The sequence below is a fragment of the Chrysemys picta genome, chromosome 3 (genome assembly GCF_011386835.1).
Source record: "Chrysemys picta bellii isolate R12L10 chromosome 3, ASM1138683v2, whole genome shotgun sequence".
Classification (NCBI taxonomy): Eukaryota; Metazoa; Chordata; order Testudines; family Emydidae; genus Chrysemys; species Chrysemys picta.
The window spans coordinates 137,601,400-138,178,115 of NC_088793.1; the positions used below are offsets into that span (position 1 = coordinate 137,601,400).

Genomic DNA, 576,716 nt, shown 5'->3' on the forward strand with positions numbered 1-576,716 from the left:
GCTTTTTATTAACAGAGCTAAAACAATGAACTGAACTCTATTTCTTCTTGTGCTTCAGCAGAAATATTTGCTAAATTTCAATCTTGTTACACAGGTGTCACTGGGGACATTATTTGCAGACAAAAGGGGTCTAATCTAGCCTGCAAAAGTTTCATTTATTTACTGGTGATGATGAATAAGATGAAAAGAACCCAATTTGATCCAGAGCACAAGCTGACTTGGCTTGGTTGATAGTTAGAAAAAACATTTTTTGTACTTGTAAAATAGGTATGTTTGATCTGGAGTGAGTTAATCAGCAAACATGGAACTCCAGTATGCCATTTGAAAGTACACTCAGAACTCCGCTTCAAATAACTTTTCAAGATGGCTTTCTGTTTTTTGGCTCAGCATTGAAATCCCAAATTTACCAAAGGAAAGAGATTCTGCATCTTTTAATGAAAGATAAAACAACAATATAAACATACACAAATTTACAGAGAAAGGATCAACTTTAATACATTTGGATTAAAAGGTGTTCTTTTTTTAAATATGGTATAAAAATAAATGCAAGAAACATTAACAAAGAATATACAGACAACAGACAAAGACACAGGCTTTCTTTCTCAGTGTGAATACGTCAGTGAAATGGAACCTGCTGTGCTAATTTATTGTGCAATAAATGTGATGGCATATGTATATTTATTAGTATATGCATATTTTTTTTTACATTTCTTCCAGTGTGTGAACTGACAGTATTTTTTAATAAACTGTGTCTAGCAGAAGCTTTTTTTTCACTGTACTTGAGCTTGCAGAAAATAAAATGACACAGATCCAGCTTGATATGAAGGAGGAAGTGAGCAGACAATTTTCAAAATGGAGGCATCGAAAGGTGAGAGAGTCCCTCGGAGTCTGTAATGCCTTAGTATACACAAAAGAAAACAAGTCAGGTCCTTGCTCATGCAACATCTTGTTCTACTGTCCTCTGATTCAGGCAATCAGTGAGCTACAAAGTATGTATAATGATTTGAGTCTGCTTCCATGCTACAAGGATGATCCTTTTAGTAGGACTGCACTAGACTGGTTAACCTCTTTGAAGTGAGCGATTTCCCCTGTGGAAAAGATAAAAACAAAAAACAGAAAACAGAGGCATGATCACTGAAAACCTATTCATCGGCAAGCACCTAGCAATTTCACAGTGATGTGGCAACATTATGGGGGCACCACTGGGACCTAGTGTCAAAACTTAAATTTTGAAAACTTTTTTGCTTTATACTTTGAACACCTGCAGAAACCTGAATCCAAAACTGCCAACAGAGAGATTGTTTTGCATAATAATCCAGAACATTATAAACTACACAGTAACATCCAAAATGATCTATTTGTGCTTAGCAGCAAGTCTATGGCTTAAAATAGCTTCAAGAAGGCTACTACAATACAACATGCCTCAGAATGCATTGAGATGAACGTTCTGAACTGCAGTGATTCCAGTCCAAGAAGTTACATAATCCACTCTGAAGGGTGGCTAAGTGCAGAAGGCAGATTATACATTGAATACAAATGGGAAAACATCCTTCCTGTGAGCTAAGCTAAAGTTGTTGTTTTTGGGGGGGAGGGGAGGAATATTCCTACTGTTTACAAGCATTGTACAGGTACATAACAGGTGCCCACTTACAATGCTTTGAGGGCCCATGGAGTCCATTTCTTTACTTTGTTAAGAATTCTTGCTGATATAAAGGTATATTTTGGCATCTTAACTAACTCTGGTAATAAAGTGGAATGAATGCCCCCAGGAATTGGATCTAGAGTGCAGGAGAGGAAATCTACAATGCAGCATAACTTTAGTGAAAGTCTGCTGCTACTCACAGAAAGAGCAAGCAGATTTCACAGAGAATATGAGAAATGGGAAAAATCAAAACTTCAGACAAATTCTATATTTTTAACAGTAATTACATGGCAAACAAGCCTCTTTTTGTCATGTCAGTGAAAAGCTATTTCTGTTATGTTTGCTGTATTATTATTACTCAGCTGACTTACATAAATAGATCTGATGTTGATATCTATATTCACCATAAATTCAATTTTCCCCTCACAGGGATTCATAACTCAACTGTAAACACCTGCTGAAATATGATGCATCAGCGTATCAATGGAGTGGATTTTCACAAAAATGAAATAAAATAACTCTTACTTTTAGAAATACAAAGAACAGAACTTTCAGTAGTTCTGGATGCAATTCCCCCCCACCCCCAACCTATTTGTTTTTAACAGAACACATGATCTGCCATGCTGGATTAGAGGCCATCAATATGCTGCCTCTGACAGTAAGACTAGTTGGTTCTTTAGAAGAAGGCAAGTCTGCTCCCAACTACTCTCTCCTATCTCTACCTCCAGCCTCCTCACTCACTCACCCATATCCCATTTTACAGTGCTTAAGTTGCACATGAAGCAACCATTTTATGCAACACTGTCAATGCACATGTCCACTCTCACTGTTGCAGATTGCAGATTACATAAATTGGTCAGCAACTGAACTAATCTAGGAAATGTTTGACTTGTTTCTGCCAATAAGCTATTTAAAAAAACAACAACATTATTATATCTGAGTTACAAATCCCTGCGAAATACATAAGCACATGCTTAACTTTGATTTTTATGAAATTATTCATTTGCATATTGTTAAGCATGTATTTAAGTATATGGATTGGTGCATATGGGTATGCAACTTTCTGAATACATATTCATTCAGAAGATCTTGAGATAATGAAATCCCTGCTGTGAAGTCTGTCACTAGGACATTAATTTGTACAACAGTGCACTCTCCTGAACAAGGATCCGAGAAAACTACACAGATCAGCAATTGTCAGCACTGTGACAAAGCATTTGTTATGACATCAGACAACAAAAGATTCTTACTCAGCTTTTAGCTGCAAATACTAGGCACTAGCACTAGGTTTTTGAAAGTTTCGAAGTTTGTAAAATGTTCAATGAACTAGGGCCAATTTCTGATCCCTTTCCTCTCCGGTGGTTTTGGGGAGGTATTTATGGTATCTTGTAAAAATGAGGCAATTTTGATTCAAAACCAGGCAAACAGTGGCAGTTTTGATTAAGTTACTCTGAATTTTGAGACATGCACAATCCATTACATGCACTATTTTAAATTTGCTCCATAGATGCGGTAAGTGGTTATGACCAGTTTTTAGTATTTACAAATTAGCTTTAAATTAAAACAGGACAGTTGAACATACTACAGATTCGCACAACAACAAAGGTGAGTGATGGAAAAGACCCTCTATAGCATTCATTCCCTCCATATTGTTCCCCTAGTATGTTTTCCAATCTTTTGGCCACTCTAACTTTCAAATTTCCAAGCAATGGGACTGCACTACTTCCCCAAGAAGACTATTTTAACTGCATAAAAATATGAAATGTGGCAATGGTAGCTGAACAATGTGCATGAAACTTCACGTGTCCCATTCTAGAAGATGGCAAGAGATCTACTTTAAAATTAAAATGTGGTTCTGGTCATAAAAGAGGCTATTTAAACATGGCAGCTTCTTATTCAACAGATCTGCTTCCTTTGTGCATTTGGAATCATATCTGTGCACTTGAGTGTGAAAACAAGATTTAACTACATTCTATTTATATTAATATATGGGGCCAAAGCAGCTAAGAGAGGGTTGGATTGCATTCTGGCTCAGACAGCAAACAAAGCTAATAAGTTCCAGTTTGAAGGATCTTTACCTCAAGGTCTAGAAAGCTGTACACCTCAAATCCATTCTAAAGTGTACTTCTATTCTGAACGCTAACTATTTAAAAATAGCATGGCAGGGTTTTATATTTATTGCCTCTCAAGGATCTCCAGATGTGCTCAATTTACAAAAAAGTTGTTTTTAATCTAGATGTCACCGCTCCTAAATCATCCAGTGAACAGACAGTCAAGTTGGCTCTTTTTTCCTTGTGCATCATCACTGTAATAAAGGTCCTGCAGGCCAAATATGATCTAAGTGACACTTGTGCTTCTTCATTAACAGGTCGTGAGTACCACAGGTGTAACTGATTGGAATTTAGTAAACAATTCTGTAGATGAAGTACAAAAAGGAATAGAGTGCAGCTCTCTCTTTCTCTCTCTGATATATTTACTCTTGGGGTGCTAACAGAGGTAAAAACAATAGAAAATTGTGTGAGTCACAAAAATCAACAGATATGCTTCTGAATACTTACAGGCAACACAGCTGTTGAGGAACAAGATGATATTGATACATAGTTACTTTTCAGAGTAGTACTCTGAGGCCCATATCTGAACTTTTCCAAAAGTAAGCGGATGTTCTAATCCATCAATTTTGTCTGCGCAGATGTAACTGAGAGAAGAATGTTGCTCTGCAATTCGAATCTAGATAACAATTCAGTTATAATGGACATGCTAAATCAGAATCCAGCTCAAATGCTGTGTTGGCTTTCGAAGGCTAACAGAATAGAGAGTAGAAATATTGGCAGAGTGAGCAGGTATAACTCTGAATACACACAGGCAGCAGATGAGCTGATTAAAGGTGCTAATGTTTTACGTAGTTACTTTTCAGAGTACAAATGTACTTTAAAATAGATATAGAAAATTACGCAACCCGCTAAACCAAGTAAGCAATATTAGGAATTATTTAGGGCCAGAAAGAAACATACAAAATTATATCCAATTAAACTCCATATTAGAACTGACGACACACTGATTTATTTACATAGTACCGCACTAATGTCTCAAATAACTCACAAACATGCCAGCAACAATTTCAGTAAAACACTTGACTTGTTTATACAAGCCAACATTAAAACTCCACATGAGCTGGGACTGAAACACGCGGACGAGGGAAAGAAGAAGATACATGTTTAACCGTTAAAAAGGTTAATTTTCGTCATTTCTGCTCCTGTTGAGCAAGCTCAACAGCCCCTTTTTATGTTTTTTTCATTATTAGAGCAGATGCTACGCAGTTGCATCAATATCTCTAGAGCTACTAGGAATAAAAACTCCAAGCGTCTAACTGTGTAACAGATGCACAATATGCACACTGGCGTGAACATAATGAGATCAAGAAATTTTACCAAACCCTTTGCTCTCACAGTTATTCATCTGCTTATGCGTTGCACACCTGTGGCATGCTGGCAATATGGCTGATTTCAGCATGAGAAACTCCCAAGTGAAATCCCAGCTTTCTACAAATAAAGGCTTATTTGTTAGGAGTAGGACATCTGGAGAGATCAAGGAGCGCAGAGTAAGACTCAAAGAAATACTTTTGTAGGCTTTAGCCAGCTTTTATTTCCCTTAATGTGACTTTCTGGGCCAAATATCCTTCCCCATCTTCCACAGATGGCTATGCCTGCAGTCGCACGGGTATGCTTCTGCTTCAGGAAGTAGGAAGAAGCAAGATTTATAGAGCTTGTACAAGCATTCTCACCACAACAGTGGTACCAAGGAGCCCAATAGGCTTTGTAGGAGGCGCGGGATTCAGGGCAGGGTCAAGATTCTTCTTGCCTTCAACCTGTTGTAAAGATTTGCACTCCTATGGCTAGGGAGAAGGAAAATGTATGATCATGGCCAAAGATGTGGCTCCACTCAGACCACCTCCGACGGAGGTGACTAATTGATAGAGTGAATAGGGGAGGAGCAAATGGCTCTTAGCGTGAGTGGCTTTCCCGGTTTTGCTATCTCCCTCCATTTTTCCACTGTCTCTCCCGCTCTGTGTTTCTCCTTTTATTCCTTCACTGGTGGCTCTTTCCTTCAATGAAACTTCAGGCCTTCCCTAGACTGGGACCTGGGAGAAAGGTTAACATGCTTAACAGTTGAAGTGTGGGGTAGACAATAAATAAGGCTTAGAGGGTAACATTTTCAAATGCTGCCTAAGTGACTTAGAAGCCTAAGTTCTTGTGAGAGTCACTGGCTCCTAAGTCACTTGCATACTTTTGAAAATTGTACCCAGCGTTTGTGTGTTAGTTTAAAATGGGACTGATTTGTGAATTAATTTTATTTTTTCTGAGACTGCAGCAGTGACCCATGGGGTGGGAAAGAGGAGCAATCATGTGTTATTGAAGGCTGGCACAACAGGGAGAGATGGAGGCAATGGCTACATAAGGCGAAGCACCTTTGAGCTGCTAGGTTCTAGTCATTTGTATCTCAAACCTATCCTGCCAAATATGGTCCTATTACTCTGTTTGGGACAAATCCTGGAGCCAGGCATAACTTCACTAGGAATGGAGTAAGATATTGCGCTTTCTGTATTTTGATTAATTGTTGGCGTAGCTGGGCAGGAAATGCTATGCATGATTTTGAAAATATTTCCTGAAAGTTGAAATCTTTAAAATCTTGAACCAAATTAAAAAAAGTGGTTTGAGTCAATCAAAATGTTTTATTTCAATAACTGTGAAATGGTTTGTTTAGATTTTGACCACTGTGACAAAGTTCCTCCTCTATCTTGGTGGGCCCTGCACTTATTGGTGGATTTTCTTGCTTCAGAGATTAACCATGTGGGTTGGGGAACAGCCCAGAGACCTTCCCCTCTGGGAGAACCCACAGTCCAGGTCAATTGGGAGGTCTGGGGGGAACCCGGGCCCGCCGTCTACTCCAGGTTCCAGCCCAGGGCTCTGTGGACTGCAGCTGTCTACAATGCCTCCTGTAACAGCTGCATGACAGCTACAACTCCCTGGGCTACTTCCCCACGGCCTCCTCCAAACACCTTCCTTATTCTCACCACAGGACCTTCCTCCTGGTGTCTGATAACGCTTGAGCTCCTCAGTCCTCCAGCAGCACACACTCTCAGCTCCTTGCACCTCTTGCTCCCAGCTCCTCACACTCCCACCACAAACTGGGGTGAGCGCCTTTTTAAAACACAGGTGCCCTGATTAGCCTGCCTTAATTGTTTCTAGAAGCTTCTTCTTAATTGGCTCCAGGTGTCCTAATTAGCCTGCCTGCCTTAACTGGTTCTAGCAGGTTCCTGATTACTCTAGTGCAGCCCCTGCTCTGGTCACTCAGGGAACAGAAAACTACTCATCCAGTGACCAGTATATTTGCCCTCTACCAGACCCCTGTACCCCACTGGTCTGGGTCTGTCACACCATATTTTGTTTTAAAATATTTTCATTTATGTATGTATATATTTTCAATATTTAGCTTAAATTTTGAAACAAAAAGTAATTTTGAAGGAGAAAACCAGAATTTATAGTTTAGAAAATGTCCGAATGGAATTTTTTTGACAATGTTGGGGTTGTGGAGAGATGTCAAGAAATGCATAGAAACCAACACTTTCCCCTAAAAAGTTTCAGTTTTGATCAATTGACTAACTTCGTTTTCTAACAAAAAATATTTCACTGAAAGATTCCCGAACAGCTCTAACTGTTGATAGTAAACTAGTACATTTTAATTCTCAAAATTGGCTTCTGGGAAGACTTACTCCATAAGTGTAACTTAAAAACCTCACATAGTTCTGTATTGGATTCATAATGTCCAATGATTGAGGTTCCATCAAGTTCCTTTCATTGTTGCATATGAAATCTTACATGTTCATGCACAAAGATCCCTTAAGAATGAGAACACGAAGAATCAATTACCATTTTCACATCTGTTGTCTAACATGGTCCTAAAATGATTGGATGTAAAACCAGCTCTAAGAACACAGAAAGTCCACCACTCACTGATGGAAATAAGTGTGAAGGACAGTTTAAACAATTTGAATTTCCTTCTGTATGCCACAATTTGACACGTCAATGCTAAGTGATAGTTTGTTGAGCCATTGTGAAAATATGCTGTGTTTAATGGTCCTGACAATTTCACATCTCATGCATGAAGTACTCTAATGTTTGCTCATTGGGCTGGAGATGATAACGTCAAGGGACACTGGTAAAGATGCCCATTAGGCAAGCAGGAGTGAATGTCTCAGGGCTTTAGCCCTGAGCCCTATAAAACTTTTCTGCTCAAGTCACTGGTTCACATCTCACCTAATAGGTAGCGAGTGAAGGTTACTATCATCTGACGGCTGCTTGGTATACTATATGAACTGAGTTTGGTGATGTTTGTTTTGTCATGGATATATATACACGTAACAAAACAAAGACCAACCTGCAACTTGTACACTTCTTGGCGGTCTCTGCAGTGAGGCGATATAACTCACTGGATGTGGAGATAAAACTAGCCTATCACCTTAAAGGAAATCCCTTCAAATTTGACTTCAGGAACATTGAGCACAGCAGGGTGCGGGAAGCTGGCACTGCCCATAGATGGAAAACATCAGTAAATAGGCTGTCAGTCCAGCACCTTTCACAGAAATTTAGGATTCATGAAAAGTTAAAAAACAGAAGTCGTCCTTCAAGGACTTCTCTCCTATACTGCCTCTTAGGTTTATCTGTGCTTCTTTACATAGCAACAAATGTGTATAGATATTTTTTTGTTTCTACACTTACATTTATTACCAGAGTTGACTGAAATTTCACGACTTAAGTTTTATATGATCTTTTTTTCATAACATGTTTAATATTCAATGAAAACATCCACCAAAAAAATGATTAGAAATTTCATAGAAAAAATTGTTGCAATCTGATGGTTTTTTTACATTAATTTTTTTTAATTCCCACAAAAATGTGTCACAGGTGTTTCAGCCAGTTCTATTTATGATATTGGAATGGAAATAGGATAGGATTTAAATACACTGCTGAAGTCCTACAAAAAGAGTGAACACGTATACATTATTCCAGGTAACTTCTAGGCTGGCTTTGAAGTTGGGGGACTTCGACATTGCAATCAAACATGCAGCTGGCGAAGCCTTCAGACAGCACACTTATTGCTCACACACATCTGACATATTGCATTATGGGGGGAGTCCGGGTCAAGCCCAGCCAGCTAAGTTGAGGTAAAGATGTTAACCTACATCCACACTATGGAAAGATCATGGTTATATGTTGCGGTTAGTTAACACACATTAGCTAGCTTCAACCTAACCTCAGCCTCTTTTTCTGATCTAGAAAAGCCCCTCCCTCTCTTGGATGGATTATTCTCTTTGCTGGCAGCCAACTATCTCTTCATCCCTCTTTGCTCGAGGTACAGTAAGTTTGTAGGTTTGCTATTACTCACTGCCCCGGTGAGCAATGTGGTGCTTTGCTTATAATTCCCCTCCACACACAGAGACTTCCCTCAATAGGCTGTAACCTTACAATCTACCTTGTCTAGGGAGTGTTACATTGTTGCATCTCCCCAGGAGCAGATCAGAGAACAAGTCCTGTCTCAGGCTTGGTCTACACTAAACCCCCAAATCGAAGTAAGGTACGCAACTTCAGCTACGTGAATAACGTAGCTGAAGTCGACGTACCTTAGTTCGAACTTACCGCGGTCCACACCCGGCAGGCAGGCTCCCCCGTCGACTCCGCGTACTCCTCGCGGTGAGCAGGATTACCGGAGTCGACGGGGAGCACTTCTGAGTTCGATTTATCGCGTCCAGACAAGACGCGATAAATCGAACCCAGAAGTTCGATTGCCTGCCGCCGAACCAGCGCGGTAAGTATAGACAAGCCCTTAGTCACAATTCCTCTCTTGCTCTGGGAGGCAGAGTAAATTAACTACTTATAGAATCCTAGGTTTAGAAGGGACCACAAGAGACATCTAGTCTGATCCCCCTGCCAAGATGCAGGATTTCTGTCTAAACCATCCTGTTCCATTGTTCTACTACTTTTGGTGGGGCAGCTGCATGCCCCTTGTCCAGCTAGAGTATATCTACACTGCAGCTGGGAGAGAGCTTCTCAGCCTGAGTAGACAGACACGCTAGTGGGGTGCGAGCTAGTATGCTAAAAATAGTAGTGTGGATGTTGTGGCTCCAGCGGATACTCAGGATACTCACCTGAAATCAGACTCAAGGGGTAGGGTGGGCTTGAGACCCTGTGCTGCAACGTCCTCACTGCTATTTTTAGCTCTCTAGCTCAAACCCTGATAGCAGGAGTCTGTGTACTTGCGCTGGGCCGGGCAGGCAAGTGGAGGTGGGAGGAGCCAAAAGTTCTCCCACTCTCTGACTCCTCTCCACCACCCTGCCTGCCTATGGGAACATAATAGGGGTATCAGGCAAATATAACCTGCTTTTCCCACTGTGGCCACATCATAATCTGAGCAGCTCCACAGGGGGATAGAGAGGCATGCATGGCTGAGAAAGATCTGTGATCATCTTGCCTGTAGCTACTATTCCAAATCCATTCACATGCCTAAATTGAACATCTATATGTCACTTCATTTTCAGTGTGCTGCAATGTATTTCTGCAGAGTTATTTGGGAGTTCTGAGAATACAAAGGCAAAATAAAGAGAATAATTTTGCCTTTTTGCTATTCATTTCTACACACTAGTAAAATGTATTGTGAGCAGTAACAAATGCCACATTTATATAGAAATCTTTTCACCATGCTATTATTGTGTCTACATAGTGCACACCTTTATGGCATTATTGATTGATATTTACCTACAGTAGAGAATACCACAGGGTTATAATTTTGCAGCGATTAAGTTTATGTGGCAATATAAACATACTGAAATCTATAGCTCATCAATATTTGATGGCATGTGGTGTATTAAGGATTTTCACAAAATGAACTGAATTACTGAGAGCTTTCTAGAAAGATTTTTTTACAGTATCCAAGAAATACAAAATTGAATTTAGCTTTTCTGTCCTTTATTTTTTTTAATTTTTGTTACGTGGCCAGAAAAAGGAATCATTCGGTTACAGAAATAACTATATTGAGTAATGAAGGGAAAATCTCAAGAGACCTTTCTGACTTAGCAAATGCTTTTGCAGGCAAGTGTAACCCAGAGTGAGTCTCTGTCCTCCTCTATGGTCCTTTAAGTGCAAGTGTTAGAGGGCCATGCTTTTAGCTCCAGAGTTCTGGGGTACAGTCCCCACAGACAATCCAGCCAGGGTACTGTTATACAAATATATCAATTTGTAAACCGACAGGTGCTAGTTTGCAAAATCCAGAAGTCCTCATTCCACTTTTCACTCTACCTGCCTTACTCATACAGTAGCACCTTGCTACTGAAGTAGTTACATTGAGGTCAATGCATTGAAGTCACTGAGCCTGCTTGAAAAGTAGGGTACTACTTGCCTTGAGTAAAGATGGCAGAATCAGGCACCTGGGAGTAGTTTCAAAAGGGGTGTAGGTGCCCAAGCCTAACATTTAGACACCGTGGGTATTTACAGCACCTAAGTCCCCCTTATGACCCAATCTAGCCCTCAGTCTTTATCTCAAACAAAACTACCACAAAAGTCACTGAGAGTGAGGACATCAGAATTTGTCCCCATAGGAGTCTTTATGGAAAAAGAAAAAAACACACACAGTCTAACCAGAAAAGCTGAGACCTGAGTTAGGAAGTCCTCCTGGTTTCCAACCCAGTCATGATCACTGATGTTCTAGGTGATAGGACTATGTCTAGAACTTTTTAGGGCCAAATTTCCACACAGATGCCTTTGCTGGGCATGGAAACTATCCATGTGCATTGCACACACAAACAGGACATTGTACATGTGAATGTGGGCAGCTGTGCTCACAAGTGAGCAACTGAGTGCACAAGTACACCCATTAGCCAGCAACAAGTCCAGATATGTCTGTGCTGTTACTGTTCAGCGTATGTGCATGTGTACTACACAGTGGCAACTGAAATGCCTGTGTTTGAATATTTGGCCCTTTTTATGTCAGTAGACACAGTTGATACTAGCAGGAACTCCCTTAAAAGTGATGCTGAGTTGAGTTTTTTTGAGTAAAAAAGAGATACCACAGACGATAGAATCATATTGCAAATATAAAGCTCTCATTTTAGTGCCAATTCTGTGAGTTGCCAAGAGTTTGCTGTTTACAATGGGAGTTGAGGGTTTCAGCACCACACAGCACTTTGCAGAAATGGGCCTATCTGGAACCTTCTTACATCCTGGTAGTGGTGGGAGAAATAAGAAGAGTACTAATACTTTATCCCCACTCCCATTACTCAGTAACAAGCCAGGACAAAAAAAGGACCAAATACCTATATATCAAGGCAAAATGCTAAACACACAGTTGGGAAGACTTTGTCACCCTCTTAAATTCTAGCCAACTACTCCATTATTCCACCCATTCTTTCCTCATTTGCTCCCCTTTAGTGCTATATTCACCCCCAAATCTTTCCCCTGCCCAGACTCTCTTCCCCTTACACTCTTTCCTTTATGCTCCACCTTTTTTTTTATTGTTCTTACTCTATCTCAGAATTGTTATTACTTAATGCAAATTTCCCATATCATTCTGTGGCATCTACCATGTTCTGAGCTATAGGGTGACAAAGTTCGAAAGACAAAACTCATTACAGGGGGTGGAGGGTAGAAGGAAAAGTGAGAAGAGGAGATACATATAGAGTTAGACTGAATACACTGCAGAAAAGTTAAAATTTACTTTGGGTAACATTCTTCAACGATTTACTGTGCATTAAATTAAACATTCTATTTCATATTTTATCTGGGTTTTATCTGTATATTGGACATTACATATTATATTATATATTATTATTACTATATATTAGCAGTGACAACTAAATTTTCTTCTCAACAGCACTAGGCAGACTGAAATAATTTCATCTGCACTGGGCCACCTTTGGTTCAAAACTCCCATAGTTATCCCAGTTATTGTAGGTTGCCACTGGTTGATTGGGAAAAGTCTAGCTCTCAAAAGTCACAGTATGTTATCATTGTTCCCATGTTTTCTTTATTAGTGCAGCCTTGATTATATAAGTCAGGAACTCCTATTAAACATCTCAGTGAAAGAAAGTATGATTGTTATGTTATAAAGTTGTTTTATAGAACAATCTCTTTAGACAATACATAAATCACAGTGAAACATGCTGTGGCAACACCACCATGCAAAAAATAGGGGTTTTTGTTTCAAACTTTTTGTTTGTTTCATAGCTATTTATTCATTTTTAATGAGTTTTACCTAATGACTTTTACTTGGACTTTTAGTGACTTTGTCCCATTGAATCCAAATTAATTTCGAATTTACAAAATAAGATACCCAATATGTATTACAGGAAACCGTTATCTATAATGAAACATCAAAAATATATGTTGTTTTCTTTTAGCATGTGAGATACCCCCACAGCCTCATCATAGAACTTTGTTCTTTCACTTCACTTGTTTCTTTTTTGTTTAGCATAAAATAAATTTATTTTAAGGAGTTAAGAACTCATTATACAGGAGGCCGTTTATGAGAACTGCCCCATCTCCCTTATAAACTAAAAACAAAAACCATGATCTTTGCTGAAGCTCTTTATACTTTTCATTTCAACACACAAAGCTCCATTAACTGATTGTCACAGCAAAAGCCACAACAAACACACACAGCAGCGTGAACTGCACAATTCAACAGACAATGCAGACAAACTTGAGTATAATCCAAGATCTTTCTACCTCTTTTCATAACAGGTTAGTGCTCGCCCTCAGTGTTGGTGTACAGTTTTTATGGCATGGAAAAATAGGGATGTTTCTGCCCTACAAAAATAAATGTGTTGAATGCTTTAGTTTGAACTTGCACAATGTCAAAAAAAGACCCAAAGACTGGCACAAATAAAAATAATCCAGTAAATGAGGACATCAGTGGAACTCATGGCTGGTGGTGGGAAAATATGGATAAGAAATCCACCAACCTCCATTTTTACCTTGCTGCAACATCTTTCAAAAATAAATTCTTACTTTTCAGTGAATAAGGAACGGAGCAGAATTGAAGCATGTAGGCAGGAATTTTGGCTGCTTGTACTGTGTCACTGAAATGACATTCAAACAGACCCCTAGTGCATCATAAGCATCAACTGCTCACAAAGCACCTTTGAACCTGAGAAGCATTATTAGGCTCGAGAGAAGTTGGGGACATTTGTTACAGGTTATTTTCCACCCCCTTCCATGCCCCATTATAAAATTGGCCAGACTCCATCTAGGACAAAATAGGAATAGTAAAAGGAAAGGAATCCAATGTATTAAAATACGCATCAAACATAGTATTTGGGGAGATTATCTTAATGCCACTATATAAAGCCATGGTGCGCCCACACCTTGAATACTGTGTTCAGTTCTGATCACCCCATCTCAAAAAAAGTTATATTAGAATTAGAAAGATACAGAGAAGGGCAACAAAAATCAGTAGGGAGATGGAACAGCTTCCATATGAGGAGAGATTCAAAAGCGTGGCACTGCTCTGCTTAGAAAAGAGATGACTAATGAGGTGTGTGTGTATGACAGAGGTCTATAAAATCATAAATAGTGTGGAGAAAAAGAATAGTGAAGTGTTATTTACCCCTTCATATAACACAAGAACCAGGGGTCACCCAATGAAATTAATAGGCAGCAGGTTTAAAACGAACATAAGGAAGTATGTCTTCACACAACGTGAAGTCAACCTGTGGAACTCATTGCCAGGGGATGTTTGAAGACCAAAATTATAACTGGGTTCAAAAAAGAATTAGAGGATAGATCCATCTATGGCTATTAGCCAAGAAGGTCAAGAACACAACTTATTGCTCCAGGTGTCCCTAAACCTCTGATTCCCAGAAGCTGGGACTGGACAACAGGGGATGGATCACTTGATAATTGCCCTGTTCTGTTCATTCCCTCTGAAGTGTCTGGCACTGGCCACTGTCAGAAGACTGGATGCTGGGCTAGATGGACCCTGTATGTCTGTTCTTATGATACACAATAAAAGTAACAGCATGAAGCAGGTTTCCAGAGGTTCCTTTAGTTTAATAAAAAAATGAAGAGTGAATTAACTCCGTTTTCTAGGGTGTATTTAATGTTCCTTAATGCAAACAGTATGGCTCCCACAGGTCCATTCCTCCATTTATAGCAACAATAACAACCTGGTTTTCTCTGAGGTTAGTCAGTAAAAGGAGGGAGAGCTGGGGGAGGACTGTAATGAAAGCGTAGTACAAAGCTGCCATTTCTATGTAAAGTTGTAAACTTGCATGGATGCAAAACTTTATCTTCTGTCATACAGAAGGAGAAAAGGTGAGGGAATGGGGTGGTGGTGGGGAGAAGGGTGTTTCATCGATCAGGCTTATTAGTTTGCCAAGGTAACAAACTTACCACATTGCGTGTGAATTTCTCAAAAGATGTTCGACGATCCAGTGTGTTTTCCAACTTAAATTAAAAAAAGGGGGAAATAAAAAAAGGAAAAAGAAAAGAAAAGGGGAGAAAAAAGAAGAAGAGCAAGAAACAAATAGAGCAGAAAAGAAAGAATGATGAAACAATGGACTGCAAAACAAAGCTCATGTACAAATCAAGAAGCAAAAGTAGGTATGAAGCTGCTAATGAATGCCTGTTATAGAACAATGGATGGGCAAAGCAGTTATAATATTTGATTAAAAAAAACGTTTCTCAGGTGGATCAAACTGGTTTGATTAAAAAAGAAAAACTGAAAATAAAAAAAATTATGAAGAGCATTTCTTGTGTCAATGAACTGACATTTGCAAAACTTAAGGACTTTGCATACACAGTAGCAGCTCTGTGGAACTTTCAACATTTCTCCATATTGGATGGACAAAAACTAACATTTGAAAAAAACCATACAGTACTTCCATATAATTTTTAGATTTTCATTTTATGCACAGTTTAGTATTATCAAGATCATAACTAGCTTACTATTACTGCTACATAGGATAATGGGCCTGATTTTGCAAACAGTGTTCCCAACTGATTGCAATAGGATTTCAGAATTTGTGGTGGTTGCAGAATCAGACCCACTAATAACAAACAACAATTTCATTATAGACTTTTGCATCAGAAAGTGTTTTGGAATTTCCTTGCACTCAGCACTTTGACCCCCTATCATGTAAGATGCTCCACACAGTGAAGGGTTCGTCTCAGCAGAACTCATTGCATAATCTGGACCTTAAAAAGCAAGGGTCATGTACCATGGTAAGATTTTTTGTTTGCATGAGTGTGACATGATCTCACATTCATATTAGATTCCTAACCTGATAAAAACTAGACATATAAAAACAGGGAGAGAAAGAAATCCTAAGATACTTTTTAAAAAAATGAAATCAGAAGTTATTTATACCAATGAGATCAATTTTAAACAAATTAGTAGGCTTCGTAAATAAAAATAAAGAAAATGAGAATTATTATATTTGCAAATTTGAAAGACTATACTGCAGGGATTTTATTTTATTTAACCTACTTGTAAACTACTTTTCAGTTTAAGTTGCTTGGTAACAGAAAGAGTGCTACAATGTGAGATGTAAAAATAAAAATAGGTTTTGCTAATTTAACTTATTAAAACATACACACGTGCAGGATACATTTATCAAACTACTGTATGTATGTGACCCTCTAAATAAGCCAACCTGGTCACCTACCAGATATCCAGCTGCACTTGCATAGGGGAGAGAAATCCATGTATTGTAGCAAACATCACCACCACCGAGCACAGTTGCAACAAAAAGACAAGATGGATCAATACCTTTTTCTTGGCCTGTAGCAGCTCCTGGTAGGCACTGGATCGTATAAAACGAGGATAGGAATCACTTTTCATCAGTTTGTAAATGTGCTCCTGAAGAGAAAAGATATAAAATTTTAAAAAATTGACATTTTGAATGGATGTTCTGAAAACAAGATGCAGTGGACTAAGATAAAAAAGATAGATAACAGAATATTTAATGCCATTATCGACAGATACTAGAGATGATTATTAGTATATTTTTATGGAAGGAAACGTAAAAGGAAGGAGCATTGGCTGCAGTTCTAGAGTTAAGGTTGAATTGACTTTTGTTCTTAAAGTAGAATCCACCACTTTGTCATGTGTGAAGAATACAGTGTACCTTCCCCTTAAATTACAGCACTCATTCTATATTTGAATGAATTTTCTGAGAATTGACAAGTACATCAGCTAAATAGACTCTCCAAAAAATGTAACACCCATATAAAACCATTTTTTGTCCCAAATTACTTTACTAACAGAATAATTCAATCTTCCATTATAGATAAATTTACTGAAGCTTAGTCCATTGACTACACTTGAAGACATTGTATTTAGGGTTAATTGGCCATTCTGCTAAACTCCACCCTGTAGTGATACCATGAGGGGTGGGGAATCAAATATGTCTTTAAATTTAATCTAATCTGGGACTGCAAACACTAGTATGCACTGATTGTAACTGCATCGCCTCACTGCAAGGCAGCGTTAAAATTGTTTGGGTGCCTTAACTGTCCATTTCCATACCATACATAACATGTTTGGATTTCTTTTAAATTGAACCTTAACTATTTCCTGGATCTGGTTTTCAGATAATTACAATATCCCTGTAATATGTTTATCTGTAAATTACTGATATGTACTCAGCCATAAATCCAGTTTAATATAGTTATCTGGGAATATTTATATATACTAGTGCCCTGACATCCCAGTCAAGATCATGCCCCATGAACTGTGTCACAAGATCATGCCCCATGTACTGTTCAGATGCATGTGAAGTTATGCCCTGAAGAATTTACAAATATCTACAGAGCAGAGGCCACTCTAGCTATAGGCCAGCTGGGCAGCTTCCAAGGGCTGGAGATTTCTGGGCAGCTGCCTAGGGTAGTAGATTTGGCCTGGCCGCCCATCTGTTATGACAGAGAGGAGGCTGGGCCAAATCTGAGTGGCACAGGGGGCAGCATACTAAAGTGTGCCTAGGGCAGCAGATTGTGTTGAGTAGCCTCTGCTACAGAGAGAGAGAGAATGCTCAGAAATCAAATTCACAGAATGCCCTAAAAGCTGAAGGGCTAAAATGTAAAGTAGTCTAAGTCCATGAGTCCGTATTTGTTTTTATACAGTTGGGGTGGGAGGGTTTAAAAAAAAACCCAATATGAATAGAAATATATATTTGTAAGCAGTCAATGAAACCAGTTTATAAAATAATTTAAACTCTCTCTTGCAGTATAGGGAAATCCTGGCACAACAACACTGACCTAGTGAATGAACCTGAAAGTGAAAATCCTAACACTTTATACAGTGCAAGCTGAGTGAATTGAGAAAGTATACAAAAGGAGACAAAATGTAGGTAGAAGTCGATCAAATTTTCAAAGTTCTCTCAGTTTTGATAATCTAATGCATTTATAAACTCTGAAAAGTGATCATGTAAAAAATAGCACCTTCTGACCCAACATGCTACCTTCATGCATTCAGAGTCAGATCTGGCTCCTTTAGTGAGTCTTTAAACCATTTTTTTTTAGCACAGCTAATACAGCTAAGAGAGAACAAAGAGGATTCTGTTCCTTCATCCACAGTATCAACAGAATTGGTTAACAACATTCAGCCAATTGAATCTGTGCAAACACCATTGTAAACAGCAGCCTCGCAGATGTGTCACAGAGAATAACTTAACTTGCAGAATTTATTACTGGTGGTAATGCACAAGAAGTAAAGAACCCAGGTTGCTTCTCAGATTCCAGGTTAAGCTGGCAAAGCTGGAGTTAGAAAAAATATTTTTTTTTACTTGTAAATTGAACACATTAGAGCTGGACTCTTCAAGAGACAAATATGGAACCCCAATGATGCCATTTTTATAGTGAGTCACCTTACAGAGTAGAGCTGTATTTTAAACAAAAATAAAATTACTTGTTTGATACCCTGGAGGCTCTTCAACTCAAAACCTGGCAGACCATCATGAGCAGCAAATTCCAAAAGAAGGGGCCCTCTACTGAAAAAGTCTTGCTACTTTAGCACAGTGGGTAAAGATCATAATGTTCAAGGCAGGACAGGTGAGTCCTATCCTGCTTGCTCTGAGTGAGAAGTGTTCACTCCCAGACTTAAATTACGCTGAACAGGATCAAAGGAGGGAGTTCTGATGGGAAAAAGCCCCTTTGCATAGAGTCTGCATACTCCAGACCATACACAAATGGAAAAAAAAATTCTAGAAAGAAAATAAAGGAGTGTTGAGCTTTCATACACATTTCCAAAACTAGGATAATGGTAAGGAAGGTTGCTTTTCTTTAGCTATTGCAGTTTAAACATATCTTTGCTTCCAGAGCTTCTGTATTTCTGAAGTATTTAACTAGGTAATTTATGTCTTTGTTTTCTGTGTACTGTACCATTCAATTTCTAAGGGCTTGGTGTAGGCAGACAACCATTGTGTGTTTAGTTTAATGCAGACTATCACAGTGGAGACATATATTGTGTGCTCTCTTATGAACATTTTGCTGTTTTGTGCTGTGCTATCATCAATCTAATTGTCAAAGGCCACTCGGACTAGAGTTATCTGTTTGCTATGTGTATGGTACCATATTTCTTTATTAAATCAACCCACAACGTGTAAAATAGAGAAAAAAAATCTTAGAAAGTCATACTCAATCTGTCCTTCATTCCTAGAATATCACTCCTTGAAGAACAGTTCCTAGAAGCCTACTATGCTGTTCTGTGGATATTACTTTTACAATGAGGTTTATAAGGTACACTTGTATATAGGTCAGGATTCAGAAATAACCTCAGTACAAGCCTTTATATTTATTTCTCCCATGGGATAAACACCCTTTCCTTGGTATAAACTTTTGCCTCCTATAAACGCTAATGAGAATTATGAACATGCATCCAAAGGAGAACAGATTCCTCGTTTTGATTAAGAAAAGTCCTTCAAGAGCAGATCCTGAGAGGCAGAAATTCATTTGATTTTCTGTAGCATTTTTTAATGCAACTGAGCAAAAGGATTAAGAAACCTGGTACCTGAAGAGAATGAGCTTCACTGTACCTATATTGCACTACGCCCCCGGCTAGCAGGGCAGATTCCCACATCTGCAGAGGACCAGCTTGAAGCCTTTGCACCACTACAGTCATCAGAATTGTGGCTCATATGACACTTAAGCAATGCATAGGCCTTAATCCAAGGAATGAGTTTCCCCCATACTGCATTGATACTGATATTTTCAGAAAAGTGAACACTATATTATCTTTACCAAATATATCTGTTTGTAAGAGTGTGCATACAAGTGGCCGGTGCTATACCTCGGAAGTGCCTGGATGAAGATCATATACTGACCTGAGCATCTTCAAATGTGTATCTTCCTGGGTCCTTCACATTCTGTGTGGTTTTGTCATAACTTTTTGAATCAAGATTGATGGCACTGGGAGCTCCTGGAGCAAGAAACTCCTGCCAGATTTCCTGGACTCGAACAGGTACTTCACGATTAGGTCTCTTCTTCAAATCTTCAACTGCTAACCAGAACCTATGGCAAAATATGGCAACTTGAATTTCTAAGGCTAATTTCTTTCCTAGGTTCTGGGTATAACCAGCCTCTCATGGCCTCTTCTCATTAGTATAGTTTGTAATGACATAGAAACTGCTTTACAGACATCACAGAAACAATACACAACAATGAGCAAAGTGGTAGCCATGAATTTTGTATTAGGATTATATAGTTTCTGTATAGGAATCGCCATACTGGCTCAGACCAGTGGTCTATCCATTCCAGTCTCCTATATTAAACAGTGGCTAGTATCAGCTGCTTCATGGGAAGGTGCAAGAAACCCTACAGGATAATCTGCTCACAGGGAAATTTCTGCCTAACCCCCATCAAACAGAGGTTGCCTTGAAGCATGAAGATTTATAGAATCATAGAAATGTAGGGCTAGAAGGGACCTCAAGAGGTCTAATCCAGCCCCCTGTGCTGAGGCAGGACCACGTATACCTAGACCATCCTGAGAGGTGTCTGTCCAACCAATAACAGGGATTCCAGAAACTGCCTTGGAAGCCTATTCCAGAGCTTAACTATCCTTATGGTTAGGAAGTTTTTCCAAATATCTAAATTTAATAGCCCTTGCTACAGACTAAGGCCATTACTTGTTGTCCTACCTTCAGTGGACATGGAGAACAATTGATCACCATCTTCTTTATAGCAGCCCTTAACATATTTGAAGACTGTTATCAGGTCCCCTCTCGGTCTTCTTTACTCAAGACTAATTATGCCCAGTTTTTTAAACCTTTTTTGATAGGTCAATTTTTTTAAACCCTTTATCATGTTTGTTGCTTTCCTCTGGACTCATTCCAATTTTCCCCCCCATATGTTTCTTAAAGTGTGGCACCTAAAATTGGACATAGTATTCGAGCTGAGCGGGATAGTTATCTCCCATGTCTTACATACAACACTCCCAGCATCCTAGCCTTTTTAGGTTGTTGGCTTATATTCAATTTGTGATCCACTATAACCCTATAGATCCTTTTCAGCAGTACTACTATCTAGCCATTATTCCCCATTTTGTAGTTGTGCAATTGAGTTTTCCTTCCTAAGGATAGTACTTTACACTTGTCTTAACTGAATTTCATCTTGTTGATTTCAGACCAATTCTCCAGTTTGTCAAGGTTCTTTTGAATTCTAATCCTGTCCTCCAAATTGCTTGCAACCCCTCCTAGCTTGGTGTCATCTGCAAATTTTATAAGCATACTCTCCACTCCATTTTCCATTAGTGAAAGTAATTAATGAAAATATGGAATGGTACTGGACCAGGACAGACCATTGTGGGACCCCACTAGATAGCCATCCCAGTCTGACAGCAAACCATTGATAACTAGTCTTTGAGTACGGTCTTTCAATCAGTTTTGCACCCATCTTATAGTAATTTCATCTAGACCACATTTACCTAGTTTGCTTGTGAGAATGTCATGTGGGACGGTGTCAAAAGCCATACTAAAATCAAGATACATCACATTTACTGCTTCCTCCCTATTCACTAGGCCAGATCTCTTGTTATCCATCTAAAGGTCTAATCTTTTGAATCCTGCTAAACTCTTAGCCTCAACTGTATTTTGTGGCTGTAAACTGTGCACGCTAATTGCATGTTGTCCGAAAATGTATTTCTTTTATCAGCTTTAATTTTTTCCCCTTTCAATTTCATTGCCTGTCCCTTGACCTGGTATTTTGAGCAATCGTAAATAGCAGTGTCCAATCTAGCTTCTTGCTGTACAGAGCATACATACTTCAGGAGGCCATGTAAGGTTATGTGTGGGACCATGGTATATTTTTTCCTCACAATAAAAAAATCACTAAAAAGGTCTTGACCAAATGTGATCAGAACTGTGCTACCTGGAATCACATTTATACAGTTATTGCTATTAGGATACTAGCATGGTTACCTTGATCACTGTACTATAATCACTATTTGGTTGTCCACAGACTGTACAACACAGTTAACAAAAAAGATCACTGCTCTGGGAATCCTGCTAGAAACAGCTAGACTTAAGCATGGTGCCGTAAACTTGCACAGTTTTATTCTCAGAGAAGACAGGACCCACTACAATGTGGTTTCTGCTTTGTCGGGGGAGCCAGATACAACGTAGTCTTCCAATATGATGTCAACACGGTTGGTCTAATAACATAGAGAAGTTGGGACTCAACTGATCTTGACCATGCTCTGGCTTGGGCTTCACATGATGAGAGCATGATTTGGGAATATGGTTAAAACATGGTATTGTCCTGAATACACTGCAAGACCAAGGCATGTTTTCACTGTCTTGAGGGACTATTGTTTTACACCCAGGTCTCCCAAGAAGTCAAAAATGACATTGCATCTTACAGGTCTGGTAAGGCTGCTGCACAAAGACAGCAAAGCAAAGCAAATAAACAGAACACCACCTTACAAACTAGTTCTTCACTTCAGTTTACCTCATTGGAAGCAATTAGTCTCATAGTCCCCTTATTAAACTGGCCTAACTCTAACAAATGGTAGGCAGGGTGGTCACATGAGCCCAGTACTTCTTTGTAGCAGGGGAGGTGTTCTGTCTAAAACGGCATTTGACAACCTCATTCAATGGTTTAGCTTGTTATGGTTTCCCATCAGCTTGACCTTCAACTGCCTAATATCAGCCTCTGTCTTTTGAGAGATCTATTTTAGGTACCTATTTCTGATATCTGAGCGCCTCACAATCCTTTTACTATATTTATCTTCACAACACCCCTGCGATGTCAGGGAGTGCTATTATCCCCATTTTACAGATGGGGAACTGAGGTACAAGGAGACGAAGGCCTAGATCCTCAAAAGACATTTAGGCACCTAAGTTGCTTTGAGGATCTGGTGCTCAGTGATTTGCCCAAGATCACACAGGGTGTCTGTGGCAGAACAGGAGCTTAAAACCCAAGTCTCTGTAGTCCTAGGTTAGTGCCCTACACACTGAACCACCAAAATCTAATGGTTTTACTGTATTTGGTCTATAAATTTGAAAGCAATGCATCTAGAATAGTGTTCTTACAGAAGCTTAATAACTGCACAGCATACAGACTTTAATTCAGCTGACCCAGTAAATAATTCTGTTGAGTTTGGGCAACCTGAGTTTGTTGTTTTAAACTGCTTTAGATATTTACATTTCAGAGGGTACGTCCTGCAGTGCAAGCCCCACTCCAATATACCTACTGGGATTGGCTGATTATTCATGTGTACGAAAGGTAGGTAAAGAGCAGAGAAATGAAAGGGGGAGATGTTCTTTGTAACCACAGCCATTTTCAGACCCAGACATCCATTAGGCTCTATCCTAGGAGAGTGATCTTGTTTATTCCTTCTTGCCATCACCAATATTTCTGGGAACCCCACAAATAAACCCAGGATGCTATTTTTCATGTGAACCATTGCCTTACACTATGGTACAGACAGTGATGGAAAAATAGGCGGGAGATAAACTGAACTACTTTGGAGGAACGTGTAGCTTCTAGCATGGAAAAGAAAGGCAATCCAGACCTATCTTTATCAAGGTGAGCACAAGCTCCTCACTGGTAGATTAATTTTTATTTTACATTTCTAACGTTAGTACTCCAAAAACCCTACAGAAACTGTGAGCCTATAATTGTAGAAACCTCTTTTAAAATGGAAACAAAAAATGTGCTGAGAGCTGCAATATGCTATGTCTAGGGAGATTACTTCATTGCAGACATACATTTTAATCTGCTTACTGAGCTTTCAAAACAAAATGTATACCCTCTTCCTACAGAAGAGTCAAGCATTAAGGCTACTGCCTTGTGTGTGTGCATTAATTTTGCCAGCTATCACACAGGAAATCAATAGCAGAGCCAGGGTTGGAACACAGACCTGCAGGGTCCCTGTGCAGTACCTTAAACACAAGAGAACAACCTTTCTTTTCTTACAACCCTTTGCCTCAATCACTGTCTCTCCAGTGCACTGAATAAAGCAAGAGTTCTGTAGAACAAGTAGTATGTAAACATGTAATTAAATACTGTCATCATGCATACACACAAGGGGCCAAATTAAGATTGCCTGGGAAGTGACATACATAGAATTAACACCAGCTAATGGAAGAACCCTGATTAGAACTCACGGGCACCTCCTCACTCCCAATGCAATACAACCACCCATGGGCCAAAGCTACTGGAGCATCCCTGTATCTGGAGCTCTAGCTTTGTGCCTATCGTGTGGGGAGCTCTGTAGAACTGGAACATAATGCAGTTGGTGTGTGGGTAGCTTTATGGAGCTGGATATAACATTTGGAGGTTTTAGCAGCAAGCTCCTAACAAGCTCCACTGAGCATGTGCACCTGGGAGGTTTGTAACTCTGTCATATTTAGATGGATTTTCATGAGGACAGAAAAAAACCCTCTCTCTGACACCTAGGATCACCCCTTTTCCAAATACCAAGTCTTGCTCCAAAACAAGGAGGTGCTAAAGCTCTTCAAGGGAACGGTTGGAAAAAATGTTAACATTGGCCAAACTACCTATTAATCCTTAGCCTTATTCTCTGAAACCCCTATCGCTGAAATATTCCAAAAATTCATTCTGGGGCAGAGAGCAAGCATGGAACATTTCAGTCTGAGAGATTAAAGTTTGGCACCTTTATTAGCAACTGAAAACAGGAATTAATAGAAAGTGTTAGACAATCTGAACTGTCGGTTGCTACCAGCTCTGCCTGTTATACCTTGCAACAAAGGCCAGTAACTCTTCTCTGTGGTCAGTTAACTGCAGAACTAGCTTCCCACTGGCATTTCAGATAAATATATTTAAATACATAAAAACATTTAAAAATAATCTACAATGATGATTAATAAATAACAACAAGAAAAACAAGGTGAGGCCGAAAGGGAAACATCAATCAAACCCAATATGCCTATCTCCTGTATCATTCCCTCCTCCACCAATCAAATCATTTTATTATGGTATAATTAAGCAACAATGTATGTATATATTCTTTCAGATAAAGTAAACAAAAGCATGGCCATTCAGACATAAGGCTGATGTAGTCTGTGTTTCACACCACTGAGCTGTATACAATTATTTGATTTATTTATTTGAACGGATTAATCTGAGACATCTATCCCTGGTGCTAGAGATTTTTACAGCAAGTACGATGTGTGATTACAAAAATAAAGCCCCACACAAAATTCCAGTGCATGCTGGGTTGCTGAAACTAGACTATTTGTCCAGCATACTAACCCCATATCTGACCACTCTCTAAACCCCCACTCTGACATACACACATACACATGCTACCAAGCACCCAGAACTCTTCTCTCCCTCGAGCTTTCCAGCATCTTATGAAAGTTAACAAATCCAAGGTCTGTCTGATCAAGGAGAAGGGCACATTTCAGAAGATGCCCTGCCACTTTTCCTTCCTTTTTAACCCCAGGGGCTGTTTTTAGCACAAGTACCTCTGTTGAGCACACAGCTGCTGCTGTATCACACAGGGAGAAAGATGGTCTGTCATGTAGGCAAGACTCAAAACCATTTAGGTCTTTATAGTTTGAAATCTATAACAACCTCCACCTGGAAACTAATAGGCAGACAACATATAAATACTTACTGGTCAGAGACCTCAGTGATACATAGATATAGCAAGGATCAGACAAGGAGCGAGGCTGGGATTTTCAAAGAAGACTAAGGAAGTTAGGTGTCTAAGGCCTGGTCTACACTAGGCGTTTATGTCGAAGTTAGCGCCGTTACATCGAATTAACCCTGCACCCGTCCACACTGCGATGCTATTTAGTTCGACATAGAGGTCTCTTTAATTCGACTTCTGTACTCCTCCCCGACGAGGGGAGTAGCGCCAAATTCGACATGGCCATGTCGAATTAGGCTAGGTGTGGATGGAAATCGACGCTAATAGCTCCGGGAGCTATCCCACAGTGCACCACTCTGTTGACGCTCTGGACAGCAGTGCGAGCTCGTATGCTCTGACCAGCCACACAGGAAAAGCCCCGGGAAAATTTGAATTGGAATTCCTTTTCCTGTCTGGCCAGTTTGAATCTCATTTCCTGTCTGGACATCGTGGCGAGCACAGCAGCACTGGCAACGATGCAGAGCTCTCCAGCAGTGATGGCCGTGCAGTCTGTGAATAGAAAGAGGGCCCCAGCATGGACTGATCGGGAAGTCTTGGATCTCATCGCTGTGTGGGGCGATGAGTCCGTGCTTTCCGAGCTGCAATCCAAAAGACGGAATGCAAAGATCTACGAGAAGATCTCTAAAGACATGGCAGAGAGAGGATACAGCCGGGATGCAACGCAGTGCCGCGTGAAAATCAAGGAGCTGAGACAAGGCTACCAGAAGATCAAAGAGGCAAACGGACGCTCCGGATCCCATCCCCAGACATCCCGTTTCTACGAGGCACTGCATTCCATCCTCGGTGCGGCCGCCACCACTACCCCACCAGTGACCGTGGACTCTGAGGATGGGGTAGTGTCCACGGCCGGTTCCTCAGACATGTTAGGGGACGGGGAAGATGAGGAAGGAGATGAGGAGGGCGAGGCAGTCGGCAGCGCTCACAACGCTGATTTCCCCGACAGCCAGGATCTCTTCATCACCCTTACAGAGATCCCCTACGAAGCGTCTCCAGCCGTTACCCCGGACACAGAATCTGGTGAAGGATCAGCCAGTAAGTGTTGTAAACATCTAAACATTTATTTTTAACAAAACAGGAATATTAACAATTAAAAGAATGGGTTGTTCATGATTAGTGTGCCCTATGCGCTTAACGGTTTAGTCATGGGCAGTGCAAGTTTTGAAAAAAAATCTAGCAATGTCCGGTTTTCAGTGATTGTCCTGCACAAGCCGCTCTACTGTTTATTCCCTGCTACTGCAGCTACAGTAAAATGCGGTCTATATGTCCGGGGATAGAGCAGTAATCCTCCTGGGATATCTCCACGAAGCTCTCCTGGAGGTAACTTGAAAGCCGTTCCATGAGGTTCCTGGGGAGAGCGGCCTTATTGGGTCCTCCGAAGTACGAGACGTTGCCGCGCCACGAGACTATCACGTACTCGGGAATCATTGCTCTGCATAGCAGGGCGGCATACGGCCCTGGTCTTTGGAGGCTTTCCCGGAGCATTCTCTGTCTGTCGCTCTCAGAGATCCTCATCAGGGTGATGTCGCCCATGGTGACCTGCTTTTAATTAGGTAGGGGAATGTTAGTGTTGGGACTGCTTTCCCGTTCCTTGACAGAACTGTAACCGCTGGTTTTTAGCCACGCGGTGGAGGCGGGAGAGGGGCAGCCGAAAGGGATCGTTCCCGGGGACAGCCGCGAGGGGGTGGGACAGGGGCAGAGTTCCCGCTTGCCAGATTGCTGGCTGCAGGAACTGACATAGCTTTAAATGTGAAATGAGGGCAGTGGTAATCTAAAAGTTTTAAACTGCCACAAGTGTACGGCTTACCATGTCTGCCTGCAACAGAAATTCCGTTGTGCTGCCCCGCTTCTCAAATGTGCTGTGCAAGACCCCAGGCACTGAATGCGAAGGCCGAAAATTCGACCTTGTGCTGAGTGCGCATGTGATAGGTGCTGTGCATGGTCTTGTTCACAGAGAAAGACTATGTTCTTTGTTCACAACTACATTTTTCTTTCTGAGGAATTCACTCCCTTTTTCCCATTTCCACAGCCCCATCTGCGACTGTCTCACAACCTAGCCTGGAATCACACTCCCAGAGGCTAGCGCGGATTAGGCGTAGGAAGAGGAGGACACGGGAGGACATGTTCTCTGAGCTTATGTCCTGTTCCCAAGCCCAGGCAGCACAGCAGACCCAGTGGCGGGAGAACTTGACCCGAATGCACCAAGCCAACATGGATCGGGAGGAGAGGTGGCGGCAGGAAGACCAGCAGGCGACTCAAACGCTGCTTGGACTACTGAGGGAGCAAACGGACACGCTCCGGCACCTTGTGGATGTTCTGCAGGAACGGAGGCAGGAGGACAGAGCCCCGCTGCAGTCCATCTCTTACCGCCCTCCCCTGCCACCAAGTCCCATACCCACCTCACCCAAAGTGCAAAGAAGGAGAGGCGGCAGAGTCCCTGCTAAGTCTTACTCCACCCCTGCAGAGAGCTCTAGTAGCAGAAGGCTCTCATTTCCCAAAATTTGAAAAGTTCTTTCCTTCCCGCCTGACACAAGCCCCCGTCCAAGTTTCACCTCCCAATGCCATGTGTAGTTGATAATAAAAAATACGTTTCTGTAAACTACTGTTTCAATCATGTTCTTTTGGAGGAGGATGGGAAAGGGGGTTGGTAATTGGACAGAACAGTCACCTTTGGCAGGGTACATAGTCGGGGGCAGGCACAGCAGCAGGGCACATACACAGTGCAGTGATGCAGTGACTAGTTACCCTGGTTAGTCTGGGAGGTTGTTTTCATGTTATGTGGTGGGGGGTGGGTTGCTCTGTGACTTTGTGGCAGGGGAGGGCAGTTACAGATCTTAAGCGGCGGTCCTTAGGCAGGATCACAGAGCCACACAGCAGGGGATCTGTAACCGTCCTCCCCCTGCCACAAAGTCACATAGACCCCCCCCATACACACAGTCCCGATCAGGAGGGGTGACAGGCTCCGTTGAAACAACCATCCCACCGCAGCAGAGCCTGTCAATCCTTGAGTTTAGAAGCTGCATTCGCGTCACTACACTACACCCGCTCCGCACCACAGTCTGCGTCCCAGTTTTAAAAAATTCCCGCGAAAACAGTATTAAAGAAAACGGTGTGCTTTAACAAAGTTGAACTATTTTTATTTCGCAACGTGTGTTGGAAGGGGGGTGAAGGGGGTATGTAACTGGATAGGATAGTCAACATTACCTGGGTAAAGAAACGGGGGCAGGTTTAGCTTCTCAGTACACAAACTTTAAAGTCACAGGTTACCCTGCTCACTGAGGAACTTTGCTTTCAAAGCCTCCCGGATGCACAGCGCTTCCCGCTGGTCTCTTCTAATCGCCCGGCTGTCTGGCTGTGAGTAATCAGCAGCCAGGCTATTTTCCTCAACCTCCCACCCCGCCATAAAGGTCTCCCCCTTGCTCTCACAGAGATTGTGGAGCACACAGCAAGCTGCTATAACAATGGGGATATTGGTTTCGCTGAGATCACAGCGAGTCAGTAAGCTTCTCCATCTCCCCTTGAGACGGCCAAAAGCACACTCCACCACCATTCTGCACTTGCTCAGCCGGTAGTTGAAGAGTTCTTTTTCAGTGTCCAGGGCGCCAGTATAGGGCTTCATGAGCCAGGGCATTAGCGGGTAGGCTGGGTCCCCGAGGATGACTATAGGCATCTCCACATCCCCAACAGTTATTTTGTGGTCCGGGAAGTAAATACCTTGTTGCAGCCGTCTAAACAGACCAGAGTTCCTGAAAACACGAGCGTCATGAACCTTGCCCGGCCATCCCACGTAGATGTTGGTAAAACGTCCCCTGTGGTCCACCAGTGGCTTGCAGCACCATGGAAAAGTAGCCCTTTCGGTTAATGTACTGGGTGGCCTGGTGGTCCGGTGCCAGGATAGGGATGTGAGTTCCATCTATGGCCCCACCGCAGTTTGGGAATCCCATCGCTGCGAAGCCATCTATGATCGCCTCCACGTTTCCCAGGGTCACTACCTTTGGCAGCAGTACATCAACGATTGCCTTGGCTACTTGCATCACAACAATCCCCACGGTAGATTTGCCCACCCCAAACTGGTTCGCGACTGACCGGTAGCTGTCTGGCGTTGCAAGCTTCCAGAGGGCTATGGCCACTCGCTTCTGTACACTCAGTGCAGCTCGCAACCGGGTGTCACTGCGCTTCAGGGCAGGGGACAGCAACTCACAAAGTTCAAGGAAAGTTCCCTTCCGCATGCGAAAGTTTCGCAGCCACTGGGATTCATCCCAGACCTGCAACACTATGCGGTCCCACCACTCAGTGCTTGTTTCCCGTGCCCAGAATCGCCGTTCCACGGCATCAACATGACCCATTGCCACCGCGATATCCTCGGCGCTGGGTCCCCTGCTTTCTGACAGGTCCGTGCTACTCTCAGACTTCAGGACATCACCGCGGTGCCGTAGCCTCCTCGCCTTACTTTTCTGCATCTGCCTCAGGGAAACCTGTATGATAAGCTGTGAGGCGTTGAGAGCCGCCACAACTGCAGCGATGGTCGCAGCGTGCTCCATGCTCGCAGTGCTGTGGCGTCCGCGCTGTCAATGACTGGAAAAGTGCGCGAAATGATTTCCCGCCGGCGCTTTCAGGGAGGGAGGGCAGGAGTGATGGACGGATGACGACAGTTACCCAAAAGCACCCTCGACACATTTTGTTACCCAGAAGGCATTGCCGGCTACACCCAGAATTCCAATGGGCAGAGGGGACTGCGGGAACTGTGGGATAGCTGACCACAGTGCACCGCTTCGAATGTCGACGCTTTCACCATTAGTGTGGACGCACTAAGTCGAATTACTGTCCTTAGTGTGGACACACACGTTCGAATTTGCAATATCGATTACAAAAATTCGATGCAAGTAAAATCGAACTACTCTCGTAGTGTAGACAAGGCCTAACTCTCATTTCAATGGGATTTAGTTGCCTGAATCCCATATGCTCCTTTGAATAGCCCAGTGTGCCAGGGCAACCAACTGATCCAGACCGTACTGGATCCTGCTAAAACTTAAGCATCCACATTTAAAATATAGTTCTTTGCTTCCTAACAGGAGCTAGGAACTTTGCAAAAATGATACTCTCAACTCCTGTGTTACTGTAATACTTGGCCTCACAGTGAACCAAGCATAAAGCAGAGCTTCCAAAAGGACTTGCTCTCAGTGGCTGATTACTAAGGAGGGTGTAATAGTGTAGGCTTGATGCATGGAGGAGCAGTTCTGTGAGCCTTCTGAGTTAAACGGTCCACTCAGAATCCCATGTCCTGTACTGAAGCTACACTACTAACACCCCTGATCAGACTTTTTCCAAGAAATAGTAGCTGAATGAAGAGCAAGAGGGGACCAACCAGTAGCTACATTGACTAGGGATATCTCTCATCCAGCTGAGCTGCCTCTTTACCCAAGAAGTACAGTATTATGTTTTATCAATGTATGGTGCTTACATGGCTCCCCCACCCCATTACTGTAGTATCTGAGCACCTCACAGTCTTTAATTATTTATCATCACAACTCCCCCATGAGGTAGGGAAGTAGTATTGTTCCCATTTTACAAATAGGGAACCAAAGTACAGAGACACTAATTAACTTGCCCATGTCACACAGTACGTGTCTAAGCAGGAAATTGAACCTACATCTGCTCAGTCCTAGGCTAGCCTACTAACCACTGAACTATCCTTCCTCTCGGTTTCAGTCCATTGCTTCAAATTTTCTTCACATTGGCTCGCACTTCTTAAGAAAGACTCTACTGTGGACCAACTTCACTCCCAGTACCAGTCCTGATTCTGCACTTCTCAACTCAAGGGCATGAAAAAAGTCATATTGAGAGTATTAATGAGATAAAGCTGAAAATAAACATGGTTTCATGCAATGGGTGTGGCTCCTTGATTACAGCCTCTTTTTATATCTCCTCCATTTCTTCCATTGACCTGGGCACAGGGCTTTAGATTGATTAGGAGTGAATGTTTCCTCACTGCCTGAAGCCCAATGCTGTATTTTCTACAGGACATTTTGCAGTTTGGTACTATAGTCCCATCTGTTTGCTACTCCTCTGGTTTTGATGACACTTGTTTTAAATTCAGTCGTGGTCAAATCTGCAAAGGGATGACACCTGATAAACATGGATGTGAAGTTATGTTAGTCATATTACTAAGCTGAGGAGCTACTGATGGAAGCAAATCCCCTTGCCACAGTATTAGAAAGATGCTATCAAATCCCCCAAACTACAAATCCTATCATTATAGGGTTAATAGCTGTGTAAGCAGGTAGGTGCTCTTACATTTAAAGAAATCAAAACTGAGTGTGATAGCATTCGGGAAGATGCTGAGACATTTAGGTGTGCCATTGTGCATCAACAGGTACTTTGTGACTCATTATGCATGGGATTACTATGTCAGAAGTAAATTTTATTTATATCACTGCAATCAGTGGCATTTTGAGTCTCATACATATGAGACTTTAAAATGAGTTCTCTCTAACATATCACAGGCATAGCTTTTTATTTGGCACCCATCTCCGCTCAGATATTATGCTTTATTACGCTAATATAGGAACCTAGATAGATAGAAATAATGGGAGATGGCACATTGAGAAATTAGCTCCAAACAAAATCCTCTAGGGTATTTTGCTGGATCAGTCACTTGCAGTTTGCCTGTGGTTAGTGTTGTAAATAGGATTAGAGGAAAGAGCCTGGGATTATGTGGTAACAGTCTGGTTGGCAGCAAGACAAATTAGTCATAGAAAAGTGTAGAAAACGTAGCATATGCTAGGTTGAACAGGTTCATGTTTGAACAGCTGCCTTGAATAAGGAATTACTGGGACATTTTTTAAATAAAAAAAATACCTTCCCATTCCTTTGTACCAGGCTGATAAAATATTTGCCCTTTAATTATCACTTAGCTTTTTTAATTCAGAAATTGCCACCAACAAGTAACATGTTATTTAGCAACACACACATTGGCCCAGATCTCAGTCCCTCTGAAATCAATGCAAAACAAAAGCTAGGAACAGGATAGGGTCCAGAATATTTAATTTATATTTTTGATCCAAAATTGTTCTATAACTTGACTAGATAAGGGGTTTCCTGTATTGCCACATTAAATCCAGATTTAATAGTGGAGATTTCCAAACTGTGACTATGTTAAATACAGTATGGTAAAACAATGCCCAATAGCATGGAATAATCTGCTCCCAGTTACTCTGATGTAAGTTTGGAAAAACTTCAGTGCTATGTACCCTCATGTCTAGAAACTGAGGGTGCTTGGCATCTTTCAAATTAGGGCTTTTATACTAGACCAGGGTCTCTCTCCATAGTGCTCAGGTGCCCGGTGAATCCCATTTTTAAGGGGGTCACAGCTGGGCAATGAAAATAACTTAGCATGGGGATGGGGTTTTGATATACATACCTTTGAGAAGCAAAATTCCCTTTTTTGGCCGTAGAAGAGCAAAAATTAATATCCATTGTTAAGTCCTTCTCACGTGCATATACTGGTAGTTTTAATACAACTTCACTGGAACAGCAACAACCAAAAATGGCTTTTGCTAGTGGTTTGGCTATAATTCTATACTGTGAAATGGGCCGTTTCTGTTCATTTTTAAAAGAGATCTTGTTTTAAATGAGAAAAATTTAGATTTGACAAGTTGTCCTACACATACACAGCGCCTTTATTATGCAATTTTTGAAGAGAAGTTTCTTGGAGATTTACAAGCTTCTAAAAAACTTGCATGACAGGAGCAAGTCACATCAGTCATACCATGTTTAACCTACACTAAGACTTAAGAGCATTTTATTGTTCTTTTTAATCACTGTCAGGGAGATTTTCAAAAGCAGCTATGATATTTAGGAGCAAACATCCATGGGATTTTTGCTCCTAAATCCCTTAGTTGCATTTGAAAATTTCCCACTGTAAGTTTACTATCCTTATAATGCTGTATGTATTAAAAGATACCAAATGCCCTGTGGTTGGTCAATGTTTCTGAGACATGTAATATGATGATTTGAGAAAGGATCCCTCTAGAAACTGGACATGATCAGAATAGTGTGTTTAGGGATGTGGAGTATTTATATATTTGTTGGTGTTGGCCTGAGCACCATTAACACTCAAAGCCATTGAAAAATGAGGGGATGCGACACCTTGTAGGATTGGACCCTTAGGCAGAAGAAATGGGACTATATCTATAAGGGAGAAAATAAATTTAAAAAAAATGGCACCAGACACACAAAACATTTCTTAGCTGTTGCTAAAAAGATAAAAACTCTTCAGCTTCACCTTAAGTTTTCTGAGCTGAACTCTGACTCCAGGAACTTGAGAAACTGCTCTCTCCCCACTGTGTCCTTCAATGCTTCATCCATGCCAAAGCCCCATCGCTTTACCCTCTGTTGCCCTGGCTCTTTGCTGTGGGCAAGAAAAAAAGTAGTCACAGAGTGAGCTAGCACTTTAGTGTTGTATATGCAAATAATGATGGGAACTCCTAAAGTTTAGCTACGGATTTCTCACCTTCCAAGTCACTTTTGTTTGTATGGTGGTGTTATACAGAGATTTAATGGTCAGTGCCAAGCACACTGTCAGTGCTTAATCAATATAGCATAGGAGTGTGAGTGTATGTGTGTATATATATATATATATACACACACACACACACATACACACACACATATGTATATATGGGGCTCCCCTTCTCGTCCCCCTCCTCAGTGGAACCCTGTATATTGGCCATTGTGGACCCTGCAGTTTTTCATGCAGGTATATAAATCCATCCAAAATAACATGAAACTGGACAGCTGAAAAGACCAAGAGCAAATTGGTACGCATGGTAGTCGCATTTCCTATCTGCCTCAGTATTGCAGAACGTATGGTTGAAATCTGCACATTTCAAGCAAAGACGGAAATTATTGCCATGTACTTTATTAATCTGAAAAGAAGGAAGAAATAACATACCAGACCTCTAGTTCCCAGAATGTAGTGTCATCTGATAGCCAAGGGTTAGAGGGGTCAGGCGACACAAGAAATGGATCATATTCCACATACTGCTCTGTGTAAGCTAACAGACTAGAAAAACAAAACCAACCAACATTGTCATGTTAACGAGCTTTATGATCAGAATCCTGTTTTTTAAAAGTAAACAGTGGTGGTGGTGGGATAGTGCTTCCTATTTTATCAAGGGCTGAAATAAAATAAACTGCAAGCTTTATTAATACTTCTAAACATTTCTGCATGGAATTTCACTGAAGAATGTCAAATGCATTAATCAATAAAGTCTACCACGCAGCCCATGAATCAGGTTTTAGCCTCATTTTATAGATGAGGCTAAAGAGATTGAAATAAGGCACAGAGAGAAGCTGAAATAAAAGAAACTAATTAAGTAGATCTGACTCTGATTTTGGGGAGGGCTGAGTTGGAAGGGGAGCTCACTGGGAGGCTTAATGGAGGCAAGGTAGCAACATTATTGTACAACAGATCTGGGGATAGGTCCCTGAGCTGCATGGGTGCTGTCACTCTGCCTACTGCCTGATTGACCAACTCAGCTGTGCAGTGGCTCTTTCAGGTGGCCAGACTACAGGGGTTTGGCGGGGGGAAGACAGGGGATGGCAAACCATGGTTTCTCTAAAACAGGCACCAGTTCTGAAAATAAGTATATTCCTGGCTTTCTGGGAGATATAGTTGCCTATTTACTTATGAAATCTGGGTTGTTCAGTCATATTAATGCAGAGTGGAGCGAGAGCATGCAGGATAAGAGTTGGTTAATGATGGTGGAGGGAGAGAATGAAACAGGAGTCCATTTTTTTTTTAATTTCTTGGGAATGAATTTAGTACAATGTCGTGGTGCAAAAATTGTCTTGCAAGCCCACAAAAAATCATCAACACCAGCTGTGGTACCCGATGACTTCGAAAGGAGTTTGTGAGACGCCACCAATTTGGCCAATACCAGGGACTGAACTAAGGGCCTCCTGAGTTGAAAATAAGAGGTGCTCTAGTGAAGCTAAAGAGTCAGGCTCTGCACTGTAGAGCTGTAACAGACACAGCCTCTGTCCATAGGGACATACAGCCATACGCAACATACAAGTGGGTTACATCTACATTAGTAATTTTGTAGCCTTTTCTCCACATTGGTCCTGAAAAACAGATAGCAATTTTCCTAGGGAAGGCAATGTCAGGGAGCTTAGTGTACAAAGCAGTTACATGATAGCACCACAGCTTTCTTCTAAATTCAGCACTTTTTTTCCTGTTTCACTGAACTGAGAGAAATGGCATTAAATCACACCATATTAGCGAATCAGAAAATAGACATGCCTTCACAGCTCACACAAAGTAAACTGTCTTCAGTCAATTTGAATAACACATCCCAGCTCCCTTGTCTCCTCCTCTCTGGCTCCTTCTCACAGAAAATGTCTAGATACTTCTTAGAGCATTTCAAAAATAGAAAATGTGACAATATACGTACCTCTCTGCAACTTTTGACATTTTTAATCGATGTCTATCTAACTGTATTTGCCAATATTTTATCTGAAAAAGTGAAGGCAAAAAATGGCATGAGTAATGTCTTGCTTGACTCTATTGCAGAACGTTTTATTAGGACTACAATGTAAATTTAATTTTTCCTAAGTCACAGAGAAGTGTATCTGAGCTATAATGACATATTTATGATAATGATCACAATATTTCTTAAAGTAGATGGAACTCTTTATTAGTACAAGACATTATACATAGCTAAAAATGGACAAGTATAACATTTTTCCTAAAGGTTCATCAAATAAATCTAATTAGTATTTTAATTTTTACAGAGAAATCCATTAATTGTTCCCAGTCACCCACCTTTTACTGCTTCTATTGCTCTGGGAAAGATTAATGAAGTATAAATGGCAATATGAGTAAATCCACACACACTGAAATGCAACTATGCTCTCAAACCTTAAAGTGAAGTGTTGGAAGAGTGAGTGAATGAACTGGTTACTGCAAAAAGCCTAATGCATTTAATTACAAAAAGAACACACAAACTGGATTATTGGTAAAGCTTTACACTGTTAATAAAGACTAAAAAAAGTTAGTGCTACTCCCATTACCCTTAATGAAAGTTATATGCAAAAATCTCCATGTATTGAGATGAGAAGAAATATACTCTCAAACTTTGTTTCCTCTAAACATTTAATTGATCTAATTTAAATGTTAAATAAATATACTTGACAGTTATGGTAACTTTTTATTCTATTTTTTTTTCCAGAATGGTTTATTTAGAAGTTTATTATAATTGTTTTCAAACCTCTTGGTGTAATTCGTCTTCTGTGGGTGGCTTAGTTTCTGGTACTGGTGTGTGGGTAGGACTATGACTTCGAATGTCATTTTGTAATCCATAGACAGACTATGAAAAAGTATGGAAAGAAGGACATTTGTTTTTAAAGAGTGCTTATCTTATACACACATCATCATATATATTTTTGTATTATGTATGTAAGAAGTTAGCTACCTCTGTGTATTCAAAAGCCTTACATCATTGTTCAACAGTACTGTAAATATGCCATACATTGAAACACAATGTTGCAAAATGAAATAAATAATTCTGAGAAAAGGCCCTATTACATGATAACATAGGATTTTATGTCTAACTCTCTCTCTATATATATATATTTGCATGTAGCACGTGTTAGGGATGACACAGTAGGGCATCTATTATAGTGAATGGAGGTGGTTGGCACGGAAGAGAAGGAACAGGAAATTGAGAGGTACACTGCCATGATGAATTATTATTTGTACAGTTCCCAAATGTGTGCCAGGTGCTTGATAAATGACTAATGCCTAGGACCTTTCACTAATGCAATCAAATTATGCTGATGACATCTCCAAATCCAGTCTTCCTTCAGATTCAGGATTTTACCATGCAACTACACTATAATCTAACTACAAAGTGATACTTTAGATTAAAAATGGGATCAATGTACAGAACTGGGATCCAGCTCTGGATCTGGAATACCTTATAATTTAGGATTGCTTGGATCTGGGGTATTGGTCCAACCTGTTATATAGACATGGACAATTTGTAAAATTGATTTGGTATATCAAATCTATTTCCTCCAAAGTTCCAGGGGTTTCATTTGGGGACATCTTTATTCTAAATTTCTCTTTACTTTCAAGGATGTGCAAGGATCCATTGCTACTACTATTTTTCTTGCATGTTTGTACTTACTGAAAGTGAAAGTTCTGTGGGCATTTTCACTTATATTTTTTCCCTTTAACTGATGATAGAAAATTTGTAACAGGGATACTAAGTATGTACCATGCAATATTCAATATACTGAACAACCTACTGACAATATGTTCTACACTGCCAAATATGGGTCTCTTATTCTTTTCGTTCCCCCTGTCTATGCCTCTGAGGGATTCCTTGGGGCAATGGAATTTACATTTGCAAACAACATATTTTGTTTAGGGCAGTTAAAACTGGAAAGTTCCTGTAAGGCTTTATTATGATTGAACCACAGAAGCTGAAGGTGCTCAGTACCCTTAGATAGCCTTGTAAGAAAAAGCCTAAAGAAAAAGCAGGTCTGTTTTAATTTTTAGGGTATGTCTAAACCTACTGAGTTTTTGCGCTGTAAGTTTCACCAGTGATAGGGAACTGGTGAAAGTAAATAGATTCATAGATTCATAGATTCATAGGAAGGGACGTCGAGAGGTCATTGAGTCCAGTCCCCTGCCCTCATAGCAGGACCAAATCCCGGATGGACATTTATCTAACCTACTCTTAAATATCTCCAGAGATTCCACAACCTCCCTAGGCAATTTATTTCCACCCTGAAAGCTAGGAACTTTTTCCTAATGTCCAACCTAGACCTCCCTTGCTGCAGTTTAAGCCCATTGCTTCTTGTTCTATCCTTAGAGGCTAAGATGAACAAGTTTTCTCCCTCCTCCTTATGACACCCTTTCAGATACCTGAAAACTGCTATCATGTCCCCTCTCAGTCTTCTCTTTTCCAAACTAAACAAACCCAATTCTTTCAGCCTTCCTTCATAGGTCATGTTCTCAAGATCTTTAATCATTCTTGTTGCTCTTCTCTGGACCCTCTCGAATTTCTCCACATCTTTCTTGAAATGCAGTGCCCAGAACTGGACACAATACTCCAGTTGAGGCCTAACCAGTGCAGAGTTTCACCGCAAAAAGTCATGAACAAGTGTAGAAGCTTCCGCAGTTTTAGTGTAAAAAAGGGACTTTTTGCGCTTAAATGGTAAGTGTAGACATACCCTTAGTAAATGGCTTACTAATTAGTAGTTTCAAGTCACAACAGGCTATGGAATTTTTTATGTATTTTTTCAATGCAAAGAAAGGAAAAAAAGGTTTTACATGTTTCAGTCATATTAAATAAACAACTCTGGAAATAACACACTTTTTATCCAAACACAGTACTTACCTTTCTTGTTTTGTGAGGATTTTTCATTCTTGAAGACTTTTTTATATCCACTTCAGTAGTGTTTACACATCCAGGCTAAAAATTAAAAAAAACGTAAGAATGGAATCTGACATTGAACTCCATATTTATTGCATTTAGTTACTGCACAGTGAAGCTTGTACTATGGGTTAGAGTAAGCAGAGACATGGTCAAAACTGTGAAGTATGGATAAATCTATCCTGAGAATGACAAACTATATTCAAAAATGTAAGATGCCGGAGTGTAGACTCCTCTGGAAAAATATGAGATAACGCTGTATACAGGATCATGAATATTACTGGTTTGTACCCTGCATCTATGTAGCAATATAGGTGCCACTATAATGCAAAAGCAATGCCTTCAGGAGATAATATTTTGAAACCTGCACTGAGATCCACCTCCAATAGACAATCTGCTGTCTTAATTTATTACTTTAAAACATCATTAGGGGTTCCAGAACAATGTTGCTTGGTCTATTTTGAGTAAGGTTGGCAGATTGCAGAAAACCAAACACCCTTGCCTCGCCCCTGCTCTGCCCCTTCCCCAAAGCCCTGCCCTTGCCCCACCCCTTCTCCTAGGACCTGCCCCCTCACTCCATCCCACCTCCCTCACATGCTCACTTTCTCCAGGTAGGGGCAAGGGGTTGGGGTGCGGGAGGGTTCTGACTGGGTGTGCGGGCTCAGGGGTGGGGCCGGGGATGAGGGGCTTGGGGTGCAGGAGGGAGCTCCAGGCTGGGGGCTGAGGCCAAGGGGTTTGGAGTGTGGGAGGGGATTCTGGGCTGAGGCAGGGGGTTGGGGTGCGGCGGGGGAACGGGCTCTGTGCTAGGGGTGCAGGCTCTGGGGTGTGGCCAGAAATGAGGGGTTCAGGGTGTGGGAGGGGGTTCCCGGCTGGGGCTGAAGGTTTTGGTGTGTGGGATGAGTGCAGGCTCTGGGAGGGAGTTTGGGTGCGGCAGGGGCTCAGGGCTGGGGCAGGGGGGGTTGGGGTGCAGGAGGGGGCTTTGGACTGGGGTGAGGGTGAGGGCTTCTTCTGGGGGTGCAAGCTCTGGGGTGGGGCTCTAGGCTGGGTCTGAAGGGTTTGGAGTGTGGGAGGGAACTCAGTGCTTGGGCTGGGGGTTGGGATGCAGGAGTAGGTGTGCGGTGAAGGCTCTGGGAGGTAGTTTGGGTGCAGGAGGGGGCTCAGGGCTGGGACAGGAGGTTGGGGTTTGGGGCTTGGGCTCTAGGCGGTGCTTAACTCAGGCGGCTCCCAGGAGAGGCAGGCATGTCCCCCTGGCTCCTAGCCCTGGCCAATGGGAGCTGCGGAGCCAGCGCTCGGGGCAGGGGCAGCATGCGGAACCCCCCTGGTTACCCCTGCGCCTAGGAGCCACACATGCCGGCTGCTTCTGGGAGACGCACGGAGCTAGGGCAGGCAGGGAGCCTGCCTTAGCCCCGCTGCGCCTCTGACAGGAGTTTTAGGGGCTCGGTCAGCAGTGCTGACGGGAGCCACCAGGTCCCTTTTTGACCTGGCATTCCAGTCGAAAACCAGAGGCCTGACAACACTAATTTTGAGAGCTACTTTTGCTAGGCACCCCTTTTTGCTAGCAGGCATTTGTGACAGAGGTTGGGAGTGGAGCAGCTAAGATTATTATTCAATTAAATTATTACCTATAATTTGTGTTGGACACTTAATTACAAGTTGCTATAGCTCAAAGTCATAACTCAGAGAGAACAAACCCTTTTTAAGACCACAGAAGCAAAACACATGTTTCTTCCTTGGTTCTGTCAGGGACTCCAAACAATAAGAGATCTTCTGTGCAATGCTGTCATTTGAAAAGTGTGGTGGACCCAGAAGGCAATGCATAGACTGTGCAAGGTGCCTCATAGCATATATGAAACCTACACCATGATCTTCACTATCACTCCTTCAGAAAGCAAGGACTATTGGACCACTTCTTTAAAAGGTAGCCTGAAGAAGGTGGGGAAATTGAGCTTGCTTCTTCATGTAACACAAAGGGACTTGAACAGTCTTGACAAAATATAGACAAAAACCTGTTTTCACATTTCCTGCTAATTTTTGTTTATTTTAGAAATTCAGGTCATGTCTAGCCTGAAAGGGACTCAGTGGAGAACCAATGAAATTATGACATCACAAGAGACTAAGCTAAGCAATTGGGAGGGGAAGAGACTTTTAGCTATGCTGTTTAAGACTTTGTTTATGTAGAAACTTATTTAACTGCCTAATAAATGCTTTGCTTAAAAGGCATATGTTTTTAAGATTCAACATCTCAGTTATGAGGTAAGAACTCACAATAAATACATAAGGTACCCAAGAAAGTCCTCCAGTCAAACAAGCCTTTAAAATTAAAAAAAAATAAAGCAAATGGAAACAACAAACAAATATACATTTCAGTCCTTCTTGCAACATCATAAAGAAGCACAAAAGGACACAAAACCCATTTTTTTTTTAGATCTGCTGTACACGCTGCAAATGCAACTTTCTGTACAAATGCAACTTTCTGTGTTTAAATAAGGTTTTGCACACAAAACTGAAGCCTTCTAGGCATCCGCTGTCAGAAGAATGTGCTGTCAGAAGAATGTGCCATTACACTACATTGAGGCATGGTATGGTGAGCCAAAGATGGCATTTTAACCAAAGCTGTGTGAAACTCAATAGTATTCATTCCTGGAGCACAGTGCAGTCATTTGAATCTTTTCATCAGTTTCAGTTAATGTTAGTTTGAACCCCAAGTTCTGCTCTGAGTTTCTGACTCAAAGTGAAACTTGGCCAATTTAAGATTATGAAAAATCATAAATCATTCAAGGTTACTAAAATTTAATAGAACCTTTAGAAAAACCTGTGCTGCCTTTCACATGTACAACCATACACTGATTGAACTCAATGGCAAAACTCTCATTGACATTTATGGGAACATGATCAGGCCACAGATTTTTACCAAAACATCAAACATGGTGAGTTTTGTATTGTTTGGGGTTTCATACCCCAATTTTTACACAGACCTAACTCAAACCTTTTACTCACTTTGACTTGCTTTACTGCAGGACATTTCAACAGTCAATCACTTAGGATATGACACATCCATAAAAGTAGATGATCTGGGAACCATGTTGCAAACACCACACAAAATTTCCACCATTTCATTATGCTTTTAGTGATTATGTCTCAGAAAAATTTTAATTTCAATGTTTATCATAACAATTATAAATAATATGTAAAAAGTAGGGAAAGGAGTCAAATTCATCCCAGAAATAACTCCATGAACAAATTCAACCCATTATTTCATTTTAAACTCTGTCTCACTAAAAAGACTGGGCCAGAGTTTGTCTTTAATTATATTCAGTGATGTCAAAATGGTTATTGAAAACAGAATCTAACCTTCCCTCCCTTTTGTAAGCATTTATACCTAGCTATTTGTGAACCTTATATCTTGTCCCTGGGTTTATGTCAGTGTATTTTAAATGTGTTATGTTGTTGAATACTTTTTTTTTAATGTTGCAAACACAGTTGCTCCAAGTTGGGACTTTACTGGGCCAATTTTCACTTCAATGAAATGTCCGAGTTGTTATAAATAGTACAGAATTAGAAGTTTATAATGGAAATGTCAGACTCTTCTTAATAGGTAGCACTAGAGGGGCTATTTCCGGTTATAACCAGAGGCAATAGAGTGAGAGGCACTGGGAGCCTGAGTACAGGGGAAAATATCCACATGCTTCAGGGCTAGAGTTAGGTGAAACTTTTCAGATGAATAGTTTATTTGGTCAACCTGAAACTATTTGTGAATTTGCAAAAAGAACAGGAGTACTTGTAGCACCTTAGAGACTAACAAATTTATTAGAGCATAAGCTTTCGTGGGCTACAGCCCACTTCTTCAGATGCATATAGAATGGAACATATATTGAGGAGATATATACACACACATACAGAGAGCATGAACAGGTGGGAGTTGTCTTACCAACTCTGAGAGGCCAATTAAGTAAGAGAAAAAAAACTTTTGAAGTGATAATCAAGATAGCCCAGTACAGACAGTTTGATAAGAAGTGTGAGAATACTTACAAGGGGAGACAGATTCAATGTTTGTAATGGCTCAGCCATTCCCAATCCTTATTCAATACTAAATTGAATGTATCTAGTTTGCATATCAATTCCAGCTCAGCAGTCTCTCGTTGGAGTCTGTTTTTGAAGTTTTTCTGTTGTAATATAGCCACCTGCAGATCTGTCATTGAATGACCAGACAGGTTAAAGTGTTCTCCCACTGGTTTTTGAGTATTATGATTCCTGATGTCAGATTTGTGTCCGGTTTGGCCAATGTACATGGCAGAGGGCCATTGCTGGCACATGATGGCATATATCACATTGGTAGATGTGCAGGTGAACAAGCCCCTTATGGTATGGCTGATGTGATTAGGTCCTATGATGATGTCACTTGAATAGATATGTGGACAGAGTTGGCATCGGGCTTTGTTACAAGGATAGGTTCCTGGGTCAGTGTTTTTGTTCAGTGATGTGTGGTTGCTGGTGAGTATTTGCTTTAGGTTGGGGGGTTGTCTGTAAGCGAGGACAGGTCTGTCTCCCAAGATCTGAGAGTGAGGGGTCATCTTTCAGGATAGGTTGTAGATGTTTGATGATGCGCTGGAGAGGTCTTAGTTGGGGGCTGAAGGTGACAGCTAGTGGTGTTCTGTTATTTTCTTTGTTGGGCCTGTCTTGTAGGAAGTGACTTCTGGGTACTCATCTGGCTCTGTCAGTCTGTTTTTTCACTTCAGCAGGTGGGTGTTGTAGTTTTAAGAATGCTTGATAGAGATCTTGTGGGTGCTTATCTCTGTCTGAGGGATTGGAGCAAATGCGGTTATATCTTAGAGCTTGGCTGTAGACAATGGAACGTGTGGTGTGTCCTGGATGGAAGCTGGAGGCATGTAGGTAAGTGTAGCGGTCAGTAGGTTTCCGGTATAGGGTGGTATTTATGTGACCATTGCTTATTAGCACAGTAGTGTCCAGGAAATGGACCGCTTGTGTAGATTGATCTAGGCTGAGGTTGATGGTGGGATGGAAATTATTGAAATCATGGTGGAATTCCTCAAGGGCTTCTTTTCCATGGGTCCAGATGATGAAGATGTCATCAATGTAGCGCAAGTAGAGTAGGGGCGTTAGGGAACGAGAGCTAAGGAAGTGTTGTTCTAAGTCAGCCATAAAAATGTTGGCATACTGTGGGGCCATGCGAGTACCCATAGCAGTGCCGCTGACTTGAAGATATATATTGTCCCCAAATGTGAAATAGTTGTGGGTGAGGACATGATTACCCCAAAACTTTGGGCCATTTTCCCCCCCCTGACAGCAGTGCCCCTTTAGTCCTGCAGTTTGAACACTAACTTGGGTCCCACCGGCTCTTCCCGATGTGGAGACAGGATCTGAACTTGGATTTCCCACTCTGTACAACAATGCCCTAACCACTGGACTATTCTGAGGTCAGGCTCTCTTATAGAAGCGGTTCCCCATTGGATAAATAACTACATAGTCACTGAAGCAGGGACTTGAACTTAAGTCTTCCACATCATAGGCAAGTACCCTTACCGCTAGACTATATAGTCAATCACATTATTTTTCCTTGGTCCAATGACTATTCGTTGTCATTCATTGTGGCAATTCATAATAACTGTATTCAGGATATATACTAATCACTACATGAAGTCAGGAAGAAATATACCCATAGCATTATATGGCACCATTCATAATATAGTACACTTATTGTATGCTAAAAAGCGCAGTATAGCATAATCAAGTTCATTAATAGGGAAGAGTGCACTTTTTTAGCCATTAAGTTCTAGACACCTTTGTAGAGAAAACATGGGTTTATGGACTAGGACTATTAGTGTATTTTGGCAGAGCAACTTTTATGAAATATATAGTTAGCTGTGTCCTCTTTTACTTCCTCTGAAGTAATAAAAGCAGGACAAGAAAACCCTGGTTCTTATTAACCAAATATATCCAAGTGAAAGAGATAACAGAGAAAAATATTTATAGGAAATAAAGGTTTGTTTAAAGAACACTTTGGATCTGAACCCCAAACATGCTAGTACCAGAATTATAGTAACCTAGATAAAGTAAGTAAATTAACTGATTCTTGTCTGAGTTTTTGAAAGCCTTTGCGATTCATTACTAACTTTTAGCACTCAGCAGATGAGTGTCCAGTGATCAGCCACACACCACCCATCCATCTCCTCACTGATCATCCCTTACTAAAATGACTTTCCACCATTCCTTCCATAGCAACTTTCTTCAGGTTATTTCCATCTCCATGCCTAATGTGACCAACGTACATACGTTTGCATCTGTTTATTTCTGACATCAGGATCTGCTTCTCTCCAATAATATTTCTAACAGGCATTAGCCTTTGTGACAGTCTGTACTAGTATGTTCACTACTTTTACAAACTGTGGTGAATCTGGTTCAAAGTATGCCTTGTGAGGTATCATTTGAAAAGTCGTAATCTGCTGAGTGTTATTATCCATTAAAACATGTATATTAGCATTGTATGTGAAGTTATAAGATTCTACTGTATGATTGTTACTGAAATATGTTGTAATTCTGGGTAACACCCATAAACCAGTTTTTCAGAGACAGAGACACTAGCACCCCAGACAGGTGTTGAAGGGCTATCACCAGCTTAAACAGCCATTCTCCAACAGGGGGAAAAGTGTAAACAAGGCATTTACATTTCAGAGATGGTTCAAACCTCACTTACACAAAAGACTGCTTGTCGCCAGCACCCCAGCTGGGACTAATCCTCAAAGAGGGGAGAGTTGTATAAGAATGAGATACAGTAGCCTCCAACTCACCTCTCATCTCTCTGCTCATGACATCAGTGAATACCTGACGGACACTGAACTAAGGACGAGTGATCCTAGGCTGAAAAGAGACCCAGCCTGTGAAATTTACAACAGCGTATGGTGAAACAAAACCTTTGCTTTTAAATTCACTTCGCTTATTATGTTATGCAAGCTAATACCTATTGCTTCTTTATTTTATTTTGTAATCAACGCTGATTTTTATTCATCATCACTTGTAATCTCTTAAAATCTATCTTTCTGTAGTTAATAAACTTATTTTATTTTTTTATCTCAACCAGTGTGTGTTTTGATTAAAGTGTGTGGGAAACTCCATTTGGGACAACAAAGCTGGTGCATTATCATTGTCCTTTGATAAAATGACAGACTTTCTATGAGCCTGTACTGTTCAGAAGGGTAATGAGCAATACACGATGCAAATTTCTGGGGTATGAGGCTGGGACTACGAATTTGCTGGTGTTGCCCTGTATGTAATTCATGAGTGATTGGTCAGAGTGCTCATGTATTTAGCTAGGAGTCAATTTGCATGCTGAACGCTGTGTGAACATGCCAGGAGTGGATGTTCCAACAGCAAAGCAGTGTAAAAGGCATGCCAGGCTAGTGAATTAAGGGGACACAGCTGTTCAACAGTCCATATTGTACCCTGGACAATATCACAGTCTTCTTTTCTGTCCCAGAAATATACAAGAGACTTCACCAGCACCATATTCCAAAAGCTTAACTTCTCAGCAGCATTAGCTTGATTTAGATCTATAAATTGCTATGGAAAAAAATTAGGCTTTTCTACGTAATACCTTTGTACATTTTAAAATGCTGCAGTTTTTCCCCCTTTTCTTATGGGAAACCATAGCTGAGTGAGCCATCCCTAGTCTTCGTCCCATTTCTTTAGAATAGCCTTGTGGTTGGATATATATGATCCCAGATAATTAAATTAATCTACTGCCTCTACAGTTCATCTGTTAATCGCGATGTCTGCTCCTGATGTCACATCCTGGTTTTGTTAGTCACGTCAACTTTCATGTATTTTGTTTTCATCACATTAAGGAATAGTCGATATTTCTCACTAACTGTTTTTATAGATGCCAAGGTTTGTTGTGCTCACTGGTGGTTGTAGAAAAGACTGTCTTTAATGAGGAAGAGTGACCTCATTTTGACACAGAGGGGGTAAATTCACCCTGTTGGATGCAGTTAGCCCCGCCCCTTCATCCTCGGAGGAAGTGTTGTGACAGGGCAGGAAGTAAAATTATTTTTAAATGTCTTTGAGACACCAAGAAATTCCTTAGCATAAAGCCAAGGTTTCCCATTCCCCTAAAAATGCACAGGGTATCATCATCATCATCTATGTCTTCAGATGATGATGATGATAACAGTGTCTTCAGAAAGAGAAAAGAATTAATCCAGATGTGCTCCTGCAAAATGATATTATGTCTGTGTGTTTATTGCTACTAAGAAGTTTGGTTGTTAAAAGCCCAGAAGATGACTGGTAGAAAAGGAATCTGAAAGATTCAGATGAAGTGCTGGAGGGCTGGAAATGCCCATCAGATAAATGAAAAAAAAAGTGTCTGATCTAGGAAAGTAGACTATAGGTAAAATTTACTATACCAAAGTAGGAGTATTTTAATTTGTGACTGAGGTAGAAAAAAAGAAGATATTCTGCTCAGTTGGTGTAAATCTGGAGGAAATCCTTTGATTTCATCAGCTCTATTGACTTCACTAGAGTTCTTACAAATTTACACCAGTGTGACTGAGCCAAATTTGCCCCTTTTAAAAGAGATTAAACAAATGAAATACTAAAGCGGACTTATACTCAACTGGGGAAAGTTTTGTGTCCAGACTAGATACCAGTCCTTACATCGTACTGTTTGGAGCTTATATTAGTGCTCTATTTGAAGGACTCATTAAATTTTTTGACGTTGTAAAAAAGACACAAACTGTAAGTTTTAAAAAATTCAGATAGTAAGGTAGCTTGAAAATGAAACTAAAACTAACTGCTGACAAATCCAAAACAACACTCATTGAGCTAGAATACAGCGCAGAAGTACAAAAGGACAGAATTAAACGAGCATACGAGGCTTTTGCACATAGTGGCATATTAGTGAATTATTGGCAAGAACAGCTACATGATGCGAAAGTGCACACAGTATAGTTGAAAGAAAATACTACAGCCAGAGAAGGTGCCCTGTTTTTCATCTTATTTAGCTTTGTGATATTTGGAATGGATATATTCAACCAATTTTGCAGCTTTCTAATAGCCAGAGAAAGGGGATAATATGGAATCACAATGAGTGAATTACACAGTTCATCAGAAAAGAGTCCTTCTTTCCCATCTCAACATATTTAGTTTGCTTTTGGACATAATATTATCAAAAGGACACAGTCATTTTTAGAGGGGGGAAAAGTATGAAGAGATGCACAGAATGTATAAAGCTGCATAAGAGTACAGCTCAGTTTTCTCAGGGGACATAACACAGTAGTGAGTAAGGGACAACCTCCCTTCCAGGAACATGAGTGGAAGGCAAAGAGTAGAGATAAAGATTAGCAGTAGGAGGAAGGGCAAAAAGTAGCCATCTATATGAGGGAGTGGGACTTCAAGGAAGTGTCCCTCGGGGGTTGGGAGAAAGGCCAGTGTGCAAATAATTTATGCAGGAGGCTCTAGTCTCTCCCCTCAAATCCCATTTGTGCTGTGATGCATACAAAAATATAACCACCCAGTGAGGAGTAGGTGGAGTTATTGTCAGGGATGGTCATTTTATTTTAATTAATCATAAATAAAAGCCTTTCAGTGGTCTGTAATCTCAAATTGTGGGATCACAAATCGGTCATTATTTTATTGTTAATCTAATCCCTACCGCCACTCTTTGTCACACTCACATTTCAAATTCTGGGCTGTTTCTTCGGTGTGTTTGTAAAAGCCTTTAGGTGCTATGCAGAATAAAGGTAATAAAACAATAATCTTTAGAAAGGGCCTGAGGTTTTGACAGGCCAGACCTATAGGCAAAGACTGAGGGTCTAATCCTGAGAAATAGCAAGCATCCACAACTGCTCCTGATGGCAACAGGAGTGGAGCATGCTCAGTACCTCTGAGAAGATGACCTCTAGACTTAAAACTTCTATATGATCTAGAAGGATAAGTAAGAAACCATACATGTATATGCCTAGAATGATGCCTAAAGTCAGATTTGATTAAAATGTTAAAAAGGGGAAAATGACAGATTCAGAGATTATAAAATCAAGAGGACCAATTGCAATAATCCAGTCTGACCTCTGTATAACACACACCATAAGTCTTCCTTAATTAATGCCTGTTTGAACTAGAATATATCTTTCAGAAAAAAACATCCAATTTTGATTTTAAAATTGCCCTTGATGGAGAATCCACTACAGTCCTTCCTAAATTGTTCCAATGATTAATTACCATCACTATCAAAAAAACTGTGCCTTTTTTCTAGTCTGAATTTGTATAGCTTCAACGTTCAGCCATTGGATTGTGTTATACCTGTGTCTGCGAGACTGAAGAGCTTCTATTATCAAATTTGTTCTCCATGTAGGTACTTATGACTGTGATCAAGTTGCCGGATTACTTTCTTTGGGATAAGCTAAATAGATAGACTCAATGAGCGCATGCACTATAAGGCATGTTTTCCAACCCTCTAATTATTCTTGTGGCTCTGCTCTGAACCTTCTCCAATTTTTCAAAATTCTTGAATTGTGAACGCCAGCTCTGGACCCTGTATTTCAGCAACAGTCACACCAGTGCCAAATACAGAGGAAATATAAACTGACTACACCTACTCAATATTCCCCTGTTTATACAGCCAAGGATTCCATTAGCCCTTTGTCCCCAGCATCAACCTGGGAACTCACATTCATCTGATTATCTACCATGACCAAAGTCTTTTTCAGAGTCACTGCCTCCCATAACACAGTGCCCCATTCTGTTAGTAACAATTAGCAGGAAGTTCTTTCCTGCTCAAAAAATGACAGTTTTGTCCCTGGTATTCTTCTTTGGCAGAGGCTAATATTATAATTGAAAGCCTGCATGTGAACAGTCAGCTTGCACTACTCTGGTTCTCCTAAGCAATAAAAGAATGGGTGTGAAACAAGCAGAGTGGCATAAAATGCACCAGAAGGGAGGAAACAGGGAGTGTATTAATTAAAAGCACTGAAATTGATAGGGCAGAATATGTCTAATGACCTAAGGGCATTACTCAGATTTGGAGGGGAGGTATTCAAAGTTCATATCTAAATACAAAACATACTGAGAGTCACTTGCATCCTTTTTCCCACATTCCATCAACAAAGACTACACAAACCCCAGACTTAAGATATATTTAAAATATAATAATGGCCTCATGCTCTCAGCCACCCAGCCTCTTAGCGTGGAAAGTCCCTATGGGGAGAATCCACATGTATCATTCTGACATTCCTGGACACACCTGTTCTGTGAATGAAGTACTTGAACGTTCCAAGGCTATCCACCCAGCATCTTTCACAACCCAAAGGCAAAAACAACCTCCAGAGTGGCCTTATACCCTGTCCGGCATTCAGAGTTTTAACCTACAATCCTGAAGTTTTCTCAGGGCATACTTGGTTTTGCTGGTTTCCCTGCTTTCCCAGTCCTCCACAGCAACAGAACTCTGGGCAGAGAGTCATGCTGATTAACTTCCTTCAAGGCAGCAGCAAGAAACAAGAGTTAGGATTTTCACCAGTGCTCAGTATTGGCCTAACTCTGCTGCCACTGAAGTTAACATTACATTTACTTCTCCAATTCCCACTCTAGATGCCATAGGACTACATAATAATACTGGAATGACTAACATCCCAGTGACATAAGATATTACAATATTTTACAATTTTTCCCTTTATATTCTTTTTTGAGGTCAGGAAATACATAAATCTCCCTACATAATGATTTAAGATCTCTAGACATAGGTATAGCAAAGAAACCAACTCTTTAATATATTAAACTTAATACTTTTGTTTTGACTTTTATCCACACATTTTTACATTAATGTGATAAATTAACATTTTGTTAAAACTTGACACATGGCATTAAGAAGATGAACATTTTTCTCCTTAGATACTATGAATAAAAAAAATACCCAGAAGTGAGAAAAAATCCTTGGGAAAGCATCTTAAAATACTATTGGAATAGATTTAGAAAGGTATAATTTGCCTCTGTGAAAAAGCAAAAATTACAGTCTTCTAACTCAGAATATCTTGCAGCTCACTGTGAAAGTTGGGTGTTTAAAAATATGAAACCTTCTATGATGGGTCAATTTAAAAGGAGAACACAATTGCTCCCAAGGCAGAATATTCTGCTATCAATTTAGATAGCAAACAACATATCTACTCTACAATTAGGCAAACGGATGAAAGAGAAGGGGACAAATACATTTTGCAGTATCTTAAACCTTTTGCAACCAGGATTTGACTAGTGCGCAGATTTGCATATGCCATACAAGTTTTTCCCCCCGTTTTGGTTTCTGCATATGGACACTTCGTCTTTCTTTATGTAGGACCAATCATCAAATGTCTTTGCAATTACTATTTTAAAAGCTTTAATATCATTTGAAGATTTCCCTAGAACAATTTAGAGTCTTTGTGGGAAACCTTTTATGGACAAAAACAATGGGAGTCTGGTGGCACCTTAAAGACTAGCAGATTTATTTGGGCATAAGCTTTCGTGGGTAAAAAACCCACTTCTTCAGATGCTTGGAGTGAAAACTACAGAGACAGGCATAGCTATATTGGCACATGAAGAGAAGGGAGTTACCTTACAAGTGGAGAACCAGTGTTGACAAGGCCAATTCAATCAGGGTGGATGTGGTCCACTCCCAATAATTGATGAGGAGGTGTCAATACCAAGAGAGTTGAAAATTGCTTTTGTAGTGAGCCAGCCACTCCCAGTCCCTATTCAAGCCCAAATTAATGGTGTTAAGTTTGCAAATGAATTGTAGCTCTGCAGTTTCTCTTTGAAGTATGTTTTTGAAGTTTTTTTGTTGAAGGATGGCTACTTTTAAATCTGTTATTTAATGTGCAGGGAGATTGAAGTGTTCTCCTACTGGCTTTTGTATGTTACCATTCCTGATGTCTGATTTGTGTCCATTTATTCTTTTATGTAGACTGTCCAGTTGGGTACAGACTAACATGGCTACCCCTCTGATACATGGCACCTTTATGGACAAAAATTTGCTCATAATCATGTATCTTCATGTGTTTTGAGATACAATTAACATTAGCTGCTTTTTTTATACAATGCCTTTTTAACAGGACCACCCTACTTTTGCTAGAAACAAGCCCTTCAATAGAGTTATGCTGCAAGATTTCTATGTAGTGCATAGTATGTAAATTGTACACTAATATTTTAAAGAGTTTCCAAAAGATTTCCTGGAAGATTTGAAACCTAGTCTATATGACTAAGCACTATATTTATTTCTTATAGAGCTTGGATACTATATGGGGCAAATTCTGCCCTCAGTTAAACTCTACAATCCTGTTGATACCATTGGGTGTGGAAGAACATAACTGAGAACATAATTTGGCCTTGATATATCTTGAAGTACTTTTGCTAAGTTTCTGTCAGATATTTAAAATCAAACTTAGCCCCTTTCTATCATTTAATATTCCCCTTATCTCAGAGTGTGTATGGCATGATATTGACCATGAGAGACTTTGAGCAAAGGATTTATCACTCATACCAGGGCAAATTCACTGCTGGAAAAAAATGGCTGCAACTCCACTTAAGTTGAAGAAGTTCGAACCCCGTAAGACATTAATTTGGCCCACTGTAGGTGGGAGGACATTATTAATAGCTTAGACATGGCATTTAGTATGAATTCCTCATGCTGACTAAGCCAGTATTTTTTTAAAAGAAAATCTTTAAAGCCTTCAGAGGTTAGTAACAATTTCAGCTAGATGTGGCACAGAAAAAATTGGTAGTTCATCATGTACTTGAATAAATTATTCTATACCAATTGGGAAGGCTAAGCACTGCAAACTTCAAAGACATGAATATATTATTAAGAAACTAGACAGAGGCAAGGGTGGATGACTAAGCACTAGTACTACTCGGCAGAGATGGATTTAGGGGTAGGTGACCCAGGAGATCACCTTGGGTACCAGGTTTGTGGGGTGCCAGGCTCAGGGTGCTGTTTTCACTGTTAGCAACAAAAGGGAAATGTGTCGTCCTATGAGACAGGGATAAATCATGCTTCTAAATTGTACATCAAAGCTGTGAAATGGGCTACAAATTCAATACAAAATAAGGTATTAATAATTTTGCAAAGGGGGGAGGGGTCTGAGTCACCTGGTACTGGACTCACCCCTTGGAATGCCAGTGTTCTCCCACTGGGAGACAAAGAGTTCCCGCCATACACAAGAGCTATATAAGGCAGGGGAGTGACATCATCGTGGTTCTCCTCTGCCTCCCCACCCAAAGAGACACTGAAAAACACCTGGAAGCAAGAACTGAACTGAGGGGAGAAGGGTTGAACCCAGGCTGGGAGGGCGTCCAGTTGGTGAGTGGAAATACCTGAAATCTCTAGTGGCAGACCAGTGCACAGGCCTTTCAAGACTTTATGTAATCTACCTGTGACAATATTTAGGGTGAGAAATTACATTTTGTAACCTGTTTCTTAAGTATATTGAGCTTAGCTTGCATATTTTGTTTTATTTAATATAAGAACGGCTATCGTGGGTCAGACCAAAGGTCCATCTAGCCCAGTGCCCTATATTCCGACAGTGGCCAATGCCAGGGGCCCCAAAGGGAATGACCAGAACAGGTAATCATCAAGTCATCCATCCCCTGTCACCCATTCCCTGCTTCTGGCAAACAGAGGCTAGGGACACAATCCCTGCCCATCCTGGCTAATAGCCATTGTTGGACCTATCCTCCATGAACTTAGCTAGTTCTTTTTTGAACCCTGTTTTGGCCTTCACAACCTCCTCTGGCAAGGAGTTCCACAGGTTGACTGTGCGTTGTGTGAAAAAATACTTCTTTTTATTTGTTTTAAACCTGCTGCCTATTAATTACATTTGGTGGCCCCTAGTTCTTGTGTCATGAGGAGTAAATAACACTTCCTTATTTAGTAGACTCTTTTCCAAGCTGAAAAGTTCCAAGCTTATTAATCTCTCCTCATATGGAAGCCGTTTCATACCCCTAATAATTTTTGTTGCCCTTTTCTGAACCTTTTCCAAGTCCAATATATCTTTTTGAGATGGGGCAACCACATCTGCACGCAGTATTGAAGATGTGGGCGTACCATGGATTTATATAGAGGCAATATGATATTTTCTGTCTTATTATCTAACTCTTTCTTAATGATTCCTAATATTCTGTTCACTTGTTTGACTGCTCCTGCACATTGACTGGATGTTTTCAGAGAATATCCACAATGACTCCAAGATCTCTTTCTTGAGTGTTGGTAACTAATTTAGACCCCATCATTTTATATGTATAGTTGGGTTTAAGTTTTCCAATGTGCGTTACTTTGCATTTATCAACACTGAATTTCATCTGCCATTTTGTTGCCCAGTCACCCAGTTTTGAGAGATCCTTTTGTAGCTCTTTGCAGACTCAGGGCGGCCCAGAGGGCAATTTGCCCCAGGGGCCCCCACAAGAATATAGTATTCTATAGTATTGCAACTTTTTTTTATGGAAGGGGCCCCCGAAATTGCTTTGCTCCAGGCCCCCTGAATCCTCTGGGCGGCCCTGCGCAGTCTACCTGGGACTTAACTATCTTGAGTAGTTTTGTATCATCTGCAAATTTTGCCACCTCATTGTTTACCCCTTTTTCCAGATCATTTATAAATATGTTGAATAGGACTGGGCCAGTACAGACCCCAGGGGACACCAGTGTACACCTCTCTCCATTCTGAAAACTGACCATTTATTCCTACCCTTTGTTTCCTATATTTTAATCAGTTACCAATCTATGAGAGAACCTTCCTTCTTATCCCATGACAGCTTACTTTGCTTAAGAGCCTTTGGTGAGGGACCTTGTCAAAGGCTTTCTGAAAATCTAAATACACTATATCCACTGGATCCTCCTTGTCCACATGCTTGTTGACCCCATCAAAGAATTCTAATAGCTTGGTGAGGCATGATTTCCCTTTACAAAAAACATGCTGACTATTCCCCAAAGAATTATGTTCATCTAGGTGTCTGACAATTTTGTTCTTTACTATAATTTCAAACAGTTTGCCTGGTACTGAAGTCAGGCTTTACCAGCCTGTAATTGGCAGGGTCACCTCTGGAGCCCTTTTTAAAAATTGGCATCACATTAGCTATCCTCCAGTCATTTGGTACAGAAGCTGATTTAAATGATAGGTTACAGATCACAGTTAGTAGTCCTGCAATTTCACATTTGAGTTCCTTCAGAACTCTTGGGTGAATACCATCTGGTCCTGGTGACTTACTACTGTTTAGTTTATCAATTTGTTCCAAAACCTCCTCTAATGTCATCTCAATCTGGAACAGTTTCTCAGATTTGTCACCTAAAAGAATGGCTCAGGTTTGGGAATCTCCCTCACATCCTCAACTGTGAAGACCAATGCAAAGAATGCATTTAGTTTCTCTGTAATGGCCTTATCGTCCTTGAGTGCTCCTTTAGCATCTCAATCATCCAGTGGCCCCACTGACTGTTTAGCAGGCTTCCTGCTTCTGATGTACTTAAAAAAAATTGCTATTACTTTTTTGAGAATTGGCTAATTGCTCTTCAAATTCTTTTTTGGCCTTCCTAATTATATTTTTACACTTCATTTGCCAGAGTTTATGCTCCTTTCTATTTTCCTCATTAGGATTTAACTTCCACTTTTTAAAGGATGCCTTTTTGCCTCTCACTGCTTCTTTTACTTTGTTGTTTAGTCATGGTGGCTCTTTTTTGGTTCTCTTACTATGTTTTTTAATTTGGGGTATAGATTTAAGTTGAGCCTTTATTATGGTGTCTTTAAAAAGTTTCCATGAAGCTTGCAGAGGTTTTACTTTTGGTGCTATACCTTTTAATTTCTGTTTAACTAACCTTCTCATATTTGTGTAGTTCCCCTTTCTGAAATTAAATGGTACAGTGCTGGGCCTCTGTAGTGTTTCCCCCGCAACAGGGATGTTAAATTTAATTATATTATGGTCACTACTACCAAGCAGTGCAGCTATATTCACCTCTTGGACCTGATCCTGTGCTCCACTTAGGACTAAATCAAGAATTGCCTCTTCTTTTGTGGGTTCCAGGATTAGCTGCTCCAAGAAACAGTCATTTAAGGTGTCAAGCAATGTTATCTCTGCATCCGTTCCTGAGGTGATATGTACCCAATCAATATGGGGATAATTGAAATTCCCCATTATTATTGAGTTTTTTTTATTTTAATAGCCTCTCTAATCTCCCTGAGCATTTCATAGTCACTATCACCATGTTGGTCAGGTGGCCTGTAATATATCCCTACTGCTATATTCTTATTATTCAAGCATGGAATTACTATCCACAGAGATTCTATGGTACAGTTTGGTTCATTTAAGACTTTTCCTTCATTTGATTCTATACTTTCTTTCAATATAGTGCCACTCCCATACTAGCATGACCTGTTCTTTTCTCAGTAATCTGCTTTGTTCTGTCTGTTATCTGTTATAGGCACTTAAAATTAACTTTTTGTAGTTAATAAACTTATTTCTTGTTTATAATATAACACTGTTTGTAAAATTCACAATTGGAGGGGATGGGGGCGGGTAAGAGGCTGTGCATACCTTCCTCCACATTGAGGGAGGAGGGGATTTCATAATATATCTTTGGGTCTGCACTCCAAGGGAGGCGGATACCTCAGTGCTGGGGCAAGTCCCTTAAGCTGAGCCTTTCCAGAACTGATCTCAGTGACTGTTTCACTCTGCAGTTGGGTGTGGCCCTGCCTCTGTGTGTGCGCTGGAGATGGCTTAATAGCCTGGGCTCAGCAAGGCAGGTAAAAAGGGTGCCCAGGCTGGCATAACAGACAGGCTTAGTGGTATCTCAGCACATCAGGTGGCAACCTAAAGGTGGGCAACCCATCACACCAGGTTTTTGTAATATCAATTACTTTTGAATATTGCCTTCCTCCACAGACAACAGTATTTGCTACCAATAAGTATCTACTGGTCAGCCATTTGTTAAGACATACTCACTATGATGTGTCCTAAAATGGAAAAGTTTCAGCAGAGAGCAATGTACAGTATACCAGTGTTTCCCAAACTTGGGACACCGCTTGTATAGGGAAAGCCCCTGGCGGGCCGGGCCGGTTTGTTTACCTGCCGCGTCCGCAGCTCCGGCCGATCGCGGCTCCCACTGGCAGCGGTTCGCTGCTCCAGGCCAATGGGAGCTGCTGGAAGCGGCGGCCAATATGTCCCTCAGCCTGCACCGCTGCCAGAAGCTCCCATTGGCCTGGAGCGGCAAACCGCGGCCAGTGGGAGCCGCGATCGGCCGGACCTGCGGACGGGGCAGGTAAACAAACTGGCCTGGCCCACCAGGGGCTTTCCCTATACAAACGGCATCCCAAGTTTGGGAAACACTGTTATATACAATTTTAAGACAACCTTATTTCATATTAAACATACCCTGCAGCATTTTAAGACAGAAAAGGAACATGCCATCTTAACTCTAAATCTGCTCAGCTCGACTAACCTGGGATCTGTTTGTTACCCATTCCTTGTGGAGATTCTGTGCCAATGGAACTCTGGGCAGGGCAAAGGCAACACTGTGCAAAACATGGAAATACACACTACAGAAGACCACTCCCTCCCCCTTCTCCCACCAAATAACTGCTGTAATGTGTAGCTGCGCCCACTCCTTGCAACAGCAGAATGGCTATTTGGGAGAGCATGGTCTAGATATCTAAATATGGGAGCATAAACTTTGTTTTAGTTAGAAAAATATTATTGTTATTTAAAAGTGAATCACAAACTTGGGTTTACATTATAGATGGAAATAGGGTCTTTAATTTGAAACAGTTTTACAAACCTTATGAACCCCCCGCAAAAGACTGAGAACTTTGTAAATTCCAAAATGCCACAAGGATCAACAGTACGTTGAGGATAATGGTGAGAAATCATAATTTCACCTTCAAGCCATGGTGCTTATGAGTAGTATAGAGACTACTCTTGACATTGTTACTGGTTAATTTTAATAATGTCATCTATATTCACAAGACCACAAGAAATTAGCAGAAATGCTTGAGTAAGAAATGGAACAGAAATTGTCATAAGGTGAACCCAGCACAGCCTTTTAAAGCACAGATGATAAGTTGGAAAGTGAAAAAAGGTCTTCTCCCCTTCCACTACAAACATGCTACCGCAAGTTAATAAGTTTACCAGCCTCAAGGCTCTCAGATGATTTATAGCTGTCATTATCCTGTGACAGATGATAAATGTCAGACAAGTTTGGCCTTCACTGATATACAGTAAAGTCTTAATCTTTTAGTAAGTGTCAGGAGTCAACATTAATGAATGACATAAGGGAAGTGGGAGACATCATCACTAAGTTTTCTCTCTCTCCACCACTCTTTTCAGAATGCATATGATTGCATGCACATCTTATTGATACTTCTCTATTATATCCCCCCCAGCTTTCAAGCACACACTATTGGCACAGAAACCTCCCTAGAACGAACAAATATTTGACTCAACTGATCCCCCACCTGGCTTTGAACTGACAAATGGCATCTAAGCATCAGGAATGGTGTCCTCTTAAGCTTTTATTTTCAGAACACTAATTAATAGATGACTCAGGAAGCATGGGACCAGCTTGTATGAAAAATTGCAACCCACTCTGTTTTAGTTTTACAATGCCATAACTTCAGAGATTAAAATGATTCATGGGCCTCAGGAGATCTTGGTCTGCATAATGTTAATTCTTGCCTGAGTAATATAAGACACATTTTTTAAAATCTTGAAGCAGAAGTAAATTGATATTCAAGCTTCCATGATTTTCCAGTGAAAACGTTTAGGTACTACTGCACGCTGCATGGGGATTCTCTATGAAGTGTGGTGTGGGTGGATATTTTGCTATGTCACATTATTCTAGAACTAGAAATAGGCTGAAATCTAAGCCTTAATGTTTAGAAACAGATTCAAACTTCCTCCGAGTTAAGGGACATTCAGATAAGGTGTTTTTGTTCAGGTCCCACCTGGACTATGGTTCCATTGAGAAACAAATACAGAAAGAGAACATTTTAGTTGAATGATGTGAGCATTAAAATGGCTACTGAAGTATTTTGGGAATGAAGCGGGAATTTCTAGATATTAAGGTAAATGTATGTGTCCAAGCCAAATATAATCATTAGATTCTTTCACATGCCCAGAACTCAAGGCTTAAATGCTACTTAAGACCAGCTTCTGATCAGATGTATTGGATTTTTTAAAATTTTAACCTATGACCATCTCCTGAGCCATCAGTTATCTCCTCTGTGGGGCACAAATGTGGCCTCTGAATGATACATCTTAGATTCATTTAAATAACAGACAGCAGATCCTGAGATTCCACTCAAATCTGTGTCTCTATGGCAGCCTGTGTGATGAGGTTCGAATCAAAGTGCAATCCAGACCAGTGAGGGGTTGTGTCACCACTTGCCCTTGCAACCCTGGGTTCCTCACAATACTTTGCTATTGTACCTCCCAGCCTGGGATGCTCACAGCCAGTCTACAAGCATGCAACTCACACCCTGAGTGTCTGTGTATTAGCCAGCCCTGGTACAGCAATTCTGACCCCAGCAGCCTGTCTACAGCCCCACTCTGGCTTCCACCAGTCTTATTAACTTAACTGGGGTAAATACACCTTTTGGTTTAAACACCACACTGAGTTGGATTATAGTAAAAATAACACAAATGTATTAACAATAGGACAGAGCTTAAGTGATGCCAAGTAAAAGAAAATAACGTTTGAAAGGGTTACAAGCAAATAAAAATGAAAACATGCATATATAACTTAAGCTAGCAAGGTACAAGCTTTGCTTAAGGAGGTTTCTCATCTACATTCAGCTCCCAGAGACTTCAACACCCACTTGTCTGAAGGACCCATCTTTCTCAGCTTGCAAGAGCTCTATTCCCTTGTGTCTGTCTAGTGATGGATACCAAAAAATGGCTTTTCTGTGGGCTTCCCATCCCCCTGTACGATATCTGTGTAACTGGGACTTTCCATTGTTTCTGATCCCACCACGCTTAATTTACATAGGAGACAGGTAGATAGCTGTGACAGTCCCTCCTAACTGGGCAGACTATACAGCCAACGAGTATCCATTATTCCTTATATAGTGTCAATACATACAATTCACCAGCATGTCACATCACCAGCATGTCACAGGCTTCACTCTATATACTTGTTTAATACAGTAATATTGTATACTGTAGCGAGGCGGTGGGATACCCCACAGCCCCGCTGAGGGCCGAACCTCCCCTAACACCAACATGGGCGAAGCCACTGGGTCCGGCGCCCGCCCCTCAGAGGTCACGGTGCCGACCCAGAAGTATAAAAGCCCGCCTGCAGAGCTCAGTGGAGGACAAGCCGGCGCAGACAGCAGACGTCTGTGGCCGAGTTCCTGCTTGGGAGAGAGCCGCAGGCCGCAACCAGCCTGCTGACTCACCAGGCTTGCCGAGCCTACCCTTCACCCGGTACCCTGAGGAGGACTGGCCAAGCCTGCCCCGTTCCTGCTACCCCGAGAAGGAGCCGAACCTGCCCCTTTCCAGCTATCTCGAGGAGGAGCCAAGCCTGCCCCTTTCCTGCTATCCCGAGGAGGAGCCGAGCATACCCTTCGCTACCTATCCAGAGGAACCGATGCTGGTGGAGAGCCCCAAGGACACTAGTCCAGCCCAGGTACCCTACAAGGGGGAGTGTGGAAGTACCCCGGGGGCAGCCGACCCCAGTCTGGCTGCAGCACTGCCAGAGCCGATGTCAGTGTGTTGCAGCCAGGATCCCCACTGACGGCAGCGAGTTTCCGCCGCTGCTAGGGCCCTGGGCTGGGACGCAGTGGAGTGGGAGGGCCTGCGTCCCCCCTGCCACCCACTCCTTGGGTGGCAGACTCCCCCTTTTCCCTGGCCTAGAGAGGCTGGGACCTGTTGCTCACTGACACAGCCCCTGCTTAAGGGCCTGGGTTCCCGAACTATTGGCTCAGCCCCTGCGTGAGGGCCTGAGCTCCAGAATGCGTGGTTGCTGCCCCGCCCTGATTGAGGGCCCAGGCTTTTTCTGACCTATTGGCTTAGCCCCTGCTTAAGGGCCTGAGCTCCTAACCGTGTGTTTGCTGTCCCACACTACCGCTGGACCAGGACTGACAGCGGACCAGAGCGAGGCGGTGGGATACCCCACAGCCCTGCTGAGGGCCGAACCTCGGCTGAGACTACTACACGTGGTATCAGAAGTGGGGACTCTTGCCCAGAATGTGGGCACGAGCCCTTGACCCCTGTGAGAAGGGGTCTAGGGGGGAGCGGTCCCCCACAGGAGACATGGGTTTAACCAAGCTCTTCACGCTCCTGACGGAGAGCCAGGATCAACAGCAGGCGGCCCAGCTTCAGTAGCAACAGCAGCAGCAGGCTGCCCAGCTCCAACAGCACCAGCAGCTCGTCCAGCAGCTGGGAGTCCAGCAGCAGCAGCTGATAGAGGACCTGACTGTGCAAAACCGGGAGTTCCAGAAACAATGCTTACAGCAGCTGGCAACAGCCCTGCCCCAGCCCATGAGGTCCCAGCCGGAAGACCTGGGCGGGGCTCCTCCATTCACCCCACCTGTAAGACTGACCAAGATGGGACCACAGGATGACCCCGAAGCCTTTCTGGTGACCTTCGAAAGAGTCGCGCACGTTGCCGGGTGGGTGCCAGACCAGTGGGCAACCCTCCTCGCACCATACCTGACGGGGACGGCACAAACGGTCTACCGGGGGTTATCCACAGGGGAGGCAAGAGACTATACCCGGGTAAAGGCGGCGATTTTAGATGCCCTAGACATCAGCCCGGAAACCTTCCGGCAGCAGTTCCGGGCTCTGTCCTACACCCCGGGCGCCCGACCCCGGTTGGTGGCCCAGGAGCTGAGAGACCTGTGTCGGCGATGGCTACAACCTGACAGGCTGAAGAAGCGTGACATCGGAGCCAGGAAGGCATGCCTAAAGACCTTCCACTAACCTGAGCGGATGACCCTAAGATCAGCACGGACTTCTGCCGAGACCAGAGGGAGGATCCCCCCCTGAGTCGGGCATATGAACAGCTGGCGGTGGTAGACGACGCTCTGATTGATCCCACCCAGGCCAAGGCATGGCCCCGTTTCGAGCTCCGACGCGACCGCCTCTATCAGGTGGACCGAGATTCCCACAACGGGGAGGTCCAGAGACAACTGATGGTGCCTCAGTGCCACCGATGAGTGGTGATGAAGCTCGCCCACGACGTCCCCGCGGCCGGACACTTGGGTCAGGAAAAGACCCTCGCCCGGATTCTGTCCCGGTTTTTCTGGCCTGGGGTGCACCAGGATGTGCGAAATTACTGTAGGTCGTGTCCGGAGTGCCGGCTCGCCGCTCCCTCACGGACGGCCCTGGCCCCACTAATCTCCATGCCAATTATAGAGACCCCATTCGAGGGGGTGGCCATGGATTTGGTGGGACCCCTCCCGAGAAGCCGGGCCGGGTTTCTATACATCCTAGTCATCATGGACTATGCTACCCGCTTCCCCGAAGCCATCCCGCTCCGGAGCATCACCGCCAGGACCATTGCCGACAAACTCGTCAAGGTCTTTGCCCGCGTGGGTTTGCCCCGGGAGATCCTCACCGACCAGGGTACCAACTTTACTCTGCAGATTCCTTGGGATTAAGCAGCTACACACCTCGGTGTACCACCCGCAAACCGACGGCCTGGTGGAGCGGTTCAACCACACCCTGAAAGACATGCTGCGCAAGTTCTCCCCCGAGGACCTGCGCTGATGGGACCAGTTGATACCACCATTGCTCCTGGCTGTCCGTGAAGTACCCCAGGCCTCCACAAAATCCTCTCCCTTCGAGCTGTTGTATGGCCGTCGTCTGAGGGGATTGCTGGATCTCATGAGAGAGACCTGGGAGCAAGCCCCGTCACCCACTCAGGGCCTTCTCCAGTATGTCCTCCAGCTTCAGGGACGTCTAGCACAAGCTGGAACTCTAGCTCGAGAAAATTTTGAAGGCCGCACAGGAAGCTCAGGCCCAAACATATAACCGAGAGGCCCGAGTCTGCGAGTTCCAACCCGGCGACCAGGTTCTACTTCTCTTACCCTCCAGTGAGTCAAAACTACTGGCCCGGTGGCAGGGGCCATATGAGATGATCCGGAAGATCAGGCCGGTCACCTATGAGATTAACCAGCCAGACCGCCGGAGAAAAGTCCAGCGGTACCACATCAACCTCCTGAAACCCTGGCGGGAACGGGAAGGCCTCTTAATTAATCCCTGTCCACCAGAGCCCGAGTTAGGACCCCGGGTTACGCTGACCAAAGATGTCAAAACACTTCAGCTCGGAGAGTCCTTAACTGTAGAGCAACGAAAACAGACCGGGTGCCTCCTGCAGGCGTTCTGTGGAACGTTCACCTCCCAGCCGGGCTACACGACCCTCATGTACCATACCATTCAGATGGAGCCGGGGGGTGGTGATCCGAGAGTCAACTAGACCCCTACCCTATCGTATGTGGCAGGTCGTTGAGGAGGAAGTCTGAGCGATGCTAGAGCTGGGCATCATTGAACCATCACAAAGCGAGTGACGCAGCCCCGTAGTTCTGGTTCCCAAACCGGATGGCACACAGTGATTTTGCATCGATTTCCGCCGGGTTAATTCTATCTTGAAGTTCGACACCTACCTGATGCCTCGGGTAGATGAGCTGCTGGACCGTTTAGGCAAGGCCTGCTTCCTCACGACCCTCGACCTAAGCAAAGGGTACTGGCAGATTCCTCTCGACTCCACGTCACAGGAAAAAACTGCTTTCGCCACCGCCACGGGTCTCTACCAATTCACCCAGATGCCCTTCGGTCTCCATGGGGCTCCCGCGACATACCAGCAGTTCATGGACCGCCTCCTTCTTCCTCATCGAGACTACGCGGCCGCGTACCTGGACAATGTCATCATTTATAGCGACCGGTGGGAGAACCACCTAGAGCGGGTAGCGGCTGTCCTGAGGTCCTTACGAGCTGCAGGGTTAACCGCCAACCCAAAGAAATGCCATATCAGGTGGCAGGAAACCACCTACCTGAGCTACATGATTGGAGGGGGACAAGTGAAACCGCTTGTGGGAAAGGTTCAAGCCCTAGCGGCATGACCACCACCCACTACGAAGCGCCACGTACGCCAATTTCTCGGACTTGCGGGCTATTACCGGAGGTTCATTCCCGATTTTGCCTCCATCGCAGCCCCTTTAATGGAGCTCCTCACCAAAACTAGTCCCAGACAGGTGGAATGGACCCTGGAGTGTGACCCTGCCTTCTGGGCCCTCAAAGACTGTCTCTGCCACGAACCCGTCCTGTACAGCCCCGACTTTAACTGAGGGTTCGTCCTCCAGACCGACGCCTCGGAGGTAGGACTAGGGGCGGTCCTGTCTCAGGACGTGGATAGGGAGGAGCATCCAGTTATATATCTCAGCCGGAAATTATTCGCGCGAGAAAGGCACTACGCCGTAATAGAGAAGGAGGCCCTGGCAGTAAAATGGGCCTGTGACACCCTGCGTTATTACATCCTAAGGGCCCCCTTCATACTGGTCACTGACCACGCTGCGCTTCGGTGATTGGCCTGAATGAAGAACAATAATATGAGGCTAAAGCGGTGGTACCTGGCACTACAGCCCTATGCTTATACCACCCGCCATAGGGCCTGTAAGGACCACGCGAACGCGGACTTCTTGTCCCAACTCCCTTCCCCACTGTCTCTTCTCCTCGCCCCACTCCCCTGGCTCTTCCCCCCCCCCCCCACAGCCACTCATGGTTGTTGAGTAAATGGGCAGGTACTAGGACCCAGGAGGTGGCATCCTGCTGCTGAGGCGGGAACTTGAGCACAGGGGAAAAGCTGCTCCATCCGCTCCTCGCGGGCCGAAACATGCTGGGGGTGGGGGGCAGGCACAGCACAGGAATGACAAAGTTGGTGTCTCTAGCCACTGTCGGAAGACAGGATACTGGGCTAGATGGACCTTTGGTCTGACCCAGTATGGCCGTTCTTATATTCAAAAGCCCCCTTCTCCCCTGTCCAGCACTCTCAGAAATGTGGGTGGGATTGGTGCATGTCTCGCCTCTGTTTGGGGAGGTAATGCCCTCCTCTGCATCCCCAAACTATGGCTATGGATAATAGATTTGTGAGCAGAGCCTAGTGAGGCTGCTTTTCACTAGCAAAGCAGTATAAAAATCACTGGAGAACTAAAGGGACACAGTGGTTTAACAAGCCAGATTGTACCCTGGGGTATGTTACACACCTGCACACCTTGAATCTTGCATACAGTTCTGGTTGTCCCATCTCAGAAACCATATATCTAATTACGGGTATGGAACAGCTTCCATAGGAGGAGAGATTAAAAAGACTGGGACTGTTCAGCTTGGAAAAGAGATAAATAATGGGAGATATGATAGAGGTCTATAAATCATAAATGGTGTGGAGAAAGTGAATAGGGAAATGTTGTTTACCCTTTCACATAAAACAAGAACTCTGGTCACCTAATGAAATTAATAGGCAGCAAGTTTAAAACTAACTTAAGGAAGTACTACTTCACACAATGCACAGTCAACCTGTGGAACTCATTGCCAGGGGATGTTGTGAGGGTTCAAAACTAACTGGTTCAAAAAAGAATTACGGATGAAACCCCATGCTCTTGGTGTTCCTAAACCTTCAGGTGTCATGATCTGGGACTGAACAACAGAGGATGGATCACTTAAAAATGTCCCTATTCTGTTCATTCTCTCTGAAGCATCTGGCATTGGCCACTGTCAAAAGACAAGATACCATGCTAGACAGACCATTAGTCTGCTCCAGTATGTCCGTTTGTATTGTGCTACCAAATAAAATATTTACAGAGCTGCAGGACAGAATAAACAGTGTTTTAATATTCTGTGGCAAATGCAGGCCTGAAATAAGCAGATATAACTTGTAAAAGGATTTGTTTAATCCAAAGTCAAATTTTGTCATTTTCCCTAGTATGGAACATTAAGAGCTCATTAAAAGCTATACATGATACACATCACAAGATACTATTGATTTCCCTAAAGAAAAATGCAATTGGTTTCAGTAAAATAATATTACCAAAACAAATTAATCATATGCAGCAACATTTCTAATTCTGGTCTGCTTTAGCTCAAAGATATAGAACTTGCAGGCTTGTAATTATGTAAGTGCAACTTTTCTTTTTTTCTAATACATTTATTCAACTGGTATTTAAGATTTTGGAATATTCAATGTCAAACCTTGTAGTGAACGGATGACTACAAAGGATCAAATCATCTTGGTAAGAATTAAGAAAAGCTTTGTTAGGATTAAGTGTTCTCTCTTGCTGAAGGCTTTTAGTAGAGAATTATACAAGGCAGCATAGAATTAAATTAAATGGTCAACTGATGTCCTTGCTAGTTAACTTTATTTCTACTCATTAATTAACAGAGATAATACATAGGTTTATATTTTTAAATTGGAATGAATGAGCAATCAACCTAATTCCATCATATGTAATGTGATTATGTAAGTGCATAATATGGAAGTGATATATCTTGACTTTAGCAAAGCTTTTGATACGGTCTAGCACAGTATTCTTGCCAGCAAGTTAAAGAAGTATGTCCTGGATGAATGGACTATAAGGTGGATAGAAAGCTGGCTAGATTGTTGGGCTCAACAGGTAGTGATCAACAGCTCGATGTCTAGTTGGCAGCCGGTATCAAGCGGAGTGCCCCCGTTGATCGGTTCTGGGGCTGGTTTTGTTCAACCTCTTTATCAGTGATCTGGATGATGGGATTGATTGCAACCTCAGCAAGTTTGCAGATGACACTAAGCTGGGGAAGAGGTAGACACGCTGGAGGGTAGGGGTAGGGTCCAGAGTGACCTAGACAAATTGGAGGATTCTGATGAGGGTCAACATGGACAAGTGCAGAGTCCTGCACTTAGGAAGGAAGAATCCTATGCACTGCTACAGGCTGGGGACCGACTGGCTAAGCAGCAGTTCTGCAGAAAAGGACCTGGAGATTACAGTGGACAAGAAGCTGAATATGAGTCAGCATTGTGCCCTCATTGTCAAGAAGGCAAATGGTATATTGGGCTGTATTAGTAGGAGCATTGCCAGCAGATCAAGGGAAGTGATTATTCCCCTCTATTGCATTGATGTTGCGTCCAGTTTTGGTCCCCCCACTACCCAAGGGATTTGGACAAATTGGAGAGAATCGAAAGGAGTGCAACAAAAATGATTAGGGAGCTGAGGCACATGACTTGTGAGGAGAGGCTGAGGGACTGGGGTTATTTAATCTGCAGAAGAGAAGAGTGAGGGGGGATTTGATAGCAGCCTTCAACTACCTGAAGGGGGGTTCCAAAAAGGATGAACTAGGCTGTTCTCAGTGGTGGTAGGTGACAGAACAAGAAGCAATGGTCTCCAGTTGCAGTGGGGGAGGTCTAGGTTGGATATTAGGAAATACTATTTCACTAGGAAGATGGTGAAGCACTGGAATGGGTTACTTAGGGAGGTGGTGGAATCTCCATCCTTAGAGGTTTTTAAGGCCTGGCTTGACAAAGCCCTGGCTGGGATGATTTAGTTGGTGTTGGTTCTGCTTTGAGCAGGGGATTGGACCAGATAACCTCCTGAGGTCTCTTACAACCCTAATATTCTATGATTCTATGATATGCTTTATATATACTGCAGCAAAAGTAATAAAATACAAACTGGCTCAACTAGCAAGCAATTAGTGTAATCCATAACACTGTCTTAAGGTCTCTCTTTTTTTTCAGTTCACTGAATACTATTAAAATGGTTGTGGACTCCCTATTATTGTGCAGTGTAGAATTAATCAAAATACAGCAGGGGGTGCAATTAATAGATAAAAGCGGAGCTACAAGTTGTCAAGTGGCTTCCCTTTGTATAGCAAGGCAAGCCTAGGAAAGAGTGGCTCCATGCTCAGCACGGGGGAGAAGGGTGCTTTTTTTTGCAACTAGTTTCTAAATGTATATAGTCCTTAATTGTATCTGGGGTGTGATAAACTCAGCCAGTTGTAACAGTAAGAGACACAGAAATGATGAGTCTCTCTCTCTTAGGCCTTATCTTCACTTAAGAGTGACTTTCCAGTAAAATGTTAGTGACATCTGATTTATTTTGCATCAATATTTTTGTAATTGAACATCAAACATTTAAAGCTTCTTGATACTTTTGTAAAACTTAAAGAATTTCCCCCCTTTTTGATTCCCTCTCCCACCGAAACTCTGAGAGGCTGTTTAAATACCTTGTTGTTTCTGTCATTACAAGTACTGTAATTTCCAAGTTCTCTAACCAATTAATTTAAGCAGAGAAAATATCAGCCCTATAGGAAATAAACACAGTGAAGTCTGACAGTATCCCATTTAACTTTGAATAGCCTCTCAGATTTTGCTGGGAAAGGGAATCAGCTGATGGGCAAATACTAGCAATGAACTTTATGAAAGCGTTTATTCCATTTTGGCAGAGGGATTCCCCATTTTAAGTACAAGGAATCTCAAACTACATTACCCTTCCTTCTACTTCTGCCAACAGGGAAGGTCTTTATTAGAGTTTCCTCTGTGCAGATTTCACCCTTGCCATAGTGTTGATAGAGAGCTTTTGTTGTCCATTGCACAATGCCAGGTGATCTGTAGCTGGTGATTGCCAGAGGCAGGTAACAGTTTTTTTCTAAAATGGGCGTCATCCCCAGTGAGCCTGGTAGAACTCCCAGTGGACAGTCAGTGTAGTCTGTGGATGCATTAATACAGTCCCGATGCCCTCCACATCAGGAAATCCCTACTCTTCAAGGGTGGTAATGAAACAAACCTTCACTGAGCAATTCCAAAGGAGCCACATGGACAAGGAGATAGAAGAGAGCCACAGAGATCCCTGGGCCTTGTGGATTCCAAAGAATCCACAGACATTGGGGGACAAGCCCTGCCCTCTGACAGAAAACTCTGCAAGATGGCCCTCAGTGTTCCCCCCAGAAGGTATCCTCCTTTGGGTATCAGGCACCATATCCACTATGAAATCCTGTCCCATTATTTAAACAAGGGGATGGATTGCCTTATGCAATACTCCCCAATGAGTTTTGCAGTGTGAAAGGGAAGGGTCAAGCAGGAATGCCATTATTGCTGGGAAATGTATCTCCGAGTGTTGGGGGCAGACGTGGGGTTGATTAATGTAAATAAAAGAGAAAGGATAATTGTGAGATCATGCTGTCTAAAATTAGGAAAACAAAGTGACAAACAGCGATGTAAAGTTCCTGCTCAATGGCTGGCATTCAGAGTTATTATTTACCTTTCTCAGAAAGCAATCTGAATAAGATTAAGGAGCTCTGACATATTCTTCTTCTGATCCATGACAAACTGAAATTTTACATTTATACCGTAACCAATCCATGAAATCTGTCTTTTTTTTCCTCCAGGGCATACAATGAGCCCTGAATATTACTTGTCTCTGTAGACCAAACATTCTACTCTGTTCTGTGTTTTATGTTTGTAATTATGTTTTTGCACTACGAAAAGCCAACTTGAAATACCAGAGAATTATTTAAATATAACTATCTTCAAACTATCCAGCCTTCACTTTTTATATCAGAACAAGTAACCACATTCTCAGTTTGGAAGGAGAGGTAACTTACCTTGTAGAATAACTGGAGTTCTTTGAGATGTTTGTCCCTATGAGCGCTCCAGATGCCCCAGGCATCTTTGATCAGATATTTTTGGTAGCAGTGCCCATTCAGCCCACTCATGCATTCTAGGCATTCTGAGTCATAGAATTTCCATGTTGGGGTGGAGAAGCCAACCCGAGTCCTAAGACAGCAGGTGCGAAAGAGTGGAAAATTGTAATACTGGGCAAGGAGTCAGGTGAATCAGGTAAGGGAATCAAACTTGTCTTGGCCAAGTTGTTACCATTAGAATGACTTTGTCTTTGTCTTGCTTGATCTTCTTTAGCAGGTTTAGAATCAATGGGGTTGGAGGAAAGGTATAGAGACGGCCTCTCTTCCAAGGAATGAGAAAAGCATCCTCTAGGGACTAACGATCGTGAACCTCCTCTTGAGCAGAATTGTATTCCACTTTCTGTTGATGGTGCTGACAAAAAGATCCAGGTCTGTGAAACCCCAATTTTGAAAAATATATCTGAGGATCAAATTGTCTAGTTCTCATTTGTAATCCTGGGACAAATGCCTTCTCAAATCATTGGCCATCTTCTTTTGAATGCCTGGAAGATAAGAGCCCTAAATGAAAATACGATTGGCTATGCACAAGTTTCATAGCTTTATTGCTTCCACACAAAGAGAAAGGAATCTCATCCGTCCTTGGCAATTTATGAAGAACTTCAAGCTATGTTGTCTGTCATACCCTTGATGAATAGACCCTTGATTATGGCAAGGAAGTGAATGTACGGATGCCTGACCATCCTGAGCTCCAAAAGTTTGAAGTGGGGAAAAGATGCACAATCTGTGTATGGAGATTCCCCATCGCAGGAGGGATACATCTGAAGTTATAGTGATGGTGGGAGGAGGTCGAGTAAAGGGAACTTCTGCACAGAGTTTAACAGGTCCTTCCACCAACTGAGTGAGTCCATAACTTGATGAGGAATAGACACCGACTTGCTGAGACTGTGTTTGTTTGGTATGTAGACGGTTCTCAGCCAGTCTTGGAAACAGCAAAGGTGCAACTTAGTGTGTAGAATGACAAATGTGTAGGCTTCCATTTGGCCTAGAAATTGAAAATAATTTCTGACTGTCATCTGTGGGCTTAATTGAACCTTGGAAATGATGTGTGTCAGTACTATATATCTGTCCATCAGTAGGTAAGCTCTGGAATGTTATGGTCTCTAGAAAAGCCCCTATGAACTCTATCCATGGAACTAATATCCAAGTGAACTTTTCTGTGCCAAGATGGAGTCCTAACCTGTTGGATAGAGTCATAGCTGTCCCCACTGCAAAGAGAACTTTGTTGTGTAATTGGCTCTTGAGGCAGGAAAAGATTATTATTCCCCCATCGACGTAGACGAATGGCCACTGTCAGGACCTTCAAAAAGACCACGGGATCGGACAAGAGTCCAAAGGGAAACACTCAGTACTGGAAGCAATCCTGGCTGACCAGGAAGCAGAGGAATCATTTGTGAGATGAGTGTATCACAATGTGAAATTTGGCATCCTAAAGGTCAAGGGCCACAAAACAATTTAGTAATTTAATTAATTATAGCTGCAAGAGTAATCATCCTGAACTTCTGCACTTTGATAAAGATGTTTAACTATCTGCGATCTAAAATTGACCTCTATTCCCATTCTTTTTGGGAACGAGAAAGTATTTGGAAAAGAACTCTTTTCTCTGTGCTGTACTGGAACTGGATCTGTGGCTCGGCTATGTAGGAGAGCGAGGACTTCCTGTCTCAACAACTGTTTATGAGATGGATCCTTGAGAAGGGACCAGAGAAGGAGGGTGGAGCAGAGGAATGAGGTAAAATGAACAGAGTAATTTGATAGTATGACCTCCAAAACCCATATGCTCCCATGAAGATTGAAAGCAGGAGAGACAGTGTCCAAAATATGGAAGGAGGTGGATCGAGAGCACAGCTGTAGATTCTGTAGTTGGGGCTATTCTTGACCTTCTACCAAAACATCTACATTGATGTTTAACAGACAAGGAAGATGGTAGTCATCGAAGGAGTAGACAGCTTCCTCTTCTGATATGTGTCTCTCTTCTTGAGTGCTTCAGCAGACCTATGGAAGGTAAGAAGTTGGACTGGGTGGGTTATCTGAGATGTCTGACTGGCTAAAGTTTCTCTTGTTTGCAGAAAGACTCCTTTTGGGGTTGCGGTTGTTGAGGAGGGATCGATAGGACAGGATATCAATAGAACAGACAACACCACTGTTATCTGTGGTCCTTACAGGTGGGTGCTTACACAGAAGGGGATGCACATTTTGTTATTGTATATTTGCAAATTATATTTTCTGGTGCTTTTAAAATAATAGACATATATTTTTCTACAATCTGTGGTTCCATCCCTGCTCCCCTGGATGTCAATGGCAAAATTTCCTTTAATTTCTTTGGAATCTGGATTTTTGTGTTGATTTTGATTCTAAAACTTTTTAAACCAAAGAGAAGAGAGATAATGTGAGGACAAAAAAAAGTTGCCAAGGGAGGTTGCTCCCTTGTTTCTACATAAATATTGAGTTAAAGATGTTTATTTGTCACGCTACAAACACTGATCATGAGGCTGTGTCGGATTATATTGATTTCACATTTATTTGATCTATAACAATTTCTAAATGCATTCAAGCAGCTTAAAAACAGACTCTTGGCAAACAAATGTACGTTTAAACAGTGTATGTAATCGATTGCTCATTGTACCATTAGCTTGCTTCATTCTGACTGGTTTAAAGGATAACCCTATTGTCTACATGTGCTTGCACTTGAAGAGAATGATATTTTATAATACTGAATTTGATTTTATGGAGGTGAACAGTCCCTTGAGAGCTTTTGTGGTGGGTCAAAAGTATACTTTATAAAATTATGATTAGTAATACTAATCATCGGCTAAATAGACAGCAGCTAACTGAAAACACTACTGAACTTTAAGTCTTTAATCATTTAAAACTAGATTGGGAAAAGCACTAGAGAATCCACTACTACGCTGGCAGCAGGGGATGGACATAAGTCTTTTTAAAAGCTAAATTAATTTATTTTCAGGCTAGCACTAGTTGAAGGTATGTTGCTTTAGATTTACGGTAACTACTGGTAATCTGATAGGTTGGCAGAAATTTGATTTTGGACAGCAAATACACATAAATTTATGCAACTGTGTGTTATGCTATATTTATCTGAGCTTTGTGATCATGAATATTAAGATATTGGCAATCCTGGCACCTAGCACAGAAACCAGATATGTCCAATTTTACAGATTAGGATCCAAAGTGAACTATTTTATGCACAGGCCTGTCTCTTCAATAAGATAGCTTTCTACAACAAGAAAGTCTGCCCCAACTGCCATTCTAGCAGGATAACAGGGAGTTTAGGTGCCCTGTTGCCTTAATCTGATCAGCATTATTAAACAGAAATTGCTTATCGGCCTTCTGAATTATGCGAGAATCTTTGAGACAATACTACTGATGAGCAAGGGGGAAAAAAAGAAAAAGAAAACCCTCACAAAAACCCTGGAACTACTAAACTGATCTCACACAGGACCACAAAATGTGATGCATCTGCACTAGAATTTTACACAGGGAGATATTCTACAGAATTCTCATATTTATTACTCTACTTGGCTTACTGACTCTTACCAAACAGTTGACATCCCATCAGTTTCTGTAACTATCTACTGTCCCTACAGATTCCATAGCTTCCCATTTTTGAAGCATCCTAAATTTTCACTTGAACATTAAATGTCAATGGGGTTGCACTTCTATTTGGAAGGGAGAAATCCCATTAAATAGCCATGCTATAATAATGTAAATCAACCCAGCGGACAGTTATCACATTGTTCGTAAAGACATTACACAACAAGTTAACTATGAAGTTTAGAAGACACACTATGTGCACCTGTTTCTATCTTGAACAGAATTGTCACAGGAATGTTGTAGATGCATGCATGTATGTATCATAAACACTAACTGTATGCCCAGAATAACATCTTTTACAAGGCTTTGTTTCATTACCCATGATGCAATTTAGGAGACTATACCAACTGCAGCTTTGGGAGTGCTAACTGCCTAATGGGCAGGTGCATAAACTGTGGTTATATATATATGTAGGACATGAACTAGTAGGCTGAGGAATCACAGATAGGGCTGGATGGCATGATTTATATTTGCTTCAATCAAATTGTTTGAAACCTTTTAAAATAATTAACATATTAGACAAATATGTTATGGCTAAAAAATCTTATGGGATTTGTAGTGTTCAAAGAGGTATTTTCCCCTCCATATCCAAATTAAACTCAGCATTTTGTAATGTCCTATAAGACAACCTTGAAGGTCAGGGTACAGATACATAAAAATACCTAAGACTCTCCTGCTAAACTCTAGTTAGATGGTAACTCTACGTAGTAAGTCAGTTGTTGAGGATGGAGAGGATGGGATAATGGAATGCCACACTTCATAAGGGTTTTATTTTTATATTTTAATTTAAAACAGGGCTAGACATAGAGGAATGGAAGCTTGCAGCAAATTTAAATATGGAGGAAAATTGAGGGAAGGTGGCAACTGTTTTAAAAAGAGAAATTTCCATAGTATTGAACTGCTACCAAAAAATCCCATGAAAGGTCAGATTTAGTGGAAATCCTGGGGAAAAAATCATGTTGCTGATTTTTACATCATGAATAATTTCAACGTCCCTTCCATGTTTGCCATCACTGAAGGTGCTACAGTTAGCAATTACACATGCTATGGGCAAGTTGCCTTTCTGCATTACAGAAAGGCAACGTTAGAGAGACAATTTTCAGAGTAGCAGCCGTGTTATTGTCTCTCATTGTTAGAGAGACAATGGCTCTCTAATATGCTGGGACCAACATAGTTTTCTGAAAATAATTTGCTTTCATTTAAAGATTCATAGATTATTTTCAACAGCAAGAGATTATTTTCCCCCTATATCAAGACACTTATAAATGAATTTGAATACTAAGTAATGTCCAGCAAGACTTGCATTTGAATTAGATTAATTTAAAACCTAGCAAGAAAAGTGTATTCATCTAAGTGTTTATGGCAGCAAGTTAGCTATGTGTCAATTGTCCTTGATCATTACCTAAAAGAGTTAATCTCACAGCAAGCACAGTTCTGTAGTGGGTTGGAGAACATTTCAGGGAGAACTGTTTTAATACCTGTTTGTGCAATTTAAACAAGCCCTAAGATTATGGATTTTAACTGAGATAATGATTCGTGAAGGTTATGCATTCTTTTATAAAGACATTAATCAGAAATTTGACATTTTCTTTTCAAACAAGAATAACCTCTTAATTTCTTTTGCCTTGAAAAGAACTGACCTCCCTGAATATAGCTTGATTTATAACCCCAGTTGACTAATGTGCTAATCTTTCTGACCAATTATTTGTGGATTCTTTAGTCCAATATTTGTAGAAGTTGTAGAGGTCAGTGGTACTGTTTCTGGGGAGCATGCAGAAAAAGAGGGGCTTTTACTAGGTACAATAGCTAGTAATACAACACAATAACTGGAAGATATGGAAATGAGACAGATTATGCCTTAAAATCATTTTATATAATAAAAGTATTACACTAGATCAGTGGTTTTCAAACTTTTATTCATTTGCAGACCCCTAAAAAATTTCAAATGGAGGTGCAGACCCCTTTGGAAATTTTAGACAGTTTACGGAGCCCCGGGGGTCTGCAGACCACAGGTTGAAAACCACTGCACTAGACTGAATGTTAAAATGGAAACCAAACAGTTCAATATCAAAGACATTCTCTTTCCCTCTAAATAACAAATGTAAGCACAAACAACCCAGTTTGAAAAAAAAATCCTCCACTAAAGACACTTTCTTTGATACATCAACCAGGTTTCATCATTTTCTAAGCAAAATCTTGGAAAAAGACATCTACAGTATCTAATCACCACACCAAAAATAATTGCCTTAATCGTTTCCAGTCAACCTTCTATGCACAGTACAGTACAGAAGCCAGACTTCTGTAGGTTTCAGAGTGCTCCCCTTGGTCTACGCACACACCTCTCACTGAGAGTTCCACCATGAGCTGAAGACATTATTTAACCTTTATGTGGCAAATCAAATGATCTTTCCCCATCAGACCCTGAATCACTTTTCTTCATCTTAGGGCTGTAGTGGATATGATCAGCTATAACATTATTTTTGATTATCGGATACAGTTCAATTTCATTGACTTGCCTGTGCAAATTTTCTTTTTATTCCAAAAGCCATTTTTCAAAGAATTTTTTTACCAACCCTTGTACACACAAATCTGTAACACCTTCACTATTTCAACCATGTCTTCATTTTCTCTTTCTATCAAACTTATCTACTTCTGAGTCTGATAGGACTGAATTCAACTCAGTGTATCCAAAACGACTATCCTACTCACTGGAAAGAAAAGCCATCTTAGCCAAATCTTCAATGCTTCCCTCTCCATCTTCTAGTCAAACATCACGCTATCTTGGCAGTCAGGAACTTAGATTTCTGATTTAGACCCAAAATCCTTTTGTGCATATCGCCTAGGTCTGTCTACAGTCAAATTAGAATCATCATCTCATACAGGCATATGTGACGATGATTCAGACAAAGCTTTTATCAGACTTAGTTTGCTCTCATCCTGGCTCCTGTAATTTATTCCTTTATTGTCTCTTTATTTTTATTTTTCAAACCTCAATGACTCATCTCCCCATCCAGACCTGTAAATAGGAACAAATCTTTGCCAGTCTCCAAAATCTTTACATCCATTTCAGAATCTAGTGCAAAAGTCTCTCTTAGATAGCAAGATTCCCTGAGCCTGTAGAGTTCCTCCTAATCTTTTACAGCATCTCAGAAATTCCCTGAAGGAAGGCTGATCAATCATAAAAGAGTTATTTTCATGGAAAATATTCAATTTCAGTGAACTTGTGATGAAACCCCTCCTGCCTGGCTTCCTACTGGCTCATCTGTCCAGCTCCTGACTCTTTGGCAGCCCAGCGGATAGGGAGCCAAGACCCTGGAAGCTATCCTGCTTAGCTGGGGTCCCTACATTTCCAGGCTCCTGACTCATTTGCAGCTCACCAGGCAGTCTGATGGGGAGCCGGGAGCCTGGGAGTACTGGTTCCCAAGCTCTCAGGTTTGCAGATCTTCATCAGATGGGGCTCCCAGGGTCTGCTTCTGGGGGACGGCCCTAGAACCAGAGCTCCATTTCCTTTTGTGGAGTTGGTTTTCATTCCAAATGTAAACAAAACTAATTTTTAAAATATTGAAATGGTCCATGAAACAGAATCACCTTTCTCTGCATAGCGCTATACTTTTTTCTGTTCTTTAGCTCATTCCTATGGACAGCAAATGCCAAATATCTTTCTATCCTCCCTCCTTACCCCTCCACAGTTGGTGGACAATACTGCTCCAATGCTGTCCTATGCTATGCTCCTCATCTGTAACAGTTTCCATGTCTTTCTCCACTCAACATTGATTATAAATCCTCTTTCCCCTAATCTCACCACATCCTCTCTCAAACAAATAAATCCAACTTGAGTCTTTGGTGCTTCTCCAAGCTCATTCATTCTCCTTGAAAATTCTTCATAACACCCTCTCCAACTCCTCTACCACTACTACCACTCTAATTTTACTGTCTAAAAGTAATCAGTGGAATGCTAGTTAGATTTTTAAAATGCTTACAGTTGTAGTAAGCTAAAATTTTATTAACAATTAAGAACTTTTTATTTTTGTAAGTAGGATTTTTAGCCTCTCAATGTCCTTTTATAGATAGCAGTACAAGTTGCACTCTGTATTCTATTTAATTGGCATTGATGTTAGGCTTCCCTTCGTGTGCAAAGGAAGGAGAGAGCTTTTTGTTCAATGGTCCAAATACAGTGTTGCCAACATGATTTTATTGCAAGTTCTGTGATATTTGGTGATTTTTCTTCAAGCTCCAGCATCCAAAAATCAACTGATTACATTATAATTTCAGGTTTCATTTTTTAAAAAGTATATTGCTCGCCTTCATGGTTGTGGAGAAAAGCTTGAAAATATGACCCAAATGTACCCTAACGGCTCAGAAATCAAATAAAAAGAACCCAAAATGTAATTTAAAAAAAATCACTTATTTTTAAGCCAGTCTCTTGATTTTTGGGGTCCTGTCTCATGAGTTTTGAATGCTTTGAGTTGGCAATACCTGATTCAAATACATTTTTCTGATTTAAAAAAATCCAACCACACCATGTCTCCATATCCAGAAAACAGCATTGAACGTGGGTATATCTGTGATGCTTGAGTGGAAAAAATGTGAATAGACCACATGCCGCCCCCACCACAAACAGATCTGTCCTCCCAAAACAAGACAGATGCTCCTCTCTCCTGCTCCCAAATCACAGCTTTGCATGGATTGTCATGTTTATCCTTTGAAACGCTTACAATCAACAGAAGTTCCATATGTTTACTTACCACCGGTCTGTGTACATCCCAAAATGCTCGCTCCTGGCTATCAAGGATTTTCCTTTCTATCTTGTCTCTTTTCTTGTCCACTCTGTCAATGTTGCAGTACATTTAAGACAAACAACATTAATTGTAGTGCCTCTAAAAACAGTCAATGACAAATCCAGCAATAAAACTTCAAAGGAACTCACTTTGCTTGTGCTTCAGCTTGCATAAAAATAAACTCCCACTTCCTGGCAAATGATCGCTGTAGCCTGGCCAAACTCTCCTGAAAATACAGTATAAACAAGTTTAACTGTGCTTTAAGTTATTCGCTATCTAACAGTTTTTAGACTGTCTTCAAAACCTCCAAAAGATGATGTTGCACTCAAAAGCCATAATGCACAGGCTAGTGTAAATGTAGTCTATTTATTTGGTGGAAAGTGTCCGACACAGTACAGGATAGACCACAAAGTCTACATTATCTGTGCCCCCATCTCTTTAAGGTTTGGAACTCTGTTGAAAGGTCTGGACACAGCTCTAGTGAGTTGCAGTGGTTGCTGCAGAGTTTGGCACTTCCAGAAAAACACACCAGTAGCAACATTTGTGGGTGTGTTGGTTGGTTGATTATTCCAAATTTTCAATGAAATGCTCCAACTTTAAACCTAGCCAGCTCTGGAAATGTAGCAATGACATTAGCTTGATACTGCCACTGATTCACACTAAAACCTCCATTTGTCTTCTACATGAGCTGTTTGTGTTGTCTAGTACAGAGATGACTGTAGCTGGAACATTAGAAAGACATTTTGGGAATACAAACTTCTTCTAAAGAAAATTGGTCATATACTTTTTAAAAATGTTTGCAGACTAAAGCTGTCTATTATTGTATAGAAAATTATTTAATAATATTTTTATGAGACTTGGCATAATTCTGCACTCAGATATGCTGGTAAATCTTGAGCAACTCCACTGGTTGCAATAGAATTATTCTGGATTTTCATTAGTGTAAATGGAAGCATAATTTGGTCTACTGACTTCAAGGGAGTTTCAGGTACTCAATTTCTCTCAATGCCCCCTTTTTGTGTTAATTATAGTGAGGTTAACTAAAAAATGTCTGGGAACTTGGTATCAAATAATCGGACTGCAACTGTATTATATATTTACTGCAGAATAGTAAAGGGATATGTCTTCACAATCCCATCAATAACCCACATAATCTTATAAAGATACCATGGGCCATACTCATCCCGCTGTAGCTCTTTTGGCTTTAGCAGAGTTACAGCAGGGCAAAAATTGGCCTAGTATCTTTAAAACTAAGAATACAATTTTCAAAAGCACCAAAGTGACTTCAGAGCCCATTGAAAATATATAGGTCTTAGACACTTAAGGCCAGTTGTCTAAAGGTATTTAGGTGCCTAACTCCCATTAATTTCAGTGATTACCTTTTAAAATCTGGCCATGTCTATGTCAGTTTTGAAAATGGGACTTAACTTTTCATTACTTGAGTCCTTTTGAAAATTTTAAGCTAGATCTTTAAATATATAATTGGAAGCCTTAAACACTGTAGTACAGTTCTGACAAACATTGGGACATATTTGTTTCCGACTGCATGAGATTGGTGAACAGTTCACCTGATGCTGGGGAAAGGATCTGTGCACAATTAGATTAGAGATGGGCCCAAGTCTTAGTTCCCAAACACCCCTGAACTTTGGGGAGATATGAATTCAAACTTTGCAGCTGGCCCCTCTCTATGGCTTGTTGCACCAACAACCTGGATCCCAGCACCCCAAAACTATGGGAACATTTGGGATTTGTTTCTATCTCTATTCATAATGCACCAACCCAATCTTCATTGTTTAATATAATACAGCAGGCGCTCATGTACAACAGCATTTATGGATTCTGAAATATTAGCACTTGAGTGCCAGTTGTCACATGTCTAGACACAAGTTTAAACTGCTCAATGTATAAACCACTGCACTATAAAAATGCTGTGGCCTTTGTTTCGAATGTTATCCTACATTCTGCTGAGCTTGGAAATATCATTTATTTGACATCTCAGTTCCAGGAAAGGCCCACGTACTTACTGCTTCATAGTCTGCTAGCTCAAGCCGTGCTTTGTTTTGCATTGTTCGCTTGCAGAGGTAAACCGCTAGAACACACAAAAAAAATCAATCAATCATTTCTTGCTATTTCATAAACATCAAAGCCCCAGAAATCAAGATCTCAAGGTTTCATCCACATTCCATTGACACGGACTGGTATATTTTTACCTCTGTGTTTCTCCCTCTATAGCAGTGTTGGATTAGCTACTGGGCCAAAGGGGTCCATGCCCAGGGCCCTGGCCAGTTGGGGGGGGCCCAGAAAAATGGGCGCCCCTGGCACCTCAACCCGCTCCGCCTGCCCGGTGCTCCTGCTGGGAGGTGGGGGCTTGCCCAGCTCCTCCTGCCCACCCGGTGCTCCTGCAGTCCCCACATCCCGACACGACTCCCCTGCTGGAGCACCAAGGCAAACCTCCGCACCCCAACCCCATTTCCCCGACAGAAGCGCCGGGAGGGGGAAGCAGGGGACTGAAGGCAGAAGGAGTGGGGAGGGGCCCCCCACTTGCTGTGGTCCAGGGACCCCACAAAACCCTAATCCGCCCTTGCTCTATAGTCGATTTTTTTAGCACAAGGAGGTCAATTTATACAATGATATTTTTATTGAAGTGTAGCTTCTGCCAAAGTGATTAATGGCATAATTATTTAGCTCTCTTTACTTTATAGCAGTAATAAACAAAACCTTGGAGGTGAGGTTTTGTTTTTGTTTTGCCAAGAACTAATTTGTTAAAAAGCTAATTGGCAACTTATCTTTAAAGTATTACATATGGACTAAAAGAGGTTTATCAAGAGGTGTTGTCCTATTTCACCAGTAGAAGGATTTTCTTTATTGTTTATTTATACACTATTATTTTCCCATTGCATAGACACCAATCCACATCAACAAGAGAAACTCACAATTAAAAAGAAAAAGGGAACAATACAAATAAAAAATAAAGACTCAAAGTATCACTCCCTATGGAAAATATCTATAAGAGGAAATAATGTGGGAGTGAAAATGAAAAAGTGGGAGCATATCTTTACATACAACATTGGGAACAAATGTAGTCTTATTTACATTGTGGCAAATCCAAAGGAATTGCACTGACTTCGGCAACGTTGTTCTGGATTCACACCAGTGTAACTGAATGGAATTTTGCCAAATATATTACAAGCAACAAATGCTGAAAAGAAATGGGTTGAAAAATCAAACTAAGGTGAGACAGAGGACAGATGTTAGCATCACTCACTAAGTCATTACATTAATGGCTTGATCCTCCAGAATGCTTTAAGCATCCAAAATTCCTATTGAATTAAACTGCAAATTCCTATCCTTTTCATTTAGGGGCAAATCCTATCCTTCATTTCAAGCCTGAGTAACTGGATTTAGTGCAGGTGACTCCTCCAGAAAGGAGATGTAGGGTGGGGCAGAATTTCCCCTCACAAGGCTGAAGAGAAACAGCATAACCTTTTCATGCCTCCACAGCCCCAGTCCCAGCCCCTCTGTGGGGTAGCATGGCCTTTTGATTTGATTTGTATAGTCAAGGATCCACCAACCCCATCCGTGAACTCTGTGCTGGGGACATAGAGCCCTCATAGAGCTAGGCTCCGATATATTCTGAGGGAAGGAATCCTGGCCCACCCATCCCCATCGCTACATAGAAAAATGCATTTCCACTGCTGGCACAGATAGGAAAGATTTGTGTCTAAGAACTCAATCCTACAGTCCCTAGACAAGCAAAAGTCCCTTGCACCTAATCTAATCTTGTATTTTAAGGAGGCCAAATCAATAATACTTAAGATCCCCAGAGACAAAATTCACTTCAGACAAAAGAATAAATCTTAAAAATAGTTTCAGTCTGACTTTCTCCCTCTGCTCCAAGGCATTCCATTATTTCACTAAAACAACAAGGAGTCCGGTGGCTCCTTAAAGACCAACAGATTTATTTGGGCATAAGCTTTCGTGGGTGTCAGGGTTTTTTCCCCACTCTGAACTCTAGGGTACAGATGTGGGGACCCGCATGAAAGCCCCCTAAGCTTATTTCTACCAGCTTAGGTTAAAACCTGGTACGCTGCCACCACCAAGTGATTTAACAAGAAACAGGGAAAAGACCACTTGGAGTTCCTCTTCCCCCAAAATATCCCCCCAAGCCCTTACAGCCCCTTTCCTGGGGAGGCTTGAGAATAATATCCTAACCAATTGGTTACAAAGTGATCAAAGACCCAAACCCCTGGTCTTTGGACAATGGAAAAATCAGTCAAGTTTTTAAAAGAAGGATTTGAAAGTATCTTGCCCCCTTATTGGTTCTTTGGGTCAGGTGTCAGCCAGGTTACCTGAGCTTCTTAATCCTTTACAGGTAAAAGGATTTTGGTGTCTCTGGCCAGGAGGGATTTTATAGTATTGTACACAGGAGGGTTGTTACCCTTCCCTTTATAGTTATGACAGTGGGTAAAAAACGTTTTTTTACCCACGAAAGCCTATGCCCAAATAAATCTGTTAGTCTTTAAGGTGCCACTGGACTCCTTGTTGTTTTTGTGGATACAGACTAACATGGCTACCCCCTGATACTATTATTTCACTGGGATCACACAGGGTAAAAACCAGCAGAGAACTTACATTCATTGCAAGTGCCTCTGAGTTTTAACTGGGGCTTCAGATATTACTTAATGGAAAGAAGAATTAAAATTTGATATGTATGTTACTTGGTCTATTCTCTTCTCCATTTGTATTCTTTCCATTTTCTTCAAAAGCGTTACCATCTGTCTTCTCTGATATTCCCTGCTCAGGTAATACAAAGATATATCTATTTGTCATACGTAATTTAGCAGGCTGAGGTACAGAACTTAGCCCCAATTTCAATGCATATTTAAAGCACCATACATTTACACTATTGCCTTAGGGTTTGTTCTGAAATCTAGGAAAGAGAATAAGTGCTGAATTCTGGCTCTTCTCACTGAGTCCAATGATAGCTGCAGGCACATAACTAAGGGCAGAATTGGGCCCTCATTACAGTCCATTTTTTTTCTTATTGTTTTCAAAATTACTTTCTTAACTGATGGATCTAGGGAAAAAATCCTGTCAGCATTAGCTCTAAGACATTGTGAGGATTATTTTAAAAAAATGTATTTATTAAAGATGAGCAGAGAGGGTTCCAGGAACTCCATGAGCTGAGTTTAAGCCTGTCAGGTAACCCTAACGTCTCTTTAAATACATATAGAAAACTCCCACTCTCTTCTTTTGCTTGGCCTACTGTAAAACTAATATTCTTAGAAGATAGTTGCCCAACCTATTTTCAATATATTTGTTGTACTTGGTGCCTTGTCATCAGCCTAATCTCTCTTTCTAAAACAGTTATTCCTTCAGGATCATAATGTCCATAGCAGAACAGACCAATGATTCACTTGTCTAGCAGCCTTTCTTTGGCTGTGTCCAATCCAAGATGTGTCAATTGAAGGCCTGAACACCCCACAATCTGCCTAATTCTGCTACACCAGGGCAACTTCATGGTGACCCCAAGATGAACAGTACTTGCCCACACAAGTGCAATAGTCTAATCCTGTTTGAACATTTACTATCTGGAGTAAAATGACAAGGGCTAACAATTCTCATGCTTCTAGACATATGCTCATCACAGATAAATGGGACTGCTTATGTAAGTGTTACCTAACGTGAGCAAGAGTTGAGGATTCAGGCCCCTGGCATAACTCTTAAATGGTGATAAAGATCCAAAAAGAAGAACACAATATCATGCAGGGAACTTGAGATGCTATAGGATTCTTTTCTTCAGTGTAAATAATTTTCTGTAGCCTCAGACTAAAGGTAAATAAATTTCAACAATAAAAGTGACGTGACACCATATTTGTATGCTGCGTAGGTAATTTTGGGACTTAAAGAAGTGAGGTCTATTGAAATGAGCTTCATTAGAGAGGTATTACACCTGGAGATCAGTATCTGATCCTGAAGCATGAGGATTATCAGCCTTTGTCATTTTACCCCAGTAAGTACATTTCAGAACAGGATTAGATTCCTTTAATTACAACATCTGCTGTTATACGACATTATTTGTCTCAGTAATATCTTGTGGCAACGAGTCCTGGACCTGTTTCCTTGAAATTTCTATCTAATGACTCTTTTTAGTGTGCATATTTCTGAGCCAGGACTTCAAAATGGTTACATTTATCCCTCAAGCCTTTCCTCCAGGGTATTAAAATGCTTCTCTTATTTTTGGAGCCTAATGATTATACCATCTGGCCTTTTTTATGCTCATTAAAACTCTTTCTACATGTCAGTGTACTTAAGGCAGAGTCTAAAGTGTGCCTGAGAGGATTTATCTGTCTGGGAAGTATGACATATCTGCTGATGCCAAGGCAGAAGAAAATGGTGCTCAAGGACACTTCAACTCTTTGATTCAGTTGCTCCCCTCCCATCATTGTGTTGCCAGCACTCTCACTTTTAGCATGAATGCAGCCATTCTCAGATATTGTTAAGGGCTTCTTGTGGAAGCAGCAGCTCAGGAATTTGAGCTGAATTGTTTGCGGTTTCCCAGACAATAATAATACTTTAACTATTCTATAGTGTACTTTATCCATAGACGTTAAGGCACTTTACAAAAGAAGGTAAATATCACCCTCCTTTTACAGAAGATAAAACTGAGGTGCAGATAAGTAAGTTTTTTTTCCTTAAGAGGAATGGGAGTTGGAGTTAGGGATGCCGCAACAAATATTTTCTTCAAGGCACTGATTGCACAGTACTTCCCAGCCCTTACCTTGCCCCATTTGTAACATTAGTGGTTTGCAGTTACTACAGTTGGTGTAGCCTGGCTTGTAGTGCCTAGAGAGGGAGTGAATGAGTCAACTGTTTTCCTCCCTTCTTCCAAAGCAGTCAGTCATAAATAGCTGGTTCAACAACAAGGTGAGAGGCACAAGGGCATAATTTGGAGGGGTATTGCCCCCCCCCCCCCCCCGCAAAATGCAAGCCTCTGTCAGGCACAGAATTTGCACCCCCAATGCACGCCCCCACTGGTATGACTGGAGCTGTCCCCCCAAATATAGAAGTCAAACTACCTATGGATAGGCAGACCAGAGTGCCCACTATTTTGAATTCACATTTCTGCGGTGTATACATAGCTACAGCTGGAAGTATGATCTGTAGGAATGCTTTTAACAACAAAGGCCTCTTATTTTTACATATACTTTTTTTCGGGGGGAGGGGTCAAGTTGACAAATTTAAGTAGGTGAGGTGCCCACAAGGAGACCACCAAGCAGTTACCTTGGAAACTGTTACGCTCTACAAACTGGTCATTTGGCTATATGGAAAGCCTTCAGAATACTACTAATTACACTGAGGAGAACCCAAACCTTTTCTGCCAAACTCTCTATGTGACTGCATAAGTGACAAGATAGGGCCCTAAACATCCTTAGGGCCAATCATAAAGCAAATTCTGCCATCAGCTACAAACCAGTTCAAAGCAGTCAAAGACTGGATTGTCACTTGTGAAAGATAAGAATTTGGCCCATTCGTTTTCAGCATGTCTTACAATAAAGCCACAGTCTCACTGGAAGTAACCAAATGCAACAGAGTATTTTATAAAAATTACTTAACATAAAAACAAATGATATATAATGCAACAAAGCCTCATTCGTAATCTCAGTTTGCTAAACATGGACTGCAACATACAATCTTATTTTAGTGCTTGTATACTTTAACATGATTTTGCAATCAATCTGATTGCCTTCCAGTAAAACAAATTATATAGTTGTAGCAATAGCATATGATTTAGAACAGATTGGAGTACCATGGAAAAACAGAGCTTGAGTGGCAACTTTTTTAAAGACTGTATCAATGAGCAATGTTCCACAAATTCAAATGACCAAGATAATTTAAATGTACAAGGAAACAGAATAATGCCACACTCAAAGGGATGTCATAGAGCGCTGGACTGGAACCCATGAGACCTGGATTCTAGTCTCATCTCTGCCACTTGAATACTGGGTGACCTTGGACAGGTCACCGTATCTCTCTATGCCTCCACTTCTCCATCTATAAAATGGGGATAATGACACTGCCCTGCTTTATAAAGCACATTGAGATCTACTGATGAAAAGTGCCATATAAGAGCTAGGTATTTATATTAGTATGTTTGTTCTCTTCCCCTGAACTTACTTTTCTGTTTGTTTATTTTTCGTAGGGTCATGCTTTCTGAGACAGCCAATGTGCAGGGACTGTTTTTCCAAACTACTAGACGTAAGCCCCACTTTAAACCTGCATCTGTCTGGGCAATAAGGTAAGAATCTATTTAAACCAATGATAAAACACTCATTTGGCCTGTCTACACAACATCTAGGAATGAGCCTCCCAGCCCAGTTCCATTCCACTTATGCCAGCAAAGCTCACACTACTACTCTAAAAACAGCTGTGCACACGGTGCTTTGAAGTTGCAGCTTGGACTGGAGCTTGGGCTCTGAAGTCTGGAGGGGCTTCAGAGTCCCAGTTCCAGTCCGAGCCACAATTTCAAAGTGCCACCTACACAGCGATTTTTAGCTGATATTAGCACACCCTGCTAGCACAAGTCTGTGGGCCTGGGTGTAGACGTACCCATTAACTGAGCTAACGGATTGCTATGTGTTTTTGAAAATCTCACCCACAATAACTGGGTTACAAAATGTAACTTGACAGCTCAGCAGTAAAATTACTGACCATGTCCCACTGAGATATGTTGCCTCTTCGCAACAGCTTTTAAATATATTCAATCACAATAACCCATTTTCAGGGTTCAGCCATTTTCAACTCTCAACTGCTTAATTATCATTTAAAGCTCATGCAAAGCCTCTGCAGGGTTTGTTTTTTTTGTTTGTTTGTTTTTTTGTTTGTTTTTTAAGAAGACCATAGAGATAATTATGAGGTTTCAAACTTTGAACAAGGAAGAGGACTAATTTTATACATTACATACACCTATTTAGTGAAAAACCCACAGCTCCCATTCTAAAAGTTTAAGGCCATGAAGTTAGTTAGTTGCTCACATGGAGCCTGATCAAGCTCCCACTGGAGTAAGTGACAAAACTCCCACTGATTTGGGAGTTTTGAATGGCACCAGGACTGGGTCTTTGAAGACTACAGACTTGCAACCTGATCTGAACCCAATGGGAATCAACTACAAGTGTTGGGTACAAGTTGGACTGGAAAAAGGGTTGACACACTCAGGCCAGGTTCAGGTTGGGCTTTAAAATTAGGCCCAAGAAGACTGGGGGTGTGTGAGGCAAGGGCCAGTGGCTGGTGGAGGTGGTGCCACAAGGGGAGGTAGTGCTGCACTCACATCAGCTGTTTCCAGATGAGGGAGAAAGAGACACAACGTGGCTCACCTGCAAGTGCAGCAGCATGGCCAGCCGGGACCCTGCACTGGTCAGCCTCTGCCCTGCCCCACGCTGCACCTCACCCCGACTGCCCAGCCTAGAGTATTTCATGGTGCCCTTGCTGCAACAATTCAGGAAATCTGAGGTAACGATCAGGGGGATCTGTAAGTGGCTACCGATCATGCACCACCACACCATCCCAAGGTCTATACCCCTCCCACTTTGACCTCCTCCCCATGCCTGGATTCCTGCAGCGGGGCCAGGCAGGAGGTGACAGTGGAAGTGAAGAGGAGGGGGGTTACTCTGTGTCTGCACAGTGATGGGGCTGTCCAACCGTCTGGCTGCGGTTTGGGTGGTCCAGGGGGCTGTGGCCTCACCAGCATGCAGGTGGCCCTGGGCTCTTTGGGGCAGGGAGAGGGAGCACTGCATGTTTGTGAAACAGAATCACATGGTCCGTTTGCAATGTCCCAGCCATATTGCTCTTCCAGCTCCAACATTGGCAGCTCTGCATCTGACCTTGCAACCCAACTTGAACCCAATAAAACCCAACTACAAGTGTTGGGTCAGACATGACAATGACTTGACATGGGCTTGGATCAGGTTCAGGTTACTTGTGGTCTAGTTGGGTTCAGGGTGGGCTTTACAGTTGGGTCTGATGACACCTCAATAGGAGATCCCACCGAGTAGGATCAGAAGAACACATCTACACTACTACCAGGAGAGTGATATTGTTATCTTTATGCAAGATTCCCAGTGAAATCAGAAAGAATTTTAAATGCACAAGAAATTGAGGGCCAGGCTGAATGTCTGTGAGGCAAAAGAGAAGGGAAAAAATCTTTACAAGACATTATTTTTTAAGTGTGTCTTTCAATGGCATGGTTAAATATTTTTGTTCAAAACTTTTTTTCAGCAAAAAATAAAGATTTAATGATACTAACATTTTGTATTGATTTTGCCAAATTGTTTTGGTTGGAAAAAAAATAATTATGAAAAGAAACCCTAACATGAACACTTTATTTGGTTTAATAGTGCCTGTTAATTCAGTAACAAACATAAATCATGAGAATTTATAGATGTTACTTTCACCTATTGCTCAGAATACATCTGAAGCTAATATTAGCTATAGGACCAAATTTTGGCTTCAGAGTCAAAATGGGAGTCATATGCATACATTCAATATTGCCAGGGAAAAAAAATAAAAGTTAAAATAAGGTCTACAGAGTTCAGACAGATGCTGTCCTGAGGGCAGATAAATTAGCAATCTTTGAATGTGCCTGATCAAGGACTAGACTAAATCTTCACTGCCAATAGACAAATCTGTAACAAATGCCCAATTTAAGTATCACCACCATTTACAGTGCAAATTATTCCTTTACCTCACTGATGCTTCTATCAAGCAATTAATTATTTCTGGTCTCTAGGATGCTCACTTAACTGAGGTTTCATCTTCCACTTAAGCATAAAAAAGAAAATGCCAGTTTTTATGTGAACTGGGCACAATAACTTTCATCAGTTAGTCTCAAGTATCTACAATGCAATTACACCCTCTTACATAAGCCTGGGGAGGTTCAGCTATCGCAGGCTTCAATGGTTTTGGAGATCCCCATGACCATATACCACTCCCAAATGAAATCACCCACATGTCTTTTGTTAGCTCCCTATTCATAGACTGGCAGATTTAATTTCCATATTAATAATGAAATAGTCAAATCAGTTTAGTTTATTCAAAGCAGTGATTTGAAAGTAATTCTGAAAATTCTGAATTATATTTATAAATCTTTAAATTTATTCTTTCTATAAGAAATTACATTGTTTATATTGATAAAGGCCAGGATTTAAACCTAGATTAACAATGCATTTATAGTAATGCAACAGCAAACAGATGTTTAAAAACAGCTATTTGGGTCATACTTGATTAGAAAGTTCCAGAGAACTTTTCCTAAGTACATTTATGAAAATGTTGGCAAACAACCTGCACTGGGCTGCACAAGAGAATTCTCAGCTATAACTCTTTTTTCTTATAACCTTAGTGCCACAGTTATGAGACAGAAAAATATTACAGTTCTGTGTTAAAGAGCCTTGCACTTTGGAGTCACTCCTGGGGCGAAGGACTATGAAAAGCTGCCTCTCCTCCTATATTCTGCTGACCTAGTTAATGCTAAGGCATGTCAATAGCTGATGCCTAAGATAAAGTTCACGAATACAGGTAGAAGGCATGTATGGCATGTAGAAGGCACGTATGGACAGACTTGCAGATGGTCGTCTGTCTGCATCAAAATTTGGCAGGCTTCAGGACAAAACACGGCATCCTGGTTCCAGCAAGCTTTGAACTGAGACTTTCTCTGAATCATTTATGTGTCAGAGGTAGCTTCTGGTGACTAACGTAGCTCTGCACAGCAGAACAACGGGGTCTAGAACTGGGAATAAACCTCATAGGTCTAGTCCAGTTCCATGCTAATACAGGTTTGCTCCCTTGAGCACATATATTTGCATTTTGTCCAGTCTAATTTTGTGTGTGCCGAGCAACAGGGCTTCTCCATTGTGGGATGAATCTACATGCAAATAGATGATCCTTTTAGCCAGTCCTTCCACCAAGCTATTAGCTCAGATATTCTGTATATGCTGCCAATTTCTATAGCATTCGGTTGTTTTACATTTAAAAAAAAATATAGAACTGCAATACTGTTCATGTACAATAACATTAACAAGATGCTGCACCTAGTAAGGGAGACTAAAGGACCCAGCAGTGAGGGCACAAGACTGAACAAAAGCCTGGAGACTAAGATTTCATTCGCATTGCCTTTGCCTGACCCTGGGCAAGTCACTGAAATTTGTATCTTACTTTTCTCATCAGTAAAATGAGTTTAAATGCTACTGACGTAGCTTTGTAAAGTGGTGTGAGATCCCTGGAAGAAAATCACTAGCCAAGAGCTAATGGTTATTTTATCATTACTAATGACTAGGAACAATGGGCTAAAAGTATGAAAGATTGCATTTGGCAGGGAGATTTTATCAGGGTGTGGATGTCTCTCAAGAGAAGTGTTCAAGCCCCATAGCTTGGTATATAAAACTAGACAGGGCAAGGCATTAATACAAGTAATACCATTCTAAGAACCAAACCTGTGATGTCAGGGAGATGGGTTAGATGACCTAAGAGGTCTGATTCCCAGCTCTGGATTCTATGAATTCAAACTGTGTTGCTATGCAGAGCCATACAGAGATTAGTAAAATGACTGCCTACTAGAGAAAGAAAGTTTGAGATAGAGGTCAAATTTTCAAACAGGCATTTTAAACTGTGAATGCAAAATAAGTAGACAAACATGTTCTAAATGGAAAATTAAGCTGAATAAAAGTGTGGTTTATGATTGCAATTGCCTGTCTATGCTTGCATTTACCTAGTATACAGGTCTGTCGCATCTTACGCGCATTTAACATGCACGATTTCAACTTTACGCGGTTGGCAAAAAAAAGAGAAAAACAACAGTTTTAATACTATACCTGTAGTGCAGGCGATTTCGCCCGACATTGAACTCAATGGGGTTTTGGCTATACGCAGTTTTCGCTTTACGCGCTAACCGCGGAACGGAACCCCCGTGTAAGATGAGACAGACCTGTATGTTATGTTCTGCAGATGCAACTGATGTGTGATAGGCCAAGTTCAGCAGTACTATAGCTGATTTTAGCTCTGATTGGGAAAGACAATATCTCTAGAAAGAAAAACTCTGGAAAAGAAAATTGCCACTTAAATTCTCAAGGGCAATGCAAAAAGATAGTGGGTTTTTTTTTTTTTTTGGCCTTCTCTCCCATTTCATAAAGAATCCCTGATAGCTGAAGCTTTCAGACTCCACTTTACCTAGAGAAAGAGAGAAAGAAAAGTGGTATATTGCCACTGGGGATTATTTCCTTATTTTATTGTAATCCAACCTGGATAAAAGATTCATGAACATTCATAGTAGGCAGATGAGGTAATATCTTTTATAGGATCAACTTCTGTTTGTGAAAGAGACAAGCTCTCAAGCTACACAGGGCTCTTTTTCAGGTCTGGGAAAGATACTCAGATTGTCACAGATAAATACAAGGTGGAACAGATTGTTTAACATAAGTAGTTAATATATATTGTAAGAGACTATTCAAGGTGAAGCAGCCAGTTAACTCATTTACAGTCATAATGACATAAGATGGGAGTTAATGGGTTACAGATTGTTGTAATAAGCCATAAATCCATTGCCTTTATTAAGACCATGATTTTTTAGTGTCTAGCAAAATTATGAATGTAAGTTCCTAGGCTCGATTTTTGAAGGTGTTGTGCAGGCTTCCTTTGAGAATGAGGACTGAGAGGCCAGATATGGAGTGATCATTTTGTGAAAAGTGCTTGCCCGTGAGTGATATGGTGTTTTTGTGCAAGAAGTTTAGTTAATGTCACCTTCAGATTTCTGAGTCACAGATTTTCCTCTTTTGTTTGACAGATAAGGATAACAAAAGGATAACATACAGGTACATTTGAATTAAAATAGAGACAAACAGCACATGAGAGAAAGCTAAAGGTTATATTGGTTATATCAATGGGGAAGTGAGGCTCTGCATTGAAGCTATTGATAGCTTGTCCTGTCAACTGCCCCATCAAGTAAATTCCAAGCTCTCTCAAAATTTTGTACAGATATATTTGATCTTTGCCAGCATGAAACCGTTGGCAAATTTAGTTTTACATCTGTTTCTCTATTTTTTTACCCAGAGTTGTGTTTTTCTAACAAAATGCAAAACACTGAACTAATCTGCTAGCAAGATGCAAAACTGAAATGAATTTTTGCAAGAAGAAAACAACACTGAGGGACATTTTGAACTATCCATTTCATTTCTGATTCTCCATACAGTATGGTATTCTGTAACATTTAACTCACTAGCATTTGTAATTGACTGCAGCCTATTTGCTTGGATGTTTTTATAGTCTTCTAATCTCATGTCTTCTACTTGCTAAATTCTCCCCACCCCCACAAAGAAGCAAAAACCTCACTAGCCCAAGTCTGACACATGAATTTTCATATCACCTAACAACCACTGTATTTTTCTCTTCAACCAGAATCAGTGGAGTCATGAAAATCCAGTTCCTTCCTTCGACTCCCCAGAACCCAAGCCTGCAATCTCCTGCCCATTCTATCTCTGTGAACTTATCCTGTCCCCATCTTCTGTAATCTTCCCTCTCTTCTATCCTACAACAACAGTGATGTCATTATTAATAAATATCCACTTATTGAATTTCTTTCCCCAATTTTTTCCCTTTCCTACTAACCAAACACCTAAAAACCTTCTTCAGCTATCTGAATGGCCAGTGTCTTGAGAAACAGTGGTGCCTCCCTGGTCTAGCATAATTAGAGCTAGAAATAACAATTATATATTTTACACTTTAATAGCACCTTTCATGTGAGAATCTCATGTGAGAAACTTAGTGCACATTAGTTTAGCCTCACAACACCCTTGTGAAGAATTATTTGCATTTTACAAATACGGAAGATGAAATACACTCTGTGACTTACCCAGGTCATACAGAAAGCCTGTGGTAGGTACATCCAGCAGTATAACTCTTCCTCCAGAACTCTCTCAAGAATAACAAGTCCTAACTCAGATGCTGGCAGATTTCACTCTCTCCAACACCATGGACATCCTGCTTTGCCCTGCCTTCTCTCCAAATCTCTATTACATTCAATCTGTCACTGTTTCTCACTTGCTGCTTTTCTCACCTGCTCATGTCTTCAGCAGAACTTCCCAACCGAGTTGGGCAAATTACGGCACCTATGGGCAGAGCCCAACTGGGGATAGCAGGTCATGTACTGCAGAAGTGCCATTGATGTGTTACTACCTAAAGAGGAGCAAGTTGAAAGCTTGGAGATGGAGGATGAAAGGGTGCAGTGCATGCTCCCTATAGAGCAGATCTCAAGGTCCTGTCTGGTTCCAGGAAAGTGGAACCATGCCCAGACTCCGACCCAACAACTTGTCCTCTCTGGTGATGCTATACACCCTGCACAGGGGAGCATAAATTATTGCTGTCTCATGAGCACAAGTGTCCTAGGGAAAGGGCAAAGAGGCTCCCTGTGCTACCTTCCACACAGAACACTCACCCAGAGGAAGCCATAATTTGTCCCCAAACTGATAGCCTACACCAGGGGTAATCAATAGGTAGACCATGGGCCAAATCCAGACCACCAGACATTTTTGAACAGACCCCAACATCTTTTTTAGTTATTATCATCATTATTAGTTGGAGTTTCTTATTATTTTCTCTAGAGTCTGGACCTTGACTATATCTTTACTAAGAAATTTGGACCTTGACAAAAAATAATTGACTACCCTGGCCTACACTGTAATTGGTAAGAGCCCTCTCATCCTAACCACCACTGTTCCCTGTCCTTCACCTCTAGTGGAGAAAAAGCTGCATATTCTTTTAGACTCAGGAATCTTTTGTTTTTCATGTTGCCTAGATCTATATATTTGCCTACTATCACCCCCAAAATACTGTCCTGTCCACAGCAGACACTATCTCAACCCCTTTGCTGAAGCTCTTATGCATGTCTTCCTTTCTTCTTAGCCTGAACTAGTGGAATGATTTCCCTTATGGATTTCTTCAGTCCATACTACTAATTCTTCTAACTTTGTTTTGTCCAAAATGTACCAGCTAATCACCTCATTTATACCATAAAATGGGAACACATTTCCCGACCTTTAGTCCATTTCAGGAACCAGTACATTACCTCTCTCATAGACTTAAAGAATTTGCCCCTCCCACACCCAGCATCCCCCACCTCCCTTTCTGAAATTATCATTGTAATTCAGCCCATTCCACAGCCCATACCACTATTTCCATTCACATTCAAAGACACATATCTGTCTCCTTTTGTCCCCATAATCCAGAACAGCTTCCCTATCTCGTTTTACCTATTTGAAGATTCCCTGATAGCTCATATCCATCTCTTCTCTTGATCTACAGCTCCTAACTCTAGAACAAAAATGAAATCCCCTCCAACTCTCACTTTTCCTGTGTTCAATCCATTATATAATTTCACCCACTTCTATTCACCTTTCCTCCTGAAACATTTCTTATTACCGCCTCCTTCTTCTCCCCCCAAAATACTGTTTTCTACATTGTTACAATTATTTGTTGTATTTACATAGACTGTAATTACCTGTGAACCTTGGAACTTTTCTCTGCCTTTCATCTTTTTTCTATATTATTATTTAAACAAGAGAATGTGGGAGAATTAAATTCCTCAAATTCCCAACAGCTGTGAGTCACTAAACCCGAGAAAGGAACTGACAAGCCTCATGAGAATTGATCCCATATGCATATGGATTAATATTCATTAGATTTGGCCAACTGAGATGAACCCGGATCCTTCTGACTATGAACATAAATAGCCTCAATATTTCATAAACTTTCAATGACACAGAAGTGTTTTTAATTTGCCAGAAGAACCTCTATTAATCCAGTAAATTTAATTTTAAATAAGAGGGGAGTTGGGCATATAACATTTTAATTTGCAGAATTAATTGTCCTATCAGAGTACAAGTAGACAGTATGTTCAGCCATTAGTACACTCACTCACTCTAGAGCAACAATATAAAGCAGAGCCAGCTTTCTAAACTGTGAGATCATAGTTTTAATAGCCACATGAACAAGTCATAAGATAGGGACTCTATCCAATACAGAGAGGATGCAGAACTACTCAAACTCCACCAGTCTAAATTACTGCAAAGGACCCACACCTTTACTCCTGCACCAAGTCCTGCTGAATTCAGTGGAACTTTGCATGGGAGAAACTCTCCAGCATGGTTGGGTCCCACTGTGTAGAACTTTAAAATCAATACAATCAGTTAAATGAAAACCAAGGACTTACATGTTTAAAAGTGACTAGTGATTCTGGGTGCCTAAATTGAGATATTTTAAAGGATCCTGATTTTCAGCGATTGAATGCTCAGCACTTTCAGAAAATTAGGACCTTCTTAGATGCCTCAGTTTGAGCATCCAAAAAGTGGGCATCTAGTTATCTTCAAAATGGAGGCCAAGATATTTTACCTTGATCCAAGATAAAAGTCTAACGCCTGTATCAGTAGCAGGGTTCACTATAGCACTGCTCTAGGAATTGGCCAGCAGCCTCTTGAAATATATTTTTGGAGATTATTTTTAAAGGATGTGTCAAGAAAGGACATCATCTGTTTTACACACATTGCCTAAAGCTAAATCTTTGTCATGAAAATATTGTATACCCTCAGCTAACATAAAGCAGAAAGTGAAATAACATTGTAAAGTAGATGTTAACATAGTCTATAAAGGAATAAAAAAGCATTTATTTTTGGAGTTAACTTGGTAATGAAGGAACAAATGCCATGTCTCAACCTCATTTCATTTCTAGCTTAAGGTTAATTATTTTATTGTCACTGTTCATCATAAGCAGCAGTACAACACTGGATGAATAATGGTAGGTATGCCTGCCTTTATTTAAAGGGAAACTTTACACTTTTTTATGATTTGTATGATATTTTCTTAGGCCAATGTACATGTGCCAGCAATGCCACTCTGGCAGGTACATTGGCTAAACCGGACAGTCTCTATGCAAAAGAATAAATGGACACAAATCTGACATCAGGAATCATAACATTCAAAAACCAGTAGGAGAACACTTTAACCTGTCTGGTCACTCAATAACAGACCTGAGGGTGGCAATTTTGCAACAGAAAAGCTTCAAAAACAGACTCCAAGGAGAAACTGCTGAACTTGAATCGATATACAAACTAGATACAATCAATTTAGGCTTGAATAGAGACTGGGAATGGCTGAGCCATTACAAACATTGAATCTGTCTCCCCATGTAAGTATTCTCACACTTCTTATCAAACTGTCTGTACTGGGCTATCTTGATTATCACTTCAAAAGTTTTTTCTCTTACGTAATTGGCCTCTCAAAGTTGGTAAGACAATTCCCACCTTTTCATGCTCTCTGTATGTGTATATATATCTTCTCAATATGTGTTCCATTCTATGCATCTGAAGAAGTGGGCTGTAGCCCACGAAAGCTTATGCTCAAATAAATTTGTTAGTTTCTAAGGTGCCACAAATGGCTTTAATGTAAGTTCTATTTATTTAAAAATGGTTTATTATGGGCAATTACCTACATTTTCTATACATCATTTACTAGTAAACTACTGTGAAAGTCTGCAGCATCTCTTTTGAACTCTTTTAGGGTGAAATTTGCCTTTCTGCAGAGGGCCCATTGAGAACTATAAATCCCCTAAGACTTTTAAGACACTGACAGGGCCGGCTCTAGGCACCAGCTTAACAAGCAAGTGCTTGGGGCGGCCAAAGGAGAGGGGCGGCACGTGCAGCAATTCGGGGGCAGCAGGTCCCTCACTCCCTCTAGGAGTGAAGGACCTGGCACTGAACTTCCAATTGCCGCCGCCGATCGCGGCTTTCTGAAATCCTACTTAAGACCTATTTTGCCCTCAAAATAGGATTTCAGGGGTTCATAGACCTTTTGTGGGTCTTCTGCAGAGCAGTGAATTTCAATCTTGTTGATTATCACTTCCTTTGTTACAAACTATCAGTGCGATAGTGGGCACCGCATTTCAAGAAAGATGTGGAGAAATTGGAGAGGGTCCAGAGAAGAGCAACAAGAATGATTAAAGGTCTTGAGAACATGACCTATGAAGGAAGGCTGAAAGAATTGGGTTTGTTTAGTTCGGAAAAGAGAAGACTGAGAGGGGACATGATAACAGTTTTCAGGTATCTAAAAGGGTGTCATAAGGAGGAGGGAGAAAACTTGTTCACCTTAGCCTCTAAGGATAGAACAAGAAGCAATGGGCTTAAACTGCAGCAAGGGAGGTTTAGGTTGGACATTAGGAAAAAGTTCCTAGCTGTCAGGGTGGTTAAACACTGGAATAAATTGCCTATGAAGGTTGTGGAATCTCCATCTCTGGAGCTATTTAAGAGTAGGTTAGATAAATGTCTATCAGGGATGGTCTAGACAGTATTTGGTCCTGCCATAAGGGCAGGGGACTGGATTCAATGACCTCTCGAGGTCCCTTCCAGTCCTAGAATCTATGAATCTTGCAAGTGGTCTGCATTCAGAACTCCCACTATATTCAATATATGCAATTAAACTGGCTAGGATAAAAATTCATAAATATAATATGAACCCTTATGCTTCAGGATATAAAACAACTTCTAACTGCCTGGAATTGGGAAGAAGGTTACCCAACAGGGATATTATTGCAAAGTTGTCCATTGTGAGAGTTTTAGACCTTCCTCTGAAGAATCTGCTACTGGCCAATTTTGGAGACGGATTAGTGCATTAAATGGACCACTGGTCTGATCTGGTATTGCCATTCTTCTGTTCCAAGTGGAAGTTGGGAGCAGAGCACTCATTGCATGAGGCCCTGAATGCTATGTAGCAGCAGTAAAATGTCAGCTCTCCTTCAGAAACACCAGAAGCATTCATAGTTTAAAAGTGACTGGTAAGTAAAAATACTGTTTTGAACATTCCTTGGGTTTTTTGATTTTTTAATGAGCATGTTTTAATTTAGAGCCACTAGTCAATGGGTCAATTTCTGGAGTAAATTATTTCTCAGCATGAGTAATAATGGTAGAATCTGACTTTTTAATTTTTAAATGTCTAGCTTTGTCACTGTCTTGAATGCAGAACTCCTACAAGCTTCAACTGAGTGTTTAAAAATATGTAGGCCCTAAGGTACAAGAATTAACCACTGTAGTCTAAGGATTTAAATAATCTTGAAAAAAGATTTCTTGTTAGCTATCATAGCTTGGTGATCCAGTTATTTGGACTGAGATTGCAACTGTTTCCTCAAATCATTGCTGTATGTTCAGCAGAAAATCTCAGCAGCCTTCCAGCCCATGCATGGTGATAGACCCTAATCAATAGAAGGGTTAATATACCATGGAAATCCATTAAAAACTCAGCACTCCACAACACAGGATTTCTAATTTCCTTTAAAATTATGCCCACCCCCAGGCCTTCCTATACTAAAAACAGGAAACTGAGCTGTTTAGTGGTAAAGCCTATATGATAACTGGAGGAGCCCAGCATAAAGAAACAAGAAACTCTCCTGGCACATCACTGTGTGGAGGGATAGACAGATCCTGAGCTCTATTCTGATACCCTGGAGAGTCTCTCTTCACCCCCCCCCGTGTCCCCCGCCCAAATTGATAATTCTGATTCTGACTGTGGGGTTTCTTTTTTAATCTTCATTATTGCTTTTTCTCAGCTGGAAGGTCACTTTAGTAAGGCAGCTAGACATTGTACCGCCTCATCAACATCAGTGGATAGTGACAGCAATTTTCTCAGGCTGACTTCAGGCTCAGGTCTAATATTAGACAGTGAAGGGTTCTAATAAACATTTTAGCATATTTATTAACTCCCCCAGTTATCCCATAGGCTTTTTTCTGGTGAACAGCTTGGTTTCCCTTGGGAACCATGTTTCATAACTTTCTGGTCTTCCATAACCCAGGAGACTGTGAATAGATAGGACAACACTTAAAGGAAAGCCGTGAAAAACTGCTAAGAAGGAAAGTAAGAAGGAAAGAAAAGAAAGAAAGAGGCAGTAATATTAAGTGCTGAATCAAATATCTTCCTGCCTCAGTGACTAATCACAGCAGTCTAAATATTAGATCCATAACAACATTCTGGACTTCTACTGTACTTTTAATCTACAAATCTCAGTGTTTTACAAGGTTGGTAAGCATTTTTATCCCCATTGTACACATGAGCTAACTGAGGCCTGGAGAGGTTAACGTCAGCCTCTTCAGACTTGAGAGTTGTTGGTGCTCATCACCTCTGAAAATCGGGCTAGTTATTTAGATGTCTAACGTTAGGCACCTGAGTTTGAAATTGCTGGATTTAGTGATTTACCCAAAAATCACACAAGACAACTGCGAAGATAAGAAAAGAATGTTGGACTGACTCCCAACCTTATGCAGATTCCATTAGCCCACAGCTCTCCAATACTGAGGTTGAACACACTGTAGTGCACACCACCTTGAATTTCCAAAGCATTCAGCCAAGATATTTAAAAAAAAATGGGTGCCTGAAGTTAGGCTATTTAGTCACCAAAATAAATGGGCTGTTTTTCCAAAAGTCCTGAGTATCCAGCAGCTCCCATTAAAATGAATGGGAGCTGTTGATTGATCAGTTTCATGGAAAATCACAACACTTTAATTCGGTGCATACATGTGGACATAGGAACCTAACTTTAGATACTAATATTTGAAAAATCTTGGCTTTAGTCATTTTATAGTGTTTTTTTAACCAATTATGCACGTATAATTTATGTGTGTAAATGTGCTAAACATGGCTAGGGTGGCCCTGGCACCTCCTCAGAATACGGGATTTCAACGCCCCTGCCCACATGGTCCCTCCCCCTTCTGCATCAGCCTACCCACATGGCCCCACCCTATTTTAGCCCACACACACAGCCCCACCCCCTTCTGTGTCGGCCCCCTGCACTAGCCCATCCCTGCCTGCATGACTCTGCCCCTGTGTGTGAGCCTGCTTGCATTGGCCCACCCATGCCTGCATCACTGCATACAGAGGTGTCACCTTGACCCTGCCCCTCTGGCATCCTCCTGCATCCACAATCTCTTCCTATTCTCATCTCTCATTTTCAATGGATAAAGCCATGTCCAGTGCTAAGTCTCTATTGGACAGGAACAGTACGGCATAAATCTAGGATTGTCCGGCTTTAAACTGGACAAATGGCCTCCCTACATATGGCATGAAATAACATATTGTACACAGATGTGGCCATTCCCATCCATGTGAACCTGAATGTATGCACATGTATTTGTGTGGCCTTGTGTACGAACAAATAACTGATTTCCATATGCCCACTGGATACGTACATTCACGTATCTTTGGCCCACTATGAGTTTGAGAATCCTAACCGGGTTGCTTGCATGTGTTTGAATCTTATCAGCATGGTAGAATCACTACTTTTAAAGTACCTTCTGTTTCACTGAGACATTGTCACCATATGTATTTACAATGTGCACAGCAATGCAATGCTATTTTTGTATTCCTGGATCACATTCATATGTGACTTCTGCCTTAATAAACTTTATAAAATCAAACCCAACCTTGAGCTGAGCATCAGCAGTTCTTGCACTGGGATTGAACAAAACAACAACAGTGTTTTTAATGGTGGGATGGCTAAACAAGACAGACTGTAATAACATTTTTATACATACAATACAAGACTCCTGATAGAAAGAGAATAGGTATCCACACTGACCATAGTCTGTATTTTCCGGCTCCCAACAATTTGATGGCCAAAAATAGGGTGTCTATAGAATAAAACAAAGTAAAACAAAAAAGCAGGGAATTCAGGTTAGACAAAGCAAGCATTATACAATTCCTAGACTGACACTGTTTTGTAAAGGTTATTTATGTTTTCTTCGGAAATCCACTGTATTGTAAATCCAGCAATTTTGAAATAGACATCAAAATGGCAAATTACTTTTGTATGCTTATTTATGATATTTGTGTAGTGTGCTAGAATGGCAGCTAAGAAGAATGAAGTATTATTATTATTATTGATAAACTACAGAACAGGTACAGGACAGCCCTACTTTCTCCAGGAACATGCTCACACCAACATGAAGAATCAACATTTAGAAGTGAGAAGTTTTTGCACTCTTTATGACCCATTCAATCTTTGATTTTGCAGAACTTGTGATTAATAAACGGTATGTTAAGGTTCTAAGCAACTCACTAGTAGGTATTTAATAGAGTTGGTCAAAAAGGACAGGCTATTTTCACAAAAATATGCAAAATTTCAAAGTTGTACTACTGTCGAGGCCTTCAAAATGCAGTTCTTTATTTTTCCATTAAAAATACCTAAAATGTTATTTACATTTTCTTTTATCGCAAACAAAATGATTTTTTTTATTTCAATAGCATTTTGTTTATATTGTTGGGAAGATATCTTTAAGTGTTATTAATATTTTGTAAGAAATGAAGAAAATAATTCATTTTTGAAAGACTATATTTCAATGAAAAACCTTGTTTGATTAAAAAAATCAGACATCTCTAGTATTTATATACACAGTATATTCATGTGTATACACTAATATGAAATTTGAGATATGATATTATTATAGTCAAATGTCAGTATTTGTGTTGGTTTGTTTTTGAATTTTTTCCTGCTGGAACTGGAAAAATGAAAAAATGTCTTTTTTTAGGGTGGATTTTTCATTTGTTTGTTTTATTTTTTCTTTCCTTCCCCCTCTCTATTTTTCCTCATCCTTCGACACCCACACCTTTTCAGTGGTACAATGGAAAACAACGAGAGAAAAGGTGGTGAAAGGGAAAAAGGCGGGAAGTGAAAAATGAAAAAGCAAAATGAAAAAATGTAAAGCAAAATTTCAGAAATAAAAATGGTCAAAACTAAAAATTTCTGATTAAAATGTTCATGAAATATTGCTAATAAATGAAAAATAATTCCACCTGCAGAATTAAAATGACTGAAATATTTCACAACAATATATTTTCCATCTGTTGGTCATTGCTAATGAATTGATATTCACTGTTCTAGAGCTCTGATGTTAATTTATATCACAACTCATTGCATAAACTGAGGTTCCTTTTGCCAGGTTCCAATGATTAAATGTTAATCTTAAATGATGGCAGCCCCTCCCCCCCCCGCCCTCCCGGGGAGAGGCTCAGAGAGCCTTTAACATAGCACTCCCATACATGGCGGTAAACAGCCATGCCCTCCCACCCAAAAATCCATGCACAACTCTATACCTAAATTAGCAGAAGCATATTAGCAGATGCAGCAGGGCCCACTAATAAAAATGTTTCCTCAAGGTACTTGGCAGCATCATGCCTGCTTTATCCATACATAGACATACTGACTCCAGGCATGCCACTCTCAAGGCACACGCCTTCCCAGTCCCTGAGTCTGCATGGCTGTAAATGCAGGAGTCTGAATTTAGCCCTAAAGCTGTTCTAAAATAAGCTAACATTGATATCACCCTGAGTCTTGGACAGCAATCCCTTGAGTGGAACTGGAAATGTGTAAGCCATATGATGCAGCTTTTCTCTATTAGCCAACAAACAGTTCTTCCAGACAGAGCAATAACACTGTCCTTTTCTTACATGGACACTATAGATCTTAGGCCTGATCTACACTACGGGGTTAGGTTAAATTTAGCTGTGTTAGGTGGATTTAAAAATGACTGCATCCACACAACCAACCCCATTCCGTCGACCTAAAGGTCTCTTAAAATCAACTTCTGTACTCCTACCCGGGGAGGGGAGTAGCACTAAAATCGACTTTGCTGGGTCGAATTTGGGGTAATGCAGACGCAAATCAACGGTATTGGCCTCCAGGAGCTATCCCAGAGTGCTCCATTGTGACCGCTCTGGACAGCACTTTGAACACCAATGCACTAGCCAGGTAACCAGGAAAAGCCCCGGGAACTTTTGAATTTCATTTCCTGTTTGGTGAGTGTGGCGAACTCAGCAGCACAGGTGACCATGCAGTCCCCCCAGAATTGTAGAGCATAGAATGTTTCTGTGCTCCCCCTATCGTCTCCGTCCCTGAGGTTATCACAGATTAGAAGGTGAAAAAAAACGCACTCGTGATGACATGTTTTCCGAGCTCATGCAGTCCAGCCTGCACTGCTAGGGCACAGCTTAATGCATAGAGGCATTCAATGGCAGAGGTCGGGAAAGAATTAAGTGATCATGAAGAGCAGAGGCAAGATGCGATGCTGAGGCTAATGGGGGAGCAAACGGACATGATGAAGCATGTGTTGGAGCTGCAGGAAAGCCAACAAGAGCACAGACCCCCACCGCATCCACTGTATGACCGCCTGCCCTCCTCCCTATGTTCCATAGCCTCTTCACCCAGATGCCCAAGAACATGGGTGGGGGAGGCTCCAGGCACCCAGCCACTCCACTCCAGAGGATGGCCCAGGCAACAGAAGGCTGTCATTCAAACAGTTTGATTTTTAGTGTGGCTACAATAAACAATGTGGCCTTGTCCTTCCCTCCTCCCCCACCCCACCTGGGCTACCTTGTCTGTTATCTCATTTTTTTTTAATTAATAAAGAAAGAATGCATGGTTTCAAAACAATAGTTACTTTATTTTGAAGGGGGGCGGGTGATTGGCATACAGGGAATTAAAATCAACAAATGGGGTGGGTTTGCATCAAGGAGAAACACACACTACTGTCACACCGAAGCTTGGCAAGTCATGAAACTGGTTTTCAAAGCCTCTCTGATGCAACAACAGTGGTAACAGTGAGCTGAGCAGGCTCCATGCTTGCCATGGCATGGTGTCTGCATGGATAACCCAGGAAAAAAGGCGCAAAACAATTGTCTGCTGTTGCTTTCACGGAGGGAGGGGCGACTGAGAACATGTACCCAAAACCACCCGCAACAATGTTTTTGCCCCATCAGGCATTGGGAGCTTAACCCAGAATTCCAATGGACGGCGGAGACTGTGGGAACTGTGGGATAGCTACCCACAGTGCACTGTTCCGTAAGTCGATGCTAGCCACAGTAGTGAGGACACACTCCGCCGACTTAATGCGCTTAGTGTGGACATATGCAATTGACTGTATAAAATCAGTTTCTAAAAATCGACTTCTATAAAATGGACCTAATTTCATAGTGTAGACATACCCTTAGTCTTATCTCAAACATGTGCCATGCCTCGTTGCATCTCTGCAATTCAAGTATTTAGCTTACATTCTTCGTCTTCTTCTCCCAACCTTTCCCAGCATTTAAGGACTGGGTAAAATAGTGGACCATGAAGAATCTCCTGGAGATGAGGAAAAGTATGAACCCTAAACATTTAGGAAAGGGGTTTAACTTTTCCAAGGAAGAAAGAACAGAAGAGGGGGGCAGGCCTATAGACATAAGAAACAACAGATCTAGGGCTTGTTGTAAAGTGGGGTGTATATAAGTGAGGCATGGGATTCACTATGAGTGTGTAGAAGGAAGGGAAGACTAGCTGTTCACCTCTCAGCTGGTTATGAACCTCCCAGAGTTATGCAAAGAATCTCTGCCCATGTTCATGATCTCCTCTGTGCATAAACTGTGGTGTGCAAATGCATGTGACTGCCAACCTAGGCACAGTTTGAGAGGGTGGTGGAGTTTTGATCTAATTATTTTGCACAGATCAATCATCAACAGTAGCAGAATTATCTGTTGTGTACCTCACAATACAGATACCTTAGGGTACACACATTAAAAAACCCCTGAAGACCCCATTACATGTACTACAATTTTCAGGCAACTGAAAGCTTTGCCTGGGAGATTTATAGAGGTGTTGCAGTACAAGCATTTTGTACCATAACCATTTTCATAGAGAAGATTATCAAACATTAACTTTTTTGAGTGGAATGTTGAAAACCTGAAGGAACTATCAGTAGTTAAAAATTTCATTTTGCCTGAGGAGTGGCTGTCAAGTGGTTTGCCATGAATGAGTGGTAACAGTCCCTATTTGCTACTTTGCCATGACATCCTATTTATAGCTGAAAAGAAGGCAGGTGGCGGAATAGTTTTGGGAAAAATCAAATAGTGTTTATCTGCCCAGGCAGAAATAATGCTGCCAACTTACATCACTACAATTTTAAAGCATTTGGTCTACATGTATCTGTACTTGGGTATTCCTAGGCAAGCAGTTCTATTCAGTCCTGTGGCTGGAGAAATAAGGTCATATCTAGCACCACAAATATTATCAGAGACCCAAATTCATTGGTTTGTATAGAACAGATTGTCTCTATAAGGTTATTACGAGCCTGGGTAGAAAAGTGGCTCTAGGTAAGCAATGATGCCAGGCTGATCAGACATGGCATAAGGACATTGGGTGGTGGGGTAGGTTCCTGCTGTGCATTACAAAAGTGAATACACACTCAGTATCATTACACTTGTATAAATGCTGCTGCACATAACACAAAACCTAATCTCCCAGAATAAAGTGATTTTAAAAGCAGTGCAAATGAAAACATCTGCATATTACTTGTGTTATATGAAAAAGTAGAGAGACTGAAAATATATTTAAAATATCTACAACATGGAAACATTAAACTCCACCCCATTCAACTGATATTGTTATATGTATTCCATGTACAAAAGGAGAGACTTTATTAATGCAGTACTTTAAATTCTCAATTTTAACACCTACTAAATTACTAGAGCCACTCCATGCAGGAAGTAGCAAGTCTGACTCAGTTTAGCTTGTTAAAACCATAACCTCAGGTAGTATAAACAATAGGAATAGATGAATATCTGACACAACAGATGTAAACTTACTAATGCCTGTCAACATTGATGTTTTGATTTTTTTGTAGTTTAAGTGTATTGCAATATGTTCATTTAATTTTGAACAAATTTTAATTTTGTATTGCAGAAAGAAATGATACAAAAAGCACGGTGACCAACTTTTGGCTGATGCCTGACACAAACACACCCAAGAGCAAATTCTCATACAGCCATAGAACTGCAGCAAAGAAGATAGCTGCTACGCGTATGGGTCCTTTGCATCATCAAGGGCCTTTAATTCCTTCAAACCAGGAATGATGGAGGCATAAGTAGGCATGCCCAGGGGAGAGACGGCCTGGTCTTCATGTTAATCACGAGGCTAACTGGAGCCAGAACATGGATGTAATGTTAACTCTGATTTTGCAATCTACATGTGTGCCCTTTGAGAAGCTGCTTATAACACCTTCCCATAATTTAGCCTTAAATCTTTATTAGGGAGCCATTTTGCCATTAGAGTAGCAGCAACACCATCTCTTACAAGTTAAAGACTAAATCCAAGACTTTCTATATATTATGTAATGTAATATTATGTAATGTTGTAATATTATGTAATGTAATATTATGTAATGTTGTATAAACTTTTAGGCAGATATATCTATGTAAAAAAAAGCCTTAGGGAAAAATGTATATCAGATATATCTATGTAAAAAAAGCCTTAGGGAAAAATGTTAAATATTTCATAAGTATTCAACTTGCAACCTGGGGGATGATATGCTAGCGTCCCATCAGATAGTCTTTTCTGGTTCTAATACATTTATCAAACACCAGTACTGTGTCCAATCAGTACTGTGGATCATATTTGTCTCAATGTACAGAACAGGAGATCAAGCTGATCATTGTATGAAACAGTAAAGAACTAATTTTAAAACTAGTGTAATAACATTCAAAAAAGGTACAAATAAGTATGCAAATAAAAAGAAAACCTATCAGTAATAGATATAAAATCAGATGTATTCTCCTAATCTGCACTAGAATACCTGCTCATTTTTTTTCCGTGAGCACTACAATGTGACCAACTGGTCAACATAGAAATCTCTCATTATAAAGGTGAGATCATAATCGAATATGTGCTGGTAGAAGACACACATGTACGTCTCTCAGAAGAGGAAATATTCTGTCTGAAGTGTTCTACAGAGCCTGTGAGGAAAGAACCATAATGTGTTACATTCCACACCCCAGAACTCCATCAGATCTTTACAAAGGAGGATCCTGTTGAGGATTATGCAATTTTATTTCATCTGTTAGACTTTTCAAGCCATTGGAGTTATTGTTATTTCAGAGAGGGACATTTCCATCCCCATATAATTTTATGTAAAGATATTTGTGATGGTCCTTAGTTTCTTTACATTTAAATTATTAACATACAGTTTCAGAATATAGTCCTATTAGCATTTTTAGATATAAGATACATTGATATAATTAACTGGGCCACTGAAAGGGGACAATATGATAACAGTTACAATAAATAGGATCTTGCTCTTAATATAAGCCTTCATTTAAGCAACCCAAGAACATTTTAAGCATACTTACTTGGAACCGGTAAAAGGTGCCATCATCCTTTAGTGTTAGAACATGGTCTGAGATTGGAAAGAAATAGCCATGGGCGGCCATTAACGTCCCCAAATGTAGAGCTTCCACTGTTGGGATGGGGGGAAAGAAAAGAACATTAAAAAAATTAAACCTTTTCTGTATTTACAGCCAGGGACCTTTACGTGACATTTCTTCCTGTCTCCTGTGAGTAAACACCCAGCTCTTTTACTATTTAATATAGAGATGGTACCAAAATGATTCCTCTTCCTAAGGAATTGATTTGTATTTCTCCCATTCAAAAGCTCTTCCTCTGCATTACCACTACCTTCATTACTAACTCACTCCATCCATTTCTCACTGATAATTACTGCCATTGTGTTGTCTAACCCTTCCCTTCAGAACCGGTCTAGAAGATGACATGGTGTTAAAACAGCCTGGGCTGGTAGACATTGATTCACCTACCAGTTGCACCAATGTGATAAGAGATTTCCCTAAAATCCCCAGTATAGACAATGTATTGAAGAATGGCTTTAATTTATCTTAGCATATAAAGCCACAGCCAATAAATATATGTGTTAAGCATTACACATGTTCTTATATTTCCATTGTACCATTGTTCAGTATCAGAGATTGAGGTCCCAGGATATTGACTACACACTTTGTAATTATTACAATTCTCCTGTCAGGAGAGCAGAGCCATACTCTAACAAGAGTGGGATTGTATTAGTTACACCATGTTCTTCTTATGGTAGTTGAGTTCCTTGGCCCACAAGGCTAAGCTATTCTCCACTAATCCCTCCAAATAACTTTACAAGCCAAACCAGGCTCTGGAATATTTATATACCCATGAAATAGACACAAAACAATTTCTGCCATTTGAAATTTTGACAATACTCTATCAAGGATGGACCAATGGCATGCATAATTTCACTTTGAAAAATCTGTTACAGTTTTATGTGCAACACAATGTTCAAACTGATAAATGCCTATAGTTTTGCTTTCTTTATGTTCGTATCATACTTTAAAAAGAAGTGACTCTATTGTTGTAAATTCCTAATACTTAATTACTAGGTTAAAATCCCATTCCTCAGTTTTTCAGCATGGATCTATATTGTATATCCTCTCTAAACCCTGGAAGTAGCACAGTAACACCAGCAAGTCTTTGTGGCACTGGAGGAAATTACAGTCACTACATCAACATAGGAAAAATATCTATTTAATCTGTTTCCTGTCCTTGCTACAAAAGTCATTTTGACAAGCATGGATTAATATTGTGCTTTTTTACACTTTCTTATGTTAGTCTTGGCTATAAGAATGAAACACAGTTCTGTTGGCTCACCCATATTTCATGAGCAATATGTGTAAACTCTCTCTTTCACCTGTCCACTCACCTGAACACTTTCAACATGAGTATTTTAAATTTTTCAAGAGGTTAAGTGGGAATTTTTAGCTGCCCTGAATCCAGGGCCATAGCAACAAAGAACGTGGCCCCCTCCGAACATATGTCCGGGTGGGGCCCCTTACAATGCAGAAACTGGAATGCGGTATTTATTTTATACAATATACAGGGTTCATATTATGTATACATAGGCCTACAGTGTACATGTATTCCGTATTTACGCAAAGCGCTTCTTTCGAGCCTTGTTCTCCGCAAATTGGTTAATCAATGCGTCATAGTCCAGAGATCTGGCAATCTTGTTTTCGACTGAGATAACTGCAAGCGCAGAAAGCCTGTCATCTGTCATGGTTGAGCGCAGGATATTCTTGATCAGTTTCATTCTGCTGAAGCTCCTTTCAGCACCAGCGACAGTAACTGGTGTGGTCAGAAGAATTCTGATGCAAATGCAAAGATTCGGATATATCTCCTGAAGGCTGTTCTTGTATATGTACGTTAAAAAATTGTTTGCCGTGACAAGTCCTCTCTCTTTCTCGATGACATAAATAAAACAATTCAATTCCATTATGAGTTCGTTGGCATCAATGTCTCCCATTTTTCTTTCAAAATATTAGCTGTGATTCTCCAGTTCATTTTCTCTGTGACACTGCTTCAGGCTGTTAGCGTTGTACAGATATCCAAACAACTTATACCACTCCACGAGTTGGTCAAATCAGGACGAAACAGAAGATATGGCCTGATCAGTGAGAACAAGAAAGAACTGCGATTTGAATTTTTCTTCAGCAGAAAGACGACTCTAATCATCAGCACATTTGTAATTACGAATAACTATAAATAACATTATAATCAAACATTCTCTTCTTACGTCGCACCCTGGTTTCTGGAAACACCTGCTCAATACCCATATGCTCTGCTATTTCACGTGCATTTGTGACCACACAGATATATCCTGTATTTCGATAGTCTTCCAAAAACTTCTTTGTAGCACCGATTTCTGCCTGCAGTACGTCAATTGACACATCTGGTGACTGAATTAATTTGCTGGTTTTATTGACGTGAAATAGTATATCATACCACGTGTACACAGTCAGAACAAAAGGCCACATAGTAACATGGTCTAAAAGCACACCGGCTTCTGTTGCTGTATTGCCATCTTTCTTTTTGAGCGCATATTCTCGCAAAGATGACAAAGCATTGCACAATTCTTCAAGGTGATAACGCAATGGCTTCACAGCATCAATTCTCGACTCCCGAGTGTCCGATAAGCCTTTAACAGATATTGGCATATGTTCTTGAAGTATATCCCAACGTGAAGGTGAAGAAGAAAAGATTACATATATTCTGTTAATCAGACCGAAAAAGTCAACGGCATATTTCAATGACTTTGCCGCATCTGAGATCACAAGATTCCAACTGTGAGCTCCACATGGTACATACAAGGCACGGTTATTTATTTCTAGCATGCGGGCTTGAACTCCTTTATTCTTTCCTCTCATATTTGCGCCGTTATCATAAGCTTGGCCTCTCATGTCAGCAATGTCTATTACTAAGTTGTTTGCCTTTTCAAGAAACGCTTCCAATAAGCCCTCGCCAGTTGTATCATGAACATTAAGAAAACCAACAAACGCTTCACGAATATTGACACCATCTTCACTGTTGCATTCAACAAAGCGTAACACCACAGACATCTATTCTTCATGTGACACGTCGGGAGTACAGTCCAAAATAACTGAATAATATTTTGCTTTTTTAAGCTGCGCTGTGTTGGCCTCTTGAATGTTATTGGCAACAAGTTGAATCAGCTCGTTTTGGATCTCTGGACTGAGGTACTGAACATGTGTCTCTGCCTTCTTAATCCTCTGTAAAAGTTCGCTGAGGACAGTATCATACTTTGCAAGCAATTCAAACAGTCCCAAAAAGTTGCCATTCGAAGGATCGCCGAGCTTTTCATTACTTCCTTGAAATGCCAAGTTTCTTTCGGACAAGAAAATAACGACATCAACCATGCGTTTGACAACATTTCTCCAGAAATCTCTTTCTTTCAGAAAAGCCTGCAATTCGAGTTGGTCAATAGATGGTCAAACCATTTCACCATACAGTCTTGATGACCTTTGCCTGTTTCATGCTGCTGAAGTCTTTTTGACAGTGTTTTCCAAGCAGATGTTCCACTACGTAGCGGTATGTCGCCAGTGCCAAATAATTTACAACAAAAACAAAAAATGGCATCTTTCTGAACTGAGTACATAACCATGAACGTCTTATTTTCTCGCCATTTGCCATGGTTCGATAGAAATGAGTACTTGTGAACCTCCGTCTTTCCTCGTTAAATGGAAATTCGTAACTTTCATTCTGCTGCGGTGGGCCACGTGCAACAATGTCACACACTTGCCTGTCCGATATTATAGACGGCCGATCTCCTGGATCATCAGTCAGTGGTTCAGATTCAGATACTTCTTTCCCGGCAGGAGCTGAAATATCTGTCACAGTTTGTTTGGTAGAACAACTGGCTTCACCTTCGACCTCACTTGAAGCACTTCTGGATACTTCTGGATATGATTCGTCGCTGCTAGTGCTGTCCATTTCATGTGCCTGTACCTGTACGTTGGATTGCAGCGCAAAATACGTTGACAACTTTGGAATTTTCTCAAGTTCCTTCTCGGCATCTTTTGCTGCCTTTTGTTTACTAGCTCCGCTCTTATACGTTCTCTTAGACATCACAAAGCACGCTTCTGCGTTGGAAACTAATCGTTTCAAACGATAAAAAATTAAACAACTAAATTAATAACATTTATCCGCCGACCGCCATTATGAACGCAAATACACATTCTTTGAATGGGTCCAACTAAAATTCGAAACTGACCGACAGATAACTGATGTAGCCAATAGCATTATGATGTATCATAATGACTTCACGGTTTTGTCAGTAAAACCGATATGGATTGTGCAATAGCATCAATAAATGTCACTTACCTAGTTATACCTTACATTTTTTTGGCCACTTTTAGGGGCCCCCTTCCTTACGGGGCCCGCTCCGGTCGGAGGGTACAGAGGGCACTCACTATGCCTCTGCCTGAATCCAACCACCCTCAGAACCCCCTCTTGGGTTCAGGGAGAGGCAACTTCCCCACTTAGCCCAGCTAACCACAACCCCAATTCTGCCTCTGTTCCATGACAAACATCTCTTGCTCCAGCAGTCTTCTGCAAACTAGTCCCAGTCCTGCTGGCATAGCAATTGTCATCCTGGAACAGACAAATGATTGATGAAGCCCAGCATGTTGTCTCTGACAGTCCGCAGTCCCAGATGCTTCAGAGAAAAGAACCAAGCCCTCATAACAGACATTCTTGGAACAACATGCCCAGAAAGAAAGTTTCTTGACCCCCAGACTGTTGTTAGTTCTGCCCTGAAACATGACAGTTTGTACCCATATGAAGTTTATCCTATCTAATGTAACTGCAGATATTCTTCTTATTCATATATATTTATAAGCCATTAAATTCTACATCTTGTGCCAATGAAATCCAGAGGTTATTTAATAAATAAATAACACTGCACCCCCTGTAATTATTTTAAAATCAAATGCCTTTTAATTTTAATATCCTCCTCCCTTCACTGTGTGAGTGAATATCAAAAGACCCTCTTATCTAGCAGCTATCTAAATTATATCTATCTTTCTGTGGGGAAAAGGGGAGAAGAGAGAGTGACAGACACATACAAATTGGTTAAAAGAAGAAATCCACCAGTCTCTTTTTTAAAGTAAGATGGATTATGGGTGGCTGGGTTTGCAAGGAGAAGGACAGAAAGGGTGGCACAAATAGGAATAAATAGTTTTAAAAACTTGTAATAGTTTTATTTACAGTGATACAGTACAAGGAATTTTGAAGGAAACAACCCAATGCCTTTTCTCACATCCATGTCTCCTCAGTTTCCCTCCTCAGAGAGAAAGACGGATCTGACTGGACTCCAAAGGCGTGATCCTGCTCTCATTGAAGTCCAAAGCAGAATTCCCATTGGCTTCAGTGGTGCAGGGTCAAGCCTCTGGAGGGAAAGGAGAGCAGTAAATGATGATATCATCATGTTGATGCATGTCAATAAGAAGCACCAGAATGTCTCAAACCTTCTAAATCTGAACATAAATTTACTCTTCTATACAAAATGTATGACTGTAAGGATTGCACATTTACATGGATGGCAACAGTATACAGAGTTACAATAGCAAGAATGAAAAAAGAAAATATGAGGTTTGGAATAAATATAAACCCCCTGGGCATAAGCTAAACTAATGGAGGTTAGAAGGAAACAACCTGTTGAGAGAAGTTATCTGATAACAGCCTACTGCAGGGTTCTTGTGCCTTTTCCTACAGTAGCTTGTGGTGGCCACTTTTGGAGACAGGATACTTAATGGTTTGATCCAGAGCAATTCCTATGTAACTGAAGAAATGTAAATCCCATAGGAAAGCAAATTTCTCTTTGAGATTTCTAAAGTGTTATTAGTAACATAACCAAGGAAAATTGTTTAAATTTAAGTTTAACTTGTCAGTGTCCCTTTAAATATTTCTAATAACGCATACAATTGTTAATATAAAGTAACTTCATCAAAAGTATGTAAGTAGCTTAGGATCCTAGTCTCATTGACTTTCAAAGTCACTTAGGCACTTTTGAAAATTTTACACACTCTCAAACACACCTTAGCTATGTCTTCAAAACAATTCAAAAAGTCATTGCTCTCCTTGTGCGCTATGATTTTTGAATACACCAGTTAGCTCTTGAAGTCGGAGGTACTGAAAAGGCATATCTGAGATTCCGACAGTGACTTCAATGAGGTTCTGCATGCAAAAAGTATACAGGATAGGACTTGAAATGTGCCTTTATGGTTTGTGAATGAGAACTCTAAACAAGACTATTAAATCATCAAGTCTACTGATTTAATATTGGTCATAAGAGACCCTCTAATCTTACAGAATAGCAAGGTGACACCAAAGTAATATGCTTTTTCCTTTCCCCCTTATCTTTCTTTCCGGGACTGCAGTAAAAAAACCCATAACCCATAAAATATTAATGGGTCTGACAGAGATTAGGCTGAAAATGTCTTTACCACACTGTTCACTTAACTATTGCTTAGGTCTCTCAATGTTGGCTGATTTTACATATTATATGCTGCATTGCCATCCATAAACATAAGAGAGTGGGCTAGAAGCAGAGTTTCAGCCTCCTACACTGAGTTCTATTATTATAATAGTTTGTTGTGAGAGTTGTCAGGTCATTTGTTTGGACACACTGTAAATTTTCAGTTTTGAAAAAGATATTTGGGATAGGCCAGAATTAGCTACTGGTATGTGTGACATTCTAGTGCCAAATATAATATGGATGTAGCCCCAGATACTCAAAACTGCTGTGCTTGTGTGCTATGATTTTTGAATGCATCGGTTAGCTCCAGAAATCATAGGTACTGAGAGGGCATATCTGAGATTACATGTGGGTGCTGGAAAGAAGGAGATTGTGACTGTAAGGAGTTTGTGTATGGATAGAGCGGGGGGTGGGGAAACAGCAATAGCCAGAAAATAGAAACAGCTGAAGGAGGAGGCAGTTAGTGGGCCTGCCAGGTCACTCTAGATGCAGAGGAAAGTTGAGTATAGTGGGGGCAGGAGGAAAGAACTTTAAGGCAGCAGTCAAGAGTATCAGATCCTTTCATCCCTAAACACAGTCCTTCCAAGTGAGCCTTGAGGCGCTTTGGCAGGACACTGATCCCACTTATTCTTCAGCTAGAGAGAGGACTTCCAATCCTAGAGCTGTCAATCCAACATCTTTTCAAAGCGCTGCTGCAGTGCCACAAAAAATATATTGAAACACAAAGAATCTGAGCTACATAGCAGATCAGAACTTTTCTAACCTGGGGAATCTGATGAAGATATGTTACCAACTGTATAAAAAGGATGTTTTTGTCTACAAATACTGATGCTAACAGAGCCATTTCACTTTGCAAGAATGCCTCAACCCACTTCCCACCAATGGAAGGCTAATGCATGGAGCAATTATGTAACCTAGGCTTCTTCACTACACTTATTATTTCAGGAAGAGAAGGCAAATAATCTATCAATCAAATTCTTTTCAAGCAGGTGAACAACTGCCCCCAAAGTTCTCTTACTGTCTAATATCAAATTAAGAAAAGATTAATGCTATTAAGCTTGGCAAATCAGCAGTAGACCTTCTGCACAGAAAGAAATCCTAACTCCCAAAAAGTTTTTAATCTCCAAACAAAAAGTACTCAAGTATACTGATACATTACAAAATACCAAAAAGGCAACTCTTCAATATGTAGCTTAGTTTCCCAAAATCAGATTAAAAAAGAAACATAGCAAGAAGGCCAAATGAAAAAGTATGGTAGGACTTAAAAAGCAAAATCATGAGCTTGAAAAGGAAAATTGAGCCAGCAACAGAATCATCCTATGTGCTTAAATAAAGGAATTCAATCCAGCTAGATTCTGCATTTTCTAGACATCACTGCAGGGGGAATCAGGATTTGAAAAAGCTCCTTTCATGTCCAAGAATGACAGAGGAAGATTGGGATCACCAAAGACTGCTGCGAAATACATGAGAAAAGATAGTTCAGTTGAAGAACTCCTCTCAGAAAGAGACCTTGACAAATACATTAAAATATACTATCTTGCAAATTCTTCCTGGTTAAAAAGAAAAAAGCTTGTATCAGACACTGAATATATATTCCAAAATCCTGGAGCATACAGCTAACAATGAGAAGATTCAGCATTAACTTACTGAATAAATGCATACATATATATATATATACACACACATGAATTTCAAGTGTGATATGCACATAGTTGCATGACTTCCAGTTCATCAGCCACTTCATCTAAGAATATCTGAACCAAATGATGTTCTCAGTTACACTCGACTAAGTTCACTGACGAGTTGCCATTTAGGGCATTGTCATGAATCTGTCCACGGTAGAGTGCCACTATTAGGAGCTATGTGGGGAGCACATGTGTCAGAGTCCATTTACTCCTGCACTCCAGCAGGTGCTGTGGGGTGTGTCTTTCTAGCAGGTTGACACTCAACCCTCCAGTCAAGACCTCTTGGCTGTTTTGTCCCTGCCTGGTGTCCCCGGTGAAACAACAAAACAGCCCACAGACAGCAAACAAGGTTAAACAAAAGAAAGGAAAAGAAAAATCCGTAGGCCGCTCCATCCAGGATATGGGCCTTTCTTACCTGAGAGGGGCCTGGAAGTATCACTGTGCACTTCAGAATTCACAGGGCTTCAGTGCAAGTGTCAGTTTTTCCCCCCTTTTAGCTCAGGTGATCCACATCCTCCTTTCTACAGGAGTAGGGGCTCTGCAGACTGTCAGTTCTCTCTATAAGGCTGGAGAAGCTCAACAGTTCTTCCCCCCTTCCCAGGGTTGCCCCAATCTTTTCCTTTCCTCCCTGCCTCCCCGCCCCCCCCCCTTTTTTTAAATGGTGAAGCAGTTTTGACTGGTTAGTCTATAGCAACCACCAACTATCACTCCTAAATACCTTGTGGGTTATATTCTCTCACTATGCCCTGTGTCTTTTAGATACACCTCTACCCCGATATAACGCTGTCCTCGGGAGCCAAAAAATCTTACCGCGTTATATCGAACTTTCTTTGATCTGCCGGAGCGCACAGCACTGCTTTACCGCGTTATATCCAAATTCGTGTTATATCAGGTCACGTTATATCGGGATAGAGGTGTAATGTAAGAACGCCCTTCTAAAATTACCTCATTCCCCTGATACTTTGATAAAGTAACTTTTGTTACCATAAGTCATTTAAATTTCTCGAAGAGCTTTTTCCCTTTCATTATAAAGATCTTACATACCCCAAGAAGGTGATCAATTGTTTCTTTTACCTTACAGCCCACACACAGCCTATCTTTGTGTTTGTTTATTTAAACAAAAAAAGATTTGTTTAAACCACAATGGCCAGTTTGTAATCTAAACTAAATCACTTCATTTTTCCTATCCAGCTCTGAAGTACTTCATTATCCTCAACTCTGAGGCACAATTCAAAATATCTTCTTCCCCTTTTTTCATTGAACCAAATTTGTTGCCATTCCTCTCTTAAAATTTTCTGAAGTAGGCTTCTGAGTTCCTGTTTACCCAAGGCATTTCTGTGTGAATCCTTCCATTTCTTACAGCCCTTTTAGCTGCTTTGTCCACCATTTCTTTCCCTGTTATCTCAAGATATGCTGGGATCCGAGAAAATGTTACATGTATCCCCAGCTGTACTAACTCTGTTATTAGAAATATAATTTCACTGATTAAATCACTTGTACATATGGAGACACCCTTTTTTCTTGCCATAAGGCCTGATATTGAGACGGAAAAAATGACCGCCACTGCTGGGCATACATCCCAGATCCAGTTTAATGCTAGCATTATTGCTACTAGTTTGGCAATATCAGATATTCTTTTAGATGTACTAGTTCTCGATTTTGGTACACAATATGCTACCCCTATTCTTCCTCTTTTTTTTTTTTTTTTTTTTGCATCCATCTTTATATATCTAACAAAAAGCTAGTCCACTTTTCATCTTTATGCTGGTACACTTCATTTTTTTATACCTATTGGCTCCTTTTTACTCTTAAGATTATAAAATAGATCTAAATCCACTTTGGACATCCATCCATAATTAATTTTCAGTGACAAAAAGTTTTGACTTTGAATTGAACTTTTCCTTGTCTTTCAACTTCTGCGTCCACATTTTAACTTGAATGGCATGTGGAGTTCTAATATTGTGTACAAAAGGTTGCCTATTGAATTCCCCAAAATACTCATATTTTCTTGGTACGTTCATCATTGCTATTCCCATTAGCTTTGGCCCAGAAATTTAGGTCCAGTAGTTTCATTCATAGTGCAACTGGCATTTCACTAGCAGCTACCTGCAGGGTATATAAGGGCATGGTAATAAGTGCACTGCACACAACCTGTACTGGTATTCAATCCAAATTTTTAAATTCTGATTTTGATGCTGATCCAAAAGGTGGGCAGCACTAGTTGATAAGAGGTCTGATTACGGCTCTGGAGACCATCAGTAGAGTTTTCTTACCCACCCTCCAGCTAGTCCCAGCAATACTTTTAAGGGGGTTGAGCCTTCCTTTCTATTTATCTTTAACAGAGTCTATCTGATCTTTCCAAAGTAATTTAGTATGAAAGACTTCCACTAGACATCTAAACCTTTTAACTATATCTATTTGTTCTCCACACAGATACAGATTCCTTTGTAGCTTTTTTTTTTTTTTTTGTAAATATCTATTCTTTGGTTAAAGCAATGGAAAATTTTAAATCCCATGCATTTCACCAATCTGAGGTCTCTCATCACACTTCATCGATTCTCTTTTTCTGCCATCTCAATACTCCTGTTCCGAACACATAGAACATGACCATCTGCAAACAGAGTGACACGTACTCTGGCACGTATTCATTTTGGAAGATCATTTATCATAACAAGCCTTGCGGATAGTGGGGAAGGGATAGACGTGGCGTATCTTGACTTTAGTAAGGCTTTTGATACTGTCACACATGACCTTCTTATAAACAAACTAGGAAAATGCAACCTGGATGGAGCTACTATATGATGGGTGCAAAACTGGTTAGAAAACTGTTCCCAGAGAGTAATCATCAGTGGTTCACAGTCATGCTGGAAGGGCATAATGAATGGGGTCCTGCAGGGATCAATTCTGGGTCTGGTTCTGTTCAATATCTTCATCAATGATTTAAGTAATGGCATAGAGAGTACACTTATAAAGTTTGCAGCTGGAGGAATTGCAGGTACTTTAGAGGATAGAATTAAAATTCATAATGATCTGGAGAAATGGTCTGAAGTAAATAGGATGAAATTCAATAAGGATAAATGCAAAGTACTCCTCTTAGGAAGGAACAATCAGTTACACACACAGAAAATGGGAAATTACTACCTAGGAAGGAGTACTGCAGAAAGGGATCTGGGGGTCATAGCGGCCCACAAGCTAAATATGAGTCAACAGTGTAACACTGTTGCAAAAAAAGCGAACATCCTTCTGGGATGTATTAGCAGGAGTGTTGTAAGCAAGACACGACAAGTAATTCTTCTACTCTACTCCTTGCTGACTAGGCCTCAACTGGAGTATTGAGTCCAGTTCTGGGCGCCACATTTCAGGAAAGATGTGGACAAATTGGAGAGAGTCTAGAGAAGAGTGACAAAAATTATTAAAGATCTAGAAAACATGACCTATGAGGGAAGATTGAAAAAATTGGGTTTGTTTAGTCTGGAAAAGAGAAGACTGAGAGGGGACATAACAGTTTTCAATTATGTAAAAGGTTCTTACAAGCAGGAGGAAGAAAAAAAAATTTTCTTAACCTCTGAGGATAGGACAAGAAGAAATGGGCTTAAATTGCAGCAATGAAGGTTTAAGTTGGACATTAGGAAAAACTTCCTAACTGTCATGGTGGTTAAGCACTGGAATAATTTGCCTAGGGAGGTGGTGGAATCTCCATCATTGGAGACTTTTAAGAGCAGGTTAGACAAACACCTGTCAGGAATGGTCTAGATACTATTTAATTGTGCCACAAGTGCAGGGGACTGGACTAGATGACATGTTGAGGTCCCTTCCAGTCTATGATTTCTTTGAATATTAAGGTAAGATAAGGCAGGTAACACTTCCCTGCAGTATACCATTTATATATATATATATATAAAATTTTCAACAAACATTTCCCAACTCTGACCTGCATAATCTTTGACTCCAAAATATTCAAATCCATTCAGACATTCTTCCCCTTATCCCTATTGTACCTACCTTGCACAATAAGCCTTCCCTCCATAGCATTCCATATTCTTTTTCAATGCTGTATCCAGAAATACAACTATCATGAAATCCATTTCTCATACTTTTTTGAATTTCAGTTTCCATGTTAGCAATATTGTTCATAGTTCATGTTCCTCTCCTTAGACCACCCTGAACTTTATCTATTGTTTTTCAAATAGGGAGCCAATCTTTCATTCACCATTCTCTCCATAGTTTTACCCAGACAGGCTATAAGGGTAACTGATCCACTTTTGTGAATAGTTTGCCAGGTTCTCTTATTGGAATTATATTTGCACCCTCGCGGTATCCTTCATTTTCCCTATATAGTATTATATATTTGCAAAACAACCCTCAAATTGCTTTCAAGAAGATATCTAAACGTCATATTGCATATACTATCATTAACTGTGGATGTAATTTTGCTTATATCAATAGCTTTCTCAAGTTCCCCCATATAAAACCTTTAATTTATTATAGTATCTTCCTGTTTTCCCCAACTACATAATAGTTTATGCCTCTCTTCAATTAATTGTCTTTTAATCTAATAGAAAACATTACTCATGCCTTGGAAAGTTTCTGCTAAAACTTCTGCTCTCTCATTTCCTAGATTCTAAGTATTTTGTCATTCCCAAAAGACTTGGGATGTAACTACTCTTATTCTGAATTCCAGTCACTCTTCTAAATTGCCTGTATATCTCATGTTTTAACATCTTTATTTAACCTCCCACAATACTTCCTCTACCTATCTGATTTTTTTTATAGTTCTTTGTGCTATTGCCTTATTTTTTTATACTTCATTAGATCTTCACTATTCATTGTATTTTTCACTTTCTTATAGGCTTTGTTCATTTCTTTAATGGCCACTCCTCATTCCACCCCAGAAGTGAATTGCTAGTTTTGAGGTACTTCAATATCTTCGGTACGGCTACGGTCGCTGCTGCTATTATTCCCTTTATTACATTGTTGTTGAAATTCTCTCGGTCTTCACTCACACAGTTATCATTCACAAATTCAGTACATTTACTTGTAAATAGCTCCCAGTTAGCTTGCTTAAAATTCCAGGTGCTCATTTCTCCATTAACTTCAACCTTAACTTGTCTATGAAAAGTACTAAGCATAGGGAAATGACCATTTCCCATTCCTTCTTTGTGCTCATTGGGGATAGTTTAATTATGTCGTATATTCAAGACTCCTTTCTTCATTTCCTACTTGTATGTAGTTTATTCTTTCCCTTTTGAAAGTACAAACACCTCATCCCAAGTCTTCCCCTCTATCTAGTTTTCGGTCTTGCTTAAAGGCAATATATACCCTGGAATTTTAAAAGCAAGCTTTTCAACCAACCATGTTTCCTAGATACATATGATATCTGGTTTAGTTCTGATTTCCAGTACATTTTCTTTTAGTACTTGGCCATTGCACCCATGTGAGTGGAGTTCCCATCTTTTAGCTCCTCCTCCAGTCCAGACATGATTTGCAGGTGCAGTCAGGTGGGGACACTGCAGCCCAAGGCAGCTCCATAACCCCTTCCAGGTCAGTGTGGGTTTATACACCTTGTCATGGGCACATTCAGTACTATCCTCAATTGTTCTACAATGATCAGATATGACAACTTGAAGCACCTTATGAAAACCTGATAGAGAAAGAAGTGGGGTTTAAGAGGTGTAACAGAGTATAATTTGGCTTCCTCTGTGGATTAATTATTTGCCTTTGAAAAGGGTCACGTGTCCGTCATGGATATAAGCCCTCTTCAGTTTACTATTTTGTAAATTTTTGTGATGGAATATGACAATACTACATATTTCCAACATGTGCATCATTGATTCTAGAGCAAACAGCCATCCATAGCTAAAGCAGAATTGATAACATATGTGCAGCTCTGTTAGAAATGGTGTACATATGCTGCTGCTATATATACATTCTTATTTTAGTGAATTAAGCATTTATTTTTTAAGCTCTAAGGGTACTTTCTCCTTTGATTTTTACCTACATTCCAGTTACTATACTTATGTTGATGACTATCTCTCTGCTTCTGCTGATGTCACCAGTTGTCATTGTCTGTGCTATGCATTTAGAAAAATCCATTACATCTGAGCCGGCTGCTATGGTTACAGGTAATATCCTTTGTGATGGGTGTTCAGGAGTCAGACATTTGGGTGCCTCTTCCTTCTATGGAACCTCTGTCCTCACTGAAACCACACTCACTGAGTGCTGCTCCCCTTGCAAATTCTGTAGACTAGGTGGGATAAAAAAAACAGTTTACAGTATCTTTGATTTGAAGGAGTGTTTAAAGAATTTCTTTCCCTGTGTGTGCTTTTCCTCCTTTAAAGAGAGAAAGCAGGTCCACAGAGATAATGTGAATTCTCTCCTGGTCCCAGTGTGAGGGTGGAAAGTAGGTTGTATTTTAGTACTTTAAACTATAATTGATCGTTTTGCTTTTGCTTCTCCTGTTCAGTCCAGCAGTGAAAGGACAGCAGGCATAGAAGCTAAGAATAAAGGCAGGTCTAAACTACAGCCTAAGTTGATATAACTTACATCACTCAGGGGTGTGAAAACGCCCTCTCCCGCCCCCTGCTTCTCCCCCCTGCCCCATGACACAAGTTTAATGCTGTCCACACCAACTCTATGTCAGTGGGAGAGACTCTCCCACCAGTATAGCTTCCGCTTCTCGCCGAGCTGGACTAAGCTGACGGGAGAGTGCTCTCCCATCGGCATAGCATGTCTTCACCATACATGCTACAGCAACGCAGCTGCACCAGTGCCAATGTAGCACTGTAGTGTAGACTTGCCCTAAGTGATAATGACTTGGCATTCAGCACTTACACTGAGCACATGCTTCTGAAGTTCTGTGTCACTGATCCCTTTTCCAGGCAGCAGCTCAGCACAGGAATGGATTTTATTACTGCGATTTATTCCAGAGTCAAACAAATAGGCTACAGGCTGGAACACTATTTGCTGAGGATGCAGGTCAGCTTCCAATTACATTTTGAGCTAAACCATAAAGAGTAGGTATGTAGTTTTTATTTCCCTCCCAAATAAAAACTTTATTATAGAAGAGGTAAGGTTGAAAGCATGTTTTAGTAGAAGCCTGTTAACATCCAAAAGCAATATCACTTTCTTTAGGGATTGTCTACTCAGAACATCCAAAAAATTAATCCAAATTAACTGAAAGGGTGAATTTGAAGTGGATTAGTTAAATCACATTAAATCCCGATTGGAAGCTGTTATTTAGAACTAAAGTAGTCCTAATATGTTTAGCTTAATTGACTTTGAAAGTGGGGGGGGGGGGAGGGGAGAAGACCAGTGTTTAATGAGTGTGTCATCAAGATCACTCTCCCAGTAATGGTGCAGCAGATGGCAGGGCAATATTACACTTCTCAGCAAAATAATTGCTAATTAATCTGCTTGTACCTGCATTGTTCTCTTCACCCACACAGCTAAATAAAATTCAGCAGCAGAATGAACCACAAAATTTTAAGCTTTTCTATGGTTTTTGGCACACAGATCATGAACAAATTAAGACCCATAACTGACACTATCAAGTACATTTTGAAAGAATTCATATCTTGTGAACATGAAGCAGCTCTGTCAAAACACAGCTCCATTTCTGCCTCTGATTGGAGGCCGTCTTTTGTCTTAGCTACCATATTTCACAAGAGAGTTATGGAAATGGTTGGAGTTGCTACAATATATTGGTTGACATTTAATAATGCCCTGGTGAGGGTCTGGGCATTATTTTATTTCTTACATCCCCATTTGCTTTTCAGTATTAGCACTTTTACAAAGCTCTGCCAGCACCGTCGGGTCCTATCAATCATAATGGCAACCCAACATCTTATGCCATGTGATGTGTGTAAGTTGAGGTGGGTCTCAAACCTTCACCCTATAAACGCCATGGGTTTATTTTATACATAGCGGACCAACAAAAACAATGATGTTGTAAAATATACACAGAAAAGTGGGACCTAAACTACAATTTCTTGAAGAAACTTCCGACCCCCTGAAAAAAAATATTGAATTATAGAAAGGAAGATAGTCCCATAGACAAGGAGTTAAATCTTATTGAAGCCTAATCAGTCACATACCCCACTATTTTTAATTTCATGAAATATTTGGCAAATATTTGTATTAGGGTTTAAACTTAGACTTGGATCACTTGGCTCCCAAGAGCACAAATGAATTGGTTACGGTCTCCTATTAAAACCTGGCTTTTCGTCTCCTAAGAATACTAAATTTTGAAGGACTGGCCCAACTGCTTCATTGACAAATAGGTAGCATATTGTATTGCTGCATGATGCCCAAGGGTTTGAGGTAATTGCAACCCCACACATCATGTTGGCACAAGTGGAAGGGCTGGCATTATGATTTGCAAGGTCTCAAGGTGGTGGCAGGAAGAGAATCAGGCCAGGAGTTGCCTAGTGCTGCAGGTGTAGCATGTGACAAATTTCTCTCTTCCTCTTTGGTTCTGCTTCTAGTGGAAGAGACCAAGTTGGGGTACGAATTGCAGCATTTATGGGGCACTTAAAGAGCCTCAAACATTTACCTAGTTTGCTTTGTGCTTAAGGCTAGATTTTCCTTAGTGGCACTGAAATCAAGCAGTAAAAGAGATTCTCCCAGCTGCAAACATCTAATAGATGCACTTGTGTTTCAGAAAAAAAATCACTACTTGGCTGGCAAACGTTTTGCAGTCAGATATCCATTTCACGAAACATACAGGGATAAAGAAACTGGCCCTAAACTATTGGAACATAGACACAATTCTTGCACAAAAAGACTAAGTGTTTGTTTACATCAGATTAGCAATTTTAAAGAATGGAGAAAACTGTTTGGCTCTCTGTCCTGCCCATTGCCATAAGTGGTCGTATAAGGACTATGCATTTGTTCTCATTTCAGTACTATGACTGAAGATTTCTATTTTCAATTTTATTCATTAATAGAGTTCAGTCTTTGTTTTATCAGGGATATATTCTGACCCTTTAAATTTAAAAATCTGGGGTAGAATCCTGGCTCCACTGAAGTTAACAAAACAACCACTGACTTCAGTGGGGTCAAGATTTCACCCAAGTTGCACACTGGCACTTCCTCAGAACTTAAGGTTTTAGACACAAAAAGGCTGAACTCTGAGCTCTGGATTCCTACTATGCCTGTAACAATAAGAGCATCTCTGGCTGGCTAGGAGCATCATACAAACTATCACTCAGGACTTGGAGAATTTCCCTGCTAGCTGGGTTAACTTGCCATTTCAGTCTAGAGAACAGCTAGTTCTCTTAGCATGGACATCATGTTCTTCATGTGAGACTCAACATACATTTGGAGGTGGTAGAGAGGAGGTTAAACATGGGAAATGAGAGGCCAAAATGAAGAAAGAGAAAAACTTCATTTGTTATTTATAGTCCTGAACTCCCTACCTCCAGAAGGCAAGAGTCTCTCTAGCATACATTGCTAGCAGAGTCTAGCTGAGAAAATGAAAACGAAATCTTTAGGTATTTGGAGCCTCTCAATAATACCAAAACAAAATGAAAAATATCAGCACATCCTCACCATTGCATAGGCTATATTTTTCCTCTTATTTCTCTGGGATACAATCCTGTTCTACATCTCCAGGGGGTCACAGAAGAGCCAATGTTGAGTGTAATTGGATCATTTTTGCTCAAAGCAGAGAGGTCATGCAAACTGGATTCTGCAGCCCACACCACTGACTCTATGGATTCAGAGATTTTGAGGCCAGAAGGGACCACAGTGATAATCTAGTCTTATCTCCTGTATAAGAGAGGCCACAGAACTTCCCCAAGATAATTCCTTTAACACCGGAGATTTAAAAAAATCCCATCTTGATTTAAAAATTGACAGTGATGGAGAATCCACCATGAATCTTGGTAAATTGTTCCAATGGTTAATTACTCTCAATGTTTAATATTTACATGTTATTTCCAGTCTGAAGTTGTCTAGATTCAACTTCCATCCATTGGATCATGTTATACGTTTCTTTTGCTAGATGGAAGAGCCCATTATCCAATATTTGTTCCCCATGTTGATACTTATAGACTGTGATCCAGTCCCTCCTTAATCATCATCTTAAGCTAAATAGATTGCACGCCTTGAGTCTATCACTATAAGGCACGTTTTCCAATCCTTTAACTATTCTCATGGCTCTTCTCCAAACCTCCTTCAATTTATCAACATCTTTCCTGAATTGTGGACATCCGCACTGGACACAGTATTCCAGAAATGGTAGATGAGAGGTAAAATAACCTCTCTACTTCTAGTTGAGATTCCCCTGTTTATGCATTTGATGATCGCATTATCCTTTTGACCACAGTGTCGCTCTGGGAACTCATGTTTAGCTGATTAGCCACCATGCTCCCCAAATCTTTTTTCACCGTCACTGCTTCCCAGGATAGACTCCCCCATCCTATAAGTATGACCTGCATTTTTTTGTTCCTGGATGTATATGCAATGCCGACAGACCCCATCATCGGTGGGTGGAATCGAACCTGGGACCTCTGGAGCTTAGTGCATGAGCCTCTACCGCATGAGCTAAAAGCCAACTGGCTGTTGGCTAAGGCTGTAGAGAAGTCTGTCTGTGTCTCTCCCTCTCCATCTCTCCCTCCAGATGGGACAGAACACTACACGCAGGAGGTGTATGAGTTACATATATATTTAGCTTTATTAAAATGCACGTAGTTTGCCTGGACTCAGCTTACCAAATGATCCAGATTGCTCTATATTGGTGACCTGTCCTGCCCCATTTTGTGTATGTGGGTGGGTATAGGTAATAGGTAGGACATGACCAAATGGTCCAAGTATTGTTTGAATCTATTGGCCACCCATACTTTGTAATGGCAGCAGTGGACTACATACGATGTTTAAAGTGAACAAAACACTCGTTCTGGAGTGGGCTACAACAGATAATTTTTCTGAGTCAAGGAAGTTTGAAAGAGTTTTTTTGCAGCTGGGGGATGGCAAGGAAAAGTTTAGCATGAAAATCTTGCTATGATTACTTTTGGCTAAGATGAATCACTAAATACCCCACATCTAAGCCTGTTTTGATATCAGTTACTAGTACATCAACCATTAATTTTGTTTCATTATCATGAACTGCTATAATATTCACAGAACACCCATGTGTGACCAGGCAGTTCAGATAACAGAAACATGCAACAATAGGTAGAATAATAGCCACCTTTTCAACTTGTCTCTAGAGTAAAGAAAGGGGGGGAAAAAAAGATTTTCTTTTCATCTTCCTTACATCAGTTTCCATATCATACCACACTGCTAGCTAACAAAAGACAACATAATTTTTCTTTTAATAGGGATAATATTGTGCTTTATTGTCCAGCAGGAGTAAAAAGCAGGAAGTAATAATAAAAATACATTGCAGAGGCAGGTGTCCACAGATTAACACAGGGATGTGCTCCCAATTAAAGAATTTTCTATATGCAGTGATGGTTTAATTTGAACAGCTGGTAAATATTATATAGATCAGCCTTGCAAAGAACTACTCACCCACTCAGAGACGAACATTTTATTCTGACAGGAAAGTAAAATATGTTTTTATCAACAGAGTAAAGGATGAGCCAGTAAATTTCCATGACACTTTTGCAAGGCTACCTTTTATAATCTGATTTACATATTATTCTAATAATAATCCACTCCTGTATGTCAAGGTTGTCCACTTCCACTACAGTGGAGGATTTGTGCAGCAAGCAGTGGAGGTTTTACATAGCTCAGCAGCACACACTATTATTAAAGAAATCCCTCTGACTTTCAGACAGACATATAATTAACTAGCCAAAATGGCTGAAGTGATGCCCAGCCATGCATTACAGAAACTTCTAACAGTGTAGTAGTTGCAGAAAGGGAGGTTCATGGCAGGCCTCACTCCTTTTCCAGTGGCAGCAGCAGACTATGGAAGACAGGGAAGGGGAAATGACAGCCTGCTCTTTGTTGTCATAGACTGCACTGGAATGAAGCTGCTGCAGAGAAATGAGTGCCCTGCTTGCTAGAGATTGGTGAACTGGTATAAAAAGCCATTGAAGAATGTGGTTAGCAGGCGATAGATTCATTTTCAATTCCTGGTCAGTTGATTATTTTGTTGTACATGGGTTTTGATATCATGGCGGCTGGTTATTCTTTTATATAGCTAGCAAACAGGAACAGCAAACACAGGAGTTGGGGCGGGGGGGGGGGGGGGTGTTCTCCAGATGAAGGAGTGAGAGTTTCTTGGTTTGTAGTGTGCTTGCTTGAAGATAACAGTGTGGTCTCTTTGGGGGCAGTGTGCTGAGCCAAGCAGCCGGCAAAGCTAGGCTCAGAGCTTACTCAAAAGGCTCCAGCCTGCTATCCTTTGACCCCTAATCCCTTTAAGATCCCTTGACAAGGGGGCAGGGCTAATTCAGGGAAAACAGGGATTTACAAAGCCAAATTCTTAAGTGACCAGAGATGATAGGGGACAGGAGCAGCAAACCAAGGGAGTTTTGTGAGGGGCTATGAGAGGTGGACACACCTAACAAACAATCCCAACTCAGGACAATAAACCCACCTCAAAAAAATACCTCCAGCAGATATAAAAAAAATATAATGCAGGCAGATATACAGCAGCAGAGCAGGGACTGTTGAGTTTATTGCATTGAATGACGCATGTATGATCACCTGCCTCCTGGGCATGTGCTGTATTTGTGTGGGGCACAAGCAAGTCATGGATGGCCTTGAGACACAGAGTACGGGAGACAGAAGTACCTAGATGACTCTTTCAGGGACACAACAGAGTCTCTGACAGTCTCTGTGCTATTAAGGAGGATGAAAGTCTTCGGGAGGGGGAGCATCAAGCTGGAGCACAGGGAGACAATTCCACATCCTTTTAGATGATGTCATGGTATCCTCTCACACTGAGGATGCCAGTTACTAGGAAGAGTAATGGGGGATTTGATTATTACAAATATAGGTTGTTGGATTTGTGTTGACCAGGAGAACCATGTGTTAAATTGCCTGTCAGGTGTGAGGGTTACAGATCTCATGAGATACCTAGATCATTAAAAAGGACATTCACAAGGGTGAAATGCCTGCAAACTGCATAGAAACTGTTTAAAAACACTGATATAAGCTCAGACTAAATAAATAAAATCAAAACAGGAAGAGAAATAAAAAATGCCACCATGGCAAAACAGCTGAGTAATAGTTAAAAGCAAAAATGCATCCTTTAAAAATTGCAAGTCAAATCCTAATGAGGAAACAGAAAGGAGCACCTACTCCAGCAAGTCAAGTGTAAAAGTATAATTAGGCAGGACAAGAATTAAGCACACAAAAATCTAAAAGCAAAAAAAAAAAAAAAAGTTAAGTACACCAGACCCAGGAAGTCTACAAAATTGTGCAGTGGGGCCACTGCATAATCAAGATGCTAAATGAGCACTCAAGGCAGACAAGGATGGAAGCTAAATGAATTATTTGCATCGGTCTTCACCGCTGATATAGGGGAGTTCCCCCCACACCTGAGCCATTCTTTCCAGGTGACAAATCTGAGGAACTGTCTCAGTTTGAGGTGTCATACAAGAGGTTTTGGAACAAATTGATAAAACAAACAAGTAATAAGTCACCAGGACCAGTTGGCATTCACCCAAGGTTTCTGAAGCAACTCAGATATGAAATTGCAGAATTACTAATTGTGGGAGGCAACAAGTCGGTTAGACCAGAAGGTAGCTAATGTAATGCCAATTTTTTAAAAAGCTCCAGAAGCAATCCTGGCAATTATAGGCTGGTAAGACTAACTTCTGTACCAGGGAAATTGGTTGAAACTATAGTAAAGAACAGAATTCTCAGACACAAATACAAATGTGATGGGGGAAGAGAGAACACAGCCTTTGTAAAAGGAAATCATGCCTCACCAATCTATTAGAATTATTTGAGGGGTCAACAAGCATGTGAACAAAGGTGATCCAGTTGATATAGTGTGCTTACTTTCAGAAAGCTTTTTACAAGGTCCCATACCAAAGGCTTTTAGCAAAGTAAGCAGCAATGGGATAAGAAGGAATGTCCTCTCATGGATCAATAACTGGTTAACAGATAGGAAACAAAGGGCAAAAATAAATGGTCAGTTTTCAGAATGGAGAGAGGTAAACAAGCAATCCTCCAACAATCTGTACTGAGACCTGTGCTGTTCAACATATTCATAAATGAACTGGAAAAAAGAGGTAAACAGTGAGGTGGGAAAATTTGCAGATGATGCATAATTACCCAAGATAGTTAAGCACAAAGCAGACTGAAAAGAGTTACAAAGGGATCTCAAAACTGGGTCACTGGGCAACAAAATGGCAGATGAAATTCAATGTTTATAAGTGCAAAGTAATGCATATTGGAAAAAAATAATCCAAACTTTACATACAAAATGATGAGATCTTAATTAACCGTTATCACTCAAGAGAGATCTTGGAGTCACCATAGATAGATAGCAGCAGTCAAAAAAGCTAAGCACATGAAATTCCCCTGTTCTGTTTGTTCCATCTGAAGCATCTAGCACTGGCCACTGTCAGACAGGATACGTAATAGATGGATGGCCATTCTTAAAATAACTGTCAGGGCACCAGGAGATGGGGATAGGAGTCTTGTTTGGTATTAAAATTGAAATATAAATAAATGCATATATATTTCTAAAATTGCTGTTTCCTAGTTATCTTCCATATTCTAAATACAATTTTCAGAAGCATAAATATAGCCTTTGCTTCAATGTTGCTCAACCTGTCACAGTTATTATGGTAGTTAAAAGCCAATACCAGATGGATCCCCTTTGATCTACATTTTGTGAAAATAAGCTTCCATTTGCTAGGGATAGCTCGAAGCATGTGCTTAGCAATGTTTCATTAATGTGTGCTTTCAATTACTGGTGATAAATTATTTTACAGTTGGAACTCTAAATATCTGACCATTTATTTACATTTCTTATTCAGCTATGGTAACAAACCTCATTACTAAGAGCATATGAGAGTTTCTATTGAAGGCTTGTGACTCCCTCCCCCCACCCCTTCTTAAACCCTCTGATCTGCAGGAACATTTGCATGAGTGAGGTGGCAAATGTTTGGAGGAACAAGTGGCTTCAAGATAGACTTTTTTTTTTTTCTTCATTTTCTGAACAGTTTTTTGTTTAAAATCTTGTTATTTATCTGAAAGAACTTGGCCTAGAAACACCAATATTATTTTGTTCATTTGTCCAGAAATCACTAGTACAGAACATTACATTAGTATTAATTATTGTTGTTGTTTTGGTAGACTGAGTGGTTAAATTTTGGACATATTAGGAATATTTGAACCATACCACTCAGCAGAATTTGACACCTTCCTGGTAAGCCTTTTAGTTTACCAACTCCAGTTAACAAAAGATAAGGTCCAAATTTCCAGAAACAATTTCCAATTCTGGGTATATCAGTTTTGACTGCCCAACTGGAGATACATAGGTCCAGATCCAGAAAGAGGTTTAGGCACTTAACTGCCACAATGGGCATCTACGTCCAAAATTTATAGCCTCAAAATCCCTGTTCATCTGCTACATAACTCTGTAGGTGCCCAAAGTCCCTAGGCACCTAACTTTCCACCGGTGAAGTCCCCTGGGTGCCTAAAACCCCACTCAACTCACACCTAAGCCCAGCAGGATCCATAAACTAGTCGCTGCCCCACATATCTCTGAAACCACTTACTGGAATGGGCCCTGCACAAACAACACTGCAGAGTGTCCTAACCACTGGGTTATTCTGGAGCAGATAGTTCCCAATCTCTGCAGCTGAAGCTGTTCCATTGTATATAAATAATTAAATATTCCCTGGAACTGGAACCCATGTAAGTACCCCAACTACGGGGCTGTACAGTCACTCACATGCTCTCTGTCTGAACTCTTATTTAATTATTTATACAAAGTGTAAAAGAATTAACAGGAGAACTTCAGAGAGCCCTGAGCCAGAACCAAGTGGTTGGGGTTCTCACCTGGGATCAGAGACCCCCAAATTCAAGTCTATTCTCCACATCTGGCAGATGAGGGAACTGAACCTGGATCTTCTACATTCTGGGGGAGTGCTCTGCTCAGTAGGCTAAAAGTTATGAGAGCCATGGCACCCCCCCCCCCCCAGCTTCTCCTCCTTGTTTTTTGAAAGAAAGGGATTTGCTGCCTAACTCCAGGAGAGGGATCATGGCTGTGAAACCCAAGAAAAGGGAGGTGCCTCCCTTCAGATTAGACTTCAGTGCCTACATCCCTTTGAGGGCTAGGGGTTAGGCCACACCTCACTCCTGAGCATTTCCTCTTGGCTTGCTTGGGTAACTCTCCACTCAGCATACTGGACCCCATTCTTAGATGCTTAACTCTCTCTGTGCATTGTATAGGGAGCCTGGGCATCTAAGTCGGGGCTGTGGACATAGGTGACGCGAGGTCAAGTCCCCGCACCCCCAAATTTCTGCTCAGCCTGCTGGGGGCAGGAGAGAGGGGCTCTGTCCTTCTGCTGCTGTGCCTGTCCCCCCCGGCACGCTCGGCCTCTGTCCCTGGGAGTTGGCCTAGGCAGGGAGTGGAAGGGGCGGGACCAGTCACTTACATGTCACTTCTTACTCTGGCTGAGGGTGGCTGCTCCAGGTCACTGCTCTGTGCAGTGCAGCGGCTGCCTATGAAAATCCAGCTGGGGGAGGTGGCAGCGGCCTGCCCCCTCCACTCCCTGCCTGGGCTTGGCTGCCGGGGAGAAGGACCAAGCAACCCAGCCCCCCCCAGCCCCAGCACGTTTCCGGCTTGCTCAGCCCATCCCCGGCAGCAGGGCCTGGGCAGGGAGCAAAGGGGACTGACCGCCACTGCCTACCCAGCTGGGCTCTCTCTCAGGGAGCTGCTGTTCTGTCCCCCTCTTTACACTGTGACGCTCCCAGTATCAGGAGGCACGAGTCATCTATGGCTATGGATTACACCAGCTGGCACAGAGCCTAAAAGTTAGACATTGAGATGCTAAGTCTAAGTTCCCTTTGTGGATCTAAACCTTAATGTCTGATTTTTAGTGGCACCTATTAAACAGATTTTATACAGTGGTGGAGCTAAGTGACCCCAGTCAGGATTAGGGCCCTGTTGTGAATGGTACTGTTCAAAGAGAAGGTGGACTTGGACTCAGCCTGCAGCAGAAACAGTGGGGAAAAAACAAAAAACACAAAACAAAACAAATAAAGGGAGTTTCACAATTCCAATGACAGCCCTTCCTTACCAGTGCAATAGCGACCTTGAGAGTAGGGGACAGCAGGTGGGTGTAGCAGCTGAAGACACCAGCAGAAATTGGAGAAGAACTGTGTGTGTGTGTGGGAGAGGAAAGGGGGAATTAATAGACTCCTCTCTTATTACAGAAGTGCTTCCTAGGTGGGGAGTCTAAATCTGGGGAGCAGACTTGCTAGTCACTCTCTTTAAAATGCCTGTCTGGCTTCTCATCTTCTTGTGAGCATGAGACGCCACCCGAACAGAGATCCTATTCCTTTATTCCACAACACAAATAGTGCAGAAGCACCAAGGGATTTTCTGGAGAGTGAAAGCAGAGAAATGAATTCAGGGGGAAGGAAGAGAAACAGAAGGAAGGGAAAATTGCAAAGAGGGAGAGAAAGGAGAGAGTATCAGGGGGTAGTTGTGTTAGTCTGTAGCTATAAAAACAACAAGGAGTCTGGTGGCACCTTAAAGACTAACAGATGTATTTGGGCATAAGCTTTCGTGGGTAAAAAGCTCAGGGACACCCCACATTAGTGGCCATTTCTAAAAATTTAGGCCTAAATGATTTGTCCAGGGTAACCAATGTCCTATACTTAATCTATTACACCACAGTGGCTCTTAGGCAAGTCACTTAACATAGATTCATAGATTCTAGGACTGGAAGGGACCTCAAGAGGTCATCCAGTCCAGTCCCCTGCCCGCATGGCAGGACCAAATACTGTCTAGACCATCCCTGATAGACATTTATCTAACCTACTCTTAAATATCTCCAGAGATGGAGATTCCACAACCTCCCTAGGCAATTTATTCCAGTGTTTAACCACCCTGATAGTTAGGAACTTTTTCCTAATGTCCAACCTAGACCTCCCTTGCTGCAGTTTAAACTCATTGCTTCTGGTTCTATCCTTAGAGGCTAAGGTGAACAAGTTTTCTCCCTCCTCCTTATGACACCCTTTTAAATACCTGAAAACTGCTATCATGTCCCCTCTCAGTCTTCTCTTTTCCAAACTAAACAAACCCAATTCTTTCAGCCTTCCTTCATAGGTCATGTTCTCAAGACCTTTAATCATTCTTGTTGCTCTTCTCTGGACCCTTTCCAATTTCTCCACATCTTTTTTAAAATGCGGTGCCCAGAACTGGACACAATACTCCAGCTGAGGCCTAACCAGAGCAGAGCAGAGCGGAAGAATGACTTCTCGTGTCTTGCTCACAACACACCTGTTAATACATCCCAGAATCATGTTTGCTTTTTTTGCAACAGAATCACACTGTTGACTCATATTTAGCTTGTGGTCCACTATAACCCCTAGATCCCTTTCTGCCGTACTCCTTCCTAGACAGTCTCTTCCCATTCTGTATGTGTGAAACTGATTGTTCCTTCCTAAGTGGAGCACTTTGCATTTGTCTTTGTTAAACTTCATCCTGTTTAACTCAGACCATTTCTCCAATTTGTCCAGATCATTTTGAATTATGACCCTGTCCTCCAAAGCAGTTGCAATCCCTCCCAGTTTGGTATCATCCGCAAACTTAATAAGCGTACTTTCTATGCCAATATCTAAGTCGTTGATGAAGATATTGAACAGAGCCGGTCCCAAAACAGACCCCTGCGGTACCCCACTCGTTATGCCTTTCCAGCAGGATTGGGAACCATTAATAACAACTCTCTGAGTACGGTTATCCAGCCAGTTATGCACCCACCTTATAGTAGCCCCATCTAAATTGTATTTGCCTAGTTTATCGATAAGAATATCATGCGAGACCATATCAAATGCCTTACTAAAGTCTAGGTATACCACATCCACAGCTTCACCCTTATCCACAAGGCTCGTTATCCTATCAAAGAAAGCTATCAGATTGGTTTGACTTGATTTGTTCTTCACAAATCCATGCTGGCTGTTCCCTATCACATTACCACCTTCCAAGTGTTTGCAGATGATTTCCTTAATTACTTGCTCCATTATCTTCCCTGGCACGGAAGTTAAACTAACTGGTCTGTAGTTTCCTGGGTTGTTTTTATTTCCCTTTTTATAGATGGGCACTATATTTGCCCTTTTCCAGTCTTCTGGAATCTCTCCCGTGTCCCATGATTTTCCAAAGATAATAGCTAGAGGCTCAGATACCTCCTCTATTAGCTCCTTGAGTATTCTAGGATGCATTTCATCAGGCCCTGGTGACTTGCAGGCATTAACTTTTCTAAGTGATTTTTAACTTGTTCTTTTTTTATTTTATCTGCTAAACCTACCCCCTTCCTATTAGCATTCACTATGTTAGGCATTCCTTCAGACTTCTCGGTGAAGACTGAAACAAAGAAGTCATTAAGCATCTCTGCCATTTCCAAGTTTCCTGTTACTGTTTCTCCCTCTTCACTAAGCAGTGGGCCTACCCTGTCTTTGGTCTTCCTCTTGCTTCTAATGTATTGATAAAAAGTGTTCTTGTTTCCCTTTATTCCTGTAGCTAGTTTGAGCTCATTTTGTGCCTCTGCCTTTCTAATCTTGCCCCTGCATTCCTGTGTTGTTTGCCTATATTCAGCCTTTGTAATCTGTCCTAGTTTCCATTTTTTGGAAATGAGACCCTCAATGTCCCCATCTGTAGTGTGGATAGCTATACTTACCTAGAACTGCTTGTCATGAGGCCTTCACTTGCCCTTGCAACAAATCAGCCACAGACCCCTTCTGAGGGCACTAGTGCTTTTTATTTTCAGTATCTGCACCAAACCAGCAACCTAAGGGACAACTAGCTTCTCCAGCCAGCAGGGCTGCACAGCCTTTGGCAGCTGTAGCTGCACTGCGCTGCCAGCCTTATATAGCCCCCTGGCTAATGAAGCCTGCAGGTGCTACTCTTCTAGCAATTTGGTGTGGCCTACTCAGCCAGCCCCAATTAATGCTTCTTAATTGGAGCTGGGCTAACAGGGGCCTGGCTCAGGACTTCCTGGCCAGCACCCTGTTACACTGCTATATGAAAATGCAAAATATTTTTAAGGTCAGTCAGTGGAAGAGGCAGGATTAGGCCCTACATTAATACTGCTATTGTGAAGTACAGTTCAAGTATTGTAAGTATCCAAACAGTTTTATTTTTAGTTAGTATTATCATTATCATATTTAGTTAGATCTAATTAACTTGCAGCAGATCTGGGCAAGATGAAATATGATATCACTTGCCCTCTTTGAATATGTCCATACAGCATCTTACATGCATTATACCAGGTTTCAATAACATTATCTAGACATAAATTATAATTTATATAACAGTAGCCACATGTATTCTAACAGGTTGCTATACAATTACCTATATCTTGTTATACTGATAATGGTCTATGCCTTACATTGCCTTTCATTATCTGTCATACAAATAGCTTCTAAGGAGATTTTCAAACTTTAACAGGGTGAACAAAATATAGATTTTTGGAATTGTTTTACTCACTACCGGAATACAGATGTCTCTAGGGAGAAAAATGCACTAACTGTTTACAGAGAACATGGCAAACTGCACAGAACAACTGCAGTATCTTATGTCAGCAAGGAAAGGAGAATGCTGTGTCTTTCTGGAACTGCAGGCAGAATTTAGGCACAATAAGCACGAGGTAAATACCAAACTTAGATTTTGGCCAGGCAACCATGATCAGCATCCCAACTCTTGTGAAAGATGCCAAAAGATATTCAACCACCATAAGTGCTTAGGAACTTAGGTTGTGCTTCATCCAAAAAGAAGCAGCACAGTGCCTCCTCATAACAGTATACTAGGGATTTGAGGGCTAGGAAGGAAGAGGGCCACCTCTTGAAACCTCACAACCTGCAGCACTAGGGGATCCTCTAGAACTCTCCCATCAAAGTATAATGGCCTACCACAGTGATTCTCAACCCAGGGAGTGGGGTAGTTGATCGATCATGCTAGTCCAGGTCCTTGTGGTGAAAAGGAACACAGAGCAGAGAAGAGAGCAGTGGGGGTGGGAAGACCTGAATGATTTTGAATGGAACTTAAGTGATGCTAAGCCCTGCTCTGGCCCCCTCAACATGGGTTGAAATTCACCCCATGTTAAAAGCTCTTCAGACTCAATTGTTCCCCACATGGCAGCATTCACAAAGTCTCTTCTAGTTTTTTTTTAAAAAAAGATATGAGCTACAGCAAAGGATTCTCTAGTGCTGCTAACACCATGACACCATGTGTTGATAAGCCTTAATGTTGTCATCTTCACACAATTCACTGCTAAGCTACTCTCAGAATTTATCTTGGACCACTGCAGATATCGTTAACACTGAGAAGAAGAATACTTTGTCATTCCTAGACACTTCAGCCATAGATTTTAGATGATGTTTCTCAACATCTACAAATGCAGAAGTAAAAACCAGGATTTTTTAAGACCAAACTCTATTCTTCAGATGGACCATTTTAATGAATGCTTTACTGTTATAGTGCAGAATCACATCTTTAGTTATATCAAAAAACAATACGCATTGGATTTCATGGATTTAAAAAAAAAAAAAAATTATATACAAGACACCTTTTATTTCAAATTCTGCACTCTGATCTTAATAGGATGCTCATGCCCAAAGAGTTTGTCTTCCCTACAGACTTGCTGCAATTGATCCAATTTTAAGTTACTTATCTTTCTCTGGCCTAACTTAAGAGAATGTGATCACACTGCACATGTAAAAGAGTAGCTGAGTTCCACACACTTGCTGTAATGCCCTGAGTCCACACTGGCACTGCATTCAATCATGAGAGATACAAACTTTTTTAGAGATCTATTTCATGCAACATACCTCCACAGCCAACTGCGCAGTTCTATGATGGGTTTCATGGGTTATAATGATAGAACTTATCTGCCCTCTCTGAGGATTGTGGGCAGAAATGATACAGCTCAAGAAACCCTTCAGTTCAACTTAACAGGCTCCTGGAAGGATTCAGATACTTTGCTGTCATCTTATGTTGGAAGGTGTGTTTCCTGTTCATCCCAATAACCTAGGCTGTCTCAAAATATGTCTTAAAATATAAAGATTCTTCCCAATTGAGTTATCCAGTGCCACTTCCAACAGATGGCTCTCCTTTGCCCTTACTAATTGGAGCTAAATGCTAAAACACTGCAAAAAAAAAAAAAAAAAAAAAAAAAGCAGCCCCGCCCCTCAAACCATTATGGTTACTGATATAAATACCTTCTGATGACTTCAGTTTGGGATCCTGTGATACTTTCTCAGGCACCCAGAAATATGAGTCACCTTGTTATCTTCCTGCCTCAGTGAGGAAGATACTTGCTGGTGCTAAACTGGGTGACAGCTCCCAGTCACTTTAGACTCTTAGCCACCCCATACAAACTTCTCAGTATTCTGCCTGCTCTTACTTGGTCTTGAAGGTAACATTTGGTGCACCCCAGATCCTGAGCATTTCCTTGGAGTATCCAGCCTCTGTCACAGAAAGTATACACACCAGCATGTTTCATTCAACTAAGAATTCACATTATGTGTAATATTACAGCATTGAGATCTACTTATGACAAAACAAAGAGGAGTTCATTAACGGAGTTTTAAGTGATACTGAGTAAGAACAATAGAAACAGTACTGATTACAAATGATACAAAAGTATAACAGGCTTCTAAGATTCCAAGCATAAGTTTAGCAAGCTACAATCCTTTGGCTAAAGTAGTTTGCTCACCCTCAAAGTTGTTCTGTAGAGCTAGCTGATTTTCAGTCAAATCAGGACCCAGATTTTCATGATTCTCCCACATCCTGTCAGGGGGTTCCCTCAGTAAATAGATAAACTGTCTTTTCGCTTTAACCTTAGTTTTCCTTAAAACTCACTGTTATGACACCAAACACTAGACAACCCCCTTTGACCTTGGTCTCCCATGCTGAGTTCACATTTCCCTCAAACCCCATCAACCTGTTTACCTGTTGTATTAATATGCAATGGGGCTTCCTTTATGTTGGCTTGTCCTGCTTACTTTACATCAGAGATCTAGGCTGATAGGTAAATCAACATTCCTTCATCTGGGAAAATCTTATTTATTAACCCAGGCTATTTAAACATTTTTTTAATTTATTGTTTACATACAAACAACTTCTTGCATGATACTCATACATACATCTTGCAATGAATTACCAATACCAAATAATATTTTATTTGATAGTTTACATTACATTCTTTATAGATAAAGACTAGGACAGCAATGGGTTCGGTATAGTGAGTTTATCAGGCCTGATAGGAGTTGCTGTTGTGACAGTGAACCCTTTATCAGTTGGCACTGAGGGGTTCATAGGATCAGATGCATTAACTAATAACTCTAGCTACAGAAAGAAAGCTTCAGGCCCTTTCTCCTGCTGATTCACAAGGCTTGTAGAGAAAATATTAGAGTAAACCAATTGCCAGAGCTGGATTTTACAGGAAAAAATGGGCCAACCAAAAAATGAAATGAAATAAAAATGAACACTGATACATCTGCTCTTTCAGCAGCAGAGAAGAAACTTTTATTTATTATTTTTTATTTTATTTTTTTTTTAATTTTTGTTTTGTTTTTAGAAACCCACAGGTAAATTTCTTCTTTTATCTATGATTACTGAGGGCTTATCTACACTTGAAATGCTGGACCACTACTGCTGTGCCACTGTAGCGCTTCAGTGTAGACACTACCTATGCTGATGGGAGAGCCCCTCTTATTGGCACAGGTAATCCACCTCCCCAAGAGGCGGTAGCTAAGTGAATGGAAGAATTCTTCCCTGGACATAGTGCTGTCTATATTGGGGGTTACGTCAGCTTAACTACGCCGCTCAGGGGTGTGGATTTTTCACACCCTAGCACCATATTTAAGTTAACAATTTTCTAGCATAGACCAGGCCTCACTTAAAGAGAAGTATAGAAGTTTTATATATCTGGATTTTGGGGAACTGATTCAGATTCTCCTAAAAATATAATGTAAACATGACTTACATATACTTCTGGCTAGATTGTTTTTAACTAACAGTGATATTTTGGGATTTCAGAAGAGACATCAAAAGAATGACAGCCATATATCAGGCGCAAAACATATTTTGCTGATGTAGGTCAAGATGAGTAAGTTTGTGTAGCTATAATGTCCTGCCAGGAGAATTTATAATGCCAGGCCAGAATTTTCTACATGATTGGCTGGTTGAAGCAAGATTATCCTTAGTAAACAAGGCTGCTGTCTAAAATTGTGTTACTCATGAGTGCCCTCAGAAAATGGCTGCCCCTTGTACTTTGGATATTCTGATACATTTGCCTTTATTTTTGCACTGAAAAAAAAAAACCACAATCATAAGCCTGACAGTAACAACAACAACAACAACAAAAATCCATTCATGCACTGCATTCTCTGAGACACCAGAGAGAGAGAAGGATGCTTCCTAGACATGAAAGAAATACAATGAAATGGAAATTTATGAACTAGAGAAATTTCAGGAATGAAATGAGGAATCCTGTGGAAAGGAATTTCAATCTTCAGTCACATACCAGACTCGTACAATCTTTGAAAAATACCAGTGATGGAATAAGAAGAAATGTTAAGAGGAGTTATGCATTTTAGTTTATCAGTACTAATGTAAACTAATACAAACAACCCATACGTAGAAGCAAATTCTGTCTTTTGATGCATGTTTCCCATTAATCCCAGCAGAAAGCCCGTATGCATATGTAACATCCTGCACCCCTGAGTGGGTCATCAGCAGCTGGGATCAAACCTCGACCGCTGAATCTAAAAGCAGAAGCCTCTATTTTCTGAGCAAAAAAGACCCAACTTTCTTAGCCAATGCTGTAACAGGATTAACTAGTACACCTCTACCTCGATATAATGCTGTCCTCGGGAGCCAAAAAATCTTACCACGTTATAGGTGAAACCGCGTTATATCGAACTTGCTTTGACTGTGCTGGACTGTGCAGCTCCACCCCCCCCTCTCCCCCGGAGCACTGCTTTACCGCGTTATATTGGAATTAGTGTTATATCAGATGGAGTTATATCGGGGTAGAGGTGTATATGGGGTGTATATTATAAAGTTTAAAGGCAGAATTTGGCCTATTTTTCTTTATTTTATTTGGATACCACAGTAAGGTGACACTTCACCACCACTAACAGTATTAAGGAGAGTCAACCATGGAGCTCGGCATAATTAGGCAGTTCCTATTCTCTAACACCTTGACAGTTTTGTTTATTGTTACTTTCTAGTTTCTATTCATGTGAGATCAGACCCAGAATTTCATTTAGACTTTACATGACCTCACAAGTTCAAAGCAAACTCACCCAGTAGGAGAGAGGGGTTTCACTTCAAACTTGGTCAAGATTCATTCAAAACATTTGCAAATCTCAGAATCTCATTCTACAAACTTGGCCCAATTCAGGTAAGGACACATGAAATAAGATTAGTTTCCTGTAATTTCAGGTTTCATAATGAGAGATTCATGGCTCATCAGCAGCCAGTTTATTTGATTTAGATTTATTTAGTTAAATGGGTAGGTGGGACAGTTTTCATTGTGGCTTTATTTCAAGTTATTAAATCATATTTAATAGACACAAGGATGACAAATGTGTGTGTGTGTGAGACATTTTGCTACTCGATAATTTTTTTTCCTCCCCATAAAAGGTTAGTTTCCTTGTGTAACAAATTCTTGAATGAGAGATCCTAATTCACTTTCTAACTGCCCACAGCTGTTTGGTTCAGTCTCCTAAATGTTCTGCTTTGAGAAACATTGATTAGCTACTTCTCCCCTTCCCTCATATATTCGTAGGTATGGGAAGGGAGGTGGGAGGGAATGACTTAAATATGACCAAATTCTCACATTGTATTTCCATAAACTGGAGAAAACTAATACTTTTAGCAAAGTGTTATCACTAAACCTTGATAAAATTCCATCGTTCACAAGATATCATCAAGCTCACCTCTAATCTTCACAGACTGAAGAAAATGGATGTACAGTATTTGTTTGGCAAAATTTGCTAGAATGCAATTTCACAAAACAAAATGTAGAATATTTATCCAGCTTTAGAAGGTATAAAAATTTAGGCCTCAGTCCTGCAAGAACATACGCTTGCACTTAACTTTAAACATGTAAGTAGTTCCATTTACTTGAGTGTGACTAAGTTAAAGTTAAGTACATGTATAAGTGTTTATGGGATTGGGACCTTGCTGTTTATAGAAGAGAGGGAGGGAGGAAAGAGGTCCTAACCAAAATCTTGGATCTGAATATGCCCAAGGTATACAATTGGTTCTTGACTGCACTCGGCTGCTGGTGAGAGCGATTTTAATTTGAAAAAAATAGAAATAATGTAAACAGATGTTCAACTCCTGTCTTCTCCCTGTTTGTTTGACTGGATCAGGGAACACAATTCACAAGGCTGCCAAGGGATATCTATCAGAGGGGTAGCTATATTAATCTGTATCAGCAAAACAATGAGGAATCCTTGTGGCACCTTGGAGACTAATAAATTTATTCGGGCATAAGCTTTTGTGGGCTAAAACACACTTCAACAGATGCATGGACTGAAAAGTACAGTAGGCAGGTATATACAGTAGTGAGCTGGAGCCAGTTCCCACAGGTTCGCAAGAACCAGTTGTTAAATTTAGAAGCCGGTGTAGAACCGGCTGTTAAAGGGGTGGGCGGGTGGGCAAACAACTCTGGTCCCGGGGCCACATCCGGCCTGCCGGACCGTCCTGTCCCCCACCTGAGCTCCCAGCTGGGGAGGCAGAGGCTCCCCCAGCCCCTCCCCTGTTCTCCCCCTCCCCCCCGCTTGCAGAGCCGCAGCGTGCCGAGCCGCCAGCACTCTGGGCAGCTCAGCTCCTGCCACTTTGAGCGGCAAGGTAAGGGGGGCGGGGGGAACTGCGACCTCCAGCAGGCCGCGCAGCATGACCCGGCATCCTTACACGCTGCCCTGAGCAGCATGGTAAGGGGGCTGGGCCAGGGCTGGGAGGAGGGGTTGGATAAGGCAGGGACCAGGCAGGGAGCAGTTGTAGGGGGGCGGTCAGGGACCGGGGAAGGTGGAGGTTGGATAGGCATGGAAGTTCTGGGGGTTTGTCCGGGTGGTGGTGGATGGGGTCAGGGCAGTCAGGGGACAGGGAGCGGGGCAAGTTGGGTAGGGGCAGAGGTGAAAGTAAGCCGATACACCCCGGTTTGGCATACTGAGGAGAGCCAGTGTGCCATACCGGGGTGGCCCGGCTTCCCCAGGGGGCAATTTAAAGGGCCTGAGGCTCCCAGCAGGGGCTGGAGCCCCAGGCCCTTTAAATTGCCACCAGAGGCCCACTGCTGGAGCCCTGGGGTAGGGCTGCGGGGCTCTGAGGGCTATTTTAAAAGTCTGGGGCTCCCGCTGCTTTTACCACCTCGGCCCTTTAAATAGCTGCCAGAGCCCTGCTACTACTCCAGGGCTCCGGTGGCTATTTAAAGGGCTGGGGCAGGTGGTAGAAGCAGGGGAGCTGCGTGCCCTTTAAATAGCCCCCGGAACCCTGGGGTAGTGGGGGGCTCCAGGGGCTATTTAAAGGGTCCTTGACTCCAGCTGCTGCTGGTGGCTATTTAAAGGACTGGGGCAGTAGAAGCAGGGGAGCCTGGCCCTTTAAATACCCTCCCGGAGCCCCAGGCTGCTGCTACCCCGGTGGGGGGGGAGGAGGAGATACTTGCAGATTCTGAGGGGGGCAATTGGAGGCAGGACGGGTGCGGGGGGGGGGAGGGGGAGAAGACAAGTACGTGGGGCTTGTACTCACCGCATGGTTCCCTACCGGGTCTTCAGCAGCACTTCAATGGCGGGTCCTTCACTCGCTCCGGGTTAAGGACCTGCCACCGAAAACCCAGAACGAGTGGACCCAGTAGGGAACCGGTTCTTAGGATTTTGGGAGCTCATTGCTGGGTATATATATTAGAGCATATGAAAAGATGGGAGTTGCCTTATCAAGTGGGGGGGGGGGTCAGTGCTAATGAGGGCAATTCAATCAAGGTGTAAGTGGCCTATTCCCAACAGTTGACAAGAAGAGGTGAATCTCAACAGAGGGAAAATTACTTTTTGTAGTGACCCGGCTACTCCCAGTCTTTGAGGCCTAATTTGATGGTGTCAAGTTTGCAAATTAATTCCAGTTCTGCAGTTTCTCATTGAAATTAGGCCTCAATAAAGACTGGGAGTGGCTGGGTCACAACAAAAAGTAATTTTCCCTCTATTGATACTCACACCTTCTTCTCAACTGTTTGGGAGTAGGCCACTTCCACCTTGATTGAATTGGCTTCGTTAGCACTGACCCCTCACCTGATGAGGCAACTCCCATCTTTTCATGTGCTGTTATTTTTTTATATATATAAAAATATCACACACACCTGCCTACTGTATTTTTCACTCCATGCATCTGACGAAGTGGGTTTTAGCTCACGAAAGCTTATGCCCAAATAAATATGTTAGTCTCTATGGTGCCACAAGGATTCCTTGTTGTTTTTAAGGGATATCTAGTTACCAATCAACTACATCTATCAAATACCAGGAAAGTGAACAGAAAAAAAGAGGTGCTGAAAAATCATGATGCAAAAATATTTCAAGGAATGTTTAGTTGTATAACTTTGAAAAGACAGATAATAAAATAGCTACTCATGGGAATTGTACAGTTTAGGGTTCCTGCAGTGATGGTTTCAGCAGTTTCCATCTAAGTATTGTGATAGACCCAGGCCAGTTGGGTACAGCAGAATAGCAGAAGGCAGATATACTGACCACTGGATTAACAGTTTTCTGTTCCCTGACTGACCAGAGCAGGGGCTGCTCCAGGCTAATGAGAACACCTGACTTCAATTAACCTGCAAAGAGTCAGGTGAGGCCATTAAGCTAATGTGACCACCTGACTCTAATTAAGGCCCTGCTGATACTATAAAAAGGGCTCATTCCAGTCAGCCAGAGGAGAGAAAGTGTGGCTGAAGGACTGGTTAATGAAGACACCCTCAAGTTATTGATAAGGGAGCCCTAAGGTAAGGGAGAAGCAGGAGAGCTGTGGGGAAGTGACCCAGGGAAATGTAGCAACTCTGGCTTTGAAAGGTTGGCTGCCAACAGCTGCTACCATTAGGGTCCTGGGCCAGAACCCAGAGTAGAGGGTGGGCCCGGGTTCCCCCCAACCCACCACTACAGGAACACCTCCTGGGAGGGGAAGTCAGGCCCCTGTCAGGACAGGAGGCTAAACTGTTCTAAAACAAGCCCTAGGGACAACAGAGACTGTGGGAATTCTCTCACCAACCTCCTTGCTGGCTTATGATGAAAAGGGCTCAGTAGACTGTAACCCTGGCCCTAGAGAGAGAAGGGCTACATGGAGGGTCACAGAGAGCCACTGAGGCTAGCATATACCGCCTAGAAGCGCAGGACCCACGGGGACAAGATTAGAGCTCTGCCACAGTATGTATTCTTATGCCTATCTTATTTAGTGACTTTTTTTATTTCTGTAAAATTGTCAGTAAATAGTCTTCACTTTGTAACCATCTAAACTGGGTCTTTGGGGAGGTTAAGCGAATGGGTAGGTAGCAGCTTGGGTAGCCGAAGTCTTCTACAAATAGTGACCCCAAAAGATAGTCACATGCTATTGTGGGCACAAGGATAGTGATACACTCCGGAGCTCTCTTCATTACCACTGTCCCTGACATAGTTACTTTTCAACCATAAAGTGCCTTCAATCAAGGGAATTCAAAGTGCTTTAGAAACACTGGTGAATTAAGACCTGACCCCCACTGATATGTAGGTGTTGGAATGGCAAAAGGTGGATGGATAAAATTCCATGGAGTTAAAGATGCCATGTATATTTTGTAAATAAGCAAGTTACATTAAGAAAATATTTGACTCGGTTACCAGTTTCTGCACCAATAGGGAAACTGTCAAGACACCCAAATCCGCTACCACTCAGTAAAGGTGCAATAATATTTTATATACTGGGCTAACTGAGGCACAGAGACATTAAGTGACTTCCCAGGCTTACCAAAGAAATCAATGGCAGAGCCAGGAAAAAAACTCATATCTTGGGTGTCTCAGCTTGTCTACAGGTATAGCCCTGTTGCAGCACTATCTACACAGCTCTCCCGTTGATGTTAGGTACTCCACAGCCTCGTAGCACTGTCTACACCAGGGCTTAGGTCAGTATAACTACATCACTCAAGGGTGTAGATTTTCCACACCCCTGAATTATGTAGTTATAGTGACAACTTGGTAGTGTAGACCAAGCTTTAATTCTGAGCTTTCAACAAGTCCATCCATCCTGTTGTATCTTTCAAAGAATTAAAAAGACTTTAGTCTACAGTGTACTCCATCTGGTAACTTTCACAGCACTAATTATCACATTAAAAAAGAAAATTGCAGAGGATAGATTTTCCACATTAAAACTAATTGGCACCATCACTGAAGAGTCAACACTCCTAAAATGGTCAATTTTGCAAACAAATGCCAAAGTGCATATCTGCAACTCTGCAAACTCAATTAATTGCCTTAGTTGGTGTAGAGGCCAGGTATATTTTTATGCATATTTTTATTTCTGCTCCTTTAAACTTTTCAATAGAGCTAGAGGGTCAAATACAAATATATATTGAAAAAAAAATCGAAAGCTACATATTGGGGGGGGGGGGGGGAAATAGTAACCATGCTATATTGGTGCAAGTTCTGTACCACTACACTGTATTAACTTGACTGACGTGTCCAGCATAAATTAGCAGAATTTGACACATTAATTCTACCTAGTATGTTTTCTGGATGAAAATTTTCAACTTCGTTGGAAATGTTAAGCTGAAGCTAGCAGGGAGCTGAGCTTTACTGCAAATTGATCTTTCAAATCTTCTATAGTAAATTATTTCCCATTTGCAAACAAACTGTATTCAATGATATTTTTTACTAGCAGTTTACACTTGTAACTATTTTTTTCCTTCAAACTGCTGTTTCCAGATAGCACTTTTATACATATTTGCATAATGAAAACAAATACTGCTGCCTATCTATTCCCCATTATAATCTACCATTACCCATAAATCAGTATGTCCTTTATTCTCAATGAAAGGGTAGTGCAGTTATATTTCCTATTTAAAAAAAATACAAATACTACAAATGTGGAGAGGTAACATTTTCTCACGTGCTCTTATGCAGCTTCCTTTCCTAATATTTCTTCTCTCCTTTACCAGAAGCAAGCTGGATCTAGCACTGCCTGCTTAATGCTGAAGTCCAATCCTGCAACTCTTGCTAACATGAGAAGTTCTCACTTTCAGGATTACTCTCATGAATAAAGGATGTAGAATTAGACCCTTAATCTTCCTTTTGACGTAACCAGATACATTTTTAAAATGTATGTAAATCAATGTATAGGTTAAATTTTCTTGTCAGTTATACTAGTGATGCCAATAGATTGCACTGACACGAGTGAGAAGAATTTGAAGATTACATGCAAATACTGGGCAATGAAGTGTGAATGTGCATGATCAAGCCAGACAGCCATGCACAGCATGAGATGGGTATGATACTCAACGCAGGTGTAGGCATGATTATTTTAGCACCACAAAAACTCTGGGAAGGAAGGATGGGAGCTTTCATTGAAACTGGCTAAGAGTGAAGGACTATGCTAGCCAGCTCTAGACCAGTTGGGCTTTGGAAAGGTCTGTTCTCCAAGTCCTTATTACTGAAGCACAGTAAATACAATGTCCATTAGCTCTGTGAACTAGGTTTTTTTTTTTTTTTTCACCCAGTACAATTGTGATGCTCTCCTCAGGACAACCAGAACCATAAGCCGCCATGTAACCCCTCTGCCTCAGCGAGGAAGAGTTTTGCTTAAACTGAGTGTCAGCTGCTTGCCACACCAGTCGATCCTCCTTTATACCCAATCCTCCTCACCAGCAACTCCACAAGTCTCTGCCAGTCTAAATCTTGCCTTGGGGGTAACAACCAGTGATTCCTCAGAGAGCGTCTATACCCTCTCACTGGACACTCTCAGAAATTATAAAGTTTGCTGTCTCCAAAGAGACAGTGCACACTCCAGCCTGTTAGGTTCGCTAAGGACTCACTCTTTACTTCGGTGTAATGGCACTGAGATACTTTATAGTAAAACTAAGAATACATTTATTAATAAAAAACAGATTTAAGTGATACCAAGCAAGGATAAAGGAGATAGAAAAGGGTTACAGACAAAACAAAACCAACATCCTTTCTAGTGCCTACAATTTAATTCTAACAAGCTATGTCATTGCCCAGCATCCACATATCAAGCTAACCAGCATCTCCAGCCCTTCCTGGTAGGAGGATCTAATGTTCTCAGAATCAGAGGGTGTTGTCCTCAAGAGCCAGGAAGACTTTCTGGGAGTACTGACTCTGTCCCCAGGTGTGCTCACTACATTATTTCCTCCATTGCTTGTTAGCGTGATTGCTTTGTTTACACGATATGTAAATATACTTTTATAGCCATCAGTTTGTAATCAAGCTGATCACACAGATTAATCCACAGTCCTTTGTCTATGGCAGGCTTGCCTTATGCACTGCTTCCCGAATACATTTTAGGAACATATTTCCAGCACACATAGACAAGCTGTACATAACCACACAGTGCTATTCCTAATCAGCATGTCACCAATTTTATGTGATATTTTACTCAATACACTTTGATAGTATGATAATATTGTATACAATCACTTGATTCAGTTGCATATTTTGGGGTTCAGACCCCCTGTTCTCCACAGGGGTGTCTGGACCCTGATTGTCATGAAAACCTGGTAGGACATGATCAAACTTCAGCAACTCCAGTGTTTTGTGTTAAGTGTTCTTGTAATTGTTTTACTGCATATTAACAAAGGAAACCATGTTTCACCTTCAGTTTAATCTTTCTTCCCTTGGAAGATTCTCTCTGCTGATGAGAGAACTGACTGACAATTGATCCCAGTACTGCAGTTCAAGGGCAAGTCTATTACTGCTAATGTAACAAATCATCATAGTTTGACAATCGGGAGTCTCATCCCAGCCAAACAGTAAGTAAGACACAGACTCAAATCATAATACAAATAGGCTGGTGAAAATTTTCATACCTGACAAACAAGGCAAAGAGAACAGAAGTAACAGTAGCTCAAAGTCAAGTCTCAAGTGCTCACGTTTTGCTATCTGCATTGAGCATTATCAACAGAATTAGGCATGTGAGCTCTATTTCTATTGTTGGTGTTAGCTGGGTGCTGGAATGGGTAAAGTTGTGTTAACCTGGAAGCCATTAGTAACCATCCTCTTTGTTGAGACCATTCTGGTAGGTTCACAGTTGGTTCCTTTAAAGCATCTATCTTAGGTAATTTACATGGAACTCATTGTCTGTCATAGCATGAGTGCCTGACAATCTTTAATATACCGATTGGAGCTAGGGAGGAACCGGATTTTCCCTCATGGGAAATTCCATTTTTGAGGGGGAAGGTTCATTCTAAAATGGAACAAAGCCAAAATATTTTAAAATTTCATGTTAAACCATTTTTTGGGGGGTGGGGGGGAGAGAATGTTTAAGGTCGATCAACATATTTTGTTTCAAGAAAATCAATGTTTCATTCTGACTTTCAGTTTTTAAAATTTTTATATAAAACAAAACATTAAACATTGAAACAAAATTTCATTTCAAAATGGAAAAATTGAAACTCTCCATTCTGAAAAAATTGAGAGTTTGAAATAAAACCACATCAGCATGCACTGTTTTGTTTCCCCATTCCATCCCCCAAAATGCAATTTTGTCAAAGTGTCCACTAAATGTTTTTGATTAATTTCCTGATATAAAAACATTCCCCCCAGAAAATTTCTGATCAGCACTAGAATTTAGCCTCACAAAACCCCTCTGAAGTAGAGAAGTACTAGATAGGGAATTGAGGCACATAGGGACTACGTGACTTGCTCAAAGTCACGGGGAGAACAAGGAATTGAACCTGGGTCTCCCAAGTCCCAATCTAGCACGATAAACACTGGATCATCCCTCCTCACTGCATTTAGTAGGCTGCATGGATTGTATCTTCCTGTTCAGCCTTTCCACTTAAGGAACCTATAAAAATACCTGGAGATTTAAAATACACTCTTATCCAGTGCAATATTGTAATAATAAAAAAGACTGAACATCAAACAAATGTAATTTTTAATCACTTGACTACTTCACTATGAAATGAAATTAAAAAATTCTCATCTATTTTTTTGGTTTGATGCCATTTAACATGGTGTTGGGTGAATGTGTCCCCATGGAACTGAATGTATACTATTATTTCTGAATGTATACTATTATTACTGGGGGGGAGGGATAGCTCAGTGGTTTGAGCATTAGCCTGCTAAACCCAGGGTTGTGAGTTCAATCCTTGAGGGGGCCACTTAGGGATCTGGGGCAAAATCAGTACTTGGTCCTGCCAGTAAAGGCAGGGGCTGGACTCAATGACCTTTCAAGGTCCCTTTCAGTTCCAGGAGATAGGATATCTCCATTAATTTTTAATTTCCCCAAAGCAATAGTCATTCCTATTCTTTACCATTAAGATAAACTCATTTTCCAGAAGTTACACGAATAAAGTGTTCATTCTCAGTTAATGGCTCTTAAGGAAGGTCTGCAGGATTGAATGCTGTGCGCTTTGCTAGTAAAATTGAACCTCCGAGAGCCCATGGATCAAATTCTAGCCAGTTAGAAGCTGGCCCTACAGGGCCAGAGAACAGAACAAGATCTTAGAACTTAACAGACCCATGAAGCAGAACTTTTTAATACAGAAAAACAATTTACCTGGGTCTTCTATAGCTAAATTCTTCGTTAACCACTGAACAATGTCTGAACCTAAGAGGAAAAAAAAATGTTTAGTTTAGTAAGCTTGTACTTTCTATATTCTTCAGTCACAGCTCCATGATACCATAAATGTCCATATAATATATAAAAAGGAACTAATGTTGAGTTTCTCCAGAATCAACTGGACCATTTTATTTTTATAGAACACCCGACAGTTTCAACAAGAGACGCATTATGCAAACTATTCTTTTTTCCAGATCAGGAATACTGATGCACAATTTCATAGTGCAAGAAGCATGTTACTTATCTGACAGTCTACATTTTAAAAAGAATAATAATTGTAAATTTTCAGGGACAAATAAGCAAACATTGTATTACATTCTTGTATTCATGTGTAAAAACAAACAAAACCCTTTATCAAACAAGACTTCAAAAGGGTTAATGCAGCACACATTGTAACTGTGCAGCGCACACACACACACGCGGAACAGCTCAAGTCTGTATTCTTTGTTTTAGGCCATTTTCAAAATCTCTATTTAAAGATGTTACTGAAAACCTAACTCTTTGATTTAATATGTGCTAATAGCGGCTCCATCCAGGAACCTCTCACTTAATCTCTAATCTTTCCATTTTCACTGTAGCAGACCTCTTCTGGTCCTCCATCTTTAATCACCACTTCTATTCTGACACTCCCATCTCTCTCTCTCTCTCTCTCTTCCCCTCACAGACACACATTGTTGGTCCGATCATGTCCCACCAGCAACTCAAATTCTGAGCAACGTCCCAGTAATATCTCAAGCTATCTTTAAAAACTAATTTCTTCACCTATTTTTCCTATATCTAGTTGTTTAAGATCCTGTCACTTCTTCCTATTTTATATCACCCAGGCCCACCTTTTTTTTTTTTTTTCCTTATCCCCACTCTGCAGCACAATTCATCATTTCTCACCATGCGAAGGGTAACCTTCACCTCTCCAGGCTGGAGTTGCTAGAGTCCTCTTTCTTTCCCACCATTCCAATCTTTCTATCCCTTTGATTGCTTCCTTTTCCAAATTTATGTTCCTGTCCTTATTTTCAAGGTCCTACATAAATGTACCCAACCTACATCTCTGCTTTCATATTCCCCTACTCATATTCCCCCCTTTTTCATTCCCTCTCTTCTCCTGCTGCTTTGGGCTTTGCACCTTCATTCCTGCAGTGTGCTATGCTAAAGCCTTCTGCACACAGCATTACCTGAACTATTCCCAGTCTTGTCTGTCACAATGTAAGCTATCCAGTGGGAATTGGCCCATTATAAACACATTTGGCTGTTTAGCTTAAACAAGGGACGGGGTGATTCTCTGAACAACAACAAAGGATACTGACAAACAAATATTTTAAAATAGCAAAAATCAATTTTAAGAAGAAAATCTTTTAAAAACCACCCCACATTTATGTGCATTTCCTGTCTATTCCATGAAAGTTGCTCATGTTACTGTTTCAGTCAAGTGGAGGTACCCAAGATATAATCGGAAGACATAATAAATTACTGTGTCCTTATCAAACCAGCTTGTAAAGGAGCCACCCACTTCACAGCAGAAGTAACATCATTCTTTTTAAAATCTTGGGTTAAGGGCAGGAAGCAATGTAAGACTCCAGATTTACACAAACATTACATAAATCAAAGTAATATTAGAGCAGGGAAAGGACAGTAAGAAAACAATAGTAGGAGATAGTATGGGTTGCTTCTGGCGTTATCCACATAATCTAGCTAGAGGTACAGCAATAAATCTGCAGAAAAAATCCTAAGCCCCACCAACTCCCCAAGAGCTAGTCTCCGAAGCATTTATTAGTGTTAATTGGTAGTAGACTGCAGCAGTTCTCATCCTTTATCATGATTTGGAGCATTTCTTAAGGTCAAAATCCTCCCATGGACCCTAGATATTGACTACTAGTGTCCCAATACAGATGCAACACTTTCCTTTCAGAAACTACTAAAGAGTTTGATTACAACGGAAAGCGATATCAGGGCAGTATTAAACAGACAAGAGGAAATTAGATTCTCTTTCATGTGAGAGGTACAGTTCTATGGTCACATTCACATTGTGTGTCTATGCTGTTCATTTCCTCTCCCTGGATAGGAGAATTGACAATTAATATAAAACCTCCCTTTATTGCCTGCGGTTCCTCCTCCAGCATCCTCCCATTATTTTGCATTTTACCTCTCTACACCTATGTTTTCATCCCCTTTTGATGATGTCTGCACATTTGATCACTGATTTACATCAAACCTCCAAAAGCATCTAGGAAACAACAGTTCTGCATGCTTAGTCATACTTTTCTTTTTGATTGGTCGAAAGTCTCTGGAGCTGTAAAGGCTTATCTAGACTTGAAAAATGCTACCTGTTTTACTACGTTGGGTCTACACTGGTAGGTAGTGCAAGTGCAGATGGTTTTACCTCTACACTATCAAGCCTTGCAGGTCCAATAGAACCAAGTAGGTTTTTAATTAAGATCAGGTCACACTCAATTATTAAAGGTCAATGCACTACTTATTCCTTAACTGAAATACATAGCTGGTATTATGACTTTGTTTTAGGAGATTCAAGATGACCTGTAAAGATTCTGAAGGGTTCTTATTTCCATTTTTGTTTTGTTCCTTTTCTGTACAAAGAACAGACAGGTTAATGGCTTTGGAGACATGTGTGAATAGCTGTGTGTTTTGTATTAACAACGAAGGGGATGTTTAGAAGAAGCTATATTATTTTTTCAACAAGGAATTGGGAGAAGATAAATCACTGTCTGGTATGTCTGAAATTGGTTCTGTTTGGGATTCAAGGATCTAGGTTTTCCTTTTGCTTCATTTAGTTTCAGATCAGACTTATTTTACTAAACTCAGTGTTGCACTGAATTTACATTAGGAGAGAATGAAGAATCAGGATTCATGATACTTAAAAGATTCAGAGGTTTGATGTTGGCAAACTTCCCGAAGTATGAATATATGAAGTATATTCCAAAATATTCAAATGTCGGGGGTCCCCTTTATCATTTTTAAGGACAAAAACCAGAATAAAGTTATTTGGTACCAGTAATCCACCAGTACAGCATAAAGAGAGAGAGACGGGGATGGCTACAAATGAGATTCAGACCGTTAAGAGATGGATGGTACCCAAGTGATCAGATTAATTTTTAGAAAACACTGAGCCTTTCAACTTTTTTCAGGGTTCCATCTTGCTCTTAACTATGAATGAAATCTCCTACAGAACTATTTCCCCGCAGACATACAGTCATGAAGATTTGTACCTGCTACCAAGTGTTATCATTTTTTGAATTGCAGTATGATAATGGATCTTCTTTTATACTAGATACTTCTTTCTCCTAAGTAAATGGTGATGTTTAAAGAGCAGCACTGCAGACTTGTACTTTTTTTTTGTGTGTGTTTCAGTAAAAGGATCCTAGTGACTATCCTCCATCACTATGATGTATTATCACAATGCTGATGGCCTACATAAAGGGGGAAGTTCATGCTGAAGGTCTGCAGAAGAGATACTGATTAGCGGTCTATTGCTTTTCTGTAGCCTCTACTCAGATGTAATCAGAAACGAATATTAGTTGAAGCATTAATGCCTCCTCTTTGAAATTCAAAAAGGTTTGGTTCAAGGGAAGTTAAAGGTTTATTCTATCTGAACTACCTTATGAAACAATTAAAATACAATTGCAAGGTATTCTCTATAGCACCTTAAACAAAGATTTCAAAGCACTTTACAAACATTAAACGAGCTTTTAAAGCCCTTGTGACTTTGATATGATGAGCAAACCCATACTACATATGGGTAAAGTGAGGGAGAGAGGTTAAGAGCCTTGTCCGAGGCCACATAAGAAGTGGGTGGTGGAGCTGGAATGAGAACTTCCAGTCTTCTGCTTTACTCACTACACAAGACATGGGCTCACACAATACATTATAGTGTACAAAGCCATTGTAACTTCATGGCACTGTTTACATATTTGTACAGTATATCAATGTACTCTGGTTTGGGGCATATGGATATGATAGACTTAAACAGAGTTGTTCCAACTATAATTTCTCTCTCTTTTATATAAATAAGGATAGTACAAACAAACCAAAGGTATTTTCCTAGTGCTTTTATTGTAGATAATTATTATCATTAAGCTGCTTCTATTTTACCACATGTATTCACTAAGCTTAACATGTATTTTCCAAGGCCTAGTTGGTAATAATTATATATACTATGCAATCACATTTAATGTGCATATGCGCAGTACTAAATGATTACATAGGAATTCAGTCGTCTTAGAATGCATCATTTCCAAATTATACAGGTCCTACAATCATCCCGTTTGCAGAGAAAACATCTTTACTACTTAGTTAAACTGTGCATTTTGATTGCTATTAGACTTCAGTGGCCAACTTCTTGCTCTCATTTATATTAGTGATTTACTTATCATTGAGAACAGAAGCTGGCCAGAAATATATATTGGACAGATACTCCTACAGTTTAAAAACTCTTAGGCAAGCAGACAGACATACAGATGGAGAGAGCACTTTAAATACACAGTGTGACTTAATTTATACTCATGGGACCACAGTGAAGTCAATAGGGCTGCATACAAATAAATAGGGAAGAATTTGATCCAAATTCTTTGGCTACCATGAAGACTAAATTCTTTAGACAAACCTTTTTAAATCCCATTGACTTCTGTGAGGTAATTCTAAGCCCAGAGATGTCTTGCTACCAATTGGCTAGCAAAATAAACATCAGTAGGTAAGTAACGACATAATAACTTAAATACTTCCCTCCCATGGAAAAATTCAAGAGCAAGGGCAAAAGTAGTCAAACAATATGAGCTTTAGATTGTGAAGTTCCAAACTTCTGATACCTTCAAACCTTCTCTTAGACTCGGCACTGGAAAAGCCTTCTGATTCACACGAACTAAGCACTTTTCTCTGTTCAAATACCTCTTTCTACCCTTCTTTCATGAAATATACCTGCAGTGACAGCCTTACCTCCATATCTGCTCACAACTAAGCTGCTTACATCATATTTGTGCGTGAGCTCTATGGATCAGTGCTCCCATCTTTCTATATGTTCCATACAGTGCTGTGTACATTTATGGTGCTTTTTTAAATAGTTAAAAGAGACAACAGTGATGAGTCAGAGCTATGTAATTCAGAATTGGATCTGGAAGAAGGCACTCCCCAAGTTCAAGCGTGGTCAGATCCGAGCCTGATTCTGAACGATGCCAAATGCCCACTAGTCCCATTCTATTCATATTCTTATACTACAGCCATCCCCATGGTATCCGAGTGCAAAACAGCATTGTTTAAATCTGTTACAAAATTCCTATGCCCCATTGATTCAAATTACATGCACTCAGCACCTCAAGTTCAGGCTAAAAGAAGGAAAATATACAAAAGCATTTTTAGTACGCAATCATATTGATTTGTACTCCCTGTAACAAAATATGTTCCTCTCAGGTTATTAAATTAAAACTACAAACAATTGGTGGCATTACAAAATTGGAAGTTATCAATTCTTCATTCAGGATTACCACACCTTGTGGACAATTTTGTTATTGAAAAGAGCGCTAAAGGAAGTGTTGTCTTAAACAGCTTGTTGTGCAGTTTGTAAGCAATTTTTTTAAATATCTAATCAACAAAATGATCTTAATTCAGTCAGTTGCCTCTGATTTCTGTGCCCTTTCTGAACTGCTTCATTACTTATGCAAATGTGTTCCTAAAATACTGAGAATATCACTATCAGTTCTTATTCATTTAGGGGGTCACGAAGAGAACAAGGTAATAAAACAGCTGGATGCTTTGGAAGGAAAAGAGACACTCTTCTTTTGTATGGTAGTAAATTGAAACGTGGTGGCTGGCAAACATATTAATTCAGATGTTCCTAGACACATACACAGAACACACCCTTCAAGAGTCAGGATTAAAGTTCACAGGTTCAATTGTTCCAAAGCAACAATTCTTTAAAGAGCAAGTACATTCCTTCTTCCTGCCCTTCTGTCCCACCCCCTCCACCTCCATTATCAGCTGGAAGTCCACCTCAAAGAAAAGCCAGTAGGATTTGGTATATGGACAAAAAAAAAGATGGGGAGGATATTCCTGTAGTTAGAGTTAAGTCTAGGACTTGAAATGTGTGACAGAGAAGAGAATTACACTCAGCTCTATCAAGTGATCTTGGTCAAGTTACTTAAGGTACATCTACACTGCAAAGACAATCCCACAGCACCAAGTCTCAGAGCCCAGATCAATTGACTTGGGCTTGCACGGCTAAAAGTAGCAGTGCAGATGTTTCACACTCGGACTGGAGCCTAGTATCTGAGATGCTCCCCCCTCACTGGGGTTTCAGAACCTGGGTTCCAGCCAGAAACCAAACGTTTACACAACACCTCTACCCCGATATAACATGAATTCAGATATAACTCAGTAAAGCAGCACTCCCAGCGGATCAAAGCAAGTTCGATATAACGCGGTTTCACCTATAACTCAGTAAGATTTTTTTGGCTCCCAAGGACAGCGTTATATCGGGGTAGAGGTGTTACTATTTAAAGCCTCACAACTGACTCGGGCTCTAATCCTGGTGGCCATGGGTATTTTATTGCAGTGTAGACATATCCTCAGTCTTTCTGTGCCTTGGTTCCCCCTGTGTAAAATGGGGATAATAGTACTTCCCCATCTCACAGGGGTGTTATAAGGATAAATATATTAAAGATTATAAGGCACTCAGGTGCTACAGCAATGGAGCCATATCAATGATAGATTGATGGCCCAAAAGTCTTGAGCCATTGGCTAATAAGTAAGACAACTCCAAGCTAAAAATCATGAGGAAATCTAGACTGTAAAAGACACAATATTTACAAAGAGCATTATTAAGGAAACAGTAACTGGTTTTGGTTTTATCTTTTAAAATGTGTTGGGGGGAGGGGACTAAAATATTCCAAAGTATGGAAACTCAAATGGACAGTAAGTTGTTAAAAACAACAACAACCTTGTAACCTGTTATAATGACGTGTTGCCTATATTAACAATATAAACCAACATTCTTATTAGAAAGCAAATATAATTTGGAAAGAGGAATTATAATTCCTTCTTAAGAAACAGGGGCCAAGCTAGCATTGAGAGAGAGAGACAGATTGTCAGTGCAATACTCCAAGTAGTTTAAAGCTACAAGTGAGGAAGGAAAATGCTTGCAATTTTACAAATATATGCACCTTTTTGTAGCTGATTTAATACCCGCCTACAATGAAGAATGTAAGGAAAATCCCTGTAATAAAACTATAACAATTATTTTTCCTTGACAGAACTAGCAAGCTGGACTTTAAATCTTGGTAGGTGGGGATGGTGGTGCAGTTAAATTGCTATACTGAATTTTAAAAGCCCAAGAGAAAACTCATCTGCAATACTATAAATTTACAGCAAATGTGGCTAGACAAGACAATGCAACCTATGCAAGCAGGGCCAGCTCTTCCATTTAGGTGACCTAGGCGGTCGCCTAGGGTGCCAGGATTTGGGGGGGCGGCATTTTTGCCACCCTCGGCGGCAATTCGGCGGCGGGGGTCCTTCCGCGCTCTGGGTCTTCGGCCGCAATTCTGTGGCGGGTCCTTCACTCGCTCCCAGACCCGCCGCCGAAGTGCCCCGAAGACCAGGAGGGGCGGAAGGACCCCCCTGCTGCAGAATTGCCGACGACAACCGGAGCGCAGAAAGACCCCCACCTAGGGCGCCAAAAACCTGGCGCCGCTCCTGTATGCAAGCAGAGAACTTTAGAAGAAAGGTTTTACTCTTGAAGGTTTTGAGAATACACATTAAGATTCTTTACAATGTCAAGGTCTGGCTAAGGGAAGGAAATATTGTACCATAAATAAGCTCTTGCTCACACCCTTAGGTGTAAAGGACCTATTTTAGTTAGTTGTAGAAAGGTATCTAATCTTTTTTTATTTTTTAAATGAACTGGCACCCCCCCAAAAATATCCATAATCAAATGAACACACTCATACAATATTTTTTTTCTGTAAAACACACAAATTCAAACATGTGGTCAGTTGTGGCTTCAAGGGACCTGCAGATATCAGTTACTTCAGTTGTCGCAAAATTTTAAGGAAAATCTCTTGATCAAGGAAAAGTTTGATTTCTGGCTGAACTCTTCAGAGACAGCTCTGACACTGATAAAAAGGATTGCAGCAACTTCACAAATATATATGTATGCATGCAGAAAACGTATTTTAGACTAATCTGTATAAAACACAACTAAAAAGCTGTTGATTGCATTTGAAGTTGTGAGCAAGCCTTTACAGCAAGGGTGGGCAAACTTTTTGGCCCTAGGGCTACATCGGGGTTGCGCAACTGTATGAAGGGCTGGGTAGGGAAGGCTGTGCCTCCCCAAATAGCCTGGCCCCCATCCCCTCCCACTTCCTGCCTCCTGACTACCCCCCTCAGAACTCCCAACCCCTCCTGATCCTTGTCCCCTGACCGCCCCCTCCTGAGATCCCCGCCCCCTATCCAACCTCCTGCTCCCTGTCCCCTGACTGCCCTGCCCTATCCACACCTCTGCCCACTAACAGCCCCCCCAGGACTCCCACCCCCTATCCAACTGCCCTCTGGTCCTCGTCCCCTGACCACCCCCTCCTGGGACACCTGCCCCTAACTGCCCCCCCAGAATCCCACCCCTTTATCCAACCCTGCCTGCTCCCTGTCCCCTGACTGCCCTCCCACCCCCTATCTGCATCCCCAATCCCTGACAGGCTCCCTGGGACTCCCACTCCAAGCCCTCCCTGTTCCCCATCCCCTGACCACCCCACCAGAACCTCCCTCCCCCTTACGAGCAGCAGGAGCTCACAGCCGCGACACCCGGCCAGAGCCAGCTATGCTTCCCATGCTGCCCAATGTGAGTGGCGGGCCAGAGTGCAGCCCACGCGACAGCATGGCTGCGGAGGAGGGGGAACAGCGGGGGAGGGGCCGGGGACTAGGCTCCCTGGCTGGGAGCTCAGAGGCCGGGCAGGACGGTCCCACGGGCTGGATGTGGCCCTTGGGCTATAGTTTGCCCACGTCTGCTTTACCAGGATTGTAAACCCACTTCTTTTTATGCAAAGCAGTAATGGGATTAATAAAACCTTACTGACAGGAAAAACTTCAGGGCTGTGTTTATGGAAGAGTACATGGAAACAAACTGACATACTAAATGCCTTACCAATTCTGGAACTTCCCAGAATGTCTCAGCATTTTAGAACATGCCTGTGACGTTATCTGATTAAAATATGACCATATAGATCATTGTTACAACCACTGTTATATATTTGCAGCAAATATTGTACAAAGGTTGTTAAGTGAAGTGTCTATGAAAAGGTTGTTTTGCTGGTTATGATGAGGGTATCTGTAGGCATGTATCATTTTTGTACATGAAGTTAGAAGTATTGGAATATCCACCAGCTTTATGGGGATTGTCTGCCCCATTCTTTGCAGTTCACCCTAATTGAGTGATAATAGCTATCTCCAGGTGGGACACCAATCACAGCCAGATATGCCACATAAGATATCTTCAAAAATGTTATAATTTGCCAGATATGATAATCTTGTTTATATGTGTCATAACTATAAAGGGAAGGGTAACAGCTCTCCTGTGTACAGTACTATAAAATCCCTCCTGGCTAGAGACTCCAAAATCCTTTTACCTGTAAAGGGTTAAGAAGCTCAGGTAACCTGGCTGACACCTGACCCAAAGGACCAATAAGGGGACAAGATACTTTCAAATCTTTGGGGGTGGGTGGGAGGAAGGCTTTTGTTTGTGCTCTTTGTTTGGGAAGTTGTTCGCTCTTGGGACTGAGAGGGACCAGACATCAATCCAGGTTCTCCAAATCTTTCTGAACAAGTCTCTCATATTTCAAACTTGTAAGTAAACAGCCAGGCAAGGCGTGTTAGTTTATCTTTGTTTTCTCAACTTGTAAATGTACCTTTTGCTAGAGTGTTTATCTCTGTTTGCTGTACTTTGAACCTAAGGCTAGAGGGGGGTCCTCTGAGCTCTTTAAGTTTGATTACCCTGTAAAGTTATTTTTCCATCCTGATTTTACAGAGAGGATTTTTACCTTTTTCTTTAATTAAAAGCCTTCTTTTTAAGAACCTGATTGATTTTTCCTTGTTTTTAGATCCAAGGGGGTTGGATCTTGATCCACCAGGAGTTGGTGGGAGAAAGGAGGGGGGATGGTTAATTTCTCCTTGTTTTAAGATCCAAGGGGGTTGGATCTGTATTCACCAGGGAATTGGTGAAGGTCTCTCAAGGCTACCCAGGGAAGGGAATTAGCTTTGGGATGGTGGCAGTGGATCAGATCTAAGCTGGTAGTTAAACTTAGACGTTTTCATGCAGGCCCCCACATTTGTACCCTAAAGTTCAAAGTGGGGAAGCAGCCTTGACAATATGTTTGAATCGCCTTTTTGTATTATGAATAATAGATATGTATGTTTGTATTTCAAACCTGTGCTATGCTTCTGGGTGACACCCCCAGACAGTTTGGGCAGCAGTACTGCCTAGCCTGCTTGATGGCCCATTAAGGCCCATCAGCTATACCACTGACCCATTGAAAGAAGGCAGATACACCTTATGACTCACTAGGCATGCAGGAACATGCCTATGGATAGAACTCTAAGGGCTAGTCTACACTGGCAATGCTAAAGTGCTGCCGCGGCAGCACTTTAATGTGGTTTGTGTGGTCGCGGAGCAGCGCTGGGAGAGAGCTCTCCCAGAGCTCTAAAAAACCCACCTCCATGAGGGGCGTAGATACCAGCACTGGGAGCTCGGCTCGCTCCCAGCACTGGTGCACTGTTTACACTAGCACTTTACAGCGCTGAAACTTGCTGCACTCGGGGGTATTTTTTCACACCCCTGAACTAGAAAGTTGCAGTGCTGTAAATTGCCAGTGTAGACAAGCCCTGAGGCTTCCAAGCCATGTGCTGGGCAGCTTGTGTTTGAAACAAAAGAAGCACAAGCTGCATGGCAAAAGACTAAAAGGCAGCTGCATCCCCTCCATCTGGTCTTCAATCCTGCTTCTTACCTCTGGAGGAACTTTGCTACAAGCTGAAGCTCTGAACAAAGGACTGAATGACCCATCCAAGCTGCGGATGTACTCCAGAGACTTGACTTAAACCAGCAGTTTGTTCCATCACTCCTACAAGCCTGAACCAAGAACTTTGCCATTACTGGATGTAATTCATTACTTTAACCAATTTTAACTCCCCTTTCTTTCCTTTTTATAAATAAACTTTCTGAGTTTAGATCAGGGGTCGGCAACCTATGGTACGCATGCCAAACATGGCACGTGAGCCGATGCTGAGTGGCACGCAGCTTCCTGCTACGATCCCAGCCCCCAGCTCCACTCAGCCCCCCCGCCCACCGCTCTCCCCTGCGGGGGCAGGAGGCAGAAGCTCGCTTATGCGGCAGCCAAGCTTCCCCCTCATCCGCTTCTTCCCCCAGCGGTGCTTTCCTGCCCCTCCTCCTCTCCTTCCCTGCGCCAATCAGCTGATGGCCCTTGCGAGGGGGAGGGGGAGGGGGAAGAGCAGCATCGTGCACACAGCTCCGTAGAGGACGCAGAAAGAGGTAGGGACAGAGCCTGGGGGAAGGGGATGGAACAGGGCATATCCCTTCCAGCCCCCTGCCATGAGCCGCTCAGGGCAGGGGGCTGGGAGCACCCCCACGAGCTGAGCACCCCAGCCTTCTGCCCTGCACCCCCCCACTCCTCTGCCCTGAACCTCCCCCACACCAACACAAACCCATCCCTCTGCCCTGCACCCCCACAGCCCCATCCTCCTGCCCTGAACCCCCACACACACTCAGCCTTCTGCCCTGAACCCCCCCACACCCCAACACACACCCAGCCTTCTACCCTGCACTCCCTACAGCCCCCAGCCCTGATCTCTGAACCCCCCCCACACACACACACCCCAGCCTTCTGCCCTGAACCCCCTCCCCCAGCCCTATGCCCTGACCCCTGAAAAATCCCCCCCCAGGTCTGGGGTCCCAGCCACAGGCCCTGATCATCCCACTGCCGGCCTAGGTGAACAGAACACCAGGCTGGTGGCGTAAGATCAGCATTTTCATTTAATTTTAAATGACACTTCTTAAACATTTTGAAAACCTTTTTTACTTTACATACAATAGCTTAGTTATATAATATAAACTTATAGAAAGAGAGCTTCTAAAAACATTAATGTATTACCGGCACGCGAAACCTTAAATTAGAGTGAATAAATGAAGACTCAGCACACCACTTCTGAAAGGTTGCCGACCCCTGGTTTAGATACTAAAGGATTAGCATCAGTGTGATTTTGGGGTAAGATCTAAGTTATTTATTGACCTTTGGTCCTTTGTGATCAGAAGAACCTATTTTTTGATGAGACTGGTTGTAAAGAACCACTCATCTCTGAACCCAGTGATTTTGGTGGTGATCTAAGAACTGGAATGCCTGAGGAAACTGCCTTTATGGTTTCTTGTTAGCCAGTGTGGTGAAACAGGAGTTTACTTGTGTGGCTAGTTTGATACATCTTATAAAAGAATAACCACCAGTTTTGGGTTGTGTTTGCCCTATTTCTCAGCAGTTCATCCTGAATTTGGCATCTTCAGTTGTGAGCCACTAAGGCACAGTTGCAATGTCAGAAACACGCAATAGCTTAAAAATAATCTAGTTGTGAGGAAATACATTTTATTAAATTTCTGCTAATTTGCTATCAGAACTACAACCTGTCTGACCTTGGAGTAAAGTTGACTGATTATTTCATAGGAGCCAAGATCTAGTTAAAAAAAAACCCTCAAACTATTTGTGATGGGTTGGATCATAGAACCCCCCCGTGGGAGCTGCCACCTGATGTGCCAAGACTACGTCTGCCCCTACTTTCCTGCCTTGTCAGCTCGGGACCCCAGCACCCTGTCTTGCTGAGCCAGACACGCCTGTCTGCTCCAACACAGACCCAGGGTTTGAATTAATTGCCCCCAAAGCCGCAGACCTAAATGAAAGCAGCTTACAGAAGTGTTCTTGTCTTTAACACTCAGGTGCCCAACTCACAATGGGGTCTAAACCCAAATAAATCTGTTTTACCTGTATAAAGTTTATACAGGGTAACCTCATAAATTGTTCGCCCTCTAACACTGATAGAGAGAGATGCACAGCTGTTCTCTTCCCCCCCCCCACCCCCGGTATTAATACATACTGAGTTAATTTATAAGTAAAACGTGATTTTATTAAATACAGAAAGTAGGATTTAAGTGGTTCCAAGTAGTAACAGACAGAACAAAGTGAATTACCAAGCAAAATAAAATAAAACACACAACTCTAAGTCTAATACAGTAATACAATGGAGTACAGATAAAATCTCACCCTGAAAGATGTTTCAATAAGTCTCTTTCACAGACTGGACGCCTTCCTAGTCTGGGCCCAATCCTTTCCCCTGGTACAGCCCTTGTTCCAGCTCAGGTGGTAACTAGGGGATTCCTCATGATGGTTCCTCTTTTCTCTGTTCCACCCACTTATATATCTTTTGCATAAGGCAGGAATCCTTTGTCCCTCTGGGTTTGCCCCCCCACCACACACCTTCTCAATGGAAAGCACCAGGGTAAAGATGGATTCCAGTTCAGGTGACAGATCACTGTAAGACTTCATTACCCACTTGCCAGCACACATGTATACAGGAAGACTTACAGGTAAAACAGAGCCATCTGCAGTCAATTGTCCTGGTTAATGGGAGTCATCAAGATTCCAAACCACCTGGGCCGGTATAACCACTAAGCGAACTAGGCAGCCACCTAGGGTACCAAGATTTGGGGGTGCCAAAAAGCTGTGTCCGGTGTCACGGGAGTCGGCAGGGTGGGAAGCGAGGCCTCTATAACAAACCCACCCCCGCAGCGAGGGGCACCACGCAGGATGGTCAGTGGGAGCCTCCGGCGGAGCAAGGAGAAGACAGACGGCTGGGTGCGGCGACCAGCGTGGCCGAGGGACGGAATCATTGGGGGAAGCAGGACGCGGTCCTGAGCTCACGTGAGCTTCACCCTCCAACGTGCCGCACCTGGGGCCAGGCGCAGCCACCTCCTGGGGCAAGGGAAAGTAAAACTAAACCCCGCATTGCGACGGAGGGGAAAGGGCTGGTGCAGGTGCCACTTCCAAACACCAACCCCCTCCATGGCACTGTGCCAATGCGGGAAGCCAACTCTGATCCCCAGAGAGATCCTTCCCTACTCCCTGGGAGAGCCCGGCTCTGCCCCCCCTTGTACCTGGGTCCCCCCTGGAAGGCAAAGTACTCAGAGCCTGGGAACATTTAAAGACTCTGCGAGCTGAGGTCATTCTCAGCCTCCTCCTCATAGGTTCCCCTGGGCCAGAAGGGACCGTTGTGATCATCTCCTCTGACCCCCTTGTATTAATTCTAATGAACAATTCCACATTATGCAGTATTCATTTTTGAAAGTTTATAATAAGCAATGCTCCAGGGGGAGGGGAGGGGAGGGGAAGAGGGGGCGCAAGGTGGAAGTTTCGCTTAGGGCACAAAATATCCTTGCACTGTCTCTGCAAATCACCATTAATGGCCCACACTTTGCATACTTACAATAGGCCTTCAGAGTTTTATTTCATATTTCTAGTTTTAGATACAAGAGTGGTACAAATAGGATGATCTCACACAGTAGATTATAAACTTTGTAATGCTACCTTACAAGAGACCTTTTGCATGAAGCATATTCCAGTTACATTACCATATTTTCATAAAATCACAGAGTGCAATGTCACACTATTCTAATACTACTAATTCCTAGCTCTTATCACTTTTCATTGTAGATCTCAAAGCCTTTTGCAAAGGAGATAAGTGTCATCCCATTTTCTAGATGGAGAAACTGAGGCACAGAGAGAGGGTGACTTGGCCGGCCAATGGTAGAACCCAGAATAGAACAGAAGCCTTCTCAGTCCCAGTCTAACTCTCCAGCAGACTACACTGCCTCTTGCTAGGGAATGGACGTTTTGGCTGTAATCAGGGCTCTATATAGCCATGACATTCTCCTTAGGGCTCTTGCAGTGTAAATCCTTGAAGGGAAAATAGCCAGCATGCCATTTGTCCCTTCTCATGACAGACTGACGGGCACTATGTTGCTTGCTTGAAGAATGACAGTGACAGACCACTCAAGAGTGTCCTGCATCACATTAATATATGCTGCGTCATCTTCAATGTTTCACCACACTACTGCTTAGTGCAGCAGACACCCAGCAGAACAGTTCATCGTGCAGAATATGCTTTGACAAACTTTACACTGCAAAATAACTCAGCTTTTTTTTTAATTGTACAAGACATTACCAACAGTAAGAGTGTTTTTCACACACTGCTCTCTATGCTTGCTGTGTTTTACTGCTGCCTTCAGCAGTATTATTTTGTTACACCTGCTCAGGTTTGTATATCATGAAAATGTTAAAAAATATTGATACATACAAGGAAATCCTGGTTCGTGATTGGCTGCACTGCATTGTCAACCCAGGTCTATGGGATCTAGGCTTGTGGATTCAGTTTCCAAAGCAATGGTTGAGCATCCACACTGCATTGTAAACCTGGGTTTCCAATTGCTGGACCCGGGTCTTACAATCATGATCACGTGTCCTTACTGCAGTATGCACACCTTCTGACTTTGGTCTGCAGCTTGAATTGCATCCACACTGCAAACTGATATGGCTTGGAACTGAGTCACAGCAGAACTTGGGCTCTGACCCAGCCACCCAGCATGCTCCTAGGACCCAGGTCCTGAGCGAGTCCTGACCTGAGTCAGACTGATTTGTGTGTGGAAGGAAGGGGGGCTTGGGCTCAAACCTGAGTCAGAACCTGGCTTAGTGTGCAGTGTAGATATAGCTTAAGAGGCAACAGGTGAGAAGTAGTTATAAACACCTCTTCTCTATTATTTTGACCATTTGTTTGTTAAAGAATCCTAACTTGTTTTTTCACATTTTCTGGACTATTCAGACCCCTTTGTCAGGTCTGATGTCACTTCACCAGAAGTCTGTGGCCCTATTGCCACTTGCCTCTCACTTTCTATTGGAAACTGGAAATATTAGATAACCCACAATGGAGTTTTTAATAACAAAAAACAGGTTTCAATTGGCCACTAACTGCTGCCTAATATTCAGCTGGACTCATAAGGGAAAGAGTTTAAAATAGCCACTTTCTCTCTTCACACTATATCCATTTACCAACCCGCCTCCAATCAAAGGTACCTGCCTTTAAAGGTTTCTAGCTTATGCAGACTGAAATGGAGAGCTTTAATGCAGCTCTCTCCTGTCAGTCTTTAACAGTTCTAGGAAAAAGGAATCTCTACAGCTGCTGGGCACACCACAGCTGACCTTCCAGGGAAGCAGGAATTTCTCTTTTGAAGCACCACCATTGAGGGGAGAATTAGTGGTGGCACTTCAGTGAGAAACTGCTACCTTCCCTTTCAGTGTGACTGCAGCACTCGGCAATGCTACACAGGCAACAAGGCTGCTCTTTAACTCAACTTGCTAGAAGCTGAATTGAAAGTTGCTTTAAATGCCCCAGTTCATTATTTAAGTAGGATGAAAACTGTAAAGGCAATGAAGTTGGGGCGAGAGAATTGGCACAGAGGGACTGTGTAGGGCCAAGGGTGGCACACTTTGCATGCCTTTGTACAAGTTTAAATATCAATTAACAAAGCAGGTAAACAAATTCCCCTCTTTTTTTCTCCATCCATTCATCGTATCAGGCCAAATTCCTACCTAACATAAACCTATGGACGTAATATAGAGCTATTGACTTCTATGGAATTACACCAGCATTGGATTTGTGCTAATTTGCATATGTTGCTGATTGACTTCACATATTTAACCTATCAACCTTTCTGCTTTAATAGGTTGACCTTTACAAAGAAAAATCATTAATCAAATTAGTTTGAATGGAATTTGCATCTGAAAAAGTTCACACGTACTTATGTCTCTGATTCTAATGATGTAGTTTTCTATTGATTGATTTTGCAGCAGAAATATGAACTTGGCATCATTTTAACCTATCACAATTAAAGATGGACAGGATCCAGAACACTGGACTGAATCCACTGGGACCTAGGGGAAGCTCAGATCCAGATGTGGGTCTGAACTTCCCAGCTCTGTCTCCTCTCTGAAATGTAACATATTTACCTCTGCCTCCGCAAAGGTAAGGAAACTGCAAACCAATAGGTTAAAGGCTTTAGTGTATATGACTGTTCAGAAGCAGACACAAATATTGATATACCTGTAATGCTAAGAAAACATAAGGTACTCTATGCAAAGAGCTAAAGATCAACAAAAAACCGAAGAGGAATTTTCTGAGGCTGAAAACCTGACATGAATCACCATGTCTCAGTTTGGCCCCCTTATGCTAGATTGTAAAATATTCAAGTCAGGACCTGCACAAGTGATCTGTTCACCTCCTGTATAGTGCAACCCAATGAAGAACAAGTGTGTTCACTGATAACTTCCATTATCAACATCTCCTTCAGAGAAGTGAATTTGCCAATACCTGATCGTCTAAGGGCTAATATCTGATGTGGAAAATCTCTCCAACCTCCCCTGCCTACACAAAATCATTCAGAACATAGTGACAACCAAGCTCCAGTAGTGTGAACTTTGACATGCTCAGTGCTTCATAATCAGGCTTCAGAATGGGGCATAGCACAGAGACAGTCTTATCACCACTAGCCCCCTCATATCAATGGACAGAGGCCATAAATAAAAGCTCATTTTATTAGGCCACTCTTCAGCCTTCAATACAGTATAGTACAGAGGTACTGCTGGCCCACTGGCATGGATATCCTAGCACTATAATGGCTCCAATTCTTCTCTAATGGAAGCTAGAAAGTGGTGATCGGCATCTGCCTCTTCTCCCAAAAAAGCCTTCACCTGCAGAGTCTCTCAAAATCTATCCTCTCCCTGCTCCTCTTCATTATCTACATAAGACCACTATGATGGGTTGCAAGGCTATGTTGCCAACAGCAAGCTATTGATGTCCAGCAGTATATAATTTTCCATGGAAGTGCCCCATGGATGTCACAATGTCTAAAATAAATTAGCGCCTGAGAGGAGAGCAGCTGGCTCAAACTCAACCAGGACAAGACCAAAGTGATGCTATTTGAAAAAGATAAATGATTTGAAGAACTAACATGGCCACTAGTGTTCCCCTTCTATTGAAAGAGCCTTTATACCATTCTTTAAGTTGGTGTGAAATCTTGGGGTTGTTTGACTCATCACTATACTTCAGTGCTCAGATAGCATGGATGGTGAAAGAAATCTGTATTCTACATTCAACTAGCTAGGAAAATTTGCTGCTTCTTCCAGCTAAGTCTGACCATAGCATTTCCAAGGAGATTAACTGTACCTGAGACTGATGATGGAAGTAATATAGATGTTATAGCTTGTGCAGAAATGAGCCAATCCATAACAGTTGGACAGGCTGTCATGAGCTTATGCCTGCATTCAGGTCATAGGCAATTCTGAATAATAAATAATAATAATAAGATAATTTCACATGGAACAGAAATTAAAAATTCTCAAAAATTTTTTATGACTCAAGAAGTCAAACATTTTAGTCAGGTCAAAAGGGAACATTTCATGTTGACATTACCAAAACAGTTCAATTTTTTCAGTTCAGTCAAAACTATTCAGTGAATTTGCACATTCATTTGGGTCAACTAAAACTCCCTCTCTTTTGGTGAATGAACTAATCACTGAAAATACTTTGCCTGGCTCTACTCACAATGCCTAAAACAAAGCACGATAGGTTGGGACAAAACATTCCCATCTGAAGGGCTCATTTAGGAATGAAGTTCCAGAGAATATTAGACTAAACCAGAGTCTGACCACCTTTAGGGCACATCACAAGAACTGTGTTCGCTAGAACTAGAAAGATTATGTATTTTTAAAAATTCTATGTATACACTCCAAGCAGAACGCCCTAACATTTGGGAAAAGCAAAGAGCAGAGAAGATTCGGAAGTCTATTAGAGACTTCATTATGCACATCTATTTTTCCTGGAAAGCACTCTCATAATACGGGGTTCCATAATACAGATTTAAAATATATAATGTCCTGGTGTTTACTGTTATGGCAGGAGTCACCAGATGGCACTGTTATACATAGTCTCACAAGTTCTTTTCCTCGGTATGCAAGCACATTTTATAGTCTTGGATGAAATGCTATATTGTTGTTTTGTTATGCAGAATTCCTTGGAGAGGAGCTATGGTGGATAACAAAATCTCTGCTCTTTATTTGGATGCAATTCTTTGGACAAATATGCTTCCTCGGAATCAGGCATTAGAATCTAGGCTGAAATTTCTGTAAGAAGGGATTGCCTGTGTGCTGTTTGTGACTGCCTTTCATACAGGACTGGTGTATGTGTGGAACTAAAGCAAGTTACACTTAGAAAACACCCAGACTCCATGCCACTGATTTTTCCTATAGTGGGAAAGTGATCTGCGAGACTCCAGAATTCTCCTATCACTTACCTGAGCTGGTATTAGTGGTGGGACAATGGTGCTGGAGAGAGGGGGGCAATATCTTGCACAAGGTGGGTGGTTAAAGGAAGCCTCATTATAAATAGGCTTCCCCCAAGATTTTACAGTGACTTTTTGGCAGAGCCAGGAATAGAACAGATGTCCATACTCCCAACCCTGTGCCCTCAACCCCAAGACCATCTGGCATCACAATTTACTTTGTTTTATTGCCAATCAGGACAACTCTTAATGTGTCAGATTTCACACTTAAATAAATTGAAAATAGTTCTATTTTAAGAACTTTTGCAAAAACACTTTGTTTCTGGTAGGAGGCCCTGTTTATCATGTTTTAGCTAAGTGCAAGGCAAGCTGAAAAAACCAAAGCATAGCAGTAGAAGCACTGTCTGAGGCCACGCTGATCGTCCTTGTTAGTGTTGTCATCACACACTTCAGCTTTTCACCACTTAGTTCTTTCCCAGTTAGATCTCACTTCTAAGGCAAACAAGTTCTATATCTTACATGCATCAATAACAGTCTGCAATGTGCATTTTAATAACCTCCTTCATAACACAGTAACAGCTGCTTGAGACTGTTAACTCTGCTGTGATAAGCAGTTTTACTCTTTTTCTTAAAAAAAAAAAAAAATCAGCAGTTTGAAAGTGCTCTGGAAAAACAACAGACTTTCTCTTCAACAAAAATGTTTTGTCAATGAATTCATTTCACTATATTGATTTATTTGGTTCTGTATTTTTTTCCTTCATCATATTTTCACTGCAACCTGTCTATGAAATATGTTTTTTTTTACTCTGTTCCCCAATTTCTTACTCCACTGACACCCAAAGACACCCCCATAACAATGGCAATGGAAGGAAGTAATACAGCAGTGCAGTTCTTGCCACACAATTTATTCTTATAGGGGAAAATCCTGCAGTCCTTATTCAGACACAATTTCCATTGAAATGCCATTTGTCTCATGCTGACCCAAGATTCATAGATTCTAAGGCCAGACGGGACCATTGTGATCATCTTGGCTGACCTCCTGAATAGCACAGGCCATGGGACATCCCCAAAATAATTCTTAGAGCAGAGCTTTTAGAAAAACCTCCAGGCTTGATTTAAAAATGGTCAGTGATGGAGCATCCTCCATATCCCTTGGTAAATTTTGCCAATGGTTATTAGTCTCATTGCTAATAATGTACACCTTATTTACAGTCTCATTTTGTTTTGTTTCAACTCCCAGCCATTGGATCTTGTTACACCTTTCTCAGCTAACTTGAAGAGCCCATCGTTAAATATTTGTTCCCCAGATAGGTACTTATAAACTGTGATCAAATAACCCTTGAATCATCTCAGTGATCACATGAGTGCCAAATATAGTAGTAAAATAATCTCTCTATGCCTACTCGAGATTCCCCCGTTTATGTATCCAAGGATCAGATGAGCTTTTTTTGGCCACAGCGTCACACTAGGAGCTCATGTTCAGCTGATTATCCACCACAAACCCCAAATCTTTTTCAGAGTTACTGCTTTCCAGAATAGAGTCCCCAGGCAGTAAGTATGGCCTACATTCTTTGTCCCCAGATACATTTACATTTAACCATATTAAAATGCTTATTGTTTGCTTTTCACCCATTTACCAAGCGATCCAGAGCACTCTGTATCAATGAGCTCTGTTCCTAATTTAGCACTTCCCCAATTTTTATGTCATTTGCAAATTTTATCAGTGACAATTTTATGTTTTCTTCCATGTCACTGATAAAGATGTTAAATAGTATGGAGCCAAGGATCAATCCATGGGATGACCCCACTGGAAAGAGACCCACTCAATGATTATTTCCCATTTACAGTTACATTTTAAGACCAATCACTTAGTCAGTTTTTAATCCATTGATGTGTGCCACGTTAATTTTATATTGTTTTAGTTTTTTAATCAAACTGTTGTGCAGTACCACATAAATGCCTTACAAAAGTCTAAGTATAGTGCATCAAAATATTACCTTTATTAACCAAATTTGTAATCTCATTTTCTGTCTTTCATCTGTGCCCTGAGATTATGAATTTATTTAAGATTTCAGTAGAAAGACTAAGTGTGCCATGATATTAGCTAATGCAGAAACTATCAGGTCTTTCCACAGAGGAATAAAAATCAAATGGCTTTTCTCATGGCAGTTCTTTATATGCATGCTAAGCACATTGTCACAACACAAGCAAAAATCAATTAGCTCTAGAGGATAATTCCCAATGACTCATTGAAATGTAAGTTATGCTGACAATTGAGAGTCTCTAACATGATTTAACTGTCAATGGAGATTTATCAGAAATTAAAATAGATGTGAATTAGCATTTTAATTTTCAGTCAACAGCTGCTTTGATTTTAAATAAGCTTCATTATTTTTGCACAGTACCCATCCACTCTAAATACCGTATTTGGCTAAAAAAAGAATTATAAAATATATGCTTACATATTATGCAGGGGTACATATTTACACTTGGTGTTGTCATGCAAATCATCATATCAACTAATCTCTCACAAATGATGGTAAAGTTAGATAAATAATGGGAAAAATTCTAGGCAAATATTTTGGCAAACATGAAACTCAAATTTCAACTGACCAGATTTATTCCCCTTCTATACTCAATTTCATAAACATTCATACAAGTGAATATTTGTTCATACAGGCATTTGTGGACAACTCATTTCAGTGTAACTAGAAGTGGTTTCATGACTGAATTACTTTTTTTTAAATGTGAAAGCCGACTGATTTTACCAGGCATTTGGAAATGCAAAAACATTCCATTACTCTGCTGGAAGTAGTCAGAGTCTGCCACTGGCAGAACTGTCTTATTATGACCAGGGAACTATTGGGGTAGATCCATACTAGGAAAGCCTCTTTTGTGCTTTCATGGAGCCTAAAATGTGTCTTTAAATCAAACACCTTCCTTTCTCCACTCCTATCAACTTGCTCAAAATGGCCCTGAACCAAAATCCATTAAAATCAATGAGAGATCTTCCATTGACTTCAGTGGAACTTTGGATTAGGTCTTGTGTAAGGTCAGAGTGATTGTGAAACATTATTTGTGTTTTGGGAATGGCAGAGCCACTGTAACATTTTAAGCGCTGTATGTGTGCCGACCCATAGGAGAGGATAGGGGAGAAGAGAAAGTAAGAGGACGCTATTTTCTGCTGGGCTTTCTGAAGAGGTGGAAAAAGAAGAAAACAGAAGGCATGATAGGAACTATGAGGACGAGATAAAGCTCTGCCACTACCTATCGTGTGATGGCGTGCAAGTCACAGCCATTCTGTCTCAGTTTCTTCATCTGTAAAAGAAGGATAATAATTCCCTACCTTATGCACAGAGTGTTCAGGGTTGATAGAGTGGACAACAGCACTTTGAAAATATTGATTTGTAGGTAGTGGTGTAGTCAATAATATTGACTATGTGGGAGTCTGGACCCTAGTCTCTGTGTTATTTCATTCTACAGTCTACGTTTTGTTTCATTTGGAGGAGTAGCTAATGATGACTGTCTCAGTGTAACTGCAGAATGGGGCTTTTATAGCTTAGACTCATGTGTTCACAAGCTTTTTATGAGGACTGTAAGCTCTGGTTCACTGCATGTCACCAGCATGAAGCACCTTTTTTTTAAGCAATGTGTGTGTGGGAGGAATATGAAATGCATAGTGTTGTCTAGGAGAAAGCAGTGATGTGAATGACTATTACGTATAGTACCTTTGGTATTTGCAGTGTCAGTGAGAGAACAAATATCATCATGTCGTAAAAGCCATCAGTTTTTGTGTACAAAATCTCCTTTGTTGTATTCTTTTTAGCCCACCTTTCCATGTATCATTTTAATTCCTTTGAGCATTTTGTGGCAAAGCTGCTGCTGGCCGCTGTTTCCTCACAAATTCAGTCAGTTATTTACTGGAGCAGCCATGAGGTTTCTCCTCTGTTGGTACAGCAGCCAGAAAGAACAGACTTCTCAGTCACTTAAGGAGATATGATGGCTAACTGCGTAACTGTAAAAAAATAAGAACACACTCCAAAAAACAAAGTGGGAAGGGCAGGAGAAGACTGGTACTCCCCTCTCACAAATAGGAGAGGGAAGGACATAGGGTGATTGGAAAAGGATTTCCCTGGCAGGAAGTGACTCGGGAAAGAAGAGGAATATGGGTCACCTCTTACCTTAGAGCTAAAGGTACAGCTAGAAGACTACTCCCCACTGCAGATCTCAACTTAACATTGGGTTGGACTGATTTATGTTGGGAAGCTCACAGATTTGCATGCATTTAATCAATTCTCCTTTTTGTAATATTAATTCTATATCAATTTACATAAATCATAAGCCCCCGTTTTGCATCACAGCTATGCCTCCAACATAGTTTTGTACAGATACTCAACCTCTCAGGACTAGAACAAAGAGATCCCTCGGCTTCTAGATGACCATTCCCTGATTCCTCACATCAGAAGTGCTGCTGGTTTCTCCACTGGTACTCTCTGAATCCTTAAAAGGGATCAACAGAGCACATGACTGTAGATAGTGCTGCCCTGTACTGCACTCACAGCTATGACTCTTACTGGCTGAAATTCTTCATCAGTGAGAACTGTGTACAACAGCTGTCCCCCACCAGGTTCTGTTCCCATTACTCGTGGAAATGAGCTCACACAGATTAAGGGATACCTTTCCCTTTTGTCAAGTATCACAGTGGTAGCCATGTTAGTCTGGATCTGTAAAAAGCAACAGAGAGTCCTGTGGCACCTTTAAGACTAACAGATATATAGGAGCATAAGCTTTCGTGGGTGAATACCCACTTCGTCAGATGCATGTAATGGAAATTTCCAGAGGCAGGTATAAATATGCAGGCAAGAATCAGTCTGGAGATAACAAGGTTAGTTCAATCAGGGAGGGTGAGGTCCTCTGCTAGCAGTTGAGGTGTGAACACCAAGGGAGAAGAAACTGCTTTTGTAGCTGGCTAGCCATCCACAGTCTTTGTTTAATCCTGATCTGATGGTGTCAAACTTGCAAATGAACTGAAGCTCAGCAGTTTCTCTTTAGAGTCTGGTCCTGAAGTTTTTTTGCTGTAAGATGGCTACCTTTACATCAGCTATTGTGTGGCCAGGGAGGTTGAAGTGTTCTCCTACAGGTTTTTGTATATTGCCAATCCTGATATCTGACTTGTGTCCATTTATCCTTTTACGTAATTTTAAATTTAAATTTAAATTTTAAATTACGTAGTGACTGTCCAGTTTGGCCAATGTACATAGCAGAGGGGCATTGCTGGCACATGATGGCATATATAACATTGGTGGACGTGCAGATGAATGAACCGGTGATGTTGTAGCTGATCTGGTTAGGTCCTGTGATGGTGTTGCTGGTGTAGATATGTGGGCAGAGTTGGCATCGAGGTTTGTTGCATGGATTGGTTCCTGAGTTAGAGTTGTTATGGTGCGGTGTGTGGTTGCTGGTGCACGAAAGCTTATGCTCCAATACATCTGTCAGTCTTAAAGGTGTCACAGGACTCTCTGTTGCTTTTTCCCTTTTGTGGTGTTCATTAGTCCCAATTTCCACAGAACTTTCCATTTCCCTCCATACTATGCAGTAAAGGGGGACAGAGTGGCCTAAGACCTTGCACTTGATTTGCCAGCGCACAGGAGGCGGAACAGAATCACAGGTGAGTAGCATCTCATTTCCCACCCTCAACAATAACCAAGAGAACATATTCTGTAGAAACAGCAGGCAACTAGACTGCTTTTTAGGCAACCCAAGCATCAGGACCAGCCTTAGGGAAAATAGCATCCTGGGCAAACTTGTATTTTGGTGCCCCTGGCCCCAGTGGGTGTGATGCCCCCTGTGCCCCCAACCCCTGCATCCACATGGGGAAACTGACCGGGATGCATGGAACAACTAACACTGCTGCTCACCCTCAGAACGCTGCTCCTCCTCACGCACCCCTAGGGGGCTGGGAAGGGGGCAGTGAGGAGCAACATCAGGGCTCCCTGCATCCAGCTCACTTCCCCACCTAGGCTGCATAACGGGAGGGCAGGAGAGCAGCAGCTCCTGATGCTCACCTCACAGCACAGCCCAGGTGGGGAAAGTGACCTGGGTGCAGGGCGTGCTTGGTGTTGCTCCTCACTCCCCCAATCACAGCCCCCCTCGGGGGTCACAGAGGAACATTCAGGGGATGAGCAGTAGCTGTGTCTCACCGCTCCCTCACCCATCCTCCTCCACCGAGAGGAAGCAGGGAGAAATCTGGGTGCCGCCCCCTCCCATGCAGCTCTCCCCAGGGAGCAATTGCTGACACTACACCAGCAGCGTGCACCTCTGCACTGCCACACGGCGCCCCCTTGACCAGTGGGCATCCAAGGTGGTCAGCCGGGTGGCCCACCACTAAAGCTGGCCCTGACGAGTATACATGGTGGTGAGACAAAGCAATCAGAAAGAGCAGGGCTAGCTGGAAAACCATTCCTTTTCAGGAAAAAATTAGGTTTTGAAATGTAATGCCTATGGGGATAAAAATGAGACTGTTCAAAAACTTTCATGTAAAAAACACAAGAGGAACCCACTGGAGAATAACCATTAACCTGGTGGTTAGGGCACTCACCTCAGCATATATGTTGATGAGACAAAGCGATGGCCCTACTGTAATACAAGCATATTATCCTCCCTTGGGAGGGCTAGATCCCTACTACATATCACTGTTGTAAAGAAAATGCTTCTGAGCATGACCATATCAGTGCCAGTTTCCTTTAAAGTTTAGTAATTTTATGTGCATGAAACCACTTAGCATGGCTTACAGGAGCAGCATTTGCTTGCTGTAAAAGCATTCTTTTCCTCTCAGCAAGCAGGATGAAAGCCTTACTTATGAAATCAGCTGTACAACCCGAGTCTTAGGCATTTCTATTTAGAGGCAAGAACGTGTGTGCATGTCACACCCCCACCCCCACCCACCATGAGAAAAAGTCAGTTCAAGGGAAATTCTAGCATAATGATGACAAATTGCTGCTGTGAGCCTAGTGGCTAAAAGATAATGCATCAAATTCAATACCTGGAACCAAATCATGAGCCCAGTGTGCATGGGCATAGCTCCTTACTGCTGCCTAAACTGTCTCTGCACCAGGCTTACCAATGCTGAGGGCAATCAGGCCCAGCATGTAAGTGAAGGCAGAGGAGACCTGTACCTACTCCATAATCTGGAGCCATAAAGCTCCTGTAAGAATGTCATTACAAAGTGGTGGCTTTATTTATTATTATATTACTGTAGGGTCCAGAGGTCCCAATCAAGAACAGGGCCTCATTGAATTAAGAGCAACACAAACACAGGAAAATACTGACCTTTTCCTGAAGAGTTTATAAACAGAATTTCATGTGTTACATACCTTAACTGCATACTGTATGTTGACGCTCATTGTACTTTTAAAAGTTCCCCATAGCCTTCTGAGATATCTGCCTGGGTGGTCAATGAAGTTCCCATTTTTCCTTTCCTCCTGGGGGGAGGGATAGCTCAGTGGTTTGAGCATTGGCCTGTTAAAGCCAGGGTTGTGAGTTCAATCCTTGAGGGGGCCACTTAGGGATCTGGGGCAAAATAAGTACTTAGTCCTGCTAGTAAAGGCAGCAGGCTGGACTCAATGACCTTTCAGGGTCCCTTCCAGCTCTATGAGATAGGTATATCTCCTTATATTATTGCGAGACTGTAATCCACACTGCACCACTAGCTGCCCCAAAACAAATGCTTCATGGATGAGTTATTCTTTCAAATTAAGAGCTGGGAATGGCTTGAATAAAACAGGGATGAGGTGAATTTATTAGACTTTGATGGTCTCATCTTTCTGAAGCGAATGGTGGGACCAGTGCCCCATTTGCTGTAATATTGAATACCCACATATAATGATATCCAGGAATAAAAATGAGGTTCTAGAAGAAGAGTGAAAATGAAAAGAGAGGGGCATCCTTAACTGTCCCCCAGTAGCATTGGAGATAGGATGTTCCACGTGGTAACTCCCATCAAAATGAGTCAACATTTTTAACCCAAGCTATGAAAATGTTCCCAATTATTTCTCCACTCTTATATTAGCCAGGTACTGGTTAGTTTGTAATATTTCAAAAAAATAGGTGATGTGGCATACAAGCTGTGAGGTCCAGAGAGATAGTATTATCCCTCCTTCAGCCCTGTAGTAAAGGTGGCTGAGGAATCTTTAAAACATCTTTTTGCTTTTTTTATACAGGTGACACTCTTCAGAGATTGTATATTAGCAAAGTCAAAACTCCTGTAACAAACAGATCTGTTTTTTAACTGTGAGCTATGGGACCTTCAATATTACATATTATGTTTAGAGAAGCTTTAAAGGTTTCTAAAATGTGCTAACTTAGAAGATAGATCTCTTTCTCACAAATGGACCCTAAGCTCAGTGTTAAACTTGCCCAAAGTTCTGTATTTTTTGATCTACAGTTTTGATTCAAGGCCATCTCTCATTTTGAATATAAAACAGAGTTTGAATTCAATAATTGTGAAATATAAAGTGTAAACTATATAGAAACTTCTGGTCTTAGCTTCTCCAGTGAAATTCATAATAACTCCATTAAGGTCAGTGGATATTGCAAATTTACACTGATACATGATTTGGCCCTTTATCAGATTTTGCTTAAAATTGATGGGGATTTTGTGGTGCTATTTTTGCTCCTGCATGAAACATGCAGAGAATTACAATGAATAAAAAATGTATACAAAACTGAATGAAAATTCAAACAAAGCATGTTTTCTAGTTCTTACCAAGGTCTATGTGCATATAAAATGTATGAAAGTCATATATAGCTAGTTGGTATTTAACATCAAAACCAGTGAAATTAGTTTTACTATACAGCAAATGACATTCTTTCCCCCCCTTGTAATTATATAACCCCAATGAAGTCTATGGGGTTGCATGATTGCAATTCTGGGCAGAATGTGCCTCTTTAGCTATATATTTCTTCACAAAGACGGAAGAAATTAAATGATTTTGTTTGTCTAATTAAAACAACTAGATGTGTGAAAAATATAAAAGATTAAGGTTCCAGTTCGTAGTATGATTAGGGAAACATCCCGGGTAACTCATCAAAGTCAGTTCTGCTCTGAAATTAACAGCAATAATCATTCTCTGAATGGTTCCAAGTCACTACTGTGGCTATTTATAAAGAGATAGGATTTAAGCTACTCTGACACAATGGCTTCAAATACTTTTGCTATGAAGGATACACTGAAAATAGCATCTCCTTTTGTTAAAGAAGGCTCTTTTGGCAAAGGTATATGTGCTGCCCTCTTAAAATGATAGGGAACCTCCCTAAAAACCAGAAATACATTTGTAATTGCAGTCACACAAGGTAAAACAAATGCTGTGATTCCACATAGGAATTATGCTGAAAGAAGCTAGAGGAGCTGATCATTTGAGGCATATGTAAAACAGTCTTTAACACTTTTGATAAAGTTCCTAAATCAGTGTTTGAAGAGAGCCCACTAAAGGCCATGAGTTAAAAGAACCAGAATCACCCATAGAGGATAGAAAGGCAGGACGGCAGATAGAGCATCTCTTTAGGCAGCAAATACTTCTGCCCACTCCTTTGCTATTCCCACAGAATCCGTGTACCTACCTGCATGGGGGAGGGCAGAAGATTCCAAGACTCTGGACAGGATGAATCTGAATGTCTTACATGCCACAGATCCTAGGCCCATAAGGCTTACTGTACTCACAGCATGCTGAGGCAATTAAGCCAAAATAAAGAGGTACCAGAGGGTGTATGTTTCTACCACTACTTCCCTCCCACTCTGCGTGTACACATGCACATACATGCAGGAAGAAAAGTGGGAGGGGGGGGGGAGGGTGTAAGTGCTGTAAAAGGTCTTGCTCCATCCATGCGGATGATACCAAACTGGGAGGGACTGCAACTGCTTTGGAGGACAGAGTCATAATTCAAAATGATCTGGACAAATTGGAGAAATGGTCTGAGGTAAACAGGATGAAGTTTAACAAAGACAAATGCAAAGTGCTCCACTTAGGAAGGAACAATCAGTTTCACACATACAGAATGGGAAGAGACTGTCTAGGAAGGAGTACGGCAGAAAGGGATCTAGGGGTTATAGTGGACCTCAAGCTAAATATGAGTCAACAGTGTGATGCTGTTGCAAAAAAAAAAAAAAAAAAAGCAAACATGATTCTGGGATGTATTAACAGATGTGTTGTGAGCAAGACACAAGAAGTCATTCTTCCGCTCTACTCTGCTCTGGTTAGACCTCAGCTGGAGTAGTGTGTCCAGTTCTGGGCACCGCATTTCAAGAAAGATGTGGAGAAATTGGAGAGGATCCAGAGAAGAGCAACAAGAACAATTAAAAGTCTTGAGAACATGACCTATAAAGGAAGGCTGAAAGAATTGGGTTTGTTTAGTTTGGAAAAGAGAAGACTGAGAGGGGACATGATAGCAGTTTTCAGGTATCTAAAAGGGTGTCATAAGGAGGAGGGAGAAAACTTGTTCACCTTAGCCTCTAAGGATAGAACAAGAAGCAATGGGCTTAAACTGCAGCAAGGGAGGTCTAGGTTGGACATTAGGAAAAAGTTCCTAACTGTCAGGGTGGTTAAACACTGGAATAAATTGCCTAGGGAGGATGTGGAATCTCCATCTCTGGAGCTATTTAAGAGTAGGTTAGATAAATGTCTATCAGGGATGGTCTAGACAGTATTTGGTCCTGCCATGCGGCAGGGGACTGGATTCGATGACCTCTTGAGGTCCCTTCCAGTCCTAGAATCTATGAACTATGAACTATGGCCTGGGGTTGGTTGATAAGGCCAGATTTTACCAGCCAAGCCTGGGTCCTCAAGTTTGGGCATGGGCATAGATTTTGCCAGAAGTACTGATCTCAAAACCAGTGCTACCAGAAATAATAGCCCAGCATTTGGAGCATCCTCCTAGTAGAAATACCATTTAAACCAGTGGTGGCCAACCTGCGGCCCACAGGCCGCATGCGGCCCATCAGGGTAAGCCACTGGCGGGCCCCCAGACCATTTGTTTACATTTGCACGACTGCCCTCAGCTCCCAGTGGCCACAGTTTGCCATTCCTGGCCAATGGGACCTGCGGAAAGCGGCACGGGCTTCAAAAGAGATAAGATTCATCATAGTTACTAGCAGGAGATTGAATCATAGAATCATAGGACTGGAAGGGACCTCGACAGGTCATCTAGTCCAGTCCCCTGCACTCATGGCAGGACTAAGTATTATCTAGACCAGTGGTTCTCAACTAGGAGTATGCATGGGGATTATGCAGAAGTCTTTCATGGGGTACATCAACTCATCTAGATACATGCCTAGTTTTATGACAGGCTACACAGAAAGCACTAGCAAAGTCAGTACAGACTAAAATTTCACACACACAAAATAAGAAAGTAAGCAATTTTTCAGTAATAGTGTGCTGTAACACTTTTGGATTTGTATGTCTGATTTTGTAAGCAAGTAGCTCTTAAGTGAGATGAAACTTGGGGTACATAAGACAAATCAACTCCTGAAAGGAGTACAGTAGTCTGGAAAGATTGAGAGCCACTGATCTAGACCATCCCTGATTGGTATTTGTCTAATCTGTTCTTAAAAATCTCCAATGATGGCGATTCCACAACCTCCCTAGGCAATTTATTCCAGTGCTTAATCACCCTGACAGTTAGAAAGTTTTCCCCAATGTCCAACCTAAATCACCCTTGCTGCAATTTAAGTTCATAGACTCATAGACTTTAAGGTCAGAAGGGACCATTATGATCATCTGGTCTGACCCCCTGCATGCTGCAGGCCACAAAACCGTCCCTACCCTTCCCTTGACTCTGCTGATGAAGTCCCAAATCCTGTGTCTTGGTGACTTCAATTTGCAGAGAACCCTCCTGCTAGCGATCCCTGCCCCATGCTGCGGAGGAAGGCGAAAAACCTCCAGGGCCTCAGCCAATCTACCCTGGAGGAAAATTCCTTCCCGACCCCAAATATGGCGATCAGTAAGACCCCGAGCATGTGGGCAAGAGTCTCCAGCCTGATCCTTGTTAGTCATTATACTATTTACCTGCTATTGCTCGGTATTCCCCACCAATTGTGTTTTACCATTAAACCATTCCCTCCATAAATTTATCTAATTTAATCTTAAAACCAGACAGGTCCCTTGCCCCCACCGTTTCCCTCGGAAGGCCGTTCCAATATTTCACCCCTCTGATGGTCAGAAACCTTCGTCTAATTTCAAGCCTAAACTTCCCCACTGCCAGTTTATATCCATTTGTTCTCGTGTCCACATTAGTACTAAGCTGGAATAATTCCTCTCCCTCCCTTGTATTTATCCCTCTGATATATTTAAAGAGAGCAATCATATCCCCCCTCAGCCTTCGTTTTGTCAGACTAAACAGCCTGAGCTCCTCTAGTCTCCTTTCATACGACAGGTTTTCCATTCCTCTGATCACCCTAGTGGCCCTTCTCTGCACCCGTTCCAATTTCAGTTCATCTTTTTTAAACATGGGAGACCAGAACTGCACACAGTACTCCAAATGAGGTCTCACCAGCGCCTTGTACAACGGAAGCAGAACCTCCTTATCCCTACTAGATATCCCTCGCCTAATGCATCCCAAGACCGCATTGGCTTTTTTCACCGCCACGTCACATTGTCTACTCATAGTCATCCTTCGGTCTACAAGAACCCCTAGGTCCTTCTCCTCTTCCGTTACTTCTAACCAATGCGTCCCCAGCTTGTAACTAAAATTGTTGTTAGTCATCCCTAAATGCATCACCTTACACTTTTCACTATTAAATTTCATCCTATTTCTGATACTCCAATTCACAAGCTCATTCAAGTCTCCCTGCAGAATATCCCTATCCTCCTCCGAATTGGCAACGCCTCCCACCTTCGTATCATCCGCAAACTTTATCAGTCCACTCCTGCAATCGGTTCCGAGGTCAGTTATAAATAGATTAAATAAAATGGGTCCCAAAACCGAACCCTGAGGAACTCCACTGGTAACTTCCCTCCAACCTGACAGTTCACCCTTCAATACGACCCGCTGCATTCTGCCCATTAACCAATTCCTTATCCACCTCTGGATTTTCATATCGATCCCCATCTTTTCCAGCTTAACCAATAATTCCTCATGGGGTACAGTATCAAACGCTTTACTGAAATCCAGGTATATTAGGTCCACCGCATTTCCCTTATCTAATAAGTCGGTTACTTTCTCGAAGAAGGAGATCAGATTCGTTTGGCACGATCTGCCCTTCGTAAAACCATGTTGTAAGTTATCGCACTTGCCATTAAGCTCAAGGTCCTCAACTAGTTTCTCTTTCAGAATTTTCTCCAGCACCTTGCACACTACAGATGTTAAACTAACAGGCCTATAGTTACCCGGATCACTTTTTTTCCCTTTCTTAAAAATAGGAACCACATTAGCTATTCTCCAGTCTAACGGAACAACCCCCGAGCTTACAGATTCATTAAATATTATCGCTAACGGGCCTGCTATTTCTCGCGCCAATTCCTTCAATATTCTCGGATGAAGATCGTCCGGTCCTCCCGACTTAGCCCCATTAAGGCGTTCGAGCTATGTTTCTACCTCGGATACGGTAATCCCCCATTCTGTTTGCCCCTCTGCCACGGTGCTAGTATCCCTAATACATTCATTGGCCTCATTAAACACAGATGCAAAATATTCGTTGAGATATTGCGCCATGCCTAGATTATCTTTAATCTCCTCTCCGGCTATAGTCTTCAGCGGTCCTACTTTTTCCTTCTTTGATTTCTTCCTATTTATGTGGCTGTAAAACCTCTTACTATTGCTTTTAATTCCCCTCGCTAGGTCCAACTCTACACGGCTTTTGGCCTTTCTCACTCTATCTCTACATTCTCTGACTTCACTAAGGTAAGTTTCCTTACTGATCCCTCCCCTCTTCCACTCTTTGTACGCTTTCTGTTTCTTCCTAATCGCCCCTTTGAGTCGGTCGCTCATCCAGCTCGGTCTAAATCTCTTGCTTAGTAATCTTTTTCCCTTTTTTGGGATACAGGCCTCTGAGAACTCATGCATCTTAAACTTAAAGTAATCCCAGGCTTTATCTGCCCTAAGATTCATTAATACATTTGCCCAATCCACTTCCCTTACCATTCCCCTTAGTTTGTTAAAATTGGCCTTTTTAAAATTATAAACCCTAGTCTTTGATTTAATTCTGTTACTCCTTCCGTTTAGTTTAAAGCGGATTAGCTCATGATCGCTGGAGCCCAAGTTGTCCCCTACTACCACTTCCTCAACGAGGTCCTCACTAGTCACCAAAATCAAATCTAAAATGGCCTCCCCCCTCGTCGGTTCGGCTACCACTTGATGAAGGAAATGATCAGCAAGCACAGCTAGGAACATCTGAGCCCTATTATTGCTACTAGCGTTTGTTCCCCAATCTATATCCGGGAAGTTAAAGTCCCCCATAATTACACAGTCCCTATTAGTATTTACTTCTCTAAACACATTAAATAGTTCTTTATCCATATCATGGGTCGATCCCGGCGGTCTATAGCACACCCCAAGCACTATCCCCGGGGAGGCTCTAGTAGTCCTTTTACCCAGTGTAAGTATCGCCCAGACGGATTCCGTGTTATCTATTCCATCAACTATTATTTCTTTACAGCTTATCTCACTATTGACATACAATGCCACCCCGCCACCCTTACCTTTGTTCCGGTCTTTCCTAAACAGCGCATACCCCTCCATACCTGTATTCCAATCGTGACTGCCGTTCCACCACGTTTCAGTTATTCCTACGATATCCGGTTGCAATTCTCGGACCAAGAGCTCCAATTCCTCCATTTTATTACCTAGGCTTCTCGCATTGGTGTATAAGCACCCTAATGTATGTCGTTTAGCCTGTCTCCCATTAGTAACACTATATGTTACAGGCCTCTCTGTGTCCTTCCCCCCTATCCTTCTTATGTCCAATCTCATCTCCCCGGCTATATCTCCTCTTATCTCACTCACCATTTCAATGTTGGAATCTGGTGTGGAGATTAACTGTACATCTCCCAACCGTCTCCCCAAACTTCCTAGTTTAAAGCTCTTTTGATAAGATGAGCCAGCCTCCCTCCCAGAAGTCTATTTCCTTCCCTACTCAGGTGAAGTCCATCCCGCGAGAACAGCTGTCTGTCCCCGAAAGCCTCCCAGTGGCCATACATCCCAAAGCCCTCTTTATAGCACCACTCTCTTAGCCAAGTATTTATCCTCACAATCCTATCAGCCCTTTGCTGCCCTTCCCTCGGAACAGGCAGTATCCCACTAAAGATAATCTGAGCCTCTATCTCCTTGAGCGTCTTCCCCAGCCTGGCATAATCTCCCTTGATTCTCTCTAATGAGAACCTAGCCGTGTCATTCGTTCCTACATGAAGGATTATCAAGGGTTTCTTACCTGCTCCTTTTAGGATCCTTTTCAACCACAGGTCCACATCGTGAATCTTTGCGCCCGGGAGACAGCACACCCTTCTGTTCTCCGGGTCCGCCCTGGTCACAGGCCTGTCCAATCTCCTCAGTAAAGAGTCTCCAATAACATATACCTGTCGTCTCTTGGCAACAGTGCGATCTAGTAATCCAGTCTCTGATCCCTCTAGTCCTGACCTATGTCTGCTCCTATCTTCTCTTGTGCTCCCCCTTGTGCCTCCCTCTATCCTCATTGCTTCTGGTCCAGCTTGGTATCATCCTCAAACTTTACAAGTGTATTCTCTATGTCATTATCTAAATCATTGATGAAGATATTGAACAGACCCAGAACTGATCCCTGTGGAATCTCACTGAATATGCTTTTCCTTCTTGACTGTGAATCACTGATAAACTGTTTGGAAAACCATTTCTAGTTATGCACCTACTTCATAGTAGCTCCAGCTAGGTTGTATTTCCCTAGTTCGTTTATGGGAAGGTCATGCAAGACAATATAAAAAGCCGTACTAAAACCATTGACTAGAGAAAGGTGGAAAATAATACCTTTGGCTTTACAATTTACATCAGAGTATCTCAAAGAACTTAATAGACTTTAGGATTCTAATACTCCCCCAGGGTAGGAAAGTTTCATCATTTTCATTTTATAGCTAGGGAAGCTGAGGTACAGACACATTAAGGCCAGGTCTACACTACAAATTTGGCCAACAAAAGTTACATCAGCATAAAGTTGCCACAGTTAGTATACCACTCGAGCACATGGCTCCTTGTGCTGGTACTGTGCATACTCCCCAGGAATGCTTGTGCTAGTGTAGAGTGCGGTGGCGCCATGGGTAGGTGTCCCTGTGTGCAACTCACCATCCTCTGCTTCACTCTCCTTTGGGAAATTTTGGCAACGGATGGTGGGGCATAGACAAATCACACAGGAGTGACTGGGAGCCAGGGCTCAAGTTCCCATCTTTCTCCATCCCATAGTGCCATCCATATCCCATAATTTTGGCACCTTTTTAAACAAAAAAGCCCACACAAACGCATACGGCAGTTCTTACAGTTCACCATCTCTCACAGAAGCCTTGAGTCTGCATGGCTCTGCACTGTTGTCATGAGCATTGCATGCACAGGATGAACAATCATCCAGCATTTGCAGAGCTGTAGGGGATGTGATGGTTATTGTGGAGGACAGAGTGCTGTGGGACATAGCGAAAAAGAAAATTCAAGGTTGTTGGTGACGTTCATAGAGCAGCTGCAGACAGCGTACCTTGTGGGCCTGAGAAACTATCACTGACTGGTGGGATCACATCATAATGCTGGTTGGGATGCAGAACTCTCATCTGTGAGAGACCGCACTCCTGGATCTGTGTGATGAGCTTGCCCCGGTCCTCCAGTGCAGCGACACCAGAATGAGAGCTGCACTGACAGTGGAGAAGCAACTGACAATTGCACTGTGGAAGCCTACAAAGCCAGATTGTGACTAGTCAGTAGGAAAATCCACAATAGGTGCCATTGTGATGCAAGTGTGCAGGGCCATTAATCATCTCCTGTTGTGCAGACCCGAGACTCTAGGTTTAGTAGATGGATTTGCAGCAGTGAAATTCCCAAACTGCAATGAGACGATAGATGGCATGCCTATGCCTATTTTGGCACCAGCCCATCTTGCCAGAGAGTACATCAACAGAAAAGGCCACTTTTCTTTGGTTATGCAAGCATTGGTGGGTCACTGGGGAGGCTTCATCAACACCAGTTCTGGCTGGTCAGGGAAGGTGCATGACACTCACACCTTTAAGAACACAAAAGACTGTTCAGAAAGCTTCTAACTTGGACTTCCTTTCCCGACCAGAGGATTACCATCGGGAAGGTTGAAATGCCAGTAGTGATCCTGGGGGACCCAGCCTAGCCCTTGCTTCCCTGGTTCACGAAGCCAAACACCAGTCACCTCAATAGCAGCAAGGAAAAATTTAACTACCAGTTCAGCAGCTGCGGAATGACGGTTGAACATGCTTTCGGTAGACTGAAGTGATGCTAGCATAGTTTACTTGCAATACTAGATATCAGTGAGAAAAATATCCCAATGGTTATACCTACTTGTTGTGTCCTGCAGGATATCTGTGAGGCTAAGAGGGGGGGAAATCTACTGTAGGGGTGGAACACAAAGGTGGAGCAGTTACCTGCAAAGTTTGAATGGCCAGACACAAGAGCTATTAGAAGAGCTCACAAAAGAGCTATATAGCGGAGGAAGGCCTTGAAAGAACATTTTAAGACTCAGCAACAGTACGATGGTGTGGTAGACTATACTCTACCTGGCCCTGAAGTTTTGTGGGGTATTGGAATTCTGTGGTGCACATTTATGAATATAACACAGTCTCTGTTAATGCACCTATCAGTTCTGTGGTGCTTGCTGTACATTAATTATTACACTGTGTTTGTCACTGATCCTTTGAGTTCTGTCACTCTGTACAATTACAAGTAGTGGGCATCCTCAGTAGTACTAGGTATTCTGCAGCATATGTTGGGAAGTAATAAGGATGAGTTATTTACCAAAAAATAGATTTGTATTGCATACCAAAAACCAGTACAAAAACGTGCAATAAAAGACAAGGGCAATAAATACTTCTGAAATAAATTAACAGAACAGAACTTAACAAGGGCAGAGAACATTTGTCCATTTTGGCTATGCATACAACAGCCGTAGCTCTCACAGGTCAATGTATGTGAAGCTGTGATTGTCTTTGCTGTACCCCGGTGTGGAGTGGTAGGGGTATGGATGTGATCCTCAATGACATGAGGAATGTCAGGAGGTTGTAGGGAGATGCTAAAATGGAGTTCTCCATTGGCTGAAAAATGGAGGCAAGCCTGTAATTTTGTTGACCTACAGGTTCAATGAGTCTACAGTATCTGAGTTTGCTGCTAAAGAAGCTCTATTATGTCCTGGTGCATCTCCCTCCGATTCCTGCACCTTTCTCCTGTCCACTTTCCCACTCCATGCTGTCTGTAATATTCACCCTCCAGGCCCTGGGTTCATAGTCCAATCCAGTACTGGCTTGTGGGATCTTGCTGAACGTATCCTCTTCTTTCTTCTCATCTGGCTCAGTTGTTCTGCAGGTGTGGAGGGGGAGACCCCCCCTAGGGTGACCAGATGTCCCGATTTTATAGGGACAGTCCCGATTTTTGGGTCTTTTTCTTAGATAGGCTCCTATTACCCCCCACCCCCTGTCCCGATTTTTCACACTTGCTGTCTGGTCACCCTAACCCCCCCTCAAGGCCGCAATGGCAGCAGTTACAGATAAAACAGAGGTACTACTGTCAGTATAGAAACAATGGAAAGATAATGATGTTTCAGAACTCCCCTGCCTTGGGCCCCAAAAGTTTTAAACAAGACCTGGTTATTGACACTGCAGATTTGGAGCACCTCGGTATACAGCACCATTCTCCAGTCCAGTCTCTGATGAGTATGGTCTTCCATAGGGATGATGGAAAATGTTCAGCTGCATGGAACAATACAATTTTGGCCCCCGTTTCCCTGGGTCTGAATGCAGGGCAATGACACAGAATACTGGCACTTTTGTCCACAGGTAGTTGTGATTTTAGCTGCTATCTTGCTCCCGAGACTAACAAAGGCACAGTGAGTATAGCTGCCACTGGTGTCCTGAAGCCATCTGGGCCAATATGCCACTAGTCTGTTTACGGTAATGGTGGCTGCCAGTCATTGTGGAAGGAAGAAATAAGGCAGCAACCCCTAGAAACCAGGGAGGATTGCAGAGTACCTCCATGGAAGTTTCATTGAGATCTTTTAGGAGAATACAAGGGACATCCCTGTGTACATAAACAAACTGTTCTGCATGCCCACTCCACCACAGCTCTACAGGGGAATGAAAAGCAGATACAAACTCCATCTCTTCTAGTATGAGTAAAGTAATGAAAAGTCACTGCCTATGGCCTGCTACACTGGGGTCAGGCTCCAGTTATATTTTTAAACATTGTAACAGGAAATGCATTCATACACTTACCTGAGGTTCCTTCGCCTGCACCAGGATCACTTGTGCTCAGCTGGTGGGACTGAGCAGACTGCAATGGAGTATTGAACAGATCCTGACTTGTGGCAAAGCTGACCCCCCCCCCCCCAGTTGCATGTCCCCCATCTTCCTCTTCCTTCTCCCTGCAGTTCACGGCAGGGGTTTCTCTCTCAGGTTCTACCAAGGCATCCACAGCACTCTGCAGGGTGATGATGGGATCTCCTCCAGGAATGGCATTCAACTTGGTGTAAAAATGGCAGGTCCACAGCTTGGCCCCAGATTGACTGTTGGCCTCCCTAGCCTTCTGGTATAGCTGCTGCAGTTCTTTTACTTTCACAGAGTGCTGTTATTTATCTCTGTTGTATTCTTTCACCTGCATCTCCTGTGTAATCTGTTCATAGATGTTCACATTTCTACACTGCTCCATAGCTGGGCCTGCAGCTTCTTCTTCTCACAGGCAGGGCCGGCTCTAGGCACCAGCAAAACAAGCTGGTGCTTGGGGCGGCACATTTTTAGTGGCGGCATTCTGGCGCGGGCCATGCCGCCCCAACTCACCTCCGCTGCTGCCGCTCGCGCGCCGCTGCTCGCCCTCCCTCCCAGGCTCTCAAACCTGGGAGGGAGGGGGAGATGCCGAGCGGCTGCAGCGTGCGAATCAGCTGTTTCGCGCACCGCGGCCGCTCAGGATCTCCCCCTCCCTCCCGGGTTTGAAAGCCTGGGAGGGAGGGGGAGACCCTGAGTGGCCGCGGTGCACGCGCTGCTTCTCCCTCTCCCCCACCCTCCTAGGCTTGAGAGCCTGGGGGGAGGAGGCAGGGCTGGGGATTTGGGGAAGGGGCGGAGTTGAGGCGGGGCCGGGGGTGGGGTAAGAAAAAAACGGGGGGGGGGAGGGGCAGCCGAAATTGTTTTTGCTTGGGGCGGCAAAAATCCTAGAGCCGGCCCTGCTCACAGGCCGAAAAGATCCAATACTTCCTGTCTACTCTAGGGAGAAGTGCAGCTGGAGCATGTAGTCAGCATGGTCAGTTGCACACAATGAAGGATTGCTGCTAAGTGTGCTTGCCCAGCTGGGCAGTCCATCAAATTAAAAAAAAAAAAAAAAAAAGTTTTTAAAAGGAGTTGTGTTGCTTCCAGTCTCTGTGACCCCTGGGCAATGGAGTTCACAATTGTGACCAGAGCTGTCAGTGTCAAGCATTGTGGGACAGCTCCTGGAGGATTGCTAGGGTCAATATAGGTCACACGGTGTTGACCACAGTACATCGACCATGGCTTAATGCCACTTGGGGAGGTGGTATTACTGTGTTGCTGTAATGGGGTGCAGACAACAGGAGACAAATATGAGCACGTAGACACATATACAGCTAATTCAATGCATGGCAGCTTCTGTCAACCTTTCTTTACAGTGTAGACCAGGCCTAAGCAAATTACCTAGTGTCACAAAAACCGAGTTGGTGGCAGAGATTGTGAAAAGAACCCAAGAGTCCTTTATGTCAAACCCCTAGTGTAAACCTTAGGTTATGCTAAGGGTATGGACACAACTTGAAATACAGAGTTGCTTTCTGTTGTATGTGTGCTTATTGCACAAACTGTACACTCAAAATTTTACATAACACAAACTACATTGAAATAATGGCCAATAAACTGGCCAATTTTCATTGCTATTTAGAATGAACAAGTTCCTGCTGTCTTATTTAAGAGTTCTGTAGAGTGTAGAACTGACTATCACAATGGCTTCTTTAATAATGAATTATCCTCGGTCCATTTATATGGAGAAAGACTATGTAAGGGGAAGCAAGATAAGGGAAATTTTGTACATATGTATCCACATTCAGCATGTAGAGTTCAGGATAAAATAACTATCTAGCTTCCTAAGAAGATCAAATTTCACTTGAAAAAAAGGCATCTTTTGTGGTAGAGTCTGGGCCTGAGAAAAAGGGTTGACTTTTTTACCTGTCACATTACATCCTATTTTCTTTTCCGAGGAAGAAAGATCTTTTAAAAGTCTTCTTTTCAAGGGCAGAGTCTGGGTTTTTTTAGATCATTGTGTTAAAAAATTCACAGGGACTTTGATAGCTTTGTGCTACAACATACAAAGTGGTGTGCACACCTTTCCCCCTCGTTGGCCCTCACTCACTTATGTAAGTATTGCTTTACTTTGGCTGTATTGCCAGTTATAGCCGCTTTAAGGATATTTATGTTGAAATTTGTTTTGGGGTTAACAGATGTTGTTAGCATATGCATTCAAAATTTAGCTAACATTCTCTCCCCCATAATTAATTCACTTCAATGAAATATGCTGCCTGGCTGTTCACAAGCCCTGACTTGAGCATTCCAAGCTAGAGCTGGCTGCAGCTGCATGCTCTAGCTAATTCTTCTCCTCACCCCCACCCCCAAGTTGCCATTTTATAAGCACAATCTCACTCTCCGGAGATTCTGGTATTGCTAGATAACACACTTCCTAAATAATATGCCCTTCAGCCAGGTGTTATCTCATACAAACATATGCTTTCTTGTACCTCACTGCTTAATTATCTCTTTCTGAAATGAGAACTTTTTGTTTTTAAAAAGCCATTTTGAGTACCAATCTTTGATTCACCTTAACGTAAAAAAAAAATCCCATGTTGATAAAGTAGAGCAACAATATTTACAATGCCTATTCACCCTATCCCATACTGACTCCTTTTGTTAAATTAAATATGTCAAGGCTAATCTACAAAGTTTGGCCTGGTCTACAAAGTTTTGATCTTACTTTCCACAAAAAAACCCCACACTTTTATTACACGAAAATCTCAATGAATTTTGTGATTAGTGATAGAAGATAGTAACAGGAAAGCTCCTCTTGTGGCCTAGGGTCATTCTTCATCCCTGCCTCTGTTTCCCCTCTTCAAAGCCCCTTAACGCCACACAGTCTCATCTAATAGCCACCCTTCTTGGCATCTTATTTCACTAAACACAAAGTTCCAAAAGTAAACACCAAAATTCTTTCACCTCGCTTTAAACCGGCCACATCCCCACATCCCCGAGGGACTGTCTCTTCCCGCTCTCTGAGCTCCTGGAGAAGATATAGGGTCTGCCCTACTTTTTTCCAAAAAGGAAAAGACGACTTTCAGCTAGGTCTTCTTACCCAACTCAAACTCCCTTTCTTGGGTGCCACTGCAGGAGATCCTCTCCCAGCAGTTTCACGCTGCAGCTTTTTCCCCTTTCCACAGGCCTCTGTTTTTCTAGCTTCCCAGAGGCCTGGTTTAATCACATGATTTGCTTCATACTCTCAAACCCGAGGAGTCAAAGTAGTTCTCATGGTGGGCTGGGACGTCTCCCCCTTTATAAGGGCCAGCCATACTGAGACAGATATATAGTCAACACAACAGGAATAAAAACAGCTTTTTGACTTCAAACTTCATGTCTGCCTTTATGCTGCATTATAGTTTCCTGCTTTCCTAAGTATCTCCCAGATTAAGGAAATTTGATAGAGTACAGTGGTTGTAAAATGCATGTATAAATACAATAAAAAAACCTACAATGTGGTGTTGATATCAGAAATGTTATAATATTCTGTAATATCTTTCATTTATATACTGCTGATCAAGAGATTTCAAAACAATAGATGTACAAGGATCACTTCCCCTTCATCAAAATGCAGCCAACTCTTAGGTGGAAAATGGCAATTCAACAATCTCAGTAATATCACAGTTGGGAAATCTGAAATAAAATTTCTGATCACACTTGTCCATGAGCAGCTAAAATTTCAAATTTGGCTGTTGGACAAGAACCACCACCACTTTTCAGGATGTAGTCTCATGTTTCCTGGAAAACTGAATTGATATATTGTTGCAGCTGTGATTATCAAATGGCAGTTCTCTGCATGCTGCCTGTACTGTTTTGAACTGCTATACCAGTTTTCTAATTTTTTATTCTCTTTATTTTAGCATGTGTTAGTCTGACTTGGACTTACATGTTTTGTTTATTCTTTGCTTTGATATGTATTAAAATTTCACTGTTGCCATCTGTGACAGAGTCCGAACTGAAATAATGCAATGTATTTAAAATTCTAAAAAACTGAAATGTGCTGAATGTCCATTAGGTTTGAAATCCAGAATCAATTTAGCCCTTCATAGTGCTGCCTGCTGTTGCTATGAGTGCTTAATGTGACTGTGTTCATGAATGGTTCATTCCAAGTCCCCTTCAAACTAGTAGAGAATACCCCAAAGGGTTGAGATTTCACAGTTATAAACAACTGAAAACTGGGGATTCTAATGGAAAGTCTTTTGCAACCTTAATAACAGTGGCTGCTATTCACCTATAATTAAGATGTCTAATATAAGTGGTCTAATTTTCAGAAATGCTGAGTACCAACAACTCCCACTGAAGTCAATGAGAGTTGTAAGTGCTCAGTACTTTGTAAAAGCACACCACAGTAATTTGGTGCCTAAATATGGCTACTTGGGGCACCCACATCTGAAAATTCTGGCCATTGTCTGCATTGCTTGAGCAGTACAGTTTAAAAGTAAAGTTTAGAATTAGAATGATACAGGGGAGCAGAGAGGGAGAATACCACACACTAAGGTGTGATAGTTTGCATTAGAATTGACAATTTTTTGGTGGTGATCAATCCTTATTATTTATTGTCCCCACTGTTGGGGGCTCCCCAAATACTGAAGAAAGAGAAACAGTTAGGTGAAACAGGATTTAGCATTTTATTATAGGTGGTCAAATTAATTGATCAGAAGGAGCCCTATAATACTCAGAGCAGCCATCCCTGCATATTTCTCCTAATCTTACCCAACGTGCCACTACTCTGTCATGGAGTGTTCTTTGCTCAAGGATGCTATGTATTTGAACACAGGAAGCATGAACTGGTTTGCTGTACTCCCCTGCTCGCAAGGAACTTCATAACCTTACTCTGCTACTAAAGGCCAAGTCTTGTTTGTCTTTCTAAAGTCTGTTATACGATGTATGATGTGTCTAGTGAATTAAAATAATCCTTCTCTTGGGCATTTGGTCAAGTTCACAAGATTTTCACCTGTATTTAAAAAATCAGATGGAAGCCCAGCTGAGGTAGAAAACAATGACAAATCTAGTCTAACAAAGATCCTAGGCCAAATGCATCAGTGGCATAAATTCCATTCACTTTAGGATGTTTAGTCCAGGGTTGAATTGGGCCCTGTGTTCTTAAAAATTCTTCAGCTAGGTCTACAGTAGAAAGGGTTTGCTTGTATAGCTAAATGAATATAGGTATACAGGGAAACCCTCCAAGTGTAGGCACAGCTTCTATCAGCCAAAAAGTAGTTTTGCTGTAGCTTATACTGGTTTGGTAAATATGTTTAGTAAAATGATACCAGCAGCTACTAGGGCTTTACAGGTCAGTATAGAAATGTCACACTAATAAGAAAATCATAAAAATCACACCTCTAACAGCAAAACTTTCTCATACAGACCTGGCTTAAGAAAAAAAGACTCACTGTAACAGCATGGGACCCACCTTGCACAAGCGCCCCCTTCAGGTCAGCTGTGTCTACAGTCTTTAGACAGTCCTGGCCCTGGTATCAAGCCATCCCTGGAGGCAATGGTTTCACCTTCTTTGGGCCTTTCTGGCCCCAGCTTTACAGCTGGGCCATTAAGTAGTTCAGATCCCTTCTGGGGGTTTATTGTTTTCCAATTGTAGGCCACTTCCCCAGTGGCCTATGAAGAGGAACCAGACCCACCCACTACTCCAGGTCCCAGACCCTAAGAATAATAGCCACATACCACCATGTCCCTTTAAACTAAACTGTTTTCATTTCCCTGGGCCACATCCCTGCAGTCCTATCCTTCACTAATGTTTCACCCTTACCTCAGGTCTCTTATGTTCAGGCCCAGCAGCCAGCCAGGAGTTCTTTCTCGCTTCCCCAATCCCTGCCAGCACTGAGCTGTCCAGGGTGCTGCAATTTCCTTTGGCCAGCCAGGCACATGATCTGCACTCCACTGGCTCCAGCAAGGAACCAACTGTGGGCTGCACTGCAGCTCCTTTTATACTAGCTTGCAACCCTCTGATTGGCTGCCTCATGTGCAGTCTCTCTAGGCCACTTGGAAGACTTCTTTCCACTTCTCCTCTCCTGGGACGGATGTGGCAGGACCCTGAGGCCTCCAGCAGGGGACCTCTGGGCCTATCCCATCCCATCACACTCACTCAATAGCTGTAGCCTGAAGATTTCTGAATCTCTGTTAAAAAATGATAGGTAAAACAAAACTTAGCTGCATGCTTCAGGATGGCAGAGGTTTTGTTTTGTTTTGTTTTTTTGTTTTAATGGAAATCTGATTTATTGAAGTTACAAGACTTGTAAGTCTGAAGAAGTTTAAAAGAGATGCTATCCCCCAAAGCCGCAACTGGAACTAACAGTAAGGATCCAGGAGCGAAATCCCTTGTCCCTGCTTCTGCTACCTTGTAAACTGTTATGGTAAACAGAATGGGTAGGTTTTGTTTTTCGATGCTAGAAGCTGCTTGATAAGCTGTAGATCTGGGCAGCCCTCCTTGTCAATATTTTCTACAATGGTGCTGCTTGGCTTAACAGGCACTGGTCTCCATTCCATTTTTCTTTTCATTCCATTTTTATTAGTGAATTTGCAAAGCCAACGAAGGGCAACCAGAAAAACAGAAATGAGCTCCACTATAAATGTATGGTACCACAGGAGTCCAGCACAAAGAGATCTTCCCTTGCATTTCAATCCCCACCACATTTCCCCTTTAGCGCTTAGAGTTCTAGAAACAATCAGGCTAGCTAATATAGTAACCAGTTTAGAAGAAACTGCTTCTTTATTTGATGTCAAATTTGAACCAATCTTGCAGCTATCCATGCCCCTGTTAGGACAATTGTATTCTTGACACTGTTAATAAAATCTCTCCAGGGGGAAAACAGTACAGAAGAGCCTTTAGGATATAGAGAAAGTGTCCTGGGCTTTGGAAAAAGAATGAAGGTCCCCAGACACTAACTGTTGTATTCATTGTTAATCACAACCTAGGCATAGTTAGGAAAGCCTTTAATACAACCACATCCTTTAATAACAGGATGGGTGGTGGCAGAACTGGATTAAAGCAATCTAGACTGAGACCCTAAGTATGCCCCTTCATGTAGATTTACTAAAGTCATTACTTTAGCAGGGGATGGCGCTCTACTGTGCTCCATTTTTCCCCTTCCCTCCCCCACATGCTGGGGCAGCAACAGGGCCTTTTCTCCTCATCCTTCCACAGAACAGTGGCAAGGAGGCCTGATCTCTGGTGACAAGTGTGGGTGGTTCTCTCTCTATTCTAGTAGCAACGGCTCCTCCCCCAGATGGAGGCCATGTATGTCAGTTGCACTCAATTCACATTCTCAGGCCTTTTTCATAACCATAAGGGCTATAAACATTTTTTTCCCTAAGTGGAATCAAGGGTTTTATATGATCACATGACTCTTGGAGGCAAAACATATGCCTGTTGTACCTGCGCCTTTCTTTGACCCTGCATGGTGGAGGATCTAGCTAATGCTATACTGCTCTTATTAAATTCTTTATCTGTTCTTCAGGATACTTGATAAAAGTTCTGTGTACAAATCCTCAACTTGTCTGCTCTTTATGTTGGTGCTATAATTGTAGTGTCTGTGTCTTATGCGATTGTATGTTGCGGTTAGTTGGGGAGAAAATGAAATGTTATGTATAATAATAAAAATATATATTTCAAGATTTATCTAAAGCTACCCACGCTCAATGTAAAAAAAAAAAAATCTTTTGCTTACGGCAGAATTTGCAGTTTTAGGTTTCCTCTACTGCTTTTCTCTTCTTTGCCAATTTTTAAATTAATCAAAGATCAAAAGCATTTTATATTTTTAGATTACGTTGTTGGCAAAACATTTTTGGCTTCCTAAATTCAGAATGGGAAAGATAACTCTGTTAATTATGATAATGTTTCTGACATTGATCCAATAGATTCTTTATTGGATTTGAGACAAATGGGTGAAATCTACTATGTGACACAAAAACAATTATACTATATATCTCCGATTATTTAACAAGTGTGAGATTTCAGTGTTGGCGTTAACAAGGCAGAGTTAGAAAATACATCCAGGACATGTATTATATCCTCTTTAGAGGTATAGAAACAGAAATAAAAAAAGATACATGATATGATGTTTCTAGATAGAAGTCTCCAGATCCAAACTGGCCACAGTAAAAGTGTTCTGGTTATTTGTTTATGCTGCAGGGGAAAATTTTAAATGAGAAGTCTATTATGTTTACACTGGGCCAAATTCTAGCCAGATATTTGCATAGGAATTAAAAAAAGCCCTCTTCAGCCATCAAGTTGTGCATGTAGGTAATTTATATAGATTCATGATCTTATTACTGTTATTCCTCATTCTCCTTCCCCCACTTTTGTCTATTACTCAGTTGTTGCATCTTGTTTTAAATTAAACCCCAATTCAGCAATCACACCTGCTAGCATGGGCCCTTTTTCACACTGAAGTCAAAAGTAGTTATAGTCAATGTAGAAGCCAGCATAACAAATAGGGAGGAACTCGCTGAGAATTTGAAAGTAGAAGGCAGTTTGGGTGAAAGTGATCATAGAGTTCACAATTCTAAGGAAGGGCAGAATGGAGTACAGCAAAATACAGACAATGGATTTCAGGAAGGCAGATTTTGGTAAGCTCAGGGAGCTGATAGGTAAGGTCCCATGGGAATCAAAACTGAAGGGAAAAACAACTGAGGAGAGTTGGCAGTTTTTCAAAGGGACACTATTAAAGGCCCAAAAGCAAGCTATTCCGCTGAGTAGGAAAGATAGGGAATGTGGCAAAAGACAACCATGGCTTAACCACGAGATCTTGCATGATCTACAAAATAAAAAGGAGTCTCATAAAAAATGGAAACTAGGACAGATTACAAAGGATGAATATAGGCAAACAACACAGGAATGCAGGGACAAGATTAGAAAGGCAAAGACACAAAATGATCTCAAACTAGCTACGCGAATAAAGGGAAACAAGAAGACTTTTTTTATCAATACATTAGAAGCAAGAGGAAGACCAAGGACAGGGTAGGCCCTCAGTGAGGAGGGAGATATAGTAACAGGAAATTTGGAAATGGCAGAGATGCTTAATGACTTTTGTTTCGGTCTTCACCGAGAAGTCTGAAGGAATGAGTAAAATAGTGACTGCTAATGGGAAGGGGGTAGGTTTAGAAGATAAAATAAAAAAAGAACAAGTTAAAAATCACTTAGAAAAGTTAGATGCCTGCAAGTCACCAGGGCCTGATGAAATGCATCCTAGAATACTCAAGGAGCTAATAGAGGAGGTATCTGAGCCTCTAGCTATTATCTTTGGAAAATCATGGGAGACAGGAGAGATTCCAGAAGACTGGAAAAAGGCAAATATAGTGCCCATCTATAAAAAGGGAAATAAAAACGACCCAGGAAACTACAGACCAGTTAATTTAACTTCTGTGCCAGGGAAGATAATGGAGCAAGTAATTAATGAAATCATCTGCAAACACTTGGAAGCTGGTAAGGTGATAGGGAATAGCCAGCATGAATTTGTAAATAACAAATCATGTCAAACCAATCTGATAGCTTTCTTTGATAGGATAACGAGTCTTGTGGATAAGGGAGAAGCAGTGGATGTGGTATACCTAGACTTTAGTAAGGCATTTGATATGGTCTCGCATGATATTCTTATTGATAAACTAGGCAAATACAACTTAGATGGGGCTACTATAAGGTGGGTGCATAACTGGCTGGATAACCGTACTCAGAGAGTAGTTATTAATGGTTCCCAATCCTGCTGGAAAGGCATAACAAGTGAGCTTCCACAGGGGTCTGTTTTGGGACCGGCTCTGTCCAATATCTTCATCAACGACTTAGATATTGGCATAGAAAGTATGCTTATTAAGTTTGCAGATGATACCAAACTGGGAGGGATTGCAACTGCTTTGGAGGATAGGGTCATAATTCAAAATGATCCGGACAAATTGGAGAAATGGTCTGAGGTAAACAGGATGAAGTGTAACAAAGACAAATGCAAAGTGCTCCACTTAGGAAGGAACAATCAGTTTCACACATACAGAATGGGACGAGACTGTCTAGGAAGGAGTACGGCAGTAAGGGATCTAGGGATTATAGTGGACCACAAGCTAAATATGAGTCAACAGTGTGATGCTGTTGCAAAAAAGGCAAACATGATTCTGGGATGCATTAACAGGTGTGTTGTGAGCAAGACACAAGAAGCCATTCTTCCGCTCTACTCTGTGCTGGTTAGGCCTCAACTGGAGTAGTGTGTCCAGTTCTGGACACTGTATTTCAAGAAAGATGTGGAGAAATTGGAGAGGGTCCAGAGAAGAGCAACAAGAATGATTAAAAGTCTTGAGAACATGACCTATGAAGGAAGGCTGAAAGAATTGGGTTTCTTTAGTTTGGAAAAGAGAAGACTGAGAGGGGACATGATAGCAGTTTTCAGGTATCTAAAAGGGTGTCAAAAGAAGGAGGGAGAAAACTTGTTCACCTTAGCCCCTAAGGATAGAACAAGAAGCAATGGGCTTAAATTGCAGCAAGGGAGGTTTAGGTTGGACATTAGGAAAAAGTTCCTAACTGTCATGGTGGTTAAACACTGGAATAAATTGCCTAGGGAGGTTGTGGAATCTCCATCTCTGGAGATATTTAAGAGAAGGTTAGATAAATGTCTATCTGGGATGGTCTAGATAGTATTTGGTCCTGCCATGAGGGCAGGGGACTGGACTCGATGACATCTCGAGGTCCCTTCCAATCTTAGAATCTATGAATCTATAAGCAAATCTTGCACATAGTACCTGATTAAACTATTCTACCTCTGAGGCTGATGAAATTATTTTTACAGATAGGTTTTCCTGCAATTTCTGGCCATTAGAAGATTTTTGCACACAGGCAGGTATTCAACCGGATGTCAATCAATGCTAGGGCATAAATCCATTTTAGAGTGCAGATGTGTGTTGTTTTCCCTCTAGGCCAACACCAGGGATTCAACTGGAAGTCTTCAAAGCTAGACGCATAAGCCTCTATAGCTTGAGCTAAAAAGCCAGGCTCTGTAGCTAGGCTATAATAGACTCCATGGAAGGGACACAAAGGAGGACAAAAAAATTAGATACGTTTATTTAACAAAAAATGTAGCTTTGTTTGATCTGAAACTATTCACAAATTTGGTGTGAATAATTTCAGCCATTCACAAAACAGCCAGAAGAGGAGAAGAAAGTAGTGATGGTGGCAGCTGAGGTGCTACTATACCCTCATCCTTATAATCTTTAGTCCAGTTATTAAGACACTCACCTACGATGCAGGGGAGACATGTTTGAACCCTTCTGCTCAACCCCTTCCTTTTTTTTCAGAACTGCCGCCAAACCATGAAAAAAATGGTTATTTGCCCAGCTCTAGTTACAGATTTTTATGTCATTTTTGAGTGTATGTATACTTATGTAAGGGTTAAACAGAATTTGATCCAGAGCCTTTAAAACAGGTCACTTCTCTGAAGGACAATTATGAGAAGTCTCAAACAAACAAGAGAATTTCAAGAGGACTAAAAGTCTCATGCTCTCGCTCCCTTTATTTATTTTTTTAAGTTGGAAAGTAATTTCCATTCTCAACTTTGTCCATTTAGCAAACTCTGAGTGTTTTTCCAGATGAAATTAGTAGGAAATTTAAATTTTAAACAGATCTCTGTGTAAATTATAAATAAGGAACATTTATATAGAGCCATAAGGTGCTTTCTTATCATTTACATAAGACAAACACAGAAAATGAGGACAAAAGTATATCTATTCCTAAACACACAAGTCTCAAAAATTTCCCCAAGCAGAAAGACTACCCACAACACCACAACCCTTTAGAAGTCACAGCCCCCAAAAGCATACGTATTTAGCTTCCATCAACTCCTCTTCAGCTCCCTCAATTAACTAATTCTGCTGATTCCACAACAAATCAAGTCTTCCCCCAGTCTACATTAAATCAGTTTTGTTCCCCATTCCATTTTATTCCCAGTCTGTCTCCCAATCCAATCAGTCCTGCTCCAAAATGGTTATCGCCTCACTTACCAAAACCCAAAACCTATCAGCTTGGATCCTCTCACTGCAACTAGCTGCCCCCGCTCTCCAATCAAAACCATTAATGCTGCTATTCACCCACTCTTCTTTTCCAGGGCTCTGCTACAGCTACCACCACCACTCCTAGGTGCTAAGGAGTCCCCCCCCCCTCCAAAATTGTGGGTGCTCTGATGTTGGATGGGAACTCATCTCTAATACATTAATTTAAATTCATAGTAATATGCCTTATACACTAGGAAGATTGACATAAAGGAAACAGGTCAATTCATTTTTGTCTCCGATTATAATATTTCTTTAAACACTACTGGTACAGTATTTAAAGTGCTTCTGTACCGTGTATTGCACAATGCATCAGCAGACCTCCCAGGTTCCTTTATGCCTGCTAATCACTTCCATTTGAATAGTTTTCTCTATACAAATATTTACTTGGGTGCTATTATTTTTCTATGTCGCCATTACCTATCACAAATAACAGGCTTAAAACTTAAAACTGACCCTTTATCAACACCAAGCCACTTAAGTGACTGGTAGGATTAGAAACAACACAACACATCAACCCCAACACTGAAACAAGAGTTTTACTCGGGCCACATCTACACTAGCAAGTTTACAGTGACAAGCTGTACCAGTGCAGCTGTGCCACTGTAAGATCGCTTGTGTAGCCGCCGACATAGTGCTGTGCACACTCGCACTTTTGTAGGTGTAACTTATGTCATTCAGGGAGGTGATTTTTTTCACCCCTGAATGACAAACTATACCGACAAAAGTGGTAGCCTAGACAAGCCCTAATGAGGATTAGTTTACACAACTCATTTAACCTGTTATGAGGTGGGAAGGATTCATCAGTCACTCACCTACAGCCAGATACTGACCATATGTTACATGGAATTAAGTGATGCTGTAGTCCTTCACATACTCACATATGCCAGTTCTGCACTGGCCTGACTGATCCTCAGGACTCAAAGGGCTGTGTGGGGGAGGAAATTAGTGCCTGATCTGTGGTGGGACATTCAAGGAGTGTGTGGAGTTTCTTGCCACCCTGAGAAGCCTTCTGTAGTTCCTAGTTCCCTCTGCTCAGAGTCCAAGGTGATGCAGAATGGTCACAAAAAAGAAGGGGAACATGACCGGATTCCTAAATTTTGGTGGTATTTTTTTCTTTAAACAAACTATCTTTGTGACCTGGCAAACCTGAGAAATTACAGGGATCCAGCTGTATTTCGCTCCCCCTCATCACTGGCTCCCCTAACAGAGGGACATTGCTGGCCCAGAAATCTATTGTCCACCTCTATCTTGGAACTACTTGCCCCTGTTGGTGGTTGGGATGCACAGAGCATTTAAGTTCCTATGTAGGTGGCTGACCAACCCCACTCTCTGCACTAGATCCAGGGGTGCACCATACTGGCTGGAGGCCTCCCCAGTGATATTCCCAAGAGCCAGGGGAATCAGAATCATGGACTAACTCCTGGGGAAGGAGTTTCAGAGTAGCAGCCGTTTTAGTTTGTATCCACAAAAAGAACAGGAGTACTTGTGGCATCTTAGAGACTAACAAATTTATTTGAGCGTAAGCTTTCATGGGCTACAGCCCACTTCATCAGATGTATGTAGTGGAAAATACAGTAGGAAGATATATATATATATACACACACACACACACACACACACAGAGAACATGAAACAATGAGTGTTACCATGCACACTATAAGGAGAGCGATCAGTTAAGGTGAGCTATTATCAGCAGAAGAGAAAAAGGACTGTTTGTAGTGGTAATGAAAATGGCCCATTTCCAGCAATTGACAAGGCGATGTGAGGAACTGGGGTGGGGGGGGGGGAAATAAGCATGGGGAAATAGTTTTACTTTGTGTAATGGCCCATCCACTCCCAGGCTTTATTCAAGCCTAATTTAATGGTATCCAATTTGCAAATTAATTCCAATTCAGCAGTCTCTCGTTGGAGTGTTTTTGAAGTTTTTTTGTTGTAATACTGCGACTTTTAGGTCTGTAATCGAGTGGCCAGAGAGATTGAAGTATTCTCCAACTGGTTTTTGAATGTTATAATTCTTGATGTCGGATTTGTGTCCATTTATTCTTTTACATAGAGACTGTCCGGTTTGGCCAATGTACATGGCAGAGGGTCATTGCTGGCACATGATGGCATATATCACATTGGTAGATATGCAGGTGAACAAGCCTCTGATAGTGTGGCTGATGTGATTAGGTCCTATGATGGTGTCCCCTGAATAAATATGTGGACAGAGCTGGTAACGGGCTTTGTTGCAAGGATAGGTTCCTGGATTAGTGTTTTTGTTGTGTGGTTGCTGGTGAGTATTTGCTTCAGGTTTGGGGGCTGTCTGTAATCAAGGACTGGCCTGTCTCCCATTGTTTCATGTTCTCTGTGTGTGTGTGTGTATATATATATATCTTCCTACTGTATTTTCCACTACATGCATCCGATGAAGTGGGCTGTAGCCCACAAAAGCTTATTCTCAAATAAATGTGTTAGTCTCTAAGGTGCCACAAGTACTCCTGTTTTTTGGGGGGAAGGAGTACAGCTTAGTTGATATGCATAGGTCGTTTCCCCTCCACCCAACTTCAAAATATGGTTAGTGCTGTATTGACATGGACATTTACCCCGGCTGTGGAGCTCTAAGTCTGAGGCCAGGATTTGGCCCCAGATCCTCCCTCGAGACCATGTATGTTATTGCAGTTCTGCTATGCTCGCTAGCCTCTTCCCAAACACTTGACATAACACTTGCTCCTCTTGTCCTCTCTATCACTTATCTCATAGCACAGCCGTGGCAGAGCAACTTATGAAGTCTGAAAGTGTTCTTTGGGTGTCTCTTGGGAATAGGAGCTGTTGAAACACCTCTATATTTAGAGATGCTGAGTAGCTATTGTGGCAGAGTGCACCGCAGATCGAGGGCCAGGGTAACCTCCTTGCTCAGTGTGCTCTGCTGCAAAGGGGACTCTCAGTAGGCCTGATTTTCTTTTACTTTCTACTCTACATAGGGTTTTTATACCACTCTCATCACCATAGTATCTGAGTGCCTTCCACCAGTGTATTAAACAACATTACTATACATCTGTCATGTGTTTGTTGTCTCATCCTCTCTCCAGAGGGAAAAGCACATAGAGTAGAGTCTTGTTTCGGTATGGTTGTAGGGAGGTTGTTTTTTTCCCTCCCCTTGTGACTTACCACCATTCTGATTTTACACCTGCTTTCTACAGGGGTAAAATCAGAATGGTGGTATCTTACATTGTATTCATTTTAGGCTTTTTTGTCTAGTACCTCCTCTCTTTCATAGATGTCTGCTCTTTCAACAGCTTCAACTCTCAAAAACTGTTTGTAGTTGGGCAAGGGTGGACAGGAGAGGAGGCAGAGGGAACCTTTTTTCTTTCCCAATGTGTTAGAATACCATACAAGTTTTAATTAGCTCTCTTAATCTGAAATGCTTTTTCAAGTTGTGTAAGGAACCAGTCAGTTATTGATGAAGATATACCCAGCATGATGCAAAATCATCTCTTTAGTAATCAGAGTGCAACAAGGATGTAGGGACAGCAACTTTATTTGTCTTAGGTACTTACATGGCACCCATCCCCATACATTCACAATGTTCAATGTATTTATCTTCAAAACACCCTTGTAAGGCAAGGCAGTACGATTATTGCCATTTTACAGATGAGGAACAGAGGCACAGAGAAACTAAATAACTTGTGCAAGGACACAAAGGAAGTCTCTATCAGAGCAGTGAACTGAACTTGGGTCTCCCAAGTCCCAGGCTAGTAGCAATATAGCTAGTCTATCCTTCCTGTCCTATGTGTGCTTTCACAACATTTAAAATGTATTAATAAAAAAATAATGTATATGGATAACAAAAAATAATAATTAACTATTGTAAAATATGAAATGGAGACAAAGAAATCCATCAATGGCATATTTTAACTGCTGGACAAATTCATATGGTACTAGTAGAAAGTACGGTAACTAAAAAAAGAGATGAAAATGCTACATTTTGTCATTGCACAGCTCTCTGCCTAAATGTAAGTAGAGCTACAGTGATACCATTTCTGCCTCAGATAAATAAGATTAACTTAGTACTTCATATATGTTCATATGCTTACTATCGGCAGTACTGCAAATACATTTTTTAGTTATCTAAAGGCAAATGAGAATTAAGGGTGGCCACTAAACCAGTAATCTCCCAATTCTAATTAAGTTAAACTACGCACAAACTGGCTTAAAGGTGTATGAAATTAAGGCCTATTTGTCTGCTCACTATTCTATTCAGGTCCTTATACCATATACTTCTCCATGGTATCTGAGCATCTTCCAATAATGCAATAAGTGAGATGATTGCATCTTGTGCATGTGCACAATGCTTTCTCTCTCTCTCTCTTCCATTGCAAGGAGGAAAAATGGTCAGTGTGGAGTTTGGTTTTGCAGATGTAATCTATCCCATATGCTTGTGTCAAGGTGGAAGAAGTGCACCTTGCAGAAAGTAGAAGTTGTGGCAATTCTTAGATCCTTCAGGTGTTTCTTGGGCTGTCCCCAAGAGAACCTCTGGCTCTTGCAAATGTAGACCAGATTTATCTAACTCATATTACCTTTGTTTATTAACATTTCACCCTTTCTCTCACTCATACACACAGGGTATTTTGGGATACAGAGGAGTACAGAGTCCTCTCCCAAATCTATGTAGCTTCTTGCAAGGCACATCCCATAAATGCCCATCTCTAGAAAGAGATTTCACTCTAAATCATCTCTCACTGAACATTAGTCAGTACTTCAACATTCCTGATTAGAACCCTAAGCATTTGTTGTGATCATACCACAGTATTGTATGATGCATACATCTTGCTATGTCACCAGATTAGAAGATAAAAGCAAAGGAAATGATGTTGAGTAGCACAATATTATAGAATTTATTTATTTATTTGTCAATTAACAAAATTTTGGTAACGTAAACCCAGGGGGTTTGTATTTGAATTTACTGAGGTTGGATGAGTGGATCTGAGAACAGAATTTGACCCAGCGTGTCTGTATTTGATGCATCAAGACATCCTTTCTCTCCCCCCTACCACCATCAGCTGAAAGCCTCTGAAATACTAGTGAAATGTTAAAGTGCACTGTAGATTCACTGTAATTCTCCAGGAATGCATCAAATTACTGTATGTCATGTTGAGTTTAAAAAGAATTATATACTACACTATAACTTGATAGTGTACTACTGAGTCTCCTAAATTTAGTGAACTCTGGAAGGGGGGTATTGGTTTTATTTTCAATTCAAAAGCTTCGTCGTTGATTATGGTAACAAGAATTCAGCTGGAAAGATTTATGATAAATTTAGGTCACCTAGATTTTACTCTCTTTTGTTTTACCTAAAGACAGCCCAACTATTATCTACATATATTGAAAATACCCCAGAATGCACACACCTCTGATGGGATGATGAGGTAGGATTTCAGTGGGACATTATGCCATTTTAGTTTTGTTTCAGTTTTATACATTATATCAATGCCAAGCGTTGTTGATAGGTGCATTTACTACATTGAAAAGTTAATAAATGAATCTAATAATTTGCATGTACGCTTCACTGAAACTTATTATTATTGCAGCAGGCAACAACATTTGAAAGCGATTAACAAACATTTCAAGGCAAAAAAGTGTCTCTTGAGTCCCTATTAAATTAACTGGACTCTGGTTTTAGAAAGAACAAAGTGAAGACAAACAACAGGTTACAAAGAAAATAGTTTCTCAGAGTCTTATGCTGAGTGATTGTTGAACACCCACAATTCCACTCACTTCACTGAGAACTGCAGGTGCTCAGCACCTCTCAGGACCAGTGTTTATAACCGCGAACAATTGAGATGAACAATGAAAGCCCTAAATGTCAATGAGGGCCATGTAATCATATCAAGAGTATAGTGCATGTTATACCCCCAACAGACAAATGAGAGCAAGAACACTGAACTCCCATTTTGTCACCAAGAACGTAGCTGGGAGAAGGATGAGAAAGCAATGTGCACAGGGTTGCTCATGTATCTGAACTGAGTGGGCACGATCTTCCAAAATAGAGGCAAAGGCAAGGCCAAATTCCTTCTGCTATGTGTTGCATCTCAGAAATAACAGTTTGCTGCAAGAATAGTGAGTAAAGAATGGAGACTTAAAATTTTTCAAGGCAGCAAACAAGTGCTCTTTTTCTCCTCTCCACCTGGGAATGAAATCATCGTCCAGGCCATCCCAGTCACTCAGCCTTGGGGGACACCGTACTTGTCAGTTGAGTCTGGTTCCTGTTGACAAGATCTTTTATCTGAACTTTGGCTTTCCAGATGCATGCTGACTGGTACTCGGCTTTGAACAAATAGTCTAGGGCACTTTGTCCATGATAGACTCTACTCATAATAGTTAGCAGGTCTCACATATCTGATACATGTTCCTTGGCTGTGATCTGTAATACTCAAGATTAAACAATCATTTCCTAGTGGTGTGGCACAGAGCAAGTCTGTTTCCCAGGGAGCAACATCAGGCTTTCATGCTGTGCTCTGAAATGAGGTGTTAAGTAAATGGAGGCAGCAGCTGATTTGTAACTGTCAGAGCTTCCCCACATAGCGAAGTACTGCCACAATCTCTGCTTGTGTCAGATAGCCATATTGTGGAGTTAGGGATCATGGCTTACTTCTAACCCTTGTAACCTGTTTGATGATTCATTCGCTATGATGGAGAATGCTTCAGTGTTTCACAGAAGCCAACCTTCTTCTACACTCTGATCTTTAGGCTACCCTGAGCGGAGAGCTGTTGCCTTATATTACCACTTATTATAACAGGGATCTCGCAGAAGCAGAGCTGACTGCTTTTGTTCTGTGCCATTTGCTGTGTGCTGGGTTGGCAGGAGCCAAAAATGCTGGAAGGCTCTGGCAGCTGAGAAGGGTGAGAGTATTTGTCACTCAGACAGCAGGAGAACTTTGTCAGCTATGCAGAGTGTCAGGTTGGGCTTCTTGTCACTGTGAGGGAAGGCTAAAAGAGGGTTCTCTGCACAGGGTCCACACTCTGAGTTTAAAACTAGATGGCAGAGTGCTGTAAAAATATTTTTTGCCAATTCACAAGAACCAAGGAGAAATTTTGTTTTTACTATCCACAATTACTGCAAATTTCTGTGAAAATCTCTCCTCTCCCATCATCATCCCCTCCACAAGCCCTCTCCTTTCAGCCAGTGATGCATTTGGCCTCCAATAAGCTGTAATTCCACCCTAACCCGGGACTATTGGCTGGAGCACATCACGGATTACAGGGTCATTCTACCAACCCAACAGGCTTTGGGGACTTCCAAAGGAATGGAAGGAGGGAGAGGGTACAGAATCAGGGAACTCCACTCTGTTCAGCACAGCACTCAGCTATCTCCACACTGTTTTTTCACCAGCATAAAATATATTTAAATAATGAAAACATGGTCTGTTGGGTTCAAGTAATCATGAAGGAGCTTGTGGCAAGCCACGTCCTTTGCCTTGTTTGGCTCAGCATTTGCTCCTCTGTTGGTGGGGGCCTGGAGTAATTAGTTACACTCCAGAGTTTTTGTTCCTCACTCGGGTTTTATTTTTCACTATTTTACAAGGTGGGCCTCAGGATAGGCACCAGGAGCACTCTTCAACAACCCAAATAAACAAATTATCATAACAGAAAAAGGGAATACCTTTCCCTGTCCCCTCTCTGTTATGGTGGCGCTGGGGTGCCAGTCCTTCCCCAAACAGCCAGTTGGCTTGGTTGTTTCCCCTGTAGGGAGGAGAGCAGCCTTCCATCCAGGCAAAATCTTTTCTCCCTGCTGCCACTAGCCTTGCTACAGCTTGTCTCTCTTCCCTCTCTCACCAGAAATGGGGGAAGGCTGTTTAAAGGTCACAGCAGCCCTTAGTTGGATTCAGGTGTCCCTAGTTGACCTGAGGTAACCTCTTTTCAGCTCAGGAGGAAAATGGCCTTTACCATTCTAGGGGTGACCTACCTGCCTTCCTCCACTCTTACAGCTGTCCGGTCTGGCTTTGTCACATTGCCAAAAATTTCTCAAAAAAAGACAATCTTGCAAAACATATTTTCTTAACTTAAAGTTTTGTGATAGCCAGGATTCGGATTTAAATGTGTTTATTTACATATTTATTTTACTTTTCCATAAAGCATAGTGAAGGGGTCACAAATAGCCACCAGATATGACACTAAGGTTTGACACCTACAGACAATTAAAGTTTTGACTGGAGACCTATCCTGTTGTCCACTTATATATCCTGAATATTTTTTCTGCCACTAGTTTTGCTCTCTTACGTGATGTATTTTACTCAATGTTGCTAACTAGTTTGTAGCGGAGTGTCAAACTGAACTGATTGACCATTGCACTTTCTTGCGCAACATACTGCAAGCAGATTGAAATGAAGTCTGTTTATTTCCTCATTTGGGCTCTCTACATCCAAATCTTCAGTCCTGCTCCATCTCTTTGTGCCACTCCCAAAAGGCTGTCTGGCTAAAAAATACTCTATGACAGATTGAGATTTTATTCTTAGCTAATTCACATTTGATCATAAAAATGTTAAGGAAAAAAATGCTGGCATCAGACAAGCACATGGGGAACTAACATCAAAGGTGCTACATGTTCAAACAATGGAAGTATTTTGCTCTAAAGAGTGAAAAATAAAACCTAATTGTTTTTTCTGAAAATGATACAACTTTTTGTCACTATTTTCTACAATTCCTTTAAATGTTATTGCACAAGTTTGAAAGATGAACAGCAAAGCTAAGTGCATCCCATTGTATGTGGCTAAATTCCATATGCTTCATCACAATTATATTCATAAATGAGGTATTTACATGCACGGGTGGTCAGTTTGAGGTGTAAGTGGACATGTGTGCAAATACCTGAGTTGCACATGCAGTTGTGGTGTTTGCATATGGAAGATAGACATGCAGTTATGCAGGCCAGGTTTGACAACCCTTCTGTGACCTGTAAGGGGTCGGACTCACCCCTGTGGCGCCTCCTGCTGGTCGTCTGAGGAATCAGCTCAATCCAGCCTCCGGAGTGCCCTCTGCAAGCCGGTGATCTGCCTTGTCCTCTGCTGGCTCCCATGTCTCTCCCAGGACCCCGCTGCCCCTTGCTCTGGGTGCTGCCCCCTGGCAGTACCCACATATGCCGGGTCTCCGCTCCCAGGGGAACCCCCACCCACTAACCCAACCTCGCCTCAGGATAAGGCCACTGCCAATCACCAACTAGCCCCCGCTCCCTTGGACAGACTGCAGTATAGGCCACTCATCATCGGCAAGGTTGGGTTTGGACCTGCTGCCTTGGCCTAGCCCTGGGCTGTCCTCTGCAACCCCCAGTACCCCTTAGCCTTCTCCTAGGCCACAGCCTGGGGCTTTCAGGCTGGAACTCCCCAGCTCCTCAGCCGTTCCCCAGCCCTGCTCCACTCAGGTACCCTGTGTCTAGCTCCCTGCAGCCAGGCCCTTCTATCTGAGCTCCTGGCTCCCTGCCTTTATAGGGCCAGCTGAGGCTGTTTGGGGCATGGCCCCAGCTGCAGCCACTTCCCCCAAATCAGCTCAGCTTTCCCTGCCCCAGCCTTCTCCCAGGGCCGTTTCAGGCCCTTTCAGACAGGAGCGGGTGTCCACCCCGCTACAGACCCAATGATAAGCAGATGTAGAGGAAAGAAAGTAAATTAAATTAATACATTACAGTATTGAACGTTCATAAACTGCTTTTCACCATTATGAGATAGATAATTCAGAAAAGGGCAGAGCTGGTTGAATTATTTATTGCAAATAATTAGGACCCTTGTGTTCTCCATGGCACAATGAGACCAAATTCTGTGGTAGCAATGCCTAAGTTCTGCAGCAACATTTGTTGGGATTCCCTCCAAGACCTTTTCCACTCAGCTTACCAGAACACTGTCGTCAGATGCTACTGGTGTGGTGCTCTGCTCTGTTCAATGTTGATATCAGTTGGCTGCGTGCGTGTGTTCCCTCTGTGTGCTGCCCCGGCTCGGCAGATCACTGGCACAGCAGACCCTGAGAGAACCCCCAATGACCACAGACTCTAGTCAGGTACGAAGGCACCCGGCCAAGTTTATTGTCAAACGAAGCACAGTAATAGTTTCCCGCAGACTCTACAGGACATACTACGAATATGTGCCCCGACAATGGACGCAGCTCAGTCAGTGGCAGGACTCTCCACTGCCCCCTAGGCCAGACAAAGATGTCCACTCAGGGATGCATTTTTATACACAGGTACAAACAGGTTCATCACTGAACGCACTGAGGTACAGCCCCTCTATGCATTAAGGTGTTGCCTTTCTCATGGTGCAGATTGGTTCGAACAAATAAGTCTATCCATCATACTGTCTATTAATCGTATTGTTCTTTCATATTGTCTATCCATCATATTGTCCTTTTATACTGTCTTTAGGCTGGGTCTGCCTGTTCCTTCTTACCTGTGTGGGTGCCGTCCTGGCATACATTCATCTTATTAGTGCTTACATGCTTTTGCCAACTTCTGTGAGCAGGGCCTGCCTCTGGCTCACAGCCTAACTTTGCTTTATGTTAGCACAGTCTTGACCATTACTTCAGTTCAGGCCTCAGGCCTCATACCAGGCCTCTGATACTAAGGGTTTATGTCTCAGGGCCTCATCTTACTACTTACTTGTCCAGTTCTGGGTGAAAACTTCATCCAGTTCTCTGGGATACAGAAACTCAGTTGACTGCAGCTCATCACTCAGGTTACTTTATCAGGCATGTAACAGCTCTATGTCCATGCTGGGCAGGCTAAGATGCAGTGGGTTTAGGTATAGGGTGATATCACAATTTCAAATCATATCATACACACTGCACAGTTTATATACATTTTCCTAGCTACGTACATCTATACTGCTTGAATCTAACTGGTTTGCACATCTTATGGATCATGAAAGGACCAGTAGCTTACGTCCTGTCCTTGTCTACATTTCAAGCTCATCAGCTGAAGGCGTTCCCACTTATCTCAACTAACCCCAAAACACCATCTCCAGCACACACCTTGTGACACCCTTGTTTATAGTTTAATCTTGCACTCAAATCAAGCTATATGCGAGTTTACTTATGCCCAGCAAGATCTATGCCTATAACATTAACTTTCAGTTCCAGAACCATTCCCTACAGACACAGCTACAGTTTGTAGCTCAAAATACTCCTTGTTGTAAAATGTGATGATTATTTTACAGTGATTTGGGGGGAAGAAGGGGAGGGGTTTCCTCTATGCTGTCCAGGCTGCTTGGTTCCAGGCCTTGGCTCCCATAATGTTGTCCCCTGTAACCTGGCACAGAGTCAGTCATTTTCCCCCCCATGTGTGCCAGGAAAAGGGGAACAGGTAGCCAGCTTCAGAGGGTCAGCTATGTGAATTCCTAGGCCCCCTCAGCTGCTGCACTGTTCTACTGGCTTCCCTGGAAGCTGGTCTCCAGTTCTGGCTCCTTGATCCCCTGCTGCCTGGCCCCATAAAACAGTGCAGGGAACATGCACTTAACCCAATTAACTCCCCCTTGTGAGGAACTCGGGGAACCAAAGGCAGCTGCAGGCAGATCCTGGCTCTCAAGGGAGACAAAAAGAAAAAAATCTTGGGCACCTGATTGTAGCAAAATGGCAAAACCTGTGACAGAAATGCTGGATTTTGTAACTTGGAAAATTACAATATTCTGTATCCAGGGAATTACTGAGCCATGGGACCCTGTCTGTAAGGAGTGGAGCAGTTCATGCTCCTCTGAGCCATCGTTTAAGGCTGTCTGCAGACTTAGTTTATATTTTCAAGGTTCTGTCTGCAACCATAAGAGCTTGAAACATTCTTTTGAAACAAAAAAGCCTCCGATTCTGCAGTACAATTCTGAAGCACGTGGTGAAAGTCCATAACAAATTCTCTGGCTGGCAAGGCATGGAATATAAACTGGCCTGTGAATAATATTCATTACAAACCTGGGTCCTCTTATTTCCTGTTAAATTGTTCATAAACAGACTGATTTGTAAATCCATTCATAGTTATTTCAACAATTTATGCAAACAAATTACAATCTATATATAGTCTTTGAGCTGCTCACAGATATATATGGATTACCAGTCACATGCTAAGTCATATGGCATGGCTTCTGCTTCCCAATCAGATGACAGACTTCTTACACAAGAGAACAAATAGTAAAAAATAGATAATAATGAACAAGTACTTTTGCTCTCACAACTATTCCCCAAATGTGTGTTAACAAACCACAAACATTCACACAAATGGGAGTAGTGAACAAGTGGCATGAGCACGTTCCAATCAAATTGCCATTCAGAATTCAAATTAATGTTCACAAATACTGTTTTGGAGCATCGGATCAAGTCTAATATTAGACAACGTTAGCACTCTGTGTCTCTGTTTAGGCACTAATCTCCCCATTTCTTTGGCTGCTAAGATCTTCAATAACAAAATACTTCTTAAAATGTCACACACAGATTTAAAGCGGTGATTACAGGGACTATACATAATCTTTTCTGACCCCTGTTGATTTATTTCCCCTATGGCATCTCCAACATTTTCAACCCTGGAACTGCACTGTTCTTTAGTTGTTAGGGGCCAAAAAAAACCTTCCAAAATACATAAAAATTAAAAAGAGGAATGACCTAATTAAATACCAAAAACTAGAAGCAAGCTCCTCAAAGTGTGGTTCTTATGAGCCATTCCTATGGAATAGTAGATTTCCTAAACAGATCTACTATCTGTGTGTGTTCAGAATAATGTTGTCATTCAAGTCAACCGATGTTAAGTTTAACTACTACTTACTTCTGTTAGCTCTGTAGAAACAACACAGCTAAGAAAGAGTGATCTGGGTTTTCTTCTGCATTGTTAGAAATGTCAACTAGATTCCTTTATTTCTGGTGAAGATGCACAAATCAGAATAAAACCAAATAAAGAAAAACAAAAACAAAACCCCCAAACAAATAAACAAACAAAAACAAACAAACATAAAATAGACAGTTTGACTTTTCACCTGTAAACTGGGGACATTAGATCTGCATCACTAAGGGACTATAGATATGGAATTTTTTACCATCACTTCTCAGAATATAAATAAACTTTACATTTTAGAAACAGATATGCAAACACCACACCATTTAATATGACAGAGTTTTAAAAATGCTCTCACATTATTGTTTCTCCTAGGGACAGAGATCTACCTAATAGTGGTGCGGGGCCATAGTTGGAGAATTATTACTTATCATTTAATTTGTGGTGACTTAAATCCAGAGAATTGCTCTTCTACATTCAAACCTGAACACACTTTACTTTTCCACGGTGCCAATAATAGGGGAAGAGAAAAAGTGGAGCTTGGAGGGCTGCTTGGAGTAGTGATGAGGAGAGAAAATTGAAAGTGACCAATGCTGCAGTAATGTATGGATGAGAGAAAGAGAAGAGTGCCTGGCACTATAGTAATGTGATATAGCAAGATGGAGGAGGGTATTAGTGTGTCCAGTGACTGGTGAAAAAGAGAGCTCACTGCTGTAGGAAAATTGGGTAAGAAATAGTGCAGAGAAATATGAAGCCTAAAACTGTCAGGATGGATGGGGAGAGAGACAATAGAAAACAGTGAGTACTCAGCATGGCATCTTCTTGCAGTTTTTCTTCCCCCATTATATACTTGTGTTATATCACTGCTTATACTGCAGTGAGTGTTGAGGATAGGGAAAGACAGGGGTTGGCAGACGTTATTGTCAAAAGACCCCCTAATACAATTACCTAATTCAATGGCAATTAGGGCCTTGCTTATCCTTAGGGTGACCATACGTCCCGTTTTGGCTGGGACAGTCCCTTTTTTAAGCCCTATCCTGGCTGTCCTGACTTCTTTTGGGGAGGCAAAAATGGGCATTTGTCCCATTTGCTCTTGCCATCAGTTGGCAACAGCAAACGGGACAAATGCCCACTTTTGTCAAAAAGTGGGGTGTGACCCCTAGTGGGGCACAGAGGAACATGGGATGGGATGGGAGGGGAGGGCAGGCAGTGATGCCAGCCCTGAGAGGTGGGGTGAGAAACAGGGCTCTGATGAACAGCAGTGCCAGCCACATGGAGGGGACGCAGGGTTCGGGCGAGAAGTGACGCCCGCTGCGGGGGGAGTGGGGTGGGAGGCAGGCAGGGCTTGGGCAAGCAACGATGCTAGCCCTGTGCACGGGGGGTGGGGATGGAGGGAGCAGGGCATGGGCCAGCCCCATGTGTGAGGGAAGGGGGCAGGGGTTGGGCAATCGGCTCATGCCAGCCTCACATGGTGTCTCATTTTCTCTTTGGGAAATATAGTCACCCTACTTAGTCTAATCACTTGACTAATCACTGGTTAATCATTGCTTAGCTATTTAGACACTCATAAAAGCTAGCCACCTCAGAACAACCATTAAAATGATCAAGTTAAACAAGACAACTGGAGACAAGCTTGGTCCAAGAATCCCAATGCCAAAAGCTTGGACTGTATGGAAATTCAGTAGCATTCCATGACCTGCTGTTGTATTGTGAAGTGATATTTCATGTAAGATACTTTTTTAAAACCCAATGGTGTGCTTTTGGAGATGGGCAACTGCTGAATGAGCAGGTCCATTGCCTTCAGCACAGAAATGCTACTCTATAACTAGCTGTAGACTGGTACAAAAGACAAACCCTCACCAGTTCTAAAAGAGGTTACGTATTTCTATAACCGGTTGATATTTGCTACAACTAATGAGAATTGCTTATCTCCGAGATTCAGAATTTCCAAGCTGGTTAGAATTCAGGCACAATCTCTTGCTGATGTCTATCATCTTTCCCTTAAAAACACAAACTGAGGGAAATGCCTAAAGTGCAGGAGTGTGAGAATTTTATTTTATCTGATGCCAAGATTAACAAGCAATTTTGGCTTCAAAATAGAGAAAGTTGTGGAGTCAGCGGCCATTCTGCTCTATTGCAACTGGGATAGAGCTACTCTCAACCACTCTGCAAAACAGGCACACTAATTAGTGTAGTCTGAATGAACTGAGCCAATTGGGTCTCAGCAGAGTTTTGATCACACCAAATATCTAGCACACACCTGGCATCATTCATCAGAACTGGCAGGTTAATTTTAAAACAAATCCATAACAGTACACATTACCCTGCCACTAAGGACCTGTACCAAAACACCTGCATTTCCTGCTGATTTCAAATGGGATTTGCAGATGCTGAGCACCACTCAGAATCAAGCATCATTGGCTGTATTATCCTGTCAGACCAAAATAGGTCTCCCAAAAGTCAACAAATAACCATGCACCAGCAGGGCTATAGAAAAGATTCCAAATCCTCTTCTCCTTCCCAAGTGGGTCTGATATTGTGGATTTGGCTCGGGTAAGATTTTCAGAGTCATCAATTTGGAAGCCAGCAGGGACCATTTCGATCATCTAGTCTGACTTTCTGCAGAACACAGGCCAAATAATTCGTGCAGTGGTTTCCAAATCTAATCCAATAACCAGTATTGAACTAGAGCATATCATTTAGCAATATCTAATATTGATTTAAGGACTCCAAGCGATGGAGAATTTATCATGCCCACTGGTAATCAGTTCCAATGGCTAATTACCCTCGCAGATAAAAATTTTAATCCTAGTTCAGGTTTGCCCTTCTCCTGCACATGTTTATATTCATTCAATAGCTATCTGCATTCCTGATACAAGAATCTGTGTTTCGACAGGTGAACTCAAACATTGTTCTTTAGTTTCACTTGTCAATATAAATATCCTCTTATCAATATAAACAGGCTTTGTGCCTCATTGATGCATATGGTTACACAACAGAGTTAAAACCAAATGATTCATCATGATATGCAATGGACAATCTCATTAAATAGGCCCACACTAACCACATCTCCAAACAGGTTAACAATCCCAAATCCCTGGCACAAGAGTTTTGGTACCGGAAAACACAAAAGTCTGTATTAAAACAAAGTGTCAGTGACAATAACTCCCCAAGACATATCCTGTGCCTCAAACAAAGAAACTGCAATAACATGTCATAAGCGTTGCTCAAGGAACAACCTTCAAGGCACATCTGCACAGCTATGCAGTTTGGACTACAGGGTGTAGGTTGCAGTGCACATTAGTGTACTACACTATGCTGTCACAGACCCATGTAGACTCTGTGATGCTAACTAAAAGGTACCTAGTTAAACAGGACTACGTTAATGTGAACAAGGTACCTTTAAGTTTGTGCTTGCAGGGTCTACATGGGGCAGTTATGGTGCAGCACCCCAGTGTGCATTTCAATTTATACCCCTATAGTCCAAACTGCGGGGTCCTGTGGAGAAGCCATTAGACTCTAAACATCTAACCAGAGAACAATGACTCAAAGACACACTTATCAGATCTCCCCAAATGCATCAAGAATCCTAATGTTGCTTGTGGCATTCATCATGACATAGTGCTCCCTCATACATGGAGTTTGATAATGTGCGAACCATTTTTGGCCCCAGTAATAATGCAGTTCTTTTCATTTGTTTCTGGTTGTCCTGGTGCTGGTGTGAGGATCATGAATCCTTTCCCCAATAGTTGAAAGTGATACTGCAGGACATCTTTTAAACACTACTAGCCTAACTTCATTGAGTCTTGAGGGACATATTCATCAGCGAGTGCTACAATCACCCTTATGATCTTGATGGCTAGGTGCCTTCTCTGTGACTTTAAAAGTGGCAAATCAGTATCTGTGTAAAACATTGCCACCTCTTTGCAGTTACCATGCAAAGATCTCAGATCACTTTACAATGGTAGGTAAATGTTAAAAAATATCTCAATTTTAAAGATGGGGAAACTGAGGCCCTGAAAGATTAAGTAATATTATTTATATTTCAGTAGTGCCTAGAATCCCTTACCAGATCAGGGCCACGTTGTCCTAGGTAACATGTACAAGGTCACACAGTGTGTCAATGGCAGAGATCACAGGTTCGATTTAACTGTCCCAAGAACACTTGGAATGAACACCAGACTACATCCCATGAGCGACTTGTAAGGTAACATGTAAAATACAAGAAATAGAACAATCATCTCAAGCAACCAACATTGCCCTAAATTATATCTAGATAGCAGGCTCTCCTCCCTTATTGATGTATTGAATAAACTTGCACCTGTAACAATTCTGCAGCAAATATGCATGTACCTACCACAGGTGTGTATTGAAATGTCTGCACCAGATATTGGTGGATCTGAGTGCATCAGAATGGTCCATGAATAAATCCATGGTATACCATGGTATCCAATAAATACCAGAATAAATACATGGTACACCCACATCTTGAACACTGCATGCAGATGTGGTCACCTCATCTCAAGAAAGATATACTGAAATTGGAAAAGGTTCAGAAAAGGGCAACAAAAATGATTAGGGGTATGGGACGGCTTCCGTATGAGGAGAGATTAATAAGACTGGGACTTTTCAGCTTGGAAAACATAACTAAGAGGGGATGTGATAAAGGTCTATAAAATCATGATTGGTGTGGAGAAAGTAAATAAGGAAGTGTTACTTACTCCTTCTCATAACACAAAACTAGGAATTACCAAAGGGAATTAATAGGCAGCAGGTTTAAAACAAACAAAAGGAAGTATTTTTTCACACAATGCACAGTCAATCTGTAGAACAACTTGCGAGAGAATGTTGTGAAGACCAAGACTATAACAGGGTTAAAAAAAAAACACCTAGATAAATTCAAGGAGGAAAGGTCCCTCAATGGCTATTAGCCTGGATGGGCAGGGATGGTGTCCCTAGCCTCTGTTTGCCAGAAGCTGGGAATCGGTGCCGGATGGATCACTTGATGATTACCTGTTCTGTTCATTCCTTCTGGGGCACCTGGAATCGGCCACTGTCGGAAGACAGGATACTGGGCTAGATCCCAGTATGGCCGTACTTATATTCTTATTATGTAATGTTGTATCAGATACCTGCATATATGTACTTGTGGAGAATAATTCTATATTCAAGTACTTGTGCATATCCTATACTGTATGAAATAACTGTTTGTATCTGTATACCTACATGTGGTTTTACTTGGATCTTTACCTATAATTAACCCTATTAATCTGTGTCTAAGAAAGAATCATAAATTTAGGGACCATATTTTGAAAATGAAAACTTGGGCACTTTTGTGACAATTTTAAGATTTTTATGTAGTCATACAAAAACAAACTGTGCCAACATTGCTACTGCGAGGCTCTAATTTAGAAGCAATGTATGCATATTTCTTGGAATGGAGGATTTTTTCCAGTTACGTTTTTCTCCCAGGAAAACTCATTCCGAACTCTATGCTTGGCTTTTTTCCTTTTGTCTGTAAGTGGATGTAGGTTTGTGGGACAGTTTCTGAAAACCCACAGCATGTGCATTTACTCAATACCAGGTCTGGAATGGATTAAATATTCCAACAAATCCACTATTCACAGTCACTAAGGGCCTGATCCTCGGAATCCATTTCCCCTCAACTAAACACATACTCACTCCCCTCTGGTCTCTGTGTAAGCAGAGAGTGTCTAGCTCTTCTCAGGGTCAAGTGCCAAGTTAGGGATGACAAATACAGTGACAAATCTGCCTCCTCAGATAAGATTTCTGTTCTGCAGTTCTGAATTGTTCTGCCAATAAACTGTCATGCTATTTAAACAAACAGCCTCGTTGTCATGGAAGCATCAAGAGCACAGATGGAGTCAAACAGCTATTCTTTGCACTCCTTTCTATTAGAAACAATCACTTAAAATTACAGGTGCCTGAGAATTATCAACATTGTTTATATTTCATTGGTTATATGTTTCCCTTACATCAATAGTGCTTCCCTCTTCAGCCTCCCAAGTGCAGTGTCTTGTCAAGGGTGATAATTTCTGCAAACCAACCATTACTTTGGGATTCTAACAACACTCTCTTGAACACTTTTTAAATCAGGAAACTCATTATAATTTGTATTGCTAATGAGTTTGAACAAATCAATTGCCAGAGTCATTATTATATGTGTGCACTCTTCAATCATGAACAACTGCTTTTTATATCATTAGTAATCCCCTTGTCGATGTAGCTATTGTCACAGTTCTGGCCAACAGTATCTGTATTCCCCTTCCCTCCAGCAAAGGCACCGATTCTCAGGCTTCCATCTTCCCATCTGTCTCTCTTGGGCAGAGACACGTCTCTCTCCCTCCTGACTGAGGTTTTTCCAGGCTGCACAGTTCCTCGTCTACACTGTGAATTCCCTATATATACAGCTATAAAGACTGTAATTGCCTCCATTATAAATTACCACAGCTCTATCTAAGCAAGCACAGTAATTCTTAAGGTAAAAGCATTATAGAGAAAACATATTAAAAAGAACAAAAGAACCAATATGCATGCTAATAAGCTTACCAGAGACCACTGCAACTCCAGCAAGGGCTCGGGCTGATAAACAGTCCTTCAAACTGCAGAAAGAGGTGTTTCCTGTGGTTACAAGTTCATGTAGCTTTTGCTCCCCTCCCCTCATGAATAGGTCAAGTCCCTCCAATTTTTCCAAGGAAGGATTGGGGCCTCCCTTGGACAGAAGGTCCTGTCCATTTGCTGGATCGGAAAGTAGGTCCTGACTCAGTTTAAATTCAGGCTATTTATCCAAAAGTCCTTTCTTTGTCTGTTGGTATCTAGAAAATCCAGTATGAAGCAGTATAGACAAGCCTCTCCAAGCGCTGGTACCTGTCTGGAGGTGACCGCCCTGCATTTTTAAGCAGAGGTTTTTTTTTGGCTAGTCTGGCTGAGTGAAGGAAACAGTGCTTTATGGCTGGGAGGGGGAAGAAAACTGCTGCAAAAGGGGCAGAGTGGTCGCTGACTCCTCCCCTAGGAATGCAGGGTTTGAAAAGGAGCAGCACAGGGCCAGGAGCTTTCCTTTTTTCATAGACCAAGGCTGAGGCAGGAGGACTCCAGTGTTCAGCTCTACTCGACTCCACGTGGAAGCGAAGCAGGGTGGTGATCAGGGAGAGGGGGGGGGGAGGGGAAAAGCCCTTCCCCCTATTTCAGTCCCAGGATAAAGGCAGGAACTAGCAGCAAATCTAAGGGTATGTCTTCACTAGCAATGTGAAGCACAGCAGCGCTTTAATGTGGCTTTGTAGTCGCGGCACCAGCGTTGAGAGAGAGAGCTCTCCCAGTGCTATCAAACAACCACCCCCACGAGGGGAGTAGCTACTGGTGCACTGTCTGCACTGGCGCTTTACAGCGCTGAAAAATGCAGCACTCAGGGGAGTGATTTTTCACCCCCCTGAGCGAGAAAATTGCAGCGCTGTAAAGTGGTAGTGTAGACAAGGCATCAGTAGGAGTGCTCCGGGGTAGAGCTTAACTCGGCTCCACTCCATCTGGAAGCAGAGCAGGGAGAGGGAGAAGGGAGAAAGCCCTCCTCCCACTTCAGTCCTGGAATAGAGAAGCAGGCCCTTGTCTCAGCATGGCTCCAGGCAGACACAGAACAATGAGAGCAGGAAGGAACAGGGGGAGGATTAATTCTCCCTTTTCCCTGGTTCGGGGGGGCGAGGGAGGGGTGAATCTGATCTTCCAGCAGGGGATGAGCCTGGGGTCTGCCCAGTTTGGGCTTTGAAGGCCTACAGGGTTATATGGCAAAAGGGGAAAGGCCCCCTTTTTATGCATGGTGACGGGAATCCCCTCACAGCATATCAATTTGTTATGGTGTTGAGACGGGGGCTGATGAGGTTGGGGCTGCCAGCCCATGAATTTGGTTCTGACTCATTCAGAATCGGGGTGGCAACGGCAACAGCACAGCTAAGTCTGGGAGCAGAGGCAATCAGGCATTGGCATTCGGATGCGTACTGAACGTATGTAAGACCTCAGGCGGTAAATCAGCATTAATTTGTCAATCTAATTACAGCTATCGGACGACCAGCCATGCAAACGGTGGTGTGGCTCTGCGGGCACAGTATTGTCTTTTTGGGCCCACAGGCACGCGTCCAAGTTGCCAGAGGGTTTGCAGCTGGGCTTTGCTGATGCGGTGATACTCAGTTGGCATGCAAGGAGGGGCATAATATGGGATCAACTAATACCGATCTTATATGCTGTGTGGGCCCGTCAGCAGCTCCCAGATATAATTGTGGTGCATCTTGGGGAAAACGATTTGGGAATGCTTAAAGGGGTGGAACTAATGCTCAGATCAAGGAGGAACTTGGGGCTGATCCTTTAACTTTTTCCATGAGTTAACATGATTTGGTCAGACATGCTTCAGTGCAGGGTCTGGCGGGGAACCATGAGCCTTTCCCCCTCCCTCCCTTCCACCCCCTCAGGGTGGACAAGGCAAGGAGGTATGTGAACAGGGAGGTGGCCAAATTCCTTGAGACCATAGGAGGGACAGTAATTTCACATCCTGGCATAGTATATGGGGCAGCAGAGTTGTATCGGGAGCATTGGGTTCACCTGTCTGACTTACATGCTGTCATGTTTTTAACTGATATAAAAGATGGCATTAGGAGATGTCTGGAAACCCGACTGGGTGTGGGGCGGAGGCAGCCAAGCTAATTGCTGGTGCCTCTTTGTGGCGGATGACCAGTGCAGATAATCCATAGGAAAGGTATACAGTGACCGGATAAATGGCTTGGAAAAGGACTTAAAAAGAGGTGTTCATTAAAGGAATGAATGTGGGGCAGTTGGGGACTCCTGTGATTGGTACGGCAGGGAGCCAATCCCCCATTCTTATAACCCACCTTAACCTTCCTATGAGGCGGGGGTGGATGGTAATGTCCCGGCAATGGATTTGCTGGAGGGACCGGGAGGGAAAAATAGGAGGAGCTGATGGAAGCCCCTCACCCCGGGTATGGTAAGGTCCCGGCAATGGACTTGCCAGAGGGACATGGATGGAAAAAGAGGGGGAGCTGGTAAAAGCCCTCCGAGTAATTATGGAGTCAACATGGGGTTACCTGCACTGTACACTGTTATCTGCCAGCCTGATTAAACCCATGTCAAATGTCTCCTGTCCTTCTTTCGGCATAGCCAGACAATGTTACAACCTAAGTGAATTTGCCTGATCATTCCCCACCGTTCTTAGTTCCTAGGAGGCTGTGATTGCCTTCCTCCTTGGAATTACATACAAACCCTGGCCCAGAATAATACAAATGCTTAATTCAATAAGGTTTAAGTTAATTCAATAAGGTTTGTCCATGACATTGCAGAAAATTGCCATATCTGTCAAAGCTATTGTCCATGGTAATGATGAACCCTATTGTACAATATTAACATGCCAGACTGACTTAAACATAGCTTTTGTGGGTTTGCATTTAATTTTTGATGCAAAGTGCAGGTTTTGGAATTTAACCTGAAGTAGAAGCTTACATGTTTCTATAATTATTTCTTTGCAATTCTTGTCTCACCAAAACCATTAATCATTATTAGCGATCACAGAATTTTTCATCTGAGAGTCCAATGTGCTTCAGAAAGGTGGGTAAACTTTATCCTCATTTTACAGGAGGGGAAACAGAGTCACAGAAGGATTAAGTGTTTTACAGCTGCAAAACTGAATGTGATGCTGGCTTTACAGTCTGATGCCTAACCCACTGCACAACCTGAATTACTATCAATAAATACAGCAGAAAGTGCAATTCAGTAGCATAATTTTCATTGATGCTACATTCCACAGATAAATAGGCATCAGTAAGAAAATAAATTGGCTTGTAATTTTTAAACATCACATTTTAAAATCTATTACCCACAAGCATCTCTTTGTTCTTTTGGATCCAATCAGAACTTTCTGGTTCAAACTCAGAGTAACTAATGAAAAGATGTATGACAAATGTTTCTGTGGTCACTTTACTAAGGAAATGATAAGATATCCTCTTGCTAAGGTAGAGGTGGAGTCAAACCAGAAAATTCTGATCTGGAGCTATGTTTTTAATAGCCTAAGCTTTGCAGCATCTTGCCTCAGTCCATTGTAAAGATAAGTCCATTGGCTCAGCCTATTATAAAGAAAGAAACCATTTGCAAGATTAGGCCCAGATCCTGCAAGTATGTATGTAAGTGCTTGGAAGACTACAGTCTTCATATCCAGATCTTATTTCAGATTTCAAATTTCCACACAGTTCAGAAGTGTGTGGATCGGGGGTTTTAGTTTGGGTAGGCATCTGCTTTAAGTGTCCTTTGTCCATTGATAGACCACAACTCTGTAAATTCTTCCTTGGCCAACTAATAAGTAAAGATAATTTTTGTTGATCCAACCAAATTATTAAAGTGATTTATTTTCTGATCTAACTCATGTCAGTTATTACAGCAATGAAAAACAGTGAAGAAATCTGGAGCAGAAAGCAACAAGAGGGTGAACCCAGCGCTGAAAAAATATTAACTCTAGAAAAATGATGAACATTTGAATCCCAACTGGGGATTCTCTAAGGAAGTGATAAAATAACACACATGGAAGGGGAAATGATTCCATCACCCTAAGGCCAACTATTCTGTTGGGAATAGACAGTTTCTCCAGAATCATCACCAGCCACCATCTTCAAAAAGAATAAACTCACATGTATTGTGCCCAACGAAAGGAAAGGATGCAACATCTATTCATCACATGTTTGGGGTCCCCCACACAGAGTACCATAGAACTTTCAGGCTAGACTTGTTCCAAACCCATGCTTTTGTTCAGTCCACACTGCTCTGGATTGTGTGGAAATAATCAGCTGCAAACCTCATTGTATCTTCAAACAAAACTAGTTGTTCTTGACGTCTCAGTGCTTAATTTGTACACAGTGGTTGGACATGATGGGAAAACCCCATTCCATCTACTGTTTTTTCAAGGGGATGCATTGAGATGCTTTGGCCAACACCATCACTGAATTTAAAAACAGAATAAGTGAAGGCTTCTTCTGCCCATGATTTCTTTTAAAAGAGGAACATTTAATATCTTTAAAAAATATCAGAAGTGATTCACCAAAATGTGGAGCCCATTTTTAGGGAAGGAGCAGTTTGATTTTAGTAAAGCAAAAGGGACAACAGGTGGTATGTTCATCACTAGACAGTTGGTGGAAAAGAAGCTGAGAGAAATGTCAAGCACAGTTGAGCTTTCCTTGATTTGGAGAAAGCATTCCACAAATTATCTAGGCAACTGCTGGTGCCTCTGCTACAATTCTATGGAGTACCAGAGGACCTTGTCCAGAGGGTGTTGTATGACAGTTCCATGACATAAAATGTGGACTTCGGTGTAACAGAGTTTTGAGGTGAAGGTTGGGCTCCACCACAGATCAGCACTTAGTCCATTACTATTCATAACAGTGATGGACATCAGAAGTAAACATATCCAAATGGGAGGTAGTACCAAGTTGATCTATGCAGATGATATTCCACTAATGGCTGACAGTGAGGAAGCTTTAGTCCAGGTGATTGATACCTGGAACAGGGAATTAAAACCATGGCCCCAAAATAAGGAAAGAAAAGACTGCATTCATATGTATGACTCATACAGAACCAAGACAGATGATAACAACATTGAGGGCCAGTACCTAAGTATTATGGGGGCTGGTTAGCAGCAAATGTAGATATTGACAGAGAACTGCAAACAAGGCTGCTGATCATGGGGAACTCTGGCACAAGATAAGTGGAGTGATTTATGATACATGGATGCTCATACTACTTAAGGGACAGCTGTACAAAGCCATGGTAAGACCAGAGCTTCTGTACTGATCAGAGACGTGAGCGACCAGAGAGAGGTACTTGAGAAGACCTGAAGCCACTGAAATGAGATGTTTAAGGGCAGTGAGAAGTGTGACATTGCTGGGCCACATGTGGAAACACATCAACACAGACCTTGCTCTCACTCCTGATATCAGAAGAAGCTGCAAGAGATGAGACTGAGATGGTACAGGCACATACCAAGGAAGGATTTGAGACTAGAGTTTGTGGGTGGGGAACAAGAGGAAGCCAAGAAAACAGTGCTTAGACTGTGCATGGGAGAATGGAGTGAATATGGAAGAAGCATTGGATTGGCCGGCTGGATCTGGCAACGCATCCCCAGGTAGCTGGGAAAAAGGGAAGATTATCAAGACTGACATTTTGCTTACTGTACATCCCAGATTAAGATTCACTTTCAACTTGAACTGAAAAGGAATTGCAACTGGATTTACTCATTTGAGTTTCTATGGTTCATGTTGGGTCTCAAAGTTTCCTAGATCAATTTTGATTCAATTATTATTAATCTGTATTGCAATAGGACCTATGCGCCACAGTCATGCAACAGCAGCACCTTTTTGTACTAGATACTGTACAAACACAGGTCCAATTCTATGTACAGCTTAGCATGTATGTTTTACTACTTACCTCCATTTTTATGATTTATCACATTCACCAGCAATAGTATCTGAGCATTATATATTTTAGATCTCCATAAATGTATACAGCAGTTTTCCATAAAGGCTGCATGGCACCACCACATCAATATATCTGTCTTAAACAAATATGCCATGTTATGATGATATATGAAGCCTTCAATATGGATATCGCCAAAAGAAAACCAATTACTGCATTGCATCACCTACAAAGTATGAATGCTTCTTTTTGCCCAAATCCAGATCTGAACAGCTAGACTATTCCATTTGCTTGTTGTGTGCCTCTGGTTAAAACAAATATGATCTCAATGCTCTTCATAATCTCTATGATTCATAATTCATATTTCCTACATTTATTTCAAACAAGTTTTTATTCATTCACAGCCCTAGAGATGAACCCTGTGTTATGCAAATCACCCATCTCCTATCAATTTCTGATATTCCAATCAACGTTAGCTGAAAATACACCTAGAATTTTTGGTGTGATTAGCTTTGTTGATTGTGGAGATGATTAAGAAGCAGCTAGATTGGCAGCTTCATTCTCATAAGGCATATAAAATCTAAGGAGACTAATACCAAGCCCCCTCTTTTTTCCTTACCCCTTGCGAGACTTACTTTCATCAAAACGTTAAGGCAAAAAGACACAGCAACCACTCAGATCTGTATGTTTTGCTGCATTATGTACCTACACAAATTGATGCTACAAATGAAAACAGGTTAATAAGATTATTTTGACTTCACTTTAAGAGCATAGCAGGACCACAGCAGGCTGTATAGCACAGCACACCAGCTTCCAGTCACTATTTTAGATTTGTGCCATCTGAACATTCAAGCCCTGTGATTTTGAGCTTCACTGTCAAGTACAAAAGCTTATTTGGACTCTTAGAAATGGTTAAATTGAATTTTAGAATTGAAGAACAAGCACTCAAAGCTTCAAAAGAGGCTTCGGGGATTCATCCTTAGTCACCGTCTTGGATAATTATGTACATAGCTACAACAGCATGCTTGGAGCTATTGAAAATATAAGCATGATTGAGTCTCTGCCACAAAGAGCTTGCAATTCAACTGCAATTTAGAGATTTCAGTTGAGACACAAACAATGCATTGGCAGAGAGTGCAACCAAGCCTGTCAAAAGCTTCTCTTAGTTTAACAACATTATACAATAATTGTTAGCAGAAAGTACAACACTAATCAAGGTATGTGTTACTCTTTTCTGAGCCTAGTAACATACTCTACAGAGGAACTTGTATAGAGATATGCCATATTATATTAGATGCCCTAAATTATCAGTCAAAGTACACAGGCCCTGTACAAACTATACACAGTGTTGCACCATAATATGGAAAATGGCAACAAATGTCTGATATCAGTCATGTATTTTACAGCATAACCCTCAATTTTCCCAGAGATCTGAGGGGTGGAACAAATTAGCACATTAAAAACTATGGGAAGCGGACAATACACAAGTCAGCTAGAATGTCCCTCATTACACTGTGGACTCCCCAAACCAACTGGACTTTGGCAAGCAGGCTAGCATCTTTCTCTGCACAAAGGCTTTGGGAAACCTTAAGTGCTTGGTGCAGGCCAACGTGTGTCTCCTCACCACTTTGTGTCTTTGTGGAATCCAGAGTGCCATGAGGCATTAATGTCTGACCATAGGAAGTTTGGTGCATTAGGCATGTGTTCTATATACACTTATATAAAAGGTTCTATTATCCCTTACCATATTTGTTGCTTTGACTGACTACTTAGTTACTACAAACCAGGTGCTGGTGAGCAGTGTGCATCAGTGATGCAGACAGGCACTGTAAAGAAGGCTGGGTGTGTAAGAGGGATACACAGAAAGATCATTTAAAGATGTATACACATGTAGACATTTTATATACATGATTAACCTATCAGATACATTGTTTCTCTTTTCTATATACTTTTTAAAATTAAGATACTTATTTTAATTGAAATTAGGAATCTCTCAATCCACTGTTCTACATATTATTGCTCTATTCCTGTCATCTTCCCCATTATTTTCGACATTTCTTTGTATAGACCCTGAATAGCAAACTGGAAGGGAAGAGGTCAAATAATCCAGACACTCCTGAAATCCCCTCAAGAGATTTGGGGAAATCTCCATTAGCTGTTAGCAATGTAGGGCCAATGACATGATCTGGCAGTTCTACTTCCATCCAGTGGTGAGCAATGATACATACATACGTTCACTAGCTGATTAGTTACAAAACTGAATACCGCCTTTTGTTGTGTCTAGACACAGACATTTTTAAGAGTAAGTGTTGATGATTATGAAATTCTCAGGATTAGAATCAGGTACTGTCATAAACATACAGCTAAGGGTAGCATAAAATCCCTCTTTACCCTGTAAAGGATTAATTCCTCTTTTACTTGTAAAGGGTTAAGAAGCTCAGGTAACCTAGCTGACACCTGACCAAAAGGACCAATAAGGGTACAAGATACTTTCAAATCTGGGGGTGGGGGCGGGGAGGGGAGAGGGCTTTGTTCTGTCTGTTCTGTGTGCTTGCGGAGACAGATCAAGAAGGCAAGCAATCCAACTCAATTAGAATTAGTAAGTACTAATACGGGAATGCATTAGCTTATTTTTATTTTGGCTTGTGATTTTCTCATCTAGAGGAAGGTTTATCCTTGGTTTTGTAACCTTAAGATTTTGCCTAGAGGGGGGATCCTCTATGTTCTTGAGTCTTTTGTTATTCTGTAAAGTACTTACCATCCCGATTTTACAGAGGTGATTCTTTTATCTTTTCTTTAACTAAAATTCTTCTTTTAAGAACCTGATTAATTTTTTCATTGTTTTAAGATCCATGGGTTTGGGTTGGTGTTCACCTGTACCAATTGGTGAGGATATTATTCTCAAGTCTCCCCAGGAAAGGGGGTGTAAGGGCTAGGGGGGATATTTGGGGAAGGTAGGGCTCCAAGTGGCCCTCCCTAAATGTTTAAATTACTTGGTGCTGACAGCGTTACTTAATCCAAGGTACAAGGAAAAATCTGTGCCTTGGGGAGTTTTTAACCTAAGCTGGCAGAAATAAGTTTAGGGGGTCTTCATGCAGGTCCCCATGTCTGTACCCTAAAGTTCAGAGTGGGGAGGGAACCCTGACAGGTACGACAGCTAACATTTTTACAGCATGTTAGACACTGTACAAACATGATAAAAGTCAGATCTCTGCCCCAAAGAGCCTATGTTACACAGTCTATCTGGTTGTAGATGAACAGTAGGCTACAAGCAATAGTATATGTCAAATTTACTACAAAGGCATTTGAAAGGAGCTGTCCACTTGTGAATGAAAACTGCATATAGTCTTGTCACTTTTAAGTGTGGTGGATCTGTATGATGTGATTGGAATAACAGAGACTTGGTGGGATAACTCACATGACTGGAGTACTGTCATGGATGGATATAAACTGTTCAGGAAGGACAGGCAGGGCAGAAAAGGTGGGGGAGTTGCGTTGTATGTAAGAGAGGAGTATGACTGCTCAGAGCTCCGGTATGATACTGCAGAAAAACCTGAGTGTCTCTGGATAAAGTTGAGAAGTGGGAGCAACAAGGGTGATGTCGTGGTTGGAGTCTGCTATAGACCACCAGACCAGGGGGATGAGGTGGACGAGGCTTTCTTCTGGCAACTAGCAGAAGTTGCTAGATCGCAGGCCCTGGTTCTCATGGGAGACTTTAATCACCCTGATATCTGCTGGGAGAGCAATACAGCGGTGCACAGGCAATCCAGGAAATTTTTGGAAAGCGTAGGGGACAATTTCCTGGTGCAAGTGCTGGAGGAACCAACTAGGGGCAAAGCTTTTCTTGACCTGCTGCTCACAAACAGGGAAGAACTAGTAGGGGAAGCAAAAGTGGATGGGAACCTGGGAGGCAGTGACCATGAGATGGTCGAGTTCAGGATCCTGACACAAGGAAGAAAGGAGAGCAGCAGAATATGGACCCTGGACTTCAGAAAAGCAGACTTTGACTCCCTCAGGGAACAGATGGGCAGGATCCCCTGGGAGAATAACATGAAGGGCAAAGGGGTCCAGGAGAGCTGGCTGTATTTTAAAGAATCCTTATTGAGGTTGCAGGAACAAACCATCCCGATGTGTAGAAAGAATAGTAAATATGGCAGGCGACCAGCTTGGCTAAACAGTGAAATCCTTGCTGATCTTAAACGCAAAAAAGAGGCTTATAAGAAGTGGAAGATTGGACAAATGACCAGGGAGGAGTATAAAAATATTGCTCAGGCGTGCAGGAGTGAAATCAGGAAGGCCAAATCACACTTGGAGTTGCAGTTAGCAAGAGATGTTAAGAGTAACAAGAAGGGTTTCTTCAGGTATGTTAGCAACAAGAAGAAAATCAAGGAAAGTGTGGGCCCCTTACTGAATGAGGGAGGCAACCTAGTTACCGAGGATGAGGAAAAAGCTAATGTACTCAATGATTTTTTTGCCTCTGTCTTCACGCACAAGGTCAGCTCCCAGATTGCTGCACTGGGCAGTACAGCATGGGGAGAAGGTGACCAGCCCTCTGTGGAGAAAGAAGTGGTTCGGGACTATTTAGAAAAACTGGACGTGCACAAGTCCATGGGGCCGGATGCGCTGCATCCGAGGGTGCTAAAGGAGTTGGCGGGTGAGATTGCAGAGCCATTAGCCGTTATTTTTGAAAACTCATGGCGATCGGGGGAGGTCCCAGATGACTGGAAAAAGGCTGATGTAGTGCCCATCTTTAAAAAAGGGAAGAAGGAGGATCCGGGGAACTACAGGCCAGTCAGCCTCACCTCAGTCCCTGGAAAAATTATGGAGCAGGTCCTCAAGGAATCAATTATGAAACATTTAGAGGAAAGGAAAGTGATCAGGAACAGTCAGCATGGATTCACGAAGGGGAAGTCGTGCCTGACTAACTTAATTGCCTTCTATGATGAGATAACTGGCTCTGTGGATGAGGGGAAAGCAGTGGATGTGTTATTTCTTGACTTTAGCAAAGCTTTTGATACTGTCTCCCACAGTATTCTTGCCACCAAGTTAAAGAAGTATGGGCTGGATGAATGGACTGTAAGGTGGATAGAAAGCTGGCTAGATCGTCGGGCTCAACGGGTAGTGATCAATGGCTCCATGTCTAGTTGGCAGCCGGTTTCAAGTGGAGTGCCCCAAGGGTCGGTCCTGGGGCCGGTTTTGTTTAATATCTTTATTAATGATCTGGAGGATGGTGTGGACTGCACTCTTAGCAAGTTTGCAGATGACACTAAACTAGGAGGCGTGGTAGATACACTAGAGGGTAGGGATCGGATACAGAGGGACCTAGACAAATTAGAGGATTGGGCAGAAAAAAACCTGATGAGGTTCAACAAGGACAAGTGCAGAGTCCTGCACTTAGGACGGAAGAATCCCATGCACTGCTACAGACTAGGGACCGAATGGCTAGGTAGCAGTTCTGCTGAAAAGGACCTAGGGGTCACAGTGGACAAGAAGCTGGATATGAGTCAACAGTGTGCTCTTGTTGCCAAGAAGGCTAACGGCATTTTGGGCTGTATAAGTAGGGGCATTGCCAGCAGATCGAGGAACGTGATCGTTCCCCTTTATTCGACATTGGTGAGGCCTCATCTGGAATACTGTGTCCAGTTTTGGGCCCCACACTACAAGAAGGATGTGGAAAAATTGGAAAGAGTCCAGCGGAGGGCAACAAAAATGATTAGGGGTCTGGAGCATATGACTTATGAGGAGAGGCTGAGAGAACTGGGATTGTTTAGTCTCCAGAAGAGAAGAATGAGGGGGGATTTGATAGCAGCCTTCAACTACCTGAAGGGGGGTTCCAAAGAGGATGGAGCTCGGCTGTTCTCAGTGGTGGCAGATGACAGAACAAGGAGCAATGGTCTCAAGTTGCGGTGGGGGAAGTCCAGGTTGGATATCAGGAAAAACTATTTCACTAGGAGGGTGGTGAAACACTGGAATGCGTTACCTAGGGAGGTGGTGGAGTCTCCTTCCTTGGAGGTTTTTAAGGCCCGGCTTGACAAAGCCCTGGCTGGGATGATTTAGCTGGGAATTGGTCCTGCTTTGAGCAGGGGGTTGGACTAGATGACCTCTTGAGGTCCCTTCCAACTCTGATATTCTATGATTCTATGATTCTATGATTTCCTCACAGAGCTTGTGGCTGCTATCTTCGGTTTACTTCACAGAAGTAGCATGTCCATGCAGCCACATTTCAGCTATAGCTTAATTTTCAATTAATTGTCCAAACCCCGATATGCAGCTTGATTGAGAACTAACAATTTTCAGACACTGAACAACACTGAACAACACAAAAGAGGACTATGTGGTCCTGGTAACACTTCCTCCCCACTTCAAACAGCCAGATTTCCCATTCTAGAGCTAGCTCAGGAGAGCAGTGCTGAAGCAAGCGGTATCTTCTTGGAACATCGGAGGGACGTGTGTACATTTCCATGTGTACATGTGTGATAACAGGAGCAAGGAAAAAGGCAAATGTGCATGTTACATGTAGGTGTTTAGGTGAATTAGCAAGTGTTCAGAATAAAAAGGAGAGAGAGAAATTAGCAGAAGACATGTTTTTGAGAAAGACACTATCATTCCTGAGCTGCTACTAAAGGCAGAAGATCTCATCAGAAAATTACCTGGTTCTCAAGTAATGTGGAAAATAATCTTGAATAAGGGTCTTATCTGGCACGGAGAAATACATCTTAGAAGAGGTGTATAAAATACACATGAAAAACTGCCATGTATTTGAAAAAGGAGAAAGAAGACTGGAAATAATTAGTTAAAATAAAAACAGCCTCTTCTTGCAGAGAGTATAAAATATCTGTATCTTTTTATCCTCAAACCCCAAAAGCTATGTACATTTAACAATATCAATATACAAAACTATAAAAACTACCATCAGCAACCTCACTGGGCAATTGCTTAACAGCACACTAACATTTTAAGATAGGGAAAGAAAAATAACATCCAGTGGAAACTACAGAGGGATAATTAGATAGACAGAAAAAACAGCAATTACCCGAGTTGGAAGCTGGCCAGGATGGCTGCTCTTGCTAGATGTGCCATAGAATGTTTAATGACCACAAGCACCACTTACTGCAGCGCCTTGGCCTTACCCCCCAAGTACTAGTCTGACCCCACTTAGCGTGAGATCTGACAGGATCACAGTACAACGCATAAGGTGTATTTTTTAAGTGTGTGATTTTTACCTCTGTTTCTCACAAGGCTATCAAAATGCACCACAATCATTAACAGATCAGCATAATGTGACCACTAATGGTTCGTGGGTAGCATGAGTAAAATGTCCTGAGGCAAACTTCCTGTAATTCTTTCAGCGTGGGTTCCAGTAGGAATTTGCCAAGTATGCTATTTTTAGAATGCTTTTATTCCTCTTCAGTGTTTGGATACAAGTATGCATAATTTGCCCAATCATTTCACTCACAGACTTTGTAATGTATTAAATTGTTAACTGTAGTTGTTATTTGCATAATAAGAAGTACAGTTTCATCTTGATGCAGAAGAACTCACATGTGTATCTGCCCATTAATGTTAATAGAGGTTATGGGCAGATCATAGAATATCAGGGTTGGAAGGGACCTCAGGAGATCATCTAGTCCAACCCCCTGCTCAAGGCAGGGGCCAATCCCCAGACAGATTTTTGCCCCAGATCTCTAAATGGCCCCCTCAAGGATTGAACTCTCAACCCTGGGTTTAACAGGCTAATGCTCAAACCACTGAGCTATCCCTCCCCTGCAATAAGTCCCTCTACACTGGCCAGCATTGCTATTATATATTTCTGTTTTCAGAGGTTTATAATCTGGCGTTAAAAATTCTTGGACTGAATCTTGGCACACAAGGTTTTAGCCCAGGAATAGATTTTTTTCACAAAATTAGGAAATAATGGGATTAAATACTTTGGAATCCATGGCCCAAATTCAGCTGTGGTTTAACTCCACCAACTTCAATAAAGTTACACCACACATGAATTTGGCCCTTAAGTATATAATACCACACAGACACACGCAGAGTATAAATGCATATATATTCTGTATTTTCACATTCTTTGTTTTCAAATTATTTGAAAAATCTGTTTTAAAACAGATCCTGAGAGAGAATTTAACAAATTTGCACTTGAAAAAAGGAAAAAAAATAATGGAACAAAAACAATGTTTTTGTGCATAAATAATTATTTAATGTCAGCAGGGACGGCTCTGGCTTTTTTGCTGCCCCAGGCAAAAAAGCCTCTGGGCGCTCCTCCCGCCCCCCCCCCCCCCACGCAGGGGGGGGGGGTGGCCGGAGCCCTGGCAGGAGGGCGGAATGCCCGGCCAGGGCTCCGCTCTCCCTGGTGGCCGGGGGGAGAGCTCCGGGGGGGGAGGGCAGCCGGAGCCCTGGGAGGAGGGCGGAGTGCCCAGCCGGGGCCGGGGAGAGGGCAGCAAGCCCGGCTGTGGCCCCGCTCTCCCCAGAGCCGGAGCACCACACCGCACCGCCCCCCTCCAGGTGCCGCCCCAAGCACAAGCTTGGTGGGCTGGTGCCTGGAGCTGGCCCTGAATGTCAGTCCCCTCCCCCAACCACACACTATGTGCTTGTTCTATATGAGCACATGAATGTAATGTTGGCTAATTGTCCTTTTGTGCAAAGTTTACATGCTGATATAATTCCGCATTTGATGTTTTATTATCACAGCCATTTGTAATGATTATAAATTAAGAAGTGCCCTTCATTTGAGATATTTAATAGCACAGATGTTGTATTTGTAAAAATCTTAAAGGAATGCCTATACAAAAATGACAAGCTACCATCACAACATTCTATATAAAAATCAAATGCAGATACAATTCTTGATTTGAAATTTTGCTAAACTGTAATGCTTTTAAAAACATTAAGTGGGTATAATCAGTCAATTGACATTATTCTAAATAAAAGAGAATGCGATTTAAAGTAATATTTCACTTGGTGTTGTCATGAGCAGTAATATGTAATACAAGTAAATGAAAATGAAAAACCCACTCTTGCATTTTAATAGCATAACTGTAAAATTCTCATTTAAGGACTTAATCCTGCAAACAAGATTGCACTTGCTTAACTTTACATAAGTGAATAGCTTAATTGGCTTCAATGGGAATGTTCTTGTGAATAAAGTTAAGCATGGGTGGAAGTGCTTGCACTTAAAAGGCCTCACTGTAGTAAACCAACAGATCTAGCTTGTCTTTATAATAAGCCAGTTGCAAAACCTCCCTCCATTACATTGTGACCATCATTCTGGCCTGTATTCCAGAATTTGTTTTCCATTTGTACAGCCTGTTTAAACACTAATGCTTCGATACATACTGAAGTTTACAAGATTATTTAAAGGCTCCAAAAAAAAGCTGTGAAATCTTCATTGTATTGACAATTTTCAATTTCTCCTTTTAGAGAAGTGTCACTGACCAGTTTGAGAGGTTTGCAAGCTTCTGAGTATGTTGCTTTGCAGAAACCTATGCAACATGAGAATGTGGGCAAGTGTTGCTGTGAAAACCTGACGCATGGATTTTAGAAAATCCAAAATGCTAATCAGGATTTTATGGCTAAATCCTAATTTTTGCATTCTGTGCATGTCAAAATATAGTTTTACAATCATCTTTTCTTTAGTGAACTAAACAGCCATACACCATACTTTAAAATGTTGAATGCATGATAAGTTGTCTTATTCAAGTATGACAATAATATAAAAATCATTTTAGGATAATTCTTCATTTCACATACAGTCAAACCTCTTATTCAGGGACACTGGGATTTAGTTGGGAATTGGTCCTGCTTTAAGCAGGGGGTTGGACTAGATGACCTCCTGAGGTCCCTTCCAACCCTGATATTCTATGATTCTATGACATTCAGAGCAAGTATACTGTGGTATAAATGGAACTTTTTGCCTTTAACTCACACATTCAGAATGAAGGTCCCCATAGTACCATTAACTCTGCCACTTGCTGTCCAACTGTAAATAGGACAACTAGAAAGAGAACCCATCATATTGTATGTCAATTATACTGTGAAATTGGAATTTATTCCATTAAGTATATGTAATATTTAAATATCCTACCCATTCCCAAAGTTAAAACATATTTATTAAATAAATATTTGCCTACTAAAATATTATGGTGCTTAGTTTTAACCGATTGTGCAACAGAAGACTCTGGGCCCAATTCTCCTCAGCTTGCGCCTTGCAAAGTTAAGTGCAAAATGGCTCTAGCACTCCAACAGCACTGTGAGTGAAAAATCCTGGATTGAAAGTATTTTACATTCACTGTTTTGTATAAGAACATAAGAACGGCCGTACCGGGTCAGACCAAAGGTCCATCTAGCCCAGTATCCTGTCTACTGACAGTGGCCGATGCCAGGTGCCCCAGAGGGAGTGAACCTAACAGGCAATGATCAAGTGATCTCTCTCCTGCCATCCATCTCCATCCTCTGACAGACAGAGGCTAGGGACACCTGTATCTAACTGTGGGATTCCTTCAAGGGGGACAGATCTACTATAACATGTAGGATAGATGATTGTCTACAGCAGCAAAATGGTCTCTGGCCATTTTTTGTTTGAGAGATTGTAGACCTGGGACAAAATTACATTTGTCAAGGTTTGTTCATTAAATGAAGACCCTAGAACTGGCTCTGTGATCTGTTAATGATACCAGAACCCAATGGGAGTACTTCATGATCTTGTCCAATAACTTCACAGCCTTCAGTAAGTCCAAATATTGTCTTGCAGCCAGCCACATCTCAAATTACACCTATACACTCATCATTTTAACATCTTCCCATTGGCCAGACCATTTCCAGGTAGACAACTCCACACTTAGGTTTAGCTATAAAGCAATCCATTAACTTCCACATTTTTTTTAAAAACTAATGATTTTTTCCCACTTTAATGCTGAATTAATAAATGGATACTTTTGTTGGGAGTAGCAGTCAACATAGCCTGTACAACATTATTCTTCAACAAATCTGTGGCCACCTAGAACTTCATAATTGGAAGATCATTATGGCAGAGCTGAGATACTCCTGCTCCATAAACATGAACTCTTAACCCATTAATGTAAGAATTACTGACAGCAGGAAAGGGCCTAGCACAAAGTCAAGCAGTTCTGGTGCCATCCAGTAGAGGGGAGTACTATACATGGAACTTTACCAACTTAATTATATGTTCATGAGTTCAGTTATTTGCATCCACAGAAACTAGGATACTTTGAACAGTGGGAAAAATATAATATGTTTGGGATGGAGGTTAATATCAGTTAGTGAAAGTTACTGGAATAATATGTGATAGAGAGGATTTGGGGGAGGAACAATAAACTCTGATTCTTATAGTTTTTAAGACAAAAAAATAAGATGAACTTCTGTAAATGAACAAACCTCCTTCATAGGAGTTGCTGTTACTTCTACTGAAACATGTACTATTGAAGAAAAGGTACCTTATTTTAATATAACTTCCACTAGTATCATTGACCATTTCTTTACAAGTAAAAAATGCTTTTGGAAATAATGTCTCCTATAAGTAAACTGTAGACATAAGTCTGGACCCACAGCAGTCAAAGAAAGACAGAGAATTAAGATGAATCCTTTCATGGGAACCCCACACTCTACATGCTTATGGGAGAAAAAGGTCAACTTCTCAGAGGCCACTGTATGCTATGTTTTCTCTTTTAAACCCTGAATGGTTTTTATCCATTCATAGGAAGTATCTTTGGCTGCACTCCTCCTTTTCACTGTTCAAAAGAAATCCCAGAAGTTATATATTAAGGTATATAGAACATTTTGTGCTGCTCTACATGATGCAAATTTCTGCAAATATTTTCTGTGATGGGTGCACCTTCTCCACTACAGAACCTAAGCAGTTATTAGCCATTTTACAGTGTATAGGTTTGACACCAAGATCTACTTCAGAGGAATTCTACAGTCATTTGATAGCATAAATAGAAACAACGAAAATGAAAAGGATTTTGTCAGTCGATTAAAAAAAATGGAGTGGATTTTTGCACTTATGAAGGAGAGAAGCTAACAACATTCATTAGGACCAGCTATGAAGTGGGCAGATGCTGTGAAAGCTTTCATGGTACAGCTCAGTCCCAGCCTCAACATCTTTGTTTTTTTCCAGAATTCAACCTCTGTTGGGCAGAAACTAATAAATGCAAATTGGTGCCAGTAATTTAGTGATAAATATCCACAAGGTACAAATAGTTAATATCTTTTAAAAATATATAAATAATGATATTGACTACTTATATACATTTGCAGTTGCACTACTAGACTGAAACAAGGGACAGCAACCCTCATGCTTCTGATCATAAGTTGATTTTATGTGGGAGTCAGTAAAAAATTTTCATATATGGTACTACAACACACACATGGCCTTGTGGGATGGAACGTTCACCTTCCTTTGATCCTGCTGATATGACAGTTCTTATGTTAAGATATTAGACTACATAGACAACCAAACTCAGTGTACCTATAGCCTGAAAACAGATTTATAAATTAGTTTGAAATGAAAATATGGTGCATTAAAAATATTGCCACCTACCTGTAATTGCCTTTCTGCAGTAAATCTAGTATTGCCATTGCTTAATTTATCTAGACTATCTAGAAAAGCCTTTGAGTAAATTCCTTGCAACGCATAGCAGACAAAGGAAACGCCCTTTTCCCAAGAAATCCAGTTTTCAGTGGATTTGCAATATAGCCAATTCGTTCCCAGATCAGATGACTATGTGGATTTCTTAGAATACTCATGTTAAGTACACGATTGGTGTCCAAGAACCCCTTTGCACCACTAGTGCTTTAAACAGTATGAAATTCACTTTGAATCTTACCAGAAAAGACACTGGGAATCTTGGAAAGAAAACTTTTGACTGTACGAATAGGAATCCCATTTTTCTCATCCTGCATGCGTGCTATGACGTCTTCCATCTGAATATAAAGAAAAAATAAAACCAGCATTATTTCCTGGCAGAAATCTATTATCTGAAAACCTTAATTCAGCCTCCCAGAAATGAGGGCCTGCTACCTTTATTTGACTTTTTTCCCCAATAATTTCATTTTTTATTTGAAGAGGATAAAAAACCACAAGTTCTTTATTTAAGAACAGCATTAATGCAATGAGAGTTTGTGCTCCGACAATACTTGAGAGAGGAATGCTGAGGCATAGCAGGAAGATTTCATTCTAAAGAGATTACAAACCATTATTAGAGACAGAATCTCACCTTCTATTAATGTTACCCAATATAAAAGAAACCAGTAGCTCTTAGAGTGTCTAAAGCAGCTATCTAAACTCCCCCCTCTCCCAAAAGATTCCAAAATGGTGTCTGTGATAGTCTCATTCACAGGTGGTTTAGATGCTGTAAAAGCTTTTTCCTCTATTCAAAAGCCCCAGTCCTCGACTTAAATGGAAGTTATGAGTGCTCACTTCCTTGCACGAAAAGACCCATGCAGTCTTTTTGGTGATTGAGGACTGTATCAAAAAGGCTATTTGAAACTAAAATGAAGCTTAAGTCAATAGCAGCCTATATTCCCACTTCTCTCTTGAGACGAAGAGAAAGAAAGGACAAATGTTCATGGTGGGATTTGCCTTCCATTGAGACAGTACAGCCAGAAATGTAGGTTGTTTTCCTGGTAGCTGGCTGGCCAAGAAAAGTCTTGAGCCCTTTTGTATTATTATTCTGGGTACTTTTATTGTATTAGCTAATTTATGCCTGACTAGATTTTACAAGCCAACTGGGCCTGCATTTGTTCTAATTCAAGCTAAAACCAAACTTCTGTTGGCTACAAACGAAAGCATGAGCAAGCCCTTTTATTAGGGAATCATGGTCAAAATCCTGACAGACTGATTAGTGGATATATTATATATGGAATAAGATATCTCAAACTTTATCCTGATATATAGTAAACTTTAATAAAGAAACACAAGTTAGACAAATTCTCTCTGTATATATTTTAAAATATACAAATGAAATAATCCAACTAATAATGATTTTACCCCTGTACATTCCTTCATTGTCATTAGTAATAGAATCCAAGCTCCATGGAAAATCCTTGGTTCTCTATGTTAAAGTACATTTTAAAATTTTTGATTACAGAGAATACTTGGAGATCCATTTACTGCAATTGCACGTGGATTATATATGGACAACTCGGTTAAGAGCACATAGGTTCAGCTGTATAGGCAAACATATGTTAACTTACAATGCATATCTTGTGTGTGAAGTGCATAGCAAGATGTGGAAGACTAAAAATAATGCTTACAACTACAGGTTACTGAAAATGTAACTCCAAAGAAAGGAGATGTTCATTATATTTATGAAAAGTAAATGAAGTTAATGCATGATCTTTGGATACACATTCTTTAAACAAAATTTGGATATTAAGAACTGACTAAGGAAACTGAAATAATGCGACAAATCATCTGAGAGTTGGAATCTGGCCCTGCATTTACTATCTAAAGAATAAAGAAGACCCTGCCTCTATTGAAGTTAATGGGAAGGTTACTGTTAACCTTAATGGCAATCCTGAATGAAAAAAAAGTCTGTCAGCTTTAACATAAGACTTTCATTTCAGATTAAAGATCCATTTTCAACCATTGGTGCATAGGTCGCCCACTGAAGTAACCAGGACAACTAGAGCAGAATTTGGCCCTAGGATGGTTCTATTGAATCTGCCTCAGAGGACTCTGCAATGTGTTGTTACACTTCAAGTTCAGAAATGAAGATCCCCTGAGCAAAACCTTTCTGAAGCTTTAAATATCAGCATTGTGGACTGACTGGCTTAATCAGTATTCACTGATTATAGTTTAAGTGAGTTTGGATATTCTGAAACTAGATATAACAGAACACCTGCCTCCTAATTAGTTACAACAGAGCTAGGATTTCTTGCATGTGCTTAGTTGGATTAGAAAGCCTTGTCTCATCTCACAAAAACAGCACAAACAATGGATTTTTTTAGACAATCACTGTACAATATTATACATAAGATCTCAGGAGAATGAAAAGTAGAAAAAATGCTCTGATTTATGTCTCCAAAACATCTAATTCAATACATCTCAGTACATAGCTCAATTCCCAGTGTGTACAATTCTTTTTTTTTCCCCTGTTTTGCCTGTTTTAAATTCAGCAAATGTATAATCTCTTCCATTGCAAAACATTATGTCCTCATTTAATTATATTTGGGAAACAGTCCTCAAGGCTTTTCTCCTCAGTTAGTCATCAACATTGACTCAAACAATACAAAGGATAGAACAGCTTAATTAGGGAGATAAAAAGAAATCCTCTTCTAATTTTGATTGAGAAGTCTAATCTGGGAAACACAAGCTGCTGTTTGACATAGTAGCTTGCCTTCCCGATGTGTCACAGTTTGCTGCTCAGTCACCTGACTTGATGGTCAAATGTGAAGTATAAGCTGCTTTGCCTTGCCTCTGTAGTAGCTTCTTGCTGTTCCTTTATTATCTGCTTATCTGTTTAAACCAGACTAGCTTTGACAATGCATTGGGATTTATTAGTCTTAACCTTTATTTAAAAAAAAAAAAAAAAAAAAAAGCTGGGGTGATGATGGGTTCTCAGGTTGATCCTGGAACCTTTCCAGAGGTGGTGTTCAGTGCAGTAAATATTTGTCAAGGTAAGATGGAATGGCAGACAAGGTAACATTGAAACCTCTAGTCACATTACATGTAAGGGAGAAAATATCCAGCAATTTAGAAAAGGGCAATTCACACCATGTATTTATGAACATATTGTTATCTGTCTCCCCCGTGCTTCCATTTCCCAACTTGGAAATCTATATTTGAGGGCAATAGGTCCAAAAGCAGCACTCATATTCAGGCAAAATCCCAGAGATCAGTCAAAGTTTTTTCTGTGTAGGGGATGCAAACTTGGTCCCCATATTTGAAGCAAAATCTATCTACACACTGATGGCCACACTCATTGTACTTGAGGCTTTTCAACTTCTAAAAGAACTTTTTAAAATCTTTTATAATAATTATTACAAGATCAAACATGTATATGGTGTTTTGGTTTGGTTTCCAATAGCATTAAATCTCAGTGAGGGTGGCACTACATATTATATATTATCTCCTTCCCATTTTCCTCTGGTCTTGCTCTTTATGAATTTATAAAAAGATTGGGAGTGTGAGGTTTGAGACCCCTTCTGTCCTACTAAGCAACAAAAATATTCAAATCCCTGATCCTCAAATGAAAAGACTACACAGAATATTCAAAATCAGTCTAGTTACCAATAGTTCAAATGTAGTATTAACTACTGTACAGTAAGAAGAGTCATTCATAATTTTACCAAAATTACAAAGTTCTCTGGGAGAAAGGGCTTGAGCAATTTGTACACTTTCAAGATTAAAAATAGACGAAATTACTTGTCTGCTGTGATAGATTTTAATGGATGTCTTTTTCATACTCTTTAGGGGAAGGATGAAATGAAAAGACACTCTTTGAACTCTCATGGAAATGATTAACCTCTAAGTGTTAACGTAGCAAGATGGAGAAATAGGGTACTTATAGTTCAATTTTAAACCAAAAGATATCCTTAAATTAAGAGTTTCAGCCTTTAATCATACCAATGCATGCTGTGATCCCATCAGATCTGACAAAGAAGAGCTGAGCTGATGCAACGTTTGGATGAAAAATCTTTAAGGAACACATATTGTAGGTGATGTAGAATGGGGCAATGGCCATTCAGTAGGTAACTCTCTTCCACCCTAGTGATTACTGATGCTGAGCCAATGTGTGCATCTGCATGGCACTGTGTTGCCTTTTGGATGAGATGTAAAACCAAGAATTTATCAAGATATCATAACTCTTTCCTAAGAAAAAGAGTGTTAGGCCTGGCATCCTGGAAAAAAAAATTCAGATACACCAATAGAGTTATCTTCCTAAACATCCTCGACAGTTTCCACTGAATACAGTGTAGTTCACTTCCTGTTCTAACCTGCCGGGCTATGTTGTGCACTGTAAAACTAAAACAAAAACAGATGCATTCTAGCAGGGAATGTTTCCTCCACCTAATTCAAAGGGTTAGGTTTAACTTTTAATGCTTGCATACTGCTTTGAGACCTTTGAATGAGAGTTGCATAGAAGTTCATTTCTACTGAAATCCTGCAGTTAGTAGTATGTCAAAACACTCGTTATCTTGAGTGATTAGGGATTGCAGGTTTTCAACTAGACCAGTTTTGTGCTTGAAATAAAAACTGTAGATTTAAATACATAGGGACTTATATCCAGTTCACTGCAGGTGACACATGAAAATTGTTATAGCTAGAACTAAGAAAGCCATTTTTAAGTTGACACTGAAGAAAATATATGTAATTAGAATGTACTAGATGCTTGACTCAAGTTGAACTCCTGGAAGAGTTTGTTTTTTACTGTTCTTACCAAAATTAGACTTGGAGAGAAAATTATGCCAACCATATGGTAGAATGAGTGTCCCATGAGAATTATTGAGATTTTGAAAACTTTTCCCAGCCTGAATCAGGGTGCAAAGTAAAAATTTTGAAGATTTTCATTAACTGATAATCTGCAAAAAAATTCAGGTCAAGACAATAAAAACATTTTGTATGGATAATTTCCAGCCTTTTCTTTCTCTTTTTAAAAAGATTTTTAGCATAAATTAGCTAAAATTTCTGCATGAAAAGTTATCCCAAAGCAAAACTGAAACTTTTAATTTAAAAAAAAGTGTCGAATTGGGATGTTCCATCAATTTCAACTTTTTTTTTCCAATTTTTTTTTTAAAACAGGAGATATGTCATAACAGACCCTTTCCCACAAACAGTTTCAGTTTCAACAAACTGCCATTTTCCAATGAAAAACATTTCCTCAGAAAATTCCCTGCCAGCCCTAATAATGAAGCATGAAATACATCTTTTTTACTCCAATCCTGATGGCCATTTTGAAGAATTTCTGTAGACAATAAATTCTCCTGCACTTCTCAGGTACAGCTGTGTGTCTTTTGTAGACTTTCGACTGGTGGTCAAGTTTCCAAATTCTAGTCCCCTTGCTACACCTCTAGCTCTATGAGGAAAAGCGGCCCGAGGAAGAAATTTCACAAACTCCGAATCTACAGCATCCGAGAAAGATTGTCAGGTAGAAGCCTCATTGATTAAATGAAAAATAGGCTGTTATTTCATAAGCTTCATAGGCTCAGATTTTTAAGGCCAGAAGGGACCATTATGATCAGATAGTCTGACCTTTGCACAATGCAGGCCACAGAACCTCACACACCCACTCCTGTAGCAGACCCATAACCTCTGGCAGAGTTACTGAAGTCCTCAAATCAAGATTTAAAGACTTCAAGTTATAAAGGATCCACCATTTACTCTCGTTTTTAAACCAGTAAGTGACCAGTGTCCCATGCGGCAGAGGAAGGTGAAAAATCCCTAGGGTCTCTGCCAATCTGACGTGGGGGAAAATTCCTTCCTGTCTCCAAATATGGCAATCAGTTAGAGCCACCAGCCAGACACCAGGGAAAGAATTCTCCATAGTAACTCAGAGCCCTCTCCATTTAGTGTCCCATCTCTGGCTGTTGCAGATATTTGCTACTAGCAGCTGCAGATGGGCCACTTGTCATTGTAGTTAATTTCATCATACCATCCCCTTCACAAACTTGTCATGTTCAGTCTTGAAACCAGTTTGGTTTTTTTTGCCCCCATGACTCCTGATGGAAGGTTGTTCCAGAGCTTCACTCCTCTGATGGTTAGAAATCGTCATCTAACTTCAAGCCTAAAACTTGTTGATGGCCAATTTATTTCCACTTGTTCTTGTGCCAACATTGGCCCTGAATTTAAATAACTCCTTTTCCTTCCCAGTGTTTATCTCATTGATATGTTAATAGCGAGCAATCATATCTCCTCTCAGCCATCATTTGGTTATGCTAAACAAGCCAAGCTCCTTAAGTCTCCTCTCATAAGGTAGGTTCTCCATTCCTTTGATCATCCTAACAGCTCTTCTCTGCACCTGTTCCAGTTTGAATTCATCCTTTTTAAACATGGGAGGCCAGAATTCCACACAGTATTCCAGATGAGGTCTCACCCATGCCTTTTATAATGGCAGTAACAACATTTCTCTCTCTACTGGAAATACCTTGCCTGATGCATCCTAGGACTGCATTAGATTTTTTTATGGCTACATCATATTGGTGGGTCATACTCATCCTGTAGTCAACCAATACATCCAGGTCTTTCTTCTGCTCTGTCGGTTCCAACTGATAAGTCCCCACTTTATAGCAAAAATTCTTTTTGTTAGTTCTTAAGTACATGACTTTGCACTATTAAAATTTCATCCCATTTCTATTGGTCCTGTTTTCAAGGTCCTCCAGATCTTCTCCTTCATATTGGCAAGACATCCAATGTGTTATCCGCAAATTTTATTAGCATACATACTTTTTGTGCCAAGGTCATTAATGAAAATGTTAAATAAGACTGGTTCCATGACCAGTTCCTGAGGAACTCCACTACTAACCTCCCTCCAACCTGACAATTCACTTTTCAGTATGACCCATTGTAGCCTCTCCTTTAACCAGTTCCTTATCCACCTTTCAATTCTTGTATTAATCCCCATCTTCTCCAATTTAACTAACAACTTCCCATGTGGAATTGTATTAAATACCTTACAGAAATCCAGGTAGATTAGATCTACTTTGTGTAAGTAATCAGTCATCTTCTCAAAGAAAGAGATTGGATTTGTCTGGCATGATCTGTCTTTTGTAAAACCTTCTTGTATTTTATCCCATTTACTATTTACCTTTATGTCCTGAATTACTTTCTCATTCGAAATTTGTTCCAAGACCTCGCATACAATTGAGATCAAACTAATTGGCCTGTAGTTTCCTGGAACACTTTTTCACCCTCTCTTAAAAATAGGTACAATATTAGCAATTCTCCAGTCAGAGGGTCTGACCTTCGAGATTATGTATTCATTAGAAAACCTTAGTTTGGAGATTGCAATTTCATATGCCAGGTATTTTAATATTCTTGATGGAGATTATCTAGGCCCCCTGATTTAGTCCCAAGAAGCTGTTTGATCTATCCAGCTCAAAATGTTTTTGAGGTCTTACAATAACATGGATTAACACATCCATGAATGTAGTCTAAAATCGCTCAGTGCTATCCTGATTTTTAGTCCATTTAAGAGATAAATATGTTCCTTTTTTAAAAAATATACCATTGTTCCATTCAATTCTCATGCTCACGTGCTGCAAATGTAATGTGTCAGACGGCACTAATCCTATATCACCTCAAAATAGCAACAATTGAAAAATGTAACATGTTTTAGAAAAGGTTTTCCTACAACTCGGGGCAAAACACTTAAAGAATTATGCCACATACTAGACAACTCTCTCACACATAAATATCCTCTTTGAACCTTGAATCTATCTGGAGTATACAGTTGGCTGCATGCAAAACTGATACCATCAAGTGCTTGTGGAATTAGAACAGGAAATATGAAACAACAGTGCAATTATTTGTGTAATCATTTTTCAAGTGTGTGTTTGTTTTTTAAAAACAGTTAAAGCAAAATATGGATTTTAGCAGAATACATACATTTATATGTATATAAAATATGAGTGAAAGTCACAGAACAACTCACCAAAACATTTTCTTTATTACCCTATATAGTTTTGAGCTGAAACACAGCAGCAGGTGGTCAACCTGCTGAAGTGAAAGCATTTAGTGCCTTCACGTTAAAACAAGGAGTTTCAAACACACATAGGGTGACCAGACAGCAAGTGTGAAAAATCGGGACTAGGGGTGGGGGGTAATAGGAGCCTATATAAGAAAAAGACCCAAAAATCAGGACTTTCCCTATAAAAAATCGGGACATCTGGTCACCCTAAACATACACCAGATTTTATGTAGTTTCAACTACACAATAGGTATGTGCCTTGCCCTCTTCTGTGAGACCATTCACAGATAAAGACACAGAAAATAATAAATAAATCACCCATGGATCAAGCATTCACTCTGAGGCTTAGGCATCTGGATAGCTGACGTGGGGCTGCAGTGCACATGCACACAGGCAGAAACATATGTGTCTAGAAAACTTTTACTGCAAAATTTTAGCCGCTAAGCTATTTTAGACTCCTACAGGGTCCAGAAGCAGCTGTGAGGGGCAGGGTTTGTAACTCCCTGTGCGGCCTGATTTTGGGATTTAGGTGCCTAAGTCCTTTTGTGAATCTACTCCTAAGATTCTAAATAGCTTGGGAAATGCAATTAAATTTACTTAGTTATATTTGTTAGAACTTTATTTTAGTAATATTATTCTTGATTACTTCAAGATCAACACATTACTGATATGCGGCGAGACTGGGGGAAACACTGTTTATGTGTGGTAAAGATTAAGATTTACTTCCCATTATGTGTTCATGTGTATCTATCTTGAAGTTTTATACTGGCACCTATCACCGCAGTATCTGAATATCTCCCATGTAAAATCAACAGCAAAGCCCCTAGTGGATTTCACAGAGACTCTGGCACTTCTCCCTTTTCAGGGGAAAAAAATCTCTGCTTGCGGTAGGGTTTTTGTTTTGATATTTAAGATTTTTTTTCTACTGAATAGAAGAGAGAGTCAGCATTGTGATCCTGTGTGTGTTGTCATCCTTGTGGTGCTAAAGCTTTTTCAAAGAGGAAGGTTTGGCAAGTGTTTCCTAAAAGTGCTCAGACTCTGGATTTACATGATCTTCTCTGGAAGTTTGTTCCATATCTGAATACCCTTGATCAAGAGCCCACTTCCTTCTGGGCTCTGTAATCTGATTGACCCAGAGAAGTACAGTTGTCTCAGTGTTTCATAGATTGAAACTGGACCTCTAATGAACTGGAGGAATAAAGCCCTAACTGTCAAAACTGGCATTGGAAGCTGACTGGAGTCACTGTAGGGATATGAGCACAGACCTGGCATGCTCATAGCACCCTAAGACATGGAGAAGGTGGGCAGCTGCATTTTGTACCAGCTAGAATTTGCACATTGTCTTAACATTCAGCTTCTGATATAGTGAATTACAGCAATCCGTCTTGAAGGTGACAAATGCAGGGATAATCGAGTCCCAGTCTTCATCCAAGTAGGAAGGGATAAAGTTTTCCAGCAAGCTGGAGGTAAAAAACAAAAACAAAACACACATTTTTAAATAATGATGCTAACTGGTCATCCAAGCTTAGCCAGGTCATCTTAGGAGACAAACAGGACTCGGAGGCTTTGCACCACTTCAATGAACAAGGGCAGTATGCCTTCAGTGAAGACAGCATCTCAACTAGTTTTTCAAAGCATTTCCCCTTTGAACCAGATCACTTCAGTCTTGCCTGGATTTAGCTTGGGCCAGCTGGTCTTCATCCACTAATTGATTCCTTGTAAGCAGTCTGACATTTTAGTGGTGACGGTGGTTGTGTTAGTAGAGAATTATATATATACTTGAGTGCCATCAGCATACCATTGCCAGTTATACCCCTCGGGGTCTCACTCTCTCCCCCAGTGATCTCAAGTAGATATTGAAGAGAAGCAGGCATAGTATGGATTCAGAGAGGAGGGGCAGTTTTCCAGCCAGCCCTAATGGTGAGTAACACGAGTTCTGTTTTGCAAAAATTTTGAGGTTTTGAAATTTGTTTCATTCCACATCCGGATGAAACTGAGACCTTTCATAATTCTTCACAAAAAAATGGGACAAGGGGAAAAGATTTTTCAAAAAAAGTCTTCTACTACAGAACAGCCAATAGCCCACTGGTTAGGGCACTTACCTGGGAGATGGAGGAACCAAGTTCAAGTCCCTACTCCAATGATTATTTGTACAGAGTAAATTTGAACCTGAAAAAATCTCCCACCCAGGCTACATCCCATAAAGAGATGGGGAAGAAGGGCACCACCACCTGTTCCCAAGTTGTTTTGTGAGGTCAGTGTGGGTTAGACGTCTAACTCACTTTTGAAAATCCCACTAGGTGCCTATCTGCATTTTTAGGCACCTAAATACCCTTGCAAATCTGGCCTCACCAATGATTTGTGGATTAATATACTCTGCACGTAGGAAAATACATTGCATGTGAAAAAAACATTTTTTCTACTCACGACATGTGTACAGGATTTATAGAGTTCTCTATTTAGTTAATCCACTGTAACAGCATTATATTTACTGACCCATTCAAAGAAGATATATTTGCAAAATTCAACACTTTAGTTAAATTAAGGTTTCATTTACAAATCCAAGTCTAAAGCTTGCACAGTATGGGCGCTGATGAAGTAACAAATTATTGGTAATATAAAACACTATACCATAATTTTCTTAGCGCGTTATATGAATTATTTTCCTTTTAAAAACTTATTTGCATGCAAGTGACTTCACTGATTCTTTAAGATGGTTTGTGTTTGAAAAATGAAAATAAATTTCTCAGTTTTGCACACTGTAAAACTGCATGGAGTTTTATAGACTGTGATAGAGAAAGCCAAGGCTGCCTCAAAAGGACTGAAACCCAATTGAAAGGGTGAAATAGTGACCAAAATGAAGTCAGTGGGAGTTTTGCCATTGACTTCAATGGAGTCAGGATTTCACCCAAAGAGTATGGGAATACAGAAATGCAGCTACAATGGGAGAGGACAAGTAGGCATTATTAAGGGGAGGTGAAGGGAATCAACTCTGGAAGGGTTGGTGAAAGAGATGGTAATTAAAGGAGGGGTTTGTGGAATGGAACTTTGAACAGAACAAAATAGTATTTATACATTTGCTAAGATATGATTTGAGCTTCTAAATAGTGTTAATTAGAGCTGGTCAGAACATTTTTAACAAAATGTTTTTTCATCAAAACATGCTGCTTCAACAAAGTGTATAGATTTCAAAGAAGTTTGCAACAGGAAGTTTCTGAGATCCAAGGTGGACTCTCCAGTGGTTTTCAGGCAGAGACAGCTAACTCAGAAACCTGACTTTTTAAACCCATAAATAAATATTTCAGCACAATTCCATTTTGTAGAAACATTTTAAAGGTTTTTGTTTTGTTCCAATGTGGAATAAAAACAAAATTTGAAACCTCAACAGTTGTTGCAAAACGGAATTGTCATCCTCTGGCCAGCTCTAGTGCTAATATTTTAAAGCAGATGAAAACAAACCACACATTTAAAAAAAAAAAAAAGATGTTCTTAAAGGGATGGCTCAGGACTAGATACAGCACTTCCAGACAATGGAGTGGGGAGCAGCCGTTAGTTCATTTCACATCTTGGGTGTTGTTATACTGACAGGAATCACTTGCAAAACCACTAGCCTCGAGATGATACCATGTAAACAGGACATAGTCACTAGCTAAAAACAGTCACATGCCTCATCAGAGTACTTGGACTGACTTTAAGAGCCAGTCATTCCATCTCAAGACAAACAAAACAGATGGCGTCTCAGACTATGGCAAAGCGTTACTAGTTCATCTGTAAGTGTGTTTTTAGATGTGTATTTGTACTATTGGAGTTGTCACCTTTCTTGCCTGCCTTCCAGATAACCCCAAACAAATTCAACAGATGACCTGGGCTCATATCTGCTCTGTTTGTTCATTTAGGAGTGACGGTTCCCAAGGAAGGAGGGGGACTTTCAGAAAACATACATTAACAGTAGCCAAAATTCTGCGGGAGGAAACCAGAACTCAAAAGAATATTGAATAGTTTGAGGGAAAACAACATTACAGGTTATAGAAATGAAATACAGAAATGAGAATTCTACATTAGGATTCAAGGCTGAGACTTTTGTGTATTCTGAAAATCTGTAATGAAGGCTTTGGTTAGTGAGGAGCATTTTATGACACTGTAATATGTAATTTTGAAAGGAGGAATGCTCATTTGCAGAAAACAAAACATGACTACCTTGGAATTTGTGTTAGTGTTTTCCATTAACATTTTTTCTTAAGTGGACAGAAATCATAAGCAACCCAATTTCCTCATATTTTCACCATCCATGATCTGAGATACTGCAAGACTACCAGTTTTCATGTCATTTCAGACCTTTAAATTGTTCTGAGTCTCTGAACTCCATTCAATTTAGAAATAGAAATACTGGAACTTGTGCACAGATGCTAAAGGTAACATTTTAGCCTCTACTCTGGTACGACCTCATCTTTAAGAATTGCATCATTGTGCAGGAAGCTTTCTGTATCAAATAAATAAAATGGACTCAACATATCCTTGGTGTAACTTTACTGAAGGCAATGGAATTACACGCAGAATGAATGGGTTTCACATTCTCATTTTCTCTGTGTTTTATCTGTTCTACAGTACCTTAAAACAAACACATGTTGTGTGTGAAGCTGAGTGGAGAACAATTAAAATCCTGACTGTTCCTGTTCTTGGAATGTGTGCCGTTCACCTGTCTTCAGTCCGAGAACAAGGTAATAGGGAAGAAAGCAAATGAGCCACAGGGTTACAGGCCTAACAGAGCAAGGATAGTGGGTCAGTGAAGACCAAACCCAAAGAAACGGTCATCTTGCACAACCTGGTGAGTATATGCTACAGGTCCCCCTCTGTGCTAATCCATAAAAGTTACATGTTGATACAGCCTTTGACCAAGTGCCTGGATGGGCCACACTGAGAACGCCCCACTCAGGGCAGACTGCAAGAAATAGGGCAGACAATCCCTCAAAACTAGTGGTTTATTCTATAGTTTCACCAAGGCAGTAACAAGAGACCTTCTGCAGTACCATGCTGGTTAACCAGAAGCCAAACACGGTCCCCTTTAGGCATTCCAGCCCCAGCTCCCATCCAGACAACCAAGAAGAAGTGCATTGAGTCTTCTCCTTCTGCAATAGCAGTGTCAGCACTGTTACCTAGATACATATTCTTAAAAACATCATCGTGTGTAATGTAAAATAAAAAATCATTGACAAAAAGATTTTTGCCAGTAGCAGCCTGGGAACTATAATGCAGACTATAATCACTTATATAAAGGACAGGCAAGCAGGAGAATTCTAATCAACCCTCTGGTGACAGGAAAGGGGATTTCTCAAAGCCAAGCAACAATTCATCACTGTCTCTTGTCTGTTATACTATTTGCTAAGGCTTACGGTTAATTAGACCATAACAAATTTAGAGAAATACAGGGTTGTCCTCATCATGAAAACAAAGTGCTTTTGGCTAAGTGATTATACTGAACTTTTACATGCATCCTGTGCATAGATAACTGGGTTGAACTGTGCTGAGGACAGAAGATGCATTTCACAAAGGATTTTTGATATTTCAAAACATGGTTTCATTCTAAATGAAAATTAAATCCCAAAATTTTGAAAATTCTCTAAAGAAATATTTTCAAAAAAAGGTCAATTAAAACATTTTGTTTTGGTAAAATAACAATGTTTTGTTTTGATTTAAACTTTATTTTATTTTGTATTATATTACAATATAATACAAAAATAATGAAGTCATTTCAAAATTTAAAAAATTAAAATATATTGACTCCTACTTTTGACTCCTACTATTTTGACCCCCTACTTTTCTTCTAAAAATGAATTTCTGGCTAAAATCAATGCAATTTCCTGAAAGGTTTCAATTTCTGCATATTCTGATGGAATACAGTTCCATAAAAATTCCTCCAACGAGCCCTAGAACTGGGCTTTTAACACATTCTGTAACTCAGACATGCAATACCATGCTTTATGATGCAAATGTTTCTTTGCCATGCAGTTCACACCTGTCTCTCAGTAGACAGACCCAGGTCAGAATGGGACAGAAGACTGAGCTACCTTGTCACCCACAGTGGCAGGATCACGTGAAGAAGCTTCTCCTTCCTCTGCCTGTGCACTGTCTTCTGGAGCACAATGTCTCTAAAATAAAACCAGGTGCTTACACAAAGCTTAGCCTGTTCTCATTGGATTTGCATAATCAAGGGATTGCAGTTTCCTGTAAGATATCCAGCACTCCTGATCTCAGATGGGAAATAATCCATCTCTCTCTCAGCTGAACATTTCAGAGCCTCAAATCAGGTTTGGTTTAAGTAGAGGTGAAAACTGGAGTTGGATGGTTTCTTATTTTATCCTTGTGACGTTATGAGTGTGATATAATATCTCATTGAAAGATGACAGGGCCAGAAAGAGTTAATTAATTCACCGACTGACCCGACCCATGGGTGAACTTTAGAGACTGGCTAGGAAGTTAAGTAAATGAATAGAGCTTTGAAATGTAAGTCTGCATTGTTAGAGATAGAAGGGTAGATGTTTGCTCAGGTCTTGTAATATAAGCAAACAATTCTTGTCTATTGCTATAGCTTTAATTTAAAGATCAAAAAAGAAATAACATTTATGATGATACTTGAGTGAAATAGTATTATTGTCTATATGTCGCTTCGAAGGTTGTGGTAACCTGTATCTGAACTATTTAATGGATAAATTACTCTGTGTTAATTGCCAGGATGCTTAGAAGAAGGAAAGTTGAGCCTATTGTTTTCTCAGGCCAAAAGGCTGCTGGAAATGTATAAAAACCTTGGGACACTATCCTTCTGCATCTCAGATCTGCTTTGGGTTTCAAGAGGGGGAAACCTTAAGCCACAAGGATTGAGATCCCCAGTCATTGACTGGAGTCACCCTGAATATGGACATTGGACTATAACCTATGGACTATACCAAAAAGGACTTTTGGCAACTACAAGCTCACCTCTGCTATGTATCTGAACCTCAAGAATTGAATTCAAGTCTGTATGCATATTGATCTTTTAACCAACACTCACTCTCTTTTCTTTTTTAATAAATTTTAGCTTAGTTAATAAGAATTGACTATAGCGTCTATTTTGGGTAAGATCTAAGTTATAATTGGACCTGGGTATGTGGCTGATCCTTTGGGATTGGAAGAACCTTTTATTTTATATAATGAGATAAGATTTTCAGTAATCATCATCATATCTGACAGGTGTGTCTGGATGACGGCCTGAGGCTGGGTACTTTAAGGGAACTGTGTTGTTTGAACTTCTCAGTAACCAGTGAAGTACTATAGAAGCTGTTCTGTGCTGGCTTGGTAAATCTAAGTATTGAAATATCCACCAGCTTTTGGGGTTTGTCTGCCCCATTCTGTTTGCGGTTCACCCTAATTGAGTGACTTCAGCTGGCTCCTACGGGCAGCACCGTCACAATCCTAACAGTGTTTCCCTATCCTTAATTTTAGCCACCTTCATGCTAAAATATAATTTACATATTTAAATACTGCGATCTCTAGGGCTCCACAAAACAAACAAAAATTTAAAGCTTCAAGTAAAATTGGCCATTGCTTATAGGAGATGAAGTGTGTGACACACACTCCATCCCTGTTAGCTAAACACAGGTGGCAGTAGGGGTGTTATGGGCTTCATTGTAATTATATCAACAGAGATGTTGAGGCACATTAGGCACATGTCTACGTTTATGTGATTTGCTGCTCTGAGCTACTTAGCAGCATGAGTAAGGAGCTGACAGATTAAGTATCTTTAGTTCTGTAATACACTGACTTGTCTCTGATCACTTCATGTGGCATTTGCATTTTGCAAAGGTTTTCTAAATGCATAAAACTACTAAGACAAGTTCCAAAAGAACACTATAACACCACAGAGCAATTACACCCAAGAAAAACAAGCATATCATTCTAGACCCAACCACACAATTATGTGGAAGAATTCTACAAGCAAGCACCTCTCCCAGCCTCCTCACACTATAGAAAGTCCAAAGTTACCCCATTCTTGGGATTTTGCTTTATTAACCAGGGAAACTTCATGATAGAAAGAGCAGCTCTTATCTCCTCTTCAGCCAAAGATTTAGCTGCTCTGAGGGCTTTACCCTCTGGACTGCTCAGTCTGCACTGTAGACCCTGCTATCTTCTCAGAGTGTCACACCCATCTCCCTTATATCCAGGTGAGATAGTAAGTTGTCAGCAACTCACTGGGTCAAGCAAAACCCGTTAACCTTCCTTCCAGCAGCAGCATCTACTAACAGGGCAATGTGTTTCAGGAAAACACTGCCAGCCTGTCACAATGCCATAAATGGCAGGGGACAGGAGAATAGCAACCGCAGAATTATTTTTTTGACAAACCAAAATGACATTTCAGTTTTTAAATGACATATTGTCATTGATGTATTCAAACTTGCCATGAACTCAGTGGATAAACCTTTCAACAACTCTTCCCAGCCTCTTCTTTGGGGATAGGAAAGCATCGTGTGTAACTGAAATGGCAAATCAACCTTCAGAAGTTGCTAGGTAATAGTATATGGATTTCAGGATCACCAAGGTGCCATTAAGACTTTGTTCAAATAGTGTAATGCTTCCATCCTGTGTTTAGTAAATTGAACGCTGGCAGGCCCGCTGACAGGGAGGGACAAGGGGACAATTGCCCAGGGGCCTGGGCGATTTAAAAGGGCCTGGGGGTCCTCGGCCACCACAGCTGCCATGGTTGTGGTGGCGGCCAGGAGCTCCGGGCCCTTTTAAATCACCCAGGCGGGTTACAGGGTACCTCGGTGTGCAAGACTGCTACGGGCCCCATGCTTTGGGGGTTCCACAGGCCAGCGTGGCCGGTCCCAGAAGTGACAGAGTCGGCACTTCCATCCCGGGCCCCACCCCTCTAGGGACAGCCCTGGCCCTCGGGCCTAGAATTTCTGTCAGCGGGCCTGAACACTGTCAATGTAGGTCATACGGCTCCTAGCTGCTGTGGAAACAATTAGTGTTCTGGCTGCAAAACTGAAACCAACAAAAAAACGAGGCTTTTCACTGGGGGTAGAGAAGAGTGCTCAAATATTTAAAGGGATAGGATATCACATTCTTCCACCCTACTTTAAAAAAACACTTTCTAACTATACACACACACACACACACACACACACACACACACACACACACACACACACACACTATCATTTACATGCTAACATGAGATAACCTAACTAAGAGTTGTGGGTGGACTACTGCAGACTCTCAAATTGCAAGGAATTATTTGCTTTTCTCTCCAGTCTCTCATGACTCCAGACCCTGGCTTTCATCCATACAATACCAAAATGACCTTTGTGAAGAGCTTACAAAACCTGAGATTGAAGTGATTTTAGAATGATTACTCGCATTTCCCATAAGGTGCAACTGTAATTCAGAGAAAATTTGTGTCATGTCAACATCAATTGAGTAAACTGGAGATTCTTTTGATCCAACACTGAACCCTGTAGTACCATTACTTTCACTAGAGAAAATACATGATCCTTAGCAGTTTCTTTGTTGATATCTGTGCTAGTAATGGGTAATCCATCCATCAAACTGAGATGGAACACTTCCTCTGAAATTTCTTTGGGTTGACAGGAGCTTGGGCACAGCGGGTGGGACAACCCATCAGCACTGTTGTGCTGAGTCCCTTTGCGGAATTGAACAGTATAGGAATGAGCTGAAAATAGCTATTCCCATTGTTGCATGTGAGCAGCAGCTAATGACAGAATTCCATGTTTTGGTCCAAAAACAAATTAAGTGGTAATGATTTGTCAGCAAAGTAAAATGTCAACCAATGAGATAGGTATGGAATTTCTGAATTCCAAAGATAAAGATAAAGCTGAAAGATTCTTGCTCTACTTGCACATAGTTCTTCTGAGGCATAGTGAGTGTTCATGAAGCAAAAGCAATTGGTTTCTAGATTCCATCAGGAAAACTGTGGGAAAGAACTGCACCTAGTCCATATGGGGAAGCATCACAGGCCAACTGAAATGGTAGCAAAGCATCCAAATGTGTAAAAACTTTGGCTGTCAACAGTTTCTGTGCTTGCTTAAATGCACAATCACACTCTTTAGTCCATTTTCATGTTTTCTTTGCTTGTAACAGTTTGTGTAAAAGTGCCAATACTGTCACCAGATTAGGCAGAAATTTACAGTAGTAGTTAAACAGTCCTAAGAATGAATGTAACTGTGACACATTCTCTGGCAGTGGCGCTTGAAGAACCACCTTCTCTTTCTCTGCTGATTTCCTTCAGCCCATGGCTTCAATTACATGTCTAGGTATTCAGCTGAAGTTTTGAAAAAACTCACATTTGTCTCTACGTACTCTCAGTCCAGGGTGTTCCAAACAATGCAAGACAGTGTCCAAATTTCAAGATGCTCTTCTTGATCCTTTCCTATAAGAAGAATGCCATCCAAATGGCACAGAATTCAATTCAGTCCCCGCCGAATCTCATTCATGGCTTTCTAAAACAGAGCAGGTACCAATATGATACCAAAAGTCAACCTGCTGTAACAAAATAAATAGAGCCCTGCACAGATACAAATTTATATCTGCGGATGTGGATATCTACGGATATAAATTGATATCTGCAGAACTGCAGGGCTCTCCCAGGAACCGCAGAGGCAAAAGGAGCAGAACGTGGGGGCCGCTGATCCCAGAAGCCAACGCCCCATGCTGGCAGTTCCTCCTTTCTTTTCTTTTCTTTGTTTTGTTTTTATCAACAAAGGATATCTGTCCTTATCCAATCAGAGGGTTTCTCATGTATACCCTGAAGGGTTTGAACTGAGTTGCACTGAGAGACCGGAAAGTGCGAATCAGAATTTGGTCAACAAGATAGTGCTGATGCCAAAGAGACAAAAGCTATTGTTAGGAAGGCAGAAATGGTGATCTGTTAACATGCCCTGTAGCTGGTGATAAACTCTTCAGGGCAATGACCATATTTATTTCTATCTGGATGTTTATGTTGTGTCCAACACAGTGGTATCTGATGACCTACCTGAGCTATTATTATAGTTTGTAGCTTACAGTGCTAAAGCCAGTGTCCATGCTAAGCAGTACTGAAACAGTAATGCATTTTGGTAATATTATCAAATTTATGTAACTGTATAATCATATACACACGTACATCAAAGAGGGCAATAAAAGTCCCATTACATGTAGTGGGTAAAATTTTCAAAAGCACCTAGGTAACATAGGAGAAATCCCATTGATTTTAAATGAAACAGACTCTTAAGTGCCTAAGTCATATTGAAAATGAATCTTAGGCTCCTGAGTCACTTAGATGCATTTGACATTTTTACCTGTGAGCGCAATCTTTTTATTTTTCCCCTTCACATATTCAGCAATAAATGATAAAAGGTCATGGTATGTAGGGAAAGAATGTATGTCCAAATTGTCCATTTACCTTTAATAAGGTATTAATGAGTTCCAATAAATACATAATCAGGAGTTAGACTTTCTATCCTACCCTTGATCCTCACAATATAGTGCTTAGGCAATTTATAAAGAGAGCCTGTCTGATATCATAAGCACACTCAAGTATTGTGCATATTCTTCTTCCCAGTACAAGTTAGAATTACAAGCTGAAATTCTTGTAAATAGCTATTTGCCATATATACAACTAACAAAACTTCCCAGGAGGTATATTTTTCCATATTTGAAAATGTCCACAAACCTAACCAACAAAGCGATTCCATTCAGCTCCATGGCAAGTAGTTATTATTGTTTGTTAATCACAGAACTTCAAGCCTGAGCTCTGATAGGTTAGCAAAGCAATTTGTCTCTATTGACCCCCCAAAACCTAACTGCCCTGCCCCCACAAAAAACAACAAAAACAGAGCACAGTGTTGCAGAGAATGGATTCTCCAAGAAATTTTTTTTTATTAAAAAGATACCTCATTAAGAAGAATGTTTCTGACTGACCGTGTGAAGAAAACTCTCAAACTCCAAGTGAGCATATAGCAGCCAAATTAGAAAATCAAATGGCTACAAAGCAGACATTCTTGACATGATCTCTGAATTTGAGGCCATCAGAGATGATCTGATTGTAGGCTGTGCTTAATGGCAGGATATGACCAGCAGAATAAATGCAGTCTAGGACTGTCAAACAAAGTGTTCGTTGTGTGACCTTTGTGGGTCTGTACATGCGCAGAAGGTACACAGAATTCAGAATTTTGCTTATGGTTAGGGCTCACGTGAAAGGTACTTGTTTACCTAACAAGTAGCTGTTCACATAGCTTTGCGAACAGTTGACTTGTTTACCTAACAATATCTCATGGCTCTGTATTAATTGGTCAACTGTATGCTGTTAGCAATTCTTTGGAGCTCTCTGCTGGTCAGGTTCTGCCATTGTGACTGCCTGATCAACACAGCTCTGGTGTCTGTAGCCTAGTTACCTTAATAAAGAATTTGTTAAATGCTTACCTGAGTTCCAAGAGTTACTCATCTCAGACCTGGAAGGCAGCAGGTGCAACCCAAAGGGATTATTACCACCCAGAGAGGGAAAGATGGGGCAGTAGCTGCCAACACTGATGAGTAAGCTTCTCTCAGTAAAGAGGAAAGTTGCTGATTTGGAAGAGCAAGTCACAGTTCTAGAGACTGGTCTAAGAGAAGAAAGTGACCGAGAAACAAGGCTGCAGAGCCACATGGCACTGATGGAGCAGAGAGAGAGAGAGAGATGCAGCTTAAATTGGACAATATAGAAAACAGATCAAGAAGGAACAATATCAGAATTAAGGGACTCCCTGAAAATGCTGAAAGAGGAAACCCAATCCAATGCATAAAAACTTTAATTGTGGAGTTGCTGCAGCTGAGTTCTCTGGAAGAGGTGAAAGTGGTAAGAGCACACAAGGTGCTCCTCCCCCTATCTGTGCCTCAGAATAATATAAAACTCAGATCTAATTGTGAAATTTCATGATTATCAGTAGAAACGTTTAATTGTGAACAAAGCCATAGAGCATTCAGAGCTCATACTAAAAGGCCACAATCTGCTAATTTTCTATGTCCTCTCTGCCCTAACTTTAAAAGAGAGAAGAGAGCTGGGAGAAATTACAGCAGCACTCAGGAGGCCTGTATCTGCTACAGATGGGGATTCCCATTTAAACTCTCATTCAGCTTCCTAAATCATCATTACACAATAAGAGGCTGAAAACAAGGAAAATACATTCCAGTTGCTTGGGATACAAATCCAAATCTCAGACATAGAAGAAGAGTCTCCAGAGGCAGAAACCACAGATAAGCTGCTAAAAAACTCTTGGCAAGTAGCGAAACCCAGGGGAGAAAAAGGGAAAAGAAAAGACAGAAGATTCTAAAGACCACAATGGGACAATGGCAGAAGAGACAGTGAACAAGAGAATTCAGATACCTGAGGAGTAATCTAAAGACTAATCAGAAGGAACTTCTTGGGAATCACCAGGGATGAACAGCTGAACAGTAACTATGTTAATGTTATAAAGAAAATAGTATGAAGTTTGGCTTAATTAGGATGATCAGTAATAGCTGTGCTCTGTATTTTGTAACAGAGAAAATAAAGGACAATGGGGAGTGGAGAGATTCCAAGGAGAGAGGAGATTGGAGAAAATAGAGAGGGGATACGGAGGAGCTTTTAGGGGTTCTGGGTGAACCCTCCCCATGGCTCAAATGATCAGATGGCAATTATCCTTAAGAGTCAAGGTCCCATAGGTGGACAATGTACCTCCTTTGGATTGCAAGAGAAGCAGACCAAGTGCTTATGGGGAGAGTACAGGGATTTAAAGTTCATCAAAGCACAGTCATTTGGGGATTGTTTTACCTGTTATGTTGGTATTTCATTTGTGGATTTAGAGTAAGGGGAATGCAGAAGAGGAGGGGAACTAAGGAGGCAGTGTGGGTGGCTTGGAGAATTAATACAAGATATAGTTATGGAAGTTTAAAAACAGAAACCGAGCCATACTCAGACACACAATCATGAATGCAACATAATTAGAAACAAGAGTGGCAATAAAGGATTCATACCATCAAACAGTTAAAGAATGACAATAATTTCAAAAAATTTAATTAGCTAAATAGAGACTTTCAAAGGAAGAGACTTTGAGACTAATGTATTTTAATGTAAAAAGGGCTAAATAAAGTAAAAGGAAAAAAGTCCCAGCAGAATGTAAAAAAACTCACTCAGATTCTTCTTCAAGAAATTCATTTTCAGAAGGGGAAATTATGGGCAAGAAAAGTAATTGGTTTCAATAGAGACTTTTTGCTTCAGCTAATAAAAGAACAAAGGAGTAAGCATAATATTTGCTAAAAATGTCCCTTTTCAGATCAGTTGAGGATAAGGAGTGGTGCTTTATATTGTTGAAGGGTACAAATGCTGGGTTATTAATAAAAGTGGGTTCAGTGCATATTCTCAGCCAAAAGCAAAAAAACTCTGTAAATGACTTCTTGAACACACTATAACACCTTGGGGAAAATATATTTGAAGGAGACTTCAAATTGTACACAGATTCCTTACGGGGACAAACCTGATTTTTAATATATATATATATATATATATATATATATATATATATATATATATATATATATATATATATATATATAGAGAGAGAGAGAGAGAGAGAGAGAGAGAGAGAGAGAGAGAGTTAGGAAAGTAGGTACAATATTGAACTGTTGGCACAGAGAAGTCAATCTTTCAAATTGCTGGAGAGAACTGCTTGGAGGGGAAAGAAATTACACATTTTATTTGAAGCCTCATCAGCTACATACTAGAATAGATGAAATGTTAACCTCTGAATCCTTGATGAAGCAGATAAGATCTGCAGAAATAGGCAATTACATGGTCAGATTGTGCACTATGGAAGTAATATTTGATAGCAGAGATGGGTCCCAAAGCTCATTTTATTTCTCCAAGACAAAGATCGGGTTGCAGCAATTAAACAGGACATTGTTCAAGGCTTTCAAATAAGTTATATGGACAATATAAAAAGAGGCCTTCTCTGGAAGGCAGGTAAAACAGTATTTAAGGGCCAGTTGATAAGTAGCGTCTCAACGGAAAAAAGAAAGAGCTTGAGAAAAAATTAGAACTAGATCAGGAGATGAACAGGTTACAATACATTCATAAAAACACAGGCTGAAATCCCCCCATTACAATTAACTAATATTAGGAGGAAATTGAATGTGTTAATGACAGATGCCACTGAAAAAGCCTTTAGGTATAGAAAGCAAAAGTTTTATGAAAATGGAAATAAAGCAATAGGCTATTGGCTCAAAAGATTAAAGGGATTCAAGGGCAAATTATTATTCCACTGATTAAGAACAAATCAGCCAAAGATAGTTACACACTCTAACAAAATATGTGCTACTTTTGCTGCTTAGTATAAAAATCTCTATACCTCAGATACTCCAAACTCCAATATTATTCAAAAATATCTGGAAGTAGCAGGCGAACCAAAGATAAGCAAAATTGATAAAGAAACTTTATCTAAATAAATAACAGAAGAACTCCTAGACGCAATAGCAAATATGAAAAGTGGTAAGACTCCAGGACTTGATGGATTTCTAGTTGAATTTTAGAAGATATTAAGGAAGTATTAGTGGATCCCTGGTGAGATACCTTCAACGCAATCCTGTTAGGGGAGGAACCTCCAGAACTTATGAAAGAAGCTATTGTGGTTGCTCTCCTTAAAGATGTAAAACCTTACTTTATGTAGTTCATATAGGTCCATATCACCACTGAATCATGACAAAGATTTTAGAAAAAAATACTAGCTAGATTATTAGCCTATGCTTTCAACTTATATAAACCGAGACCAAACTGGGTTCATTAAGGATAGACAAACGTCAGAGTGTACTTGAAATCATCCATAACACCAGTTCAGAAAAAAGATCAATTTATCTTATCAAATTTGGAGTGTACTTGAAATCATCCATAACACCAGTTCAGAAAAAAGATCAATTTATCTTATCACTGTATCCAGAGAAAACCTATAATAGAACAGCATGGACTTTTCTGTTTTAAGTCCTGTCCCATGTGGACTTTCGTCCTCAGTTCCTTAAATGAATAACTTGTTCTCTACGTCAATCCAAAAGCAGCTGGGTGAGTGAATGGGGTTAAATCTCCCCTTTTTGAATCCCCCATCTGAGGGACTACTAGGCAGGGATGTCCATTGTCTCCCTTACTTTTTGCACTGGCAATGAAGACTTTTGCGCAGAGGATAAGGAACAATGGATCCAGCAAAGGAATGAAACTTGCAGAACAAAATCAGAAAATAGCATTATATGCAGATGATGTAATATTTTTATCTAAACCCAATATTTCCCTAAATTAGTTTCTAAAGAAATCCAGGACTTTATGAAAGTGTCTGGATTTAAAAAAAGAACAGGAGTACTTGTGGCACCTTAGAGACTAACACATTTATTAGAGCATAAGCTTTCGTGGACTACAGTCCACTTCTTCGGATGCATATGGGCTGTAGTCCACGAAAGCTTATGCTCTAATAAATGTGTTAGTCTCCAAGGTGCCACAAGTACTCCTGTTCTTTTTGCGGATACAGACTAACACGGCTGCTACTCTGAAATCTGGATTTAAAGTAAATTGCACCAAATCCGAAATGCTAGCTATAAATTTGCCAGACTCTGAAAAACCACTCCAGAAAACATTTGGGTACAAATGGCCAACAAATTCTATAAAGATATCTGGAATTTCAACTCTCAACCTAAAAGAGTTCTATGATTTAAACATCAAACCATTCCTTCAGCAAATGAAAAAAGACCTGGAGTGGTTGGAGAAGTATGCAATTCCTAGGTTGGGAAGAATAGCCAGAGTCAAAATGAATATTCTACCAGGGATATCTTTCTTGTTGCAAAATCTTTCTGTGATTAACCCAGCTAAAATCCTAGCATATATACAGAGGATGTTGTTAGAATTTATATGGAATAAGACAAGACTAAAAGTGAGTGAAGATACTCTGAACAGACCATTTAACAGGGTAGACTAGCTGTTCCAAATATTTTATGGTGCTATCAAGTGAGCAAGCTCAAAGCCATAGCGGACTGGGAACTCTTTGGCCTATGCAAATACTGGGTCTTTATTGAACAAGAAAAATTCAGCAGTGTAATCACTAGGCTATTATGAATTAATTAAAAAAAAAATCACACTCGCCAGATATTTAAAGCAAAGGATACTCTGTGGGTTCGGATAGACTAGAGATACAATAAGCTCTTTTCACTCACCAATGACACCTACTGCAAACAATCCAGATCTTAACCCAAATTGTGAACCAGATTGCTTTGAAGATTGGGTGAGCCATGGAATACACATGGCTGGCCAGCAACTCAGTAAAGAAATGTTTCTAACCTAATTATAGATTGAAACTAACTTTAACTGGCACACTCCCCCCTGGTACCAGTACTTTCAAGTCAGGCATTTATGTTTCTCAACTTTTTTAGAAAAATCTGTTTTAAACAGAAAGCTAACTTTAAAAGATGTGATGGTGTATGGTAAATTGGGAGACAAAATAAAAATATAACTAATTTGTAAAAATCTTTGCAGACACCTTTCCTAACAAAAGATTGTCCACATATGACACCCAGGGAAAACAATGTGGATAGACAAATTACCCAAGAGGAATGGGCTGTGCTCTAGAAAAGTGGACCAGCAACCTCAGACAGTAGCACAATGAAAGAATATTTCTTTCAGATACTGTTTCAGTGGTACCTCACACTAGTCAGGTTAAAAATATATAGAGAAAGATTCAATGGGGATAAATGTTGGAGAAATTATGGTGAAAGAGGAGATTTTATGCATATATGGTAGACATCTCCAGTCATTACAGAATTTTAGGATGCAATCTGTAACCAAATATCACAAATTGTTGGACGTTTATTACCAAATGATTCTTCGGTAATCCTCCTAGAGCTTCCTAGTGGAAATGTTCATACAAGAGGAAATAAAGAATTAATCTCTCATCCACTAGTAGCCTCTCAACTATTGGTAGCCTCTCACTGGAAAAAGAAAAATACCCCAACCATGCAGGAATGGTTCAAAAAAATGGTTAAAAAAAAAGTTGTGGTTATGGAAAAGTTAACACACCAATTACGTATCCAGCAAATTAGGCAGAAGACATAGATATTTGCTTATCTTTATTCAGTACTCAAAGTGCATTCACCTGCAAAGCACCCAGTACACCTGTGCAATTTTATTGATTAATATTTGATAGACTTGCTTGGTCTATTAAATGTGTTTATAGAGATTTCACTCAATTTAATCAATCATTAGAAACAACATAGGTGTTGTAATGATGCTTACTCTGTAATATGGTAACACATTGTTAAAAAGATCTGATGACTATATTCCTGTATAATGTCTATTTAAACAAACAAGAATTGTTGTAGTGATTGTTCTGTTTCTGATATTTACATGGCAAGGATTTATAAACTTGTTTATGTTACCTAAATAGTTAAAAATACTCATATTAAAATAAATGTGCCATTCTACTGGGGAAAATAATCTGAATTATTCATGTCACATCTTCCTACAATAAATTTGATTTAATGTCCATTGTGATTAGTGGACTTTTTTGATCATTAAGTGTTACTATTAATGTAAAACTTTGAAAATAAGCCAGCTGAAAAACGTAGCCTTTATAGTTAATTCTTACTCTTTTTGTATATGTTTTTAGTCTGCAGTTTTAAAAGGGTTATTTTTTCAATGCTTAAACCTCATTGTTTTACAAATACTTTGATTCATGTAACTCTGCATAACTTTTAACAAATGCAAAGCTAATAAGCCAGGATCTCTCTCAATACCATATTGACTACTGTATAATGGCACAGTTAGATTAGGTGTCTGTTTAAACAAAATCGGCCTTTACCTCACCATGCATAACACTAGCCATGTCCATAAAGACATTTCTCAGCCTGTCACTTGTGCTGCTGCTTGTGTGACTAGATAAATGCTGCTTATCTCTGTTTGAGTAAGATGCCAGAAGTGGCATTGTTACACATGGAGTGCTGTTACCCATGACAGCCTTAGCAAGAAGCCAAAAAGAACCAGATGCAGCATTCATAACGACAAGAGCTACAAAAACAAAACAAACAAAAAAAAACATTTTAGGTGAAAAATATACACGTAAACCACCTAGATTTTATTCTTGTTAGGAAAATGACTTTAGAAGGGGAAAAGGTAGAAATTGTGTTCCTTTTCCTGAGTGGATTGATGTACCTCTATTTATATACAATATTGGTGTCTAGACACTATGATGAAGTGTATGCTAGAAATGCATGTATTAATTAAAACCTGGTCATGAACGTATTGCCCAATCTATTAAATGTATTCTGTCCTCCTTTAATTAATTGTTAGATATCACAAATCAGGAATAAAATGTTAAAATAAGGGATGTGGTACTGGGAACTGTTCCTTTAACTATTTTAGCTTCCCAGACAGAAAGTCTGGGGGAAGGATGCTGCAGAACTCATGTTTTGTTATGCAGAGGAAGTTGGGATCTGTGCCACTGAATAAAGAGGATCTCTTTCAAGCACGTTGGGCCCAGAATGATTACTGAACACCCCAAAGACAATTTTTAGTATGATCCCAATACCTAGCGCAGGGATCTTAGACTCTAACAGCTCTCCAGCCCAGTGATAAATTTCCACATTACAAATTGTGGGCAAGAAAATACCCTAAAATCCAGGAAAGCTCCTTTGACTGTCCCAAGAGTAATGTTTGTTTCAACTCACCAAGACAACTGAGCTATTTTGCCTGATGCAACTGAGAATAACTATCACATCTCACAGGTTTATTAGGAATCTGAAGAAATACTAATTTCTAGATTAGAAGATTTCTAATCGGAATATCCTAAACTGCTGTCCTGAGCTCTCATACAAACACAGGCATCCAGTTTTAGTCATGCACATTCTGAAACTTTGACAAACAAACTTTGCCAAACTTTATTCCACAGGTACAGCCAAAGTGCTGTAATTTGTTATACAAGGAGATTGTGGCAATTGGGCATCATGATGATTGTTTGCCCCATCGTGTAGTTTTGTTTTTGCTTTGTTCCTTTTCTGTCCACCAGGCTAAGATTTTATCCAACTCTAGTAATTTGAACATAGTAGTAAATACCTGATTTACAGTAGCATCTCAGTCAGTAGGATTTTTCTGCAGTTATTCACAACAGTATGACGGTCTATTGTACAGCCTCATAGAAAACCCTCCAACCCTTAAACAAATAGATGTATAGCAGGTAGAAGGTATGCCTAACATCAGCACAAGGTACAGAGATCCAAAGGAGACAAACTAGTTTCAGTATCTCATTTACTATACCAACGTACATTACACCACCCTCTACTGCACTTAACTCATACATTAAGATGACTTGGATATAAAAAGTTTAGATTATTATTAGTATTGCAGGAACACCGGCAGTCCAAAGCCTCAGGCACCACATAGACATGACATAAAATGTCATCCCCTGCCCCAAAGAATTTACATTCTAATTAAGATCTTATTTGAAATTACTCCAATTTACCCAATCCACCTGTGACGCTGGATGGTGAGACCCCCAAGCCAGCAGGCATGACAAATTGTACTGAGGACGTGATTTCAGGCTCTGGTTACAGATGGTGATGTACCAGATCCTTTGTGAAGTACAGTGCCTGATGTTTGCACTAAGGAAAAGAATAACCTGAATCTTTGTAAACAAATAATCAGAGTAGGAACATGGAATATGAGCACTATGTATGCAAGAAAGCTCGCCATTGTGACCAAAGAATTGGAAAGATGTAAGATAGAGACATGCGGAATCTCAGATCTGTGTTGGAAGGGTAGGCATCAGCAGTGTACTATTCAGGATCTGAGAAAATGAAGTTGCATTTATCTTATCCAAGGAGACAAAGTGAGTACTTGGATATAATCCAGTCAGAATCATTACATTCACCTTTGAGCGAAGCCAGTCAATATACAATATACAGTAGTAGCTGATGATGTGATCAATGAGTTCTATGAATGACCTAAAGAGACACTAAAACACCAAGTTAAGATATCACCCTTGTAACTGGGGACTTGAATGCAAAAATTGGAATTGTAAGGTCTCAAAGTAGTAATGGGAAACAATGGTCTGGGTTCACAAATGGGAGAGGAAGTGGGTTAGTCAAATTCTGCTGCTCTAGTCACCTGGTCATTGCAAACATCACCTTCACACAACTTCCTAGATGTTTATACAGGTTGTGGACACCTGATAGTATAACAAAGAATCAAATCAATTATCTTATCAAACACCAAAGCCGGGGATTGAGTTCCCAGTGGACAAAGACCTTCCTGAGTGCAGACTGTGGGTCAGATCATCAGCTGCTAACCTCAAACATAAAATTAAAACTTAAAAAGGTATGATGTTCAAAAGGTCCCTGCATTTGGACTTATCCAGAATCAACAAAAAATATATAACTTCTGCCCAAAATGAGTGTGAGGCATTGGCACAGGTGAAAGAGGAGAACAACCCCAGCAAACTTTGGAATAAAATGAGAACTATTATACTTGAAACTAACGAAGCACACATTCTGAATAGTAGTGTCAGACTACATCATGCTTAACCGAGAAGGAGTTTGAGCTGATAGAAAACGTATGCAGAGTGAAGGAGATGGAAGAATACAGGAGAGAATATAAGGAATTGAGCAGACAGATTCAAAGGCAGACTAGATAAGACAAGAGTAAATATATAAAGTGCAAAATGTATGGAACTTGAGATTTAGAAAGAGAGTAATAATACAAAAAGTTACATTCAGAGTGATCAGACTTGTTACCAAAAGGTTTTCCCCATGATCAAATACAATAAAATGTCATGATGACAGAGTCCTTACTGAGAATGATTATATCAAATGCAGGTGGAGAGATTACTGTGCAAATTTGTATCATGATACAGGATGACAGAAAAGGGAGTACAGAGGTATTTGGTCCCCTAACTTCCATCGATTTTAATTTCCAGTGCCTTAATCAAGGTCACATAGGAAATCTGTGCTGGAGCAAATTGAATCCATGTCGCCTAAGTCTCAGGCTAGCACTCTACCCACTTTAACCCTTCCTCCTCTCTAGAGGGCTAAGTAAGAAAACTAAGGCTTAGCAAGGTAAGTGACTGTCCAATGTCAAGGAGCTTATCTCAAGAAGCCTGCCACTGTACATGTACATTTTTTCAGTTATTAGACATAGATCACTGAAGGCAAAGAAATTGCATTTCAGTGCTAAAATGACTGAAATGAGTGTTGCTGATTTCAAAATACCAAGAAAGATCACGCCACAATCCTTTGCAATTTTTATGGTTCTTCTGTCCCTGATTTGGCTACAGGTATCTTTAACGCCGCCACATTTGCTGAAGTACTAGAATAGTAGGCTTCCATTCACTTAATAGCCCTACTCCCAACTCTCACACAAGTACTGTATGTGAAAGGGCACAAATTGCACTTGGGAGTCCAGCTGTCAACCTCATTTTCAAGGCTAAAATGCCCTAAGCTAGCAAATGTTCAGCTGTTTAATCATGAGTTTGAAACCTCAGTTGGGAGTATGACACTTCTGGGCCAAGATAACAAACTACAGCAGATTTATTTGTCAGTTTTTGCTGCAGTGTTGATTTGATTGAGCCCATGGGTAACACCAGGCCTGAACCATTTCGCAGGATTAATGAAGGTCATTTCAGCTGTAATGCTAATAAGATGCTGATTATAGCCCTGGAAAGCTCAGTACCAAGTGGCCACCTGTGATTTCCTATTTAAACTATTTCCTTCCACACAGTTGACCATTTCATTCCCCCAGAATATGTTAGGTAAAAGTCATAGCAGAATATACTATATGGAATATTCTCTAACAAAAAAGACAAAGCCTTTATATTACTAAAAACAGTCCCATCAGAATTTCAAAGCTTGCTTGCTTTAATATTTGTTCTACATTTGTTTGCCTCTTGGAGTGTAATTTGAGGATTTACTTATGTTCTCCTCCCAAGATGCTTTTGTCCATTACTAGCTTGTCTATACTAGCATTCCAATCATTTCCCAAATTCCTTTAAAAACTGTAAAAAAGTATTTATTAAAAAAGTGTTGTTTTCTCTGAAAACAATGGGACTTGCTGGACACACCCAGTGGCAGTATTTAGTCCTACACGTTTTTTCTGCCCTGCCCCTTGCTAATTCCTTATTATTAAGCACTTGAAGCTAAGACATAGAATCATAGAATATCAGGGTTGGAAGGGACCTCAGAAGGTCATCTAGTCCAACCCCCTGCTCAAAGCAGGACCAATCCCCAGACAGATTTTTACCCCAGTTCCCTAAATGGCCCCCTCAAGGATTGAACTCACAACCCTGGGTTTAGCAGGCCAATGCTCAAACCACTGAGCTATCCCTCCCACATGATGTGGGTGCTTTTCTACTTCTGTGAACAAACCAGTAATCCAATGTCTTCCAGCTGGGCTTGCCCTTGCATCTTCAGTTTTGAATTTCTATCATGAAAACATTTGTTTTTCTTTAACTTATAAATACATGGGCACTGCTTCCACACTACACTGTATTTGAAGATTTGCAGTTGAAAAGCTTATTGGTGCGGTACCCTCTTTACATATTGTTCTCATGACTATACTAGACGTTGAACAAATTAATTTGCAAAGTCATTTTTGAATTATTAGATTCTTTTGGGATGTCCAAAATTCCTAATATATTTGAAATACACAAGTAACTACATTACCATGTAGGGTGAGGTGTTAATACAAGAATAGTACCTTACAAAATACTGCTAAAGGTCACATTCAAAGGCCAGTTTCTAGCTGTCTCTAGAAACTGTAGGCACTGGGAGCATTTCTCATCATTGCGCACCTGTACAGACAGCATCCAAAAATCCCACGCAGTTTGAGCTCAAGGTGCATCAGAGAGTGTTAGCAAATACCAGCTGGCTGCCTTCAAAGCCACTTGGATGTATGTGTCTGGCAAGTATGCAGCAGATAACCCAAGGTCACATAGGCATAGCAATGGCCAAAACATACGGTAGTTCCACAAGGCCTATCTATAAATCCCAGCCACTGGGCTTTTAGATTTTCTCCCCAAACCACCTGAAATATTTTCTGCCTAGTCCAACACATAAATAATTGAAATCACTAAGAATACAGAATACACTAACAGCCCACATAGACACTGCTTCCTTATACTGTACTGCACTCTACTATAGAATTTATCTTCTATTTAAGCACTTAAATACCAAGGTGATGGGCATGGTGTAAGTGCTTAAGAATATGCATGGATTCTTTAGCACATACATTGCAATTTGGCTTCAGAGTTACTCACCTGAAGTCATCCAATAGTATGCATATTGCCTTTTGAATTTAATCTGGGTTTTTATAAACAAATGTTTTAATCAATTAAGTATAAATGAATCAAAGAATGTATGAATGTGATAGCAGAAAAGGAATGATTGTTCAGTTGGAAAGTTAACTGAGATGATCAATTTCTGTCAAAATATTCTGGCAAGACTTATTGTTTTTTTTTATTGCAGGTTTTATAACTCTGGTTTATCAGACTTCTTTCTATGTATCACAATCTTTCAGGAAGTTAAGTTACATAAAGAAAGTGCTAGTATGACTGGCACAGCAGGATTTTCAACACCATTCACTGCAGGGTCTATTTTTAAAACAGGTATCAGAGCTGCTGTCTTCCTTCAGACCTCTATAGATCTTTGAAGAATGACCACCAAACCAACGCCTATATATTCTGAACATATGGATTTAACATAGGATTTTTACAGACATGAAACCCAATTTGATACCAGAAACTAGAGTCTCTATTTTATTTAATATGCAAACTTTCTAACTACGCAGTGAAACTGGCACTAAAGACTGTTTCTTATGGGCAGCCAGACTCCATACCCTCTTTAAATCTTAAGTGAATACTTTGATGTATCCTCCAAGGATTTCATAACGTCCCCGCCCCTCCAAACTCTACTTAAAGACAAACAATTCCCAGGCAACTTTTTGCCATTTCTTTATGTGATTCCTCAGAACAGGTTAGACAATCACCTATTTGAATGTACATTTGTCCACTACATAGAGATAATACTGTCAAAATAAAAGGCAGAGGGAAAAACACTGTGAACATTTAGTGAAGAACCACATTTGTTGTTGCAACACTGTTAGAAATGTGTGTCCAGTCAGACGTTCCTTTAGACAGATGACATTCTTATGCTTCCCATTTAGAAAATAAGAACAGCTATACTGGATCAGACCAAAGGTCCATCTAGCCCAGTATCCTGTCTTCCAACAGTGGCCAATGCCAGGTACTTCAGAAGGAATGAACAGAACAGGTAATCATCAAGTGATCCATTTCCTGTCGCCCATTCCCAGTTTCTGGTAAACAGAGGCCAGAGACATTTCAGAGCACGGTTTTGCATCCCTGCCTATTCTGGCTAATAGCCATTGATGGACCTATCTTCCATGAACTTATCTAGTTCTTTTTTGAATCCTGTTATAGTCTTGGCCTTCATAACATCCTCTGGCAACGAGTTCCACAGATTGACTGTGCATTGTGTGAAGAAATACTTCCTTTTGTTTGTTTTAAACCTGATGCTATTAATTTCATTTAGTGACCCCTAGTTCTTGTGTTATGAAAAGGAGTAAATAAACACTTTCTTATTTACTTTCTCCACACCAGTCATGATTTTATAGTCCTATCATATCCCCCCTTAGATGTCTCTTTTCCAAGCTGAAAAGTCCCGGTCTTACTAATCTCTCCTTATATAGAAGCTGGTCCATACCCCTAATAATTTTTGTTGCTCTTTTCTGAACCTTTTCCAATTTTAATGCATCTTTTTTGAGATGGGGTGACCAGATCTGCAGGCAGTATTCAAGATGGGGGCATATCATGGATTTATATACAGGCAATATGATATTTTCTGTCCTATTTTCTATCCCTTTCCTAATGATTCCCAACATTCCGTTAGCTTTTTTGAATGCCGCTGCACCTTGTGTGGATGTTTTCAGAAAACTATTCACAATGACACCAAGATCTCTTTCTTGAGTGGCAACAGCTAATTTAGATCCCATCATTTTGTATGTATAGTTTGGATTATGTTTTCCAATGTGCATTACTTTGCATTTATCAACATTGAATTTTGTCTCACATTTTGTTGCCCAGTCATCCAGTTTTGTGAGATCCCTTTGTAACTTTTTGCAGTCTGTTTTGGACTTAACTATCTTGAGTAATTATGCATCATCTGCTAATTTTGTCACCTCATTGTTTACTTCTTTTCTGTTGAAAAGTACTGCTCCCAGTACAGACTCCTGGAGGACACCCATATTTTCCTTTCTCCAGTCTGGAAACTGACCATTTACTCTTACCCTTTGTTTCCTATCTTTTAATCAGTTACAGATCCATGAGAAGACCTTCCCTCTTATCCCATGACTGCTTATTTGCTTAAGAGCTTTTAGTGAGGGACCTTGTCAAAGGGTTTCTGAAAATCTAAGTACACTATATCCACGGGATCTCCCTTGTCCACATGCTTGTTGATACTCTCAGAGAATGCTACTAGATTGGTGAGGCATAATGTTCTTTACAAAAGCCATGTTGACTCTTCCTCAACCAATCGTGTTCATCTATGTGTCTGATAATTCTATTCTTTACTATAATTTCAACCAATTTGTCTGGTACTGAAGTTAAGCGTATAGGCCTGTAATTGCTGGAATTGCCTCTGGAGCCTTTTTTTTAAAAATTGTCTCACATTAGCTATCCTTCTGTACCAGATGACTGGAGCTGATTTAAATGATAAGTTACATACCACAGTTGTTAGTTCTGCAATTCCACATTTGAGTTCCTTCAGAACTCATTTAGAAAATATATACATTGCCTATGTATTTCTTTAGTTTGGGAGGCAGTTATTAAATTCAAAAAGGCATTTGTATTCCAATATGAGCTTCTGATCTGGGACAACTTTGATTTCAAATGGATTGATTTATTGTCACCATCGTCCTACGAACTACATGGCGACAGCAGCTTGCTGGTCCATAGGTTCTATATCTTACAGTGGTTGTCAGCTACTTTGATTAGAAGAGCAGATGGAGTCAACTGGAAAGTTTTTCCATGATGTAGTTAATATTCAAGTCAATTCTTCCAATTCAGAGAAAATCCATACAACAGTTCTTCCTCAGGTACTGGGTATAGCAGACAGCTACAATAACCCAATAAATCTGTACAGTATATTTCCCTCTCACCTTTAGAGGACTGGAGCAAAAGAGAATTAACTTGAAAACTTTTTATTAAAGTGACCAATATCTTTAGACGTGTTTGCTGATTTCAGTTCTCTTCAGACGAGAAATGATGCAGCTAACACCACCCACTATTAAATGATCCAAAATATTAAAGAAAACAAAACTTCCTAAGCAAATATCTTGTTTTATTGTATTTAAGACATTTAAAAAAATGTAATCCTAAATCATACACTCCTGTAGAAAGAGTTGCCATAGAGATCCAAAGGTATCATGCCATTGGTTAGAGAGGGTGTGGTTTGCATCCCTGTGGGGTGATCTGGAGATGCAGTTTTCTAGCCTCATGAATATAATAATACCAGTGGAAGAATTCCCAGATACCTCTTGAGACTCTAGAAGGGCTAGAGCATTTGCCTGGAGGGTCAGCCCTTCCACGTTACTGCCCAGGCTTCCCTTATCCGTATTTTAGTATGGCTGCCTTGGGTGGCACACTTCCTCACACGTGCTTTTGTCCAGACCTCTCTTCCACCTCCCAATCCAAATGCACTCACGTCAGTAGAAACTGTTGACGTTATATGGTCTGCCATCTCCACAAGGCCATCTCTCTCACCCAACAAGCAGAGGCCTAGTCATTCATATTGGGTGATTTCTATGGTGCCAAAGAGAGGAGTGTGTCAGCTTCTCTTTCTGTAACAGGCACTGAAGGCAGAGGGCATTTGGGTCACTACTGTCCTAGCCTGAAGAAGCTAAATCCATTGTTTAAATTCTGTCCATCTCTCTCTTCAGGCTGACCTTAGGCATATACGTCAGGAATGTATGGAGAACCACAACCAGTCAAGCTGGGCTGGAAACAGCTCCCCCGGAGACAATGTGCCCCTTCTGGGTAAAGTGGAGTTGGTCACTAGAGCAAATGAAGCATGTCTCCCTCCCCTCAGGACCTGATGTGTCCTGCTGACCTTGGCAATGCACTCAGAAGTCTTTGGCCAACAAATAGGAAATAAAGTTCAGCCCTGAACTTCAGTATCTATGTGGTGACGTTCGTAGAAGACTGTGCCAGCACAACAGTTGTAATGAATATCTCCTGTGCTATTGGTCTCTCAATTAATATGATTGACAGTCCTTGATTAGATATTATGATGAATTATTTGTACAAACATATCATTTGGCTACAGGAGCTAGTCATCTATATTTTTAAATTTGTTTGGCATAAGTATCTTCCAACAATTTGGGATCAAGTAATGCTGAAAAGCACAGGTGGTCAGGCTAGAAGAACCAAATGGTCTATAGTGGCCCTGCTATTTGTGAATTTGTAATTGAGTTATGTGGATTGATTTCTGCAGCTTCTTTTAGATGTCTGTAAGGAGGGCTGTTATTGATAGGTCATGAGTCAGCTAATGGACACTGAGGAGTTTCCAGGTTCAAAAAGCACTGCTGTAAAATGATAACAAAATAAGAAGCTCATCCTGGTTAAAATATTATGATAAAAAAGTGTTTGTAAAGAGGGATTAACTATAACTCAAACTCCCTTTCTTCGCCTACAGGTACCCAATAAAGGACTGTAAGCACTGCTGTAGGGTAGGTGGACAGGAGAGACTGACACACCCAAGGCCATAACAATGGGTTCCACCCTCAAGCTGGGCAGTGGTTTCTATTTACTTTCAGTTACTCTCATTCTATATACCCCCAAAATTGAAGAAAAGACATCGCTGACTGCAATTCTTTTCTGGCTGAATCATTCTACTGTTCAGATTCTTAAGTAAAAAAAAAAAAAGACGAATAAGGCTTAGCACGCTAGTGATGAAGCAACATGAAAAGGGAAGTATAATGGAATGTGCAATGCTGCAACCACACACACCATAACACATCATGCAGTCACATATGCAAACCATCCCAAAGGCTCAATCCTAGGTCTTTGCACCACAGCTCCAGTAGTCCTCAACAGTTACTTTGAGGATTGGAGATAGTGATCCAAAAGAAGAGCTGCATGCACATATAAAGGAACCCTTGCTCGGGGTATCATCAGGGTTTGAACTCAGGACCTTCAGTTTCTTTTTAAAATTGTATGCCTCTGCTGCTGAAGCTAGAAGAAAAACAGTTGTAGCTGATAGTTGTAATACACGCCCATCTTATGTGGAACTGCTAGAGAGGGACAAAACCTCATTTAGAACTGGGCTGACAATGGTTTTCCTGTCCCATGAAAATTTGAGATTTTGAAAATTTCCTATCCCAATTTTGGATGAAAAAAGTCAAAGTATTGAAAATTGTAATTATATATATAAATAACTTAACTTCCTACTTTCAATGAATCAGCATTTTCTGACAAAAAAATGTCATCAAAAAATTCCTGACTAGTTCCAACTACATTCTCTTAACACATTTCACATATTTAGTACAAGAGCCTTCCGAGATTGCATGCATTCAAATACAGATGCATGATCCTACTAACAGGATGAAATGGAAGGGGTGGACGGTATTTTCAAGTGAAAAAATGGAAGACATTTACCAAGTCCTAGGGTTAAACCTTCTTCTAGCCCAAGATAAATGTGTATTATGATTTGTAAATCCAGATGTTTGTAAACCTATGAACGGATGTTTCAGGTTTGGCTGACCAGCATATAACCTAGCAACTTTTTTTCTTTTTTTTTTTAAAACAAAAGGTATGTCATATTTTTGCTCATCAAATGGTATCTAAAGTTCTGGGACTTTAATCTGATTGCAATGGGCTTACACCGGGGATGAATTTATATTTATACTAGCAATTCATATGCTAGCTTCCAAACTACCAAGGCTCTGGCTGGGATATATCACCCAATATTTCTACTGAGTAAAATGGAGTTACACTATGTGTGCCAGACAGGTAATTCAAGCAATCTTCTGTGGAAGTGTAGCCTATTTCACCACACATTCTTTGCCCCCAGCAGGAAAAAAAAGTAGACAAAGAAAATGTGTAAACTAATATTGACATGTGAGCAAGCTGTTAGTGACATATACATTTTAAAAATAATGTAATTTGGATTTTCTTTTCATTACCGTATAAATGGATAATTTTCACATTGCCCTAGCATGTCTATTGCACACACCAGTCTGCCACAACAATGCAGCTGAACTGCCTCCACTAGATACGAACCCAATCTTTTATCTCATAATCTGGCCCTCACTCCGTGAATTTTGGGAAACATCCAGATCCCCAGCCTTCAACTCATGCTATTCATTCTAGTGCTAATAGCACCTCATCCAAAGCCCACTGAAGTCAAAGGAAAACCTCCCACTGCCTTCAATGGGCTTTGGATCAGGTCTAAACTTGTGTCATTTCTGAAGCTTCACAAGCTACTGTTTCCACATCACGTTTTACCGATACTACTGCATGCTGTTGGGGCATGTAACAAGGGCACAATGTAGCCTTTATACATCAAGATATGGATAATCAATCTCAGTCTCCAAAAAAAGAGAAAAGAACTATTGTTAGGAAAAAGCAATGAACACTGCCAGCTGCTCTGCACCCCTGAAAGACTGACTACACTGCAATTCTCTTTTTTATGGTCTTCCTAAATCCCTCCTCTCTAGTTCAAGGGCACAAAACATTACATGTCACCCCCAGTTTTTCTCATCTCCAGTCAGGGCGGGAACCAGAGCCATCTTCCTCCTCCCCAATGCCTAACAGTGGCTGTGGCTGCCCCAGGACTTTCAGTAAAGGGAGGCTTCGCAACATGAAGGGGCCTGTGAAAAAGGTAATACAGACAGTATAATATTATGTTTTCTACAGTTACCCAGAGGTCTGGAGGGAAGGTGGTGTGATGTGCATTCCCTGGAACTGGGGTGGGGTTACCCATCACTGAGTTCCCAGTGCTCGTGTATATTCCTGTTTACTCATAAGTTTGTGCAAGAAACTAGCATTTAGCCCTATAAGCCTATAATTCTAAACCAGAAGTTTTCCTGTAATAAAAAAAGAATCCAACAACAAAAATAAGATTCAGTGACATTTGTCCTCCTTTGTTATTTCTTCTTTAGTCATGTTTCTAAACTACAAGAGTTTTCCTTTATCCATTTAACTGGCCAAAAAGATTCGGGATCTATTCCATTCCTATTGCAGTCCATTGCAAAATTATCAACTTCAGTGGGAGCAGGAGCAGGTCCTCAATTAACAGGTCACAAGCAGAATCAACATGGGTCTCAAAGGAAACAGTTGATTTAGTAGTGGGCAGCTATATCTACATCAATATCATTCTTTTCATGAATAGCCAAAGCAAATTGAAAGCATAAAGCTTTGGATGTTGTGAAGGCCAAGACTATAACAGGGTTCAAAAAAGAACTAGGTAAGTTTATGGAGGATAGGTCCATCAATGGCTATTAGCCAGGATGGGCAGGGACGTTGTCCCTAGCCTGTTTGCCAGAAGCTGGGGTTGAGCGACAGGGAATATATCACTTGATGAGTACCTGTTCTGTTCATTCCCTCTGGGGCACCTGGCATTGGCCACTGTCAGAAGACAGAGTACTGGGCTAGATGGACCTTTGGTCTGACCCAGTAGGACTGTTCTTATGTGCTTATGTTAAGCCATTTGTGCTTTGAAGAATGATACGTCCTCCAAATTACAAACTTCCAAAGGAACTGGTAGTAGTACATAGCAACTTGCTAAGAATGCTATGAAGTATGTTAAATAGTAATATAGGGTTTCCTGGAACCCTGCATTTACTCACAGCAAGTACTTCATTAGTACCACTTACTTTTTCTAAGAAGAATATACAACATCCACTTAGTTTGAAAAGGCTCGCTCAGTAAATGGGTTTTCAAGGGGTTTCATAGTTTATTATTACCAAAGAAGATACATGTTCTGCTTGTGGTAATTTCCTGGCATGAAAAATTAAATCCAGTAATCTTTATGCAGGCAGAACTTCCACTGAATTAAAGAGTTTTGTTTGAGTCAGGTCTGCAATACTTGGCCATAAATTATCGTATAAACCAATGGCAGTGGTGTATTATTGTTATTTATTTGGCACGTCAAAGATCTTACCATTAAATCTGATGATATTCTTCAATTTACACATGCACAGCTTAGATGCTTCAGGAAATATATCTGAATAGCAATACATTTCTCAGAAATTGTAAAATTGTGTAAACTAGTGTTAGATTACACACTTTTACACTAATAACTGAACTAGCTAAGGTACTTTATATGGCCTCCATTACCACAGAACCTAAGCACCTCAGAATTTGTAATGTATTTATCCTCATGACACCCATGTGAGGTAGGTAAGTATTATTATCCCCAGTTTACAGAGAAAGAACTGAGATATAGAGAGACTAAGTGTCCAGTCCCAGCTCACACATGGAGTTCATGGCAGAGGAGAAAATTGAATCTATTGCTGTCAAGTTGCAGGCTAAAGCACTAATCACCAGACCATCTTCTTTCTCCTTGCATTGTTTATGTGCATCAGAATAACTTGTTTTGAAATCTTGGTTCACACACTTATAGAGATTACAAAGAACTGAATGTCTTGATTTTCAAAAGAGAAAGTGTCAGGACTGGGACATGGGTGGTCAGGCCTATTCAGAGCCAGAGTCCAAGCTAGAGTTCAGAGCTGGAACCAGGCCAGAGGTCAGAGCCAGAATCAGAGTCCAGGAACCCCGGGATCAAACAAGAGACAGAACTGGTGCAACAGCTATCTGAAGCCTGCATCCCAAGCAAGGGGGGAAAAAATCATAAGGAACGGTTGCAGACCAAGCTGGATGATGAAGCATCTCCATATGAAGGTGGGAGGGATAGCTCAGTGGTTTGAGCATTGGCCTGCTAAACCCAGGGTTGTGAGTTCAATCCTTGAGGGGGCCACTTAGGGATCTGGGGCAAAATCAGTACTTGGTCCTGCTAGTGAAGGCAGGGGGCTGGACTTGATGACCTTTCAAGGTCCCTTTGAGTTCTAGGAGATGGGAGATCTCCATTAATTTATTTATTTATTTAAAGTGAAAGCAGCAAGCTTACAAGGAATGTAAGATGGGAGGGATCAGCAACGAAAGCTACTTCTTGGAGGTCAGAAAGTGTAGGGAATAAAGTGAGAACTGCCAAAAGCCAAGCAGAGTTGGACCTTACAAATGGAATTAAAATATTTATATAGCTATAGAAACTTTTACTAAGAAGAAAACCTGGAAAGAAGTGGGACCACTAAGCACTGAGGATGGAGTGGAGGTTAAAGACTATGTAGCCATGGCCCAACACCTAAACAAATACTTTGCTTTGGTTTTTAATGAAGGTAATGAAGAACTAAAGGGAAAGTGGCAAGGTAGCTAACCAGAATGAGGATATGGAGATAGAAATTACCACACCTGAGGTGGAAGTTAAACTCAAATAGTTTAATGGAACTAAATCAGGAGGCCTAGGTAATCTCCATCCAAGAATATTAAAGGAATTGGCACATGAAATTGCAAGCTCCACAGGAAGGATTTTTAATGAATATGTAAATTCAGGGATTGTACCCTATGCCTGGAAAATTGCTAATATAGTTCCTGTTTTTAAGAAAAATTAAAAAAAGTGCTCCAGGAAACTACAGCCTTGTTAGTTTGACCTCAAATTGTATATAACAAATTTTAACCAACTTGTTAAGGGCACAGAGGTGAACAGTAATTTGGATAAAATATAACATAGTTTTACAAAAGGCAGATTATTCCAGACCAACCTGATCTCCATCTTTAAGACGACATTGGATTTCTTACACAAAGGAAATGCAGTAGATCTAATCTAATCAGTAAGACATTTCAGACAATTCCACATGGGAAATTATTAGTTAAATTGGAGAAGATGGGGATTAATATGAGAATTGAAAAGTGGATAAGGAACTGATTAAAGGGCAGACTATGATGGATGATACTGAAAGCTGATCTGTCAGGCTGGACAGAGGTTACTAGTGGAGTTCCTCAGAGATCGGTTTTGGAACCAATCTTATTTAACATTTTTATCACTAACCTTGGCACAAAAAGTGAGCGTGAGCTAATAAAATTTGTGGATGACACAAAGTTGGGAGGTATTGCCAATATGGACGAGGACTGGAATATCATACGAGAAGATCTGGGTGACCTTATAAACTGGAGTAATAGAAATGGGATGAAAATTAATAGTGCAAAGTGCAAGGCCAAGGTACTTAAGGACTAACAACAAGAGTTTGTGCTATAAACTGGAGACTTATCAGTTGGAAGCAACAGAGGAGGAGAAAGACCTGGGTGTATTGGTTGATCATAGGATGACAACAAGCCATGTGATGAGTACAAGTGTGATGAGGTCATGAAAAAAGCTAATGCAATCCTAGAATCTATCAGGAAAGATTTCTAGTAGAGACAGGAAAGCGTTAGTACCGTTATACAAGGCACTGATGAGACTTCATCTGGAATACTGTGTGCAATTCTGATATCCCATGTTTAAGAAAGATGAATTAATTCAAACTGGAACAGGTGCAGAGAAGGGCTACTAGGATGACTCGAGGAATGGAAAACCTACCTCATGAGAGGAGACTCAAAGAGTTTGGTTTGTTTAGCTTAACCAAAAGAAGGCTGAGGGGAGATAGGCTTGCTCTCTATAAATACATCAGAGGGATAAATACCAAGAAGGAAGAGAATTTATTTAAGTTAAGCATCAATGTGGACACAAGATGGATATAAACTGGCCATCAACAACTTTAGGCTCGAAATTAGGTGAAGGTTTCTAACTATCAGGGGACTGAAGTTCTGGAACAGGCTTCCAAGGGGAGCAATGGGGGGAAAATACTTAACTGGCTTCAAGATTGAGTTTGATAAGTTTATGGAGGGGATGGTACGATGGGAGCACCTACAATGGCATGTGGCCATCAGTGACTGCCAGTAGTAAAAATCCCCAACAGCCAAAGACAGGAGACTAGATGGGGAGGGATCTGAATTACTACAAAGAAATATTTCCCAGCATCTTCCTGGTGGGTCTTGTCCACATGATCATGGTCTAATTGATTGCCTTATTTGGGGTTGGGAAGGAATTTTTCCCCAGGTCAGATTGGCAGAGACCCTGCGGATTTTTCACCTTCCTCTGCAGCATGGGGCATGGGTCACTTGCAGGTTTAAACTAGTGTAAATGGTGAATTCTCTGTAACTTGAAATCTTTAAACCATGATTTGAGAACTTCAGTAACTCAGCCAGAGATTATGGGTCTATTGCAAAAGGGGGTGGATGAGGTTCTGTGGCCTTCAATGTGCAGGAAGTCAGACTAGATGACCACGATGGTCCCTTCTGACCTTAAAGTATATGAGCAGCCAGTCAGAAAGTCTCAGTTGCTTGGACAAGTTCCTGTGCCTCCTTCTGGATTAAATAATATGCCTGGGCCAATCAGTGGGGCCATTCATAGTCCACAATCAGGATCCTCATGTGTGGTGCCACTGGGAAGGGTCAAAGTTCTGCTAACCCCTCACCTTTAAGTAGCTTTGGATGAACTGCCCACTGGTGGCCAGGATGTGCGGTCTGCTGGGCAACCTATGTGCCTATGTTCAAGACCTATGGGTCCTTCCAGACAATCATCTTCAGTTCCTATTGGCTCCTATAGCAATTATTGTAACCAGTAACAGCCGCAGGTGCTCTGTTGCTCTGAAAAGCAGTCCACTGATTTTGCACTACCAATGTATCTTTCTTCTCCCCCAGAACCTGATCTTAATTTCAGCTATAAATTTAAAAATATCATGTCTCCTACTGTTTTGTCACAAGTGTGTATTGATAGACAATTATATACAGATACTGGTACTTCTTTGGATACTACTATAAATAACAGTATAAATAACATAACATTTAAAAAATTAAACAAAAACGCATATTAGCCCGTGTTTATTTCAGCCTTGGCTAGAGCAAAAATAGACACCTGACATCAAAGTAGAATATAATTTTCTTGTTAAGAACATTTCACATTCTGATTAAATGCTAATCTGAAGTACATAGTGCATAGAAGTGCCTTACACAAACGTGTTTCATTCTCCCTCCACCTCGTGCACTGAATGAGACAAATACTTTGGGAGAGGGGAAGAGTACTTTATGCATTATGATACCGGTCTTTCATACTGTGATTTACATATGAGGATTGCACAGGAAACCTTCACTTTGTCATTTCCTCACTTTTGAGAGTTTCAATTTACAACCTTAATGTTGTTTTAAGTCAGGTTTTTTTTAAATGTAAGAAAGAGTAACACAAGAACAAAAATTCTACTACATTCAGCTGTACTGTGCAATCAATAAAGTAGGAGTTCTTTCCACACTCCATATGACACGACAGAATTCCTTCCTGTGAGTCATTGCTCATTAGTAGAATGAAAGCAGAGCCCCCTTTGAATTTTCTTAAACTACAGCTGCATATGAAATAGAATGATGCCAGAACCATTAAAATATCACACACAAAGTTAATTTAAAAATATCTTTATAATAGTCACAAACAACAGCCTATTTTCACCAGACCACTGAAAGGCATATCTGATACCTACAGACTAACCTCTACCACGGGCTGCCAAGGTGCTAAGAAAAAGATGAAGCTTTTTTAACATAATGCAGAACATGCATTTTCCACACACCACCCCAACTCTTCATTCTTTTAAAAGGGCTGATTTTTTTTTGCTTTAACATAAACAAACAATCAAAATCACACCTTGATTGAAACCAAACCTGCCAAATTTCAGCCCAAAATATAAAGCATTTGAAAAAGTTATAAGCTGCTGAAAATGACTCCTTGGAGTGGAAATGCTTGTGAAACTTTAACTATAGGAACCACTATGTGCTCTATCCACAGTATATACTGATGGTATAGATATTGCTACAGATGGTTTCAGTTGGTGATAACTTATTCAAGGTCAAACATTTTCACACACCCCTTATATTTACTATAAGAGTGGAAAAGATATTAATGATTATCACAATGATAAGCCCAAATAATTTATTTGTGTATGTTTTGAGAGGCGAACAGAATAGTTGACCTTGAAGGGTTATGGTATACGGGGAGTGGAGAAATAAGATATTATGAGAGGGAAATGAAAGGGGGTGAAGCTGGGCTGCATGTGAACTTGAAAAACTTTGTTTTCTTTGCTTTAGATTGTAATTAAATTTTCCATGGCTCATGGCCCCCTTGATATCCTTTTGTGACCTGCCTGAGAGGTAATGACGCACCAAATGAGAAACACTGCTACAGATTATCAAGTGTCTGATGGAAAGGATAGTACCAGTTGGGAAGACATGTATTGGGTCAATATTTTTAGAATATAAAAGACTCAAATTCACCATACAGAGATGCATGTCCATTCGTGTGCTTGAATTTTTGGTCAAAGTTATGGTATTGTCTGTGCAGATCAAGTGACTGCATGTGTAAGTGATTATTTGCACACTAAACTAGCCATGATAATAGGTATAAGTGTATTTCTGCATGCATTTGTGTGTGCCACTCATGAGCCTCACTCTAAAAACTTAACCCATTATTTTCAGGTTTTATGAGGTTACTAGAAACAAACATGCATTAAAAAATTGGACTTGGAAATACTCTTTGACAGGTTATTTTAATGATAGTGGCTTGTGACCCTGCTTGCAAATCTCTCTCGTTTATTGTTCTATTAGCACATTACTACCATCCTAGTGCATCTGTAATAATCGAAGGCTAATTTACAGGAGTTCTTTTTAAGTTAGATCGCTGTGGTGGTTTAGACCCCAGATAAATGAGTCATCAGTCTCTGTCAAATAGTAGAGAATAAAATCAATAAGTTAGGAAGTGTTATTTTTCAAGGCTCTCAGTGGGTCATACAAACAATGCAATAAAAATGATAAAAGGACTTGCATTTTGATGGGAAAATTCACTCACCCTTTTTTTAATGTTACTTTATGCATGAGAGCCACCTAATGTACATATTATAACAAGGACTGTGTTAGAGAGGGAATCATTGTATAGATTCTCCATCTGAACCCTCCAAAACTTCAGAGCAGAAGTGGTTTCTGTGATCCTACACAACCTATATTCATACCATACACAGTATTGTAAAAAGCAACAGAGGGTCCTGTGGCACCTTTAAGACTAACAGAAGTATTGGGAGCATAAGCTTTCTTGGGTAAGAACCTCACTTCTTCAGATGCAAGTAATGGAAATCTCCAGAGGCAGGTATGAATCAGTATGGAGATAACGAGGTTAGTTCAATCAGGGAGGGTGAGGTGCTCTGCTAGCAGTTGAGGTGTGAACACCAAGGGAGGAGAAACTGCTTCTGTAGTTGGAAAGCCATTCACAGTGTTTGTTTAATCCTGATCTGATGGTGTCAAATTTGCAAATGAACTGGAGCTCAGCAGTTTCTCTTTGGAGTCTGGTCCTGAAGTTTTTTTGCTGTAAAATGGCTACCTTAACATCTGCTATTGTGTGGCCAGGGAGGTTGAAGTGTTCTCCTACAGGTTTTTGTATATTGCCATTCCTGATATCTGACTTGTGTCCATTTATCCTCTTGCGTAGTGACTGTCCAGTTTGGCCAATGTACATAGCAGAGGGGCATTGCTGGCATATGATGGCATGCAGTATTGTAATAACTCACTGATCATTAATATTCTTGTGTGATGTATGTATGTGATGTGTATTGTGTATTTAGAGTTATGAGTATATGGTGGAATCATGACTAAAGTGTTTGTAAGCCAGGCAGGTCAGGGGGAGTTGTTAAACTTGTCTATCCTAAAGCAAGGAAGTGTGCTTACCTCAAAATACATATAAGCAGTAAACAGGACCATCAAGACAGCAAAACACCAGTGGTAAAAGAAAATATGGAGCTTTCTTCACCATAAGACTCTATGCCACCTTCCTCGCAGCTTGAATGATGTTTACTTTGAGGTGTATCCTTCAGGAGAATCAATTTCAAAGGTTCACTGGACTATAAAAGAAAGGGGTGGAGAACCCCAAGTTCTCTTTCACCCAAGACAAAGGAACCAGCACCTCTGGGCCTCTGATAGAGATGCTAATCAAGGAGGAGGGCTTCTTGCTGGAAGACTGTGTGTCAGAGAAGACATCTTGAACAAAGGCTGTAGCTTATGTTGTTATGTCGTAGACATAAAAATAATTTTCACTTTTCTTTGCTTATAACTATTTCTAGCTTTATCTCTTATATTGGAACTCACTTAAATCCTATCTCCTTTTGTTCATAAACTTGTTTTACCTTTAATTTAACCCAACCCAGTGCAATGTTTGATTTAAAGTGAATGTTAATGCTGGTTAACTGGGGCAAGTTGTTGGGTTTTTCTCTTTAAAAGGAGCAGACAGACCAGATTATTTCCTCTAAATCAGTGGTCCCCAAACTGTGCAGTGTGCCCCCCCTAGGAGGGCGTGGAGGAATGTTCAGGGAGGCACACGGTATGGTGGGTCCCAAACCAGCCCCCATGGGGGGTAGGGAGGGAGCACCATGCTTCCAGCCCCACTCCACCCCCAAATCAGCTCTGCCTCCAGCCTTGCCCCTCCCTCCTGCAACCCCATTCAACCCCCAGTCCTGCTCTCTCTCCAGGCCCTGGCCAGTCCCCAGGATGGGCAAGAAGGGAGCACCATGCCTCCAATCCGTTCAGCCCCCAGGCCCAGCTCCACTGCTGAGGAAGCCATGGCTGTGCAGTAATGGAGGGGAGCGGGACGCAGACAGATTGTTAATGGGGGGGGCTTCAAAAGTTTGAGCACCGCAGCTCTAAATGTTGCAAGAGTGCTGCACATTACAGAGCTGTCAGATTTGGGAAGGTTTGAAACTGGGGTTGTGTTGAAGTCACCTGTTACCATTAACCAATGTCTGGTAAAGAGAAGAGTGTCTCTGTGATAACTTCTGTTAGACTCAAAGTGGTTGTATCAGAGCTGTTCAGCACTCCGGACATAGCGTGCAGCTAGCTGTGTGCATGTCCCAGGCAGGGAGCCACAAGCAGCAGAAGCATTTTGGGGCACTCCAGTTCAAATTTCAAGCAGTAACACAACCTGTCACTGGTCTGAATTGCACCCCAGAATGTGACAGTTTCAAAATCCAGATTTAGGTCTGACTCTTAAAGAAAAGTTGTATAACAAGGATACAATTATCTCTTACATTCTATCAGACGTTCCAAAAACAGCAATAAAAGTTATCACTTTCTGTTAGTTGCTACAGAAGATGTTACCCATATGCTGTTGATTACGCTGTGTTCTTTAAAGGCTACATTGTTTTTATGTTTCAATGCAATTACACTCCTTGTCAGCAATCTATATACACAATACAAGCCTCCAGAAGCACTCTCCGTTCCAGAAAACGCAGCCCTGGCTGTCAGTTTCATTTCCATAAATCAAGGTTTTGGACAGTCATTATAACACCTGTTTATATTAACATTGTATAATCCAGTGCTTTGAAAGGGTGAATTGTTCAGATTTTATTGGGGGGAGGTGAAGAGATGGGAGGAATTGCTTGAAAAGAAAGTGCATTTTAACAGAAAATTGCCAGTGGAACAGCCTGTATTTATTGCATAAAACACACTGCTAACTGACAGAAACTGCAAGTCCACAATTATCCTGTTATGTACTACTGATCTCAAAACATGAAAATTAAGTTATGGATTAAATAACTTATTTTAGGTATATTATCTCACTATCATTGGTATTTTACTCTTAGAGTATATTCTACTTCTCTCTCTCTCTCTCTCTCGTGCTTCATCCCAGGCTCTTGTCCCCTCTTTGGTTGGCCAGTATATTGCATCTTGTCCAAGGTAAATTAAGAGCTATATCGGAAGTCACAGAGCAATCAGATAATTTGTAAGCATGTGTTTTTATACTGATAAAACCTTATGACCACAAGCAGGTTTAAGGGTTTCTGGTATTCCTAGTAGTGCAAGAAACATTATTTCACTTGATTTGCTGCTTCTCAGAGTGAAAATCGACCCGTTTAGGACTGGAAAATATTGGGTTTCGATCACAAATTGAAAATCAAGGGGGGTGGGGGCAGAAAACTCTAAAATACTGTTGGTCAGTTTGGTTAGAACTGTTAATATCACTAGTCACATTTGTCTCTGCTTGATTCCCATAACTTGAGTTCTCCAGATCTCCTTAAGCTCCAATCCTGACAAGGCTTAAGGACATGCTTAACTTTACATGTAGCCCTATGGACTACAATGGAGCTACTTACTGTGCATACAATTATGCACATACATAAGTCTGGGGGGGGGGGAAATCAAGGCCTTAGTAAGTTATCTAGCCCTAAATCTTGGGACCCACCCCAACAGGTGCTTCTTGGGGTTTCCTTTATTGTCAAAGGCGAACCTCAACCCAAGGTTCCTCTTCAACTACGCTGTTTGTAGCGGTTCTGCCCACAATATCCCTTTTTCCTTCCTTATCCCTAGTTCCCTCTGCTTTAGTGAGTAGTAACCTTTTGGTGCTACTGAGTCGGTGCTGGCAAGACCCACCTGAGTCGGTGCTGGCAAGACCCACCTGAGTCGGTGCTGGCAAGGTAAATCAAACCAGGACTGCATCACTATGCAAGGTTGAAACACTGACACCCTGAACACTTGCAACTCCCATTAAAGTCAATAGGTGTTCTGAGTACTCAGTTCCTTTTAGGCTCAGACCATTTCTTCTCTCAAAGGAATAAAAGAGTTGGGGAAATGATTTACTATTTTCTATGGTTTCTAGCAATATATTAGTTGGCTTTTTGTTTCTTTCAGATTTGTTAGCATCCATTGATACTTTTGATGCTAAGTTAAATGCTGTAGAAAAATAAGGTGTTTCATCAAGTGCTTCATCAAGTAGGAAAAAGCCTGTTGAAAGTCCTCAGAATGATGGCTTTCAGTTGTTGTCCAAAGCATTTCAATCTGGTCCTCTCAAATCTATCTTCTGCTACTGATGTTTGTGTAGAACTCCCACTGATCTCAATGGAAGTTCCAAGAGTGGAACAATGCCAACACAGGGACTCAACAAATCACAGTCTGGGGAAAGTGAAATCTCATTAAAATAAAATCCCACTAAAATATAAAGAGCTATTTATCCAGGGCAAGCTTATGCTTCATTTTGAGAAGTTGTCAGTAAACTAAACTAGTATAAGTACAGCAGATCACGTCAGGCTATAGTCACAACCTGCAGAAGGAGAATGCCCAAAAGGATGAGAAAGTACAATTTGGGACTCTGATTTTCTTTTACATGCTGGGAAGATTAAAAACAATTTGGAAGCACAAGCTACCCTAGATCTGCAGTTTTGGTGACACTCTAGCTTGGCCTGCTGATGAAACATTTTGAAGTCCTGACTCACATAGATTAGAACATTTCAAAATGCACAAGAAACTCAAGTAAAAAATGCCCTTTCTGGAAACTATTAAATCATTTCCAGATTAAGGCAGATGGTTTACTGCTAAAACCAATGGCAGGCTTATATAAAACCTCCCACAAAATGTCACTATTTAAATCACAGCATCTGAGGTTCTCTTTTTCCACAAATATTGTATTCTTGTTAGAGTGACTACATATGCCTACCACTGCATCCTATGAATGTACCACTAACCCTCCTATGCCATCACCTACCCCATACCCCCTAGAAAACACTTCCCCAGCCCCCACAACATTGCTATTAAAAGTCTTTTAGTGGGCTGCTGACATCACTATGCTCCTGGCTTTTTATGAGGTCAGTTGCCCCACCTCCAGCTATGATGGATATCTACTTGGCCCATTTTCCACAGATGGTGGAGGACAAAGGTAAGGACTACTGTCAGAACCTAAAGAGCCTTGGGGAAGCCAAGAAGCAGCCGGACACTCTCCTCTCCAAGGGGCAGAAAAAGCAGGAACACATTTCAACACCTACTACAGCATTTTCTACTAAAGACAGGCTTGAACTGCAAAACACAGAGCTAGATTTCAAAACATTTCCTCCTGCCCACTCCCCTCACCCATTCTTGCTCCCTATTTTTAGGGTCAGATGTTTTCCTTAGAGACCTGGGCTCTGTGTGACCTGATTTGTCAAGCAAACCTGTGGAGTTTGGATGACAGATCACATAACATTCAGTGTGCAAATGCCTTATGAACTGAACCCTTCAGAGAGTAGCAGCAGCAGCACTACTTGCATCTTTATTATTTATATGGCAGAAAAACAGGAAGGTCAGTATAGTATGAAATCTGACTGACAGATGAAAACAGCACTGCTAGTTAACTGAAAGGAAAATAAAGCTTTTAAACGTTGAATTGTCAAAAATATTCATGGACACATTTTGATTTAACATGACTTGCATACCAATTCTATAGACTCATTGATACAGCTAAAGACAGCGTAATTTGCAATATTCCAAAAACCATTTACAATATTTACATTTAGTACTCTCTCATTTTACCAATTTGTTTTGACTCTAAAATGTCTTCAGTTCATTGGGCCCACTCTAATTAGGCTAATTTAGCATATCATTGTGTGTTCTATTATGTGCTTGTGTCAGGGAGAAAATACAATGCCAAGTGTTTAAGAGACAAAGTGACCTTTGAAATTCCAGTGGTAACCTAAAATTTAACAGTTATGGGTTGATTGTTTCTTTTAATTAAAAGTAAAACAAAAACATGACTCCACAGAACATTGTACAGCTACAGCACAACAACCACAATGTTATAACAGGAAGAAAGAGTGAGTGAGATTCCTCTGAAAACACAGAAAAGGATCCAGATAGGAAGAAACCTTTCTTATAGGACAAGTCCCGTTAGGTAAAGTGGGGCAAGCGTTGCATCTTTTTTATTATGCAACATGTTTTTATGTTCTTTTCATGGCACCTTTTACTTGATTGTATTCAGTGTACGTGTGTAAACAATTTTGGCATCTTCCATACAAGATGGTGCAGGATAAAGGAGGTTTGGCATGAATATGGAATGACCACATTATTCATGAGTGATTTATGCAGGACATCCCAAATAAGCACACTGGGATTCATTTTAAAACCTTTAAGTTCCCACTGCAAGCACCTGCAATAAGCACAGCGTCTCTCTGTACTAGGCATATATTATTACTGTACTGCAATCACTGCAGAGTGGCAGATGTTGACAGCTTTTTATGTTTCCCCATCTGTCTCTCTAACTTCAACTTACTGAATGTAAGAAATTCAAGTTTGCATTATGTATAGCGTTACTGGAGAAATTACACAGTGATGTTAAGAGACCTAATTTTAAGATAGAAGCATAAGTAACCAAGTTAATATGGAACTTCCAATCTTAATTTTGTATTTCCTGAATTGAGGACTGGATTTCGCACCTTAACACAGTGATTGTGTTAATTCTTTGCATGGACTATGGAAATAATTCCCTTTTAAACAATGATTCTCATCCAGAATTGAATTTTATGATCTTGAATATTACAATGCCAGTATATAGTATTTTAATGGAGACAGGTAGAAAAATCTTCCAGCACAATGGTACCATGTGATAGATAGCAATATTAATGAATGAGATTCTAGATTGGTCCATCGTGAGCCCCAATTCAGATTTCCTTCCACAACATTGAAATGTAAATGGACCGATTTAGCATCATTTAAACTTATTTTTTTCTAGGATTCAGAAAGATATTGCCCACCCCTTGCAAGTTTGCAGAAGTGTTTAAAAATAAAAATACTGAACATCTACAAAATGCTATGTCCAAATGTATAAGTCACATAGCCTGCGCTAATTTTAGAGCTTGGTTGAGTAATACAAAATTATATGTGGTTGGGTTCCTTAAGTCACACAGGGAAATGTTTGTTTCACTTCAAACAAAAGGGTTTCCCTGATCTAATTATGATCTACTGACCCACACATTTTGATATAAAAATCCTGCATTATATACATAATTATATATTTTAAAAACCTAAGTTATTTAGGTTGTAAAAATCAAGCACTCAAATGTTAGGAAAAGCCAGAATTAAAGTTGCCTGTGCACCCTGAATTCAGCCCCTTTGTAAGTGTACATTATGGTACAGACTTGTAATTACACACTCACATTCTATTTTACCCTTATCGAGCATCAAAGTACTGTTGCAAACAATGAAGGTGTCAGACCTTTCAAAACAAGAATCTTTTAAAATGCCAGAGACCCTTATAATTGAAGGTAAACCTTGATTTTACAAAAGTTCCAGGGACACGTAAATCTTTCATAAAGCTTGGTTTCTTATATCACAGATAAATAAAATAGTGTATTATTAGGGTGGACAGAGACAAGGTGGGTGAGGTAATATCTTTTATTAGTCGAACTTCAGCTAATGAAAGAGACGCTTACAAGCTCCACAGAGCTTTTTTTTTTTTTTTTGTTTTGTTTTTGTTTTACAGGTTTGGGTAGGTTAGAATGGATGTCTGAAATGGATTTTACATAAAAAGAATGTGGTGTACTCTTAGAATATAAAATCCAGATGTACTTGTAATTTATTAGTATAATGTAATTTATATTGCCAAACTCAAGAGCATAGAAGTGTCTTTTTTTAAAAAGACAGCTCTCTTCAGTATTTCTTAAGAACAGATCATACACTCCTTTCCTGTGTGATAGTCCCATCAATGTCAAAGATTGGGCTGTAGAGAAAGCAATTAGTCTTGTGGTCTTTTCTTTCAAGTCACAGACACAAATTCAGCCTGTTTCAATAGGTTTCAGAGTAGCAGCTGTGTTAGTCTGTATCCGCAAAAAGAACAGGAGTACTTGTGGCACCTTAGAGACTAACAATTCCAATCACAGTGCTACACAATGCTTGCAAAGGAGATCTACCTTTAATAAAACCTCTTTATACTTTTGAAAAGTTATTACAGTTGAGCTGATCATGATTCAGTTCAGTATTTCCATTAAACACACACAGAAAGACTTTCATAGGTACAAATGTCCTATTATTGAACGGCCAGGAGCACTATGCAAAGGGCTTTAAATGTGCAAACATCCCACCTTACTTTTGTAGGTGAAGACGAATGTCTAATATTTGACATCCTAAATTGTTATCAAATATATTACAAAAAATAGTTCTGCTCAATTCCTTTATATTTTCATTGGAAACATTAAAATATATTTGATTAGTTGTCTAGTTCCTATTCACTTACTATAACTGCTAGGCAGCACTGCCTGGAGTCTCTTGTACTCTTACAGAGGTAGACGGTACTCAAAACCATGGATTAAAAAAAAAAAAAGCCAAGTTTCTCATGATTTGTTTCTGAAGAAGGAACTCAGTCCAGATCCACTTAATAATAATGGTCTCAGGTTTGCATAATGTTTCTGAAACATCGGAGAACATTTGGGCAAATCTGACACAAAGTAAGAGCTGGTAACACAAATTTCAAGCAGTTCTAATGACAACACTTGCTTACAACACTTCTGCTAACACCAGGAGCGGCACCAGGGTTTTTGCCGCCCTAGGCGGCAGCGCTCCTCTTCTGAGCATTCAGGAGGCCTGCGGTCTTCGGCGGCGGGGGTCCTTCTGCTCCGCGTCTTCGGGGCACTTCGGCGGTGGGTCCTGGAGCGAGTGAAGGACCCGCTGCCGAATTTCCACCGAAGATCCGGAGCGGAAGGACCCCCCGCCGCCGAATTTCTGCCAAGGGCAATAAAATGGCGCCCCCCAAATCCTGCCACTCTAGGCAACTGCCTAGAGTCGCCTAGTGGAAGTGCCAGCCCTGGCTAACACATCCCAGAATGATGTTCACTTTCTTTGCAACAGTTTTACACTGTTGACTCATATTTAGCTTGTGATCCGCTATCACCCCCGCCCCCCCAGATCCCTTTCGACCATACTCCTTCCTAGGTAGTCATTTCCCATTTTGTATGTGTGCAACTGATTGTTCTTTCCTAAGTGGAGTACTTTGCATTTGTCCTTATTGAATTTCATCCTATTTACTTCAGACCATTTCTCCACTTTGTCCCAATCATTTTGAATTTTAATCCTATCTCCAAATCACTTGCAATCCCTCCCAACTTGGTATCGCCCACAAACTTTATAAGTGTGCTCTCTATGCCATTATCTAAATAATTGATGAAGATACTGAACAGAACTGGACCCAGATTGATCCCTCTAAGACCCCAGTTGATATGTGAACCACTGATAACTACTCTCTAGGAAAGGTTTTCCAAGCAGTTATGTGCCTACCTTATAGTAATTCCATCTAGGTTGTATTTCCCTGGTTTGTTTATGAGAAGTTCTTGTGAGTCTGTATCAAAAGCCTTAGGCCATGTCTATACATACACCATTACAGCAGCACAGCTGTGAAGATGCTCTACGCTGATGGGAGAGAGCTCTTCTGTCAGCATAATAAAACCACCTCCCTGAGTGGCAGAAGCTATGCTAGCAGGAGAAGCTCTACTGCTGAATTATGGCTGTGCACATGAGCATTTATATTAGTGCAACTTATGTCACTCAGGGGGGTGGTTTTTTCACTCCCTGAGTGACGTATGTTATGCCGACATAGACTGTAATGTAGACATAGTCTTACTAAAGTAAAGATATACCACATGTACCACTTCCCCCCACATCCACGAGGCCTGTTGCCCTGTCAAAGAAAGCTATTAGGTTGGTTTGACATGATTTGTTCTTGACAAATCCATGCTGACTGTTACTAATCACCTTATTATTGTCTAGGTGTTTTTAAATTGATTGATTATTTGCTCTGTTATCTTTCTGTGTGCTGAAGTTAAGCTGACTGCTCTGTAATTCCCCAGGTTGTCCTTATTTCCCTTTTTATATCATCAATTAAATATTCCAAGAAAATGCTTTTCACATCCCAGCAAAAGACTAAAACAATATACCGCAATCAACCTGTAGCTATACTGTTAGGGAAGTTCTTTCAAGGCAACAAGAGATGAAAGGCAAAAAAATATAAAATGTAATAAGAGATAAGAATAAAAAAAATCTCAGTAACCAACACAAAGGAGTAGGGAAGCATCACATATACTGTGTCATTACCATGCAAAATGCTTCATGAGCAATTCATAGTACCTCAAGATCTGATCATTTCTGAAGCTAAGCTGCATTAGATCTGATCAATATTTAGATGGGAGACCTCCAAAGAAAACCCAGGGTTGCGGAGAAAATGGTGGTGAAGATTTATTAGGAGGCACTCGTTCTTCAATCAATACCCCCGGATGGTATTAGAGTGCAGGGTTATTGGATGATTGATTAGATTTGAGAAGTGAAATCTTAGTGCCGTGTGATCTAAAAAATTGAAATTTTCCATTTTAAGCCATTACATTCTGTCTATCCTTACATTTCAATTGGAGACAGCATTCTTCTGTCTGTCGCAAACCATTATGTACTACTGCTTAAATGTTTTGAAATCCTTTGGGATGAAAAGTACTATATACATGTTGTCACACCTGATTCCTCCAGTCCAGAATACCACCTATACCAAGAGAATTAGTAGTTTATTCTAGAGGGTAAAACTGAATTTTATATATATTCCCACCAAAAAATTCTGTTTTGTTTATATGGAGTGCTTTGGGCTAAGAGTTACCTCCATGTTCCCCGAATATAAATATAATGGTACATGTCATTCTACAGGGCTGGTTAATATTAGGCTTCTTTCTTGTTCCATACTTATCAATTCCACTCATCCAGTGAAAGAAATCCCTCATACTTACAAATTATGGGATATGTACGAACCACAACCAATAGCAGCATTGCCAGCTTGTAGGGAAGGAACACATGGGGTAGAAATACCTCAGTGTTTATATAAATATTTTACTGATCTTTGGTAATCCTTGTTAGAGAACCAGATTTAGACAAAAGCAAGTTAGACTGTCCCAGCTTTCCCAAGCACTCTTCCTCCACCCAGCAAGTCTAATTACACCACAAACTAGCGGTTAACACAGGTGAATAAAATAAGCCTCTCTTGCTCTGAAGATCCCTAGAGGACACATTTCTAGGTTCTTCAGCACCCAACTGGTGTTTTCCTTCCTCAAAGATTCAATTAAAATAATATTATTGATCATTAAAGACTATTGTAGTGGTTCTAACTTTCCTTTTCCGATAGCCCTGAGCCCTTCATGATGGATTGGCAGTTATTCCTACCACCCAAATCCATTTGTACTATCTCTGTCAGGAATAAGGCCCTGCAGCTGTGCCCACTCAGTCTCCTGACTGCCTAATGAGCTCAACTGAGCTGCATCAGCTAGACTAAATGACAGAATGTGCCACCTGATTGGCTGAGGAAGCTGGCTGGCTTACTCTTAAGCCCAGCAGAGGCAGTAGTTTGCTGGCTGCTCAAAGCATTTGCCCCTGGCTGTGACAGCTCCTCTGCATACTTGTTCCCAGCCTTGCTCTAGTCCCACTCCTGTCTTAGGGCTGGTCCACACTAACCCCCCAGTTCGAACTAAGACACACAACTTCAGCTACGTGAATAACATAGCTGAAGTCAAAGTATCTTAGTTCGAACTACAAGGTACTTCCCGCGGGTCCACACGCGGCAGGCAGGCTCCCCCGTCGACTCTGCGTACGCTTCTCACGGAGCAGGAGTACCGGTGTCGACGGAGAGCACTTCTGGGATCGATTTATCGCGTCTAGACAAAACGCGATAAATCAATACCAGAAGATCGATTGCTTACCGCCGAACCCGGAGGTAAGTATAGACGTACCCTTAGGCCTGGTCTACACTGGGGAAGGGGAGAATCGATCTAAGATACGCAACTTCAGCTATGAGAATAGCGCAGCTGAAGTCGACGTATCTTAGATCGACTTAGAATCACTTACTTCGCGTCCTCGTGGTGCGGGATCTACAGCCGCCGCTCCCCTGTCGACTCCACTTCCGCCTCTCACCATGGTGGAGTTCTGGAGTCGACGGCAGGGCATTCGGGGATCGATTTATCGCATCTACACTAGATGCTATAAATCGATCCCCGATAGATCGATCACTACCCACCAATCCGGCGGGTAGTGTAGACATACCCTTAAACTCTGCCATGCCCCTGCGTGGCCTCATTCCAGGTAACCCAATTCTGACCCTCAGCTCTGATTCCTGACTCTAGCTCTTACCCTGGGCTCCAATTCCTGACTACTGATGTTTGCCCTAATCACTAGTCCTGTCACCTGCCCTAACCACTAGGTATGACTACACATGTCCCAGTGTCTGACAATTTAAACAGCCAAACATAAAGAGTCCAGCCTCCTGGCTACAATGGATCCCTCCCAGACCAATACTTCCCTGCTGGAGATATTGGGTGCCTTACAGACCTTGTAGGTCCAGGTTAGAGCAAAGAAAAAAAATCATGCTTCCAGAATTAAGAAGTTGCTCAAGTTACATATTATTTTGCTGTCCTTTTCTAAAAAAATATTAACATAGGAGATTCTGAATGGACTGATATGATACTCTGTATTCTCCTCTATTTCCTCTAAAATTAATGACCATCTCCATTGATGGTTTAACAACATAACAAAAAGTTTGAAAATAGTAAAATATAATTTACACAGCCCTTTTTAAAAGTCTTAACAGTTTAACCAATAAAAGTAGAGGCTACTGTCTTAGCAAACTCTCTCTTTGGAGTTTATGCATACAATGAAGGGATGAAATGAGGATATTAAAATAAATGTTAGCGTGTGCAGCCCATGGATGTTTTCAATAAAATTTAATCCAGTAGGAGAAATGGGCAGTACAAAATGCATGGTTAGAAAAATGCACACAGTGAAGAATACTGAGGGAAGTACATTGGAAAGACTAAATGGTGATTAGATCAACCAAAATGAGATATTCTGATCAAACATAAGGAGATACTGATTAATCCATCATCTGGATACTAGAAATAATGTATCATTTCTGTCGACTAGGTGAAAAGAACTATATGAAACTTCTTCCAGATTACATACTCATGTTTTCCTTTTATGCTTGAAAGACATGAGTTCTTTTATTTATAAGCTTTCACTAGAAAATAATTTTAAAAGGATATGCAACCCCTTGTATACTAATGTTTGCATGAGGACCACAGATTAGCAAAGAATTTTAGGAAATAATATACAAGTACTAAAGCAGATCACCTAACACTGTAAAAAAGAAAGCCTTCAGGAACCTGTATGACTAACCCAACCCTGCAGCTCTCATTCAGGCAAAGCTCCCATTAACTTTAGTAGTTTGGCTTACATAAGATGCAAATTAGAAAGACAGGATCTCTGCTCCAAAGAATTTGCAGACTGAATTAGACTGATATGAAGCGGTTGACGTAAAAGAGTATGGGAGCAGGATAGGGAAGAATAGATGGGGGTAACATCAATAACCTTATTTTTACTAAGCAAGATCTAGCACAAAGCAGAGTATAAAGGAGGGTGGAGCCTCACGTGTTTGGTGTTTATTTGTTGTTTTGTTTTTTAATAAAAGATGCCTTCATTGACTCATGTAGGTTCTACAGCAGAAATTGGTTTTAAGAAGCAATATGACTGAGAAGAACTTCTCCTTGTGGACCTACACAGGAAAGACATTCCAGGAGCGTGGGGCAGTCTAGAAGGAAGCACAAATATGATTCTGGGAGAAGTGAGGAATGGGGTCCCTAGTGTGATCATCTGGTAGAAATTCCCGTAGACTCCATTAGAATCCTTCAGATAGTTACTGTTGGTTCCTATTTGCCTGGTATTGGTTTCAGCTGAGAGACCAATGATCCCCAAAACCTGCCATTCTGTTCCAAAACTAGCTGGCCAGTTGGAAACAAGACAGGCCACTTATAAAATTTCCACTGACAATTCCACTGAGTGCTTACAACTCCCAGTGACCTCAGTGCTCAGCAACTCTCTGGATCAGGCCCCAAGGAAAAAGAATATGTTGATGTTTTCACACATTTATAGCAGCTATTTTCAGATATTGCAACTGATTTACTTTTGTAGAGCAGAACTGAACTCTGTTGTCTATCAGAGTCTGCCAAATGGTTCTCCAACTATGCTTATTTCTTTATTTTGGCCCCAGTTCAGCAAAGCACTTAAAGAACATACCTAACTTTAAGAAAATGTTTACATCTGTCCCTATTCAACAGAGCACTTGAGCACAAGCATAGCTTCAGACATGCACTCTAGTGCTTACAACTAAGCACATGCTTAAGTTCTTTGCTGAATTCACCTTTACCACAGGTATAAAAAGCTTTTTGACATTGTCTTGGTTTTACCTGCTCCAGTGAACATGAATAATTCCTCTGCACACTAGATGCCAAAATGATGATAATGTTTAAAACCAAAGTGAAGAAATAAATCTATTCTAGAACAATGAATATTTTCTAAAAAAAAAAAAAGTCTTATTTTAATCCAGAAAAAGTCATACGGCACTGAGATACGACAACATAATTTACCATTGTCAGTTAAAAATCACATTATTTTGTTCTCAGAGCCAAATTGTCATAGCTGCAGGGCAGGTTCTTTAAACAGTCGTAATGAGGCAGGCACAGCCATAAACAGCAAGGCAGTTAAAGGGCACCTGCTGTGTAACCTACATGCCACTCGCAGAATATGTTCCTATTAAGAGTCGGAATAATCTGCATGGGGCTATATATACTAGCCATTGATAGGTATGTAGCTACAAACCATAAAGCTCAACCCTTAGGCCAGATCCTGTAATGCTTCACTTAAACTAATCTCTCTGTGACCCAAAGAGCAATCTCCCTGTGAGTCCTCCCAAGGCCAGGAAAGGCATGGCCAATATACCCAGCATTTCTTGGCAAACTTTTTAGACTGGGGAGGGAAGGGCTGTCATGCTACATAGGAAGTTTAATTTAATTGCACTGAATTTATTTGATATGCTTGTACTGCAAACCGTAAAATGTAAAACAAATTCTCATTGAAAAACTCTCTTGAAATATGTAACATTAACAACCCCTGCTTTAGCTCTGATACAGAACTCAGGAGCCTATACTTTTAAAAGATACTGATGTATTTTAAAATGGACATCATGGGCTTGATTCTCTTCTTGATTACACCTGTTCTATACCAGTGTGATTTCAATGAGTTAAAGGCAGTTTCATCAGCACAAAACCTACAAAACTGTGTGGAGGCTCAACCTGCTGAATTCTATTTCTTTTTAAAAAAAAAACAGCCTAATCATCTGACTAAGAACTGCTGAGCTCAGTTCTATGCACATTAATTCCAATTCTTCAGTGTTTTGTACTTCATAGGGAAAAATAATAAATATTCATCTTGTCACACCAAAATTTAGCTTCTCTTTAGAGTTACATCCTTCCATCAAGTTGTGATTGCATATGCAAGTGACCAAGGACCCAAACCTGCAAAGACTTGTGCATGTGCTTACCTTCATGCACTGTGAGCTCCTCCAAAGAAGTGATTGGGACAACTCACCGTGTGCAAAAGTTATGCATGCCTGTAGGCCTTTGCAGGATTGGGGTGCAATGCATAACCGTGTGGTCATGCCTCAGAGTTTTTCCTCTCCAAACAGAAAGGAGACACATAAATACAGATAGTGTGGCTTTGGGCTTTGACTTGGTTTGGTTTTATGTTTGGTGTCTGTTTTCCTTCCTACAATAATTTCGTACGTAAACAGCCACCTATTTACATAAACGTGTGTGCAAGGATGATCGCACACAAACACAAAGTCACAGTAATGAGAGGATCTAAAACTGATCAGAAGCTGGATGTTGATATACTCAGAACAGTTTGGCATTTACCAGTTAGTGGGGGATTTCCCCTCATTATTATTTTAATGAGACAAAGGAGCAATGTAATGTCTAAAAAGATCAGTACACAAATTAGAATTCCTTCCCTCCCTTTGAGTTATTTATTTTGTTACAATAAAGACATTTATCATCAGCACTTTTATGTCCAACTTGTTTTTACAAACTAATGTATTAACTCTCCTACTATGTGTTATCTATTTCTCTTTGGAGCCATGAAAATACTTATCACCATATTATCTGAGTGCCTCACACTCTTTAGTGTATGTACCCTCACAACACCCCTTTGAGGTAAGGAAGTACTATTATCCCCATTTTACAGTTGGGAAACTCAGGTACAGACAGTGTAGAATTGTAACCATGGTGGTGGGAAGGGTAAACCACACTGAGTATGATCCTATCTGAAACTGCGAGCCCCTCCCACCACTAGCTAGCTGGGTATATCTACTTGAGAATACCCTAAGTGACTTGCCTACAGTCACATGGGATGTCTGTGGCAGAGCAGGGAAATAAACCCATGTCTTCTGAGTCCCAGTCTAGAACTCTAAACACTGGTCCATCCTGCCTCGCTAGGAAAAGTACAGATGAGAAAAAAATGAAGTAGAGCATTAAGTGATTTGCTCAATGCAGCTGTGTGAGTCATCAGATGTGAGTTGTTAGCTGCTGACTTGTTTCTTTTAATGGAAAGATTCTATCTGTTCCTCTAATGGAACATAACCCTCCAAGTTGTCGAAGATTGTTAGTTACATAGTACCGTAGATGTGCCTGGTGCTTAATTGACACTAAGAGAGGGTTTGTGATTGGAAAACCTCAGAGTCTAAGCTCAACACAGAACAGATGTGAACAAACTCTGGTGAGAAAGAGGAATAAAACAAATCCAGGGGATAAAGAAAACTACTCCTGAGAGGACATTAGTTACCAAGAAATCAGAATATTATATGGTTTTTATTTAATGTATCTTTATAAAAGATATAATATGCTCAGAAATGAGGGGGAGCAGACATGAGGAGGAGATAGTGCTAGAGCTGAGATAGGTGATGGAAAGTAATGATGCATTTAAGGTTCTCAGTTATAGGCTAGTAGAGAAAGTTGCTAACTTTGGGATGAAACACCCTGAGTAAGCTAGCCATAAGACCACACACTTTCAAAAACAAGTGCTGAAGGTGCACAGCTTATTCTCATTGTTCCTGCTATTGGATCAGTTTTCAAAAACTAACGCTGTGTTTTGAATAAAAGAGGGAGAAGGGAAGCAATCTTTTTCACCCATTTATGGTTTGGAAAACAGTGCCCCTGATAGGCAGTCCTATCAACAAGTAATAGCATCAGTATACAGCTATAGAATCTAAGAGAATTTATTATATTACAGAAACATGTCTGTACTCAGACACCAGCTATTTCAGTATGTTGAGCTGGAAAAACATTTAGTTACTGGCATGCAGACTGACCTGGTTCATCAACTCAGCACTGGGTATAGGAATGTGAAGGTGCAGTCACATGCTTTTATGAGAGCATGTTTTGTCCCACTGTAGATGTGTAACTGTAAGGGTATAGGTGGTCTGGCCTAGCGGACACACATCAGGAAGGTTGGTTAGTGAGCAGGGGTCAGAGGAATCACTAGAGCCAGGTTCAATAAGCAAGAGTTGGAGTCAAAGTCAGGCTGGTGTCAAAGACTAGAGGTAGTATCAGGAGGTAAGAGTCAGGATGATAATCAGACTAAGATCTGATGCTGAAGATCAGGAAACAAGGTGAGGTCTGGAGTCATAGCTGGCCCAAAGTCTGTGTGACTGCCCAGCCAGTGTCCTTGGGCACCTTCCACATTTAGATAGGGTGCTTGGCCAGAGGGCTGCAAAGTACTGTCACACTGGGGGTCTTGTGCAGTACTTCCTCCAGCACCTACTCTCCACAGTGTTTCCTAACTGTGGCTCTGCATGACCTCCTAGTAGCACACATCAGCTGTACAAGGCTCTGTAGACCTGGGTTCTAATCCCTGGGTCCTTACAGTAAGCCTCATTGGTCATCTGACCTAGTGACATGCTAGATAAGTGTCATCTGATACAGCAGGAATTTTCACTACAGATGCTTGGTCAGGACACGATTTCACCACATGCTGTGGATGTATTCATGCCATTTACGATATCACTAGAGACCTCACATATGCTATGGAAGCAGCATTGCATCATGAGAAAAAGTGCATGAACAGATATAACAGCCAAGAGGCCATTGGCAAAATGTCATAGGCAAGACCCGATCAACACAGACATTGTTGAAATTCAATACTACCAAAACCAGGTGTACAGTCAAACTTTTCTGAGACCATAATATACTACCAGCTCTGGATGTCTGATTAGATGGACCAATATAACCACCGTTCATTTTCGTCAAAAATGTAGAGGTAAATTGGTTCATTTTTATATACGACTGCTTATTTTTCTCTCTCAAAGTTAGTCTATTTGGAAATCTGTGTTTAGAGTCATAAACCAGTACAGAGTTGTATGGTGTGCCCAGAATTTTTTTAAGCAAAAGATATTTCAAATACTTTGTGATGATGAGTGAGATTTGTTTTTTGTAATGAAATGATTAGGTCTGCTGCCTAAAGAAGTCTTGTGAACACAATGTTAGCTATCAATGAGTATTTGTCCTTATAGTTAAATCAATTAATGGATATCCTAGTATGCAAAATATGTTTAAAATAAAGACTATAAAATGATAAAAAGACATTGTTTCAAAAATGGTATGTGCACATTTTAGACTTGTGCTGCATAGATGATGGAATGATGGTAGCTTTGAGAGGCTAGCTAAGGAAAAAAACAGCCATAACAGAGTGAGACAGAAATAGAGTCTAAACAAACTAGGAGTTGGATTTGAATGGACAAAACATGGCAGAGTAATCAGCAAAAAAATGTTAAGATGGTCTAGGATGGAATTGGAAAGAAACTCCAGACAGCCACGGTCAATGAGTTTAGAGATGAAAAGGAGAAGAGAGTTGATGCAGTATCTTGAGAGGCCAGTGCAGCCATGTGGGGGTTACTGAAAATAGGAGAGACTAAACACTGAATGTATTGGGAGGGGAAAGAACCAGAAGTAAGTGAGAGGTTAAGGACAAGGGTAAAGGAATGAGTATGGGTGTGAGGAAGATCAGGAGATGATATTTTATGATGAAGTCACTGGGGAAAGTGGAAGAGTTAGAGGAAGAACACCAATGAGAAACTTTATAAATAAACTTTACTAGACAGCTTGGCCAAGAGGTGTCAAAGCGTCCTTCTGTGTGTGTAGAAAGCATGAAAACAACCTACCTATATCTGAAGGGTGTAAATGCCAGAGAGAGAGAGAGAGGAATTACTTAGAGTGGTACCAGAAGGTGTAACTAGAAGTATTTGGGATGAAAAATGGAACATTTAGGCTCAATAGTAGGAAATCTTCCTCACTGAGATTTATTGTTTTGTGTAAGATCTGTCCATGTGGTATGATGGAAGCCTAGCATTTGAGACCTTTAAAAGAAGACTGGACTAGAAAAGATACTGTTATGAAAAATCCATGAACTTGGTACCATTCCCTTGTTCTAAATAAAAATGAACTTATTTGCAACCAAAAAAATTATAAAAAATATACAGGATGTTTTCATTAAGATGTTAAATATAATATTCTCTCTAGTTGTGCTCCCTCCCATTTACTGCTACATTGTATCACAATGATGGAGGAAATTATTTCTGATCACATTTTCTTGCAGGTCCAATAGTTAAATAAGAATGTATGCATTTCCCAGGAAATAACAGTTTGTTCTCCTACAGCCAGAACAATAGGACTAAACACCAGTGCTCCCTTTGCAAAAGGAAGATCAGAACAAGTAAATTAAAAACAAGGAGAAAATAAAGAAAAGAACCATACAAACTGGTTTTGCATAATAGGCCTCCAAAAATATTATGCTTTCTCTATTGACAATGCTGAATATCTCCGGAAATATTACACACATTCATAACCAAATAAAAGTAGAAGTCATTCGTTGTTCATTTTCTAGCTATAACAACACCACATACATGAAAATGAGAAATGAGATCTAGCTGCAGGGTTATTGGATTCACCACCACATCCAAATCCCAACTTTCTCAAAATTTAAGGATATCTGGAGCAAGGACTTTAATGTAGCCCATTAAGGGTGGTAAAAAAGACAAACCAACTGATTAATTAATTGTTTGACAGCCCGAATATTAATAGAATATTTTGCATACTATTACTCGATAATGCCAAATATTGAGTAAACTCCTCATGAGAAATAGCTATATATATATATATATACACACACACACACACACAGGCACTTTTATGTCTTGAATATGTGTCATTTATTTTTTTTAATCTAAGTAGGCCACTTGCCAACTACATTTCAATGGCAAAATAAACAGCATTTTTGTTTGTCTGAAAGACCTGCAATAACTGCCTAGGCCCTAGAACCAATACATGTTCATGTTCTGGCTAACAAACATGGCAGAAAACTGTTTAAAAAAGTGATGATTAAATACAGAAGATTTCAGTTAAAATGAGTCACAGCCTCTCAGGGCTGCTGCTTTAAAACTGAATTTTATTAATTTGCATCAATGAAGAGTTCCACATATCATAACATTTCAGTACACAACTGTCTCTCTGACCCAACTTTCTACATATTGCCTGATCAGCTTCTTGTTTGATTGGTAAAATCAAGTCACCAATTAGTCTTTTACAACTTATCTTTCACACAATTGGCATCAATTTTATTTTGTTTTGTTTCGCTAAACATCTGTTAGGCATGTCTAGTATTCATGTGCAAATTACATTTCCTTCAAATCACAATCATCTAAGATTATGTCATTAAAATTATTTAAATTCAACATGGGAGGTATGTCACTGTGCTGAGAGCTATTACATCCTGTCTACTGATGAGTAACCCCCTTTGCCATTCACCTCAGTAGCAGTTTCATAACTTATAAAGTGTATTTGTTGTTATATTAATACACTCTACCAAAATTGCTAAAGCTTTTTCTAGAAACTAACTTCAACTCCTATTCATATTTTTCCAGTCAGGGTCAATCAGTAGAGACTGAGGTCAGTCCTAGAGCGTGGCAAATTATCCAGCAAGGTTAGCCCTTTTTCCTGTCTCAGAATTACCCAAGCACATTAACTGATTCATTGTGAACAATTGTTCAACCATAGTTTGAGAATAAATGTTGGTCTATGATTTAACAAAATTTGAGTATTCCCTATTCATGCCATGTAATTTTTCACATGATTACAGAGTTTTATTTCTGATCTCTAATTAATCCTATGCATGGACCCTAAAGTTGACCATGGCCAGCTAACCCTTTCATGAGCTCCATTATTTTTCTGTACTAGGTGCTAAATGGACTACAAGCTTTAAATCATGTTAACCAACCTGTGTCAGCTAATGTGCTTTCTAAACACAACTCATTTTCCCAGTGTAGATATAGCTCAAGGCACTTTCAAGGGCTTCCCTTGAATCAGAGTCCTCTTGCTACATGCACTTGATGCTTCATGGACACACACACACACACACACACACACACACACACTTCCTCATGTGGACACTTGCTAATATCTAATCTCTGTCAATGGCAAATACAATTTCACTTTGCCTCCTTCATGTAAAAGTGTAATTTTCACTCTGCTGCCACCAAAGACTTTTTTGGTACTTAAAAAATGTGGGCTTAAATATTCTCCAGTTCCACATTGATAAAGGAAATCTAGGCAATATTGGTCTAATTTCAAAGCATCTTGGTTAAAACACACTCTGAGCAGAGCAATGGATAAAAATCATTCTGTGACTAAACTATGCAAATTTACAGAAATCTTCTGGGAAGAGAGAGATTTGCTGCCCTTGTATCATATTTTAAATACAAAGATATATATTTACTTAGCAATGATTTGACCAGCTCAGCTAAATGCTCATAGGTAATAGAGTCCCTAGAGAAATATTAACACTTGCACTAAAAAGAACAGAGCTCACACAGAGTTCTTCTTCCCCATCGAATGTGAGGAAAAGATGTATTGTAATATGTTAGGCACAAGCACAATGGATAGGTTTTCAATGTTGGCACTTTGTTAAGAATTAGACTATTCTTTAATAGGTTTTTATATATATTTAAAATTTAGACTACTACTACTTTGCTAACTTGCTTATTTCTGCTGCCTTATTTCTGGGGTCCCTGAGAAATACAAGATTAATTTAAGAGAAAGGAATAATGCTAATGATGTGGAAAGCTATGTTAGCACAGTTTGAATAGAGCAAAAAATGGAAACAGAATGCCAGCAATTGATCAGCACCTATCATAACTATCTGGCTTTATGGTTTTGAATTTGTTGTGCTCAGAAATTAACAGACACAATATAAAGAAAATGTGGAATGTCAGTGTGACAGATATGGCAATTTCCTGCAATATCCTTGAAAAACCTTATTGAATTAAATTATGTGGCTTTGGAGTCCATTATATTACAAATGCAAAGTTTATGTATCATTGTGGAATTGTGTGAACTTCCACGGGGGAGGGAGAGATGTGAGCAACATAGATCCTGGGAAGTATTATGAGTTTCAAACAACTATCTGAAACAATGTGACAGCCAAGAATGGACTTTTGGAATAAACAAAGTTAATTGGGTTTCCCAGGGAATCTCTAGGGGGAAGTGGATGCAAACATACCCCCTTAAGTTATGCAAAATCCCAACCTTTTAAAGCTATTCCCTGAGGAAAGGGCCTTTGTCTGCCGATCACTGGTTACATTTCAAAGGCCCAAACTGTATAAAGAAGGGACTCTCAAATTCATTGATGTTCTTGTTCTGAGCAAAAACTATAAAGAATTTGTAACTATCGAAAAAACCCTTGGTGGGGTTTGAAAGGCTGATCACCTGCCAGAGCCCTTTTTGGAGCTGGGTGGTGATCTCTGGTAAGCTTATTAGCATGTGTGTAGGTTCATTTATTGTTTTTACTGTTTTCTCTGTAATCCTTTCACTTTAAGAATAAATGTAGTTGATTAGAAAAACCTGTGTGGTAACTACACTGTTTATAGCCTCTGGAGAGGAAGCAAAGTTCAGACACCAGCCTTTTTAGGCAGTCTGGCTTGCTAGGAATCACACAATGTAGGCATGGAACTGTGCAGCCTGAAAAACCCTGGTCAAGAGGGAGAGGGACGCATGTCTCTGCCCAAACGAGGTGACAGCTGGGGAGCCAGAAGCCTAAGAGTGGATGCCATTGTGGAACCATGGAGAGGGAACACAGATGCAATTGCCCTGAACTGTGACAGTTAACATCTGCATTCCGCCTCTATTGTCCACTAAGGGCACCCCTTCTTAGGTTTCCAGCTCCCCAGCCATAATGACTCTTGGGTGGAGAAACACATCTCATTCCCTCCTCACCAGGGTATGTCCAGTCAGCACAGTTCCCTGCCTACACTGTGAATTCCCCAGTACAGTCAGACTCCCTAAGCAGGCCTCTTTGCCTTTCTACCTCAATGGCTATTAACAGCATAATCACCACTGTTAAGTTGCCGCACAGCTCTTTCTAAGCAAACACAATCATTCTGAAGGTGAAAACATATTACAAATAATTTTTTTAAAACCCCTACATGCATGCTAATAAGATCACTGCAACTCCAGCAAGGTCTTTGGCAGGTGTATAGTGCTTCAACCCCCCACCCTCAAGGGTTTTTCCTGTGGTTACAAATTCATCACCACCTTGACTCAGAACAAGCACACTCAAAAATTGAGTTCCTTCTTTCCTTTATATAGTTTGGATCTTTGATCCGTAGAGATGGTTAATAGGTAATAATCAGTCAGGAAATAGTTCTCTCTTCAAGGCCTAGCTTCAAAAGCTTGGCTCTGGATGTGGGAGGAATTTGCATGCCTGCCCCACAGGTATTTCCTAGGATACCCACTTCACTTTAACAGTTCACATGGTTTCAGACAGTCCTTTGAAGTTCATAACACTTCCCAGGATTTACATTAATCAGGTCTCCTCATTAGAGATGTTTCTTACAATCCCACAATAATACATAAATGTTTGCTTGTTTAATACAATGTACTCCTAAAATACTTAAACTTAATTCAGTAAGGATTGTCCAGGATATTGCCATATCTGTCACAGCTCCACTAGATTTTAACATTGGGACAGCAGCAAAGGATGGGAAATTTCGGATCTGAAACAGAATCTAGAATCTGTGGTTTGAGCTAATCTTTAGTTTTGTATTTTGCTTGTGTGAGAGATGGGCTAGATTGTAGTTTAGACACTTACCATCCCTTTTTAGTGACTAGATGATATAAACTCTCAGTTAAAAATATAAATACAAGTCAATAGCACTTCTGGTTGCAAAGGGAACAATCACACTGTGAATCAAGTGTAAACCATGCAGTGTTGTCTTTCTGAGTCTTGTCTGCACACACACATTGTGCTGATTTAACTAAAGGTGTGATGTTACACCAGCTCATTTAAACTGGCACAACTGTGTGTGTAGACAAGGCCTGAGTATGCAGAGCTCGGAGAGAAACAATGGCTCTGAAAAATGTGAAGTGTCCTCCTGCATCTCAATGAGGTGTTGACCCTGAGGCCTAACTATGATGATTTAAATTATTTGTTAGCTACTTCACTGCTGATCAATTCAGCAGAAACAACTAGGTATTCTGGGATTGTGAGAAGGGGCTGGAATTGGTAGACAGAAATTGGGTAGAGTACCACCACATGTATTCCATTACTTAGAACCTAATGGTTCAGATTAGACCCAAAGGTTAATTTTCATAAGTTCAAGGATGTTTGGATCAAAGATTTTTTGTTGTTATTGTTGTTTTTCAGGCCATATCTACAGAAGATTAATTCTTGCCTGGCACCACTTTTATTTTCTTTAATAGAAGAGAAATGTCTATGGGAGTGAGAGCAAAAGAGACAAGGCTATAGGGGAAAAGAGACTATTAAACACTTATTTTCACACTAAGGATCTCTTTTCACCATCCAGGAAGACAATTAAATAATAAATAGTCCATTAATTTCCAGTTTGCTGAGCAAACTATTTAAATCTAATTGGACCATTTTTATTCTGACGACAATATTATAGAGGGTGTGTCACATGCTTTCTAGCTGAGAGCAGTTTAGAGCTGTGAGCTCCTGTGTTGCTCACCTGGTAGAGATGCAGCCTATGGACCACCTCTTTCAGTCTTAGATGTGACATGTACTCCATGCACACACTGAAAGGAAAGGTCCTACAGCAGCTGGCTAAGGGCCTCCATTAACTGATTTACTCTAGTGGGTATCTACTGGTTGGAAGAAACAAAGACATCTCTCTCCGAGACTTGAAAAAATTATTCCAATTATCCTTGGGTCTACTGAGCCAGAATTTGATACTCTTGAATGCTAAATTGTCAATATTCACCCTTAGCTGTATTGGCAGCCCCTTGTTGGAAATCTCAGACTTTTTTCTTACTTTTACTGTTGACACTTCAAAGCACTGTCTGATTTTCCTACCTTTTTGATTACTACAGCCTTTTATTGAGAGGTCATTTGACTTTCATAATAATCTGGGCTGTAGTCCACGAAAGCTTATGCTCTAATAAATTTGTTAGTCTCTAAGGTGCCACAAGTACTCCTGTTCTTCTTTTTGCGGATACAGACTAACACGGCTGCTACTCTGAAACCTGAGCTAAGAGTGATAATTTGTAAATACACTGTAAAATAAAGCCCCAAATATTGTTTCATCTAGAAGTAAGATACCAGGCCTACATCACTGAAGCTTGTACAAAGCTCACTGAAAATTTAAAGCAGATCCTGACTTGGATAGTGCTGATGAAGATCCTAAACAGCAATGCAGCATGGGAAGTGAGATCAAGAAAAATTCCTCAGTTACAATACACTTTAAGAGGAAAGGGGAAGTAATTTTCTTTGTATAAACATATGCATGCATGCATAGGTCTGTAATATAAATCTGTGAAACAATCAAAATGCATTATTCAAAACTGATCACATTAATTGAAGGTCCAAGTAAATCTGGGGCCAGATTTTTAGAAGTGCCTAAAGATGCACATAGGTGCATAGGGAGATTTTCAAAAGCTCCTAGGTGTCTAACTCTAATTGAAAGAAATGAGAGTTAAGTCTAGGTTAAATCTGGTCTAACTACAGTTTGGCCAAATATTTGCAGTTCCATAGGCTTTCATTGAGAAGCCAGGTGCAACTGCATGGCTTGAAGTGAGTTTCATTTGATTCATATATTATAAAGACAGAAGGGACCATTGCTATCATCTAGTCTGATGTCCTGCATAACACAAGCCTCTGATAGAATTTTCCTAAATTAATTCCTGTTTGAACCAGAGTACATCTTTCAGAAACACATCCAATCTTGATTTTAAAATGTCAAGTGATAGAAAATCTACCACACCCCTCAGTAAGTTGTTCCAGTAGTTAATTACCCTCATTGCTAAAAATTTTCACTATACTTTGCATTAGAATTTACTTAGCTTCGACTTCCAGCCATTGGATCTTGTTATACTTTTGTCTGGAAGATTATCAAATTTCTGTTCCCCTTATAGGTATTTATAAACTATGATTAGGGCACCCCTCAACCTTCTCTTTAATAAGCTAAGTATATTGAATTCCTCGAGTCTCTCTCACTATAAGGGATGTTTTCCTTTAATCATTCGCCTGGCCCTTCTCTGAACCCTCTGCCTGTATTAACATCCTACTTGAATAGTTGACACTAGGAAAGGACACCATATTCCAGTAGCAGTCTCATCAGTGCCAAATACAGAGGTAATATAAACCTGTCTATTTCTAGTTTCGAGATTTTTGTGGGGATTGTTTGAAGCTGAAACTCATTTAAAAAACAACAGTTGGATATGACAATATATGGTCTGACACTTATCCTAATGTTTGTCAGGCACACTTTGGTGAAATGAAGTTATCACATTTCATGTAGTGCTAGTTCACTAGAAAAGAGGACAGATCAGAGCATGGAATCCAACTCTATGGAAATTCGGATCTGTATCCAGATCCATGATTTGGGTCCATTTTTAGTCTGCATCTCACCAAAATAGAGTACTTAGCATTTGTTTCAAAGTTATAAGGGTTAAAATCATCTCCACTGGCACACAGAGGTCCAACTGGCACCTCCTTGCACCAGGCAAGGGCCACTGCACCATAGGGAAGACTGATCTGAAGGAGACAGGTAACAGAACTGTTTTGACAATGGAACTAAACAGACCCTGTTCAACTAAATGGAAAGGTGACTAATGTATTTAAAGGCTCATAGACTAATTACCTTATACCCTACTACTCTAGAAAAGGCCTGTACCACTTAGCTATTCTGACATTAATAATACTAATAACTAACTTTTATATATTGCTTTTCATTAGTAGATCTCAAGAAATGACTAACCAGTTTCTTGGAATTTTCTGGAACTTAACTTTTGTTTATAGATTCCCAGACTGTTTCAAGTTTCCCCTGATTACAAGTTTCAACGGTTCAGATGACTAGGACAATTGGGAAAATCTGATAAACACTTAAGTAGCAGCTTTTATTTTCCTATGTACAAACTGAAAGTTATGAGGAATGAAAATTATTTTGAGGGTCTTTTTTCTTTTGGTGTGTTTAATGGATGTCTTTCTTTTTGTTTTCTATTCTGAATGACTTAATTCCAGACCAACCTCAGCCAGGGTCATGGATTTCTTCTTTTCCAAAGAAGATACTATCCTTAGCTAAATTGACCAACTCACAACCAAACCATCTAGTCATAAATAAGTATACTTTTTGTTCATTTCTTCCTCATACTTTTATTTTGGTTTGTCTGAGTTTGTGTTTGGTTTGAGGGAAATACTCAAGGCTTATGAGAAAGCCTACATAATGTTATAGCCCGGATAATAGACTCTGACTTCAAGGTCAGAAGGCACCATCATGACCATCTAGTCTGACCTCTGTCACATTGCAGGCCACAGAACCTCACCTACCCATTCTTGAAATAGACCCATAACCTCTGGCTGAGTTACTGAAGTCCTCAAATAATGGTTTAAATATTTCAAGTTACAGAATTCATAATTTCCACTAGTTTAAGCCTGCAAGTAAATCATGCCCCAAGCTGCAGACAAAGGCAAAAAAACAAACAAACAAACCGCCCCCCCCAAAAAAAAACCACAACAACAAACACTCAGGGTCTCTGCCAATCTGACCCAGGGGAAAATTCCTTCCTGACCCGAAATATGGTAATCAGTTAAACCCTAGGCACATGGGCAAGAGCCACCAGGCGGATACCTGGGAAATATTTCTCTGAAGTAACTCAGAGCCTTCTCCATCTAGTGGCCCGTCTCCAGCCATTGGGGATTTTTGCTGCTGCCAGTCGCTGATGGGCTACATGCCATCGTAGGCAGTCCCATCATACCATTCCCTCCATAAATGTATCAAACTCAGTCTGAAGCAAGTTAGGTTTTTTGCCCCCACTGCTACACTTGGAAGGCTGTTTCAGAATTTCACTCTTCTGATGGTCACCTAATTTCGAGCCTAAACTTGTTGATGGCCAGTTTATAGCCATTTCTTCTTCTGTCCACACTGGTGCTTACTTTAAATAACTCTTCTCCCTCCCTGGTACGTATCCCTCTGATGTATTTATAGAGAGAAATCATCTCTCCTCTCAGCCTTCTTTTGGCTTGTTTAGCCTAACCAAGCTCTTTCCGTCTCCTCTCATGAGGTAGGTTTTCCATTCCTCGGATCATCCTAGTATCCCTTCTCTGAACCTGTTCCAGTTTGAATTCATCTTTCTTAAACATGGGAGACCAGAATTGCAACCAGTATTCCAGATGAGGTTTCATCAGTGCCTTGTATAATGGTACTAACACTTCCCTATCTCTACTGGAAATATTTCACCTGATGCATCCTAGGGCAACATTAGGCTTTTTCACGGCCACATCACATTGAGGCCTTATAGTCATCCTGTGATCAACCAATACATCCAGGATGGTGTCAGTGTAGGAGATGCACTAAGTTGACCTATATGTACTTTTATGACTGTGATGGTTGCTTGCAGGGCACATCCAGGGAAGATAAACTGCAGATGTTTTGTGTCAGTTCAGCATCCCCAAGCTGTCTTGTTATCCCCAAGCTCCCTCTTGCAGGGGCTGCAGAAACTGTACAAACTAAGTGAAACTGGTTTCAAAATGATACATGAGCAGGAACATTTGGGAGGTACTTTATTGCTTTTTTCTGATCTAGAGCTGCTACTACTCTAAATCTTTTGATGGGAAGCAATGAGGTGTATGTTCCACCAGGAACAGAATTTATACTGTTTATAGCGTAGATCCCAGGGCAGCTGGGAGCTGTCATGTGTAATCAGTGGCAATTTTATAACAAAGAACCTTCTGAAGAGGGAGCACTATATTAAAGACTGACTTAATAGTGTTGGAAAATGAAATGTTAAGTGGAAGTGAAATCCAAAAAACAAAAGAAAAAAAAAAGAATCTCAAATCTATAAATTGTTCCTATAATCCCTGATTTCTTGGCAGCACTATGATCTAATCTAGCCAAGATTCCTCACTGTTTCAAAGGGAACTGCGGCTCAAACAAAGGTTAGCCACTCTCAATATTACAATGATCAGATGCCTTCATGTCTGTGGTAGAAAACTAGCAGAAAAAAATGTCTGGTACCATCTTTGGAAAATAATTGAACCTTGCTTTTTTTTTAAAAAATTATATACTTGAAAAGATCCAAATAGGATGGTTTAATAAAATATTTACAATGCCATTCACTTCTAGAAATATCATGTGCTAATTCTTCATGTCTGCCTAATAAAGCTGCGTTTTATCAAGTTTATTATCAATAAATGATATGCACCAGTCTCAGAACATTATATGCTAAATTAAAAGAGCAATTTGGCAATTTCTGGGAAGCAACCAGAACAGTTTCTCAATTTATAAACATTCCAAAGGAACTGAAGATGCGGAAGCACTAAATATAACCTGCAGTAAGCACACCATTTTTATATTCCAGCTGTAAATAAATATTCAGAATAGGTCTCTGATAGGGTATTTAAGCTTTCAGGTATGAAGTGCTCTACTCTATTTTTCTGATCATTTAAACAATGTAAGGATATTTGCATGTCACCACCATATGGCCAGGGAGTCAGCTACTAATCACAGTGTATAAATATGGACTTGTATTAACAGGGGCGGCTCTATGTATTTTGCCACCCCAAGCATGGCAGTCAGGCAGCCTTCGGTGGCATGCCTGCGGGAGGTCTGCCAATCCCATGCCTTTGGCATACCCACCACCGAATTGCTGCCGAAACCGCGGGACCGGCAGACCTCCCACAGGCATGCCGCCGAAGGCAGCCTGACTGCCACCCTCCAGCAACCGTCAGGCCGTCTTCCGCGGCTTGCCACCCCAGGCACATGCTTGGTGCGCTGGTGTCTGGAGCCGCCCCGTGTATTAAATCATGTTATGGAATAGTGCTACAAAAATTAATAAGGATAAAATAAGTAGGGTTCTCTAGAAACTCTTCTAAAAACTTATATATTTGAATAGAAGATTCTATGCCTTCTATAGGTCTTTTGAACGATCCTTTATAAAGGATATAATCCTCTATTAAGTCTATAGCATAATTTACATAACCTATGGAAAAGTATCTTTTCCTATTAAATTCTATAGGATTTGTTTCAAAAAGGTTGATTCTGATCTGGATCTTAAGAGGATTTTGTGGATTCCCAGGAGAATTCCTGAAGAGTGGGTGAACAGAAGTTCCTCTTCCTCATACCAGACAAACTGGTGGCCCCATTAACAACTTTAAACAATCTAATTATGAGAATGAACAGAAGAGGTCTCTCCACTCTCAAGATCTGGAAGGAGCTGACTAAAGAGGTTCACAGTACCTACATGCTAGCGTAGTGAGGCAGAATGGCTTCTCTCCAGACCCAAGAGAGAGAGGAACCACACAGGACTGGAAAGGGTTACAGTGCCCAGGTAGACCTATTAACTCTACAGGCTGCACCTGAAAGGAAAGCCAGGAAGCTGGCACCAGATGGGCTGCTACTGGGAAAGGCAGCAGTCACTCCCTGGGAAGAGGGAGGAGTGTTTGGAGCTGGTACACCCAGAAAAAAGGTGGGAACCAGAGTGGTAGGAAGCAGTCCAGAGAAGGGGCAGTGAGGGCTGGGAGAGTAAAGCCCAGAGACTGTGTTGAGGGTCCCTGGTCTGGAACCTGGAGTAGAGGGTGGGACCAGGCTCCCCTACCAGCCATTGAAAGAATGGCACCTGAGGCAGTGAATGGGAAGATTGCCCAAGACTGTGAAACACTTTGATATACACTGGAAGGGGGGATTGCTGAGTGATCTGGATGGAGGGCGAAGTCACAAAAAAGAAAGTAGCTGCACACCTGAGAGAGTGACAATGTGATGGTGCGTGATCACGTGAATGGGGTGTCGACCTCGAGAGCTAATCCCCTGAGTGACCAGGAAGAGGCACCAAACAAGCGGTGAGTGGTGCATCCCAAGACATGATCCAATAAAAGATGTTACCTCACCCACCATGTCTCTCTATTATGTGTGCATTCAGTGCAAGGAACTCATGGCCCTCAGAGACTGAGTACAGGTTCTTGAGACCAAAGTGGCTGAACTGGGAGTGGTAAGGGAGACAGAGATACACAGTTGAGTCTTTCAGGGACACTATGGAGTGATCCCACTCCCAGTCTAACAGCCTCTGTGCTTTTGATGGGGATGAAAGTCTCGGGGAAGGAGAACATCAAGCTGGAATTGAGGGAAACAATCCCATAGTTGGGACCCTTCTTTCAGAAGATGTCATGGTATCCATTGGAGGGGCCCCAGATATTAGGAAGAGATAGCTAACAGGAATGAGAAATTATTAGAAATATAGATGGGCTAGTGATAACTGGGAGGACTGCATGGTGAGTTGCCTGCCAGGTGTAAAGGTTGCTGACCACTCAAGAAATCCAGATAGACTTATGTGCAGTGCTGAGGTTGTCATGGTACATGTAGATACCTATAACATAGGAAAAGGTAGGAGAGAGGTCCTGGAGGCCAAATTTAGGCTGGTAGGTAAGAGATTAAAGTCCAGGACCCCCATGGTAACGTCCTCTTAAATGCTTACAGTTCCAAATGCAGCACCAGTTGGGCAGGCAGAACTGCAGGATCTCAATGAATGGATGAGATGATGATGTTAAGAGGACAGATTTATATTTATTAGGAACTAGGGAACTTTTGGGGAAAGGAGGAGCCTATACAGAAAGGATGGGCTACACCTAAACCAAAACAACCCAGACCGCTAACACGTAAAATAAAAAGGTCAGAGTTTTTAAATTAACGGCTGAGGGAAAGTCCACAGGTGCAATTGAGACAGAGACATCCCTTTGAAGAGGATTTATTAAAGGGGATACTTTATATCATAGTAAAGAAGAGAGTATAGAAGCTGACAGATAGGAACTGAAGAGAAACAGTCAAATGAACGGTTTCAGGGTAGCAGCCGTGTTAGTCTGTATCCTCAAAAAGAACAGGAGTACTTGTGGCACCTTAGAGACTAATAAAATTGTTAGTCTCTAAGGTGCCACAAGTACTCCTGTTCTTTTTTAGTCAAATGAAAAAGAGTCCCAATCAATTACATCACATGAAGGCAGACAACTAAATATGGACAAATTATTTAAGTGTTTGTATACAAATGCTAGAAATCTGAATACTAAGATGGGTGAACTTGAGTGCCTGGTATTAAATGAAGATATTGATAGAAGAGGCATCACAGAAAATTAATAGAATGATGATAATCAATGGGACAACATAATACCAACGTAAAAAGAATATAGGAATGATGAAGTAGTTCACGCTGGTGGGATGTGGCACAATAGGCGAAAGAAATTCTAGTGTCAAATAGCAGCTGGGAACCATCTCTGACATTGAGCTACCTGTTTTTAAAATATTTGTAATGTGGCCAAATTAAGAAACAACAAGTGACTGCTATTGGCTGTGTTAGCCACATATAACCAATTAACATTTCTCCCCTAGGTGTACTGGCTTCTTTGTTGGTTTTTTGGTACACAAGCAACATAATAAAATAGCCATGTTAATTTCAGCTCCAATAAAGAAACTTTGCACAAAATAAATGATGGGTGAAATCCAACTTCTATTGATGTCAGTTGCAAAACTCCCATCGACTTCACTAAGGCCAGAATTTCATCCAACATATCAACATCCATATCAACATATTTTCACTGTGCCTTTTTAAAAGGTTATGTGGGGGAAAAAATGTTGGAGAGTATTTGCAGAGAAAATTAAGTTAATCTAACGATTTAACTTGTTTACTTTTTTTTTTTTAAACGTCAATTTTTACCACTTTAGGACAGATAATCCCAACAGGTTGGACAGAAACAATAGCCAAATTGCAATAAAATCAAAAACATTTGAACTTATATATATTGTAAAGTAAATTAATTGCAGATTGCTTCAGGTTTTAGAGATGTAACATTAAAGCTTAATAGGAACCCAATTTTTTCATATTTTATTTGACAGAAATGAGGTGAGATGAGAGACTAATGAAAGTATCATAATGCTAATTACTGTAAGCACTGCACTTACTAGCAATTAGGTATAAGGCAAACTGATTACAGCTGAACAAAATATGTCAAGAGACCACCAAAGTGAAAACAGGAACCGCTGATATGCCTTCACTAGAGAGTATTATGGTGAATACTGCATGCATTTGCAATAAACTCTGCAGATAGGGACTTGTTTTACTTCATTGCATTCACTGGAACATATAGGTCCAAATTCAGATCTAACATGATACAGAACTCTCAACAACCATACTCTGAGCAAATTTCTGAGCAAGCTTTCACTTCTCCTTTTAGTTCTAACTGCAGTTTGTTACTGCACATCAGAGATAAATTATTACAATTACACAAAAAGTCCAAGTCCTGTCTTTTGGCATTCACAAAAACTGCCATTGAGTTCAGGATGAGGCCCAAAGAATGAAATTCCTTCCAGCCTAGAGATCCTACAAAGGGCTCTATGCAACCCTTAAACGAAAAGGCTTAATCTGTGCCTAAGGTCTTGCACAGACCTACTACTCCAGGATGAATTACATCCAAAGTTAGCAAGCTAAAAATTGGACATTATTGTTGGAGAAAAGTATGCACTCTCACTTTTGTCAAGTAGGCATTTTGCCAGTTCTGAAAATGTACTTAAAATAGATTTTTAAAAAAACAAAACCAAGATTTTTTGGAATAATTAAGACAAAAAGACATTCAAAAATTCTATTTAACTTTAGTTCACTTATATCTTTAACAAGAACAACAAAATACTGTCTGAAAGAGAGCATGACACCAAGACTGAAATTTTACACTTCCAGTTGCAGCCCAGATCACAGTTTTGTAGATGATTCATAAACACCGGAGAAGAGGTGCCCATGTGTACTTGTGGTTAGAATAAAGGATGAGGAGCCAGAAATACTCTGGTTCTAATCACAGCTGAATCATTGACTCAGTGGGTGACTGTAGGCAAACTACTTGACCTCTTTGTGCAGCCTCTGACAACCTATTCGAAAATTAGATAAAGAGTGGAGGTCAAATGCATTCTTCGGCTAACTCTATTCAAGTCAACTGAGTTACACGGGAATTAATTTGGCCCCTGATGGCACTTAAAATCAGATAAGGTATTTTGAGCTCATATTTCCTTGGTAAGTAAGTTACCATTACAAAATGAAGCAGGATAGAGTTATGATAAAAGAACTGACAAGCATCTGTCTTGCCCTGCAGGTGTCAGCCGGAACCACTCTAAAACTTAAAGGATTCTATTTATAATCTACAAGCAGCAGGTGGATAGAAAAAGCTTCACATCTAATTTTCCCTTACTTAGGGACACTGTCATAATAATAAGAAAATTCACACATGTCACGGGGTACATTTCTTAGGGCAAAGGCTGCATCTGCCTATGAGTTGGTACAGTGCTTTCTATAAGGGACTGATTCTAACTGGGGCCTCTGGGCACACTACACAATACAAATAATGAACAGTCGCTTCAATCCCCTTACATTTTAGTGACTTCCAGTAGGGGGACAGACATGGCCTAATGACCAAAAACAGCCTTTATCCTTACTTATGTCTTCTGGGAGTGGATGGGTGGGCTTAATACTTTAACCTTTTGGAGGAGGAGTGGCTGATAGGCCAACTGCTAACCTGAGAAGCCATAGCAAAAGGTAAGCAGTAACCACTTTCCTTCATCAAGCTGCAGTCATTTTCTTCCCTTATTCACACTGTCTCTCCCTTATTCATCCATTTGCATATTTATACCACGACTATCACTGTAGTATCTGACAGGTTTCAGAGTGGTAGCTGTGTTAGTCTGTATCAGCAAAAACAAGGAGGAGTCCTTGTGGCACCTTTGAGACTAAAATTTATTTGGGTAAAGCTTATTCATACTGTGCTTGTGGTGACTTTTGAACACTCAGATAATACAAAAACAACGAGGAGTCCTTGTGGCACCTTTGAGACTAACAAATTTATTTGGGCTGCCCAAATAAATTTGTTAGTCTCAAAAGTGCCACAAGGACTCCTGGTTGTTTTTGTATTATCTGAGTGTTCAAAAGTCACCACAAGCACAGTATGAATGCCTTGGACAATCTATTTTCTTCCCTGCTGGATATTCCAACATTGGGGACCATTGAAAACCAGCATAAACTTGAGCTGGATTTAGCCATTCCCTTTTGAATTCTCAGATGTTTATTCCTTTTGGCATATATTCTTTAGGGCTGCAAATCTAGTAGCCTAAAGATGTTTATCTGTTGTCTATAGAGTGAAGACTGGATACAGGGTCTTCTAAATGAAGTGAATTCCAGAAAAAACATACAAGTTTGCCTTAATGTATATGCATGTATAAGTAGTATACAATGCCAATTGTAACACCTTTTAAACTTAGTTTCTGACAGTCTAAGTGTTTCTATGATGTAGTTATCCAGAATTCTTCTCTTTAAAAGCTTTCCTTGTTTTGTAACATCTTTATAACTGAAAGCAACCTTATTTGCTGATGGCTTCACACCTTCTCTGCAGCTTCTGTTACATGTCCTTGCTCACTGTATCTGCTGTCACACTGTAGTAGCTCTGTTCCTCTTTGGGGACCGTCACCTTATTGTGGTGAAAGGGCTTATGTGTTCCAATGATCCGCAGAGCTATGTTGTTGGGAGCTTCAGGCTCCTGGTAGGGTCTCCCAAGGTGAACAGGTTGGAGGGGAGGTCCCAGAAATCCCCCAAGTCCTCAACGGTGGATCAGGTGGAAGAGGTTCTTCAGATATCAATGGCCCTGAAAGCAGATGGAGACTACAGCATGTTGGATATCTCCAGCTGTCTCGGACTTTCCCTACCACTGGGCCCCAGACCTCCAGCTTGTCATGATTGTGTGGTCACTGTAGGCGCACCAGCTTCCTCATGTTAAAAAAAAATCATATGCAGCCTTCCACAATGGGAAATAACATTTTTCCAGCTTTCCAAGTCCTGCAGAGATGGACTAGTGGTGACAGGGACAGCATTAGTGAATCTGGCAGTCCCTAGCCACAAATCTGCACGTAGGCAGCAGTAGTTAGATGGTCGTCTGGCAACTGAACCGAGACACGGGTGCAATTCAACAGGTAATATTGCGACTGAGTAATTCTCTTTAGGATCCCCTCTGCTCACCCTGCATGGGAATAGGGCTAAAAATGTGCCCTAAACCTAAAATGTTTCACCACATCCAGTGAGATCACTCTGCCTGCAGTTGAAGCTATAAAAAGACTGACTTTTGCTACATGAAATGTTCACACCCTGTTGGATAACAAAAATAATGTACAACCGGAAAGAACTGCTGTCGTCGCCAGGGAACTTGCAAGATAGAACATCAGCGTTGCTGCCCTGAGTGAGACAAGGTGCCCAAATGATGATCAACTGAGAGGAGAAGGTGGAGGGTATACTTTTTTCTGGAAAGGAAAATCTGCAGAGGACAGATGGATTCATGGTGTCAGTTTTGCAATTAGGAATAAGTTTGTCAGTCAGCTTACAGAATTTCCTGTAGGAATCAATGAATGTCTTATGACTCTTCATCTTAAGCTCAGGAACAACCAGTCTGCTGCTGTCATCAGTGCATATGCCCCAATGCTCGATGTTGTAGAGGATATCAAGGAACAATTCTATACATGTCTTGACAGAGTCTTGACCAACATTCCCAAGGAGAACAAGATCATTTTCCTCAGAGATTTTAATGCTAGAGTCAGGCATGAGTCAGATCTCTGGAACGGCACTATTGGAAAAGAAGGAGTAGGAAAGGCAAACTCCAACGGCATCCTCCTCCTGAGCAAATGTGTAGCACATGGCCTGGTTATTACAAACACACTCTTTAGACAAAGTGAGAAGTTTAAGACCACCTGGAGACACCCTCACTCCAGGCATTGGCACCCTTCATGACTATGTTATTGTCAGAGTACAAGATCTGAAGGATGTGTATATCACGAGGGCCATAAATGGAACCGATGACTATTGGACAGACCATCCATGAATTTCCAGATCACCTGTAGGCATCGTAAGCAGACAAAATCAGTACAAAAGAATTCAATGTAAAGTCCCTTGAAGATATAGTGACTTGGGAGAAATTTCAACAGTGTCTCCAAGAGAGGTTCACCACTATGCCTACATCTGATGAGGATAATGAAAATTTCTTGAAGAGATTAAAGACTGCCATTCTCTTGGCATGTGCTAAGTCCATTGGCTATGTCACCCGCCATCACCAAAGGTTGTTTTGATGAGAATGATGCCGAGATTCAGAGCCTACTCAACCAGAAAAGAAAAGCTCATTGCATATTGCAAAACGACATATCACACCAGCAGAAGAGAGTCATACAAGCAACTCAAGGGTGAAGCCCAAAGGAAAATCCATGACAAAAAATAAGTTGTGGTGAGAAAAGGCCAAGGAGATTGAGCTTTACGCTGATAAACATGATATGAGTAGCTTTTTTCAGGAAATAAGGGCCATTTATGGTCCATGCTCCCATGGTCCCTCACCACTCCGAGCCCAAGACAAGTTGACATATTTTAAGGAGAGTGAAGCCATCCGAGGCAGAGTGATGGAGTATTCAGGAGCATTACTCCTGAACCGTGAGTCAACTGTCTCTGATGCCACTATTGAATCTACACCTCAACGACATGAAAGAAAATATCTTGCTAGCCCCCCCCACCCTCGAATAAGTAACATGTTCCATTATGCAAATCAAAAACAACAAGGCAGCAGGACCAGATGGCATACCAGCTGAAGTCTACAAGTCTGGAGGTGAAGAACTGGTAAAGAAGCTCCACAAAACTCTTTTCTTCATATTTGGTATAATGAGAAGATTCCAGAAGACCTGAGAAATGCCAACAATGTAACAATCTTTAAGAAAGGAGATAAGTTGCAGTGTGAGAATTATCGAGACATTGCCTTGCTACCTACACAGGGAAAATTCTTGCCCATATCCTCTTAAACTGATTACGTTCCCTTGCTGAGGAATCTCAGTGCAGTTTTAGACCATCCCGTGGGACAACCGACATGATCTTCATTGCCCACCAAATCCAGGAAAAATCTCGGGAGCAAAATCAGGACTTGTACATTGCCTTCATCGATTAGACAGAGGCCTTCGACTCCATTAATCGCGAAGCCCCATGGAAGATGCTAGCCAAATTTGGATGCCCTCCAAAATTTATTAAGGTCATAAAGCTTCTCCATGATCAGATGACTGCCATAGTTCTCTGTAATGGCCTTGAGATGGACCCTTTCATCATCAAAACTGGAGTTAAGCAAGGATGCGTTATTGCCCCAACCCTGTTCTCCATCTATTTAGCAGTCATTTTGTTCCTTGTTAAAGATCGCCTCCCCAGTGGAGTTGACATTCAATACAAAATGGATGGGTGGCTTTTTAATTTTTGACGTCTCTGCTCAAAGTCTAAAGTCCTCAGGGCATCCATTACTGATTTTCAGTGTGCTGATGACTGTGCCATCTTCGCACACACTGATAATGACCTTCAGTTCACACTGGATATTTTTGCACAAGCTTACCGAAGCCTAGGACTTGCACTCAATATTGAGAAGACTAAAGTTCTCTATCAGCCTGCTTCAGGCCTTGCACATGACACATCACAAATCACCATCAAGTAATGGACTTTGGAGACAGTTGAGCACTTTTGCTACCTTGGTAGCCAACTTTCTCAAAATGCAAAAATTGACAGAGATCCAGCACAGGATCCAGTGCACAAGTTCTTCCTTTGGGAAATTACTCAGATGTGTTTTCACAGACCGTGACCTATGGCAGGACACCAAGATCCAGGTCTATAAGACAACTGTTATTCCTACACTCCTTCATGGATGCGAAACCTGGGTGACCTATCGACAGCACCTCAAGAGTCTGGAGAGGTACCACCAACGGTGTCTCCGGAAGATTCTTCGCATCAAGTGGGAAGATGCCTGCACTAACACCAGCATCCTCACTGAAACCAATGTCACCAGAATTGAAGCAATGATCCTCATGCAACAACTCCACTGGGCTGGACATTGTGTGCGGATGCCAAACTCTCGCCTCCCAAAACAAGTCCTCTACTCTCAGTTCACCCATGATCAGAGATCCCGTGGTGGTCAGAAGAATGCTACAAAGACACACTGAAAGCGTATCTCAAGAAAACTGATGTGGACATCACAAGCTGGGAGGAGCAAGCCACCAATCAACCCCAATGGCGCCAAATCCTCCATCAGATGGTGGCCCGCTTCAAGGAGAAGCGCCTTGTCCTCAAAGCTGAAAAGAGAGAGAAGGAAGGAAAAAGAAAGAACTTTCTCCCAGCAGGCAATTGGCCTGCCAGGAAATGTCTGTACCAACTGCAGGCGGATCTGTGGTTTCAGGATCAGACTCCTCAGTCATCTCAGGACCCATATGTAAATCTGTGGTAAAGAGCCCTCGAATCAAGGAATCGCCGATGATGATGATGAATAGCTCTGCTAGTATTCAGTTAATTCCAATGGCTGCCCAGCACTACCAGCATTATACAAGCATTCACTTAGGTCTTGTTTAATAATCATGGAAAAAATGGGATTTTCTAATGAAGATTCATTTAGAATGAAATTCCTTTTAGCTTCAATTATATATAATTGATGACAATTAATTCTGTTAGTCAAAGCTTGTGGCCTGATAATGTTTTATGGAGGAGAAATTTACTCTGTGTTAAAGAGCTTCAGTTTACAAGTTTCATTGCATTATACAGCATTCTCTGTGGAGATCTACATAGAGAGAGCGAGCGAGCACAGGATACTGGGTATTAATTCTTGAAGAAGATAGATTGAGGCCAGAATAAGAAGCTTTTTAAGAATTAAGTGAACAGGCTGCTGAGGCAAGCAAGAAGTTAAGACTGCTTCATTATGAGGGATCAATGAAGAATTTTGGGATGTTACTTTTATGGCTGGGTTGTTTTTTTGGTTGGTTGTTCTTGGTTTTGGGTTTCTTTGTTTTGTTTTTTGGCATATGTTGAATTTTTTTATTATTAGCATGCTTAAGGTCTTATCTACCTTGAACAGTTGAAAGCTTTGATGCTTCATTTAGAAATTAAATGCTATTGGCTATTTCTTAACTCAGATGCTCTGTTCTGTTGCCCCACCAATTTTACAATATTTTAATTCAATGGATTCCACGGGAGCCAATACCTTGTAAGTGAGTTAAGAATATGGACCTCTATAGGAGTTTTATCCTCACTGCCAAAAGGTATATTTCTACTGCCTTAGAAGAAGAAGAAAAAAAGTGACACTGTTCTAAACACACATACACATCTGTATTCTAAAACTCAAAATAGCCAGGACCCCACCTTGGACACTGTAATTGGTTCATAAGCACACATCCTTGGCTTCATTGTTTTTTAGTACCTCTACACTGTTAGATCCGATGAAGTGGGTTTAGTACCTCTACACTGTTAGCATCCGATGAAGTGGGTTTTAGCCCACGAAAGCTTATGCCCAAATACATTTGTTAGTCTCTAAGGTGCCACAAGTATTCCTCGTTCTTTTTACTGTTAGGTAGTAGAACATAAAATCCTAACATGTTTTCTATAGAATTCTCCACACACATCTGATGAGAATAACCTAGCCTCTTCAAAGCAGACTACACACAAAAATAAAAACCCTAATTTGTTCCAATCCATCCTTGAAATTTCTATAAGTGGCATTAACCTATTTTATAGCTGGACAAGAGAGTCTTACTCGGTCTTAGAAGCTATGGCACTAGACAGCAACATTATACTGAGCTAGAGGAGTTCTTAACACTCTCATTTAACAAGGGAAGAACAATCTATAGTGAAGGCCAAATTCTAATCAGTTACACTGGTGCAAATCCAGAGTAAACCCATTGACTTCCGGCCACCCAGAGACTATAAAAAGCACTTCAAGCCAATGCTGCTACTTGAGAATTTGAGAGCAAGTCTAGACCAACTACAACCTCCAGACTGCAAGCCATTTTTGTAAAATGAAGGCATATCCCATTTGTAGCTCAGCCAGCTCTGCTAGAGCATTCCCTATTAGAGCTAGGTGACATTTTTCAAAGCAATTTTTTTTTCAGTGCAAAATGCAGATTCATGCTGAATGGACCATTTTGCGAATTTGTGTTGATTTTGGCAAATTGTCTTGGTTGAAACAACAACAAAATCAGAAATGTCTAAACAAACTGAAATCATCAAAAGGAAATGTTTAGATTTTTTGAGCTAATTTCACATGGGGGTTTAGACGGCATTCAAAAAACCAAAGAGGAGAGGGTGTCCCTTATACCAAATGTGGGACACCCAAGGTTTGGATCCCCTTCTCTGCAGCAGGACCTGTAATCAAAGTGTCCCCCTTTTGAGGTGAATGCCATAATGACTGGGCTGTGAGGGTGAAATCTCTGCCTCCTTCCCAGTTTTGCAAATCTAACCCTCCATTTCCTTTACTCTTATTAAAAAAAAAAAAGAGTTAAAAGTGCCCAAAACAAAATGATTGGGGTTGAACAAAATATTTTGTTTGACTCAAATTATTTTTTTCGGACTTTTGATTCACCAAAAACTCTGAAGTGTTTTGGTTTGATCCTAACCATTCCCTCCCGCGATTTTCAGAACTTCCAGAGAACCAAAAAAATCAGTTGTTCACATAGTTCTAACCCCATACCAATAAATAAAACTTCCAGCTCATCTGGACTCGGTCCTGGCCAGTTCATCATCTTTTTCACCCTTAGGAAAGGTAACAGGACAGAATTGTGCTCCACCCTGCTTATGAGAGCACTTGGGGGTGGGGTGGGGGGATTCTGAGGTAAGAAGGCCAGAAAGGACCTCCTGAATAATACAAGCCATGGAAAATTATCCGTTTTATAAAGACTTCTATTCTTAAAAAGCAAGACAAAGTGGGAGGGGGGAAAAAAAGACATGGCAAGGTCAAATTACTTGCTTAAGGTCAGTCAGTGGCTGAACCAGTAATAGAATCCAAGCCTAATTGCCAGTCCAGTGCCCAATCCACTGGAACACACTACCTCCCCTGAGGATGAGTAAATGTCCAGCAGTGTCTTCCATGACTTATCAGGGTAGGGTGACCAGATGTCCTGATTTTATAGGGACAGTCCTGATTTTTGGAGCTTTTTCTTATATAGGCTCCTATTACCCCCAACTCCAGTTCCGATTTTTCACACTTGCTGTCTGGTCACCCTATATCAGGGAGAAAGGGAAACATCATTCATTTATTAGTATTTATTGTTTTTAACTAGTGTGCTGGCTGCTTTATAGAAAATACAAAGACAGGCTTAAAATCGAAATGGCAAATATGACAGACCAGTGAAGATTACCATATTCCAAGAAGGGGAGGAGCAACAAGGACATGAGTAAGAATGAGATGAGTACACAGACAGTTTAGGCAAACATTCATTTTAGTGGTTCAAGTCTTTGAGAATGGCAACACCTATGAGCCTAACAGAATCAGCATGAGTACTTTCAGCTCATCACTAATGAGGGTCAACCATCACCGGCAAGTGTAAAAAGTCACAGTTTCGTATCCTGTTCTCAAACCAGAGTGACAGGAACACAGGAAAATCCATAGAAACCAGCAGTTCCTGGGAACTGCCCATTGCAATTTTGTCAACTTTTCCTGAAAATAAAGGTCAAAACTGGCAGTTTTTAACATCTGAAGAGGGAATCTGCCCAAATCTTCCACAACCTTCAGGAGGAACAGGAGGTTACTGAGGCCACAGTCTATGCTCCTTACATTAACATAATTTCCCCTCAGCTCTTCAGGAGGATGGCAAATAATTTTGCTTAAAATTCCCATTCTAGAAGACAAAGTAAAATGGCATCTAGAGATCTGAAGAAAGTTGTTAAAAGCTCAAACTTATAGGTACTGTATATATACACTGTATATGAAGCACACACAAAATTCTAAAGTTCTGGATTCACAAAATGCATTATGTTTTCTCACCGCTCTTGCACATCACAGTCCAGCTAGCTTGCCAATTACTCCTGGAGACATAAAACTTGCAATCCAATTGTGACCAACTGGGCTCATATGAGTTAAGGAGCCTCAGCAGGAGGAAATGTTAATTAGAAAATCATCTATTTTTTTCTTCATATTATACTCGCCAGAAGCAATAAGAGGCATCTGCTTATTCTTATTAAAAATAGCCCCCTCTGCAAGCGGTAGAAATGCTTTGCAAGTGTAAGTTATAAATGTGAGAAAGACAGAGGTCAGGTCTGCAGATTACTGCTGAAAGGGTGAGATCCAAAGGTATATTTAGTGCAGCCAACTCCGGTCCAATGCAATCAGCCTGGTTTTCAAAGGCATTCCAATACATAGTAACACCTTTCTGTATTTGGGGAGAGTGTAATTTAAACAAAAGATTCAAAGGGCAGGAGTTCTGGATTTTATTCCCACTCTTAATGCTTATTCATAGATTCCAAGGCCAGAAGGGACCATTGTGATCACCTAGTCTGACCTTCTGTATAACATAGGCCACCAAATTTCCCCAAAATAATTCTTATAACTTTTCAAAAAATATCCAATCTTGACTTAAAAATTATCAGTGATAGAGAATCCACCACAGCCCTTGGTAAATTGATACAATGATTAATTACTTTCATTGTTAAAATTTACACCTTATTTCCAGTCTGAACTTGTCTGCCTTCAACTTTTAGCCATTGGATCTGTTCTACCTTTCTCTGGTAGACTGAAGAGTCCATTATTTAATGTTTGTTCCCCATGAAGTCCCCCTTAACACTGTCTTTGTTAAGCTAAATAGATTGCGCTCCTTGAGTCTACCATTATGTGGTATGTTTTCTAATACTTTAGTCATTCTTGTGGCTTTTCTCTGAACCCTCTCCAATTTATCAACATCATTGAATTGTGGGCACCAGACTGGACAAAGTATTCCAGAAGCAGTTGCATTAGTGTGAAATACAGAGGTAAAACAACCTCTGTACTTGAGATTCCTGTGTTTATGCATCCTAGGATCGCATTAGCTCTATTGGCCACAGCATCACACTGGGAGGTCATTTTCAACCTCCCTTCCCCCCGCACCCTAACCTTTTTCAGAGTCACGGCTTCCCAGGATATAGTTCCCCACCCTGTAAGTATGGCCTACATTCTTTGTTCCTAGATGCATATATTTAAATTTAACTATATTAAAATATTTTGTTTGTTGTGCCCAATTTACCAAGTGATCCAAATCACTCTGAATCATTGACCTTTCCTCTTCATTATTTACTACTCCTCCAATTTTTGTGTTATCTGCAAACTTTATCAGTGATGCTTTCATATTTTCTTCCAAGCCATTGATTAAAATTTTAAATAGCCATAGGGCCAAGAACCAATCCCTGTGGGACCCCACTCGAAACAGACCTGCTCAATGATGATTCCCTGTTTACAGTTGCATTTTGAGACACATCAATTAGCCAGTTTTTAATTCATTTAACATGTGCCATGCTAATTTCATTTCATTCTAGTTTTTTAATCAAAATGTCATTCAGTACCAGGTGTAATGACTTACAGAAGTCTAAGTATATTATGTGAACAATATTACCTTTATCAATCAAATTTATAATCTCATTTTAAAAAAAGATATCAAGTTAGTTTGACAGAATCAATTTCCCATAACTCCATGTTAATGGATATTAATTACATTACCCTCCTTTAGTTCTTATTAATGAAGTTCCACATCAGCTGCTCCATTATCTTGTCCAAGATTGACATCAGACTGATCGGCCTATAATAACGAAGGTAATCCCATTTGCCCTTTTTAAAAATTGGCACAACATTAGCTTTCTTCAGATCTTCTGGAACTTTCCCAGTGCTCCAAGATTTATTGAAAATCAACATTAAATGTCCAGTGAACAACTCAGCCAGCTCTTTTAAAACTCTTGGATGCAAGTTATCAGGACCTACTGATTTAAAAATGTCTAATGTTAGTAGTTTCTGTTTAACAACCTCCAGAGATACTAGTGACATGGAAATAGTGTTGACATCACCATATAATGAGACTATTTCATCTGTTTTTTACCTAAATACAGAAGTATTTATTGAATATCTCTGTTTATGTAACCTCTCTTTGCTGCAATTTCTGGTCTGGAAAATGGAGATCATAGAAGAGTGCTAAAAATTAAAGTTTCTAAAGTGCTTTGATTTCCTCATACAAAAAGTGTTGCAAATGCAAAGCATCATGACTGGGAGGAGTGACAAGTAAGAGCATTGTATAGAGGGAAAGTAAAATTGGCCATCCCCTATCTGCTACTTACTATAATAGTATCAGACACAAGAGTAAACTGATCTTTTAGAAAAAATTGCACTCTCCCCCATGTACCCAATAGGCTGTTAGAGTGATGTGTTATTCACTGGGTAGGAAGAAAGGAAAATAAAGCAACAGTCCTATCCACCAAAGTTCTAACATGTGTATCTGTCCTGGAATGAAGAGAGAGGAAGAAATAAAGTGTCTGATTTAAAATCCAAAGAAATCAATGGTAGTCTTTTGTATCTGGCCCATATTGATAAAGCATGGAAAGCATTTCAGTATTAAATGTATGCAAATATTTGTATGTCTGTTGATCACACTTCTTTAAGGAATGATAAATTAAATTCATACTTGGAAGGGGAAAAAGCCCTGAGTGAAATACTGTAGTCCCATCTCATTTATCACGTAAGCAAAACTCAGGGATTTCAGATTTCATAATGGTAAGTAAGAAGGTTAAGCAGCTACCACTTTCATTTGAAATTTCTGGAACACATATTTACCATGTGGGAAATTAAAAATATAACAGGATAGATTCTACACATTATAGTTAATAATTTTTTATTCCAATTACACTCACAGTGAGAGAGTTGCTGTCTAAACACACTGGAAGATTTAATTTCACACTCATTTCTCTGTACTTCATTATTGCAATCAAATTAAATTAAATATTTTAAATGGTTATAATTTAAATGTATGGGATCAAAGACACCTGTTAATGACTTATGGTCTGACTTCAGGGCCATCTGCCAGTGGTTACTGTCTGACTACACTCTTTGTGCCTCAGTCAGTCCAGCTGCAATATAGGCTAAAACAGAATTTCACTGAAAATTAGTGAGATTTCATACATGAATAAATGCCCCAAATGGGGAAGAAAAAAAAAACGCATCAGGCACTTAGATTTATTGGTGGTGAACATTGTACAGTATAAAAGCACAAATACGTATTTGAGAAATTGAATGAGAAACTACAAAAGGAAGGAGTGTTGTGTAATGGTTACAGTAGAGATGTGGGAGTCTTGGAACCTGGGATTATATTCCTAGATCTGCCAATGAATTATTTTATGTCCTTAATTACATCAGTCAGCCTATCCATTCCTCAGTTCACCCACATTTGATCAGAATTGCAGAGGTGTTGTGAGGCTTCACTGGTTAATATTTTAGACTCTACATTTTTTGAAGAAGGATAATGTCTACATTTATGTCTGTGCTGATAACGCACTGCATAATGGGGCCCTGACCTTGAGTGGGGCCTATAGTTGCTGGAGCAAGAACAAACAAATGGTAGTTAATAGTAATCCATATTTAATATTGAACGCTTTGTCTGTAGAGCGCTTTAAGTTTCTCAGATGATTTTCATAACATTTGTTATGGTTATAACATTTTTACAGCCAAGGAACCTGGAAATAAAAAACCTTTCACTGTGAGAGTAGTCACATCCATTTCAAGTCCAACCTTATACAATCTGAATGTGAGTAGCTCTGTCAATCTTGTAGGTGAAAAGGCTACACTGCTATGAGGGTGATGAAAAGGAAGTAATTTGCAGGCATCATCTTGCCAGGCTTCAACATACAAACATAAGCTTGCACCGTGGATGTAGACGTAGAAGATTCTTTCCAGGACAGAGATATTAGAGCCATGTTGTTCTGCCCTGTCGAACTATAAACTTGAAGAGTGGTGTCCAATCATCTGAGTTGCCTAAGGAAGTACAATAAAGGCAGGTTTCGCAATGCCTCTTGCAGCTGCTCACTGCTGTTATCTCTGCCACTGATTGCCACTGTTACTGCTGCATTTGCTGCTGCTCACCACTGTGTCTGCCACCACTTGCCACTCAGTGCCACCTCTGCCTCTAGCTGTGTGGCCACGTTCTAAGGTTCCACCACTTTGACCAATTCTTAGTGATTTTACTGGGTAGTGGAGAACCTCAATGCTGCTGCATCCTGTGTGTTGTCTTTTGCCGCAACACTGTCCCCCACACCAGCTCAAGACTTAGCACCTAGACTTGCTCATCAGTGATTTCAGCTGTAATGATCACTGAGCAGAAACAAGGCGGGGAAGGGTCAAATGGTATCTAGCACTCTTTAAACAGAGTCCGCACAAGCCTGTCCCCAACCCCTCTGACTTTTACTTGGGTTTGGCATGACTTAGTGAGTGAAGTTAAAAACAGGTCAAGCCCCTCAAGTAGGGAATAATAAGTACAGTTCTACCACCCTTTAGTCATACAAAAAGGATAACAACGTTTCATTACTCCCACATGCAAGAATAAAGTGAATTTTAACCCAAAACAGCCAAAGTTGATCACTTTGACAAAGCAGGTCTGTCTGCTAAATCACTTAGGCAAACTAGGTGTGTCTATGCAAATACAGTTTGCTCCTGAGAGCTTTCCCCCGAGTTCATCAATAGATGGCCAGGGAGACTTGGGTTTACATCAGCAATTACTGCCATGGTGGCTGTTGTAATTTGAGAACAGGTTTTCACCATTCGTCCTGCAACTGATGATCTACTGCTGTTAAAGCTTTTTTATTTTGCTCTTTCAGTCCTCTCTCATATGGTTTTGTTTCCAGTGCTTCGGTATTTAGTAGCTTAAAATACATATTTTTGTTAAGATATTGTGTTCTTAGTAGGAGATTTTCAAAGGCACAAAGGAGAGTAAGGCATTCAACTCCTGTTGACTTTCTGGGCACATAACTGTCCTTTGTGCCTTTGAAAAATCTGCCCCTCAGTTCCTATTTGTTATGAGATTTTGTGAAGTAATAGCTGTACTATATCATATACTGTAGGTGTAATGTTATACTTTCATTTACCAGACAGTTGCAATGGCATTTGCCATCTTAGGACTTTCATGTCTAATTTATAAGGCCACTGTGTAAGGAATACCACAAGTCCCTACTCAGTCATTACGCAGGCAAAACTACAAATGAAATAAATGGGGGCAGTTCCTCAATAAAATCTGAAGAAATGCCCCATTGTTAAGACTGAGTTGGCATTTTCACTAAGAACACTGAATTTGAGGGTTTAATATCTTGCCTCTTTTCATTTACATCAGGATCTCTCTCTCTCTCTCAATATGTACAGCAGTTACAGAAATGTGAAATGGAAATCCAGTAAGAATGAAAGGGAGACAGGAGATGTGTGAAGGGCTGGTAATACTGTAGTAAGTGCAGGCGTGGGGAACTAGATGTAGGCATAACAGGGGAGGTAGATTTTTGAGCTGTGTTCAAAAAAGGTGGGAAATCAGTGTGGCAGAGGGATGCAACTAGCTTTTTCTGACAGCTGCCTTGGCATCAGTAAAGAACTGATCTCCAGCAGAAAAGAGGAGACGACAAGGGCAGAGGGATAGAGAGAGAGATAAGACTGTAGCTATGCAGAATACTACTATGCACTGAGCTCTTTGGATGAAATAACTCTAAATAGCACACAAAGCTGAGAACACGTGCTTGTACTCATTTCATAGATGAAGAACACTAAAGCCCAAAGAGGTTAGGAGTAGAATTTTCAGAAGTACTCAGAGCTCACATCAGGGCTACATTTTCAAAAGAGTTCAACTTCCATGTAGGTATGAAAGTTAGTGGTTAGAGTTTTAAAGAGCTCAGCATGTTGGGTACTGAATATCTGCTCACAAGTGTCACTAAGGCTAGGTCTACACTAGGGGAGGGGATCGATTTAAGATACGCAAATTCAGCTACGCGAATAGTGTAGCTGAATTTGACGTATCCGAGCCGACTTACCCCGCTGTGAGGACGGCGGCAAATCGACCGCCGTGGCTCCCCCGTCGACGGTACTTACTCCTACCTGGGCTGGTGGAGTACGCGCGTCGATTCGGGGATCGATTGTCGCGTCCTGACGAGACGCAATAATTCGATCCCCGAGAGATCGATTTCTACTCGCCGATCCAGGTGGGTAGTGAAGACAAGCCCTAAGGGACCTGTGGAGAATTGAACAATTTGGGAAATCTTCCCCAGATTTAGGTACAGAAATGAGACGTGAGCTCTTTGGGCGGAAAAACTGGGCCCCAATTGTTTATGCTGAACACTTGAAAGTAAGACACTGAATTCTTTTGAAAGTTTTACCCTAAGTAATTTACTCAAGGTCAGAATCAGAGTCCAGACTAAACCCCCGGTTGCCTGACTCAGTCTCATGCTCTGCCCATTCGATCATGCTATGCAGAGCTTTTAAGATATTGTAGTGGAAACACATTGTTGAAGAGCTACTAGAGATATAGACTAGGGCATATTTGAATTCATGGATGAGAAAGTGTGCTGTTCTGAACAGACTGGAGCTTGGATATGAGGAATTTAGGGAGGTCATAGAGAAAGGAGGGAGCTGTAGTAATAAAGTTTTGAAACAACAAATACAAACCAAAGTGTTTAGAAAGAGCCAAGGATGTTTAACTTTGAAAAACAGCTCCCAAGCATGAACAGAATCGATATGTCCAAGTATCAAATTCCAAGTATTTAAAACAACTTAAGGCAAGGAAGGTCTGGAGAAAACACTTCACAATTTGCAAAAAAAAGTCAATTTATGCCACTGTTAAAAACAGAAATGAAATACAAGCCAGCAATTAAAGTTGTGAGCTAAAGATACAGAAGTAAAAGTAATATTGAGTTAAGACTGTTTAGACTTCAGAATACCTTTGCACTAATCATGTTGTGATTAGGCATTGCAGCACATACATGGTGGTCTATTATGGAGCTATAATGCAACTAGGAAGAGAATTTCCTTTATTAATATTCACTAATAGTACCATATGTGCAGAGTTGTGTCCACTAGGTTGGCATTTGTGTGGGGGAAGCTGATCGCATGAAGCACTCCAACTTGCCAGTTGATTCACTTAGAAAACTCAAAGCATGCTACAAACATTAATTAAGTCTGATAACATGGCTATGAAGTCGGAACCTATCTGAATGGAAATTAGAACAGACAGAAGAGAAGTGATGTCACCCTGAGTCTATGGCAGAGGTGGGAATACATCCCAGATGTCCCATTTCAAAACAATTCCTCTTAATAGTGGCATCTCTCTGGATAGACCATGACATTTATATATGCAGTGTATTCCCCTAATAGTGGTGCCTATGATATTACACAGGTACATCAGGAGTACAAAAATAGACATTTATTTTATAATGTGCACAAACCGGCATCAATAGTGCTGTACATTACAAATCCATGCAACAATTGGGGGGGGGGGTTGAATGATGCATTTCTACTGCTCCTGGAGGCAATTTATTTACCTTCCCATCTGCCACCCCAAATGCTAAGCCCTAGAAACACCACTATATACATGGCTAAGTCTAATTCTTATTGCACCACTTGTACTACAGTAATATTTGTAAAGTGCCATTCAAGGGTAAGTAACATTGCCTTGGGTTGACGACTTAGACTTCTTTCTTCAGCATCTCAAATTCCCCTCACTGCCAGCTGACAAGAAAGATAGAGTAAATAGAGATCAGCCTTTAATGTCTTTACAGGGAATTCAAAATGGCATTTTGAATCCTTAAAACATTGGTCTTTGCTGTGCTGGGATTTTTCTCTTCCTCTTCTGTCCATGTTTAATCTTTTCAGAGAGGGTTGTATCATCTAAAGGAGAAGCATTTTATTTCTGTTTTAAAGTATCTGACAATTTGTTTTGAGTAACTGCTTACTACATTACCGTGATTATTATGAACATTCCAGAGTTAAACAGTGTCTCTTGTTACAGATATTTGACTATATTGTGGTTTTTAAAACCACCACCACCACATCACTGTATGTGGGAATGGGGAAAAGTAACAACTGACAGAGGCTAACACTTTCCCTAACCACCTACTTTCTACATGCTTCACAAAGGCAGAGAGAAGGACTCCTTGCACATCCATCCTTCCTCCCCCTTTTCTCTGACATACCTGTATATGGGCTGGCAGAATTTCACCTTGAGAGCTTATGTACAGATCTAATATATCAAATGCTCATACCATCTTTATTATTTTCTTTTCCTAGTTAACTTACAGAAATTTGTTCAGTATTTTTAACTTGCAAATCAATGCTCCATGCTCAAAATAAAGGGTAATCTTTTCACAACAGTAACATTTTCCCCAGCCATTCTTGTGTATTTCTGGGCTGAGACCAAGTATGAAAATTTTCATCTGAAAAGCAGAATTTCAGAAATGTCTGAGCATGTAAGAATAGGGAACTATTGCAGAAACAGGCTTGAAGATTAATTAAGTATTAATTACCGGCAAACAATATAATTATTTCAACCTACATGGTCATATCACCTAAGTCCCCAGGGTCCTGAATTTGCTAGCTGTCCATGTGCAGTTTTGGCTGAATACATGCTTGATCTAGATCTAAGACTATTGTGGGGAGTGAGGTTATGCCTTGTGAGCAGTTTTGATATTACTGCTGTCCAATGCAGGTTGCACTTGATGGGTGGTTGTTTTTTTTTCCAAATGAGTGCAATGCACACAGAGGCCACAGCAAAGGGTACAAAAGAAATTTAATAATATTTATTCTTTTAAGGAACATGCTGTCAGAAATGCTATAGCAGGTTCACTTTCCCTTTCTATAACGGGCAAAATATTCTTCAGTGTCCTAGGGATCCTGCCTTAATCTACCTCTGACTATACTTTCAGATGAATCTCCCTCAGAAGCCAGTCAAAGCTACACTTGACTGGCTGAAGGAGGTGATTATTTCCCTGTTCTTCTGTCTGAGAGATTTAATGGTCCTTTGTATCTCCCTCCTTCCAAAGAGGGCAGGAATGTCTGATTTTGCATTTACTGATCTTGGCAGAAGCTCTAAGGCAAAGTCATGCTCACCTTACACTTGCATAAGGAGAGCAAGATTTGGCTTCCAGAAGATTCTCTTCTGAGTCTTGGATGCATCACTTGCTCATGTGTTGACTCCGATATACCTGCTGTGCAGCAAAATAGAAGCAAAGGATCCATTTCCTTTCTACTTTTCTCCAAAGGGCTCTCATAGTGATCAAAATACTTACAATCAATTGTACACCGAGATGGACTTGTGCACAGGGAAAAGTATATGTTGTTCCTATAAAGTTTAAACACCCATCACTACATCTGAGTTTTTCAGATTTCTCTGAAACAGGTCAAGTTATTCCTGCACTGAAGACAGATCTCTAACTGAGGCATATTAGTTGTCTAGTAGCCTTCTTTGACCCTTTCTTCCATTGTAACCTCTAGTTGCAGGGAGATGGGTTAACCTGAGAAAGAATGCATATGTAAGAGAAGAAAGTCCTGTCTCCTCATTGTCTGGCCATTTTGGAACCGGAATCATATTTCACATCTGAAGAGTTTCCAATTACCCAATCATGATTTAAGATGATGAACTGCAGTTCCATGTAGATTGAATGTTGTAATCTTGTTGATGCCACTAAGATAGAAGATCTTACATGAAAACAAAATGCTTCAGTAACATTGACTGATGACAAACACTAAACCAGGGTTATAGCTGGGATTGGAACTCCAAACTTCTAACTACCAGACATACAGTGTCACCATATCCACAAGTGTTTCACATAATTTACATGGACATTTTAATACAGTACCAGTTGTCACAGTGTGAACAAGTATAAATACTTGGTGCTGCTACATGATCTGTGAAAAGTTGACCTTGAAAATTTCACTACATTTTGAGCAAAACAGCTAATGAAAATTTCTACCAATGTTATCAATTTTTAGGTTTAAGAAATAGCATTTTAAATAAAACTATTAATAGGGGATTTCCACTGATGTACATCACTTTGGTTTTCAGACACATTAGAAGCAAATTAGGAACACTACTAACCAATGCAAAGAATAAAGAACCAACATTACAAGACCATTTATGTAATTCATTAAGAATGACCAATGAGGCATTATACAGCCATCAAGATTAAGAACCATTCTGATTATCTGTTCACATCTGGCGGTTTCTTGTGCACCAAAACTCTTTAGAGGCCCATTCCTCAGAAAAGATGCAAAGCAGTCAGTGCGGAGGAAGATGTGAAAGGCTTTAGTTTTGGGTCTGCATCCACCCTAATGCTTTAGCAGAAAGGTAGGCTGGGTTGTGGAAGCATTTTCAAACATTGGTGTGGATACCAACAAAGGAAGATTTCCCACTTATGCAGAACAAGGTCCAGCATATGCCAACTTTGGGAGTCAACAGTTAATTCAAGCCAAATATACATATTACCCTCCCTGGTTATTAACCAAGTGCTATTATTCTCTATCCCCATTTTTCAAAACTAAAATCTTGATGGAGGGGAGGTGTGGTTGTGACGGGTAGTGAACAAAAACAAGTAAACAATAGACCAGTGGACATCTACTTGTTTGAAAGAGCAGCGCTCTCAATCAATATATTTTCCTTTAAGCTTTTACAAGCCCTCCCGCTGCTTCCCAGAGCAAATCTCGAAATCCCTATACCACTCACCTAGCTGCCAGTCTTCTTGTAGTAGAGTTCATGGGTAAAAGCAGGATGTGAAAGCTGAGTGTAAATGGTGTAGCAAGAGTGGGGAAATGCAGATAATAGCTAAGACCCTTCATTTTCAGTTTTTACTGAAAAATTCCTGGGATTTACAAAAGCTATTCCATTTTTATTGATTTTTCTCCTGAATTTTGGACTACTCAAGTACATGAAAATACTCATTAAGTTACGAAAATCTAATACATTACATTAGACGGATGTGTTGATGTTAATAATAAATTAGTTTAAGTGTAAATGCAAGGCTCTCTGTTGAAGTAAGGCAATGTATTGGAAGATTAACAGTACGTACACATATGCACATTTGTACATACTGTTAATGTACTGTACATGGAATAAATCACACCATTAAACTGCTTTTACTTTCAATATTCTTACTATTCTCTATTTATTGCTTTTTTCTGTTCTCCTGTCATCCAATATTAACCCCTAATATTGAAGCAATTTTTCCACTGATTTCCACCCATTTAAAATTTTTGTAATCAATGCTGATAAATTCCTATGACATTTTAAACAAAAGGCCTTATGTATCATAGAAGCAAAGAGAGAATGATGTTCTGCAGCTGAGAAGAACAATATTTTCATCCTCTGAATTAAGGACAGGCTTTGCAGATACAAAATCACTAACAGCCTTGTAGCCATCAATCCCCAAGTATTTTTTCAGTAGATTTAATTGCCAACATGAAGAAAAGTTTATATTAAAATTAAGAAAGTCAGTTTACATTTGTAATCCCGTGTCATGAAAAGTGTGTTTTAAGAGGGCAGCGAGAAGAATGAATTAAAATCTTATCCAACTAAAATAACAATGAATATAGCAAAAAAGAAAAAGAATAATGAACTTCACACTAACTCAACCATTTCCAACAGTTTGAGGCTTCCATTCATGATTAGAAAATGAAGCGCCTCAATCCTATCCATGAAAGCAGATTGCAACCAGATTCCAACACCAAAGCTTTCACAGTTACAGATAAGAAGAATGCTGACCTTGGATAGAAATCAAACCCAAAAATTTGACAGCAGGCAGAAGAATTTGCCAGAGCAATTCACAATTGCAAGTGAACCAGGATATTTAACGATCTGCAAATGTTGCTGGAATACCAGACATTAAGTACAAAAAACAAAAATACTCAACACTTATAGAAACTTCTTCATTTAATAATAGCATAGAGCAAAACATCTATATGGGTATATTTCAGAACAAAAGCCCTGCTTTCCACTACTGTTAACTGAATATTTTAACCAATCTACATATAAACAATTGTTTGCAGTTTCAACCCCATTCAAAAATTATTAGAGAAACAAAACAATATTTTGGTATTTTTAAGACATCAGTGATAGTTCCACTAAAATATACCATTTTTAAACCACTTACATAAAACACCTCCAGTCAAAAATGTATTTGAGCTTATCTACATTTCAATAGTTCTGGCTAATGTCCTCAGACAGTGCAGAGATTTAGGAGAGATGGCTGGCTTTATCAAAAAAATAAAAATAAGAATAAAAATTCTCATTGTAACTGACTTATATAATATCAACTATTATAGCTTTTTACAACACTGCAATATAATAAAATAATAAACTATAAAATAAATATAATTGGCCAATTAATTTGTAGCAGCAAAAATGGGACTGCCCTAAAGCTTCTGGCTATTGAGACTTTGATCTTTAAAGTCACCAATAAACAGTCGCTTGGAGATTGCCTGCTGTGTGACGTACACTGAACCTTTGAGGTAGCTCAGCGGCCCAGCCTCCCAAAAGCTGGGAGCTACTGACTGCACCTCACCTTTAAGTGTGGGGAATTTGGCTGGCTGGCAGAATGAAGGGAAGAGTACTTTATGGTGGGGGGGGTAATGTGAAGAGAAAGAGGTCAAACTGCTGCAAAAGGGGACAAGGGGTGACACCGACTCATCCCCCGGAATCTGGATGTGCAGAAGGAGCAGCCCATGCAGTGAAGCCCCCTTTCACATGGAGCAGTCCTGATTACATATGGTTTTAATGTCTTCTGTCCCTCTTTTAGTATAGCTGGAAAATCAACTACTTGACAGAGTTCCCAAAAACAGAAGCAAGATTCACTGCTGGGACCATGAGCTTCTGAAAACTGTTCTAACCCCTAGGGTGAAGGAATGGTTTTTACTCTGGGAATCCAACTACAGCTGCATTAAGATTTTCACACTCTAAATGAAGCCATCGCTTATTTGTTTTTGCTATTCCCAAGACCTGCTTTGGATACAAACATTTCTGTTCACAGTAACAGAATGCAATGGGTACGAATTATTATTATTGCATTCTCCTCTACACAAAATGATTCAACTCCCATTCCTTCAGCACTGGACAACTACACTAAGAACAAACCTCAAGATTTTATTCTCTAGTGTGTGGCAAGAAGACTGGAGTGGCATTTGGCAACACTCCATCCCACTTCCCAAGCAGCCTTTTTGTAAGTTTCAACTCCATTGGGTTAGTGTGCCATCCAGCCTCATCCAAGCTAGCTGTGTGCAGCTCAGTAGTCACTGGTACTATCTCAAATTTTGCTTAAACTGGTGTTCCACACAGCAATGCTCACAGATCCTAACAAGAGGATGCATACTATGCTGGCACCATACATGCTACAACAATCACTTTGGGCAGCTAAGGTAGATTTTAGAAGGGAGCTCTGGGGGGGTGGGAGGGGGAGAGCTCAGTTCTAAGAAGCAGAGTCAGGAGGGCCAGACTACTGCTCACCTGACAAGGCAGTTCCTGCTACAAGTGAGTGTAAGGACACTTCCTTCCACTTAGGAAAGCTTGAGGTTCACATCCTAATGGTTCTTCAATGTGACAGCCCAACAGTCTGTGACTCCCCTGCCCTATAATTAAATGTGCTGGTGAGATAGATGTACAGTTCACCAGGAAGGTAGCTACTGGCCAGAAGCCAAGGTTGTGCAGCCAGAACTGAAAAATAAGCCACCATATTAAGAGCTACTTGATTCTGGCCTTCAAAATACAGATAGACATAGTGAGATATTCTGAGTTGTACTATTAGCTGGTAACTTGACTTTCAAGTGTTACTGGAGCAAGATACATACACACAAGAATTGCAAAGTTTTATGCACACACAAAGAAGATTTATTAATTACTGATAACCTCATACATAGTTACTGTTCTTCAGAGGATTCCAAGGCTGCAATGAAAGATCTTAGTTCTCTCATGTGCAGAAAAGAACACGCTAGAAGACATTCACCTTTTTGCTGGCAGGTGAAGAGATTAAGGGCAGGTCTACATTAAAAACACTTCAGTTGCACAGCTGGACCAGTGTAGCTGTGTCACTGCAGAACTTCAATGAAAATGCTATTACACCAATGGAAGAGCATCTCCCACCAGCATAGTTAATCTACCTCTGCAAGAGGCGGTAACTATGTCAACAGGAGAAGCCTTCCCACAGACACAGCACTGTCTATACTAGGGGTTAGGTCAGTGTAACTGTCACTCAGGAGTGTGGGTTTTTCCACAGTCCTGAGCAACATAGTTATACAGATGTAAGTTTATAGTGTAGACCTAGCCTAAGCTTTAACACCCAGACCTGGTCTATGCAGATTTTATACCAATGTAACTATTTCAGTTAGGGGCATGATTTCTGTTGTTGTTGCAAAATAGTTAAATCAGCACAGCCCCTAATATGGACACAATTATATCAGTTATATACTGCATTATACCAGCATAAGGTATTACTCTCCCATATGGTAATAAGCTATACCAGTATAAGTACTTTTAGTGCATCTATTCAAGTAGCTGTATTATTAACTATATACTGGTGTATAGAACTATGGTATCTGTATATATAACAAACTATACTGGTATTGTTAAAGCAGTAAAAATTCATAGTGTAGACAAGTTCTGAGCTATAAAACCCAAAGTTATCCTTGTATGGATGAGGGCAAACCCACTAATTCTATTAGGATCCAAGTATATACATTTGCGAGCAGAATTCAGCCCTACCTAAGGATTAAAAAAAAAAAATAGCAGTGATTGCTGTCTGCAAATACCAGCTCTTGATGCAAATACTGGCTGGTGAGGTTTCAGAGTAGATTTGCACAGCTATCTTTCTTGCCAAAGAAATGACAACTGCATACCTCACAATACCTCCTAGCCCATCCAAAGGGTGATACACAGCTTTGATATGGCAGAATGTAAAGTTCTGGCCTTCAAAAATTTTGGTTGTAATCCCACCTTTTGGGGTATTGCATCTAAGACAAGTCAATAGGTAAAACTCCCATTAATTTATTGGGGCCAAGATTTCACCCCGATGCAAAAACAAACAAATTTCCTGATTCTGTATTACTTGTCTGTAAATCTGTCAGGATAACAAGCTCATAACAAGTCCTAACCAGTCACACCTCAAGAACTGCCTTTCCTATAATATTCTGGAACTTCCATTTCTGTGCAAAAATAAAGACACTTTGCTAGAAAAAGTTTTCTGGGGGCTCCTATTTTTCCAGAACCAGTTCATTCATTTTACTTCTCTCCTCAGACACCCTAATCCCTCCTTGTTCTTCCAGTGGTTTCCAAATCTATGGTGGGAAGTTCTGCAATATCTGACCAGTAATCTACTTGGGACAGAGTTGACTATAACTGAAAAGCCAGTAGGGACTACCTGCAGCTACTGACCTCTTTGCATTCACCATTGACTTTATTATGGAAGGAAAGAGCCATGGTAATTGCTGTGAGATAGTCATTTCTATTCCAGTGGGATGGATAGGGTTACCATACGTCCGGATTTTCCCGGACATGTCCGGCTTTTTGGGCTCCAAATCCTCGTCCGGGGGGAAATCCCAAAAAGCCGGACATGTCCGGGAAAATCGGGACCGGCGGGGCCTGGGGCCGGCAGGGCCGAGCGGCGGGGGCCAGCGGTGCCGAGCGGGCCGGGGATGCTCGGCCGGGGGCCCGGGGACCGGCAGTGCTGGGCGGGCCGGGGGTGCTCGGGCCCGGGGCCGGCACCCCAGGGCCCGAGCCGACCCAGGCTGGAGATGCCGGGGGGACCAGACTGGGCCGCGCCTCCTCCCCCCACACCCCCCTTACCTGCTTCAGGCTTCCCGCGAATCAAATGTTCGCGGGAAGCAGGGGAGGGGGCGGAGTTGGGGCGGGGACTTTGGGGAAGGGGCGGAGTTGGGGCGTGGGCGGGGCTGGGGGCGGGGCCGGGGCCCCGTGGAGTGTCCTCCTTTTGGAGGCTCAAAATATGGTAACCCTAGGGATGGATACTTTTCAATCACGCCCTGCAGGGGCGGCTCTAGGCACCAGCAAAGCAAGCAGGTTCTTAGGGCAGCACATTTGCAGGGGCGGCAGGGATCCAGAATGGGAGCTGAGAACCAACAGGGGGCCCTGGGAGCTGTAGTTCCTTGGTTAGCTCCCTGCCTATAGAGCCAGCCCTGGAGCAGAGAAAGAACTACATTTCCCAGCATTCCCTTGGCCGCTACCAACAGAAAAGGGAGATGGAGGGAGTGAGGTAGCTAAAACTTCATGCTGCAGCTTGCTGTGAATGGAGAGCTCACTGCTAGAGCGGGGTGGCCCTGGGAACGGGGAACAAGCGTGCCCAAGGAGTAGAAGGCTTTGCCCCAGATATCCCCTTCTGAAGAAATCCCCAGACTGGATTAGGGATATTGGTGTGACCTCACCTTGCAGCCCCCAAAGAAAGAATTGGGTGGACTAAATGGACAGTGCCCCTCTCTATCTGGAGCCTAGCAAGGGAGGTACGTGGATCCCACTAGAATTTAAAATGAAAAGTAAGGCAAGGGAGGCTCTGGACCTGGACAGCTTTAGATACAGAATCAGGCACGTAGGAGGATTTCCACGTCTGAGCCATGGAAGCAGAAAATGATTTTTCCTTTCCAGGTTTAGCTAATATTCAGAAAGGGAATCTAGCACCTGCCCTCCAGATTTGAACACCTCAACATTCAGGAGTGCTCAAGCTCAATTCGGGCAGCTGTTACTTCATTTCTCTCGAATCAAATATACTGATCCACTCTAACTTGCTGTAGAAAAAGTAGGATAAAAATGAGCAAGAAATGCTTCCCAGTGGTTACTAGGACTGGAATTGCTATTTTCAACAGCCATTGCCTTTTTTTTTTTTTTTTTTTTTTAGTTTTAGTTGTTTAAAAGGAAGACAGTGATATTGCATTGGCAAATTCCCCATAGAAACAAAGAGTGGAACAAAAGAATAATAAAGGCACCTTAACTTTTCCTCATTTATGGAGGACAGTCTTATAATATGCATCCAGATATCCTCCAATCACACAAGCTGAAAATTGTTCCACTTTACTAGAGTTCTGTAACCATATGGGAACCAATCCTGTCTGTGTTCTGTGCACATCTAAAATTCCTGCTCAATAACCCGCCCTGGGAGCGAGTTACCAGTGACCCAGGCTGGGGCGGAAGGAGGGTACAGTTGGCAGGGGAGAGCCCAGGGCTGGGGCGGCAGGTGTGTGGGTGGGGGGATACTGGTGGGGGGAAGGGGGAAGCCCAGAGCTGGGGCAGCAGGGGGGGTGGGTATGGGGGGGTAGAGCCCAGGGCTGGGGTGGCAGGGGGTGCGGGGGGGGAGGGAAGAGCCCAGGGCTGGGGCGGCAGGGGGGTGGTGGGAGGCCCAGAGCTGGGGTGGCAGGGGGATGCAGGGGGTAGCCCAGGGCTGGGGTGGGGGGCAGCCAAACTTTTTTTGCTTGGGGCGGCAAAAAACCTAGAGCCGGCCCTGATGCCCCAGATTAAGGAGCTTCCATAAAAAGCGGTAAATGCCATAGACCAAGATCCTCCTTAAGAATGTGAAAGCTCTTCACAGTAAAAGCAATTGGGGTATGCAATAAATTGACTTCTAAGGGTGATGATCAAAGGCACCATCAATACAAAGGTTCAAGAACAGATCGGGCAAGACATTTGTGGGAATTATACAGTGAATAGTTCGGAAAAACTGAGGGGATAGAGAGTAATCAGACTGGATAACTCAAGTAGCCCCATAGTACTATGAAGAATGAGCATTAGCTCATATGCTTCCCCCCCCCCCCCCGTAGTGCTGTTGAAGTGTTGTATCATTTCCTACAGGAGAGCAAAACGGATAAACAGTGAGCAAATGACTAGCATTGTGACAGACAAATCTCAGTTCATTTATGAAGTGCTTGCCCTACAACTTTTACTTAATCTCCAAGTGAATGGGGGATGTTGCAGGTACTAAACCTGTACAAAGTGTCAAAAATGAAGGCTAATGAAAATAGGTCAATTACAGCAGCTTTATATTAACACAGATTATATTGCATGATGGTGGGGACATGTCAATCAACAGTGAGGCTAATTCTTGGTCTGCAAAGCCAGGGTCCAGGGCAGATGCCAACAGAATGGGGGAGAAAGCAAACAAGCCATTGTCACCAAAGTACCTACTATGAATAGCTGTCCTTGCCAACTCATGTAAAATGCCAGTCAATTAATAACCTCCTTCCCTCTCCTACTCCACCCCTGCAAGATTTCTTCCAGAAGAACACTGAATTTTTCATTTTAAATTTCTGATCCTCTGTAGCATGAAGCCTATTCAGCTTACCCAATTAGAGAAAACAAAATGTTTAAACTTTCTTAAGCCAGCAATAAATTTCCCAAACTGAAACAATGCCATTCTGGAAAAATGACCTGGCACCATTCAATATGTAATTTCTCATGACATACTGACAGCAAGTGAAAGTGGCAGTGACAAAGTAGAAATAAAGTAAATACAACATTAGTAGTAAACATGACAGGTTTCTCATTATTTGGACTGCTTTGGGAAACCGCTAGCATGTTTTTGTTAACTATTTTTCAGATTTCATGTCTCCACTATTAGCAAGGGATTCATGTGCTAGAAACCCTAAAAGAAAGATTCTCACAGTTCTGAGACATTGCTTTACAATCCAACAAGCCGAGCAGCCTGCATATAGAGCAAAATTCAGAACTGCTGAAAGCAGGTTCAACTCCATAGGGAATTTCACCAATGAAGTAAATTGCATTTGAGTTATATTCCTCCTCTCTTCAAGGATTTGGGGGGAGGAAAAACCTCAAAGATATTCAGGACTTTTAGAGCAGCCACTTCCAAAAGAATGAACACACACCCAGATAATCCTACTTTTAGATGCATTGCTCCCACTGGCTTGAAAAGAGCCTTGAAATTTAGCCACATAGTTCCTATTAACAATAGTGGGTTTATGAGTGTTGACAAAAAAAGACTGCAGAGAGTCATCAGTGGGTACAATATCACTTTGACAGCCCCAGGCCCACATGTATTTGCATTTAATTAATTTTTTCATTATGCATAAAAACTACTTTGAACAGCCAAAAAAATGCACTTGTATTGCATAAATGGAAGTACAGAAAGATGTCCTAGCATTCTCTTCGTGAAACATAACCCCATACAGGGATAGATTGTGCCACTAATTTTTTTTTAAAGCGGCATTCCCCATAGAAATGGATTACCAGAACTGGAAATCAGTTCATACTGCAGTCCCAATTAATTAGTCACCTAGACCTAGTATCTTATATTATAAAATGCAACAAAATTCTCTGGCTAAGCAGGTTAATATATATTTTATTATGAGGGAAGAGCTCTCATTTTTACAGTATGTACTAATAACTATGCCAACTGTATTTGTAATTCTGGAATGTATGAAAAATAGATCTTTAACCGAGCCTTACAAATCTGGGGTCCTCTTTGTTAAAAATACAGCTTTCTATCTAAGACAGCTCTTGTGCTGCTTTAAAAAAATTCAGTGGCACTACCTAGCCTTACGTGGGTTTCGTTTCACAAAGAGAAAATGCTAGGAAATCTTTCCGTACTTCCATTTATACCAGAAGTGCATTTTTAGCTACTCAAGATAGTTTTCCATTACATGTAAAACTAACTTAATTAAAAATAAATACTTTGCTGCCACAGAATCATCATGCAGAATCCAATCTTCTAGATTTATAAAAAATTAAGCTTCTAGTGTAACCCTTCAGGTTGCACAGAAAACCACCAAATGTGAATTGAGTGTAAACCAATACGGTTATGTCTGCCTGCGTTTGCAGAGGGCCTGAAGCAAATAGGTCTGAAGTGCGAACTTTGAAATTCAATTTCAGCAACAATATTGTTAACGGTTTCACTGCTAATCATCTGAACATCCAGTAAATGTGCTTATCCCTCAAACTAACTCCCTCACCTTTCTGCATGCCAAAAACCCCAAAGGTCCCGTACTCTAGTTTCCACCTGACCACTTCTATGAACAGTCTTCCTTGTTCCATCTAATATTCTGAAGCAAAATGAAAATTAAAAATGTAAGGGCAACATAAACTAGTGAATATAATATTGATTCAAACACAAAGACTACTATAGTGATTATTGCATTATTCATTTGAGAGACATTTTAGAATTAAAAACCTCATTTAAAAAAAATTCTCTGAAACTGCTGCAGAATTTTTACTCTGCTGCAATGGAGTGCCCTAGAGTGTATGGGCCCTGCTACAGAATTTAAGTCATTCTTGTCATGGAGTACACAGGGTTTTGTTTACATGCCCAACCCCAACAGCATGAAATGGAAGCAGGCTTCCCCTTAAGTTCAGCATCCCTTCCTTTCAAATATGATAGTGTAAAACGAGCATACATGGGAGGCTAATATGGGAACTGAGTATCAGCTTTAAGTAAGCAACATGCATATATTAGAAGATATACAAACAAATGCAATGAAAGTATAACTAATTCTATTGAGTTCTTTGGAGACCTAGCAATTAGCAAGGTTCATTTGACTCTTACCCTTAAGAATAAGATTTTGCATCTTCTAATGTCATGGTCTATATCAATCCTTTGATTTTCTGAAAATGAACTTAAGATAAATTCATTATTTATTAATGATAGGATGATGAGTTCCTGGTAGTATAAAATTGTGGTGAAGCAGCTCTTTCACACCTCCCTCTGACAGATCTTGTTATAAAGAATATTCTACAAATGTCATGTTATACCAGAGGGAACTGTATTGAGTTAATTGGATAGTTTTTGCTTGAGAGACAAACCGTCTTTTTGCCTCACTTATTTACAATAAAGGCGGCATATTATACTTCTTGGAGGTGCCCTGGCTTACTGAGGATGCTGCATATATTAGTTACCTTGCACTTGATCTGACAAGGTGCAACTGCCATAAACTGAGCAAGAGTTTCAGTACTCAGTACTTTTGAAGGTTAACTGCTACAGGGAGACAGAGAATAAGGATGCTTGGCTATAAAGAGAGCTATGTAACTGCCGCTCCTGTTGTGATGAGACTTAATTAATAAGGGCTTCCAGAAGAAGCCTTCTTGTTCTGAAAAGCTGACCCTGATAAAGACCATGGAACAGTAAGACTCTGTCACTATCTCACCCAGCAGGATGGGAGCGGTCTCATTGCAAATGAAACAATCCTTTTGCATAGGAGTGAAGGGGATTCTAGAGAAAAAGAAACAGAAAAATACATTGCTGACTTTGCCAAAGAGTGCAGAACACAAACCTCACCACAACTTATCCCACTTATGACTATGGGAAGCTTAAAAGCTGACTCATGGGACTTTTAAAGCTTTAAAGCCACTATAGGTCATCAGAATTGATGCAATAATGTCCGCCTGAGTCTACAGGGAGCCTGAAACAATAGCTATGAGAGGTATGAACTGCCCCATTTATCTCAATAGCATGTTAAATATAAAACCCCACCAATACCACACCAATCGAGGCCTGCGTGTGTGGCAGGAGAAGAGTGCAGTGTGTCCTGTCTGCCCACTCTAACAGATACAACCCCCTGCCACTTCAAGTGGAGGCAAGGCTGTAGGGATGAATCAATGTGAAGCCCAGTATCCTTGTGCCTAGGGTTTTGGATTGATCTAATGCAGCCATGGGAACCTACAAAACAACTATATATGAATAAATCAATAACCACCAACCACCTAACTAGCTAAGAAGAAAGAATTGCCATTCTTTTGCTATGTTAACACCCCAAATACCCCACCATAAAATTTCCATCCCAACAACTGGATACCTGCCAGAATTCAATAGAAAGAGTTTATTATAGGCATGAGCGGTAACACCTCCTGTTATTAAGGTTGCTCAACACTTCCCATTGTAAGACCCAATTTTCAATGGCTTATAATTTTGCTAAACTCTAACCAGCTGGGCTGTAATTGTCCATGTCTAGTCTATGGCTCAGGCAGATCATCTGCCCTCCTCATCACCCCAAACTGTTTGGCCATTTTGGAGAATGAGGCTTAAGAAAATTTGCTGGTTTGCCCATGTTAAAAAATTCTGGCTATGTTGTCTCTAATAAGTTCCAGCACCACTATGCTTTGCAGTCAGGGGTCACAATTTGGGGGTATACGGGTAGTACTTTGTGTCAGGGATGTGCCTTTTGCCATCCCTGTGAAAATCTGCCAACATCAAGTTATAAGCCTCTGAAAAAAAATTCAGTTTGCACATGCTCAGTAGAGACTTTAAATTTTAGCAGCTAAATTCCCTAAATGTTCTGTCCTCACTGGACCATCCTGGGGATGAGCAGTACTTCGCCTGCAATTGCAGTGGTGGGCTGCTATGGAATGTGCTGGGTCCAGGCACCTGAGCTGAGAGCAAGAAGTCTGTCTCTCCTGTGCTCTCAGTGATTCCCTGGATGGCTCCCAGGCAGCGTGGAGGAGGAAACTGCAGAGAGGATAAAAACCAGACCTGCAGGAGGCCTGGGGGAATAGATTAGAACAAGGAGTCTGAGGGGAAGAGGGCTGGGAGTGAGGAGATTTGTACTGTATTCTCTGCTTTGTCAGACTTACTGTATGAACTTGGATGTGTCACTGAACCTTTTCAGTACACATATGGGAATAATGCATGTTTCCCTACATGTGTTTTGAAGCTTATTTCACTAATGTTTGCAAGCCATGTTGATCTGTTCACATGAAAGGCACTACAGAAGTGACAAAGTATGTTATGTGGCATTAAAGTTCAATAGTACAGGCCTAAAAAACAAAATTAAAATCCTGCAAAATTAGCAGTTTTAAAAGGAAAATTTCCATGGATCTATATTTTTCTAGATGTCACAATTCATTTCATTTTAACATTATTCAAATAAAAAGTGATAGAATTAAGGAACACATCCTTTTTTGGTGGAAAAGTTTCTAGGGGAAGAGAAATTTAATCAACTTCTGTTGATTTTTCATATCTTTTGAGATCTTTAACTTCAACCTAGACAGCCACTCAGAGATATGAAGAAAGGACTTCTATTAAATGTAACAGCTTATCTGAAGAATGCCATCTTGATCAGTGCAGCTCACTCTACCGCTCCCTAATAGAAGTCTGAACTATACAATAATAATGATATCTGATGCCAGATCTCCAGTTGGATCTCCACAGCTGAAAAGAATGGGGATAAAAATTAATTTCAGCCACCTTTGTGATACTCTAATCCTGGAGCTGTCAAAAATTAGCTCAGACACTGCTGTAATTTAGAATAATCTTAGGGCTGTTTTTAGTTCTGCATGCTGCAACAACTCACAAGAGAAGCTCCATAAGCAGACAGGAAACATTGCAGGACACCAGCCACACACCCTTCTTTCAGTCATGCCCTCAATATGTTCCATGTGTCAATGGCATAGCCAGCTCTTTACCACCTGGAGATTCCTCTGCGAGCAAATCCCCATACAACTGGATCTCTGCACAAAACCACCAGGGGGAATCTGGTTCCTTGTGGTTATATAGTGCCTTTTATCAGAATTCTTTTAAGAGGCAAGTAGAACCTTACTCCCAGGCCACGCTCCAACCAATAAATTAAGCTGCTTCTTTGTGCACCATACTAACTAGTAACTGACCCATCTCTGTATAACAAACTTCTTTACTCCATATTAGTGTTGCACATTTGAGCTAGGCATTAGAATAAATATTGTTCATGTTGATTTGTAAACTCCAAGGATAAAGTCTTCCTAGGTTGTTGGGTATTTTTATTTTCAAAGGACAGCAATATTGATGCAAAAATGGTATTTATAAAATTATAACTTTTAAAAATATGCAGTGTTGTTGTAGCTGTGTTGGTTCCAGGATATTAGAGAGACGAAGTGAGTGAGGTAAGATCTTTAATAGGACCAATTTCTGTAGGTCCAAAAAAAGATATTACCTCACAAACCTTCTCACAAACCTTGTCACTCTAACTTTTTAAAAGGTTATTACTAACTTCTTTGTGTTTTTACTGAATATTAAGATATAGCTACAAGTATGTTATAGCCAGGACACTTGAAAAAAATGACTATACATATTATGCTTAGCTAGTACTGTTAGCTGGTTCTGTTAGAAAGAGTAAAAATAATCAAAGACATTGCAAGAGGTTTCTGCTTTCTGTCCCCAAAGACAAGCAAATAACCCCTCCTTAACCATAATCATGTATATTCAGTTTTCCACAAACTCAGAAAAGCTGCATTTTAAACTTTAGCTTGCTTTAACTTTATACTATTTTCTTTGTTCTATGTTTAAAGGATTTATTGGTTAATGAAATTTGTACAAAATATTTAATAGAAGTTGAATTGCTGTAACAGATAGACTGTAACTCAAAGGATCTTAGGTCAAGAAGCCAAACCACTTGTCTTAAGAAGAGACCTAATTGTGAAAGGAATGTAGGGTGTGTTATCAGAGTAATAAATCAACAAACTCACAAAGAATGCTAGAAATATCTTACTTGAAATTAATTTTATAATTACTCCAAAAACATCACTCAGAAAAGCATCTAGAAACAACATGTGTAGTTGAAAGTGTTTGTTTATTCCTTAAATGTTGAAATGGCAAACACCTTTGTACATACAGTACTTACAAATACATTAGCTAAATGCAAAGCTAATTTGCTACGTAAATGGTAAAACGATTGATGTACCAACATGGAACATGATATCGCTAAACTAATTACTAAAGTAAGAAGACAGTAGAATATTTCTATTAATAGGAAATTAGTTATCTGGCAACCCCGTACCAAACCTATGAAGACAAGACGACCTTCTCTAAAAAGGCCACTAAAAAGAAAAGACAATACCTTCTTTGATGACCATGTAAGCTTAAAGACTAAGAATTTAATACTAATAAGCTGTTTTGAGAGTTCACTTTTAGAGAGATAACAGGAGTAGTTGGACTCATTTGAAACACAATTTCAGCTTCTATTAAACCCTAATGGAACCAATGGGATATATCAGAAAATTAACTAAAGAAAGAGTTAAACCTCTATATGGGCAGGGATGGTGTCCCTAGTTTCTGTTTGCCAGAAGCTGGGAATGGGTGACGGGATGGATCACTTGAGGATTGTCTGTTCTGTTCATTCCCTCTGGGACACCTGGCATTGGCACTGTTGGAAGACAGGATACTGGGCTAGATGTACCTTTGGTCTGACCCAATATGGCTGCTCTTATGTTCTCTAAACTTAAAGATATTGGAAAACTCCCCACCACAAAGACAAAGGAAATATAACTGTCAAGAAAGAATTACAATCCCAATGCATATATGCATTAAACTACATATTCATAAGACAAAGAGGCTCCTAAACACAGCTCATGAAGACATGGAGCCAATAAAAAGGTGACAGCAACTAACTTTGAATCTAAACAACCCTGAAAGAGTTGGGTTTTCCTAATTCATGGAAATAGGAAGGAAGGAGCAGAAAGAACTCTAACATAAGCACCCCTCACACACATATAAACTCTGTTACCCATCTTAAACAGCTAGCACTGCACAACTCATCCTGTCAATCTCTACAAGAAGGGTTAATCACCAAGCAGTTAGACCATGTATTCCTGGAGACGACACAGTGTCTAAACACTAGTAAACAGAGAAATAGTGGGATTTAACTGATCTAAAATTCTTAATATTCGTAATTGTCCTGTTTCCAGATAGCTCTTTAAATGGCTTTCTTCTAAGTAAATGATTTAAATATTTTCTTCAATTTATAGGATTTAGTTAAGATTACTTACTTTGTCCAATTATAAACTGTTTAGGTTATTATTAACAAGGCCCTGCACAAATCACGGTTTCACGGACTGCACAGAAATCATTAAATTAGCCCAGAACCTGGATTTTTCCATCCGTGGGGAGGTGAAAGTGGGAATTGGGCTGATTTTGCTGCTAAATCATGGTACTGGGCTAATTCAGCTGGTTTCAGTTGGACAAGAGGGGTGAGATGGTGTGTCTCATCACAAGGTGCCAGCCATCCGTCCCAGCCCACAGCAGGGTTTGGGGCCTGGCTCACTCCGCTGCTGCTTTCTGCCTGGTTGGCAGGAATTGGGGTGCAGCATTGACAATACACAGTGATTAAGAGTCCCAGCCCATAATGCTATGGCCTCCAGCAGGCCTGGGGGAGACACCGCAGGACCTGAGACCAGGGTCCACCACTTGGAACATGAGCAGGTATGTAAGTGGACTCTGCCTGGGCAGGGTGATGAGACTGATTCCCTTATTTTATTTATTTTTGGAACCAACATATTATTCTGGTCTTCACCATTTGTCCTTGGGGAAATGTTAGTTGAGGCTTACCTTCTCAATACGCTGACCTGTGTTGATCATATGGATTCAGCTTTCAGCCTGGAAAATGAATTTCTACCTGTGCTATAATTGGGAGATTTATTTCCCCTTACAGTAATATTTCATCTCTTTGAGTTTATATTTAAACTCTGAAGTTGTAACGCCTCTGAGCCTCTACTCTATCAACTGCATTTCCCTATAGAAGCCTACAAAAAGTTTCATAAACAACAGTATGTGCTGTTAAAAGACTCAGCGTTGATGCAATTTTTTAACAAATTAGTTAAATGTTTTGGAGGTGCTCAGAAGTCTTTGCTTTTATACATTTTTTTCCATTAAGTAGATTTCTATTTGCATTCTTAGCCCTAATTGGCCGTCTACTGTTGCTCAGGCTGAAAAGAACTGTAAAAAACCAATGCAGAAGAACTGCTGGGTACTGCCAGGTTTGTACATCATAAAAACTTATTCTAAACTGATCGATGATGAGAAGAGACCTGATATGTCCAAGAGTCTAAACAAAAACAGAAGCCGTCTATGTCCATTAACCTAATGGATTACAGTGGAGAGAGAAACACTTGTCTCAGGACAAGGAGGCTAAATGGCATTGAGGTCATTCAGCAAAACATTTAGGCTATTTGTTCTTCTTTGATACAGCTCTGTTCCACTCTCCCATATCAATAAACTGCTCTGTCTTGCAATTCTCCAGGATGAATAATTCTCAAAGACAGATAGGAACAACTGCCTCTGAAATCAGCAAAGTCCTGTTCTAAAAGGTTTTATTAATATGTAGAAGCAAGTTGCCATTCTGAAGGAGTGAAACCTTTTGATTATCAACATACAAAATGCAAACCCATTCCATTCAAAGACAGATTGCTTATCAGCATGCAGTGACATTCTGAAGCACTAAAACTATAAAACTTTCAAATCCAAAAATTCTCTGTTCATTAAAAAAATCCATAAAAGAATACATTTCTCTAGCAATTACCAACAACCTCTTTGCTGTGTCCTCAAAGAGGTAACAGGAAACTCAGCGTGTGTCTGGAAGAGATCTCTGGTCTGAGAAGCCTTTTGGGAGATTGTTTGATTATATGGGAGGGACACCAATTTTAGGCTATTCAGAGGGAATAAACCTTTTTCAGAAGCACTAATAACTACATCCCAACAGCATTGCACTCACTACAATCTAAGCCTTGCAAAGACCAAGAGCCTCCTTATTGACTAAAGAATTCTGCTAAACTTTTGAAGATGTGTCTCTATCTCATTGTCATACGTTAATTTAAAAGTGTAAAATTCACACGTGGAAATCCTTAATTTAAAAGGTTGTATATATTAAGGTACACCCCATTAAGAGGCCTCCTCACAAGACAGTATTAAAAGGTATGGCTGATTTATACTTCAAACATTTTCTGGACATTTTAAAACCCTGTTCTGCTCAACAGCTTTTAAAACTAGTTAAGACTCCTAGTGCATACCTGCTTTAAAGCAGCATAACCTGTTTTTACAGAGCCTCTTTCAAGATGCCTCAAGGGGAGAGGGTTGTCAGTGGAGTGCAGAAGGCAGATTGGAGGGGAGCCAAGATAGGCAGAAGAGAAGAACAAGAGACAACAATTGCACAGGCTAAATTCACTGTGTTCAGAGGAGAAGGGAGAGGAACAATTAATTGGAGAGCCAGGAGATCAGGGTAGATTTTTGGAGGATGGGGGAAATTATAACATGCTTTTGTTATAAGAGAAATGTACAAGAAGCGAGTGTCTCTCGAATATCCTCGGACTGACAGGACTACAACAACACTGCACACAAGCAGTGAGGGTCAGTGCTGTCAAATTGTGATCTCCCTACTAAGACTAAAAGATAAATAAATAAATAAAATTCTCAAAAGTCCTCTGGTGACTTAGGACCCTATAGACTTACAGTAGACTCTTAAGTGTGTCTAAATCATTTTTTAGAAACAGAACTTAGGTTCCTAATGTAAGTTAGGTACTTTTAAAAAATGTTACCGCAAGTCATTTATAGTAGCTTACTGCATGGTTCTTAGCAGGGTCCATGGATCAGCATTCATGTCACGCTCCCAATCAGTATCCAGCCTGTGCTGGGGAAGCTAATGATCCAACCAGCCGACCAATTCAGTAATGAATCCTGACCACGTGCCACCTGAGGCATGTTGCGCATATGCTAATCAGGTGGTTCATAGCTGTATTAGAGACAGGCTGCTGTTCAGCCTACATGGCCCTCTCTGTTTTAGTGAGTCTGCGTATAAATGACTAGCAGGTATATATGTAACCCACTTATCACAGCCAGCTCTGACCCCATCACAGTTTACAGCGATTGGCAGGTCCATTTTTGAAGCGGAGACTGTATGATTTCAGCCCAAGACTAAGTTTAAAGCATATTTAGAGATCCCAGAGTAATAGGGTTCCAATTAATTACAAAGCCATTACAATAACACTGGCTGTAATGGAACATACCACTCGATGTTAGGAACTTTCATTAAGATTTTTAAAAGCAGGTGCCTAATGTCAGCTGCATGAGTCCTTATATAAATAAACCGCTAGGTCATCGAAAGCAATGAGCACCCTGCAGCATACTAGCCATTATAGTCACCTCATTTAGGATTTAACCATATCACATTAATAAAAAGTTTGTGTGCTTATTAAACATGTTACCTTTTTTAGCATGTTTTACATAAAAGCATACTAACAAGTTGTTTCACTATTTCCATAAGGTATGAACAGTCTCTAACCTCTGTCACTATAGTTTTCCTTACATAAAGTTAACACACCTACTACACTCCTTCCTGAAATAAAGGGCAGGGCATACAATATAATTCACTATTTTCAGCCTTAACAGAGCTGTTAGCTAAACAACTCTGAACTAGAGGGTCTTTGTGTAGTCATTTCTATGGCAGAGCCCTTCATCGCAAAAGGAAAGCTTCCACGGGGAAAGCAGTGTGCTGAAAATCCTTCCAACCCCCTTTCACTCTGTTGAATCTTGTTTCACAGAGGTCCTTCATGTATTTATCTTGGTTTCTTTTTGTGTGTGTATTTGTTTTGTTAGCTACATTTTCTTTTCAGCACCATGGATGTGTTGTTCTTGTGATAGATTGTTACAGATTGTGAATAAATGCAATTTTTTTAGACTCAATCTTAAAGGCTTTAAGTACATCAGCACATAGGCCTTTTTTTATTCTTTTTTTAAGCAATTCCTTGTTTGTTTGGGTTTTTTTAAACTGAGTTATGCCAGAGGTCTACAAATTTAATTAATATTCATTGCTTCTAGCATACAGCAATGTAACAATTGTTGCAACCTTGAATGTCAAAGATTATTCACTTCATAAGTACATATCTTCATGTGCTATGAAGGCATCTTCATATCTACACAATCCTTGCTATAAAATACACATGCAATGTTGACAAAGAGTCACATTTGATTGCAGGAGTATGTGATAAGGAACAATAACGCAATCCCGACCTCCAATGTGCAGTGTGCATTAGTCTACTCTGTAAAATTAAGCATCTGAAAGAGAGATGGAATTTAAATAAATATGGGAACTCATTACAGAGTTTCAGAGCCACATAGACAGGCTTCCTTCCATTCTCTTGAAAACCTGACCACACAATTGGTGACAAATAAATTATTTCAACTAGATTTTGTCACCAATGAGAAAATCATGAAAAATTCAGATCTCCATGGCTGAGTACAGGATGTAAGAGAACAAATCCACCCACCTACCCAACAAAACCAAGCAACAACAAAAAATAACCTGACTTCAGATGTGTTTCATTTCCAAAAGTTGGAAATTGGACCTGTTTCTCAGTCATGTGAATCTTCAGAATTCAATTAACCTTGAAGTGGGTGCTATAAGCTCTTTTTTATAGATGAAACACTGAATAGCCAATGAGAAAACTAAAAGCATCTGACAGTCACGGGGGTAGTTACACTCCAGCAGAAAACAATGTTTTTAAAGTTTGTTTTTCACTCCACTCTACAAGATATGAAAGGCTTAACATCTTACTTTTGTTTCCTGAAAGCATTATTTCATTGATGGCGTGATGTGACCTACATTTTGTTCTTTTTATCTTTATGCTCAAGTAAAGACTAAAAGAATGTTTGCTTCCCTGCTGAAAGATTTTGTTGCATGAAGCCCATTAATCTGTAAGAAGTGCTAATGGCCCTCTTACATCTAAAAGGAATTTTTAGTTCAAAGTTAAGAATAATCTTGCCATATAGATTGTAAAAAATCCAAGTTCACGTTTCAGTAACCTTATTGAAAGGAGAATCGTGATTCTGATATTAATGTAGTTTTAAAGTTCTAAATGCCATGGCAGAAGCTATGATGTAGAATTATTATGGAGCTGTTTACACAGACTTCTCTTTAAAATGGTAGAAGATCAAAGTGCACTTGGGAACTTTTAGTGCAAGGCAGGAGGGTCCACATGGACACTTTAGTGTGTGGCAGGCTAGCGCATGATAGTTTTATATCCCAGCTTGCCATGAATTAATGCCTTGTCTACACTATGGCAGCATATAGAGTACAGGCACTACATGTGTAGAGTACAGGCACTACACACCACAGTGAAAGCAAGCTGCATCCAAGCTCCATTCAAGAGGAAAAGGATATTCTTGGAGTTAAAGCACTACTGGGTTCTACCTCTCTGTCTGCTACAGAGAAGCCATACCAGCATTTTCAAACATGTGGTTTCTAACTTTGGACCCAATTTTCAGAAGTGTTAAGCACTCATCAGAAGTCAATGAGAGCCAGAGGTGCCCAGTAGTGATGAAAAATACAGATGGAGTGTTTTCATCTGAAACTGTGAATAAGGCATCTCCTCACCACAGAGGGATGTTGTGAGCTATTTCATTGATGTAGCAGGTCCCTTGGGATCCTTAGTGGAAGCTGCTATAGAAGTGCAAATCGTCACTATAATGAGGTTGCCATTCACCATTAGTACCCCTCCTTGCATCTAGGACTGGAAATGTAGCTCTTACTGCATCAGGTGCCTGCTTCTCATTGCTCATAGTCTTTCTTCTGGTTACTTGGGACTCTGGCCAGGTCACCATTTAATCCAGACCTTCCAGGGTTATGAAGTCCAACAACAGAATCACTATCCAAATGTCTTCTCCAGAAGACCCAGGCCTCAGTTCGGGCTCTGTGACATTACAGCAGTGGCCATCAGAGGAAACAGAGCCTACCCATCACACTGGGTTTCAGCTCAGAGGCTCTATAACTAGCAATCCAGGTCCGTAGCACTTGTCCCTGCTCCTGTTTCCCTGGGCTTCTTCCTACCACGTGTCTCTATCTTCTCTTGACTGGTTCTGGGTTTACCACTGGAGCTCACTCTACACTCTGTGGCTACTTCACGCCCTGCCTAGCCTCTTCCCAGGCTCCTTCCTCCAGGGCAGGATCCCATGGCTTACTTTCCCCGGACTTCCTCCTTGTTCTTGGCTGCCTCTCTCTTCTCAGTGACTGCAGCCTCCTTCCTGGGAAGCCCCTTTCTTTTCTTTTTTTCCTTTTCTTCTTTTGTTTTTTTTAAGGGTGAAGCAGACTTGATTGCATAATCTATAGCTACCACAACCTATAATTCCTCAATACTTACCTGTTTATATTTTCTTGTTCTGCCCTGTGTCTTACAGATAATGTAACAATGTCTTTCTAATAAGACCCCATTTCCCTGATAGATATAGATATATTTTACTAAATAACAATGTAACTTTCGTTATCTTAAAACATTTGAATTCCTCAGAAAGCTTTTTCCTTTTCTTTATCAAAGCCCTTATATGCCCATAAAAATCGATCAATTGTTTCTTCCATTGAACAGAGTGCACATGCATAGACCATCTTTAGGCCTATGTATTCTTAAAAAGATTTCTATTTAAACATCAATGGCCAGTTAGTACTCTAAATAAAGTCACTTCATTTTTCCTATCCAGCCCCAAAGTATGTCATTATCCTCAATTCTAGGATACAATTAAAAAAAAAATCCTTTTTTTCATTAATCCAAATTTTTTGCCATTTCCTCTTTTAGATTTCTCTGTACTAGGGTTTTAAATTCTTTTTTTCACAAGGATATTTCTAAGTCAATCCTTTCATTTCTTTACGACCCTTTTATCTGCTTTGTACACCATGTCATTCCTTGTTATCCCAATATGTGCTGGGATCAAAGCTAATGCTACATGTATCCCCATCTGTACTAACTGTTATTAGAAATATAATTTCATTTCTTCATACTGTGACCCTTTTTTATTACTATAATGCCTGAGATTGAGTAAAAATAAAAAAAATAAAAAAAAATAAAAAAATAAGAGACCACCATTGCTGGGCATACGTCCCAGATCCAGTTTAACACTAGCATTATTGCTACTACTCCAGCTGTCATGACAGCTACAAAATCAAATATTCTTTTATTATTATTGGAATTAGTTGTACTAATTCCAACTTTTGGTATACAATATATCGTTCCTGTTCTCCCTGCTTTTTTCTTTTTTGGATCCATCTATATATATTTGACAAAAACAACTCCATTTTTCATCTATGTACAGATGCACTTCATTTTTAATATCTCTTTTTTATCTTTAAGTTTATAAAATAAATCTAAATCCACATTTGGACATATGACTTTCCATATATAACTAATTTTCCCATGACTAAAAATGTTTTGACTTTGTTTAGCTTTTTTTTGTCTTTCAACTTCTGCAGTCACGCTTTAACTTGAATGACATGTGGAATTCTAACATTGTGTGCTATAGTTCGCCCACTGAATTCTCAGCAATCCTTATATATTTATTTGGTACTTTCATCATTGCAATTCCCATTAATTTGGGTCCAGAAAGTTAGGTCCAGTAGTTTCATTCATAGTGTAACTGGCATTTCACCAGCAACGATCTGCATGGCATGTATTGGCATTGTAATAAATGCACTGCACACAATTTGTAGTGCCTGTGCTTATATTAAATCTAATTTTTTTTTAATTATAATTTCGATGCTGACCCAATAGCTATGACTGCCAATAACTGGTCTGATTAAGGCTCTGTATACCATCAGCAGTGTCTTCTTATACACCCCCAAGTACTGCCAGCGAGATTTTTAAATAGGTTAATTCTTTCGGTACTTTTATCTTTAACATAGCTTATATGATCTTTGATACTGTATTACTTTGGAAATATTACCCCCTAGGAATTTCAACCTTTTAACTAAATCTATTTGCTCTTCGTACAGCTACAGTTTACATTCCTTTGTAACTGTTCCTTTTGTAAAGGCTAATCCTTTGGGTTTAGCAATGGAGAACTTGAAACCCCATGCATTTCCCCAGTCAGAGGTCTCTTGTAAGACTTTAGAGAGTCTCTTTTGTTGCCACTTCAATATACCTGCTCCTAAGTCACAGAGCACAAATAATCAGCTAATAGAGTGACAATTACCCCGCACTTATTCATTTTAGGAGATTATTTATCATAATGTTAAATAAGGTCAGGCTCCACTTCCCGGTGATCAGCCCCTTTCTGCTCTCAGCTTCTTGGTTTGATAGTGCTGGCTCAGCACTTCCCCTGCTGGGCTTCACTCAATTAACCATGGCCCTCTTCCTTTCAGATGATGCCAGATCACGTAACCGGCCTCTCAGGCCCCTGATAACTCTGTCAGGGCTGGTGTGGGGAACGCATCCCATCACTGTCATTTTGGAAGTGATTGCCTTTTTCATATTTTGAATAAACACAGTGGGCCCTATCCTGGAATCCTCACACAAGAACAAAATTGCCATTAAGCTTGAAGTGAGTTTGACCTGCACATGGACTGGAGGATAAGGCAAAAAAATGCATCTATTTGGGACCAGAAGCAGGCCCACAACTTATCAGTTTGTCTCACTATTCCTGAGAGCAACTGAATACAGTATTAAGAGGATCCTGCTTATCGATGGGGCAGTGAATGGAAGCTCTTCCCTCTCAGTACTGTGGCTAATCCATGTGTTAACTTACAGTAGAGGACAAATAATGCCTCATCTTCATACTGTGCTTCTCTTCGAAGGTGTCATTCTGCTGCAGGTTGTACAAAAGCAATTTTCATTCACAATCTTTAATTTATGCTACCATCCCTAGACAACCACGTGAGCACCACAGTCAGTCAAACAGCTGATGGTATAATGATTGGAGGGGATGCGGTAAGGATTTTGATCCCCTATTTCCCTACAGTAGAGCAGGCACTCTACTAATAAGGTACTTTCAAAACAAGTGGTTTCTCCGTATGTTTTATTTCAGCCTTCCCAGTTTACATACATGCTCAGAATTCAGCTTCTGCTGAGACTACATTTGCTGCTCACCACATGCCCCAGTTTAGTCGTGTCTATCACAGTTCTTTCTCGGGGTTCATGCACACCTGCACCCAAGGCAACATAGTCCTTCCTTCTTTCCTGGGGCTCTCCACACATACTGCAGCCAAGATGGAGCCTGCCCCCCAGCTCCTCCCAACTGTTCTGGAATCCCCGTGCTTCTCGCCCCTCTAGGTCGTTGATTCTCAGGACATGGCTGCTCATGCTTAGGTGCCATCTGCTGGCTGGTTACAACTTTTAAGTTACAGGAACAGAACAGAACCAACTTACATTCTCCCAGCAAGCCCAGATAATCCTGTGTCAGCCTGGTCTTCCCTCTCTCTCAGGGAAGATGGATTTAAGTCTTCCGCCTTGCTTCTTAGTTTTAGGTCCTAGGCATGAAGTTTCCTAGTGCCTGAGACATTTTTTCCCCCATTAGCCAGAATATCTGTGAAGGTCTATCCAGGAGATGGCCCATGTGGCAGCTGCTCCATTATTTGAGCAGTTAGACCCATTCAGTCTCAATGGGTTGTAATCATTGGTCTGACTTCTGTCTTCCCTGGAGGTGAGAATATTGAAACTATCTGAGCCCCTTTGTTAGTCTAACACCTATCTTAGAAGTCAAGAATATATATCTGGATACAGATCAAAATGTGTAATTAATACAAACACTTATTGTCATATATTGTCAGAGGCTACCATAACCCTAAACCAACCACTTATGTCACTAGTTAGGGATCATCAACTAGTTCTAGTTGGCTCCAGCTCTCTCAGAACTAGTCCCTTCTTTTCTGGTAGCTTAGTACTCCCCACATTTCCCTTGAAGACAAGAACCTATACACCAGGGAGTGAATCACAGCAGTTCAGTAATAGAACCACCATCTCTCTCAGCCTCTTCTCCCTACCCATCTGCATATTGCGATGTCACCCTCTAGCAAATACTCACTACCAGAGAAATCTCTTAATAGTGCTCTGATCTTTTTCCCTTGTGGCTGTACAAATCCACAAGCTCAAAAGTACCACAATATTTCCACTCACTGTCATAAGAAGGTAGCCATTGGGGGACTTCATAATGCACATAGAAGGAATTGCATGAGTCCCAATTGAGAATCATAGAAATGTAGGGCTGGACGGGACCTTGAAAGGTCATCTAGTCCATCGCTGCTACACTGAGGCAGGCCCAAGTATATCTAGATCATCCCTAACAGGTATTTGTCTAACGTGTTCTTTAAAACCTCCTATGACAGGGATTCCACAACCTCCTTCGGTAACCTATTTCAGTACTTAGGAAAAACTTTCTAACTATAAGCGTAGCAAACAACATCTAACCTAAATCTCCCTTGTCGCATCTTAAGTAGATTATTTTTCGTCCTACCTTCAGTGGACATGGAGAACAATTGATCACCTTCCTCTTTATAAATAACGCTTAACATATCTGAAGACTTATCAGGTCCCCACCCCCATCCCTTCCCAGGTCGTCTTTTCTCAAGACAAAACATTTCCAGGCTAACCTTTCCTCACAGTTCAGGTTTCCTAACCTTTTATAATTTTTGTTGCTCTCCTCTGGACTATCTCCAGTTAGTCCACATCTTTCCTAAAGTGTGGGGCCAAAAACTGTACAAAACTGCAGCTGAATCCCCACCAATGCCAAGTAGAGCAGTTCAGTTACCTGCCATACCTTACATATGACACTTCAGTTAATACACCCCAGAATTTTTTTTGAACTGTAACACATAGATCTATCTGCATTAATGCTGCCTATCCAGTTATTCCAAATTTTGTAACTGTGCATTTGATTTTTTCCTTCCTAAGTGTAGTACTCTGCATGGGTCTTTATTGAATTTCATCTTGTTGATTTCAGGTTGATTCTCTGATGTATCAAGTTCCTTTTTATTCTAATCCTGCCACCAAAATGCTTTAAATCTCTGCCAGCTTGGTGTCATCTACCAATTTTATAAACATACTCTCCACTCCATTATTCAAGTATGACATTCCAAGGTGCACTTCAGACCAGTGAGGGACTGTGTCACCTCTGCCCTGCAACTGTTGGTGCCTGGTGCCAGTAACCCTGTCAGAGAAGGAAAATTAGGTTGGTCTGGTTTGATTTCTTCTTAACAAATGCATGTTGGCTATTACTTATCCTCTTATCTTTTAGGTGCTTACAAATTGATTGTTTAATAGTTTGTTCATCTAATTAAAATAAATATTCTTTAATCTGTTCTTCCGGTTCATATACCTTCCCCCTTTTTGTTAATATTAAGTGTGTTAAGCATACAGTCACAATTTTTTTTAAAAGAACATTGAAGCAAAATAGACATTAAATACCTTTAAATACTTCAGCTTTCTTGGTGTTGTCTGTTATTAACTCTCCTTCTCCTCTAAGTAGCGAACCTAAACTTTTCTTAGTCTTTCTCTTGCTTCTAGTATATTTAAGGAACCTCTTCTTACTGCCTTTCTGTAACCCTTGCAAGATGTAACTCATTTTGTCTCTTGGCCTTTCTGATTTTGTCCTTACATGCTTGGTTTATTCTTTTGTGCTCATCATTAGCAATTTGTCCCTGTCTCCACTTTTTGTAGAATTTCTTTTTGATTTTCAGAGCATTAAAGAGCTCCTGATGGTGCCATATTGGCCTCTTACTATTCTTCCTGTCTTTCCTTTGCATCTGGAGAGTTTGCCTTTGTGACTTTAGTATTGTCTCTTAGAAAGTGCCAGCTGTGCTGAACCCGTTTTCCCCTCAGATTTTCTTCCGATGGAACCTTATCTACAAGTTCTATGAGTTTATTAAAGTCCACGCTTTTGAAGTCCACCATCCTTATTCTGCTGCTCTTTCCTTCCTTTACTAAGAAATCAGGAAATCTACCATTCCATGATCACTTTCACTCAAGTTGCCTTCCACCTTCATATTTGCAACTAATTCCTCCCTGTTAGCAAGAATCAAGTCTAAAATGGCTTCCCTCTGGTTAGTTACTCCACCATCTGAAACATACTCCAAGAACTTACTGTACATATTTTTCCAATGGATGTGTGGGTAGTTACAGCCCATCATTATTACCAGGTCTTGAGTTCTGGATATATTTACGTTACAGGATCACTCAAAATCTAGGAAAAAGAAGAACAGGAGTACTTGTGGCACCTTAGAGACTAACAAATTTATTAGAGCATAAGCTTTCGTGGACTACAGCCCACTTATTCGGATGCTGTAGTCCATGAAAGCTTATGCTCTAATAAATTTGTTAGTCTCTAAGGTGCCACAAGTACTCCTGTTCTTCTTTTTGCGGATACAGACTAACACGGCTGCTACTCTGAAACCTGTCAAAATCTAGGGTCAGTCCTGCCAATCAACTTTACCACCTATGTGGATCCAAAAACAGAATGTTGTTTTGTTTAATTGATCTTGAGCCAATTAGAACAAACAAAATATTGCCTTACTCAAATTGGAAGAAGAGAAAGGATGGTCTTGTGGTTACGGGCACTGGACTGGCATATCAGGGTTCTGTTCTAGTCTGTTCTCTAATGCAGTCTGTGACCTTGAGCAAATTATTTCACCTTGATGCCTCAAGTTTCTCACCTGCAGTGTATGCAGAATATTTTCCTACCTCACAGGTATGTTGTGGAGCTAAATCCATTACCTTTGGAGGTATATAAATATTAGTGAAGAGCACCATAAAAAGGCCAACAAACAAACAGGACTGGTTTGGGTCTAGAAAAGCCCTTCACTGCTACAGCATAGATTAAAATTCATCCCAGGTCAGCACTCATTAAACTCAACTTTTTCCCATGATGCTTCAGTGGCCAACATGAAATGAGTTTTGGTTCAGGTGCCCACATCACAAAGGGGGGAGGGATAGCTCAGTGGTTTGAGCATTGGTCTGTTAAATCCAGAGTTGTGAGTTCAATCCTTGAGGGGGCCTCTTAGAGATCTGGGGCAAAAATCGGTATTTAGTCCTGCTAGTGAAGGCAGGGGGCTGGACTCAATGACATTTTGGGGTCCCTTCCAGTTCTGAGATAGGTATATCTCCATAAATTTATTATTATAATTAGGACACAGAGGAACTGCAGAGACCTAAGCCTGAGGGAGAGACTGAATTATCCTCTCACCCAGTGGTGATACCTACAGTTTATGGTTGGGGTAGATTGGTAGGGCAATGAGGAAAAGATGCCCATGTTTTAGCTTTTCTGTGGACAAAATTCAATCTGCAAAGCTGGAATCTAGAACCCTTTCAGAGGCAATGGAAATTCACATCACCATTAACGTAATTGCAAATTAATTTATTTGCTACACTAGTCTTCATTTTAAAAGAAAAAAATGTATTCGGCTCAGCTTTATTAGCAAAAATCATGGCAATGCTTAAATTACTGAATATGAGAAATGGAAAATAGGGAAGGTTTTGCTCCTGCATGCAAGTGAGAGCCTGAAAGAGTTAATTAAACAAAGCCAAGACCATACAGAAGGCAGCTTTGGCCTTAATTTCTCCTCTATTATGTTTCTAGCTGTGCTAGCTATAACATATCTTTTGGTTCCTGGGGGAAAGAGCTGCATAATGAGCTGCTTTATAGGTGGGCTATGAAAAAAACTGACAAACTTGACCATTTTTGATGACTTTTCTGTAAATCTTCTCACTAAGTGCTCTGCATGTAAATGCCATCATCAGCACTGGCTGCTATAGCAACTGGGATATTTAGGAAATTATTTAAAGTGAATATCACGGCACATCCAATCTCTCATGAAGGCAAGAATTGTCTGAGGAGAAAACATATGAGGTCTATGTAATTTAAAATTTGTAAATGCAATGTTGATTTTCAGGTGTGCCGTCTCCTTATGGTTGCAAATCAAGAAATAACCATATACAACTAAGCAGCACGGAGGGCCCTTTTATTCTATATTGTATCTGATCAGATTTAACAAGGTCACTTGGTACTCATACACTTGATTTATTAGCACCATTTTTTACAGCCATGATATATGTTAACTATTACATATTATGACTCACGGAGGGTTATAGAAAGAAAACCAGCAATTATCTGTTTGCTTGTCTTAATGAAAGCACTAACTATTGCCTGCATGCTCTGCAGCACTGAGAGCTTCAGTTCACATAGTAACAGAGGGTCCTGTGGCACCTTTAAGACTAACAGAAGTATTGGGAGCATAAGCTTTCGTGGGTAAGAACCTCACTTCCTGCCTCTGGAAATTTCCATTACTTGCATCTGAAGAAGTGAGGTTCTTACCCACGAAAGCTTATGCTCCCAATACTTCTGTTAGTCTTAAAGGTGCCACAGGACCCTCTGTTACTTTTTACAGATTCAGACTAACACGGCTACCTCTCTGATACAGTTCACATAGTGTTTTTCCTCAGAGAAATCGGTTTCTGTTTTTCAAAAAGGAACATGTGAGCAACCTTCTCAAATAAGTGTTTTAGAGTCTGAAGATGTCTCAATCAATAAGCAGTCCTATTTGACGCATGTAAATAGGGTGACCGGATCACCAGACTAAAATATCGGGACACATTGGGGTGCCATCAGCCCCGCCCACAGTCCACCCCCACTCCTCCCAGGCTCCGCCCCCACTCTGCCCCAGGTCCCGCACCCTTCTTCATCCCCCAGCTGCCACTAGCTTGCTGTGTCCCTCCTCAGTCCCCCACCAACCGCTCACCTCCCCGCTCGCTCACTCGCCGCTCACCTCTTCACCTCCCCACCTGCCACTCACCCCTATGGTGCCTACTTCCCTTCTGCCGGGTGGGTGCTCACCCACCCACCGCCCCTTCCTGCCCCTGCACCGCCCTCGCCCCACCCCCACTCCACCCCCTTCCCCCAAGTCCCCGCCTCTGCCTTGTCTCTTCTCCGCCTCCTCCCCTGAGCACGCCACATACCCACTCCTTCCCATCCCTTCTGGAGAGCGCTAAGCACTGCCAAACAGCTGCTAGGTGGCGGGAAGCGCTGGGGGGGGAGGAGTGGAGACATGGCGCACTGGGGAAAGCGGGGGGAGAAGGTGGCGAGGAGGGGGGAGCTTGGCTGCAATTTTCCCCCGTGGGTGCACCAGCCCTAGGGCACCCATGGGGTCAGTGCCTCCCTCCTGCTTGCCTCCTTACCTGAATATTGGGACAAATGGCATCCCAATCGTACATTGATCGGGACGCAGGACAAAGGGTTAAATATCGGGACAGTCCCGATTTTATCTGGACATCTGGTCATCCTACATGTAAATTTGACAAGGGAACCTCCAAAAGGCTCAGTTTAGATAAACACCCAAAAGTCCAGATGATCATCAGAATCTTATATAAATTAAGTCCAGTTCTACGCTCTGAAAAACTGGACTGGTTGGGAATCTCACGAGAACAAGTTTTCTTGTGAATTCAGATTTTCTACTTTCACAGTCAACTAGGAAGCGTTGAGTCAGTAAAGAGAATTAAACTTTTCTAAAAGTTGAACAGGGTTTGGGTTGTATCTTGTTTTATCCCTTTCTGCAAGCATAAGCATTGCGGCCAAAACATTTAGGAATCCATGTTATAGACACATTTATCCCAAAGCTCTAATCATCTTCCCTCTCACTACTGTTGTTACAGGTCATCCATAAACCAAAGTGAGCTGTGGGATGAGCCTATGTAATGTTAAAATTCTAGTATGTTAATATGCTATCACTATCACAGATAAATTACTATATAGTCACTATCTTCTAAAGAAAAAATAATTTAGCCCATTCTCGTACTTTTAGATAGTGTTCTAAGTTGCTAAAAAATAGCAAGAGAGCAATGCAAAATAATTTCTGAAGAGAAATACTCATACTAGAATAAAATTGAGAACCCTATCATGAATTCCAACATCTTGAATGATGAGGATAAAGAAAGCGAACCAAATGATAAGCAGAAGAAAGATTTCCACCCCCCCCATGTTATCCCTGTTACATATGTAATTTTTTAAAAACATACAGATACATACTCCACCACCATTGGTTGTAAAAACATCTGTTTAAAGCTTTCAAACTGTAAGGGCTTTGAGAATATATATATATATATATATATTCTTAATTTAAAAGGAAGTCACAAGAAAAATATTGTGGTTAAAGTTGAGGGGAGCAGGAAGCCTAAGAGAATAAGCTTTGTTGAGAGATTCTCTCTTTTTTTAGTTAGGTGCAACCATGTTGAGCTCAACAAGGCTGCACAGCTACAACAATCTGAAAGCTCTGACTCACTGCATTTTTAAACTTCAGAGTGAAGCTTCCAACATGGAAAAGGTTTCCTGAAGAGAAAAAAAAAAAAGTATAAAATGGGCTAACTTTATTTTTAATGAAAACCAGAACAATAGGCAGGATCAGAAAAGTTGGTTTCTCCAAATGTAATGCTTTATAACGTGTCAAACTTACTACAACAACTTCTCACAAACAATGCCAGTAGAGTATAAACTGACTCCAAAAGTTTTTTTATTTCATAAATATTGAACAGATTATTCCACAGAGATGCAGCTTCACTCCCATATGCATGCCTTCCTGAGCACTTCATGAATACATTTCTCTAAGGGCTTATCTACATAGCAATTTAGTGCACAGCAAACCAGGGTGTGAATCTCCAGCACACTAGCCTGCTGTTCTAAGTGGCCATATGGGTGCTGCTATAACACTAAAGAAGTTCCATTGTGAGCTCTGAAATACAGTGCTGTTTGGAACAGCAGTAACGTCACACCCTGACTTGCCATGCACTATATCACCATGTAAAGAAGCCCTAAATCTCAGTTCCATTAGCGCTATTGTATATTAGAGATAGAGGTAGGGTGACCAGATGTCCTGTTTTTATAGGGACTGTCCCATTTTTGGGGACTTTTTCTTATATAGGCCCCCATTACCCCCATCCCTTTTCCCATTTTTTTCCACAGTTGCTATCTGGTCACCCTAGATAGAGGAGTGGGAAATGGTTTTCCTGTCCTATGAAAGTCCAATATTTTGAAAATGTCCCTGTTCTACATTGGGATGAAACTGAGACCTGTCAAAGTTTCTCTCTCTGATTTTTTATTGAACAAGGGAGAGTACACAATACCACTGCGGACAGCGAACTTGTGTGGGAAACCCAGATTCCAATCCCTGGCCTGAATGAAGGGTGCATTTCTTTCTCTGACTAGACATTCCATTCTGGACCTGAGCAACTGTTTCTTAACAAAACAATAGTCGAAAGCAAAACTGTTTGTGGGAATGTACGAGTTTTGACAAATTGACATCTTCCTATGAAAAACCATTCTGTTAACTAATTCCTTACCAGCTCTAATTATATAAGAATTGAGTATGAGTCAATGAGAACATCCCACACCCATCTAAATATACTGAGCTTATCACCATGGTATCTGAGCATATTAGAAGGCAGAATTTGGCCCAGTCAATTTAGTCATTTACTTGTTTCAGGATATGAGCTTGTGCAATAAGAAAAAAAATGCATGTTTTCCCCAGAATGTCCTTTCACATCACTTAGTCTTTTACATCTATTAAAAAAAAAGTAATGTTTGCCACGCACCTACATCCTCCCCCCTCTCCTCCCCCCCCGCTCCCCACACAATGGAGAAGAATCCCATGGCAGCCATATCAATGTTTGCTCACCTGCTGTAACACTTCTTGTCTAAACAGGTACTACTGAAAGATCTCCTATTGTGTTACTGATCATTTTGATATTATTCTCCTAGGTTAGCTAGAAATGTGATGATTGAACTGACCACCCTTCTGTGCTTTCCATCTACCCTTCCCATGTGCAATTCTCTTTCAGGCAGTAGGCTAAGAAAGCAATGAATTACCATGAATTCAGTTCTTCAGATGAATCTGAAAATCTTAAAGGTCACATCAGTAAAACGGTATCGTTCAACACATACTACCACAATTTATAATAGTGTATAGTACCATTATTGTATTTTATATACATTTTTAATATATTAAAATAGCTGTTCCACTCGTTTTGTGACTTATACCTAACAGTTGTAATCCACATAGAAGGATGCATTTTAATGTGTCCTTTGATGAACTTATATAGTGTATACAGCAGATTACACATACCTTTAATTTCCAGCTGCATATAAAAGCATCTGTATAGATTATGCACACTAGAGTATCTAAATCCATCCCTGAAACAGGCACATTAGTGTTAATTAACCAAATCAACCAAAAATTACGGAGCAGGTTTTCAAGGAAGACTGTGCATCTCTAATGGTACATAATAGAGAGTGTATCTAACACATGCAAATATCACAACTGTGTGTATGGATAAGCTCTTTCCTAGCAGGCATGTCCAGTTATACATTAACATGTACAAATATTTTATTTGCATGTCAAGTCAGGTGTGCCCAATTGTGCAGATCCCTTTTTGAAACTCTGCTCCTGATCATGCCTAGTCATTATCTCTGAAAGTTATTAATGCCACATGGTAAATGATTTCATAGCTGAAATCTATGATTCACTGCTTTCAGAGCCAAACTAATGTAACAGTGCTTCCCTCTCCCAGAACCCAAAGTAAATATAATAGATGGGTCTCACTTCAGCCAAATTCTAGAGCAAAAAATAAATCCCTACCTTTTGTTCTCCTTTCTAGAGTTACTTTCTCCATGATGCTCACCGCCAAATCTCTCAACTCTCCAAAGCATGTGTGTTGGAAGGATTTCACTCCCTGCAGCTAGTCCAGCCCTGTATCCTTGAAAAGAAAGACACTATTCCCTCATGTAAGGAGACATCTATTGTCCCATTTAGTTCATCTCAAAAAATATTTTCTACAAAAATATATTCTCCATATTAGGCAGACTAAAAAGTACTGCACTAAAAGGTTCTGTTTTTTTCCATTTGTGAGCTACTGCTAGCTTTAAAGACAATCATAACAAGTTCTGTGGGAGTTATTTTGAAATTGTCTGTGTAGAGAGCTGGGGAAATTATTTTAAGTGATCATTGGCTATGGAATAATAGTGTAGGTTTTGATGAAATATGTAAACTTGAGAATAATTTCTCTTTGTTCTATTGAGAACTAAAGGCACAAGGAAAAGGGTAGATGATTGACTCCAAATCAAACAATTTTTTCTTGCTGTTTCTTTAGCTTGAAACTGTCAAACATTTTCTTTTGTTCTTGTGTGAGGTTGGCTGCACTTTTTGCACAAATGTTTGTCTTGTATCTCTTTTTCAAGCTGCATTTATATTTCCCAAACACTTTCCAATGATAATCATACACTTTCAATTAATTTGCTTCAGCCATACTTGTGCTCCTTATGTTTGCTTCTTGAGGCTATTCAAACATTCTAGTTTTACTGACAAAAATGTTTGTGAAAAGTAATTTGCAAAGTCACATGCACCACCAGATTCAGCAATATGTTTTTAAAAAGTATCTCAACTGCCAAACAGTCCTGGGAGCATTAAGTTTCCAAAAATAAATATATAAAAATTAGTGGCACGATTTTCAGAGGTGCTCAGCACCTGCAGCTCTAGTAAGGATATATCTACACTACAGGTGAAGGTGTAAATGGAACACAAGCAGGTATATCTGCACTAGCATTAATCTAGCTGTCCCAGGTTCGTAATAAAGATGCAGCAGCACAGGCTAGCAAACCGAGTACAAGACTTTTGGGAACCCTGGGTACAAACTCAGTGGCTTGGGCTTCAGCATGGCTTAAGAATCTGAGTACATACCCAGGATCCGTGGCAAACTTGTGTGACATTCTGCTCAGAACACCCAGAACTGTGAGCCAGTGTTACCCCTCTACCTTAGCAAGAGTAAGAATTTTGTTGCTATTAAGTTGTGTGTTAGCTCTCTGACACACCAGCCTGTCTGCCTTGCCAGCAAACTCTTCAAGAATCTGCCAATCTGAACCTTGCCTACCAGAAAATAATAAGTGAACCCAGTTCCTGAGTTCCCCAGAGATGTCTCCCTCCAGTGTCCAATCCCTTTCACGCAAAGAGACAGACCACACATCAGCCTGTTAGGTTAGCTGAAGATTCACACTTCACTTTAACACACAGCAGTGCGATGATTTTGTAATAAAACAACCATAAGTTTATTAACAAAGAACAGAGACTTAAAAGATACTAAGCAAGAGAAAAAGAGACAGCTATGATTACAAACAATAAACCAAAATACACTATGACTAAAACTTAAGTTTAGCAAGTTACATCTTTACCTAAAACAATCTCACCTCACAGCAAGTTATCAGGAACTCCTGTCCTTTAGGCCAAGAAAATACAACTTTCACAGGCTCCTGTTCCCTATGTCCCCTAAGAAATAGATAACTAAAATGTCTCTTTCTTCCCCTATATTACCCTAAGTCCATTTTCTCTCCCTCAACAGCCAGGCAAGCAATCGGAGGTGTAGACCAGGGATCGGCAACCTTTGGCCCACGGCCCACCAGGGTAAGTACCTTGGTGGGCTGGGTGGGTTTGTTTACCTGCTACGTCCGCAGGTTCGGCCGATCCCGGCTGCCACTGGCCACGATTCACTTAACAAATAGGAACAGCCACTTACGATATTTGAAAAAGTGTTTTCACTTATTTCAGCTACAAAAATTGTGACTCAATTTTGCCATGACATATCAGTGATATTCCCAATTTGCCATAACAGCCATCTTTCCATAGGACTAGTTGACTAATATCTAAAATTAGGAGCTTGCCTTATGGTTTGTTATAAATACAGACCTTCATCCACCACACCTGGCTAACCCCACTGAAAATAGACCAGACCGAAAACATCACAATTTGGCATTTCAAGGTTAATCCATCTACAAAACCAGAGCATTTCCAATGAAGCAGTACCACATGCTGCTAATGTGAATGAGAAACATGGTCTTCCAGTAAGGACAACACAGACAGAAGATGGGGGGGGGGGGAGGAGTGGGCCAGAAAAGCAAAGACAGGAGAGAGGCAGAGATAAATGACAGAAAGTAGTACAAGGATTAAGTTAAAACAGAGATCAAGGGAAGAAGGAAAGGGAGATAAAAATAAAGGCCAATTTCTGCTCTAGGACATGCATGTGGACAGCAATTGACTTCCACAGAGGTAATGTGCCTTCAAGGGCATGGCTTACATTCTGTCTACTGAATGCAGAACTCAAATGAAAGAGATAGAATGATCCAGCGTCTATGGGAAGGAGAAAAGGGTTCCAGAGACACTGATAACCAACTAGAGAAAGCCAAAGAAAGAAGAGCATCAGAAACTGAAAGAACAGGCAAACCTTGGCAGCTATGTTTGTAAGTGATGTTTCTCATGGATGAAAGGGAGGCACTCATTTCATACCCTCAATCAAACCCCGGCTAATCTTTAAGTCATGGTGAGGGTAGGACATGGAGCTACTCAAAACCTGACAGGGTAGGTGGGATGGGTAAGCTGATCCTGAAGTGTGTCCAGGGAAGTGGTTACCTGGGTGGAGGAAACAGTGAACTGAATGGGACGGTTACAAGAGGCGGGGGAGCCTGGGGCCAGTAGTTGCCCCCTTTGCCTTGTGTCCTACTAGATGTCACCTCTGATTAATTCTGCCCCTTCCTGTTTGGATCCAAAAAAATGTAACAGCAAGGAGGGAGGCAGAGAGGCCTCCTACAAAGTACAGGCCACAGGATCCAGGAGGAGCAACCTCAGGAACACCCCAGAAGCCTAGCCATATTATTATTAGTGAGCATTTCAACTGTGGTGGTGCCTAAAAGACCCTGCCAGACTGGGTTCCATTGTTCTAATCACTGCACAGACATAAAACCTCACCAACCCTGTCCCAAATGCATGAGAATCCAGCCGGTGTGTAGGCCAGCATGGCACTTGGCATCCCAGGCTAGAGAAGAGACTAAGAAGGTGGTTCCAAGCAGTGCTCAACATTAAGGAAACAAAAGCTCCTTAAGAAAATGCATTCTCAAACATCAAGAAAGAGCTCTCCAACCTGGAGACTTTCATAAATAACCAACCCTCCACACAAATGGACTTTACTAAAATAAGACAGGAGATCTACATTACACACTTCACCTCTCTACAAAGGAAAAAGGACCGTAAGCTGTCTAAAATCCTACCTGCCACATGGGGCCACAACAGGGGTACCCCTAACTCACCCAGCAATATCGTCAATTTATCCAGCTACACACTCAACCCAGCAGAAGAGTCTGTCCTATCTCGGGGACTCTCTTTTTGCCCCAGCACCCCCACGAACATGATACAGTTCTGGAAGCCTACTTTCGCTGCCTCCAACTCAAAGAATACTTTCAGGATAACACTGAACAGCGCACTGATACACAGATACCCTCCCACCAACAACACAGGAAGGACGACTCCACATGGACTCCTCCTGAGGGTCGAAATGACAGTCTGGACCTATACATAGAATGCTTCCGCTGACGTGCACAGGCAGAAATTGTGAAAAAACAACATCTCTTGCCTCATAACCTAAGTCGTGCAAAACGCAATGCCATCCACAGCCTCAGAAACCACCCTGACATTATCTTCAAAGAGGCTGATAACGGAGGTGCTGTTGTCATCATGGACAGGTCTGACTACCAGAAGGAGGCTGCCAGACAACTCTCCAATACCAAATTCTACAGGCCACTTTCCTCAAATCCCACTGAGGAATACACTAAGAAACTGCACCATCTACTCAGGACACTCCCTACACTAACACAGGAACAAATCAACATACCCTTAGAGCCCCAACCAGGGTTATTCTATCTACCACCCAAGATCCACAAACCTGGAAATCCTGGATGCCCCATCATCTCGGGCATTGGCACTCTCACTGAAGGACTGTCTGGATATGTGGACTCCCTACTCAGACCCTACGCCACCAGCACTCCCAGCTATCTCCGTGACACCACTGATTTCCTGAGAAAGCTACAATGCATTGGTGACCTCCCAGAAAATACCATCCTAGCCACCATGGATGTAGAGGCTCTCTACACAAACATCCCACACACAAGTATCAGAGGGGTAGCCGTGTTAGCCTGAATCTGTAAAAAGCAACAGAGGGTCCTGTGGCACCTTTGAGACTAACAGAAGTATTGGGAGCATAAGCTTTCGTGGGTAAGAACCTCACTTCTTCAGATTCACTTGCATCTGAAGAAGTGAGGTTCTTACCCACGAAAGCTTATGCTCCCAATACTTCTGCTAGTCTCAAAGGTGCCACAGGACCCTCTGTTGCATCCCACACACAGATAGAATACAAGCTGTCAGGAACAGTATCCCTGATGATGACACAGCACAACTTGTTGCTGAGCTCTGTGACTTTATCCTCACGCACAATTATTTCAAATTTGGTGACAATATATACCTCCAGACCAGTGGCACCGCTATGGGCACCCGCATGGCCCCACAATATGCCAACATTTTTATGGCTGACCTGGAACAACGCTTCCTCAGCTCTCATCCACTCACGCCCCTTCTCTACCTACGCTACATTGATGACATCTTCATCATCTGGACCCATGGGAAGGAGACCCTGGAAGAATTCCACCGTGATTTCAACAGCTTACACCCCACCATCAACCTCAGCCTGGACCAATCTACATGGGAGGTCCACTTCCTAGACACCACAGTACAAATAAGCGATGGCCACATTAACACCACCCTATACCGAAAACCCACCGACCGCTACGCCTACCTTCATGCCTCCAGCTTCCACCCCGGACACACCACACGATCCATTGTCTACAGCCAAGTGCTGAGGTACAACCACATCTGCTCCAACCCCTCAGACCGAGACCAACACCTACAAGATCTTCACCAAGCATTCTCAAAACTACGATACCCACGCAAGGAAATAAAGAAACAAATCAACAGAGCCAGACGTGTACCCAGAAACCTCCTGCTACAAGACAGGTCCAAAAAAGAAACCAACAGAACTCCACTGGCCATCACCTACAGTCCTCAGCTTAAACCTCTCCAACGCATCATCAGTGATCTACAACCCATCCTGGACAATGATCCCTCACTTTCACAGACCTTGGGAGGCAGGCCAGTCCTCGCCCACAGACAACCCGCCAACCTTAAGCATATTCTCACCAGCAACCACACACCGCACCATAACAACTCTAACTCAGGAACCAACCCATGCAACAAACCTCAATGCAAACTCTGCCCACATACCTACACCAGCAACACCATCACAGGACCTAACCAGATCAGCTACAACATCACCGGCTCATTCACCTGCATGTCCACCAATGTTATATATGCCATCATTTGCCAGCAATGCCCCTCTGCTATGTACATTGGCCAAACTGGACAGTCACTACGCAAGAGGATAAATGGACACAAGTCAGATATCAGGAATGGCAATATACAAAAACCTGTAGGAGAACACTTCAACCTCCCTGGCCACACAATAGCAGATATAAAGGTAGCCATCTTACAGCAAAAAAACTTCAGGACCAGACTCCAAAGAGAAACTGCTGAGCTCCAGTTCATTTGCAAATTTGTGCCAGTCCACACTAACCCCCCATTTCGAACTAAGGTACGCAAATTCAGCTACTTTAATAATGTAGCTGAATTTGAAGTACCTTAGTTCGAACTTATCGCGGGTCCAGATGCGGCAGGCAGGCTCCCCCATCGATGCCGCGTACTCCTCTCACCGAGCTGGAGTACCGGCGTCGACGGCGAGCACTTCCGGGATCGATCCGGGATCGATTTATCGCATCTAGACAAGACACGATAAATCGATCCCAGAAGATGGATTGCTTACCGCCGGACCCGAAGGTAAGTGTAGACCTACCCTTTGACACCATTAGACCAGGATTAAACAAAGACTGTGAATGGCTATCCAACTACAGAAGCAGTTTCTCCTCCCTTGGTGTTCACACCTCAACTGCTAGCAGAGCACCTCACCCTTCCTGATTGAACTAACCTCATTATCTCCATATTGATTTATACCTGCCTCTGGAAATTTCCATTACTTGCATCTGAAGAAGTGAGGTTCTTACCCACGAAAGCTTATGCTCCCAATACTTCTGTTAGTCTTAAAGGTGCCACAGGACCCTCTGTTGCATTCTCTCTGTGTCCCCTCATCATCCTGGGAAAAAGAGACAACATACCTTCTTAAGTACTTCCAACCCCCACCTAAAGTATTGTATTGCATGTGTACACACAATAGGCCCATGCCTGCATGCACTGAAGTCAATGGAAGTGGTCACTGATTGCACCAAACAGATTAAGACGAAAATAGTCCTTGTGCTAATTTATCAGAAATATTGTATTTTTTTTTTACCCGAACAAGGTATTTTTTCCCAATCAAACTAAAAGATACTGACAGTAGCAGGTCAGCAGATCTAGTCTAATATTACTGGTGATAACAGAAGCCACTCCAGGTACCTAATTCAGTGAGACCACATGCTGCTGTGAATGTGCATTTAGGGATGAAATTCTTTAAGGGTATTTAGGTCATAAATCCTTTCCATCAGTGGCATCTGGTGTTAGAATTGTGGGCATCTGTCATTTAACATTTTTTGTCCTAAAAGCAGAAACAGATTATCCTTAATAAATATACAGTGTACAGTATGTGATTTAGCTAACAGATTAAATAAGGTTCAGGAAGAACTGCTTTGAGTCTTTTAAAAAAAATCAAAGTGCTCTCTAGTACAATTATAGGAGTATATTAATTCAGAGCATTAGTTACACCTTAGTACCTAGTAAAAACAAAACAAAAACAAAAAAATAGCACAAACTTAACACATACAGTGCTAGATACCAGAACTATTCCAACTGAAAAGATTAGATTCACACCAACCTATGCTCATGATATGAGAACTTCAATGGCAGAAAGTTCACCAAAAGGGACAGTCGTCGTAGCAGGGTATGCATCCCCAGATTTCCCACTGCTGGGGGCCTGGAAGCAGACAGCCCTGTTCCAGAAGTGACACTGGGCAGGGAAGGGTACATTGTTGGTTAAGCAGCCCCTGGCACAACTTCAAACTATCTTCCAAAGGTAGAGCCCAAAAAAAGGAAGTTGGCAGTAGACGCACTGCCTGCCCTTCCCCTGAGGTGAATACCTCTGTGGCACAGCTCCTCACTCCTCCCTGTGTCAGCAAGGGGAAATCTGGCACAGGGAGGAGCAAGAGCTGCATTTTTAGCTCCTGATCTCCCTATATGAAAGGTAATCAATTATTTTGAACTTGTGCACTTAGGAAGTACTTAAATTTGTTATATTTGTTTCCTGGTGGCTCTTGTACTATTGTAAAACTAGTGGTAAAAGACTACCATTTTAGTGGATGTGCCAGAAAACAAATTACATTTGATAGTTTCTTGTTCTTAGTGCTGTACCAACTTGTAAAGTACATTCCAAATACATTGATCTCTTGCTAAAACTACGAACAGGCCTGTCATCCAGGAGGGGGCTTGGAAAAGTAAGTTGGCCCACAAAAAAAGACATGCTGTAAGAAGGTATTACATAGGAATACAGAACATAGGACAGGAAGGGATCTCCTGTCATGCAGGCAATCCCATCACATAATCCTTTTAATAAATTTATCGAGTTCCATTTCAAAACCAGTTCACTTGCTTACCTTATTACTCCTACTAGGAGGTTGTTCCAGGAAGTCACTCATCTTCTGGTTAGAAGCTTTCTAATTTCAGCCTGAATTTATTCATGGTCAGTTTATCCCCATTTGTTCTTGTACCACCATTGTCTTTTAGCTCAAATAGCTATTCTCCTTCCCAGATGTTTACTCTCTGATGTATATAGCTAGGGCAATCAGATCCCCTCTTGATCTTGGATTTGCTAGTATAAATACTTCAAGATCTTTTAGTCTCCTCTCATAAAATAGGCCCTCTATTCCACTGATCATTGTAGTAGCCTTTTTCTGCAACTGTTCCAGTTTGAATTCATCTTTCTTGAATATGGTTGACCAGAACTGTATGCAGTGTTTTATATGAGATCTTAGCACTGCCTTGTACAATGGCACTAATTTTCTCATCTCTGCTGTGGAAATACCTTACCCGATTCTGTGACCGACTGACAATATCCTGTAATGTCCCAAACAAACCTTATAGAATTAAGAAAACTTTACTGTATTAAGTTAAACCTTATTGAATTAGTATTACCTTTGGGGTACATTGTATTAAAAATGCAATTGTATATCTGCTATTGTGGCAATGTATGTACCTTCTCTAGTAGGGAGGAGGATGCTAATGTACTTCCTCTGCTATCAGTCTTTGAAGCCATCCCCCTCGAGAGGTGTGCGTATTCTAGTTCAAACTTTAGGTACCTAAATAAAAGTGACCTGATGTGCAAAGGTGCTGAACATCTTCAGCTCCTGTTGCCTTCAGTGTAATTTGTGCATGTTCAGCACTACTGAAGAAGTCCAGTTTTACTTAAATGCCTTAAGTTAGCTTTATAGTAGGAAGCAAAACATTAACCTCCCAAGTTGGAAAACGTTGGTCTTATGTCACATATTGAAATGCATGTGTATAAAACCATATTTATGTTGATACAGTGGAGGCCCTTAAGTCCTAGTCCATCTCACCCTCTTCTAAAGGTGCCTCTATTTTTTCCTCCCAGGAATCCACATAGGATCCCACTTGCATAAGGACAATGAAAATCCATCATGTGCCAACTAAATTTAGACATATAAAGTAGCAGGATACAACAAATGGTACTCTACATTCAGTTCTTTAGTATTTCTCTTTCCTACTTTGATTGATGCTAAATAATCTGCATAAAAAGAAACGTGAAGCTTGTTTATTGTGACCTTTGCAAAGCTGTCAAGATTTTGCTTTCAGGACCCATATCTTACCCAAATACAGCAGAACATTTTAAATCCAAAGGTCCAAAAACTTCCAACACCTAATCCAAATATGCTGCCTTCCATTTAGCTTGTATTTCCAAACTGGTTATCCTAGCACTGCAAAACAACAGGTATTTCTCCAACCCAGTGGCCAAAATTCAAGTGGAAGTATTACCTATCATAGATACTTATATGGGCCCCATCATAGTATTTGAGTGCCTCACAATCTCTAATGCATTTATCCTCCCAACACCCTTGCAAGAAGCACACTCACAAATGTCATCTGATGGTGGCACTTGTGCATAAAAGGGGAAGTAGCAACTAAGTAGCATGCTTCTCTGTTCCCATGGGCCTGTGAAGCTCCTCTTCATAACACACTGGGATCTAAAGCCTATACCTCAGCTCCTCTCCAAGCCAGTGGATCTTTTGCCTGTAAATTCTAGAGTGACCAGATGTCCTGATTTTATAGGGACAGTCCTGACTTTTGGGTCTTTTTCTTATATAAGCTCCTATTACCTCCCACCCCCTGTCCCGATTTTTCACATTTGCTGACTGGTCACCCTAGTAAATGCCAAGTGGTATTACCTCCCGCTACATGATCTCTATTGGTGGAAGATCATAAAGAGACCAGTTTACCAGGTGAACTAGTGGGAGCACAGCTCCTGAGTAAACCATGCTCTCAAAAGAGAGGGACATTCAGGAAACGGTGCACTGGTGCTGCCTTTCTACATAAATACCCTCGTACCTATAGAGATGGAATCTGCTATTGTCAAAATACCTAGGACACATCCTCACCTCCTCCACACAGCCAAAAACCTCACCAAGAGAAGAGAATGCAGCAGCAACACCATGAAATTCATTTTGTAGGAAAGGCCTCTTTGCCCTTAATTGGGTTTTTCCACAGGAGAGGAGCATTAGCCACGATTGAGAAGGGCATTTGCAGCAGGCTGACAATGCAATATTATTATTGTTTATATTGAAGTAGAAACTCCACTCAGGGATAGGGCACTGTATAACTATGTAATAAAAAAAGGCCCTGCCTCCAGTGGAACGTAGGACAAGAAACAACAGATGGAGAGACAGCAAAAAAATGGGGTGGGGGAGGGAAGGGAAGTGGAGGTTGGGAGGACAAGGCAACAGTGAAATGATCATATTGCATATAGTAGGCAGCACTCAAGGCACCAGCTGCTTAGTCATTGTTGACAGATTTGTAGGCTTCGCACAGGTCAATCTAAGGAAAATGTAGCGACTTCCCAGATACTTAGCAGTAGCTCCCATTAGCCAACATTCAAATTCTTTTGATGTAACTAAAGATATAAACTAACATAAAAAGGCAAAAAGTTTCAGGCTAGAGATTTCATTTACTGACTTTCCTAATGAATCTGCCAGGACTCTAACATTTGTTCACTAGGTACCACATGCATTGAGAACACCACAACACATTTTCCACAAGCATACAACCCCATTTGAATATATTCTGCTTTGCCACATAGCACCAGGGCTGGCTGCCTGAATGAGCTATTAGTTTGACAACTAGTAACATGGGGCAGCACAGCCACTTTTCTGAAGAAATCATTCTCTGAATGAATGCATGCAGTAGCTGGGGTAATACACTACCAAAAGCAAATTGGGGATTCCCCCAGATGCTGACCAAGTAAATTAAAATTACTCAATCCAGAACATTTATAATTGTTGCCAAGATACATGATGAGAAATATTCTGAAACTTGTCCAGAAACATCCCACAGAATATTATGTAACAAATTAGATCATGAAGCTGGCTCAGGTACAAGCATTCTGGAATTTGAATGTAAAGAGTAGGAAGCCAAGGTTTCAAAAGTGACATGATTACAGCTGAATGACTAATGGATTTTTTTATTTGCTGGCAATTCCACAAAGTCAGACAAAATTTCATTTCGGGTCAAACCAAAAATTTTTTTTTTTCAAAATGTTCTGAGAGTTGAAAAGTCACAAAACATTTATAGTTGGTTTAAACAAAACATTTCATTTTATGTTACTCAAAATATTTTGTTTTGATTTCAGATATTTTAACAAATGCGAAGGATGATTAGATTCTCAAAACAGCTGGAAGAGGAGATGGAACTGCTGTTCTTATAACTTTTAGCTCAGTGGTTAGTGAACTCTTCTAGAATATGGGATACTCAAGTTAAATTCCTTCCCATCCCTCACAACATGGAGAAGGGGTTTTAACTTGGGATTCCCACATTACAGGAATATGCCCAGCCACTGGGCTATGGGATATTCGGGGTGGGAGGGGGGCTTTCTCCTTTTCTCATGTTGAAGCTGTTCCACCTTTCATGAACAATTAAATAATCACTGGAGTAGGACTTGAGTTTTCCACAGCCTACAGGAGTGCCCTAACCACCACACTACAGAATTATTCTTATTCTATTTCTGTGGCCCAGTGACTCTTCATTTTCATTCATAATAGCACTTCATATTCATGATAACAGTAAACAGTCATTGGGCCTTCCCACACCCCAAGTGAGTGCCCTAACTAATTGGATAAAAAAAGATTTATAAGGATTGGCATCAGGAGGGGGGCACAAATTGGGTGGTTATTTTTCCTTGGCTATACAGAGGGAGCACCACAAATGTTTTCCACTCTGGGCAACAGAACACCTACGGCTGGACCTGTTGACTAAAACTACATTTTTCAGTGAATAAACTACTACTAAAAAAAAAAATACCCTACCTCTACTTGTGATTTTGGATGTTTTAGGTGCTCCACTTGAGAAACCTTAAAGGAGCCTGATTTTCAGAAAAAAAACTAAGCACCAATCCTTGGGGGGGGAGGGGGATTAGTCTCCTTTTAGGACCCAAATTGGACACCCAAAAATTGAGGCACTCAGAATCACTTGTCATTTCTGATAATCTTGTCCAGAGTGTTGATATCAGCAGAAATACTGGTCATGAACCTAACTATGACCAATATCATCTAAACAAAACTGTTCTCTTCAAATGCAAGTTTCTGGATATATCTAGATACTCATGTAGTCACAAAGTTTTCTAAACTCAGTGTTAGTTTCAGCTGGAAAATAATCCCACTACACACTCAGTGCCCTCAACTCACATTTAAGTCTACATATATCTAAGGACAAGAGCAAAAGGTGCAACTTAAGAGATCAGAGCAAACAGGTATAGTTCGGTGGCAAGACAGGTAGTAATGCTGCTACAACGTCAGTACAATACAAATGCAGGTGAATGGATTGAGCATTTAGAAATGGCACCAGTCACTAATTAAAAATGACAACAAGTTAATGACAGCAACAAAGAGTTAAAATACAACAGCTAATGAATAGAAAATGGCAGCATTAATTAATGAAACATAGTAACAATAAAACAAATTTTATTCTCAATAAACAGAAGCACAATTTAAATGAACGCAAACACCAATAATAAGTAAATACACTAACTCAATGGTAAATGTATATCCCATAATAAAAAATACTGTCAAGAAACAGCGGTAAAGCAAAAGGAAGAGAAGTGATAACAATAGTCAGTTATTTGTATTGTGGACCCTCCAGGAAAAGGAGAAAATTTCTGTTTAAGGCCATTTCAGAGAAAATAGCAGCTTTGAATCTTCTTGGGTGAAACAAAGAATTTCTGCCATCACACAGCTCAACTTCACTGCCTTCTCACAGCACTGCAAACATTTCAGGAGACTAATGAGTTGGGTATCAACCCACACTGCTAACTGCTGTAGTTATTACTTTAATGTCCGCATTTTTCTGCCTGCAAACCTTGCTAGATCTTGTTGCTGCTAAGCAGGACATTCTTTAGTGTAGTAAGAGAGATTTAAACAGAAACCTTCCCAGCAGTATGGTAAATTGTGTCTTCTAACTGCTATGCCCCTAAGTGGGATTATGTTAAGTATACTACTTGTCCTCTTGCACAGCGCACCACTGTGTTTAATGCCATTCAGCTCAGGTCTTCTAACCTGCACTTCTGAGAATTTTCTATAACATCTATTAACACAGTCTAAGTGCTGCACAGGGATATTATAGGGGGAGCTGGTAGTGAATCCTATATTTAGGGTATCTCAGTTTCCGTTATAAAGAATTCTTGTGAACAAATTTTGGAGAAGCATTCACTCCTCCTCTGTTGGCAGCAGATCTTTGATATTTGATAGAAGGACATCCTCAGGCTAGACAAGCACCTTTTCTCTGCCCTATGAAATTTTATTTAGATTTGCGTGAGATTTAAAAAAATGTTAAAAATTGCCATTTCCCTCCTCTCCCTTGTGTTCCTCCAGAAAACTTTGGCAGCCTGCCAGTCACAGATCATTCTGAGGTTGGACTCACACTGCAGCAGCACCACCAACACGCTCTGCACTGGAAATACCAGGGAGCTACCAGAGCAGCTGTTCTGAGGGAGTGGGGGAAGACAGGTTGAACTCCCACACTATGTAAATCCTGTACCCAGCACATAGCCCCCGTGACCCCTCCACACACACACACACCCACAGGCACCAACTCCCCCCAATTCCTGGGTGGAGAGAGAGATGGGTTGGATGCCCCCAACCATCCCTTGGACCCAGCACGTGATTCCAGTAGCCAGTCTCTGTCTCTGGTGGCAACACATGGGTCAGGAGCTCTCTCAATTCTGGAGGCAGGGGACAGAGAAACCCAGGTCAGGCTAGGCTTCTCCCTACTAGATCCAGCATCTGGACCCAACAACTCATTCCTCACTCTGGGAAAACAGCCCAACAGTTATCTTCGTTAGCCCTGTGGCTCAAGTAGAAGTCTCTACTACGGTGTTAAAGGTGCAGGGGTCAAATACTGCTGATGATTCATAATGGTATAGGGAAGTGTGTTACAACTGCACAAGACAGAATTTGCTTTTACCTTTTTCTTTAAGTTAACCTAGGAAGTTAAATAGAAAAAATTACATTAAAAAAAACCAACACCTTAGTCACTCCTGAGTAAGGAAGTGCCAGGTTTGTGGTTGCCTGTGCGATCTTAATACAGTCTAATTACATGATCACATATTTTTTCTGCCCCCAGAGCCCATGTCTCATTCAATGTCCAGGACTGACATGTTCTTTTAATGTAATTTTCCATAGTGGACTTCATGGAGTATTCTGTTCTTTCTTCCCAGGTTGTAGGAAACTGTTCGGGGGGGAAGTGTCCTCATTCCAGCCATGACAGGGTTTTTCCATGTGTACTAAAAGCTGTCAAAATTTGGACTAACAGTCTAATTTCCTCTTGTAGCTAATTTAATGCTGTTGTGTCTCTCACTTTGTACACAAAGTGTAATATAAAGGAACTAAATTGACACAGTGAGGTCCAAAGAACCATGTTACTAACTATATTTTATACAAAATATAAAAATGTAAGGCATTGCTACACATACACACTGCTGCCCTGGCAAAGTTCTTAAAAAAAAAAAATACACACAACACTGAGCTCCACTAGAGGGCTTACAAACTCTTTAAAAGGATACAACCCAGTTCCTATACACTAGAATAGCTGAGGCCCCCCATCATCTGAGAACAACCCTTGTTTCCACTGGCTTGTAAGTACATCTTCAGAGGACAATAGCTTTCCTGGCAGGTTATGGATGGAAAGGGGGTTACTGGGCCCAGGACCAATGATGGGTTTGGAGATCAGGAGCAAGGCCTTGAACTGATAATGGAAGCAAACTAGGAGCCAATGGAGAGATTGGAGCATGGGGTGATGTGCTCATGACAGCCCACCCCACTGAAAAGGCAGGTTGTCTCTGCATTAATTTCATGCTAAATCCTATGCATGGAAAATTACAGTAATCTAGACTGCAAACAACAAGCATGTAGATCACTGCAGCCAGACCTCTTCTGAGAGGAAGGGGTGGAAGTCTCCTAGTTAGCTAAACATGGAAAAAGACATTTCACTACCTGGTCATCCAAGGCTGGCAGCCAGTCTAACAGGACTTCAAGACTTTGTACCACTTGGACTAATGAGATAGTGGAGTCCCCACTCACACAGACTTCAAACAAACAAAAGTTATCTTGGGCACTCCGACACCTTCTAATAGGATAGGGAAGCAAGATAATCCCGTCACTGTGTCTTTGTTACAGGAGGGCATCCCTTCAGAGGGAAGGGAAGTCAGTGTCCTGGCTGGTTCTTCAAGAACATCTCCACTTCCAACCAGCATCACTTTTGTCTTGTTTAGGGGGAGGCTGAGCAGCTGATCTTCCAGGAACTTATCTCTTGGAGGCCTTGGGATAACTTAGTGATGTCATTTGTTTAGTTTGTAGAAAGTGAGATATTCATTTGTCATTTATGTATTTGACAGAGCTGTGATGTATCATGACCTTTGCAAGAAGAAGTGAGACAAAAATGTCATCATCTGCAGAGTCCTGCAAAGATATCAGAGGAACCATTGCCCATCACCACTCTTTGGGTTCTGTTGGAAAGGAATGATTTGCACCATGGTAATGTTACTTGAATGATGCAGCTATGTTATGTAGGCTGGTCAGTAATACTGTGTGGCTGGACTTTGTCCAAAGCTGCAAAGACTTTAGGAAAGAGTAGGATAAGCATTGAAATATGCTTTCTATCCATTGCCACAAGGTGATGGTCAGCTGTTATTGCAACTGGGGTTGTCTGTGCCAAGTCTAGTCTGAAGCCAAGGTATTAAGCATCCAAGGTATTAGCAGATTTCATAAGGTTGTTGGAACTTGACTGCCACTACTTTCTTGATGATTTTGCATGGGTATGGGAGTTTGGAGACAGGCTTATAGCTGGCAAGATCTTTTGCATCACATGTAGGTTTTGAGGACCAGGTAGACTATTGTGCCTTTCAAGATGGTTGGTAGGTCCACTTCACTGAAGGACTCTGATTATTTTTGTTAGTCGTGAGTAGAGTTCTTTGCTGGCATTCACTAGCTGGGAAAGGCACAGATCTGTTTTGAAAGTGCTGCCTCAAATATTTCACAAGTCTTTTTGAGCTTCAACAAATATGATGGGGCCAAAGTCAGTCTTTGCAGGCCCACGATGACTGAACAATGGATTCCTGCAAAGGTCCATTCCAGCTCCAGCATTTTTCAACCTATATACCAGCAATATTTCACCAACATCTTACCGCAAGTTCACGTATGTGGATGACATTGTGCTGGCTACTCAGAAAAGGTTCTAGAACAGGACCTAAAAATCACTAGAAACCTATTTCAAGGCATAGCAGTTAAAGCCAAATGCCTCGAAAACAGAGGAGTCCTCTTTCCATTTGAATAATACTCAGACCAAGACGACATTAAACATCAATTTCTATGGGTCACCGTTGATGCACAATCATAATCTATCATACCTGGGGATATCCCTGGACTACATGTTCAGTTTACATCACCACCTTGAACAAGCCAGAATGAAAACAAAGGCCAGGGTCAACATCATACGGAAGCTTGTAAGAACACCTAGTGGAAGCAACGCCGGCACACTCCAAATATCTATACCTGCCCTGGTCCATTCCGCAGTGAAATTCTATTCCCCAGTTTGGAGCAGAAGCCCACACACCATTTTAGTGGACACCTAAATTAACACTGCTCTTTGCATAATCAACGGCATCTTCACATCAATGCCACTTCCGTGGCTAATGGTATTGGCTAACATTGTGCCATCAAATGTCCGATGAGATGCTGTGACAGGGAGTACATAAACATCATGGCAAATACCACACTACCACTTCACCATGACCTAGAAAAAAACCCTGGCCATCAACTACAAATCAAGAAAACCCTTCTGGTCTCATGCCACAGTCCTCTTTGTGAAAGATAAAGGTGTTTGCAGAAGATAGTCTGAAGCTTGGATGGCTGCCAACATACCTAAACAAAAATCTAAATCGATGACCCAACTGTGCAAGTACTGGGCTTCTCTGCCCCATAACACATATGGACAGTTCTAAACTGTATCCACAACCAATGTGGAAGATGCACATACTTACTCCATAGATGGAAAGTGAGAGAATCACCATGGTGCAAACTGTCAGACATATCACGAAGGATTGCCCAATATATGCTCATTCTGGGAGGTATTGCAGCCATTCAAGTAATTATCCTCTCTGCTCTGGGCTGCACAAAAGAGCTTAAAATCCAACAGTAGTCATGTCGTTGCTTTTACTGTTCCACTATCACCATACAAAAGAAGAAGAAATGGGGCCAAACACCAGCAGACCAAGGTCAAACACCAATCTGTTTTGTCAGAGTTTTTGGTCCTAACAAATACATGTTATATTCATGTCTTTTCTGCAAAGCATGCAAGTTCTTAGCACAAGTCATGTCTTTTTCTGATCTTTGGATTATACATTCTGGATTGATTAGCCAGTTCACTTTGGAAATTCTCTGCTAGCCAAGATAGCAGAAAGAGAAGAAGGTTCTCTTTTTCCTTTATTACAATGGCATATACCTCCAAAAGGGAATTGGTGCCACAAATATTGTCTTCTTCCTACAAGCTTCATCAAAGTGTAGTTTGTCAGTGAACCATTACTGAGGTCTAATAGTGAATAGAGATTAAGCTACACTGCCTTTTCCCTGAGCAAAGAGCAAGAAATCCAGAAGGAAAAACAACAAGAAGCCTCCAAGTCCACAGAGCTACAGTCCCATAAAGTGGAAAGTTAAACCTCTGAACGATAAATAAATCCCTTCAATTTCAGCTGGCTGGTAGACCGAAGAACCCAGGACTATTCCATTCAAGATCAGGATGATTGCAAAATATGGCTCACATAAATATGGCTGCAAAATTGTTCACAGTTTTCCTCAGAATCTACAGGCCATTTTTATTCAGCTTTCTTCTTCTGAAATACTCTGTCACCACATCTTAGTTACTCAGTTCAGACTTAATTTTACTAACTTCTACATACAGAACTACTTGCTTCTGTCAGAGTTCCACTCATACAATGATGTCTGGATTAGGCGTTAAATTAGATCTCTGGTATTGGTTCAGTCACCATTAACTCACCTAACCGTTGTGCTTTGTAAAGATGGTGTCTAGATGCTAAAGATAATAACTATTAGCCTCATACAGATACTGCATTTCCTGAGGTTTGAACTTAGACTCTTCAACACCAAATCTATATGCTTGTACTATATGAACTAAAGGAAAACTCCTTCAGGTGTGAGAAAGTTGCAGGATATACAGTCACGATGATCAGTTTGTAGTGAAACACTATTTCAGATCAGATATCAGACAATTTTAATATTCTTAATATATACCCATGCCAATACTCATATGTATCTATAATTAAGAAATCATCAATATTGCAATAAACTTCCTGCTTTAATTTTGGCTATTTTATCCATTTTCTTCTCTTGGGACAAGAATTTTATGCATCACTGATATTAGGCTATACTGGTTTAATCCCTTCAAAAAAAAAAAAAAAAAAAAAAAAAAAAAAAAAAAAAAAGGCATGAACAAGAGCACTATTGATTGCATGCCATTTGTTTTTGATTCATCTCCTTGGTCACCTGCCATTGGTTATTGAAATGAATCATTCTCCTTGTAGCTTTACTGAACTGCAAGCAGGTTTTAGAAATTCATAACATTTATTCAAGCTGATAAATGTCACTGCCTTACTGGTATGGACTGGCAGATGGTCTGCAATCCCCAGCAGGCTTGATTGTTTCCTGTTAAGTCTTAACAAGGCTGGTTATCCAAAAGATTACAAGCAAGTCATTTTTGCCATTACCATGCAATTCAGACTTAGAACTTCATGCAACTAAAGAAGAAAAGGCTGCATGTTCAGGAACTAGAAGATGAGAAGCCAGTGCTGAAAATTCACCTCTCTGTTATTACTAGCAGCCTAACAGGTCCTGCAAGTCTCACGTGTTGAGGAATTTCTAGAGATATCTGGCACAAGTTCTGTCAGCTCATAGTCACAGGTTCCTAATATGGAAGTCATTTGTACTTAAATATTATAGAACAAAATGTAAAAGTTATCTCTGTTCAGTGTAATGAGATGCTCTTAAGTTGGGGTTATATATCATATAGGCAAACAGCAACCTATGGATGGATGATTAGTTATCCACAGGAACCCATTACTATGGCAATATTGTTTATACACTTAGAACATTACCCATGGAAAGGAATGTAATGATCATGGCTTGATGTGGTTATTACTTATGAGACTAAGCTAGTTATTTGTAAAAACAATGAGGAGTCTGGTGGCACCTTAAAGATGAACAGACTTATTTGGGCATAGGGAATGATAGCTCAGTGGTTTGAGCATTGGCCTGCTAAACCCAGGGTTGTGAGTTCACTTAGAGATCTGGGGCAAAAATCAGTTCTTGGTCCTGCTAGTGAAGGCAGGGGGCTGGACACAATGACCTTTCAGGGTCCCTTCCAATTCTATGAGATAGGTAGCAGGGCGGTCACCCCGCTCTGGCCCTGAAGCGGGTAAAACAGCCCTGGGAAAGGGCTGCCCCAGGGAGCCAATAGGTTAGTCTGATTGGGAAGGCCGCCACAGCTGGGGCCATGCCCAATTAGGAGACAGCTGGCCCCATAAAAGGGCTGTGAGCCAGGGACTGAGTCACTCTGTCTCCAGCCTTGGAGGGAGAAGGACCTGGCTGCCTGGGAACTCAGGGTAAAGGGAACAGAGCAGGGCTGGAGAAAGGCCAGAGGAGCTGGGGAGCTCCAGCCTGGCAAATCCCCAGACTGCAGGCCTGGTTAAGGCCAAAGCAGGTACAGGGGTTGCAGAGGTGCAGCCCAGGGTTAGGCAGAGGCAGCTGGTCCAACCTCCTTGCCAATGATGAGTGGCCATGACAGACTGAAGTTTGCCCCCGTGAGCAGGGGCTAGCTGACGACTGGCAGTAGCCACTGAGGCAAGGTGGGTGAGAGGGTTGGGGGTTCCCCTGGGAGGTGAGACCCAGAGTGTGGTGGGTTACTGCTGGGGACAGAACCCCCAAGTAAAGGGGGTCTGGGAGGGATAAAGGGGCCTGAGGCAGAAAGCTCGATTCCAGCCTGGCATGCCAATTCCCAGGAGGCGCCACACCAGTAAGTCTTCACTTCGCTACTGGGTATAAGCTTTCGTGGGTAAAAAAAGCCCTCTTCAGATGCATACCCACAAAAGCTTACGCCCAAATAAATCTGTTAGTCTTTAAGGTGCCACCAGACTCTGCATTGTTTTTGTGGATACAGACTAACATGGCTACCCCTCTGATACGATTTATTTGTACACATTCACCTGAGATTCAAAATATGGTATCTCTCCAACACCTAAAATAAAATCTCCTCAGACAGAATAAAAGTAAGGATTTCTGCAGTTTATATATAAAATAATTTCAAATGACTCACATTTGACGGCTCAAATCTGTACAATGATATATAAAATGGTCTTTTGGTACTTTTCCCCCCCCTAGACCTGTACTTTGCCAAAGAAAGAAAGATATTAGGTACTGTATTCTTATGGGTCACTTTGTTCCGGTAGATTTCTCAAACTCTGAAATTCTTCTTCTGCCAATCTTGTATTAGACAGGAAATAGTTAGTCTGCATAAATGAATTATTCTTGTCATGTACTCTGAATTTTTGGCTAATCTATTTTTCTTAGTTACTAGTGACATTTGTCTAATGTTGCACTACCAAAATGTCAATGTTTCTTGGAAAATCTGACTTGTGCATAAAGATCCACAACTCTACTCATCCTTGACCATTTTTGTAAACTACTAACCTAATCGTCTGAAGATGTGGATGAGCACCCCTCCTGAATATGTTTTATAGCTAAATAAATAGGTGTGCAAGTCAATTTTCAGATTTCCTCAACTGCTTTTAAAAAAAAAAAAAGTTGTGTGAAAGATGTACTGCTTTAAATATGTAAACAATTTCTATTCCATGTTTTCTAGCTAGGGTTGTCAAGCAATTAAAAAAATGAATTGTGATTAACTGCATGATTAATTGCATTGTTAAACAATAATAGAATACCATTTATTTAAATTTTGTTTTCTACATTTTCAAATATACTGATTTCAATTACAACACACAATACAAAGCATACAGTGCTCACTTTATTACAAGTATTTGCACTGTAAAAAAAATAGTATTTTTCAATTCACCTAGTACAAGTACTATTGTGCAATCTCTTTATCATGAAAGTTGAACTTACAAATGTAGAATTGTGTGTAAAAAAAAAACAAAAACAAAAAAAAACAAAAAAAAAAACCTTGCATTCAAAAATAAAGCAATGTAAACTTTCAGAGCCTGCAACTCCACTGAGTCCTACTTCTTGTTCAGCCAATTGCTCAGACAAACAAGTTTGTTTAAATTTGCAGGAGATAATGCTGTCCATGTCTTATTTACAATCTCACCTGAAAGTGAGAATAGGCATTCTCATGGCACTGTTGTAGCTGGTGTCGCAAAATATTTATGGGCCAAATGTGCTAAAGATTCATATGTCCCTTCATGCTTCAACCACCATTCCAAGGGACATGCGTCCAGGCTGATGATGGGTTATGCTTGATAACAATCCAAAGCAGTGTGGACTGGCACAGGTTCATTTTCATTATCTGAGTCAGATGTCACCAACAGAAGGTTGATTTTCTTTTTTAGTGGTTCGGATTCTGTAGTTTCCGCATAGGAGTGTTGGTCTTTTAAGACTTCTGAAAGCATGCTACACACCTCGTCTCCCTCAGATTTTGGAAGGCACTTCAGATTCTTAAACCTTGGGTTGAGTGCTGTAGCTATCTTTAGAAATCTCACACCGGTACCTTCTTTGCGTTTTGTCAAATCTGCAGTGAAAGTGTTCTTAAAATGAACAACATGTGCTGGGTCATCATCTGAGACTCAAATAACATGAAATATATGGCAGAATGCAAGTAAAATAGAGCCAGAGACATTGAACTCCTTGTGGGAGAATTGTGTTACAAATTTAATTAATGCATTATTTTTTTAACGAGTGTTATCAGCATGGAAGCATGTCCTCTGGAATGGTGGCCGAAGCCTGAAGGAGCATACAAATGTTTAGCATATCTGGCACGTAAATATCTTGCAATGCCAGCTACAAAAGTGACATGCAAACACCTGTTCTCACTTTCTGGTGACATTGTAAATAAGAAGTGGGTAGTATTATTTCCCATAAATGTAAACAAACTTGTTTGTCTTAGCGATTGGCTGAACGAGAAGTAGGACTGAGTGGACTTGTAGGCTCTAAAGTTTTGCATTGTTTTGTTTTTGAGTGTAGTTATATAACAAAGAAAAATCTACGTTTGTAAGTTGAACTTTCACAATAAAGAGATTACACTACAGTACTTGTATGAGGTGAATTAAAAAATACTGTTTCTTTTGTTTACTGTTTTTACTGTGCAAATGTTTAATAAAAATAATAAAGTGAGCTGTGTACACTTTGTATTCTGTGTTGTAATTGAAATCTATATATTTGAAAATGTAGAAAAACATCCAAAAATGTTAAACAATAGAATATCAATTGAAATTAAATAATGTGATTAAAACTGCAATTAATCACGATTAATTTTTTTTAGTTAATCGAGTGAGTTAACCGCGATTAATCGACAGCCCTAGTTCTAGCTTTGAAAAAAAACAAACCACAGAAGTCACAGTACTTCAACAAATAAAGTGGCATGCTAGCAACTAACAGACCCCACTTTTGGGGAAAAAACTAGGAGAGGGTGAAGTTAATGAAATAATGTATCTGACTCTCCCACCACCTTGCATCTAAAAACCTCTTGTCTTCAAAGACACTATTTAGACAGCAAAATAGATATTGCATTTCAATATCAATTCCATTTCAGGAACAGCAAACAGAAATAGATCTGGGACATTAACAGGACAACAAAGTTTATTCTGGTATTTCTTTTGAACATGGAGATCCAAAATAACTCTGTAGAGGAAATCCGTTTGTCAGGTCATGTGATGAAAAGCATTTTCACTTTCATTCTTGGTGAACCACAGACAATGGACAGTGGTGTACAATTGAACTAAAGGCTATAACAGTAGAGAAAACAAATTGGGGTTACCAAGAGCCAAAGGGACTAGGGGAGTTATCTTATTTATTATTAAAATGTTCTGAGTGGAAATTAATTTTCTTTGCTTAATATTATTAATGTTTATTTCCTAGAAATAGCAACTGCAAGCACTTTGTTACACTGTTTGAAAAGGATATCTAGTTTCACAAAAACATCTGTAAATGTCAATGTAACTCTAGCTGAAATGCTGTGTTGTAACTGAGTCATGCTATTCAGTCAGTCTCAAAAGAACAAGTTTTTGCTTCTTCACAGTGAGAGGACACTTAACCATTTTTGAACTACTTACAATGGGTCCTGTAAGTTGAAAACAATGATTTGTCCTCTTCCTTATCACAATTATAATAGTACCTACAGCATGGGTCTTAGTTGCTTCAACTATTCTAGGTAGCATGCTTGAACAACAGGCATATGAAGAAGCAGTGCTAGTCTTCTCAGGTGCTCTGCTGAATAATATACATCCCATTCATTTTGGGGATGATGTTCTCCATTCTATTTTCCATGCAGTATTCAATATGGACTTGATCCTGCACCCACTGAAATCAATGGAAAAACTCCCATTGACTTCAGTGGTGCAAGATCAGGCATCATGAGATGGAGTGGTAGACCAAGTCCTACTCCCTAATTTGCCAAAGCTCATGTTTTTCACTGGGTCTCCTGGACTGCACTTGCAAATAGCTTCGGTTGCATGAGTAACCATTTTTGGATAATAACGATGTACACAATTTACACATTAGAAATTTGACATGATACATTTATCTCTGCATTACAGGTAAATTGTGATCCATTCATTTCAGAATTTAAGACTGCATAAGAAAAATCTCAACCATCAGTTATCTGAGGAAACAGGAACTGTAAACCTAGTAACAAAATGCAAGAAGTGCTTTGTTTATCCGTCAGTCAAAACGTAAGCCTTCAGAAGAAAGCCAAAAATCTATATTCTAATTTTGTATTAAATTGAAGCTGTGAAGAGCAAACTCCAAATGGAAAGAGACATATTCTGTAGCAATAATCAGAGGTTCTCAAAGCTTAATGCAACCTAAATGAAGCTGTATGCTCCTGCCTTCTACTATAGCTCTATCTCAAATCACATTTTTGCAAATGTGATCCTCAGCAATAGCTGGAAACAGTATGACTAGACCTACGATGTGATCAGAAACATAAATCATCTCACCTTCCAGAATAATGACTTAGAAATATCCTGACTCCTTGCTAATGAGGCTATCAACTAATGGCTAAATTAGACATTTGAAGCAATATTTGTTCTAATGTTTAAGTAACTCTTTTATAGTTATAATTACCAAAATCCAAGAATCTGTAATGCAAAGATGTTCTTAGTAAATATTAGATATTAGACTAGCATTCCAGATTTTGGAAACTGCACACTGAAAATGCTCGAGTGATATTTGCTGTAGGCTTGTCTTGTACAGAGCAGAATGAAGAACAGGTGGTCTTTCCTTAAAAGCAAGTAAAGAAATTGTGCTATTCACAGTGTGATGCTGAGGCTAACAACCTGTGGGACCAGCTGAAATCTAAGTAAATGTAACAAGTGGTGTAGAGGGCAGCAAGTGAAATTATCAAGGCAAGTAGTTTTTATAGTTGGTAAAATAACTGAAAAAGTGCTTCACACCATGAGAATTTCTAAAGGAATTACAAGGCTAGTGATTCAGTTTAAAAGGGACACAACCAACCTGATTAGCCCACATATTTTTGTATAGAGTAGTTCTAACCTGTATTTATCTAGTTGGAGAATATCTTTTTCCATAATCTACAATAAAATCCAACACTACATAACCAAGAAATGTAAAACAAGATATGTAGACTGACCATTAAATGACCCAACAGCTGAGCTCCCTACTAGCCCTGCAGCAGCAAGCAACTCACATGCACTGTGTTCAGTTGCTTAGTCCTGCAGATTTTCTCCCCCAGAGGATTCTTCCTTTTTATTTTGGAGCACAAGACTTTATTTCTCACTTCTCTCTCTATATGGTTTACATCTGTACAGATGAAAGACACATTCATATGGACACAGAAGATAGTACAACTGAATGGAAATATAATCATGTGTGTAATGAGAATGTGTGGAGATTATAAAATAAAAACACTGCCAACCAAGGCCAGATGGTGAGGTTAAACACCAACAACAATAACCCTGTTGTCAGTCATACTATAGACACAATAATATTTATAACAAGGAGTGTTGGAAAGAAACTGAACTTTAATTCCCTTACTTTTATTTGTTTCCTTATCACACCTGTCTTAAGTTATATTACATGGAACCTGCTCCTTTAACCTTTACTAACAGCATAGTCACACTGAAATCAAATATGTTCATGTGAGCAAGGGCTACTCTTGTGAAAAAGGGCTGGAGGATCTAGGGCAGGATAGGATACCTGCATGATGATGGTTGCAATGGCTTTATGAAGAAATTTAACAGCTTAGGATCAAAAATAATTGTGAACTAATTTCCTCTACTTACTATGCCTGCCAGAACCTGAGTTCGGTGTTTGCGTTTCTCCTGAAACATTAATTACATTACTAAAACCAAAGCAGCATCAAGAATGCAGCCTGCAGACTTTGCTTTAGTGTGAACATCGTCTGCTCTTTGTAATAGCACCAAAGACCCTCAAGTTTGGATCCTGAGTTAGGAGACCAAATAACCAAACATAGCCAAACTACTGATTAAAAAAAAAATCAATAATACAGTAGAGAGCCTAAGCCTTTGTCTACACTGGCAAGTGAATGACAAAACTTTTGTCATTCAAAGGTGTTAAATAAAAAAAAACCCACACATTCCCAAAAGACAAGTTTTGTTGAGGAAAAGCACCGGTATGAACAGCGCTTTGTCAGCAGGAGCGCTCTCCTGTTGATGTGTAAATGTGATGTGTAATACATATTAAATGTAGTGTGCAATACGTATAATATACGTTGGCTAACAGAAGCGAGCGTTTTATCCATTTAAGGATGTTAACTGTGCTGGTAAGAAAACACAAAATATTGTTCTGTCAGTAAAGGTCAGAACCTCCATTGTACTTGCTCAGTTCAGCTTGCAAATTTTCCCTCGACAATTTAGAGGAAATGGAAGGGAAAATAACCAAATCATTGGGAAAATGGTTACAGATGCCATCTGGTTTTCACAGATGGGCCTGTTCTGTAGGTCTTGTACATTACAGCTTCTCTCCCTGTCATCATTCACAGAGGAATTCAAAGTAGATAAAGATACAGAAGCAATAACACTAAAGAGTTTACATTCTGCACGGTGCACAGGGATTTAGCCACACAGTTCCCATTAACATTAATGGGCGTCATACAGCTAAATCCCCAAATGCTTTGATGAAGATCTACCCATGAGAGAGATCCCATTAATTCACTAGTAAAAGGTCAAGACTTAAATTTTGCTATGAAACTAGAATGCCTTGGGAATATTACATGCTAGAAAAATTTTGCAGTACTGACTGACTATCTAGATATTTAAATCTCTCCCACCATCATCATATCTGTGTGCAACCATGTGAGGATGAAATTATTCCTACCATCTCATGAAGTCAGGATATATTATCCCCATTTTACAAGTGGTGAACTGAAGCACAGAGGTATGTAGTAAGTTGCCCCAATATCAATCAAGAAATCTGTGACAGAGATGAGAATTGAACCCAGATTGTCTAAATCTAGTACATTACTTGAAACAAGACCATTGTTCCTCAGACACAAAAACAGTACTCATAATATACACCTCTACCCCAATATAACGCTGTCCTTGGGAGCCAAAAAAAAAAAAAAAAAAAAAAACATCTTACCGCATTATAGGGGAAACCTGCATTGTATCGAACTTGCTTTAATCCGCCGGAGCCAGGGCTGCCCGGAAGGGAGCAAGTGGGGCAATTTGCCCCAGACCCCTCAGGGGGTCCCCACGAGACTATAGTATTGCAACTTTTTTTTTTATAGAAAGGGGCCCTGAAATTGCTTTGTCCCGGGCCCCCTGAATCCTCTGGGCAGCCCTGGCCAGATTGCACAGCCCCGCCCCCCTGGAGCGCTGCTTTACTGTGTTATATCAGAATTCGTGTTATATCGGGTCACGTTATATCGGGGTAGAGATGTATATTGAAACACAGCCACATAGGACTTCACAGTTGTCACTACGCTGCACACAATGATCATTCAAACATCCATGTTGTTACCTTGATAAACCTCAAATCCTTCACATCAGTAACAAACCTACAACTTGAGGTAAGTGAAAGTCTCCTTCAACTGCTCTTTTCAGCTGTAGCTCTCAAAGCACTTTACATTAGCCCCATTTTACAGATGGGGAAACCGAGGCATGGATAAGTGATTCTCCAAGGTCATGCAACAGGCCAGTTACAGTGCCAGGATTAGAACGTGGATGTCCTAAATCCCAGGCTAGTGTTTCATGCCCTATGACAATGGTTCTCAATCAGGAGTACATCTACCCCTGGTGGTATGCAGAGGTCTTCCAGGGGGTACATCATCTAGATATTTGCCTGGTTTTACAACAGGCTACATAAAAAGCACTAGTGAAGTCAGTACAACTAAAATTTCATACAGACAGACAATGACTTGTTTATACTGTTCTATATATTATACACTGAAATGTAAGTACAATATTTCTATTCCAATTTATTTATTTTATAATTATATGATAAAAATGAGAAAGTAGTCAATTTTTCAGTAATAGTGTGCTGTAAGTCTTCTGTGGTTTTATGTCCGATTTTGTAATCAAGTAGTTTTTAAATGAGATGAAACTTGGTGGCACGCAAGACAAATCGGACTCCTGAAAGGGGTAGAGTAGTCTGGAAAGGCTGCGAGTCACTGCACTAGGATGCACTGCCTCCCCATAGCATAGGTTCAGTTGAGCGGTTCCCATTCTCCACAGTAAAGAGCAGGGATATGTTAAAAATAGACAGTTCTTTACAATGTTGCAACAACTATTTTTTCCTGTTACCAGTGATCGAGTTTACTACTGTGTTTTAGTACACTATTCTGTCTGCCAGTGCTTTTCTAGTATAGTCTAATGCAGATTATCAGACATTTTTCCTCTTTCATAAAAAAAAATAAAAAACGTATATTAACTTGCTGTATTTCATCTAACAAACAGTTCATTTAGTCTTGCTTCCCAGAAGTCCTTCACAGTATTTCAGAGTTAAATGATATGTAAATAGTGATAAATGGCCATTCAGCTTTACTCTGGGAGTAAAGGTCAATTTATTCAAAATGAAAAAATACTAACAACATAACTTGGGGAGGGGGGGGAAGAGACAGCAAATATAAAATTTAATAAATCAATCTTACCAATGAAGCTTTTTCTACCACAAAAGCCAACATTTTACCATTCAGGGAGTGAGCCTAGGCCTACAGTTAAAAGTGATGCTTACATCCATTCATATTCAGGAAGCAGTCAAGCATGGGCCAGATATTTACACGTTTTTAGGCACCTAACTTCCTTAAGCATTTTCCTAAGTCTCACTGATTTCCAAGTGCCATTCCTGAATAGGAATGCTTTCCTCAATCAGAGACTATGGCCCTGACCCAATGAAGTCAATTATAAGAATCCTTTTGACATAAATGCATGATCAAGCCTTGACTCCACACTATCACCTCTAAATTCCACCCAAGCCATCAGAAAATATACTGCAGTATTTATTTTTCTTGTACCTGAAGGAAGAGTGGGCTTGATGCTCATCTCACTGAAGTCAGCTCAGATATGCCCATCAACTTCAATGGAAACAAGACAGGACCCAGCATCACCTAATTTTCATTAGGAAGTAGCTACACATTTACTTGTCCAAAGTATTTATTAAACTAAGCCTCTAAGAAGTCAAAATCTTTGAGAATATGTGGAATGAAAAAGAATAACTTTTTTGTTTTTATTAACTGAAGCCTTTGAAATGTTTCTAATCCACATCCTAGCATCACCAGCTAATGTATTATTCATAGTTTGCTTCATCTTTTCATATACATATTTTGGAAAAATAATGTAATAATATTCATTAAGGTAGAAGAAATTAGAGTAGCATCACAAACCAGGCCCAACACAGTAGAGGCAGGTACTGTGAAAGGTTTAGTACACATCTCTGGCAGATAGGGAAAAAATTATCTATACTGCCCTTATTTTAGTTCTGTGCCTGTCCTGCACAGCTATTATAAATCAGTGCTTGATTATATCAGTTTTGAGATATGGGGGTGGGGGATTTAAGAAATCACACGCAGGATTACTTAATTTTAAATCAAGCACGCTGCAACTAAAAGGTTGATCAATTCACTCACTTGGCTGCCAATTCAGAGAAGTATCTCTGTTCAGCACAACATTTAAGGAGGTGACAAAACTGAGAACCTGCTCAGGGGATGGCCTGAATAGATATTGATTTAAGCATTTTCGTAGAGTCATAGACTTTAAGATCAGAAGGGGCCATCATGATCATCTAGGTCAACCTCCTGCACATTCCAGGCCCCAGAACCTAACCCCTCCCCCACACCCCAAAACAGACCCCTAACCTCTGGCTGAGTTACCGAAGTCCTCAAATCATGGTTTAAAGATGTCAAGTTACAGAGACTCCACCATTTACTCTAGTTTAAACCTGCCACTGACCTGTGCCCCATGCTGCAGAGGAAGGTGACCCTCCCCCTGCAGGGTCTCTACCAATCTGATCTAAGGGAAAATTCCTTTCTGACCCCAAATATGGTGATCGTTAGACCCTGAGCATGTGGGCATGACCCACCAGCTAGACATCTAGGAAAGAATTCTGTGAAGTAAACTCAGAGCCCTCCTCATTTAGCGTCCCATAACCAGCCTGCTTTCCAGAACTATATAAACATTATCTAGATCCATAACATTTTCCTCAGTTACCTGTAAAGCTGGTTGAAATTATTTGTAAACAGAAATGTTATTTTAACCAAAAAATGGTGGTTTTGAAAGTAAGATTTTTGGTGGAAAATTTCATCCTTACTGAAGTTTTTCATTTACTAAAACCCCTCTTTTTAGTCATTAAAAACGTCAATGAAAATGTTATTAAATGTTATCGAAATGGTTAAAAACGCTTCATTTTTTAAAGAATAAAATGAATAATGGTCTATTTTCCCCCCTCAGATTAGGTTTTCATTTCTTAACCAGCTATAGCAATGCAGACCATCTCCCCAACACAAATCTGATACTTGATTTCACTAAGGATATGTCTACACTACGAAATTAGGTCAATTTAATAGAAATTGATTTTTTAGAAATCAATTTGATACAGTCGATTGTGTGTGTCCCCACTAAGCCTATTAAGTCGGCAGTGTGCGTCCACAGTACCGAGACTAGCATCGACTTTCAGAGCACTGCACTGTGGGTAGCTATCCCACAGTTCCCACAGTCTCCGCTGCCCAGTGGAATTCTGGGTTAAGCTCCCAATGCCTGATGGGGCAAAAACATTGTCGTGGGTGATTCTGGGTACATGTCGTCAGCCCCCCACACACACCCCATGAAAGCAACGGCAAAAAATTGTTTCTCACCTTTTTTCCTGGGTTACCCGTGCAGATGACATACCACGGCAAGCATGGAGCCCGCTCAGCTCACTGTCACCGTATGTTTCCTGGCAGACGTGGTACTGCAGTGCTACACAGCAGCATCCCCTTGCCTTGCAGATAGCAGACGGTGCAATATGACTGCTAACCGTCGTCCTCGTCCCGTGAGTGCGCCTGGCCGACCTCGGTTAGGTTGATCGGGGGCGCCTGGGCAGACATAGGTGCTCCTGGCCGGCCTCGATGAGGTCAGTCTGGGGCGCATGGATAAAAATGGGAATGACTCCAGGTCATTCTCTTCAAGTTTCGTCTAATGGAGATTCAGTCCTACCTGGAATATCATGCCAGCTGGAGGCTTCTGCCTCAGGCTGCTCTCCCAGTCAGCAGCACCGCGCGGTCACACCTACCCCAGCCTACCCCTTGCTCCCATGGCTCATGAAGCCTGGACAGTAGTAAGGAGCAGTTCAACTATAGGCTGAGCAAGTGCATAATGGTGGTAGAATGTGCCTTTGGATGTTTAAAAGCTCGCTGGCACAGCTTACTGACTCAGACCTCAGTGAAACCAATATTCCCATTGTTATTATTGCTTGCTGTGTGCTCCACAATATCTGTGAGTAAGGGGGAGATGTTTATGGCGGGGTGGGAGGTTGAGGCAAATCGCCTGGCCACTGATTACGCGCAGCCAGACACCAGGGCGGTTAGAAGAGCACAGCAGGGCATGCTGTGCATTAGAGAAGCTTTGAAAAACAGTTTCATGACTGGCCAGGCTACGGTGTGAAAGTTCTATTTGTTTCTCCTTGATGAAAACCCGCCCCCTTGGTTCACTCTACTTCCCTGTAAGCCAACTGCCCTCCCCTCCCCCCTTTGATCTCCGCTTGCAGAGGCAATAAAGTCATTGTTGTTTCAAATTCATGCATTCCTTATTAATTCATCACACAAATGGGGGGATATCTGCCAAGGTAGCCTGGGAGGGGTGGGGGAAGAGGGAAGCACAAGGGTGGGATAGTTGTAGGGGCACCCCCTAGTTTGGCATGCAGCTCATCATAGAAGCGGCATGTCTGGGGCTCTGACCAGGAGCAGCCGTTTGCCTCTCTGGTTCTTTGGTAGGCTTGCCTGAGCTCCTTAAGTTTCACGCAGCACTGCTGTGGGTCCCTTTTATAACTTCTGTCCTTCATGCCCTTGGAGATTTTTTCAAATATTCTGGCATTTCGTCTTTTGGAACGGAGTTCGGATAGCACGGATTCGTCTTCCCATAGAGAGATCAGCTCCACAACCTCCCGTTCGGTCCATGCTGGAGCTTTTTTGCGATTCTGGGACTCCATGGTCACCTGTGCTGATCAGCTCACCACGCTGGCCAAACAGGAAATGAAATTCAAAAGTTTGCGGGACTTTTCTTGTCTACCTGGCCAGTGCATCTGAGTTGAGAGTGCTGTCCAGAATGGTCACAATGGAGCACTCTGGGTTAGCTCCTGGAGGCCAATATCGTCAAATTGCATCCACACTACCCCAAATTCGACCCAGCAGGGTCGATTTCAGTGCTAATCCCCTTGTCGGGGAGGAGTACATAAATTGATTTTAAGAGCCCGTTAAGTCGACAAAAATGGCTTCGTGTGGACAGGTGCAGGGTCAAATCGATCTAATGCTGCTAAATTCGACCTAAACTCGTAGTGTAGACCAGGGCTAAGTGACTTAGACATACGACTAGTAAAAAACTATGCAACATTATTTAAAGTGTTTGAGACATTTCATATGAAAACTGTTGAGATTTTGGTTTGGACAATTTTGTACTGCTAATTCATTTTGACAAACCAATTGATGGAGCACTGCAGAAACATGGAAAATTTTGAAACCACATTTCAGACAGAACCTATTACCAATCAGGGGGGGAAATAATTTTAAATAAGTAAAAATATTCACAAAATTTGGAACATTTTATGATAAACATATCTGGTTTTAATGTATATTTAATATTTGAGGATTATTTCCTTAGACTTCCACTGTGAATTGTACACCTCTAATCTCTATCATGCAGGAAGTCACACTTCATCATCAAAAAAAAAAAAAAAAAAAAAAAAAAAAAAAAAAAAACAACAAACTGCCTATTGTGCACCAGTGAGAGTACTAATGAAGAACTTAAAAGCACATTGTCTAGTTCACTACCCCATTAATATACAAGTATACTAGATCTTTTGCTATTTTATGACAGCAAAAGAGGAATGGCCAAATTCTTTTATACTGATGTGAGTCTGCCACAACTTCACTTATGTCAGTAGTTACCCCAGTGTAAATCCAGGGTAAGTGAAAGCAAATTTTGGCCAGTTCATTTACAGTATGAAATTATGTACAAACATGAATGAATGTAAAGTGTGTGTGTTTAATATTCTGATTTCATTGACCAGATATCTTTATAACTGTATCCCATAATTTAGTGGTTCTCAAACTTGAAAATTGCTGAGGGTCTCAGCGGACCACTTAATGATCTTTCTAAATGTTGTTTGTACTGCTAGTTAATGATTGTAAAGCGCTTTGGATAAAAGCACTATATAAAAAAACCTTAATAATAAAACATTTTTGTTCTACAAATAAAAGCACGCAACTCATATTTTAATAGCGGAGCCTTACCTTTCCAATGCAATGGATGTGCCCTCTTTCCCCAGCCAAGGCAGCCCCAGAGCTGGGACTGAGAAGGAGGCAGGGGGGGTCTCTCCCTCTCTCCCCCATTGTAGCAGCCACAGTGCTGAGGCTGCGAAGGAGTGGGTCTCTGCCCAGCAGCCGCAACCCTGGAGCTGGGAAAAGTCACCTCTTTCTCTGGCCGCCGCAGCCCTGCACATCCCAAATTGCCCCCACCCCCTATTCTCACCCCACTGCTCCCTCCTATCTACCCCCTAATCCCGCCCAAGGCCACCACTTCACCTTTTATGTGCATCTTCTCCAGGGTCCAGGCACCTAACTATTGGAGCATTGTCTGCACAATTCCACTAATTAGGTGGACAGCCCTTCATTCTCTCGTGTGCGGCTGCTCAGGCGCACACCTTAGAGTGAACTATCTGCGGACCATCTGAATGGAGCTTGTGGACCACTGGTGGTCCACAGACCAGAGTTTGAGAACCTCTGCCATAAGTCAAACAATCTTCTGAAGGAGTAGGACATTTTAGCATACTATACTTTTAAATATATATGTACTGTAGTAGTTATTTGAAGTTTTTGGTATCTAAAGGCCAATTTAGGAATTTCAATATGCCATATTTGACCAGTGTGGTACACCAGGAAGGAAATGCACTCACAATTGAGGGTTTATTCCTCTGAAATTAAAATAGAAACCCAGAATGGTTGAGTGATTGCCATTGATTCATTTTGACTTTGAGAAAGAGTCAGAAACAAAAAGGTCTTTAGACTCTCACTCACCTGCTCTTATTGGTGATAGCTGGTATAGATGTAAACTCCAGAGAAATCCTGTACATCAAGAAATAGTTAAAGAAAAATATTTGGATGGTTTAGTCACTGAGGATTAACACAAACAAGAAATGATCTTTTGAAATACAAAAGATACATACAGTACCATGGTAAGGGATAAGATTTAATATGAGTCCCATTCACTTCTGTAGTGTCAGACCAGCTGCAGAGAATTTGGTTCATAAGAAAGATTGTAAACTATGCAAAAGAGATCTCTTTATTGTGCACATGTTACAGCCAAAAAGAAAGAACTGAGGAGGATTTCTTATTGTGAAGACCTGCAGAAGGAATATCAATGAAAAAAAACCCTGAAAGTTTGGACCAATTTGTGCTAAATAATTGCAATCTTGCATTTGTGTAGCACCTTTCATCCTGCACATCCCGAAGTGTTTTAGAAACAAGGCAACACGCTTAGAGATAACTTCACCTATGGGATGAAACACGGCACTTATTAAGCAGATTGTCACAATATTGTACAACACTTCAGCCACGCAATACAGGCTTCTGCACATTGGAAACTACAAAGAGAATATAGGGAGATAACATAAAATTACCTGATCTGCAATTTGGCCAGGACACCAATGTTAACATCTTTCCTCTCATGAAATTAATAACGAAAAGGTAATCTGGACTTCAATTTTATTATCTTTAGCAGAGTCCCTCCTAACATCTTGCTGAGATAGTTGTTTCATATTCAGTGGGAAGAACACCACCAAGTGAGTCACCAGCAGTACTTCCAGTAGCACCTGTGTGTTCCCTTAAGGTCACTTATTCAAGTACTGGCCCAGCCTAGCCCTTCTTGCCTTGTGAGATTTGACAGAATAAGAGCATATGGTGGTATAACTGAAGGCCACAAAAAATCTGTACCATGAATCTGAAATGATCACAGTATGATGAAACACAAACTCATCATGAATCACAAGTGAAGAAAATCACTGTACCACAATGCCCTTTCCCTGTACATACTCAGTGCCCTTTAACTTACTGAGGGTCATGTATACTTATACAGAATACTGTAACAGATGCAGTGATCTGATTAAGAAAGCAAATGATACTTCACAAAATGCCAAGGCAACTCACAACGTACCTGATAAAAAAAAACTAGCTGAAAATAAAAGTGAAATTCATGAATACATTAAATCAAGTTGAAGGGGATAGGGGAAACATGAAAAGGGACAAGCAGCACACACAGTCAGTACACAACCAATCCACACAAACTACTCTGCCATCTTCTGCATTTATCTTCATTTGGATCAATCACCTTCCATAGCTGAGAGATTTTCAAAAGGCAAAGCTTAAACTTTGGTATAAAATAATCAGTCACAGTCTGGCACTCCCATTGTAAAGTCATTTTGTGGTGTAGTGTAAATGAGAATCAAACCCTTTTTTCCCTAAGCTACATCAAGTCATGCCTCAATGTTTTGGAGGGGGTAAAAAGAACAATTGTTTGAGCTTTGGTGATCCTAGATGTTAAAACTTCAGGTATAGTACATCTGCAACATGTTCATGAAATGGAGGTATACAAGTGACTGACTGCATCTGCAGGAAAATGTAGGATGCATATACACAAATATGGCTATGTTCTGTTCATCTGAATAAATATCACAGTGAGGAATACGTGCAACATTAATATGAGAAGCACACAACTATGATTGTTAATAGACAGTTGAGATACACTTTAGAACCAGTTTTGAAAGTCCTTAAGTGATGGAGTCAGCGACTCAGAGCAAAGATAGCATACCAATTCCTTTGTGGTAAATTACTCTTGCAAATTTGGGTCAGAAGTGTCTTAGGAGCAGAAGAAGCTGCTTGAACTCTGAAAAGAATGTTGGCTTTACAACATGAAAAATATTCCTGTGCTGCAGTTCTGTGAGGCACAAGGAATGTTGGTGTGATGGGTTCCCCCTAGGAACTGGGGGTACCCGAGACCGCCTGACCCACCAGTGTGGGCTCCCTTTACACTGTACTGCTGTGACAGGCTCTCAAGCCCCCTCCAGCACACATACAGGTAGGGACACACCCAACTACAGTTACACACAGATGCTGAGATCAGCTCTGCATGGGAAGACACAGCTAAGGAACTGCCGAGTTACTCAAGTGCACACCCCCCTTTGAAGGGTAAGCCCAAAATTATACCATCTTGCGCTGCACAGGAAACTGTACAACATAAGCTCATGAAATTCACCCCCTTCCTCAATGTGGAGAGGAATATACACAGCTTTCTACCCCAATGACTCCTGCACACACAGGTTTTAGACAAAGCAATAATAAATTAAATTACAAAGATAGATTTTAAGTGATTATAAGAGATAGCAAACAGATCAAAGCAGATTACTTAGCAAATAAAACAAAAATACAATCTAAGCTTAATATATTAAATAAATTAGATATGAGTAGCAAACTCTCATCCTAACTGTTGGTTTAGGCAGTTTGCAGAGATTCTTGAGGGCAAGCTGCACTTGCTTGCAGCTTAAAACCCCACATATTCTTTTCACAGGCTAGAAATCCCTCTAGCCTGGGTTCAGCCCTTCTCCCCAGTTCAGTCTTTGTTTCTCAGGTGTTTCCAAGCATCTCCTTTGGGCAGGGAGTCAGTGCAGACCCATGATGATGTCACTCCCCCTGCCTGAAATAGCTTTTGCATATGGTGGGAATCCTTTGTTTCCAACTTTAGTTCTCACACCTTTCAGTGGAAAAACACTGGTATTCTATGATGGAGTCCAGTACCAGGTGACTTGGTCACATGTCATTGTAGGGCCGTAGCAGCCATGAGTCAGAAGCTGTTTGTACTGTCCTCAGGAAGGCTCCCTGGTGGGAGATTAGCATCTTCTAAGACCTATTATTCTTCCTAATGGCCCTTCCCAGCCAGCCCTCTAGACTGATTGCATTCTGCCTAGTGGGTGTTCCCCAGGTGTAAATATATTTGTAATACAGATATATAGTCAATATTCCCAACTTCAGATACAAAAGTGATACATGCATAAAAATAGGATAATTTCATATTCAGTAAGTCATAACCTTTTCAATTATATCTTACATCATCTATCTTGCATAAAATACATCATAATTACACCATAATCATATCATAACAATATCTCTATGAAGAATATGGGGTGTAGTGTCACAGTTGGCATTAGTGCAGATCAGTACTTAACTTGTACCAGGGCACCTCTGGGCTTGCTGCATTAGTTATGAATGTAAAAAAATTGCTTGAGCCCCAGCACCTAATTGCTTCAGCACCCAGCACCTTTTTCATTATAAATTAAGCAGTGGTACAGACAGAGCATTATGCTGCTTTTTCCTGCGGCACATGTGTGGGAGAAAGGCATCTAGCTCTCCTGGAAACCAAAATGAAGCATTACCCAAAGTGGAAAATGTATATGACCTTGCTCTGTTCTTCAAGACACAGGAGTCAAGATCTGAGCATCTAGTTTAACTCAGTAAAATACAAAAGATCCCATTGGTTGTTTAATAATAGAGATAGTGCATGATTTTTCTAAGGTGCTGAGCACCTCTTGTTCCCATTGGACTTCAGTGGGTTTTGTGGTTGCTTGGCAACTCTGAAAACACACACACACATAGGCAAGAAATTTCAAATCTTGTAATCTAGTGTGAGTGTGTGTGAGAGTGGGTGGGTAAATTTTATTGCTCAGAGCACTTTAATTGTTTTAAATTAAATTACTGCATTCATAATAACTTAGCATTTTATAGTGCTTCATATGCTCCAACCACTGTACAGATATTAACCAAGCAATTCTCATAACACCCCCATGAGATAGGTGGATTAGGAGTATAATTAAACACCTTTATGGATGAGGAAGCCAAGACAAAAAGGCAAAATAATTTGTTACGTGCCACACAGTAAGTCAGTGGCATATCCAGGATTGGAATGGAGAACACCTCATGATTCCTAGTCTCGTGCTCATTCCTCCAGATCACACTGCCTCTATGTACCTGCATGACAAACTTGTGGAAAATTACTAAAAATCAGGGATTTTGTAGCACAGCCACCCAATCTTATATTTCTTGCACTATTTTGCCCCCTTTACAGAAGGAACTGGGCTAGGATTTAAAAAGACACAAAATAGAAGGGTTTTGTTTTGTTTTTTAAACAGCTTCAGAGGAAGCCTAGTTTTGAATCTTGTTTTTATTGTAAATTCACATTCTAATTACTGATGTCCATTCCATTTCAAATGCATGTGGGTGGCTTCTAATGACAAATCAAGAGGTGCCATGAGTTTGGTCCACATGAAAGACACATTGCATTCTATCTTGGTAATTCCTAAGAGTTTGGGTGAATAAGAAGCAATAAAATGAATCATTCTTATGAACTATTTCAAGTCCCTGTCTGTCAAAGGAAATGAGCTAAATCATTTATTCATTCTGATAATACAGTATATCAAAGAAAAATCTATACAATGGAAGAATATATGAGAGATTTTCCCACAGAGGTCACAGAACCTAATCTTCCAGAATGGAATCTCCAAGCACCAGGAATTTCAGATTTGTTTTAACAGTCATGAACATCATTTACTGTGGAGAAATAAATACAATCAGGAGGAGATGTACTGTGTGGAAGACAAACTGCAATAGCATTAATGATATCATCATTCCAAGGGATATTAATTGTCTGAGATGGAGATTTTATTATCTAGACAAAATGCACAAAAAAGCAAACATTTATTTTCATGATTATTAAATTAAGGTTAATTATAAATCATTAATCAGCATGCAAGAAAATTGGGTTTTGCCAGGCTAATATTCCAAGTACCAAAAAATACAATCCAGACTTCAATTAGCTGAGGTCACATTGCTTATTTAAATATCTGATCAAATAAACCTAATAAAATGAACACACAGTGAAACACACTAAACTAGAGTCCCCATCCTGCAAAGTGTGACAGGAAAGCAGATACTTCATATATACTGCAGGACTCTGCTGGCACAGGGGTACTCTTTGCAGGCTTGTGCCCAGGGCTGGCTCCAGGCACCAGCCAAGCAAGCTGGTGCTTGGGGCGGCAGCTTGTAGGAGGCGGCATTCTGGCCAATCCTAGGGCGGCATGGCCGCTTTTTTTTGTTTTGTTGTTGTTGTTGTTCCGCTCCGGCTGCCCTGTTGGGGGCAGCGGTGTGGAGGACGGGAGCGCCCTGCAGCAAGCCCAGCAGGGCAGCCCGCATTCTTCCCTCCAAGCCGACTGGAGCGGTGTGGAGCCCTCCCGGCAGGGGGCACGGCGGGAGGGGCCGCGTGGCAGCGCCCTGCTGAAGCCCTGGCCACTCCCCTTCTCCCTCTCCCCCCTGCACCCGGCCGTGCTGCAGGGTTTTTTTTTTTTTTTTTTTTTTTGCTTGGGGTGGCCAGAAAGCCAGAGCCGGCCCTGCTTGTGCCATAAAAGAAAGCATAAGCATGCCGGTTATTAAAAACCAAAAAGAACAGTGGAATACATTTCCTTCTCGGGTAATATTTACTTTGGGTTAAATTGGACCCTCTCTGAGCTGAGTGTGGAGGGGTCCTCCATGTGCTATGTGTCTTCCTCTGTAGTGTCATTCCTTTCCCACCTGCATGCACACATACACCTTAGAACCAGTGGAGAGCTTGCCACAGGGGAGCCATTTTGAAAAGGGGTAGATCTGGGGGCATAGGTGAAAAGAAGGGGCCAGAACCAAGGGAAGGGATAGCAATGGTATAGAGAAATTCCCACTCTACCTGTGGTACTTATGTGGCCGCATCACCGTAGTGTCTGAGTGCTTCACAATGTCTAACCTATTTCTCCTCATAGCCCCGCTGAGATAAAGCAGTGCTATTATCCCCTTTGTACAGATGGGGCACTGAGGCACACAGACTAAAGGCCAGATTTTCAAACATATTTAGGCACCTAGTGGGATTTTCAAGAGTGCCTGGAAGGTTAGGTGCTTTGTAAACCCCACTAGATGCCTAGCTACATCTTTGGGTGCCTAAAATGCTTTGAAACTCTGTCTTTAAGGCACTGGCCTGGGGTCATACAGGAAGTCCTTGGGAGGAGTAGAACCCAGATCTTTCAGCGCTAGATCCCTATCCAGCAGGCCTGCCTATTGCTCTGCTACAGGCTGCAAAAAAAGGATCTGATAGCAAAACCAAGGCAGACAGCTCTCTGAGACTCCAGCAAACAGTCCCAGGAAGTTGGGCTGGAGGTCATTGTTGACAGCATGAAAAGCAGTACAGAGGCCAGGAAGGATGGAGAATGAAAGTCAAATGAGAGGCAATCACTTAACTCCCAAGGGGTAGCAGGTTCTGCCCCATGCAGCGCTGTAGAAAAATGGCTGCTGTGCAATTTTACATTTTAACTGAAAACCGTTTTGTTTTGTCATATTTTGTTCTGAGTTCTAGAAAAGGAAGGAATCAGAAAATGTCATACAAGTATCAGATGTGTTTATGCCTCAAATTCTTAGGGTTTCGGCTGTATCCAGGCCAACTCCAGAACAAAGAACAGAAATTGCATCCACAGAGTCCATGAAGTTGACAATTATTGTCATGATTTGTATTATTCACTGGGCACAATCTGTGTGCTCAGCACTGTTCAGAATATGTCAGAAAAATGTAGTCCCCAAGCCAATGCATACAAGATTTGTAACTATGGATAAGATAGCTCAGGTATTTAAGTCTGAAATATATAGTTATTGACCACATGTTATCAACGTCACAGTGAACATGTGATATCTATGAATGGAGGTGCTGATGGCAATAGAAGTTTTACTGGATTAAGGACTAGAAGATTTGACCCTCCAACTTTCTTTCAAGAAGAAGAGCTTCTCAGAGATCCTGTGGCTGTTTATTTTCCTTTCCTGCCTGCAGTGGCACTGATATACTTCAGAAGTCTCAATATTTTTTTCAACTTTAAAATGGAATTTTCTTGGTGTTTGGTTTTAAATATTCTCCTGTGAGAACTGCAACTCAATCACTGTGGTGTTGTGTTTAAGAGCCTTCTGGAAAGTAACTAGCCTTTAAATAGAAGCAGTGTTGCCAACTCTCCTGATTTTATCATGAGTCTCATGATAATTGTTTTCCTTAAAGTCCCAGCTACTGGAATCAAGTGGATATGTAATGATTTCAGCCTTGATTCTTAAAGAAAAATGAAGTTTCTAGCCTTTGTGGCTGTGGAGAAAGCTTCAAAATGTGACCCCAGTGCACTCTAAAGGCTCAAAAAGCAGAGGCCAAATAAAAAGAATATAGCATCTGTTATTTTTACTTAATCTCATGATTATAAAGCCAAACTCATGATTTTTGGTGAGCCTGATTCATGATTTTTGAACATTTGGGATTGGCAATATTGTGAAAGTGACTTGAAAGTGTTGGTTTCTCTCCTGTTAGGGTCAGTTTGTAGTCTATTATTTGTAGTGAGGTAACACCCCTAAAGCCCCAGGCAGATGCAGTATAAACTCAAAGGGCCTTGTCCTAGTAGGATGTTTCCAGAGTTAAATGATCTATTCCAAGTTTGGTGAGCTTCAAAAAAGTGATAAAAAGTAACCTAGAATTTTCTACAATTGTTTCAATTGTTGTATTCAAGAGTTAGTAACAATGTAAGAATATACATTAAAATTTTAAACCTAACCAATGTCCCTCAAGTGACTTGACACTAGATGTAGGAACATGTTATTAGAGCAGAGTGGGTCTAATATTTATTTACTTCTCTTTTTTTATATATAAGAATTGGATAGAAATCAGCTGATAGGAGCATTGTAAGTTATTATCTGCAAAAGAAACCTAAAGTTTTTAGGTGCCTATGTAGCCCCTGGAATCAGCTAAAGTTGCCTCCCCCCTACCAAAATCTGAAATGGTGCTCCTGGCTCACCAGTCAGTCTGGGTTCTGTGAGGTGGGGAGGGGTTCAGGGCAGGACAGGCAGGCAGGGAGGAAATGCACAAACTCCAACAGCAGTTACACAGAAGAGAGAGTTAACACTACACTACTTCAGGGTCTATTAACTTTTCTGTGGATCCTCTGGAGAGCCACTATGGTAACTATAGCTTCCCTGGAACTGTGCTGTCAGGGTTTAACCCCTCAAATCACTGCAGGGATACAAGAAGTCAGCATGGATGACTTAGGCCTCTCATGTATCCTCACAGACATTCTCTCAAAAGAAAGCCCATCCTAAGGTTTTTCCACATGGTAGGACACTACGTGAGTCTATGATAATAGAAGCTTCATTTGCCTCAAGAGGCACGCAGTGAATATTCTTACTCAAATATAGGAGCTGTTAACGGAGTACAAGAATCATAATTAAAATAATCTCATAAAGTGAGTACATTGGGCTAGTATGCAATGTTGTTGTAGCCATGTTGGTCCCAAGATATTGGAGAGACAAGGAGGGTGAGGTAATAACTTAATCCTTAAACATTGCATCCACCACAATCTCTCCACCATCAAGAGGACAGCTATACAGTCCCTGAAATCTAACCATCAGATAGTGACTGAACCAGCAGACAAAGGTGGCACCATTGTAGTCCTCAACCATGAGGACTATGTTAATGAGGCCAGTTGACAACTCTTCAACACTGCCTACTATAAAGAACTCAAAGACCCCACACCACAATTTACCCAGGAATTTAAGGATATCATCAAATCCTTCCCCAAACAACTCCAATAAATACTTTACAAACTCATCCCCACAAACCCATACAAGGACCTTCTACATGCTTTCCAAGATACACAAATAAGAGAACCCAGACAGACCCATTATATCTGGTTACTGAAGGAAGATTGGGACTCACAGAAACCATTCTCAAACCACTCACCACACAAAGGGCCAGCTTCCTCCAGGATACAAATGACTTTGTCCATAAATTTCACAACATTAATAACCTCCCTCAGAACACCATCTTTTCCACCATGGATGTCATTTCCCTATACATTAACACCCCTCACAATGACAGCATAGCTGCCTACCTCAAATATGTAAAGACAATGGATAACCCTCAGATACCCACCCCAAACTCATCACTAAACTCATCCATTTCATCCTCACCCAAATCAATTTTACATTCAGCCACAAACATTTTGCCCAAACCCTGGGAACAGCCATGGGAACATGGTACTAGGATGGGTCCTCAATATGCCAACCTCATCTAGGACCACCTTGAAGAAAATTTTTTGGGCAAATGCACCACAAAACCAATGATATAAAAAGATACGTTGATGATATTTTCACCCTCTGGATAAACATCTTAAACTCTCTCAGATTTCCACCACAACTTCAACCCCACCGCCCTCCCCACCTCATCCATTAAACTCTCTGGAACACTCCCACACTAGCATCAACTTCCTGAACACCGCAATCAACTTCCACAATGGAACCCTACAGACAACTATATACACAAGGAACCCTCAGATCACCACACCTACCTTCATAGCTCCAGGAAGCACACCAAGAAATTGGTTATCTACAGCCACTCAGATACCACAGAATATGCTTGGAGAAGGAAGTCTGGGATATTCACCTTAACACACTAAAATTGCCTTCACGAAACAAGACTACTACAACAGAGAAGTAGATTGCATCATGGAACGGGCCAGCCAAATACCCCAAGAGAACTTGCTTCAATACAGAAATAAAACCCCCTTTCAACTGCACACCCCTACTTATCACCTACCACCCCACACTGATGAAACTCCATATAGGTTCCAAACAATTACAATCCATACTCAATGGAGGCCCCATCCTGAAAGTTTTCTTTCCTGACTCCCAATTCTGGACTTCAAACAACCCCCTCCCCCAACATCTCCAAGCTCATCATCAAAAGCAAGATCCCCCCAGACCAGGACTCACCAACTCAAGGTAGCACCAGACCCTGCCAGAACAAGAGATGCAAAACCTTCAGACATATCTACAGTGCTATAATGATCAATGCCCCCCACAACATGCCTTTCAAAATCCATGTGTACACGTGTGGTGTATCTCATCCAGTTCACTAAATGCCCAATAACAATTATGTGGGTGAAACAAGACAATCACTATGCTCTCAAATGAACTCACACAGGAAAATGATAAAAAGACAACAACACTATCACCTACAGGTAAACACTTTTCACAAAACAATCACTGACTCATCAGTCAGCATCCTCAAAGGAAACCTGTACAATGTTTACAAAAGACAACCCAAAGAGCTTAAATTCATAATTTTGCTAGACAGTGAAAATGATGGTCTTAAGACACTGGATTTATGGTTTATTACAACAATCTGTAACCCACTAACCCCCACTTTTGGTCCTATGACTACACGGGTGTTAATTGGCCACTTCACCTTGAATGGTCCCATACAATGTGCCTAACTACTTATTCTAAAGTATCTGCCTAATCTGGTATTTAGCTGTGACACCCAGTACCTTTCCCAGACCTGAAGAAGAGCTCTGTGTAGCTCAAAAGCTTGTCTCTCTCACCAGCAAAAGTTGGTCCAATAAAAGATATTACCTTACCTACCTGGTCTCTCTACATTGGGCTAGGTCACTTCATTAAAACATTTACCTGAATATGACAGATTGGTTCTTGACATTCAGAAAGCAACCTCTTACCAATGTTATATCAAAAAGGAAGAATAAATCATTCATGCGTCTTTCTATATGTGCTTATAGCAGAGGGAAGGGGGGAGAATTAAGACTGAAAGGAACATTCCCCCTTTAAATTCCTGTCCTGTTGCCACAATCCAAGGCACTTTCATTAGTCAGAGTCAGCACAGAGAGATACCTGAGGAAGATACATCAGTCAAACCATTACAAGCAAATTTAGAAATCCGCAGTAGCATTTTGTGATAGAGCCTTCCCCATAAGAAATGCCAAGCCTCAAATTCCAGGATGCTAACAACAAACAACAACAACAAGTTTCAAAATATAAACTCATTTCCCCCATAATAAGAAAGCTCCCAAAATGATATACACAGAGAACTAAGTCTAAGAGCTATGTATGCAGCAACCGAGTGAAGTGTAGGATTGGCATTCAAATTTTGAGATTTCAGCTATATTTTGAATTAAAAGCCACTGTAATATAAACCAAGACAAAAAATGGTAGTTAGCTCTTGGTTTCCACAGTTTTAAGTGTTTTTAAGGGTTTTTTTTTTTTTTTTTTTTTTTGGTTGTTTCACATTTGCACACAGAGATTTGTAGTGGTACATTTTCTAGTAACAGAATTTAGAAGCCTTTACTAATATACATATAAAATGTTTGTGGTTTGGAATTCCCTTTGTTTTTCTAAATCTGATTAAATGAAATATCAGGCTCCAGCTGCTTTCCATGAAGAGCTTTGCACACTATCTAGGGAAAGATTCACTGTCAGATAAAGCTGTCTTTGCCAGGTGCTACAGAGGTTTGTTTGGAGCTGTAGGCCGTGCTGGAGCCCTAAGCATACGTAACAGTATGGGTCAAAGGCTGTGAACCAGAGTAGGCCTGGCCTTGGCAGAATAGTAACACACCAGGTTTGGCTAACCAAATAAGTACATTCCTGACCAGAGAGGATGCTATAAGAACCAGAGTTCTAAAGTAACTGTGTAAACAAGTTCCCAAGAGATTGTACAGGAACACATTGACCCATCGTAAGAGAAGATTGGGATGGCAGGATAATGGATGAGGATATTTTGTTCAAACTAGCAGGTTCAAGATATAAAGGTGGCAACTACCAACATCTGGAGTGCAATATGTAACTTGTTTGTATCGATGTATAAAAAGAAGTCATAGGAGGGGCATCTTTGTATCAGCTGAGGGGACAGGATCCTGGTATCCTGACTGAACCTTTACCTTATCACAGAAATACATGTGTTAGTGTCCCTGTCACCCATTGGGCATGCCTTTGCCACCAAACCAAGCCTGTGGTCTTCCTTGACAAACAACATATAGATCTGCTGAATCAGCAAGCTGCATCCTCTGTTTATGCAGCTAATACCAGAGCGCCAAGAACAGTAGCACAGAGTGGCTGTGACAACTTAGCAGCCTTTGCAACTCTCTGCAGCACTAACAACAGGAGCAACTATTCTTGTTTTACCAGCTGAGCTCCTTGGGCAGCCCAGGTTCCCAGAGAGTTTCCAGCTTCGGTTCCCCAGACAATCCTACATTCCCTGACTCCAGCCCTACTTCCCAGACACACCAACTTTATGCACCAGTAGTAGCCCTGGCTAGCCAACTAGCCCCATTCCCTGGCTCCTCTTAGGCCCTGCCTCCATGTCCACTTTCTTCCCTCTTCTAAAGTCTGAAGCAGGAGTCCAGCTTTATTGATTTCCCAGCAGCACAGAAGTCAAAGCCCCTGTCCCCAGTCAAGTGTCTCATTCCATTCAATGTTCTCTTATGTCTCACCCAGGTCTTCCACTCTCAACTCTTTGCTAACCACCAGATGATATCCAATCCAAAATCAAAACCCTCAGCTCACCCACTTGTGTTCAAAATCATGTAGAAAGTTTTGCTTCCCTCACTCTTCACATCACTGGCCTCCTATTCACCTGTGCAGTTTTCAAGTCTCACTCTTCCCTTTAAGGCCATTGCCCTAAAAATGGTCCTTCCTACTTGTCTTCTCTTACTGCTCCCACCCTTACTTTACTTTACTTTCCTTTCATCTCCTTTCCAAAGTTCCCTCCTATTGTCATAAGTACAGCTTTTTCCCTTCTAACCCTCGTTCTTCCTGTTCTTGTTCATTCTGGTTGTCATTTTAAATCTCAGCTCAAAACCTCTTTTCCTCATCCTAAAGATTCTCAGCTAGATCCTGTAAGGTCCTGAGAAACTCCATTTCCCAATGAAGCCAATGGAATTTGAAGACACTCAGCATCCCCACACAGTGTTTAGTACCTTGCAAGACCAGCCTTGATGGGCTCTTCTCTTCCATACTCAGCATTCTCTTATCTTTCAACAGCAGAAATTGATTGGTCAGGTCTGGTTGCTTAGTGTGGGACAGTGGATTATAGTGCTATTGCAGAGTCTTGAGACTAGCATTCTATTTCCAGCTTCTCCACTCACCTTGTGACCTTGGGCAAATCATTTCATTTCACCGTGCCTCCCCATCAACTGGGGATAATGCCTCCCCACTGTAAAATGGGGATAATGATATGTGCCTCTTTGGTAATGTTTTGTGAGATCCACAGACAAAAAGTGCTAGATATTATGATACATTGCTGTATTGTTATCCTTCTCCAGCATTTGGGTTGAAAACAGATATATTGAAATGTAATGCCATATGTATATTTTACTGATGAATTTTTCATGTCCTCTGTAGATTTTTGTTGTCTAAAGTTTGGGTTTGCAGGGTAGAATTTGGGAACTTTTATTTTAAAGAAAATGTTTTTTCTGCTCTGATTTGGTGGGGGATGGTATTGTGTTCTCCTTAATCCATTATTAGACATTTAATTCATCTGAAATTGTTAAACTGAAAAAAATACATTTTAAACAGTTTGTATTTATTTGTGAACTTTGAATTTGCAGTCTTACAGCCATCCTCTTTTGCTTTGCTTGAAATCCCTCAATTTTTATATCACATGACATATATGGAACCTCAGCATTTCAAAAAACATGTTGTAAATTTAAAATCATAATAAAAAAGTGACTATACTGCACGTCACTATCAATAGAATGGTTGTTTCCATAGTAACTAATGTAGAATGCTTCAAAAGGGAAAGAGTAGAGAGACTGAAAGTGACAATGTACAATCCACACAGGCATATACAGTATTAAACTGCATGTATGTGATATAAGAAAGAAGCAACATGGTTGCACAGCATGCTGTAACATTTTTCTACTTCAGTCACTGGCAAGTAATGCTGTAATTTCAAGCTTACAGCACTGTGGGGAAGGGGATGATGCCTATCACCTGGTGGCATTAGGTTTCCCTTCTCCCTGCCCAGCAAGGACTATCAGCTAACAGAACCACCACACTTACTTTTGGGGCCCAACATACAAGCAGGACCTTTTCCTATAGGTGTGCCATGGGGTCCACTCACCGCTAGAGTGCTGCTTCCTGGTTGTTCTGGGGATTAGCTGGTTCCAGATGTAACACCCTCTTCTGTCAGTTCCTTGCCCTATAGGCTCTCTATCTTCATGACTCAGCCCTCCAGACATGTCATTATAGTCCTCCCCTTCTGGGCTATCAAAGTCCCTCCATACAAAAACAGTAATCTTGCCTTCACTGCCCTGACCATGCCACACCTCCAGTGTCTGGTAGAGGACAGGCCCACGTTCCCCTACTCCAGGTTCCAGTCCAGGGACCCTATCTCTAGCAACAGTGGCCGGCTTTCTGGCAGACCGTGTTGCCCTTCTCCTGGGCTCCTTCCTACTTCTCAGCTCTATCTTCTGGCTCCCCCCATCTCTGGGTTTACCAGCCCAAACTCCCTCCTCCCTGAGAGGACCTACAGGCTACCTATCACTGTAGTCCCAAGTACACATCCCTTCTCCTAGGAAGTGACTGTAAATAATCTCCCCTGCAGCCCCTTCTGCCACTAATTTCCTGTCTTTATAAACCTGGCCCAGCTCTTTCCCCTGCCAGACTTCATCAGCAACTAGGCTTTGTCATGCCCTCACTTTCCTCCAGGTGCAGCCTATAGGTTAATTGGCCTAATTTACCCCTTCAGGCCTTGTGTGGGGTGGACGCCCCGTCACATGGTGCTATTCCTCTTAAGGGGCAGAGGTAGAAGCAGATGACTGGCAACCAGACCACATAAGCCACAACAGTGGGCCAAACAATGGTTTAGGCAGTGACACCTCCTAGTAGGCAAACAGCTGTGTCAAGGACTTTCTGTGAGACTAGTTTAAAGAAAGAAAGCCAGCTAATGCCTCAATGCAGCCAGCAGAAATTCCTTCCACCTGTTGAAGAGAGAAGACATGGAGTCTTGCAGCTAGTAATCCAATTGTATAGTATTAGTGACATAGCTACACGTTTTTTTCCCCATGTCTCCACCTCCTGGAGAGAAGTATACATTATGGTGACATCACCAGTAGTACGTAAAGAAATGTATAAGTTGGCCCTACTCATGGACCTGCAAACACCCCCATTCAAATCCTCCCACTGTCATCAGAAACATCTTTAGCTTGTATACATACATCAGCTATGGCACTAAAGTTATAAGGAATTTATGGTGAAAAAAAAATAAATTACAGAAACAGTGTGTGTGTGTGGGGGGGGGGGGGAAATCAGCCTTTTTTTATACCCAAACTATTTTCAGTGGCTCAGCTTTAGTGTACTTGTAGCATTACCACCTTGGGCTGTAATCACATTGTATCTGACCAAGAAGAGAGAGCTAAGGGCCCAGTTAATACTTTCATGGACCCTGCAGTCACTATAAATTCAACAATAAGAGTACCACATACTCAGTCACCATGAGAGTTACCCACAGTACCTCAGTCTTTCTTTGAATTTGCATCTTCCATTCAAGTATTAACTGGGCCTTCAGACCTTTCTGCGTGGTCAGATATAATGTGATCACAGCCCATGGGGATACTGCTATATGCAAATTAAATATGAGCCACTGAAAATTGGAAATAGTTATTATGGATACAAAAAGGCCAATTTTTTCAGTTTCTGTAACTTATTTTTGTACCAGGAATTCCCTATAATAATTTTAAAGCCATATATGTTCATCAGTGTCAGCTAACTCAGGTCTATGAGTAGGTCCAATTTATATTTTCCTTTATGTATCAGTAGGGGTGCCACCATAATGTAGGCATATTCAGAAGTACGCAGTGCCAGACTAATTCTTTTCCTATTGAAGTCAATGATAAGTCTTCCATAGGCCATTGCTTAACATTTTTAAAATTCCATCCTTCGTGTCCTTCCCAAATATGAAGACTGCAGTCCGGCTAACTTCCACCAGGTAACTTTTTTCCTGAAGTGAATACTTGAGAATACCCACACATTACCAATACAATTTTATTTGACTGCCACTTCAAATAGCCAATTTATTTTGGAGAAGGCCCTTTGAGAGGAGAGGAGGGAAACTAAAGAGAGTTATCACCATTTCCACAGCTTACATTGTAGAAAACAAGGATAATAGGAATGGCAAGACATCATTCCTGTAAATATCACATTTCTATGAGTAATTTCAAATTATAGTGGACTGGCAAATAAACTTATAATACAAGTCTAGCAAGTATGAACTTTGATTATTGGAACAGAAATAGAACCAAGAACATGGTAGCCTCAAACACTATGAAAATATGATCACCTACATAAAAAACTATTTTAATATTTAGGGCAGGGAGAGAGGTGGTGACTCAAAGTCTCAGTCAACAAGAATATAATTAATTACTCCAACAAAGGTAGTCCTGATATCACAAAAAAGGCCAAAGCTGGATTGGAATATCTTAAACAGGTGATTAAAAAAGCAAGTAAACTTGTAAATTAGAGTTCATAATCCCCCATAGGGGGATTCAACTTGTTCAATTTAGAATATTTTAAAACAGAACATGAGAGTGATCAATTAGCATCCTATGGCTTTTTTCAACTCGAGGAAATACAGCATGGGGTAGTGGTTCTAAAATTAGAAGTTTTCCCAACAATAAATTCTATCCTATCTATGTCACAAATGGAAGAAAGAAAACAACCTCAAGTTCTGAAAACTTAAGCTCATAAGATACAAGAAAAAGCCAATATTAGTAGTTTTCTCTACAATCCAACTTCCAGCCACAATTGAAAGTGTTGCTGAAATCAAAGATTTCTATATGATGTTCAAACACTAATGGTTCCAGTGTTCTTACATCCTCTAATTCAGCTTTTAATTGCTGATGGATATAGACTCAGTAGGAAAGGAAATAAAAGTAATACTTTCAATGTGTTCATATTTGCCTGAAGCTAATACCAGGAAACTTTAGGATTCTTCCTAAGGTATGTTGGCACCACCTATGTGTCATATTTCATTATTTTATAATGAGGCAGGCATCTAAAAAAAGTAATGCAGATGACATTCTATTAAAAGAAAAAAAGTACAAGAGCTTTCAGAGGTTGCTTGATACCGATATAAGGAACTATTTATCTATGCTACTGCCTTTTGCAATACAGATTTAAACAAGTAATTTATGCACTAAATATTTAACTCAAATATTTGATCTGGATTTTCTATAAAAAAATCATCTAAATGTGCAGTATACTTTCTGTGTAAATGAACATGGAACACTGGAAGAAATCTAGATTGTGTCATTGTATACTATTATGTTTTCTTCATCTTCCTTTTCTGGACAAACCAATCAGCTTTCTCCACTTCCTTATCTTGGTAACTAACCAGAAACTAACTATGGGTGAGAGATGAGATTATTTACTGTAATCTTTGTGGTTCTGTCAGGGCTTGGCATCTCTGAAAATTAACACTGGATCTATAAATCCCCTGACCTTTGAAAAAGGTCAGATCCAGCCCTCGGAATTCAGACTCTCTCTATGACGGGCCAAACTTCAATATTGAATCCAAATACCCCTGAACTTCATAAAAATGCAGATTCAGATCAGATCTCTGATCCAAACATTGTGACTCAGGACCATCTCAAATCATCCAAATTCTTCAAATTTTCTAGTCCTTTCATGACTTGGCTAGGCTGGGATTTAGGGAGACCTGGGCTGTGACTCTAGGCAGTCCAGACTGTATTTAATAAGACAGGAGCTAGAGAGACTGTGAGAACTACAAGGTTATGTTTGTGCTCAGCATCGTCAATAAAGAATTTGCTTTGTATTCACTACAGTCAAGGCCTGTCTCTTACCTATCACAAGAGATATTACATGTTTCCTCTTTTTCTCATGGGCACAAATATCAGATTCCCATCCCACACAATGATGCTGCATAAATATCGTATTGGGACAAACAGTTAAACCCAATCACATTTAAGCCATGGCATTCAAGATGTAAGGAGATTTTGAATTCTAAATATTCAATCATCCATGAGACAACCACCCCAAAAGTACATAACTTTTTCAAGTAACTTCTAATTCATTTTCTGTCTAATTTTTTTTTTTTTAGAAAGTACTTCATATATTTGGCAGGTCTGTACTCTAGTTACTCACCACAGTTCATTCATCCCTAATACAATGGCAAAATGCAACAAAACTTACTAGTCATTGCAGCCTCTTAGAAAATGGAGGAGCATTATGTTCTGAAATTGATTACAAAATTCCTGTGGTGTAGGAGCCACTATTAAACCATCATACTTGAAGACTTCAAGGGCAGCTGGTAATATCTGAAGTAAAATGACTTATGCTTTAACAACCTCTTATCATATTCTAAACACAGAAGTCTTCTATATTTGTTGATGGTAGTATCACATTTGCATCCTGTCATACACACCTATGTACTTTTAAAATACATATGTCACCAGATCTTATTTTGTTTCCTGTTTCCCAGAACATTGCTTGGAAGTTTTCACCCGAGACTGGGACACCTGTCAGTACGATCTATAGTATGATAGGTCAAGAGGAGTAGTTAAAGGAATCAAAGAAAGCAGGCATAGACTCAGACTGTAAAGTGAGAAGGGACCATAATGATCATCCAGTCTGACATCCTCCACATTGCAGGCCATATAACCTCACCCATCCATTCCTGTAATAGACCCATAACCTTTGGCTGAGTTACTGAAGTCATCAAATCATGATTTAAAAAGACTTCAAGTTACAGAGAATTCACCATTTATAGTAGCTTAAACCTTCAAATGACCTGGACTCCACACTACAGAGGAAGGTGAAACCCCCCCTGGGTCTCTGCCAATCTGACCCAGGGAAAATTCTTTCCCAACCACAGAAATAACATGACAGATTATATTGCATTAGATTAAGATATGTGAAAAGTGTCCTACTATACAACTCTGTTTTTAAAAATGCCATAGAAAAACTAGGTAAATAAACACAGTATTTGTACTTTCCTATACATGTTACAGATGTCTGGAAGTTACACTTCAGCAATGAGATAGACATTTAAAAAAAAAATCAGTTTAGTGGGTTAAAAAAAAAAGTGTAACTGACACCCAAGTCCTTTTAATATCTCCTATGCAATAGTTCTACCATCCATTATACAGCTGAAACATTACAATGAAAGGTTTCAGAGTAGCAACCGTGTTAGTCTGTATCCGTAAAAAGAACAGGAGTACTTGTGGCACCTTAGAGACTAACAAATTTATTAGAGCATAAGCTTTCGTGGACTACAGCCCACTTCTTCGGATGCAAACAGACTCCAACGAGAGACTGCTGAGATGGAATTGATATGCAAACTAGACACAATCAACTCAGGATTGAATAAGGACATTGAATCTATCTCCCCTTGTAAGTATTCTCACACTTCTTATCAAACTGTCTGTACTGGGCTAGCTTGATTATCACTTCAAAAGTTTTTTTTCCTCTTACTTAATTGGCCTCTCAGAGTTGTTAAGACAACTCCCACCTGTTTATCCTCTCTGTATGTGTGTATATATATCTCCTCAATATTTATTCCACTCTGTATGCATCCGAAGAAGTGGGCTGTAGTCCACGAAAGCTTATGCTCTAATAAATTTGTTAGTCTCTAAGGTGCCACAAGTACTCCTGTTCTTATTACAATGAAACTTACTCTTAAGTATATATATGTAAAATATAATTAAATACTGTGTTTTTGAGGGAGCTGAATCAAATCAACTAGGTGCAATAATTTTTTAGGAAATATTATATTATGATAACCATTCTGCCCAGGTTTGTTTACTATATAAATATACATAAGCGCATAGATACAATTTTTGTACACAATTGTAAAGTTAATGGACAGGTAGTCCAATGACATTATGCACGTGCAAATTTTTCCAAACTTTTGTGCATCAAAATTCCTAAAATTATATTTAGTCACGTAAATAAAAGTAGCCTGATTTTCAGAGGTGCTGGGCATTCCCAAATCCCATTGAAGTCAGCAGTATCTTTGAAAATAAGGCAGCATGGACTATACATCAAAAATTTGTGACTACCAAAATATTTATAATCTCTGGAAAGAACAGTCTATTATCATAATATCTGATGACATCAATTACTCTCACTGTTGAAGAAGCACTGACATTAATCTGAGAATTTTTTATTGCAGTCAATGTGGAGGGGGGAGGGAGAGAGTCAACTAAAAGACAAAAATAAGAGTTGATTTTTCTATTTTAAATACCACAAACTAATTACAACTCCCTAAATTCTGGGAGTAAACAGGTAGTTAAAACATTCTGCATCCAAGTTTCTCTTTCACCACTCCACAATTTATAATTAAATGAGAAAATTCTTAATTTAGTTGTATTTATTTAAAGAAGTCAAATTCAAAGGTAAAGACAACTTTATCCCCTTAGTTTAAACAATCTGTTTCCACACTAACCTATCTCAAATTCCCCAAGCAACCATTCTAATTGAAGTACAGTAGCCAAATAAATCCCATTATTTAGGTCAATGTCTGGGAGTTTGTTTATTGATGTTGTTGTTAAAACATTTATCGTGTTGGGAAATCTATTTGCAGAGAGAATCCTTGGAATATACATTTTAAAAATTCTATTGATTGCAAAACAAAAAAAATCTACACAATTATTTTCCTCATACCACATGTGTAACTAACATTTTAATTGAATTGTAAACAATTGACTAACCATAAAACATTTGTTATTTGAAAACTAAAGTATGTAATATTTTTACTCATTTTACAATCAAATCATTTTAAAAGTGAATACTCTAACTCAATCGTAAAATGTTTCATCATCACATATCAGCTGTACCCAGCACGTGGAAATAGCAGGTAAAATAAACTAAATATTGCAACACTGCCATCTGACACACAAAATGAACCGAACATGAATTAATGTTTAAAGCATGTATTATAGAATAAACGTTCTTGAATACTTTGCAAAGTTAGCATATGTATCTGTGTTTTAAAATTGAGAGCAAGAGATTAGGTAATTTCTTAAAATAAAAGACAACAGATAAACCAGTTGGGATATCGAGCTAACATTTCACACGCTCATACTGTTGCTATTGAAGTAGTGTAAAGTATACATCATGTACTAAATATTCCAACAGTAAAGCACGGATATCTCGGATGCTCTGAAATCATGTTGTTGCACTCCTACGAATGGAACATCAGAGCAGCAGCTTGTATCAAGACAAGTGGAGGCAAAATGTTAAAATAGTTAAATTTTCGGGGGGGGGGGGAGAAACCAGGAGCGAAAGTTTCCTAATGCCATTTGCCCAACTGTTTCGTAGAATTTAAAAAGCCTCTTACCTTTCTGTATACCAGCATGTTTGGGGATTCATCAGCCACTCCGTTGCTGCTTTGCCCATAATTATTTCCTTGCGCCATGTCCCAATGCTACGATCCGCTGACAAATGTCGCGCTGGGCAATTTGCCACTGTGAAAGGTAAGAGTGATCAGTGAAATACAGCTGCAGCAGGTCTCCTTCCCCCTACTGACGGTGATTAGTAGAGCTGACTTTCTCCCAACATGTTACCATCATCCGTTTCTCCGCCCGAAATTTACACTGGGGCAAAGCAGCTAATTCCCCGTTTACTGCCATTACCCCCTTGTGCCGGTAAATAATGAATGAGTGTAATGTACTAACCTAGTTTCGACTTTAATGAATTGCCACTTCACACCGCTGAGCACACTAGGGTACAGCGGCATCTCCCTACACAATGCTCCCCCACACACGCACGCCCCCACTGAATACTGGACACCGCATCTTTCTGATCGCCCTTTAAAGGGCTGCGTCCGCGTGTCAGGGACTGCCAATTAGTCGGCTGCCTTCCCAGCTGTTCAGCTCGCTGTTAGTCCCGCGCCCCGCACCCCAGCAGCCGCCCTGAGGTATCTCCCGCTGCAGCGCTTCCCCCGGCCCGTGCAGCGCTCACCCACCTGCACAAAGAGCCGTGCCAGCTCTTTTTTTGAGGGGGGAGCCCCCCGGCACAACACGATGCCGGCTCCATCGCCTCCTCCCCCCCTCCACGGGCAGAGCGCGCCGGCGGCCGCAGAGCCCCAACCGGGCTCTGAGCTGCCCGCCCGACAACCCGCTGCGGGAGGGCGGGGGTAGGGTTCACCGCGACCCCCCCCCGCCAGCCCCGGGGAGCTCCGCTCTCCCCCCGGCCCGGCGTCTCCAGCCCCGCGGCACGTTCGGGCTGGTACTGCCGGCGGCTCTGCCCTGCTTCGGGAAGCCCGCGCCTGGGCTTTCAGCACCGCGGACAGCAGCCCCGGAAGCCCTCAGCCCCCTGCTTGCCGGCACCTCACCCGCGCCGCTCTGGGGGAGGGTGAACTCCCCCCGCTCCCCGCCCTGCCTATTTACCTCCCCGGGCCAAGGTCACTGGCTGCACGGCGGCAGCGGCTCCTCTCCTCCGCCTCCTCCGGGCGCGCGCCGCGCGGTCCGTGTCAGCCGGCAGCGGAGGGAGGGATGCGAGGATCGGTCATCACACAAACAATGCGCACCCAGGCTGCTGCCGCCTGCTGCCGCTGCCACCGCGGAGGCTGCGACTCTCCCCCGCCCAAGCCTTGCACAAGCGGCCGCGGCTTCCCTCCCTGGAACGGAGCTGCCTCGTCACGTGAGGAAATGGAACGTCAAAGGTGCTGCTGCTGCTGCAGCGCCAGGCGACTCACACACCCGCCTGCTCTCTAGCTGCTGCTGCTGCTCTCAGCTCTCTCTCCCCCGCCCCACGGGAAGCAGCCAAGGAGCTGCAGCTGCCTGCAGGTTTGGCAGCAAGTTGTCAACGAGATTAGGCAACGCGGGAGGGCTGGCCAAGAATAGAATATGGGCTAATGGGATGGATGATGCGGGGGAGGGGGCAGCAGTGGGGGGAAAAGTGTGTCACATCCTCTCTCTTCCTCCAGCATACAGCCCTGACTGATCAGCTACCTGTTTTTAAGGAGTGAGGCCAGCGTTTTAAAACTTGGGTCATAGAGGGGCACTTTCATGATGAAAGAGCCTAGAAATGGTGGAGCTGCTGCAGCTCTCAGTGACTCCTCTGGAAAGTAGGAAAATCAGCACCTGTGGAGGGGAATCACACCCCTGATTGAGGGAGCTGGATTTTAGGCATCCAAATTTGCTAAGCTAAAATTTTCAACCAGAAAATATTGGTAATAGCAGCAGGAATAAGCCATCTTTAGGGTGAAGAGATTTTCCTGTGACATGCTGCCCCTTGTGGAGTGTGCTTTGGGACAATCAGAGCAATTGGAGCTGGAAGAGACCTCTGTATGTAATTACAGACTCTCTCTCTCAGCAGTAGGAAGGAGATGATAATGACTTTGTCCTTCCAGGAAGGTCCTGATTGAGATGTTCTCCCCTGCACAGCAAGCAGCCAATGAGCAGCTGACCAAGAAATAAAATTGTTTATTTGTTAAATGCCTACAACAGTGGTGTCACTTGCTGTGCAAAACACAAAATAAGACAGTCCCTGCCGCAAGTGCTTACAAGTGAATTGATAGAGGAGGTCTGCTCTCTGCTGCTGTGGAAGAAGAAGAGCAGAGATGTCTCAAAGAAGGAGTCCAGCTTGTGAAGCAGGAGACCAGCTGCCAGGCCTATTGTCCACCACGTATACCACCTCCCGCCCATAACAGATCATGAATGGGAAAAGAACACGTTAAGAAATTACTTAGATAAGTTAGATGTCTTCAAGTCAGCAGGGCCTGATGATATACATCCTAGAAACTTAAGGCTGAAGAGATCTCAGTGACATTAGCGATTATCTTTGAGAACTCGTGGAAGACAGGAGAGATTCCAGAGGAAAAATATAGGACCCAACTATAAAAAAGAAATAAGAACAACCCAGGGAATAATAGATCAGTTAGCTCAACTTCTGTACACTGAAGGATATTGGAGCAAATAAACAATTTGTAAGCACCTAGATGAAAGTAAGGTGATAAGTAACAGCATGGATTTGTCAAGAAAAAAAATCATGTCAAATCAACCTATGACAGGGTAACAAGCTTTGTTTATGAGAAGCTCCCCTATCCACAAACTAGAGAAATATAACCTAGACAAACCTTCTATAAAGTGGGTAAACAACTGGTTGCAAAACCATATTCACTTGTTATCAATGATTCACAATCAAGCTGGAAGGGCATATCAGGTGGGGTCCAGTTCTATTCAATATCTTCATAAATGATTTTGATAATGGCATAGAGTAAACTTATAAAGGCTGATGATACCAAGCTGGGAGGGTTTGCAAGTGCTTTGGTGGATAGGATTAGAATTCAAAATGTTCTTAAAGTGAGGAAATTATCTGATTCAATAAGGACAAATGGAGAGTACTATATTTAGGAAGGAATAATCAACTGCACAAATACAAAATGGGAAATGAGCCTGGAAGCAGTCCTGCAGAAAAGGATCTCGGGGATAGAGTGGATCACAAACTAAATATGAGTCCATAATTTAATAGCATTGCAAAAAAATACATTATTTTGGGAGGTATTAGCTGGAGTGTTGTAAGCAAGACATGAGAAGTAATTCTCTCTCTATTCACCACTGTTAAGGCCTCAACTGGAGTATTGTGTCCAGTTCTGGGCACCACACTTCAAGAAAGATGTGGATAAATTGGAGAAAGTCCCCAGAGGAGAGCAACAAAAATGATTAAAAAGACTAGAAAACATGACCTACAAGGAAAGATTGAAAAAAAAAATGGGTTTGTTTAGGCTGGAGAAAAGACGACTGAGGGGGAATATGATAGTCTTCAAGCATATAAAGGGTTATAAGAGGAGGGTGATACATTGTTCTCCTTAGCTCCCGAAGACAGGACAAGAAGTGATGGGCTTAAACTGTAGCAAGGGAGATTTATTTTGGCCATTAGGAATAATTTCCTAACCATAAGGGTAGCTAAGCACCTGTGGAATCCCTGACATTGGAGGTTTATAAGAACAGGTTAAACACATACCTGTCAGGGAAGGTCTAGATAAAACTTATTTCTGCTTTAGTGCAGGGGACTGGATTAGATGACCGATCAAGGTCCCTTCCAGTCATATATTTCTATGAGTAGAGGAAGGTACAGGCAAGGGGAAGTCTGGTGGTATGATGTGTATTATGGGGGATGGAGACCAAATTGAGAGGTTCTCGGTACACAGAACTAAGATGGAGGCAAGGGGTGGAGTCAGCGTAGTTCATTAGAGGAAGGGGCACCACATTAAGAACTTCTAAAGGGATAGAACCAGTTTTGGAAGGAAGAGTTGAATTGGGTGCTTCTGAGAGGGACAGAGTTAAGTTAGAGGAGGAAAGAGAGCCAAGTGAAGATGTTGGGTGACAGTGGCAACTGAAGGGCTCTTTAGGAAAGTTGAGGGTGGTTTCAACAGGACAAAGGCAAGTCTGCAGATTCAGAGGCACACGGAGAGTGAGAACCATTTAAGTCCTCTGGGGTTGGCAGAGATAACTTGGTGTCATCTCCCTGGAGAATAGTAGCTTCTTGCAAATTTTTTTGGGGGGGAGGGAGGCATCTAGAAGAGTCTTTTAGCAGGACAGAATCAAGTTGGAGTTTCTGTGGGAACAGAGGCAAGTAGAAAGGGAAATGGGCTGGAGTAGAGATGAGGAGGAATAGAAGTTAGAGTAGGGTCTCTGAAACAGAGACTGGGGGAAGAGGATGGAGATCTGATAGATAAGTGGGAATGTTCTGGAGGGAAAGCAGAAGTGAAAGGGGGAGTTTGGTCACCTCAAGTGAAAATGAAGGTCAACAGGACAGAATTGAAAGGGGAAGATGTTGAGGGCTAGAGGAGCGGAGGTTAATGTCAGAGAGATCATGCTTCATGGTAGGGATAAGAAGCAGCAACAGAAAATGGAATTCTTATGGTGAGGAGCAGAAAGAGAGGGAGAACAACATGATGGGGCAGAAGAAGAGAGGAAAGAGGCATAAGACAGTGGGATTTGAATGTGAGAAGAGTTTGGTGCTTTGAGATGGGAGGGAGAAGCACAAGGAAAGCAAAGAAGAGCAAGAATAAGATTTTGGTAAGTTTATGAAAGGGAAGGAAAGGAGAAAAGAGGAGGGGAGAAAAAAAAGTGAAAATACTGGGTGTGAAAAATGTGAAACTTAAGAGTTTCTTGCCTCCTGTTAAGAACTCACATGACGTACACGAGATATGGGCCCCAAACCATGAAATTTGGATCCAAATCTGAACTTACAAAAGTTCAGGTTTGTTCAGACTCAGTGATCCAGTCATTGGAGAGAGAAATAAAGATCCTGAAAAACATTTCCTAAAGTATGCATCTGGGATTCCAAACTGAGCCCCACCTCTTGAATGGATAGAACTAAAGAGCTCAGATAGCTCAGTGATAGGGTTTTATATTGCACCAGATAGATACCATGGAAGTTGTTAAGATGTATTAAGAACACAAATCACATAACCTGCTGGGGAGCATCAAAAACAGCACAAACTCAAACACTTATTGTATCAGATTGCATTTTAACAGCTTTTTTGAGGGTGCTATAAATGGCAATGGCACAAAGTATCCTTTTAAATGCAATTTTATCTTTTGTAAAACCTCACAGGAAAATATTAAAGATTCACATATATTCCTTCCTTCCAATTACTTAGATAACTGACAGAGAATGCATTTTAATAATAGTATGCATTAGAATGGCATGGAAGAGAAATATCAGTGGGTTTCCAATATTGTTATATTATATTGCTTTCTTACAGTAATGTCATCTTATTGATCTAAGTGAGGGAACCAACAAGAAGGAAGCCAATTTGTTCTGGAATCCTTACAGTATGGATGAAGTAGTTTATATTTAGGCCTGGCAGAATTTGACTTTTTTTATTGTGATAGATATAAATGTTTATTTTTAAGCATTTCTCTATTTTATCAATTTAAATTTTCACAATTGCAGGAATTTATGAGGGAATCAGATGAGTGGGGGGGGGAGGGGTTCATGTAATAATTTTATGATAGTAGATATTGAGATTCAAAAAGTTGAAAGCATTATGACCATTAAAACACAAATTGTCTACCTGACATATCAAAATATACAAAGTAAATACCAATAAATCAAACTAAGAAGTTCTCAAGCAGCATTTTTCTTACTTTGCCTATCTGTAAATATCAGGTATCATCAATGGATTTTTTTTTCTTCAGTTTGTGTATGTACAGTGAAATCAATGTTTACCTACACTTACTGATAAAAATCTAATCCTTCCAAGCTTATCTATATTTTAAGATGTGTCTGATATATCCATTTCCTATTAACTATTCCAATTTCAAATTCTGGCAGAGTTGTACTTCTTTGGGATAGTGGAATACTCTGCTAAGGAGAGGACTAATTTATTCTACAACCCATCCAAATTTTCCATTGTTCTGACAGCCACATCATAGTAGCAAGCAAGACTGAAGGTGAAGCCTTCCCAATTGCAATATGTGATTTTATCCACACAGCTCCTAAAATATTGTTTTTGCTTTATTTTATATTGTTTTGACTAACCTCACAAGTCAAGCACGGGATAAGCCATGTTACATTAGTTCAGTGAGGAGTGTATATTGCATTTTCTTTTAAAGTGGAATTTTTCTTCTATCTTAAAATTTTGTAGTCCTCTTCTGGGAGCTTTGCATCTGTAAGAACTACAGGACCAAGCCACAAATGGACAATAGATAAGAAGCCCCCAGAGGTAGATCTGGCATTTAAAGTTTTGTTTCAGGCTCATTTTCTTCATTTCTTACCCTTCTTGCTTACTTTTTCCAAAATTACAATGAAGAAGTTCCTACCTCTGCAAGGACTGAACAGGAAAGAGTAAGTAAAGAAAGGTCATGGGGCATAGACCAGTGTTCACATCACACTCTCCATCAGTATCCAGCCTGGGCTGGGGAACCTAATGATTCAACCAACAGACCAAATTTGGTGATGAATCCTGGTCACATGCCACCTGAGGCACTTTGCACATACCCTGAGAACAAGACCACATTACTGTGATGAACTGTGTAGTGATGTGCTGATTCACTGGTGTAGCACCTCCTACTGGTCATCCTGGGAATTAGCTCTTCACCAGCTTCAGAGCACCCCTACTGGCTGGTGTCTCACCTGATGCTGGCCCCCCATGTCCCTCACAGACCCTGGTGGCCCCCTACCCTGGAGTTCTGCCCCCTGGCAGTCCCCACGCTCTGGGTCTCCCCTCCCAGGGGAACCTCAACCCAGTATTCCCACCTTGCCTCAATGGCTACTGCCAGTCCTCATCTAGCTCCTGGGCAGACTGCAGTCTGTAAACCACTCATCATTGGCAAGGGGGCAGGGGTTGGATCTGCTTTGGACCTGCTGCTTCTCCTAACCCTGGGATGCACCTTTGCAACCCTAGTACCTGCTTTAGGCCTTCAGCAAGGCCTGCAGCCTGGGGAGTTGCCAGGCTGGAGCTTCCCAGCACCGCTCTGTCCCAAGTCCCTTCTCTCCCAGGCAGCCAGGTCCTTCTCTCTCAAGAGTTAGAGAAAGACTGACTCTGCCCCTGCTTCACAGCCCTTTTATAGGGCCAGCTGTGGCCTGATTGCGGCATGGCCCCAGCTGTGGCTGCTTCCCCAATCAGCTTAGCCTTTTTGGCTCTCAGCCCCAGCCCTCTCTAAGGGCTGGCTTTTAACCCTTTCACAGGAGCAGGGTTACTGTCCCACTACAAACCGATAATGGACTGGGCTACTTCTATGCTACTAGGTGAACTACGCATAATTTTAATTATTTCCATTAGAATAGGTAAACTCGTTCTAATACAAGGAGAAATATCTGCTTGGTAGTTTTACATACTGACATTTTTCCTATAGAAGTTTGGGTTGGAAGAGGACTTAAGTTGGGGGTTAGCTGGAGTCGGAAATATTTGAGTTAGTATTGATTGAGGGGTTAGTGTGCAGGGACCCAAGGGGGAAACCTGAGGGCCCTGGGGCCCAGAAAGAAGGGCTTGAAGACAGACAAATCAGCAACCAGAGTTGCACTATTTTGAACATGGGACTTTGATACCCAGAAAGTGGGAGCAATGGTAGGTGATCTAGCTGGAGCGCTAAGTCATCAGAAGAGGAAGGGGATGGTGATGTCTAGAGGGGGCACTTGAGAGGTGGAAACTGTGCTTAATCACACCCAGGCACTCTCGCTGTGGGGAGCCTGAAACAATGCACCAGTTAGATTCTAAGATCTGAGACTACGCTATAGTTCAGATTAACTGGCTGGCAAGAGAAATGAGGAATTTGTGAAATAGTATCTTGGCAGTAATTGTCATGAAATCATAAGAAAAAAGGCTGGTGGAGGGAATGTTAAAACAAAACAAAAACAAATCTAGATCCTCCAAGAAGTAGGGAAGTGAAGGCTTTGAGATTCAAGACAAGTTTTAAGTCTTTCTGTTGTAGAGTTTACCTCCAGGTTAGTGGAATATCAAGGCAAGAAATAACAAAAGAATGAGCCAGGGTTTTAGTAGTGGGGTCCAAGCATGTGAGAGCATTAGGTATGTTATAGAGAAAGCACAATGATTTGATAAGTGTGTGGATATAGTTGGAGAGAGAGAGAGAGAGAGAGAGAGAGAGAGAGACACACACACACACACACACACACACACGCAAACAGATTGTGAACTTGAGTGTCACGGAAGATAATGCAGTTATCAATGGTGAGGAAAATGAGGGGATTTTGGAAGATGAAGAATTTGACAGGTTCACTGTGAGAAATTGGTGAGATGATTAAGATGGTATGTTGGAAAGAAAACTAGATGCAGGGCTGAACTGAGGAGAAAGCTTAAAAGGTAGAGAAACAAGAGTATGCTTGACTTCTAAAAGAAGAACCAGAAGAGAACAAACAATGGAGAGCAGTAGAGAAAAATTCCATAAGTCAGATTGAGGGAATAAAACCAAACTGGAGACTAGACGTTAAAAAAAAAAAAAAGTTAAAGTAATGATTGAGAGGAAAAGGAATGTAAATCCCCGTGTCTTTAAATTAATTTGCATGATCAGGTTCTTAGGTATAAGAGGAGAGAGTAAGGCTGAAGTCAAATGGGAAGAGTTGCTGAGGGTTTAAAGTATAGGAATTGATCTGTGAAGATATTGATTTAGAAAGAATAAACCTAAGCTGCAAACACCAGGACAAACTCTCAGTGGAGGAAGTCAGCATAGCTCACAGGATTTCTTCTAGAGGCTCTCAGAGTGAGAGCAGCAACAGGGAAAGCAAAGACCAGGGACTTATGGGATCATCTGGAAGTCAAAGAGAGCGCAAAGTTGAAAGGTGTGCCCATGGAGTCAGAGAAATATCTAATGTGACTTTGTGCACATTTTAACCTATATAACCACAATGCTATTTTACTCTCACCCTTGTTCCTCCTCCTTTCCTATCATTGTTCCAATCACTTATCTAATGATACTCAGATGTTTGGGCTGATTTCACATCTACATGTGCATTTGTAGAGTGCCTACCACAAGATTCCCAATCCAGATTGTGGCCTTTGGAAGCTAATGTAAAAATATTTAATTTCATATAATTATTATAATGTAGTACCATCTTGTACCCATCTATCAAGTGGCAGAACTGAGTCCTGGGTATGTAACTAGGCCTTGCTGAGAGATGTCCAGGATCAAGTTTTTTTAAAAAACAATATATTGTTTAGCTAATTATAAGCTACTAAAATAAAAATCATATAGGCACCAACTAATATTTTAGCACTACAGTAAAGTCCCACACCCTTTGTGTCACATTCACAATGGCCCTTCCCTCTGCCTAGCCTGCCCCAGAGGCTTGGGTAGACAGGGGCAGGTCCCGCTGCTCTTAGGATGCTGCTGCAATAATATGTATGCAGGTGATTGATTCAACAGGATATTTACTCAGCAAAATGCGGCAGAGGTCCCACTCTACCTTATCAGGAAAAGGATAAAATCATGGGCATGAACAACTTGTAGATTCTATTGTGTTAATGTCTAATGTTTTCTGCAGTATTCTGCAAATGTTAACATCCTGTTTTTTACCCTTCCGTTATCAAAATCAGTCATCATAATGTAAGCCGAGCAGCCGCACATCACCTCTAACCCAGCACGGCAGAAAACTGTCTCCAAGCAAAACAGCAGAAACAAAGGTCAAAAGCTGACATGCCACCTTCAAGCTCTAATTGGGACCATTTTTAAATGTTAATATTAACTATGAGCACATGACATCTTTTCCCCCCTATTTTAAAAAAGAAAGGAAATTAAATGCTAAAAACTCTTAGTGAATACAAAATTAAGGTCCCGATTCAGGAAGGACACTTAAGCATGTGCGTCAATCCAACTGACAATAACGTGGACGTAAGCATATATTTAAGTGCCAGAATCAGAACCTAAAATTGCTCATTTTTATTTTCTGTGTGGAAGTGCAAGAGTTGAGGTTCCCACAGCAACATTAATTTGGCCATGCTGCACATTCTTATATATCTTCTGAGGTTACATTTTTTAACAAACAATATAATTAAGCTATACACTGAACCAGATGAAAATAAGAATAGTATCCATATGTAATGTGGCTGAGTTAATGTTGCTGTAGGTACCTTAACATTTGTTCTTCCTGCTGGTTTCTGATTTTAACTGGACAGTTTTCATACTTGTAGGTTTTGCATTTGTTTTATGATCATGTGTCTTGTCCAACCCCATACACTTATATAACCACAGCTATATTCCCCAATTGTGTGTATCATGACCATGCAATACTGGTTCCTTTTTTGGAATAATTATCATGAACTGTTGCAAGCCTTGTATTTTTAGGGAAACCTGAGGGGAAGTGGTTTTTCTTTTCCATAAGCAGCCTGCTGTACTAGGAATGAAGTTATACTTTCTCTTTTTTTGTTGATTTAATATCTGTCTCATATTTACTTTTCAATCCTTTCCCCATTTCTTTGGGGCTGGTCACAATTACCAAAGAAACATCTTCATTATAGAGCCTGCAGTGCTCTCTCACTCCTAGTTACGATGCCAGCAGCATGAGTCAGTTACAGGTTGCTGAGAAACTATTATCTTTCCTGTGTTGTTTTCCCTCATTAGGAACACACCAGCTTCAGAAAGCGAAAGGCTAACTGATGTGAAAAAACTCATTCCTTGTGTGGTGAAGTCAAAGTCCAACTTGTTCAGTGGAGTCTGAATTCCAACCTTCAGCTACAGAGAGTTCCAGTATCAACACGTCAGCAAGCATTTCATTTCTCTATGTGCAGTCTCCCCTCTCGCCCCCCGCCTCTTTCCCATACTATATCTACATGTAAATGAAAGAGAAATGCTTCAAATAAGGGAGGATAATATAACAGCACAGCTTCTTTCCAGAGTCGGGGGGGGGGGGGGAAATCAAGACACTTACCTCAGTGACTATCATTCTCTTTTTGGTTTTTATGTGCTCTTAAAGAATGTGCTGTACACATTACACAGTGTTTCTAACACATCTGGTTGGGGGCTTTGGTGAGTAATGACCAAGAAGGATAAAATAATGGCTGTCATGAGCTGTTACAAATTGCCAGAGATCTAGACGTGTTTAAAGGGCAAAATTCCCCCTGAAGAACTAAAAACCAAATGTGAACCACTACTTTCTAAATAAAATGGCTTGGACATGAGCAATGCATGCCTTGGATGTTCCGCAACTAAATACATACTGCCCTTGAATAATAGATGCCAGAGAGACTGAATTATTGGCCAACAAATGTAGACACACAACACTTAAAAATAAATAACCTAGCATTTCTTCTCTTATCGACTGCTTTTGACCTGCTGCTTTAGCATTATTAAAAGAAACTTTATTATAAACTTTTGAAACCAACATAAAATTGGAGGAAAAAAAATAGGCAATAAACATTGAGACAGGACATGAAATGCAAGTGCAGTAGTCACCCTTAAAAGCTTTTCTGTGGTGGCCTAGGTGACTAAATGGCATTACCTCAGTACTTGCATTATTGCTAGTACCAGGAGAACACAGAAGTAACCGGATCTCATTACCGAAGGTAAATGCACATATTTTTTTAAAATGACAACCCACTGAAGAAATAAGGGAAGGCAAAAAATGTTTAACTGGAGTATTGTCAAAAATAAGAGACTAATTAGGTCTGTCCAGCATGGGTCTGACTGGGGAGGTGAGGGGGAGTAGGAAGACAATACCAGGAGAATTTGTACTTAAATAGCAACAGAGGGTCCTGTGGCACCTTTAAGACTAACAGAAGTATTGGGAGCATAAGCTTTCGTGGGTAAGAACCTCACTTCTTCAGATCTGAAGAAGTGAGGTTCATGGGTGGGGTTCTTACCCACGAAAGCTTATGCTCCCAATACTTCTGTTAGTCTTAAAGGTGCCACAGGACCCTCTGTTGCTTTTTACAGATTCAGACTAACACGGCTACCCCTCTGATACTTGTACTTAAATAGTATGGTGGTGGTTATTGAAAGAGGGAGCTTATTCCACTGGTGGAGCAATAAAGCAGGAGCAGAACACGAGAAATGAGATAGCATTCTGAAACTGGTTGGGAGCAGAAAGGGAATTTATAAGCTGCTTAACAAGTAGAGATAAGGAAGGCACAACATCATGGGAAGCAAAACAAGCAAGGGAGAGATTGGTAAAAAAAATAGAGCTGATGAAGAAGCAGAGAAATATGAAAAAAAGATCAGGGTCTTTGTAAAAGAGATGAGACATATGATCAGAACAGCCACTTCCAGAGGTGAAAGTAAGCTGGTATGCCCCGTAAAGCATACTGAAGGGCCGGCTCCAGGAACCAGCATTCCAAGCAGGTGCTTGGGGCGGCAATCCACAAGGGGCGGCAGTCTGTGTGTTTTTGCCACCCCAAGCAGTACGCCGAATTGCCACCTTGGACAGTGGGGGCAGTCCGTATGCCATTAGGGCGGCACACGCCTTTCCGCGGCAGCAGCAATTCGGCGGCAGTTTCTATGTTCAGCTGCCCACGGCGGCTTCTGTCTTCCGGATGAAGACAGAAACTGCCGCCGAATTGCCGGTGCTATGGAAACGTGCATGCCGCCCTAACAGCACACGGACTGCCCCCGCCATTTGTGGCAGCAATTCAGTGCGCTGCTTGGGGTGGCAAAAACAGTAGAGCCAGCCCTGGCATACTGGCAAGAGGTGGTGTGCTGTACCGGGGTGGCCCAGCTTCCCCAGGCAGCAATTTAAAGGGTCCCAGCAGTGGCTGGAGCCCCAGGCCCTTTAAATTGCTGCCAGAGCCCCGCTGCTGGAGCCCTGGGGTAGCAGCAGCGGGGATCAGGGAGCTATTTAAAGGGCCGGGGCTCCCACTGCCTCTACTGCCCTGGGCCCTTTAAATAGCCCTCAGAGCCCCACTGCTACTCCAGGGGCTATTTAAAGGGCTGGGGTGGTAGAAGGAGGGGAGTCCTGGGCCCTTTAAATAGTCCCCAGAGCCCTGCTGCTGGAGCCCTGGGTAGCAGCAGCAGCCGTGGGCTCCGGCAGCGGTTTAAAGGGCCCGGGGCGGTAGCAGCGGCAGAACCCTGGGCCCTTTAAACTGCTGCCAGAGCCCCTGGCTGCCGCTGCTACCCCAGCGGGGGATGGGGAGGGCACTTACTGGTACAGGGTGGGCCGGGGCTGGCTCTAACTCTGACCCCCCCCATCCCCGCCCCTTCCGCCTGAGGCCCTGCCCCTTCCAGAGGCCAGAGCTGGCCCCAACCCAGCCCCATACCGGTAAGTCCCTATTTCTACTTTCACCCCTAGCCACTTTTGATGTGTAACAAGTCAGAGATAGACTCCTTGTTCTGTGTTTGACTGGAGCCTGAGATATGACCTTATTGTCCTTCATGGAGCAGCACTTCGGAGCTCAGAAGCATTGGAGAGGTTTGTTTGTTTTTTAAATCACCTAAATGGGGAATGTTTTTACACTGTTGGAGAGGTTGTGACTAGAACAGGACACAGTTTTCTTGTCCCATTAAAATTTGAGGTTAAAAAGAAAAAGGTTTTCCCATCTCAAATCAGGACAAAAAGTCAATCTAGAAAAAATTAATTGCAACCAAAATATCCAAAAAAATAAATTTCAGTTCAGTGAAAAGATTTTGTTTCAAAAATTTGGAAAGTTATCATTTTGACTGACCATTTAATATGTTTTTTGCTACAATTAGCTGAAGTTTCAAAACAAAAAGTTGTTTCAAACTGGAAAGCCAGAATTTATTTAAAAAACGTTGAAATGAAACATTTTGATAGTTTCAAAACTTTGCCTAAATTCATCAACACCAACCCTCACCCACTAAAAGTTTATGTTTTGACAAATTGCCATTTTCCAATAAAAAAAGTTTAGTTGAAAGATTCCCAACCAGCTGTGCTACCTTTCAAGAATGCCTTGGAAAGCTAACATGCCCTTCCAGTAAACACAGGAAAGAGTGGTGGGTGGGAAGAGGGACTACACAGAAGGGTTTAATGATTAATAGCATGAATAAAGGAGCATATTGACAAGGAAGAAATCCCAACATCATGTTTTCTATTTCTAGAACTAAATTAAATTGTGATTGGATTGCATAAAAATGTAGCTTATAAGGCTAGGATCTAGGCAATGCTGGACTGGTCAGTAATTGGATGGCAGACCTCCAGGGAAAATCCCAGGTGTGATACTAGCATTTCAATAAATTGCATTCAATCTGAATTAATGCCCCAGCAGATTGTTAGGGGTCATTGTGATGAAAGAGATAGGAGACTGCAGTCCTGACAGTTCATGGCTGTTAAAAATTATGTTCTTATGTTCTTATTATATGGAACTTTTTGCAAGAGTGTAGATGATGGCATTGTGGCTAAATTCCATTTTAAATAATTACTGTACAATTTGCCTAACGTTCCCCCGGAAGTTCAGTCAGCCATTCTTCTCCATCCTAATTAAACTGCTTTGTAGTATTACTTGGCAATATTAAACAGCAGCTGCATTTCAGTGACTGATAAAATTATTGCTATATACAATTATTTTTCAGCTTGATCCTGCATTCTTTCATACACAAGACTCCCACTAAGGTTGCTAGTTGCATGTGTAATGGTTGCAAGGCAAGACTCCTTTTTTAGTGGTAGATCTTGTGGTAAAGCACTTTGGTACTCTTCCAAAGAGAAGGTAATATAGTATAAGCCAAGGTCATTATTATGCTGCAAGAGAATAAATGTTAGTTATATTTAGTGCATAAGAGTATCTAGCTAATTACTGTAGTAAGCACAGACATTGGAAATCAATTGTGATTTGAATGTCTACAAATAGAAAACTTTTAGGTTCTAGTTCCTTTAAAAGTGATCATGTGCTCTGCTTTCACTGAGAACCAGGAAGACACTATTTCTTGTAATATGGCAATGTAAACATTGACAAGATTTGTGAAAGATTAACCAACATCTTAACTCATTATAGTCAATGTAAATATTCCAGGTAGAACAGCATAGAGTTATTTGTTGCCTGCCATTTTGTGGTCAATATTAAAGATGTGTCACAGTTCTTTACCTGTGTTTCCCTTCCACCCTATTTCTACCCTGACTTGCAAAACTGAAACACTGTCACAAAACACCATTTCTAATACTGTAAAATCATTTGGAGAAAAGCTACATCCAAAGAATAACATTCAGCACAGTTTGAGATATGCCCTCATCTCTGAGCATAGGCAGCCATCCATCCTATCTATTGCATAGCAGGTACCATCATGTTCAGAAATTCTTGGATCTTTATTAAAGTACATGACATATCTTATTAAAATACAGTTCTTTTCGCCATGCATGTGCTACCAGCAGTCCTCCACTCAGGAATGTGCATATTCTAGGTCAACTCAACCCAACTTCTGTTTTAGTTCAAGTCAAATACTTGACTGAACCCCTGCTGTCTTCAGCATGCTGAACGTTCAGACAAAGCAAAGATTTCTGTGATGAAGTAAAAAAATGCAGATGACAACAAGAAAACAAAATCCCAAGAATGCTATTATACGCAGTGTTGGTAGCACCGCCTATGATTAAGGTTGCCTGATAATTCCCATTATAAGACCCTCTTTTCAGTTGCTTATAAATTTGCCAAACTTTAATTGTTCAGGCTGAAATTTTCCATGGAAGGTGTCTTTTTCAGACTGAATTATTTGTAAAGGGTTCAGACATTTCAATTTTTCTAGGGAAAAATAAATACATTGTTTCTCCCAGCCCCCAATCTTAAAAAAATCCCAACAACCTTTTATTTGAGATGCTCTAGCACTCCCATATCTTTGAGCAGGAACTTAAATTTGGCAGGGGGTGGTCTGTGTATCAGGGATGTGCCTTTTGCCATCTCCATGAAAATTTGCTCAAATTTGGCTACCGTGGAAAAAAGTCACAGTTTGCATATGGACGGTAGAGGCTTGCTAGATTTGCATGGCTGATGGAATCTTGAGAGACTTCAACTCTGGGCATGCCCCAGCCTGGGGCTGAGCAGGGCTTCCCCTGCAATTGATGCTTTTGGCTGCTGCAGGACATGCCAGGTACAAGAACTGGAATTGAAAAACAGTGAACCTGTCTCTCCTGTGCTCTCCATGATCCTCCTGAAGGCCCCGGGCTGTGTGGAGGAGGAAGATGTCTTATTTAAATGCAGTGGGGACAACAGCCAAAACCTGCAAGTGGGGAGGTGCAGGGGGTGGATTGGAACAAGGAGACTGCAGAGGGGGACAAGGGCTGGAAGGTGGCAGGGGGCGAAGAGGAAAGCTAAGACTGGAAGTTGGGGCAGAGAACACTGATTAGCTGGGCAAGGAGACTGGGAGCTGGTGGGTAGGGAGGAGACTGAGATGAGATGGAGAGTAGTGTAGGAGACTAGGACTGGAAGACAACTGGGGCAAGAGCAGAAGGAGGTGGGGGAGACATATCTGACAGAAGCCAGGCTATGAGGAGATAACAGTGACTAGCTAGGCAATGACCCTAGGACAAGGAACCAGAGGATGGGAGACTGGGACAAGAAGCCAAGCAGGGGGGACTGGGGGTAGTCTCAAATTGGATGAGTGGCCTGGGAAAGAAGAATGGGACTGGCAGCCTGTGGGGCTAACAAACATTGACAGGCAGATGACTTGAGGCCAGTAGGGGGTGGAGAAACAGATGGGAGGAGGAGCCAGGAAGGGAGGAAGTAGAACTGGCTGGGCAAGAAGACTGCGGAAACCAAGAATGGCTGTGTGAGAAGAATGGGACTGGAAGAGGCGAATGAGACTGGGACGGGGAGTCCAGAAGTGGAAACTAGGACTGCCTGGGTAAGGAAACTGGGACAAAAACATGGGTTCAAGTCCCTGCACCAAATCAGGCAGAGCAGGCACTGAACATGAGACTCATCTCCCAAGTGAGTACTCTAACCATTGAGCTGTTGTCTACTCTCGACCGACTCTCTAGTTTTGACCAGAAATTGCCCTGTGGACTTGAGAAACCTTCCCGACAAAAGTTTAGTCAATCATAACGTTTCGATTTTGATGAATCAGCTTTTTTCCCCCCCAATGAAAAACTGTCATCAAAAACTTCCCAACCAGCTCCACTAGGATGGGATATAAACCCTAATGCTCAGAGCATAAACTGATCTCTAGCTAAGGCTGCAAGGAAGTCACTTCCCTTATGGGCCAGTTATTTCATAATTAACCACTTTACTATTTTTTGCACAGTCCCCAAGAGTATTCAGTCCTGGCCACTGTCAGACACAGGATAATTATACTAAATGGACCAGTGGTCTGATCTAGTAGGTAATGCCTATATTCCTAGCCACACTATAAAATAAATAAATAAAAAGCTCTTTTAAATGTAGGCTTTTTAAAAAATCATCAAAACTTTTGTTAGAGCATCCAAACCTTATTACAGTAGATTTGAATTTGGATCAAATATTTGTTCTTTCATTTTTGTTGCCAACATTCCAACAATATTCAGCAACTCAGCTAGCCAGTCCTCTTGCAATATTCTGGTAGTGTAAAATGGGGATGGGCAACTTTAAGATAGTAGAGGGCCACAAAGTACATCAGCAGCCCATACTTTTAAGAGGCTCCAGGAAGAGAAAGCCTTTGCAGTCAAGGAAGAAGTGGCCCTTGCTGTTCTGAGGCAGCTTGCCCAGTTGCTGCTGTGAGAACATGGGCCAAAGCAGCAAGTCTAGCATTGCCACATCTCATACACCTGCCCACCCATATTCAGCTCTATGATCTCTGGGAAGACAGATGAGCCCATGCCCCCTGATGCTATCCAACCCCAGTCGCCACCATGGGGGCAGGGGGGGGGGGACACCAGCCCATTTGGTAACCCCTGGGCCATCCCAGAGGGAGCACACTGTGATCAGGGAGCTGCTGTCTCCTGTCCTTCCTCTCCTTCAGGCCGTGAGGAGAGCCACCTCTTGCTCCCTTCTGCAGTCCTCTTCTCCACGCAGGCAAAGCCTCTTCCCTCACTCCAGGAGCTGGCAGAGCTGCCTCCTCTCAGGCTCAGATCTGGGTGGGCCTGGCTGTGGCTAAGCCCCTGGTTGGCAGGCCAAATAAAATGATCTGGCAGGCTGAATGTAGCTCACAGGCCACCAGAGATAGCTACAGGCCTCCCTAGAGCAAGATTCTTCCTATGTCTCTCATTAAACTTCTTAGGATCATCCAGAGAAGGGTTTATTAATTTAAGTTTTATTGTTTCTGTCATTAAGTTTTTGTCATGTAGGGTCAAATGTTGCTCCTTGTCTTGACTTCAGTACATGCTAGCATTGACATCCTCATGCTAATACAGTGAGCAGCATTGGATTCTTAGTGCCAGTAAGCTGTTGAAGTCTTTGTGCAAAAGTCTGAAGAACAGACTCAAGACTATTTGAGTTCATTGATTCAAGAATATACATTTGTCTAGAAGCACAGAGTTTTAGAAAACATCTCTCACACCAAGAACTTGTGAATTCTGGGATTACTCAAAGGAAAGGAAGAGAAGATCATTTTTAAAGAAATGCTTGTGTTCCTTCATCAAATGTTTGAGTATAAGTTTACTCCCCCATATGCTGTTGATTGATGGTCAGTATATTTAAGTCTTAGATGAAGTAAAAAAAAGTTATAGGTGCTTGATAGTCTGATCATAAAACTCACTGGGGGTGAGGTAGGATGCTGATGTGTGCAACCAGTGGCAAGAGAGTTCTTCATGCCCCAGGAACATCAACACAGGACAACAGGAAAGGGATTCTTCTCTCCTCATTACTCCCTTCATGGGGGCAAGGGAGTAGTAAAAAAGGAAGAAGAGGTTTCTTCACATTTTCCCACGCCCCTAAACCTACTGCCCGCCACATTTCTTTGTTTAGATATAAAATGTTATACCCACTTCATCGTTATACATAGCATACATAAAAGTGTTTCAAGTTCCCAGTGAAACTAATAAATTAGTGGAGGCAGTCAACTCCCCGCTCTTCATGGTCCTGTGAAGTTCTGAGAATCATTCAGCATCTTACAGGATCAGTGACTATAGTTCTACATGGCAGCCAATTATTAATGCAAGTGTCAATAGAAAGCTTTTGTATCCACATATACAAACCACATATTTCCATGTTAAGATAAAACCAGTGTTCTATGGTGCACCTTTTTTATAGTCTCTCGCCAAAGGTAGAATGATGTCTCTGAGGCCAGAGTTGAGATACGTGTGAATTTCCCTACTATATAAGATTTGAGTTTCTTATCACTGAATTTCCTGGATTTCTAATTTAAATTAAAAACAAAACAAAAAACCTAGCTTTCTCAGTGGTGGCAGATGACAGAACAAGGAGCAGTGGTCTCAAGTTGCAGTCAGGGCGGTCTAGGATGGATATTAGGAACAATTATTTCACTAGAAGGGTGGTGAAATCTCCATCCTTAGAGGTTTTTAAGGCCCGGCTTGACAAAGCATTGGCTGGGATAATTTAGTTGAGGTTGGTCCTGCTTTGAGCAGGGGGTTGGACGAGACGATCTCCTGAGATGATTCTTCCCTAGCCACTGAGATGATCCTGCAATCTTAATTTCAAGTACACATGTTTCTGGTTTTGGTTTTTTAGCTAGAACTAAAATTTTGATATTGTATTTTATGAAGGCCTGATCTCTTATCTTTTTGTAGTGCATTTTAAATTTAATAAACAAATAGAATAAAAGAAATGAGTAATTTATTGCCACCAAAATTACAATGTAATTTTCCTTCAGTTTTGTAGACCCACATATTTACATAAAGTAGCTGAAGAAGTGATACTTGAATTCACTCCATTAGTTATTGGTTGGACCTCAATGCAGTCACATTGGTATCATCACCAATAATGCTGATATATTAGTACTTGCCCTGAGTGGTTTAAAACAAAACACCACACAAAAAAAAGAGGAATAGTGTGTTCTGTTGGAAATTGGCTGTGGGAATGGCAATCAACATTGTGTGTCATATTGTTGCTCATATTTGTCTCTAAGACACTAATCCATTTTTTCAGCCTTAACAAAATATTTACCTTTACAAAATAAAGAACGCTTCAGATTCATCTCAGCAGGAGCTCTTTTGTTGTGCAAAAGTAGAGTGTGCAATAGAGTGTAAGTAAATATTATCGCAAAGTAAACAGCTCCCACAAATGTACTGATTATATTGCACTTCTGGCCTCTGATTTACCACCTCCTTTATTCAGACACAATAACCAGGCCTAGCCTTAACACTTATTGCCAGGTGTGTGAAACATTTTGCCACCAACCTTCCCTGCCTCTTCTCACTCACACACCAAAACAAAAAACAAACAAACAAAAATACTTTCAACTCATTCTTGTCCATCATGCACACAGTCCATGCAACATTAGTGTGAGTGAGCTCAGTTTTATTAATAAATACAGTAACCATATGTTGCATAAAATAAGGGGTATCCTTGTTTTCGGGACCTGTAGCTTCAGTTTTACAGAAAACAGTGTTTTAAGCTGAAGGAACATCAATTGACTGAGTAGGTGAAATTCTCAGCAGGCTCAGTGAGCACATATACATCTCAGGGGCCATCCCCAGGTCTATCATAAAATGACATTACCACACTGCCCTCCTTACAATCTCCCAGTGAGCACCTCACTCAAGCCAGGGTTCCACTACACAGATCCATATGGAGTTTGATACTCTGGGTATCTGAATGGTGAACCTACAGGCACTCAGCTACACCACCATCATCAGGTAGCTACCAATCCAGATGGGGACTGGCATCCAGGCTTCTACTCACCTCTTTTGCACCAAAGGGGAGGACTGGATTATTGCAGGATACTGTAGGCCTGGTGGAACAAAAAGGTAGTAAGGGGAGAGTTAGCACTGACAGATCACTGGCTGCCACCACCACTGTAAGCCCAGTGCTGATTATACCTGCTCTGATCAGGCTGAGATGAAAGTGGTTAAAACAGCCATCGTATCTGATAGCCCATCTACACTAGGCCTCTCAATGTTACAAATCAGTAGAGTAGAACTGGTAATAGCAACTGTGGGATTTTTTTCTTAAATACAATTTCACTAACATAGGCACGGCTTCCTTCAGCTGTGAACTGATCTGATGTCTTCCAAAAAATTTAAAAAGGCCCCTTGCCTTCCCACACAAGCCTGAAACACATGCTGGCTATGATGGGTTTAGAGAAAAGTTATGATTTTTTAACACTGGTGAATCAGTTATATTTTCAAGGTTGCCTTAGGAAGGAAAAACTAATAAAAAAATTAAGCCATGATTCTTCTTTACTTTTATAGGTCATCAAAATAAGAGGCAGCCCACAGCCATGGATTTGAGGGGGGGTGGGGGGGGGGGGAGAAACACAAAGGCCAGCTCTGGCTGTGATTACTGTCAACTATCCATAAGCCAAATGCTTAACGCCATTCAGTATATATTTGTAAGTAGCTGAGGATGGTGTTTGTAAAGTGGTCTATTGAAAGAAAATGTGGTTTAACTGTAGCTTAAATATTGTAAATAGAATTGGATTACAATTTCTTACATGTAACTCAGGGTATGTCTACCCTACAACCATGGCAGCAGCATAGCTACAGTACTGCAGCAGTGCTGCTGAAGCACCATAGTGTATATGCTTCCTACATCAACGGAAGAGGTTTTTCTGTTGATGTAGTTAATTACAGAATCATAGAAATGCAGGCTGGAAGGGTCAAGTTTTCAAAACCTTCTATCCTTTTTGTTGCTTTTCTCTGGACTCTCTCCAATTTGTCCACATCTTTCCAGTATCGGACACAGTTGAGGCCTCATCACTGCCAAGTAGTGCATGATAGTTTTCTACTATTAATACACCACAGAGCGATTAGTCTTTTTCACAACTGCATCACACTGTTGATGCATATTCAATGTGTGACCCACTATAGACCCCAGAAATCCTTCTCAGCAGTACTACCACCTAGCCAGTTACTCCCATTTTGTAATTGTGGATTTGATTTTTCCTTCTTAAGTGTAGTACTTTGCACTTATCTTTATTGAATTTCATCTTATTGAATTCAGACCAATTCTCCAATTTGTCAAGTTCATTTTGAAGTCTAATCCTGTCCTCCAAAATGTTTGCAAACCTTCACAGCTTGGTGTCATCTGCAAATTTTACAAGTATACCCCATTATCCAGTTTTAATGAAAATATTGAATAATACCAAACCCAGTAATGACCCTTTGGGTCCTCACTAGATATTCCCTCCCAGTCTGACAATGAACCATTAATAACTAGTCTTTGAGTTTGGTCTTTCAACCAATTGCACACCTAACATAATTTCACCTAGATCACATGTTTCTAGTTTGCCTATGAGAATGCCACACGGGACTGTGTTAAAAGCCTTACTAAAAATCAAGATCTATCACATTTACTGGTTCCCCCCCATCCACTAGTAATCCTGTCAAAACAGGAAATTAGATTGGGTTGGCATGATTTGTTTTTGACAAATCCATGCTGACTATTCCTTATAACCCTATCATCCTCTAGCTGCTTACAAATTGATTGTTTAACAATTTGTTCCAGTATCCTTTCAGGTATCAAAGTTATGCTGATCTGTCTATAATTCCCTTGGTCCTCTGTTTCCCTTTTTAAAGATCCACCTCTCTGAGAAACGGTAGCTAGAAGAAATCTTCTGTCGACCTAATAGCATCTACACCAGGGGGAGGGGAGGTCAATGTAACTATGGTGTTCAAGGCACATTTTTCAGAGACAAAAGCAATTATTGCTAGGGTGATATAATTTATAAGTGTAAACTAGGCCTCAGTCTTTTTAAAAGTGTGCACACACAAAACCATTAGTGAGTAGTTTAGAGTTATTTTAAGCTATATCATCTCTCTGAATTTTGTCATCAAGATACAGATAGGAAAAAAAAAAAAAAAAAAAAAAAGACTGAGGTTAGGCTCTGCTTGCTTTTTATGTGATACTTATGGGTTACTTTCCTGTCTGATGGTTTTGGAAATCAGACAGCAGAAAGTTCTAGGAGAGGTGAGATAATTAGGCTGATTCTTTTATAATTGAAACAGGAAAAATGGAGAAAAAGAAAAGTCATGTCTTAGTAAACCCTTGTGAGGTATTGGTGGAGAGCAGAACCTACGTTGACATGTATTATTGTTCTATAAAAGACTGCCATTTCAAAAAAACAAACAAAAAAAAACACCTTACCTATTCCCCTTTTGATGAATCCCACCCAGTGTTATGCCCCACCATGGTGTCAAGAAGATGCAGTAGAACATCATCCTCGCTACAGATTGTACTCAGTTACATTTAGGCAGCCCTAATCACGGGGGTTGCCTGGCTCTTATAATGAATTTGGTCCCTGTGCCTTCAACTGTGAAGAAGCTTGCAACTCCAAAACCGGTATAGGAGTGTAACAGGAAAATAAGCATATCAGCTACATGGTATTATTTCTGAGGAACATAGTTAGCTTTTTCAACAATTTTAATACTTCTCTCAGCAAGAAGCAATGTATGAAAAGCAGATTTCCTGTGGAATCCCGCAAATCCTTCTCTTCAAGGATCTCACTTTTCAATTATCTCCATTACATGCTAGGTAAGAGTTGCTAACGTATGATTTCTAGTGGATATAGAATTTCATCTTTTCCCCCGCATCTGACTAATCCTCACAAAAGGCAATACAGGAAAGACTACTACAGAAAGACTTCTGAAGCTGGGCACTTAAAATTGTAATTTCAACATGAAAGAGTTACACATTTGCTGGAGGCACAAGATAGTGTTCAAAATAATGCTAATTTTGCCCCATCCCAAGCTGTCCTGTACATGAGTGCTGCCACTGAAGACCTTTGCCAGGATATACACAATCCTAAATTAGTTCTGATCCTTGGTATATTTGGACTGACACTTCTATGCATTTTTCTTTTAAAAATATCCATTTTAAATGGGATGCAGGTATAAGACAACATAAATAATGTAGCATTAAGTTTCCCTATTTTCACTGCATCAAGGAACTAAGCCTGCATTTTTGCACACTTGAATCTCCCATTGTAATGCAAGATCTGCTCCCCAATACTGGCATAATATAGAAGTTGGTTAAATCTTTATTTGCACATATTTTAAGATCTATGTTAGCAAGCTCAAAATACATTCTGGCAAGCACTTGGCAAATTAAGAAATGTGACAGTCAACCAGAACAAATATTGATATTGAGTAGTACTCAGACTTAAGCAGGCCAATTAATATCTACAATTCATTTAGATATATCTATAGCTGATAAGGTACAAGGACAAGATCAGTTCTATTACACACCATGGATTAAACCACTGAGTGTGAATTGTCTGAAATTGTGAAACATAGCATGCTGGTTTCCCATGCCATATGTTTATTTTATTTTCTATATTATAAGTTGTATATGATCACTGAATGTTTGAAATGATGGACTAGGCCATCCATCTGTTTGTGATGGGCAAGCACCAGACTTACAAAGCATTAGACACTAGATAGCTATAATTGTGACCGGGGTGTATATTATCAAGGAATATGGGGCCTGTAAACTATCAAAGAAAGGCGGGGTTGAGGACTTAACTCACCATTGGCACACCCCCACACAGCAGGGCCTGGTGTAGCAGGCTCATCTCATGACCCCACCCTCTGGGTCATGGTTATACGGCCCTCCCACTTTCAGAGTAACAGAAATAAATAAGAAGCAGATAGTTCAATAAGCTTGTCTCAAGTCTTGGGACTCCTATTTTGCACTCAGTGTTCATTACACCCTTTCTCTCCAGGCTTTCAATAGCCTTTCATCCCATCTTCCTGGGTGGCCATGGGAGAATAAGGCCTCCCTCTCCTCTGGCTTCCAGTCCAGGGAGCCTGTAGCAAGCAGCCAAAGTCAGCTCTCTCCAACCTCTTGTTGCTTTCCTAAACTTCTTCCTACCTTGTCCTACCCTAGGCCCTTTTCCTCACCCCCTCTCTAGGCTCCATACAGTCCTTGCTGAGTCTAGTAGCAAGCATACCTCCTAGGGCTTTCCCCCTAGATAGCTGGTTCCTGCACATTTATCAAGGTTCACTGGTGGGTTCACTCTCCTCAATGGTTTCTCAGCATTTCTCCTAGCCTTTTGTTACAGTTCCCGCCTCAGGAGAGGATCCCAAGGCTTAGTGTCACCTGGGACTCCTTTCTCCTAACCCTCTCTCACTGCTCTGGATGCCTCCCCAAGCTGGGTCTGATAACAAGTTTGCTTTCCACGCCCTCCAGGTGCCACTGAGTGACTAACTGAGCCTTCAGGCTCCCGTGAATGCTTTTACTGCCAGTACGGGGTACAGTATACACCCCATCACAGTGGGTAAACAGATTGAATGGTGAAGCTGCAGCTTTGAGTCACCACTTAATTAAATGAGGTTTAAAGATGTAACCAAAAACAAATGTACAAAGAACTTGGTGTATAATTTCAATCCATTTGCTGATGTGTAACAAGTAAAGAGAGAGACATAGCTATTCAGCACCAAATAGTGTTTCAACTTAACCAACAAATAAATGTGTTGAACGAGAAGCATTACATTCTTAGAGTATGCCATGACAAAGGCAAAATGCAAATAGCATACAACAATTACCTATTAATTAAATCAAGTAACTGACCAAATAGAGTCAGGGTGAGAAACAGCTAGACAAACATAGGAGAAGCGGGAAACTGCCTGATCTCATAAGAGAATGCATAGTCTAATGGAAAGCTACTGAGAGATACTTGCTAGAAGTACATTTCCAGGGCAGGGACTGTCTCTTTGTAATGTTTGTATAGTGCCTAGCACAATGAGGCCCTGGCCAGTAGTTGCTACTGCAATAACAATATTAAATAAAAACAGTAACTATGGTGAAACTGCTCATCAACGATAATTTTCAGGAATTTGTATTGCTGCCTAAAATGGAACCAAAAAACTGGAGGACAGCAAGTGTATTAGAGATTTTCAAAGAAAGTGAAAGAATGAACCTGGCAATTATTCTCCTATAAGTCTAACTTCTCTCTCTCTATTAAAATGAATTACAACAAAAGAGTTACATAATATATCTAAAGGGTGATAAATCAAGAACAATAAATAGCATAGGCTTATAAAGAACAAATGTTCCCAGGCAAAATTTATAGAATAATGGGATGAAATTATTAACAGATCTATTTAGTCTGAATAGTAAGGAAAAGTTTCCTGGCAAAGAGATGTATTTGACTAGAGAATTGTTTCCCAAAGGGAAAAAAAGATAGAATCCCCATCTCTTGAGACACTTAAAACCCAGATGGACAAAACAGTAGAAAATACACTGAACAAACCAAATAGAAATGAATTACCTTTCTCAAACTTTTATAAAGTTAGAACAGTTTAAAAAAAAACAAAAAAAAACAAACATCAAATGCACTAGATCATCAGAATTAGGTGATATTCCTCATGCTTAGGGAAATTAGGTAGCTAGCAGAGAGATACTGATAATTGTGCTCCATATCTCAAAGTGAAACTGTTCTAGGTCACTAAAGTCCCTAATATGTTTGTCTTTTAAAAAAAAAAAAAAAACGGCAGCTATTAGAATTATTGATTTTGTACAAACTGATTCAGAACAGAATACATAAGATAGTGTAGACCAATAGTATGTGTCATGGAATATCCGTAACAGTTAAATATATATTATGATTTTGTGTCTAAATGTGTGCTCTAAATACTGTGTAATCAACACCTGGATCAGGGTATATAAGTTTGTGAGATAGATTACAGTTGTTTCTGCAGAATGGTTGTGGGATTTATATGAATATAAGGGTACGAATGGCTTTTGTTCATTCTTTTTACTTATACATCCCAGAGTAATCCAGGAACAGGAAAATATTATGAAACAGTATGAAGTATGTTGTATAAGAGATTGCTTTTATAATCAGAGTGATTTGCATCCTCTTCCCCAGAAAGACCAAACCAGTCTGTTGCTCTAAATTAAAAAAAAAAATAAAAGCAGATGTTTAAAACAATGTTACATTACACAACACAAAGAACCAGTGTACAGTGCAATAATTCATATATTATTCTGGGTGCTTTATACTGCTAAGTATAAACAACAACTTTGTTAATGCTAAAATAAATTGGAAAAATACCACTCACCATGATTATGCCACTGTTTCAAGTACAGACCAGGCTGGAAGCAGGTTTTTTTTTTTATACCAATACTGTGAACTTTGACCCTGGGGCCTTGGTCTTTCAGAAAATGTAATTTAATCACTGGATTGCCATCTTGTTACAGGTGTTGTTGATGTTGTGAATGATTTAAGCAAACAATGTGGTTTTACTAAGGGAACTTTTGTATTAAAGGTGGAAAAGGTTACCTGGTCTATTTGCAGCACATGGGACTTAATTAAGAAAGGGGGATAGCTGAATGGAAAGGAAGATATAGATTATTAGAGGTGTGAAGAACTATAGATAATTTCCTCCTAACAAAAGGGATGAGCAGAACTGCTAATGGAGTTAGCAGCTATTAGGCAATGTGAGAGACAATAAAGAAGCAGGTGAAACTCTGGGTTTTGCACTGCTCTTTCCTAGAAATGAAGATGTTTAAATAATGTTTGCTTGTACTTTCACTTAGTAGATAACTCCCTAAAATGGCTTTTACTTTTTTACATTTTAGCATTTCTCCCCTATCTTTCTCCCTTAAAAAGAGATGCTTATACTTCCTTAAGCTTCAATTAGCCAACCCAATACAGTTTTTGTAGCAGAAAATGAAGCCTCAACAGCCTTTCAGAATTCTTGACGAAGTTCAGGGAAATGTAGATAAGTGCCTCAGTGAACATAATTTGCTTGGATTTTCAAAAAGAAGTTAATAAGAGCCTACATAAAGTAAATGGAGCAAAGTCCCCCCCATGAAAAACTTGACTAACTCCATAATCCCACAAATGGATCTGCATACTGAAACATAATGGGCCATCACACCCTAGTCAGTACTTGAGTGTTGTCCTAGTTTAGCCTAAATTTCAGAGAACTATGGCAAGTTGATGGAAGGGAGAAGAAGAGTGGACCCTGCTCTCTCTCTGTCCACAGATATTCATAAAATCATAAGTGTGGGACTGGAAGGGACCTCAGTATGTCAACTAGTCCAGTCCCCTGCACTCAAGGCAGGACTATGTAATAACTAGACAATTCCTAATGACAGAGATTCTACAACCTCCCTGGGCAATTTCTTTCAGTCCTTAACAACCCTGACAGCGAGGAAAATTTTCCTAATTTCCCACCTAAACCGCCCTTGCTGCAATTTAAGCCCATTGTTTCTTGCCCTATCCTCAAGGTTAACAAGAACAATTTTTCTCCCTCCTCCTTGTAACAACCTTGTATGGACTTGAAAACTGTTAATAGGGTCTCTCACACCTCTATGACAGGCCCTGCTTACCCACTACTGAACAGGCTTGTGAAACACTACCCTTATTTCTGCAAAGGGGAGGTGTCATTCTAACTACTTCCTCAGCAAGAGCAGAATGTTCGTGTCTGTATGCCTTTAGTGGAATCAAGGAAAGCTAAAGAAGCCTTCAAAAGAGAACTAACCCCTACTATTGTCTACATGCCTTCTGTGCACTCTACGAAAACATAACACGGAGTGGACAGATCAGTATGTCACTAGTAAAAAAGGGAGATGTGGGGGGAAAAGGCCTCCAGCCTGCCAACCACCATGAGAAAATAATTATATTACAAATGTTCTCTGCTTGTAATGGACCTGGCTATGAAAAACAAGTATGATACTACAACTTGGAGATACTTAGAACAAATTCATGAGACAAGACAGTTACGTCTAAGGTTTGTTGAATGGCACAGCAATACAGAAATCAAATTATTAGATTTTCTACTTCATTAATCAGGTCTGCACACAAAGGTGAAAACAGGGAACTACACCATTACTTTCTTAAAATAAATTTTAAAACATTTTAGCAAACCATAAAAATAAAAGCACTATTTCCAAAAGGAGCCAAAACTGACTGTTGCGTTTATTAGAGAATTTTTTGATAAAAAAGTCATTCTTGCTAGGGTCGGCGCTAGGTTTTTTGCCGCCCCAAGCGAAAAAACAGACAAACAAACAAAAAAACCCTCTGAGAGCGCAACTGCCGAAGCAAAAAGCGGAATGCCGCCCCAGTAATGTGATACTCTGTATCTCGGGGGAACTCCCTGCACCCCTATGTTCATACTTATAATAAGATTGTGTGGTATCCAATGCAAAGTTTGTCATGTTGGGTGTTTTCGGAAGGCACATGATGCACTGAGCATTGTTGTTATTGTAATGTTATAGGTTGTAATTTCATATCTATAGTTATGAGACTGAAAATGTGTCCTCATGGCTTAAAATAAGCCCAGCCAAAACTCTCCAGGAACAGAGGGGCAGTTCACACCTCATCAGGGCATGTATGGTACAAACCCAGCCCAGCCTCACAGGAACAAAAGACACTGGCCTAGGCAGCAACAAAGGATCTGTTGGACTTTCGAATGAGTCACCCCCTTCTCTTGGTCAGTCAGGGACTACGATGAGGTAATGCTCACCAGCCAAATGGGAAGAAAGAACATGATAAAGGGAAAGATGTTTGCCATGCTTGTCCTCTCTCTTCAGGGGTGAAAGTAACATTGAACACTTACCGGTACAGGGGCCTCAGGCGGAAGGGGCAGGGCTGGGAGGGTCAGCATCCCGCAACCAGCCCATCCGCGCTGCCTGGCCTGCGCCGCCCTGGGCTCCAGTGGCGATTTAAAGGGCTTGGGGCTTCAGCTGCTGCTGTGGTAGCGGCGGCGGCAGTCAGAGCCCTGGGCCCTTTTAAATTGCCGGCCTTGGGGCAGCTGCTCCTTTTGCACACACCCCTCGGCAGCCGGGGTGGGGGGGCAAAAGGGGGCCGCGGCAGCGCTTTAAAGTCAGCTGTGTATGTGCCAGTATCGGCGGCCACTTTTTACTGGTACGCCATACCGGCTTACTTTCACCTGTCTCTCTTCCACCTCCATCTACAGACATCACCACCAAGCATCTAAGTTTCACCCCTCTGGCTCCACAGTTCAAACAGGTCTCTCTCCTTAAAGCAAGAGACCCCCTCAGCCCTGCTTCCCAGAACTGGATTCAGGGTCGTCTCTTGCTCTTCCTTCACTCAGGAGTCCCCAGCCTTCCTTCTCAGAGCTGAAGCACCCAAACAGGGAAATGTCACAAGTAAATATAGTGACAATATAAGGTGACTGGAGTTGGAAAAGAAATGGGATGAAGAAAGCATTACTAGACTAGCTGTTAGTGGAAGACAAGGCCAGGCTGCAGGTACTTGCTATGCCCTAAATAAAATGAGAGAGTAATAAATGACAATCCCTTTTGTATCTGGCAAAGGACTACAGATTGCTCTGCTGCAGTCTCACCACTTCAGTTTCTTTTCATGTACTATGCTCCTCTTTCTTTGCTCCTTGCTTTTGGCCTACCAGGGAAGTTCCAAGAGGATGAGAAAAGAGATAATATCATGCCAATATTTAAAAAAGAGTAAGCAGGATGACCTGTGTTACTATAGAGCAAAATCAGGGAATGGATGATAAAGGACTCAATCGAAAGAGAAATAAAGGAGGCTAGCATAATTAATGCCAGCCAACATTTTGTGGAAAAAAGATCTTATCAAGTGTGACCTTTTTATGAAATCACATTTGGGTACTTCAAGTAATTGTGTTGACATAATATATTTAGACTGCTGTAAACATTTGAAGTACTGCCTGACATGCTGACCAAAAGAAATTAGTACTATACAAAATCAATACAACAGATATTGAATGGTTTAAGACTATGTAATGGATGCATCTCAAAATACAGTTGGTGGTGGGGAATAATAAAATGGGGGTGTTTCAAGTGGGATACTATAGGGTAGTACTTAGGGTGTTAGCAGACAAGGTGGATCTTTGCAATATTGAGAACACTGGTATAGACTAGTATGACAAAGTGGGAATTTTCTTAACGTTTTGTAGGAATACTGTGTGAGTGCCTCAGTTTCCCCCGTGTATTACACAAATACTTTACGTGGTGGGACAAGGGCATGTGATTTTTGCAGAGACCCTAGCAGGCAGGTGTGATTGCCTCTAGCTAAGTCAGAAGTCCACCCTGTCTGGAGTTATATCAGAGTCCAAAGGAAAACACCAGAATCAGCTGTCTACACTAGTCTCTTGCCTGCTATAGTCCATCCTCCAAGGGTCAGGCCTATTCACCAACAGTCTTTAGCTTTACATGTGGCTGATTTCCAGCCCTCTTGGGCCCCCACCAGTTTCTTCTTCTTCCCTTCCTACCACCTCACAAGACAGCAGCATAGAAAGAATTAACACCCCCCCCCCACACACACACACACAGACACTATGGGTTCCTAGCCCTGATCCCTCAAAAATGGAGCCATCTGCTCCATATCCCAAACAACCCTCTCCCCTTCCCAGGACCTCTTCCTGTGCATCCAAATCCTCCTCACTTCCTCCCTGCTGGCTAATTGGCCACTCTTTAACATGCTCACTCCCAAATCTCCTCTCCCTAGAATCCTTCTCTGGAGTAAACACAGGCTAAACCTGGCAGCGATGAGGTTGAGTACCTCTGTTAGGCCTTGTCTTCACTGAAGAGAAAAAAAAAATAGGGGTGTGTGCTCTTAACTCAAGTCAGCTAACTCAAGGTAAAATCCTAGTGGAGATAAGGCAGGGTGTAGTTGTCATATGAGGTAGCTGGTTGAATTAAAGTCTAGGCTGCCCCATAATTTTTGGGTAGGTTTTCACTGCCAATAAGGCGAGGTTTTTTTAAATAGCAAGATAATAACAGTTATCTTTCTGTAAACTTAGTGGAGATATGAAGCAGTTAGTTTTTACCACAATGTAGCTAGGTGAGGTCAGCACTATTCCTCCCACCTGGATTTGACCTTGCCTTCTGTCATATAAACACAGCAACACAAATGTAACCATTCTGCCAGGTAGAGTAAGCAGCAACAAAGGATGGGTTCAATATCTAGGGGTCCCTCTTAGCAATACAGAATACAACCACATTGAGCCCTCCCCCCCAGTAATCTGGGAAAATTTATCACCCTTGGACACCTGGAAGAGGCAATACTTCCCCACTTGCAAGCACTGAGTCTATGTATAAAGAAAAGAAGTTTTATTAAGAGGGAAAGGGAACCAAGTATTTACTTGGGAAAACAAAACCACCACATTCAAAAGCACACGACCATAAGCAAGCCTGACCTCACTGTGCATTGGTCAGTGTCCTTTGCTGGGAAAGTCTGATGAAAAAAATGCTCCTTTAACACAACACTCCCCTTTCCTTCTACTGCACCCCACTCACAGTTGTCTATCCTTGGTTAGTGAAGACCCAGAGATCAGAGGTGCATTCATGGGGTCAACCTCTCACCCCAGGATGCATCAGGCAATGCTTCTGCTGCAACTGGCTCATATTTGCCACTGTTTCTCTGCTACCACTGCTTCTCTGCCACCGCTGGCTGCTGTTGCCCCCAGGACATCACATTCTGAGGTTCTGCCACTTAACCCAGCTCTTAGTGAGTTCAGCAGGTAGTGGAGAACCACACAGCCAGGGCAGTCTCTGTGCCGTCTTTCACTCTCCCCACACTGGGTCTAAAGCTTAGCTCCTAGAGCTGCTCAGCAGTGATGTCAGCTCTAGGAGTCATCAACTGGAAACAAGGACTCAATTTAATCTCATCATCTCTCTCTCATTAAACAGAGGAGAGGAACAGGGCTAATAGCATCTAGGACTCCCTAGACAGAATCCACACCCACTCATCTTCACTGAGATTTGGCATCACCACTGCCTGTTTAGCAAGTGAGGTTCAGTTTAGGGTGACCTTCTTAATCAGGGTATGCTAAGCACAGTTCTGCTGCCCTTTACTTGTACAGTAAGGATAACATTTCATTATCCACATTCAAATACTAGAGTGGATTTGTAACCCAAACTAGAAAAAAAAAAAATCATTTTGGCAAAGAAGCTCCATCTGCTGCATACCTAAGCAGAATAGGCATATCTATTCAAACATGGTCTGCTCCTAAAGTCTTTTTCCCCAGATCATTACTAGATGTCAGGTGATAGCTCATTCAGACCCTGTTTACACATATATTTAATACAATAAACCTTACTAAAACATGACACTTCACTAACCACACTTCTCCCTCTGGCAAGAGGAGGAGAGAACACACATGACAGATGTTTAGTCATGTTGCTTAACACATTATTGGGAGGTGCTCAGATACTACCATGATGAGCTACATAGCTTTGAAACTGATCAGCTACATCTTAAATGCCAAAAAAGGCAAGTGAGATAAACAACATGCATTAGGTCTCATTGTAAAATCCTTCTGAAGACAAGGTAGGCTGTAGTTTTCAGACATAAGTTAGCTTTTAACCAGACCTTCTAACTTGTGTGTGAAAACTACAACCTACCAGTTTAAACAATTGACAGAAATTGTTTTTCCATTAGAAGTCTGAATAGACAGCTTTTTTACCATGGGGTGTAAATAAGCGTATAGATTTACCCAACAGTATTAGACACATTCACAGAAAAATCTCTAGGTAATAATGACCATCTTACATTTATATTAGTGCTTTTCCTCTAGGAAGATATTTTAAGTGCTTTACTAACTAGTGTTGTAAACTACACTGTATCATTCACCCTGCCAGAGAAGTAGGAAGTGATCACCTTTGCCATAACTTTAACTCTGACCCCAAACCCAAAATACTTCTTTCACCATAATATGAAAAGCTGGCCACAAGACCATTTTGAATAAGGTACATCAGTATGTACAAGTTAGTTCTATCAGCTACTTCCTAAACACCCCTTTATGGCTTAGAGTAGCTCTGCAGCACTTTGACTCACTTTTGTTCTTTTTCACAGGGCTCTCCAATAACTCACCTAGTCCATAGTATTTTAGAACATTCCCTTTCTGGAGGAGGATCAGTTTATTTATTCTGCACACATTAATACTTCACACCAGCTTCACCCCACTGGCTCCACAGTTCAAAGAGATCTCTTTCCTTAAAGCAAGAGACCTCCTAAGCCCTGCTTCCCAAAGCTGGGTTCAGGGACATCTCTTGTTCTTCCTTCAGTAAGGAATCCCCAGCCTTCCTTCCCAGAGCTGAAGCACCCATACAGTATTACTATCCCCTACAAGAGCCAGTCTTGCTCCTTACAGATGCTTCTCAAGCAATCCATAGCTTCTTAGGCTTCTGTTCAACCTAACAGACCAAGTCCTCCTATTTAGATGCATACCATCCTCCCATATGAGTGCATTGCCCCCAAAAGACCAGTCTAGGTGACTTGCTCTCTTTCCCTTATATCTCCAGGCCTGGCCTGAGTTAATCACATTACCTCATTTATTATTACCCACCAGAGAGGTGAACAAATCGCGTGGACTGAGGCACCTTTTCCCCTTAAAGGGGCCAGCCACCCTGTGACACTATTCTGTTCTACATAGGTTCTTGCACCACACTCCTCACTGTAGTTTCTGAGTGCCTTCCAATAATGTATTATGCCATGTGACTACACATCTGTCACATGTTTATTTTCTCATCCGCTCCCCAGCGGCAGAAATGTGTCGAGTGGAGTGTCCTATTCTGGTAGGGTTTTAGGGGTTCTTTGGTTGGGGTTTTGTATTTTTTATATATATTTGGTGTGTTTTGTTGATTTTAAATATATATTGATCTGTGTCTATGTTAGAGAAGGCAATGCCAAAGAAAGGCACCTTGCACTTGGAGGGGAAGGTGGTGGGTTTTGATGGTCCTTAGCTTCTGGGGCAGTTCATTCTACAATCTTGGGCTGGCCCCTAAGACAGTTCTGTCTCCTGCACAGTCGAGTATTACCCTAACTGCAGAGAGTTCCATTGTGCCAGGGGAATGTAGTTATCGGCCATGGTCTTCATCCTGGAGGAGATTTTGGCAATTTTTAAAATATCCTAGGCCTAGGCCATGCAGCACCCTGAAGATAAAAACCAAGATCTTGAATTTAATTCAAATTTATATGGAAAGTTAGAGTAGAGGAAGACAGCCTGAAATGCAAGTCCAACCTACCATAAACCGTTTCCCATCAAACTACATATACTATATTACTTTCCAGAAACAACTATTATAATTACTTTCCCAAAACTCTATTGTCAGTTGACAAATATATTAAATGACAGTATTTTCCACTTAATAGTATCCCTCAAAAGAAAATATTTAGATTCCAAAATTAACATAACAAAATACATTAAAACCATTCCATAGGTCAGAATTGAAGCTGTGGTATGATGAAAAGTGCATTTCTTTAATATTTGCTAAGAATAATGTGTTTATAATAGATCTTACACTGACCACATATTGTTCAGCATTTACTTCCTTGCTTTTAAGTGATTGTTTTGTAAATGCTGCCACTTCTTGCTTCTCCCTACATAATATTTCAAACATTCGACCTTTTCTGTCTGTCCAGGCTACCAAGGTTCTTGTTCAGGCCCCCCATCATCTTGACCCCTGACTACTGTAATCATCTTTCTGGCCTTGATGCCAACCACATTTCCCCTTGTGATGCTTTAGTTTGAAGAAAGCTGTCAAAATCTGAAAAGCCACCACCAATTCTCCCCTCAAAACTCCAATCTTCCATAATGCACACACTAAACAGCAACCTGATAACACCCAGACGGGTGGTGAATTGTGATTACTGCTCCTGACTGGCTAAGCATTGGGCACATTTTCTATCATTGTTGATACTGCATCTTCTCCATCCCTGACTCTGTGATTTTGTCATCCTCCTGTTATGCCTTGTCTTTTAGACTGTAAACTCATTTTCTATATATCTGTATAGTGCCTTGAACAATAAGGCCCCAACCTGGTTGGTCTCCAGGAGGCTACCACAATATAAGTGTTAAACAACAACAGTAGCATAGCTGGGTTTTGAAACAATGTCTTTGTCTTTGTACACCACCTCACTGAAATGCTTCTACTTCTAAGGGAGACGGTAGCAACCAACACAGCATGAAGATATGAAGAGGGAAAATTTTGATGAGATCAGGGAAAAAAACCTCTTGCCCTCTTATTGTGAAAATACAATGGAATCTTTAATGTACATACAGAGTAGACAGGACCTCAGCTTTTAAGACCTCATCTGAAAGGCACAGACTTTGAGACATTACAAAGCAAGGACCTGAAAGATAAAGGAAAATATCTGTGGAATGCATAAATATTTCTATTCAGTTTATATTTTATGTGCCACTGTGGCTGAAACCACATTCTTCTTCACAATTTACTTGTCCCTTCATGTGCAATGAAGTCAACCAACGTCAGTCTTAATGGTTCTATTAGTTTTATCTCCTGACATTTTATAAAAGTGGCTCCTGGTAGCTTGTATAAATAAAAACAATGTTTTACAGAAACAACAGATTCATGGTTTTAATAAAACTACCTTCCTGCTCTAAATCATTATACATCATGATCAATTAGGTTTAGCATGCAGGTACCACTCCTGAAGCAAACTGCTTCAAAGGAAGAATCTTAATTATTTTGAAGAGCTTCAAGCTTTCTTTCAGGATGTTAAATTATTGATAAGTCAAATCAATGGCTTCTTTAGCTCAGAAAATATCATTTGATCACACTGGTACAGAACAGTAGCTGAAGCAGACTCACTATTTTATTTACCTCATTCCTCTTTTGCAGGCAGTTATCTACCTTTTCTTTTTTCAGGATCCAGTTAAACACTCACAAATGAAATCAAGCTCTGCGCTCCTGTTTCAGTCCAGGTGTGACCTCATTTGCTGTAATGAGGAGGATGGGACTGTCCCAGGGAGTTGTACATCGGAGACAGCCCAAACCAAGGGAGAAGAGAGCCTAGAGTTAGAGTTCAGAACCAAATGTGAGAATGTAGAGTCTTGAAGGTAGAGAGCTTAGCAAAGCTGGGCTGAGAGCTTCAGGGAGGAAGTGCCCCTTAAGGAAGGAGTGGTGAGCAGTAGATTCACATCAGACTGGTGGAAGGCAGTTAAGGGGGGTCGCCTACAAACTTCCCCAGGCTAGAAAGCCATGACCGGAGAGAGCTGCGAGCAGCAGACGGAGTTGCCTGCTGGTTTACTGAGCTGGAGAGCTGAAACCAGATGGCCAGAGAGGGTTAAGGCTTGGAGACTGATGAAGAGGTGTGCCTGCTGATCTTTGTAGGGGAGAGCTAGAACCAGACCTGAGGATTAAACAGGGTGGAGAGAAACACCCTGGCTGGGCTGAAGTGTGTTGAGATGTGCTGGAGCTGTACTGGAAAGTGGAGGCACGGTGAGAGACATGGAGCTGTACTTGGAGTGTTGTGATTTGAAAGAGTGAATATATAGTTTGGACTATGCTGGGGGATTCCGGTTTACAGGTGTGGGACTCTTTTTGTAATAACTTAACCCTGCAAAGGGCTATCTATGCTTAGCAAGCTTGAATGGTGTTACTGAGGGTCTACAGAAGAAAGGAGAAATTGAGGCAGACACACTGCTCATGCTACGGCCTGACCCAGGAGGAGGGCCCCAGGAAGGGGCTGTCTTTTCATACAGGCCTGATCTAAACATTTAGATTGGCATAGCTACATCATTCAGAGGTATGAAAAATCCACACCTGTGAGTGCCATAGCTAAGCCAATCTGACTCCTGCTGTAGATGTGGCTAGGTCGATGGAAATATGTTTCCGATGACCTAGTTATTGTAGCTCAGGCAGGCGGATTCCGTGCAGCAATGTAAAAAACCCCTTCCATAGCCGTAGGCTGCATCTACACCAGGCAATGCAGCCATGCCACTATAGCCCCTGGAGTGAAGACAAGCTGAGAGTCATACAATTCTTGTTCCCTTTGAATCAATGGGAGTATTGCCTCAGCATGGATAACAGAACCTGGCCAAAGCTAGACTTCACAGCACTGTGAATTAGCAAAGGCTTTTTTTTTTTAAATCCAGTACCATTAAACTATTGATCTTAGTCACACCAAACTGTATATTCATGCTTTCAAATCCCAAACTCTATTTGAAATCTAACCTGGCAGGAAAGAATCAGTTTTGTCACAATAAGATATTTTCTCAAAGGAGTGGAAATGATAATCTATGTTCCAATAAAAGGTGGCAAGGAAGAGTTGTGCAAAATCCTAGAGGAAGGGAGAGACATGGCAAGAATAGTGTCATAATAAGTAGCATCCTGCCTGAAACAGAAATGTACAGTAACTGACAAATAGACATGGGGATATATTATTTAGATAAGTGGCTGTCTTGAACCCAACAAGGGATAAGATGTTAAAACATTTTTGATGCCCCATGCCAATTATTATAGGATCTGAAGCTACAAATTTTGGTGCGTATAGCAGATATTAATCCCACAATTTGTGGCTTAGTGAGCACATTTTGAGCCCACCAAGGGAGGCCACATATGTTGTGTAGAAAAAGGGATGTTAATAAATCCTTTGTGTACTGTTGTAATATTACACAGTTAATGTGATCTAGATTTTTGTGTTAAGTTTTTGCTGGCTTATTCCCATTGGAACAGCCACCATTAAAATTGTTGTTTGTTATTAAAGACAGAAAAAGAAGAGAGCTCCTGGTATTAGAGAAGTTAGCTTTTTAACAACTGCCTCTTTGCACCTATCTCACACACTCCGTTGCAGCCTCCCATATACCTACATGGTGCGCAGGAGGGTTCCACTCATCAGGCAGCTCCTCTCTGTGTGATACAATGAGAAAGGGACACAGGGGATAAAATCCCAAACATGGTACAGAGCCCTGTCCTTGGTGTGGCTTTCAACCTGCCAAAGCCTAAATATGCCACACAATGTGTGACGCAGACCCGAAGAAGGAGAAACCCCCAAAAATATTAATACAGGAAACATAATACTGTGGAATCCATTCCCTCAGTGTAAATATCTTGCACTGTAGCGGAACTTCCATGATACTTCATTTCTGATATACCTAAATTTCAGCCAGGTAGAATGTGGGTACCTGGGGGACCGAAATGAGGTACAGGACAGGTTCCCAACAGTCCTTTATTTTTTTTCATCTCTGTACAATAAGATCAGGACTTGCAGAGTGCTGCAAAAAAGCAGCAAGAAATATCCCCGGGGGTGAGTACTGCTTATTGTTATTAATAATAATATTGGGAGGAGGTGCAGCTGTGTCAGGGTTTTTAATGCGCATGCGCCCTTCCTGGCAGCGCTTGCCTCCTCTGCCGCTAGTGGAGGGGCGGGGCTTTCTGGTGCCCCGCCCACTAACGCGGAAGCAGTGGCGGTTTGGGCTCTTTCCCCGCGGCGAGAGCGCGGGGCAGCTCGGGAGCCTTTTTCCTGCCCGGCCGGGCCAGGTACCGATCCCGCCCCGCGCTCAGGGGCCGCGCGCTGCCTCGCTCACACCCGCGGGCGGCTCCGCAGGGCCCGGCCGCCGCCTCTTAGCGCCGGGCCGGAACGCGCGCCCCGGGTTCTTAGGGCCCTGCCTCCACCCTGGTCAGCCCCAGCCCGGCCCCCGCTCCCGCTGGCAGCGCCCCTCGCCGTGGCCCCGGGGCGGCCCGCAGGTATCAGGGGAGGGGCGGAGAGGCCGAGGGTAGCTTCGCATTCGGCAGCAGCCTGGGCAGAGGGTCGGTCCGGTTTCGGCCTCTGGAGTTGCACTGTGACACACACACAACGATGCCATCGCACCAGACTCTCGGGGAAGAAGTGGCCACGGCCTTGCTGAGGAGGGATGTGCTGATCGGCGCGGCTGTCGTCCTCCGACTTGCTCTAGTCTTTTACGGAGTCTATCAAGACAGGACCATGCTGGTGAAATATACGGACATTGACTATGACGTGTTCACAGATGCCGCCAGATTCGTAACAGAGGGGAGCTCCCCATACCGAAGAGCGACCTACCGCTACACCCCTCTGCTGGGCTGGATCTTAACTCCAAACATCTACCTTACTCCTCTTTATGGAAAGCTGCTTTTCATTACTGGTGATATAATAGCTGCATACCTCATATACCAAATCCTGCTGCTCAGGGGAGTGGACACCAGCAAAGCCTTCGGGTACTGTGCTTTCTGGCTTCTCAATCCTCTACCAATGGCTGTGTCCAGCAGAGGAAATGCAGAGTCTCTTGTAGCAGTACTTGTGCTTGCCACCATGTATTACATAGAAAAAGGAAACATAGTGAAATCTGCTATATTTTATGGCTTTTCAGTGCATATGAAAATTTACCCAGTGACTTATGCCCTGCCAGTAGCCCTTCATCTACAGAATAATGGATGCTGTGGAAAAGGGACAACAGATACTGTCCATTTAAAAAAATCAAAGTTTTCTCTTGTGGACCACTTCTGGCAGCTTATTTTAAGGCTGCTGAGCCGTGATGTATTGTTTTTCGTGGCGGTTAGTGGATTGACATTTGCAGCCTTGAGCCTTTCATTTTATTATATCTATGGTTGGGAGTTTTTGGAACATACCTACCTCTACCATTTGACCAGGAGGGATATCCGTCATAATTTCTCCCCCTATTTCTACATGCTGTACTTGACTGCAGAGAGTGAATGGAGTTTTGCCCTAGGACTTGCAGCTTTCCTGCCACAGCTGCTCCTTCTTCTAGTTGTGTCTTTAGCCTATTACAAGGACCTTGTCTTTTGTTGTTTCCTACATACTGCTATTTTTGTAAGTTTTAACAAAGTGTGCACATCCCAATATTTTCTTTGGTACCTCTGCCTCTTGCCCCTTGTAATGCCTGTTGTGAGAATGTCCTGGCAGCGGGGTGTTTTGCTTCTCCTTCTGTGGTTTCTTGGACAGGCACTATGGCTGGCACCTGCATATTTTCTGGAATTTAAAGGAAAGAATACCTTTTTACTTATCTGGCTGGCTGGCTTGCTTTTCCTTTTCATTAACTGCTTCATCCTTGTTCAGATTATTTCTCACTATCAAAAAGGAGCACAAGTAGCCAAGAAACTCAAACATCAGTAATATGCACATCGGTATGTGTGCCAAATCCTACCAGTAGTCCCATTGACTTTAATGAGATTGCTCAAATGAGCAGGACTTGGCCTAATATCAGTAATGCAATTGTACCTACACAGTCCTAAAACACATTCTCTATAAATAGCCTTTTCCAGTGTCATGTGATTTTTGGGTGGGAGAGTGGGATTAAGTGTTTGGGGACTTCACCACCACCACAGCAGGGAGAGGGCTGGTCTCAGTTTTGAGTAAACTCAGTATTGGGTAGAACTCATAAGGTTGCAGAGGAGGGGTATTATAGCTCTGATGATATCTTGTCATACTCCTTTTTTTTTTTTTTTTAAGTGTTAGGTTGATGGAGAACAAATATAACTTAAAGTGATCAGTTACCAAATGATTATATTTTTGTCTGTATTTTATGGGTACACAATCCTGGTGTTTTGTACTTGATATTTTTTTTAACAGAAAGGAGTGCTTATACACCTCTACCCCAATATAACGCTGTCCTCGGGAGCCAAAAAATCGTACCGCATTATAGGTGAAACCGCATTATATCGAACTTGCTTTGATCCACTGGAGTGCGCAGCCCCGCCCCTCTGGAGCGCCACTTTACCATGGTATATCCGAATTCGTGTTATATTGGGGTAGAGGTGTACCACTCACAATTTTTCTTTTGCTATTTTATTCACTCTTTTTAGCACTGGCAGTTACGTGTTCATTGCAAAGAATAAGCTCTAGAACAGGAAAATTCCAGACATCCTACAGCTAACAGGATGGATTTTCCTCCTTTCTCACTCACCATCAATCAATGATATGTTAAACTAGCTTAGCAAAATAGGTAATTTTTTTCAGCAGTCAAGTTAAGTATTAGTTATACAAGAACAGCCATACTGGGTCAGACCAAAGATCCATCTAGCCCAGTATCCTGTCTTCCAACAGTTGCCAATGCCTGGTGCCGCAGAGAGAATGAACAGAGCAGGTAATCATCAAGTGATCCATGCCCTTTTGCCCATTCCCAGCTTCTGGCAAACAGAGGGTAAGGACACCATCCGTGCCCATCCTGGCAAATAGCCATTGGTGGATCTTTCCTCCATGAACTTATCTAGTTCTTTTTTAAACCTTGCTGTAGTCTTGGCCTTCACAACATCTTCTGGCAAGGAGATCCACAGGTTGACTGTGCAAATACTTCCTTTTGTTTGTTTTAAACCTCCTGCCTATTAATTTCATTAGGTGACCCCTAGTTCTTATATGAGAGAGTAAATAAGGAAGTGCTATTTACTTTCTCCACACCAGTCATGATTTTATAGACCTCTATCATATCCTTCCTTAGTTGTCTCTTTTCCAAGCTGAAAAGTTCCAATCTTATTAATCTCTCCTGATACGGAAGCTGTTTGCTTCCTAACGTTTTGTTGCCCTTTTCTGAACCTTCTCCAATTCCAATACATCTTTTTGAGATGGGGTGGCCAGATCTGCACGCAGTATTCAAGATGTGGGCGTACCACAGATTTATATAGAGGCAGTATGATATTTTCGTCTTATTATCTATGCCTTTCTTAATGATTCCCAACATTCTGTTCTCTTTTTTGATTGCTGCTGCTCATTGAGTGGATGTTTTCAGAGAACTATTCACAATGACTCCAAGCTCTCTTTCTGGAGTGGTAATGGCTAATTTTAGACCCCATCATTTTATAGGGATAGTTGGGGTTATGTTTTCCAATGTGCATTACTTAGCATTTATCAGCATTGAATTTCATCTGCCATTTTGTTGCCCAGTCACTCAGTGGGGCAGAGTGATACACCACCTTTCCAAGTGGAAAAAATTGAAGGCTTCATGCTTTTTATTCTCTCTGAGCACTGTTGGATTTACTCCACAGCTCACTTCATTGTTCTCCCTTGACCTCCCAATGTGTCTACTCTCTCACAGAGTGGCTTCAATAAGGCAGTAGAGGGGAACAGATTATATCATGAGCTCAGATCAGGGAAGAAGTTTCTGGTAGTGGAGACCCAGAATGGGACTTACTCCATCTTATCTTATACATCTAGTTTCAGAAAATTCTTTTTTAGCACAGCATTCCCTAAAACCATATAAAATAGCTTTCTCCAAGGCAATGTTTACCTCAGAATTGTAGTTTGGTGTTGTCTTTCCATTAGGGTGCATGTGACAAATCTGGCTTTCTGTTTTTGCCATTAGTTTTATTAATGAAAGCATAAACTGCATAATCATTCAAGAAATTAACATTATACTATGGTTCATTGGGGTCCAGATTGCAATACCCTTGCTCACACCTAGTCTCTGATTCCATAAGTAGTCCCATTGACTTCAGTGGCACTATTCATGTGTAATGTATTGGTCAACATGAGTCAATATCAATCTGGCCCTTATTGAAAAATTTACCCTCTTGTTGATCGTGCTGTGTGCTGCAAGAGCAGATATAGTCTTTGTGGCACTCTGCCATAGGTATTTGTATGCTGTGCCACTAAGCCTTCCCTTTTGTTTTATAATTACATTTTTTTCATTTTAAAAAAGCCTTCAGAATAAAGCATTAAACCCCAGTTCTTCAAGCTGTTCTACACAAAAACCCTTTGAGTACTCAGAGCCCTATTGGAATTCATTAGGGCTCCATGAAGGCACTGAAGTTAACAGCTTGGAGGATTGAGGCCAGAGATTCTACTAAGAACACTCCAGATTAGTAAAACTAAAAGAGGTTTATGTCGAATTTGCTCTTCACCATTTATAATGTTTACTTTTTTGGAATTTCTCTCTGGTGGAGCATGAAAACATCCCATTTCACTTTTTTCCTAGTTAGTTTCACTTTGTTTCTCATGCACAAGAACTGTGCAAGGCTTTCCTCCTGGGGGGCATTCTGCACCAAAAAAATAAAAAAAAAATTCACCAAATATTTTAAAATTCTGCAAATGTTATTTGTCAACATAACACTACATAACCACACCAGTTTCAATTATTTTGGTAATTTATTTCAAAATACCTGTCAGCAAGTGAGTCTGTAACAATACAGACACATACAAAATTACTTCCAGAAGTAGAGAGTTAAAGAAACCCCTTTGACAACCCAGTTCCTGTTTCTTTGACCCCCGCACGCTAGAGTCCAGCCAGGGGGCCAGACAACTACAACCCCTCTGCCCCAGAGCCCAGCCACAGTGCCCCTCCAGCCAATACACCCAAACCCCCTTGCCTGCTGGCCCAGATAGCTGTACCCCATCTCCCCACCTATGCCCTCCCCCTTGCCTAGACACCCAACCTCCTCCCCCGCCCAGCGAGCCAGAGGGAAAAACAGCCTGATGCTTGGTCTCAGGCTTGCATGGAGTTTCCTGCGCACCACCATCTCCTCTCAGGGCATGCTGGGAACTGCAGCTGCCAGGAAACCTCTAGCTCCCTCCCTTTGACAGTGTCTTATATGGGCGAACTGGGCTCTATTGGGTCCAGCAGCCCATTTCTGGTGGAGAAAGGAAATTCTGTGTGCACAACGTTAATTTCTGCAAAATTCTGCATTGCGCAGTGATGAAAATTCCCCCAGGAGTAAGGCCTGGGTTGCAAAAGTGTACGTGATCTTTTTTTAAAAAACTGCTTTGATTGGAATTGCTTGAAAATGAACTCTTCTGTTACCGTTAAGTTCTTTAAAACGCTCTTTATTTGTAAGAAAAAAATTACAATGTGTGTATACATACACATCCACTCAGTCCCGCCACCCCCAACATAAGCAGTCATCAGGTTGGGCAGTAACACTAATGTCCTTTGTGTGGAAATCAAACAATTAAACTCCAAGAAATATAGCATGAAGGGAAAGGAATTATCTGAAGCGGATGAACTGTAATCTACCCTCTCTGGCCAATCCAAACGCATACATGTTTTATGAAGGACTTCTGATAATGGGCTGTTCCCACAGGTTCTCCTTTCAGGTGTCATTTAAAACGTTTAAAGGGTTTTTTTTAAATCTTTCCTCTTAGGCAAATCCTTCCAAAACAAAACCACCTACAACTCCCCTGCCACCTCCTCAAAAAATAAAATTAGCAACCGCCTGAATTTGATGGGTGACAGTTGTTATGGGTGTTAAAAGTAACAAGTGTCAAAATATAATTACAAAAAGTTATAACCTTGAAACAAAAACATGAAAAATGAAATTGAAAGGTCTGTTTCTCAGTAATTCAATATAACTTCTATTCAACATAGTCTTTTTTATTTATTTTTTAAGGAAGGATATTTCTCAAATACAGACTGCCACCATTCAAAATAAGATATTTACTTCTTTACTGTAGATGAGATTTGAGAGCTCGGGCTGGAGTACGATGTAATAGGGCTGAGAGCACAGGTGTGTGCTCTCCTCTGAAATACCTAGGGTCAGAGCTTGTCACCGGAATCTGGAGTAGAAAAAGCTGCCTGTAAAATCTTTTTATAAAATATATAAATAAAATCTAACCGTTTGGGTTGAATTTGACTTGAATGTCTATTTGAGGATTACATTCCCTCACCCCTCCTCCCATTAGTGTATAATGTGGAATAGAACTGTAGGGTAAAGTAATCTGCTCCCACTGAGCAGAGAGAAGTCAGTGAAGTTGCTCTGGTGTACACGGAACATAACATGGCCAAATGCGTTTGCTTTTCAAGTTCATACTAGATATGGTACCTCACAGAATTCAAAGGACCACTGATGTCAGGTTTTCTTCTAGAAGTTTCTTTCTACTTTCTGATTCCATCCATCGTCATCTGTGTCTTGGGGCAGGGTTATTGCACTACATTTGCTATTCCCCTCATACCATTTCTAGAGAATACAGCAGTGTGCACTTCACTGGTGTTGATATTAGAGGAAGAGCAGTTCTACAGCGTTTGGACCCAGTGCAACTACCGCTGGTGAGAAAACTGTGTCAAAAATAGTTTCATGAAAATGTGGTGGTGTTTTTTTTTAAAGTGAGTCACAGATACCAGCCTTTTGGTAATGCTTTGAAAAAGTCACGTACCAGGAAGATCTATTTAAAAACATGTTTTAAAGCTAGATTCACAGATACCAATTTAATCTGATGTGACTTTCTCCTGTTTTTTAAAATTGATGTTTCACGAGTAAAGCTTGTTACCAAACTGTGTTTGGGACTAAGAGATAATCCAGTGACTCATCAAAAACTGGATGAGGGAAAATAAACAGAGAGAAGAATATCAGAGGTATATGAGAGCTTTAGGTATTGCAAATCCCTTCTGTAAGGAAAACTGAATAACTTTATTCACTGATAAAACCATTAGATCAAAATAACTGTAGCTAAGTGCAGAACAAATAATTAGTGAGCAAGTCATCATGACTACTCATAATACCCTTAAGCTTTACCATGAACATTTGTTGCTTCTGCTGGGATTCAAACTCAGTTTGCCTAATTATTGTGTATGCATTTTCTCAGGGCTGGCTCTAGGCACCAGCAAACCAAGCACGTGCTTGGGGCAGCACATTTTCAAGGGCAGCATTCTGGCCATTTTTTGTGTGTGCTGGCGGCAAAAGACTAGAGCCAGCCCTGGCAGCAGCAGCGGGTCATGCGCGGGGGGCACCCTGTAGCCGCTGCGGTTTGTGCCGCGGGGGAGCAGCGCCCAAACCTTGTGGCTGGGCCGGGCAGGCTTCGAGTGGGGGATACTCAGCTGGGGGACACCCCACAGGGCACACAGAGCCGCCTGCAGGTGCTGCAGGGCGGCCGCCCCCAGAGCTGCAGCCAGGGCTGGGCGAAGCGGCCCAAGCTGCCCAGGGACTGTGGCAGGGCGGCCAGAAGCAGCAGCTGCACCGGGGCCATAGAGGGCGGGGCGCTGTCGTGCGGGGCCTGAATCCCGCTCTCTGGTGCTCCGCTGCCTCTGGGGCTACCCTGCCCCGGCTCCTCAGCCCTTTGCTGGGGCGGTCCCCTCTCTCTGCCCTCCCAGGTCCCAGCCAGTCCTGGAGGCGGGAGCCCTGGATGAAGGGACCTTGGGCTGAGGCGCGGTCCAGGAGCCCCGCTGCTTACCCCGACCCTGCCAGCACCGGACCGGCTGGAGGTGATGGGGGAGCGGGCAGAGTCATCACTGGTGGGGGGGGAGCCCAGGGCTGGGGCAGCAGGGGGTGCGGGTGGTGGGGGGAAGAGAGAGCCCAGGGCTGGGGCAGCAGGGGGTGCGGGTGGAGGGGGGAAGAGAGAGCCCAGGGCGGGGGTGGGGGGCAACCAAAAATTTTTTTGCTTGGGGCGGCCAAAAACCTAGAGCCGGCCCTGCATTTTCTTGCTGGTAGCTAAGAACTACATTAAGAATCTGAATGCTGGACTTTATTTTCTGCCATGGGTAGCAAAACTTTGAATTCTAATTAATGTAAATCAACTGTGTTAGTGCACAGACACACGGGGCCTGACTCTCCTCTTGTTTGCACAAGTTTTACACTGACTTCAGTAGAGCTACTTCTGAATGTACACTGGTGCAAGTGACAAGGAGGGGAAAAAAAGTCAGGGCCATAATATCTATTAACTTAGCTGTTAGAACCATACCCTATACTCCTAGGGTTCTACGTTTGCTTCAGTAAAGCTTTCTAGGCAGGTGACTAAGTTTTAGCACTTACATTCATTTGACATCAGACTTATAAATGGCATTAGTAAAACATCAAGGTTAACTGAAATACAAGAGTGAATGCTGTATGAAATGTAACATGAGAGCACTAGAGTAAAAACCTGCATGATAATTGTGCCCTAGTCTTATTTCATAACTGCAATGCCAGTGACACTAGAACAGTAGTCGTTCATATAGTAGATAAGGTGGTAAATATGCAGTCAAATATGATCTCATCAGTATTCTTTTTTAACGAAAACATTGTATCATGAAGCTTTTGTGTTTAATAATAGAGGCGAGACGTCACCACGTTTCCTGAGGTATTGTAGATAAGCATAACCTGATTTATCATCTTCAGTGTTTTTAAATGCAGTCTCTTCAGTTAAAAAAATAAATCTCTTATGTGCTCTTGTCCTATTAAAGATCTTTTTTTTCTTTTAACTGAGAAATTCTCTCTTTATTTAAAACATCTTTTTTGGGCTGAATAAATGCAGAGGCACTCCTTGTAAAAGGAGGTAATCCTTACTATTTCTCTATATAAATCAATCATGAAGATAGCTTCAAGGGTTGATACATCACTGCTAACTTTATAGTCTATCACTAGCATAAATTTAAGATAAACCATTTATTCTGTTTGAAGTCCATACCCTCATGCATCTCATTTTTCTTTGTATTTATTTTTTATATTCTGTATACCCATATTTTGATACTTACCTCACATAGTTTCTGAGCACTTTCCACATGCATGCACAGGCAAACAACCCACATTTAAAAAAGTGACTAAGCAGTTCTGGAGGCCTACGTTGGGAAACCTAAAGAAACACCATTTTCATGGAGTACTGACTAGCTGCCCTCTGAAAATCCAGACATGCTTTAATCTATCTCAGGTTGGGCACTGTAATGGGGCATCCACACCACACAAGACTTGAAGGGGTTAAGATAGCCAGGTTGGCCAATTAACTGCCCAGGCTGCACCTGGAGAAGGAGGTAGGGAGCAGGGAATTGATTAGACACGAGGCTCAGCTGGACAGGAACTGGGGGGGCCTGGATAAAGCTTAGGAGCTGAGATCAGCAAGGGGTTGTAGGACAGTAGGATGTAGTTACTAGGAGTGGGGAGGTTGACGAACATGAAGACAGGGCCGGCTCCAGGGTTTTGGCCGCCCCAAGCAGCCAAAACAAATAAAAAAACAAAAACAAAAAAAAGCCGCGATTGCAATCACGATCTGCGGCGGCAATTAGGTGGGAGGTCCTTCGCTCCGAGCCGGAGTGAGGGACCGTCCGCCGAATTGCCGCCAAATACCTGGACGTGCCGCCCCTCTCCGGAGCAGCCGTCCCAAGCACCTGCTTGATAAGCTGGTGCCTGGAGCCGGCCCTGGGTCCAGGGGCCCCTTCCATCCTCTTTGGGTCCTGCCCCCTGTATCCGGGGTAACCCCCCCACACCCAGTCTGGGCCCATCCCCCTGATTCAGGGCTTCATCCCTGCAGAGTCTCCCTCCCTGGATGTCAATTCTTGAGGTGGTCCAGCGGGGGCGCGGTGACATGGGGCCCCGGAGAGCGGTGTATGGAGCAATGTTACATGCATGTGTGGAATTAATTTTGTTATGTGCGGCAATATGGAGGTGACGTGTGGTGGGTGTGGGGCCCAGGGGTTCGTAGTGTGGGAGGGGGCTCACGGCTGGGGCAGAGGGTTGGGGTGCAGGCTCTGGCTGGGGATGCAGGCTCTGGAGAGGAACTCCAAATCCCCCTGGAAACCCCTCTCCCCCGGGAATGGGGGCAGCCCCCTGCGAACCTGATCCACTGACCCCCGCCCCCAGAGACTCCCAGCCCCATGAGACCCCCCCCAGCTCTTCTCCCAGACATTTCCCTGGGCGGGGTGTGTGTGTGACAGACAGTGACCACTGACCACCTCCCTTGTCTCTGTGACCCCCAACCCCCACCTGTTACCTCTTCCCCAGCCCTTGGAGACACTAACCTGCCCAACTGCTGTGGACACCTTTCTGGGAGCTCCTTCCTGACCCCCCGCATGTTGTCTCTGGCTGCAGGGTGCCCCCCAGAGCTGAGCACAGCACCTAGTGCTGCCCCCCAGCTCCTGCCTGCCACGCCCTGCTCACACCCCCAGGGACACTGGCTTCTTTTTGGCCCAGTCCTATTCTGATCCTCCCCCAAAGCACCCATCACCTGCTCCCCAGCTCCCAGCCCCTCTCCAAGCACCCCCTTTGGCCCCCTGTCAGCTGCCCGCAGAGCCCCCTGCACGTCTCTGAGGGTTTCCCCCTCGGGAAGTTCAGGAACAGCCTCCTCAAGCAAGCCAAGGGGCAGAGAATCCTTCCCAGGGGCTGGCTGGGGGGGGGGGTCTTGCCCCCATGCTTGAGGCTCACAGATCCCCCACATGTGGGGTGGGGAAGAGATTTTCCCCAGTGTCAGATTGGCAGAGACTCTGGGGGGTTCATCCTCCTCAGCAGCTGGGGCACTTGCTGGTTTGAACAGGTGTAACTAGGGGGGCTCTGGGCCCTGATGTCTGTAAGTCAGGGTTTGGGGGCATCGGTGACTCAGCCCCAGGGGTTGGAGGTGTCACAGGGGGGGTGGGGGGGTTGGGGCCAGATGAGATGATCAGGATGATTCCTTCTGGCCTGAAAGTCTCTGAGTTTATTCTCCCTGGCCCCATTCCCTTCTGAAAGCCCCCCCCAACCTACCTTGGCTCCCCCAGCCCCTCTCCGAGCCCTGCTGCTGCCCCTGGTACCTGGGGCAGGTGCCCATCCCGGCAGGGGCTGAGGTAAATGGCTCATAGCAGTGCCAAAATCTCGGTGCCCCCCAGGTCGGCCTGGAGCTGCTGGACACACTGCAGGGACTCGGCCATGGTCTGTTGGGTGTATCCCATGCTCTGCCTGCGGGGGGCGCCAAGGGGTCAGGAACAGGCCGACTCCAGGGTTTTTGCAGCCCCAACTGGCGGGGGGTGGAAAGCTGTGATTGCAACCGGCGGCAGCTCAGCCACGCAGCTTTCTTCTTCAACAGCAATTCGGCAAAAGGTCCTTCCCTCCGAGAGGGACCCGCCACCGAATTGCTGGATGTGCTGCCCCTTCCCCTTGGCTGCCCCCAGCACCTGCTTGTTAAGCTGGTGCCTGGAGCCGGCCCTGCATGGAGAGCCAGGAAGGTAGGAGAAGGCTCAGGAGGGAAAACAGCAAGAAACAGGAGTGTAGCCCTTGTCTGTTGATTAGAGAGCCACTGAGCTGAAACCCAGAGAAGAGGGTGGGCCTGGGAATGTGGCACAGACTAGGGAAAGGACAGTGGATTGCCTAGTATAATTTGTTCTGGAAAGGTTTCGTAACCCCTCCCCAGGGGGAACCATATAGTGTCCTGACCGGCAGGCCAAGTCATAAAGGGGGAATACCCTAATCAGAGGATGATAGGAGAGATAGCGCCAGATGAGGGAGAAATGCCTGGCCAGAGCGAATTCCCAGAGTAACTAGGAGGAGGTGCCACTAACGGTAAGTGCACCCTGTGCAGCGGCGGCTCCAGGCACCAGCACTCCAAGCGCTGGGGGGCGCCCTGCCAGTCCCTGCGAGGGCGACAGTCAGGCAGCCTTCGGCGGCATGCCTGCGGGAGGTCCGCCAGTCCCCCGGATTCGGTGGCAATTCGGCGGCAGGTACGTCGAATCCGCGGGATCAGGGACCTCCCGCAGGCATGCCACCGAAGGCAGCCTGACTGCTGTGCTTGGGGCAGCAAAAAAGCTAGAGCCGCACCTGACCCTGTGACAGGCACCCCAAAATCATTAGTCATTCTTGAAAATTTGGGCCATACACGAATATTTACACAAACACAGAGCAAAAGAATATGCAGTGAGAACAATGAGGTTGCAATTTTAAGCTCTTAAGAGTCAAGAAAATCCAATGTTTGAATGCACAAACATAATGCAGCCTCCTGGTGCTTATGTATTACAGTAGTTTTCACTGATGATTATTTCCATAGAAACAATGCTTCTATCAATGAACAAGTTGAGTGCAACACCATACATGAAGAAAGAGAGTGTAATATTTTAAAATTAGTAAGAATAGTGAAGTTGAAAGCTATGGTTGCTAATTGCTGCCAACTAACACTTTAAATCACTTTTCTTTAAAGGAATTAATCCATGAAAATATGAATAAATACTTGTACATATTTGTGTGTAAGTTATTTTTAGCTGCCCTTTGTACTGCACACCAACCAACCTACACAATGAGGACCAAATTTTGCTTTAAATTAACTCTGCTTCTGGAGTTTATCCAGATTTCCACTGTTCTAATTTAACAGAATTTGAGCTAGGAGAAGGCCCTACTTCATTTGCTGTGCACTATGCTTCACTCAGTGCAGAATGTCTGATCTGTGGGTTGTCTATAGCTCCATCATAATAGTATTCAACTGCTCAAATTTTAATGAACTCATCTTTACAGCATCCCATGAGGACATGGATTAGTATTAGCCTCATTTTGCAGAATTGAAGCACACAGAGATTAAGTGTCTTGTCCAAGGTGGTACACAGGAAACCTGTAGCAGAGGCAGTAATATAAGAACCAGATCTTCTGAGTCCCAATCTAATGCCTTAACCACATGATAATTCTATCCAGCATGCACATGATTGAGGCAGGAGGTCTTGCAAAAATAGTATTTGATGGTGTTATTAGAGCTTATATTAAATATTATTGTAATGGATGCCTACCAGCAGGCAGAGTTAAGACTGCATGAGCAGTCTTAAGTATTTCCTTACTTTTGAGAGCTTAACTTTGCAACCTTAATATTATCTTCAGATAAAGTTTGATATGAAAAAGTAAGTGCTGTACCTTGCTCACTTACACAGAAAACATCAGAACTCCAAAAGTGGCACCAGTACTGCATACCACACGCTGTGAGGGTTACATACACTGCATGGGAAGAGATCTAGCAGTGGTTTCCACTGCTTCATGTGGAATATATGATGAAGCAGGCAAGGGTTTCTATGGAAGAGAGTTCTCAATACGGCAGTGCCCTCTCCTCGCCCCACCCCCTCAAAAAACAACAACAACAACCTGAAGCAGTGGGGGAAAAGAACTGGACAGCAATTTTTAAACCAGATATCTGGATTCACAAAGATAGGGGGTTTTTTGTCCTCAGAATCAGCTGAAATGAAGCTATGCTCTATGAAAGTGACATTTGGGGATTCCATGTTCGTTGTGTCTCAATAATTCTATAGCAAAATGTGCCCAGTTTACAAGCAAAAAGGTGTTTTTACAGCAACTGCCAGGCTAGCAAAGGTTACCTGGATTCATCCTCCTGTAGCATGAAGGTTCTACAAACACTATACTCTCAATGATAAGTGTTTATTTCTGTCACTGGGTTTACACAGGTGCAACTGATTGGGCCTGGTGAGGGGATAAGTCCCCATCACCACCTACAGAAGAAAAACAAACCCAATTAGTGACATGCTCAACACCTGTGTGGTTAATCCTGGCCAGAGGGGGTGGAGCTGTTAGTCATCTGGGCCTCATAAACAGGCTGAGGGCATTCACTAGGTGAGAGAGTGTAGAGGTAGGAATTTTCTGTAGGATGGTGCCCTCTAAGGGCTGTGAGGTGGGGTCTGAAATAGGGCTGGTGAGAACACTTCAGTGGGGCTAGAGAGGGGTGAAAGACTTATTAGTTTAGAGGTTTACTTGGATATTTAGCTAGCCCTCTTTGTTAAGACAGAAGAGGTTTTTGGACTCTTATGAGACTTGGCTGGAGGACTAGCCCATGTAAGACTCTAGAGGTGAGTGGTGTGCAAAAACTGGTGTCCTCATTTCTGGTAGTGTTGCTTCCTGATGCAAGGGAGTGTGCACACAATGAGTATGCTACAAAACAGGCCTGTAATGGGAATTTATAGTGTTCCTGATGATTCACAAAGTGGAATAGGCTCTAGCTCAGTCTGATATGTACTGGTTCTGTGGGCTAAGAGGAGTAAAAACAACTTTTGTTGTTTAAGCTAAACACATGTTGATTTGAGAAGTTTCTGTTTTCAAAGTTATTATTCAAAGTGGATCTGATCTAATAGTTTACTTATTATCCATTCACTACCCCTCCTGGAGATCTGAACTCCCTATCAGGTGTGACTTAGCCAGGAAACAATCTTTCGAAAATGTAGTGGAAAACAAGGGATCTATTAGAACCTGAGTCTCAGACCCCAATGCTGCAAAACCTAGTAGCTGGTTGCATGGAGGGACTTTTTGTTCATGCTAGTTTGCAGCACCTACAGCTCAGATGAACCAATGAGTTTCTCCTGGTCCTCAAGGCCCAAAGTGTGCTTTGTGCTCTCCTGGAGTGGAATCTGAATGCAAAACTTAAGCTTGCCTTTGCTGTGGACCTTCTCGGGGAGAAGCAGGTCATGAAATATAGCTCCCTACCACTGCTTCTAGTCTCACCCATGTAGACTAGCATCAACAGGATGGGGAGGTGAGGAGGAATAATAGCCAGTTTTTCCCTCTTTGACTAATCCCCTTTCCAGATTTCAAAGCAATTTGGCTTCCCTCTGTGCCACTCACTGGAGTCCTAGAGAATATAAAGTTTTATGTAATGCCACCTTAATTAAAAGGTATCTTGAATAGTTGTACCATGTGAATAATGTGACCTGGGTCAGTTACTTGTAGCAACATAGGGTAGCATAGGGGCCTTTATTGCTGTAATAGTTAAAGTGATTGAAAAGCAGGGCATTACCATTGTAAACAAATGGGGAGAGTTGAAATGATTTTTAATGAGGGGAGAGCTTCTTTTGAGCTCCCTGTGCCTCTGAGACTCACTTCCCAAGGAGCAAGAAAGCTGTTTGCTGCTTTTCTAGGTGGGATGTACCTTCAGGAGGCCTATGGCCAACTTGGCTGTGTGTGTGTGTGTGTGTGTGTCTTGTTGGGGGTGTGGGGTGTAGTGTGTTTGTGTGGTTTTTTTTTTTTTTTTTTTTTTTTTTAAAGGGTGGGTGGTTTATGGGACCTTCCTGACAGTGAAGTTTACTCTCTGGTTATCTGGAGACTGCTACGTTAGATGCTAAAGAATGTCTTTCTCTTGTTTAAAGGCTGTCTATCAAAAGACACATAAGGGTTTGTGAGAAGTGTGTGTTTCTACCTCTTTGGCTCTTCATTTTAACTCCTGCACTTCTTGGCAGAGTACCATTAAAAGCATTTGAACATTTAAACCTCCTTTTCTAGCTCATTCCCACTGCCTCTGCTTCAAGAGGTTCTGTCTTCTTTGAACTGGCTTATGCAGAGGTGTTACCAGCAATATTCTATTCTTCAAGGGGTTTTAGTCATTTTAAAAACAAAAAACAAAACCCTGCCAAGCCCTATCTGTGATGCTACAAAGTCAGTGTTACCCACTCAGCCCCCAGTAGTGCAGCTGGGTTGGTTAACATGGACTTTGAGTCTATGAAAAGCACTACTGAATTCAATAGGGCTGTGTGGGATTCTGTACCAGTGACTTAGCCCTTGTCTACACTACAGGGTTAGGTCAAATTTAGCTGTGTTAGGTTGATTTAAAATGACTGCGTCCACACAACCAACCCCATTCTGTCGCCCTAAAGGGCTCTTAAAATCTACTTCTGTACTCCTCCCCGACGAGGAGAGTAGTGCTAAAATCGACCTTGCTGGGTTGACTTTGGGGTAGTGTGGATACAAATCCACGGTATTAGCCTCCAGGAGCTATCCCAGAGTGTTCCATTGTGACGGCTCTGGGCAGCACTTTAAACTCTGATGCACTAGCCAGCTACACAGGAACAGCCCCATGAACTTATGTCATTTCCTGTTTGGTCAGCGTGGCAAACTCAGCAGCACAGGTGGCCATGTAGTTCCCCCAGAATCATAGAGTATAGAATGTTCTACCCCTATCATCTCCGTCCCTGAAGTTATCGCAGATTAGAAGGTGGGGGAAAAAATGCACTTGCGATGACGTGTTTTCCGAGCTCATGCAGTCCTCCTGCACTGATAAGGCATAGCTTAATGCGTGGAAGCATTCGGAGGCCAGGAAAGAATTAAGTGAGCGTGAAGAGCGGAGGCAGGATGCGATGCTGAGGCTAATGGGGGGAGCAAACGGACATGATGAAGTGTCTGTCTGGAGCTTCAGGAAAGCCAACAAGAGTCCAGACCCCCGCTGCATCTACTATATAACTACCTACCCTCCTCCCCATGTTCCATAGCCTCCTCACCCAGATGCCCAAGAACACAGGGGGGAGGCTCCAGGCACCCAGCCACTCCACTCTAGAGGATGGCCCAAGCAAAAGAAGGCTGTCATTCAAACAGTTTGATTTTTAGTGTGGCTACAATAAGCAATGTGGTCGTGTCCTTCCCTCTTCCCCCACCCCTTGTCCATTATCACTTTTTTTTAATTAATAAAGAAAGAATGCATGGTTTCAAAACAATAGTTAGTTTATTTCGAAAGGGGAGGGTGATTGGCTTACAGGGAATTAAAATCAACAAAAGGGGCAGGTTTGCATCAAGGAGAAACACACACAACTGTCACACCGAAGCCTGGCCAATCATTAAACTGGTTTTCAAAGCCTCTCTGATGCGCAGTGTGCTTTCCTGTGCTCTTCTAATCGCCCTGGTGTCTGGCTGCTCAAAATCGGACACCAGGCAATTTGCCTCAACCTCCCACCCCACCATAAACCTCTCCCCCTTACTCTCACAGATATTATGGAGCACACAGCAAGCAGCAATAACAATGGGAATGTTAATTGCACTGAAGTCTGACCAACGACGCCAGTGAACTTTTAAATGTCCAAAGGCACATTCTACCACCATTCTGCACTTGCTCAGCCTATAGTTGAACTGCTCCTTACTACTGTCCAGGCTTCATGAATGGATCCCCCGAGCAGGAGAGCAGAGTTGCGGTGGTCGAGGACGGTTAGCAGTCCTACTGCACCATCTGCTGCAAAGGCAAGGAGCTGTTGCTGTGTAGCAATGCCAGCTGCTGCAGATGCTTCTGTGTCAAATGCTTGGAAGTCCAGGTAGGGCAAGGTATCTCGGCCAAGGCAAAAGAGCAAGAGCCCTGGAGCTGTTACATGTGTCAACTACAGAAGTGCTATGGGGTGTTACAGCGCTGACCAGACTGGAATGTACGGTTGCAAGACTTCTTCACCAGCGACAAAGGACAAGAATATGATGCACCGAAAATCTAAAAAGGCCCACACGTTTCCCAGAGTCACTACCCTTAATAACAATGTCAATGATTGCATTGGCTACTTGGATCACAGTAGCCCCCACAGTAGACTTGCCCACAACAGCAGCAGTGACTGGGAGCTGAGCGGGCTCCATGCTTGCCATGGTATGGCGTCTGCATGGGTAACCCGGGAAAAAAGGCACAAAACAATTGTCTGCCGTCCCTTTCACGGAGGGAAGGGTGACTGATGACATGGGGCAAAAACATTATTGCAGGTGGTTTTGGGTACATCAGGCATTGGGAGCTTAACCCAGAATTCCCATGGGCGGTGGAAACTGCAGGAACTGTGGGATAGCTACCTACAGTGCACCACTCCGTAAGTCAATGCTAGCCATGGTAGCGAGGACGCATTCCGCTGACTTAAAGCGCTTAGTGTGGACATACGTAGTCAACTGTATAAAATCAATTTCTAAAAATCGACTTCTATAAAATTGACCTAATTTCATAGTGTAGACATACCCTTAAGGTCTTGTTCCTGCAAAGTGAGGAAATGCACCAGGTCAGGTTTGAAGTCATAGCAACGAACACAGCTGTGTCTTCTATGTCTAACATTTTCCATTCTTCTAATATATCAAGTGACGCCTTTAATCAAATGTGTTATAAACTATTATAAAAGGAGAGGCAATGCAGTCGAGCTAATACTGATGGAAAGTTATTTTTCATTTCCTCATTGTTAGAATTAAGTGTGGAAAATTGAGGCTGAATTAATCAGATGTTTGCATTTATAGATGGAGTGATAGCATTAGGTGTTATGGAAATCTTAATCATTTCAGTTCTAATCTAGTGTTCTGAGCTCCTTATGACTTCATTAACACTTTAATCTATTGGTCTGGAATAGTCTAGGCTTGGCCTTTGCTTAAAGGTGACTTTTTTGAAGGAAACTTTGAGCAAAAACATTGAGAAAGTGCCAAGCTCTTGATCAGAGTCCTTGCATCACTGAGTTCCCATGTGTATGGGACAGAGCGTTCAGCTGGGTCTAACCACGGTGAACTCAACTGGTTTAAATGTATATTCTCTTAGAACAAACCTAATTTTAATGGAATTTCCTTTTGAGTGAGCTGTATAGCTGTATGTTTGAATACCCATAAATCAAGAAATGCAAAAGTTAATAAGGCATGAATGTGCAACCTTTCATGCCCCTTCTATGTATGCATCGTTAATTACATGATCATACTCCTTTTCAAAAAGAATATCCCAAAAGGTGCCTGAAAAAATTGTAAGTTGTACAGCAGATTAATCAGGGCTTCTGGATAGAAATGCCTCTCACAAGTGCTATGTAGTAGCAGTAGATGCTACTTGTTTAAAATTGGAAAAAATTGCTCAAGTACATTACAAGCAATAATCACATAAAAACTTTAGTGCACAAGGAGGCAGAGAGAAGATTGCATGTTCAACCTTAACTTAGCATATTATTGACTTCTGAGTTCTCAACTCTGTGACTTTAGCATGCTCTTAACTTAAGGAGGTTTGGTTTTAATGGAATACTCAATAGGAACACACAGTAGGTAACGAGAGTAGCTGGAGGGATTCCTACTAACCAATTCAATATATAAAATTGCAAATATTCCTGTGTGCACAAATGATTATATTAACTTTACAGTAATAAATACAATGTTTATTTTTTATTGTGGAATATGGCAAAATGATTCAACTGGGAGGGTTTTGACAGCACATCTTATAGATATAAATGAAGCCAATTCTCTGAGGTGTCAGAAATGCAATGATTTTTATTGTACTTTGCTGTAATGGAAATAATGCACATTATGCAGCAGTTTATTTATAAAGCCTTGGACTTTTAGAAATATATTAAAGAATGGTATTGCCTTGCACTAGAGAATGTCTAAGCAGTTTTGTCTTCATTACCAGATGTTAATATGTTGCATAATTAGATTTCTGATTAGAACACATTTACATAGGCAACAACATTTTAGGCAAAGCTTGGAGTACATAGCTAATACGGTACTCTTTTATGAAACTTGCATGAGGGAAAGTTAGCTGAATGATCCAGATAAGAAAATATACTGTCAGGACTCCTGACAATTGACAGCAAGGTCATTATGTGTTCCTGAATCGTATATCCACTGCAAAAATTGTAGGTTGTCATGTTTTACTCTTAACCAAAAAAGAGCAACGCTCCTTTTTTCCCTGGCTTGAAACATTTTTACTTGAGGATTTTGTTTTTCCTCCAAAAGGAGGGGATGCAGCTATAAACACACAGATAAAAGCTTATGCCATGCCACACAGCATGAATAATTAGGTACCAAATTGGGGACTATTTCTGTCCCGTAGCTGACATCTTCCTAAAGAAAGCAGCACCCTGTTCTTGAGCACAGTCTGACAATTCACATGAGTAACTGGCACTTCTCACCACTTTAAACTGTGAGATGCATTTGAAAATAGATTTTTAAATAACATTTAGCACTTTCAAATTTAGTGCTGGCCACAGCCAACTTTCTAACTCCAGCAGTACAGGAACTGAAATCGTAACCGCTTTTCCCACATGCTCTGATAAATGTGTTTATCAGTTAGAAAAAGTTTGCTGTTAAAAGTGAACTAAATATGCTGTTTATAGTTTTGAAAGGGCCACAGTCAGTTTAGTCTCGAAATGTAGATTCTCTAAATAAGAGGGCACTGGACTGGGATTCAGGAGACGTGGAATCTGGTCTTGCCTCCAGGTGCTCAGTAGGACCGGGCAGAGGCAAGTCATTGCTCATTTACTTCTCTGGGCTATCTCTTCCCTCCCCTCCCTCCCCACACCATTTTCCCTGTCTTGTTAGATTATAAACTCATCAGGGCCTGAACTGTCTCCCACTCTGTTTGTAAAGCACCTAGCACAATGGGGTCCTGATGTTGCTTAGGGGTCTAGGTACTATTGTAATACAACTGATGATAGTGTTATCAAATGTGCTAATAGAAAGTTGCATTTTTAAAAGGTTAGTGCTATCTTTTTCTTTGGATTGAAACCTTCTCTTCTGGGCATTTTCAGCCATTGTAGCATTGGGTTAATGAGTGAGAACAGATGTGAATGGACTAAGCAAGAGCAAAACTCACTGTTTTAATTGGCCAACCTATATGAAGTGCCAGAAGTGCGGGGGGCTGGGAGGGGAGAATGGCAGCATGTGTGGTGAAAAGTGACTGTTTCCTATTGATACCAGAAGTAAATATGATTTTATATCACCTTTTCTGTTTTAAATTTAAATTCTGCTGGAAGGCCCATCAGGGGGAAAGGACACTGTAGGATGGATCCTCCGCTGCTGTAAATTGTCACAGATCCATTGATTTCAGTGGAGCTCTGATAGTTCAAACCAGCTGAGGATCTGCACCCATATCTATAAAGCTTCGTGAACTATGACCGTTAATAGCTGTTTGTGTTCTGGAAGTAAATTTTAATACTGTATCGAGAAACATGAAGTGAAGAATTGTTTCTCACAGCCAAGACTTTCATTGAAATATGCACAGACAACAAAAATGACAGCCAACCCTGCTCTGTTATGCCATGCATGTTTAAAACTAATCTATAAACTTGCTTCAGCTTTCTCAGCTTCTAGAACACGTGTCTGCTCAGTGCTAGAGTATGCAGATGTCTAGGGAAATGTTGATACTCTTCCCGTTACTCTATCCAGAGACTTGTTGATTTACAAACTGATGCAATCTTGGGAGATACAATAGAGTACACCACATACTGCAGCCACATGTGCTTTCGAAGTAAGTTTAGCAACAAAGTTAGCGACCTAGTGGACAGCCCAAAAGAATGAGCATCTTCTGAGGACACAGCCAGGAGAGGGAGTCCTCCCTGTAGGCTGCAGGGTCATCTGCAGCAACTTCTTCAGTTCAATGGCTAAAGTAGACTATTCTGCTCCAATAAGATTTCAGGAGGGGAAGGAGAAGTAAAGGAATAGCTACTTACTGGTGGATCCTCTGACCTTGTGCTTCCTACTGCATGCCCTATCAAACCTTTGCATGCTGCCATGCAAGGAGACCCCACAGAACAGTGCACATGGCGGTTAACACCCCTTATGTGTGATGTCGCACTCCATATGTTTGTTTATAAGTGTGAATATGATGTAACTGGAATATGCTTTATGCAAAAGCTCTCTTGTAAGGTATTATTAAAAAGCGTATAATCCACTGAGTGTTCATCCTTTTTGTATGAATGTATCATTCTTGTATCTGAAATTCAGAATATGAAATAATTCTGAGGTCCTATTGTAATTATGCAAAGTGTGGGTCATTAATGGTGGTTTGGAATCTTGATGGCTCCCATTAACTAGAACAATTGGTTGTAGATGGCTCTGTTTACTTGTAAGCCTTCCTCTATACATGTGTCCCAGTGAGTGGGTAATGAAGTCTCACAGGACATGTGAACATGTCACATGATACTAGAATCCATCCTTAACCTGGTGCTTTTCCATTTAGAAGGAGGGGTGGGAACCCAGAGAGAGACCAAGGATTCCCACCTTGTCCCAAAGCTATAAAAAGGGGTGGAACAGAAAAAAGGGTCCCAGTCATGTGGAATCACCTGCTTTTCACCTAAGATGCCTCCTGGTCTATACCAGGGGAAAGGATTGGGCCCAGACTAGGAAGGAGTCTAGTCTGTAAAAGAAGCTTATTGGAACATCTCTAAGAGTGAGATTTACCTGTATTCAGTTTCTTAATGTATTAGTCTTAGACTTGCGTGTTTTTGTTTTATTTTGTTTGGTAACTTACTTTGTGCTGTCTGTTATTACTTGAAACCACTTAAATCCTACTTTTTATACTTAATAAATAAGTGACTTTATTAATTAATTAACCCAGAGTAAGTGATTAATACCTGGGGGAGCAAACAGCTGTGCATATCTCTTTATCAGTGTTATAGAGGGCAGACAATTTATGAGTTTACTCTGTATAAGCCTTATACAGAGTAAAATGGATTTATTTGGGGTTTGGATCCCATTGGGAACTGGGTGTCTGAGTGCTGGAGATAGGTGACCTGATGAGCAGTTTTTGGTTAAAGTCTGCAGTTTTGGGGGCATGGACCAGACATGGGTCTGTGTTTGCAGCTAGCTAGCGTGTCTGGCTTAACAAGACAGGGTTCTGGAGTCCCAAACTGGCAGGGAAAACTGGCTCAGAGGTAGTCTCAGCACATCAGGGGACAGTCCCAAAGGGGCCTCTGTGCCCAAACCCACCACATCATGTACCTACCCAAGAGAAGAATTCCCCTAGCACAGCACAGCCATACCAGTTCCTCCCCCAGGGTACTGCCATGGCATGGTGTGGAGGGGGGCGGGAGGTTAGACTGGTCAGAAGACTTTGCAGTTGTAAACCTATTCAAAGAAGAATGGACAAAATTCCTCTCTGGAATTATACCGTGATATATCTAGGGGTGGATCACCCAGAAGGGCTAAAGCAGTGATATGCAGACCTCAGTGGTTCAGGAGTCAAATTAACACTACCCAAAAGCGCCACAATATTGTGAATGCATTGTTTCATTTACTATAGTACTATATATTCATATTTAAACAGTATGATGGATATATTTAGTTCTCACAGCAAAATGACCAAGTATTTTATCAACTGCAATGGGTTAATAACATAGTGAAGGCATCCTGATTGGTTAATAACTTAGATGGGTTAATACAATAGAACCTGGTTTATCCAACCCGCCCATAACCAGCTCTCCTCATCTACTGAACAACCAGTGCTGTACTCTAGGGCCAGAAGTGGGTGATCTCTCATGTGGCCACTAGATGGCATTTTCCCATTCTCTAGTTTATCTGGGTTTTGATTATCTGATCTGGCCCTGGTCCCAATTAGACTGTAATTATGAATTGCTCTGGCTGACAACCCACCCCAAATTATGAGTAGGTCTAGCAGAGCTGGTTGCTTGCTATTGTACCGGTAGGCACTTAAAGGGTTGAAGCTGAAGTACTGCTAAAGCTGGAAATACTACTACTTACCTCTGTCCACTTCTCTAGATATGTGCTGCGCTCCTGCCTCCTGTGGCCTCAGCATCTCATACTTTAGTATGTAAGATGGCAGTTAAAATTTGGCTGGACCTACTCCATCTGTCACTGGCTTGCAAGACCTGTGGTTCCAAGTACCTGATATTACTAGATGGAAATGCCATTTAAAATGTAGTTGCTTCTGTTGGCCTTAGTTTCCAGTGCTGAGTGTGAGGGTGAAGAGATCATTAAACCTGGCTCCTCTGGACATGCCCCACAGCTCTACTCTGACATCGGGGCTATGATATTGAACTTCACCAGGGGTTAGGAGATCATTAAAACACAGCTCTCTCCCACATGCAATTCTCCTGCCACTGAGGCCCAGAGCCACTTCTTAACTATAGCCCTAATTCATCAAAGATGCTGAATATATAGCTAGAAGTCTGACCTCTGATGTCCCTGTGTAATACTGAGTTCTCTTGAACCTGTCTTTCTGTTCTTTGCACTCATTTTGTTCCAATAGGAAAGGCTGTTATATTTTTCCTCTCACCTGTTACTGATTTTATGACTGTCTTCTGAAGCAAGCAAAACCTTAGTTGCAATCCAGAAAAGATGCATCTGAGGCAAAGAATTGGTGGGTTGTCTCTTGCACAGAGTAGCTCAGTTGGCTGTTTTGATACTAAAGCTATGTCTATGCTAGAGACCTTACAACAGCCGTACAAGGTCTCCTGTGTAGCTGCTGAATGCCAACAGGAGAGAGCTCTCTCATCAGCATAATTAAACCACCCCCAATGAGCGGCAATAGCTATGTCAGCAGGAAAGCATCTCCTGCCAACATAGCGCTGTCCACACCTGAGCTTCTGTCAGTGTAACTTGTCAGTCGGGGTGTGGCTTTTTTCACAGTCCTGACTGACAAAGTTTGAGTAACAACACTGCTAGTGTAGACATAGCCTTACATGCTGTTTTGCTAACTAAGCCATTTTATTAACAGAAGACTTAGGCAAAGCTTGAGTCTCAATTCACAATGGAAGCTGAGGTTGCTGAGCACTTCTCTAAATCAGGCCACGTCTAATGAGTTTCTGAAAATGTGGATATCTAGGCATCAGTGTGTTTTTAAAAGGTTGGCCCTGATGGTTATCCTCCTTAAACTATTAATAATCTACAGTGTTTGCTTGCACTTTTGTCCCTTCCCCTCACACTATTTTTTGTTTTGCTATACGCGTCTGAAGGCACAACACTGAACTTTACAAAGTTGCCATGTGATGGATGCCATACAGTACTGGATACAAAGTGCACTTGGCATGCCAATTCAAGGCCAAATCACGTTGACTTAGTGGGCCGGAAAAGCTACAAGTAATTTATCCTTAAAGTGGTGATTAGTAGCCAACACTTTGTCTAAACTTAATCCTCTAGATGTTATAACATGTCTCATCTGGGAACTCAACTGTTTGGAATTCAAGTTTCTGAGCTTAAATAAAAGCATATTTGCACAAACTAAGCCAGCAATGTAGCTACACCCCTTTGCCAAGTGGAAAAAGATAGGTGTTTTCTTTATAGACCAATTCAAAACACTGTTTACAAAGGAATCATGCTGCATTAGTCACTGACTATGCATGTTGATCAACATCTTAAAGGTCAAATATATTCATGAGAACACATAATCTTATGCATATTTGGGCAATGGCTGTGGAGAGACTATTTCAGTTACAGCAGGAGTGGATCAGGATTTTGAAATAAACTGTAGCTCACAGTTAGATGACAGATGTGAATGCTATCCTCAGACTAGATTGCTGCAAAGCAATTTCAAGAACGCTTGTGAATTCAATGGATGGTGCATCATGCTGCTATGTGGCAACCCTACTTCCAGGAGCAAATGTAGCATTCTCACTCTTCTGGGAGACTGGATGGCTCCGAGGATTGGCAACTAGGTAAGGAGCCTTTCATAGCTAGATCACTGGTACTTTCTGCCCCACGCAGCCTGGATTGTAATTGCCAAGCTGTGGCTTTTTAGTGTTTTACGTGAAACACAGGTTGGTAGTATTTGTTTGTAGTGAAGAAGTATCCCATGTAATAGAATCACTCCAATAAGTGGTTCCTCACTTTGCAGTCTCATCAGAGAGGTTAAGATTTGAGGCAACATGAAGAGTGAATTGCCCCTTCATCACAAGAAGTGAGAACTCTGTTTTTCTCCCACAATGCTAATGTAAACATCAGCAGGGTGTAGAAGGGAGGCTGTATTGCCAGATTACCTGCTCTATGGGTAGAGGAATTCAGTCTCTAGTGGTGTTAATCCAACACTTTTCCTGGGCCCTACAGCCATTTAAAAACAAAACCCAACCCACTTCATTCTAGGGCTGGAGAGGGAGCATTTGTTAAGATGCCTAGGAACTCCTGTCACCAAAGCTAGAAGTTAGATACACTTTTTGATTCTTTAGGACTTGTCTAATTCTGCTCCCATTTACATCTGTGGAAGCAGAGAAAGAACTGACAGGAAGGGGATGCAATGCATGACAATTCATTAGCAAGAGTTAGGCTAACTGTAACCCTAATAACGCGAGATTTGTAGAAGCGAGGATTGTGTGAGGCGAGTGGGAAAGAACTGTGTGAGAAGTTGTTGCGACCTTGTGTAGATAATATGGAATGTAGACTAAGAGTCTACATTAGTGAGCAAAACAAGATATCAGAATGACTTATGTATAAACAAAATGCAGCTGTTGCTCATTATCATCTGTAACAAAAGGTATAAATGCTTGCTGTAATTGTTTACCTGTTTAGTTCTCTCCCTCTATGCAATTGATAGAGAGAAAATAAAGTATTTGATTTGCTGTACCCAAACAAAAAGTGAGAACTCTGTTTATTCTCCAACAATTTGGGGGCTCGTCCAGGATGGCAACGCCCGCAGAAGCGTTATTCTCCAACACATCCGTGGAAGTTCTGCCATTGACTTCAGTGGGAGTACAATTAAGTCTTATGAGAGATGGTCTGTTTCAGTAGGCTCAACAATTGACCTTTTAAAAAAAGTATTTTAGGCACATGTCAGTGCAGTGACTTTTCTAAAGTTGTCAATCTAATTTCTCTTAAAACCCACACAAATATCTCAGTACTCAGAACATGGGTCTAATTCTGCTTGAAAACCTCGCTGTTACAGGTGTACTTGGGGATGGAATTTGACACATAATTTTGGGCTGGTAAAGGCAATATCCCTTGATGGTCCTTACATCAGGTGGGATGGGGGTCCCACCCTCCCTTTAGTTGGGAGCACCAGTCTCAGGACCTCTGCAAAGGCTGTATTCCTGGAAGGGGTGCCCAAATCCTTTACTGCCTTGTTAAGATTACTTACTCTCTCCAAAAGGGAGTCTGTGTCTAAGTGGGACTCGAGTCAATTAGGCAGAGGACAAGCCATAGTCTCTGGAATTCTGCGCATCTTTAAAAAGCCAAAGGTAAGTGTAGTCCTTCTTAAAAATAACCAACCCACAGCTCCAATCCCTCTTTCTTCAAGAATGTGTTGAAACAAAATACAGCTCCTGCAGAGTCCATTCTCTTTCTTGGGTTAACCCTTTCCTGGCTGGTTATAACCTTCCCATGACTCGCATATAGGGAGAAAGAAAGCAACAAACATACTCTCTTCAGTCTTGTTTGCTGGTGTGGAACAAAAACTTCCCTCAGTCTAGACAGACTGGACTGCCTCTCCACTCCCCAAAACCCATCAACTGTCTTTCTCTTCCTTAAATATGCTACAGGAGGGCTAACTGGTTTTAGCTGCTTTACTGCCCTCTCTGTTAACCCTTGCTTCTCAGGGAGAAGTGGCACTGGAGCCTTGCATGGCCCCAAAGATATTAGAATATACACTCTCACTGGCAGTTTGGGGATTTTACCCAAGAGTCAATCCCTTCTCTGAATTTCATCCCTCATGTGTGGTATAAAGGAGAACATTTATTAAGAAGTTTAAATTTCAAACATGTAGGGGTTGTGCATTGTAAGCAAACTTAAAGGATTTTCATAATGTCCATTTAAATACCTTTAATGTAGCACAGACTTAAAAAACCAAACAAAAATAAATCTTTAATCCCCTCCAGATATTGCTTTTCTGAAATGTGGTCTAGATGAAATTCTACTGTAAGGTGGGGTACACAAGTGGCTGAAAGACTGTACTCAGAGTAGTTTATCAATGGTTTGCTGTCAAGCTGGGAGGATGCATTGTAGAGTCTGTCCTTGGTTTAGTACTAATCAATATCTTTATTAATGACTTGGATAGTGGAGTGGAAAGTATGATAACATTTGTGGATGATGATAAACTGAGAAGGATTGCACTGTGGAGGACAGGATTAGAATTTAAAATGACCTTGATAAACTGGACAATTGCTCTGAAATCAACAAAATGACAGTCAATAAAGACAAGTGCAAAGTACTACATTTTCCTTCTTAAGTTCAAATGCACAAATACAAAATAAGCAATAACTGGGTTGGCAGTAGTACTGCAGAAAACAATTGGTGTACTGGATTACAAATTGAATATAAGACAACCATGTGATGCAGTTGCAGAAAGGCTAATATTGTTCTGGGGCGTATTAACAGAAGTGTCCTGCTTTTAGGGTGACCAGATGTCCTGATTTTATAGGGACAGTCCCGATTTTTGAGTCTTTTTCTTATACAGGCTCCTATTACCCCCCCACCCCCGTCCCGATTTTTCACATTTGCTGTCTGGTCACCTTACCTGCTTTACACAGCACTGGTGAGGCCTTAGCAAGAGTATTGTGCTCAGTTTTGGGCACCACACTTCATGAAAGATGTAGATAAATGGGAGAGAGTCCAAAGGAGAGCAACAAAAATGATCAAAGGTTTAGAAAACCTGACCTAAAGGAAAAGTTTAAACACATAGACTGGGCATGCTTAGCCTTGAGGAAAGGAGACAAAGGGGGAAGATGGGATATAGAGAGGATAGGGATCAGTTGTTCTCGGTGTCTACTGAATGGGCTTAATCTGCAGCAAGGGTGATTTAGGTTAGATATTAGAAAGCTTTTGTGAACTATAAGGCTAGTTATGCAGTGGAGCACGGATTGTAGAATTCCCATCACTGGAGGTTTTTAAGGACAAGCTGGATAAACACCAGTCAGGAATGGTCTAGATTTACTTGGTCTTGCCTCAATGAAGGGGCTGGACTAGATGAATTTTTTAAGTCCCTTTCAGCCCTGCATTTTCATTTCTATCATATGCATTGTTTTAATGTTAAAATCTGCTTTTTATACATTGTTTTACTTTTTTAAAGCTTATGAATAGATTGGTTCATATTTGGAGAAATATTATATTCTTATAATGCACAGTAACATTACCCACTGAACCTTTCAATTTCTGTTGCATGGCCAGGTATTGGAAATTGCATGAAAAGTTGTCAATGTTAAATACGTTTGAGCTCTGGGCAAATGACTTAATTTTAACTCCTTTCTTTAAAAACTGATCTTCTGAAACTTTAGAAAGTATGGAGGTTCCCAAAATAAGAGTTTATTGCATGGATGGTTAATGTAGTTTCTGAACTCACTATCTGTTCATTGATAAAACATAAGATGCTTTTTACACACAAATCTGATTGTCTGTCAATCTGGGGCAGAGTCCTCTGTTTGGTGATCTCTTCTGGTTCTCTTGTTCCTATAACCCACTCCATATTTGTACAAGACATTTAGTTGACCTCCATCTCTTTGATACAACCTCACTCCTGTGGGTGTAGGGAATCATTGCTCCTGGGCCTCCATACCCTTCACAGATGTCAAATAGAGTGGAGGCATTGTCTGGGGTATCTACTCAGCGTCCCCCTTCTCTTCAACCTCTGTCCACACTCTGGTCTTTGCCCTGGAATTCTCCCCAAGTAATTACTTGACCCCTAGTTCCTTTTTGGCCCCTCCATTTCTCTGGGAAGGGCCAGGCCCCATCATGCTAGGCACTTTGTAGACACCTGGACAACAGAACTGTGATATCTTACCACATGGTAAGGTAAATTACTTTTCCCTTGGCAGAAACCAAAGCTAAGTCATGGGGCTCAGTTAATAGGTGGAGAATCACAAAACCTGTGAACTTGTTGAACTGCCAACTAGTACAGCATGTGCCAGATTAGACTGACTGCCCTAGTGACTAGAGATGAAGTAACAGCCACCATCAGCAGCACCTCAACAGATCCCAACATAGCAAGTTGGACTCTGACACTTCCAATGACTCATGCAGCTCAACACAGAGCTTACCTCCCCAGGCTCCCTACCTGCAGCTCATCAGACCGGAAGAGCTCCTAAGCTCCACAAGTCTTGCATCAAGACACATCTCCTTCTATAATTAGAATAGGAATTAACATTTGTCTCAGACACACAACTATTGTCAAATCCTGACTTGTTGACCACGGTGTATTGCATCAGCATGTAACACAAACAGCGATCTTAAATTTGCTGTGTAACTGAGTTTCCTGATTTGTGCACTGAAAACCTCATTTGTAATATTGTAACAGGTGTCTTTCATGATGTTAAAGCAATCAAGTGAAACATTGGGAGGCAAATTCAAAGTGCACTTCTAAGCAGACAACACACTTGCATGCTTTCTATGCAAATACATCAAATTAGACTGTCTAACCATGATCTTTCAGAGGAAATGTAAATCTATTTTCAACACACTGCACTATCTTCTGTCTAAAGCAAGAAGACTGCTACTTGAAAAGCTCCAAAAGTTTGATTTAGCTAATCACTTACACAAAGAGCATTACTTACAATGTTTCGCGGTAGTCTGGCTTCAGTGAAGAAAAAAGCATTTGTGTATACACTATTTATTTATTTCCTGTGTATCACTCTGGTGGGACCTGGTCTGAAAGGAGTGCTATAAATCAATAGTGGAATAGTGACATTTAAAAACTGAGACTTGAGAGAAATTTGTTTGCTGTTCCTAGAGGGCAGCTGTACTAGCCATCAATTCTTGCAAAATCAGAGGCTGCCTATCCATGCAATTTCAGTACAAGAGCAGTTAAACACTTTCAGTCCTTTGTAACTTACAAAATTATTCATGATAGTTATCATCTGCAAATTTTGCCACCTCACTGTTTACCCCTTTTTTTTCCAGATCATTGATGAACACGTTGAACAACATTGGACCCAATATAGATTCCTGTGGAGCCTGCTATTTACCTCTCTCCATTCTGAAAATGGACCATTTATTCCAATCCTTAGTTTTCTGTCTCTTAACCAGTTACTGATGCATGAGAGGACCCTCCCTCTTATCTCACAACTGCCTATTTTGCTTGAGCCTTTGGTGAGGGACCTTGTCAAAGGCTTTCTGAAAATCCAAGTACACTATATCCAGTGGATCACCCTTGTCCACATTTTGGTTTGAGCCTCTCAAAGAACTCATTGGTGAGCCATGACTTCCCTTTACGTAAGCTGGGTTGACTCTTCCCCAACCTGTTGTGTTCATCTATGTCACCAGTTCTCAAACTTTAGCAACCCGAGGACCCACATTTTGATTTAAATTTTTTCATGAACCCCCAAGTTTCCCGCTCAGCCCAAGGCCCTAGTGCCACCCCACCTCTTTCCACCCCTTTCCCCGAGCGTGCCCCATCCTCACTCCTCCCTCTCCCTCCCAGCACCTCCTGCACACCGGAGAACCAAGGGTAATCCAGGGGTCCACCGGCCCCACTGATCAACTCCTCCCCTTCCTCTCAGTGCCTCCTGCAAGCCGGGGAGCCCCAGGAGTCCAGGGAGCCCAGTTTGAGAAACACTGATCTGTCTGATAATTATCCTTTTTACTATAGTTTCAAACAATTTGCCTGGTACTGAAGTTAGGCTTACCAGCCTGTATTTGCCAGGATTGCCTCTGGAACCTCCTTTAAATACTGGTGTCACACTAACTGTCCTCCTGTCATCTTGTTCAGATGCTGATTTAAATGATAGGTTACATACCACGTGTGATTTCCTGTGAGGTTTTTTTTTTTTTTTTCAGAACTCTTGGGTGAATACTGTCTGGTCACGATGACTTATCATTGTTTAACTTAATTTGTTCCAAAACCACCTGTACTGACACCTCAATCTGGAACAGTTCCTAGGATTTGTCACCTAAAATGAATGGCTTAGGTTAGGGCATGTGCCTCACCATCTCCTGCAGTGAACACCAATGCAAAGAATTTATTTAACTTCTATGGTACCATTTGATTCATTTAATATTTTATTATATTTGACTCTAGACTTTCTCACATCGTGTCACTCCCCCACCAGCACAACCTATTCTGTCATTCTTATATATTTTGTATCCTGGTATTACCATGTCCCATTGATTAAAATTGTTCCACCAAGTTTCTTTGATGCCTATTATATCAATTCCCTTATTTAATACCAGGCACTCAAGTTTACCCATCTTAGTATTTGGCCTTCTAGCATGTTTATACAATTTATTTGGGCATAAGCTTTCGTGGGTAAAAAAAAACATCACTTCTTCAGATGAAGTGAGGTTTTTTTACCCACAAAAGCTTATGCCCAAATAAATCTGTTAGCCTTTAAGGTGCCACCGGACTCTTGTTTTTGTGGATACAGACTAACATGGCTACCCCCTGATACTTATACAATTTGTTACTTTTTAGTTGTCTGCCACTATGTGATGTGAATTAATGAGACTCTTGTCATTTGACTGTTTCTCTTCAGTTCCTACCTGTACTTTATTAACTTCTATCTTCTTTTCCTTACGAGGGTACAGAAAATCCTGTTAATAGATTCCCACGTAAGGGATGTCTGTCTGAATCATATGCTCCTCTGCATCTGTCAGCTTTCCCCTTGTTCATTCGTTGCTGTCTTGGCAACCTGGGCTGCCTTGTCATATCTTGTAACAAATAAAATCAAGAAAAGAAACATTGGATTAATCATGGTTATGGGTTAGAGAAGAGATGGCTAGAGTGAAAGTTCATGTACATGATCAGAACGCTAGAAATTACTGCTACCATATTTTATTTGCTTTGAAATCATGTGGGGCCAATGCTGTCCTCCGAGAGAGTAGTTCAACTCTTATTGAAGTTAATAAGGTAACAAAAATGTAACTGAGGGTAAGAAGTGGCCCTTTAAAGCAAAGTTGTGCTTATTAGCTTTTTTTAACTCTCTTGTATTAACAGAACATAATAAAGTAAACAATTGTATATTACTACCTGCAAACATGCATTCGTGTACTTAAGGATACAAATATCTTTAAACACATCTCTTGTTAACTAATTTTCTCACTGACCTTCCTAAGAACCTATTCATGTGCCATAGCCAGATCTTGTTTGCAGTGTTGTAGCCGTGTTGATCCCAGGATATTAGAGAGACCAGGTATGTGAGGAAATGTCTTGTATTGGACCATCTTCTGTTGGTGAAACAGATTAGCTTGTTTCTTCTGTTTGGTGAGAGAGAAGCGTTTACACAGAGCTCGTCTCTCTCACCAATGGAAGAGACAAGATTACACACTCTTCCAAAAGCTTCCCTCTTCAACTGAGAGGGTCCAGTCCAGTACAAGATATTACAGGGGTGGGCAAAGTGCAGCTCCGATTGGCCGGGAACGGGGAACTGCGGCCAATAGGAGCTTCGGGGGAGGTACCAACAGGCAAGAGCAGCGAGCTCAGCCCTCTGCCTCTTCACCTCCAGGGGCCGCAGGGATGTGGTGCCAGCCACTCCCTGGAATGGCGCCAGGGCAGGCAGGGAGTCTGCCCTGGCCCTGGTGCATGCCGCTGCCACCCCGGAGCCGCTCCAGGTAAGTGGGGCCGGAACCCGCATCCCCCACCCCTCCTACACCCCAACTCCCTGCCCTGAGTCCCCTGCCTATACCCCAACCTCCTGCTGCACCCCACAGCCCTCCTGCACCCCAACCCATTGCCCTGAGCCCCTTCCTGCACACTGCACTCCTTCCCACACCCCGCACTCCCTACCGCACCCCAACCCCCTGCTCCAGCCCTACATTCATGGCCCTGCATACAATTTCCCTACCCAGATGTGGTCCTCAGGCCAAAAAATTTGCCCACCCCTGAGATATTACCTCCCCAACCATGTCTCTCTAATATCCAAATCTTGTATCTTTAGCAATTCACTAGATCTGCACCAGAGTTACCAAGTCACCTAAGGATTTTTTGTTGTCAGGGTTGTGTAAATGTGCTCCAGAAAATCTAAGCTAAACATCATACCAGCTATTTTTAGCTGTGCTGTATAACAAACACACAGAAGAGCTGTCGCTTTGGTGAGATTCACGTACGGTCACCAGTTTTCACAACTTTATTTTTGTCCGCTCAAGGAATCGCACAATGAATCATTCCTTCAGTTACTTAGGAAAAGAATGGTGGCCTAAATCCATGTAAAACTTTAAGGGCACTGTCAGCTCAAATTTGGACCATGTTTTAGATTTAGCACAAACTGGGCCTGATTCTCACGTACACCATGGCCCCACTTCACTGCTCTGCATGGTGCTCTGGGAGCATAAAGGGCCCAAACAGTAAGTATAAAAGTAACTTATTCCCACTTTAAAGCTTTAGTGTAAATGAGAACCAGGCCCAATTGTTTTTAAACGGGTACATTATTACTGGTGCAACAGCCGGAAGTGAAAACTGACTGCATTTCATTGCCCAAGCTGAAAAGAGTGGGGAAAAAGTGGGCTTTTACAGTTCTGTCCAGCTTAATAATTTACAGTGAAGTGTTTTCAGTGATAAGCAAGAAAGTGTGTTCATGTCAATCATTCACTTTACCTAGTCTGGAAGAAACAGATCATCATCTCATTACTGTGAGAATAACATTACATGCCGGTCTGTCTGTCTTGCCAGGACCCAAGAAAGACCTTTCCATTCCCTGTACAAATCTAGTTCAAAATAAGTCCTTTCCTTTTAGGGTATTATTTCTATATAGAGCCTTCTTTCGATTTACAATCTTACTCCATGACCTGAACAGCCTCCTCCTGAACTCAGGGCTCTGTGGCCCCACTTCCTTGAAGACAGAAGGTCCTAATCTGAGCCACCCTTTATTGCCGTTTAGTTATCTCTGATCTCCCTCACCATTTTCTACTCAATATCCTCTATCTTATCAAGAGGCCAGTAATATATATTTATGTTCTTATGACTTGAGATCTTCCATAGCCAGGTATTCTAGTTGACCAATTCTTGCTTTTAAGCTTCCTATAATAGTATATAGACACTTACAGGTTTGGCCACATTCTTATTGGCACTTCTGGAATTTGCCTCAGCTTTGTCTGTCCCTGCTCCAATTCAGCTGTAACTCCTGTCATGTCCTTTACTGGAAGATACTCTTGAATTACTCACCTCCCTAGATTTGTTGTCCAACTCAAATGCACCTTGGCACCTGTCAGCTTTGTTAGGTTTCTGTGCCAGTTGTTCCACTTTGGATAAGGCAGAGCCCATCTCTCCTGTACAGGCTCCTGCTTCCTCTAAGTTGCATCCCCTTAATCTTCTCTGCCACACTTTGTTCCTTGTTTTTCTGCCCTTGTGGGTGGAAGTAGAAGGATTTCATAGACTACCCTAGAGGATCTGCATTGAAGCTTTCTTCAGAGCAATCTAAACTTTTTTTTTCTTGGACCTTTTTCCTAGACCTCATTACATCCCTGCTACCGGTATGTACCATGACCAGGAGCTCCTCCCCATGAGTTACTAGATGTCTGTCCTATGTCATGAGACCCACTACCTTCATGTCCTCTTAAGCAAGTCTCAAAATGGTTCTTAATCATCCTATATCCAGCTATTAATATTTTGGATAATTGGGGATTCTATCACCACAAGGTATCTACATCTCAAAACTATAAGCCCCACTCTTGCATTGACCTCTGCAGTGTGAGGAATGATCAGCCCCCTCTACCAGAAGATGAGTCTCAACAAAGGGAGTTTGGGCCTCTATTCTATGTTGGTCTCCCTCATCATGCAGTAGACTTGCTCAACTGGGGGATCAAGGCATCCAATTCTAAGTTGGGCCTGCTCACCAATATGTCTGTATGCAGTTTCTGTAAATAATTCCATCTCTGGTCATTCAGGTCTGTATCTTGAGACCAGAGTTGTTATGCTTAGGCTCTGAGAGCTACAAGCATCAGTTCAAGCACTCCAAAAGACAAGTAGCTGAATATGCCACACTGTGTGCAGTAAACTCGATAGCCCTGACATTGATTGGTCGTCTGCTGGTCTTGTACTTCCATATAGTGAAGAGGTTTTTGACTCTAGATCCTAGACTGAACTAGGTTTGGGGTAAAATTTTCAAAAGCACCTGACTCACTTAGGAGCACACACCCCATTTTCAAGAGTGCTTAAGTCACTTAGAATTAAGTCCCATTAACTTTCATGTGACTTAGGACAATTTTAAGTCGATTCTGGAAATGGAATATAGGTGCTTTGAAAAGTTTATCATGTTATCTGCATCATTCAAGTTAAAACTAAGCTTTTCAAATTTTTTTTTTAAGTGTACTCTTGCTCACTAGCAACTTTGATGCCTGCTCCAAACTCTCCTGTTATTCAGTCCGTCAGTGTCTCTATTTGTCTAGGGTTTTTCTCCACTCATGCTTTTACTTTCTAGCTACCTCTCTACTTACTAGTACAAAGCACAAGGGTTTGGTGCCCCAGAATCTAACACTGTAATCATTGATGATTGTGTTTGATAATGAAAGGACACTATCCTGTCTCACTGCACTAATCTTCAAAGTGAACAACATTCTTGGGCCAAGGGAAGTAAAGCTTTCTATCCATGTGAAAATTATCTCTCCTGCATATCTCTGACATCTCTCATTTGAAGGGTCATCCCTTATTTTAGTACCAGAGTTACTCATGTCCCATGCAAATTTGTTGTCCCCTCACTGTTACTGTTGAAGATTCATTCTAATGTAAATATTTATCACAGGGAGGCTACAAAAAGCTATTTGTACTACAGGAAAGGATCCCACAGTATTTTAAGTTGTGTATGCAGGTTTTTGAAAGTTTTATGTTGGGTAATCTGTCATAGCTTGTATCCCTGATGTGTGCCATGACAAGCTAAGAAGGGGTCTCTCTTGGTTGAGACTGGATATTTATTTATCCAATGCATTGCTTAACTAAATAGCTGATTGGCTGACTAAACTTGCTGTTCATTATGAAAAATGTTTTGAGACCAAATAACCAAACTTAACCACATTTATTGTCTACAGACAAAACAGTACATACAAAAAGGAGACATTCCTGCCCTCCTCCTAGGAAGGAATTCTTATCTCACAGTATGTTAGCCTTGCAGAGGTGTGCTTCAAAGGTATATCTACCCTCTCCTCCCCTCCCCCCCCCCCCCAAAATCTACTGCTATGTATATTATGGTTGCTTACAAGTTAAAAAGCAATTTAAGCATCACTGAGGATCCATCTCACCACTTCCTTAACTTGTTCTATACCTTTCCTTTTCTGTGTTTTGGATACTTCTACACCCAACTGGTTTGGAATGTGGTATTTTCCTAACCTATGCCAGACCATAACATTCATATGTCTTCATATGGTTTTGACAGGGTTCCTATTTTCTGATTACAAAGATGACTTCCCAAGTGTTATGAGATACTTGACATGCATGAACATAAGAGCATACATTCTGTTACACTTAACTTCCCAACACTTTAAATGTTTATACCATATGCATAGTACCTGTTAATGTGATGTACACTATGCCTACCCTACCTGTGTGGGCTACTGAATAACTTGTCTCCCTTTGCACAAGTAGGTTTTGCTGACTGCATCTTATCAGTAGCTTTCATGTGGTGTGCAATGTAGAATCATGCAGTCTTGTATTTTTGCTACATGTATTTTCATTTAGCTACTTCTCAAATTACAAATGGGAAATTGCATCAAGGAAGACAAATGTCACATATCTTCTCCAGTTTGTCCTTGCAAGAAAATGGACTTCCTGCTTTTAACCTTTATGTAGGGTGTGTCTTCCCCAAATGAGGTGGGTTAAGAACAATGTATCAAATCCAGACATTAGTTATTTTGGCTATTGAATCACTTACACATATTTTGCATTATACACAATTAGAGAGGTTTGTCCCTCCTCAATGTAAAGACTTTCTTCCTTTCAGCTCCTTTCATTTATTAATTGCTGAATTTCTAGCCATGGCGTCTTGGCCTCTGGAGACAAACTATTCAAAAAATGTAATGGGCCTGGTCCCCAGCTGCATCAAGTATTACAAAAAAAGCTGGTAACAGATCCCCAAATTCTGGTGCTGGTTTTACATCAGCTCTGATGCTACCATATCCTAAATTATACTGTTGGTTATGGCCCTACAGTGCCTTAATACCAGCCAAGAATAGATGGAAAGCAATAATTCTCTGGCCATTCTCTGAAACATCCTATGCCAGGGACTGAAAGGGAGTGTGGAGGAGCTCTCTAGCCCAGTTGTACGGTAGATAGGCAACCCTCAGCAGGGGAGATGCGACAGCTGCTCTTCTACCAGAATAGAAGAACGGGGCTGGATATTAGGTGAGGATCTGGCACTCCATTAGCTATTGTAAGCAGGCAACTTCTTTTTTCGCTTATTATGCCCAATTTATAGTTTACATACCCTTTGGAATGTAGAGTATATTAATGTGCACATGCCCTGAAAGGCCTGGTGAACTGGAATAAACAAACTTAAAATCAGTGATGATGCACTTTTTTTGGGGGAGGTGGGAGAGGTTCTCTCTGAAGTGCTCCTCTGAGCTAATGATTAACAGCAGATTATAAAATGCAAGTCAGCCAGAAGGGCATGTAAGAGTGTATATTATAGATTCAGAACAGTAGTGGTAATATCAAAGAGATACAGCATGTGTGCCACTTAGTGGCAGGATTGAATGCCACAGCTTTTAGCCAGAAAGAAACTTAAATGTCAGGACTGAACTTTAATAAATGCAACACACAATTCTGTAACCTTCAGAGCAGGAAACGAAAGGACTCGACTCAAAAGAAAAATGGCAATACCAAGAATTTGATTTTTCTAGACTTCACTAAATAAATGACATTGAATATTAAGTCAGAATTAAACAAGTGAACAGTCTTTTTATTCATACAATAATGGTGTTTCCTAACTATCAAATTATGGAGAGGACTGCATCAAGATGTTATAGGACTTGAGAAGACAGGGTGTAGACATGAGTCTCTGGCAGGCTTAAAGGTCCCTTTCCTGTAGCTCAGATATGCATTTCTATGCCCATCTGTAGAAGTCTCGGCCGAGGTTCGGCCCTCAGCAGGGCTGTGGGGTATCCCACTGCCTTGCTCTGGTCCGCCATCAGTCCTGGTCCAGCGGTAGTGTGGGATAGTAAACACACGGTTAGGGGCTCAGGCCCTTAAGCAGGGGCTGAGCCAATAGGTCAGAAAAAGCCCCGGGCTCTCAATTAGGGCGGGGCAGCAACCATGCAGTCTGGAGCTCAGGCCCTCAAGCAGGGGCTGAGTCAGTGGTTGTAGCAGCCCAGGCCCTAGGTCAGGGCAGGGCAGCAATCAAATAGTCCCTGCTTAAGGGCCTGAGTTCCTGACTGAGTTTATGAGTGAGGTCCCAGCCTCACTAGGCCAGGAAAAAGGGGGAGTCTGCCACCCAAGGGGTGGGTGGCAGAGGGGACACAGGCCTTCCCACTCCACTGCGTCCCAGCCTGGGGCCCTAGCAGTAGTGGAAACTCGCTGCTGTCAGTGGGGATCCTGGCCACAACACACTGACATAGGCTCTGGCAGTGTTGCAGCCAGACTGTGGTTGGCTGCCCCCGGGCTACTTCCACACTCCCCCTCGTAGGGTACCTGGGCCATACTAGTGTCCTCGGTGGTCTCCAGGAGCATCGGTTCCTCCAGGTAGGTAGAAAAGGGTAGGTTCGGCTCCTCCTCAGGGTAGCAGGAAAGGTGCAGGCTCAGCTCCTCCTCGGGGCAGCGGGAAAGGGGCAGGCTTGGCCAGTCCTTCTCAGAAGGACGGGCAAGGGGTAGGCTCAGCTGGCCTAGTGAGTCAGCAGGCCAGTCACAGCCTATTGCTATCTCTCAAGCAGGAGCTTAGCTACAGACATCTGCTTTCTCTGCCAGCTTGTTCTCCACTGAGCTCTGCAGGCGGGCTTTTATACTTCCGGATTGACACCATGACCTCTGAGGGGCATGCGCCGGACCTGGTGGCTCCGCCCACGTTGGTGTTAGGGGAGGTTCGGCCCTCAGCGGGGCTGTGGGGTATCCCACGGCCTTGCTATACCATTACATTCTGAAGAGCAGTCCCCCCACACACACACATTGGGGGAGACATCTGGAAGAGAATTTCTATCCCTAGTGCTGACGTTGCTGCCTTGTGTATTAACCAACTCTCTTCCCTCAGCAATCTTTCACTTGTGTCTGATGGATAGGTTTCAGGGATATACAAGCTGGTCAGCAGGCAAAGTGATTGTATAGGTAGGGGGATTTTAGGAATTGTGTGGATGGATGAACCAGACTGGCAAGCATGACCAAGCGCTAAACACAGTACAGCTTTGGCAATGGGCCCTGTGATGGGGCATCTGCCTTGTACTGGCCCTGAGAGGGTTAAAAGCTGCCTAGGACGGCTGAGAGGCGGGCAGCCAAAGGAGTGGCTGCAAGGGAAACGGCCAACTAGGGCAGCAGCTGCAGACAATTATGGCCCAGCAGGCCCATATAAAAGGAAGATGCAGACCAGAATGAGGGAGTCTGCTGCAGGGAGCCCAAGGGAGCTGACTGGTATCCTAGAGGGCTCCTGGTTGGCTGCCAGGACTTACAGACTTGAGGCCCTGGGAAGAGGGCAAAGGAGCTAGAGCTGAGAGAAAGGAGCTATAATGGGTTTGCAGGTGGAGGTGAGGATGGGAGAGCCACCATCATCTGAGGGCGAACCTGCTAGGACTGAGCTAATTCCTGAAATACCCAGCAGGAGGCACCTGTGTGGTGAGTAGCCCCATGAGAGGCCCTCAGATTGAATTGTGTGGAAGAGCAAGTGAACATGCATGTGTCATGTGATGTACTTTCTTCATTTTATCAACTGTAGTTCAATGTTCATTTATGACTCTAGTGTTAATGAAATAAAATTCATACACATTCACAGGAGAAATGGTTCACGTGAACTGGTTAAGCTGCACCTTTACCCCTTACAATGGTGACAGGAAGAGAAGCAGTGGGGAGAGGAAAGGGCAAATGTGCAGAGGTGGCCTGGCATTGCAGCACTGTTCCCACATCAATGGTGGCCTTCACTGGGTGCAATTGTCGGGCGTTCTGTATCCCAAATTATTGGTGGAATTCTTCAAAATGAACTGAAGTAGGTAAGCAGTCAGAAACAGCTGTTCAGTAAAACAGGACAAACAAAACAAATTGCCAAGTCATCCTTCATTTTATAAATCCACCCTGTCTCTAAATATGGTGAAGTTTTCTGTTCAAGCAAGGAGTGAATGCTTGATGAGAAAATGTCTTTAACCAAGGCCAGTGTTCAAAACTAAGTTACTGCTTGGCTTGCCCGCAGACCTTTCAAATATGTATATCTTGTATACTCAGACTAATAGGCATCTGCCTCAGGTGTCTACTTATGTGGGGATTCACTACTGTCACCCACATCAGACTCCCTCATTAGTCTGTTGATCCTCCCTGTTGTTGGAATCTAAGCCCACACAGTTGTCAGTGATGGAAATACAAGCGTCCCCTAGGAGCTTTACAGAGTCTAATACATTTTTAGTCTAAAGAACATGTGCATGTTAGAAGCAACTATTAACGTTTTTGGGTTCCAATACATTGATTCTTAAACCAAGTCTATTATATTACATTAACCCATGTGGCAGAACCACTTGAACAGAGGATTGTGTGTTGCATGACAATGTTTCCCTTTGCAATACATTTGTCTCTGATTATTTATGAAGCGCTTTAGGCTATGAAGTGCCCCACATACAAAGAACTGTTTAATAGTATGAATATCCAGATCTCTGTGCATTAAAGCCTCTTTGTAATGCACTCTGAAATCTACAGATGGAAATATTCCATGCAAGTGCTGTTAAATCTTTCTAAATGTACACATTTTTAAGAACACCAGTCAAGCTACATATGCCTCTAAAGCAGGGGTTCTCACAAGAAAATTCTTGGTGGTCTCAGAGTGCAGCCACCAACTCTTGCTGGTGGCCGCTCTGACATTTTTCCTACAATACCTAATTTACTTTAGGAAAAACAAATATGCACATATACATCTTCAAATCATTGTAATCTATTTATGTTGGACTTTTTTTGCAGACTCAATAATAAAAATAATGTACAGTGGTCTCTATTCTTTACTGGACCTAAACAGAATAGAAAAACAAATAAGGCGCTTTGCATGTTCTTGTCGTGTTTTTTAATCTTGCTAGCTACTCAGTCTGCTTTGAAAAGTGATATTAACAAACATACAAATATCACTTTTCACAGCAGACTTACTCACCCCCCACAAGCCCAGGGACAAATTAAGCCCTGGATGGGAAGGTGGGTAAAGAGGCAGCAGGGGCCAGGAGTGATTGGGGGTGAGCTTGGGGCCAGAGCCCGCCACCTCGTGGCCAGAGAATGGAGCCCAAAGCCTCGTGACTGGAGCCTGCCACCCCAGGGCTGAAGCCCAACTCCACCATCCTTGAGAAGGTGGGGAACTCTCACCTGCTGCTTGCTCTTACAGCTTTTGTGTCCCCAGAGGGGGGCAGGGCCCAACCATTGAGGCAGCCCTGAGGGAGGGCCTGCTGCTTCCCCCTGCTCCCTCCAATCACTGTCTAGGAGGCTGGGTGGCCACAAGAAAAGCCCCTGGGGGCTGCATATGAGAGAAACTGCTCTAAAAGCATGTAAACCTGGGTCTGAATGAGCTCTCCCCGGCCATCTATTGACGAACTAGGGGGAAAGACCTCAGAAGCAAACTATTTGCAATAGACACCAATTCTTTGCCTAGGTGATCTGCAGACTTTGCCAAAAGTGATCAATTTTGGTTGTTTTGGGTTAAATTGTACTTTTATTCTTGAAGTGAGGGGTAATGAAATGTTGTTGTTGTTGTTTGAGTAAAGGGCAGCAGAACAGTAGTGATTCTCTCTATTATATTTAGGCCCAGGGGCGGCTCCAGGCACCAGTGCACCAAGTGCATGCCTGGGGCAGCAAGCCGCGGGGGGTGGCCTGCTGGTCGCCATGAGGGCGGCAGTCAGGCGGCCTTTGGCAGCATGGCATGCCTGCGGGACGTCCGCTGGTCCTGCCGCTTCGGCAGCAGGTACGCCGAAGGCGCGGGACCATTGGACCTCCCGCAGGCACGCTGCCGAAGGCTGCCTGACTGCCATGCTTGGGGCAGCAAAATACATAGAGCCACCCCTGTTTCGGTCCCACCAAATTTGCGGTCCATTTTGGTCAATTTCATGGTCATAGGATTTTAAGATTTGTAAATTTTCATGATTTCAGATATTTAAATCTGAAATTTCAGTGTTGTAACTGTAGTGGTCCTGACCTAAAAGAAGGTTGTATGCGGGGGGGGATTGCAAGGTTATTGTAGGAGGGTGGCGTACTGCTACCCTTACTTCTGTGCTGCTGCTGACGACAGCGCTGCCTTTAGAGCTGGGTAGCTGCTGGCCGAGAGCAGCAGTGCAGAAGTAAGGATGGCATGGTATGGTATTGACCCCCTTACTTCTGCGCTGCCGACTTCAGAGTTAGGCTGCCAGAGAGTGGTGGTTGCTGGCCGAGGGCCCAGCTCTGAAGGCAGCAGCACAAAAATAAGGGTGGCAATACCGTGCCATGGTGCTGCTGGTGGCAGTGCTGCCTTCAGATGTGGGCGCCCAGCCAGCAGCTACCAATCTCTGGCCACCCAGCTCTGAAGGCAGCACAGAAGTAAGAGTGGCAATACTGTGACTTCCCCCCCCCCCCCAAATAACCTTGTGACTCTCCTTTTTGGGTCAGGACCTCCAGTTTTGGAAACACTGGTCTTCCCTGTGAAACCACAAAAGACCAGATTTCACGGTCCGTGATGTGAGTTTCACAGTTGTGAATTTGGCAGGGCCCTAATTATATTTAACCTCAGTTGCTAGGCAGGGGGTAATGATTCCAAATCCAAACTTAAGGTGATAAATCATGACTGGGGTGCAGTAGAGAGAAAAGGGGAGTGGTGTGATAGAGGGACATTGGCCAGTTGGATTTTCACACAGCAAGGTGAGCAGCTATGGCAAAGGATGCTACCCAAGATTCTATGGGATGGGTATTTTAACTTGCTTTGTTTTTACCTACTTGTGAATCATTAATTTAGGAAAACACCTCAATGCTGAGTTCCCTCTCCCTTCTTAATAAGCTTTTTCCTTTTGTCATACATGGACTCAGCGCTTGTAAGTGGGGAAGTACTAGCTTAGAGGCACCCAGAGGTGGTGGTTAGTTTTCCCAAATTTCTTGGTGGGGGCTCAAGCCAGTTTTGTTTTGTAATGTTAACAGGAACTCCTAGATACAGAACTCGACTCTTGTTGCTGATGATGCCACCTGGCTGAGGGGCACACACATTTTAGGGATTTACAGTCCAATCAGAGTGTGCGTTAGGTAGAGCTGAAGAGAAAGCAGAGATTATTGCAAAACTGGACACCTGTATCTTTGCTTGGGAATATTGTTATGAGTGTTCAGTATGCTAATTTGACTTGTACAAAGTTAGGCTTGCCAACAAGTGCTTTATTCAATTAACAAGATGTCGTATGAGCTTTGCTTAGGCTAGACAAAGACAGTATGGAGGAAAACTTTGTGAGTGCTTGTCTGAACGATATTTGTATTTTTAACCATGTTAAAACTCAAATAGTATAGGAGACAGAAGATGGCTGGGGAGAAACTAGTGTTTTTAGCCCTTTAGATCCTTTTACTGTTTGTATAGACCCAATCGCTGCCATTTTCTATTGTCTGTCTCTGTCTATAGGCCCAGCCCCAATTTTAAACGTTTTAAAAACCTTATTTCTTTTACATAAAATAGTTTAGTTATATTATAGACCTATAGAAAGAGAACTTCTAAAAACATTAAAATATATTACTGGCACGCGAAACCTTAAATTAGAATGAATAAATGAAGACTCGGCACACCACTTCTGAAAGGTTGCCAACCTCTGCTCTACCCCAACATTTCTCCCATACCCTTTCCATCCTCAGTCACTTTGTCAACTCTTTATGGAGCATGTTCCCCAGGTTGTCAACTGCAAGTCAGTGCACCCCTCTGGTATATGAGAGATCCAGAGGATGAAGCTAAGCCACCTGAAGGCTTGACGTGTCTAGTATTGCTCAGCATAAGAGTGGTTCTTGCTCCCTGAACGTGTGTGTGTGTCTGTGGTTTTAGACACTCCTTTGGAGGCTTATTGGGAGAAAGTCAGGACAGCAACATGTGACAGGCCTAGTGAGACTATGCTTAACTAGCCTGCTGTCAGTTTCCTTGATCCCTCTGTAAATAAGTCTTTTTTACATGTCTGTTCTGCAGGGGTCATTAAGCAGCACCACAACACTTTTTGTTAAACTAAGAGGAATATTGGGACAGGCAGAGTCCATAGTTATTCTGTTTTGGAATGTTTCAATACAGTCAACTGTTGGCACTAATAACCTCTCTTGTACAATTTTTATGCTGAAAGCATCTGAATTCAGTTGGTGAGCAAACTCAGTGCCCCTGCTGCAGTAAACAGAACTTCTGGTGTATTATATTTGCAGATCACCTTCGAAGCTGCAGGTTATTTTAAGCTGGCCTAGAAATGAAAATGCCTCTTTCAACAGTGACAATCGTTGAGAAATCCTATGATATTTTTGTTTCCTATGCAGGAAAGAGGAATTTCATTTTGATGTCCACTACTCCAGAGGTCAATTATGTAGGACAACCTCCAAAATATAGGTAGATCCATACAGCCTGTGCCTCTACTTTTTTAAATTATTAGAAGTGCTTTTAATTTTCAAATGGTTGCTATTTACAGCAGGGATTTTAAAGTGTATGATTAATCAAAGTATAGCTGCCACTAAAACATTGTTTCCAAAGTTCAAATCAACCTCAATTGATGTTTGTGTTTCTTTGTTTAATATAAAGGGAGACTAGGATCCTGTCAGTGTCTGACAAATCCATTAAAAAGCTCTGCACACGGAGTGCCTCTGCATGTCTGCTTTGAGTCACAAGGACCGCAAGTTTACAGGGATGCATGTTATCAGGCACTTTCAATAAAAATATTCTTAAAGACAAGGTGGCCTGAAATCTCTCATTTCCCAGGGAATGTCTTTGTATACTGAACAATCCTCCATTCTGTTGCATATTTTACCTTAAACGTAGGAAGGAAATATGAGAAAAATGCACCTTAATCTTAAATGTCCTCTGCAGATCAGTTTGAATGGCCTTAGGTCTAGCAATGCTATTCTGATGGAATCAGCCCATAAACTGAAGGGATTCACTAGTCCATGCCACTCACCTTCTGGCTTTTAGCTGAAGCAGCCCATTGGAGAATGTCCCTTGTATAAAGGAACTCTTCACTGGTGTAAGGCTGGTAGAGGAACTACTCCTGTGCCAGCTGCTCCTGCTCCCATCCAGCATAGGGGGAGAGACAGAAGGATGATAGGACAGGGAGGAGTGAAGTAGATTTCAGCTATGCCAGTCCATTATTGGCATAACTGTATGCCTACAGCATAAATTGGCCTGCAGTTGCTTTAATTTCTGCTCGGACTAGCTGGTGCTGAATGAGGAAATCCTAACGGGCCTTATGCATGTGGGCCCTCCACTTTCCATGGCCGAGTGGAACATGGGTGGGGTCCCAAATGTTCTAGAGTAACATCAATCAGGATGACCAGAGAACTAACTTAAAATGACAGTAAATGGCATTCCCCTGCTAGTAGGTGAAGGGGCTGCAAGAGTCATGGGTACAGTGCGGGAGAGTTGGTGCAGGAACAGGTGCTAAAAAGATAACCAGAATGTCCTGAGCACTGGACTGAAACAAGAACTTGTGCATTCGAACACCAGATTTGATACAGGTGCTCGCTCTCTCTGGTTTTAGGCAAGTTACTCAAGCTTGCTTCCTCATGTTCTATTCTATCCTCCCTCTTGGGCATTATTTAAGCACTATGGCCTGAATTCTAAGTTACACTAAGGTCTATTTACACCTACTTTATGGCTTGGTTACCCTGCCAGAGTGACACAAAGGGGGCTTCCTGTAAATGACAGTGAGGCCCTACAGATTTAGGGCTGCCTATCTCAGATTTGTCATTAGGTAAGTGAATATTCTCAAGAGGGATTCAGCTTTCCTCTAATACTAATATCCCTCAGCTACTCTGATGTTTGGGTGGCCCAATTACTGTGTGTGTGTTACCACTGACACCCTTCTCTAGAGAGCTATAGTAAGACAACTGATCTTCAAAGTCAAAGCTTATTAAATTAACATGTCTCATGCCTGCAATCATGGGCTTGAAAACATTCATTGCTATCCATTGCTGCCTCCTACCGTAACAGCACATGGTTTTTTTTTGTTTGTTTGTTTTTTTCCTTCTGCCACTGCTACCATGGTTACAGCCTGGCATGGAGTGGGGTCACCTTTCCTTTAAAGAAAAATCAATGAAAGATTTCATTTTCACTAGTTCCATTATTCCCCTACCAATTGTGCACTCCATCAGTTTTTACTTCCTGAAGGTTAAATTCTCAGAAATTAAAGTAAATGTGACATCAACACATGGCAGGAGGAGGAGGAAAACAGCTGTCAAGTAGTGAAATACACACAGGCACAGATTTATTAAACAGCATTGCACTTCAATGAAGCCTTCAAGCAACATTTTTTCCCCCTCTCAGCCCTCTGTAAGCTTGAAACTAACACTGTTTTCAGTTTGTCTACAGCGATGAGCTTTTCTGCTAATTAAACTGGGAGTTTTATGCTTAGAAAAACCTCTTGAAAGAGATCAGTGACAGGTTTCATGTCCTTGACAGCCATATGGCTCCCACAATGCTTAATCACTGAAGATGACACAAACCACGATATTCTCTTAGCTCCTATTCTTGAAATTTACTCTCTGCTCCTTCACCCACCCCAAACACACACTCAAAGCAAGACTTTAAAAATCATTTTTATATAACCTGGTTTTAATATATGAGAGAGAGCAGAGGGGAAGCAAGGGGAAGTCTTGCTTTAAAATATATTTGCAAACATTGCCAAGCTGAGGATGGCATTAAGTACTTTCAGGAGCTTGAGGGTTACACCAGCTTTCTATCAGCAACAGGGGAATCCTTTGACCCCCTTTTCCCCCTCCTCCCCCCTTTATGGCAGCTTTGTGCAGTCTCAGCAGTGCAAAATGGTTGTAGCAGGGGTCCTGGACTGAGCGCATTTAGTTTAGAGGGACTACTCTCATGCTTACAGTTAAGCATCTAAGTATTTGCAGGATCAAGGCTGTAGATACAATCCAGCTTTAAAATGGCAGTGCTGTATACTGATGCTAAAACCATTCCACTACTGTGAGGAAGGGATTAGAAATTCTGGCAAAAGTATATTTTTAAAATCATGGGTATAGTTGGGGGATGGAGAGGGAGTGTTGCCCTCCTAAACTGCAAACCTCAGGAAGGTGTGGAATTTGCCCCCCCCCCCTTGCATGGCCCCATTGGCCTGACTAGAGCTGCCCCCTCCCCCAAACTATAGAAGTCATACACACTTCAAACATAGGTGTAGTTTAACCTACAAAACACTGAAACCTGAATCTTCTATTAACAGACCAGAGCCAACAGCAATGGTGCATAGTTGTGAGCTCATGTGTTTACCATGTTCTGGAGATACCTCCACCCTGGTAAAAGGAAAATTCACTCTCTGTACCCATTTGACCCACCGTGAGCACCCTCTATAAAGACTTTATTATGATGTGGACACGTGTCAGTTCTTAGGGGGTTCATTTTAGCTGGGCCACCACATACCTGCTATATGGCATAGACTTATGGACAAAACCACTTGTACTGGATTTAAACAATCACAATTTTAAACCAAAGACTTAATTTACCATTACCTGTCCCAAGTCCAGTAATGCCCTGACTCCAAAATATACTGCAACAGTTAGATGGAGGAATACATATGTTAATACCTAAACTTCTGGTTATTTTTAACTGAGACTTATACATTTTCTTGTGAATTTCCTAAAACCCCATACAGAGTCAATATATAGAACAAGTCAACACTCCCTCTTATTTGAAGAGCTGAGTGCATTAACCTCCCAACAGCTTTTTTTTTTTTTTTTTTTTTCCTTAACCACTGGGTTCAGCAGTGCTATTACTTTAGACTGTGGAAGGGGATACAAGACTGCCCTAATTGTCACATGTGTAAGGGTCATTCTGTTCCACTCTAAAAATATATTCTTTTTAATGACAAGTTGAACAAGTATCTAGTGGCCAGCTAGGTTGATCACATGGTATGAGCATAAGAGGCCCTCTGGGCTTTCACAGTGCTTCATTATAGTTTTTTGCAGGTAGTAAAAGCTGATCAAGATTACAAAAGTTTATTAAAGTTTCCAAATTGAAGACATGCCATCTTTATTAAACCCTCTTCCGCTGACACCATCAATGCTTCATCTCTAGCTGCAAGTAACTACTTGTTGGGAATAAAATCTTGTCAGCCATTTTTGAAGCACAGAGGTTAAAATCCACCATCCAAAGCACACACTCTTCCTAGTAAAAAAGACACAGTACTGACACGCCAGGGGCATAGCTATGGGTGGGCCTGGGTGAGCCTTGCACCCCACCCACTTAACATTCAGGCCCACTCAAGTCTGTGCAGGGGTGTAGCACTGCCACAGTGGCCCAGAGTGTCACTCGGGCACCTAAAATCGAGGACGGAGCTCTGCACCTGCCCATCAGAAAGCTACGCTCCGGCAGCTCTGCCTTGCCATGTTCTGAGCTATCCCATGTGCGTGCCCAGCTCAGCAGGTGAAGCCCTGTGTTGGGGGGCACCAGAGCTAGGAAGAGGGCGTGGTGTCGGAGGAGAAGCTGGTCTAGCACCGTCTGTCATTGCTAGTCCACCCAAAAGTCAGGGCCTACCCAAATTTCCACTCCTACCTATGCCACTGTTATGTTGAGGCAAAGGGCGGGAAGAAAGGTGGTTCCTTCTTGCTATGAGATGAGCTGGAAACATGACAATACAGCAACTTAAAAGTTAAATATTCCACATCTTTTCTTGTGTGATACAAATGGCAGATCATTTGAAGACAAGGGACTAAAAGGGAATAGCCCCAAGGCCCTTGGGCAGCACAGACTCCCACTGATGTTAATGAGCTTTGGATCAGTCCCTATGGGCCTATTCCCATGTTTAAAGCTAACAAAATACATGAGTTCTTGTGCGATTGGGGCCTTAGTTTTTTAAAAGGGGGGGGGGGAATCCTTCCCCATTTGATTACACTGCTTAAAAATATATCACGTAATTAAAGACCACACTGAACTGCATCTGTACAAAGGAAGAGGTTAAGAATGACTGCTGATACAACTCAGCCTTTTCTCTGGGATAGAATTCAACCCTGTTCCAGCAGCTGGAAGCCTGTCAGCACGTCCTGCTTCCCATGACATCATAGCCTGGGACAAGCTTAGTATTTTAGCACAAAGTGAGACTATCTTATTAAAACTCAGGCCCAGGTTTGTCTTATGCCAGGATCTATTCAGCATAGGACCTGTAGTCCTCTGAGGGTATTGTTATGCTTATAAGAAGCATACAGGATCTTTTTCAGGGGAAAAGGCAATATGCTGCATTTATTGAAGATACAATTAGTATATGCATTCAATCACCCCCCCCTCCCCCCCCTTACACCCCTGGTCGATGTTATAGTTACCAATCCAAATCAATCTAGTGGCCAGCTAGGTTGATCACGGGTAGGTAGGAGCTGGATTCTGTCGGTCGTGACACGACGCTCCGTGGAAGTCTTGGCAGGATGAACCCAAAGTTTCATAGCAAAGCACCCTGTTTATATAGTGATTTTTTTCCCCCCCCTTCATTGGAACCAATGAGTTTTGCACTGTCATGCTGTAATCAATTGTTCTTTGAGAGCTTGTTTTCTTAAATTGTTTTTCTCATCCTTTATCTTGTTCTTTCATGAAGTCTCTCAGGGAGTTATCCCATGCTGGTTTTGATCAGAGCTATCTTGTCCCCATTGATAGCTGCCTGTCTCGTCTCTAGTTGTCAATCTGCCCTCCTCTGACATTTCAATAGGGGCGTGGATTCAAATACATGCAGCATGACATAAAGAGTTTTATTATCCAAGATCAATTCTAAGTGATTCCAACAGTCATCTAGATGGGGTGAGGACTGCACATACATATATTAGGCCATGTGCCTGAAAATTTACTGTTACCTACTGTTGTAAATCTTTCTCTATGAAGACAGAAGTAATATTATTAGGCTCACTGTTGTGAGATGTGACTGGTATTGTAGTAGCACTTATGTGCCCCAGTCTCAGACCTGCTAGGCACTGTATTAAACACAGAACAAAAAGATAGTCCCTGACCCCCAAAGACCTTGCAATGTCAGTACTTACCTAACTTACGCTCCTGACAAGGCTGCTAAAAGTCCAGTTGGCAGTGCAGTGGGGCTAAGGCAGGCTCCCTGCCTGCCCTGGCTCCACGCAGCTCCCAGAAGCAGCGGCATGTCCCTCAGGCTCTTAGGCGGAGGGATGGCCACGGGGGCTCTTTGTGCTGCCCCTGCCCCTAGGCACCGCTCCAAGCACCAGCTCTGCAGCTCCCATTGGCTGGGAAGCCGTGGGGGGCATGAATCCAGGGCTGCCAGATTCATTGTGTGGCTGCCGGGGCTCAGCACTGTGGGTTCGACCGCTGCCCTCAGATGGTCCCTGCAGGAGCTGGAAGGTGCATGTCCCGGTTGCTGTGTGGGATCACTCCCAGGTGTGGGGAGCAGTGCCAGAAGCCCAGACAACGCCTGCTTGTCTGCAGCATGAGCCCTTCTGGACTAAGCTGTTAGTCTATCTGTCAAGTGCCTAATACCTTGTGTAGGCACCATATAAGTAATGCACAATAATGATAATACCTACAATAATCTGTTGGGGAAAGAGTGAGACAGCTCATGAAACCACACACACCTGCATTTTATGGGAGCAGTTGGGGCTGCTGCGTTCCAGGAAGGGTTACCCCCTGCTCCTGCAAAGAACTCTGTGTGGGAGGACTTCTGTGGCCACAGGGAACTCTGCTGAATGGGACTACTTCAAGTGCAGGATCAGGGTTTTGATGGTGTAATAACTGAGTAAAATAGGAGTAAAGGAAATAGCTGTTGCCTTTAGTAGGGATTCAGCTGGAGCAGCTGTTTAAGTGACATTCTAACTACACAAAGCAGTAGTTGGATGCACATCTCCAGGATGATGCCATAGAAGTGCACAGTCTGATTATTAACTTTCTATAATCTTATTTATGTAGCATTCAGAGTACAGGTTTAAACACTCAAAAGTCAGGAAGCGAAACACTTAAGGAATGTCATTAACATTAAAAATCACATTCTTGTCTTGTCTCACAGGTAACACCTGAAGTTACTACAACTCTCAAATTGATTAGAGGAGAAAATATTTTCCTCTCTTTCTGTTTATTCATTTAGTACTTTGAATGCATTAAGTATATAGTAAGTTTCCCCATTTCTCTGGTTGTTTGTGGTAAGTACTTAAAGTTGTTTTTTAAACCTGATAACAGTTTAAGCTGTCAGCTTCCTTTAAAATTTCTCAGGACAACATTAACATTGCATATATGTTGTATTTTAATTGAAATTGATGTGTGTGAATTAGTGTTGTCCAGCAAACCTTATATTTATATTTCCCACCTGTAATATTGCCTTAGCCTAGGATTTTTCACGTAGCCTCGGGAAAGCGGTGGTGAGGGGCCTCAGGGAAGAGGCGGGGCAGGAGTGGGGCAAGGGTGTTCAATTTTCTGAAGTTAGAAAGTTGGCAATCCTACCTGCATCCTATTTACTACTTTTTTCTAGCAGGATTAGTGTATAGCGGGCCAAGCACAGGAATGAGAACTAGGAAATCTAGCGTTTTAATCACTGAATGTTACAATTTCCTATTTATCTTAGAGGTTGGGCAACTTACCCATGTTCTATTTTGGGATCTGTAAAATGGGGATGACTTCTTTGTCTCCCATGGATAGACTCATAGACTTTAAGGTCAGAAGGGACCATTATGATCATCTAGTCTGACCTTCCGCATGATGCAGGCCACAAAAGCCGTCCCAACCCCTTTCCCTTGACTATGCTGTTGAAGTCCCCAAATCCTGTGGTTTAAAGACTTCAAGTAGCAGAGAATCCTCCAGCTAGCGACCCCTGCCCCATGCTGCGGAGGAAGGCGAAAAACCTCCAGGGCCTCTGCCAATCTACCCTGGAGGAAAATTCCTTCCCGACCCCAAATATGGCGATCAGTAGAACCCCGAGCATGTAGGCAAGATTCTCCAGCCAGACCCTCATTGGCCATAGATACTATTTACCAGCGATGGCACGCTGTTTATTTGACTAAAATCACGTTATCCCATTAAACCATCCCCTCCATAAACTTATCTAGCTTAATCTTAAAGCCAGACAGGTCCTTCGCCCCCACCGTTTCCCTCGGAAGGCTGTTCCAATATTTCACCCCTTGGACGGTTAGAAACCTTCATCTAATTTCAAGCTTAAACTTCCCCACGGCCAGTTTATATCCATTCGTTCTCGTGTCCACATTAGTACTGAGCTGAAATAATTCCTCTCCCTCCCTGGTATTTATCCCTCTGATATATTTAAAGAGAGCAATCATATCCCCCCTCAGGCTTCTTTTGGTTAGGCTAAACAAACCGAGCTCCTCGAGTCTCCTTTCATATGACAGGTTTTCCATTCCTCTGATCATCCTAGTGGCCCTTCTCTGTACCCGTTCCAGTTTGAGTTAGTCCTTTTTAAACATCGGAGACCAGAACTGCACACAGTACTCCAAATGAGGTCTCACCAGTGCCTTGTACAACAGAAGCAGCACCTCCTTATCCCTACTAGATATACCTCGCCTAATGCATCCCAAGACCGCATTGGCTTTTTTCACTGCCACATCACATTGCCGACTCATAGTCATCCTGCGGTCTACCAGGACTCCGAGGTCTTTCTCCTCCTCCATTACTTCCAGCCGATGCGTCCCCAGCTTGTAACTAAAATTCTTGTTAGTCATCCCTAAATGCGTCACCTTACACTTTTCACTATAAAATTTCATCCTATTTCTGTTACTCCAATTTACAAGGTCATTCAAGTCTCCCTGCAGAATATCCCGATCCTCCTCCAAATTGGCAATACCTCCCAACTTTGTGTCATCCGCAAACTTTATCAGCCCACTCCTACAATTGGTTCCAAGGTCAGTAATAAATAGATTAAATAAAATCGGACCCAAAACCGAACCTTGAGGAACTCCACTGGTGACCTCCCTCCAACCTGACAGTTCTCCTTTCAGTACGACCCGCTGCAGTCTCCCCATTAACCAGTTCCTTATCCACCTCTGGATTTTCATATCGATCCCCATCTTTTCCAATTTAACCAATAATTCCTTGTGCGGTACCGTATCAAACGCTTTACTGAAATCAAGGTATATTAGGTCCACCGCATTTCCCTTATCTAATAAGTCTGTTACTTTCTCAAAGAAGGAGATCAGATTGGTTTGGCACGATCTGCCTTTGGTAAAACCATGTTGTAATTTGTCGCAATTGCCATTGACCTCAAGGTCCTTAACTACTTTCTCCTTCAAAATTTTCTCCAGGACCTTGCACACTTGATGTTGTGAGGCTCAGTCAGGTCATGGTTTGTACAACATTTTTCAGACTTAAACTGTTGAATTATTTATTGAGTGTTATAAATTCTGCTGGGGGGGGGGAACCCCAGAAACTATAGTTATCACTGTCCCCTGTGACTAAACCAGTTCTTGGTAGAATGGAATGCCAACCAGTTTTAGTAATATTAATAGCACAGCTTGAAAGATAAACATGTATCAGATCAATAGACCCATTAAGCCCCAAGTGTTAAAATTTACATTAGAACATCATGGCTTGTGATGCCTTTGTGAACTGAGACAATGAGTAAAAAGTAGATTTTTTTTTTTTTAGGGCACATTATCTAATTAATGGTGGTAATGTTTTTACTGGTAATAGAACCTACCACTGAAAGACAATGACCCGTGAAATTTATAGTTAGCATTTTCTGACCTTTCTATTCAGGTGGCCTTTTAGAGTGAAGACTAAAAATTAATTAGACATTGGAGTTAAATTTAACATTCATTTACACCTGGATCATAAAATAGTTGCTAACAAAAGCACTGCTGGAGATTGTGTACTTTTACCATCAGTGAGTCAATGCAGGAACAGCTCTCAGTTCTTTTCTTTCTAGTCTAGTGGAAAGTATCCCTGCCCATCATGCAGGCATCAGAATTTTTATTCCCCAATGGGGAGGCAGCACTTTGAGAGGAAGGATGGTCCAATGGCTAGGGCATCTGTAAAATGAGGATAGATTAGATTCTATGGGAGAAACTTTGAGCTAGATTCTCTATTGTCCTGAATCCTGTGTAGTCATTTGGCAAAGTGAGTGACAAATTGGTTGCAAAACTTCACCCACGTGATTCAGTAGCATTTTAGATCCGCTTTCCACTGGAATAAATTAAACAATGAAAATGTGCTAGAAACATTTTAAGAATCATCTACCAATTAGCAAATTGCATTAAGCCGAATGCTTTTCAGAACACAGAGATAACAAATTTGGCAGTTACTGATGCTTTTATCTCACAGTTCAGGTAGGCAAAGTTGCCTTTGTCAGACTGACAGTCTGTTCCTATGGAAAGCTATTTAGTACAAGAGGAGTATGATTTAAGTGCTAATGTTTTAAACAGTTTCTTCCTACCTCTTTTATAGTGGCGTTGGCCATCTCTGGATCAAGTCCATAATCCTGATTTACTTTAGCAGTTGCTTCCTTTGAGATGCCAAAAGCCCACATGCAAGTCCTGAAATTATATAATATGTGCACATTTTATTTATGGAAAGTACAAAAAGACCCTTTCCAAGGTAATAAGAGTGCAATCAGATGGTGCAAAAAGCAAGGGATGTTGTATGATTTGCACACCCATTGACCTTAAGAATGCCTCTGTATATAGTGTGATCAGACAATGCAGAAATAGTGTTGAAATACTTAATAGTTCCTTTCTGTAAATTATAAGATACAACAGGTTTCACAGCATGGTGTAAGGAGCACCCTGCCCACCCCAGCGCGTCAGAAGAACCAATGCAACTGACTCCACTGCTGGCCGTTGCTGTGCTACACCAGCCCCCTAGGTGTGTGGTAGTGAGCAGGGTGTGCCACACTCTTTAAGGTAAGTGCTATAGGTGTTCCCGGCACTAGGCCCAGCTCTCAATGGAGTCCCATAAATACTCAAAACCTGAAGAATAATTAAGAGCGGTTTTACTAAGGTTGTCAGAAGCAACCATTGCAGTTACCCTTGGCCCGATGGCTGTAAGTTACTACCAAAAGATGAACCAACCATTCCTTACTCAGCGACTTTTTGGTTTCCCTAGTGAGGAAATAAGTATCAAAGTGATCAGTGACCAATCTAGTGATTTTCTCTGAATATCACTGTAATCGGCAGTGAAAGAAGTCACTAATATGTATAGTCACAAAATCATTCACAAGAAGCTTAACAGTGTTAATAAAATCCATTCCATGATCATCTTACTACATTCTGTTGCACACCAAGTCAATATCATTACATTTCAAATGAGCATGTCCTTGGAAGGAATCGCATTCCAGGACTTATTGGGCTGAGATCCCACTCTACCTTCCATCCGTGCAGCTCTCCACACTGGCTAACCTGCCTCCCCCACCCTGCCCACTTCATTAGCCATCTTTCCCTGCATCACAGGGTGCACTGCCTACTACAGAGCAGCGAGAAAGAACGCATTTGGGTATAAACAAGCCCTGGCTAATGTGCTACTCTCTCCAAAGGGCACTTGGCTTTAGCAAAGAATTTAATTAGCCTCCACAAACTTCTTTTCCTCACCTGCAGATTATTGTGATCTCAGCACAAGAGTTGTGGGAGTTATAAAAATGAAGTTAGTACCTGGCTGGGATCTTGTGGAGTGGTACTTTAGGACAGAGCATCCACCTTGCCATTTTTGGAGCGGGGACGATAGATAATAGTGAAATCAAATTGTGAGGGAAAATAAGGCACACTGAAGCTTCAGTTGGTTTAAGGCTTTCACTCAACATAGATATTCCAGGTTTTTGTGGCCAGTGAACACCTGGACCAGGTGGTGAGCTCTTTCCAGGAACTTCTGAGATTTTTGCAAAGGTGGTTTTTATTGCCAGGAATTCCTTTTAAAGTATTTCATAGTTTGGCTCTGCAGGGGCGAGCTTACTACAGTAGTAAGTGCATGGGTGTAACACTTGTTGGGACCAAATCACTGGGAAAGGACAGCCCAGATTGTTATGTTGGAGGCATCAGCTTCTACAGTGAAGGATGGAAAAAAATCAGGATAAATCTTTGATACAAGTTGGCAAACCCCATGAAGCATTGCAGGTCCTGTACCATGTGGGGAGTCAGCCAATCTCTGATGGATTGGACCTTACATGGGTTTATCTGGATCCCTTCTGGAGAGAAGATGAAGCCCAAGAACTCTGTGGAGGTCTGATCGAAGGTACACTTCTCGAGCTTGGCATAAAGGCTGTGCTGCCACAAGTGTTCCCGGAGGGTTTGGACATAAAGTGGTATGCTGTTCAGGGTCATTGGAGATAGACTACTATGTACTGATCCAATATGTATCAGAACACATCGTTTATAAAATGTTGGAAGGTAGCCGGGGCATTGGTCAACCCAAAAGGCATTACCAGATATTTGTAGTGGCCATACTAGATCTAGAAGGCAGTCTTCCACTCATCCTCTTTCTGACTTGCATGAGATTGTTCCCTTGCCCCTTCCCCCAAATAGGTCCAATGTGGTGAATATACAGGCAGCCCCAATGCAGTCCAGCAGCTTGGGAATCAGGAGTAGTGGGTAATGATTCCTGATCGTTTTCTAAATCAATGTGTGGTAATCCATGCAGAGTCGGAGACTGCCATCTTTCTTTTTGACAAACAGGACTGGTGTGCCTGCTGCTGAGGTTGACTTGTGGATAAATCCTCAGGCCAGATTCTCCTGGAGGTATTCTCTGAGTGCTGCCATATAAGGTTCTGACATGATATAAATTCGTCCAAATGGTATTTTGGATCCTGGCTGCAGCTCTATTGGGCAGTCCTAGTCCTGGCGCAGAAGTAGGATTTCCACATTCTTCTTTTCAAAAACACTGGCATAGCCTTGGTACTTCAAAGGGAGCTCAGATGTAGCTGCAATGGAAGGGTCTACTTAGATGGTCATCTCCATCTGAATCCATTGAGGTTTGGATGCTGGCACAGGATCTGCTGATCTCCAGCAGTGCTGCCACCAAAACTCTGGTGGAAAACAGATTTCCTACACTCATCAAATTGGCAGGTTGTGGAGGTCTAGCTGGGAGATACTGGGCTGTAGTCCACGAAAGCTTATGCTCTAATAAATTTGTTAGTCTCTAAGGTGCCACAAGTACTCCTGTTCTTTTTGTTCTATCCAAGTGAATGGACATGACTTCAAAAAAACTTGTATTCAGTGTACTGCTGACATTACTGTTAATCATAAATATTACCATAGCACTGAGGAGCCCTGGTGTTTGTACAGCACCCCCATTGTACTAGGTGCTGTACAAACTCAGAACAAAAAGAGCCCCTTCCCCAGGTAGCTTACAGTCCAAGTCCTTTCTGCTCTTAAAGTTCATTATAGCTCTCTGTGTGAGCACCAAAATATGTGCCATTTGGGATTTTCTGTTTGTCAAGGGTATAGTTCTTTTCTAAAGAAGTTGTGGTTGGCTGAAAGACTGAGAAATAGATAAATGCTAGAGGCCTTTACTAAGAAAATTAATGCCTCATCCTTTAAATCTGAAAGATCATCAGGGAAAATGGTAGACACACAAACAACTACAAAGTGACCATTACCATTATATCCCAGATTTTTCCATATTTTGGGCATATTTTTGTGTGTTTGAAGCATTTATGTGCCCCTCTGTAGCGGGTTATGGACAAGTTAATAGAAAAAGGTGGCTGAAAGGTAAGACTTCTATAGACTGTTTGGAATAGTTTGTTTTGTAATTGTTTATCCCTGGAAAAATTCTGTCTGCTTCACACAGGAACATGTCCATTTCTAATCACTGATTGACCATTTCACCTTGGAAAATTAAACCATCTCTCCTCCACAGTTCATTTTAAAAAGTGAGCCCACATAACTCAGATACCTTGATTTTGATGTGTAAAATGTCAGTCTAAAGGATTATTATTCTAGCACAAGTTACTGCAACTATTTCAATACTGTTATTGTAGCAAATGTTCCCCACTTGTGGGTACATTTTTATTGCTAGCTTTGGAATGATTGGTAAATGTCAATAAACATCAATTTCATTGTACATACACAAACCAACATATTTTCATCAATAATACTTTGCCTATCTATACATTTCAATTAAGAAAAATGTTGCTTTGGAACTTATTAGAGTTTGATTTAAGCTTTATTTTTCTTGGTTTGACAACATGGTAAAGAGAGAGAGTCATCCAAATCACACTAAAACCTCCCAGATACAGATAGAATGTTTAGTGGAAACAATTTTCTATTGCAATTAGGTTTATCCAGACAGAGAAGCCTATTAGCTGAACTACCCACAAGAGGGAGCTCAAATACAAAAAGTATAGTGAAATTGATAATGCGCCTGCAACAGAACAGAAAAATCGCTAAATGAATGTGCTATTAAGTGGAACTGCAAATAATAACTTGTATTTTGACTTGTTGTAGAAATAATCTTGATTTCCTCTTCAACGTCAACTTCATTTCTGTATAGATTGTGTTTTCTTACTAATTCAATAACTATATTACAGAGGTTAAAGTTGCATTAATTTCTTCTTTAGAGAGCGATAAAACACTTTGAAATTGGATATAAAGAGTTCCCTAATTCTGGTGAAATGTGCAATATATGCTGAAAAGCAATATTGCACAATTGATGTAATCTCTATTAGTTAAATACAAAACACTGAAAATGTACACTTTTCTGAAAGTTATTTCTGATTGCTTCAGTTTCTTAGTCCTCTTTAACATAATATTGAAAATACACATTTGAAAATTCACAATCTTGTAACTCAAATTTAAGTAGTTAGGTGTAAGTACCAAGATTTAAAAATTTAAAAAAATTAAAGAATGTAATCACAACATTTTTACTCTGAGGAGCTGAACAAAATTGTCCTGATTCATCCCCCTATATCTATTCTCCAAACACAAAGCAAATGAAAGGAATAACTGATCTATGCAGAGTGTGTTCTCCTAATTGCCCTGGGCTAGAGGTTTGCTTATGCCTTAAGAGTTTATATCAGGTCCAAAACTCTTGTGTTATTTTTCAAAAAAAAAAAATTACTATTGTCATTCTGGCTGTTCTCATTATCCATACGGATAATGTCTCAATGTCCAACTATTTCTTGGCATCAAATATCTTGTGGCAATGAGTTACACAAGCAAACTATGCATTGTGTGAAGTAGTTCTTACTGCTTTTAAATTTGCTGCCTTTTTATTTCATTAGGTTTGTCCAACTTCAAGTTGAAGGTGTGATTTTTCAGCTCTGGTAGATGTATATGCATTGGCTTTGATCAGTTTAGTGCTCTAAAAATAGAAGTGCAACCATGGTGGCATGAGTGACAGGAGAGGTAGCTGCCCAGTACCACGGTCCCAGGAAGGTTTGTACCTGAGTGGCTAACCCATCCTGCCACCCAAACTGCCACAGCTTCACTTCTGTGTTTAGTGCACTAGCACAATCAAAGCTGGTGTGTGAACATCTACCTGAGCTGGAAATTGCATCTCCAGTCTGAAATGTAGACATTCACCCAGACTGTCCCCATCTGCTTGTATTATAAGTGTCCAAGTGTATTCACTGTGTCTACCTTCTTGTGCCACTCATTATTTTATATATCTTTATCCTGTTCCCTCATTCATCTCCTCTCTAATGTAAACAGTCGTCTTTTCAGAAATTCTTTTCAGTTTCATCTATAGAGTATTTTTTATGCTCATAATCCTCTTAAACATCTTCACTGTCTGATTCTGAGCCCCTTATATTTCTGCTGTATCTTTTTTGAGATAGAGTGGTAAGAACTGAACCCAGTATTTGAAGTGAGGGCGCACCATTGATATGTATAATGGTATTATCATTTCAGTGTTTCTATTCCACCCTAGCTGTTTATGCATCCTAACATTTCGTTTGCTCTTTTGATAGCTGGGACACATTGGACATGGTCTTCAGTGAGCTCTCAATAGCGGTGCCTATTTCTTTTTCCTGTGTTACTTTTAACTTAGAACTCAGAAAGGTGTGCGGCTCATTCAAATGTGTGTATTATCCTGTATTTATTAACTGAGAATTTCACTTCCATTGTATTGCTGTTCATTGAGCTTTATTAGGTCCCTCTGAAGTTCCTCACTAAAAGATCCAAAAGTTTCTGATGAAACTGATTTTTATGGAAAAAAAATTTTAAACGTTTTTTACAGAAAGTAAAATTAGACTGTTAGTTGAAAAACTGAATATCAAAAATGTTTTGTTTTTGTTTTTTTGGCAAAAAATTGAAATTGTCTGTGGTAGTAGAGGAAAACTAGGGCTGTCAATTAATTGCAGTTATCTCGTGATTAACTCAAAAAAATTAATTGCAGTTTTAATTGCATTGTTAAACAACAGAATACCATTTGAAATTTTATTAAATATTTTGGATGTTTTCCTACATTTTCAAATATGATTTCAATTTACAACACAGAATATAAAGTGTATAGTGCTCACTTATATTTTTATTACAGATATTTGCACTGTAAAAATGATAAAATAAATATTTTTCAATTCACCTCATACAAGTACTGTAGTGCAATCTCTTTATCGTGAAAGTGTAACATACAAATGTAGATTTTTGTTGTTGTTACATAACTGCACTCAAAATCAAAACAATGTAAAACTTCAGAGCCTACAAGTCCACTCAGTCCTACTTCTTGTTCAGCCAATCACTAAGACAAACAAGTTTGTTTATATTTACAGAAGATAATGCTGCCCGCTTCTTATTTACACTGTCACCTGAAAATGAGAACAGGTGTTCACATGGCACCAGGGCATTGCTAGGTATTTACGTGCCAGATGCGCTAAAGATTCATATGTCCCTTCATGCTTTGGCCACCATTCCAGAGGACGTGCTTCCATGCCGAAGATGCTCGTTAAACAAATAATGCATTAACTGAATTTGTGACTGAACTCCTTGGGGGAGAATTGTATGTCTCCTGCTCTGTTTTACCTGCATTCTGCCATATATTTCATGTTATGGCAATCTCGGATGACGAACCAGCACATGTTGTTTGTTTTAAGAACACTTTCACTGTAGATTTGACAAAACGCAAAGAAGGTACCAATTTGAGATTTCTAATAGTAGCTACAGCACTCCACCCAAGGTTTAAGAATCTGAAGTGCCTTCCAAAATCTGAGAGGGATGAGGTGTGGAGCATGTTTTCAGAAATCTTACAAGAGCAACAGTCTGATGTGGATACTACAGAACCCAAACCACGAAAAAAGAAAATCAACCTTGTGGTGGCATCTGACTCAGATGATGAAAACGAACATGCATCGGTCCGCACTGCTTTGAATCATTATCGAGCAGAACCTGTCATCAGCATGGAAGCATGTCCTCTGGAATGGTGGCCAAAGCATGAAGGGACATATGAATCTTTAGCGCATCTGGCATGTAAATATCTTGCGACGCTGGCTACAATATGTGCCATGCAAACGCCGTTCTCATTTTCAGGTGACATTGTAAACAAGAAGCGGGCAGCATTATCTCCTGCAAATGTAAACAAACTTGTTTGTCTGAGTGATTGGCTGAACAAGAAGTAGGATTAAGTGAACTTGTAGGCTCTAAAGTTTTGCATTATTTTATTCTAAGTGCAGTTATTTTTTGTACATAACTACATTTGTAAGTTAAATTTTCATGATAAAGAGATCGCACTACAGTACTTGTATTAGGTGAATTGAAAAATACTATTTCTCTTTTCTTTTTTACAGTGCAAATATTTGTAATAAAAAAGAAGTACAAAGTGAGCACTGTAGACTTTGTATTCTGTGTTCTAATTGAAATCAATATATTTGAAAATGTAGAAAAAATTCCAAAATATTTAAATAAATGGTATTGTATTATTGTTTAACAGAGCAATTAATCGCACAGTTAATCGTGATTAATTTTTTAATCATTTGACAGCCCTAGGGAAAACCCCATTTTCTAACCAGCTCTGTTTCTCAGTCTTCTCCATTCTTGATAAACCTGAATAACTGTCATCTGCAACTTTTGCCACTCTACAGTTCACATCTTTCCCTAGACAGTAAATACATTAATCAACAGAGGTCCTCCTAACGGAACCTCATGGAACCCTGTTTTTAACCCTCTTCTATGATGAAAACTGGCTATTTATTTCTATTGTTTGTTCGCTGTCCCTTGGTCAGTTTTCTAGTCTGACAGTACTTTGACTCTTACTCAATGGCTACTTAATTTCCTTAACAGCCTCTTGTTAAGGGACTTTGTCAATGGCTTTTGAAAAAGTCCAGATGAACATTGTCAGCTGGTTCTCTTTTAGCTTCTGTTTCCTTGATGTGTTCAAGGAATTCTAGTAGATTAGTTAGGCACAATTTTCCTTTGCAGAAGACATGATAATTAGACCATATTATAGTCAGCCTGTATTTTTACAATTTTGCTTCAAGCAATTCTGTCCTCCAGAATACTTATTGCTGTCAATGAGATTTCATCTTTTTGTTAGCTGCTCAGCCACTTCATTCTTATTTCCTTCAGAACTCCTGGGTATATACCATCTAGCCATGGACACTTGATTCTCTTTACTTTATCCATTTATTCCTTTTCTGACACATGGTCTCTGATGGTATCCCATCTTTATTACCTGACAAGAGTGAGTCCGGAGTAGGCATTTCCTCAACATCTTCTGGGCTGAAAACAGATGCAAAGAAATCACTTACCTTCTCTGCAACATTCTTATCTTTGGTGATTCAGTGAACTGACCAGCTCTCTTGCAGGCTTCCTGTCTCTGATACATTCATTAATGTCTCAAACCTTTGACAATTTGCTCTTCAATAATCCTTCTTATCCCTCCTAGTTTCCTTCTGCTGCACTGTGGGTGAGATTTTCAAAAAGCTCCTGAGGGAAGTAGGAGTACAATTTCATTGAAAATCACATTTGTGCTCCTGAATGCTTTTGAAAATGTCTCCCAGATGATCTTTTCTGTTGGCTTCACTGGGGTTGGTTTTCTAGTTTGGGAAGGATCTCTGTTTAGCCTGAATAACCTCTTGCACTTAACCACTTCACCATACTGGCCACCTCCTTGCCTCCCTGTTTTCTCTTTTCTTATTAGGGATATCCATGCCTTCCAAGACTCTGTTACTGTATCTTTAAGTAGACTTCATGCCAAATTGAAGAAGTCTGTCTTTATTTAGATCTTAGGGCCTTTCTGACTAGTTTCTCCTCCTTTATTTTTAAGTGCCCCTTTCTAAAGTGGACTGTCAGCATGCTAGTTTTTGGTACTGTTCCTGCCTTTAGGATTTGAATCTGATAATACTGTGGCCACTGTTAGTGTGTCAGCTATCGTTATAATACAACCAACTCTTGTGAGTTTACTTATGATTAAGTTGAGACTAGAAACTCCTTTAATGTGCTCTAGAACCAGCTATTATTAAAAGTAGTCAGTTAAGGTGTCAAGAAATTCCTTCTCCAATCTTTGTCCTCTTGTAATATTTGAACTGTTTGTTTATATGTGGGTAGTAGAGGGTGGGCCCGGGTTCCCCCCAAACCTCCCAATTAACCTGGACTGTGGGTTCTTCCAGAGGGGAAGGTCTCTGGGCTATTCCCCAACCCACATGGTGAATCTCTGAGGCAAGAAAATCCGCCAATAAGCACAGGACCCACCAAGATAGAGGAGGAACTTTGTCACAGTAGTTGAAAGCCTCCATTATTACTATTAGATTTTGTTGCCTCTCTCTCTCTCTCTCAACACTGTGCACTCAATATCCTCTTCCTGAGCTGAAAGCTGGTGTAGTATAAGCCATGGATAAGTGTACCCTTGTCATAGGGCTTCAAGGGACCTTAAGAGTTCATCTAGTCCAGCCTCCTGAAGAGAGTCAGGACCAAGTATACCTTCTAGACCATCCCTGACAGGTGTTTGTCTAACTTGCTCGTAAAATCCTCCAATGATGGAGATTCCACAACTTTCCTTGGAAGCCTATTCCAGAACTCAACTATCCTTATAGTTAAGAAGTTTCTCCTAATATCTAACCTAAATTTCCCTTGCTGCAGATTTAAATTGATTACTTCTTGTCCTATCTTCAGTAGACATGGAGAACAATTGATCACAGCCCTTAACATGTTTAAAGACTGCTATCAGGTCCCCCTCAGACTCCTTTTATCAAGGCGAAAAATACCAACTTTTTAAAATCTTTCCTCATAGGACAAGTTTTCTAAACCTTTTATCATATTTGTTGCTCTCCTTTGGACCCTCTCCAGTTTGTTCACATCTTTCTTACAGTGTAGCACCCAGAATTGGACACAGTACTGTAGCTAAGACCTCACCAGTGCCAAGTAAAGCTGGACAACTACCTCATGTGTCTTATACAAAACATTCTTGTTAATACACCTCAGAATATTAGCCATTTCACAATTGCATTACATTGTTGGCTTACCTTCAATTTGTGATCCACTATAACCTCCAGATCCTTTTCAGCAGTACTACTGCCTAGCCACTTATTCCCCATTTTATGTTTGCGTGTTTTGCTTTTTTTCTTCCTAACTGAAGTACTTTGTACATGTCTGGATTGAATTTCATCATGTTGATTTCAGACCGATTCTCCAATTTATCGAGACCGAATCCTGTCCTCCAAAGTGCTTGCAACCCTCCTCAGCTTGGTGTCATCCACACATTTTATAAGCACACTCTCCACTCTGTTTTCCAAATAATTAATGAAAATATTGACTAGCACTTGGACAGACCCCCAGAGGGCCCACTAGATATGCTCCCCTCCCCCAGTTTGACAATGATTAGACTGTTCTTTCTGGATGGTTAAACACAATGCAGTACTCCAGTAATCTCTTCAGTTAAGACACACCAGTTGGAAACATAGTTCGCTTGTAATGACTTAGTACTTAATTGACTTATCTTTAGTAACCTTATGAGAGGAGGACTAGGCTCCACCTTTCCTCATGAATGAAGTCCATTTCTGCATAAAGCCAAAGTAATCCAACTCTTTGTGGGAGGTGAAGTGATGAAACCCATCCCATAACCCAAGGAGTGGGGGTGCAGCATAGCCCTCCTGTCCCCACAGGTTCTATGCTGCAGAAGAGTTGTCAAATCCCCTCCACACTATTTGCAGCATGTTGGAGCAGCTAAATCCTCAACACTCACCACAACCCCTCACAACTGCCTTTGTAGATCTGTAAAAAGCAACAGAGGGTCCTGTGGCACCTTTAAGACTAACAGAAGTATTGGGAGCATAAGCTTTCGTGGGTAAGAACCTCACTTCAAGACTGCAAGACTTGTGCCACAGGACCCTCTGTTGCTTTTTACAGATTCAGACTAACACGGCTACCCCTCTGATACTTTGTAGATCTGGTTTGGGGACCACTTCTATAGCGTGCAGGAGATGTGGAGGTGCCCCTGAACTGCTATACTATATCTAGTCTCCCCACAAAGCCGCAATGAAGGGGTTGTATGGTGCAGCAGGCCTTCAGCTGATCCTCTGCACAACAAATTAATTTCACCCTCTGAATCTACTGCAACTGCTGAGCTATTAATAGCTTTCTGTATGCTAAATTATTATCTGTGTTTCTTTTATATTGCTATAATCCATGAAAAAAACATTTTAAATGAACTGGGCTGACCATAGGTCATAATGGTGCTCTAGCCACTCTAGTTGAAATGTCTTATTTTTATAATTTAACATCTTAAATTGGATTATTTCTTTTTAAACATTGAATGGATTGAAAGTTCAGTTCTGCAACAGGTTTGTCTAAAGAATTTCTAAATTTTATAACTTTTTTTTTTTTGCTCCTTCTCCCTTTCCTGCGTTTTCTTATCTCTTTTTCCTCTTGTACTTTGGTTATTTTAGACAGTTAAAGGCCTTATTCTGCCAGCTGCTAAACACCCTTAAATCCTATTCCATTCACTCAGCACTTTGCTAGATCAGGCTCTTAGTCTCCCGTAAAATGGATTAATGATCTATGATCATCCTCAAAGTAGACTGAAGAACCATAGAAAAATAGGGCTGTGAGGGACTTCAAGAGGTCACCTGTAGTTAAAAATCTCCCTTGCTACAAACTAAGCCAATTACTTCAGGGGACCTCAGAAATGGAAGATATTAAATATGCTACTGGTCCTTGCTCAAGATTGCCTGTTAGCATCCTTGAATCCTGTGGCTGCCTGTAATGTCTGCATCAAAGCTGCTTTTATCAAAGAAACAAAAATAATGTTGGAGCTATATGGTGAGGAAATGGGATACCAGTGTGCTAAACACATAAGAGCAATATACAAATCAATTTCAGTCCTAGTATTTCTTTAAAATGTCCTTATGTGTAGAAATAGTGACATTTACTATAAATTGGTTATTTGTTTTTCATTTACTATTTTATCACACTGTGTTATAGATGGTGACATTCATAACATATATTGTTTTGGGGTTGCAAATACTGCAGGGGAAAAATTTTTATTTTTAAATCTAGTAGTTCATTTATTTTTAATTTCATGGTAACTCCTTACTCATGTGAACTGGGGGTTAAAATCCATGACAGGATCTCTCTGAAGAAGGTTGATTTTATGAGAGTTCCTTATAAAATAAATCAGTAGCTTTCTGTGCAATTTCAACAGGGCAAAAAGCAAAATGGTTCGGTCCAAAAGCTGAAATGCTATTGTTGTCAGTTCCTCAGAAACTCTAGATTTGTCCAGTAGGTGGTACTAAGAGCCATTTTCTTCTCAAAAGGAGAAAATACTTGACCATAATTTAATGTACTATAAATAAGGTAAATTTAATCTTTCATAAAAGGCTCAAAATACATAAAATGCTAAAATATCAAACGTATACTATTCTGTGAAAGGATGGTAATTTATATGGATTTCTGGTGCATTTCTTTCTCTTTGGCAAAAACAAATGTGCATAGGTAGTGATCATTGGTGGGGGGGAAAAGGGGTCCTGGACATGGAAACTGATAACCTACATTAAGGAAATGTATCTGAATTCATGAAACCACTCAAATCAATGCCTATTGGGGGAGGGAAGTAGACAAGTGTTTCACCCTTGTGTGTGTATTTAAAACATTGCATATAGAGCCAGATTACCAGTGCAGATGCATTAGAGGGGTGTGTGTACAAGGTACTTCATGCCACTGCACCCCTGCATAGGTGCAAGAAAAAAAATCTGTCTTGTGTCTGCGGAGTTCAAGGACTGCTCAAAGCTAGTACCACCTGTCATTACCTTCTTGAAAGAGGAAAGGGAGGGGACTGGGTTAGTCACTTTAATGTGAGTTGAGTTCAGTCAGTATCTCCAAGGATCAGGCTCCCACTGAGAACTTTTGTTTCTGGTCCCTATTAATTTTTTTGAGAGCTTAATTCTTTCAGGCCAGATCAACTCTTGTTAGTGCAGACAGGTGTACAGCCTGGTCCCTTTGCCCCACTGTCTGCTTTTCCTCCAGTTTCCATCAGAGTGGAGCAGCTGCAAGTTATACTTGGGGCTCCATATTGCCCCATCGGCAGCAAGTGCTGAAGGGGTGGCCTAAAACAACACCCACCCAGGGAGTCTATGGGCCTGATTCTCTATTCCATTACACATCAGTGAAATTCCATTGATTTATATACAGTTCACTGGTGTAAAACTAATGTAGTGAAGAGGAGACTCAAGTCCCATGTGTTGATTCTAGGCCAACAAACATAGGAATTACTTGTCTACTGCTGAAATGCAGCTACCTCTGGAGTGCAGCTCTGCAACTATTTTTTGCCAGCAATAATTCCCATGACTTTTTTACGAAGGTAAGTACAGAGTAACTTCTGTAACTGTTCTGCTGAGTGTATTTTAAGAAGGAAAAGTTATTACTCAGATCTGAAATTTAAGCAGAAGCAGCTGGGTTGACACCTGCTACACTCACAAAAATATCACAGCAGATTTAATTTTCAAAAAGTAGTCAGGGCCTCTGTTCCATGTAATGATAAATGTGTGTATGAGTTTGGTTTGGTTTTCAGTCCCTGCTAATCTATATTTTCCTCTATTTGTTTTTTGTTTGGTTGGGTTTTTTAAACTAAAGCAGGATGTAGTGGTGTGTAAAATTTCTGATACTCTCCTTTTTGTCATCTCTTCACCATTCCCTTTATTTCCTTTTTCTAAAAATATATATTTTTATTTCTCCGGAACACCTCTCAAAGTGGTTAAGGGCACCTAATGAGTAGCACCAAAACAACAACAGGACAACTTTGACTAAACAAAGGGGGGCAACTTTCTACCGGCTTTGTACTGTGTCTGACTGTAGAGGGGGCAATTTGAAAGTCAACTTTTTTTTTGTGTGTGTGTCAAGATCAGATTCTAGTCAGCAAACCCAAGTCCTACTTCTGAAACTCCCTGCATTTTCCAGGTAAGTCTATGGTGCAAGGAATGCTGATTAATCATGTTTTAAAAAAATTTGGAGTCCAGCAACATGTTGGGTACAAATGTAAAGATTTCTATACAGTTACCATGATTAAATTGTTCAGAGTTTCACCCACTGAATTGCTTCAGTATTTCGCAGCTGACGGACAGTGCTTTCTTCATTACACTATCATCAAAGAAGATGACCAAACAGTTTAATTGGCTAAAGTCCAGTCAGGTTCTGACACACGTTGTAGCTTAATCCCTATAGTGGCTTTACTTGGATCACGTTTACTTTCGTGCCATTGTGTTTGCTGCTGTTGTCCATTTGCTGGGTGTCATCACCAGTGATGATAAAAATGATTGAGGAAGAGCTAAAAGTCACTTTCTTCTTTGGCCTGTCCCCAGCTTTCTGGGACATAACTATTGGTCTTATTGGCTTTTCATTCCCTAACACTGGTATTTCTTTCACGGTCCTCTGGAATCTTAGCAGGCGAAAGCACAAGAGCTGCAAAAGGCATCGTCGAAACTGCAAATAGGAAAAATTAGATTCAAATTACACCTTTCAAAGCTCTCACTTTCACAATGCATCCAGTGATGACAAGTGTATCAAGTAGTTCTCAGTGAATTGTTATACTGGTTTCTGTAGTTGTCAACTGGTTTCGAATGACCAGGAGTAGTGCAATGAACTTACTGGCTCATTACTGGGTACCTTTCCTCCTTATGCACCCCACACACTCAAATGAGCTGGAGGGGACCAACTAGCCGGTTGAGATCACTGTTACTCAGTTAAATATGTTGCCAGTAGAGGGCTCCATAATCCTTAGAGAACAGGAAAAGGAGGTAACAGGGAGCTGGGTTTAGGAGAGACTGGGAGCTAACTGGAGAGGCTGCATGCAAGTATGAGCAGTAGGCCAGGCACAATAGCCTAGGAGCTGGCTATGGAGAGGGGACAAGGCAGCCTGCAATGCTTGCCTCTAAGCTCTTTTCTATAGAGAACACTACCGAGGTGGTGTACCACAGCACTCCCAGAGCCACCCTATGGTGGAGTTGGTTACTGTGCATATGAACATATGTTGCTGTAGAATAGTTCTAATATTTTTTTCATTAACTCAATATTGCCAACTTCAAATATTCAAAAATCTTCAGTCAGGCACCCCAAAAAATCATGAGTTTGGCTTAATCAAGATTTTAGAGCCTCTAGAGTTCATAATGCTAAGTTTTTACCCTACAACCATTTAAAAAAAATCTGAGTTTCTCCTGTGATTTGCATGGCTCCAGAAACTGGAACTTTATTAAACACCAAATTTTATGGACTTGCAATAACATCCCAATGGTTGGCAACAATGAACTAACTAATTTTCCCTTTGAGTAAAAATAGTAGTGGAAAGGAAAACTATAAATGCTTCCCTACATTAATGTAGTTAGATCTGGGATGTGATCTGCACTCATCTGTCCCATTTTAACCACACTCACTTATGATACATGCGATCTTACTTTACGGATATGTAGTGCAAGATACTCTGTGGCAACTCTCCTAATTAGATAAAATGTTAAGGCTTCTAAGAGTAGAACTGTGTTAAATGTGGCAAATATGGTTTTACTTTCACCATAAAAACGTGTATAGTACTTCCAAATCTTCACAAACCTGAAAAACTCAAAGTGAACTTGATCCCTGAGAACTCATCAGTTTAACACAACAAATTAATTTGGCAATATCTTGAGGGGATCTAAAGAAATCCCTGGAATTGTGGTTGGGCATTCCCACAAAAACCATGCTCTGAAAAAGCCCCAGCACCCCCGCTTCAATTTCAGGACTTGGGTGGCCGACCCCTCAGCATTTTTAGGGGTTACCCTCTGCGATCATTTTCCCCATCTTTGTGTCCCTGGGGAATACTGCCTGGTAGACAGCCTGCTTCCAATGATCCCTAGGGCTCTGCTGACAGCTCCTGGAGACCCAGCCCCAATTCAGGGGCTGGGAAGCCATCTGCTGCGGAGTGGGGCAAGCGAGCCTAACAGTACCTGGAAACATGACGACTCCAGCCAGGCTCTCTGCTATGGAGCTGCTCACGCTGCAACCCCAGCAGGTCTCCAACGGAAACATGCAGATTAGACAAAACTTTTGCCAAAACACAGGCAATAGTCTACCAAACATTTTGGGCTAGCGAATTGGCATTTTCCAATTAAACGTAGTTACGTTTTGTCAGAAAACTTCCCACCAGCTCTAGGCATTATGTCTGGGATGAATTAAGCTCATGTACAGATATCAACCCTACAGAATCTCACTCAGTTGATGGGTCCCCGTGAGCTTCAGTGGTTTATGTGGTTGCTATTGTATTGTACTGGGAATCAGTTTGTGATCTGGGGATTGAGTCAGAGCTGCTACATCAAAATTACTTAGTTCCAAATATTCTTTAAGTATATGACTGTAAAGCTCAAGTGGGAGATCCTGGAAAACTTCATCTCTAAAAGATAACCAAAAGTCAGGGAAGGCCATACAGAAAACAGGAGCTGCACCTGGGTTTTTGCCGTCCTAGGCGGCAGCGCTCCTCCTCAGAGCATTCGGCGGTGGGGGTCCTTCCGCTCCGTGTCTTTGGGGCGTTTCGGCAGCGGGTCCCAGAGCAAGTGAAGGACCCGCCGCAGAAGCGCACCAAAGACGCGGAGCGGAAGGACCCCCGCCGCCGAATTGCCGCCGAGGATGGCAAAATGCAGCCCCCCCAAATCCTGCCGCCCTAGGCGACCGCCTAGGATCGGCTAGTGGAAGCGCTGGCCCTGACAGAAAATATTCATATTTCTCTTTTCTTTGTCATATTATGCTACTTTGTGTATATAGAGAACTCTGTAGTATTGAAACTCTGCTTAAAGTAAACTAGGAAGGATGTTTAGATGGACTGCAATGTGCAGGCTATTTCCAAATGATGCTTTGCTTCATAGTGGTGTTTAGCTTTATTATGATGCAAGTGATTTTTCATAGATGTCTAGCTTCCTCACAGGTGTAAATTTCCATTCCCTTTTGTCCTGTAGAAGCTTATTCAGATAAGTTGACTATTGCCACTAGTGAAGTAGCCTAATGCTCAGAAGAGAGACTAGGAAAGAAGCCTATAAAATTAAATCTCCATTTTCTCATACAAAGCTAGTGTTTTCTGTTTTGTTCCCCTGTTTCAATTGCTCCAAAATGCAATTCACTAAGATTCACAAATTATTCTGACTGAACATCCTTCCATTGGAAAAATACCAAACTGGCAAAGCAAACGTTCCACAGGAACATGTCACTTTTGACAAAATGTTCATTTTGAAAATAATTGAAAATGGAATATTTTAAACATGTCAAAACATTCTGTTTCAACATTTTCAGAACAGAATGTTTTGATTTTTTATTCTGAAATTACTTTTAATTTAGAAATATTGTATTTTATTTGTAAAAAAAATAAAGGTTGAAGTCAAAATGAAATTTCTTTTTTTTTTTTTTAACAAAACCTCTTGATTTCTTCAAGTTTCCTCTTGAAACTTCTGGAATAAACTTCATTAACAAAATTCAAAATTTTGACTCTTTGCCCCAATTTGTGATAAGACAAAATTTTAAAATCTAGAAATGTTTAAGCCAAAAATCTGTCTTTTCCAGTCAGCTCCAGGGAACATCCTTATCTTAATATATTAATGGATATACCTTTGGTTACAATAATACTTTATTTTTTCATATAGAAGTATTAATTCAGGAGTGTGTCACATCAGTACTTTGTGTAAAACTTTCCATAGTCAAATATATGTGGTTTGTGAGCTTTTTTGTTTTAAAGCATCCATATCTCTTGGATTTCACTGCAGAAGTCTTATTTAAATTCATATTAAACCCAAGACACCAGTGTTCGAGGGGATAGAACACTGGACTAAGGCTCAGGAAACATGGGTTTTATTCCTGGTTCTGCCACTGGCTTCCTGGGTGTCCTTGGGCAAATCACATCTCTCTGTGCCTCAGTTTCTCCATCTGTAAAGTGGGATAACGATACTGACCTCCTTTGTAAAGTGTTTTGATTCCTTGATTGATGAAAAGTGTTATACAAGAGTTAAGTATTATTGTTATTTCTCTAATCCAATCTAGAGTCTCTCACACACCCTAACCTGAGCACTGCAGCAACAGTAACAGTAAAGCAGAAAAGTCCTGTGGCACCTTATAGACTAACAGACGTATTGGAGCATGAGCTTTCGTGGGCAGGACTGGTGCAAGGAAGTTTCGTGCCACCTTGCGACCCTCCCCCCCCCCCCAGCTCTGCGGCAGCTCCTCCGTTCCCCCCCCCCCCCGCCCTGAGGCACCCCCCTCCGGGGAGCTCCTCACCCCAGCTCACCTCTGCTCCGCCTCCTCCCCGAGCACGCCGCCCCCGCTCTAATTCTCCTCCCTTCCCAGGCTTGCGGTGCCAAACAGCTGATTGGCGCCACAAGCCTGGGAGGCGGGAGAAGTGGAGCGGCGATCGTGCACTTGGGGAGGGGGTGTAGGAACGCTGTTTAAAAAAAAAAATTGGGGGCACTGCTTTTTGGCGCCCTAGGCAACCGCCTAGTTTGCCTACATGGTAGCACCGGCCCTGTTTGTGGGTGAACGCCCACTTCATCGGATGCATGTAGTGGAAATTTCCACTACATGCATCCAATGAAGTGGGTGTTCACCCACGAAAGCTCATGCTCCAATACGTCTGTTAGTTTATAAGGTCCCACAGGACTCTTTACTGCTTTTACAGATCCAGACTAACACGACTATCCCTCTGATACTTGACAGTAAAGCAGAGGATGCTAAAATCCTAGATTGCTGTAGCAGTTCTAAATTAAAGATGTGGTGTAGTTCTGGGATGCTTCTGATCTGGGTTGAACTTCCTCTGAATCACCAAAGTTCTGGGTGCAATAAGGGTGCAGTTTGGCTACATTTCCAGTCTGATCTGCTTTAAAGGACATATTGGGCTAAACACTTTCAAACTTGGACACCTAAAGTTTGGATATCTGTTTCCATATTTGGGATAGAAGCAGCAGCAAATAACAGAGGGATGGAAGAGTCTGGTTTTCGCTCTGTTTGCCAGTGTTGCCATGGGGAAGATGTGGTGTAATAATTCCATATTTGTGTGCTTGGGTGGGTATTTGGGTCAGAAATTTGCACTGAGGTGTCCTTTCGCTAATGAGCGTGATTAACTGCCCTTAAATTAAGTGTTCAAGTTTGAAAACTGGACTCCACATCCAGTATAATCCTCACTGCTGTGCCATATGCTTCCTTTGACTGCTCAGGTACGTAAGTTCGTGATTAACCTACCTTTCTGCTCATGAAGATGTAGATGACTGGATTATATGCAGTGCTTGATTTGGCAAAGAAAGATGGGATAATAGCCACTGTTGGAGTTACAAGGTTGCCGTAGCCAGAAGCTACTAAAAGGGAGACCACTGCATAAGGCATCCAACAGATAAGGAATGTGGAGATCATTAAAAAACACATTTTAGCCACTTTCTTTTCATATCTTAGGAGTTTGATCACTTGAATGGTCTGAAAATCTTCAACACAGCGAAGCTGCAGGGGGGAAAAAGGGAAAAGGCTGAAAACAAATGCAACAAATATCTTTTAATTTTTTAGTTTTTGTTAATTCTCAATTCCCTAGCCTATAGTTTTTTAGGAGCAGAGACTATTAATCCCATTTCAAGACACTCTAGTTCTCTTGCAACTGAACAGGTGTGTTTCCTGCTCATTTAGGATGTGTAGTAAATAAGGTGCAGATATATTTTGTGGAGATACGGGAAAATGAATGACATACAAATGACCTCAGATTACTTTTTCTTCATTCAAATGAAAGTATTTTAGGGAAACTAACATGCACCCATCCATTAACATAGAAAGTTTCTAGTCTCTGGCTGATTTTTTTTTTCTCAAATTTTGTATGAATATGAGAATTGCCAGTACAGTAGAACCTCAAAGATATGAACACCAGAGTTACAGACTTACCAGTCAACAGGACACCCTGTGGAACTGGAAGTAATCAATCAGGCAGCAGCACAGACAACCCCACTCCAGCAAATACTGTATTGCCTCTGGGCTTTAGCCCTGGGGTTCTGGGCTTCAGTCAAGGGGGGTTGGGACTGCACCCAGGGAGGGAGGGGAGAGGAATCCCAGGCTCTGGGCAGGGGTGACTCTGGGCTTCTGACCTCAGGAGCACCATGACTCAGGGCTTTAGACCAGGGGAAGCACTCGAGCTCAGGGCTTCAGCCTCATGGCTCCACTCCCGGCTTCAGCCCTGCTGGGGACTCCAGGGCTCAGCACTTCAGTCCTGCAGCTCCATTGTTGGCTTCAGCCCCACGTGGGGCACGAGGGCTCAGGGCTTTAGTTATGAGGGGGGTGCCAGTTTCAGCCCCAGTGCTTGCCCCATAACTAGAGCCCCCACACCTGCTGAAGCTGGGAACGGAGCCATGGAGACCCTCAAGCCTCTACACCCCCCAGGTCTAAAGCCCTGTGCTCTAGTACTCCCATGGGGCAGAAGCCCTGAGCCCTCTGTTGGGAACCCTGGCACCCCAAGGATCAGAAGCCCTGACTCCCTTTTCCCCCCCTCCCCTGCAGTTGCAGCCGCAACATCTCCCTTCCCCGTGGTTGAAATCCGTAACCTCTTGTTCAGAATTACAGAACATTTCCGTTATGGACAACCTCCATTCCCGAGGTGTCTGTAACCGAGGTTCTACTGCACAAGATTCTCCATGCTGCCCTGCCAATTGATTTATAATCCTAACATGGTGGCACCACTTCTTGAGGGGAGATGATAGTTCATTCTCTATGCCACTTCAGCTCTCAGCATTAGCTGAGTGACTTTCAGGAGAGAAGTACGTGTGTAACACTCGTATCTCCCTAATTACTATCAATTATAGTTGTTTGATATAGATGCTGGTCCACTGTAAACTGGACTGAGACTACCAAACTCAAACAATAACAATTTCTAATTACTGCAGATTTGGACTGAATTAGAACTGATGACCTAGATGTAGAATATTATCTGAACAAACATCCCTGATAGTAACTGTGTTTTACAAAAAGAGGTGTTTGGGCTATTGCCTCAAAAGACTGATGGCTCACAAAGTAAAAGGGATGCACTGGATATAAAAACAATGCATACCTACCCCAGGTCTCTAGCATTACTGAACAATAAGTCGTCAAAGGGAAATTCCTATTGTTCCAATCAATGCTAGCATTAATATTTTATGTTATTGCTTTATCAAATTTGTATTGTAGGATTCTTTTTAGAGTCTCATGAGACTTTTTTTATCTCACACTCCCCTCCCATGTCAGAAGTATTATCTTTTTTATCTCTAGGTAATTTTTCTAATAGCATTCAAAATGAGATTCTGCTTTTCATGAAAGGGAACAGGAAAAAATGAGGCACATTAATGGAAAGTAAAGATACTACATGAGATAAGGAGCACTGTACTCTAGGCTGAAATTGTCAAAGTTGCCAAAGGGATTAGGATATCTTATCAATAAAACCTTGGGGACTATGTACATCTCCAAGACCAATTACTCATTTACCTTTTCATTGAAATTATTCATTGCATATGCTGCTTGCTTGTTTCAACTCACCATTCTTATTGTATATAGAATATGGCCATAGCAATAGGCCATGATCCCCACAGGTGCCACTAGGCAACCAAGAAAGAAAAAGAGCACAAAGGAGGCATCATGGGGTTTTTTTGACTGCCAGTCCACTGAACAACCCAGTCCATGTATCTCCAGTGTATATCTGTTCCAGCCTAGAAGGGGCGCTCCTGTCCAAGCTAACGAGTACAACCAGATGTAGGTGATGGCCCTCCAGGACCAAGAGAAATCAATCACTTTTGCATGAACGACTCGAATGTAGCGCTCGTAGGCAAGAACGGTGAGGGTCATGATGGAAACAATTCCTGTAAGGAGAAATAAAGGAAAGAAAGCAAATTGTTATCAATAAGTAGAGAGTCATGAACATATTGTCACCCCACTAGTAGTCTGTCAGCAGGGGAAGCTTACCATCTCTAATCAGACATTGCAAAATTACACATTATGGGTCCAATTCTGACATCTTTATGCCTATTGAGGGCACCTCCCTCCACAAATAATTCCACCAATTTCATAGGGACTATTCAAAGCGAGTAAGGGTCTCAGAATCTGATTGCTGTGCAACTTTTGAACTTCACAGCCTATGCGTGGCATATGGAAGAGGAAGAAGGGTCCAGGTTAATCTGTATAGTCCTAAATACAGCTTGGTTAAGCAGGGGTTAATGTTGCAGGTACATTTAAGGGTAAAACATTGTAAAAGAATGCTGTCGTAAACCACAGCACCTATTAGAAACCCAGGAAATTCAGAGTGAAGACTAAATTTAAAAGCAATTAAAACATTTGAATGTTCTGAAAGGCACAATTAAATCTCCCAAACAACATGAATGGGTAGAATTCCAACTTTTGACAGCTGAACTGTCACAGAAGCTACAGTGGGAGTTTCAATACCATATTTTTCTTTTGAAGTGCTGGCACATTTCAAGCCCACACTTCTAATGAATACAGCATGACAGGAGCCTTAGATTAAGGTCAGTACTGAACAGTACATCCTACCAGCACTTTTTATTGTGACTCATTCTCTTCAATGGGAGTTTTGCCTGAATTAGGACTGCAGGATTTGAATCTACATGAGTTGTGGAAATTAATGATCAGTGTCTATTTTGTTAACATAGTGAAAACTTCAGTCAACCGAAGCCCTGTGCTACCACTGCTGATTTATCAAGAGTGTCTCTTCTCTTAACAACAAAGCCTAAACACAAATGTATTTATTTCATAGCACTCAGCATGGTTGGATGCAAATCTCTCTAATAGAATTTGCATATGTCCTTTTTAATAGGAAGAATGGATATTTTGTCATGCACATAAAATGTTTGATTTCTGCATGGAGATTTGTATTTATCAAAATCATGCTTTTATTTTGCTGTGAGACTGTTGAACATGTAGGTCTTATTCCCTGAAATGGGAACATTCATTGTGCCCGGAAGAAAATCTTCAAAGTCAATCATAGACAACTGAAGCTTTTTTCACTTTGGGATGCCTTAAGGATGACAAATATAACACATGTTAACAGTAGTCTCAGTAGGCACTATATAAAAATTAATTTTAGAGGAGCAAATAAGCATGTTTGAAGGTAGATGTAATTTGTTGTCTCTGCCTTCGTGTATCCTGTGTTAAAGTATCCATCAGTAAAATATGTATAATATTAATTGGTTACCTCACAGAAGCACTGGGGGGCTTAATAAATGTTAGTAAGATGTTGTTTTAAGATCTCTGTAAAAAGGTGCACAATCAATGCAGGTGGTGGTAGAAGAATACCTCCCTTAAAAGTGACAAGAGGTTCATGAACATGAACTGATTAAAGCATGGTGGGAAGAAGAAAGCACCAGATACTCTGTAGCTCTCTTTGACATGAAACAAGGTAGCTCTCTTTTAGTATGAGCACTTCCTTTCTATGCTGGTATCTGCAAACTCATCATTAAGAAAATGAAGATGGTAGCTGGGACTAGACAGTCATGTCTAGCACGTAGAAAACCGGGTATGTGGCCTTGACCCTGAATCCTGCACAATTTGTTTCTTCAGGGGATTCTTTGCAAGAAGAGTAGCTTTTATGAGAGCAGGGGAGCGAAGTGATACTGGAAGATACAGAAGGTTCTCTGGACAACTAGGAAGAAAGCTCTTTAATGACAGGTTCTTCAGGGCAGCGTACTTAATTTGGGATCAGGAACAAATTACACTGAAGAGCATGGACTTCAAAAGAGCTTATCAGGAATTAGAAAGGGATTGTATGCTAATATCATATGGATTTTAGTTGCTGGGTGGAGCTTTGTAACCCTTCCCAACCAGCAGCCTATAAGCCCTGTCGCTAAGATACAGATAACATTTATAGAGTGGATACAATAGCCTCAAGTTATGCCTGTGTTCGTCATATCTGTCACAGCCTCATCTTCTGCTGACAGGACACAGCACCAAAAAGGCATAGTGGACTGTAGCGAAGCGACGACTCACCGGGACGGCACCTCCTGCAGGTTGTCTCAGGAATTAGCTCTCCAGTTCCGGAGCGCCCTCTGCCGGCTGATGCCCCACTTGCCGCAGGCCCCCCATGTCCCTCCCAGACCCCAGTGCCTCTTCCCTCGTGGTCTGCCCTCTGCAATACCCCTGCAGTTTCTTGGTATCCCCTCCCAGGGGAACCCCCAACCCTCTGTCCCCACCTTGCCTCAGTGGCGACTGCCAGTCATCGTCTAGCCCCCGCTCACTGGGGCAGACTGCAGTCTATAAACTACTCATCATCGGCAAGGGGGGTTTGGACCTGCTGCCTTTCCTAACGCTGGGCTGCACCTCTGCAACCCCAGTACCTGCTTTGGGCCTTTAGCCAGGCCTGCAGCCTGGGGAATTGCTAGGCTGGAGCTCCCCCGGTCCTTTGCCTTTCCCCAGCCCTACTCTACCTCAGGCACCCAGCTCACCTCCCAGGCAGCCAAGTCCTTCTCTCTCCACCACTAGAGAGAGTCTGTCTGAGCTGCTGCCTCACAGCCCTTTTTATAGGGCCAGCTGTGGCTGTTTGCCCAATCAGCCTAGCCTTTAACCCAGTGGTGGATTAATGATTTTGCCGCCCCTAGGCCCTGAAATAATTGCCGCCCGCCCCTGGCCTCGCCTTGACTCCACCCTTTCCCCGCCCCTATTCCAACCCCTTCCCCAAAGCCCTGCCCCAGCCCCGCCTCTTCCCCCAGCGGGCCACGTTCCCACTCCTCCCCCTTCCCTTCTTGCCCCACAAAACAGCTATTTTGCAGCACAAGCACTGGGAGGGAGGAGAGAGAAATAGGACGTGGAAGTGGAGGCAGAAGTGAGCTGGAGCAGGGAAGGTGGGGCAGGGAGGGGTGCTTCTCCATGGGTGCTCAAATTTGCCGCCTCTGCAAATTTGCCGCCCTAGGCATAGGCCTTGTTGGCCTAGGCGATAATACGCCGCTACTTTAACCCCTTCAGGGCTGGAGCAGGGTAACCACCCCACTACAGGGATACACACAATTTACATCCCCAAGCAGGACCAGAGCCAGCCAAATGAAAACATGGGTGCCAGATTCTTCACTGCTTGTACATTGCGCAGCTACTCACACCAGCCCAACATGGGTGTCAATTTAAAGATTATCAAATCAGCACGGTAACTATTGGCACTCACTTTGCTGTGCTGTAAGTGACGACACAAGGTGCAGGGAAACGTGGAATAATCTGATCGCCCATGTATAGCTTGACCGTGGTGATCCGTACCCCCATTTCTGTGAAGTCTGGCATTTAGTTTTGATGAGGATGGAGAAGCCACTATCAAAACAAACAAAAATGATGGGGGGATGCTGTTCTTTAAGTGCCTTTCCCAGAAAATGTTGAAATACCTGCTGCAACTTTCTGCAGTTTAGATTATTAAGTAATTCTAGAAGAGGCTTTGAGTAAAGTTTTCAAAGTCACCTAAGTGATTGAGGAGTAGATCCGGGCAACAAAAATTTGGCAAATAGTAAATTTGCTGAAAAAAATCATTTTTCAGAGCATGGAAACTATTTGGGTTGAATTTGGCAAATATTTTTGGCTGAAAAAACAAACATTTCAGAAATGTCAGAATGTTTCAAATCAACATTTGCACACAGAACCAGTTTGTTTTGTTTTGAATCTGTTTTGTTTTGAAATGAAATGTTTCAAATTAACATTCAAAAAGTTTTGTTTGACCTGGGCAAATTTTTTTTTTCATTTTGTTGATTGGAAAAAATTAACCGAGCAAAAAAATTCAGCTAAAGTTCAAGTGAACCATTTTTATTTTATTTTATTTTTTGGTTCAGCCACTGAACAGAAAATATCAATTATTCATTAAGCTCAACTTTGGAGCCTAAGTCCCATTTTCAGAAATGAATGAGGCACTTAGGAGCCTTGGACCACTAAGTCACATAGGTGTTTTTGAAAATGTTACCTCGTGTCGTTGTCGTGCTCTTCTCAGTGACAATCTTCAAAATGCATACATTGTAAAACAAACTTTACTCTGAAATGTGAAAGTGGAGACATACAATGAGGTGCCCAATCTAATCAATCATTCCACATGCAGACATCTAATGAGGTGTGTCTCCGAGGGAAATCAGTTTTCACTTGACCTAAGCAAGGCCTGGTCTACACTATGAGTTTAATTCGAATTTAGCAGCATTAAATCGAATTAACCCTGCACCCGTCCACACAACGAAGCCATTTATTTAGAAATAAAGGGCTCTTAAAATCGATTTCTGTACTCCTCCCTGATGAGCGGAGTAGCGCTGAAATCGATATTGTCATTTCGAATTAGGGTTAGTGTGGCCGCAATTCGATGGCATTGGCCTCTGGGAGCTATCCCAGAATGCACCATTGTGACTGCTCTGGACAGCAATCTGAACTCGGACGCACTGGCCAGGTATACAGGAAAAGCCCTCCGAACATTTGAATTTCATTTCCTGTTTGCCCAGCACAGGAAAGCACAGGTGATCACAGAGAGCTCATCAGCACAGGTAACCATGCAGGCCGATAATCATAGAATCATAGAATATCAGAGTTGGAAGGGACCTCAAGAGGTCATCTAGTCCAACCCCCTGCTCAAAGCAGGACCAATTCCCAGCTAAATCATCCCAGCCAGGGCTTTGTCAAGCCGGGCCTTAAAAACCTCCAAGGAAGGAGACTCCACCACCTCCCTAGGTAACGCATTCCAGTGTTTCACCACCCTCCTAGTGAAATAGTTTTTCCTGATATCCAACCTGGACCTCCCCCACTGCAACTTGAGACCATTGCTCCTTGTTCTGTCATCTGCCACCACTGAGAACAGCCGAGCTCCATCTTCTTTGGAACCCCCCTTCAGGTAGTTGAAGACTGCTATCAAATCCCCCCTCATTCTTCTCTTCTGGAGACTAAACAATCCCAGTTCCCTCAGCCTCTCCTCATAAGTCATGTGCTCCAGACCCCTAATCATTTTTGTTGCCCTCCGCTGGACTCTTTCCAATTTTTCCACATCCTTCTTGTAGTGTGGGGCCCAAAACTGGACACAGTATTCCAGATGAGGCCTCACCAATGTCGAATAAAGGGGAACGATCACGTCCCTCGATCTGCTGGCAATGCCCCTACTTATACAGCCCAAAATGCCGTTAGCCTTCTTGGCAACAAGAGCACACTGTTGACTCATATCCAGCTTCTCGTCCACTGTGACCCCTAGGTCCTTTTCTGCAGAACTGCTACCTAGCCATTCGGTCCCTAGTCTGTAGCAGTGCATGGGATTCTTCCGTCCTAAGTGCAGGACTCTGCACTTGTCCTTGTTGAACCTCATCAGGTTTTTTTCGGCCCAATCCTCTAATTTGTCTAGGTCCCTCTGTATCCGATCCCTACCCTCTAGTGTATTTACCACGCCTCCTAGTTTAGTGTCATCTGCAAACTTGCTGAGAGTGCAGTCCACACCATCCTCCAGATCATTAATAAAGATATTAAACAAAACCGGCCCCAGGACCAACCCTTGGGGCACTCCGCTTGAAACCGTCTGCCAACTAGACATGGAGCCATTGATCACTACCCGTTGAGCCCGACGATCTAGCCAGCTTTCTATCCACCTTACAGTCCATTCATTCAGCCCATACTTCTTTAACTCTCGAAAAAGAGCACCAGCATGGACCGTACGGGAGGTACTGGATCTGATCGCTATATGGGGAGAGGATTCAGTGCCAGCAGAACTTCGTTCAAAAAGACGAAATGCCAAAACTTTTGAAAAAATCTCCAAGGGCATGATGGAGAGAGGCCACAGTAGGGACTCAGATCAGTGCCGCGTGAAAGTCAAGGAGACAAACCTATCAGACAAGCCTATCAGAAAACAAAGGAGGCAAACAGTCGCTCCGGGTCAGAGCTGCAGACATGCCACTTCTACGCTGAGCTGCATGCAATTCTAGGGGGGGCCGCCACCACTACCCCACCTCTGACCGTGGATTCTGAGGTGGGGGTAATCTCATCAACCACACCTGAGGATTCTGTGGACGGGAAAGAGGAGGAGAAGGAGGAGGATGAGCTTGCGGAGAGCACACAGCACTCCGTTCTCCCCAACAGCCAGGATCTTTTTCTGAGCCTGAGTGAAGTACCCTCCCAAGCCTCCCATGCCAGTACCCAAGACCATGACCCCATGGAAGGGACCTCAGGTGAGTTTACCTTTTAAAATATAAAACATGGTTTAAAAGCAAGTGTTTTTTAATGATTAATTTGCCCTGAGGACTTGGGATGCATTCGTGGCCAGTACAGCTACTGGAAAAGTCTGTTAACGTGTCTGGGGATGGAGCAGAAATCCTCCAGGGACATCTCCATAAAGCTCTCCTGGAGGTACTCCAAAAGCCTTTGCAGAAGGTTTTTGGGCAGTGCAGCCTTATTCCGTCCTCCATGGTAGGACACTTGACCACGCCATGCTAGTAGCAAGTAATCTGGTATCCTTGCATGACAAAGCCTGGCAGCGTATGGTCCCAGTGTTTGCTGGCATTCAAGCAACATCCGTTCTTTATCTCACTGTGTAATCCTCAGGAGAGTGATGTCGCTCATGGTAACCTGGTTGAAATACAGGAATTTAATTAAGGGGACAGAGGTGGGCTTCCTTCCTACTGGGCTGTTTGCCTGTGGCTGAAAAGAAATCCTTCCCTGTAGTAAGCCAAGCGTGGGGGGAGTGGGGGGGATTGGCGCTAAGCTTTTCACGTGTGGCTAGCAGGGATCTTCCCTGATACCAGCCACGCGGTGGGGGGAGGGATAAAGCGATCATCCCAGAGAATTGGATGGGAGGGGGGTTAGTTTGTTTTCTGCTGCTGAAGGTTAACAGGAAAACCGCAGCACTCAACAGGCTTTGCTTGGTATGTGGGAAAGGAGGATGCAGAAGCCGAAAGACAATGGCTTACCATGGCCGCATGCAAGCTGAATTCTGTTGCCCGGACCTGCGTCTGTGATCTCTAGCAGCAAAGCCACAGGCACTCAATATTAAGAGGCAAAATGCGACCTTGCACAGAAATCACACGTGCTATGTAATGTGAATAGTGTTGTTCACCATGAAAGAGTATAAGCATTGTTCTGTAAAATGTATCTTTTTAAAAAAAATTCTCTCCTTTTTTCCCTCCCTCCAGCAGCTACACATTTTTCAAGCCTCCCTCCTCCGTCCCAAAGGCTATCTCAGATAAGGTGTCGGAAAAAGAGGACGCGAGACGAGATGTTCGTGGAAATCATGGAATCCACCCGCAATGAAAGAGCTCATCTGAATGCGTGGAAGGACACGGTTTCAAAGTATAGGAAAGATGCCAGTGAACGTGAGGGCAGGAGGGACCAACATGAGGACAGGAGGGACCAACGTGAGGAGAGGAGAGACGCTCGAGATGAGAGGTGGCGGCAGGAAGATCAGAGGAGGCAGGATGCAATGCTGGGGCTGCTGCGTGAGCAAACAGACATGCTCCGGCGTCTGGTGGAGCTTCAGGAATGGCAGCAGGATCACAGACTGGCGCTACAGCCCCTGTATAACCCTCCTCCCCCCTCCCCATGTTCCATAGCCTCCTCACCCAGATGTGTAAGAACGCGGAGTGGGGGGGCGGGGAGGCTCTGTGCACCCTCCCATTCCACCCCAGTGGACAACCCAAGCAAAAGACTGTCATTATTTTAACCTTTCTTTAGTGGCCTTTTCCTTCCCTCCAATCCTCCTCCCAAACCCCACCCGGGCTACCTTGTCAGTTCTTTCCCTCTTTTTATAATCAATAAAGACTACATGATATTTAAACGATAGTGACTTTATTTCCTTTGAAAGCAAGCTGTGATTGAAGGGGGAGGGTGGGTTGCCTACAGAGAATGAGTCAATAAAGGGGGTGGGTTTTCATCAAGGAGAAACAAACAGAACTTTCACACAGTAGCCTGGCCAGTCATGAAACTGGTTTTCAAAGCTTCTCTGATGCACCGCGCTTCCTGGTGTGCTCTTCTAATAGCCCTGGTATCTGGCTGCGCGTAATCAGTAGCCAGGTGATTTGCCTCAGCCTCCCACCCCACCATAAAGGTCTCCCCCTTACTTTCACAGAGATTGTGGCGCACACACCAAGCAGCAATAACAATGGGCGAGTCAGTAAAGTGCACCAGCGACCTTTTAAATGGCCAAATGCACATTCCACCACCATTCTGCACTTGCTCAGCCTGTAGTTGAACAGCTCCTGACTCCTGTCCAGGCTGCCTGTGTATGGCTTCATGAGCCATGGCATTAAGGGGTAGGCTGGGTCCCCAAGGATAACTATAGATATTTCAACATCCCCAACGGTTATTTTCTGGTCCAGGAAGTAAGTCCCTTGCTGCAGCTGTTTAAACAGAGTAGTGTTCCTAAAGACGTGAGCATCATGAACCCTTCCCGGCCAGCCCACGTTGATGTTGGTGAAATGTCCCTTGTGATCCACAAGTGCTTGCAGCACCATTGAAAAGTAACCCTTGCGGTTTATGTACTGGGTACCCTGGTGATCCGGTGCCAAGATAGGGATACGAGTCCCATCTATTGCCCCACCGCAGTTAGGGAATCCCATTGCAGCAAAGACATCCAATATGGCCTGCACATTTCCCAGAGTCACTACCTTTCGTAGCAGCAGCTCAATGATTGCTTTGGCTACTTGCATGACAGCAGTCCCCACAGTAGATTTGCCCACTCCAAATTGATTCCCGACTGACCGGTAGCTGTCTGGTGTTGCAAGCTTCCACAGCGCTGTCGCCACTCGCTTCTCACCTGTGAGGGCTGCTCTCATCCTGGTATTCTGGCGCTTCAGGGCAGGTGAAAGCAAGTCACAAAGTTCCATGAAAGTGCCCTCACGCATGCGAAAGTTTCGCAGCCACTGGGAATCGTCCCACACCCGCAACACTATGCGGTCCCACCAGTCTGTGCTTGTTTCCCAGGCCCAGAATCGGCGTTCCATGGATGGACCCTGCCCCATCAACAACATGATCTCCAAAGCACTGGGACCCGCGGTTTGAGAGAATTCTGTGTCCGTGTCCATGTCCTCATCACTCTCATCACCGTGCTGCCATCGCCGCCTCCTCCTTGCCTCGTTTTTCTGGTCCTGGTTCAGCATAAACTGCATGATAATGCGCGAGGTGTTTACAATGTTCATGACTGCTGTCTTGAGCTGAGCGGGCTCCATGCTTGCCGTGGTATGGCATCTGCTGTGTTCATCCAGGAAAAAAGGTGCGAAACGGTTGTCTGCGGTTGCTTTCATGGAGGAAGGGGTGAGGCTGTACCCAGAACCACCTGCGACAATGTTTTTTGCCCCATCAGGCACTGGGATCTCAACCCAGAATTCCAATGGGCGGGGGGAGACTGTGGGAACTATGGGATAGCTATGGGATAACTATCCACAGTGCAATGCTCCGGAAATCGATGCTAGCCCTGGTACATGGACGCACACCGCCGAATTAATGTGCTTAGTGTGGCCGCATACATTCGACTTTATACAATCTGTTTCCAAAATTCGAATTCTGTAAATTCAGATTAATTCCGTAGTGTAGACATACCCCAAGTGTGTTTTCCATACATGGCTCAACCACAGACTTTCAGTTGGAATGACTTTTTATATGAAAAGTTGAAACAAGAACTAGAGTCCATGAGAGTGACTTTTTCATTGTAACATGCAATGTAATCTCTGCCTCACAACACTGGCAACCACTCCAACAGACAACATTTTCCTAGAAACATAAAGACACAGAACACAGAAAGATCTGTACTATTTAAAGTACACCATATTGTTCATATTTAAATGTGTGTAACACCCTTTTAGAAGGAAAAAAATAATAGGAGCCTTCGCCTCAGGGAAACTTCAGCTGCATATAGAATTGTTTTTTCTGGTACTGCCACTCTCAGATGATCAGGTTAGCTCCAGTTGACTGAGGGTATTTTTACACAGGAGCAGGAGATGTAATTTCCAGGTATGTCTACCTGAGCTAGCTCTGATGTTGTAATAAATGGGGGAGGAGGGTAGCTCTATTTTACGGGCAGCCAGCCAGTTAGCTATAAAATCCCTCTGAGCCCTGGTCTACACTACGAGGTTAGGTCAAATTTAGCTACGTTAAGCTGATTTTATAAGCAATGCATCTACACATCCAACCCTGTTCCATCAACCTAAAGGGCTCTTAAAATCGACAGCTGTACTCCTATCCCGTGAGGGGAGTAGCGCTAAAATCAACCTTTCTGGGTCAAATTTGGGGTAGTGCAGATGGAATTCGACGGTATTGGCCTCCGGGAGGTATCCCAGAGTGCTCCAATGTGACCGCTCTGGACAGCACTTTCAACTCCAATGCACTAGTCAGGTACACAGGAAAAGCCCCAGGAACTTTTGAATTTCATTACCTGTTTGGTCAGCATGGTGAGCTCAGCAGCACAGGTGACCATGCAGTCCCAGAATTGCAAACGAGCTCCAGCATAGACCGAATGGGAAACACTGGATCTGATTGCTGTATGGGGAGAAGAATCTCTGCAGGCCGAACTCTGATCAAAAAGAAGAAATGCTAATATATATGCCAAAATCACACAGGGCATGGTGAAGAGAGGCTAGAACAGGGACACACAGCAGTGCCAGGTGAAAGTTATGGAGCTCAGGCAAGCCTACCAAAAGACAAAGGAGGCAAACGGTCGCTCCAGGTCAGAGCCAAATACATGCCGCTTCTATGATCAGCTGCATGGCATTCTAGTGGGGGACCCTACCACTACCCCACCACTGTCCGTGGACACCTGCAAGAGGGGGGAGTCTCACGCAACAGGGAGGAGGATTTTGCCAATATCCTCCCAAGGCGAGTTCCCAGACCCTGAAGCCGGAGAAGACACCTCTGGTGAGTGCAGACTTGTAACTACACGACAGGGTTTAAGAACAATAGTGTTTAATGTTTGATTTGCCCTGAAGACTTGGGATGCATTTGCGGCCAGTACAGCTACTGGAAAAGTCTGTTAACGTGTCTGGGGATGGAGCGGGAATCCTCCAGGGACAGATCCATGAAGCTCTCCTGGAGGTACTCAAAGCCTTTGCAGAAGGTTTCTGGGGAGGGCTGCCTTATTTCGCCCTCCACCATAGGACACTTCACCATGCCAAGCGAGTAGCAAGTTGTCTCGAATCACTGCAGCACAAAGCATGGCAGCAAATGATCCTGGGTTTTGGTCTCATTCAAGCAACGTTCAGTCTATATCTTTCTGTGATAGCCTCAGGAGAGTGATATCATTCATGGTCACCTGGTTGAAATAGGGGGATTTTTGTAAGGAAACAATAAAAGGACCCCGTTCATGCTGGGCTGTTTCCGCTTGGCTAAAAGGGATCATCCCAGAGAATAGCCACACAGTGAGGAGGGGGATGGGTTGGGCTGCACATTCACCCAAAAACCATAGCCCCTCCTTTTAAACGGCAACCCCAACCGGCATTGCTTGCTATGGGAAAGGAGGGTGCTGCAGTTTGAAACCATTCCCACATGTTATGAAGGCAGAAGAAGCCAATCCCGCATACCCTTTGGCTTACCATGGCTGGCTGGCAACCGAATTCTTTCGCCCAGCTGTGTGTGATGTGTCACCATACCAGCAGACGCTCAATATAAAAGGCAAAATGCAACCTTGTACCTAAACCACATGTGCTGTCTGCTGTGAATTGCTTGATTCACTGTGAAAGAGTCTCCCTTTTGTTCTCAGAAATGTATCTTCTTAAATTCTACTCTCCCTTTTTATCCCCCTGCAGGTGCAAATGTTTCTACGCTCCCCCTATCATCTCCATCCCTGAGGTTATTGCAGATTAGAAGGTGAAAAAAATGCACTTGCGATAACATGTTTTCCTAGCTCATGCAGTCCTCCTGTACTTATAGGGCACAGCTGAATGCATGGAGGCATACAGTGACAGAGGCCAGGAAAGCATACAGAGAGCGCAATGAGCAGAGGCAGGATGTGATGCTGAGGCTAATGGGGGAGCAAACGGACATGCTCAGGCATCTGATGGAGCTGCAGGAAAGGCAACAAGAGCACAGACCAGCGCTGCATCCATTATATAACCGCCTGCCCTCCTCCCCAAGTTCTATATCCTCCTCACCCAGATGCCCAAGAACGTGTGGGAGGGGAGGCTCCGGGCACCCAGCCAGTCCACTCCAGAGGATGGCCGAAGCAATAGAAGGGTGTCATTCAAACAGTTTTGATTTGTAGTGTGGCTACAATAAGCAATGGGGCCTTGTCCTTCCCTCCGCCCCTCCTCCCCCACCCCATCCGGCCTACCTTGTCAGTTATCTCACTTTTTTTTTTTAAATTAATAAAGAAAGAATGCATGGTTTCAGAACAATAGGGACTTTATTTCCTTTGCCAGCTGTGATTGAAGGGGGGACGGTGGTTGGCTTACAGGGAATTAAAATCAACAAAGGAGGTGGGTTTGCATCAAGGAGAAACACACACAACTGTCACACCGTAGCGTAGGTAGTCATGAAACTGGTTTTCAAAGCCTCTCTGATGTGCAGCACACCTAGCTGTGCTCTTCTAATCGCCCTGGTGTCTGGCTGCTCAAAATCGGCCGCCAGGCAATTTGCCTCAACCTCCCACCCCACCATAAACATCTCCCCCTTACTCTCTCAGATATTATGGAGCACACAGCAAGCAGCAATAACAATGGGAATATTGGTTGCGCTGAGGTCTAACCTAGTCAGCAAATAGCGCCAGTGAGCTTTTAAACATCCAAAGGCACATTCTACCACCATTCTGCACTTGCTCAGCCTACAGTTGAACTGCTCCTTACTACTGTCCAGGCTGCCTGTGTAAGGCTTCATGAGCCACTGGGAGCTGCGGACAACCATGCTTGCGGCCTGCCAGTGGATTACCCTGACAGGCTGCATGCGGCTTTCGGGCCACAGGTACCCCACCACTGGTTTAAAGGATTAGCAAGAAGCCATTGATTTGAGAGGCCCCCAAAATGACTCAAATAGAAGTTTTCTTAAAGATCTCACTTTTAATTAATTCCTGAACATATTAACAGATTTACTTGAGGATCTTTAGAAAAGTCAGTCTTAAATCAAAGATCACTTGCAGTAGGTTCTTCATACAAAGCAAAAAGAGTGAAACCCCGTTTAAGTGTATATGGAAAGCAACCTTAACTGTGAAGGCACTATCAGCATCTCCAGGCTGTACATCTGTCATCAGTGTTACTTTCTGCATAACCCAGAACCCAGTGTGCATATCTATCAGCTTACCCTTGAAGTTGGTCTGTTGAATCAAAGTAAGTTTATATATAAATTAATCCTTTCAATCTGCTGGTTTCGGTGTAAACTGTGGTTAACTGAAGTGAAGAACTGGTTTCAAATATGCAGTTAAAAATAAAAGTACATGTAACTTTCCTTACGTTGCATTAATCTTTACAATTACATATTCATTAAATTTAGTGCTTGCTTTTTTCATTTAGTTTACAGATTACATCCAAATTCTCTCCTGATGTATCATCAATAGAGTTCCTGAATTAAGTTGTTTATATTTCATTGTGAAAAGAGTTTATGGGCCTAATCCAATAGTCTTTACTCAGGCAAAACTCATACTGAAGTCAATGGAAGTCTTGTCTGTGTAAGGATGTGACCCGTAACTTTTTGTCTTTTAATTTACCTACACTATTTAGAATGCTTGCACTGTCAAGATTCTCCTTTTCATATTGGGCTTCAGCTCAGTTTATTTCAACTGTCCTTTTTTATCTTCAGTGCATTGTATTTTTCAAATGTTGTCATGAGACAGAGGATAGTTTGTTTAATTTACATTTTAAGAATAAAGTCTCCATAGCTAATACACACTCCTGTATCTCTGCCAAATACTAAAGCTAAATCCTTGCATCATCAGGATTGATGGAGCGAAGGGCAGATCACAGGTAAGAGGCTTATATGAAGGATTGTTTTCAGCAATGTAAAAATGTTGATTTGCTGGATTCATCTATGCTTCAGATGAACTTGTACCAGTTTCACCTTCCCATTGGGGCAAATTTATTTGAGATAGGATGCTGAACTAGATGGATCATATGATGACAGCAAATGGGACTTAATGGAACATCCACCCCAGGAGTTAAAAGTTCCCTGCCTTTTTGACATGATACTTCTGGAAAAACCATAGAGGGAAACATAGATCCATGATCACCTTGATGTTTGAACAGAACACAAATCTGCATCAGATTATAGTTTCATTTAGGGTGATATTTGTATCTTCAGGTTAGAGAATGATGAAGAGTTTATTGTGTCTGGAAGCTGGAACAAGGCACCTAGAAGCAGCACCACATGCCTTACCCAACTATGACTAGCTGAACTCTATCAGCCTCTTATTAGTCAAACACTAGCCACATCTAAGCACTAATAATCTAGAATTCTTTCCTCTTCTTCCAGCCATATTTGCACAGACAGGTCTAAGCAAAACAAAGAGGATTTAGTTTTGTTTGTCTACCTGACTCTCAAATAATGTCAAACCCCACAAAGTACCTAACTCCGTAATACTAAACAGATGAGAGGGGTTGGCAATTTATTCCTGATCTGGTTGGGTTATCTGCTAACAACCTGAAGTATAAGGATTGATGGCCTTTGTAATTATGTTTCAGCTAGTGACATTCCAGGTGCTATTCTTATTCATACAAATGGTTTCGTGTTTTGAAATGTATTGGTAGCCTCAGTATACTGTGGATTAGCCTCTGTATACTGTTGGAATTAATTCTTCAGGCTAAATGTATTTTTGTGGAGTATTTTTGTGAAGTCCAATGAACTGTTTCTTTCCTACGTTTCTATGCATAGTTGTGTGTGTGAGTTATTTAGAGGTATGCTGGCTAGTCCGCCTGTGAGTAAAAGTGCTCATAACTGTGCCAAACACCACGTGCATGCATTTTTCACAGATCCTATTCCCTGTGAGATAATCTAACCTGAGTTGTCTCCTAGATATAGGACAGAACAATTCCACACTTCAAATGCAGTTAGCATTGTTCCAATATATATTGTGTCTGCCTCAATGCCACACTTCCCCTTGGTGCTGAACTAGCACTTAGTAAATCATCTCCTTTAAGCAGTGGGAGTTGTTAATAGACTCTCAAAGTACTGATTGGTACTAGAGAGTGAGAGGAGCTGGGGAGGAGGGGAAGAATCCTAATCACAAAACTACTAAAAACTAAACCAAAAAAATGACATTTTTGTGGAGGGGAGAAGATTCCTCAATTTGTTGATGAGTCTATTAAATTCTGTATTCAGGGCTCTCCCTGTGGTGTTCCCCTACTTCAGCGTGCTTAACTAGAAAATTTCCAAAACCCCATTACTAAGGTATGTTTCCTGTGTTTCTTTTCCCTTTCCTACTGTCTAAGAAAATATTCTTTATGATTCACAATTTTACTGAGGGTGAAGAGGTAAGCCTGCACTCTGATCACTCAGATGTTAATTGCATCCCCTGGAGAAAGCAGATGGGGTAATTAAGCAATCAGGTTGGAAAACTGGATGGGATAAGGAACCAATTAGCCTATCAGCCCAAGGCTGATAGAGAGGCAGGAAGGAAATGTTGGGGTGGATCAGGGCTAGTGTTCCCTTCAGGTCCTGGGGAGAGGGCCAAAAAGTGCTGCCGGTGCTGTAACTAGACTGTTTCATGGGGATTGCTAGGGAAATGGGGGCAGGAACTTAAAATAAAAGGATATGGAATACAGTGACGGCACTACCTGGAGTTCATGTGGTTTCTGCGGGGGAAAATGTGGGGGAGGAGCCACACCCTGTTGCAGACTCCACCCATTTGGAAGGCCAAACAGCCATCAAATGGTAGCAACCTCTGGTCAAAGACATGAAACAACAACATGCTAATAAGATGCTTTACATCTCACTGGCAATCCCTATCTGAGGTGGTTTAATTAAGCAAACAAATATATGTCAGAACATTACTTGGTGATACCAACAATGTATCACTGAGGATTTTCAGCAACATTTAGTATTAAGTACATTTCCTTCAATCAAAGCTAAACAGGTTGAAGAATATTCAAGAAATATTAGACTTAGGTTTCAAATATATTTTGTCTAGTGGCCCATTATCAAACAATTGTAGAATTAATATCCACTGTTCATTCCTGTGAGCAATTAATTTGCTTCAGACAAACCACTAAAGCTAAGAGTATATTGGGCAAGTTCTTTGCTGTCTGCAAGAAAGGACACGTCCCTGAAGCTATTTGGCAGATAGCATTAATTTCAGTGGGAATACAGCTGTGAATGCAACATATGGTGACAGTGTGAGAGAGGATAGTGGAGGCAATATACTCTCAAATTGGGTAAGAAAGGGCTTCTAATTGAATAGCTGGTGAATCTATGTCAAATGGACTTTTTCTAGCCTACGACCAGATCCCGGCTTTTCAGATGAGTCTCTGGCAGTTTATATCATCTAACATTTAAAGGAAAAACTCAGCTTGTCTTAAATTTAAAAAAAAAGGAAAAATTCCTTGTGAATTTAGTACAAGACCATTTGAAGCTTTTCAGGGTTGGATAAAGTGCATTTCACCCTTAGCAAAGAGCTGTTTGTAGCATTGTTCTCCAAGGGTATGTCTACACTACAAAATTAGGTTGATATTATAGAAGTCGATTTTTAGAAATCGATTTTATACAGTTGATGGCGTATGTCCACACTAAGTGCATTAAGTTGGCGGAGTGCGTCCTCACTGCCATGAATAGCATCAACTTACGGAGCGGTGCACTGTGGGTAGCTATCCCACAGTTCCCATCCACTGAAATTCTGGGTTAAGCTCCCAATGCCTGATGGGGCAAAAACATTGTCGCGGGTGGTTTTGGGTACATATTGTCAGTCTCCCCTCCCTCCATGAAAGCAATGGCAGACAATTGTTTCGCGCCTTTTTTCTGTGTAGACGACATACCACAGCAAGCGTGCAGCACTCTCAGCTCAGCGCTGCTGTTGTGTCCTGTGTGCTGCTGGCAGCAGATGGTGCAGTAGGACTGCTAACCGTCGTCATCCACCGCTTCCGCTGCAACTCTGCTCTCCTGCAGACACCATACCATGGCAAGCATGGAGCCCGCTCAGCTCACCGTCACCGCTGCTGTTGTGAGCATTGTAAACACCTCGCACATTATCCTTGAGTATATGCAGAACTGGGCTAAGAGACGTCAGCATGAGGAGGATTTTCATGAGGACATGGACACAGCCGTTCCTAAAAGCATGGGCTGTGGCAATTGGGACATCATGGCGGCACTGGGCCTGGTTGATACAGTGGAACGCCGATTCTGGGCCCGGCAAACAAGCACAGACTGGTGGTACCGCATAGGTTTGCGGGTCTGGGATGATTCACAGTGGCTGCGAAACTTTCGCATGCGTAAGGCCACTTTCCTGGAACTCTGTGAATTGCTTTCTCCCACCCTGACGCGCAGGAATACCAAGATAAGAGCTGTCCAGACAGTTGAGAAGCGAGTGGCGATAGCCCCGTGGAAGCTTGCAACGCCTGACTGCTACCGGTCAGTCGGAAATCAATTTGGAGTGGGCAAATCCACTGTGGGGGCTGCTGTGATCCAAGTAGTCAGGGCAATCACTAACCTTCTGCTAGCAAGGGTAGTGACTCTGGAAAATGTGCAGGTCATAGTGGATGGCTTTGCTCCAATGGGGTTCCCTAACTGTGGTGGGGCAATACACGGAAGGCATATCCCTGTCTTGGCACCGGACCACCTTGCCAACGAGTATGTAAACCGGAAGGGGTACTTCTCAATGGTGCTGCAAGCACTGGTGGATCACAGGGACGTTTCACCGACATCAACATAGGATGGCCGGGAAAGGTGCATGACGCTCGCATCTTTAGGAACTCCGGGCTGTTCAAGCTGTTCAAGCAGCTGCAAGAAGGGACTTACTTCCCATACCAGAAAATTACTGTTGGGGATGTTGAAATGCCAATAGTTATCCTTGGGGACCCAGCCTATTCCTTGCTCCCATGGCTCATGGGAGAATGGATTCACCACTTGCCTGCTGCTCATTCTCCTCCTCCTCTTCCTCATCCACAAAATCCTCCTCCCTGTTGCGTGAGACTCCCCCCTTGCAGGTGTCCATGGACAGTGGTGGGATAGTGGTAGGGTCCCCACCTAGAATGCCATGAGCTGGTCATAGAAGTGGCATGTGTGGGGCTCTGACCCGGAGTGACTGTTTGCCTCCTTTGTCTTTTGGTAGGCTGGCCTGAGCTCCATAACTTTCACCCGGCAGTGCTGTGTGTCCCTGGTGAAGCCTCTGTCCAACATGTCCTGTGAGATTTTGGCAAATATATTTGCATTTCTTCTTTTGGATCGTAGTTCGGCTTGCACAGATTCTTCTCCCCATACAGCAATCAGATCCAGTCTCTCCCTTTCAGTCCATGCTGGAGCTTGTTTTTGATTCTGGGACTGCATGGTCACCTGTGCTGCTGAGTGCAGCTGAGCTCACCAGGCTGACCAAACAGGAAATGAAATTCAAAAGTTCCCGGGGCTTTTCCTGTGTACCTGGCTAGTGCATCGGAGTTGAAAGTGCTGTCCAGAGCGGTCACATTGGAGCACTCTGGGATAGCTCCCGGAGGCCAATATCGTCGATTTGTGTCCATACTACCCCAAATTCGACCCAGCAAGGTCGATTTTAGTGCTACTCCCCTTGCCAGGGAGGAGTACAGAAGTCGATTTTAAGAGCCCTTTAGGTCGACAGAACGGGGTTGGTTGTGTGGATGCGGTCATTTTTAAATCGACCTAACACGGCTAAATTCGACCTAACCCCATAGTGTAGACCAGGGCCAAGGTATTCCCCAAGAGAGAAGAGGCTATAAAATGGCTGGGAAAACTTTCTAGTTTTTCTCCTCACACTAGTGTAGGAGACCATAAAGCCCTAACTTGTAATATTTACTTGGCAGTTCACCTTTAACAAACTGGTCTACTTAGAACAGATTTCAGTTTTCAAGGAATGTCATTTTGTATCTGCTGCAGCTCAGGAATCCAATTATCTGTGAAGCTAATGAGCCATAATTTAGCTATTGCATACACTATGATCTCTCCAACAGTGTGGGGAGAATATTTTCAGTCAAATGGCTATTAAGAGCTGGACGTTTAAAATATGTTCCAATATATATCTTTACAAGAAAAATAGCATGCTGTTAGGAAGGACATGGCTTTCCATTCATAACACTGGTCTACAATTTTTGAGAAGTCGTCTGCTTCAGAGATAAAATGTGCTATTTATTATGTATTTTGATGTGCTGAATTCAAATATGACAATTAAAACAACTGATTGGCTACTGTTTCTAAGATATTTAAGTTTTTACATTTTATGTCTATGTATATTGTGTATATAGTAGAGTTATATTAATAAATTGTAAACCTAGGTCTTTTCATGTGTTTATGGTTGCTTTGCATGATAATATTTTACCTATTCTGTTTATGTAACACTTTAAAAATCAGCAAAAGGGTTATATAAATAAAATTTATTATGAAACAAATGGCAAAAAACTATTATGTACATAGTTTAGTCCTATTCAGTGTCTACTCGGAGCTTCTTGGCTTGTCTCTTGTATTCATTAAATACAGCATCTCTTGTCACTGTCCAGCAATAGTCTGCAAGCATTGATGGGCTCCATTTGCCCTGATAGCGTTTCTCCATTGTTGCAATGTCCTGGTGAAATCGCTCGCCGTGCTTGTTGCTCACTGCTCCGCAGTTCGGTGGAAAAAAATCTAGATGAGAGTGCAAAAAATGTATCTTTAGTGACGTGTTGCAACCAAGGCTTTTGTATGCCTTGAGGAGGTTTTCCACCAACAACCTGTAGTTGTCTGCCTTGTTGTTTCCGAGAAAATTTATTGCCACTATCTGGAAGGCTTTCCATGCCGTCTTTTCCTTGCCATGCAGTGCATGGTCAAATGCATCATCTCGAAGAAGTTCACGAGTCTGAGGACCAACAAAGACACCTTCCTTTATCTTAGCTTCACTTAACCTTGGAAATTTTCCACGGAGGTACTTGAAAGCTGCTTGTGTTTTGTCAATGGCCTTGACAAAGTTCTTCATCAGACCCAGCTTGATGTGTAAGGGTGTGTAGTGAGCCGGTGTGGCACCGCTCCGTCTCTGACAGGGCCGAGCTTCCTCCAACCCCAGCGTGGGCGGAGCCACCGGGTCCGGGGCCCCCCCTCCGAGGTCACGGCCCCGGCCCGGAAGTATAAAAGCCCGCCAGCAGAGCTCAGTGAGGCCCAGACCGCCAGAGAGAGCAGACGTCCTGGGCCAAGCTCCCGCTTGGGAGACAGCTGCAGGCCGCGAGCCGCCTGCTAACCCCCCGCGCCGGTCAAGCCTACCTCTCGCCAGGTACCCCGAGGTGGACTGGCCCAGCCTGCCCCGGACCAGCTGCCCCGAGGAGGACTGGCCAAGCCTGCCCCGGACCAGCTGCCCCGAGGAGGACTGGCCAAGCCTGCCCCGGACCAGCTGCCCCGAGGAGGACTGGCCAAGCCTGCCCCGGACCAGCTGCCCCGAGGAGGACTGGCCAAGCCTGCCCTGGACCAGCTGCCCCGAGGAGGACTGGCCAAGCCTGCCCCGGACCAGCTGCCCCAAGGAGGAGTCAAGCCTGCCCTGTGCCAGCTACCCTGGGGGAGAGCTGCCGGACCGGCCCCCAAGTCCCGCACCCGAGGAACCGATGCTGCTGTACTGGCCCGAACCCGGCATCGCCAACGAGGTAGGCCCCGAGGGGGAACATGGAAGTAGCCCGGGGGTAGCTGACCCCAGTCAGGCTGCAGAAGCCTGTGAGCCGATGTCAGTGTGTTTCGGTCAGGATACTCCACTGACCAGCAGCGGCAGTAACCACTGCTAGGGCCCCGGGCTGGAACGCAGTGGAGTGGGTGGGCCTGCGTTCCCCCCTGTCACCCCGCACGGGTGGCAGGCTTCCCCCTCACCCAACGCTCAGGTGTAGGAGCCTGGGCTTACCTTAACTGCTTGTCTGCTCAGCCCCTGCACCAGGGGGCCTGAGCTCCTTAACTGCTTGTTTGCTCAGCCCCTGCATCCAAGGGCCTGAGCTGTGACTGTTTGTGGCCCGCCCTGACCCAGGGCCTGGGCTCCTCAGCTACTCGTCTGCTCAGCCCCTGCACCAGAGGGCCTGAGCTGTGACTGTGTGTGCCCCGCCCTGATCCAGGGCCTGGGCCCGCTTAAACTGGTAATTAGCGCTCAGCCCCTGCCTAAGGGCCTGAGCTCCTGAACTGTGGGCCACTCAGCCCCTGCGTAAAGGGACCTGAGCTTGGACTGTCTGCGCTTTAGTGAGCCGGTGTGGCACCCCTCCATCTCGGAGGGTAGAGCCCCGGCGCAACCCTACTACAGGGTGGTAACAAAATCTTCCTTGATTCAACAAGTGGTGGATGCTGAACACTTTTCCTCCAAGAGAGGAAGAGAGCAACAACCTTCAAATCACCACAAAGCTGCCACTGATGTTGGTCATAGTTTATGCACCTCAAAAGTTGTTTCATGTTGTCATAGGTTTCCTTCATATGGACTGCATGACCAACTGGAATTGATGGCAAAACATTGCCATTATGCAGTAAAACAGCTTTAAGACTAGTCTTCGGTGAATCAATGAACAGTCTCCACTCATCTGGATCGTGAACGATGTTGAGGGCTGCCATCATACCATCGATGTTGTTGCAGGCTGCAAGATCACCTTCCATGAAGAAGAATGGGACAAGATCCTTTTGACGGTCACGAACATGGAAACCCTAACATCACCTGCCAGGAGATTCCACCGCTGTAGTCTGGAGCCCAACAGCTCTGCCTTACTCTTGGGTAGTTCCAAATCCCTGACAGGGTCATTCAGTTCACCTTGTGTTATGAGGTGTGGTTCAGAGGAGGAGGATGGGAGAAAATGTGGGTCCTGTGACATTGATGGTTCAGGACCAGAAGTTTCATCCTGTTCCTCTTCCTCGTCTGACTCAAGTGAGAATTATTCTGGGGCATCAGGAACCGGCAGTCCTTCTCCGTGGGGTACTGGGCGTATAGCTGATGGAATGTTTGGATAATGCACAGTCCACTTTTTCTTCCTTGACACACCTTTCCCAACTGGAGGCACCATGCAGAAGTAACAATTTCTGGTATGATCTGTTGGCTCTCTCCAAATCATTGGCACTGCAAAAGGCATAGATTTCTTTTTCCTGTTCAACCTCTGGCGAAGATTTGTTGCACAAGTGTTGCAGCATATGGGTGGGGCCCACCTCTTGTACTGATCTCCCATTTTGCAACCAAAATAAAGGTGATAGGTTTTCTTAACCATAGTGGTTATACTGCGCTTTTGTGATGCAAAAGTCACTTCACCACAAACATAGCAGAAGTTATCTGCACTGTTCACACAAGTACGAGGCATCTCTGCTCACTTTGGCTAAACAGAAATGTGTCCCTTTGCAAAATCAAACACTGACAAATAAGAGAGCACGACACTGTATGATTTCTAGAGCTGATATAGGGCAATTTGTTCAGCAGAGTGATGTAAGCTTCATTATGATTGCATCATCCATGACTTCTAGGAATAACATGATGCAATTCATATCATGTATGATGCAATACCAGCTTCAGATTGCATCATTCATTGTTTTGCCTAAAAAGCAAGTACTGTCCAAACCCAGTCATAGATTTATTCATAGATCCAGTCAAAGATGTATTTGAGTCATTTCTGGTTTAAATTGAGATCCCTTCCCTTTATAACTCACTTATCCTCTGCCATTCCCAAGTCAAGGGTCGTATATACTGACCCAATAGTATATCTTGAAAACTAGAGTCAATCAACAATTTTAAGCATCATTTTCGTTCTCAGTGACCCAGAATTAGTAAAGTTTGACTACATTTATTTCAGAAGCATTTTGGCTGTAGAGCAGTGTAATTAGAGTACTGTTCCTACAAACTGATTACATGAACTTCCTAAAATCACTAGGAGTATGAGACAGTGAAATCTGTGCAAGTTAACACCCTTGCCTCAGAAATACCTTTCTTAAGATCATTTCTGTATGCAACCAATTCAGCATTCTTTTGAGAGCTTGCTTAAGACAAATTTCAATGTATTTGCAAACGTTTATGAAAATAGTATTTTTGATAGGTGGAATAACCCTCATCAGTGTTAGCTGAAATTGTGTATGTAGCAAGAGAACAATATGCTCCTTGGAGTCAATCAGGCATTTTTCTGAAACCTCAGGAAATATTATCACGTGTACAGGACTAATCCTAAGCCTGATAATAAAGCATGGCCCTACTGCATACATTGGGATTCAAAACAGCCTGATATGCAGTTGCAAATTTGTCTGCGGATGGTCAGTACTAGCTATAGATTTTTTAGATTCATGACAAGCTACCAGATGCACATCTAATGGTTTAATTCTCTGATTCTGTGGTCCTTAGGCAAAATTCCTGCTTTAGTTAATGGGAACTGAGGCTGTTTAAAAAGGTTTGTGTTTTAGCTATCAGGTATCCTCTCTAGCACGTGGATAGATAAATGTATGCTAGACAGGAAATCTTCCAGATAGATTCAGCAATATAGCTCTTGTTACTAAACATAATTAAGATGCCAGCTGCTACCAAATTGGCTCTCATAGGTTGGGAGGAGGGGAAGGAGGTTCATATTCTCATAGGCAGAGGAGCTCACCAGGACAAGTACAGAGCTCCTACAAAGCCATCAGAATGGAGACCTCCTTATATCTTGAAATACACCTATTAATTGGAGTACCTATCTCTTCCCATCATATTGGAACCACTGTGGCTCCACACAATTGAATGGACTAGATGGGGGCTACAATCTGGGAAAGCTAATGTAAAAGTCACTTAAAAATTCAAGAGTAGTAATTCAATTTACCATATTATTTCCCACCCTAAGTATAGGGAATCCTGCAGATGGTGGCACAGTAATGGTGTAAATGCCCACTCTTTTCATAGTCCCCATTGTGAATACATATACAGATAAGTTTCATCGGACTTCAGATCTGAGAGATCTGCTCAGAAAAAAATTAATCAGGAATGGATTATTATTCATGAAACAAGAACAAAGTTAGTCCTACATTGCGGATGATTTAAGATTTTGGGAGTCTATCACACAGAGTACTTCCAGTTTGGAAAATAAATTCCTTTATTTTCCAAACCAATAACCACCCTTCCTGGTTCCAAAGATAATAGCAGACTGAGAGCCTGGTAGAGTGAACAGCAGGCCCCGAGCAACCTATTACTGCCTGGGGAGTAGCCACTGCTACATGGTCTTGTCAGCTAATGGACCAAAATTAATGCAAAAGTAGAGTACTGCAGGAAATGCATAAGAAATCACTCTGTATATCCCTGGATCAGATTGGACCCTGAGTCACTCAACTTTCACTGGAGTTGAGTTCCAAGCCCTGTTACTTTTCCCCTGACTGAAAAACCTTAGAATGAGGAGTTTGCTGACAAAGACTAAGTTTTGGAGCTAAGATACCTGCAATCTGTCAAAACAGTTCTCAAAAAGAGAGGCTCTTTTAAACAGGAACTTTTAAAAGTGCACTGTTCCAAAATCCCAACAGAAATAAGTATCCTTATATTTGTGAAATAACCTCTCAGAAATTACATGGTAAACTAGAATATGCCATACAAAATGCAGATGCTGTCTCAATGTCTTTTTTGTACATGCCATAGCTATCATGTACTACTGATATGCTCTAGTTGAACACAGAAGCATTTTGATATCTATCTTCAAAGTACAGTATAACCAATAGCAGTTTTGTAAAAACAACTTTGTTTAAAATAAGACTGAAAACTAGTGATTTTGGATGCCCATCTTTAAAAGGATCTGGTTTTCAGAAACGGTCATGAACCCACTTTCAGAAAATCAGACCCACTGTCTTAAAATGGCTTAAATTGGCATCCAAAAATCACTCATCACTTTTGAAAATCTTAGCCTATAGTACTTAGCTGACTTGTGCAAAAGTGGTGTGTGAAGAAATAAGTGAAGAATATAACTCTGATATCTAAGATTGTCTCCACCCTAGAATGTGGGCCTTTCAACTGAAGACCGTTCAAGTTTACAATGGGAAAATCTGTGAGCACAAGAGGTGAAGAATGAGAAAAGAGGATTTACATGTAACTATGTCTTAGTAGAAAGCCACAGAGCAGGCATAGATAGAGTGGGCTGATGTTCTGCAGTCTGCTTGGTTAATATAACTCAATCCCAAATGCTTAACTATAATATCCTATTTGTAGGTCAGCCCTAAATTTGTGTGGTGGTTTTGTGATGGTAGTAAATTCTTCTAGAGGATATAATGAGATCACTATAGTTGAAACCTGGCCTTTGTAGGTGATAAGATAATGCAATAAGCCTCTATTCTGCCAGGGAGGAATGCCTAGGTCTATATTTAAGATGTGAGCACAAACAATAGTGATCACAGCTAAATGTCTTTTCGTCAGTCAGTGGACAGGTGTCAAGTTCTCAGTGGACAGGTGTCAACAACACAAAAACTAATTGGTACTTGCGAGGCCAAGAATTCAATATCTGTGATGATTGAACTACCTGTTCAATTTCAATTGAACTACCTGTTCACCTAGAAATGACTCTGTTAGGCCACTATGCCATGGCATAGTGAGAGAATGGAATGTGCAAGGCTGCACCTGGTCTATTTACAAAAGGACATGAACTTCAGAAAATTTAGAACTGTCAATTTTCAACTTCTTTTTGAGCACTAAATTCACATTTAGACAGATGCCATGGTGGACATGACAAAGTCAGAATTCCACTTTAGAAGTCACTAACATGCAATGTGTAAGTGAAACTCTTCCTATTCAATAATTTTGGTAGTCTGGAATGCACCTGTTTTTAAAGTGCCAGGTATTTGTAAACATACAGCCTGGCTATTCTGTTCTTTTTCATGTGTGTCTAGATTATACAGTCTTCTTTCTACAGTTATGGGGCGGGGGGAGATAATAGTATGTGCAAAATTCAGATTAGCTGTAATTTAGAGTACCTTCAGATTAAGATAGTCAGTCAGGTTTTATTTATATATACATATAGTTAAATGATTTTGTTTTTATGTGGAAATTGAACAAAATGCATTAAAATATCAGATTCCATCAGGCAATACAATAGGCAATTCAGGGAGGAAGAAAATTCTAGGGGAAAGTAATTATGTGCATCAGTGATTCTGTGGTGTAAACACTGGCCCAGCTTCTAGATGCAGCCTTAAAAGTATTTCTTAATTTCTGGAACAACTCTATGTGGGCGTGTGGTTGTATTTGTGTGAATGGTGTGTGTGTGTGTGTTGTTTTTGTATTTTTAAAGCGCAGAAAATTTAGCAGTCATAATTGAATGGATATATTAAAAAAGACAAGCCATTAACACTTCCAGAAAGGAAATGAAAATGATTTCAACTATAGATAATAGTGCATTTATCCTGGCAATGTATACTTACGGTTTTAATGTGTGGTGTTTTTTGAAGATGATGATCTGATTATAGCTTTTTCACATCGATCTCTACAGTGTATTTTATATTTTGGAAATGTATTTAAATACAAAAATGTAAAAAGTTGTAGCCATTGGAAGTCAGTGCAATATGTGAGAAAAAGGATGGTAAATTGAATGGAATTTTTAAATTGCTTAAGTAAATGTAATGGTAAACTCTCTGGATGAGGTCACATGCAAAACAAACACTGGTAGATGCATGGTTTTTTTTTTAAGTGTCTGAAATACCTGACTGACGTAGATAACATTATGCTAGTAGGGTTCTGTCCTACTATCATGGCAAGCACTGGGTTTACTTTTAAGACCCCGAGAATGTGCCTAGCACCATACAAAACAAGTACCGGTAAAATAGTTCCTATTCTAGTGAGTTTGCAGTCTAATTGCATCTTGCACCCACAACATCCCTCCATTGCACAAGCATTTCCACTGTTAATAGCATTAGTGAAATCAGTCATAAGTGATCAGCTAATCCACCACCAAATGGGTTGTCTACTAAAGGTGAACTATAGCTAAAGATAAAATAAAATAATATTAGGAAGTTTGGAAATCTTATAAAGGGGTTGCTTATTGGAGGTAGACTGTAGAGCAGATGCATATTTTTTTGTGCACACACCTACCTATATCTCTGTATTTTATAAGTGTGTCAAAGAATTTCTGATAAGAATTTGAAATATGGTTATTGGCTTTCTAACTACTTCTATGATTGTTTACAGTAATTGCTGTATCTTTTTACAACATTATTAAATCACCAAAGAAAAACTCTGTCTTCTTTCCAGCAGCTTGCTCTGATAGAATACATCCTGTGTTTTATCAGACTTCCATAAGTAATTTTTAGAGACAGTTTAACATCTTTCATATTTTACTTTGTCTTTTTAAAAAATGTAAATACTAGTTTCAGAAACACTTATCACTACAAAAAATCGTACTTCATAATAATACTTGTTTCTCATGTGGGTGAAGTGAACATTCAAGATAAGAGCAGCATCAAAAATTACACTTCTGTTACTAATGCTATTTTTTTAATAAATCAGGCAAATCAAGAATACTGGTGTGTCTTCAGAATTAATACAGAGAGTGGAAAAAACATGTTTTGGATGTTCCATGTTTTGGATAACTTCCTAGACAAAGACCTAGCTGACTTCTAAATTTCCTGATATTGTGATGTGGCCCCCATGCTATTCAGATTTCTCGGATGTCTGGATGGTCAGAGATGCCTCCGGTGTGTCATTAAAGTTATAATTTTCCCTTCTCTGTAAGGTTTTGTTTTTCCTTACAAATTAGGAGTGATGACACACAATGTTCAAATAAGTCAAGGACTTTTCTTTGAAGATGTTTCTATATTTTCTAAACAGCTTGCTTAGACCCTTCTGGCAGCAGGGAGGGGATGGTGAGGTACATTTCTCTGATTCCTTTATAGCTTTCCTGATTAATTGTCAAGAGTTTTCTTTCTGATAATAAAAGTTACCGAAAAGGGGTATAGGCTATAATAACTACCCTACACAAGTAAATTTCCATGCAGAAGGTCCCAGTCTTTGAGCTTGCTTTTGGTAAATGTTATAATCAGGAAACAAACTTTCTACTTTCAAGCATTAGCATCTGACATACTAAAAGCACAGTAAGCAGAGACTGCAGGTTTTCCCCTATTCCCTTTTCATGGAAACCATCTTTTTGGCCAGGACTTCACACTAAAACTGCCTTTCTGGACATTATTGATACTTAATAAGGGGAAAAGGTGCTGGAGGAAAAAGGGACTAGTATCAATAAGAGGATGAAATTGGTGGGATACGGTAGTGGAGAGATAAAATGGCATAAGGTCAGTAGTGATGTGGGGAAAATACATTGATGCTAGTTTGAGATGGTCCCTGGGTGTGGTATAGAGACAAGGTTATGCAGATGCGGGAGCTGGAGATGGTGGGGTGGAGATAAGATAGAGCATGTCGTAGAAGTAGGTGGTAAGGGGATTGAGATGGAGAGGATGATGGTGGAAGTAGATAAAGTGGTGTGGGTGGAGGTTTGAGTTAGGAAGTGAAATGAGGGAAAAGATGATTGTAGGTAGGTGGATGGTAGCAGGCTTGTGGGGAATGGAAGTGGGGTGAGGTGGGTCAGGTGGAGAATGGGGGTGGGGAATAGGGGCGAGGGGTGGGGAATGAGTGGGGGTGAGGTGGGGAATGGGGTGACGGGGGTGTTAATGGAGGGTGGAGGGCGGTGAGGTGGATGGGGAATGTGGGGGGGAGGCGGTGATGGGGGAGCTGGGGGCGTGCGGTCTCCTCCCCTCCCCCTTACCGAAGAGGCTGTTGCTGAACCCGTCCCAGACGCAGCCGGGCGCGTCCCAGACCCAGCGGCTGCGGAGGCAGGACACGAAGGTGAGGGTCCCCCCGCAGAGCGAGACCAGCAGGTCGCTGAGGCTGATGTTGAGCAGGAAGAGGTTGGTGGGGGTGCGCAGCCGCTGGAAGCGGTAGTACAGCACCAGCACCAGCAGGTTGTTGCACAAGCCCAGGATGCCGATGGTGGCGATGAGCAGCGCCAGGAGCTCGTAGGTGCTGGGGCTGAAGAGGGGCAGGTCCTCCCGCTGCTCCTGCTGCCCCGGGCCGGGCGCCTGGCTGCTGGCGCTGCTGCTGTTCCCGGAGTACATGGCTCCGGGGCTGGCCGCCGGCTCCCCGCTCACATGCGGAGGCTGCCCACGCCCAGCGCGGCCCCGGGTCCAGCAGCAGCAGCAGCAGCAGTTCCCTGTCGACTCCTCATCCCACCGCCGGCTGCTACCGCTGCTGCAGGCACCAATGAGAGCGAGAGGAGGAGCTGCCACCTCCCCCCGCCCCCAGGCCGGTCCCTAGTGGCCCCTCAGCCAGCGCCGAGCCCTGTTCGCTGCGGGGTCAGAATGGGGAGTGCGGGCTGCGTGGCGGTGTTTGCTAGGGGCGGGTCAGCGGGGCTCCCTTAGCTGTAGGCACGCACAGTGCGAGCAGAGCTAGGCACCGCTGGCAGCGCATGAAAACCCCCCGGCGCTGCCGCCCAGACCCAGCTCCCCGTTCAAACACGCGGCAAAATCTGGCCTTCTGAGCGGGGTTTTAAAGCTACTCAGCGCGGATGCTAATACTTCTCGCTTGCCGGTCCTGCAAACACCTCTCACCTGCCCAGCTTTCTGATTTCACTGGGGGGACTGGCCAGGGCAGTCAAGTGAGGTGCACGCAGGGGCGGGAGCTATTTTATAGCTGGGTCAATGTGTCCAGTTCTCTTTGTGCCTTCCGTGTGGAAAACATGAACTGCTTGGAGAGAAATTCATTCTGTCTGCTGGGGGGAGAGAAATGTTTTATGCCATTGGCCCTCGCCTTTGAAAATCTAGGGAGCACCTCATGTTATATAATTTTCGTTAGAAGTGCAGACAAAAGGAAACAATTGTTTAAGTGGTATAGATGTCATGCCAAATATGTCCTATCACAATGGAGGAAAGAAAAAATGAGACAGAGAAAAGGAACCTCACAAATAATGTAGTGTTTAGGTATAATTCTGGGCTTTAGGAGGTAATGCAGGGTCTCATTGGCATACCTCTGGTAACTCTGTTAGGCCCTGATCCTGCAAAGACCGAGGAAGGTGTTTAGGATTTTGCACTGTGAGTAGTTTGGTTGAAGTCAATAGAACTACTCAGTGCATAAAGCCAAATGTGTAAGTCTTTCCTGGTTCTGAGCCTTGTGTAGCACGTGGGTATGTCTATTTGAGTCGTCTGTAGAACTCATACTCATCCATTTAGACTATATTATAGATGTGGTATAGCTGTCTAACTGGGTGCTTTATAATGGCACTGTATTATCTGAAAGCCACTTCCTTTCCTCATTCATATTTATAGTATTTTGTAAGAGATTTCTGCTTTTGTAGGATTTATTTAAAAAAAATAAAGGTAGTAATTGAAATCTCCTTTGTGAATAATCAGCTTGAGGGAACATCCGTCTAAATAAATGAGATTGGGTAGGTGAATTTCACTTTTATTATATTATCCTGCCTTTCAATTTTCCTGTGTCACAAGCAAGAGTCCAGTTTGGTCACCCCATATGTCACCCAGCTCCCTCCAAAATGTCAAATTTATTGTTTTGCATGTACAAACATTGGGGCTGATTTGTACTCCATCATGCAAAATTTCCATTGGGGGAAGGAATGTGGGATTAAGCATGTTTTCTATAGACCTCTGTTATACAGTTCACAATTTTTTTTCTGTCAATTTTAGAGCAGCAAACAGAGAAAATAGTAGGTGTGTGCTGTATAGAGGTAAATTGGGCTGAGCCAGTCTGCCTTTCTCTAGGGTATGATTTTAAACTCATTTCTTTAACGGGGTTCTGATTCATAACTCATTTGTGGAATAGCCCTGGCTGCATGTCCTGGGAAACAAGCCATACCTGGATTATTTTTCCATTTAAATATATGCAGCCTTATTACTGAGGGGGATAGACTGAGAACTTGGTTCTTCAAGGGACTGGCCATATTTATAAATGACATTGTGTTTGTGGGGTGGTTGCCTTAGAAATACATACAAAATATTAATGAGGATTCTTGGTTTGTCATGGCAAATTATATGGAGCAGAAAAAGTAATCATTTTAATAGTAGACAGTGCTAAGAATCACAGGTCACATTATTTTAATTAAAATAGCGTACAATTTGCAAACAAAAAGTGTTCAAAGCCCATTAAATGACATTTAGTTATTAGCTACGGGGGAGGGATAGCTCAGTGGTTTGCACATTGGCCTGCTAAGCCTACGGTTGTGAGTTCAGTCTTTAAGGGGGCTACTTAGGGATCTGGGGCAAAATCAGTACTTAGTCCTGCTAGTGAAGGCAGGGGGCTGGACTCAATGACCTTTCCTGGTCCCTTCCAGTTCTAGGAGATGGGAGATCTCCATTAATTTATTTAGCTGAAAACAATTTAAACCATCTATATCAGTCACTGCTAGTTCAGGCCCCACCTTCATCTCTACTTTCCTGATTCAGCCTTGGCGAAGGCAGCAGCAGTAGCTGTCTTTTTAATATCAACTATATACATGTGCCATGATTTTTTCCTAAAAGCAGGATTCATGATCTCTTTCTGCTCCTCCAGTAATGGACAACTAGCCCTAATTATGAATTGTCTTGTTCCCTTTTAAACTCTGGACTTTGTGCAGGGTGTAACTTGTCAGCTTTGAAAATTCTGATCTTCAGTTACCACAGAGCATGTGTAAAAATAGCAATGACAGTATGAAATCATGGGATCCATGGGTCTTGTGGCAGCCATGTTGAAAATGCAGACGTAATAGTACAAATGTTGGTGTAGCTAGTATCGAACAGATGTAAGTCAGAGAGCAAAACAGCCCATGTAATGCTGGGCACTGTCCAAGTGCTGGATTCTGGGATGCACTTCGGGGTTTCTTATCCCACTGAACAGGTTTTTATTATCAAACACCTGGGAATGAGCAACAGGAAGCTCCCTGGGGAGGCCTTCTGGATTTCCAGAAAATGAGAGCGAGCAAGAAAACTAATAAGTGGAATTGGACAAAGATCACATCTCAACACACATAATTTTGCAATTCTTCCTTGCAAAATGAAATAGATCCACAGATATGCAGCTGGGCTAATGTTTGACCTGATAATGCCTAAATTATTAATCTTGTCAAACAGGGAATAATTTGTAATTGTTCTATAATGCTTCTTCTGTAGGTCTCCATGTCATTTACAATGGAATGAAGTTATCATCATTATCTTCATTTTGCAGATGGGGAAGACTGGGGCACAAAGAAGAGAAGTGACTTCCCTGGGTGTTACAGCAGGTCTGTACACAGAACAGAACACACACTCCTAACTCTCAGTCCAATGCCCTATTTACTAGAGCATATAAAGCCATACCAGAAAGCAGATCCAATGCAATTACAATACCGATCATCTCATTAACTCTTTAGCCAATCCCATTCACAAACTTTCAGGCTGTTGTAAAGCTCCAGGAAATATATTTTAGAAGAGATACATCCATCTTCATGACCC

General features: G+C 41.4%; 4 protein-coding genes and 2 long non-coding RNA genes across 35 annotated transcripts; 4 read left to right on the forward strand and 2 right to left on the reverse strand.

The window, feature by feature from the left end:
• Nucleotides 1-416: 416 nt before the first annotated feature.
• RGS7 (regulator of G protein signaling 7) lies at nt 417-448,925 on the reverse strand. Of its 30 annotated transcripts, XM_005300513.5 has the most exons (19): nt 429,150-429,510; nt 428,099-428,225; nt 239,771-239,867; nt 150,641-150,691; nt 107,544-107,650; nt 100,969-101,020; nt 80,339-80,403; nt 78,464-78,540; nt 78,282-78,363; nt 39,211-39,285; nt 37,072-37,170; nt 36,256-36,317; nt 34,752-34,862; nt 34,083-34,208; nt 20,010-20,196; nt 16,460-16,549; nt 15,082-15,135; nt 13,417-13,497; nt 417-1,088 (listed from the first exon to the last, which is right to left on the reverse strand). In XM_005300513.5, exons 2-18 carry the CDS (start codon nt 428,174-428,176, stop codon nt 13,423-13,425), a joined length of 1,488 nt encoding a protein of 495 aa, XP_005300570.1. In that variant the 5' UTR covers nt 428,177-428,225; nt 429,150-429,510; the 3' UTR covers nt 417-1,088; nt 13,417-13,422. The 30 variants fall into 30 exon arrangements, 27 of the variants coding, with proteins under 27 accessions (XP_005300570.1, XP_065445174.1, XP_065445175.1 ...); XR_010599787.1 differs by lacking the exon at nt 13,417-13,497 and having other exon boundaries at nt 417-897; nt 15,082-15,313; XR_010599786.1 differs by lacking the exon at nt 13,417-13,497 and having other exon boundaries at nt 15,082-15,313.
• Nucleotides 25,778-28,753, forward strand: LOC135982429 (uncharacterized). Its single transcript, XM_065589124.1, has 2 exons — nt 25,778-26,833; nt 27,828-28,753. Exons 1-2 carry the CDS (start codon nt 26,257-26,259, stop codon nt 28,301-28,303), a joined length of 1,053 nt encoding a protein of 350 aa, XP_065445196.1. The 5' UTR covers nt 25,778-26,256; the 3' UTR covers nt 28,304-28,753.
• On the forward strand, nt 86,530-101,414 carry LOC101942481 (uncharacterized). The gene is made up of 3 exons (XR_256302.4): nt 86,530-86,613; nt 97,874-98,178; nt 101,225-101,414. It is a non-coding gene; the product is annotated as an uncharacterized LOC101942481 (long non-coding RNA).
• On the forward strand, nt 229,460-254,672 carry LOC122173519 (uncharacterized). Its single transcript, XR_006174023.2, has 3 exons — nt 229,460-229,518; nt 252,179-252,398; nt 253,580-254,672. It is a non-coding gene; the product is annotated as an uncharacterized LOC122173519 (long non-coding RNA).
• An 18,326-nt stretch (nt 448,926-467,251) lies between the features above and the next one.
• Nucleotides 467,252-473,423, forward strand: PIGM (phosphatidylinositol glycan anchor biosynthesis class M). The gene has a single exon (XM_065589125.1). It carries the CDS (start codon nt 467,691-467,693, stop codon nt 468,981-468,983), a length of 1,293 nt encoding a protein of 430 aa, XP_065445197.1. The 5' UTR covers nt 467,252-467,690; the 3' UTR covers nt 468,984-473,423.
• A 60,827-nt stretch (nt 473,424-534,250) lies between these two features.
• On the reverse strand, nt 534,251-573,878 carry OPN3 (opsin 3). Its single transcript, XM_065589126.1, has 4 exons — nt 573,008-573,878; nt 543,846-544,165; nt 541,548-541,799; nt 534,251-536,789 (listed from the first exon to the last, which is right to left on the reverse strand). Exons 1-4 carry the CDS (start codon nt 573,354-573,356, stop codon nt 536,526-536,528), a joined length of 1,185 nt encoding a protein of 394 aa, XP_065445198.1. The 5' UTR covers nt 573,357-573,878; the 3' UTR covers nt 534,251-536,525.
• Nucleotides 573,879-576,716: the final 2,838 nt, after the last annotated feature.

Coding starts and splice junctions, on each gene's coding strand:
- LOC135982429 (XM_065589124.1), top strand. CDS start 26,257: ATGCAGAGCTCTCCAGCAGTGATGGCCGTGCAGTCTGTGAATAGAAAG. Junction 26,834..27,827: donor ATCTGGTGAAGGATCAGCCA/GTAAGTGTTGTA, acceptor CCATTTCCACAG/CCCCATCTGCGACTGTCTCA.
- RGS7 (XM_065589102.1), bottom strand. CDS start 428,176: ATGGCGCAAGGAAATAATTATGGGCAAAGCAGCAACGGAGTGGCTGAT. Junction 239,868..428,098: donor ACATGCTGGTATACAGAAAG/GTAAGAGGCTTT, acceptor CTTTATATTCAG/ATGGAAGACGTCATAGCACG. Junction 20,197..34,082: donor TTCAGCTCAGAAAACTTAAG/GTGAAGCTGAAG, acceptor ATTTTGCCATAG/GTTCTGGTTAGCAGTTGAAG.
- PIGM (XM_065589125.1), top strand. CDS start 467,691: ATGCCATCGCACCAGACTCTCGGGGAAGAAGTGGCCACGGCCTTGCTG.
- OPN3 (XM_065589126.1), bottom strand. CDS start 573,356: ATGTACTCCGGGAACAGCAGCAGCGCCAGCAGCCAGGCGCCCGGCCCG. Junction 541,800..543,845: donor TTCTATATACAATAAGAATG/GTGAGTTGAAAC, acceptor TCCCCCCTGCAG/CTTCGCTGTGTTGAAGATTT. Junction 536,790..541,547: donor ACATCTTCATGAGCAGAAAG/GTAGGTTAATCA, acceptor TCCTATTTGCAG/TTTCGACGATGCCTTTTGCA.